At 44.7% G+C, this 576,716-nt stretch overlaps 1 protein-coding gene across 1 annotated transcript; it reads right to left on the reverse strand.

Moving 5' to 3' along the window:
- Window positions 1-43,068: 43,068 nt before the first annotated feature.
- FBXL2 (F-box and leucine rich repeat protein 2) lies at window positions 43,069-476,184 on the reverse strand. The gene is made up of 15 exons (XM_086966812.1): window positions 476,100-476,184; window positions 369,068-369,126; window positions 351,320-351,374; window positions 341,264-341,338; window positions 335,240-335,334; window positions 318,466-318,534; window positions 318,286-318,381; window positions 296,387-296,513; window positions 270,457-270,531; window positions 220,406-220,536; window positions 184,683-184,743; window positions 112,913-112,957; window positions 110,817-110,873; window positions 61,782-61,994; window positions 43,069-43,973 (listed from the first exon to the last, which is right to left on the reverse strand). Exons 1-15 carry the CDS (start codon window positions 476,100-476,102, stop codon window positions 43,866-43,868), a joined length of 1,269 nt encoding a protein of 422 aa, XP_086822938.1. The 5' UTR covers window positions 476,103-476,184; the 3' UTR covers window positions 43,069-43,865.
- Between the last annotated feature and the right edge of the window lie 100,532 nt (window positions 476,185-576,716).

Here is a 576,716-nt window from a genome sequence, read left to right on the forward strand (position 1 = left end):
GTGACCCACTTGTGGGACACCCCCGCGCCGCACGGCCACCAGCTGCTGCGTGTGCCCCTTGCCTGCCCTCTGCCTCGCTGCTGCCTCGTTTGCCGGCTGCCGCCGCTGCGAGTGTTTTTTTCCCTTGTTTTGACGGTTTTTTGTGCTTGCTTTGTTTAACTTTGTGTAACTCTCTTTTTCCCCGCTTTTTGCGTTAATTTGTGCCTGTTTTTGCATTTATTTTCCGTGTTTGCTCTCCTTCCTTGTTGTCCGCCTACCGCGCCGCCCCCCGCCCTCCCTTCCCGCCACCGCCGCTTGTCCCCGCCCCTTTTGTCTTCTGTAACCCTCCCCGCTCCCGCCTCCCAGCTGCCCCGCCCACCCGCGCACTTGGCCTTAAATGGCGACCGTGCGACGCAGGTGAGTGTGACCCACTTGTGGGACACCCCCGCGCCGCACGGCCACCAGCTGCTGCGTGTGCCCCTTGCCTGCCCTCTGCCTCGCTGCTGCCTCGTTTGCCGGCTGCCGCCGCTGCGAGTGTTTTTTTCCCTTGTTTTGACGGTTTTTTGTGCTTGCTTTGTTTAACTTTGTGTAACTCTCTTTTTCCCCATTTTTTGCGTTAATTTGTGCCTGTTTTTGCATTTATTTTCCGTGTTTGCTCTCCTTCCTTGTTGTCCGCCTACCGCGCCGCCCCCCGCCCTCCCTTCCCGCCACCGCCGCTTGTCCCCGCCCCTTTTGTCTTCTGTAACCCTCCCCGCTCCCGCCTCCCAGCTGCCCCGCCCACCCGCGCACTTCGCCTTAAATGGCGACCGTGCGAACGCGCAGCGGTCACGCGCAGCGGGCGCGCCGATTGTGCGCCGAAGGCGCGCCAAAGGTAAGCCCGTCTGCGCCCGTCCGCGACCGGATCGCGACCAGCGCAAGGACCCCTGGACCTCGAAGATCTCGACCCACCCGCCTGACGTACTCAGCCGCCACCCTCATCGCTCTCAACACCGGCCGACTCCCAGAATGCCACCAAGCCACTCCAAGACGCACCCACGGACCGTTCAGCTGCCACGCCTGCAAGTTCTCCTGCATCCGGACCAGCCCCGCACCAGCACCCGCCAAGTCGAACTCCAGCAGCACCCACCTCAAGTGCATCCTGCTCAACACCCGCTCCGTCCACAGACACGCCATCGAACTCTGGAACCTTCTAGACGCCACAGCCCCTGACGTTGCCTTCCTCACGGAGACCTGGATGAACGCCTCTTCAGCTCCCGACATCGCCATCGCTATCCCAGAGGGCTACAAGATCGTCCGGAGGGACCGAAACGCCAACCAGATGGGAGGAGGCATCGCCATCATCCACAGGAACACCATCCGTCTCACGACCAGCACCGACAACACCCTGACCAGCGCCGAACACCTGCATTTCCAGATCCACACCAACCCGAACACCACCCTCAGAGGCACCCTGATCTACCGACCCCCTGGACCACGCACGCAATTCAGCGAGGACATCGCCGACTTCATCAGCCCGCATGCCCTCCCCTCCGCTGACTACATCCTCCTGGGAGACCTCAACTTCCATCTGGAGAACAACAACGACCACAACACCAGCACCCTGCTCGACAACCTCGCCAACCTGGGACTCAAGCAACTGGTGTCCACCCCCACCCACCTCGCCGGACACACACTCGACGCCGTCTTCTCATCCAGCACAGACATCGACTTCAGCCACGCCACAGAGCTTCAATGGACGGACCACAGCTGCGTCCACTCCACCTTCAAGAGAACGACGACCCACCAACACCAGCAACACACCGCCCGCAGAAGCTGGAACAAGATCACAGCAGACCAGCTCGCCACCTCCCTGAGCCAACACCCTCCTGCCAGCTCAGCGAACCCCAGCCAGGCCGCCGATAACATCACGAAGTGGATCAGCAACTGCGCGGACGAACTCGCCCCGCTGAGGACCCCGCCTAGCAGACCCGGCAGCAAGAAGGCCCCATGGTTCACCGACGAACTCAAGAGCTCCAAGAAGAACTGCCGAGCCCTCGAGAAAGTCTGGAAAAGGGAACCGACACCGGACAACAGGACCTCCTACAAACTTGCCACCCGGAAACACCACCAGCTGATCCGCGCCGCCAAGAGAACAGCATTCAAGGACCGGTTGGACAACAACGCACACAACAGCAAGGAACTCTTCAACATCGTGAAAGAGCTTTCCAACCCCAGCGCAGGAAACAACGACATCACCCCATCGCAAGACCTCTGCAACTCCCTCGCCTCATACTTCCACAACAAGATCACGGACATACACAGCAGTTTCAACAACCAACCAACGCACACCACGACCGACCAGCCACCCCCCCCCACCACCACCCTCCACGCCTGGACCCCGATCAGCACCAAAGACACCATCCGCACGATGAACTCCATCCACTCCGGATCACCAACCGACCCCTGCCCTCACCACGTCTTCAACAAGGCCGACGCTGTCATCGCACCCCACCTGCGAGACATCATCAACACATCCTTCGACACTGCCATCTTCCCTGAAAGCTGGAAACACGCCGAACTCAGCGCTCTACTCAAGAAACCAACAGCGGACCCCACCGACCTCAAGAATTACCGCCCCATCTCGCTTCTCCCGTTTCCAGCCAAAGTCATCGAGAAGACCGTCAACAAGCAGATGGCCGCCTTCCTCGAGACGAACGGATCCCTCGACCCCTCACAGTCCGGCTTCCGAGCCAAACACAGCACCGAGACCGCCCTCATCGCCGCCACCGATAACATCCGAGCCCTGATGGACAATGGAGAAACAGCGGCCCTCATCCTCCTAGACCTCTCCGCGGCATTCGACACGGTCTGCCACCGCACCCTAATACGGCGCCTCAGCAACATCGGAATCCAGGACAAGGCGCTGGAATGGATCATCTCCTTCCTCGACGGAAGAACACAGCGAGTCCGCCTACCACCGTACAAGTCAGAGGCCTCCGAAGTCATCTGCGGCGTCCCCCAAGGATCATCCCTGAGCCCCACCCTCTTCAACGTCTACATGAGCCCCCTCGCGGCCATCGTACGCAAACACCACCTCAGCATCATCTCCTACGCCGACGACACCCAGCTGATCCTCTCCCTGACCAACGACCCCGCCGCCGCCAGAGCCAACCTGCACGAAGGGATGAAAGAGGTAGCCGAGTGGATGACGACCAGCCGCCTGAAACTGAACTCGGACAAGACGGAGGTCCTCATCCTGGGCCCCTCACCCTCCGCCTGGGACGACTCCTGGTGGCCTCCCGCCCTGGGCACCGCACCCAAACCGACAGACCATGCACGAAACCTGGGCTTCATCCTGGACTCCTCCCTCTCCATGACCAGGCAAGTCAACAGCGTCTCCTCGGCGTGCTTCAACATCCTACGCATGCTACGGAAGATCTTCTGGTGGATCCCCACAGAGACCAGGAAGACCGTCACCCAGGCCCTCGTCACCAGCCGACTGGACTACGGCAACGCCCTCTACGCCGGGACCACCGCCAAGCTCCAGAAGAGACTCCAGCGGATCCAAAACGCCTCAGCCAGACTCATCCTCGACATCCCACGATCCAGCCACATCTCCGGACATCTGAGAGACCTTCACTGGCTCCCCATCAACAAGAGAATCACCTTCCGCCTCCTCACCCACGCACACAAAGCCCTACACGACCAAGGCCCGAGCTACCTCAACAGCCGAGTCAACTTCTACGCTCCCAAACGCCACCTCCGATCAGCCAACCACGCCCTCGCCGCCGTCCCCCGCATCCGAAGAGCGACCACAGGAGGAAGGTCCTTCTCCTACCTGGCCGCCAAGACCTGGAACTCCCTCCCGTCCGACCTGCGCCTGACCCAAGACCACCTCTCCTTCAGGAAGAAGCTGAAGACCTGGCTGTTCGAGCAGTAGCGGCCCCCCCCCCCCCCCAAGCGCCTTGAGACCCTACGGGTATGTAGCGCGCTTTACAAGTGTCACTGATTGATTGATTGATTGATTGTATATGACAGGAATGTGAGGAGATTTAACATTGAGGAAGTTAAATTCCTTCTTACTGATGTAACCTTCATTGAGGCCTTCTGTGGTGATTTTGAGAATCAGTCCCTGGATTTCTTTAGTGGGGTTGGAAGCTAGTCTAAAGTAATGATCTGTGTGGGACCCGGCCCATTAGGCAGGTTCACCCCTAGACTTTTTGCTTTTTCCTAGCCTGTTTCTGGAACCTGGTGTTGGTGATTTTAGGCCTCTGCGCACTTTTTCACTGTGGTACAGTGTAAAGTGCTTGAGCTCTCTGTGATGTGTGGTGAGTGACCTGCCCTCCCATAGGAATGAATGGGGAATATGTATGCCCATGGTAGTTCCTAATGTGTGGGGAGTGCAGGGGCGAGTTTGGTATGAGCGAACTCGTGAGAATGAATGCTGCAAAATGATGTATGCGGCATGACTGTGTCTAGTCTAGAAGTACTACTTTTGGAAGTTGGCATATTTGTGTAAGTTGTTGCTGGTGTGTGATTGGCTGGTGAGCCTGGCCCATAGTGCCTGGGCCTGCTTGTGGATTGACTGTCTGGTTTGAGGATGACAGGGGCTGGAGAGCCCAGATGGTTGTCTGAGTCAGCCCGTGGATGAAAGGCAGCATCTGCTGCCAAGGAAGTGGGAGGAGATTAGCACCTGATAGTGAAGGGCTGTTCCTGTGTGACTACAAAGCTGGCTCCACCTCCCGCTGGGCGACTGTCACCTCTGTTCCTGATACTGACAGGACTTCCCTCTAAACCAGTCTAGCTGGTTCTCACACTGCCTGCTTCAAAGGACTTCAAATACTTTTCTGGGTATAAGGAGGGGCTGTGTTCCCTTCCAATTTGTTCTTGTTTCTAACTTGAATCTGCCAGGGGCATGCTGCTGCTGGGGCTCAGGGGAATCCCTGGGCCCTGCCCAGCTCCTGGACACCTGATGGACTGATGGGGGACTCTTCTTGACTGTCCCCCTGCTTACTGGACTCCTGAAGGACTTATTGCTGGGACCTGCTGTGTGCTGCCCTTGCTGGGGGCTGACTGGACTCTGCCCCCTTTGTTCCAGAGGGGACTTTATTGATGGACTTGCTGTGTCCCTGGGACCCTTCTTGATGCAGGGGTCGTTCCTGTGGGCTTGTCTTTGCCCCTAGCGCATTGAGAGCGCTCTTTGCGGTTACGGGCGTTTTTAGCGTCTCACGCCCGAAGCGTGAGACTTGGCAGGTGCCTACCCTGCGATGTTGCCCGTATTTGGATTATCTATCCTGCGAGTGCCCACCTCGCTTATTTTGGATTTATTGTCCTTTGGCAGGTGCCTACCCTACCAGGGACCTTGCCGCGATATTGTTGACTTTCCACGAGGGAGCCCACTCCTCGGGAAACTTTGCCTGCCCGCCTGCCTGCCTAAGGAGAAGGGCCGCTGCGCTGCCCGCAGCGACCCGGAAGTGCTTGGCCGGCCGGCCAATCACTGCGCGGCCGGCCGGAAGTCCCGCCCCGCAGCGGAGAGAAGGAAGTGTCGGTGGCGAGGTGCGCGGCGGCCATGGTGGACGTCCCGGTCCCGAGATGGGGGACAGGGTGAGGCATGAGGAGAGAGCGGAGGGGGCGCGGGGCACATTGTCAGTGCCCGCCCCCACCGCCAGTGAAGCTGCCCGAGAGGAGGAGTGTGGCCAGCTTCTGGGGCTCCCGTGTGCAGAGGGAGCCCCGAGGGAGGAGAGGAGCGACAGGCGGAGACTTGCGGAGGGGGCGCGAGGCACATTGTCGGTGCCTGCCCCCACCGCGAGCAAAGAAGAGCCGCTGCCCGGAGGAGCCCGCCCCTGAGTCCCGGTGAGTCTGGACTGGGGCCGGGCAGAGTGAGGCAGAGGAGAAGGGAGGGGCGCCGGGACACATTGTCGGTGTCCGCCCCTCCCCCAGTGGCGCGAGCTCGCGCCTAGTGCCAGTACGAAGCCGTGAGGGCTTCAAGGGCGGCCCCAGTTGGCAGTGGGTCGCCCCAACGTGTGTGAGCCCAGAGAGGCTCTGGGGGGCCATTTGCGATTAACGAGCCCAGCGAGGCTCGAGGGCCATTCTATTTTTGTTGAACGGCGCAGAGTCAGGGCGGCCTCGATTGGCAGAGGGTCGCCCCACCGTTGCAGAGCCTTGAGAAGGCTCTGAGGGGGCATTTCTTTGTGTAGAGCCCCGAGGCTAAAGGGGCATAGTTGTTTTTGGAGCCTCTGTGGCTCCAACGATGGGCCTGTCTTGTCCCAGAGCCTGTGTGGCTCCAATAGCGTGGCACAGTTTGCGCCTAAGGGCCAGTGAGGGCCCTGGCGCAGTTTGGTTGGTCCCCAGCTGCCCAGCACTTTGTGGGCAGCTGCCACGTTTAGGCTTTTTGTACTTTGAGACTGGCGCTGCATGGCAGCGCACCCTGACTTTGGACTCAGGGCGTCTGAGCCCCAACAAGGCCAGTTGGCCTAGGGACTGCCACAGGTGGTGGCTTATGTAAGTTATGCGCAATGTGATTCCTATGCTTTTAATAGTAATTGCCTACTGTGTGTTTTTGCGCGATTGACTTATGTTCTGGCACCTCTGAATGTGTAGGTTTATGCATCATGTGTCTTCCTTTCCATGCGCTGCACCCCTGAATGTATTTTTATTGCATCATGTGCTTTATTCTTAACACCTCTGAATGTTTTAGGCATCATGCGTTTCTCTTTATTACTCCTCTGAATGTGTTTTATGCATCATGGGTAATGTGTTCTTTCCTAGACCCCTAAATGCTGTGTGATGCTTAGGTGGTTGTTCTTTTTAGTACAGGTGGTCCTAGTGAGGTCCTGGTTCCCTGCGTGACATTCTCCTAAGGTGTTTAGGGTTGCACAGGTGGTACTTACCTGTTACCAGTGGATACTGGTTGTGATCTTTGTGATTACCATTTTATGTTTATTATTTCTAATTCTAGAAGTACTATATCTGATTCTGACAGTGGCCCATGTGGCCCTGTCTTTTAAATAATCCCATGTGAATATTGCCCGTGCCAGTTGGCACAATGTATATGTGTGATTTTATCTGATGTGTTTTTACAATACAAAAGTTATTTTTATAATAACCTTGTGTGGAGTTTCTTTTGTGGTGTGCCTAGTATGTTGTTGCTGTTGTGCGCTGGCGCAAATGCTTTACACATTGCCTCCGAGTTTAGCCTTACTGCTTGTGCCAAGCTACCAAGGGGGTGAGCAGAGGTTATCTTGGCGTGTGACTTCCTTGCCCTGACTAGAATGGTGGTTTCTGCCTGGCTTGGGCGTCAGCCTTAGCCTACCAGAAATAGCCAGTTCTAACAGTCTGTATTGTCGAGTTGTCTTTGGATTTCTGCTGTGTAGGCGTCTTTTTCTTGCAATACTATCCCTCCCCCTTTATCTGCACTTTTTATTACAAGTGAGTCATTGGTTTTCAGTAGATTGATTGCTTGTTTTTCTTTTAGGGTGATGTTGTATGGGATAAATCTTTTGCTACTTTCCAGGTTTGACAAGTCTTTGAGGACCATGTTTATTTTATGTATCTACCCTTGCTCCATTTTTTGCAATCGATTGCAACCAGGGAACAGAGGCAAGAAAAACTAGCACAACCAGGGAACAGAGGCAAGAAAAACGAGCACAACCTGGGAACAGAGGCAGGAAAAAACGAGCACAACCAGGGAACAGAGGCAAGAAAAACTAGCACAACCAGGGAACAGAGGCAAGAAAAAACTAGCACAATCAGGGAACAGAGGCAAGAAAAACGAGCACAACCAGGGAACAGAGGCAAGAAAAGAGAACACAACCAGGGAACAGAGGCAAGAAAAGCTAGCACAACTAGAGGGCAGAGGAAAGAAAAGCAAACACAACCAGGGAACAGAGGCAAGAAAAAACAAGCACAATCAGGGAACAGAGGCAAGAAAAACGATCACAATCAGGGAACAGAGGCAAGAAAAACGATCACAATCAGGGAACAGAGGCAAGAAAACGAGCACAATCAAGGAACAGAGGCAAGAAAACGAGCACAATCAGGGAACAGAGGCAAGAAAAACGATCACAATCAGGGAACAGAGGCAAGAAAAACGATCACAATCAGGGAACAGAGGCAAGAAAAACGATCACAATCAGGGAACAGAGGCAAGAAAACGAGCACAATCAAGGAACAGAGGCAAGAAAACGAGCACAATCAGGGAACAGAGGCAAGAAAAACTATCACAATCAGGGAACAGAGGCAAGAAAACGAGCACAACCAGGGAACAATCACTGAGTTTTTTTGTAATTCCGCAGAGTTCTGCTTAGCAAAACTCTGCAAACTACGCCCAGGCCTTCTCCTATCTTTGGTTCCTGAGGTCTTGATGCCACATGCTGAAATGTTTTCAATTCTGGATAAGAAAAGTTTTGTACTTGCAAGTAACTGGGACATAACCTCGTTGGTGGAGTTCCACAGGAGTCCATAATTTTCCCTATCTTATTAAACTTCTACCTAACCCCCGTGTCAAATTTAAATAAATCATACAACTTCATTGGTTACAACTATGCAGGTGAAACCCAAATATTTTTTTTTTATGGATAGCCCCTTAGACCTCTGATTCAAAACTCGTTGACTACTATTGTGCCGTAAACACATGGACGTTGAATAACCATCTAATAGCACAATACAACAAAGCGATTTTGCCTTTGTGTCTTCCGATCTTTAAACCCCCAGCACACTAAATTACAATCAGTGGTTTAGCACCAAACGTCTTCGAATCAAAAACAAACCAAGTGCACAAGAAACAGGAGGTGGTAATCCAAGAGGTGTGAGTCTAGTACCAAAAGAGGACACAATCACTCAAAGAAGCATTTACACAACATAAACTAGCGCAATCAAATATCAACACAAAAAACACACCGGGAGAGAGCACGTGGGAAACCATTCATAGTTTTTTCTGTTGTGGAGGACTTCAAAAGATAGATAAAATTGGCTGCGAGAGTCGCCGGTAATAAAGAATAACCAGAGATGAAGGAGTAAGTACAAACATGAGAGAAAGAACTGTTTCTATGAAATAATATGAGAGATTGGGGAGGGCGGGGGGAGAATGCCACCAGTGTCAAGATAAAAGACAGTGTATGTGGCGGAGGTAGAAATTGAAAGGTCGGCTAAAATGTAAACTATGCACAGTAAAAGTGCAAAAAAATGCGGTAGTGAACTATCGGTGGGCACCAGTGGAGGACTGTATACACATGAAAGAGTTGGATTGGTGGCATCCACTCCTGTGCATGGAGGGTGGAGAAGACTGTAGCAACTCAAGCTATAGCAAGTTAAAGGACATTCCCAAAAGGAGCAGACTTAATCCTAGACACTTAAAGGAGGGGGGACACCGGAGTCCCTCGAAAGACATACGTAAGGAAAAACATACAATCAAGCAAAGAGACAACCACATACACTCGGGAGACACACAGAAGTAAAGGGTGCCCAGGGAGAGGAGAGTCACTCTTTTTCGCAGTTTTGTTTATATAGCGCTTACTCGGCCGAGGGTATTGGAGTGCTTTACATGAGCACCAGTTAGTTACATTACACAATGACATTCATTTTTGGTAGGCACGGGCAGATTAAGTGATTTGACTCTGAAGGTAAAATCCTCAAATGCTAGGAATACTAGGGGACAGCACTGACGTACAATAAACTGTTTCCACAAAGAGAATCATGTAGAATGCCAGCCACGGGCACTGCCCCCTCCCACAAACACACATTCCAGGAAGTAGGAAAGCCTGTCTCAGACCCAGCCCTTTGACCCCTTGCCTACCTCTTCCTGCCAGGCCCGCCCGGTGACCTCCGCACGCAGCCAGGCAAAGTCTCTTTGTGCGTCCGCCTCACACACGGAGGGGGGGGACAGAAGTGGCCCGCGCACCCGCGGTCTCACAGGGCCACGAGCACAGATCTCACCGCCGCCGCCATCTCTCGCCGTCAGAGGTGGGGTCGGCTGCTCGTGAACACAGAGGCAAGCTGCGATCGCTGCAGTTTGTTGTTGTGGTTTGGGAGGCCTAGAGAGCCCAGCTGCTTCCAGGACCTCCGACGGCAGCAGTGTCACTCCGCCAGCCGCGCACTGTCAAGAAAGGGGAGGGATCGTGTCTCGCTCATCACATGCTCGGTCTTTAAAGCCAGCGGGTCGAAACTACGTGCATCGTGGACACTAGAATGGGAACGGCACAGTGACCTCCATTTTAAGTGTATGAAACCTCTGAAGATACTGTGAAGAGCAAGGCTTGCGTCCTTTACTGACTCCCTCCTGTACCTAGAGTCCCAACAGCATATAAAGTGGTCGGATAGAGCTCTTGAGCTTTATGAATTCTTAGGGGCGATTACTAAGTGGCAAGATTAATAAAAGTAACATCATATTGACCTCCAACCCCGATGACTATTGAAGCATAGACGATTAAAAAACGCACGTCATAGCATAACCCTGCAACAGTCAGTTTTCACATGTGAACCTCGGACCACGCCATGAACACCACCCTGTTTCGCTGAGGTCCAGCAGAAATGGATCTGAGAAACGCCCCGTCATTTTCAGACTGGGGGGCGTGTTTTTCTTTCTCTCCTCTTCCCATTGGCTGGAATGTAAACAACTGGCGTGTTTTTACTTGTAGTTGTTTACATTCCCGCCAATGGGAAGAGGAGAGAAAGAAACTAAAAAACACATCCCTCAATCCGAAAAAGATGGGGCTTACATGGAAAGACAAACCTTTGCTCCAATGGCTGGCCGCCGTTTAGAAAGCCAGTCAATGGAGAAGAGGGGAGGGTTCAAGCCTCGCTACTAGAAACATAAAATCTCGCCAGCGAGACTGCGCAAGCGCAGCTTACGCTAGCCGAGACCTAAAAACCGACAAAAAGCCATGAACTACATTTATTTTGCATTTCGGAACCGTGTGCATTGGATTACAACATACGTACCATCATCTATTTGTGGGGCTTGTAGTTGTGCTTTTAACAGTTTCAGGTTGGGATCAAAACTCCAGAATGCATAGTGCTGTTGGCTAAAATGCCAAAAATGGCCAGAGGTGTTATATGTGATGTAGGAAAGTGCCCCTCTTTTGCAATGGTCACCCTCACTTTTTACCTAGTAAATTATGTGATTTCAACTGAATGAGCACTGGGTTCCTGCTAACCTGGTCCGCAGTGGAAGGCCCCCTTTTGTGCTTCTATTGTGGTTTCCAAAGTATTCCTACAGTGTTTAGTAAGCCTTACATTAATTCCCACATGGATAGCAGTGCCTCCATCAAAACCAGCTGGGACTGCTTCCTGGCCAATGTCCGTTCGCTCCCCAAACATGCCACTAATATCTGGGATATACTAGCCACATCTCTCCCTGATATCTGATTTCTGAAAGAAACATGGTTAAAACTCACCTCCACCCCAGCCATTGCTTTGGCACTCCCTGATGGCTACCGCATCATAAAACAGGATAGACCCCACAAGCCGGGAGGCGGGACGGCTATTATATACAAGGACCCAATAAAAGCCACTACAATAGACCAATATATCTGTGATAAAATAGAAATTCTCATTCAGGCTGGACCTCCATGCACAATGGAGTTGGAAGGGCGCACTTGTTTACCGCCCTCCTGGACCTCTCTCCAACTCCATTACACTTCTTATGGACTTGATTGCTCCCCACGTAATTTCCTCCAATACATTTCTTCTCCTTGGTCACTTTAATGTCCATAGTGAGGACGCACAGGACCCAGAAGCGGCCTCCTTCCTTAAGGAAATGGCAGCCCTCTGCCTTATAAAAAAGAATGACGCCCCCTCACACATTGCTGGCCATACTCTGGACCAGGTCCTCTCCAACTCTTCCGAGACCATTTATAAATCCACCAACCCTTTGACTTGGTCTGACCACTCGATAGTCTCATTTGACTTGGTAGGCCCACACGAGCACGCACACAATAAATCCTCAGCGACCTATAGCTACAGACAATGGCACAAACTCACACCAACCCTTTTTCGAGAAACTTTTATACATCCCCACAAATCTCCTATGACCACAGTTGAGGAACGCCTGACAACTTACCAAGACTATAAGACACACCATAGACACCCTGATTCTCATGAAAAAACGGGCTGAGGCCTCAACCAGTCCCCAGATCCCCCGGTACTCGGCAGATCTTAGATCAGAGAAGAGCAAGTGCAAAAATCTTGAACGACAATGGCGCCGATCCAAAGACCTGATGGACAAAGGAAAGTTTAAATCAGCCCTTGACAAATATCACAAAAATCTAAGAAAAGCCCGGAAAAAATATATAGCCACCCAAATCGAGCAAGCAGATAACACCTCAAAAACTCTGTTTCACATTCTTAACACTCTTATCAAACCCAAAGCCTGTAATCCTGATGAAGAACCATCCCAATCATTATGCGATAACATAGCTGTCACTTTACACAAAGAATTGTGGATATCTATAATAAAATATCCACCCCTAGCCCCAACCCCAGGCAGCACCTTACGTATGAGGTTCCCCGTCCACCCAGTCTGTGCTCCTTGAAAGATCTCCCTCTACTTACCACACAAGACACAGAATTCTTATTAAAATCTGGCAAGTCAGGCTCTCCTATAGACCTTACACCTGCCAAAAGTGCAAAAAAACTCTCAACAGAATTGGCTGAGCCCCTCTGCTCCATTCTTAATTGCTCTATTATGCAAGGTAAACTCCCCAAAGAATGGAGAAGTGGAGAAATGTGGCTCAGTGGAGAAGTGTGGCACAATGGTTAGAGCGGCAGACCCTGATGCAGAGGTCTAGCCTGGGACCAGGGTTCAATTCCCCGCCTCGGCGGGTCTTGGGCTCAAAATTCCACGGACCTGATAATTCTCGCCTCATGCCTATTCTAATCATGGAGTCCCACTCTGCAACTCTGGGCAATAGCTTGCTTAATCTCCACAACGGCCCCCACAACGCTAAGGATGCCTGGCCTCCACCTTGGGGGTGCCCAGGAGTGGACGCCTCACAGGAAAAGCCAGGATGGGTTCCACAGCGGTATTCGTACAAGCGCCTTGAGACCCTTGCGGGTGAGTAGTGCGCTATACAAGTATCAATTTACATTTTACATTTACAAAGAATGGAAAGATGCACAGATAATGCCAATCAGAAAAAACTCCAAATTGCCACCAAACGTCATCTCCAACTACCGACCCATTTCACTGCTCCCCTTGCACAGTAAATTACTGGAAAACACATCAACAAACATCTATCAGCCTTTGTAGAGTCCTCAAACTGTCTTGACATATCCCAGTCAAGGTTTCGTCCTTGGCATAGCACCGAACTGGCCATGGGTAATGTAGCAGACTTCCCTATGCAGGCGGACGTGGGTCGTGCAGTAATTCTCATACTGCTTGACCTGTCCGCCGCATTCAACACTATCTCCCACCATATTCTACTAGACAGACTGCACTCAATAGGCATCCAGGACACTGCCTTAGAATGGTTGAGGGACTTCCTTAAAGATAGAACATAAACAGTGAACCTTGGACCTTTTAAGTCCAATACCACCATGGGAACTAAAGGGGCACCTCAGGGCTCTTGTCTTAGCCCCACTGTTTTCAACGTGTACGTTGCCCCCCTTGCGGCACTTCTCAGGAACATCGGGTTCACCCCGATTTCATATGCAGATGACACACAGCTTCTTCTGTCCTTTGATAAGGACACCCCCAATACTCAATATATTTTTGCGAATGGCATGAAAGCAATAACCTCCTGGATGAGCTGCAACTTCTTGCAGCTGAACACAGGTGAAACAGAAATCATGCTATTCAAAGATGCAATCACCAGCTGGGCCCCCAGCTGGTGGCCTGAAGAACTTGGCGTAGCCCCATCGCCCAAGCCTGTGGTCAAAAACCTAGGAGTTCTTCTTGATAACAACTTGAACATGGATGAACACATTGCAGCAACCAAACGAGCCTGCTTTAACGCCCTCAGCCTGCTTTGGGAAGTCTTTCACTTCCTCCCCTCTTTAACACGAAAGACTTTAATTCACACATTAGTACTCAACCGCCTAGATTTCAGCAATGCTCTGCTGATCTCCGCCAAGGACTCTGCCCTTCAAAGTCTGCAGGTGGTGTAGAATACTTATGCCTGTCTGGTAACTAGTTCTCCATACCGTGCCCCTTCCCTCCTACTCCTACGCAAACTCCACTGGCTACCCATCCGTAAAAGAATACACTTCAAAATCTGTTGTATAGTATTCAAAAGTCTAAACCATTTGGGGCCGGTCTATCTGAACAATAAACTGTCTAAAGACACGCAGTCTCGCACTCTCCGTTCAGAGGGGAAAGGCCTTCTTGTCATACCTAACAACAAACAAACCAGAATGGGAGGTATATCATTCTTCTACCTTGCTCCTAAATTATGGAACCAACTTCCCCTGGATATTTGCATCTCCACTAACAACCTGGGCTTCAGGAAAAAATTAAAAACCCTGCTCTTCTAATCACTGTCTCATTACCTCTTCTCGCCCATGGCGCGGAGATACCCCATTTGGGATGATTCAGGCACTTTACAAATGACATAAATAAAAAATAAAAATAAAAGTGCCAGAGCTCTTTCCCAAAAGTGCACATTTGTTCCCCCAATTGGTAAAACCTTTGGCACCCTCTGTAAGTCCCTGGTAAAAGGTACCCTTGTACATAGGGCCTAAGGTACTAAAGAGGGCCCCTAAGGGCTGCAGCACGAATTGTGCAACCTTACGGGACCCCTCATCAAGTACATGCAAGACTGCCATTATAGGCTGCATGTCTTAGTGCAGACAAAAATGAAAAAGTGACATGTCACATATACCTGTGTGACCCAAACACTGCATGAAATATTTATAAGTCACATTCACCCATACAGCAGGCCTGATAGCCCTAAGGCAAGTGCTGAATATTACATGACAGGGCATACCTGCATGAGAAGTTATGCCCCTGTGCTTGTCAGTCCTATTACTGCTACTACAAGTGACCAGGGGAGCCATCTAAGCAAGTGCTGGACACTGGGGAAAATGAGTTCCCTACTTACATGATTGCCTCATTGAAAATAGCGATGTTTGGTATTAAATATTTTATATTGGTAAACCCACACTGATGCCAGTGTTGGGTTTACCAATACATGCACCCAGAGGGCACCTTAGAGATGCTCACTGAAAACCTCCCAGCCTCTGGTGTACTTGCTGACTGATTTCTCCCAGCCTGCCACCCAATATGGTGTTCATTACATCCTAGGGCTAGAGCCTTTGGTTTCAGGTGACCTAGAATAAAAGCTTGTCAGGGAACAACCCCTCCCACAATATGACCTGATAATTATACTCCTTGACCTAGCAAGCGTTAAAAAAGCTGCTGCCTTTGGAATGAGACTCTGGCTCCCTGAAAGGAGAGGAACACCCCTCCCCCCCCCCCCCCCCCTCCCCCACCGGCCAGACCTCTCATGGCACTTGGAGAGGTGGTAAAGTTAACTAGCCAGATAGATGTACCACCTCCAGGCTAGTACCACCCCTAAGGAGGGCTACTGAGAAGTAGACACAGTTTTTCAGAGGTAGCCATCTTTGTGATCATATATAGGGTCGTAGTGACCCCAATGGTTGGTAGCCCATTGGCCACTACCCTACACTCCCCTAACACACCTACACTCTATATTTAGGGAAGCCCCTGGCACCAGAAAAGCAGATCCTGATGATCTAAGAAGAGAAAGGACACTGAATAGTCGCAAAAGCAGACAGGCGAGAAGAAGCAGCTGACCTGGTACCAACTCTGAAGGCCTGGCTGCATCACTCGTCAAAAACTGCACCAAACTAAACTTGTCCTGCAGCTGTGACTCCATGACCTTCTATAAAGACCAAGACCTCCCGTGAACAGCGGACCTGTTCCCCCTGTAGCCTGCATTAACTCCAAAAGAAAAGACTCTGAGGCCTCCCGAACCACCAAAGCCCTACACCTGAATCCGCCACTGCACCCGTCGCCTCTGGCCTGAGTTTAAATGGGCCACCTGTGTCAACAAGGTCTCACAGCCCTCCTTAGCTCAAGTCCATCATGGTTTCACTCCTCCTGGACTCCCAGATGTTGCCTGCAGCCTCAGCATGCTGGCCACCTCGCCTGCTCCCGGTAAAACAAAAACTGATGCCTAAAGACACCTCTGCAATTGGCACCCCAAGGCTGTGGAGAAGAGGACCCAAGGTGTCCTTACATCCCTGGGCATCACAAGCCTTGAACTCCCCTGTTGGTTCACCCAGACTGCCTTCCAGCAAGAGCTGGCAGCCTCTTTTCGCAGTGACCAATCTCCATGGAAAATCTATTGGGCTATTAATGCTGTTTTGCACCCTGCACCCATCTGCTTTTGTGCCGCTGGCGGTGTACTATCAGTGCTGAATTGGGCTTGATCCACCACTCACCTTAACTCCTGGAGATTGGTCCTGTAAGGTGCTGTACTATATCTTTTTGCAGAACTTGTTCTTCCAGAGGATAACAATTGCAGAACTTAGAAATTACACTGTGTCCACTTTTTAAAGCGCTAAGAATTTATATTTAAAAACGTACTAACCTGAACGATTTTTCTCTGATGCCTAAACATATATAAAGATATATGCTATTTATATAAATTGGTGTGGATCTCCTTCTTGAGTCATGTGTATCATTTTATCATTTACTAACCACTGTGTGCATTTGCAAACGTCTTGCACTCTTCAGTTTTAAGCCTAAGGCTGCTCAACCACACTTCCCCTTAATAGAACACTCTGGGAATGCATAGCACGCCTATGTCCACTCATAAAGGAACCCCGGGCTCTTCACATGGTATATCAGATTCTTGAAATATCACATTGTTGAAAAAGCTATGAATACCCAACTTACCACCCTTCTCCGTGTAAGGAATTTGTTAGATGCCACGCAATACAGATTCAGGTCAGAGCACCGCACAGAATCGGCTTTGATAAAATCTACAGAGGAAGTAAGGGAGGCCTTGGACCAGGCAGGCAATGCGGCGCTTATCATGCAGGATCTCTCTGTGGCCTTTGATACAGTCCTTCACGATATTCTGATGGACCGCTTATCAGACTGCGGGGTAGTAGGCAACGCCTGAACCTCCTTAAATCCTTCCTTACAGAAAGGATTCAAACCGTGGACCTTCAATGAAGCTCGCTCACTACCGTTCTCTCTACCATGTGGAGTACCACAGAGGTCCTCATTTAGTCCCATGCTTTCTAATGTCTATGTGACATCCTTGGCAGTGCTAACTAGATCCTTTGGATTCCAGTTAACGTTTTACGCAGATGACACGCAAATGGTGATGTGACTATGTCCTGGACAAGAGGTAGAGAAAGGGAAAAAGTTCCACAACTGCATAAAAGCAGTCAGGCTCTGGATGACAATGAATTGCTTGAAGTTGAACTCAAGCAAGACAGAGGTCCTCATATTTGGTAGGAATGCCAATTTTTTGACACCGGATTGGTGGCCAGAAGAACTTGGGACGCTCCTAGAGCCAACCAGGAAAGAAAAAGACTTAGGAGTCTTAATTGACAATAAACTGACCTTTGAAGACCAAGTGAATGTGGTTACCTCGACTAGCTTCCATCTTCTTAGGATGATACAGAAAATTATGTTGTTCTTGACTGCAGATAGCCACAAGGTAGTAATAACATCCCTAATATTATCACGCGTGGACTACTGTAAAAATTTGTACCTAAACATCCAAAAGAAACATCTTAACAGGCTTCAACTTGTGCACAACGCAGCAGCAAGACTCCTGACTGGAACACCTAAATTTGGCTCAATAAAAAAAGGATTAAAACAGCTGCATTGGCTCCCTGTCAAACAGCGGATTCAATTAAAATCCTTGTGCACAGTTTTCAAGGCCCTCCATGGAAGCGGCCCGGAACACCTAACACAATGCTTTAAATGGTACGCTCCTAGGAGAGCACTAAGATTGAGAGGAGCAAGACTAGTGGTAGTACCCTCCTTTAAAAAAGCAAAATGCACCGCTAGGGCCTGGAATGAGCTTCCTTTTCACCTTAGGAGCACCACAGAACTGCTAACTTGTAGGAATGGACTTAACACCTGGCGTTTTACCTCCTAGGCTATTTCACACCCTGACAACCAGGAGGCAGTACGCAGCGTCAGGACACCTTCGGGTAACCGTTGCGCATAAGAAATAGAAATAACATAACATAACAAAGAGCCAGCTTCCTACATGTGGCATTTCAGCTATCTTTTAAAATTATAAAAAGTTTCCTATACCATTCCAAAAAAGCCTGTTTCATGCATAAAACCAAAAGTAAACTGTGCTCACATATTTTGTGAGGGTTCACATTCCATTCACATCACATATTAAAACAAGCACTGTCCTTGTGGATACATGTTTTATTATGTGGAGTGGAAAGTATTATACTAAGCTTCACAAACAATAAAAATACAACATGGACAGCCACAGCGCATCCTTCTCAGACACAAATAATAAGTTATGGACAGGTAGCAACAGCAGAAGGAACACCGCACACTTCTCTCTCTCACATACAGGACAGGTATAACACAGGAAGCTAATGCACTAAAGAGTTAGAGGCATTAAAGGACGGTTGGACAATTTTCATAAACAGACATAAACATAAAGGTAGTACAAAAATCCTGCAAGAAATAGTTAAACCTGTTATAGAATTATCATTCATATGTACTCACATTGGATGATGAATGCTCACCTACCTAACATGGTATGCTTTATTAGCGGGTCCAATATTTTGCACTGGGAAGCATTCATCAATACTGCTGTGCTCTGGTTGTACAGTCTCCTAGTTATGGGGTCCCTATTTTGGGTAAAGTTATGTCACTTATGTTGTCATTTATATACTCCCTTTGTTAAACTGTCAGACATATTAACCCCTTCGATTCTCATGACTCGCTCAGCTCGTCATGCAGCACAGTGCTCGTGTGCTCATGACGAGCTCAGCTCGTCATGACCACACCCGTTTTTATTGATGTCCAGCACAGCAGAGGAATAGGTGCAGCATTTATGAGGTTGAACGTTTGTGTGGGTGAATTAAAATGTTTGTTTACAGTGGTCGGTCTGCTATATGAATAAAACAGGAGGACTGACCAACAGACTCTACTTCACTTGTCCATCAACATGTTTTGGTACTTGAATATTGTCCTTCTGGGCTCAGACTGCTTCCCCAGGAATATAGTATCTTGTATCAAATATTGTGAAACAATCCCCGCTTCATAGGGCATGTTCACAGCCTCAGAGGGGGGAGGGATGATGGGGCAGGCCTCACAACAGAATATTAGAAAGGTTGTCAGGATGCAGCATGTTTCCCTGGGTAAGTTGCTGTAATCCCAGCCTGCACTATAAAATAGACCATGCTTATGCTGCCATGCCACACTTGCAACTGACTGGGTGTGGGCAACAGGAGTGCATAAACTTTGAGACTGTGCACTATGCACCAAACACCAAAGCATCTTCTGCCTCGCTGCAAGCCCCTATAGGAAAGTGGTAATGTGACCGCAGTGTCCTATAATTCTTCACAACCCGATCTGTGTTGCATTCTTTCTAGAAAGGAAGTTCTGTGGAAGTTTAAGGGAACACCTCTCAGCTCAGCCTAGACCTCCTGTTCTTCTGCAAATGTCAGTGACTGCTACTGGAGGTGCAAACGTTTGGTTAAAAAAGTGGGTTTTGGATTGTTTCACTTTAGCAGTGTAGATTGTTTGATTGGTCTAAGCGGCCTTTATTAACCGCATGCGCGCTAGCGGTTTTCCCGCTGCGCGCTGCGATTTCAAAAATCCCGCGTTACATGACAAGGTCAGCTCGTCATGCTCGTAGCGCAGGTAACGCCCATGACGAGCTGGCCTTGTCATGAGCGCTGAAGGGGTTTTAAAATACGTGAACCACACCCTTTCAGCTATGACAATATCACTGATGACTCAAGAGGCAAGCCAGTTGCCTCGTTTCCTCCCATACAAGCCTTTTATTTTTATAGATGGAGGAACATTATAGGTTCCTAAACCATACACAAGAGTAACTTTTGTATAGTGTGCACCCCGGACTATTTCAATGCTATCTCAAATGTGATGATCATGGAAATTGAGGCACAGCAGAGAAAGGTAATAGCGTAGGCTCAGTATGTTTCATCAAGCTTGTAACGTGGGATCGAAACCAGTTTTCCAAATTAGACATTGTGCAACTCCGATCCTGGATGGATATCACATTATTTCGCCCTTGTGAACTGATGAACATTTTATTAGAGACTCAAGAACCAAGTCATTTGTCTTTTGCCTTCTATACAAGGCATCTACTGTTGTCAGAAATATAACAACATTATGGTCTAATGATCTTTATACAAGAGAGTCTTTCCTACAGTTCACATTCTGAACAACATTTGCTCAAGTTGTTCTCAAATGTAATATTTATCACTGAAAGGGAAGCAGAGAAAAGAAAACTGCCCCGGATCATGCAGTTTGGTCAAGCTGAGAAGCTGTGGTTGAAACCAAGGTCTCTAGGTCAAAGGCCCACAACTACTTTTGCACTGGGTCCAATAAATGTTTGACTGCCCTGGACGGTTAATGCAAGGGCATTCAAAATATCTATTTGTTCTAAAAGATGGGGCAGCAACAGTGGAAACATCCCTCTTCATACAACAGCTGCATCTTGGGCAAAAACAGAGCAAGCATTCCTTTTACAGGGGGCAGGTAAACCTAGGGTCACATCAGCACCGGCAGGTATCAATCAGGCAGCAGCAGTGCAAGCTTTGTTTCCTCACAGAACAGGGAGAGGCAAAGCAAGCTTCCTTCTCTCACAGAAGCCAGCAGGGGCAATGTCTCAATTCCTCAAAACAGATACAGCACGGCAGAGCAGTGCAAGCGCTCATGGCTCACAGAACTAAACGATTATGGCATGAGTAACACATAAGTCACGGAGTTACTGAGAGGAATTTATAGGTGGATAAGTGAGTAAATATGCAAGTCCTGAAGCAATAAGGTGTTATTTCAAGGCAGCACCCTGAACATCCTGCTGCTGTCAATCTGAGACCTGTTATAATTGATTATTTGCTTTTCTGCATATTCAGAAACTGCAGTAGTCTAGTAGGACATTGTTATTTGGAACAGCCTTACTATGCTCTAGACAGACAAACAGGTTTCAAACTCTTCGAAAAGGTTTTGAATGTGCATGCATCAGGCTTTGTGCAATCCCAGCCTCAGTGGTGCTTCTGTTAAAAATGTTGCGTGCCGCCAATGATCAGCGCAATCCCAGCACCAGCTAGCCTGATGGCGCTGTTGGCGCCACAAAATAGAAATACCTCCACCATCCCCCTCCTACAGAGACAGGCACAACAAGGCTTTCTTAAGCACAATTGTTGGGCGTGGCTGATATTCCCCATAGGAAGCATCCATCCAAATGTCTTCATGCAGAGCATTCAAGGTCTGGACCAGATCTAATGAGGGTCCTTTACACTCTTGTGTTTCCAAGCGAGAGACAAATTTCAGGTAGAAAAACTGCATTGGAGTACTCTAGTAGGATGACATCCCTTCTACAGCTGTGTTAATGTCTCCATCGCAGAACAGAAATATGGAGCTAGAGAAAGTGGTGGCAAAAGAGGGAGAGAAATTACATGGGGAATGTGAGAGAGCGCAATTTGAATAAAAAATATGTATGTACCATATTCACAAGCACATAACGCAAACGTAGAATCTATAACGTGAAGTTAACACTTGTAGAGTAAAATTAGCCGATGTAACCAATGTAATAGGAAATGTATCTGTATCTATTCTATAAAGTGTATTAGAATTAGGAAGGCTCGTATACATAGTGGGCTAATATAGAAATGTATAGTAATGCTTACGAACAGTAGAACGTGCAAAACTGAATACGTGTGTAATTATTAAACGGAGAGAACGGCGAAAATGTAAAGCGAAGAAATGTGCAGAGCATGTATAACACGGTGTAAGCACGAGAATATAAATGTTGTATTCTATGTAGAATGCATTCGCGTATAATCATTGCTTTGCTAAATTCAATTATATATAAATGTGTGTTAAAGGTTATACTGTGTAGAAGGGTTTGTAGGAATGTTAGAAGGGTTTGGTCATGTGTGATTTTAACCTAACTGACCAAGAGTTCGTAGGAGTGTAGTCCGCTGTATGTAATTTAGTGGGCTCACAGGAACCGTGGGTAGCCTTGATCTGAATGTGCGAGACAAGAGTCAAAGGTCTTGCTAGATTTAAGGTGACAATGTTGGACGAAGTTTATGGCCTAAGTGAGATAAGAGACGCTTGGAATTTGGGTCTTGTTTAGAAATGACCGTTCACAGGACCAAATGAGGTTAAGAATATAGTCGTAAAGAATAAAGGTCTGTTGAGGTGATAGACTTTGCTCTGAAAGTGTCAAATGAAATGTCAATGAAGTCACCAGCAAGAAGACGAAGATGGTGCCTACGAAGCAAGGTCAACTTAACGGACGACGCGAAGAGATGAAGCTATGGAAAGAGCAAGAAATGACCTCATGTGAATGTGTACGTGGTGGGCGTCAAGGGGCGTTCCACCCATACTGTGATTGTGTATTTAGGGACAGTACCCCGGGGAGAATGATGAGCAGATAGCCTGAGAGCAAGTTAGGAGCGAGCGCAGAGAAAGAGCAGAGCGCAAGAGAGCAGTAGGCCGAGGACCCTTAGAGAGCGGATGGGTAGGCAGAGAGGGTACTGCTTTTCGACATAAGTTACCATTAGAGGCTAAGAGAGTTTGAACTTCTTTGGAAGTCAAACTGCTGACACCTTTTTTAGGTAAGGAACTTGCGAAGTAGGGATGTCACCTAGTATAGAGTAGGGACAGAATTAACTTGTTTATTCTTTTTGTAGATGACGCAACGGAACCACTTTGTGTCTATGCTTTTTAATCTGCTGATATTGGAATTGACTTTAATTGTATTCTTTTGTAGACTGAGGTTCTTTAGGGAATTTATGTTCCTTTTAGTTCCTGTATACTTGTTGAATCTTATCCTGAGAGGATTGTATATGCAACTTATTCTGATTTTATATTAAACTTTTAAAACTTCATCAGTCGTAAGTGGTTCTTCGGAGTTGCGTCAGTTTATGGGGTTAATTTAACCTATGCAGGGTTTGTCTTTTACTCAATGACAGAAAATAATCGATCCAAATAGATGAATGAGATAGGTATCTAAGTAATCAGAAAAGGTATCAAAATCTCATTCCCCGCAGTTGGTAGCAGAGAAAGATGGTTTTCTTCTTGAGGAAGACAACCTAGGTCAGGTCTAGATTACCCCAAGGTCCCTAGTCATCGACAACCAGAAGAAGAATCCCTGCCGAAGACGGTGCTGACGGTGCGAGAGAAAAGCAGCAGAGTCGGTCGAGAGTGAGTATAAGGGTCATGCGTTGCCAGATTGCGGTGTTTTATGTTGTACCTGTGTTGTAATGTCAAGCAGAGTTGAATGCCTGTAGTGTGATTGAGGGAAGGTTGTGAGCGCGCGCAACCGGATAAAATCTTAAGTTCAAGGAGAGCTTAAGTGGTTCGGGTGTATCGAACACCCAGAGTAATTGTCTACCATTGAAAGGGGGTCATGAGGTACCATTGATCGCCCGAAGGACCGATGATAGGGGGAGTGACAGAGTGAGTGTATGAGTAACGGACGCTGGTCGGATGTTTACTGTGTGTAAGTAACCTATCAGTTGAGGCGAGCGTCTGACCGTGAGAGGAAAGACGTCTCGTCAGTTGAGGTGACAATTACAGTTAGACTGTGGACGTACAGTCAGAGAAAAGTGATCGCTTGGACGGAAGTAGTCATTTTTCGGCGTATGAATGAAAACGCATGCAGGACCGTGAGACGAGTTGAGAAAGGAGGGGAACTGCTGCAGAGGGGACGAGTGACGTCAGCGTAGAGCCGCGCTGAGATTGGTCGGTCGGCATAGAGTAGCGCTGGGATAGGCTGATTAGCGAGAGCCGCGTAGGGATTGGTTGGTTTGTCATCGGGACGTAAACAAGGAAGAGAAAAAGGAAAATCGTAGATTATCGAAAATGAAGTGTTTTAAACGTTTAAGGGCAATTTTTAAGAGAGATAGAGGAAACTTGTATGCAGGAGAAGAAGCTCCACCAGAGGGCACACCAGCTTACCATATGGCGGTGAATGTAGGCTTACACTCAATACTATGGATCTCTGAGTGGAACAAGCTAACAGAAGGGAATAAGGAATTGACGTTTCCGAGATACAGGACGGTCAAGCTAGAAGTATTGAACCAACTGAAAGCGGTAATGCTTGCAACGAGACCTCTACCGAGGCCAACACAATTCGAAGCCCTTAGTGCATGGTTTAGAACGGCACACGAGAAGAGCTTGAATAGACGCCAAGAAAGAGTGAGACGATCGGTAAAAGCAGTGCAAGATGCTAAATGGGATGATGAAGCTAAAAAGTGGAGGGTGCAAAAAATAGAAGCAGACAAATTGTACCCAATGCTAGAGGTTACGGGAGAAAAGAAACCTCTAGAAGAAGATGAGGATAGCGAGCCAGATGAGGATCTGATAGATAGGCTACTATTAGATAGACCACCTCCGTACAACAGAGAAGCCGAAAGTCCCGAACTACAACAAGGGGACGGAGCTAGATGGGGGGAATATAAACCGCTCCCAGTAACAGAGTGGGATCCCAAGAAAGGTGAGGAAGTACCTCAATCTAGTCCCGTACAGAGAGTAGTAGGAAGATTTGTGGTCCAGAAGGTGCCAGAAACGCAGCGTGCAAGGTCGTATCAATTGCCAGATGCTCTACAAGTACCTGTTACCATAGGTCCTATAGTGTCAATCTACAACCCAGAGGGAGTCCAGCAGGAGGAACAGGCACGATGGGACAGGGAAAGGGCAGAGATGGAGAGTAGGAATAATACGATCAATTCCCAAAGGCAGTTGCTAGGACCAAGGAGTCGGAGTACCCCATTGGATTCAGCAACGGGTCCCTGGACAGAACAGAGGGAGAGAGGACAGATGGATCTGAGGGGACCGAAACCGAAAACCTTTAAGGAATTAGGGGAGTATTTGAAAGAATGGGATGCTGCCGAAGAGACTCAGAATAAAAAGTTAGAAACAGAAGCAGAATGGAGAGATCAGGATAACAGGATCCTCTCTCACTGCGGAGCTGGCGAAAGCAGCCCAGAGTGGGAGAGAGGGAGTCAAGGAAGCAAGGGAGATACTTGCCATACCATCGGTGGCACTAGACAAAGGTGCGACGACAGGAGTGCAGGGTGTGGGGGAGTGCCTCGCCTCATTCTTAGTGAGGGAGAACGAAAGACGCAGGAGTACCGAGACAGTTTCAGGTGCACTCACCATTCCCCGGGAGAAAACGTCCGACACTGGAGTCACGAGAATATAGAGAGTCGCGAAAGGTCTCGCCATACATCCAGTGATCACGGACGGGATCGCGGGAACATGGAGGACCGTGAAGGACCTTTCCATTTATTAAGTGACACCAGACAGCAAGGAAGTTGCAGTGATGTGGAACAGAACGGAAGATCCTATCTCGCATCTAGAGAGACCGAGCCGAAAAGACAGAATATAGTAATGGGGAATAGATCAATGTTCCACCATACCCCAAGGGAGGATGGGAGAGCTTGGGATCTAGAGAGGTGGGAACAAAGAGAAACAAGAAGGACGCCTCATAACTCACCTGCACCGAGACGTAGGGCTCATAGTGGGGGTGAGAGGGATGTAAGCGAACCACCTAGGACAGAGGTACTGAAAGCTGAGATAAAGGCAAAACGGCTCGATGTAATGAGTTTAAAATCAGACTTGGATGAAATCATAGACGGCACATTGCCAATGGAAAGGATAGAGCTGTATGATCATGATGAAATACTGTTTATGTCTAAGGACGTTACTCGAAAAGCGAGGTCAGTTCATGAAAAATTATCTGAGTTGGCAGACAGGTATATGATAGACATGTCACGAACTAAAGCGTTACAGGGTAACCATAGGCTAAATTGCACGGATCAAGATCTGGATGATCGTAGGACGATTGGGCTGAAAGTACACATAAAGGAACTGATCCTGAGTATCAGAGTATGGAGGGATTTGGATAAATGGGAGGAAAGATGGTCTAAGAGGGGATCCGTCAGAAGGAGTGCACTTGCGAGGTCCCAAGATGGAGAGCTAATGCGAATGGAAGCTTTCCCTTTGCGAGAAATCGCGAACGGAAGCTACGTGCATGTACCCTGGAGTAGGGGAGATTTAGCGGCATTTACCAATTCCTTTCCAAAACTCAGAGAGAACCCCGTTGAGTGGTATAAGCAGGTAGAGAGGTTTGTGAAGATCTCTAAGGTACTGTGGATCGATTTGAACACTCTGTTTGATATCGTAGTACCCGGAGATTTGTGGACGGCATGCAAACTTAGTATTGAATGGCCCGCTTGTGAACCCCCGAGGGATGCTCAGACAAACGGTCCATCAGAGAGTGTAATGGAAAAGTACGAGAGAGTAATTGCATGGTTAAAAGAGAAAGTACCAGTGCAAGACATAGACTGGGTTAAGATAGATCGAACAACTCAGGAACCTAAAGAGACCGTTCACGAGTTCTATGAGAGATTGCTGAAAGCATTCAAACAGTACAGTGGGTTGGATGTAATGGACCCCAAAGACATAGGACAGTTTGTGTCGAAGTTTGTCCTAGGATTGAGGCCAGACATAAGCCTGATGATTCAACAGCATTTGATTTGTTGGCAGAACAAACCTTTAGATGAGATTCTGAGGTATGCAAGGTACTGTAGCGATGAAATAGACTCAAAAGCAAAGAAACTTAAGGAAAAGCTGATGTTGGTGCAGATGCAATCAGCTGGAAAGGGTGGACAGCGGCAACAGGGAACAGGAACACCAGTAAAGAAACAGAATAATCAAAGCAGAGATGAGGAAGAAAGACCGAGACCGAGGGTAGATATCGCGACACTGAAAAAGACAACGAGGTGCCATCAGTGTAACGAGGTGGGACATTGGAGACGCGAGTGTCCCTATAATGTCGAGACGGGGGAATTAGAACAGGAGGAGGATGAGGTTCAAACCAGCATGGTAAAGGGAACAGCAGTCCCGAAGGGAAAGTTTATCAAAGGGGGGACTCAGACTCCTCGAGCCCCGTTCCCTCAACCGCCTCTCATTACCAATGGAGGAAAAACCTATAGACAACTGCCACTGTTCGTAGGAGGAGAAGAATGTTACTACGTTGATCCTCTTACAGGGCAACGAGTGAATAGGGAAGAAGACTGTACTCTAGGAGCAGCCCTGGAGGTAGACCAGAGAGGACCATACGTAGAGGCTGAAGTAGCTGGATGTCCTACGACCTTTTTGGTAGATACGGGGGCAACTCGATCCACTTTGAGATCAGCGGTAGTCCCAGGTTTGCCAATGTCGGGAGAAACGATTCAGGTGGTAGGAGTCGCAAACAGGAGAATGACGAATCCTCTAACTGAACCAGTGTCAGTGAAGATAGGGAATTACAGTGATGAACATCAGTTTGTGATTTGTGATTCTAGCCCTGTGTGTCTGTTAGGAAGAGATCTGTTGTGTAAACTAAATTGCACCATACATTGCACACCTGAAGGAGTAGAAGTGCAGACGAACGATGAGGATGCCGATTTTAAGGTTGTAAACTCACAGGAATGCGTGGAACTATATCCTACCCTAACGGTGGAGGAGCTTCCACAGGACTTGAAGGAGACAGTGTCAGCTGAGGGGTGGGATTTTACTGGAATAGAAATAGGACTGATTAAAGGGGTAGAACCGGTAAAGATCATGGTAAAACCCAATGCTGAGTATCCAAGAACACCTCAATATAAGTTGACACCGGAGACAATTGCAGGAATAAAGCCTGTGATCGAATCCATGATTAAACAGGGAATACTGAAGGAGATCGTGGGAAGTCCATGTAACTCCCCCATTATGGGTTTGCAGAAGCCTAGTGGAAAATACAGAATAGTGCAGGACCTTCGAAAGATTAATAATATCGTTGTTTCATGTTGTCCAGTGGTACCGAATCCATCAGTAATATTGTTTCAGATACCGTTCCAAGCTGAATGGTTCACAGTGATAGACTTATGCCAGGCTTTCTTTTCGATTCCTTTAGATGAGGAGAGCCAGTATCTTTTCGCTTTTAAGCTGGAAAATCGCGTTTTAACATGGTGTCGTATTCCCCAGGGGTATACAGAAAGCCCATCGATTTTTAACCAGCTGCTGAAGAAAAATCTCGAAAGTCTAGTACTGCCCAAGAACTCGGTTCTGGTCCAATACATAGACGACCTCCTAGTGGCGTCAGAAACTGAGGAAGCTTGCAAGGTAGACACCATCACCTTACTAAATCACTTGGCCGAGAACGGACACAAGGTGTCTCCAAGTAAATTGCAGTATTGTCTCACCGAAGTGCAATACTTGGGCCACAGGATTGAAAAGGGAAAACGGAAGGTGTCTCCAGACAGAATAGAGGCGATCATGAAAATGAACGCGCCTAAAACACAAAGAGAAGTCAGGATGTTTCTAGGCATGGTCGGTTATTGTCGGCAGTGGATAGCCAACTTTTCACTGAAGGCAAAACCGTTACTACAACTGACGCACAAAGGAGTAAGTGATCCGGTACCATGGGACAAAGATTGTTTGATGGCATTTTTGCAGCTGAGGGAGGACTTGTGTCGTGCCCCGGCTTTGGGAATGCCTGATTACGAAAAACCATTTTTGCTTTACTGCTGCGAAAGGGAAGGTTGCGCTTTAGCAGTTTTGGCCCAGATACACGGCAATGCGCGTAGGCCAGTTGCTTACTTTTCGGCTACATTAGATCCAGTAGCCGCAGCGTTGCCCGGATGTCTCAAATCCGTAGCTGCAACGGGTGTCAGCATTGAAAGATGTGAAAATGTGGTAATGGGACATCAGTTAGTGGTGTACGTACCGCATTCTGTGGAATTGTTAATGACCAGGACTAAGACTCAGCATCTGACGAATAGTAGGCTCACACGCTACGAGCAAGTCATATTGGCTGCCGAGAATGTGACCCTAAAAAGATGCTCCGTCTTGAATCCTGCTACTTTGATGCCACTTCCAAATGAGATTGATGATGAAATTTGTACAGATCATGACTGCCTTGATGTGACTGAACTATGCACCAAACCGAGGCCAGATATCGTAGATGAGCCATTGACTGACCCCGATGAAATTTTCTTTGTTGATGGTTCATGCGTAAGAGACGATATCGGTCAGCTGAGAGCAGCTTATGCAGTTTGTACAATTACCAGAGTTGTGGAAGCCGCCTGCCTGGAAGGAGTACATTCCGCTCAGGTAGCTGAAATTATTGCTTTGACCCGTGCCTGTTTAGCAGGTAACAAAATTCGAGTCACCATATACACCGATAGCCAGTATGGTTTCGGGGTAGTTCACGATTACGGGCAGTTATGGTCTCAAAGAGGTTACATGACCTCCTCGGGTTCTCCTATTAGGAATGGAGAATTCGGGAGATTATTGTTAGAGGCATTACAAGGTCCGACAGCCATAGCGGTTGTCAAATGCGCCGCGCACACGAAGAATACCGACATTGTGTCGCAAGGCAACAGATATGCCGATGAAGTAGCACGTTATTGTGCAGAACAGGGTTATTCTCACACTAATGTAGAAGTGGGGGGAATACAGGAAAAAACTGAATTGACTATGTTGTTAGACACTGTAGATACATGGGATGAGTTGAAATGTGTTCAGGAAAATGCACCAGATGATGAGAAAAAGGGCTGGGAAACAGCTGGATGTACTAAAAGTGAAATGAATTTTTGGATTTCTGCAGATGGGAGAGCAGTTTTACCAAACGAACTTGTTAGTCCAATGGCAAGGAAACTGCATGGATCAGCACACATAGGTAGAGACGCTATGGTGAGAGTATTCAGACAAACGTGGTTTAATCCGAAGTTTAGAGTAGCGGCAGAAGCAGTATGTCAGCGTTGTGCGATCTGTCAGCAACTAAACGTAGGAAAGAGAACACCAGTAACGTTGAGTCACATTGGGAGGTCTGGGGGGCCTTTCAATAGAATGCAGCTGGATTTTATTGAAATGCCCAAGTGCAATCGACTCAGATATGTCTTAGTGATTGTCTGTATATTTTCTAGATGGGTTGAAGCTTACCCGACACGTAGGTGCGATACACTTACAGTAGCAAAATTGTTGCTTAGAGAGTTGATACCGAGGTTTGGGGTGCCATCCTCTTTGGAATCGGACAGAGGAACTCATTTCAACAGCGAAATAGTGAAGATGCTATGTTCAGCTTTGAGTATCGATCAGAAGCTCCATTGCAGTTATCGACCAGAAGCTTCAGGGATCGTAGAGCAAATTAACAGTACGATAAAATCCAGACTTGCCAAAGTTTGTTCATCGACATCCCTGAGTTGGCCTGATGCACTTCCATTGGTTCTTATGAGCATACGTAGCACACCAGATAGAAGAACAGGTCTCTCTCCACACGAGGTGCTAATGGGAAGAGCTATGAGATTGCCATCGGTTCCGACTGCAGCGTTGTTGAACATCACAGACGATTTGATCTTGGACTACTGCAAGGGACTATCTGATGCCATTCATTCTGTGTCCCTCCAGGTCCAGGCTGCAGAGGTTCCATCAGCACAAGACTTGTGCCATGACTTGTGTCCGGGGGACTGGGTCCTGGTGAAGAAGCATGTCAGGAAGAACTGTCTAGACGTGCGCTGGAGAGGACCGTTCCAAGTCATACTAGTTACGAACACTGCAGTAAAGTGTGGAGGCTTGCCCAACTGGATACACGCCTCACACACCCGAAGAGTGCCAACACCTCTGGAAGAAACAGCTCCTCTCTCGGATGAGAATCCAGCGGAAAGCGGAGAAGCCACAGAGGGGGAAAGCCAAGCTGTAGAGGTGATCAAAGAGGCTGAGCCTGTGTCGGAGCAGGCCGACGACGGTCAGGACACCAGTGAGACCGAAGTCGTCTCAGAAGAGGAGAGTACCTGGGAGTTCGAGTCAGATAACGAACAAGCTGTGAGCGATCAAGAGACAAGTCCAAGGACGAGGAGCAGGAGGACAAGGAGTGACGAAGCTAGTTGGCCGGAGAGAAGGAGAAGGCCAAGCTTAAAAGCAACTCAAGAGGGAACCCTTGTCCCGATCTCTGAAGAGTCGGATCAAGAAGAAGAAACTACGGATTCAGGCTCTGAGAGTCCGAGAAGATCAAGAAGGGTACGTGTGCCCTGCAGAAGGTACGCCACCCCAGAGTGGGCTTATCTAGCAGATGTCTTGGGGACAGAAATCTGGGAGAGTGAAAGAAGTGAAAGTGATCAATCTCGATCCGTTTGTGGCAGTGGAGATATGGATGTTGACGCCTGGACTCGAGACTGAGGGGTTATTGACTTTCACACTTCCCATACCCCCTTACCTGAGTCGGATCAAGGATCTAGTACTAAATCGATTAGAGTTTCCGACTTTTGGTCATCAAATACCAGAACAAGAAGAAAAAGTCATTCGTTTAGAATTATTGGAACATGTTATTAGAGCTGCAGGTACGAGAATAATTGTAGATGCATAAAGACTTTTGTGTTTAAGCTATAAAGAAGAAGATAACCTAGCGCCGAGTGGAAAGAAGAATAAAATTAGGGATTACATTTAGAGGACGGAGAAGGGTTAGGGTTGTCTATTGCTGAAGATAAAAAGACATTGTTATGAAAAGAGACTTTTGTTGATTAAGAGCGCTTTACAGACTGAGAAAGCAAATAAAGCAAGACAAAGACTTGGAAAGAAAAACTTTTCTTCGAAAAGGAAAGAGCTACGCTGTTTTGATAACATGGAGAATGGCAACCCAAACCGAAAAGCTAAATGCATAATAGGTACACTAATAGCGGTAGTAATTTTTCTTATTATTACAGTAGTTACCACATCATACATGGTAGGACATGCAAGTGAAAAAGAAACAACAGATGTAACGACTTTGAAACCTGCTCTTGTTGGGAAGAAGGAGGAGAGCAATGTCATCCGTGAAAAGGCGTTACTGGCAAATGAAGCTCGTAGGTTACACGTAGACGAGTCACAGGGAAATTTTAGATCAAATGCATATGCCAAGCTATTGTATGAGTATATCGATGCCATGGAGGCCAAAGAATGTTATGTATGCATGCAATTGCCGGCTTCTGTAGACGAAGGCATCAGATATCATCATCTCCCACTGACTTATGGGATAACATGTAGTTTATTGCTCAGTATATTTTATGGTAGAGAAGGGTTTGAGTACTACTTTTGAAATTATGATTCGGTACTGCCTGAAGTCCCGAATTATAAACAAATGAATAAGTGGGACTATTATAAAAAGGAAGATAGATTAGCCAAATTCTTTCTTCCTTGGGATACATTGGATACTTCATATGCACGCAGACATAATCTGACTTGCAAAGTGTCAGAGGTAGAGAAAAAGTTCATAGGACAGGTAGATGACCGATACAGAAGGCAGAAGATTCTAAAAATGTCAGGACAGTGGAAAACAGATTGGACCGAAGAAGAAAAAGCACACAAGAAGAAGGGTAGCAATGGTCCAATAGCTTTGGATAGAACGAAAAAAGGAAAGTTACGTTTCACTCGAAGCAAGACGTATTATGAGAGTGTATTTGTAGGTGAAGTAAATTGCGAACATGCTTTTAGGTTAGAATACTATACGAAAGATTTTATGAAAGGGATGCAAGCGATTCCTAATGTATATTTTGTATGTGGAAGAAATGCCTATGTAAAACTGCCTGACAACTGGTATGGTTCGTGTTACTTGGCAATTGTCTTCCCCAAAATATATCATGCAAAGGATTTAGCGATTATAGAAGGAAAGGCTTCGACAAGAACGAAAAGGGAAATAGGAGATGCTGAAGTAGTTGGCGACATATTTGGAGCGATGTTTCCTATGTTAGGTTTAATACTTAACGATGTTAAGATCAGGAGACTAGCTACAGTTGTAGATAGATTATCTGCAAGTACTGCAAGGTCATTGATGCTAGTAGAAGGAGAGATGCAGTCGATTAGAGCAATGGTTCTTCAGAACCGTCTTGCTTTAGATGTACTGCTAGCAAAAGAGGGCGGAGTCTGCAAGGCTTTGAAGGTCCAAGAATGTTGTACTTACATTCCAGATAATTCAAAACCACTTGAGAAAGTCATACAAAACATTACACAGATACATAAAGAAATCGAAGATTTAACAAAAATAAATGTTTGGGAGAAAGTAGGTCATGGAGTAGGAAAGGTTGGAAGTTGGTTTGCCAACCTTGGTAAAAGCGTTGTGTGGTATATACTAAAACCTGTATTAATAATATTGATTTGCATAATCACATTGTTAGGGTTAGTGAAACTGTACAAATGGTATAGGTCGAACCGGTTACAAAGATCCATGAGAGAGCAAGAAAGGAGATTAGCTGCTTTACAAGACCAACAGTACAAAAGTTTAAGAGCTCTCGAAACGATAAAAAGAGGGAATCTTGTAACTAGTTCTGTGTAAGGTGTTATTCAAATTGCATTTAGTGATGACTCCTAGAGGTCATCAAAGGGGGGAACTGAGAGAGCGCAATTTGAATAAAAAATATATATGTACCATATTCACAAGCACATAACGCAAACGTAGAATCTATAACGTGAAGTTAACACTTGTAGAGTAAAATTAGCCGATGTAACCAATGTAATAGGAAATGTATCTGTATCTATTCTATAAAGTGTATTAGAATTAGGAAGGCTCGTATACATAGTGGGCTAATATAGAAATGTATAGTAATGCTTACGAACAGTAGAACGTGCAAAACTGAATACGTGTGTAATTATTAAACGGAGAGAACGGCGAAAATGTAAAGCGAAGAAATGTGCAGAGCATGTATAACACGGTGTAAGCACGAGAATATAAATGTTGTATTCTATGTAGAATGCATTCGCGTATAATCATTGCTTTGCTAAATTCAATTATATATAAATGTGTGTTAAAGGTTATACTGTGTAGAAGGGTTTGTAGGAATGTTAGAAGGGTTTGGTCATGTGTGATTTTAACCTAACTGACCAAGAGTTCGTAGGAGTGTAGTCCGCTGTATGTAATTTAGTGGGCTCACAGGAACCGTGGGTAGCCTTGATCTGAATGTGCGAGACAAGAGTCAAAGGTCTTGCTAGATTTAAGGTGACAATGTTGGACGAAGTTTATGGCCTAAGTGAGATAAGAGACGCTTGGAATTTGGGTCTTGTTTAGAAATGACCGTTCACAGGACCAAATGAGGTTAAGAATATAGTCGTAAAGAATAAAGGTCTGTTGAGGTGATAGACTTTGCTCTGAAAGTGTCAAATGAAATGTCAATGAAGTCACCAGCAAGAAGACGAAGATGGTGCCTACGAAGCAAGGTCAACTTAACGGACGACGCGAAGAGATGAAGCTATGGAAAGAGCTAGAAATGACCTCATGTGAATGTGTACGTGGTGGACGTCAAGGGGCGTTCCACCCATACTGTGATTGTGTATTTAGGGACAGTACCCCGGGGAGAATGATGAGCAGATGGCCTGAGAGCAAGTTAGGAGCGAGCGCAGAGAAAGAGCAGAGCGCAAGAGAGCAGTAGGCCGAGGAGAGCGGATGGGTAGGCAGAGAGGGTACTGCTTTTCGACATAAGTTACCATTAGAGGCTAAGAGAGTTTGAACTTCTTTGGAAGTCAAACTGCTGACACCTTTTTTAGGTAAGGAACTTGCGAAGTAGGGATGTCACCTAGTATAGAGTAGGGACAGAATTAACTTGTTTATTCTTTTTGTAGATGACGCAACGGAACCACTTTGTGTCTATGCTTTTTAATCTGCTGATATTGGAATTGACTTTAATTGTATTCTTTTGTAGACTGAGGTTCTTTAGGGAATTTATGTTCCTTTTAGTTCCTGTATACTTGTTGAATCTTATCCTGAGAGGATTGTATATGCAACTTATTCTGATTTTATATTAAACTTTTAAAACTTCATCAGTCGTAAGTGGTTCTTCGGAGTTGCGTCAGTTTATGGGGTTAATTTAACCTATGCGGGGTTTGTCTTTTACTCAATGACAGAAAATAATCGATCCAAATAGATGAATGAGATAGGTATCTAAGTAATTAGAAAAGGTATCAAAATCTCATTCCCCGCAAATGCATTCCTTCCAGGTGAGTATGTACTTCATCTTCATCTTTAGATGTGTTCTCCATTCATTAGATGGTCTTGGTCATTGAAGAGCAAAAGACGGAGTCGCATACAGCAGAGGAATTCAACGGAGGTGCTTGAGATCCTTAGATAGAATCTGGGCTTCCCACATGCTGGTCCACTGACAGTCACCACAGAGAAGATGTCCCGACAATATCAGCATGAATGTATGGAAGCTCTGCTTCTTGTGATTGCAAAGGATCTTTTTACAGGAAGTGTGAGAAACTGGCTAAAACCATAATGCCTCTTTTTGTGAAAAGGATCTATGTCCTGGAGCAAGCAAAGGTGGAGCTTCCACAGCTTCCAACACATTATTTGAAAGCTCTCCAAGGGCCTCCTTACTGCTCAGATTCACATGCCCCCAAGAACTATTAACACAAGAATGAATATGGCTGTGAGGGCTGAGATATATGCAGTCGACAGGTCTCATTTGCTAGGGCTTCTGTGCTAATTTGGCATTTGCTTTGGAATGATAAAAATGTGCTGGTCTATATGCCAACAGTAACAACCAAAATGCAACATGTAATAGAAATGTGTGTAGTACTGCTGACATTAGTTTTGATATGTAATGAACAATGTAGAAGCCATGTAATTTCAAAATGCCCTAATTTTCTCTCAATAAAAAGTTATAAAAAAAAATACAAATGTGCTGGTCTCCTTCAGAGGCCACACTGTGGGATGACTTCTTCTGTGTCACTCCTACAGGCCAGCATTTCTGCAGTCACATTCCCTTGGAGAGCTTTGCTGTGGCCTGCACAAAGCATCTGCCCAGTGGGCGGCAGGCAGGGCTTGAATGCATGAAGGAGAAGGATGTCAAATAGGGAGGGAATACTTCTTTGCTTGCTTGAAAGACTCCATTCTACACAAAAAGTGGGTGTGGATAGCCTTGATTTACTCTTGTCAACCACGATTACCACCCAGTGTTTTTCCTCCCGTTTTATAAGCACAAACTCGACCCAAAGGTATCCGAGCGCTTTACAAGAGCACCAGTTGCGTTACAGACGGACACATTCATTTTAGGCAAGGGGAGATTACGTGATTTCACCACAATGACAGGATGTTTGAGCCACCCACCAGACTCGAACATGTTTCCCCAGCTTCAGAGTTGGCTGCTCCAGCCCTTATTGCTGTCTCAAGTTCCCAAACCAAAATAAAGATAGTGCTAACCTTCTTCCTATAATGTGATTTCCTGCTTTGACCATATATAAGGAGGTCTGGCCCTGAGAGGAACGGGTTTCAACTGATTCCCTATTTTTCGGAGAGGTTTTTCAACATTTATTTATGGAGGAAAGACAATATTTTTGGAGGCAACACAGCTATAAAGACAACGGCGTCTCTATATGAATGATGCATTGCCAACAAATCAACAGGTATGTCAGTGTCCATTATACAGTGGATAATCACAAAGGGTACGTACGTACGAGGACATCACAAAAAGGCCTTCAATCCTTCCACGGAGGGAAAGCAGAAGGACGACAAGTGGTGGGTGGGGGGTTACAACAGGTGAAATACTGTTTAGAATGATGGTTTGGAAGGCTATCCTGAGCAACGGCAGTGGTTAGACTTGTTGCAAGCAGCCTGCTATCACCTTTTTTGTGTTTGATAACTGCCCTAAGTGGCAATGGATATGCCCAAACATGGATCCCTTGCTCACTGTGCCACTGGATACGAGCTACACCTGACTGAAGAGTCCCAATCGGCAGAACGGGTTGCTTGTGTTCTGGTTCAGGAAGGGCATGGAACTTCAGACTGGACAGTTGCTATTGGAGCAGGGTCAAGACTGATTTGCATATGGCTTGGCCTAATCTGAGGTGGCATGGTGAGCAAAAGAACAATGGGTTAGAATGATACCATGAGAGCCTGCCAGTGGCTAGCCTTATTGCAAGCATCCTCTCGTCGCTATTTGTGTACTTGATGTTCTCTGGGAACGAAGGCTCATAAGAAAGGCCCATCAGACAGGCGTGGAAGGCAACTGCAGGCCAGGGCCCCCTCAACAACTGCAGAGAACAACTGGATGACAAGGGGGAGCCATAGCACCTTAACCCTACTAAACCAGAGGAAGGCTACCTACCTTTCTTTCAATCAATGCACATCGAGTGACTGAAGAGGGCATTCAGCCAAATTGTTAGACCGCCTGTAGCCCTAGCTTGGCTCAAATTGCCAAATAAGCCCTCATCAGGACTTCAGAGGCAGCCTAGCTATCTGCTTGTGCCATTCATTCCTAAGGCATATACAAACAGATGGCCGGACTAAGAGCGATCAGATGGCCAAGCTGGATGGATGGCCATCTGGTCGCACCAGGTCTTATGAATCCGTTTTACTCATTCTTGGAGGGGCCATGGGTTCTCCCTGGGATGAGTTCTCTCAGCTCGGGCTGGTTCACGTACATATGGCTGTGGGGAGGCTCATACCCAGGCTTGGTTAGAGTTTTGTCTCTTAGCCAAGCAGGGGAGCTGTGCGAAGGAATGTGGGACCCCATCCTAGGCACTTTGCGACAAGGCAGGTCTGGGAAGGAAGCCCAGTACTGGTATTTTCCACCCCTGAGTATACCAGAGCTCCAACCCGGGGCTCCCCAGTCAGAGCTTCTAAGCCCAGACAGGCAAGGAAGGCCTTCCTATGCCTGCAGGTCGCTGTCCCGGCACTTTGGTAAAAGGTGGGCTGGACAATGGAGCCCAAATCCAGAGTCCTCAAACCCTAGGCCTGTCAGAGCTCTGGCACTAGCTCAAGACAGAGCTTGTTACCCGGGCAGGCAGGGGATGTCTTTCCTGGCCTGCTGGCCCTGTGCCAGACTCCAAGTAAGGACTGGGGAAGTGAGTCTATGGCTGCAGTGTGACTCTCCAGGGCCAGCTGGAGCTTTGACCTAGGGCCAGGTAAGAGCTTCTAAACACAAGCAGGCAGTGGATCCCTTCCGGGGACTGTGAGACCTCAACCTGAATACTTTACGACATGGCAGCCTGGAAAATGGAGCCTAGGATGGTGGCTTCCACTCCCACGCTAGCCGGTTTCCTGACCCTGGGTGGAGTCGAAGCCTTTTCACCCAGCAAAGTAATGGGATCCTTCCCGGACATTTTGCGACATGGCGGGCAGGCGCACGGAGCCCTGGTCCTGGGGTCCTCACCCTTCGCCCACCAGAACACTATCCATTCTTGTTATCTGTGCAGACCAAGTGACAGTAGAAGACATTCAAGGGAATATGTCCAGTTTCCTGGTACCTCAAATGAATCCTCCTTGACACTTCAACAGCAGCTTCAAATTCTGAACACTGAGTTGTGTGAAGGAAATTACATGTTTTAGTAGTTATTTTGCACACAATTGCCACCCAGCTTATTATTAGGATGTAATAACATTCTCCCTCAGCTACCTAGAATTTAGGAGACCGTTTGCCAGCAATCCGTCAGGGGATAGGCTACAAACACCTAGAGTTATATGCTTGGAAATCCGAGCTACCTTTGGGATCCAATGCATCTCACTGGTACATCTTATGGCAAACTATTATGGACACCCCTTACTTGAGTGCGAGGCCTTTCCAAAAACGCATTCAAAACCATGGTAAGCGCAACTTTTTGCACCCTGTTGCTACTTGAGAAGACCCTTTCCATTAGTCCCTAGACGTAAGAAGACCCACTTCCATTAGTCGCAAAAGGTAAACACGCTTCCATAGTTGGTGCCATCGTTTTAGCAAAAATTAAATATTGCAATCATCTTTGTCTGGGGCTACCTGCATATTTCTTTGAAGTACAACACCACGCACACAACTTCAGTCAGGATGATTTTGAATCTCTGAAAGTTTGCATAAGTGTCACAGGCATGTTAAAAGTCTTTATTGTGCATGACCCCTTTTGTTTTTTTCTGTGGCCACCAAAAAAGATAGACTAAATTAATCTATTGCAAAGTGTTATTACAATCTGATCACTGCATTATAAAAAAAGATGGTGCCAACTACGCGTCCCACATATTAAAAAGGAACACTGGAGGGTGTCTCTTACATTACCTTATCTATTAAGACATATACAAATCTGCCTCTTCAGATGAGACAGAAGGAGGAAACTATAGCCTTTCACATGGTTCTGACTAAATTTCTATTCTGTTGTGATTTCCTTCTCTTTTCAGTGATTTTACTTTTTTTTGTTATCTGGCCATCAGTCATGCGCCAACTGGCCTTTTGGGCCCTTTGCAAATAAAAAATAGGAAATACATTGTATAACAATCTAATAGTAGCACCACCCATGCTGTGGGCCAGGACAACAGTTTAGTCCATGTAAGTATGCCGATTTTAGGATTTTAGTTAAATATGGCTGACAATGCACATGAAATAAGCCGCACTATAAAGTCATCACACAAAAAAGCATGTATCAACTGCACTTCCTCATTGAGGACTCAACCTATAAATTTGCTAACCTCTTCCAGCCTACCCTTCACCCCTCTCCGCGGTGAGGAGGAACATGGCCAACACGCTCACAGCTGAACACAGTAAAATAAAATAATGCCCATCACTTATAAAGGAGGTAGTGGGGAAAGGGGGCGGCAATTCATATTTCTGCTAGTGTTCAGCAATGCTGTTTTAAAAAAATATATATATTTTTAAAGTGAATTTGTCACACTGCATTTGCTTTGTGATTACAGGGAGTGCTGCTTCCTTATTCTGGGCAGCTGCACGGTGATTGGATAGATAGTCAGAGCGATTTGCAATTGAGCGTGTGCAAGACACTTTTGAGCTGATGTCATTTTAGGAGGCTGAGGCACTGAGAAAATACAGACACTGGGTTCTATCTGAGTCCGCACATGGGCGCACAAATACCTCCTAGTGTATTTTCTCGGGCTCACTGGAGGTTGTATCCTCAATTGTTCTGAGGAGCCCAACGTATGCCTTTACTACTCAAATGGTTATAGAAAGCTAGCACTTAATTCAGGTGGAGCTGGGTAAGAGGTGAATGCTTAAATATCTATACTTCAGGTAAGCCTCAGGACACACCTAGGCACAGAAGCGATGATGGCGACACTGAGAAGCTTCCGGGCAGGAGCCAGACCTAGTGGGGATGTGTGATTGCCAGCATGAAGGCTAAAGTGAATGACTCCGCGGAGTTTTATTTTAATGCACAGGCATGATACAGGCGCTAGGGCAGTTTTGCATCAAAGAGTGAGTTCCCATAATCCCATACCACTGCCGTCAGCATTCTACAGTTTAGAAATATCAACGTACACTCAGCTTTTCTGGCCACAGCAGTCAGGGTGAGAGAATGATTAAGGACTGGGGAAGGGGACAACAAATGCCCAGCACCCTTGCAGACAAATGTGGGAGACACATTATATGCTTTTATCAGTAGCAATTACAAGTTCAATTGTGAATTCGAGTAAGTACCCAACCCTCTCTGCTGAGGTCCATCACTACAAAAGCATGGATGACTCCTAAATTAGCAGGCAAATCTACTATAATCCCTCGTAAAGCATGGGTAATATTTGTGCAAATGTTTCTACCCCATATCAAGGAAAATAGCGGCCTACGTGAGCAAGGGGTGAGAGGAGTTTGAGTAGTCACGCTAAGCAAAGCTCAGCGAAATGGTAAAAAATATCCGCGAGCATGCAAAATTTCCACAAACATGCAAATTACTTGATCCGCCTGTTCGCGATGCTTTTTTTCCTGTTCGCGAATGCTGTTTGTGTGCTCGGCGAGAAATATCTTGCGAACACGCATTTTGAAAGCGCAAACAAACAAAAAACTCTGAAGTCGAGGATTGCGGAATCTTTAGCAAACCTGCGTTCTCCGCGGAATGCAAAATTACTGAAATTCCGCGAGCGGGACGGAATTTACAGCCCAGGCCTAGTGAACATACCAATTATACTTATTCTACCAATATTTGCATAATTATTTATATAATTTGTGCCTTTAAATAAAAACAAATCCGCTTGACACAGTGTGATATTCAAAGACTAGTCAGCAAATTTTACAATGTCTTTCATGACATAAATCAGGAAAGCTCTGGAAAAAATTGCCCACTGCCGAATCAGCTCCAAAAGCAGAAAAACCAACTCCCGCTTCTTCGATGATGAACTTGACCCAGCTGGCCAAACTACAATAGAAACCAACAGTTAAATACTTTTGAAAATATATAAAAAACTGAGAGACAGAAGGATGTCTGAAGACAGCAGCCTGAGCTTCACAACATGTGAGACATTTAAGAACAAAATATCTTTGAAAGGAAAATTATTATATAGTATTGTAGTAGAGAAGCAGTTTGAGTACCTTGTAACATAAATCAAAAACCCAACAGGAGTCAAAACCCTGTTATCCACAATCAAAACCTTAACACCTGATAACGTACTAAGCAAAATTCGACATTAAAGAAAGGTCATAAAGTCAACTTTACCCACAATTATTACACGAAAAACCTTCCGTTGTCTAACCACTGAGCTAGAATTTGTAATACCAATCCCACGAAACTGAATACTTGCGTCTTTGCAGAACCTCCATTGAATGGAATGGAGAAAGCTCTTGACCAAAAGCTGTTCCCCAACTAGGTACTTATTCACTAAAACATGGCTGGCCTACATAGCACACCAGGATGCAGTGCCCAGTTAACCATATGCTCAGTAAACAAAGACACCAAATACTGGAGGGCAATGTACAGGAGCAACTTGTTTTGACAGACAATAGTCCTCTAAGGACCTCTAAGGGTGGCAGAATATGTGCTGCAGCCCTTAGAGGTCTTCCCTGGTCACAGTGCTCTTGGTGCACATGGTACCTTTTATAAGGGATTTGCAGGTGGTCAGAGAGGTGCCAATTGTGGATACAAATGTACAGTTTTGGGAACCTTATCTGCAGGGACCCAGGACACATCAAGTTAAAGTGCATATGAAATCTGGCAAAAAGTGGGGGGGTTACCGCAACATGAACTCACTTTCCTACAGTGATTAAACACCATCTCTTCCAAATACCAAATCAGAATTTCATGTATTAATGTTTTGAAACCAAATTCCAGTCGCAAAACAGTAATAATTTACTGAGCACAGAAGTGTAGTGCTAATGCATTTGCAACTGGGAAGAGGTCCCCCGGAGACCCTTTCCCCTTTGTGAATGAAGAAAAAAAGTTTGTTTAAAGAGGAGGCAGTGGTCCACGGGCGCACTGTGTGTTCTTAAACAAACAACAGCCAAATAAACAGAAGACAAGATAAGAATTTTTACAGAATAAACTGTTTAGTAGTGCTTTAAAAACATAAAGTGCCAACCATGGCTATCTGGTCGCGCATGACCAAGGCAAATCCAAAGGTTCAGGTTGACAGCGATGGAGCGTGGATCAGATTCAGGGAACAGCCTTGGCCAGCTGAACAGTACCTTAGATGCAGCAATGCCAAGGAAGATGCCTGGAGAAAGGGAGGCGATACGTCACTATTTAGCTCACAGATGGGCTATGCGTCGGTTCCGAGCTGCATGAAGTCGAGTGCGCGTCTGGAGTCAAGCTGTAAAGATCATATTGCATGGTAATGTAGAAAAATACTTCTTTGCACCGAATGGCAACCATTTGCCTCTTTCTACTATTCATGTGGCCAAAGTATTATGCTCAACTGTGCATCACCTTGTAAATGAGAAACTCATTTTGATATTGGAGCATATCCTTGTGTTGAGAACACATTGTCATCACTTTCGCCCTCCACTTGGATTGCGCACAGTCTTTTGGCATTATATTCATGCAAGTATTCAGAGGACTAGACAATTTGTGATATTAAATAGTCTCTGAAGCAAGATAAAAAAATTCTAGCACACTTCCATGATTGGAGGATTTTCACACATCTTGCCAGTCACTCAAGCAAAATATATAATAAAGCCATTGTTAATCCATGACTGTTGTGCTTGGAAATATATCTAACCATGCAAAAAAAACATGTACTGAAAGTGAAATTTGGTGCACCTGTGAAAAGAAGAGATAAAACACAATGTGAAAAGACTAAAAAAATGATATATTAAATGCAAACTGAAGACAAGTATACGTTTAAATTGTTGGTGGAGACTCTTGGAAAAGAAGGCACAAAACTGTGTAGAACCTACGTGCGGGTCTGGCTTTTATGGATGCCAAAGTGGATACAGGTCCAATAAGAGCAAGCATACTTTTCTAGAAAAATATTTTCCTTTACTGCTCCAAGTAGAAGATGCAGGTAAGATTTTGCAGTCTGTGACGATGCTGATACACTATCTCAGATGAACACATTAATCATGAACATGAATGTGCTGCTCCACACCAAAACAGATTGGACGGTGGCTGACCATTTGATAGGAATCTCAAATCAAAAACAAAAATAACCAAATCTTTGCTTTTATACATAGATATATTGTAGAAACTTCAGTGCATGATGAAACAAAACTCTAGTCTGACAGGGCACATCTGTCTGATAAGCACCAACATAGATTCAAATAGGCAAGGTGCAGTGTGCTGCATTACCTCATTATTCACATTAATTTATCAGAAAGGTCCCCTGAAGGCAGATAGTGATAGTTATTTAAATGGAATAATGGTCAGGGACATGGTGCATCATTGTATGCAAGTTGCATCTGCCATCCCTATTTTAAAAATGTACATTCAAAGTACACATAATGAACAGTCCAGGTGATTAGCATATATCCAGGGCACCAAATACCCGAAGATATCATGGAAATCCTTTTTCCCTAGAACCCCTTGATGTGGCCAGTCTGCTGTCAACAAATGCAGTGCAGTGCACTTTCTCCTCTTCATGGCAGGGTCAAAGAATGATGCAGCACCTGCACAGGCGTTGTCCGCTGCCTCCGATCGAAGGAGGCGGAGTTACAGGAGCAAAGTATGCATGAACCTTTACTTCTGGGAGATGAGCCTGGTAAGAAAAGCAAAAGCTGTATTGAAATGTTCATAAAATAGGAAGATGCAAATAGGATTAATTTGACTTTTAATCAAAGTCCAAAGTAAATATATTTTACTAGCTCAGTTGATGTCTGCCCTGATAACTTTGTACAAGGCAGTACAGTGAAAAGGTTTTAGGTACATGTTCTCCAGAATTTCCCTATTAATATTGGCTAAAGATTGTTAACTACTATGTATTTAGAAAAGAGAAGAGTTTCCAGATGTCCTTTTAAGATTATGAGCTCAAGGTAATATCGTAGGAAATGTCACACCTGATTTAAATATGAAGTTCGGTTAGATTATGTGGCATATCATTAAAATAAGCAGTAGTGGCCCACATTGCTGGCAGGTGGGGGCGAGGGGGGCGCACGGATACAAAAATATGATTACCTTCAAATTAAAATAGATTATATCAATAATATCAAAACACACAGTATCAATGACAATAATATTACCAAAATACCTAAATAATCACTAGTGAGTGTAAAAAAAAAAACTTTCCATAAAACAATTAATTAAAATAAAGCAAAAAGCTTTTACACGCATACTCAAATTTAACAAAAATATAGTGACATTTACCTACTTCGGAACAAATATACAACAAACACTTATAACAATACAATCCCCCAAAAATATAAGCATTAATTAGAAACATTTACACTTCAATAAAATATTAATATATAATAACTTCCTATAAAAACTATATATCACACAACAAAAATAATACTTAAATTAGCATTTACCATAGAAGGACGAAACAAAAAAAAAATTCAAACTAAAACTAAACCAATGAAATAAAACAATAAACAACTTTAACCAATACAATCAACTAAACAATTAAATCATCAATATAAAGCGCACACTAATTTAAGCAACTGACTACTTCAAAAACGACAAACACTAAAAAGACGAGGAAAATGCCAGATTTTCTCACCAAACCCTTACAGGAAAAACAATATATATTTAAACAACTACTTAACCAAGTAAGCACAACCAATATTTACACTGAGGGAGCGTAGCCAAGCAAGATGGGTGCGTAATCGTACTACCCCTGATCGCCCGTCTGCACATGGAAAAATACAAAACATTATCCTGAATTGCCGGCATAGCGATTCACCCCAGACGGCAGGACTGATCTCCTGAACAGACCTCGGCCACAGGCAGGGGTCTGAAACTATCTGGGCCAGGGACAGAGAGAAATATGTAAAAATGTTTATTAAACTCATACATGAATGTTAAAAAATATGACGCATGTAAAACATATCAAAATATATTATGAAAAATGTTTAAAATATACAAAGTATAAATTGAATATTAGTACAAAATATATACAATTTAATATATACTTAATTTGGTTTTTAAATATTGAAACAATGTATTTTAAAAAGATAAGAAATGTTAAACTGATAAACAATGTAAAATAAAAGTTGAAAATAAACAACAGACACTATGTATATATAATTTACAATTTTTAATAAAGAAATTAAAGAAATATTTTATTTAATAAGTTGTATAGAAATGCTTGTATTTGACAAGCAATACATGAAACCAAAAATGTCGATATACAAGTAATACATTTTGAAAAAATAAATAAAAGAAAACAAATGTATGTTCTGTCTTTATTACATAAAACAATGCATTCATTATTATTTTTGTATACAAACTTACACCTAAATATTTTTTCATCATATTTCTAATGATCAACAATAGTAGTAAAATAACACAAACTATATTTACAATATACAAATTAAAGTAAAAAATGTAAAGTAAAAAATTGATAGACCCTAAAGGGGTGACAGTCACCATTCCTAGTCCAATCCGACCATACTTGGGGAAGGTGTTGGAAATTAAAGGGTTGCATTTACCATTCCCACTCCAATCTAAACAAATTTGGGGAAGGTGTTGGAAACTAAAAGGGCTTAAATGTACTATTACCACACCAAAGTACATAGAGGCAGGCCCTTAAGGCCAGGGGCTCGCTTCCAGTGCACAGTGTGTTGGACATTAAAGGGGTGACATTTACTATTCACATTCCAACCAATACCAATTTGGGGACAGTGTTGGAGAATAAAGGGTTTACATTTACTATTCCCACTCCAATGTAAACTAATTTGTGGAAGGCGTTGGACTCAAAAAGGTGACATTTAATAATCCCAGTTCAATCTAAGGGTATTTGAAAAAAGTGTACAGCATTAATGAGGTGAATTTTACAATAGACCCTTCAACATAATTGATTTTAAACAAGGTAATACATATTGAACAACTTAAACACGTAATTAATACTGCATACTCATGCATTTTTTTTACTACACAATACATTTTAAAATTATCTGAAAAAATACCATAAACTACAAACTTAAATATACAAATGTATAAATATAAAAAAAAATTATGTTTATTACTATTGGTAATTAAAATATTTTTAACTTTTTTCAACATTCCTGAACTTTAAACCATAAAATATTATACTATTATTCCAAATTTAAAAATTATAAAACATATACAAACTTTTTTAAATTTTATAAATATAACAATTTTTATTAGTAAATATAAACATTTCTACAATGTAATTTTTTTTGCAAAATTAGAAACTAATTACAAAAAGAAAATCGAAATATCTCATTTGAATAAAAATGTGGCTGTATAGGAGGAGAGCGGGCACCACTCGTAGCACCAACTTCCACCCGATAGTGAGCAAATGCCCAGGTAGCGCTTCAAATCCTGAAGCAGAAAAAAGTGATGCATGCATGAATAAAAAGACTCCCAAAAAAAGTGCTGCATGTAGTCAAAGCAAGCAATGTAGACACCAAAAGTGAACAGATTCAGTTAAAACACACATATAAAAATATTCAAATTAAATAAAAACACTGCCTTAGGTAAAACATTCCTAAAATCTTAGTAGAGCACATTTCCATCTTCAACATCAGCATCCTGGGTAGATTTCTTACTCTTTGTCACAGGTGAGCTTCTGTAGTGTTAAGATTCTAGTTTGTCAGCAGAGGAGGTGGCTGCAAACACTGTACCAAATAGAAAACTATAAAAGTCTCCTTTTGTGCACTGCCTTCATGGAAGGGCTTGAGGGAGCACTTCAAAGAATCTACCCTGAAAAGGGGGCAACTCCTTTAGAAGGTTGAATATTCTCTTTTGTCATAAGGAATAATGCCTACCTCCTTTCTCAATCCTTAAGAGTCTTAGAGGAGAAAGAATTATGATTCTTGCATTCCGCGGACTTATGCTTTGGATAAACAAAATAAATACACTGAAAATGTGGGTCATCAGAGTAACTTTTCTAGTGACGCAAGACAAACCGGTTTTAGAGATCTCTTCTCATTATCAGCCATGGTGACAGTAGCTTGTCAGACCAAAAGATCTCCCTGGCCCGCAAATTTTAACCATAAATCTTTTCTAAAACAACTCACAATACTGTAGTGCTGAAGATAGGGCTGGTTCAAATCCAGAGCAGACCAACATGGAAATAATTTCAGGTTCACTGAAAGGTTAGAGCAGAGCTTTGACAGAGTTCTTCCTCGCACATGACTTGTGGTAGAAATTTGAGCTAAGGGGCCTCTAGGGGATTAGGAGGGCTTAAGCTTCCAGCTCATTGGCTGAAGTTTAGGTTCTTTCATATTAGGTGGATGGTCACTAAACAGACTGTGTTGTTGCAGGCCTTAGGCCTTTTTGCATTTTATGCTATAGGTTGTATATTTTTTATACTGTATACTCCCATTTTAATGTACCAGTGATTCCTAGACTGACAAAGGGAAATAATTTGGCATGTAAATATAAAAGATACAATATTGGAGAATGCACCCTTCTACATTCCAACTCAAGCCAAATGATCATTCAGCATACAAGGCTTCATGTGCGAAAGAGAGCACACCCGGCCTTTTGTTCGTCTCAGCTCCGCAAGCCCCAACGTTTTGTCCAAAAGTCCTCCATCTCAATCTTGCTGTTTGGACCACCAGTAGAGCAGCTCAAGACTCCACCAATGGAGTCTCAGATCGATTGCAAGCAGCAGCTGGACTGTTTGCACCTAAGACAATGAACACCCAGCCTCTATTCTATACTGCTTCTCTTCCTGCATCATGGTTTGCTGGCCATCTTGGTAATATGGGAGCTACGACATCGATGAGAAGGGGACCAAGTGCTACCACAATCTCCGGCGCGGTTTTTCCCGCTCTGAATGATTGACTTATTTAATGCTAAAGCCAGCTAACTTTCTGGATCATATATGTGCAAGCAGATCTGAAGATGCCTCACATTACACAGCTGAGTAAAAGAGGAGGGATGGTAGCAACATAGGCAGAAATAGAAGGCATATACCTCTATTATAACTGCAATGCCACCGCATAGTCAATCATCAATATGTTTACAGGTGACTAAAAATTTCGTTTGGGACGATTGTCAACTAACTCTGCTTCTGGGGGGTTGGTACCTAATGCTTATTATATTTTTTTCCGTCATAAAAAACAATCATGGATGCTGCAAAGCGACTATAGCATCTTACTTCTGCAGATCAACCAGACAGTCATTTTGTAATGGCTGAAATTCTACAAGCTGTGACAAATGGTGATGTGGTAATGTGCAGATTACTTAACGGATACTCTTCAATAAACAGCCTCACTAATTTCTTCCTCACAACACTTATTCTTTAAATTCTCTTAGCGAAGGCTAATGTCTTAGACATATACACACAAACAGGGAGGGAAGGGAGTCGGAGGAGAATTTTAAAGACCTATGAGGGTTAACTCCCCAGTTTAATATTAATCACGAAATATATAACCCTTGGGTCTGGAAGTCTAACAAGAATAAGAGAAAGTGTCCAAGAAGGTACTTCAGCGAACCCTTGGGTGACCCTTTATTAGGACGAAATTCCTCACCCACCATAGGTGGCATAATTTATCATTGGGATTCTCTTCGTGTTGGGATACCTATTCCCAGCACGAGCTACAACCCCCTTACTGAGAGGGAGGAGCTCAGGGATGTTTTTTTTCTAATGCAGGCTGTACTAAATACCACAATTATGAGTCACAAATCAGGTGAACTGATAGATGCAGCGCAAAAAAAAGGGGGTACTGGTACTGAAAGGATAAAACTGGCTACCCGTTTCCAGTGGCACAGTGAGCCCAGGACCCACCTCTGGGCATACCTGGCGCACTTAGGGCGAGAAAGCAAAAGACACACAATTGATGGACGGAATGCAGATCAAATCAAAACATTCACCCCCAGTCAAGAGATGTGGGTTAAATCCATCATTCTCTTGCTCACCATGCCACCCCAGTTTAGACCTGTCCATATGCAAATCAGTCTTGACTCTGTGCCTCATGGGAAAAGTCAGCTCGAACTGCCAAGCCAGGTCCTGCCTGGACCGGAAACAAGCATCCAAGGAACTGGCTTGGCAGTTCGGGCTCGACTGTTCCCATGAGGCACAGGGTCAAGACTGATTTGCATTTGGCTGGGTTCAAACTTGAATGGCATGGTGAGCAAAAAAACGATGGATTTAGGCCCAGATCTCTGTACTGGGGTGAATGTATGACAATGTTCTGCATTCTGTCCATCAACTGTTGTTTTTGCATTTGTCACCCCGTGGGACGGGTATGCCCAGACGTGGATCCAGTGCTCTCCATGCCACTGGAATCAAGCTATCCTGGCTGAAAAGGGGTGAAACCCCGAAACCGATCATAGGAATCTTGTTTCCAGTCCAGGGAGGACCTGGCTTGGCAGTTTGGGCTGGGTTGTTCCCATGAGGCACAGGGTCAAGACTAATGTGCATATGGCTGGGTTCAAATTGAAATGGCATGGTGAGCAAAAAAATAATGGCTTTAGGCCCAGATCTCTGTACTGGGGTGAATGTTTGACAATGTTCTGCATTCTCTCCATCAACTGTTGTTTTTGCATTTGTCACCCTGGGTGGGACGGGTATGCCCAGACGTGAGTCCCGTGCTCTCCATGTAACTGGAATCAAGCTATCCTGGCTTAAAAGGGTGAAACCCCGAAAATGGTCCTAGGATACTTGTTTCCAGTCCAGGGAGGACCTGGCTTGGCAGTTCGGACTGGACTGTTCCCATGAGGCACAGGATGAAGACTGATTTGCATATGGCTGGGTTCAAACTGGATTAGCATGTTGAGCAAAAAAACGATGGATTTCGGCCCAGATCTTTGTACTGGGGTGAATGTTTGACAATGTCCTGCATTCTGTCCATCAACTGTTGTTTTTGCATTTGTCACTTGAGTGGTACGTTTATGCCCAGACATGGGTCCCGTGCTCTCCATTCTACTGGAATCAAGCTATCCTAGGTGAAGTGGGGTGAAACCCCAAAACCGGTCCAAGGATGCTGGTTTCCGGTCCAGGGAGGACCTGGCGCTGCAGTTATTAGGACAAACTCCTTCACCCACCGTAGGTGGCATGCTTCATCATTGGGATTCTCCTCATGTCTGGATACCTAGTCCCAGCACAGGCTTTAATACCCTCACTGAGAGGGAGGAGCTCACAGAGGTTTCATTTCTAATTCAGGGTATACTAAATACCACAATGATGAGTCACAAATTGGGCCAGGTGAGAGATACAGCGCAAGAAAAAAGGGGGTAGTGGTGTGAAAGGAAATACATGGCTACCAGGTACATAACACCTTTATTTACACGACCTGGAGCCAGGATTAAACACAGGGAACTGGCAGGAGTAACATATACCTGCAGTTAGTGACAATAATGGTCTACATGTTTCAGTCTATTGACCCCCCAGAGGTGTTGTGGCTTTTGTCAGGACCAACGTGTGGTGCTGCTTAATGAATTACGGTATCCACATTCCAGTGTAGTGTAAAGCAGGACAAACAATAACAGAAATTCAAGAAAAGTTTTTGAGAATCTCAAAACAATGAAAAAACGTTAAAGAAAGAGGCTAGAAAACGAATGATCCTTTTCGTCTCCAGCATATTTTGCAGGGGATTCACTAGTAATACTTATATAGGGGCAAAATTGAAAATAACTCATTAAAGTAACCCTTTTAAGGTCATTCAATTGTACATCATGGACATCACTTCTCTTATTTTACAAGGTTGAATAGAAAAGTAATATTAACGTTTTATTAGATGTTCCTTTTACCACAGCAAAAACAATCATTAATATATATTGGCTCAGAAAATGCATAATGACAGGAGAACATATATATTCCGTCTTCACAGAGGTGCAACGTGAGTCAAATTTTGGGGGATGGGCTACAAGAAAATTCCGGGGTGTGGGGGATAATTCTTACAGCAATAGGCAGAGTGGCGATGAAGGGGTGATAAAACAACAAAGCCTCGTTAACATATAAATGGTCTTTTAAAGACCGGTGAAGTACTCAAGTGCGGCTACAATAAGCTCAAAAACTGTCTGTGTTTGTGCTCGAGAAGCTGCCTCAGCCCGGGCTGACACACAATGGGGGGTGATGAAGCCCTTTGAGCCCTATGGACGTTGCGCTCCTGCGTCTTCATGTCTTACCTGTATATTGGGGAGAACTGATCTCACCTTAACCTGGCATGCAGCTCGGGGGGGGGGGGGGGGGGGGGGGGCACCGCTCTGTAAAAACGCAAGATGAGTTAATAATCTCAATCGCATCTTGTGTTACCAACGTTATCTGTCAGGCATTTCTGGGAAAAACTAGTGTGATGCTAAGGGATAGTTTATCCAATTCTCACAAGCTATCAGTACTAAATGCTTCCCAAATAAAGAGGTGTCCACTAAAACAGTATTATTTTAAATGAAAATGAGACATAATGGAAAGACATCTCTGTTTAAGTAAATATAGCCCAGGTTAATCCATAGTATGGGGCCCATTTGTGTCTCAGTTCAGGCAAATCCCAAACTAATCTAGGTTAACCAACAGAAGGATTCTTTTGGGGGCATTGAAAATGTTGGCGTGTCAGGAGAGATCCCGCTATATTGAAAAAGCGCCTTACCTCACAGTCGGTACCCCAGGTGCCGTAGTCAGGAGAGAGCACGCCTTCTTTTGAGCAACTGCAGGAAGCCGTGTCATGCGGTCGCAGAATGTCTGACGTCACATCGGTGTCAGGAGAGTGACAATAATGCTGGGTGTGGTAGTTTTATGGCGTGGTCATCTCGAATATAGCTAGTGTTGTTCTAGCATACATGGAGTAGATTGCCCAAGCTGTTTGAAAGGGAAGTGGTGCCAGATAGTCTCCAAAACACAACCCTTAAAACACTAGCTGAAATGCAGTAGCATATTTACAATTCCTATCTTGTAATTATGCAAACCTTCTATGTAGTTCAAATGCTCTAAATTCATGAAAATAGACATAATGGAAAATGTTTAGCAATAGATTGCTTCAGCTAATCAAACCAGATAACTGAAATATATTGTTTATACATTCTTAAAAAGGCAGATAATTCATAATCTAAGTATGAAGGTGATACAGTGTTTGTTCATACAGTGTTAGTTGTAAGGGGTAAACTGCCATAACCTTTCAGTACTTCGTTATTTCATCTTATACCTTGACATGAATTCTTTATTCAGTTAGTATCAAATTCACAAATAGTATTCATAATATATTCCCTTTTCAATAAAATGAAAGTAAAGTATTTATATCAGAATCTCAAAAAAGTGATGGTTATATACGACTCATGTCGAGGCTATTTTATGGAGATAGAGGTGCAAGGACTATCATAATTGAGTTAATTTGTGTCGCTATGTAGCCTATAGACCAGTCTTTGCTGTCTTCAAACAAAGAAACTTGTAATGTCAACAATATGTGAAGGGATGTGAGGCTGATCAAGAACTGTCCACTTGAGATCATCTGCTGCATGCCACTTTTCTAGAAAATTATTGGTTAGTTTTGTAGCCTGTTTTTTGCAGCGCATAGTACTCTTATGCTCCATAATCCTGGTCTTGATTTTACGAGTTATCATTCCTACATAACGTAGTACACATGGACATATGATAAGGTAGATCAGTTTGTCACTATTACAGTTGGTTTGCCGTTTCATTTCCCAAGGTCTTTCAGTAACAATGTCAATAGAGGTTGTGTGACATGTTTGAAAGCACACCCCACACGAGCCGAAAGGGAAATGTCCTCCCACCGCAGGTAGTCCCCAAAAGGTGTCTTGATTCAAGTTCCTCTGGTCTGGCGCCCTCATGTGAACTAATCTATCACTTAAATTGGTAATTCTTTTAAAAGTGAATAGAGGTGTTTCAATTGAAATTTTGCCTGTATTTAACATTTTCTAGTTCTTGCAGATTGATTTTTTTATCTGATTGGAGAATGTGTCGATAGTGTTTACAAAGTTACCTATAGACTTCGATTCCTTAGGTGGGGCAATTTCTAATAGCGCATCTCTATTATTATTCAACGCCCTCTTCGCTGACCTGTGTACCAAACGTATAGGGTAATCTCTCTTCCTTAATTGGGATGTCAAAATCTCAGCATGTTCTTCATATTTTTCTGTAGAAGAACAATTCCTCCTAAGGCGTAAGAACTGTCTAAAAGGGAGGTTGTCTGATAGAGACACACCAACACACAACTCATGCCCCCAAAAGAATCCTTTTGTTGGTTAACATAGAGTAGTTAGGGATCTGCCCAAACTGAGACACGAATGGACCCAAACTATAGCTTACCCTGGTTTATTTTTACCTAAGCAGAGATGTCTTTCCATCGTGTTCCATTTTTGTTTGAAATAATCCCGTTTTAGTGCACACCTCTTTAGTTGGGACGCTTTCAGTAGTGATAAATTGTGAGAATTAGACAAACTATAGCTTCACATCAGGAAAGTGAGATTATTAACTCATCTCTCATGTGTTTTACAGAGCGATGCACCCTCCCTGAGCTGCATGCCAGGTTAAGGTGAGGTCAGTTCTCCTGCAATATATGGGTAAGGCATGAAGACATAATATATATCCTCTCCTGTCATTATGCATTTTCCGAGTTTATATACATTGAATATTGCTTTTGTTGTGGTAAAAGGAACTTCTCCCACAACGTTAATATAACTTTACTATACAACCGTATAAAATAAGAGAGATGACGTCTGTGATGTACAATTGAATAACCTTATATAGATTACTTTAATGAGATATTTTCAATCATGCCCTTGTACAGGTATTACCAGTGAATCCCCTGAAAAATATGCTGGAGACAAAAAAGATCATTGGTTTTGTACCTTCTTTAACGTTTTTTCATTGTTTTGAGATACTCAAAAACCTCTCTTGGAGTGGAGGAGCAAGCTTGGGTGGACCATTGCAGCAGATATATGGTAAAGAAGTGGAGATTGTGGAGAAAGAAGCAACCCCTTGGGTGAGAGTGGGTGAGGATATTAGAGCTATGTTTGCACTAGGAAACATTAGAAATATATTTGCAAGTTATAAGTTTTACCAGAGCTGCCGGACCAGATAATATGCTCCCGATAATTATTATTTTTTAAACGCCTAGATTGGTGGGCGGAGTTACTGTACAGGTTGTTTGATAGAATTTTGGATACAGGGATCATACCTGGAAATTGGAGAGGGGCAATTATCAGACCGATACACAAAAAGGGAGATGGAAAAAGCCCCAAAAACTACTGGATGATTAATCTCCTGGATGTGGCCGAAAAGATATTAGCAAAAATAATCCTGGGAAGGCTTAATGGTATAGTACCAATGGAACAGGAAGGTTCATAGAACGACATTCGACAATTGATCAATGTTTCTCGCTCTTGTCCATTGCATGTAAGTCTGTGGAGCCGGTGGGGAGTCTTTTCTGCTGCTTTGTTGATTTCTGTGCCGCTTTTGACCTTGTACATAGAAACCGTCTATGGGAGGCACTGAGAAAATAAGATATCCCAAATGACCTCTTAAGGCTAATTCAGGAGCTGCATAGGAGGAACTGGGCTCGGGTTATTTTGGATACCACGGGGACATTAACACAAAAAATACAAGTGAACAATGGTTTGAGACAGGGTTGTGTATTAAGCCCTTCTACTCTTCTCCTTGCTTGTGGCCAATCTGCCCGCGACATTAGCTGCTGCAAAAAGCTTTAGCCCCAAAATGAATAGTAAATTTGTGGCATGCCTATTGTATGCCGATGATCTTGCGATCCTAGACCAGACCAGAATAGGAAATTAGAGAAATTCGAGAGCTATTGTAGATGGAAGAAATTAGTAGTAAACATGAAAAAGAGCAGAGTACTTTACTTTGGGAAAACTAAAAGTAAATTTAAGTGGCACCTAGCCTCGGAGAGAATTAAAGTAGTAAACTAATATAACTACCTTGGAGTTTGGTTCGAGCGGTCTCTGAAATGGAAATTTCACCTAGAGGCTTTAAGGGCCAGGGCTATTGCCTCGGTGAGTTGGCTGAAAAAATGTAATAAGCCCCTAGGAGAAATGTCATGTAGACCAGTGCTAAAAGCGTGCAAAGCAATGATCCCCCTGCAACTTTAATATGGAGCTGAATTGCTATATATTAGTGGTAAAAACAGATGGGATGCTGAGGAGGGGAAATGCCTGAAGTATTTACTGTCACTCCCCAGTTCAATCATGATTCAAGCATTAAGATTAGAAACGGCCATGACCTCATGGAACATGCTGGCCACAAAAGCCCTAATAGCATTCTGAGGAAAACTGAGTGGGGAGGATGAACGGACCATTTCTCAGTGGTGCAAGAATAAAATTGTGCAAAGCAAATTAAAAGGGCCAAAAAAGATTAGGTCTATCCTGGCCGCTGTTTGCACTGCAATGAAGGTAAAGCTGCTTCTGCAGAAACTTCAAATCAAAATCTCCAAGAGTGAGCTAGAGGAGCTATGCACAGAATTGTGTAATGAAAATGATTATCAATATTTAACTGATAATAAATCTGTACACTTTATGTTAGATGCATGGTGGAATAAAGTGAGCTATCCATATGCGAATACCCTGCCAAACCAGATGTTAAGAAATGAGGTACTGAGAGTAAGAAATGGACTAAACCCCTGTAAGATAAGCGCTAATGCAAAAGCAAAAATGATTGCAATAGGAGGGAACTGTATCCGTGGGTTGGATTGCTTAAAACTCAAACAACAGCGGAGACAATGGTTACACCCAATATTCTTGAAATATAAAATTAGGATCCGAAGCCATGCCATACAAGTTTTAGCTGAGATGTTTTTTTTAGATATATCATGTGCTATTGGAAGATTTATGAGGGCTGTTAGTGCAATGCTTATTGAGAACCAGTAGGGGTATGGATATGTTTTATAAAATTAGTAGCAGATTTTATTGGAGGACACATTTTATCTGAATAATTTATATATGGTTTTATTGCTACATAGGTATTTTATCACCTTTTTATTGCTCTATTGTTTAAAGACCACTAGTCTAAATAAACATTTTCTTGACTTGACTTACTTTAATGAGTTATTTTCAATTATGCCCCCTGTATAGGTATTACCAGTGAATCCCTTGCAAAATATGGTGGAGACGAAAAGGATCCTTGGTTTTGTAGCCTCTTTCTTTAACGTATTTCATCGTTTTGAGATACTTAGAAACTTCTCCTGAATATCTGTTATTGTTTGTACAGCTTTGCACTACACTGGAATGTGGATACACTAATCCATTAAGCAGCAGCACAAGTTGGTCCCGAAGAAAGCCACAACACCTCCACAGAGGGTTAATAGGCTGAAACATGAACATTATTGTCACTAACTGCAGGTATATGTTACTCCTGCCGGTGCCTTGTTTTTAATCCTGCAAAAACAACAGTTGATGGACAGAATGCAGAACATTGTCAAACATTCACCCCAGTACAGAGTTCTTGGTCTAAATCCATTGTTTCTTTTGCTCACTATGCCATTCCAGTTAGAACCCAGCCATAAGCAAATCAGTCTTGTCCCTTTGCCTCATGGGAACAGTCCAGCCCGAACTGCCGCGCCAGGTCCTCCCTGGACCGGAAACCAGCATCCTTGGACCGGTTCCGGGGTTTCACTCACTTCACTTAGGATAGCTTGATTACAGTAGAATGGAGAGCACGGGACCCATGTCTGGGCATAAACGTACCACTCGAGTGACAAATGCAAAAACAACAGTTGATGGACAGAATGCAGAACATTGTCAAACATTCACCCCAGTACAGAGATCTGGGCCGAAATCCATTGTTTTTTTGCTCAACATGCTAATCCAGTTTGAACCCAGCCATATGCAAATCAGTCTTCACCCTGTGCCTCATGGGAACAGTCCAGCCTGAACTGCCAAGCCAGGTCCTCCCGGGACTGGAAACAAGTATCCTAGGACCATTTTCAGGGTTTCACCCTTTTAAGCCAGGATAGCTTGATTCCAGTTACATGTAGAGCACGGGACTCACGTCTGGGCATACCAGTCCCACTCGGGGTGACAAATGCAAAAACAACAGTTGATGGACAGAATGCAGAACATTGTCATCCATTCACCCCAGTACAGAGATCTGGGCCTAAAGCCATTGTTTTTTTGCTCACCATGCCATTCCAATTTGAACCCAGCCGTATGCACATTAGTCTTGACCCTGTGCCTCATGGGAACAACCCAGCCCAAACTGCCAAGCCAGGTCCTCCCCGGACTGGAAACAAGATTCCTATGATCGGTTTCGGGGTTTCACCCCTTTTCAGCCAGGATAGCTTGATTCCAGTGGCATGGAGAGCACTGGATCCACGTCTGGGCATACCCGTCCCACGGGGTTACAAATGCAAAAACAACAGTTGATGGACAGAATGCAGAACATTGTCATACATTCACCCCAGTACAGAGATCTGGGCCTAAATCCATCGTTTTTTTGCTCACCATGCCATGCAAGTTTGAACCCAGCCAAATGCAAATCAGTCTTGACCCTGTGCCTCATGGGAACAGTCCAGCCCGAACTGCCAAGCCAGTTCCTTGGATGCTTGTTTCCGGTCCAGGGAGAACCTGGCTTGGCAGTTCGTGCTGACTTTTCCCATGTTTCACCTGTTTTGTTTGCAAATTCCGCCCTAAGTGCGCTGGGGATGCCCAGACGTGGGTCCCAGGCACTCCACACCACTGGAGTCAAGCTAGCCGGGCTGATGAGAGGTGTTACCTCGAAACCGGTCCGGTCCTCGGATGCTTGATTCCGTTCTGGGAAGGACATGGCTTTTGTAGTTCGGACTGGACTGTTCCCATGGGGCACAGGGTCAGAGCTGATTTGCATATCGCCATTGTCTAACCCAGGGTGGTGTGGAGTGCAAAAAAACGATGGATTTGGGCCCAGATCTTTGGACTGGGATGAGTGTGTGTCATTGATCCACATTCGGTCCATCACCTGTTTTGTTTGCAAATTCCGCCCTAAGTGCGCTGGGGATGCCCAGACGTGGGTCCCAGGCACTCCACACCACTGGAGTCAAGCTAGCCGGGCTGATCAGAGGTGTTACCTCGAAACCGGTCCGGTCCTCGGATGCTTGATTCCGTTCTGGGAAGGACATGGCTTTTGTAGTTCGGACTGGACTGTTCCCATGGGGCACAGGGTCAGAGCTGATTTGCATATCGCCATTGTCTAACCCAGGGTGGTGTGGAGTGCAAAAAAACGATGGATTTGGGCCCAGATCTTTGGACTGGGATGAGTGTGTGACATTGATCCACATTCGGTCCATCACCTGTTTTGTTTGCAAATTCCGCCCTAAGTGCGCTGGGGATGCCCAGACGTGGGTCCCAGGCACTCCACACCACTGGAGTCAAGCTAGCCGGGCTGATGAGAGGTGTTACCTCGAAACCGGTCCGGTCCTCGGATGCTTGATTCCGTTCTGGGAAGGACATGGCTTTTGTAGTTCGGACTGGACTGTTCCCATGAGGCACAGGGTCAGAGCTGATTTGCATATCGCCATTGTCTAACCCAGGGTGGTGTGGAGTGCAAAAAAACGATGGATTTGGGCCCAGATCTTTGGACTGGGATGAGTGTGTGACATTGATCCACATTCGGTCCATCACCTGTTTTGTTTGCAAATTCCGCCCTAAGTGCGCTGGGGATGCCCAGACGTGGGTCCCAGGCACTCCACACCACTGGAGTCAAGCTAGCCGGGCTGATGAGAGGTGTTACCTCGAAACCGGTCCGGTCCTCGGATGCTTGATTCCGTTCTGGGAAGGACATGGCTTTTGTAGTTCGGACTGGACTGTTCCCATGGGGCACAGGGTCAGAGCTGATTTGCATATCGCCATTGTCTAACCCAGGGTGGTGTGGAGTGCAAAAAAACGATGGATTTGGGCCCAGATCTTTGGACTGGGATGAGTGTGTGACATTGATCCACATTCGGTCCATCACCTGTTTTGTTTGCAAATTCCGCCCTAAGTGCGCTGGGATGCCCAGACGTGGGTCCCAGGCACTCCACACCACTGGAGTCAAGCTAGCCGGGCTGATGAGAGGTGTTACCTCGAAACCGGTCCGGTCCTCGGATGCTTGATTCCGTTCTGGGAAGGACATGGCTTTTGTAGTTCGGACTGGACTGTTCCCATGGGGCACAGGGTCAGAGCTGATTTGCATATCGCCATTGTCTAACCCAGGGTGGTGTGGAGTGCAAAAAAACGATGGATTTGGGCCCAGATCTTTGGACTGGGATGAGTGTGTGACATTGATCCACATTCGGTCCATCACCTGTTTTGTTTGCAAATTCCGCCCTAAGTGCGCTGGGGATGCCCAGACGTGGGTCCCAGGCACTCCACACCACTGGAGTCAAGCTAGCCGGGCTGATGAGAGGTGTTACCTCGAAACCGGTCCGGTCCTCGGATGCTTGATTCCGTTCTGGGAAGGACATGGCTTTTGTAGTTCGGACTGGACTGTTCCCATGAGGCACAGGGTCAGAGCTGATTTGCATATCGCCATTGTCTAACCCAGGGTGGTGTGGAGTGCAAAAAAACGATGGATTTGGGCCCAGATCTTTGGACTGGGATGAGTGTGTGACATTGATCCACATTCGGTCCATCACCTGTTTTGTTTGCAAATTCCGCCCTAAGTGCGCTGGGGATGCCCAGACGTGGGTCCCAGGCACTCCACACCACTGGAGTCAAGCTAGCCGGGCTGATGAGAGGTGTTACCTCGAAACCGGTCCGGTCCTCGGATGCTTGATTCCGTTCTGGGAAGGACATGGCTTTTGTAGTTCGGACTGGACTGTTCCCATGGGGCACAGGGTCAGAGCTGATTTGCATATCGCCATTGTCTAACCCAGGGTGGTGTGGAGTGCAAAAAAACGATGTATTTGGGCCCAGATCTTTGGACTGGGATGAGTGTGTGACATTGATCCACATTCGGTCCATCACCTGTTTTGTTTGCAAATTCCGCCCTAAGTGCGCTGGGGATGCCCAGACGTGGGTCCCAGGCACTCCACACCACTGGAGTCAAGCTAGCCGGGCTGATGAGAGGTGTTACCTCGAAACCGGTCCGGTCCTCGGATGCTTGATTCCGTTCTGGGAAGGACATGGCTTTTGTAGTTCGGACTGGACCCATGGGGCACAGGGTCAGAGCTGATTTGCATATCGCCATTGTCTAACCCAGGGTGGTGTGGAGTGCAAAAAAACGATGGATTTGGGCCCAGATCTTTGGACTGGGATGAGTGTGTGACATTGATCCACATTCGGTCCATCACCTGTTTTGTTTGCAACTTTTCCCATGAGGCACAGAGTCAAGACTGATTTGCATATGGCCAGGTCTAAACTGGGGTGGCATGGTGAGCAAGAGAACGATGGATTTAACCCAGATCTCTTGACTGGGGGTGAATGTTTTGATTTGATCTGCATTCCGTCCATCAATTGTGTGTCTTTTGCTTTCTCGCCCTAAGTGCGCCAGGTATGACCAGAGGTGGGTCCTGGGCTCACTGTGCCACTGGAAACGGGTAGCCAGTTTTATCCTTTCAGTACCAGTACCCCCTTTTTTTTGGCGCTGCATCTATCAGTTCACCTGATTTGTGACTCATAATTGTGGTATTTAGTACAGCCTGCATTAGGAAAAAAAACATCCCTGAGCTCCTCCCTCTCAGTGAGGGGTTTTTAGCCCGTTCTGGGAATAGGTATCCCAACACGAAGAGAATCCCAATGATGAAGTATGCCACCTATGGTGGGTGGGGGATTTCGTCCTAATAAAGGGTCACCCAAGGGGACGCTAAAGTACCTTCTTGGACACTTTCTCTATTTCTTGTTAGACTTCTAGACCCAAGTGTTCTATATTTTGTGATTCATTGCTTTGACGGCCATAGATTACTGCTTGGGTATTAAAAACAGGATGACCCTGGTGAGTGGTGGCTAGTTATAGAATGTCGTGGAAAGGCGAGGAGCCAAATACATTTCAGATTATTTTAAGGTACAGTGGAGGTTGCTCAGTTGCAGGACGCAGATTCACTTTCTCGGTGTAAGGACTGTGATGATAAAGAGTGGGAGTCATAGTAAGGATGTTGAATTAAATTGTTCCTTGTTAATTGCGTACTGTGAAGAGGAAGAATGCAGTATTGTGTGTTCGAATTGCACAATGGCGTGTACTATTTTAAGAAGAAACGAGCACATTGTCTGAACAGGAAAAGACATAAAAAACAATGCCTGATTGCAACTCTGCACAGGAGTTTACACAAAGGAAAACAGTGAGAGGTGAAATCCACCTCCTTGTGGAGAAACCTACACAAGCAGATAGAAAAAAGAGAACATATGTAGATAACTCAAAAATAATCTCACATAATAAATTACTTTCTGCTTTCAGGCAAAATATAACATTGCATAGGTATGTAACAATTTAGAGAATCAGTATTGTAGTACTGCATCAACAAAAGTGCATTTAATATGTAAATATTATAATTGACATTTGCATTTTGTTTTATTTTACCCTTATCCTTTTGATGCCACCCCGAGTCACTTGTTGGCAATCATATAATTCTATTCTCTCCAGGCTCTGACAGTTCTTCAAGTGCTCAAGGGTCATATCAGTAATCAGGGGACAATTGTCCAGTTCCAGCACCTGCAGTTGCTCATGACCACATGCACTGTTGCTAAGATGAAAAATACCATCATCTGTGATCAGCTCACAATGAGACAAACTCTAAAGAAGATAAAGAGCAGAAAGTCAGAACACACAAAAGTTGCATAAAACATTAAACAGGACAAGGCAAAAAGCATTCTGTACAATTAAATATTTGTGATTGCAATACATTGAAGAGCTGGAAAATCAAGGGCACTATCTGCAAAGAAGCAAACTTCACACACTATTTTAATTGAAGAAACTATAATGAATGAGTATTATCAAATGTATGAGGACATGAGGATCATATTGTGCTTGTTCTAGCATACTGCGGCCAGAAAAAGTTCAAGCAATGATTACTGATTAATAGGAGAACTAACAGGAAAAACTACAGGACCCAACAACCTCTGGTTTTAGACATGCATTCAAACAGCACAGATGGGTACATTAGTCCATGCCGCACAGTATAAATGGCCCAATCAGCAACATATTGTCCTCTTTCTTGCGGCAACTTTTAGATGCATCCATCTTAGTAATTTATAGGCTGCATACATTTAAAAAACAGGTTTACTTATTTGTTTGAATGTTTTAGTGTGAGCAATCTCTTGAGCTGTCGAAACTGCTGCACCATGCATGCTTACATTTAATCCCTTCATCATTGGGTATGTGGTTTGTAACTCACATTTTATGGCTTTCTATTTGCAGGCTTTATTTTCTTTAGGCTGTCCAGAGTGAGTTATTCCCTCTCATGGAGCTAAGCTTTTTCACACTACATCTCCCTGTAACCTTCCACAATTGCTCCTTTTTGTAAACAGGCCTGTAAATCTTGATCCTATCTTGTCACAGTTGCGATGCATACAAAGACTCTCTACTCTACATCACTCTATTCTATGCCTGTGCAACCTACATCACTGCATTCCACTCTGCATCACCTCACTCTATGCCACTCTACTCAACACTACTCTGCTGTGCGCCACTGCACTCTGCATCACCTCACTCTATGCCACTCTACACAACTGCATCTACTCTGCATCACTCCACTCTATGCCACTCCATTCTACGAACCTCTACTCTACTTTGCACGACTTAACACCACTGGACTCTATGCCACTCTACTCTGCATCAATGCCCTCAATGACACTCTACTTCACTGCACACTACTATGCAACACACTAATCTATGCCTGTTGGAAATGGCCCTTTTTGCAGGGTTAACCCCACACTTTTTGCTTCTGCCTCCTATTTCTTCCTGACCTGTTGTTGTTGGCTATAGGACTCTGGGCACCTTACCACTGCTGACCAGTGCTAAAGTGCATATGCTCTCTGTGTAAATTGGTATTGTGATTGGTTATCCATGATTGGTGTATGATTGGCATATTTGATTTACCAGTAGGTCCCTAGTAAAGTGCATTGAGTGTGCCAGGGCTGCTAAATCAAATGCTACTAGTGGGCCTGCAGCACAGATTGTGCCAACCACACGAGTAGCCCTTAAAAGATGTCTCAGGCTTGCCACCACAGTGCTTGTTCACAGTTTGTTAACTGCCATGTCGACTTGGCAAGTGCACTCATTTGCCAGGTCCTAACCTTCCCTTCTCTTACATTTAGGGCACCCCTATTGTAGGCGGAAAGGTAACCCCCTGGGCAGGGTGCAGTGTATGTGAAAGGTAGGACATGTACTGGTGTGTAACATGTCCTGATAGTGAAATACTGCCAATTTAGTTTTTCACTATTGAAAGGCTATCTTGCCTCATAGGAGAGAATGGGGAATGCTTTGTAACATTTTACAAGCATATCTTCCCATAGGGATAAGATGGATCAACATTTGCTATACAATATGTCTCACATTAGGAAAGTTTGAGCTATTGGTATTGTAAATTATTATTTTTTTTAATTTATGAGTTGGTTTTGAAAATAGCAAAATTAATATCTTTGTCATTTACAATGCCAATAGTTTTAACTTTCGCAAATGTGACACCGATAGCATTTGTAATGCAATATGTGTTGTATTTACGTGACTTAGATGTATTGATATTACAAATAACAATGGCTTTTAATTTTTTTTAATAAAATAATACTTAAATAAAACTTATTGTAATTTATAATGGCAATCGCTTAAAATTTAGTAAATAACTTTTGTGAAGATTATGTTCAGTGGATATTATTGTGACGAAAATCCAAGAACAGAAGTGAAATATTAACATCTTTTTGCGACATTTGTAATAAAGTTTGAAATATTGAGAGAACATATTTGAACCAGTTGTTGATTGGTTGCACAGATTGATGCTGTGGTGGTGCTTAGTGATGTTGTGGTGGTGCTGAGTGATGTTGTGGTGGCGACGAGTGATGCTGTGGTGTTCAGTGATGCTGTGGTAGCGCACAGTGAAGTTGTGGTGCCCCTGAGTGATGCTGTGGTGATGTGATAGAGTGAGGGCGATTAGATAGATAGATAGATAGATAGATAGATAGATAGATAGATAGATAGATAGATAGATAGATAGAGGGCAATATCTAGATAGAGGGAGGGAGGGCGATAGGTAGATAGAGGGAGGGAGGGCGATAGAGTGAGGGCGTTAGATAGATAGATAGATAGATAGATAGATAGATAGATAGATAGATAGATAGATAGATAGAGTGAGGGTGAAAGACAGAGTGAGGGCGTTAGATAGAGTGAGGAGCGATAGATAGAGTGAGGGTGATAGATAGATAGATAGATAGATAGATAGATAGATAGATAGATAGATAGATAGATAGAGTGAGGGTGAAAGACAGAGTGAGGGCGTTAGATAGAGTGAGGAGCGATAGATAGAGTGAGGGTGATAGATAGATAGATAGATAGATAGATAGATAGATAGATAGATAGATAGATAGATAGATAGATAGATAGATAGATAGATAGATAGATAGATAGATAGATAGATAGATAGGGCAATAGATAGAGTGAGGTCGATAGACAGATAGATAGAGTGAGGGCAATCAATAGACAGAGTGAGATAGATAGACAGAGGCAGTGCCCGCAGTGCCCACCGATCGCCGATGCATCAAATATTTCCACACATCGCACATGTGCGACAAGTTCTTCCAAGGCATCACCCGCGGACCAGAACCGCCATAAAGAATCGACCGTTCACTCCACATACAGTTCAGATTCGATGCAACCCTTCCTCTGCATGCAGCGGGACTGTCGCATCGCCTCCCCAAGGTCTCAGGAGTGTTGCATCTCTTTGTTTTCCGACTCTGCAGGTATTTGGCTTTTGGAACTTTGATGCATCTACAGGTATTTTGGTGAAAAGTCATGCATCAATAGTTTTCTATGGTACAAGTTCTTGAAACTTTCTGAAAGTCATATTTGTAACTGTTTTGTTGGATTTTTGTCGTTTTAGACTTGTTTCATTAAATAAAGGTATTTTATTTTTCTAAACTGGTGTGGTGTCCATTTGTGGTGTGTTCACGGTGTTACTGTGAGTGTTGGTAAAAATACTTTAAACATTGCCTTTGGGATAAGCCTGTCTGCTCGTGCCAAGCTACCAAGGGTGTGAGCAGGGGTTATCTAAAGTGTGTATCTCCTTACCCCGTCTAGAAGCAAGGTTCCCTAGTTGGATAAAGGCACCTACCTCTGCCAACTAGAGACCCTCATTTCTAACGCCACTACATTCTACGATGCTCTAATGTACGCCATTGAATTCTATGCTGTGGCACTTTACAACACTGCACTCTTAGCCACTATACTCTGCAACACTCTAAGCAATACATTCTACAGCTGTCCACCCTACTCTATGCCACTCCACTGTACACCACTTGACGTAACTCCACTCTATGACACTCCAATACATGGAACTCAATGCCACTCCACTCTACGACTCTCTACTTCACTCTTCGTCATTCTACTCTACAACACTACACACCACTTTCCTCTATCCCACTAACCTTCACGCATTCCGAACAGCAGCCACGCTGGTGTACAACACAGCTAAAACACAAATGGCAAAGCCAATAGCTCTTGCATAGATGCTTCTGTTCTGCATATTTAATTCCACTGTACCATAACTGGAACATAACAACCTGTCAAGCTTTTAAAGTACAGAAATTCATACAAAGAATAAATGATTATACAATGTGCAATTATAACACTTAAAGAGGTGTTAATTATAAATGACTACTCTAGCACTGATGAAGATGAAAATGTATTTAAACATTTACACTCATATCTTGTTAGCTCTGCAACCATCCCTGTGTAAAAAAAAAGCTATGTATATGCAGCCAATGGTTAAACGTACTGGGAAACGTGTTCAGAGGATTGTTATTCTGAAACCCTTTCTGCCCCAAAAAACAGGGCATGATGGCAAACCAAACACCAAGAACGTGTGGTCTGGATGTGTTATGGAAAAGGGTGTGTATTTTTTACGTTTATGTCGCAAGGTGTGTATTTTTCCTGCACCAGGAAACCCCCTGGAGTAGCTATGCACATTATAAATGTCTTAATAATAATAATAATAATAATAATAATAATAATAATAATAATAATAATACTAATAATAATAATAATAATTCCAGCAGCATCATCGCACACTGCCTTTTTGGGGTTCGGAAATGTCAAAGGGAAAAGGGATGTGACTGCCACGGGGGACATTCTCTGTGTTCAGGGCTATGGGGTTCTGGTTCTGTCACAACTGGTATCCAGGGACTTCATCAGGGTATAAAGAAGCTTGATGACGTGGAACAGCAAGAGGTAGGAGAGAACATAAGCATCAATCACACAGCACACAAGACGGGCATTATTAAGTCCTTGGGGACCTTATAGCTATAATCACAAACAGATGGAAAAACTACACAGACAATAACTAGTCTAGGCTGTTGGTCCTCGCAGCTAAAGGGTTTGTGGCTTTGGATATAAGACTCGAATGATCCTGATGTCACAGTATAGTTCTCAAGGTGTGTTATGAATCTGTTGAGCGACAGCAGGGTTTCTACATGACAGATTTTCAGGAGGCGAGGCAATGTTCAATAGTAATATATTGACATTAACAAGGCACTGAAAGCAGCAGTCAATGCTTGTTTTTTCACTGGATCTGTTTCTGAGCACCAGACAATTTAAATGAAATCTGTTCAGAAATGATGGGGGTGCAGTTATTGCACTCCAGGCGTGAAAATGCGTTCTTTGTCCTGCACGTACACATGCGTAGCCCATCACTAATTTTATCTTTTCATGCTAGGCAGGTCTGGAAGTGCCATCATTGAAGATACAGAAGCAGGAAACCGAGCAGCAGCAGAGACCAGCTGATTGGCCACAGAAACCAGCTGACACACCTGGGCTGAAGCAGACCTCCACACAAGATTTCTCCACTAAACCGGAAAGCCAAGCAAAGGGTGAATGTCCTGAGTATAGTATAAATGTGACCAGCCCCAGGATAGCTCTGGCACTATCTGTCTTGTGACACTTTGGATTCTTGAGATTTCGGTGGTGCACTATGTTGCCAGAAGGAAATGTAATTAGGGAGCCAGAAGTAGTAGAAGTCGCCGAGCTGTTTGAGATTTCTTAGGGGTCATAGCTGGGAGGAACACAATGAGACTGGGGACAGACAGTGAACACCATGGGGTCCCACAATCTAAATGCTGTCTTACAGGGCACAGTGTGGATGAGTTGCAAGCATGAAAAAGGTGCACTAGGTTTAGGAAGTACAAGCATCCTGCTACTTCCCATGAGCGGGCATCTAGATCCTTACCTTTCCAGTTGACGGGGTGATATAATAATCCACGTACCATTGTGGAATCAAACACAGCCTTGACTTCATAGCAAACTTATGCATTTACCATATCCGGAGGAAGTGGTGTGGAAAATCTCTTTGCCTCTCTGACACAGTTTCAGTAAGGAAATGTGAAACACTGTGTGCACATGAAGGTGTACAGATAGTCCTGTACTTAATGGATTGATCAAGCAGGTAATGGTGTATGGTCTGATGAACCGAGAATAAAACTTCTGTGGACCTTTCAGATACAGGTGCTTATTCAACTGATCTATGGTGCACATTGGCCCTTATTTAATATGGGTTTTCAGCCCCTCCTATGTGCTACTGAGCCAACTAGAGGGTTCCTCGCAAGTGTCTGTTGGTAAATGATTTACCGAAGACACCAAATTATGGATGGTGGGCATCCGTTCTTCACAAAAGTTATTAAAAGTTGCACAGCCTCACAAATCTTCCAACATATAACAGAGAATTACTTAACTGATGCCTTACAACCTTGCTTCAGGCAAGATTGTAGTGCTGAAACCACTTTGCTTTGTGGTTGATGATGCTCTATGCATCCAAAAGCGGGAAACTCTTGTCTACTTGTTATTCTTGACTTATTTGCTATCTTTAACATGGTGAACCATGCTACATTAATTTAAATTCTCAAAACGAATATGAGCATCCATGCCACAAGTCCTTCACTGTTTCATTTACAATCCAACTAAACAATCCCATCAGATCAAATGTTCAAGTTATGTACCCTTGTCACAGGTTTTTCCTCAAAGCTTTATCTTGCCTCCAACGATCTTCAAACACTATATAAAGTCTCCAACAACGTTACTAAAAACCCAGGAAACATCTATAATCAATGTGCTAACGATAAGCAGCCCTATCTGAAGAACTCTTTGCAAACCAAACTGCCAGGTCTCTTGCTCTTATATAAACAAATGACCACTAACTCATCATCTGCAACTGAGCCCATCTAAGGATGAGTTTCTCCTCAGTTTTACAACTCATACTAGATAAAGGAAACACAATGCAAAGGGTATGAGGCATTTTGGACTCCAGTTATCAATGTAGTGAGGTCATGTGCAGCTTTAACTTCTGTGGTGCAAAGGACCTGAGGCTCAATACCTTTAAGCCTCCTAGGATTAAAAAATCCCACAAATAGCACAACAACAACATGGTCCCATTACAACTTGCAAAACGTGACAAGCGCATGCTTTGCAGGTTGTAATGGGATAACACCCATTGCCTTATGCCAGACTTTGGCTAATGATTCAAAAACATACAGAAGACTGGTCACTGAAATCATAGGATTTTACCCAAGAAGAGACTCTGCCTTGAAAAGGCCTTTCTGGTATCAATTTGAGGAAAATGGATTACGTATTATAGACAGCACCCTTAATAGAAGGCCAACATACCTTTCCTTGCCCTGAAGAAGTCCGATGGGATGAAACGTGTTGGCTACGGTCGTATTTTGTTATGAAGAAGAGATTATGAATAAAGAAAAATTTTAATAACACCTGAATCAATGTTTTATAGAAATGAAATGGTGTAATCAGAGAACTTGTAATTTGGAGTGCTAGACCATATTGTCGTTCTGCTACAAATCATACTAATAAACCAACCAATCAATCAGCATTTGTAAAACACAACTCTGTCACCCATAGGAGGATCGAGGCGCTGTATGTCTATACAGAGCTGGAGGGGAGATCATTTCAGGTCTTGGCTGCAATGTAGGAAAAGGAGAAGCCACTGCTGCAGGTACAGCAGATGCAGGGGGGTGTATGAGGGTGAGTGAAGAGTAGAGGAGGTGTCTGGTGTGTTGGTGGAAGTTCAGTCAATGGTTGAGGTAGACAGGTCCTAGTCATGGAGAGCTTTGCAGGTGTGTGTGAGGATCTTGAACTGGTATGATTTCTGGAGGGGTGGGCGGTGGAGGTTTGTTTTGGGAGGTCCAGGATGAGTCTGGCCACGTTTTTCAGTATGGTCTGGAACCTTTTAAGGAGCTGGATGGACATGCTTGTGTAGAGGGTGCTACTGTAGTTTAGGCCGCTTGTGATGGGGGGCTGAGCAATGATCTTTCTGGTGCTCGTTGGGATCCATCTCAAGATTCTGCGGAGCATGCGAAGTGTGTGAAAGCAGGAGGAGGTGACTGCGTTTTGTCGTTTCATGGTCAGTTGGCTGTTGAGGATGATGCCGAGGTTGAATACGTGCTCTGCCGATACGTGGTCTGTCGATGTGGGTCCGAGTTATGCAGACCGCAAGCTGTGGTCCTATGCGGAAGTGTTTTTTCTGAAGATCAGTACTTCAGTTTTGTCGGAGTTGAGTTGGAGGCAGTTGTCTCTCATCCATTTGGCTATATTGGTCATGGCATTGCAGAAGTTGGTTTTGGTGTTGGCGGGGTCCTTGGTGAGTGAGAGGATCAGTTGAGTGTTGTCTGGATTGGAAATTATTTTGAGTCTGGGGATCCAACTAAATCTTCTAAGGTGGTCATGTAGATGTTGAACAGGGTGGGGCTGAGGGATGATCCTTGTGGTACGCAGCATATGGAGATTTCGGGTGTGGAGGTGAAGAGAGGCAGTTGGATGCTCCATGTGCATCCGGTGAGGATGGATGGGTCCACCCTGGAAAAAAAAATGTACGTGGCTATTTACAAAAAGTAAATTACTCAAATGATTGCTCAAAAGTAAAGACTTATATGTATGCACCCCTGAAAAATGGGGTGGGGCTAAATTTACAAGATTGAGTTACTACTAAAAAAAAGAAAAACTTAAAAAAAAACAACAATAGTAAGTCTAGCACCACACATTGGCAGCCACTGGCATTTAAAAATAATGGAGTTAGGGACTTAAAATAAAACAAAAACACCATAGCAAATAATGTTAATAAAATGTAAATATTTAGAATAGCTAGAAATATAAATAAACAATTTAATATTAAAAATATATACAATTATATTTTTATTTCGTTATAAAACATTTTAATATATTTTTCTATCATTTAGAAATTCATGTAACAATACTTTAGATTAGATTATTTGGAAACATCACTTCTTAAAATGATTAATGAATAATATTATTTTTTTTCTTTAGGTGGAAATTTATCTTTATTTAAACTTTAAAAAATAATTCGATTTTAATTTAATATATTTACATCAAAGATTTGTTTAGAAAATCTTTGATGTAAATATATTAAATTAAAATCGAATTATTTTTTAAAGTTTAAATAAAAATAACAAAGATTTGTTTAGAAAAGGGAAAACATGGCGGCCGGCTAGTAGCGGGTCGCGAGTGCACGGAGGTGGTGGTGCGCTGAATTTGTGAAGAAAGGTTGTTTACGGCCGGTAACATTGCGGAATCGAGTTAGGCTGATTCTGGAGAATTTCTGCTTTCTTCGGCGTCTTTTCGGCGTCTCCTTGAGCAGCGGTATCGCATGGAGACGAACGCCGTGGTGCCTGCAGGCGAGGACGGCAGCGAACCTCAGGAGGCGGGGTTAGCTGCTCATGGAAGCGCCGCGGGAGAGGCGAGCCCCGAGGCGAGTCCCGCAGCAGTAGCAGCAGTCGGCTGGAAGAGGGCCGCCCAGGAGGTAGGAAGGGGGAGAAGGGCGGCGGCAAAAATTGCATTGAGAGCCGGTGGCGGCCGTGGAAGAGGGCTGGAGCATACACATGATTTAAGAGCTAAAGCAGGGAGCAGCAAACCAGCTCCTCTAGGAGAAGATACCAGCACAAGCACGAGGATAGACTCAGGAAGAGCAGCATATACACTAAGAAGTGCAGGCTTGGCTGTAGAAAGCAAGGCAGGGGTGGGAGATTTACAAAAGCAGCCGGAGAATCTAACAGAAAGGAAGGGGCAGACTTGAGGCAGGTCATTAAAGCGGCACAACGTAGCTTTGAGTAAGAAAGTGAAGCATAAAGTAGTCCCTTCTCCTTCTCTCAATACATATTTTAAAACAATCCCAAAAACGCTAATTTTGCGACCAAACATTGAAAAGGTGGGTTTCGAGCAAGGCCAGATCCTTCCACTGAGTCCCAATAGGTATCAGGTTTTAGGGGAGGATTCGGGAAGCCTGAGTCAGGGAGAGGGAGAGGAGAATATGGCAGACAGAGGTGAGGCTGTAATAAGTATATCGGGCAGTGAAGACATGGAGCCTCCGAGGGTGGCTGTGAGCAACGTAGATGTCACAGGGGAGACACAGGAACCCCTAATACAAGAGGACACTTTGCACTCTGGGGGAAACACAGGGCTGCCTGAGCAAGATGAGGATAACCCAGATAACCCAGGTAACCCAGATATACATATAGTCACCCTTCTGAGGAAGCTAGATAGAGATATGAAGGAAGGATTTTAAGTTGTGAAGGCTAATCAGGCAAGCATTCAGGCTTCATGTAACAGTTTAGAGGCCAAGTTCAGCGAACTAAATCAGCGTACAGAGGCTCTGGAGTTAGAGGCGAAGAAACTTCGCGAAGAGGTAGTGACTAATCAAAAGGAAATTGAGGACATTAGATTCCGAGATAGAGCACAGGATGAAAGAATGGAGCGCTTAGAAAATATGCAGAGGCGCAATAATTTTAAAATTTTGAAGTTGCCCGAAAACATTGAGGGCACAGACATAAAAAGATATGTGGCGCATCTTTTGAGCACAGAGTTAGAGCTAGAGGTAGATGAGGAGACTATTTTTGCCGATATACAGAGGGTACATCGAGATCCTTTTAGGCTGAATTCTAATAGGACTAAACCGAGGAAAATTTTAATTAGTTTTTTGACATATAATCTAAAAGAGAGTATCTTGTCAGTGGCCCTGAAAAAGAAATCCTTAACAGTCGACGGAGCAAAAGTAGAGATTAGATCAGACCTGTCCCCAGTAACGGCAAACAGGCAATGGGAGATGGGAAAGCGAATGGAACCTCTAAGAAACTTGGGTGCCACAGTCCAGCTTAAATTTCCGGCATTTTTAAAAGTTATGTGGCGAAATAAGATGCACTCTTTCCGTGCTGTTGAGGATGTCGACGATTTTATTGAGAGATGTACAGAGATGTCACGCAATGCATCCACTTTAAATCAGGGATTGTTATTGTTCCCCTTTTGTAACAGGCCAAAGACAACAAATATATAAGATTACTCGGATCTAGAGAAGCACCACCACCATTGCACTCATAAGGCCTATGGGCCTGGACAGACAGGAAGGGTTTTCCAGAGGGAGGGGGAATGGGGGGGAAGGATAGGGGGTGGGAAGTGGGGGGGGGGGGGGGGAATTAAAAAAATAATCCTCAGAGGCCAAAGGGCCACCAGCGATGTAAAGATAAGTTGTTTTTTTAAAGAGAATGACGGGGGCTAATAAGAAAGAATGAAAGATTTTGTCCTGGAATGTTAATGGGCTACGGGTGAAATCCAGGAGAAGGATTATTTTCAAATACTTAGAAGACTCATTGGCTCATATAATTATTTTGCAAGAGACTCATTTAAATGAAGTAGAAAGCAAGGATATGTTTGGAACACAGAAGTGGATAGCTTATAAGTATTATACACCTCAGACTATGGTGACTAAAGGGGTTGCAATTTTAGTTAGGGGAGGAGTGCAGTTTTCTTTTGGTTGTATGGCGGCAGATCCTGGGGGGAGGTGGCTCATAGTACAGGCCATGGTGGCTGGGAAAAATCTTGTCTTGGTTGGATATTATGGGCCAAATATTGATGACTTGGCTCCTTTGGATAAATTAGCAGCCGAATTATTAAGCTTTTCTGGCGACATTGTTATGGCAGGAGACTTTAACACGGTTATGGATAAAGACCTGGATCGTTCAGGAAAGAGAGCGCAGAGAAATGTTAAGATGTCTAACAGAGTAAAAGCACTGTTAACACAGTATGGAATGTGCGATATTTGGCGTATTAAATCGGGCCAGAAGGTGGGCTATACATACTATACCCAAAAGTATAGACATAGGTCAAGGATAGATTACTTTCTGTTAGATCTAAGGATGGTGGAGTATGTTACAAGTATCAACCATGTAGGTGTACATTTATCAGATCATTCAGCTATCCAATTACACCCGACATTTGGCCAAAAAACATGCAACCCAGTTTGGAGACTAGATCGTACGATTCTATTAGACCAAGAAGCCATAGAGACTATAGAAGGTGAACTGGATGTTTTTCTGACTGCAAACATAGATTCCGCCAAGCTAGATGTGGTTTGGGATACGTGCAAGGCCTTTTTGAGGGGGAGGCTGGGAGCCTTAGGTGCAATGAAGAGAAGGCTATATTATAGTAGAATTATTGACCTGGAAGAAGAGATCAGAGAAAACGAGGCAAAGATTGTGGGAGAAAAAGAGCAGCAGCTAAGTGACCAGGCCATTTCTGACATTTTAAAACTGAAGGCTGAATTAGTTACAGTTCTTGCAGCCAGAAACAAAGAGAGATGGGATGCTAGCAGCCTGGCACATTTTAGCTATGGAGAAGGGTGTGGCAAACTTCTGGCGTGGAAAGCAAAGAAAGACCTGGTTCGAAACTTTATTAGGGAAATAAGAGTAGACGGGCCCGAAGGAGACACAGCCATCACAGATAGTGGAGAGATCGCAGAAGCTTTTTTTGAGCATTTCTCCATGGTTTACAAGGAGGAGTTAGTACCAGACCCACAAGAGATAACAGCATGGGCACAGCTAATAAGTCCACTCCCAATCCAATACAAACAGATTTTGAATTCAGAAATCTCACTGATGGAGGTGGAAAAAGCTATAAAGAAGGGTAAGAGGGGTAAGGCCCGGGGCCAGATGGTCTTCCTCTGGAGGTCTACAAGACCCTGATTGGCTCAATTGCTCCTTTTTTTACATCGAGTTTTTAATAACATCTTTAGAGGAGACATAGCGATGCCGGAGTCTTGGAATGAGGCGGTAATAGTCTTGATCCCAAAACCCGGCAAATCGCCTAAATATTTAGATGCATACAGGCCAATATCATTATTAAATAATGATTACAAATTGTTTACTAAAATTATGGCCGATAGACTGAGTCAAGTTATCTCACACTTAGTCCATGAAGACCAAAAGGGATTTATGAAGGGTAGATATTTAAAAGAACGTACCTTCTCAGTGGTTGGCGCAATAGATATGGCGACAGTTTTTAATCTCCCTCTTGCTCTCATTGCCCTCGATGCCGCAGAGGCGTTTGACCGTGTGAATTGGCTTCATCTGAAGAAACTCATTCAACATCTAGGACTAGGTCCAAGCTATACTAACACATTGCTATCACTGTATAGCTCCCCTACCTCTAAGGTGCTGGTTAACGGCATTTTGACACCCTCCTTTAGAGTAATGAGGGGTACGCGTCAGGGATGCCCGATTTCTCCTTTATTATTTAATTTATATATAGAGCCGCTTGCCAGTAGGATCAGAGCTATGGATACAATAGCCCCCTTTAGGGCAGGCGAGTGGAATAAGAAGATTGGTCTCTATGCGGATGACATTATTATTTTTACTTCAAATTTGAAAGAGTCAATGGGAAACATTTTTAAGCTCACTAAAGAATTTGGCAAAGTTTCAGGGTATGAAATTAATGAGAGTAAAACAGAGCTAATGGCATGGAACTTGGATACCAAAGACATTAAATGCAAGAAGGAGATGAGATATTTAGGAGTGAGAATAACGCAGAATATAGCAGAATTAACAAAAATTAACTTTAAGGGTGAAGAAAGAAATAGGGGCGATATTGCGAAGTTGGAGTCATCTACCTCTCACTCTGTTTGGTCGTACCAACTTGATTAAAATGGTGATTTTACCAAAACTTACTTTTCTGTTTGAAACAATTCCCTGGGGCTTTGACAAGAAGGGGCTTAAGAGATTACAAAGTGATATTTGTTCTTTTATTTGGGCCTCTAAAGGATCCCACCTATCTTGGAAGAAAATTAGAAAAAGATGGGACAAGGGCGGGCTATCAGCCCCAGATTTTTTAATATATGACTGGGCTTTTCGTTTAAAAAATTTGAGAGAGCTTATGGGAGTACCGAAGGCTACAACCATCGGGTGTATTTTCTTGGCTATGTTAAGTTTGAGTAACTATGATGAAGACGGATTCATGTATACATTTTCAGACCCAACATTTTTCAAAAAGGTGAAATTGAAAACTCTACGGGAAGCAGCAGAGCTCTGGTATAACATTAGGAAACTAGCAAAGTTAAGTTACTATGGATATAGGTCGTCTATTTGGGACACACCAGGATCACCGTCGTGGACAGAGGATGCATTGGCTGTCCCGTTGAAAACAGCAGGATTAAAAACTTGAGGAGACCTATTCTCCAGAGGGAATATTGATTGGTTGGCTACAAGGGGCACATGTGTGGGGTAAAGGGTTATCTAAATTCAAATATCTGCAGATACAAAGTTGGGCAAATAAGTCGGACACTGTTATCGGTCTCCAGAATGACTTTGAAGACAAAATATTTTCTTCACAATTATTCAAGAAGGAAGTTGCGATGTGGTACTGGGCAATGGTGGAGAAGGAAGATGGCCCATTCACATTGCCGGAACTGCTATGGGGAGATTGCTTGCCAGACATTGCTACAGAAAATCAATGGCAAGTAATGATGACTATACTTTATAAAACAGTAAAATCTGCAAATTTAAGGCGAAATGTTCTGTTTACTATCCATAGAGCCTATTGGACTCCCCGCAGATTATCGAAGTTTAAAGCTGGAGGACGGGTTGAGTACCCAAAATGCGGAAATATAAATGTGGACGACCTGCACATGTTTGTGGAATGTTTAAACATCAGGGAATTTTGGGAGGCGGTAAGCAACTGTCTATCACAATCAATCGGCTGCATGATAGAGGTAAGCCCTGAACTAATTATTACCGGGAGACACGACTTACATGATAATAGAATGAATGATAAAGCAAAGTTCGTTTTTTATGGGGTTCTGTTAGCTCGTAGGGAAATCTGTAAAGTATGGGTAGAAGCTATGATACCGACACTTATGGACTGGTTAAAAAGCATGAGTTACTTTGCGACATTAGATTCCAAAGGTCGGATGAATAAGAAACACAGATTTTGGTTACTTTTTTTGCAACATTTTGGGTAATGAGCGGGCCTCCGCCTTGGTATATTGTAAGAGATTAGGACCAATGTTCCCTCTAATTTTTTTCCTCTGTGTGCGGCACTGGAGGGTCTCTGTGCGCTGCAACCATGGCTATGTGCGCCAGGAACCAAACCGCGCGTGTCTGCGGCACCAAATGGCACTCAAAACATTTACTTTAAAAAGTGAAAAGATGATGCATTTTCACACATACAGAGCCACAATAAGGGTCTTAAGAGCAGTTTGCAAATTTATTGTATTGCCTGTATTTTCATTGTGTCTCTGACTGCTGTTGTCTGTCTTCCCCGCTGCCTGTACGTGGTCCATGCCCCGTTTTCTTCCCTCTGTTCCCCTCGCTATCCCCATGCTCTCTCTGCACGGTCTTTCCTTCTGTACTCCTCGCTGCCCAGTTTTCCCTTCTGTTTCCCTCGCTGCACCCGGGCCTCTCTGCCCGCTCTGCCTTCTGTTCTTAGCTGCCCCTATATTTCTGTGTTATGCCTCTATGCCATTAGTTTTTTGTGCCCGTCTGCCCTCTGTGCCACTCGTTTTTGTGCCCTTCTGCCCTCTGTTCCACTCGTTTTTTTGTGCCTTTCTGCCCTCTGTCTCACTCGTTTTTGTGCTTTTATGCTCTGTCCCACTCGTTTTTTGTGCCTTTCTGCCCTCTGTGCCAGTCTTTCTGCCCTCTGTCCCAATCGTTTTTTGTGCCTTTATGCTCTCTGTCCCACTCGTTTTTTGTGCCTTTCTGCCCTCTGTCCCAGTCTTTCTGCCCACTGTCCCAATCGTTTTTTGTGCATTTATGTCCTCTGTGCCACTCGTTTTTTGTGACTTTCTGCCCTCTGTCCCACTCGTTTTTTTGTGCCTTTATGTCCTCTGTCTGTGTCCCACTCGTTTTCTTGTGCCTTTCTGTCCTCTGTCTGTGACCATCAGGATTCAAGCAAGCCGGGCCGACGACGGCTGAAATGCCAGAAACCGGTCCCCGGAAGCTTGTTTCCTTCCCAGTATAAGAATTGGCTTGGTAGTTTGGTTTGCCCTGTTCCCATCATGCACTGGGACAGGAACAGACTAATTTGCATGTAGCCAGGTTCTGAGCTGGGATGGTGCAGTGAGCTAAAAAACGGTGATGGATCAAGCCCTGATCTTTGGACTGGATAAGAGTGGTCTGCTTAATTCAGACACTCTGTTCATCACCACCCCCTTTTCTGAATCGGTTTCAGGAGAGTGACAGTCGCCACAGTCACGCACCTAACCGATTTGTATTGATGTTCTTGCTTTTCTGCATTCAGCAAAATGGGCTTGGTAAGTTTTCCGTGTTTGTAACCCACCGGTGAACCCCCGCGGCGGCTGCTAGAGTGGTTCAGCAGCCCAGGGCACACCAGTCCACAATCGGATGCTAGACGGCCCGTACAAATAGCTGCTTGCCTCAAACCAATTAAGTGAGTGCTGGGGTGTACTCTCACCCTACTTGAGCTGTTTACTTTAAATTAATAGTGCTAGCAAGCGGTGACCAGTGCTACTTTCGGTGCGACCAGCAGCGTCACTTAGGCAGAGCCTGGTGTTTGTAGTAGTGCTCTATGACAGCCTGCTGGTCTGATCGCATCTAGGGCTGCAGGCTGAGGCGGTGCCCCAAACAGGGCGGACACCGCTCAGCTGCTCGGAATGTGAACGTGTGCTATGAGCCCCTTTACATTGTTTTTATATTTTATTTGTTTTTTTTCTATGCTTCCACAGTGACATACCATACCCCTAAACCCCATGATGTCGACAAGTTTGTTTCATGCTTTATTAGTTCCATTAGAAAAAACACACAATAAACAATTCACAGAATCTTTACATCAATCTTTATCGCGGATTGTTAGACTCAATATTTTTATTGACAATATGAGAACTGCTTTTTCCTCCCCTAAACTGACCCGTACCCATCCCGCAGCAAGCAACACAGAAAGAGATGCGTTGGCAGCCGGTTGCCACCATGTGGGGCCAGAAGATATTCACTGTTAGCACTGACGCACGCAGTCTTGCAAGAGGTCTCATGCGGTAAAAAAAAATATTGCTTTCCATAAATTCAAGCACGTAGTTTATTAAGTGACCGAGGTGCTCAAACACCTTCCCTCAACTGGCAACTACAACGTTCATCCGATAATATGGAACATTAGAACTCAGGTGGTTAGCCGATGCCTTAAAGGGGAATACACTACATCTCATCCCCTTTGAAGAAACCGAGAAGAATAACTAAACTGTGAACAAACACGCGAGCATCTTAACATAAACATTTCAAATAGTCGTTAATCATATTTATTAGGGTTGAGCTGTGCTAGTAGTCAAGTCTTTGAAATACAGTGTCCTGGCTGGCTATAATGTGTGCATCTCACTCTCCAGAGGCTTTCCAATGCCTATGCTATTTGCGGGTGCTCAGGAGTCAGCTGACTGCTGTCTATTTTAATGTATGATATTTAGGCACCTGAGAAGATCGTGTTGGGGGACCTCACATCCTACTACAGACTCAGGCTGAGTCCCATGTAGGACATAGAGAGCGGCGGGACTGTAGTCCAGACTGATGCTGGACAATGTATTGCCAGGGAGGAGCTAGGGGGACCAGTCGGCAAAAGGCTGGCTAAGGCAGAATCTGTTAACTGTTTTTCTGCCGGCTAACTGGTCAAATAGGTTAGCGCCCTTCCATTTCTGTTGCTTTGCAGTAGATTTAAGATCTTCTTCGAGTTTCTCATTGCTCCAATGGATGTCATTTCCGAAATGTATAGGTTTCTCTTTTCTGCATTGCTTAATTTTGCCCACGAGAAAGTGTCACTCATTGTAGTTGAAACGTCACTCATAATTACTCTGAAATTATTAAAGAGTCACACACGGGGATCTGAAACCTTGGCAGCTATGCCTCTGCCTGTGTCCCACTCGTGCCTTTATGCCCTCTTGCCTCCTGTTCCGCTCGTTCCCCAGCGCCTGTGGCCTTTTGTTTAAATATTGCTGATAATCAGAGCCCCTTCACGGGCTCCGATTAACAGCAATACTTAAACAAAATGCCACAGTCTGCCCGCACTTTACTAACAAAAGCGTAGATTCTTTCCAAACACAGCCCGAGCACACGCTGTGTTTGGAAAGTGTCTACCTTTTGTTAGTAAAGCGCGGGGCAGACTGTGGCATTTTGTTTAAGTATTGCTGTTAATCGGAGCCCGTGAAGGGGCTCCGATTAACAGTAATATTTAAACAAAAGGCCACAGTCTGCCCCGCTCCCACACAGCCGCAAGCGCTATAATCAACACCAGCCCCCCGCCTCCTTACCTGCATTCCTCACGCCCGCTCCACCGCAACCACTGAAAAAGTGCTCATGTTTGCGCCGCTCGCGTTTTAAAAGCAGCGAGCGGCGCAACCCTCTAGCGACGGCCTGTGTGCGCGCTCCACGCTAGGTGGTGCGCGCTGACTTGGGGGGAGGTGCGCGCGCGCGGCCTAGAGGGAACGGTGATTAGGACATAGATGAAATCCTATGATTAATGCCTTGGCCTATCTCGCAGGCATATGGAGTAGGTCCGTCCTTCGTGAAGGCGGAGTTGGAAACCGGGCCGCGGCCTCTAGCGTGGCTGTGCCATTGTCTTCACAAGGCGGTACAGAGGATCGTGGCCCAGTGCGGGCTGGAGAGCCGCATATACCTGAGACCATAGCCAGCATAGGAGATAAAAGCCCAGGGCGGAAACTATCGAACATGGATGGCGTAAAGGCTGATGAGGATTAAAAAAAAAAAAAAAAAGATTTGTTTAGAAAATAAATTCATCATGCTATCGCATTGTTTTGTTCAGTTGTACATTTAAAATAAATATCAAAAAATGATTTACATTCATATTTAACATGAAATATTTTTACAAACATTTCCGAATTTAATAAACTTTTAAAAATGTTCCCTATACTTACCAATGCTGGGATCTCTGCCCTAACTGTAGAGTCTCCTCATGGCACAGTACAGAAAAGATTAAAAAAATGTATTTGACAAAAAAATAAAATGGTTTAAATATTTTTATTTTCATATTGATGTAAATTACTTCTTTCACGCCTGGCCAGACTGAGACCAACGCAGGGCTGCACAACACCATTTATGGGAGCCCTGGTCTGAAAACTTCCAGATCCAGCCTGGTACGTGGGGAATATTCTAAAGGTTAAAAATATGCAGGTAAGAAGTATCCATTAGAAAGATATGAATGGGAATGGACATTTGTATCCCATCATCCCAATTCTTAGTCAACATGTTTCAGCTTTTTTAGTTTAGTTGCCAATATGGTCTGGAGGTTTTCAACAGGACTGAAATATCTCTGTATTTTCCATATTTTAATCTTCTTCGTGTATAGTCCATACATGAACCAAAATAAACAAAACCATAGCATGCAAAGATACTCACTTGGTATCTGGTATCAGGGTTTTTCAGAAGCATTGGACCTCATAATGGAGGAAAGAGAGCATCTGTCAAGGGATCAATATCTCTGTCATTTACGCCCCTCTTTCTTCTTGCTGAGAGATGCGAATGACAGGCATAAATCCCTGCAAACTGGAACAGTCATATTTGCATCCTTCAGATCCAACCATGTTATCTAGTCCTCTTTCTTCAATACATCCCATAGAAGAAGGATCCATTCAATCTTTTGAATTGTCCTTTCATTTCAATCCCTTTAATTTAAAACGATTCATCCTATTGTTTATCTTCTACAAAAAATAATTAGCCTACAAAATAACTTGGCAACCTGAGTCTGAACAAACACGTCTTTTGGACAGATCTCCTATGCATCTTGATTGAAAAAATCTGCACTGACACTGACCTCTCAAAGACTCTTCACCTCCATACATGAAAGTCCTGAAAAGTCCCTCAAGATTGAGTATCTTGAGCTATTATTCGCAACCTTCCTAAAACCAGGGCACGTCTGCAACCCGGTTATAATGTGGCACCCTAACGGTCTCAATCACCACACACTTAAAGTAGTTATTGTCCTTTGTCTCTCTCTAGTACCTCAACTGTGGCTCCTCGGATTCCTTTTTTTAAAAAAAAATTTTTTATATTTATTATCAAATCAAGGTAAAACAGAAGACCTTCACATAGAGCAAAGAAGGAGAATACATGATTGTACAGTAGCAAATGAAGTACATATATACAGAAAGAAAACGAGGATATCAGGAATTCATAAACTCACACTGAGTGAATAAGTTACAATTTGCATCAAGCTTTTATACATAGCATATATAGCTATAAATAAATACATTAGTAAGAGAGTAGGTCCAAGTTATGGTACAAGACGCTGTATTCCAAATTGATATGGGCGACCAAATCTTATTACCCCGCCTATTAGCTTGTCTTCCCCTAGTGGCATAGATAGCACTTTCTTGGTTGAAGAACCCCAGAAAGCGAGCCAGTAACATTTGGAAGCTCGGCGGGTCTGAGTCTTTCCAACAAGCTGCGAGTATTATTCTATATACAGCAGTTCCAATAAATAACAGTGCTTCTTCCTCAAAATTTAATTTGAGTGTGCTATCATACCCAAGCATGTAAAGGGTGGGGGAATCACCTACTTTATGTCCAAAAACCTCCTCCCAGAAGTCCAGCATCAATGTTTTGATTGATGTTAACTTACTACATTCACAAAACATGTGTATGAGCGTAGCTGGACCTACTGCACCTCCCGGGCATACGTCGTTTATCCTTTTTCCCCATACATGTAGTTTTGCAGGAGTAAAATATAGGTTGTAAATCGTTTTGTACATCTGGGCCTTTAAACTAGATGATATGAGTAGGCGTGATGATAAGGATAGGCTCATCTCGATATCTACATTTGGGTTGGATAGTTTGCCAGCCCAAGCTGCTTCTGTTTGCTCCATGTCATCCTGCAGCTTCTCTAAAAGAAGCCCATATATTGGGCCGATTTTAATGGCAATTTTAGTAATGGCTTCTATAATTTGACTTCTTTCTAGATTAATGTTGGGTGCTTTAAGCTTTAGAATAGTATAGACCTGAATAAACTTAAAGCAATCACAGTTAAATAGACAGAATTTCCTCTGTAGGTCTGCAAAGGTGATACATATATCCTCACCCAGGAAATCGCCAACTGTGATAATTCCTATGTTTTCCCATTTCTTGGCAATATCATCGTTGGCTAGCATGGGAAGCACTGTAGGGCGCCATAGGGGGTGTATCGGTTTATCTTCGAGATCTGCATGAATTTAGCAGTTCTTGACCAGATTTTCCAAGCATTAGAGAGGAGCTTAAATTTGTTTTTTGTTTTTTAAATAGCTCGGTTCTAGTTGCCTTAAAAACAGACCTTTAGCTTTAGTACCTATTGATAGCTCATAAATAGAGGGGGCTGCTGTATCTCCAGTATTACCAGTAGATGGGGTGGTGCTAAAGAGTGGAGCCATTTGTTGAAGAAAAGCAGCCCAGAAGTAGAATAGCATGTTGGGGATTGCTAATCCACCTCTGTGCTGTGGCAAGGAAAGGAGTTTTAGAGATCTCCTAATTTTACTGTGCAGCCACACAAACTTAGACATTAAAGATTCTAGAGACTTTAGAATGTTGTCTTCACAGATCAGCGGAATTACGCGAAATAGGTATAATGCCCTAGGGAGTATGTTCATTTTTTTAAAGTTTCCTCTGCCAATAATTGACAGGTGCAGGCTATTAACTCATTATAAGTCCTTTCTTATAGTATCAATTAATGGTTTGTAATTGAGTTTGGAGATAGATTTAACATCTGGGATTATGCGTACACCTAAATATGTAGTTTTTTCAGATTTTCTGGGATCAGTAAGTTCGATATTATCAGTACAGAATATAATTGTTTTATCCCTATTAAGGGAATATCCTGAGTAGCGCCCATAAATTCGTGTGACAGCCTCTATTTCAGATATAGCCTCAGTGGGGTTAGAAGTTAAAACAGCAAAGTCATCGCCGTAGGCCAATATTTTGGTTTCATATTGGCCCGTTACGACAGGTTTAATTGTTTGGTTTTGAAGGAGCTTTAGAATCAGGGGTTTATGTAGAGTGCGAATAATATCAGGGAGCAAGGGCAACCTTGCCTTGTGCCCCTTGAGATTTGGATTGTGCTTGATTCGGAGCCCATTATCAGCAGTTTAGCTTAAGGATCTTGATACATCACCATAATAGATTTAATAAGATTGGTGCTGAAGTTATTATACGCCAATATTGCCCAAAGGAAATCCTGCGACACGCGGTCAAAGGGCTTCTCGGCATCTAGGAGGATCATCAACATCTGGCCCCCCGTCCCGGACATGATGTCAAACAGGGAGATAGCCCTTTTAGTATGGTCGGTGGTGCCTTTTCCGGGGATGAACCCATGCTGCCACGGGGAGACCAGATGTTCGACCACCCTCCCAAGCCGATTAGCCATAATTTTGGCGTACAATTTTGAGTCAGAGTTAATTAGGGAAATTGGGCGGTAAGATGAGAGCTGGGCTGGGGCTTTTCCTTTTTTTGGAAAGATGATTATATTTGTTTCCTTCCAGGACTCCGGGGGCTTCCCACCCCATTGTATAGCGAGGAATAGATCGAGAAGAAGAGGACACTGACATTTGCTCAGAGCTTTATATAACTCAAGGGGGATTTTATCAGGGCCAGCGGCCTTCCCTGAGGCGAGAGCGGAGAGAGCTATATGCACTTCTGTGAGGGTGATTTCTTTATCAAGGTCCTCTCGGGTTGTGGCATCCAAGCTCCTGCTCATATCAGGATTGTTTAAAAAAATCGCTTAGGAACATGTCTGACTCGACCCTATTGGCTATGCTATCATTATGGTAGAGCTTCTGATAGTATTGTTGGAATGCATTGATTATGTCGGCTGTTTGTGTGTACGTATATCCTCCTGATTGTATAGCTAAGATTCATTAAAGGAAGTTTTCTGATGAGTAAGCATTGCTAGCTGCTTGCCTACTCTTTCCTCATTTTCATATACATTCCTCTGATGCGCTTTATAGGTTTCTGCGGCTTTCTGGGTCAGCCCAGAATTTAAGTCTGTTTTAATACTAACATATGATACATAGTGTGTTTCCCATCCTCCCCTCGAGCTATATGTGTAGTGTGCTCTTCCTCCGCCCTGGCTAGTTCGAATATCTTTTGGTTATACTCCCTATAACGTTGCTTTTTGGTTCTAGCTACATAGCTAACCGTTTCCCCCCCCTAAGGACTGCTTTAAAACAACCCCAGACCACACATCTTGGGGCACTAAAGTGGTTTATATCAAATAATTCTTGAGCCCAGTTGGAAATGTATTTGATGTATTCCTTATTAACCCCCAACTTCCTATCAAAGGTCCTGCTCCTAGATTGTCTACGAAAGGCAGTTAGGTTAAATGTAAGGGTTAAAGCATTATGGTCCGAAATTGTTTTGGGATATTTAATGATTGTAGCTTGACTAGAGAGATCCCTTGTTGTAAGTATGTAGTCGATTCTAACGTATTTGTTGTGAGGGCATGAGAAGAATGTGAACCCCGGGTCTGATTTGTTTTTTGCATCTCATGTATCGACCAGACCAAGACTATCTAAGAGCCGAATAATTGCATTGAATACTGGCGGTTTGCGGCCCAAATAATTTTGCTGCTTCTGATTATTAAATAAGGATTCCATCGAGATGTTCAGATCGCCACAAAAAACTAGTGGGCCTGGCCGAGAGGCAAGCTCTAGTTCGAGTTTCTCAAGGATAGAGGGATCATCTTGGTTGGAGCCATAAACAGAGCAGATAGTTATGCCCAGAGTTAACTCAACGATGGCCCATCTACCCTGAGCATATGCCATCCTACGGATAACTGGGCCTAAGAAAGTTTTAGCGAGTATTGCTACCCCCGCGTGTTGGATGTTTGGGTAGTACTAGAGAATAAACTATACCCCATAATTTTAAAAAAATCCCTTTTGTCGCACGGCAAGTGGGTCTCTTGGAGACATTCTATATCTGCGGAGTTTTGGTAGATTATTTCATTCAATCTTAGACGCTTGCCTCTATCATGAAGCCCCGCTACGTTCCAAGTACATACTGTTAGTTTCCCAATAGGGACCTATTCCTTATTTCTCTAACTATCTGTACCAATAATATTTGATTTTTTCCCTGATATGTAAAACGTTTTGTTAATGTACTTCCTAGAGTTAGTGTGGATATAGTTATACTACTGGTGACTCCTCTTTTGTGCCTGGATTTGTTTTTTTCCTCTTTTTTTGATGCTTCTCCCTCCCACCCATCCCCCGGCGTGCCCCGTCCCCCTCCCCCCTCCCAATGCGAGCCCAAAATGAGGCATACAGACTCCATAAGAGTCTGGGTTGATGAATATGCAACACAGCAACTGAGCTTTAAGCAGTAAATCTCTTGTTGATAGCTTGAAGAAGACACAGACCTATAATCATTTCTAAAAGGAAAATATTGTGCAGACCCCAGTGGTGAACCCTCCTCCAGCAAGTGAGAGACTAAGCCCAAATCGTGTCAAACTAAGCATATATGTCAAGTTTACTAAATGCAGTCAGGTATTCATCACTTTAAATACTAAGAGCAGATAGTAGTGTCTAGCTAGCTCATTTTAATTCGTCCAAGTATTCCTTAGCTTTCATCTCTGAGAGAAAAAACTTTGTTTGGCTTCCATAAATGACTTTAAGCCGTGCAGGGCTGTTTAGGTATGCTTGTGATTTTTTCTCTTGAAATGGCTTAATTAACATGTGAAGCCTCCACCTTCTTTCGACTGTGGTGTGGCAAAAGCCGGGAGGACAAAATAGGAGACCCCTTTACTAGAACGCTAAAATTCAGGTCTGGCTTTTTCGAAAATTGACTGTCGGAGCAGAAAATTGCCAAAGTACACCAAAATAGCTCTGGGATATGTCCCAGGTTTTGCGGGAGCTTGAAAGGCATATGGCGTACTCGCTGGATTTCTGCATCCCAATCCCAATTTGAAAGTTCCGGCAGAGAGTCTTTGAATATAATGTCGTCCCCTTCTGCTGCCTCGGGAACCCCCAGCACGTGAAGATTATTCCTTCGTTGGCGGTTTTCAAATTCCTCTAATTTCCACCTAACGTCCGCCAGCTCAGATTCATGGGATTCAATTCTTTCTTGGTTTGTGGCAAGTTCGATTTCATTAGAGAGCACCCTGGACTCAATCTCTGTCATTCTGTCCCCAAAAGAGCTACAAGTCTTCGTTAGCTTGCGTACAACCCATTGAACCTTGCGTAATGCTGCTTGTGCTTTGCGTCCATCTTGTGCTGTTTCTTCGCGATGGGCCACACAATAGCTTGTAGTACGGTATCTAGCGTTGCTTATGGGGGCCCCGACAGAAAGGTGAGTGAGCTGCTCAGCTGGTTTGGCACTACACAAGGGGAGCATAAGTTGGTTAGTGGGAGTGTAGTCCCAGGCTAGCTCACATCCACAATGTTGCTTCTTTTTGCGTTTCAAAGCTGGCTTAGATTTGATGGTATTGATCTCTACTTTATCCCCACTACTGCCGCTACTGCCACTGTCATCTGTCCATTCTCCTCCATTCTCTGCCTCGTCGGAGAAGAAATCACTTGGGGCTTTTTCTCCCTCCACATTGCAATCAATAATTGCCTGTGCCTGCTCATTAGCTGCACTAACCAGTCTTTGTCATTCATTCAAACCTGCAGATCCCTCTAGAGACGTATACAAGTCTGATACGATTTTCTGTATCCCCTGAGCCCCCTGTACATCCGGCCTTTGCCCCTGTACGCCACTCAAAGTTAGATTAGCAAAGTTACAGACATTAACTTCTGCTAATGAGTCAATATCTTCTGGAGCCTCAGAGGTTATGTCAGTATTAGTATTAGCGTTAGCAGCGTTCCCGTGTCCATTCATGGTTTTAGCACCCGCATTCTCCCTCAAAGCCGATCTGGCCGCTCTTGCTCGAGCCGCGGTGGACAGCGATGCTGAGGCAACTTTCGGGGGCCATTGCTGGAGATGAAATTCCTTCTGTTGATTCTACACGGTAGGTCGGGCATCAGACTCATTAGACTCGTTGTGAGAGCTGGTTGTTGAGTTTAATAGAAATTTTAGGACAGCCCAGCCGATCAAAGTGAAGAGAGAAGATAAACGCTTAGGGTCAGGATTGTGTACTCTCTGACATTCCTTCAGCATTGCATTATCTTCAGGAGTTGTTCGGGGTTGAGCCAGCGGTTCAGACGATACCTGATCAGTGTCTTCTGATCATAATCAGGAGCTCTGGTGCTGTGTGTGCACAGCGGTTACTGACAAACTGCCATCTTGCCTCCCGCAGCTCCTCTGATTCCTAGCAAAAAGAATTTCGGCAGTCTGCTGTCCCCAAAAGCATCTATAACCCCGCATGAATGATACTTGGGTATTGCTGTCTCATTGGCAGGGGGTTAGAACAAAGTGTGTTTGGCCAGCCCAGCAAATACCTTGACATTAAAACCTTTACTCATGTCACTTGGGGCTTTATAGATTGTATTAAAGTTTCCCATATTACTCATCAATTCCTTTAGAAAACTGTCATGCCTTGTGCCAATAAACATTCTTCTGTTTTAGCTTGTTCAACTACCTTATGACCAATTAACATCAACATACTTTGTGCATTTTCATACAAAATGCAGCATTTGAATTACCCATGAATATATGGCTCTTTGAACCTACTGTCTCAATTCACCTACATTCACGTGAAGTCTGAGCCACATCAGGCTGCATAAGAAGTGGACACTGTCTTTAATCACATAATTAGAAAATTCTGAAAAAAAACATTTGTCTTAAAATAACTCACTCCCTCTCTCATACAAACAAATTAGATCAAAGTAAAACATTCGGTACCAAAATCTAGAGGCTCTAAAATTCATAAGCCTGCCTTTCTTACACAGTACCAGTAAAGTATGTACCGGAGCATAAGCAGCAAAAAAAGAAGTAAGATGGATGCATTTGTATTTGATTTTTAGATGTTCAGAAAGTTTGTGAAAAAATCTAGAATATTGCATTGGATTTTTGCTGCTTCAAAGGCAAAATAAACAGAGTCCGGCATAATATTAGCCTCTATGCCTTGTCATAATAGTTTTAAAACTCTTTAGACCTACACTAGAATTTACATACTAGTATGGCCAGTTGAGGGGCTTGCTATGGACAGTTCTTTACTGGAGGCATGTGCCAATGGAACAAGCTCACAATGCACTTAAATTGTTTAGACCTGTTTGTTTTCTTTGCAATCCAATTGTTTACAAAACATTCAGCACATTGTTCGATCTTCTGAAGTTTGACAATCCAGGGGGGCGTGGCTTGGCCGAGCAGCGGAATGGCCGCATTGCATTGTAAAGCGACTCCGCTGGACGAGTCAATTAATGTGCTAAACTATCCATAAGATCACATGCAAATGAAGTCCACCAGCTGTGAACCAGCTTGGGACCTGCCCAGCAGGAAGTGGTGACCCGACTGCAGGGAGAAACAGACGAAGACGGGCTGACTCCACATCACTGTGGGGCCTGGACGCGCTGTGACTGCTTGAGGCCGGGGACTGGATTTCTACGCTGCCCGTGTGGAGAAGAGACAGCGCATATGTGAGAGGGTGCATCGGAGCACTGGCAGGTGGGAGCTGGTGCAGCTGTGGGAGAGAGGCGCCGGAGAAAAGGAGACTGCTGGCTCGGCTCCTAGTGAGACCCGCAAATTGGAGGCACATTGGAGGCAGCGCTGATTGGTGAGACCACCGCCGGAGTTGCGAGAGAGCGATTGGCGGCGCACAGGCAGTCACGGCGGAGTAGTGGTGAGCTGCCGGGATACGCGGGTGAGGGGGAAGTGCTCCGGTGGAGTTGTGCGGAGCCCCCGTGGCGCGGCAGGCTGTGTGAGAGAGCCGAGGTATTTAAGGAGCGGGGGCCGCCATTTTGAGACATTGACGGCACTGGTGGTGCGCGGCGCACTCTACCGGCAGACTGTGCACAGAACACCCCCCTGAGTGTTTGGGATGGCAGAAGGCAACCAGGGGTAGAATATTGGATGTGGTGACACCCCCTGAGTATTTGGTAAAACAGAGGGTCACCAGAGATGGAACATTGGATGTTGGAGATACCCCCATAAGTGATTGGAACAATAGAAGGCCACCGGGGGTAGAATATTGGCTATTGGTGGCAGCATCCTTGGAACAAACGAGGTGGTGGAAGGAGAGTACAGAGAGGCGCACTGGAAGGCGATCTGCAACCGGGGAGACACAGAGGTGTGCAGGCAGGACTAGGAAGCTCCCACGCAGAGAGAAGTGGGTGACTCCAGCAGAAGGTGAGAGAGTGCGTGGGCCATTCCTGAAACTCGCAGGCATTGAGAAGTGGCCAGAGAGGACAGTTACACTCTTGCCCTGCGGTTGCAACAAGGAGGCGGAGGCGTCAGCGCAAAACACCATGCAGAGAAAGCAGCTTAGTCAGAGAGAGCTGGATTGCGGGCTGCTCACCTGGAGAAGCTTTCTAGAGCGTGACAGCTGCCTAGGCAACAACACTTCACGGCGCAAGGAAGTACACAGGGAATGTATATACAGAGGCAGGGTGGCCACATTGGACTTCACAAAAGTGACAAGTGGGCAGCCTGCGGGGGCAGCGGAAACATCCAACAGCGGCATACGACAAGATACGGCCTTTGTGAGTCGTGACCTGGATGGAGCTGTGTCCTGCTGCAGATCCGGGTCAGTGCACATAGAAGAGCGCTTCAACTGGGCCATTGAGTATAAGCTAGTTTTTTGGTGACGTGGGTGTATAGCGGAGCTGAAACAGCAAGATGGGAAAGCCGGACACTAGACAACCAAATATAACTTTTGATAAAAAGAACGCTAAGGCAATGGATACGGATACTAGCCATCAAGACCAAGCGGGGGACACCGCGTCGCAACAACCACTGGCTGAAGACATCCGTGAAATGTTTTGAGATCTCAAATCCAGCCTCCAGGGCCTCGACAATAAGATGGACTCGTTGGCGGACAAATGGGCAGGATCACACAAAGGATGGACAAGCAGGAGGGCCGAGTGAGCGTATTAGAAACAAGGGTCACTGAAACGGAAGAGGCCCAAATGGAAATGGACAAGAAGATTTGCAGTACGGACGGAGTCTTGTATGTGATACAACAGAAGAACCAGGATTTGGAAGCTAGGTCTAGGCGCAACAATGTACGTATTACAGGAATAGAGGAATCCACGGACATTCAAAATATGGAGCAATATATTGAGTCGATGATGAAGGACTTGTTTGGACAAGATCTATCTACTATGTTTCTTATAGAATGTGCACATCACACGCTAGGACCAAGACCAAGACCAGGACTGCCGGCACGGCCCATCGTGGCGCGCGTGTTAATCTACAGGGATCGAGACACTATTTTGCAAAAGGCAAGGGAAAGAGGAGAAATACAATATCAAGGCAACAACATTGCGCTATACCCAGACTTCACACTGCAGGTGCAGGCGGTCGGAAGGAATTTGTACCGGCCAAGAAGATCTTCCAACAAATTGGTACTAAATACTCTTTAATTTACCCTGCAAAACAGAGTCCAGGGGCCAGGAAAACCCACCTTTTCTACAGATGCAAAAGCAGCACTACAGTATGCTAAGCAAAATGCAAAAGACCACAAGCAACAGGAAGGGACTAGCGGCCTGCAGACTGTGAACAATATGAGCGATAACGACTGAGAACGGACGTCTGGAGCAGATCACGTAGATAAGTATCGAGACCTGAACTCTGGGGCAAAGGTTAGGCAGTGGCGGGGTGTGGATAATGATGGTAGACTTGGAAGATCTGCAGAATGGCTGGGACACTATTGTACAATATAGGTTACCTGACGGACGATAATCATGGCATACAATAGTGTACGTATTAGGGCTGTGGACACATGTGCTATACTCGGCCACCCTGTCACGAGCACAGGGCAGTCTTGCTGGCACACTCATGCACCCCACTGGGATGATTCCCTCGTGTTCACTACTGTGGATCATTTGTTTACAGTTTTGGGGGAAGGCGGAGGGTAGGTCACAATCTGTTTGGGGGGTTGGTGTGGGTGGGGGGATACAGGGGTAACGTTCAATAATTTCTTCCTGCATAGTCAAATGTCACCGCTAATGGAACACAAATGTATGATGCACGCCTCCTGTCGGTTAGGTATTGATGTTAGGGGTTTTTATATGTCGGTGTTAAAATGCCTTTCCTGGAATGTGCAAGGTCTAAATGTCCGTAGAAAGATCATGCTGGTACACTCATATCTAGTGAGACACATGCCTGCTGCAAGAGACCCATCTGACGACTACAGCAGCTGCTGCGCTTAAATGCACAAGATGGGGGGAGGTGGTGGAAGCTGGGTATTCAAATTATTCAAGGGGGTGGCGATACTGATTCGCAGAGGGCTACAGTGGCGGACACATCACAAATATATTGATAGAGAAGGGAGGTATATAATATTACAAGGCACACTGTATAACACCCCAGTAGTGATTACAAATACCTATGGGCCAAACACAGACGATCCGCTTTTCTTTAACGAGTTGGGACAAAAGATTAGGATTTTAGGTGACACGGCGATCCTATGGGGAGGTGACTTTAACCTGGTACTCTCACCGGATGTGGACAGGCAGAGAGCAATGCGGGAACATCACCCGAAAGCAACTGAAGTTCTGTTGGGACTTATAGAGGAACAGTGTTTAGTGGACGTCTGGAGAAGGTCACACACGACAGATAGGGAAGGCACGTGCATGACGTATCATCGTAATGCCTGGTCCAGACTGGATTTCTGGCTTGCGTCAAGAGACATTCACGCATGGGAAAGGATGCTGAACACTGCCCCCGGACTCTCTCTGATCATACACCCACACTGATAACACTGCAAATACCAATACCATATCGCCAACCCTTTAGCTGGCGTTTCCCTTCAAGAGCGCTCCTAGATCAGGTTTTTTGCGAGGAGCTAAGAGAGAAAATACATAAATACTTTACACTGAACGAGGGAACAGTAGATTCTCCGGGCACTCTGTGGGAGGCGTTTAAGGTGGTTATCAGAGGGATCTGTATGGCACTTAAAAAAGGGGTGCTTAGGGACATATGCAACACACTGCATAGAGTAGAGCGCGACATAGGCGAAGCTGAGAGATCAATCCGACAAGCCCCAGCTCCCGGCGCCCTTGCTCACCTGAGAGCCAAACTAACTGAATACCAGACCGAGGCAGAACGAGAAACCGCGTACATGTGTAAATATATACAAGTGAGACGATATGGTGAGGGAGAAAGAGCAGGCAAAACCTTGGTTGGTCTGCTAAGAGGCCCAAGAGGAGTAAACTAGATCACTGAGCTGCTGACGGAGAGTGGTGAGGAAATAAAAACGCCAGAGACATATTGCACGTAATAACCAAATTCTATAAACAACTGTACACTTCGCAGACGAATCCCGCCCACTCCCTCATTGTAGAATACCTAGATACAGTGGCGCTAGCATGGTTTAATAGGTGAGCCCGGGAATATATGGATTTACCGTTAACGGTTGAAGATGTGAGGCAGGTGATAAGTGGCATGCCAGCAGATAAATCCCCTGGGGCAGACGGATTGACAGCGGCCTTTTATAAGGAATATGCAGAGGTACTGGCACCGCATCTATTGTGGGTATATATGGAGACAATGAAAACAGGTGTGCTGTCACCCACCCTTAGGGAAGCAACAATAATTATGATATTGAAACCTGACAAAGACCCCACTAGACCGGACTCCTACAGGCCACTGTCATCGATTAATATAGATGCCAAAATATACGCCAAATTGCTTGCAAACAGACTACAGCCGATGCTGCCACAAATAGCGTTGCCAGATCAATTCGGTTTTATCCCAGTCCAGTCAACGGCGCACAACTTACGAACTATATTTGGCTTATTGCACTACCCGGCCCCCCATGTGAAGGCAGTGGCTGCTTTATTGGACGCAACCAAAGCGTTTGACTCACTGGAGTGGATGTATCTATTCACTCTGTTGCCCCGGTTAGGGTTCAGCCCTACGTTTGTAAAGCAGATACAGGTAATCTACTGCAACCCGATGGCACACGTAAAGGTGAATGGGTGAATGTCGGACTCGTTTGATATCACGAGAGGGACACGTCAGGGGTGCCCACTCTCGCCACTATTATTTGCAATCGCCACAGAGCCGCTGGCGGCCAGACTCTGCCAACATCACACCCAATGAAGCATAGGATTTACGTCTCGGGCTTACTAATTTTTATGTATGCTGACGACACGACGATATATCTCGTGAACCCAAGTGAAAATTTTGATGTAATTATGAGAGAACTGGTACGATTTGGAGGCATAACGGCAATACGGATAAACTGGGAGAAGTCGGTAATGTTACCACTCACTGATGGTAATACTCCCTGTGAGACGGAATTTCCCATTCAGGAGATATGGTTGGTTAACTATGGGAAGGTGAAGGATTGGATCGAAAGCAGAGTCCGGTGTTGGAAGGGGCTCGCGCTGCCATTAACGGGCCGCATAGTTATAACGAAAATGAGAATACTCCCCAAACTCCTGTACCTCTTTGTAAATATACCGATGCCGCTGAATGTACAATTTTTTAAAGGCTGCGTACCAATATCATCGAGTTAATCTGGGCAGGTAGACAACCCAGGGTATCGTGGAACATTGTCATCTGCTCAGGGGGGTCTGGCGGCACCGGACTTTGAGCTTAATGCATATAGCGCACAGGCACAATACCTACATTTTCGGCAACGTCCTACCAAAACACATGTAGTGATAGAACTCGACAGAGTTGCGCCTACCCTGCTGAACACGATGGTATACCAGCCATACAAGAGGCCACATGATGAAATTAACACTGTAGAAACAACGAGATGGGCCTGAAGAAACATAGCTAAAAGGGCAGGTTATAGCGAACTTTATGGACCATCAATGCTGCTGGGAGCAACCCACTATTTTTCTTAACACCATCAGTGCTGCAGCAATTCCCCCTCTGTGCTGGCTCTCATTTATTCCCATTTTTCATGGCGAGCTCAGCTCGCCATGAGCACACGAGCAGTGTACTGCATGACGAGCTGAGCTGAGCTCGTCATGAGCATCGAAGGGGTTAAATAATTCTTTTTATTAAACAATCTCGACATCAAGGTACATTACCACAACGATGCATTATAGAATACAGCAGTTTACAGAAAAGAAGTCCAAGATCACAGTATCATAATTTCAGAGGAAGTCACGGGGAGGGGGGATCTTCGCTATTCAATTCAAGGGGAGGAGCACAAATATCACCATGATATGCATTCCAGGGGGCCCATACCTTGGACCACTTCCGAGGGCAGCCCCGGGCCACATAGACAGTCTTTTCTCATAACATACTCCAATCAAGATCTTTTTCCCAATCAGTAACTGTGGGCACGTGGGCAGCACCCCAGAGTTGTGCTATGTTCCTCTTAGCAATCATGCAGGCGAGAGTGACCCATTGTGTTGCGTGTGCGTTGAGGTCAGTTGGTTCCCAGATATTGAGAAGGCACCTGGGCGCTTCTGGCTTGATCTCAACCCCCAATGTAACGCTCATGATTGAGTGAATGACACACCAGTATTCCTGGATCAGATCACAGTGCCAGAGAACATGTATAAATGTGCCTGCCTGGGGACATCCCCGCCTACATGAGCCATCCGTCAGCCCACCCATGTGTACTAGTTTAGGGCCTGTCATATAGACCCTATGGAGGATCTTTAATTGTATGAAGCGGAGTCGTGCCGGGATAGCAAGGGATAGAGGAGGAAACTGCCGTCCTCCAAGTTTAGTCATCAAGTTCAAACCCATCCTCAGTCATCCTCTCAGGCAGTACCAGCAGGGGGTCATCCATGTTGTTGACCAGTTTACGGTAAGTGAGGGAAATGGCCCTTTCAGGTAAGTGCCTGTCTAACAGTCTATCCTCTAATGGGGAGCTTTCTGGGAGAGTAGTATTCCTGCAGTGACGTCTGTATTGCATGTCGGATTTGAAGGTAACGAAAGTGCTCCAAGTTCGCAAGGGAGTATTGATCTTGTAGCGCGGGAAATGTCTTCACGCCCTCAGAGTTCCACAAGTCTCTGATATGGGAAATGCCGATCAGGTCCCATTTATCGAAACCCTTGGATTTTCTCAAGTCCCCTAGTGTCTGCGAGTCCCACAAGGGAGTGGTGAGGGTCATTCTGTCGTTCCAACCTAGGGATCTGGTTGCAGCATGCCAGATTTTGACAGTGAGTGCGGTAGGGCCAGTGAGGTGGAACCTTCCTGGTTTAGAATACAGTGCACGGGCAAAAGTCCCATTCGGAAGGAGCCAGAGGTCCATTTGAAAGCCCGGGTTATCCGGGCGGCCGTATGTGCAATGGTTAATGGCCGTCAGATGTGCCGCCCAGTAGTACTTCTTAATGTCAGGTAGACCGATACCTCCATCATACCAACTAAGCATGAGTTTATGTAAGGCGATGGGCGGTCTACCACCCCATGACAGGTCTCGCTGAAGCCCTTCGATTTCTTTGAAATACGTGTTTGGGACAGGGTCGGCAGAGTACTGTTGAACATATAAGAAGCGGGGCAAGGACATCATTTTGAAGAGGGCCACCTTGCCAAGAAGAGAAAGCGGCAGCGCCCTCCAATGCATGATGTTGCTTTTAAGTCTCTGCAGTGGGGGAACAAGGTTACGGGTATATCTGACCGATGGGTCGAGGGAAAAAAATATGCCTAGGTATTTGAATCCTTCTGAAGCTATAGGTATGGGGCAGCCCCGGGGTAGTGGGGGAGAGCTCCCATACAAAACATAAAGGAGAGACTTCTGCCAATTCACATGGAATCCGGAGTATCTGCCAAAGGTAGCTAGTACATCAAAGACTGCGATGAGGGATCGCTTGGGGGAGGTAAGATAAATAAGGATATCATCTGTATACAAGGAAATGCTGTCTTCCCAGTCCTCCGACCACCTCATCCCTCTGATCATTACATCTTTGCGGACCCAGGCTTCAAAGGGTTCAATGGCCAGAGCAAACAGCAATGGAGAGAGTGGACACCCCTGACGGGTACCATGGCTGAGTTTGAATGGTTCGGATTTTTTAATATTGACAACTATCTGAGCCATGGGTCTGCTATATAACAGACGCACCGATTGACAGAAAACCGCCCAAAACCCATTTTTTCAAGTACTGCAAAAAGATAAGACCACTCAAGCGTGTCAAATAACATAGTGGCATCTAAGGAGGCTATGATCGCATCATCACATATGGTAGACGTTCTACCCAGAACGCCATGCAGTCTACGCAGGTTCAGAGCAGTATTCCTGCGTGACATGAAGCCTGATTGGTCAGGATGTACGAATTCCCCAATAACTTTGACTAGTCTATTGGCTAGTATTTTAGCAAGAATTTTGGGCTCTGCATTGAGAAGGGATATGGGGCGATAGGAGGCACAGTCTGTCTTTGGCTTTCCGACTGTGAATTGTGACTATTGTGCCGATTATTTGATCAAGGGGTAGCACCCCCTTGTCTAGGCTGTCTTCATACATGAGTTTAGGATATGGGGCTAATTTATCGGGGCGGAGTTTCTACAGCTCAATCAGAATTCCAATTGGGCCAAGGGTCTTGCCTGGCTGGAGTGACAGTATCGCCAGTGCGATTTCGTCAGCAGTGAGGGCACTGTTGAGGAATGTTCGGTCGGTGTCCGAGAGTGTTGGAAGTGAGATGTCCCTGATAAGGGCAGAAGAGTCTGACACCGTGTATGGCGCTACCAAGCTGTAAACTGTATGAAAGTGAGCTGCAAAGTGGTTCACTATGTCTTGGGGGTCTGTGATAGAAGATCCGTCAGTCTCTCTAAGTTCTGGGACAAGTCTACTGGCCTGGTCCCTTTTTTCAAGCCAGGCGATTAATTTCCCGGCTTTGTCTCCCCAGTCATAGATGCGGCCCATCTTGTCTTGCCCCAATAGTTGTGCACGGTCTGTAACCAGGGCCAGGTATTCATCTTGACATAGGCGTAATGAGCGGAAGGCTTCCAGGGTAACATCAGAGTGTATATTTTGTTCCATGCCCTCCATGCCCTCCGCCCCTACCGTCATGAATTGTCGGTGCATTATGACATTAAAATAACCAATTGTAGCGCGGAAGCTACTGAGATGAACAGGGGCTCAGGTCGGATTCACCTACTGATGACAATATAGACGGGGTCCAACTCTCGGAGCTGAAGGAGGAGCCCAGGACTGTCAATTACAGACTGATCAAATGAAATTTTGCACTGTCTTGACCGCTAGTGCTTCATTCCGGTGATGGTTTCAGGGTGTTTAGTCAGTCAGAAGCAACTTCTGGCAAGTCAAAAAACCTTGTTTATCCATCAATCTCCACACGCAGATGGGCAGGGAAAAGCATAGCGTATTTGAGACCTTTTTCTCACAGCCGACTTTTAACATCAAGGAAGGAGCGCCGGCGCATCTGTACCGCAAGGGTAAAGTCAGGGAAGAAGGTGATGTCTGAGTTGTCTAGCTGTATCGTCGGGGCGACCCTGGCCGTCTGACCCAAATTTGCAACAGCCCGACCCATGACAAAGGCTCTATCCTCGACCTTATCATCTCCAAAGAAGGCACTATTCAACTTGATTCTATCCAACCCTGTGACTGGTCAGATCACCATACTGTCACATTCTTCATCAATGAAAAAGTTAAACGCATCCCGGTCCAATCCTCCAAGCCCAAAGTTTGCATAAGAGACTTGAAGAAACTCAATCCAAACTCTCTACCCCCTAACAGCTGCAATCTCCTACTTCCCCCTACCGGCGTCACTGACGTTCAGTACTTAACAGACCACTATCTCAATGCTATGACCTCAATAATCAATGAGGCTGCACCGATGCAACTGAAAAGAGACTCCACCAAGATCTCCAACCCCTGGTACGACAGGAGTCTCAATGAAGACAGACGGGCCATGCGAATGGCAGAGCGCACCTGGAGATCTGTTCCCTCGGCACTGCACCTAAAAACTCTGAAGAAAAAGAGAAACGCATACTTCAGGAAAATAAAACGCTCAAAGTCAGACTTCTTCACACTCCAGCTCGACTAAGCAAAAAACCGTCCAAGGAAACTGTTCGAGCTAATTCGATCTCAATCCAAGGAACAACCCCAAGCAGTCGACACTATGGGCAATGCACCTTCCTGTGAAGATTTCTCTGCTTTCTTTAAACAAAAAACTGACAAAATAAGGAGCAATCTCCTCATTGACTCAAGCCTCTACTCCAAACATCACTGCATAACACCTAATGAACCAAAAAACAATGCGACATGGTCATCCTTTGACACGTACTCTGATGAAGAAATTGACAGTCTACTCAGCACCCTGAAACCATCCAATCACCTCAATGACCCTCTTCCTGCTAACGCTGTAAAAGACTTCACCCCTTTGCTCCTCCCACTCTGGACTAAAATTATCAATGGCTCACTTCAACATGGAACCCTCCCTGACTCCCTCAAAGTTGGACAAGTTACACCTTTACTAAAGAAACCAACAGCAGACCCCACTGATCTAAACAACTACCGTCATATTACCAACATTCCCACTCTCGCCAAACTGTTGGAAAAATGCGTTCAACTACAACTGACAAAGCACATAGAACAGTTTGATCTCCTCAACCCTCATCAATCAGGCTTCCGAGCAGGGCACAGTACCGAAACGGCTATGACTCACATAATTGACGATGCCCTCCAAATTTTAGATCACAATGATACCTGCCTCCTCATCCTTCTTGATCTCTCTTCAGCATTCGACACTGTGAAACATGAGAACTTACTCGAACTCTTAAAAACAAGAATGGGTCTTTCTGGGACTGTTCTTCAGTGGTTCACCTCCTTTCTACAAAACAGGTCTCAGAAATTCAAGAGCAACAACTTGATGTCCTCCCCAGTACCTGTATCGTTAGGTGTCCCTCAAGGATCCTGCCTATCCCCTACTTTGTTCAACCTAGTTATGGAACCTCTCACCACCTTGCTACAAGCATCCAATGTACACTTTCACATGTACGCCGATGACACTCAACTATATCTCAGACTACAATCCCCCAAAGACATCATGCGACTGAACTCAACGATCAGAAGCACCCAATCCTGGCTGGCTGATAACCACCTCAAACTCAATGCTATGAAAACTGAGTTCCTTCTGATCTCACCTCCCACGAAAATTTCTACCACTCAAACCTGGCTTAAACACCTAACTGCACTCAATGTACAACCGCGCATCGTGGACTCAGCAAAATCTTTAGGCATAACACTTGGCACCAATCTCAACATGCAGCAGCATATCAGCAAGGCAACTAAGGGAGCAAACTTCCAAATAAATACCTTGAGGAAACTTAAACCCTTCCTCCCAGCCAAAGACTTCCAAACTGCAGTACAAGCACTAATCATCCCTCGCATAGACTACGGCAGCATCGCCCTCTGCGGTCTCCCCCTAACTACAACTGCACCCCTAAGAGCTTCACTAAACGCGGCAGCGAGACTCATCACTGGATCAAAAAAACACTCACATATCTCCCCTGACTTTAAATCCCTGAACTGGTTGCCTTTTGAAGCCAGAATACATCTGAAAATTGCCTGCTTGACGCACAAGGCTATTCACCTGAACTCACCTGGCTACCTCACTCAGAAGCTGACAATTTCCGGCGGCTCCAGAACAACCAGAAGCACAAAGAATCTTCTGCTGAAGCCTCGAAGGTTCCGGAAGGAAAGAACTTACAAACGCTCCTTCTCAGGAGAGGCGCCTAGGATCTGGAACTCACTCCCTCCTGAAACCAGGCTCATCTCCTCCACTTTTCTTTTTAAGCAAGAAGTTAAAGGTATCCTCATGGCTAAATACACTTGAACTACTACTTTTGATCTTTTAAGACTCTGCGTCGATCTCTACTCTTGTTTTATCCATTTGCACATGTGTTTTTACCTGTATTATCGACCTTACCCGATTGTTCATACTCCCTCCTAATTGTATTACCTGCATTGATGACCTACCTTCCTAACTATGCTCCATCGTGTACCCACCCTACCTCTTACCCCTTGCCTATGTTAAGCGCTCTGTTATCTGCAAAGATCTTGTTCGCGCTATATAAAACTTTCAAAATAAAATAAATAAATAAATAAGGATGGTGTCTCTCTCTCTATAGTTCAATAATCTGGCCAGGATGGGACGTGGCGGGGCACCTGGTCTCGGGCAACCCCCGGGGACCCTGTACGCCCTTTCGACCACAAACAGTATGGACAGGCCTTTCGGCTGCAGCTTGGTTGTGATCAGGTCCCTCTGCATTCTCCGGCAATCCAAGGACGTGGATGTTATTGCGCCGTAGTCTCCCTTCATAGTCGTCCATCTTGTCTTTGCGATGTGTCATCCACTAGACTGGCAGTGGTGATTTCCAGCTGTTAAAACCTTTTCCCTATTCTTGGCGAGGTCCGCCCTAATCAGCGTCACTTCAGAAGATAGGGCGTCGATAGATGTGGAACCCCAGTAATCGCAGCCATTAAATATTGCATTGTGGGTTCCGATGGGTCTTGTTCTGTGCTGTTAGGCTGTTTGTTGCTTGCTCCCCTTTTGTCAAGTAAGTCAGCCTTCGGACAGGTGTAACGGTCAAGTCTACTCTGTTGAGAGGTCCTCAAGCTCTTTGTATTGGACATGGCGAGGGGTGTCGCACATGGTGTCAATGAGGCACCGCCCGGCGGGGTATTGGGCGAAAGCTGCCCGTCCGCAGCAGCCAGCAAGGCAAGTGGTTGGAGAGTCACTTCAGGGCAGGTGCTTCGTGTGCTGGATGCGGGCCGGTGGGCACAATTTGCGTGTCTTTAAGCTGCCCCTCGCTGTTGCCCACTGCCCACTGCCCGTGCACGTCGCAATGGCCCCTGAGGAGCAGGCCCAGCGCAGGTGGCTTAGAAGGCCGTAGGTCAGAGCTCAGAAGAACCAGGGCTCCCGACGCCCCTCCGGTCCGGCACCGCTATACAGGTGAAAAGCCAGAGGAGCTGAAACAAAAGGAGGGAGGCAGCGTGAGGCGCCCCCCCCGCAGCTTGGAAAAACAAAGACAATGAGGCAGGGGGGGGGGCACCCAAGTCGCTCACCTCCGTACAATCAGTCCCGGGGGGGGGCCACACCGCTCGACACAGTATTCAGAAGCTCCAGGCGGGGGAAGGGCGAAGGTCCGCAACGCCGGCAATGGTTGGGCTTCAGGGTCCATGGGGCGCCACCAGAGTGTCCTCGGATAGCATGCGGCTCCACTTAGGCAGCGCCGGTCACGAGCAGCGCCAGTTTGGGTCGCAGAAGGAGCAAGGCTGCTCACAGCACAGGCGGCTCCTCCGTCGCAGATCTCCACCGCCGACGAGCACCCTGGTGGCCAAGGCGCAGCAGTCGTTGTATGGGTCAGGCCCCCTTGGCAGGACACTCACCACCGGACGGAAAGCAAGATGCCACTCAGGTGGTAAGTAGAGCATCAGAGGTGGGGGAGGGGGCACGCCGACAACCCCGACACTCTGGGCAGCAGGATCCTCCACTCGAGGCCCTGGCTCCACTGCTTGCCAGGCCTCTTGACTGCAGAGCGGATATTTTCGGCTCACAATGTCCGTTGCGGCACAGAGTTGTGGCGTTAGGACTGCGTGATTTCCGACACGCAGATTGGCACAATTAGAACGCATATGTGTGGCGGATTTATGGGGTAGAGGTGGAGGGCTCAGGAGAGACCCTAGCAAGCGGCCATTGTGGTTTGCGGTGAAGGCACGCCCCTGGCAACCCACTATTGGAGCCGTTAATGGACAGTGCCACCACACTGAGAGCAAAGGCACATGACTTGACGAAGGGGGGGGCCTATATCCAGATGATACATTTCTTGAGCTACAACAGATGTGGAAACAACAGTCGGCATCAGACATGCTGTTATATTACCAACTAAGGGCGGCATGTAGAGCAAGGTATGATAGCTTTCCGCGGGCGCCCCTCACTCTTGGAGCACTAGAAGACGTACTATCAAATGCATCTCCTCGCAAATTGATAACCCGTATATATAGTACCACCCAGAATTCATCCCCTATCACTACGAGTACATCTAAAGTGCAGTGGGAGGCTGACACGGAGACCACTATAACCGACAAACAGTGGCAATTTTGTTGCTCGCAGCTAGAAAATCTATCACCAAATTACAGGTTGCGACTTATACACTTCAAGTTTTTAAACAGGATATACAGAACACTGATACAGCTACACTGAATGGGTTTGCAGGCTGAAAGGAGATGCTGGAGATGTGGGGTGCCGGAGGCTACGTTCCTCCATCTAGCCTGGATCTGCGTGCTGATTGCGCATTTTTGGGAGGAGGTGGGCAGGCACATTGGAGATATAACAGACACAATTACACCTCACCCCATTGATTGCATTGATGGGCTATGTAGCGAAAACACCAAAAAGCTTGCGAAAATTAACACAGATGTTGCTGGCAAAACGGCAGGTGGCTATGTACTGGAAGAAGTACCGCCCCCCCCCCCACGATAGCGAGATGGCTGCATGCAGCCACGTACTGCAGAGATCAGCTGACGAATTATTGGGAACTAATGCCAGTAAGATCTAGGCCGGTAGATATATGGGAGCAGTTTGCTAGGTGGCCGGAATCCGGGTGTGAAGACCTACAGAATGCTATTTAAAAATGCGCCAATTGGGGGGAATGGCCAGACTGATCCAGCTAACTGTGACGACAGAGGACTATACACTGACATATACAGGAAGTTTACAGCGCACGTATGGAGATTGGATGGGCGGGCAGGTAACATCAGAAACACATTTGAAATATCAGGGGGACAGGGTAAGGGGGGGTTACTATGATGTTGCTGAGGTGATAAGTTAGTTACAGTGGCAGTGACTCAGAGCAACTATTAAATTGCATGTTATGTTGATCCTCAAATGTTAGTAGGGCTGAACCGCCGCTGGGCTTCAGGGATGTCAGCAAAACGGCTGTGTTATACGAGCCTGAAGATGCTTTAAAATGCTGCCAGCCCCAATGGTTGTAGGCGCCAAGCTGTGTTCACTGTACTAATGTGACAATAAATATTTTGAACAGGGAAAAACAAAAACAAAATTTGACAATCCTACTGCAGTAGAATATATCAATCACTCAAGATAGAACAAAGTCAAATATTTTAGCAGAATTAACCAAATAAGACTGAGCTTAATGGCTTCAGCATCACATATCTAAGAAGAGAGCACATTCCTGGCCTTCACTATACTGTATGAGATTGGAGCTGCCAAACCCTGTACTCTAGTAAATCGCAAAAAAGACACATTTTTAGTTTTCAGTCAATCCAGGCACAAGGGTGTACATATGACAAATGTCAAGACCAAGTTAAGGACTGGGGCATCACAAACGATTTGTGAGTGACTATGTGTATCAAAACTTTAACAACAGCATCTCCATAGGAAAATTAAACAAGTACGGTTGATAAAACAAATGCAAGAAAGGTAAAAAGAGTGACAAATAACCTCCAGGAGGGCCCACTACATGACTTTTCTGGGTCACAAAACGAACAATACAACATCCAACAGTCAGGCTTGTAAACTATTTGTCTTGTGGACTCCACACCAGGCCACAAATTTGTCCCAGTGCCCAGTAAAAACAGACTTGGTGGAAGTGCGCCTGGCACTAAGAATGACATCCACCATTCTGAACGCACTGAACTGCTGCAACTCAATCTCCACTCATGGGGGTGGAGTTTAATCACAGTCAGTTGAAAGACTGCAGTAACAGAACATGCTCCTGATATGGTAGTCTATTCAGCAGGCAGAATTTCATATCAAGTCGTTCCGGGTACAACACACCCCTGGCACAATCTGAAGCCACTAGGATGACTTATGCACAGTTGTTTCATATCTTTTTCAGAACCTGGGGGAGGGGGAGGAGGGGCGAGAAAGAGTACAGCATTTTAGTGTTCTATTCCATCAAGAATACATCTCCTAGTGAGTATTTTCTTGGAAACTCCAACGCAAAAAAACTTATGACACTGCGCATGCTTGACGTTTGCAAAAACATCTAGCCAGGGCTTTCCCTACTTTCGGAAGATGTCCTGCGGTACCTGAAGATGTAGATGTTATTCATGATCAACCAACTGCCATCGGCTGAGCTCATCTGCCCTGGCATTCAAGGATGCCCACCAAGTGGTTCACAACCAAGAAAATATCTTGATGCTCCATCCAACTCCGGGGGTTCCAAGCCAACTGGTACACTACCCAGAAGTGCACTTTGCCATGATAATTTCCGTGCCACATGGAGGTGGTGTTCCCCATGAGATTCAGTAATAGCCTTCCTTTGATGAAAGTTTAGAAGGCCTTCAGTGGCAGACAAATAGCCTATAGCTCCAACAGATTGGTATGGTGCCGGATTTTCATATGAGATTAGAGTCCTCTGATCTCCACCTCCGCTCCTTGATGACCTCCCTTACCCAGCAGTGATGCATCAATCAACACCAGTACCTCTAGGTGGGGAAGGAAGAGGGGTATGCCCCTTTCCACCACTGCAGATTATGTGCAGTCTCCTTTAAAATTTAAACACTATCAAGTTGCTCAGGACCAGGGTATACAGGATTTGGGCCAACATGTGTATTTTGAATTTTTCCTTCTGCAGGAAGGCATTCAGAAGACGAAGATCTTTGATGGGCCATAGGCCTACATCCTTCTTTGGCACAAAGAAATAGCAACATCAGCAACCCTCCCAATATCTTAGTCCAAGACCCTCTTGCTGGGTCCTTGATATGGCACCTATTGCAACAGATTGGACAGGTGTTCCCCTGAGATTCTTACTGATTCGGACGGATTGTCACCCTGGGAGAAAATATTTACTGGATGCTGCCTCCCTGCTCATGTAGGCCTGCACGTTACCTGCCAGTGCCATGTCCCAACCTTGTAACGACAGGGGCGATTGCAGCAGTGGCTGAGAAGACTGAAGCTGCCTATTCACCAGTCCCCTGCAGTAGCCTCTGAATTTCTTAAACTTTTAAGGAAGCTGATCGATAGGTTGGACCCCAAAGTAAATTGAGCCTTAACTTATCACTGTTGTCTCAAGTTTTTCAGGACACTAGCGCCATGACGCCATCTGGCAGGAGCATACTTTACAAAGCCTTTTAACTTAACATGTGGCTATACTTTCTTTGCAATGTTCCAAGGCAGAATTAGTTTTATCACAAAACAGGAGAACATCATCGAAAGACATTTCTATGAGAGAGGCTAAATATATTTTAAGAAAATATCCCTAAAAAATACACATATGCCTGCCTTGGGTATTTATTCGAACAAGATGCATGTAGAATTGTGAAAACAGGGAAATATCTAGCACTAGGGAATAAAAGATCATTTACAGCAGGTGGGATTTCCATATACATTAAGCACTCGCTGAAAGTACACTTCACAGAAATAAAGACCTCTTCGATTATCTTTCCGGCTGGCACCCTAAAAGGCCTTAATACGGTTGATGGCCCACTATTAATACTCCTAATCAACGTCTACTACAATCCTCAAAGGCCGGGCCCCAAGGACAAACTTACTCAGCTCTGATAACTCAGATAGAAAGTTTCTTCTACAGTTTGCATCTATGGAAACCATCATTCTTGGGAACTTCAAGACGCACAAAATAGGGGACAACGCATCGCAAAACCATAACTCTGGGACTACAGGTATTTTCAACGCCCTCATGCAGGCATACAATTTGGCAACAACGCATTCTCTATCTATAAGGAACAACCTCTGGGCATCCATAGCACCTACTTACAATAATCAGACCACAATAGATTATATCTTAATAAGTGAGAGACTACAAAAACTCATGTTAAACTACACTGTGCACCCACGGAGCGAAAGTGACCATGCTGCCTTAATGGTTCAGTTAAACATCACAGCAGACATTTGCCATTTTCTACGCTGTATTGGGGCTTCCAACGGGGAAAAACAGCATAAACTCCTCAGAAGAATTAAATGGGGGCCGATGGCAATTAAGAAGTTTGACTCTTGGAACCAAATGTGGACAGGCTGGCAAACCAGTCTTAACAATAAGGGCACCGTAGACGAATGGGACAATTCCGCCTACGAACTAGCCTCGCTGCTTCGGGGGAGCACCACATACAGAACCCCCACAGACCCATCACACACCCTAGGACTTGTCTCAGTGATCAAAGAAAGCGCCAAACAATTAAACGCCAAACGCAGAGCTTATCAGAAAACTGGATCAGAGTTTGCCAAAATGCAACTCAAAGTAGCCGCAAAAAGCCATTCAAAACAGGTTTGGGTCGCAAGACGTGAATGCACAGAGGCAAAATGGCTGAAGATCTTTGAGCTGCTGGCACCCTGTAAACCCCAAGAATTCTGGAGATATCTAAACAAATTATCCCACGGGGCCACTAACAGCGAGAACCCACTTGACCTGGGCACTTGGGTAGCCCATGTGAACACTGCATAAACCACAGTTGATGGACAGAATGCAGAACAATGTCATACATTCACCCCGGTACTGAGATTTGGGCGTAAATCCATCGTTTTTTTGCACTCCATACCACCCCAGTTCAGACATGGCCATATGCAAATCAGCCTTGACTCTGTGCCTCATGGAAACAGTCCAGCCCAAACTGCCAAGCCATGTCTTTCCTGGACCGGAATCAAGGATCCTAGGACCGGTTTCTGGTTATCAGCCGTCTTCAGCCAGGATAGCTTGACTCCAGTGGTGTGGAGAGCATGGGACTCACGTCTGAGCATACCCATCCCACTCGGGGTGACAAATGCAAAAACCACAGTTGATGGACAGAATGTAGAACAATGTCATACATTCACCCCAGTACAGAGATCTGGGCCTAAATCATCGTTTTTTTGCACTCCACCATTGTTTTTGCATTTGTTACCCCGAGTGGGATGGGTATGCTCAGACCGTCCCATGCTCTCCACACCACTGGAGTCAAGCTATCCTGGCTGAAGACGGCTGATAGCCAGAAACCGGTCCTAGGATGCTTGATTCCAGTCCAGTAAACACATGACTTGGCAGTTCGGGCTGGACTGTTCCCATGAGGCACAGGGTCAAGGCTGATTTGCATATGGCCATGTCTGAACTAGGGTGGTGTGGAGTGCAAAAAAACGATGGATTTAGGCCCAGATCTCTGTACTTGGGTGAATGTATGACATTGTTCTGCATTCTGTCCATCTACTGTTGTTTTTGCATTTGTTACCCCTAGTGGGATGGGTATGCTAAGACGTGAGTCCCATGCTCTCCACACCACTGGAGTCAAGCTATCCTGGCAGAAGACGGCTGATAGCCAGAAACCGGTCCTAGGATGATTGATTCCGGTCCAGTTAAGACATGGCTTGGCAGTTCGGGCTCGACTGTTCCCATGAGGCACAGGGTCAAGGCTGATTTGCATATGGCCATGTCTGAACTGGGGTGGTGTGGAGTGCAAACAAAACGATGGATTTAGGCCCAGATCTCTGTACTGGGGGGAATGTATGACATTTTTCTTCATTCTGTCCATCTACTGTTATTTTTGCATGTGAAAACTCTGTACACGGACGACTCAAACATAACTCCTCCAAAGAGTCCCACAACACCAGGGGAGAGAACTGGCAACACCATAGCCACACCGCCCATAACGTTGGATGATACAGTTCTTCCAGGCAAAAGTCTAGTATATACAACTCTAAAAACGATTCGACACAATGGGACACCGGGCCCCAATGGCCAGCCTGGCTCACTTTTTAGGGCAGACACAGACTTTTGGATGGAAACTTGGCCCAGTTATATGCCAAATGCAGGCTCCTGGGGGATGTTCCAGATTCCTGGAGGGGGTCGCTGCTGCACCCAATATACAAGAAAGGACTTAAAACCGACCCTAAAAAGTGCCGCATGATCGCCCCGTTGGACATTGAAGGCAAGGCTTACGCAAGCACTCTTCTGGCGGAACTTGCAGACTGGGCTGGCACTGAAGTCCTTTTGCCCTTCTTTCAAACCGGGTTCAGACCTGGGGGCTCCACCAAGGACGATATAATCGCCTTGTCATATTTAGCCCAACAAGCGGTGGCCTACCAAACCCTGCCTCTTTTCGCTTGCTTTATTGATTACTCTGCAGCCTTCGTCTGGGTAGATCGCACCATCCTCTGGCAGAAGTTGGCATGCTGGAACATCAGGCCGCCTTTACTACAAGCAATCAGATTGCTGTATTCACAAACCTGGGTAAGTGTCAAACTCTCGAGCGAGTTTGCCACAGAGAAAATCGCCACGGATCGGGGGCTAAAGCAAGGCTGTCTCCTGGCCCGATGCGTTTTAATTTATACACAGCTGGCATGGCCCAAGCCGCTAAAGGAGCCACACTAGCCACCCCCAGGATTGGGCGCACCAAGATCCAACTGATCTAATACGCTGACGACCCGGTACTCTTAGATTACACCAAAATTGGCTTATAAAAAGCACTTACTTTCCTTGCGGTCTACAACGTCAAAAATAAGCTGGTCGCCAACCCAACAAAGTCCAAAATAGTGATTTTCGCCACTATCCGAAAAAAAAGTGGCTAAGTGGAGGCTGGGTCAGTTGACTTTGGACTGTATACAACATTTTAACTATCTGGGGGTTCGGCTTCTCGAAACGGGCCGACCAGGGGTCCACCACCATAAACTGCAGCAGAAAGGGGAAAATATCACCTATGCCCTCTACAAATTACACGCAACCCTAGATAGTCCAACAACAACGGCTATCCAAAGAGTACTGAGGGCAAAAATCCTACCATCTCTCAATTATGCGCAACAGGCATTTCCAGGGAAATTTGGGAAAGATCTAGAAAAAATACACTGCACAGCCTACAAAAAGCTATTTCGCCTACCGGCCTGCACCAGTACCAACCTAATTTGTCTGGAATTTGACCTTAACCAACAAAAACTGGAAGAGATGGCGACATTGAGTAAATACTTTTATCTAACAACAGCGGCACCGGAGAACTCCATGAAGGCTGCTATAAAAAGCATCTTCCAAGAACCCGAGAATCCTTGGTTTGCCGGTTTCACTTCTGCCAAAGACCTCCTGCAGCTTGCAACAGAGAACTGGGACCCCAGCATAATCAAATATGCCACTATTACAAGTACAATAAAAAAGCAAGTACGTCTACGCTCCCGCACTTTGGATATGGAATCCTTGGTAGCAAGAGGCTTCCACGAGTCTCAAAGTCTCCCCCACACACTGCACAACCTCAAACTTCACCTTACCCAGGCAGTGGGGAGACAAGCACTACATAGGATCTTAGCAGCCAGATTACATCCTCTCCCCCTTAAAGAACTATATCCAACTGGGACAGTAAGGTCAGTTATTGCGGAGTGCTGTCTCTGTAAATACAAACGTGAGTCTTTGGCCAATATTTTACTCTGTTGCCCTACTCTGCGCCTAGCCCGCAGAATATATCTCAGGCCCATTCTACTTCAACTGGGCACTCGCACTGCAAAGAAAGCAGTCCATCGACTTTATATGTTGGACACAGTGAAGCATATGGCCAAGTTTGGCAAATTATACCCGTACAAACTGATGGACACTTCCCCCAGGCCGTCAGTTAGGCACTAGCCCGGATGCGGCCCGGCCACCTTTTTATCACCGGATTGTTTTTATCCAAGACTGCAAAAGAAAAATGTTAACAATTGTCGTGCTTCTAGACTTGTTTTTTTTTCGATTGCTGGATTTTAGACTTCTAGATACTAATTCTGTCATTTTAAAATGCTGTGTTTTTTTCATATTGTAATGGTTTTAAGTAACCACACAAATAAAGAATTCATTCATTTATTCATATCATTTACAGCATGCAATTTTCATGATGTAAAAGTGAGTTTACCTTTACAATTCATTGTTTTTTCTTTCTGACCAAAATGAAAAGTATAGTCATGTTTTCATTAAAAGCTCAACTATCAGAAATTGACAAATTACACAAATACAGGGCCAAATAATGACCCACCCTTTGGGAAGAAAGTTATTTTAAACACAAATTGATATTATTTCTGCCATGCATACAATGACATCTGCAATACATACAACATAGTAGGAGGCTATAGGTAGAGAGACAGTGAACCAGTTCATGTTTATCACTCATGAGGTATAAAATAAATGGTTTTATTAGTTCACAACCCAAACGAAACATAGTCAACTTACCAAGGCCTGTAGTTTAGGACATTGTATGGAAAACTGGATCAATGTATTATCTGTTATCTATTTAGAGATGAAAAGGAAAAACAATATTAAAGGTAAGTAATTTAAAAAAAAAGACTCTTTTTTTCACATTCAAAATTATGAGGTTTGATTACTAAGTAATGCTGCATATCATTATCTGGTATTTATGGCAGTTTCGGGGACAAATGCTGCCCTGGGAGCATCAGCATATGGCATACTTACTACATAACACAAAGACAATCCATAGACAACAAAGTGGTAGCTCGTGTCAGCAGCTTTGGCCACCACATTGCAGCAGCTACCACCCATTATGGAAAGTGTTGTAGTGTTAGGCGGATACTCCCACTGTTGTTAATATTCTGCCTTCTGAAGCCCAGGCCAATCACTGTAGGCATGCAGACAAAGCCAAATTTGCATGTAGGCATTATAATGTGAACCAGACTTGCTCCTGTCACCGCAAGCTACTAATGCCGAATCTGCATTAAAGTCATCGGTGACAGACAACACACCACCCCATATTGTATCATCCCTTTTCTGGTTTAATCTACTGCAGTGTGTATGAGCAACATGACGAGTCTTCCACTTGCACTCCAGCATGTTATGCGGATGTAATGCACCCATAGAAAGGAGGACTCAGTGGATCATTCCACATGTCAAACACCACATAGACCCTTTCCACCAAGAGATATTTCTCCCCAGAAATCTGACAGACCACTTAGGTCAAAATATAGCCAGGCATGCATGGTCGACACATACCATTGTAACATCTGCCCAGGCTAAGAGACATGTCCACTTGCTGTAATTACCCTCGTGCAGGGCCAAAACAGCACCTCTTCCTCGGCAGGACGTAAATGTATGATAATGAGGGCTGAAATTATATTGTTGTATATGTAGATACTACAATGTAAGAAACTATAATTTATTTGAGATCAATTGTATGTGAATGAAAAATTATGGTTGGTTTGACAACTTTGCTGTACAATATTTCTTAATACGCAGAAACAAGGTTAAGTAAACACATACGTTATATATATTAGCTGTAAACAGGTTGATAACATTAACAAGCACTCGAACAAAGTGCAATGTTGTAAATTCATATTATTGGATTAATACCAGTTATGTTCACCTGAGACTAACATTGAAATAAAGCATTGCAATATTTACAGGGATTAATGAACCACTAAAAATATGCTGGTTACCATTGGAACTATAATCAAGATGTTTTCCGCATGGGAGCTATTTATTTTACAGCACCAAATATTTTCTGATGTGCAATACAGATTCTTTTGCTTCCAGAAAAGCGACTTGTCCAGAGTGGCACAAACTACAATAAAAGTTAATAAAGGCCCATTCAATCACTCAAATCTAACAACCAACAGGACCCACTAAAAAGTATTATTGTGATGGTGCAATAAAATTCAAATGCTTGCGACCTTTGAATACTAGACTGTAGGAAGGACTGTGGTATCATTGCGGTAAATAGTGCCCAAAGAAACCTACACATTCAAATAAGAAAAATGACAATGTGCAGTATTTTGATTGAGTTCGCATTGGAAAACATTCCACACATTACACATTTCAAAAGACATCACGTAAACAGTCATAACTCTGGTACATATAGTATGTAAAACACTATTACAAGGGTCTTAGATAATTTCTAGTGTGGGGGAAAAAACAGGAATCACACTTTCGAGAGAGTAACATTCGGAAATCGATATTTCCACAACAATTTTCACAAGTTTTAGCCCAGTTTGTTCACACAGAGATTCTGATTGATTTCAGTGTGAAAAGGAATAACTTTGAATTTTGATGGGCCTAGGAATACAATGACTCTTCCAATGGAATTTAGGGAACACAGGTAAAATGCATCCTTGTGGGAACATTCTTTGCTGAAATGGTTGCCTAAATGTAAATATACTTCACAAACTGCTTGTGTAGTCAATTTTGTAAAAGATAATCTACACTTACAAATAACCTATGCACAAATGCAGAATGCCTGAGCTAAATGTAGCTAACATAGTTTTTACTACGCATAATATTTTTTTCTGACAGCTGGTAAAGAGCATGTTAAGTCTCACCAGAATGCACTCTTCTAGATCCATCTTTTCAAGCTCATGGCAATTCTGAAAGAAGACAAAATGAGGGAAATTTTTAATAGTCCATCCGTAATCTAATTTCTAAAAGTATTAACAAATGTTAAGAAAGCAAACAAGGTCCCTTAAATGCCATATAAATATTGCACACCTAAATGCAATGAAGGCTTGAAGCACCACATAAAAGAAAACTTTAGAGCACTTACTATCCTTATACAACAGAGCACCTGCAGAATGGCATTTTGAGTCATAAAACGTAATTTAACTAATAGTTAGACTGAAGCTAGAAAAATTCCCTAACTGCGTGAGTAGAGGCTTCTATAAAACACAACTGCATGAGTAGAATAAGTAACTTGAGGTTGAATGGAGGTTATGTGATCGATCCTACATGCCCTGATGTCGGCCGACCAAACAAGAGTTGCTGCGTGTGTCACTGCACTCAACGGGAGGACCATTCTCCTGCACCAGCTGCACCTTCTACACCAGCTGTACCACCATGTACTCCATCACTCCGACGAACACCACACTGATCACCCGCCACGCCGTACCCGAACCGGACCACCAGCTCCAATGTATACTCAACACGCACTCAATGTGTAAAAACACCACCAAACTCTGGGACCTCATCGACATCCTCACACCCGACATCATCTTCCTCACCAAAACCTGGCTAAAAGCAGCATCTGTGCTGGACATTGCCACGGCAAAACCTGATGGATACAAAATCACCCAGCAGGACCGCCCCAACAAACCAGGAGGAGGAATATCCATCATTCACAAAGAGACATTTCAGTGCACCACAAACATGGAAAACAGAACCACCCACATGTAACACTTCAACTTCAAGCTCCTCACAGATGGCACATGAACAATCAGGGCATCCTCACCTATCCAAACCCCCAAAATGGCGTCGAAGCTTCTGCACTCCATTGTACATGTTGTCACATCACTCGCTCTGGACTCCGACTACATCCTACTTGATGACTTAAACTTCCAACCCGATGATCTGAACAACACCAACACCTCCAGGCCCCTTGACAGTATAAACAACCTTTGAGTATCCCAACTTGTCAGCGACCCCTCTCATTTTGCAGGACATACACTCGACCAGATCTTCACCTCCAGCAACCGTGTGAAGTACAGCCATGTAATCAAAATCACCCGGACCAAGCACTCAATCGTCCACTTCAACATCTCCAGACCCCACTGATGCCCAGCGCCCCCCACCACAGTTGGAGCAAAGTGACAGACTCAATTGATGGAAGTGCTCCACTGCTTCAACCCAGCAGCCGCCACCAACCTGGATGAGCGAATCAAGAACCTCAAAACCTGGATCACCAACAGCGCAGACCCCATCACCCCCATCAAAAACAACAGACACCAAAAACTTTTCATAGCATCCCCCAGCAGGAATCCACTTACAAGGTGATGACTCAGTGGTATTAAACTCCATCTCGACTTCAAAAGATGTTTCCCAACGCGTCTCCCCTGTGTTGTCACTGTGCACAAGCGGTTGGGGATTTTATACACATTTGGTGGTCATGCCCTCTCCTGACTACCTACTGGAAAGAAGTCCTCGGCCATATTAAATGGGTGCTAGGGTACCCACTATCTGAAAGTCCACTCACTATCATTCTGGGCCTTAGGCCAGTGACCGCGAAACAGACGATTACCCTATTTTGGAAGAAAACAGAAACACCCTTCATAAATGTATGGTTCACTCGCCTATGGCACACAGGGGCAATGGAGTTGCTCATGGCGCGCCTACAGCTTCGGGACGTCAAATTCACAAAGCTGTGGAAACCGCTGGTGGATCACCTGGGACGACTGGAAAATGCAAGACTGCAACCACCAAGACTCCGAGCCCTACAGCTTTTTGATGATGCAGTACGTCCCAGTGATCCGGAGGGCTTTTGGAATTCCACTGACTAATCACTCAGCACAGCACCCCCATGCACTCTCCAAGATGTAGACATCTCCGTTTCTGATGAGCTGATTAATGCGCACGCCCTCGACCATCCCCGCATGTCATCAGATATAATATCTGGTATGGCTAGAGTAGTGCTTACCAGCGGTGTGAAACGACTTGGAAAATATAGCAAGACACCACAAATCCCCCTCGCCACATTAACCCCTCCTTCCCCACTATCCTTTTCCCATCCTGGATCCCTGCATATGGTTGTGTCTTCGTTTTGTTTTGTTTTTTTCATTGTTCATGATTTACAGCTCATGGGTATAATAATGATATCTTAACACAGTACAGGCATGTTTTATGGAGAAAGAGTGCTAAAATGTTCGAACGTGCTAGACAATTGGTACTCTACGATGCTAGCACTAGAGACTTGTACAGCAGACGCTGTCTTTTGCCAACAATATGATAGATAGGAATATGGAAAGCGTTGTCATCGGAGTTCCTAGGCCCTCTATGCTAGCACTCCTTGGGAGGATATGTGGCCCATGGACTCTTGCTCTTATTCCTCCTGTATTGCCTTGAAATGTCTGCATATTGTTGCACTAAATATTATGCTGTGTTTCTTTTTTCCCTATAAATGCCAATAAAACGTTCTGAAACAAAAACAACAGACAGAAAATCTTCCGAACAGGCCAGCTGGTTAACCCAAGAACTCAGGACAGCAAAGTGTGGCAACAAACAATGGGAAAGGAAATGGGGCACCAGCAAAGACACCACTAACAGGGTAGCCTGCAAGAATTTTCTCAACCTCTACCACAGTCAGCTGAGGGAGAGGAAAAGAATGCTCTAGCTGCACGCATTGATCCCATCTCCAACCACAGCAAACAACTACAGCATCAAAGAGGTCTCCAATCCCTCATCCAGAGAAAACAACATCACCCTGTCACAAGAGTCCTCTTCGAATGGGGAGAAACAGCAGCACTGATCCATCTTGATCTTTCTGCAATATTCAACACAGTATGCCACTACACCATATCGCCATTCAAGAGGACACTCATGTGGATCTCCTCTTTCCTCACGGGAAGAACACAGAGAATCAACTTCCGCCCTACACCTCTGAACCCAAGAACAGCCTCTGCAGTGCTCCCCAGGGCTCATCCTTCAGCCGTACTCCTTCAACACCTACATGACCCCCCTCGCCAACATCGTCAGAGCACACAGACTCAACATCATATCCTATGCAAATGACACTCAACACATCCTCTCCCTCTCCGATGACCCAACCACCATCTGAATCAACTTCCATAGATGCATGGAAAGCATTGCCGACTGGATAAAGAACAACTGCCTGATGCTCAACACTGACAAAACTGACGTGCTGCTCTTCAGGATTTACACCGACCCCGGGAAAGACTCCTGGAAGCCATCGCACATTGAGCCCTCTTCCACCCCACCAGGCGAGAAACCTCTGCATCATCCTAAACAGCAAGCTCACCATGAAAGCACAGGTGAATGTTGTATCCTCTGCATGCTCCCACACACTGTGCATGCTACGGAAAATCTTCAAATGGCTCCCTCTGTAGACAAGGTGCACCATGACACAGGCCCTCAACATCAGCCGACTGGAATTCGGCAACTCTCTCTATGCAAGAATCGCTGTATATCTTCTACAGAGACTTCAGACCATACAAAACGCTGCAGCCAAACTCGTCCTCAACCTCCCACGACAAACCCACATCACACTGCACCTCCAATAACCCCACTGACTCCCTACACAGAAGGAATGCATATTCAAGCTGCAATGCAACACACAAAAAGCCATTCACAACCAAGGACCCACCCTCATCAACCCCCACCTCAAGTTCCACCACCCACCCAGAAGACTGTGCTCCACCTCTCTCACACATGTATATTTCCATTATTTTATATTCTGTATTTCATGAACCAAACTCAATTTAGGCCTGCCTTTTCGTTACTTTGCTGGATTCTGTTCTCATGGAAATGCTTTGTAAACTTGCAATGCGAAGAGAAACTATGTCTCATAGGGAGAGTTCCCATTCGCATACTAGGACTATTTACAACAATTTCATTACTGTGGGAACATCTCCCATGAGAAACTGCCCTCTTGAACTCACTCGTGCTTTTGCAAAAGGACTATTGTTCGAAAGCTATACACACTGGATGGTATGACAGCTTAGGTAATGATCACCAATTTTTTGCTATGTGTCTTCTTTATGCTACATACCAATCACCCTATATGAACTGACCAACGTACTTAGTGGTCTGCCCAGATGAGGTGACCCAGGAGGTGTCACCCCGGAACTTGAGAATTATATTATACGTTGATGTGACAGAGAGAAGGGGAGATATTCTTTGGACTTACTCCTCACCCTTTGGGTAGAGTTTTTTGCAACTCCCTTGCGGACTCTGTTGGCCTTCCTTTCAACTGATCATATGCTGTGTGTGCTTTTCTCAGCTTTCTTTCCCTCTCATGGGAGAGTACTTGTGAACTGTCATGGCTCATGTCCCTTCCTGAACTTTACCAAAGCTTTGGTAATTAATGGCAAACTAGCATTTTGATTTGACTAACTTCTACTCTTCGGTCCTAAATTCCTGATATTGTGTATTTACTACTCTAGTAATTATGATAGATCTAACCTTAACTAAATCCTGTTTGAGGCTCTCCCTGATTTGTTTCCTATAATAAATTGTGCATTCAAATTGAGTTATTGATGGCTTGAGGGAATTTGAATAGAGAGATCCCTGGACACCAGATACTAATGTTATTATTCTGCATAGCTCTAACTGAATTATTAATTTGTATGATCTTGGTTTGACTGAATTTCTTCAGGAGATTTGGTCTAGCAGTGATAATACTTTACTTGTATAGCTTAGTTCTGAGAGTTATGTACATGAAGCTAATTACGAGTTTTTAGGTTAGTCACCCAATTCCTGGTCCTCATTGGATAACTGGAGGCTGATCCCCTATGTCAGACTCCTCTCGGCACTAAGCAAAATCCCATCCGAGGACTTGGTGAATGAGAACTAATGCGAGTGATAAAACAAAGAAGTCTGTGATCAAAAAGCGCTCTGCTACAACAGTAATTCTGGTAGCATGTCAGATGGTTAATCTGTCCGATTAAGTTAGGATATGGGGGGCACTACTGAGATCCCTATTGAAATTCCCTATATAAATATTACTCTCTTTGAGCTCAAGCTCAAAGCTCATGTTTGGTTGAAGGAGACCAAGCGCTGCTACCGACAGAGGAGTACAATGAAGACGGTTTAAAGCAGTGGTATGAGTAGCAATAGGGTTGCACACTGTAAATGCTTAATCTAAGATTGCGGTAATGTAAAATGGCTGTATGAGGTTATGCAAAGTGATTAAATTCCACCTTTGAGTGATGCGCTTTATGCAAAAAAGTTGAAGTTGGTATCAGGCCCGCGTGACCTAAGATCCTGGGATATACACCTAGAGGTGGTCTCAGTATGGCATATGCTGAGCAAGTTGTCTGCTGTGTTTCGAATGTGCTGTTTGTGAGACGTCGTCGTCAGTACTACCAAGAGAAGGAAAACTTTCCTTGTGTGGATGAGGGATACGGTTGTTACGGTTGCTCTCAAAGCACAGGGAGATATTCACGACAACCTGAGTGAGATCGCGTTGGTCGAGGTCTCACTTGAAGTTTACGGGAAAACGAATTAGATCATTGTATTTAGTTAGACTTCTTGTGTGAAGGGATCTATCATTTCTTTAGTGGAGCAGACAGAGTTTTTTAAATTGCTTGCAGTGTAAATATTTTTGCACAGAGAAAACACACACAAAGGATTGCAATGGAGATGTAGCCACTGCGAGAAGTGATATTGATGTCACTGTGTGCCGCGCTGGTATTGGTCTGTTGGTGTGATAGGCTAACTACGTCACAGTGTGCCGCACTGGTATTGACTGTGAAGAAGCTAAATAAGGAAGTGTAGGGGAAATGGATTGAGAAGAGTTATTTATTAAGGACAACATTTGCAATTTGCAATAAAAAATGTATGTGCAAACATTTGAGGTGCTTAATGCAGGAGGATGTAACCGTTTCCACTTGAGGGGTACCAAAAGCGCCTGAAGGTACACCAGCACTGTATATGTCCCAAGGGAGAGGATATCTCAAGTGTATATGGCTTGAAAATTGGATGAAATACACTGAAAATGATGGACAATTAACTTTCCCATAACATGGAACATTTAATGTTAGAATTCTTGAAATTTTGGGGAGACAATTATATGAGAATAAACTGCCTCCTAGGTCAATGCAGTTCGAGGTGATTAGTGAATGAGAACATATTGCCCATCAAAAAAAGAAACAGAAATGTCAGAGAAGGTACAAGAATACTTTAAACAGATATGTGGAAGGTAGATGGATGCTCAACAAAAGGCTTAGAGAACAGATCTAGTAGAGGGAACCAGAATGTAGCCAAAAACACTATCCCCGGATGGAGATAGTGATCATGAATTTGATGATTAATTCTTAAATGAATTATTACATTATTACTGAACTGTCCACCACCTTATAATGAAGCCCAACCCCAAAGTTTAACAAATTCTTATTTGGGGAAAATTCCTGATGCACCTGCTTGCCTATAGATCCAGTTCCACACACCTCCTTCACACCATTTGGTGGAACCATAAGGATGCCTAATGTGAATAATCAGACTGTTTTGAATCCACCAGATGCTTCGGCTGTCCCAGTGACCATAGGTCCTGTAGTACCTTTATATCAGCCTGGGAATAGAGGAAAACATTAAAAACATTATCTGTCTCTACTGGGATAAACAGTTCAACTTCTACTCCTGCAGATTTGAGATTGAGACAGCCTACCCAAACACCTTTAATTCCAACCCCAGCTCATACGTCTAGTGAAGCTAGCACTGGTTCGAGTGAACATTCTACTCGATTAAATTCTTCCAGCAGAAGGTAAGGACAGGCCCAAACCTAGTATGCACCTAACAATGGTATGGTAACTTCACAGCGGGTAATTCAGAATAATACAGGAAACATTCTTCTGGTGAGAAAGGCAGACTCTGATGTGTCCCTTTTACAGTCTTCACCTATTGAAAGAATGGAAGGTAAGCATGAGGATTTATTAGGAAATACAACAGAAGGGCTAACTTTGATGACTGGCTTAAAGGCGTAGTCACTCGTCCGAATGATACTGGTGTTGGAATTAATGGAACAAATGCCCTGGGAAACGAAAATAGATAGGTCCCTTGATGTCGAGAGACTCAAGGTGGAATTGGAAGAAAGAATTATAGGAACCATAAGCCCTGCTAGGATAGTTGCTTATCAGGATCGTTCATCGTGCTACGCAATCAAATGATGGACGGAATGCTCAATAAATCATACATTCACGGCCAGTCAAGAGGTCTGGGTTAAATCCATTGTTCTTTTGCTCACCATGCCACCACAGTTTAAACCAAGCCATATGCAAACCAGCCTTGACCTTGTGCCTCATGGGAACAGTCCAGACCGAACTGCCAAGCCAGGTCCTCCCTGGACCGGAAACAAGCATCCTGGGACCGGATTAAGGGTATCACACTTCACCCGCCAGGCCAGCTTGAATCCAGTGGCACAGTGAGCAAGGGACCCACATCTGGGCACCCGCTGGCACTAACTTCGGGTGAAAAGTGCCACGCAAACAAATGATGGACGGAATGCTGAATAAATCAGAAATTCACCTCTAGTCAAGAGATCTGGGTTAAATCCATTGTTCTTTTGCTCACCATGCCACCCCAGTTTAGACCCAGCCATATGCAAATCAGTCATGGCATTTTGGCCCAAATCTCTGTGCTGGGTGTATGTATGACATTGTTCTGCATTCTGGCCATCTATTGTTGTTTTTTGCATTTGTCACCCGAAAGGGACGGGTATGCCCAGACGTGTGACCCGTGCTCTCCATGCCACTGGAGTCAAGCTATCCTGGCTGATGAGGGGTGAAACCTCGAAACCGGTCCTAGGATTCTGGTTTCCAGTCCAGAGAGAACCTGGCCTGGCAGTTCACGCTGGACTGTTCCCATTGGCACAGGGTCAAGACTGATTTGCATTTGGCTGGATTCAAACTGGAATGGCAAGGTGAGCACAAAAACGATGGATTTAGGCACAGATCTTCTGTACTGGGGTGAATGTAAGACATTATTCTGCATTCTCTCCATCAATTGTTGTTTTTGAATTATTGTCCATCACCATAGACATTACCAGACGCGCTCAAAATACACATGAAAAGTTATCTGAATTGGTGCAGAAATATAGAGTTGATGTACAAATGTGAAAAACATTACAAAAACGCTGCCGAATAGTTGTTAGTTACATGGATATTGAAAATATCAGACCTTCAGAAATGAGGCTACAGATTAAAGAATTACTGGCTACCCTTAAGAAATGTGGAGAGCTGGATAAATAAGAAGGCCAAGGAGAAGGAAACAAATAAAGTTACCATGCAAATGTTCCTGGTCATTGAAGATGATGGGGGTTCGGGAGTGAGGATGCTCTCTTTGGGGGAGGTACCTGGAGGAGGATATGTACACGTCCCTTGAAATAGACCAGACATATTGTCCTTCACAAATGACTTTTCAAAATTGTGAACATAATCCTGTTGAATGGTACAAACAATTTGAAAGGTTTGTGAAGGTTTTAAAGGTTTTGCTAAAAGCTTTAAATACCTTATTTGACATGGTGGTCCCAAGTGACTTGTGGGTGTGATGTAAAATTGCTGTTGATTGGCCTGAAAAGAACAGCTCGGAATGCACGCACAAGTGCACCATTTCCTGAGGTGATGAAGAAATATAACCAAGACGTTACCTATTTGAAAGGGAAACCTTCTCCTAAATTGACAAGACAATTCAAGAATTGAAGGAAACAGTTAATCTTACTATGAGAGGTTATTGCAGGCATTCAAGCAATACAGTGGAATGAAAATGTGTTTGAAAAAGATACGGGACATTGTGTGTATCAGTTTTAGTATGGACTGAGACCTGAGATTAGGAGCATGATCCAACAACATTTAATTTGTAGATGAAATACTCTGTTATACAAAATATTGTGGAGATAAACTTTACTCAAAACACTAGAAGCTCGAGGAAAAGCAATGATTGCCCAACTGAAAGCAGTCCACAAGGGTTATGGTGGAACAGGTGTTGATTCTATTTTTATTGTGCAGTGAGGATATCAGCAGACCCCAACAATGCGAAGGGTAAGTATGGGCCAACAGCAGAGTATGTAGCCCCAGGGTAGAGGTGAAGGTGTTATAATTCATGTGTGGAAGAGGACAAATCTGTGTCAAATTTGCAGCAAGTTAGGTAATTGGAAGCGTGAATGTAGATTAAATCCAATTAATTGAATAAATGGGGGACAGATTCAGAATATTGGGAATGCACAGTCACAGAGAGATGGACTGGTACAGACTCAAATGGGCCACAGATACATAAATCAAACAAATGGTTAGATTCAGAAATACAATTAAAAAATGGTTTTCATACAGATGCAGAATCTTATGCAAATCAGAATGGGTCTCAGCAATATTCTTTGATGCAAATAGATAATGCAGGCAGAGACCTACACCAATGATTGTGCGTGAGAGGGGAGGAGGAATGCATGATTGCAGCATCTTTGGAGGCAGACTAGAGTGATGCCTAAGTGGACAGCAAGGTAAATGGAACTCATATTTTATTTCTTGGCAATAATGTTGCTACCCATTGTACTGTAAGAACTGCAGAAATTCCAAACCTATTCCACCCAAGAGAAAGAATCCAAGTTGTAGGAGTGGCAAAACATATGAAAGTAGGTTCTTTTGATGATTTGCACACATTTATTGTGAGCGATTCAAGTCCAGTATACTTATTGGGACGAGACGTTTTGTGCAAACGCAATTGCTCGATTTATTGTACTCCAAAAGGAATTGAGTTTCACACAATAGATATGGACGTTGTCTTTAAATTGGCTAAACAGAATTCAGCGATCAAATTATTGTTCCCCATGTTAACCACAGATGACTTACCTCTAGAACTGAGAGACTCTGTATTTTCAGACGTTTTGGACTTTACACAAAATGATATTGGTCTGATCAAAGTTGTGACTCCAGTCAAAATTATTGTGAAGCCTAATGTTTCATTCCCACAAATCCCGCAATATGATTTGAGTCCAGAAACCATTGCATCAATTTCTTATCTGATTGATTCAATGATTGAGAAGGAATCCAAAAAGAAATAACGGGAAGTCCATGTAATTCTCCTATTATGGGTTAGCAAAAACCCAATAGTAAATTCAATTTTTCAGGATTTGTACAAAATGATTTAGATTGTATTCCCATGTTGTCATGTGTTACCGAATTAATCAGGGATTTTATTCCAGATTCCATTTATAGCCGAGTGTTTGTTTTCATTGATTTGTCTCAAGCCTTCTTTACTAACCTGTTGCACAAGGACAATTAGTATCTTTTTGCTTTCTGGTTCGGCAGTCTTTTTTTGTCAATGGTCCCGAGTTGCATAAGGGTATACGGAAAGTCCCTCAATATTTAACCAGATTTCAAAGCAACATTTGGAGTCTCTGGAGATGCCTAATCATTCTGTTCTTGTCCAGTACATTTCAACTTTGTGGTAGCATCAAGTATTCAGGAGGCGTGCACTTGTAATACCATCGCTTTACTGAATCATATCACTGTGAATGGACATGAGGTGTCACCGTCCAAATTGCAATATTGCAAGAGATGTTCTGTATCTAGGACATCACATTGAGAAAGGAGCAAGGAAAGTGTCCCAAGACGGGCTCACTGGCATTCTGAACATGAGTCCGCCAAGTACTCAAAAGGAAGTTTGCATGTTTTTATGAATTGTTGGCTACTGTCGACAATTGATTCTTAATTTTTCTCTGACAGCCAAACATTTTCAGAGGCTGACGCACAAAGACATGTCAGACCTGGCACCTTGAGATGATGATTGCATGCACACTTTTAAGGAACTGCAAGAGAGTCTTTGTCAAGCTCTAGCTTTAGGAATGCCCGATTATAAGAAGAGCTTTTGTCTGTTTTGCAGTGAGCCGGAGGGCTGCACATTATCAGTAATAGCTCTGATGCATGGTACTGCACATTACCTTTAGCATATTTTTTGGCAACTCTTGACCCTTTTGACGCCACATTGCCTGGATGTTTGATATCTGTTGTTGCAACATGTGTAAGTTTAGAGCAGAGTGAGAGTATTCTGATGGGACATCTGCTAATGGTTTATGTGCCACAATCAGTTGACGTCGTGCTTGATCATACTCCAACACCACGCATCACAAATAGCCACCTTAAAAGGTATGAGCAGATAACCTTGGGAGCCAAGAATGTGACTTTGATGCTATGCACAAGTTTGAATGCTGGAACTTTGATGCCCCTTCCTAGAAATGAGCTTGTGATTGATGAGGCTGATCATGATTCCCTGGACGGGACATGTTCACAAAGCCGAGGCCAGATATCCTGGACACCCCTTTTCCTAAATCGGATCATATGCTGTTTGTTGATGGATCTTGTTTGCGAGATGCAGAATGAAATGTAAAGGCTGCATATGCTGTATGTACAGTTGCGGGTATGACTGAAGCTTTGTGGTTGCAAAGTGCATTTTCTGCTCAAGTGGCCGAGTTGGTGGCTTTGTTGATAGCCTGTAACATCTCAGACAAATTGCGAGTTACCATCTTCACCGACAGTCAGTATGGATTTTGCGTTGAACAAGACTTGGGCAATTGTAGTCACAAAAGGTGTTAATGACCTCATCAGGGCCCCTTATCCAAAATGGAAAGAGTATGAAAAAAATCTTACTGTCACGACAATTGCCTGCTCAATTGGCCGTGGTATAGTGTGCTGATCATCGGCAGGGCAATGACTATATCACAGTGAGAAACCGCTATGCAGATGAGACTGCGAGTTATTGTGCTCTAAATTCTTACACCTTCAATGGAGATCCCCCGAGAGAGAATACTCATATCACAGATTGCACACTGTTATGTGGGAGGAAGTGAAAGCATTTCAGCATGAGGTACCAGATGCTGAGAAACAACAATGGATCAGAGCAGAATGCATTAGAAGGCAAGAAGATGAGGTGTGGGTGTACACTGAAGGAAGACCTGCATTACCAGATAGTTTGCTGACACCAATGTCCGCTACTAACATGGTCCCGTACACGTTGCGAGGGATGCTAAGATGGGTCTCTTTTGCCAGACATGGTTTAACCCACCGGTCAGATTGGTAGTAAAAGCTCTCTGTGACCGCTGCATGTTGCGTCAACAACAAAATGTGGGGAAAAGAGCACCAGTCACAATGAGTCATGTAGGGAGGTAAGGAGCTCCTTTTAACAGAAAGCAGCTTGATTTCATCACAATGTCCATGTGCAATGGCTTAAAATACCTGCTTATAATTGTTTGTATATTCTTGCGGTGGGTAGAAGGTTACTCAACAAGACAAAATACAGGTCTAACTGTAGCCAAGTTACTGTTGAGGGAGTTGATGCTGCGTTTTGGATTTTCGGCTTCTTTAGAGTCAGACCGAGGGAACCATTTTTACAATGAGGCCCTAAAGATGTTACGTGCAGCATTACAATTTGACCAAAAGCTCCATTGTACCTATCGTCCAGAAACCTCTGGAATTGTGGAGCAGATCAACAGAACACGGAAATCTAGCTTGGCAAAAAGTGTGCGCTTCTAATTTTCGAAAATGGCCTGATGTATTGCCTCTTGTGTTGATGAGTTTGAGAAGTACTCCAAACAGAAGACCAGGACTATCGTCTCACAAAGTGATTATGGGGAAGGGCTAGGAGACAGTACGCAGTTCCTTCCAATGGATTGGTGAATAATACAGATAATTTGGTGCTCAATTACTGTAAGGGACTTACTGTTGTGGTACGTTCTGTGTCTCAGTAGGTTGGGGAAGCTGCTACTTTGCCTCAACAGGAGCAGTGCCTTTGTCCTGGTGATTGAGTCCACGTGAAGAAACTAATACGCAAGTCGTGTTTGGAACCTGATTGGCGTGGGCCATTCTAGGTGATCCTGGTAACCACAACTGCTAAGTGTGGTGGTGTTCCAAATTGGTTGCCTGCCGCCCATACTCCCATATCCTCTTGAAGAAACAGCACCTATTTCAGATGTGCCAGTGGTAGCTGAGAGACAACCAACTCAGATTATCCAAGCTGTAGAGGGGGTTCCAGCTACTGGGACTCTGTTCACTGGTCCTGCAGAAGGTCCAAGAGAGTTAGCTCTCAAAGGTACCAAAGGGTCACCAGGGGAAGAGTTGAGTAGGCATGATTTTGACCTTACTGAAGGGAACAGTACACCTGAAACAGGAGTAGCACAGAGAGACCATTGACCCAGAAGACAAGATAGACAGAATAATTTTGACTGAAGGAAGAGTACCACAAACAATTGTAGAAGTCTTTAGTCAGTCTGAACAAAGCGTCAGTGATGATGAAGGACCATCGGTGAGAAGGTCCAAAAGAGCTAAGATACCAACTCAAACATAAGCTGCACCTGAATGGACTTATTTGGCACTAAATGACTAGGAAAAAACATATCACACCTTTTGCAGCAACATTCCAAGTTTTCATGAGCCACATTGAGAGAACTTTGCGTTCCAATTGAAATTCTTAAAAATACATTCCAAAATAAAAGAAATGGGTCAATCTGTGTTGAAGACATTTTACAATATACGAGAACTGTGCCTTTACTGAGAACCTGCATTTACAAGACTATAAATAATGTAGCTGAGGACTTGCCAAAAACAAGGTTCCTGAATCATACTTGTGCTGCTATTTCTAGGTTATCCATATTTATCAGTGTCGTAAGCTCTGATTCTTTGGAAAACAATGGATCAAAATGCGATATCATCAAAATGGAAATGTGTATGTGCCTGTATACTAGCTTTATTTTCTGTGGCACTTGTAGTATTTCTTATAGTTTTGAATTTGCCCATTATATATATATATATTTGACAAAACCTGAGCCCACTTCTGTGCCTATAAATAACTTAGTGAATCACAATGGACTAAGCATTTCAAATGATAATATTGCATGGAGATCAGTCTACTGATGATTATTCAATCAATTTATTTACAAAGCTTTTGTACGAGAATGTTGAAACCATGGATGCCAGAGATTGTTATGTGTGCTTGCAATTGCTAAATTAGTTTCTGAGGGAGTGAACTATTACCATTTGTCTGTAACATGGAATTTCTTGTTGCATATTAACAAGCCTATTTTATGGAAATGGACAGTTTAAGTATTACTTTTCTAACTATGATTGAATCTTTTCTGAAGTGCCGGATAGGAAAAATATAAATCCTTAGCCTGAAACTAAGACAGCTGAAATGATGGAAGAATTATTTAAGCCTACACAAAGTCTAGACACTGCTTATGCACACCAACACAACCTAACCTACCTCTTACATAATGTAGAAAGTTAATTTGTAGAATTGATAGAGGATGGACGAAGAGAGATCATGGTTAAGGCTGCAAATCATACTGGGATACCATCTTGGGCACTTAAGGATCCAGACCTCAAAATAAAATGAAACAGAGATGATATTGCTTAAGATTGGCAAGATAAAGGAAAACTGTGTATATTAAGGCGTAGAAATGTAACTGATACAAACTTTGTTGGTTCCAGCGAATGTGAACGTACATTCCAAGTTCTGGGATATCGGGGATTATTTCTGGGAGGTGTTGAGCCTTTATTCTGTGGAATTTATTACATCTGTGGGAATAATGCCTATTATATGCTGCCTAAAAACGGTATGAAACTTGTTAAATGGGAATAGTCTTTTCAAAAATGTATCATGTGGGTCAATCTAATGAAACCAACAAAGTAACACATTGAACACTTCAGAGAGGTACAAGTATTCGAGAGATAGTGGAATACATTTTTGGAGCCATAATACCATCTATTGGCGTAATACTAAATTCTCATAAGATACAAAAACTCTCTACTGTGGTAGACAAGCTGTCTACTGACACTGCTGGAGAATTATTAGCAATAGATACTGAAAGGATTGCAATGAGATCTATGGTTCTTCAAAACCATCTTGCTTTAGACATCCTTCTTACAAAAATACGCAGTCTGCCGGATGCTAAAGATGCAACATTGTTGCACTTTCATTCCAGATAAAAGTAAAGACTTGAAAAGATATATTAAGAATAACAAACATCTTGAAAGAGACTTGAATGATTTAAAAGCTGGCAGTGCTTGGAAATTAATTGGAAAAGGATTTTCTTCCATAGGTAAATGGTTTACAAACCTAGGAAATGTATTGTTAGGAAACATTTTGTAGTCCATCTTGACAATTGCTATATGTATATTGACCTTGATTATCATCTTCAAAGTTTATAGACATTTGAAAACTAAGAAGGAATCTAGAGGAATACAAAAGAAAAAGAGCTGAAATAGAATAGGAAGATAGACAATGTGGGCACTATGATGAAATGTAGGCCTTAGAAAAATCTATATTTAAAATAAGGAAGACTACACAGTTGTAACATGTGGCATGAGATAAGCTAATGTTGTGATGGTTTACTTGGCCATCAAATGGGGTATTGAGGAAGCAGATAAACTGCTGAGGCCTTTAACTTGCACATAAAACTGATTATGACACATTTGAGAGAAAAATGACAAACGTGCACCAACTGTGCTAAGTATACCTTGAAGAATCATTAAAAAAAATCATGAGAAGACTTAATTGCTGCATCGTAAAAGCATGCAGCCGAGAAAAAAAATTATGAAAATTAGTCATTTGGGTAACATAGATTGTACTCTATTTACTAGTACTGGTGTTTATTTTCAGAATGTAATAGAAGATGTTAAGTGATAATTCAGATGGTTAGAAACTACCCTTATGAAATAAAATGTGTGTGGAGAATTAATGAAAACGAAAGTAATCTAAATTAGATTATGTGTGTTATTGACGAGTCCCATTCCCAACTCCATATTTTCCCTATGTGAAATTGTGCACCAAGTACAAAAGAGAAAGGAGTGCTGCACATTAATATAAAAACCAAATTCTCTTAAACCTTTAGGGGATAAATTTCATACATGTACTAATATGAATCACCAGAAACAATATTAAAAATGTATGTTTTGGAATAATTTTACACATTTGTACTTTAAAAATACAGTAATATGTCATAGTTGCAAATGCGATTTACAACACAACTAAAATGCTTTATGAGTGCAAATAAGTTGAAAGAAATATATAAGGTCACAAAGGTTATAAATGAAATGTGTATTTCCATTATTTTAAATTCTCTATTTCATGAACCGAGTTCAATTTGGGCCTGCATTTTCCTTACTTTGCTTGATTCTGTTCTCATGGAAAGGTTTCGAAAACTTGCAATGTGAAGAGAGATTATGTCTCATAGGGAGAGTTCCCTTTCGCATACTAGGACTGCTTGCAACAATTGTTTTATATTAGGAACATCTGCCATGAGAAACTGCCCTCTTGAACTCACTCATGTGCTTTTGCAAAAGGACTATTGTTTGAAAGTCATACACACTGGATGGTTGGACAGCTTATGCGATGAACACCATATTTTTGCTATAATCTTTATGTTGCATGACAATCACTCCATAGGAACTGATCAATGGACCATATGAGGTGACCCAGGTGGTGTCACCCTGGAACTTGAGGATTAATTATTGATGTGACACACAGAAGGGGAGACATTCTTTGTACTTACTCTTTACCATTTTGTCAGAGCTTTTTGAACTTCCTTGCAGACTTTATTTGCTTTCCTTTTGGCTGATGCATACACTATGTGCGCTATTCTGGGACTTCTTTCCCTCTCATGGGCGAGTACTTGTGAGCAGTCATGGTTCATGTCCCTTCCTGAACTTACCCAGCACTTTGATAATAAATGGCAAACTCAAATTTTGTTTTGACTATCTTGTACTCTTAGGTCTTAAGCGTCTGATATTGATGTAGTTATTCCTTTAATAATTATGATGAACTAACTCTTGTTTCGGTCTTTCCATGATTTGTCTCCAATAAGGGATTGTGCATTCCAATTGAGTTATTGGTGGTTGGAGGGAATTCTAATAGCGAGATATCTGGACAGCAGATACTAATGTTAATATTTTACAGAGCTGTAACTGAATTATTAGTTTGTATGATCTTGGCCTGACTGAATTTCTTCAGGAGATTTGGTATAGCCGGGCAAATAATTTACTTGTATAGCTAAGTTCTGAGATTCATATACTTGAATGTAATTACAAGTTTACAGGTCAGCTACCCAATTCCTGGTCCTCATTGGTTAAGTTGAGTTGGATCCCTTATGCCTGAGCAATCTCCACACAAAGCAAGATCCATCGAAGCACCAAGTGAATGAGAACTAAGGCAAGTGATAAAACAAAGAGGTTTGTGATAAAAAAGGGCCCAGTGACGCTACAACACAGTCTCCAAGCATTGTGGCAACAGACACCAGTGAGACGGGCTAGCGGTGCGCCAAAGCCAGAGGTTCTGGTCTCTCTTCCAGAGCAGAAGATTATCCAATATATGTCTAACCATGAAATCGTTTTTCTGCCACTAGAAGGAAGCAGTGGTTCTGATCATGATGCACAATATAACAGCAAAAGCTTCTGTCAGCAGAAAGGGGGAACCAAGTATCTGTCGCAGGCAAGAATTGCAGATAAGCAGTTTTGTTGGTCCAAAAGCAGACTGCTCTCCATCAGCAATCCACATCCAAAGAATATTGATCACTCTGGCGGACAATCTAAGCATGGACATTATGTTTTCTGTGGACATTTGTCTCCATCAAAGGGTAACTGCAGAGTTAACTCACAGATGGGGATATCCAGTGGTAAACTATTTGCTACATCTCACAGCTCCAAAGTGAGGACATTTTGCTCAATGATCAAAGAGGAACATGCCTGTGCAGCTGACGCTGTCCATCTGATTCTCAAGCTCCTACTCAGCGTGAGAAGGCAAAGAGCTGCAACTATGATAGCTCCAGCATGGCCCACTCCTTTTGGTTTCCTCTTTTAGTAGCGATGATGGAGTAAGATTAGAGGTTACCACTGAAAGCCTCCCTGCGGCAGTTTCCAACTTTGTCACAGGCGACTTGATGCAGGCTGAAACTAGCGCTCTGGATGGGGAAAATAAGACTTACTGAACAGATGGGGGCAAGTAAATCTTACTGATACTTTTCAGGCATCCAGAAGTTCCCAAACTATCAGGTCCTATTTAAGGCACTGGTGTACTTTTTGTAAATGGTGTCAATAGAAAGACTTAGATTCTACTACCATGGATTTGTTTCAAGTTACACATTTCTTCAAGATGAAGCTTCTTTGGGCCTGCAGAGGTCTACATTGAAACTTCAGTCAGCAGCAATCAAAGTCCTCAGGAGTGCTTGCAAATTCTCTTTGACGAAGACGGCTGGATTTGAGGTCTCTTCCAGGGTTTAAGTAATATTTTCCTTCCCATAGGAAACAGTACCTTACCTGGGATCTTTCGTTGGTACTAGAAAATTTGATGAGTCCTCCATTTCACCCTCAATTACAGCCCCCCTATGGTATTAATACAGTCCTGTTGAGGATCTGTAAGCCCATCAAAACACAATACATAGCAATAGGTCACAATCTATGACTTGCATAAAAATAAGAATGCCAAGAGTCCCTCCATATGAGACATATGATACATGGCCAAAAAAGAGGCCTAATGGATGATCGGAAGTCGGGGGTACTGTGAACACTGGTCCCCTGATACATTTGACCCTGAGGAGGCCAAAGCTCCAGCACCAGGGGTATAAGAAAAAACAAGAGAACCCTACTCACAAGGAACCAGGGTAGTTACTGTATGTCAACAAAAACAGTAGCTCAATGAACCTCCCAGGCGCCTGGTAGAACGCAGGCGTAGCGGCTGCACGCGGTGGACTCTGCTCATTGTAGCAGATTTTTTATTGTGGGAAACACAGTTAAATCCATTGATATTATAGTGCCAGCTACTTGGTACTTGGGGCGAATTTACCTGGAGTAGAGCCACTGCTTCTTGCTCCCCTGTCCCGTTGCCGCACGTGTGGTCCCCTCCTGCCGCCTCCGCCCATTACACCCAGTGAGGCCGGCGAGGCACAGGGAGACCACAATCCCCAGCACTCCCTGCAGCGGAAGCGGCCAACGAGCACATCACACCTGGAGGCACATAAAAGCACAGCTGAGCCCCGGTGGAGCAGAGGCCCAGCTACTTGGTTCTTGGGGCGAATATACCTGAGTGGAGCCGCTGTTTCCTGCTCCCCTGTCCCGTTGCCGCACGTGTGGTCCCCTCCTGCCGCCTCCACCCATTACACCCAGCGAGGCCGGCGAAGCACAGGGAGACCACAATCCCCAGCACTCCCTGCGGTGGAAGCCGCCAACGAACACATCGCCCCCGGAGGGGCATAAAAGCACAGCTGAGCCCCGGTGGAGCGGGGGCCCAGCTACTTGGTTCTTGGGGTGAATTTACCTGGAGTGGAGCCGCTGCTTCTTGCTCCCCTGTCCAGTTGCCGCACGTTTGGTCCCCTCCTGCCGCCTCTGCCCATTACACCCAGCGAGGCACAGGGAGACCACAATCCCCAGCACTCCCTGCGGCAGAAGCCTCCAACGAACACATCGCGCCCGGAGGCGCATAAAAACACAGCTGAGCCCCGGTGTAGCAGGGGCCCAGCTACTTGGTTCTTGGGGCGAATTTACCTGGAGTGGAGCCGCTGCTTCATGCTCCCCTGTCCCGTTGTCGCACGTGTGGTCCCCTCCTGCCGCCTCCGCCCATTACACCCAGCGAGGCCGGCGAGGCACAGGAAGACCACAATCTCCAGGACTCCCTGCGGTGGAACCCGCCAACGAATACATCGCGCCCAGAGGCGCATAAATGCACAGCTGAGCCCCCAAGTCGCTGGATCGCGCGCGGTGAGCGCCGGAGAAGCCCGGGACAAGGGCGGGACCATCTGTGGCCATCAGGGGTCAGAGGAGGCTGGGCTGGGCCACCCCCCTAAAGCTCACTGTATGAAACATTGTGAGTAGGCATAATTGCGACTTGCTTAAGTGACATTTTACTAAGTGGGATTGTTTGATCGCCTTTCCGGTTTGTGCTAAAACCTGACTTACCTTGGCATTGAGTATTTGTACACCAGTTGGGTCCTCAAAGGCACAAAGAACTCACAGAAACAACATCATAGTACAGGGGATAACAGAAACATAAACAACCGATACTTGGGTGGTCCCAATTTTGATGGTATTAATACTACTGTGTTTCTTGCTATACTCACTATTTTCTCGTTTGGTTTAAGGTCACTTAATTGGTAAAATTACTTGTTTCATTGGTTGGGGAATCCATTATGGCACCACGCAAAGAGAAAGACACTGGTACAACCGGGATGATTGGGACCCTAGATGCCTACTTGACTAGGGTCGAGTCAACTGTTAATAAAGAAATCTACCTGACTGAACGAAGGCTCTCTATGGATCTTCTATCTGGAAGAGCAATAGCCTGCCCTATTGAGTAATGAGTCACTAACAACCCCCCCACTTGGCCAACTAACGGTGACGCAGCCAGATAGTGACAGTTCCTCAATAAATGATAGCCTAATTAATGGGATACCAGAACAGGCCCCGAGCTCGGTAAAATCTAGACTAAGGGCAAGGAGCAAATTGGTCAAGCAAGTTTTGAACTGCTCGAAAAAACCTACCTCCCTAAAAAATACCAGGGTGCCTAAACAGAGCAGATATTTATGTCACCGGGGGAAAAAATTATAGTGGTGTTACCCGAAATGTACCAAGTGACAGAACTGCTCAGATCTGTAATCTGGCTGGGAGAGAGTTCTGGGGGAAGTTAGAAGGTATCATGCAAACGCTGCTGGCCCCAATCAGGTTGAAGCTCACTGGGATAGAATCCAGGCTCTTGCTCCTGGAAACTTCCATGGGGAATAGAAAGCAAACAGCGGCTACAGCTCCCACTACTAACACTGCAAACCCTCCATCATCTACAAGTAGGAAATCCAAGACACCCAGCAGTAGTATCAATCTGACTGCCCCAGCAATTAATAACTTAAGCCCCCCAGGACCTGCTGATGTGGCCGTTTCTACTGCAAACCAGTCAACTACTAGGAGGGATATGCCCTCACCCAACCTCCAACCGAGACCGGATGAAAGAGTCAGTGCTACTCGCCGTCCCATAGTTATTGATTTACCCCCAGAGGTGACCCCATACGTGGTCATATTGGGGAATGCTCCTGCTCTCCCATACGGGGAGTCAGAGAGCTATGAGCAACTACGGAACAAAACAACCTATTGGTTTAACCAAAACACCCTAGGGAGGATGAATGTCGCAAATAATATATTGATGTTACGTAGGGTCAGTTGGATTGGTAGCACAAACAAAAACGGGAGTGGGGACTGTATTATTGTTAATTTTGATAACCCTTTTACTGATGGCCAATTACTATCTGACGGCCAATGTCATCAGTGGATGACTGGTACTGCAATTGAATTTCTCCCTCTAGGCTTTTTTTTATAGACCAGCGTATGTGAGAGGCATGACACGACCTATCCAGGGAGGTAACTGGCGCATAAGAGATAACACAAGGGCGAGACCCCTCACTAGCTATCCGGAACGGGTTCGATGCCCCAACCCAAAATAGATTTGAACTTTTATCAGGCTTAGAGGCTTGTGACTGACTTGAGGGCTCGGGAGAACAGGGAAGGAGAGTCTGGTTGACCTGCGAGTCACAGAAGCCACTTGGGGCAAGAGGAGCCCTAACAATGTAATTTCCTGGAACATTGCAGGCTTAGGTGCCAAGATGCAGGATTGTAATAGGATTATTTACATTAAACAGTATCTTATAATTTGTTTGCAGGAAACTTGGTCTATTGAATGTAATAATTTTTTAGAAGGGTATAACCCATATTATGTCCCTGCCATTGCAACCAACAGGGGAAGACCTAAGGGGGGGGATGGTTATGTATATTTCAGTTGCGCTGACCTGTAAAGTACGTAGAGTACCATCTGCTAACCCTGGAATTCTTGGTCTAATTTTAAATGGAGAAAACTGCCTAGCTGATCTGGTAAATTTTTATAATTCAGTTAACTCATGCTCAGATTTTAGTCAATTGTCTGCTTTGAATGTTTTCATTAGTATGTCAATGAAACAGAGTCTACATAATCTTATGATCATGGTTGACCTTAATGTTCACCCTTGTGGTGATTGGTGACCCCCTATTTAAATGTATTTTTGTTCTAAACTGTGTAAGATCTAATGGTTTACATTTAGAACACTCAATTGAGGGGGAGCTTTCCAATGATTAATTGAATGACCTGGATGTGACACCAACCATGGCCTTAATGGATCCCGCCAAGAGATTTGAGATACCGACTTTTAAGGGCCATGGGAGGGGAACTTTCATTGACTATGTACTAATTTCATTATCTATGCAGTCTTTTGTGGACTCTTATCATTGAAGAGAGTGAATTTAGCGTTCATAACCCGCTCACTGTACGCTTGCTGGGACCGTGGATAGCTAAAGAAGGGCCGAACCCCAGTCAGGGAAGGCTGAGCACAACTGACGAGAGACGCAGACTGAGATGGTTTAAGATCACCCCAGATCTGCTGTATAAAGACATCAAAGTCATATGTGCAGACGAAATTAACACCTGCACCCAAGAAGTCACACAGCCTAGAAAGGTGCTTGGGGCGTTCCAGACACTCTCAGATAAGGTCTCGAAGCTGCTGTCGGTACCAGCTAAAAATCTAGTCAATGTGGGCCCAAAGGGGTTTAATTATGATTGCACCAAAGCAGCAAGTAACCTCAGGCTGGCTTTAGCAGCTAAACCAAGAGAACAGGCGACAGTTCAACTTTGTCGGAAAGAATATAAATCTACTATAGCCAAACGCAAGGAATCCCTAAGGGAAGACGCCTGGAACGAGATTCTGGATCCCACAACTCTAAAGAGTAGCTCTAGATTTTGGGCCGTAATGAAAAAGCCTTTTCTTGTCCAGGAGACCGGCGACGGCCTCGAATGCCATATACCCAAGGGGGACTTGGAAGTGCACTTCAAGCAATTATACTGTAGCCCGATGGAAGAAACTTCTAGCCTAGCACCTTATACTAATGGAGAGAAGATTACCATTGACAGGGGTGATGTTTTTGAGGGTATTATGGGACTAAAAGCAGGGAAAGCACCCGGCTCAATGGGATTCCTCCGGACTTATTTAAGACTGAGCCTTCCTTTTGGGCTCCTTTTCTAGAGTCTGTATTTAATGCCGCAGTGCAAAGTGGTTGCCCACAATCCTGGGGGGTTTCTACAATTGTCCCGGTTTTCAAAAAGCCTAACAAATGTAGCCCACATTGTTATAGACCCATTTCGCTTATTGACTCTATGGTAAAAATAATAGGAAGGATACTACTGCAGAGACTTTCAGATTGAGTGATGGAAAACAACATCATGTCCATCTCTCAGTATGGATTCTGCAGTGGTCGCTCAACAATAACCCAATGCCTTAACCTATTTTTAATTTTAAGTAAGTACACAGTGGCTCATAGGGGTACCATCCACATCGCCTTCATGGACTTGTCCTCCGCTTTCGACTGTGTGAACAGGCGGAAGCTGAGGCAGTCAATGAGGGCGAAGGGGGTGGACAGTGGTATTGTTGATTTTTTTATAGATCTCCACAGCAATACCAGAGCTAATGTCAGATACTCTCAAGATCTGAGCGTAACAAACAATTTTGATATCGGAAAGGGAGTCCGCCAAGGATGTATTTTGTCTCCCTTCCTTTTTAACTTTTATATTAATGATCTGGATAGCGTTTTACAGGAGGTGTAGGCTGACTGTCCTAGAGTCGGTCAGCGGGGTATTCCAGTACTTTTATACGCAGATGATGCAGTTTTAATATCTAAGACGGAAAGGGGCCTTCAGGCTCTTTTAAATGCTTTCAGGTCCTTCATGACAGATAGAGACCTAATGATTAATAACTCTAAATCATTTGTCATGCAAGTAGGTCAACTACCCAGAAGAAATTTTCGATTTAAAATAGATGAAGCGGTAATTCCGATATCAAAAACGTTCTCCTATCTTAGGGTCCTTTTTGATACTAAATTAAACTGGGGCCCGCATCTTCTTAAAAAGAAAGGAGAACTGGTCAGGGTGAATGCTTCTATTTTTAATTTTGCCTCGAAGCTGGGGAAAAAAACCTACTGGCGCCATGTTGCAACTCTATAATGCTAAATCAATGGGAACGGCTACATATGGTAGCGAAATATGGGGGTATGTCGGTGGTGAGCAGCTGCAGATTGTTGAATTTTTTTTTATGAAGCGTCTCCTGTTCGTCCCCTCAGGCACGTCCAATCTTGCAGTTCATGAAGAATTGGGGACACAATATATATGTGATATATTTTCCCTATGCCCACTGACCTGCTGGATAAAACTGTGGTTGAATCCTGATATCCCACTGACACACCTGATTGGGAGGGACTGCTTGTCTCAGGACAAGGCACTGGCTATCCCAAGGATAAAATATCTGAAATCCAGTTTCTCTAGACTGGGGCGCCCCGAATTGTTTGAAAATCCCAGTCAGATTGTCAAGGGGGACTTGGAGGCAAATAAACGGGCCTTTCTCATGGACAGGAAGACCCAAAGGGAAGGAGTGGAGCTCCAGAAGCTGAGTGTCAGAAAAAATGTTATGTTGAAAACGTGCGTAACTATCGAGCCGTATTTATTGGGTTCCCTGACCTCTTACGAAAAGTTTTTATTAACCAGGTTCAGGTTGAATCTTTTTCATCATCTGCTTGTTAGGCCAAAAACTGCTAATTTTAATAAGACTGCAGCTCTCTGCGGCTGCGACGGAAAGTCTCCGCAGGTTATGCGGCATTTTATGTAGGTTTTACGAATACCCCCGTAAGCGCTATCTGGTGAGTCTTTTAAGAAAGCTTAATTTTACTCAGATCAGACTGGCCCTGATGTATTTACAACTTTTGCACAATGATAGTATTCTCCAAGTTACTGAATTTTTAAAATTAACTGTTAAATATAGAAAATGTATGGATTTGTAGTGGCCCTTATGTAATGAATTTTTCCAATCTCCTGGTCTTTTATAATGAAGAAATTATATCCTTGCACCTTTTGCACTTTATTAAGATATGTGTTTCAACAAAAGTATTATGAATTGTGAGTATTACTGTATATGTACTTTTATGGTTTTGAACAAAAACCGAAATAAAGTTTTATTGAATCGAATTGAATAGTGCCACCAGCACTCCAGGAGAAGCACTGAGCAACAGGCAGCGGCATCCACCGTGCCTCAGCACTGGTTCAAAGCCCTTCCTTTCCTTTCCTGTCCTGCCTCACACTGAGCACCCGGCTGGGTCCAGTGTGAGTATTCTATCTACTTTATTTTCACACTGGTGTTCTTCACTAAATGCACAAGGCTGCGCATATTGTTCCTTAATCGTTCAGATGTCCCTACATTATTAGGTCCTGAAGAGACCCCACACCCGCAGAGGGGTCGAAACGCCGTCAACTTAAAAGAGAAACAAATCACTACATCAGCACTGTTTACTGAACACAGTGTTTGGATAAATAGCTACTATTTTAAATGGTTGTTTCTCGTATGAAGGAAACCAAATTGTATATGTCACTTTTGTCACAAATTCGCTCCTTTTTGATTTTTGGTTCCAATGCACACTGGGGACACAAAGCACTATTTTGTTGTATATATGTGAAAACAATTTGAATATTCGTTATAAATTGTAAATATCCAATCAAACTGTATTTGGTCTCCTCTCTGTCTGCATCCGTATGATACATTTCGAATGCCATTGCGCAGTATGATTATCATTATTCTTTTATGATTTTTTGCCACAGGAACCACTGGTTCTTGACATCCAGCAGCAGGTGTGACATCTACCTTTTGCTACACAAGTTCATAATGGAACACTTCTCCCTGAACTACCCAAACTCCGAACCACAATCTGCAGAAAGTAAAAAGCAACTCAACTGGGTCGAAAACCTCACAGTGAAGGAGGCGATAAACAAGAGGACCTATCAGAAATTGTGTCAGCGCTGGAATCTTTTTTTTCCTAAAATTGATTTATTTGACTATTGAATAAATTTGTAGGTCTGGCTGGACTTAATTGGTTATTATAGTGCATATTGTGGCCTATAATTATTATGGTTGTTAACTTCATTGTCAAGGACATTTGTTTTCTTAGCAATTGATACCCCAGGCCCTGACTTACCTAGCGGGTTTCCTTGTCCTTTAAATAGCACTGTAATCTCAGCATACTTTCATCACAGCAAACTTAAAGGACAGTGAAAGTCGATCTAGACAAGACAATATCAAAATCTGAGGATTCAACCGGAATGTCTCCAACTTTCAACTACAGTTATATATTAAGGCACTGTTTTGCCACGTCGTCTTCAAAGACAATTATATGGAGATCATGCTGAAATGAACTCACATGGTCTTTTCTGCAGATCACATTATCAAGAAGCAGCAACTAAATATGCTTAGTAGGGTCGGCTTTTCAAAATAAAGAGAGAGTAATTACTGGAGCAAAATCAATGGACCAGATCCAATTTTGTGAGGAATTGGTAACTTTATTTCAGAACGTATCACCTATGACAGTTATTATACACAAAGGATTTAGCGATCCAAGAGCTGCCAGTCACCAAAAGTGGAATGCCTTTATGTGCAGCTATCCTCTTACAATGATGTTCACCCCACAATGGGAAAACAAAACACCAGCCGTAACCAGAAGGAAGCAAGAAATCTCCTAGGTCTCACTGACACACTGAGACCTGCCAAAGGTAGAAACAGTGATCCGGGGGATCATTTTCAATTACACAGATGGAGAAGACTTAAAAAAGCAAAGGAACGCAGAGAAAAATAGAAAGCAAAATGTAGTAAGGAGGCCCACACGATATAAGGTTCCAGATCATTTAATAAGTTCAATACAACATTGGTGCTCTCAGCTTGACAAGACCGTAACAACTGAACATTCTAATGCTGCCTCAAGTGACAGCACGGGCCATACCAAGAGGGACGGAAATAGGAGGGGGGAAAAAAAGGGGTAGGGAGATACCAAGTGCAAAGTTACAACACATCATCCTCCCTAGGGAGACAAAGGGGGGGAAAAGGCATAGGACAGCAGAGAGGGTGAGGGGGCGGAGTGGAGAGGAGAGAGAGATGGACAGTTGAGCATGGAGGGAAGGGCAGACTGCTAAAGGGCTGACAAGAAGGACTAGGGTCCAAACCAGTGGACCTAACCCCCCGGTGGGAACCAGGGACGTCAAGGGGGATGAGCCCCCGAGGCCTCTGCCAGGCTGGCAGATGACCAATTTAAACAAGCTAAATAGTTTCTGAAAGGGCGGGGTGGACAAAACCCGTAACGGAAGGGAGGGTGCCTGAAAAAGGATTTACACTTCACCACCCCCCGCTCCTACCAACCGTAAGGTGACTCAGGAACCCCTAAACCTCTCAATTAAATAAGATAGGAGAGGATGAGAGATGGGCTGGACACCCCACTTCCCGTCCACCCTGAACCCCTAAATCCTTAACAAGAGACAACGGGGCCGCAAGCTCTAAATAATACGAGCGTCTGTGCTCAAGGAAATAATGTACACACTGGTTGGAAATCACAACCCCCCTGGTCAGGGCCCTAAGGGCCAACTACTCAGACTTATAGTTATTCTCAGTCAAATGTCACATGGGGTATAACTGTAAACCAGGGTTACTAGTTCTGTGATGGCCCTGAATGTCTTGGCCTTGATCCAACGTGGAAACCCGGGCTGCCCAGGCGGAAGCTACAGGGTAAAAGTTTCTTAGGGCTCCTGTTTTACCGCTATGCCAGTCAGCCACCAGTCAATTCCAAAGTTTAGATCGAGGAGTGAGCGTTGCACCTGATAGTGTTCCTCTATACCCTGCTCCACTGTCTCCTCTAAATCTTCCCGGACACTTGGGCACTCTTTCACAATTGTGCTCCAGACTTCTCTCCCTCATATCCTCGCCTCCACCCGGTGAGTGATAATAGCTTTAAGGTCTTTCTCTTGGGTAGTTTCCTGGACCAGACCGCACTCCGTCTGTGCCTTGTAACCCCCCAGACCTCATTCACCTTTTCATCCTCGTTGTCTGGTCTATGCCATCCACCTACTTCGAATCTCCTTCCATACTCAGCACCTGAACCACTGGACATGGGTTCATTCCATGGAACGTCTCGCCATTCTCTCCTAACATTGTGGTGTATAGGACTACACAATTCCTCCTTTACTCCTTTGGTTGGAGTTGCCTTACATTTTCCTTTACTAACATATTCTTTTTCCTTTTCCCTACCTTCTTCACTTATCCCCTTCACCGATTCCTTGCTCATATTCTTCCTTCCTTCATGTCTTTTAAATGTACCGCGTTTGACTTCGAGATTGTCCATTACATCATTTTTTATCCTTTCCACTCTCCAAGCAGATCCTTTCCATGCCATCTCACCCTTATATGGTGGTTTCCTTTCTTTTAACCACTCAAACTTTGCTATTAGTGTACTGTTGATCCTCACCAGATTGCTCTTGTGTTCATTGCTTTGTAGGTACATCGTCAATCTAAATTTCCTTTGTTCCACCCCTCTAAGATCGAAGGGTTCAACTTCTGTGAGGCAAATAGTATTACTTGTACCTCTTTTCTTGTATCTCCACTCCTGCTCTTTGCTCCCTATTATGTCATTATCATAGCCAATGTTCCCTCTAATTTTTTTCCTCTGTGTGCGGAAGTTTAGGGTCTCTGTGCGCTGCAGCCATGGCTATGTGCGCCAGAAACCAGACCGCGCGTGTGTGCAGCACCAAATATCCCTCCAAACTTTTGTTTCAAAAAACTGAAAAGACAGTGCATTTCCACACACACGGCGCCACCTTAAGGGTCTTAAGGCAGATCTGCAATTTGGATACACATTAACATTGAATACTAACTCAATGGACCACTTGAGAGGTCTGAAATCACCATGCTCTTGTTGACAGATGATGGGGTGGATGAAGTGAGTGAACATCTCCCTGACATTCTGACTACCCAAGAGCATGATGGGTCAGTAGAGGGTGTAAGAATCTCCCCTACTTTGACTGCCAATTACTGGGGCAGTTCTCTTGACTGTTCTCTCTCACCCCTGGGCTTACACATTTGCATACCCTCAAAATACATAAATACAGGTGACACTAGGTCTGTTAGGAACAACATGTACACATTGTCAGACAAGGTGAAAGCTAGATAAGGTCTCCAAGATGCTGTCCTTAGTGGTCACTGTGCCCTCGAGCAGTCCCTGTTCCAGATGGGTGGGGCTGGTACAAAAAGCTGTGAGATTTTTCTTGCATTGTCTTTTCACTTTATTACTGTTTAAAGTACTGCAGAAATGCTTTCCGCGTTGCCTCTAAGTTAAACCTGATTGCTTTGTTGCAAGCTACCAGAGAGTTGAAAACAAGTTAATTTTAACTTTGCTTGTTTTTTATCCTTACAGAGATTGTGGTCGATGTTTTAGTAGGGTTACACCCCCCTCAACCAGTAACCCAAATTCCAGCAATATTCTTATTCTCAAGTAAAACCTCTAAAATAAAAGCAGATTTTTCTCCTCAAAAATCATAACCACCTGTTTACACCTCACAAAAGATCCACTTTTGTTGAGTGCCAATTGCAGGACCTGTCTGATATAATTAAATCAATGCACCTTACATATTACTATGGTGATTTTTTACCCACAAACATAATTAAAACGACCTTCTGCCGGCTAAAACCTCATGGACTGGCTGTGGGAAAGACCTCGGTGTGTCAGGAACTTTTCCCAATGGACTGAAGCTGGACCAGATCATACATATCGTGAGAAAGCCAAATGCAGACGCTGATTCTCTAGACAACTACAAACCCTTATCTAACCTACATTTGCTTGGCACAGTCATTGAAAAATGTGTTGCTCTCCAATGTAACAAATACCTTTAGGAAAATGCTGTGCTTTCTCCCTGCCAATCTGCCTTTATAGAAGGCCACAGCACCAAAACTGTGACAATAAGAGTGCTTAATGATATTCACCGTATGTTCGATGAAGGAGAGGCGTGCATACCGGTATTGACGGATTTGTCAACGACCTGCAGCACAGTGGACCATTTTAGTGGGCAGACGAGATTGGAATACAAGGATATTGTGCTAAAATGGGTCAGATGGCTCCTCTTGGATTACTCTCATTTAATCAAACTGGAATTTTCTGTCACAACGAAAATAGATTTCCTGCGGTATACCACAAGGATCTACTCCTTCACCCTGTCCTGTTCAATCTTTATGTTGAGCCTCTAAACTAGCGTCTCAAAACTATGGTATACATTTGTACAAATACATTGGCAACCCACACCCGTTTATAAAGAGGTTTTCTATCCACAATCCACACACACTCCAGGGATGTTTGAAGAAATTATATATTTGGATATCAGAAATTTGTCAATCTCTCTTATTCCCTCCCGAATTACTAATTAATCTCCCATAAATCGAAGAATAAGATAACACCTAATCTGTTCGCTGAACGTTGCAAATGTAACCTCCCCTACAGATACAGTCAAATTGCTAGGAATTTGGATGAACATGATTGCTACCACAGGTAAATAAACTTGTGCATTCTGCAAATTATAATCTTCACAAACTAAAGAGAATTACATTTCTTTTCTCAAATGACCAGCCCTAGTCAACAGCCCATGCCCTAATCATCTCAAGATTTGATGTGAAAAATGTCATCCTAGCAGGCTTTCTACATAGGTGTTCCTGTCCCCCCTCTAGGGTATCCTCCATCTTACTGCCAGCTTAATTGCAGGGAAGAATGAATCTGACCACGTTAACACAGATCTGAGTGATCGACATTGACTACCCTTAGAATCGGGGGTACATTTTGAAATCTACTGTGTCACCCCGCTGATCTTTTTGGGCAGATCGAGACAGTTCATGGGCAAAAACTCATTTATTTTGAAAACCCCAAAATTTGAAATCTCAAATACTAAAGCAATTCCTTTCCGACTCTGCTATTACCACCTTGAGCTCCATCCCTCCACATCTAAGATAAGCCCTGAACATTCTTTCTTTCTGAAAAAGTCTAGAGACTCACCTTTTCAATAATTTTATGCTCAAAATAGGCCCCAATACAAGCGATTAGCATTAAGACCTTCTCCAGTGCTCCAAGTTGTTTTTCATGACACCTAGGGGCAGAATTACAAGCCCCCAGCGCCACAAGTATGTCACTTTTTGTGACGTACTGGTGGCGCAGGGGGCCCCTCCATATTTACAAGGACAAGAAAAGCCATCCTGCGTGAGTTTTCCTCTCCTTGGAAATACGGCCCCTTCACAAGCAGCACTTTGCGTTGAAGGGGCGTTCTATGGGTGTTCCCACGCAACACCCATGTAACAAGACACATCTCCGGATCTACGAGAAATTGTGAATCTGGAGATGCGTCTGAAAGATGTGCAACCTTAGAGGTGGCGTCACGAGGCGCAACGAGGATGAATGTTTTAATTTCTCCTCGTTTTTTCCTCTCTCAATACGTGCTGCATTCTACGGCACGCATTGAAAGAAGAGAATGCCTGTAGTGATTGTTTTTGTGCAGGAAGGTGTCCCTTACTGCACAAAAACAATCTCCCCACGACACCGGCATCCTTGCACCATGGTGCAAGGGTGCCTGCACCAGCCCATGGCTGCAGTTTGTGCACCTGCGCTGAGAGATGCACAGAGGTGCAACATATTCTTGTAAATATGTTGCATCCATGTGCTTAGGAAGTGCGCAGCAGGGAGCAGCCAAACCGCTTGTGGTGCCGCGCTGCAGTACTTCCTTGTAGATCTGCCCCCTAGTTTCTTGTCTCATTTCTCTCAGATACTGGTGCACCCACAGATTCTTAGTCTATATGTTCCTTTAGTCCCTTGTACCACAACCTCAACCTTCACTTCTTTCTACTCATTTTTTCCATTGCTCCTTCTTGACCATGTCCTTGTTTCTCCCTCACTCCCCAACCCCACCCCTCCCACCCCCTCTCTCTCCGGGGCTGAAAGCAGGTCCATGCAGAGAGGGCCCCAAAAACGTCAGTGGGAGGACCCAGCTAGCCAAACCCCAATGAACATTTGTGACATATGAAAGACTAATTTAATTTAATTTGAATTTAATTTATTTGCATGAGTTAATTAAAAGTTTTACAAAAAGAATACAAACTTTAAAAGGACTACGAATCAGTTTGTACAGATGTATAAGTAAATTTAGAGCCTGCCTTGCTTTTTCCCGTGTTGAACCCTCAACAAACGATTGCTCTATTGTTTGGGGGAGGTGGGTTATATCATTGTAACTGTTACTTGGGACACATTCGAGCGGAATAAAGTGCTGGTGCTGTGTTATATTCTCTAAGATCATGAAAAGTTAAGGCGCATTGAAGTTTGCTCAAACTAGCGTTCTTAGTTCAGTGATAGTTGTGGTTCAAATAAGGTTACTCTGGGCTCCTGCAAAGAGCCTGCCTTTAGCGATGCGAGGTGAGGCAATAACAGCATGAGACAAGGATGTTACTTCAACTCTTTCGGTGTCCTTGGGAATCCAGTGCTGTGGGCGAAATTATTTGTCTCCAACTTCCTTTGTGTAGTTCGATATCAATTTCTGGACTTTGTAGGGATGTTCGAAACTGCCCAGGCGCTGGTGAGGGCCTTTTTGTTTCAGAAATAATTGCCTGAGTAGAATTATCCTTTCGTGGATCATGGCAGGACAACAGCACAAAAGGTGCAGACATGATTTATGTTTATGACTGCATAACCTGCAAGTGCGCCTCCATTGTGTTGGAAGACCAAACGCCCCCACATCACATTCTGCAGTGAAGACCCCATTATCTTTCGGTACACCAATGTTTCCCATACCCATGGTTTTACAATTTATATTCGAATTTGCTGCCTCTGTATCGATTGCGGTAGGAGCACAGTTCTCTATCACTGTTTGCTGCAGTTTTACTATACAAAAAACAGATGAATAAATTAAAGTTTGCTACGGCCTTCAAACACGGCGTGTGCTTTAGCACACGCCGTGTTTGACACTGTGCATTCCTTTCCTTACAGTGCACCGCTGCGGGGCTGATTGTGGGCCATTAAGTTAGTATTCAATGTTAATTGCAGCCCGTGTGCGCTGCAATTAACATTGAATACTAACTCAATGGCCCACAATCAGCCCCACAGCGGTGCACTGTAAGGAAAGGAATGCAGCAAGTGCAAGGCCATTTGCACACCCTCCCAAAACCCACTTATCTGCCGCTCCGTCTGTTCTTGTGTCCAGCAAACGATCGGTTTTCGCGCCGCTCGCATTTTAAAAGCGGCGGCGTGACCTGTATCAGGATGTGCGCGCTGAATAATGAGCACTGCGCGCTAGGGGTGCCTTCAATGCGCGCGCGCTCAGCCGCGCGGGTTATTGGGAACAGTGATCATAGCTTATGTACGTATTAAGAGGTATGTTGGTCTCTTTGAGTTCAAATCCAAAAGCTCCCTCAAAGTTACTTTTCCACCAGCTTGTGCTCACTGTTGAATAATGTGACCCTGCATCATTGCTTATCTCAATTTCACTACTTCCAGAGTTGCTGGTACACACCGGGTTAACTCTACTCCTGTTCGTCCCCACTTTGTCATCCCCGATAACTTCATTCTTTTTTCATCACAGGACTTAACTTGCATATAATGATCCACTGTTTCTTCCATAAGTTCTACACCTACGTTCCTTTCAACTCCCTCTTGGTCCTTCATTTTCAGTGTCAATGCAGACTTCTTCCCCCTCAAATTTGAAATTTGAGATCAGATTTCCTTTAAGGACAAAACAGGTGCATTTACTTAGCAAACCAAATAAGTGTCTTCCTGACACACGTTGGCCAAAAGACACGAATGCGTTATGACAGTTGCTTTAGGCTGAACACTGGAGATCTGAGAGGAAACTAAATTGGAACGCTTACAGTGTCACCTTCGACACGTTATTATTTGAAGCCTCAAATACTTACATTCTCATTCTAGTTTAGTTAAACTCTCAGAGGTAAAACGCCTGCTCTTACGCCTAATATGCACCGCTCTTTTGTGTAATTATTCCCTGAGCACAGCCCTCGCGCTTCGTGTTATTGTGTTGAATACTCAAAGACTCTCTTCCACCTCACGCTCTCCTACGCGCTTGGCTGCTACTTTTCTCGATTATTATTCTCAAATCAAAACTTCCTTTGTAACTTTTACGTTCTCCATAGGATGGCTTCCCCTTGCGCTCATCCTGGGCTCACCATAGTTTCAAATGCAGTTTAAGGAAGTGGATCGCTCCCTGCCCCTCTCACTTCTCCTCCTCTCAGACCCAATGACTCACCCAATTGCCATTAGAAGATACTAGTAAGCTCAGGGTCTTCTTTTTCCCTTCCGTCGACTCTCTCTGATGCTGCTTTTCTGCTCCGGTGAGGTAAATTCCTACACGTAGCACTGAGGAGAGTTACACTGCTTTCCTTCCTGCATCTTACACACCCAAGGGAAACCGCCACTGAATCGTGCTTCACTTCCTCGTAGCACCAACTGTCATGCGCTGAACTGAGACTTTCCACACTTTTTATTGCTTAAAATGTCCACACGGTGGCAGTACCTTCCCAATAATGGCTATGGTTTTGCGCGGCGAATTTGAGGAGATTGGTACCCCCTTATCATTTTTAGTACCACCACACGTCTTTTAATTGTTACAGTCCTTATCCCTTCTATTTTTCCTCCGATCCGGGATTGTAACGAGCGTGCGTTGAAAAGAATGGCCCACAGGGTGGCAGTGCAATATGGCGCCTGTTCAACTTAAGGGCTGTAGGAGACGACACAAGCGCCTGTCAAACTTCAAAATTTTACTCTGCTGGGTAGTAGAACAGTTAAACCTAAATCCACTCTCAACTTCTCCTCACGATCAATTTCTTAGGTGCGCACCTCTTGAATTCAGAGAAAAGTCACAGTACTACCGATTGGGCAATACTTTTATCCAATATTTCACACACGAGTACTCCCCCACTTTACGCAGTAAATTACTTGAATAACTATGTAATCTTCTATTTCAAGGAAGTTCGTAAATAACTCACTCAGATTTCACCTTTATAAGACCTTTCTTTTCTTATCTCATATTTTCCTCTTGTGAAAGACAAACACCTCACGATGTCGTACCTCAACTTCTTCAGGGGTGAGTTATACAGCCGACAGGTTCTCTACTTGGGACGGATTCTCAGCTCAGCCCTGGCTCCCGATCAGTAACCAGTCTAGTTGAAGCCTGCCCCACTCTTGTCACGAGGACGGCTGAAGTAGAGATGGAACTTTGGCTGCACACAGAAAGGCTGTGGAGGGTTAACTTTCAAACGTTATTATTTTTTTTCTTTTTCCGATAAACCCTTTTTCACCGCTCCTTTTCGCCCCCTGCGTCTCCTCACGGAGGCGGTGTCTGAGAATGCCTTTCGATGAAGCGCCGAACACTCCGTCTCCTCAGCGCAGCTCACGGCAGGGGCCGTGTGACAACCCCTTTTACTCTGTTAATTCCCCCGCCGTTTCCTCTCACGGAATCTTAGCTAGCCCTCCGTGCACACACGGCTGGGAACTGCCACACTTGCCTTTCGCGCCTCTCCGCATATCGCCTCTCACCTCATCTTAGTGCCTTCTCCCGCGAAGACGAACCTCCTTTGCCTAGGGTTCGGTTCACACACAGGATACCCCGCCACCTACACCAGCTTAGACTCAGCCTGCGGCACCCTCAAGGATGTTTACAGATGTCGCTTCCTCCTCATGGACTCTGTCCTGCTTCGTGCTGCATGGGGGTGACGCGATGCGCAGGGGTTTCTCTCCTCAGGTAAGGACTTTCGCGTTTTCCAGGGCTCAATATTCTTCTTTGCCACCAAGGCCCATATTATCAACTTCAAGACGCGGTGAGAACGGTTAATAAGACATTTTGTTCCCCACTCCGCTCAGCTCTCCTCAATTGTTATCACTTCATTTCTTTATTTTTTCCCAAGCTCGCGGTGAGAACGATTTTAAAGCAATTTCGTTCCCCCTCCGCTCAGCTCTGTTCATAGGCTTCAGCTGCTCAATTCACGGACTTTCGCCTCTTTCAAAACTCATCAACTCGGGTCTTATTCCTCTTTTCAATCTCAGTCTCACCAGAACTCCCGAGGTAGGTCATCTCTTCATAAGCTTCTGCTGCTCCATTCACGGACTTTCGCCTACTTCAAAACTCATCAACTCGGGTCTTATTCCTCTTTTCAATTTCAATCTCATGAGAACGCCCGAAGTAGGTCATCAATTCTTTTCATCATATCATCTTTTTTCCTTGTCCAAGCTCAAATAATTCCAGGGGAGAGCACCCCACTGACCCTGGCTCTGCTCCGTTTCCTTCGTCGCCAAAAATGTAGTAAGGAGGCCCACACGATATAAGGTTCCAGATCATTTAATAAGTTCAATACAACATTGGTGCTCTCAGCTTGACAAGACCGTAACAACTGAACATTCTAATGCTGCCTCAAGTGACAGCATGGGCCATACCAAGAGGGACGGAAATGGGAGGGGGGAAAAGAAGGGGTAGGGAGATACCAAGTGCAAAGTTACAACACAAGACAAAGTGTGAAATGGGACAAAATGGGACATACATCCAGTCACATCTGATGGCAACTAACTATTGGGCAAGGGAATCTCAGGCCATGCGTGAGACACCAGCCTTCTAGAGACACCTAGAGACACTATATTTGTAAGTGTCAATAATTAGAAAACTATGCCAGTTGGATGGCCAACCATGGGGAATAGCGCCCACTAATGCCCCAGATGTATAAGATCAATTTGACTACCCCATGGGGTCACTCTTTTTTTGTGGTGCTCAGCCTGGGCCTGATTCAATGTGTGTATTTAAAAGCTGTGCAAACACTTGTAAAGTCATGGCACACCTATAAAGAAAACATTTTGGTTTTCTGGATACCTTTTTTGTTGGTTCATACCAATTTTTGTGCAGGATATGAAATAAGGAAGGGTGGACATGAGTGGAGGGACAATCACTTTCTGATGTTTCTCACAATCCAATGGTGTACGCGTATAGGGTCGAAACCCAGGAGCAAGCTCTCTGCAGTGGAAGGTGGGATGGTTGGAGTACTGATGTGGTGATCGTAATCTTAAAAGTGGGCATCATCTCTATCCTTAATGGCAGTTAAACTTCAGATGGTCTCCCTCTACACTCAGAGTTGGAACATACCAAACGATGTGCAATCATAAAATAGCTAAATGATAAAGATTGAAGGGTTGCCTTACTGCAGGAGACACACTTACCATGGCGGGTGCTCATAGACTTAGATCCTATTGGTACCCTACATAATCCCACTCACATGCCAGTAAAAAACAAAAGAAGTGGCTACTTTGGAGCAGAATGACCTACCATTTAAGCTAGAGGCCATGAACAGAGATCAGCTGGGTGAGATGGTGGGAATTAGAGGTAAACTGAAGAATAGGGACCTCACTATCATATCGATCGATGGGGTGAAGGAGGATTGGAAAAAAAAATCTCCAAATTGTTCTCCAAAATAAAAAGCTTTGTCCTTGGCCACCCAGTAGTGGGCATAGATATGAACGTTGTGCTTGAAGGGTAGATTGATCTTTCAGCCTCCAAGTTGGGGATTTTTGGTGGGTTTGAGGAATTGACAAATGGAACTGACTCCCTAAATACTTGGAGAGTCTTGCGCACAAACAAGCAGGACTACTCACTTTATTCTAGAGTCTACAAGACATATTCCAGAATTGACATCATCCTTGTAAATAGACAACTATTTGACACTTTACTGGATTCCTCGATAGGCCTATGAGTACTATCTGGTCACAGTCCAGTCACCCTGACATTGAGACTTTCTGTCCCCTAACCCTCAAATCCTTACACCTAAAGCCTTAATGAGATGGTTTTCAAAGAAATTACAGTAAGAAATGAAATAGTTAAAGCACTGTCCCAATATTTATGATGAAAATTACAAGAGTGAGCTCACCAGGGATGTTGTCCGGCTGCCAACAAAGATGGCCACCAGAGCCCCAGGCTGCCATGATAGGATAAGATGGACTGTGCTGCTTATCTGTGTGGCTGCCAAGTCTCCTGGTGAAGGATCCCTTTCCCTACCAACCAAGGAGGGATGCTGCAGAACCAACGTCAGATGACCCTGCTGACAGGGGCTGCATGTGAGGCTGTGAAGTCCGGGGGAGAAGGTGTAGGCATCTCTATGCATATATTGCCTACTCAACAGGGTCTTCTTGGATGCGACTGAGCCCTGAGTCTGAAGCAGAGAATTGCACTGGCTGCTCATATCTTTGCCGGCCAAGCTGGAGTGGTCCTTGTGGACTTGCTTCTCTCTGCCCCTCTTAGCAGTGTCATGGGTCTCCCCACTGCCATCAGCTACCACTTTGATACTTTAGCCTGCATCAGCCATTGCAGTGTTCTGTAAAAGGGTGCAGTCCTCTCACCATAAGCTGAACCAGTTCACTTTCCGGGACAGATTGAGAAAACTTGACATACGTGAAGGAGGCCGGGGCACAGGGTCTACATTGACGGGACACTCCACTGCTCTGCTGAACACTAGCCACTGATTCCTGTGCCATATTGCAGGTCTGCAGGTTTATTGTCTCCTAAGGTGTTTCGCCCATCTCCCAGTTTCACCAGGTCCCACATTGTTCTCCTGCACCCCAGATTAAGGGTCCTTGGACTTATTGCGATTGCTCTCTTGTCCCCTTATTACGGACCTCACCACTGGGGCACTCCCCCATCGGAAACCGGAGGGCAAATCTGCCCCTTGCATCCACTGCTAAGCTGGTGCCAATGGCATCCCCCAATGTATTGAAGGAAGTGGCCCGATTCGGGTCACTCACGACTACCTCTCTGCCTTCTACGAAATGAAGAGTCAGTCGGACACTACAAAATACAAACCTGCAAGCATAACAATACATTATGTACATTTCAGAATCCATGAAAACACACCCATCATAGAATTTTCCACAGAAACGCAGCTGGACAGTAAATTACAAAGGAGTAAGTTTCAGTTCTGAAGCCGGGCACACATTATCTATCAGTCGAGGTCATTCCTCCCTGTGCCCGCCACTAGACAAGTGGGAGAGGGCTTACATCAAGAGGAAAGGTATGCGTTAATAAGAACAGTGCATTCATTAGTATGGCAGAACTCAGCTCCGAAGAAACATAACCCTGAGAAGGCCGTTTCTCGGAAATAGTGGTGAAATAGTTTCATTCAAGAAACAAAATGGTGCCGGTATACAAAATGGAGCCGCAAATGCTAACTTACGTAAAAACTGTACAAAAGAATATTTTTTATTCTAACAGTACTAACAAGTAGGTGGCTGATGACCGGTGGGTACAGTATAGGAGTCATGGTATTACCCACTGAACTCCATGGGCTACCAGGCACCACACAGTACAGCACCTACTGTGCCAATCAACCCTCCCTGCTCCTCCCACTCCTCTGACAAGCACTGAGTGATGGCCTCCGGAAAGGCCATGTCACAACTGGTCTTTATAGAAGAACATTGTCAGGAAATTATAACAATGGGAGCAACACTGAGCACCATGAATTCTAAAACGTCGGAGCCGCGTTGAGGGAAAGACAGCCCATCGAAGCTTGCTGTAACCGTAGCTAGATTGAGCCAGAAGACAACCCCCAATACCACGCAGGGCTCATGAGGCCACCCTGTCTTGAGATACAAGTCTTGTTCTAATATTGCCAACTGGGCACAACAGACTATTGGATTATAAACATAATTAGGAACATTACACCTAATTTTTTGTAGATAGTATTTTTGTAATAATCACTTTAACATCTACACTACATGTGAGTAAGGTGAGGAGGTTTGTGCACTCCCTCGTCCTGAGAAGGAGTTTTCACACTCCGAAACATGTCATGTCAACACACTTTCTGAGGTTGATGTACCTTAAAACACAGTAACAACCTCACCCTGCACCCTTTTAACGATACCAGCCGAGGGCTTAATAAAGTGTATTTTACCCTATGAGCCAGTTATCTTTTAACTATCACCTCTCACCACTTCACCACTCACACTTAAACCCCCACACACACCAACACATAGTACACTTCAAGTGCTCCTACGCAGTCGTGAGTCATAGCACGCCGCATCCCGTAGAGGGGTGCGAAGACCACAATGATGAAGCATGACACCAAGGGGCCTGTTGGTGTGTGAGGGGTATTTTACACAACACTGTGTGCTCCCCACCATTGTAGGGACCACTACCACCACTAGAGCTGACCAGTGGACACCAGTTGGGACCCGGGACCCAGATGAATATCGTGTGCACTGTGTGCATCATGAACATTTCTCTTTTTCCCAATACATGGTTACTTGGTAGCCTTTTCAAGTTCCATTACCCGACTCACCACCCCCCATATACCATGGCCATGTCCCCCCCCCACATTTCGTTTTATAACACTTTAACCATCTTAGGATAGGGAAGCCCACAAGATCCTGTTAAAAAGATACAAGTTGGAAGTGATTAGGACCAAACAAGAATACTTTACGGCCCTCACAGCTTCACTTTCATCTCCTAAAGAGCTCTTCAGGATTGTCGATTCGCTTACTTCTCTCCAGATCCCTGACCCTGTTGTTGCATCTCAGGAGCTCTGCAACAGGATAGCCTCCTTCTTTCAGTCCAAAATATCAGACATTTACATTGCCTTGGAGTCGCAAAGATCCTCTACCGCTGAGCCTCCGGTGCCCGCTGTTTCGGACTTTGCATCTGCAGAATTACTTCGGCTCGGGGGTCTGGAATCCTTTCCTCCTCTTTCTTGCCAGGACCTAGAGATCCTTCTTAACAAAACTAAATCTGGTTCTCCGCTAGATGTCTGCCCTTTAAAGATCCTCAAGCAGTGTAGAGAATCCCTCCTTCCCCCTTTGGTTGACATCATGAGTAGGGGGATGAAGGAGGGCATTTTTCCCCAGCAGTGGAAAAATGCTGTGGTAAAACCACTGCTCAAGAAACCCTCTCTTGACCCTGGGGTATTAAAAAACTTTCGCCCCATCTCACTGCTCCCGGCTCCCGCGAAGATGTTAGAAGCCCATTTAAATAAACATCTTGCTGCCTTCGTGGAGAGTTCGGGTTGTTTGGATCTATCCCAGCATGGATTCAGGAGGGAACATAGCACCGAGTCTGCCCTCAACATAGTGCTTGATAACATCAGCACACGTGTAGATGGGGAACAGACCTCCCTCCTGATCCTCTTAGACCTCACGGCTGCCTTCGATACCCTTTCTCCCTCGGTATTAACATCTCGACTGAGGGAGATTGGGTTCGGGGGCGGCCCTGGGGCTTCTTTCCTCTTTTCTTGATCATAGAGTGCAAAGGGTGATGCTGGGTCAGTTTCTAACTCCATCCCTGTCTGTGCAATGTGGGGTCCCTCAAGGGTTGGCGCTTAGTCCCACCCTTTTTAACATCTATGTGACCCCCCTTGCCAGACTTATTAGATCTTTTGGGATGGAGGTAGTCTCTTATGCGGATGACACCCAGATCCTCGTCTCTCTCTCTCCCAGTCAGTTACGTCGACTGCCGCCAACTTTAGATCTTGTATGGAGGCAGTCGGCCAATGGATGATTCACAATTCATTGAAACTGAATGGGGAGAAGACTGAGGTGATGGTGTTTGGAGGAAAGGAAGAGATCTGGTCAGCTGAGTGGTGGCTGGACTCACTGGGTGCCTGTCCTGATCCTACTTCCTCAGCCAAAAACCTTGGGGTTATGATCGATCCTATCCTTAGTATGTGCCAATAGGTCAACAGGACTGTATCGACCTGTTGGGGTATCATCCATATACTAAGGAAAATCAGGCACTATCTCTCTTTGCAGGCAAGAAAGCATCTTGCCGTTGCCCTCTTGGGCTCTCGTCTGGACTATTGCAATGCGCTGTATGCTGGACTGAATAAAAGTCAGCTACAGCGCTTGCAGGTGGTCCAGAACGCAGCAGCCAGATTCGTTTTGGATCTACCCCGACGTGCCTCTGCCACCTCTGCCCGGAAGCAGGTTCATTGGCTTCCTGTTTTGGACCGTATCCTTTTTAAGACCATGTGTATGGTCTACAAGGCTTTAGCTAAAAATAGCCCTACTGGTATTGGATCTATTTTGTCCCATTACAATCCTGGCAGGAACCTTCGCTCCTCAAACAGACTTCTTCTCTCTGTTCCGCGTATCCGGAAAACCAGATGGGGGGGTAAAGATTTTTCCAATCTCGCCCCAAAGTGGTGGAATGCTCTCCCTCTTGAACTAAGGTCTCTCCCCACTTTACAATGTTTTAGATCTGCCCTGAAAACCCATCTCTTTGTACGCGCGTACCTGTAGTGGTGCTTTGCATTTCTGATCTTTTTTGATAGGCGCCTTGACACCTTCGGGTTTAGTTTGCGCGATACAAATTGCATAATAAATAAATAAATAATCTTCAGCTTACTGGCACCAGAACTCTTAAACTCCCTGGGGATTCCCATCTTCCAGTCCTATGAAGAAACCATTGGCCTCCAGTAACCCTCAGAGGGTTCTAGTCCCTTTAGTGTCATTCCCCGCCCGTGCCCGAGTCCCCCTACTTCCTCCCCACTTCTTCAGTCCTGCCCTTCGGTGCGCACACAGTATTGTGGATGCACTGACCCCCGCCTGTCATGCTGTCACTGATACTGGCCAGAATATATATATTCTGCTTCCTTACTGGAAACCACTTACCCATCCCATTGACTCCTCTCGCTTACAGCCCAGACTTCCTATCAGCACTGAACAAACTGTTCTGTATAAACAGGGTTTATGAACAGGGTTCGTCTTCATCCTCAGAGATTTATGTTTTTAACAGACTGGAACAAAAACCTATGGTACAGTGCAAAGAACTTTAAAGTGCATGTCAGAGATGCTTATAAACTACTACAGACTTTACACTTTACCGACATCGGGCAAGCAGAAGGCGGAAGTTAACTCAAGTTGAAACCAGGTTTTTACAAGTCTCCTCCTGAAGGGGTATCAGGTCCATACAACATTAGGTCTTGTCCCACACCCGTCCACCATAATAACATTCAGCAGGGGGAGGAAGTGCTACAATGTGCTCTCTTTTACAGAAAGACCACCTGGCTGAAGGCAGAGAACATCTCAATCTGCGTGCAATACAAAGAAAAAACATCATACACAGTGGCGCAACGAACATTGAGGGGGCCCCCTGCATGGTACACAGAGGGGCCCCCTCTCTGGATTTAATCCTGAGCTCTCAGGTTTGAGTCCTGTGCTGAGGGGCCCCCTGCAGCTTGGGTCCCCCCCCTCACCGCGGGGTCTGCGGGGGCCAGTGTTACACCCCTGAACATACCTGTTATTGACAGAGACTGCCACTTACTGATTTCTGGAAGCAGGAGACCCCCTTCACTCCTTGGGGCTTTGGTGGTCAAAAATAATACATGTGCAGACACACACAAGGCACACACTGAAAAAGTTATGGAAAATATAAAAACCTTTTAAAACTTACATAATTGGCCATCTAGGGAGGTTGAGGGCAGCGCAACATTTACCCGACTTGATTAGGAAAAGGAGACTGCAAAGGATCTCGAGCTGCTCGGCGGGGAGTGGACCCTGAGGTAGACCCAGCTTAACTCGACCCGCCTACCTTGAGCCCATCAATAGACGGCCACTGGTCCGGACTGCGGTAACCCGGGTAACTGAGGAGAGACTGGTACATTATTGTATTCATTTGTAAAAGGGCACAGACTAATAGAGTACGCCTGAGGCCCTGTGCATACACCACTTGGTACAAAGGACATGATTTCTCCAATCCTCAAAGAGTTGTAAGATATATCTGATCCCCGCTTCAGGACCTTTAGCTTCAAATTGTTTGCTCACATTTTCTTCTCCCGTTCTTCTCCCAAGATGGCGGGACCAGAACAGCAATTACCACGCCGTTTCTCAGACAAACTTTCTATCAATATTGTTTAATTTATCACCTCATATCGCTTTATTATATAATCAGTATGTCGCTCCTTTCATTAGACATAATTAGTTACAGTCGAGCACGACCATGTCATAAATTACTATTTCGTAATACGAGTCACCCAAACACTCAAATAATTTGATTAAAATCAAACTAATAACTTGATTTGAATACGAAGCAATCTGCTTACTAAATAAATGTGGTGAGTTCTAATATAAGCACATACCATGATCAATAATGACACTCCAAGATGGCGCTTATTTTGGCATATAAGTCCATAACAAATGCAAACTAATTAAAAAAGCGCGCCAATTTGCGTTAATTAGTGATTGAATAATGCGGTTTAATTCTTAATTAAACACAGTATATAAGAAGCAGGGTTTGCCTCTTCAGTATCGTGGTGATTCCTGTTGGAGCAGAGACAATCGAGGACCCTCCTTACGGACCCGAACTACCATAGTTGGACTCTGAAAAAACGGCCCGACTTTTGCTAAATGCTTAAAAGGGGAAACTCTCTCGGTCCATGAACTGGTGTCTAAAGCTAAGATATTGATGCTGCTAGACTGTTAACTAATGTGATCAGAGGACCGAGTTGGGCATATTTTATGTGAATGAGGTTGTCTCGTTATTTAAACTTTGAAACTATTGTTATGCGAGTATAAACAACATTTTTCTGCACCAATACGAACGACCTAGGTTTAAACTACTGCAATTTGCCTCTTAGCTGTGCGAGTCAAGAAACAGAACTCTGCACTAAAAATATCGGCCTAAGGGTTTAGATACTTGCCATTTTTTGATCTTTAAAACTTTCTCTTTTTCTAAATAATATTATCTGCAAATACTCCCGAATACTTGCCACTCCCTACTGTTTTTTGAACATGGGCAGCATTCTTGTGTCATAATATGGCGCCTGTCTGATCATATTGACTTCTGCTAATTCGAGAGCAACCTTGCCACCTTACTCAACTTAATGCGCTCATCATAACCACATATGCATATTTTCCAAACACAGAACCAATATGGTTTAACTACTGGTATTTTGGTGTTAATTGATTGCCATTGATCCGAAATGTCTAGTTACATATATAAACTCTTTGTCATTTTGCTAAAATAGGGTTTGAGTCCATATAAATATGAACTTCCCTCCCCCTTTTTTTCAAGAATACCGAATATGATTCTTTTTTTTTTTAAATATTTTTTTATTTTATTTTCACCTGGTGTAAGAATACAAAACCTTCAACAAAGTTGTCATTCAACCAATAAATACCAAATTAAACATAAGTTGATCATTCTTCTCATTTTGTAGAAGATAACTTAACATTAAGTAGAAATTAACTTAACATAGGGTAAAAAGACATAGGTGAGCATATATTATGATTATCTAAGTAAATCAATTCATTTCTAGGCTTCCCCAAATTTTCTCAAATTTTTTTAGCGATCTAACACCCCTTAGTTCTGCTAGCGTACCTTCCATAATTTTTATTTCATTGACCAGGTACCACCATTCCAAAGCGTTGGGTGGGTTAGGATTAATCCAGGCTCGGGCTAGAGTTAGTTTGGCACAAGAAAGTAAAATTGATAGTAGTATACAATGTGGTTGATTTGTCGTGAGTGGGCCAAATATTACCATGGATGCAGATAGTGGTAAGATAAGAATGTTTTTTGTGGTTAGAATCTTTCCCACTTCTTCCCAAAATGTTACTAGTTTCGGACATGAAAACAACATATGGACAAGATCTGCCGCATACTCGTCACATTTCGGGCATTTAGTTTTTTCTCTTGTGATGATGTTCGAAGACCATTTAGAAAATCTTTCAGGGGTATAATATAACATATAAATAGTTCTATACTGTTGTAGTCGCAAACTGGATGATCTTACATAGTCATGAATGTTAGTATAAGATGTATTCATTTGTTTTCCGGTTAGATTAGTTCCGAGTTTTAAATTCCATTTTTTTGCTAATGCATCATTATCGTCGGAGCTTAGACCTATAAAGAATTTATAAGCCGTACTAATTATTGATTTCTCTTTTTTAGAGTTAAAGATGTCCCATATACCCCCATTCGACAAAGTGTTGATTCTATTTTTCCGTATTAGAAAATCATGTATTTGTATGTATTTAAATCTATGTATGTCGGATAGACCATATAGTTGCTTTAAAGTTAGAAAGTTCAGTATGCCTCGAGAATTATATAAATCGCCTAAAACCATAATTCCTTTCCGTTGCCATACACGAAACGACCCATCGCCAAATATACTCGGCAGTCCGGGATTATCCCATAAGATTAACTGTGAGTGAAATACAGTGGTTTTACAATGTTTAAGTATGTCTTTCCATATCCTTACTGTATCTCGTATGGTCTTAAACTTAACCCTTTTGTAAAAATTTGGGTCTGTAATGCGAAGAAAAAATTGTTTAGAATCTCCCTTTAATGATAAATAGTGAAAGAAAAGTAGGTCCTCTTCATTTAGTAGTGATCGAATACGTCTTATAAAAGAGGCCCAGAAGTATAATTTCAGGTCTGGAAAATTAAGACCACCAGATCCTATTTGATTTTTCAACATTTTTAGCGATCTTCTAGTCTTCTTATAGCCCCAAATAAAGTTGCAGAAGATCCTATCAAGTTGTTTAAAAAAGAGTCTGCTCTGTGCCAGAGGAATTGATCTGAATAAATATATGTATTTTGGTATTATTTTCATTTTTATCAGATTTATTCTGCCAATTAGGTTTAGTGGGAGTCGGTGCCATTTTTTTAAGTTTGAAGTAGTAGTTTTCATTAAGTTTTTATAGTTAATGTTATTAAGTTCTTTAACATTTGAGGTAATTTTAATTCCGAGATATGTCGCGGTCTTACATATTTCGGGTGTTGGTTGAGGGGGTACAAAGTTAGCTATTATTTGAGTTTTGTGAGCATTTAATTTATAACCTGAAGCATTACCAAATTTTAAAGCTTCAGATTTGATAGCTTTTAAAGTATCAGTTGTTTCGATAGAGTATATGGCAATATCGTCCGCATACGCAGTAATTTTTAAACTTTGACTGCCAGTCTTAAAAGGTATTATTCCTGCCTGAGTATCCAAAGCCTTTAAAAACGGTTCCAGTGAAAGAGCAAACAATAAAGGTGATAGGGGACATCCTTGACGTGTACCCCTCTTAATTGGAAAGCATTGTGAAGTGAGACCGCCGTAGCTAGTGTATGCTATTGGGTTGTCATAAAGTGCCCGAATCCCATTTAAGATTTTTCCACCAAACCCCATTGACTCCATTACGTGCCATAAATAATCCCACCCCACCCGATCAAACGCCTTTTCGGCATTCAACATTATCATAGCCAGGGGAGTAGCCTCTATTTCTGCTATGTCGAACGCAGTTACTGCCGTATTAACATGAGCTGATGTATCTCTCCCTGTTATAAATCCATGTTGCTGCGTATTTACAATTTTAGGCATTAGTGGTGCTAATCTTCTGGACAGACATTTGGCGAAAATCTTTGCATCAGCATTGATCAGGGAGATTGGCCTATATGAGCCCATCTCCTCACTAGGTTTACCCTTTTTATGAAAGAAGATAATTTTGGCTTTATTCCAAGAGCGGGGGGCTGATCCGGTTCTGCCAATATAAGTGATTACTTCCAGAAGAAAGGGTGTTAGCTCTTCCATACATGATTTATAAATTTCTAGAGGGATGGTGTCCTCACCAGCAGATTTGCCTGATGGGAGTGATTTTATGGCCTCCTTTAATTCTTCATTAGTTATTTCTGAAGTCAATTCCTCTGTCTCATTTCTTGATAATTTAGTTGTTACATTTTCTTTTAAATAATTTTCAATTATTTTATCATTAGACATATTCTCTGGTGTATATAAGGTTTCATAATATTTAGCAAATTGTTGAATTATATCTTCCGGTTGGTTATATCTCTTGTTGTCAGCCCCCACAATTTGGGAAATCGTAGACTGTGCTCTATCCTCTGCAACTTTAAATGCTAAGATTTTTCCTATTTTGTCGCCACCTTCATATTGTGAAAATTTGTATTTATGAACTTGTGCACTTCTTTTTTTTAAAAGAGTCTCTTTGGTTTTACATTTTAGCTGACTAAGATTTGCGCTAATGTCCAGGGTTGGGAGATTATCTCTTAAAGCTTTTACAAGTTTTATCTCCTCAGCTACAATGTCAGAGGTCAAAGTTAATTTATAATTATTTCTTTCATGATTTTGTTTCAAGACAAAGGCTTGTGTAAACCCTCGGATGCTGGCTTTACAAGTGTCCCACACTATTAAGCAAGAAGTTGTATTTCTGTTAAAAGTCAAAAATTCTGTAATGTGTTGTTTTAATCGTGAAATAAAATTCGCATCTGATACTAAATTCCTAGGGAAGGTGAAAGCTCTTGGAGCTTTATGTTTCAAAGACAGAGCAAATTCGATCATGATAGGATTGTGGTCAGATGTAATGCGTGGGTATATTACCATGTTTGTGGATCTCATTAGAGTGTTTGAGATAAAGGCCATATCTAAGCGAGAGCACAGTCTATGAGGAGCTGAATAGAATGTATAGCCTGGAGAGTTTGGGTATAGTGAGCTCCATACGTCCTTAACATTGTGTATTTTACATAGATTTAAAATGGATGCTCTATTTTTAGGCATTCGTTTGTAATTGCCCGGGCGTGTTGTGTCCGTCTGACAATTCAGAATGCAATTAAAATCTCCCATAATTATTATTTCTCCCTCCCAATCTAATAACGCTATGTTTAGTTGTTCAAATACTCTAGGGTCTTCTTTGTTTGGGCCATAAATTACACATGCCACATACTTCCACATACTTCATATTACCGAAGCAAAATTGGACTATAGCCCATCTCCCCCATTTATCGCCCTGTGTTTTAGTTATTTCTGCCTTGAACCTTTTGTCTTTTAGGATAGCTACCCCTCTAATGGAGGACGTGGTTGCTGAACTGATTATCATCTCAAAACCTAACTGATTTAGTAGCTTCTTGTCTTTGTCTATAATATGAGTTTCTGACAGAAATACTAGATGAGGATTATATAGCTTTAATTCTTCAGCCACTAACTGCCTCTTACGTTTGTTATTCAGCCCTGAAACATTCCAAGACAAGCATCTAATGTTATACATCTCTGATAAAAAAGATATTGTCGAAATTCAGCATCTTTATACGCATTTCAAAATATATAGCACAGTTTAATAAAAAAAGGCTCTCAGCAAGTTTTTCTACCAGGTTGAAAATATTTTTTTTTCTTTTCTTCCCCTTCCCCCATCTCCCGCCCCTCCACCCATCCTAACCTGCGAAGACCCGCCCACCCCACCCCCCCCCCCCTACCTAGTGCTGCCGCTGACAAGGCAGCGCCTGCGGCCAGGACCATAAAGCTCCCTCCACCTCCACCTCCACCCAGAATGCATACTTGTGTTATTATTCTGCTGCTTCAAAATTAGTGACTAAATGTGCCCAGAGAAACCCAGCCTATATTCTAGGTCTTAATATTCAGTTACTATCTATAAGAAAGTTTCTGAGTCTCTTTATATATGAATAGAGCTGAGAACAGCTGAAAATAACAGAAATGTTCCATTTTTCTTTTCAATCATTACTCCTTTGGCTCTTATTCAGACTAGCCAAATATTCCTGTGCCTCATGTATTTCACTAAAAAAATTTACGCGCCCCTTCATGATAACTTTGAGTCGAGCAGGTTCTTGTAGGTAAGCCGAGCCTCCCAATTTATTGATTGGGTCAATCAGTTTGCGCATTTCCCATCTTTTGTCCATTGTAGCTTTGCTAAGATCTGACCGAGCAAAGATAGTAAGGTTATCAATAACTATTGGGGAATTAGGCTTAGCTTTTTGCCAGACCGCTTGTCGAAGCAGGAAATTACCGAAATACATCAAGATTGGGCGTGGAAATTTATTACTCTGACGCTTTTGGACAAGTGGTAGTCTGTGTGCTCTCTGCACCTGAGAGTCCCAATCCCAGTCTGAGAGGTCCGAGAATGCTCGGGGTAGTAATTTCACTAAGAAAGCTCTCGGGTCAGATCCCTCCAGTCCTTCCGGTATTCCATAGAGTTTGAGGTTGGATCTTCTTTGACGATTCTCTAAATCCTCAACTTTCCCCTGAAGTTGAGTTAGCTCGGCATCATGACGCTCCACCGTGGAATCAAGTCGTTGGGTTCCTTCTTCTACTAAGACCGTACGTTGTTGGAGCTCTGTTATCTCCTGTGTGATACCCTTTAATATAGAGGCTATATCAGTTATGGAATTTTGCAGTCTTATATTATCATTTTTCAGCTGTTCATAGTGTAGCTCCGATTCTGCTCTTTGATTTATCAGGAGTTTCAGTATAGTATCTAATTGGGGGTGATCAGTGCCTCCTGGCTTGATGGCTTCGGTTAAATTTGCATCCATCCTTTCAGCAGATGACTTGTTTAATTCGTTACCCGTAGCCACGGGTGCCGATAAAGTAGATGTTGCTGCCCTTTCCGTTGATAGAAAGCCCTTTTCTTCTTTTTTTTTTAGACTCTTCGAAGAATTCATGGTTATGAGTTTGCGATACCTCATTATCTGTAGGGCTATCTGTAGGACTCCCCCCAGAGAGCCTTAGAGTCATAGTCTTAACTAGCCCTTTAGCCTCAATCCATTTCCTTAGCGGACTTTTTTCACTGGCCATTCTTTTTGGATTAAAAGAAGATGTGTCTGTAGCCAAGTTAGATAGGGCTTTACCTCTCTTCTTGTGGGTTGTCTTACCTTTACCTCTGCGTCTCTTCGGAGGTAATTTACTCAAAGTTTTATCCATAGGCTTGTCCATTTCCTCTTCTGTGTCGATTCACCAGGGAGGCGGAGTCCAAGATGGCGGAGTGAGGGCTCTGCTGGCGGCGGATCGAGAGCTCCCTCCCTTCACTCCGATGCCGACAGAGATCACTGGCATCTCTCAAGGACTGCAGAGCTGCAATATGCGATGATTTCACAGCACTAACCCGGTAGGCTGTGAGCCGTGAATCGAGCCGGCGTGTTGGTGAAAAAGAAAAAAAAACGGGAGCACGGTGATCCACAGTGCTAAGGCAGCAGGCTGAGCGCTGCAAATCAGCGTCCTGGCGAGGAGGAGAAAAGGACGGCAAGGCAACGATTGTGGACGACGGGACTCTGAGAACCCGAATTAATGTGGCAGGCCGAGAGCCACGAGGCTGGTGCACGGAGCCGGTGAGTCAGAGTGGTATGCGCGCTGTGCAGGCGAGGAAAGGGAAAAAAAACGGCTGAGAGCGACGGAAAAATAAACAAAGAAACAAACACACGGAGGGCAGAAGTTGCATCTGTTTCTGTCTCGCCTACCTGGTTACACTCTGCAGTGCTTTTCTTTTGCCTCACAAGCAGCAGCATCACATATACACATTTTACACTCTGCTCTTGACGGATATCTCGGCCCATGCTGTGGCTTTCTTCAGATATCTGGTGTGCAGTGCGGGGCTGGCTGGAGAAAAGACTTACTCGATCTGGCAGCAACTTGCTGGGTCTGGCCAAGGCGAGGTTTGCTCTGTTTTCAACCGAGACTATGTCACCTAAACCCCCTCCCCGTACAACGCGGAACACTAAAACAGCTGCAACTGCGGTTGCAATAACGGCTGCACTCAAAGGTAATACAGAAATAGCGTCCTTCGCTCCAGTCTCTGCCTCGGCCTCAGCCCAAACCTCCGCTCTAGCTCCTGCTATTCTCATAAAGGCTATAGCAGCCACGAAAGATACGAAGAGGGGGGAGGCTGAGAGAAAGGCAGTAAACTCTGAACCAGCAACACTGGTAGCATTGTCACCGGGGGCTACTTTAAAAGGGAGCGATAGGAAAGCGGCAGGCAAGACAATTCTGCGCCCTCCTCAATTTAACTGTGGAACTGTTCCTAAAATAGCAACACCAACAGGTGCGGACATCGATGATATCACTAATGAAAGAACTAAGGACGAGGCTATTCTGGTGGAGGATGGAACTGTAATAAGAGTTGAGAACAACACTACACTGGTTAATATAAACCACGAAGCTGACTCAGATATACACAAAGCAGTACCTCCAATTTCCAACGAGAATAATGAGATTCGGGTAGCGCTAATATGCAATGAGACAGCACCAGAGAACAGCGAGAGTAGTGAGTCAAATGAGGCAGCAGAAGGGGGATCCCAATCATTAGACTTATTCAATCCAGCTTTAGACTTGGCTATACCTTCGAGGATGGAGGACTTAGCTGATAAAGGTAAAGACAAAGAAACTCTGGAAGTAAGCAATAGTCATGAAATAAACTCAATAAATAATCATGGCTCAGAACATACTTCGGAGCTAGTCGATGAACATCTCTTATCTGAAGACTGTGAAAATGACACAGAAGAGGAAATGGATACCGAATATGATTCTTAGGAAATCACCTATGAGAATTATAAATAAACGTGACCCTGTCTTAGACTATAATTCACAATTAATATTATTTACTTTAGGTTACTATTCTGTATAATTGACCTTCCGACTATCAAATATGATGCCTTAACAAGATGAAGAAATGATAAAGGGTCACCAAATAGAATACTCCTTTTTCTGAAATACCTGTAAGTATAACAAATGATCAATACTAATGCTAGGCGCTCCTGTAGTGCAACCGTCCTGATAAACTTATCTCCTTAATATTTTCAGTATTACCATTAAGAACTCATAAGAAACTGTCAACAAAGAACTTATAAGAAATTGGCAACCAGAAATGACTATATTGACTGTTCAAGGTATGTCCTTAGACTGCTTGTACTGATGCATTTGGTCATGTAATACTAGAAAGTGGTTCCTCCCTTGTTTCTCCCATTCGTTCATCTAGTAAAAGAATGTACTGTATAAAGAATGAGATTATGTAGTGTCAGAAGACGTGTTCTATAAAATGAATAAAAGTCGATGTATGTGTTTTTATCTTGTATAATATTGTCATGTATAAAATTGTAAATAGTCCTTTTTTATATGTACTTTTGTAGCCCTGAAACGCGTTGGCGGTTCCAAAAGTGATGCTGTCAAAAGTTTTTAAAGATTGAACAATAAAGAACAATTGAAACTGAAAACATCGGCTTGTTCGTGAAACCAAACTTTCTTTGACTCATTGACTGTAATAAATTGTGCTTAAACTGTGCTGGGCTACTATGTGTTGATAAAAGGCAAAAACGTTGCCTGGCAACTTATTTTCATTTTGTAAAATTTTGATAAACTGTGAAAAGTGTCAAGCGCGCAAAGTTGAGGAAATGTTGAGAGAAAAGGGCAGAATTAGGGGAAACATGCAGTTACAGTGGATACACGAAAAACTATAAATGAGGAAAAGAGAAGATTTTCATGGGAGGTCACCTCAAATTCACCTGGGGCTCCATTACCTATACCAAAGAGGATGTCTACCAAATTAAAAAAATGTCAGAAAAAATGTACTCTTTTTATGAAAGGACTCAAACGTGAAAAGGCATAAACACACTCCATGCACATAATCAATCATTACCACACTAGATTTCCAGTAAGTTAGGTTGTTGGAAACCTGGGAATTTCCCAGCAATCATTTAAATCACATATTAAAACACACAATACTACTCCAAGATTGGCTCCTATTAAACATTGCATAATGGCGAATAAAGCTTTAACACTAAACATGGGGGCAGTCATCTTGGAATGGTAAAACCATTATACACTATCAAAGATACGAATGGAGTGTGGCACTCACTGGGGGGATGCAGAGTGCTCTAAAAAAATAACGGAAAGAGCAGGAGGACAGAAATGAAAAGTGAACAAAAATGAGGGAAAATTGAAACCTTATGGATCGGCCTACATGAAGAGCAGTAGTTTTCAGTCAGACATTCCCAATAAAACCTACAAAATGCCATCTCTTGCAGGGCAATTTGCTTCATGTTGTGTGTTGACGTGGGCAAAAGCAGAATATGAATGACACTGAAACAGACTATAGCAGGAGAGTGGTGAGTGTGTATGTAAGCACACGATACTTGCCTTTAAAAATGCTCTTTGTAGTGGATACTCTGTTTTACTGCAGATTCTTTATCTTTAGAATATCTGGAACATTTGAACAGCATTTTTCCTGCGTGCCGGTAGGTTGTGATGTGCGTTGACTTTGGTCTGACCCGGAAGTGATGATGTAGCTGCAAATAGGTGTTACCCTTGAACGTTGACATCTGTTTCTTGCTTGACTCTGTCTGTACGGTTGGACTCGGAACCCAACAATAAATAGGTCACAGATGTTAGGTCTCCCACTTAGTACCTAATCAAAGCCGGCAAATGTCCTCAAATATCATAGTGAAGGACGAATGAACTGCATTTCTAGTGTAGGCTACTATATTTCTGTTAGGCGCAGCTTTCAAAGAAAGTGAGGAATGTTCAGCTTTAAGTAACAAAACATGGAACGAGCTCCAAATAGTAATGTTTGCATTTGTAAATAAATTCATAATAACTTTTGATGCAACTTGGGCTTGTTGGATTGAAAGTTGTAAATCTTATCGCAACATTTAAATACAAAGTATTTTTCCCTAATGTTAATAAAGTATAAAACTTTGAAAATATTATGATTCTATGTATAGTTTTGTAATACTGTATTAAGGTGTTTAGTACAACGAGTTTTTGGGTAACACTATCAGATGATACGACTGATTGGGAGTCCAATACACAATCGATTTCAAACCATAAAGCAAAGTTTAATAAAATACAATGAAACACATAAATCACATTGTTTTTCAAAAAAGAATCCAAACTCAAGTATTGATACGCATAAGGCTCATATTGAAGAATTACAAAGTAGCCAACGCATGTTTGTGTTGTATGACTCACCACTTCTTCAGGGCAATTTTTCATGAGTCCTGCTTACATTAATTGTCCATATAGTACATGATAATATAGTTTAAACAATGTTACCCATCAATTCCTATCACTGCATAATAGGTCACTATCCATACAACAAAAATCATATTCGGATCATTCTTCACACCCATTTGTCAATTGTAGATCGATTGGACTGAACACTTGCAGTGCCTTCAAGTTTTTAAGCCTATAGGCTATTGCCAATATCTGTGCGGATGGGTTTTTCGGTGTGAAATTTAAGTTGAGAAATTAGAGAAAGAGTGTTTTGAGTATGATGAGAACATATGAATATGTAATGTAGCAAAATCCTTTTAGGCATTATCACCACAATGTTTTGGGATTGATGCTTCTGGGGTTTAGACACTGTGCACTGAGCCTCTGCTAACAAAATTATAATGCATGGGCCCTGACCCCTAAAACATGTTGAAATTGACTATACATGTTGAAATTGACTATACTCCTAACTGGCACATTTAACTTATCTGAACGTCCCTAGTTTATAGTACAAAATGTACCCAGGGCCTGTAAGTTAAATGTCACTGATGGACTGCAGCACATATTGCGCCACCAATAAAGTGACAATCCAAACTATGACTGAACACCTGCTACCAGTAACCTAGCTGTGCAGGTTAAAACTGCAAATTCCACCTATCAAATTTTGATAGGCCTAAACCCTACGTTTAAATATTAAGAAGTTACACCTAAGTAGACCTTAATACCCGAAAAGGCCTGATGAATGGTATTTCAAAGTAGGATATGTAAAAGGTAATTAAAAACATCCCCTTATAGCGACAAGGCCCCAAATACTATTTTCATTGTAGCAGGGTTAGCTGTTTCACAGGAAAACATTTAGAGTTCAAATGAAACCTAAATAAGGTTATCTTTTCCCTTAACAACCAGAAAAGGAGCTCACCTATAATATAATTCAATTCACTGATAAAGTTGGTATTAGAACAAACATTTTACTAAAGGTACTTTTAAAAAGTCACCTAAATCCTGCCTAAAGTCTCTATAAGTCCAATTACCTGAGCTTAGAACTGTCACCCAGGATTTCAATAGCGGCATCATGAGGTGTGAACGGACTAGTAGAGCTGAGACAAACGCCTTGGGTGTGGGAAGAGGTTGACTTTCTGCGGACAGGATAACTTGAGGTCTATGTCCAGCCTCTAGAATAACTTCAAAGGATGCCCACCCGGTCAGTGGCAGATTTACCTCGCACATGGGTCTGCCTCAACTGGTGACATCCTAGCCAGCCAGCTCCAATCTCAGAGGGATATGACCTCAAAAACAGTTCTGTAGAACTACAGATGAGGGGTAGCTCATTTTGCTAGCCAATTCTCTAGAGAGGGCACAGGAGCTCTTCACAGGGGATAAAAGGTTCTACCATCTTGGTTTTAGGTAGAAAGAGACAATGTCTTTGCAGCAGAGTACACAGAAAATACTTCAAAAGTGAGTAGGGTGGCCCCTGGAAATTACTACACATTGGTTTAGGAGGTGCCAGAAGTCATCCCATCCACAAACTAGTGACAGGCACAAATGTGGCATTGCTAGGTACCCTCTTTAGAATACTACTGAACCTGTGTAAGACAAAAGAAGTACTGCACCTTCTGTTGAGAAATGCGAGGAGACCCTTATGGGCTGGGCCTCAGCCCTCTTGCACCCAGGACAAGGAAGTGGACTCCAAGGGTCAGCTGGCTGAATTCCTGTTAAGCTACATGGGCATTAAAGCTGCAGGAAGCTACTTTGTTGGAGAAGCCCAGTTGAACAGTTTCCACTGGAACTGCTCTGGACTCTGTTCGTGCCTTCTGTGGAGTCCTAACCCCCAAGTTTGGTTCCGGAGGGCCTTAAACCATGGCTCATGTCAGACTGTACTATTCATGCCTAACCCTAAAAGCTGGCACTTGAAAATGTTTTGCTAACCTTTTGCCTGGAGAACTGCCGTGGGGCAGGGGCCAACCTGCCAGCAGATCCACCGATTGTGCATTTCTAGTGGGCATGACTTCACTGCAGGTCCCGCTACATTTTTCTCGGCAGCAGCAAATCCGATTCAGCGGCTCAACACCGACTGGCATCAGATGACATTGAACTCTCTTTGGCTATAGCCTTGTCCAACTGATTAAAGTCTAACTTCCAACCTAAGGGCCTGCTTTATATCTGAACTCACAGCCCGCCATTCTACCATGGCGATGGAGTAAAATACCCCATGGCCGGGGGGTTGCCTGCCAAATTTATAAATGACTGCTGCTAAGCAGCTGGTCATTTATAATGAATTGGATAACATATAATAATAACATATAATAACATCGTTATTTGGTACAAAGCTCCGTCAGCATAATGCACCCCTGCACCAAACCGTTTACATTTTTTATTTTCAAGAAGAAAATTCAGAAACTGAATTTTATTTTTGAAAATAAAAAATGTAATGCTCCCCTCACTGTTAGAGTCATCTCCCAATGCGGGAGGGGGCATAATTAGCAATTTCCTGTCCCTCACAGCCAGAGTTTGCCTGGTGGTGACAGACAGTAAAACAAATTGCTTTATGTCAGCCCATCCTGATTGGATGGGTGGACATACAGCTGTTTCTTCGATGGCCCTTTCTCCATCAGGTCATCAGAGAGGTTTGGCTACAGTGGTGATGAAGTCGTCACAACTGTAGCCAAACCTAAGGTATGCCTGCATAAAATTTGGCAGGAGGAGTATTGTGTTCACGGTCTACATACTTGGTCGCCATTGCAACGGAGAATACTAATCGCCAGCATATAAATCAGGCACAAAGTCTGAAGGTAGAAATTCAAACTTTTCCTGCCTTTGTTGATGGCTCCACCAAGACCTCATCCTTCATCGACCGGTCATCGACAAGCTCAACTTTGGATACAGCCTTCAGGCTTGCCCTGCTGAGAACTCTACCTACTTAATGATTTTTTAAGATCAAAGATAACTCTTTGGCAGGAGTCAGCCTGGACTTCGTATCAGACCTACGATACATCATGGTCGGTCTCCAACCTTACTTTTGGCGGAGACTAGCATGACCACTAGCCCGCGGTTGGCGCTTTGTGCTTTTCTAATGCTATTTTTATATAGTCTTTAAAAAATCTACTCTCGGATTCCCTTTCTGGAGTTTTGTTATGTTGGTGTCACTTTGTTCATTAAAATATTCTCTATTGTCATAAATTAGAATGGGATTTTTTTTGTATTTTGTTATCCACATTTTACCTGTTTGGGTACTTCTAAATCCTTTACACATTTTCTTAAGTTAAGCGAGTAGGCTCTGTTGCACAGGTACTAGGGGTTGAGCTCAGGTTTAAACTATTGAACCCTTTACTAGACCTTACAGGAACAGTTTCATTAATATTGTGGTGGACTCCCATGTCTTGGCTTCAACTTGTGCGGTACGCTGTTTTCCCAAGGGAAGAAAACTGGATTAGGCTGTCGATCTTCTGTGGCACAAATCTTTTATCACCAATGATGTATGAAAAACTGCACTATTGGAATAATTGAATTTGGAATTGTTTGATAAAAATGATGCTATTTATGTGTATATTGTTTTTTAAATGTAATTGTTGGTATACTAAAATGTGAAAATCATGTTATATTGTATAACACTTTCCTTATTTTATGTCAAGTTAATTGTGTATTAGATCTCCTAACATTCGTAATTAGAATTGTACGGTAAGACAAAAAACAATGCAGTATGCCAGTCTTTTAGGGATATCTGACCAGGTGGGCTAGAGGTCTGAGAAATCTTGGTAGCAGCATGAAGTATGGCCTTTTTGGTTGCGTAAAGCAGTCCTTTTAGGTATCACCCCAATTACTTCCAAACTTTGACAATGTACACTGCCCACCACACATACTTCAGCCACAAACTGTTCTTATCAATATGCAAACCCATCCAGAATAAATTGAGAGTTGTACTTCCTTGCATGGGACACATACTGTGGACATGTAAATGCCACAGTTCAACCAAGACCTTGCTCCCAACTGAATTGGGAAATAAGGTTTTTGTTGAGTTGCTCCCATGTTCTCTTGCAATAGACTGTACATGGTCACAGGTGCATTCTCTGGGAGAACATGAGATGAGAACACCGGTCAAGACCTCTGATGCAAGTATCACTTCAAGGCAGACCACCCTTATTGGGGAACAGCCATACAACAGCAAAAAAATGAATGCTTGCTATTACAACGCAAGTGTCATCACAACGCAAGTATCATCACAGCACATATGCCTTTGCTACACATGCCACAAATTTCGTGGTAAAGGCATATGTGTTTTACATTTAAGTATGTATGATTTAGGGTGAGTTGGGCTTTTGGGTGGGAAGGGTAATTTTAGGGTGGGTATGGGTTTTGTGTCGCAAATGTGATTTTAGGGTGGATTTGGGTTTTTGGGTGGGAAGGGTAATTTTGGGGTGGATTTGGGTTTTTGGGTGGGAAGGGTAATTTTGGAGTTTAGGGTGGGTTTGTGATTCTGGGTGGGAAGGGTTATTTTAGGTTTGGGGTGGGTATGGGTTTTTTGGTGGGTAGGGTAATTTTAGGGTTTAGGTTTTCGGGTGGGTAGGGCAGTTTAAGGGTTTAGGGTGGGTTTGGGTTTTTGGGTGGGAAGGGTCATTTTAGGGTGGGTTCGGGTTTGTGGGTAGGGACATTTTTGGGTTTTGGTTTTTGGGTGGGTAGGGAAAAGGTAGGGTTTAAAGGAGTTAAAAAAAATATATATATACACACACACACATACACAATTGAATGGAAGTGGATTTATAGAGCACGTAGCTACCTGTGGGCGTCCCAACGCTGGACTTGTCAGATTATGTCTGTGAGCGGAGTGACCTAAGGGAATAGCCAAGTCTTAGTTTGCGGAAAGTCAGTAGATTGGTCTCCCTGTGGATGTTGATGGGTAGGGCGTTCCACAGTTTAGGAGCGTTATAAGAAAAGAGACGTCCCCCTGAATGTGCTTTATACACACGTGTGTGTGTGTATAAAACATGTATACACCCTCACACACACCCAACCATATATATATGACAATACATCCAGTTACCCCCACCTTCTATTGCTTACCTAAAGTACATAAGAGGATGGACAGACCACCGGGGCGCCCTATCATTTCATCTATGGGCAGCCTCACCGAAAATCTCTCGAAGTTTTTAGACTATTTCCTATTTGAAATTGTTTTGAGATTGAAGTCATATATACGAGATACTGCCGATTTCATCCAAAAAATTGAATCTATTGACTGGAACCCAGGGTATTGCCTATTGACAGTTGACATTACTAGCCTCTACACGAACATCGAGCACACACAAGGGATGAGGGCGATTGATTACTTTTTAGGAAAGAGACCCCTAAAATACGCCCAACACAACATCATGCTCATAGAGTTAATTGCATTCTGTCTTCACAATAATATCTTTTTATTTCAGGATGCTTTATTTAGACAGCTCTCTGGTACAGCCATGGGTTCCTGCTTCGCCCCCAGCTACGCAAATTTATTCGTGGGCTGGTGGGAGGAGCAGGAGGCCTGGGCACCAGAGAAGGAGCAATGGACTAATTCTATCGTCTCATGGTCATGGTATCGTTACATAGACGACCTTTGCATAGTGTGGAATGGCTCTATCGAGACAGCTCAGCAAAATATTGCTGTACTGAATGAGAATGATTGTAATCTATTCTTTACTGGTCAGGTTAGTAAAAGTATGGCAATATACCTAGAACTGAAAGTGGATGTGATGGATAATAAGATCAAAACATCCCTATACAGAAAGCCAACGGCAGGAAACAGTACGCTACATGCGTCCAGTAATCATCCCCCTAAACTTATCAAAAGCATACCCTACGGTGAGCTATTGCGGTTGAAGAGTAACTGTTCAACCAATGAGGACTTTGAGCTTGCTGCTAAGGAGAGCAACGAAAGATTTGAAGCTAGGGGGTATAGTACTAAACTGTTACAGAATACTCTTGACAGAGTTAGGACACCACTGAGAAGCACCCTATTCATTAAAAAGAATAAACCCATGACTGAGACAGAGAAATTCAGAATGATCACTCCCTATTCACAGGATTGCCAACAACTCAGAATTATTCTGAAGAGACACTGGCATATCCTAAAGAGTGATAATATCATAGGGAATGATGTACCTGAGAATCCTTTAATCACCTTTAAAAGAGCACGATCTCTGAGAGACACTTTGGTACAGAGTCACTTGTCACCCACTCCCATGAAGACGGGGAAGCTGAAAGATGTGAAGGGCTTCTTCCCCAGTGGGCGTTGTAAGGCCTGTGCCAACAGCAAAAGGGTTTACGCATATGAGATTACAGGGTGTAGACAGAAAAAGAAAATTAATCAGTTCCTAACCTGTAGCACGCCATTTGCAGTTTACTGCCTTAAATGCCCATGCAGGCTCAAATACATAGGGAGTACCATCAACCCCGTGAAATTGCGTATCCTGGAGCACATGAGGGCCATAGTCAACAGAGACTTCACATATCCTGTCGCAACACATTTCTCCATCAAACACAACAGCGACAGAAGCCTGTTGCAATACTATTGTCTGGACGCAATTTCTGAAAACATCAGGGGAGGAGACAAGCTACAGAAACTCTGCAGATTAGAATCCCGACATATCATAGATTGTCATACCAAGGCCCCTGGGGGACTGAATTGTGGAGAAGAATTAGCGGTACACCTAGGCAGTTAAACCACACGGAAACAGTAATTGAGTGAAGTAATCAGTCTTGTTGAGATCATATATATAGATATATTGAAAATGAATTCGCTATTTGTTATTTGCTATGATTTTCCTTCGGCATTTGTCGAGACATCATCATTGGATGAACCTATGAAATGATTGTAAAGAATGCTCCATGTGAATTTTTTGAGTTTCGCAGGATTTTGCTAATTATACAGCGATTTTTAATGCAATGCAATGAACATCACAGGGTATGTAGTGGGACAGTTTTATGCATTGGGCTTTGTGTTTGAAAAAGGCAACCGGGCTGGTTGCCACAGGCCGATCCACGGCAAGATCTTATTCCATGCCCACGTGTAATAATATATGAGAGGTGAAATGCCGATCCACGGCGAAATTCAATCAAGAGCAATGTAATTATCTTTAAATGCTGGCTTTGATTTTAACGTTGTCATAGAAATAATGTGGTGACGCTACGTACTCAGTGACACGGCATTGTTTACGTGTACTAGTAATATGGCGCTCGGGTGCCTGTCCTCTATCTATGTCTCATACTATACCTTGTGTGTGCATTTTTGAAATAAAATGGCGCCTTGGCGTGCGTTGCAATGTAACAACATTGAGGAAGGAAGCGTGTCTTCCGAAACGCGTCTGTGCAAGTAAAGTTGCTGTTTGGAATTGAAGATCCCCGAGTGTGCAGTCTTTATTTCTCGCCCGGGAGGGATTGAGCTTATATATATTAGTATATATGTATATATACACATCAATTCGCTTGGAGCGACAGAGATAAGGTCCTCAAAGAAATTGAAACCATGGAGGCAGAACTAGCGACCAACGAGGATAAGGAACAACAGGACCAGCTGAGAGCCCAGATGAAGAAACGCCTGGAAAAATATGAGCATAAAATACGAACACGTAAACAAGAGAAATTTGATAGAGACGAAAGGGACTATGCTATGGGACGAGTCCTGACGTTCTCTAAAAAGTACGACCAAACACGGAAGTATCTACTAAGAAACAAAGCTGCAGGTGCGGCTGCACCGACAAATGTTGAGACATCGGAATCTGAGGTTACGGAAGGTGAACTGTCTGGAGACGACACCGGAACCCTGCCACAAACTGAGGATACCCCTTTTCAAACGGAGGTACAAGTGATGCGACTAAACTGGCTGAGGGGGGGGGGGGGAAGGACGAACCCCCAGAAAACGAAGAAGAAAAACCAGACGGGGCGGTCGGAAGTGGCAGAGGAAGAGGAAGAGCGACGGATGTGGTGCCCCGCACGCGCAAAACACGAGCCAAAAGGGGATCCAGATGGTAGGCTCTGATACCACAAATGACAATCTCACCATCATTAATCTTTCTGAAAGGGCGCTCTCACCATCAGAGGAATCAGTCCTCAAATTGGGACTAACCTTTTGCCCTGACAGTAACCTCGAGTATACCCAGACCAGGATTGATTTGTTTCAATTCATTAGAAGACTTCGCCTGCATAAATTTTTCAAAACCAAACCAACAGCGGATGAAGCTAAAATAATCCGATCCCGGTACAAAGATACTGACCTATTGAAAGTGAATGAATTGACTACTCTGGAACTATTGGAAGAATTACGACTGGAGAGCACAGCAGACACGATACCTGTGCCATCGGACAGCCTGACCCAGAGACTAAGGGCTGTGGATATCGAACAAGAGGCTCCTACGAGTGGTCTTAAATTAAAATCCAGGTTTGTTCCTCCAACACAAACCGACATGATAGACACTTTCTCAGAGTTGGTAATAAGGGATCTCAGGAGAATGCGCATACATAAAAAACCCTGTGGACGTCAGAACAACCTAACTGAAAAACAACGAATAGCTATAAAAACACTGGCCGAGGATACATCAATAATCTGTAAACCCTCAGATAAAGGAGGCAATGTTGTTATTCTTTCACGTGTAGAGTACGTCCAAGAGGCTATGCGTCAATTGCAGGATAAGTCTTGTTATGAATTGACTACCAAGCAAAGATACCAGTCCAGTATTGAAGAACTGCATGGACTACTTAAAAAGTGGCATGATAAACAGATGCTTGACACCGAAGAGTATCTCTTCTTGAAAACAACACACCCTATTACCCCCACCTTTTATTACTTGCCCAAAGTACATAAGAGGATGGACAAACCACCTGGGCGCCCTATCATTTCATCTATGGGCAGCCTAACCGAGAATCTATCTAAATTTTTGGACTATTTCCTGTTTGAAATGGTTTTGGGTCTAAAGTCCTATATCCGAGACACTGCTGACTTTATTCAGAAGATCGAATCAATTGAATGGCAACCAGGCTATTGTCTATTGACCCTTGACATCACAAGTCTCTACACGAGCATTGAACACGCACAAGGAATGAAGGCGATCCAGTACTTCCTAGGGAAGAGACCGATGAAATATGCCCAGCATAATGTTATGCTGATGGAGCTAATTGCATTCTGTCTATTTAACAACATCTTTTTATTTCAGGATGATCTGTTTAGACAGCTCTCCGGTACCGCCATGGGTTCCTGCTTCGCCCCCAGCTACGCGAATTTATTCGTGGGCTGGTGGGAGGAGCAGGAGGCCTGGGGCCCCGATAGAGAACAGTGGTCGAGCTGTATCGTTTCATGGTATCGTTATATAGACGATTTGTGCATAGTTTGGAATAGTTTGGTAGAGACTGCCTGGCAATATGTCAAAGTGTTGAATGATAACAACTGCAACCTTATTTTCACTGGTCATGCAAGTGTGAGTGAGGCGGTATACCTAGATCTAAAGATTGAAGTTATCGATAACTGCATTCAAACTTCCCTCTATAGGAAGCCCACAGCGGGAAATAGTACGCTACATGCGTCAAGTAATCATCCCCAGAAACTCATCAAGAGTATACCGTATGGTGAGCTTCTACGGTTGAAACGGAACTGTTCCACCAATGACGATTTTGAGCTGGCAGCTCAGGAAAGCATTGATAGATTTGAGGCCAGGGGGTATAACAAGCAAATGTTATGTAATACCTTAGACAGAGTAAGGACACAACCCAGACAGACTCTGTTTGTCAAGAAACAAAAACCCACTACTGACACAGAAAAATTCAGGATGATAACATCATATTCTCAAGACTGTCAACAATTGAGGAACATCCTGAAAAGACATTGGCACATATTGCAAAAAGATAATATCATTGGGAATGATATACCTGTAAATCCCTTAATAACTTTTAGAAGGGCACGTTCGTTGAGGGATACTTTGGTACATAGTCACCTGTCACCAATCCCCACACGTACAGGAAAATTAAGAGATGCAAAAGGGTTCTTCCCATGTGGACGATGTAAGGCCTGTGCCAATAGTAAAAGGGTCTACTCTTACGAACTTGTGGGTTGTAGAAAGAAAAAGAAGATTAGTCAATTCCTTACCTGTACTTCCCCATTCGCAGTCTATTGCCTCCTCTGCCCCTGCGGGCTTAGGTATATAGGCAGTACTATAAACCCGGTGAAATTGCGTATTTTAGAACATATGCGGGCCATAGTAAACAGAGACTTTACATACCCTGTCGCAAGACACTTTTCCATCAAACATAAGAGCGACAGGAATCTGTTACAGTATTTTTGCCTGGACGCAATTTCTGATAATATAAGGGGAGGGGACAAACTACAGAAACTTCGTAGGTTAGAATCCCGTTATATTATAGACTGCCAGACCAAGGCCCCCTTGGGATTGAACTGTGGGGAGGAACTGACTGTGCATTTAGGGAGTTAAATGTCAACATTGCAGTATCCCAAGTATGGACATTCTTGTTATCACAGCTTTACGATTATGGTTTCTATAATATGTGTTCTTTTGTGAATCATGGTTATGGTGCTTTAGAATGAATTGAGAGCTTTTTTCACTAACATGGCACCATGCACTTGATAATTGTTCAGTATTTTTGATAACTTCTGGATTATTGTTTAATATTTGGCAACTTTTTTAATATTTTGATATTAATCATTCAACACTGTTTGGTATAAATTTGTATACGAGGCCAATGGAAATCTAAATGGCAACCTTCGAGTTGCCACAAGCCGATCCACGGCGAGATCACAGTCCATTGCCCACCGTACCAAGGAGAGGGTTACCTGCCGATCCACGGCAATATTACGTTGTAAATTCCTCGTTGTAAATATCTGAGGTTTTTTTAAATAATGTTTTATCGACATGAGTAATCACGAAATGAATGTGTTATTTAATCTCAGTCATGCTACTGTAAGAATTACATGCACTAGCAAGATGGCGCTCACGCGTCAGTCCCCTCTCTATGCTTACCAACATGAGTTGTTTGTTACTTTGAAATAAAATGGCGCCAGATCGCGCATTGCGGTGTAACAAACATTGAGGAAGGAAGCGTGGCTTCCGAAACGCGTCTGTGCGAGTAAAGTTGCTACCTACGAGAATTCCCGTGTGTGCTGTCTTTATTTCCACCCGGGACCGGGAGGGAGAGAGCTTTCATATTCTAAGCGCGAAGCTCTGACGCGCTCAGACTAGCACCCGCTGCAAGAGTGCCCCGAAATTTGGAGCAGTGAGCCTGGATACACATATATATATATACACATATATATATATATATATATATATATACACACACACATATATATATATATATATATATATATATCCAGCTCGAGTCCCTGCAGGTTTTCAGGTAACATTGAGGAAGGCGGAGCGCCGAAACGCGTCTGTTGCAAACCAGAAAATAAACTAACTGAAAACGACCCCCGGAGTGCGTGGTTTCTTTCCTTCGTGCAAGTCTGGTGGAAACCGTGAGCTGGAGATATATATATATATATATATATATATATATATATATATATATATATATATATATATTAATACCGAGAGTGCCATTACAACACGAGTATTCCTATGCCAATGTCTTTAAAACGACCTCGCATAACAGCGCAAACTTTTACCATGGATATGCTTTACCAAGCATGCCATTGTGACGCAAATGCATGTGTGGTAAAGACATATACTTCTAAAAGTGTTGAAGGTAGGTAAATCACTATATGTGTGGGTGTGTGTGTGTCTGTATATATATATATATATATATATATATATATATATATATATATATATATATACAGACACACACACACACTATATGTGTGGGTGTGTCTGTATATCGTGATACATCAGTCAAGCCCTTTGAGAGACCCCCAGAGACCCCCAGTTGTACCATCTCACTTAAAGCCTGAACAAGCCTAAAAGCACCATGTGTGCTTTCAGAATAACTAACATGTATTAGTGATTCTAAAAGCACACCTGGTGGACTTCTATGGACATTTCTCTCCCTGCGTATCCGGGGAAACCATCTTCAGAAATGATAAATGAACTAATGATTATCAGTTCTGAAGAGTGGAGTGCCCCCCTCGTAGAGCCAGCTCTGTTCTGCAGAGAGCCTTGCCCTGCTTACCTTGAATAATTTTTAAACAGATTGTTGCAAATAGCATTTTCTTGTAATTTATTTTAAGTCTGGGTAATGTGTGAGAGTCTGTTTGTGACGAGGCGGACCTTCCCGAGGGGGTCTCAATGGCAAGGGCCTCCCATAGAGGGTTTTCATCGTGTGACCCCCCCTCCTATCTTTACAGCACTCCCCACCTCAGGTGCAGCCTGGACCGGTCGAGTGGTACAGCTGCGACGAGGAAGACAGTATGGCCTGGCCCTTTAACTGGCAGCGAACCGAGAAGGAGGAGGAGTCTCGTCAAGCTGTAAATGCGGAAGTGCCGCATAGCCAGGTGTGCTTGTTCACCGGCGTGCAGGGAGGAGAGGAGGACGCTGAGAGGAGAGGAGAGTACTGGAGAGAACAGAGAGACATCGCGGAGGAAGAACGAGAACCCGGACCAACATCAATCGGAGGGAAGGAGGAAGAAACGGACCCGTTGACGGCGCAGGAGCCAGGAGGCCACCGGCACCACGAGCCGCCCAGCCAAACGCGACTTGGAGGCATGTGGCTCTCAGAGGTACGTGACCGTATCTCTGGGTGGGTGAAAAAGAGAGAAAACCGTCCTTAGTGTAAATAACCCTTTCCCGCTTATCCCCGGGACCCCTCCCATCACTTCTTCCCTTCCCTCGGCACCGACTGCTTTAGAATCTGCACCAGGTATCCCTCACTCCTTTCCCTTCACGAGTGTATTATAGTCACCAACTTAGACCCTCTACTTGTCTTTTGCCCCGAGGCGGACCCTGGCCTAAAGACGGAGACCGATCCGGTAGAAACGCAGAGGAACCCGCTAAGAATAAAGACTGAGGCTATTCGCAGGAAACAGCGGCCAGAGAGAAGCCGATCCCCGAGGAGACCCCCCCTAAGAAAGACTTGTACGGATCACTTGTTTCAGCAAATAAAACCGGCATTGACCAAAACCCGTTTACTGCCCTTTACTGAGCCACCCGCTACACTGTTAAAGACATTTTATGACAAATACGTTTTTGTTTCATGAAACATCCATAAAAAATGTTTCTTTTATATCCAAACAGGATCTCAGATATAAGAAATGGGAGGATGTCACAGTGATTATTTGCAGTAGTATTAGGGAGCTTCTACTATATTACAGTATTGTAAAAATACATCACTATCCCTGAATATTAACTATAAACACTTTTAGAATTTGACCCTGTGTGTCTGTGCACTGTTTGTGATCTGGCCAAAGAAGACACGAGAGAGCTGAAACTAAATCATAAATTCAAAGGTGATCCGCACAGGACCCCCCCTAAATGCATTTGGCCTAGGGCCTTTAAAATACTTAAGATGTCCCTCAGCCATGCCTGTGTTTCCTAATATACATTAGTGTAACTTTGTCGTGTTTGCAGATGCTCTGCACTGCACCTGTTCATTTCCAACATGACACAGCCAGAGTATGTCAGTCACCAACATGAAGGCCTTCCCCAGGGCAGGACTGGCGGCAGCAGGCATTGTACATTTACCCAAGAGACTGGAAGGGTGGGGGCCAGTTTAGGAGCAGTGGGGGCCGGTTTTGTTACTGGGGGCAGTTTTGCAGCGATGCTCCAATATCAGTCCCAGTAACAAAAGCAGCAGTGCTGGGGACTGGTTTTGCTCAGCAGTGGTGCTTGACACTTGCCCCTCCCTCTGTAAAAATTGCCACAGCTGCTTTAGGTTCCCAGTCCAGCCCACCTGCCCCATCAAGCAGGCCTCCTGCATTCCAGTACCTAGTTAAGTTATCTGCACAATCAAGCAGGAACCCCTCTCGCTGCACCCAAACATGCGGTCAGGTTCTTGGCGCATAGAGCCTTGGCTGCAGCGAACAGAGACCTTACACTGCCGCACACAGAGAAAATAAATTAGAGGGAACATTGGTTATCAGCATAGGTTTTAGTGTTGTTGACCAGAAATATCATACAAGTGTTGATGAGGGAGGGAATTGGCGAGGATCCTTACGGGTACTCCACAGATGATTTCCTTCAGTTTGGAGGTGATGAGCCGCTCCTTGGATGCCTATGCTGTGCAGCCTTGTGACTGTATCGAAAGCTGTTGAGAGTTCCAGGAGGACCAGAGCCGCAGTCTCTCCTCGGTCGAGTAGGGCTCGGATTTCACCGGTAGCTGCAATGAGGACATCCTCGGTGATGTGGTTGAAATCTGGATTGGGAGGAGTCAACTATGAGGTTCTGTTCAAGATGTGAGGAGAGTTGTTGGTTAATGTCTTTTTCTAATATTTTAGCCAGGAACAGGTTGATCGGTCGGTAGTTGTTGAGTTCGCTGGAGGCTGCCGATGGTTTCTTTAGCAGGGCATTGACTTCTGCGTGTATGCAGTCCTCGGGAAAGGTGGCAACGGGAATTGAGGTGTTGAAAAAGGTGGTGCGATACCAAAGGGGATGATGGACGGAGCGTTGGAGCAAATCAAACACTCACCCCCAGTCATTTGATCTGGGTTTAATCCATCATCATTCTTTAGCTCACTCCACCACCCTAGTTCAGACATGGCCATATGCAAATAGGTCTGACCCTGTGCCTAATGGGAACAGTCCAGCCCGAACTGCCAAGCCAGGTCTTGCCTGGACCGGAAAAAAACATCCTGGGACCGGTTTCTATCTAATCAGCCGTCATCAGCCAGGCTAGCTTGAATCCAGTGGAAAGTGAGCAAGGGACCCACATCTGGGCATACTCTGCCAACTTAGGGCGCACAAAGCGATACCAAAGGGGATGATGGACGGAGAACAAGGTGGCGAGTACATGGCTGATGCCGGTTTTGCCTAGGATCATGATGCGGTGAGAGCATATATCGATTAGGGCAGCTGACCGGACCGAGTACATGATGGAGGTAGTGTACTGTGGCGGCGAGCTGGCTCCATTCGGTTAGTCAGTTATCTGTGGTGGTGGAGGGTTCATTGTGTTGCTTGAAGGAATCGGTGGCTTTGGGATGGGGTTTGAAGTTCTGTAGATGTTGGCGTTCTTGTTGTGAAAGAAGTTTGCAAGGTTGTCGCAGGGTTCCTGTGAGGGGGCAATGTTGTTTGTTGCTGGTGAGAGGTGGAAGAATTCTTTGACAATGTTGTAGAGTTCTTTGCGATTATTGGATCTTGATTTGATGCATGACACTAAGGCCTTTTTCTTTGATTCTCTCAACTGTCAGTGAAAGAGGTTGAGGGATGTGCTAAAGGTGGTCTTGCTGTTCGCATGCTAACTGGTGCGCCATCTCCTTTCCACTTGTACATAGTGTTGTTTAGTGTTTCTGAGGTCTTCAGGGTATCAGCTAGCCTGTTTGGTGAACCTTCTGTGGGTGTTGTTGCAGATGGGAGCGAAGTTGTCAGAAAAGTTGGTGACCCAACTATTGAAGGTTCTGATGTTTGGTCTAAGTTGTTGGATGAGATGGGGTGGGAGGTGCTGAGGGCATTGATCCATTGGTACTTTGCGACTTTACTCCAGCTATAGAGGAGGGGAAGTCCATGAGCTGGTGATGTTGAAGTGGATGATTAAGTGGCCGGTCCAGGTGAGTTCCGAGGTGTGGTTTTTACTGGATGCGGTTGATGTAGGTGAAGATGGGGTCTAGAGTGTGGCCTGTGGTGTGCGTGGGGTCATGGATGACTTTGGTGAGGCCGATGTTGTTCATGCTGTCGACGTGTTGATGCCATTGTGGTTGTCGAGATGAAAGTTGAATTAGACGAGGAAAATGTAGTTCACCTTAAACAATTTAACAGCCAAGAAACTCCCACAAAATGTCTTACAGCAGTGGTGTTTGCCTCAACTGTACATTAAGGTATTTCAAATGTAGTGCCAGATTATACTTAGATAGGTATGGCATCACAAACCTTCTCTGCTCATACATTTATTTCAGTAGCTCTCATATATCTACAACTATCTCATAAAAACGTTCATAGGCCCTTTCTGTATCATCTACAAAGGGCCAATTTGACCCTGCATTTGTGAAAGTTTTTGCCAAGCAAATATGAAACTGCAGAAGCCAGTTGTTTAGCACCTGTGAAACTGAGCACTGCAACTTCTTTAATAGCCTGTAGGTTATTTTTATACCTGCCAAATCCTACACTCATAAGCTGGTTGCAATCACATGCTGCTCAGCCCACCCTTGACCATGCTCCTGCTAAAAAACACATAAAGAGACTAAAAGATTGTTTAATATTTCATCCTTATTATTTCATAATACATTTTATCAGGATGCGTATTAATCTCATTACTCTTCTGCAATGAACAACGTTGGTAACTGCATATTTTTGTAAACACTGCATCAACTATTCAAAATCCTTTGTTAATCACATCTTTGAGAGTGTTTGCACAATATTAACATTTACAGTGCAATTAAACTAAATGGTTATCAATAAGGATTGATACACCTTTAGAGAACCAAAAAATGGGACCCAAAAACTGCTAAGGGTAGATGTCAAAGGTTTTCTCTTGTCTGCACATTCAGATTCTCTTGTTGGAGATGTTGACAAAGTACTCGGACCATGACACGCTGCCTGCTTCCCCCCACTGTGCTGGATGACCAATAGGTAATCAGACTGTTCTCAGCACAAAGCCATACACGATGGGTCGGTAGGAGTTGGGGGTCACCTGAGAGTTTCAGCAAATCAAATTATAAAAAAAATAATTAAAGGCAATGACCAGCTTAGGGCTTCCAAGTATTTGTAAACTGGAATAGTCAAATGTAATGTACCAAGCAGCCCTGAACTTCAACCTGGCCACTTTTTACCTCCATACGTACAGTCCACAGTGTGTAAAGTAAAAAAAGGTGCAGTTGAAAGTACATTGTTTGACTGATCACCCAATATTGCTCCAGCTTGGAACTTTATGTGCCTTACCCGGGCTAATAATGTGAAACCTGCATCGGTCAGTTGGGTACACCTGGCAGCTTCCAAAATCCTAGAAAATCATAAAAAACAAAATGAGTGACTATGCTTGGAAATGCGTCATTCAATCTTGAGCTGTTTAGAGTCAAACAAAACATATGATTAGTTGGGCATGCAAAAGAACAGAAGGCTCATGGAGCAACATACATTTCAAAATCAATCCAAGAACAATTTCCATAGTGCCTTGATAATTTTATAGAAAAGATAACAGCACAGGTTTTTTTATCGATAAAAGAAAAAAGGTTCGATCTACAGGAGTCCTCATCTGGTCTCTCTTGAGTGCTCGTACCACAGAAGCATAAGACTTCACTGAAAAGTATTGTACTATGAGCCGTTTTTTGGAAGTGCCCAGGCATCCATAAAGCACATCTTTGAATGTGTTTATATGTGAACCAACCCACTTAATGATGGTGGCAATGGTTGGATCCATAGAGATCATCGCTGAATGTGTTTGTAGTATGTGAACAAACTCATTCAAAGACAGTTCAAATGGATGCACACACATTCACTGTAGCAATCTTTGAATGGGTTTGTTCAAATATTATAAACCCATTTCTTGGTTCCAACGATGCATGCATGCACAGGCAGCCACTTTGAAATCAGTAAAAACCTCTTAAGATGGGCGCCTCCTGAAAATGAAGGGGGTAAAAAAAAAATAATAATAATGTTGTGGAGGGGAGATTAACCACAAGATGAAATGGGTGGGTAGCAACGAAGGGTCAACAGCTTGTGGGATACAACATGGAGACCAAGGGGGAGGGCCAAAGCAAAGAGAAGGAGAAGTAGAGCACAGGAGAGAGTGAAAGATAACACATGCTCTCCCATGCAGTGCTTAACAAGAGGAACAAAGTAGTTCCCCAATTGCAAGCAAAGTTAGTAGTGGAAGTATCCAAGTCAACCCATCAGACCACAGAGACCAAAATGCTCATGGGCAGGACAAACACAGACTAGGGAAGAACACCATCAAATCAGGAGGAAACAACTATGACAGACCACAAATTAATCTGAATATGACCAAAACCCACTCCTTGTATACTAAAATCAATATGCCGGGCCACCAGAAAGAAAAACGTGTCTTTTGCCGATATCTAAAATTATGCAATGGCATAAAGAGGTAAGAGGGAATTCTGTGTGAAAAACTATTTGTAAATAAAAAAATATATATTTGATCATTTTAGAAAAATCACAGATGTACAGAGATTATGAGTTAAGCTTCATAAGAATCTGAACTTTGATGTTGCCCCTAATCCAAATCTTGGGTGAGGTTTTCCTCAGACACAGACCAAATTTTAGTGCTCACCAACATAGTTCAGTGAGATTAGATTCTATTCAAAGGGCATAGGTGTTCCGCATAGTAATCAATACCCAAATATAAAAAAAGAGTCCAAACCAAAGGGAGCCCTAAATTGCAACTGCACTTTCGTCGCTCCACCAGGCTAGTGGGACCGCGCCACAAAGATGAGATGAAATATCAATGAATCAAACTGCAGACTATTTTGAAGCTTTACTCATAATTTCTGTTCAAATGAGAGCCCTCTACATTAATGAGATTCAGTTGATTGTATATGTAAATAGTTCTTAGCACACACCTTGAGCTCACTTATTTGCATTACTTCACTGCTGCAACTTTTTTGTATATTGCCACCACTTTTATTGAAATTTATGCCATTAAAAGGATGACTTTTCTCTTCAAAAAGGCATTTTTGTTGGATTATGTTTGTTCACATTACTATGATTTTCTATTGTTACATTTGTTCTTGAAGGAACATTATCTCTCTATGCATTGCATCTTGAATCCTTTACAGGATTACTGGGATGCCATATCTCCTTTTGACCTATCTGATGAACGCCAATCCTCTAAAACGGACCCTAAAAACCAGTATGTAAATCAGGACGGATAGGAGAGTTTTTGCTATAAAATTGCTTGTGGAGCACAGACTCATATGCTAAGACAATCAAGGGAGGCCACAACAGGGACAAACCCAGATCGCTAAACAAACAAAGGTCCTGAAAATGTGGACCTACAGAGGCCATCACCTATATGGATGTACAGAAGTCATACCTTAAGCGTACGACGTGACCAAATCTAGAGTAAGAGTCTTCAGGATGTGAACAGGTGAGGGAGAAGAAACAAAAGCAGGTCCAGCCATTTTGGAAGCACAGCTAGAAATGAATAAAATGTAAATGTTTTATCAGGTAAAAAGGGGCATGTTTTGAATGTTGAACTCAATGGATCAGAGCTTGTTGCCAGTTGACTTGACCTATGTACAAGTGAGTTGAGGCTGGGCTCTGGTGGGGTGTGGGTCTTTATGGGTATCACATATTAATGTAACCATGTTTCACTTCTGGATCCATAAGTGGAAGGTTCAAGGATGGTATCCCAAAATGCAAAATACTAAATCAATAGTTCAGCAGCAGTCACAGGGGAAACACTGAAGGCTTAGAGGAGGGAGAATAGCAACCACTGGAAGTACTACACTGAAAACCATAGAAAATATCATCTCATCATAAGACCATGTAGTGTAATGAATACCTCTTCAAGAAGACTGGAAATATATTATTCATAGGAATGTTCTTTTCAATATCCACCTAACTTGCGTTCAAAAACATTTACTTAAAATGAATCTATAATAACATTTAAAATTATAATCATTATTCACTACAACATAAAAATTACACTTTGTCTTAAAATACTGATCTAGTATTTATTTTTAAGGGCTAAAATTCATGTTTACCATAAGAACCACACAGGCCCCAAATTTGAGTCCTATGAATCTGGAGAGTCTACAAGAATCACTTATCAAAAATTACTCATCATTTAATTTCCAGAGTTGGTCTATTTGCATATTTAGATCTTACATCATATTTAGACGATCTGCTCTAAATCAAGAATAACAAAATTCTGTCAAACACATATTTTTGAACAGTTCCTTAAAAGTACAGACATTTTGGTTACATAAGCAATAACGCACCATCGTTCTCCCTTGATTCTCTTACGAAAAACGGTTCTTATCGGCTAATGTTAATTTCTGTAACCTGGCACAAAGTACAGCCAATTGGTTGCTTTGGACGAGAACCTCTGCTGAACATGGTTCCTTACAATTTGAAATTCTCATTTGAAAACATTCTACAAATTATTCTGGTTTTTCATTTTAACCTTACTCTGATGTTACTTTGAAGCAGTTTTTAAGCTGAATGGGACTTCTATAAGAAAGAGTGTTCCAATACAAAATCTATGGACCATGTATGGAGCTGGTGACTTTTAAGACTTGGGAAAATGTATCTAATCATTATCCGCACATCAAACATCTAATACAGGAGAAAAAAGTCTCATGGAATCACTACACATACCAAATATTTAGCCTGCAAGCTTGGAGGTTTTTTTGATGAACCAGGTCTCTGAAAGTAACATTTGGCATTTACAGAAATGTCAACTGGCAAGGTCCCTGGCAATTTCAAAATATCTGCAATGAAAAAGTAGTAACCCTTATGGTCAAAACATTCAAAGAGTCAAAAGATTCTTAAAAAGCAGAGGTCTATAAAGCGTTTCTCTCAATAACATCTAAAGATGGAATAGATGCTCCACAATGTGCTACCCTACGATATACTTTACTTATTAAAAACATCATAATGTTATCTAACATTCATGGGAGCAGATCACTGTTATATATTCTTAAATGATATAAATAATATAGTTACCGAAGCATGCTTTGGTCTAGACCGAAGAAGCAGTAACAATATGCACATCAATGCTTATTATATGACAGCCAAGTTTTTTTACTTGTTACCGTGAATTCCCTTGACAGGGTCAGGAACAATTGACTGATTCTACCCAGTCATCCTCTCATTAATAACATCATATGGCTACACTAAACCATATATCAAAATTAATGGAGTCATATTTTTGAGGCATTTGATTTTAGAAGGGGGCTATGTAGGGTGCTTACTACCACATTTACTATTCTTGAGCCACTTCCAATAGCAATCTGAGAAACCATCAAATAAAATAAATTCAAACATCTGTGGGGGAAGTTAAGTTCAGACTTTTGGCAGATGACGTTATGCTGATCTTGGAAGATCTCACGTATTACACGAAGAAAGTCATGAAAAAAGTATTTTCATTTTCTGACTAATAAATCAATTGCTCTGAGAGGGATGCTATGCTATAAAAAGAAATGGCAGATGAGTCTAAAGTTTATGTAGAACAAACAGAGTGGTGAACTTTCTGAAATGGTAGTAGATAATATTTATTCACTATGGAAAAAGGTGTCAAAGCACCTGAAGAAATGATTTGCCTTACATTGTTTCAATAGGATATTGTCCAAATTGTTAAAATGAAAATAATTCCAAAGTTGAATTACCTTACATGCAGGAATTGTATCCATCCTAATTGGGACAGGTTCTTTGGCTCACAGAATTGTAAAACCGCTTAGATTTATAGTGACATTGTATGAGCACATTTTGATCTATATTAGCTACTGCCACTGGTATCAGCTGACACCCTCATCTATTTTTTCCATAAGGAAAAAAGAATAGTAGATTGACTGACAATGAAAAAGTACAAAATATATTTGTTTTCTAAATAAAGAAACATTACACATACAACACATATTAAAAAGGGTAGCCCATGCATAAACAAGGTTGTATAATCTGCTCACACGTTCATTAGGCACTCATTTGGAAAAAACTGGTAACTTCAACCTGTCACCAAAATACTTCTGATACCTAAATAGAATAAAATAGCACCTCAATATAGAAGACATAATACATGATTAGAGGATGTTGCTAAGATGCTTCTTGAAGAAAAGACCATCTCCAGGTAGTCTTGGTGTGTATTTTTGAGGACACCTCAGCCCTCTGTTCGAATCTCCTCCTCCTAAACGTCCTTCTTGGAATTCTCTTCAACCGACACTCCATGATTCGAAACCAGAATGATCTTAACCGAATACATCACACACCTTCACTTTTATAACAATTTTAAAAAGATAACGTTTTTTAACTAGTATCAATTCCATAAACGGAACATACAAAGAAATTTATACTTACTTTAGCAAACACTCTCCATCAGATATTTAGGCCTGTAAATAAACCTGTAGATGGTGTTATGGATGCAATGTTGAAAATTACTTTTCTGCAGTGATGATGATCACGTTTTTTTAATTATTAATTAATTAATTTCTACCTATCACATCCTCCTCTGCAGCATCTCTTCAGACAACTACCTTCTTGAGGTTCCAAATCCTTCCATCTGATGCTTTGACGGTCTTGTGAACCAACTTTATAATTACTCATACCCACACATCATCTTCCTCTTCCTCAATAGGCTGGGTCCCATTCGAACTATCGGTAATTAATCTGGGCAAATATCTGCCACACAATTACACACACCAGGCAAATACACATCAGCAAAGGACAATTCTTGTCAACTTATAACCCACTTCCCAGTTCTTGAAGGCACACTCTTCCAGAACCCTTTGTTTTGAGGATTTCAATCAATTGGCTTATAATCTGTTTTGACTATAAAATGTGTTCCACATACCAACTGCTTAAACTCCCTTCTCAGTGATGGAGTAGGTAGTATCTGCACCTCATTTACTATCTGTGAGTAATACACATTTATCTCAAGGCACAAAGCCTTTCAAACGTGGAGCGTTGTCAAAGTCTTTTTAATCTTATTGAATTCCGAACACGTTCCTCACTTTACACAAATTCAGAATGTTTTGGCCGACAACTCTTTCACAAAATGTTAATATAGTCCAACATTCCCAGGAATGAAACAACCTCCTTTCTGTTCTGTGGCTGTTCAAGTTTCTGAATATCTTCTGATTTTCCTCGAACAAAATGCTTGTTGGGCTTCACAACTGATCTCATGACCTAAATATCATAGTTTTAATCAACCAAAACAACACTTGGGTGCTCTCAAAGTGTGACCTTGTTCTTAGAAAATTCTAAACACCAACTTGATTCTTTGGTTGTGTTCAAGCCATATACTAACAAATACTAACACATCATCCAGGTAGAATATCACTCCAGGACATTCGCCAAGGAGGGATGACATTACTCTTTGAAAAACTGAAGCCGCTATGACCAACTTAAAAAGACATGCACTTAAATTTATATGCAACCATGAGTTTAAAACTGAGTTCCTGTGATTTTTCTTGCAGTTTTTATTTGGTGATAAGCTCAGGCCTAGTCAAATGTGATGAAATACTTGGCCCCCAACCAACAATGTAGGCATCTCTAACACTAGGTAGCAGAAATGTATCAATCAACAATTCCTTGTCGAGAGCATGAAGTTCTGCACATAGACGCATGTCTTCAATGAATTTGTTGGCTACAACTACTCGTGCTAACCATTCTGCTGCCTCTATTGGTTCAATAACCTCAGATTTACTTAACTTACGTAATTCAAACTTGGCTTCTTCATTAGACTCCTCATTTTGGCACAAACAGGTTTAGCACCCTGATGTAATCTACTTTGATGTATATACCTTTTCGGACACACCGACTCTTAATAACAGAAGGAAAATGTTCATGATTTTTTCACATGCATTTTCACCCTGCTCGATTTGTATCCGAGGACTTGCATTAGAAACAAATCAAATTCTTAAGTCCTTTTCTGGTTGCCAATCCATTATCTTATCACCTTTCTTAGCTACATTTATTTTACAATGTTAATTTTCTCTCCAATCTCAATAGGAGACTCAAAGAACCAGACATCTCAAAAGAATGACCTCCATACCCTCCAGAATTCACATCCATCAGTTTTAGTTCTTCTTACTTCTCAAATAAATGTTCACACACCTTCTCTGAAAATATTGTTCATTTAGAATGAGAGTCAAAAAATCATCTTAACTCTTCTATTGTTGAGCGATACCCATTATTTTGGATTTCTGTGCCTTTCGTGGTTACCTCTCACTTGAAGAATTACCTCATCACACAACTTCTCAATCTTATGCTTTTTCTCTATAAATAAATGTCCCAGCCCAGCAGCATTTGGCGTGGGGATTCCTTCTCTGACATTTGTCACAATTGATTGTTTGGCACAACAGAGTCTACTACTTGCCATGGGAGCACATAAACCACATCTGAAGAACTTATTACCATGTTCTTTCTTTCTATCAATGTTCACAGTAAAACACACCACTATTGTTGCTATACTATTCATCCTCCCTTTCAAGCTAATTTACACACTTTACGGTGTGTTCTATTCTCTGTGCAACAAACATCACATGAGGGAGTGGTGGCTCAGCTTTGAGCCACATCTCTTCGCTCATCGTCTACCAATCCAAATTAAGTAAAAACTGGTCACAAATCCAATCAGTTTGATGATCAGGCTCATATGTTGCTGCTAGTTTTCTCAAAGTTGTCACATATTGCTCCACAAATTCATGTTCAGTTTTTTTTGCATCTTACAAAATGTGTTCTTTTTAATTAAGTTGAAACTCTTGTAAATACAGTTTTTTTAATGCAAACCGCATTCTCATTTAAACCCCCTAAAGAGTCTCTGCCCAGCTCAGTAGGCCCTTCAATACTTCTTGCCCCGTAGCACCCAAAATGTGAGGTAAAAGATCCATCTTTCTGCCCATTTCTGTGCTAGGTAACAGGCCCTCGCATAACTTTCAAATATCTTTTTCAATTTAGCCCTCACATGGGCTGGTATCCAGCGTTGCACACAATAAAAACAAAGGTAGAGTGATGTTCTGCTTGTCTAATGCCAGTAGTTTTTGTTTTTTATATACACCTCTACCCCACGCACCAGGTCAAGACAAACAGATATTTATTGTTTTTAAAGTCCCATTACTAGCAATAATGAATGAAATGAAATGAATTGAATTGAATTAAGTTCTAATATAGCGCAACTGCCACCCTACGGGTATCCTGGCGCTCAGACTTAAATAGACCAACCTAAACACAGACTGGGATAACTGCAGGGACAGGACTAAGGATCAATCCTAGGGAAGTGCCAAGCTTTCAGGCTCTTTCTGAACTTGGCCAAACAATTGGCTTGTCTGATATTGTGGGGCAGCTCGTTCCATAAGTGAGCAGCTGCAACACTGAAGGCCCTTCCCCCCATCCTGGAGGGCCTAAATCTGGTGGTTGTCAGCAGATATGCACTGGAGGAGTGGAGCTGTCTTTTGGGGTTATACCAGGTGAACTTCTCTTGCAGTGGAACAGGACCCAAGTCATGTGCTGCTCTAAGCGATGCAAAGTGATTTAAAATGAACCCTCTCCTTAATAGGCAGCCAGTGAAGGTCTCTCAGAGCCAACATTGTGGAGGACCTACGTTGCCTGTTTAGCACCATTTTTGCCGCCATAGACTGGACTCTCTGCAACCCCTGGAAGATATAATGTGGTGCTCCCAAACACAGGGAGTTGCAGTAGTCCTGCCTACTCAGCACTATGTTCCGCACTACAAGGGAGCGCAAGTCTTTAGGGAGTAGCGGGAGGATCTGTCGTAGCATGCACATTAAGGAGAGGCACACGCTAACAGTTTTGTTGGCCTGCGACTCCATTTGGAGGTTGCCATCCATCAAAACTCCCAGATTGCGTACCTTTTTAACTGGGATCAGAGGCTCCTCCTCTGGAGTGATCCTGAACTCCAGAGGTAGATGTTGGGACAGTCTGGCAGTGGGACAGTATACTAGCTCCGTTTTTCCCCTGTTAAATTGTAGAGAGTTTCTCCTAAACCATCCAGCAGTCTGATAGAAAGCTATTTGCATGCAAAGGATTACAATAAATATAATAATAAAATGCACCTCTCCTAAGTTCTTTGCTTACAACAAATCACCAACCTACATTCAATATAATTCTTGCTGATGTAGCGTAGGCATACAGCGGGTACTGTGAAGATTTTTGTATAGCAGCAAATACATTCACATTACCACTTCATAAAGACCCTGGTGCATTGTTGTTCAGAGCCTTGCTACTCTGCCTGTGTGTCACCGGTGCACGTCAAGTGACATTTCTTACTCCGAATGCATGACTTGTAAAGACATTTCGAGTGAGTCTCCATCTATTCCCACAATTCTTTAATCTTGAGGAGTTGTTGTTAAAGGCTTCTTATTCCACCAGTTGGTGACATTTACACATCACGTAACACCAATTATTCCTTGGAAGGCATCACTTGAAAATATGTTCTCACTCCCAATTCCTTGAGGTTTGTATACATCGCAATGCAACAAGTTGCACTGAATATCTGTAGGCTGTACACCAGATGCTCAAACTGGAACACAAAGAGAATCCAGCATCCATATCAATGTTTTTCCTTTGTCAGCAGGTGTTAAAGTTAACACACCAAAACTTGTAACATCTTTGGAATTATACCTAAATAGCAAGTTCCCCCCCTGGCAACAGGAAATATGCTTTTTGTTCACAACTGTAGTTAACCCTGGAATTGCATTTTCGTCTTCATGTAATATTTTCCAAGATCTCTCAATCAATTTGAATGTGTGTTCACAGCTACTAATCCCTCTATGTCTCATCCTTTCTGGCATTCTCCTTTTGTAAGCACAAATTTTCCCTTTGTGTTGGATGTCTAGTCTGAGTTTAGGGTAAACCATCTTCTTCTTAAATTAGTTTTCTTCTTTCTTCCATGAAAGACATCACCCATTTTCTCTGCACTTTTTTCATATTAATGTCCCTTTCTTCTAAAGCCATTATGTGTGCCTTTTCAACAGGTCACATTAGAGAGGTAGCATTATTTTTGTAAGTCTTTACACTATATACCGGTGTATGGGGTTAGAAATAATACCAAGCTACCTGTTTCGGCATTCTGAAAATGCTCCGCAAGTTTCTCCCTCTACTATCTGCGGAGCACAGACGGATTACGGTGCAGGCGCTCATTGGATCCAGGCTAGACTATGCCAAAGCCCTCTTTCTAGGCCTTCCAGACTACTTGGTCCAGCGTTTGCAGGTGGCACAGAACTCTGCAGCCCGCGCGATCTTTGGTTTGCATAGACGGGCACGGGCTTCTGCAGACGCTTCATTGGCTCCCGATCCGGAAGCGGATTATGTTCAAATCCCTGACGCTGGTGCACAAAGCTTTGTTTGGCTCAGGCGCAGGATATCTGCAGAAGAGATTGGCTTTCTATCGCCCTGCTCGCTCACTGCGTTAGGAATCCCTTTTCACTGCTGTGGTTCCACGCGTGAGGAAGGCTCGCATTGGGGGGTGCTCCTTCAGCCTCAAGGCCTCCCAGCTGTGGAACTCGCTCCCACTGATACTTCGCAGTACTCCCAATTTGCTTCAATTCAGGAAAAATTTGAAGACTTGGCTTTTTAATCTCTCTGTTTAGGTGGGTTTCTTTCTTTTTCTTTTGGGTTCTGTCTTTCTTCTTATGTTGTTATACACTGTAGCTGCCTGTGGAAAGCGCCGGGACACTCTTTTAGAGTAGCCGAGCGCTATATAAACGCATTTTAACATAACATAACATAACATCTCTTTTGCTTGATGTTGTAAATTCATGTTTTCTTTGAAGGGCACTATAGAAAGTACTAAATCGTGATTAGAATAGAACATGTTTAAATGTCCTCCTCTATAAACTAAAGATAGTAAAATGCTAAAGGAAAAGGCATAAGATAAAGGTATGAGATAGTACGTAACCTCTCCAGAAACACAAGTGGGTTAATGTGCACAGACATAGCAGTCCTTTGCATCCATACCATTGGTGTATTCGTTAACTAATTAAACTAGAATAAATGTTAGCAGAATATTCATCCTTTTTATAGATTACAAATGCATAACTAAATTTACTCTAAGGTCCTAATGGTACTATACTGATCATTATTACAGGTATTACAAAAAAAGATCCCATGATACACTTACACTTTTTTCTATTGCAACCAATTTCTCAAAGAGTCAAACAAAACCTAATTCAGTGGTTTTAGTGACTGGCTTTACAGATACAGTATGTGTTCTTTTTTCTTTTGCAGTTCAGTTTTCTAAATATACACTCCTTAAACCTACTCCGTGTTCTTTTAAAGTGTTATCCCTAAATCTTCTGTAGCTTTTTCTCAGGCTTAGGTTATTCATCTGTAAAACAAATAACTAAAATAATAAACGTATCAGTTTTAATTTAGAATCTTTCTCTTACTGTCTTTCCAGATTCTTTTTGTTTTAAAACGTATTTAAGTTTGTTTGCAGTGTCTTTTGGCTTTCAGGATGGCTTTAATAATTCACATTGCAGAACTCTTCCAGTGTTCAGATACATAGTAGGACCATTCGGATGCAGATATCTGCAACAAGGCACTTGTGCTCTTTTGGATCTCTGTATTACTTGTTGATTTGGATCTATACCACTTTTGCTGTCTGTTTCTTCTTCTTGAAGTTTGATCTCTAGAATTTGAGCTATTGAACTACTTCTTGGGTTCTTTGTTTTTATAACTGGTTGGCCATTCTGCTTGTTGATTTGTTCTTCTCATTCTGGTGCTTTTTTCTTCTCCTGGGTTGTTTTGTCTCCTTGAGTACCTTTAACTTGGGCTTCGATCTCTGCTTCAATTTCTTTAGAGATCTCAATACCACTTTGTGTCACTTCAGGCACTTGCCTTTTTGTTTGCAGATCTTAACCACTTTCTTCTTCTTGTGGCTGGACTGGCACTGGTGCCACTGGTCTGGGTGGCCTCTTTTGGCAGAGCAACCAACAAAGCTCTTCTTTCAGGATCAAAGACCAAAGGCACTTCTTCCAGATTGCTCACTCTTTTGGTGTGTGAGGCATGGATCCAGTTTAGAACTCTAGCAAATTTAACAGCACGCTCATAGTCAAAATCATTTGGAAGGGGCCTTTCCATCTGGGTTCAAGACAAGCATTAAGGGAGACCTTCTCGATGATGATCCAATCTCCGGGACTGAGGTCGTGGCATGCTTCTTGGTGAAGGACTGGTGTGGCCGTTGATACCCGATAAGAGAGAGAATGAACCCCGTCAGACAAATCTTTGCAGTAATCCAAGATGATGTCATCAGTAATATTCATTTGCAGGTATTGCTCGTAATTTCATGGCCCTTCTCATCAGAATCTTATGCAGCAATAGTGCTTTATTTCTGTCTGGGGTACTCAGAATACTTATTAACACCAAAGGTAAAGCATCTGGCCACTTTAAGGAAGCCAATGTACACACCTTTGCCTATTTGGACTTAATGGCACCATTCATTTGTTCCACGATTCTTGATGTTTCCGGTATGTAATTGTCATATAATCTTTGCTCAATCTGAAAGGCTATACAAATCATCTCCATCACTTAATTGTTGAAATGAGTTCCTCAATCCGATTCGAGAGAATTTGGCATGCCGTACCAAGGTATATGTACTCATTATAACAACTTGGCTACAGTCAGACTATTATTTCTTCACGTCGGGTAGGCTTCCACCCATTTCAAGAAAATACAAACACCAGGATATATTTCAACCCGTTGTCTACAGGCATCCGATGAAATCCATCTGCATCCTATTTAAAGGACCACATGATCTCCCTATATGTGTCAAGGTGACGTGTTCTTTTTTGTGCATTCTATTGCTGACTTATTACATAGCTGTGATAGATCTCTTCTGCAAATATATTGAACCTGGGTTCTAAAAACCATGTCTAATTATTCTCAAAACGGAGGCACTCCGCTAATGGGTTTACCCATTATAGTATTGGGTCATTGGAAAGAACAAGCTATCAGGCAAAACTGACCATCCGTCGACTGACATCCAAATGTCATTGGCATTTTTCTCAAATACACCTATTACCCATCCATTCTGCTCTGCCTCTGATACTCGTTTCAATTCATCCCACGTGCCAGTGACTTTCATCAACATGGCAAAAGAGTTGTCTTCTTCAAATTCACATGTTAAAGCTCGATTAAAGGTACAAGCCAACAGTGCGCAATATCTTCCTACTAAGTCAGCGTATCGGTTACCCAGGTAATGTATATGCTTCCATTTTGGAGAACTGGACACTTAGCTACTGCAATTTATTCTGGCAACTGCAATGCCTCCAACAGGTTCTTGACATGGATTCCATTCTGTATTGGGGTTCCTGAAGAAGTAAGAAAACCATGTTGTGACCATAGCTGTCCAGTCGTGAAACACATCAAACCCGTATTGACTGTCAGTAAATATCGAGACTCATTTTCGCAGTTAAACTGCAGGTTCTGTGAAGGGCAATTAATTTGTCTACATGTGCGGCAAACACTGTTTGAAGCCATGATGCTTCTATGACATCATTTATAGTGCACAGACCATATGCTGCTCTCAGTGTGCCATTGTTTCTTTTTAGACATGAACCATCCACAAACAATACATGGTTAAGATCATTTAGTGGTTCATCCTTAATATCAGGACATGGTTTGGTGCATAGTTCTGTAACATCTAGGCAGTCAAGGTCATATTCATCACATTCATCACCAATTTCATTTGCAGGCAGTATTGTAGAAGGGTTTACATTTGTACACCTTTTCAATGTAATATTTTCTGCAGGTCAATCTGTTATGAGTCATGTACTGTTTTTTGTTCAAGTCATTATTAGCTTCACAGAGTGTGAGACCATAACAGTTAAAGAGTATCCCATCACTAAGGTCTTGCTCTTTTCCACACTAATACTTACTGGGGTTACTTCTTTTTAGCATCAAGTGTAGTGGAAAAGTAAGCTATAGACTTTTAAGCTCCTCCATGCATTTGTGTCAAAACGGAGAGAGCGCACTCATCTATCTCACTGAAAAAACAAAGTGTATTCTTCAGTCTAATCAGGCATTCCTAGTGGCGGGGCATGACTTTTCTTTCAGTTGCAGGAATGCTTTCGTATATTTGTCCCATGGAATCAGATCTGACACATCTCTGTCTCAAAATCAGTAGAGGATTTGTCTTTAAGGAAAAGTTGGGTATACACTCTCTAGAGTAGCCAATAATTCCTAAGAACATTCTGACTTCCTTTTGAGTTTGATAGATGGCTACCACATTTTCTGGTGACACCTTCCTAGCTCCCTTCACACTGATGTGTCCCAGATATTGAACTTCTTTTAGACAGTACTACAGTTTACCTGATGAAACTTTGTGTCTATTCTCAGCCTGTTATGAGTCCCACTGTACTCCAATATAAGCCTAGGTAGCACAACCTTTTACCTACATTTGTAATACCTTCTTCTGCATAAAGTTTCTGGCACTGACCATTTACAGAGTTATGTGCTGAATAAATGTTGTGTGGTTTTCTTCGAAAACTAGCCTAATTTATTATGGATGAGGATTCTTAGTAGCATATCTTAATCCCCTGCCCAGGACATGCACAGCAGGATTACCATCGCCTGTATATACATTCTGTACAAACGTCACCGCTATCGTCATCCTTGAACAACTGGCCCACAGTACAATTGCACATCTAGGTAGAACTCCTGAGGTTACCTTTTGGGTATAAAAGAGCCACATCTTCACTGGTGAACTAGAGGAGAAGCTTCGATACTGACACAAGACAAAGTCCCTGCATGCAGAATCTCCATCAGGCAGTGGTCTGACATCATATTCGGGGTGTTTGACTTGAGAACATGACAGGGTACTTTGTTCTCTCCCATCAGGTTTTGGGGTTGGGTCTTTCCTAGGGGATTTTTGGCTTTACACCTACATACATGTAGGTACACTTAGGTACATTTAGATATGGATTGCATTGTAGGAGTATGCTCAATTACAGCCATGTATCGATATGCCTGCATATATTTACTGTTTTAGCACCATGGTGGAATTCTGCCTTTTATTTACTCTCCCCCCTTTTAGATCTGAGGCCATCGAAGTCATCTGCGGCGTACCACAAGGATCATCACTCAGTCCCACCCTCTTCAACGTATACATGTGTCCCCTCACATCCATCGCGCGCCAACACAACATCATCTCCTACGCAGACGACACCCAGCTGATCCTCTCCCTCACCAAAGACCCAAACACCGCCAAAACCAACTTACACGAAGGAATGAAAGAAGTAGCCGAGTGGATGAAGAACAGCCGTTTAAAACTAAACTCGGACAAAACGGAAGTCCTCATCTTAGGTTCATCCCCCTCTGCCTGGGACGACTCATGGTGGTCACCGGCCCTGGGAACCGCACCCATACCTACGGATCACGCACGTAACCTGGGCTTCATCCTGGACTCCTCTGTCTCGATGACCAGACAAGCCAACGCTGTCTCATCATCCTGCTTCAACATCCTACGCATACTTAAAAAAATCTTCAGTTGGATCCCCACCGAAACAAGAAAGACGGTCACCCATGCACTGGTCACCAGCCGACTGGATTACGGAAACACCCTTTACGCCGAAACCACAGAAAAAACTCCAACGCATCCAAAACGCCTCAGCCAGACTCATATTGGACATCCCTTGTCAAGCTCCCATTTCCGGTCACCTGAAAGACCTCCACTGGCTCACCGTCAACAAGAGAATAACGTTCCGTCTCGTCACACACGCACACAAAGCCCTCTACGACCTAGGACCCGAATGCCTCAACACACGACTGTCCTTCTACACCCCCACCCGCCAACTACGATCGTCCAATCAAGGCCTCGCCGCAATTCCGTGCATCCATAGATCCACCATGGGTGGGGGAAGATCCTTCTCCTACTTAGCGCCAAGACCTGGAATTCTCTCCCCACCCACCTCCGCCTTACACAGAACCACCTTCCTTCAGAAAGCAACTAAAAACTTGGATAGTCGATAAGTAAAAGCACCCCCTCCCTCAAGCGCCTTGAGACCCTCTGGGTGAGTAGTGCGCTATACAAATTTTGAACTTGAACTTTCTCTTTGACACTAAGTGAGCACATTTGACTGAGCAAAAAGTACTGTACTGTTTCCACGATCACTGAAGGATCAAGGGTTGTCATGTTCAATAGTTGTCAGAAACTATTCGCTCCTTGGTAAGGTTAGGGGTCATATGGTGTGTTTGAAAATGAGGCAGTATCTGTGAGGCCTGCACAAATAACATTAGTACATTTGTCCTTCACCTGGAACCAAACACCCAATTGTAGCGCCTGACTCCCAGAGGGTAGCATTGCAGAGCAGTCTGAGGCTTACTCAAGGGAGGTGGTGTGGGCTAGTAATCGCCATTACAGGTGCGTAGCAATAACACTCAATAATTGATTGTCCAGTCTGTACTTTGCTTAATAAAAGTAAGAGTACATTTATTAAACATACACACTACTCAATACTATGCAACAATATACATATATACATAAGCTGTTGGAATTACTTTGCGACATTGCATAACATCTCTACCCCTCCAACGGGGGTGGGTGGGGTCTAGTACCACCACTCCCATGTATGCACATCATCTTGCCCCCAAATGCAGTTAGTTGAGCATAACCTGGAGCGAGGGCCCTGCGCACTGGCATCATCCCAGCGGCGACCCATCCCATTACCTCAACAAACATTTAAAATAGGTACACCTGCCATGGTGACACAAAACCCTGAGTGAGCATTTCCTACTGACTATGAAGTATACACCTCTACATCTTAAGGGCTAACAGTCTGGGTTCTTCACCTATGCGCAGCAGCAAGAATACATGTTTAAGCATCACTTTAAAATGACAGTACTCAGCACATTTGTTGGACATTAGAATGCGTTGCAATTACAGCCCCTAAAGGCATCACCAATGAAATCACAGGATTACACATATACAGCCAGACACCCTAGTAGGACTGGCTGGCAACATAACCCCACTTTGCTTATGACATCACCTTACACCGGTACTTCACATTACACATGTGACTTTCAGTCCCTCTGAAAGAAATAACAGGCTGCCCTTCGCCAGACATCCCCAACTCAGCCCTTCATCCTTTGGTGCACTTCTCAATCCTCCTCTAGCTGTAGAACAAATTTCCAGGCAAAGAGGAGTTAAAATGCTGGCTGAGCCCTTGAGGGGTTATTCTTTTCAAGTCCCCATGGGACTTAGGTAGGGACTTTCCTTTGTTGTGCTGGGGGAGACTGCGTTGCTCCTGCAGCTCCCCCTGGACCCTGGCACACGTGCGGTGGTGACCCCGTCCTCCTGGGGCCACCACAAGCAGAGAAAACACAGAATGTTCCTTGTATGCCATTCCTGGCCTGCAAAGCATTATGGGGTGCTTCTCATTTTCCCTGCATATTATATTAGCAGCTTCCTCGCTGCTTCGGGGAGAAACGCGATCACCCGCTGGCGGCTTCGCCTCATCCCGCTTGTCGGTGGGGGGCCCGGTCTCACCCAGACCACCAGAGGATTCATCGCAGCTCGGGGAGCCCACCTCCAGCTGCTCCTGTGTGATGAGCGCTTCTGGCGGCTCGGGGAGCCCACCCCCGGCCGCTCTTCTTCTCGCAGGGTCCGGTCCCACCTGGGTCCCCGCATTTCCATCTCGATGGAGAGCCACCTGGGGGGCCCACCCCCGGTGGCTCATGCCGGCTCCCTGCACGGCCAGCACACTCGTGTGCTGCTGCAGGAGCCGGCACAGCATTTCTGGTCAGCCGCTCTGGCAGGCAGACGCACAGACCTTCGCCAGATCCTGCGGCTTCCAGGGGGAGTGCAATGGCATTCCTCACCCATCTTCCAGCACTCGGGGCCGGGGATAGGATTCCTTGCCCGAAAATCTTCGAGGGGGCATGGCGGTGCTCCTCCCATCCAGCATTGGCGAGGGACAGGGTGGGCTCCTCACAACCCTCTTGTGGTCATCTTCATGGGGAGTGCCACGGCGCTCCCAGACTTTGCTTCGGGGCCAGGGGTGGGGTGCACCGGGGGGGTGGGGGGCCGGGGGAGCTCCCTGACCCTTGTTTCTCTTCTTCTTCGGGCCCGGGGATGGGGTCCAGGGCCCCTTGGCCACATTTTTGAGGGGGCGCAACAGTGGTCCCCACCTCCTCTTCTCACTCGGGGCCTGGAGTTGGGATTCCGGGCCCCTCCCCCGGCACATCTTCATGGGCACACCCCGACTTTACTTCTCTTGGGGGCAGCCCCAGGGACCTGACCTACCCGGGGGCATTTTCTGGACCGGCGGCGGAGCCCCAAGCGCTTTGTCGTTGGTCATGGTAGACCTACCGTCTGGGGGGCATATCTCAGCCTCCAGAGGTCCAATTTAGGTGATCTTGGCCTCTTCTTGCTCCAGGTGGTGCTCCACAGCCACTGGGAGCACTCTCTCTCGCCCTCTGGGTCTCTGAGAGAGCGGATTCAGCAGGGAGTGGTCTTCACTGGCTCCCTGCGCCAGCATTTTGCCTAGCTCTCCTCCTGGGCCTTTCTTCTCCCTGTGCAGAGGCCCCTGTTTCTGCGCACTAGTCCTAGTCTCTTCTCCTGGCGCTGTTCAGGATCCTTGGGATAGTCAGGGGGTTCCTTCTCCCAACCGCCCATTGCGCTAGGCTCTAGCACCTTCTGCCTCCGCAGACCACACCCCAGAGAGAGCTTCTCTTCCTGTGCAAGTTCTTTTAAGAAGTTGGGGAGGGGCCTGGCAGGAAGTCTCTATTTGCCCTATCACACAGCAACACATCACTTCTCTACCCTTGCTCCCTCCTTCCTGCCCAGGCATCTGGGTTTGTTCAAAAGGGCGTCGTCCAGGGTTTCCTGCCACATGGTCTTTGAGAGCCCCTTCCCCCCAGGCTGCCTTCCCTCCAGAGGGGCCTGTAGCCTGGCACCAGGAATCAGCTACTGATTGATGAACCTTTAGCTCCACCCATCTTCTCTCCTTGTCGTGGAGGTCTTAGCTCTTGGAAGAAAGGTTATCAATCCAGCCTGCTGAGGTCAGCCCCCAGCCAGGCCCTGAATATGTCTGACTCCGAGAAATATGACATTTCTGGATGACCCAAAAGCAGTACAAATATGACTTTGGTCTCTGCAGAATACTTCTTCTCACACCAGTTACAGTGGACTTTAGTGCGTGTCTGGAATCTGTAGGCCTTAGGAAAGTAAAACTAGCCCATGTGCTTCCTATCCCCATAAGAGAATAATGGAATACACACTGTAGAGCACACTGACTTTCCCGGGCATGTTTCTTCCCACTGTATAAAGCCTATTCCATGTCACCACCCAATTCTGCATAAGTCCTGCCACACCATTCACTTTGTAGCTGCTCCTGGGCAGCGCACGCCAGGAATCTCCCCTGCACAGCCCGAACCCATGTGCAAACACATGTACACATGTGTCTAAATGTAACCATCCCGGTGTCCTTTACTCCAGCTGCTGCGCACCGCCTGGTCAAGCCAGGGGGACACAAGTAAAATGCCCATGCAGTCTCTTTCATTATGCGGTCACTGTGGATGAGTCCCCAATTATGAGGCTCCCCCTCAGTAAAAGGTCAACAATTAGGTGCTCAAAAAGCTAAACATCCAGGCGGACCATAGTGTCAGAACCACCTCCTAACATGGTAACACTGTGAGCTAGATGGTCTAAAAGGCTAACATATCCTTCGGGGGTGTCTGGAATCATATTGGGCACCAATCCCTTACTTTATGTTATTTGAATGCGAAGTTCCTAGGATCTACATGACAAGCAGGGTATTCAAGAGTGCAATGGTGTCATGTTTATGTCCATCATGCATCTCTGATGCCACAAGCAGGTCATCTGTATGTAGACTTCTAGGGCATCTGCAGGGTTTTTAGATTTCTTTTCAGGATCTGACTCTCTATATACCCTTGTGGGACAAGACACCATGTTAATATCTTCTGCTGGAACACAAAGGAAAACATTTACTGACTTTCTTCTTGCAAGGGTACTGAGAAGAGATTTGCAGTAACAGTAAACCATTCTGCTGTACATGATATTTGAAACAATATCATTGCTTGCTGGATTCGGGACAACAGGACATTACTATCTCATTTACCTTCCTCAAATCGGGCATTATCCTGCATTTTCCATTGGCCTTCTGTAAACCCATAATTGGGGAATTACATGGACACCCAATTATTTGTTTCCATGACTGGTTTTATTCCTGCAATAGTCTCTGGAGTCAAGTGATATGGTGGTGTTCTGGGATAGATAATATTTTGCTTTACATTAATACGGACCGGTTCTACACCTTTGATAAGTCTGATACTTTTTCCTATGACATCCCATACTTCTCATGAACGGTCGATCTTCACTCCTCAGGTAATGTATCAATGATCAATAAGGGAAACATCCTTACTTCGGGTTGCTATTTAAATAATTAGGAAATCAACATCTTCATTGTGTGTTTGAAACACAACACCATTCGGTGTAAAATGAATGGCACAAATTAACTTGCACAAGAGATAGCCACCTAACTAATTGACAGAACTGGTGTCGCACACAACAAATTGGTGCTTCTCCCTAAATGTCCCTATTTTTATTGGAACTTTCTCTGATATAGGATTCAGTCTAATGCCATTGGTCTCAAATAAAGGTAGTTGCAACAAGTTTTGGCTTGGATTTTGAAATGGCTGTGCAGCATTTTGAAATTGTGGCATTGCATTTTGAAAGGGGTTCGTATTAATTTTTGCCATTTGGTTTAAGTTTAACCTGGAATTTCCCATTAGTGTAGACACTGGAGTCCTCATTTGGACTGGTCCCTGTACTGGTATTTACATTTTGCTCAGGCATTTTTGGAACCTGCACTCCTCATGGTGTTAGCATAATTTCTGCAACATTTTCAGGATTAAATCGACATTTTCGTTTGCAATGTCCAGTTCTATGACAGACGTGACAAGCAACAATCTTTTTCATAGCAGCCACATCTGCTCCTGATCATGTACTCTGTAGGAACACAACTACCCTGTAGCACAATCAGTCCCTCTTGGTTTCCATGAAACCACGGTGATGATGTTCCAACAGTTTGCATGTTTCCCTGATTTCCAACAAAAAGATGATTTTGAAATCCTTTCTTAACCAGCTTAGTCTGGGCCAATGTAAACTTCTATTTAATCTTTTGCTGCCTAATGTTAATTTCATCACTACACCATTTTGCGCATTCTCCATTTCTCTGTAGGTGGTTCTTTTTTCGGCCATTGAACCGCTGTCTTACGTTCAGCCCTTAAACAAGCAGGCACCACAATGTCAAAGTATATATTTAAATCAGTCTATAATACTGTACTTTTTTACTTTTGCATACCATTGCGCCGATTTGCTTCGCATTTTCGGAATTATTTTGTAAATGCTGCCAAATCACCTCTGCTCCAAGGAACATGTACAATAGTTCCCCTTGCTATTTCTCTAAGTGGATATGCTGTCACCTCAATCTGTTGTTGCTCACCCTGTCTTTCTCCACTAGCTGCTTTCTTCTTTTTCTTTTCAAGCTTCCTTGCCCATGTAACTTCCAATTTTTCTGTATCCTTCCATCTGCGAATGCAGTTAATTAGTTCCACAATATGCAAATGCATTCCTGTAGTTCTCATGTTTTCTATAGCTAGATCATCTAGTTATACCCTGTAACTTCAGTGTAAATTTATGTTATTGGAAAGATCTACTTCATATTTTCTTGCTAATTCTGTCAATTGATCAAGGCTGCTCTTTGTGTAAACTCATTACACAGGTAAATTAATTATTTCCTCTGGAATCTATTTAAATGTTCCAATTCCAAACATATCTTTATCAATTCTTCCAGCTTTACATTTACATTTGGTATGACTAAAGGTCTCACTTTTTCTGTTGCTGGTTTCTGTGGCGATTCTACTATAGTTTCTTTAAGCCATGCTGGTATATACCCATCACTAGTAACACTTAAATCAATAGGAGGCATAGGAGTTGTAATGACCAACGTCCCCCCTCCATCTATCAAAGATTGTAGCGTTTGTGGGGGCTTCCAAAAAACTATTTGGGAATTTTGAGAAGTCAGACCAAACCCAGACTTAGCCAATGGATGTATTTCTGATCTTGCCTCTGCTGAAACAGGAGCACTCACAACTACTTGAGATGCAATTGGGGCATTAACAACAGACAATGGACCTGTTGCAGGCACAGCAGCTGTCCTAGTGGGAACCACAGCTGGTGGTTGAGTCATAACTGGTGGTACAATCTGCAAAACTTGTAAGGGCCACTCAATGGGTGCTAAAATTGGATCTATAGGGCCAGTAGCCACAGTTTGACTAGTACCGGTGCTCAGATATCCTGGCTCAGCAAGTGTAGTATGCAATGGTGGGCGGGTCTGAAATTGAACATCTGTTCTAATATCGCATTCAATCGAATCTGTATCGGACTAATTGCCTCCTTTTTTTATGAGAAGCTTATTCTTTTCCTTGTTAGCCGCGTCTGAAGGAAGTAGTGGATATAACCTAGTTCCTTCAATAATAACTTTCCTCCATCTATGCTGTTCTCCATCTCACCTAGCATTTGTATAATTCTGCAGTGCTGGTCCAGGTAACTTTCTCTCTCTTTTTCCCTTGAAACTTTCCCCAAAACATTAAATGCTTCATATTGAATAGGTCGAGGTGGTAACTTCATTTCATACAATTTTACCTTCAAATGATCATGTTTTCTGTTATTAAATGTCCCATATCTAAGAAAACTGAACGCCACCTCATGTTGGAGTCAAAGACATATTTTTAAACCATGTTCAGTAGTCATAATGTATACAGGAGTATCGTCGTGGTTCCCTCCTCTCACTTACATACTGGAATAGTAACATCTCCTCTCACCAATTTCTTGAAATCCTTAAAACCTTTCATGTTAACAATTTGGTTTGGACAATTCAATTATGTGAATGTTATGATTTTGTTATGTATATGTCAAATTTTGGCAACCCAATAAAATCCAGGCAATTATTTCTCATGAAAGCAATTGCCAATCCAAATATTGTATTCACTTTTTAAAGATCCAACCCCAGTGTGATACTATGACATTACCAACCAATCCCAGCGTGAAACCACACCAACCGACCAATCTCAGAGCAAAAGAGGATGATGTACAATCTCACTGCTCACAAAGCTCACCCTCCTTTACAATCAATTTTCCTCTGCATTCATACAGCTCTGTTAGATAGCTCCTTAAATAACTTTCCCGTTGCTCTGCTAGAAGTTTTCCAAGCACTCAAGACATTTTCCACAATCTCAAGTGAGCTCTGGACCAGTGGGAAATCACCCAAATCAGTGCCGTTTCCACCCGTTTGCGCAATTAGGTTTCACTAATACCAATCAATATTAGTAAATAACAAATAGTTTTCAAACAACTATATTACCAATGTAGGTGACAGTTCCTCACATTCTGCACTTAAATCCTGCAAACAAGTTTAAATTGTATATTATGCCACGATCTTTCAGCCATGATGAGCCTGAAATTTTCACTCTCTTCTTCTTAAATCTTTTTTCTACACTCTGACCATTCACTCACACACTTTAAAGACATCAAAATAGAACTCACAATATTTCCCCTACTGATACTCACATCTGCTAACCCATAATTGCCATTGTTTTTCTATGTTTTGTCTATGTTTTTCGTTTTCTCTTCAACAGGTACAATAAAGTTAAAAGCATTTTGTAATGTCAGGCACATTTTCTTCATTGTTAACCAAGGCAAATTTTATGAAAAATGTAGACTTTAACATGATCTAGCCAATATTAGGCTTTAGTTGAGGTCATACTTTCACAATTCGCTGCTTAATTTCACTGAGCTATTTTGCATTGCGCACGATTAGGGCACCCAGTTATAGAATATTACAAAATTAAACTGTCAGTAATTAAGCACTTGTTAAATTTACTCATACAACCTCTAAAGTTTGAAACAGTATATGTTGAAATGTTTATTTATGACTAATTACAACTAATGATTCTAATCCACATTTCATAACACACATGCATGCCATCAAACAGACCTTTGCCAGGGGAGTGTGGCGGCACAGCAATCGGATGTGAACAGAGCAATTCTATAAATATGGGCAAAAGTGTAAATTATAAAAATGCTTGTTCTTGAAGAGCATGTGTGATCTGAAGGTCATTGGGCGAGATCATAGCACAGACTGAGTTATGAAATATGGAATGAAAATTTGCCTAGCTGTAGTGCTGGTAAGTTTCAACTCTATTAAGGACAGAGAGGAGAGGATTATGCCTTCTTCCTTAACTTTATTTTTACAGCAAGCACATTTTTTTAAAACATAACCAGCTACATTTCCCATGAACAGAAGGGAAATAAAAGTCTCAAACAGGAGTCCTTCCACGCTGTCTGCACTCCAGTAACGCAGCTAGTCCTTTCACGCGGTTTCCTCTTCCTTCGCATGAACACTTTCCTGTTGGATTTCACCCCTCTTGTTTGGAACCATTGTTTCCTGAAAAACAGGCAGTGTAAGAGAACCAGAATATGGTCAAGGTCATCACATATGTAAGCAACACATTTCCAAAAGACTCATGAACGGATTACTTACACCAGAACGGGGAGGGTCCACGTCGACAGGGGTCATTGGGTAGGATAATCCTGGCCTCTTATTTATTTATTTATAAAGTTTTATATAGCGCAAACGTGACCCAAGAGGGTATCAGACCGCTTTACAATTAGGATAGTTGTGTTAAAGTTTACATTAGATACAAGCGCATAGTAAGATACAGTACACATAAACAATGTTTCAAGACTTCGTAGGGGGGAGGGGAGGAAGGAGTAATAGCGGGGAGACGAGGAGAAACTGTGTCCAAAGTCCGGCTAGGTAGGTGACAGTCAAGGGGGAAACCAAGGCCAATCTCCTCATTAGCGGTCTAGCAGCTCGACCGGTCATCAGCCATGTTGCTCAGGTCTCAGCGTTCAGAAAAAACAATTTATAGTTTATTTGATTTGCGGAGGTTATATAGCGCTGTCTAGACCCGGAGGTATCATAGCGCTTAACCAGAGGATTGTTGCATTACAGGGTACATCAAAAAGGATTATATAGTGCTGGCTAGACACGGAGGTATCATAGCGCTATAACAGCTGAACATTGTGTTACCAATTACAAGAGTTACAATAGCGTAGTAAGGTACAGAAAATAAACAACGAGGTTGAGAGAATTTGTGGGAAAGGAGGGGAAGAAGGAGCCATAACAGGGAGACGAGGAAGAACTGTGTCCAATGTCCGGCTGGGTAGGTGATGGTCGAGGAGGAAAACCAGGGCCAATCTCCTCATCAGTTCTCCAGCAACTCCACTGGGCATCAGCCATGTTGCTCAGATTTCAACGTCCGGTAAAAACGGATTTTAATAGATACATAGGCTACGAGGGCTGATGTGAACCAAGTCCCACTGGGGGTGACATGGTAGGGAGCAGCAAGGCCTCCAGTTGGAAAGGGGGAGCACAGGAGCAAGCGCAGCTGCACTCACCGGATGAGCCCTACTCGGTGCAGTCGGCGGTTCTGTTGCATTCCTAGGGGAGCCGGTGGGGCCCCGCAGGTCGTGAGGCCTCAAGGGTGGCAGACAGTCCAGAGAGGCAGGTCAGGCATAACTAGCACTGCTAGGCATCGATCTCACCACTCAGAGCTTTGGTTCGTGCCTGGTGAGCGACCAGTTGGAGGCTGAAGAGCAACCTTGAGCTGCGGCTGTCCGGCCATCTTGCCCGGCGTTGTCTTTGCATCGGGACAAAATGGCAGCCTCACCGATAGTGTTAGGAGGTCCGTTATGTAATTAGGCGAGGTGTATGGGGAAAGCGGTCCCAAGAATTATGCTACCACGTAGCGCCGGAGACCCAGGGCCCTGCAACACGCGCTCCCGGGCCCAAAGGACTGGATCCCCCGCACTGAAATCTTATCCCACACAGTATCCACATGCCCCGATCAGAGCAGCCCTGATCCGTGAATAGGGAGCGCGGGAAGTAAAAAGCAAACCGCAGTCAAAAATCAAGGCGGGCAGCACTACACAGCGCCGCCAGGACCACGCAGCCCCAGCACCACACGAAATGGCCACTGGAGGCCTCAGGCAGGGTATGCAGCAACTCGTAGTGCAGCATCCAGGGACAGCGGAGCTTCCAAACTTCCCACTTATTCTCCTTGCTGCCTCCGACGCTGATATTTCAGTTTTTTGGCAACCAGCTAACTCGAAGGTGCAGAATAATTGAGGATTGATGAGGCGACAGCCGGAGCCCAGTTAGGCAGCGGCCATCTTGGAGTCGAAGTCAGGGTACTCAGCCCTGCTCAGGACTCCATTTTCCAATTTTTGTCCGGCGGTTTGGGGCGTAAATCCAGTCTAAAAAGCAACCCTAAGAGGGAACTCTGTGTCCTTAATAGAATTGAAACTTACCAGCACTACAGCTAGGCTAATTTTCATCATATGTCAGGACCTGAGGCAAAGCTTGTTGAACACCAACTATGCCACTTCTAGCACCTGTTTGAAATAGAACCTCTTAAAGGTAGAGTATGAGGACTAGTCGGTGGCGCTTCAGATCCTCCAAAAGCGCCCCCAGAGAAAAAGCTTTAGAGACCATCGCCCCTCTCGACGAGTGGGCACCAAACTGCATCGTATCAATCCCCTCCTCCTGCATTACCCAACGCACCCATCCGGTGATGGTCGGGACGAGACCAATCTATATGATTTTCTTACACAATGAACAGCTGCTTCTCACCCGGAGGGCGAGGTTTCTCTGTCAATTCTTCGTAAGCATGGAGGCACTACACCACACACAGCTTAGGGGAGTCTTGGGATGCTGGGTATGACCCTAGTATTACACTTGGTCCTTCTACTCACCGTAATGATATCCTCTCTGGGGAAAACACTCTGGCCGAGATGTCCAAGGCCCGTACGTCAGAGACATGCCTGCATGAAACCAGGCATAAAAGGGTCTGCAACTTGGCCATCACTACCTTACGGGACAGAAACCTGTTGGGTTGCTAAGAAAGAAAAAGATTCAACACTAGGTTCACATCCCATAGGACAGAATACCGGGTTCCGTAGAGAGAGAAAGGCAAATCCCCCTGAGGAGCCGGAAAATCAACAGGTGCTCCCCCACCAGAGAACCCAGAACAGTGATATGACCGGCTGAAATAGCTAAGCGGAAGGTATTGATTGAACGGTAAGCCAAGCCATCTTCTGCTAAACCAGCCAGGAAATTAAGGATGTGGACTACATCCGTCTCCATGGGATCGACATTCTGTCACATTCACCAACACCATCTGTTCCATGCTTATCGGTATCTCTTGGTCGTGCTGTCCGCCCATGCCTTGGCAAGCAAGGTTTCAGCTTGTCCCGAAAGGCCTGGGAGCAGCTAGCGACACCAGAGATCCGCCAGGCCATCATCCTCAACGTCCCCTTTACTCCCAGCTGATGGGGTACGAGATTGGGATTGAGGAGAATGTGAGGAGAGTGGGGTGAGTCAGATAGGAGAATCCCAAGAAACTTCCAGTAGAACCGTAAACCAGACTTGAGACCTCCATGAGGGTGTGATCAGCACAATTTCCACCTGTTAGCGATGAAGTAGAGCGGACACCTGTGTGATCATAGAAAAAGGAGGAAAGGCATAGCCCTGCTCCATCTCATGCTGCCAGTCCTGAAGAAACGCATCCGTCGCATCCGCTTGAGGATTGGCTGCCAACTGAAGTACCTCGGTAACTGATGATGCAGACACGATGCAAATAGGTTGACTGAGAAGGAATCCCATCTCTCCTCCAACTGGAAGAAGACCTGTGGGTCCAACTTCCACACACTGGCATTCAGGAGGTGGCAAGAGTGCCAGTAACCCCAATTCATTCTCCCGACCCGGAAGGTTTTCCACTGTTACCGAGATCCAGTTGTCTAAGGCAGAAGTTCCAAAACTCGTTGGCCAGGTTCACTAGCGTTCTGGACCTGGTGCCACCCAGGTGGTTGATATCCCGGACCACAGAGATTTTGTCCATCTTGAGGAGGAGACATGATTGAACCCTGTCTTTTGTCCAGAATTGCACCGCAAATGACCCCGCCAGAAGCTCCAGGCAGTTGATGTGCAATGACTGTTTGTGAGTGGACCAGGCTCCACCTGGGGAGAATTCTCTGCATCTGGCCCCCCTCCGGAATGGTTGACATCGAACTGCATCACAATATTCGATACAATAGCACAGCGCCCAGCCTTAGAGAACTTCTGGGGAAATCAGGGCTAAGGAGGCCTTAGCCTCTTCGGCCATGCCCAGGATCTTGGTCAAATGACCCCTTGCACCCAACAGCTTGTTCTGTCATGAGCATCAGGACCGATCAATACCCTTCTTAGAGTCCATCACAAATGTTGCTAGGAATGTTGCCATCTTTGGACCTATCTCGGTGTAAGGGCAACCTTTTCTTCCAAAACTGGGGCAGGGGCACTCTGCCCAGAGGATACCTGTGCCAAGACAGCCTGCTTTAGGCGGGTAAATGCTTCTGCGTCCACCCCTTCGGAACACTGTTTCTTAGCAGGGGGGGGGTCCGCTGACCTGAGGTACCTGTGGAGGCTTAGGAGAGCTGGTGCTGGAGCAGCCCACTTGGCGCACTCTTTCACGATCTGCGCTGAAAGGTGCTGCTCTAAAGGCTCCATGGCTTGATTAACAGCCCTGTAGATGTAGTCATCCACCACCTGATAAAATCATCATCCCAAGGGAGGTAGGACAAGGGGTCCTCCTCCTGGAACTGATCCGGCTCCGACTGCTTGGCAGGCAAGTACTAAGACGCAGGCAATACACACTGAGGCAAACAGGCAGCACGGTGCGGGGAGCACCACTTTAAGGGCGCAGAGTGTCACAGGATAAGAAGCAGGGAGGTAGCCCAGTTTTATTTGGGTGGCCAGAGGCACACAATTGGCAGGACGGAGCCCTGGGACACCGCAGCCTCTCGAACACAGGGCAGTCACCCGGGACTGTACCCCACAAGGCACCACATGGTGCAATTATGACCCAGTAGTGTATAAAGGAAAAAATACAGACCCTCACAAGGGCGTTCACAAAAGCAGGGGAAATACAGACCCACTCGGGTGTCAAACCCGGTGACAGGAGGCAAGGCTGAGCTCTCAGAGGAGCAGCGCTCGTCAGCACTCTAATGTCAGTACTTGACTCGCCCTGCCCATAGACAGTGCACTACTGTGGCGAAAACCAAGTCGCATAAGGTACGCTAATGTGTCCTGCGATTGAAGGGGAATTTGTAAAAACAAAGCTATAACCAAGCGCAAGCAAAACACCATATATCAAAGCATTTCTTAACCCCCCCCAAACAGGAGACAGAATAAAATCGACTTATCTTGCTGCTGAGCAGCGAAGAAAGAGGAAACCGCATGAAAGGACTAGCTAGGTTACTGGAGTGCGGACAGCGTGGAAGGACTCCAGTTTGAGACTTATTTCCCTTCTGTTCATGGTAAATGTAGTTGATTATCTTTTAAAAAATGTGCTGCTGTAAAAATAAAGCAAAAGAAGAAGACATAATCTGGGCCTCCGGTCCTGACATAGAATTCAATTATTAGCTGGAATATGGGAAGAGATTACAATTTTTTTTTTAAATCATTTAAGACTCTAGCAATGCCTTTGAATACATTTTTTTTTAAGTGCAGTGTGGAACTAAGTACATTACAGACAACCTAATATTCTATGAGCTCAGTACTTACAATATAGTCACATAACCATAAGAATTTCCTTATACCAGGCTTTGGAATGCAGACACCAAAATGGAGGTAAACATTTAGAGGAGTAAAATATAAATTAAGGTAAAAAAATATATTTGTGTTTCGTCAACCTACATGTCCGAAGGTCAGGATTCAGGGAAACAAAACACATAGGGCCCAATTCACAAAGATAACCTGAGAAGAAAGTCTAACTTTACGACTTTCAGTATTCACAAAGAGCATTTATGAGTAGTAAAGTTATACTTTTGTCTCAGTTTAAATTAAGGTTTGGTCTTAAGACTCACTGAGACAAAACTTAAGTTAAACTGAGACAAAAGTCTAACTTTACTACTGGTAAATGCCCTTTATGAATACCGAAAGTCATAGAGTTAGACGTTCGTCTCAGTTTACCTTTGTTAATCGGGCCGAAAGGCTCCCTTTACAAATACCCATTGTTAGAACTGGGTGTCTCTAATTAACAGAGGTAGGTACCTTTGTCCAAGTAGGGACCCTTGTTTTTAGTCAGGATAAGGGGGATACACACTTTAGATAACTCATGCGCACCCCCTTGGTAGCTTGGCACAAGCAGACAGGCGTTTCCAAAGGGAATGTATAAAGTATTTGTACTCAAAACATACAGTAACACAGTGATAACACCACAAATGGACACAACCCTAGTTTAGAAAAAAAGAAGTCTCTTTATCAAAACTCAACAAGACCAAAATGACAAACATCCAAAATACAAGTAGTAAAATAGCACTTCAAAACAGTTATTTCAACAGTAAAGCTTGTAGAAAACAAATAGCTCCACCCGGGGCTATTATGACGTTGTTGATGCGGAGGTCGAAGCCAGCTCCTTGGCTGCTACAGGGAAGGTGAGGAGTCGTGTCCACAAGGATTTGAAGTGTCTAATCCAGGACAGGGGATGTCAGTTGCGGTGGCAATAAGGCATTGGTTCCGGTGTTTCGGTGCGAAGTCATCACGCTTGTGGAGTCACTCGTGGCGGTTATTGGTGCCACGATAACAGGATGCTGGCGGTGACGTAGTCTGGTGAATGATGGCGCCGGGAAGGCCGATAACTCCAGGCATTGAAGGACATCAAAGGATGTCGGAGCTGCGGTGCAGGCCAGGCGGTGCGTCATGCACTTCACAAGCGTGGTGCCCCTGGCCTCAGTGCAGGTCATGGCAATACAGCGGTGTCGCTTAGGGCGTTGGAGATTGTTTTTCTGGCTTCTCTTAGGTTTTATTCCATCTTCCAACAGCAGGAACACACTCTAGAGGAGTGTGCATTGTGCAAGGGAGACCGACCCTATCCAGGTGCAAGAAAAACTCCTCCCACTACTCAAAATGTCTACTCAGCTCAGCTCCAAGCCATCCAAGAAGGGCCAGGCACACCTTCAGAGGCTGTCTACAGTGAATGCACATCCCCAGCCACTGTCACTCCAAAAACCAGACAGCAATCCACAAACAGGCAGAGGCACACAGAATGGGTAAACAAGAAAATGCCTACTTTTTAAAAGTGGCATTTTCAAACACACAATTTACATACCATCTTTACTAAAAGATGTGGTATTACATTCTGAGTTCAGAGAGCCTAAACTTTATTTCTCTACCTGGTCCCAATGAGAAGTTATACTTGTTACATGTTACAAAGTATCTCCCATGCTATCCTCTGAGGCAGATAGCCGATTAATAGTGAAACACTAAATTGGCAGTATTTCACTATCAGGACATGTCACACACACCAGTACATGTACTAGCTTTCATATACACTGCACTCTGCCCATGAGGGTACCTTGGTCCTACCGGAGTGGTTTTTTATATGTAAGAAAAGGGAAGGTTAGACCCTGGCAAGTGGGTGCAATTGCCAGGTCGACATGTTAGTTTAAAACTGTGTGCAGACACAGCAGTGGCAGGTCATAGATACCTTTTCAGAACTACTCATGTGGGTGGCACAATCAGTGCTGCAGGCCCACTAGTTCAAGGAGAATAGCGTGCGCACACCTTCCCTTTCATTTTGTTCGTATTCAACTTTTTTTTAAATCAACAGTATTTGCGTGCAGAACAGAGCTGTGTTTGTCCCAACACAGTCATCTTGAAGTAATTGGAGGAGGGTTCGCGGTTTGCGTTCCTATCTGTCGCACAGCTTCAATGAGGAAACATTCCTCGCAGAAGAATCCATTAATCATATTCCATCGTGTTAATCCATTTTTTTCATTTTTTTGATAAACACTACGTCATTTTCATGCTTCATATGTTTCAAAAGTAAATCACTCCAGAGGCAGCCAGGTGAAACTTGGATGTGTTTATTTTGCATATTCAAATGTCTAATGCTGCCAAGGCTTTTCCACAGACATGTGCTTGCTACATCCTGTCGCACAACCAGTATTAAAAACCCAATGCATTTCGAACTTTTTAGTTCTTCCTCAGGGGTACTGGAAAAAATAGATAAAGGACCATTTAAACAGATATTCAAAAAATGAAAATTACATAATGATGAACATAAAAATATAGCATGCTTTGAATTGCTCAATAATCCATCGTGTCCTACTGCCCATGCAACTAAGTTTATCACAAATCCTTTGGTCACCCACTGTAGCAATTTCACCATGTGCATATAAATCACACACTTTCTATTACTTCCCCCTTTAAAAAAACCTAAACTGACCATCTTGACATCCCAACAACTCGATCCGAATGTTTTACTCTCCCCACGCCCCTAAACAAACACATCCAAGTTTCACCTGGCTGCCTCTGGAGTGATTTACTTTTGAAACATATGAAGCATGAAAATGACGTAAAGTTTATGAAAAAAATGAAAAAAATGGATTAACACGATGGAATATGATTAATGGATTCTTCTGCGAGGAATGTTTCCTCATTGAAGCTGTGCGACAGATAGGAACGCAAACCGCGAACCCTCCTCCAATTACTTCAAGCAGGCCCACTAGTAGCATTTGACTTACAGGAACAGGCACACTTGGTGCACTTTACTAGGGACTTACCAGTAATCTAAATATGCCAATCAGGGATGACTAATTGCAATAACAAATTGTACAGGGAGCACCTGCACTTCGACACTGATCAGCAGTGGTAAAGTGCCCAGAGTATCTAAGCCAGCAAAAATGAAACCCAGCACAGCATCAAATATACAGGAGGTAGGGCAAAAAGTAAGGTTAAACCATCCATTTTACTCTGTGATGAGACACTAGGAGCAGGAATAACAATTCTGACCAGCCTCTCTCTACAAGTTAACGTGGATCACAAGTTAAACTACCTGAAATGATGAATAACCTGCTTGACCCAAAATTGTGGACTCTTTTTTGCAATATTTTTGCAAACTTCCATGGAGTCGCAACTGTGTTGTTCTGGCTCCACTATACTTTCCATTGTAAAGACATTTTATTGATTTGCCTATAACTCTGGTACCCCCTGAAGGAGTTGCCCGAAATGATGTACATAACTTATGCGGCAAAGAACTGGCATGCCAATTTTTGTGCACCTCGTTTGCAGTGGAAAAAAGTTATGGATGGACGGGGTTAAAAGAAGAAGAAAAAAAAAAGATGTTTTCCAAATAAAGTTCGCAGAGTAATTGTGGTCACTGCTAAATGGAAAAATGCTGAATAGGTTTATGTCATACTAGGGATAAATGTAGAATGATAATTAGACAGTGAACTTTTCTAGGTCTGGTCCATTCATTTCGGTAGTTTGGGAGATATGACCATTTAAAAAAAGTGCTTGTGGGCTTCAATGGGTTTATATTTTGCAATCCTTCACAGATGAAAAGGCTTTTCAATGTATTGACCACGGGACCATTTGATGAATATGCATGGAATTTGGCAGACACTTAGCGGGCTTAACCCACGATTGGTATTTTCAAATGCAGATGCATCAATGGGGTAGATACTTAACTTGTGGTGGGGGGTGCTTTTGCTAATAATTTTGGCCCATGTGACATATCTGCAAAAAATATGAAAGAACTTTCTAACAATGAGTTTCATACAGGTATGCCAAATTTGTTACAAACAGTGAGGAAACAAAGTTAAGGATGAGGCAATAAAATGTTCCTTTACTAATAACTTTGGTTTTGTTTCACAAATCTGCATGAACTGTGGTAGTCAGTTTACATGTTAAACCGAGTGTAGGTATTTCAGCATTCGTTCAGATCCAATAAGGAGGCAAAACTTAAAGAGGGTGTGTGGCGGAGCTTACCTGATGATTTAACATGGGGCGTGGGTATTTGGTTTCCTTAAGATTTTATTTGCGTATTTATACACAAATGAGAAAACTTAAGCATGGAAAATTGAGCCTCTAGTAATGCTTTCCCAGTTTTTTAATTATCTTTCTGGTTAGTTCAGGGTTTTTAGAGTCTCTGGCCCAGATCCCTTAAGTCTCATAGCCAATTGCCTTGCCAGAGCATATTACACCATATCCACCAGGACTCCCATCATCAGCCCAGGATTTATAAATCACTTATTCAGGTTAAAAGGGCTGAATACCTCCTTTCCATTATTTTGCTGGAGTTTGTTATGTTTTTTTTAAACATTTTACAGAGTTTTATAGAGCGTGAACTTGACCCCAAGGTATCGAGTATCAGAGTGCTTTACACAGCACCAGTTGCGTTACATGAGGACACATTCATTTTTTTGTTAGACACAGGGAGATTAAGTGATTTGTCCAGAATCACAGGATCTTCAGCGTCATTGCCAAGACTCGAACCCAGTTCCCAAGATTCAAGGTCGACCGCCGTAGCCGTTAGGCCAACTCCTCTCCCCATGTTGGAGAGTAGCTAGCATCTCCAGGTCTGCCAATGGTTTTGCCAGGAAGGGAATGAATTTGGCATGCTGAAGGGGAAATTATTTTTCAACAGAAAACTTTATTATGGTTGTGATGTCCACAATGATCAAGGTCAATACGCCTTCATGACTGGGGCATGGCGCAGAGGAAAATGAGATTCTTCTGCTTGGAGATATTTTCAAAGCATAATCACCTCTCTCTGCTGCTTCATCAACCTCCTTTTTTTCTAGCTCTATCTTGACAAATAGTAAGGCAAGATAGGATCTAAACGCTAATGAAATTTTGTGACATATCAAGCAAACATTCAACATGACTTTTTTTTCATTTGATAACATGATGTCGAGAGCAGAAGGTTGCAACAATTGTGTGTGGCCTCAAGTGGTTCAATATTTGCCCTGGTAACATTAGCGGACACCATACTTTACAATCCGATGTTTTAGTCATCTGTCCTGCTTCTTACAAGATGCTTTTAATTCTGGTTTCATATTGTTCAAAGGAGCCCTGCTCTTTCCTTGGCAAAAAAACACAAGATCAAGGTCTCCACAACTCAACTGGTGAGATTGCAATCAAGTTTGTACAAAATGCTCAAGAAACTTAAGAAAAAACAGTAAAACCAAGATCACATCTATTGTGATTAATGCAGTAAGTGGGTAATGACAGGAATACTTTCGAATTACTGCCTGCTACGTCCTCATTACATAATTGCAATTAATAGGTGGCATTATATTTCCGATTGTTTGACTCCAGCTTTAGCGATACATTTAGATGGGTCTTTTTGGTGTGCTTTGGTTTTAAGTAGAAGTCAAGGGAAGGGCCCTACTTTGAAAAACTTGACATTGTTAACTCAGTTGCTCTGTACATTTATATTAAACTCTAAATGTTATAAGCTAGATGTGACAATACAATAACAGCACAGCTGGCCTGCGGTTACATGAAGATCACAGTTCAACACATCATAATATTTAGGAGGACTGTTAAATCAAAACAGAGAAGAACTGACAAACATAACACCTTTGTATATTTTTCCACTGTCTGACGCAATCTCACACAATTCTGAAGAAGTGTGGCTCAATGGTTAGAGCGGCAGACCCTGATGCAGAGGTCTAGCCCGGGACCAGGGTTCATTTCCCGCCTCGGCGGGTCTTGAGCTCAATTTCCTCGGACCTGATAATTCTCGCCTTGGTGCCTATTCTAATCATGGGTCCCACTCTGCAACTCTGGGCAATAGCTTGCTTAATCTCTACAACGGCCCTAACAACGCTAGGATGCCTGGCTTCACCTTGGGGGTGCCCAGGAGTGGGCAATTCACAGGGAAAAGCCAGGAAGGGTTCCACAGCGGTATGCGTACAAGTGCCGAGATACCCTCATGGGTCGATTTGTGCGCTATAAAAGTACTACTACATTTACTACATTTACATTCTATTCCATAATGTGAATGGTGCTCGGCAAACAAAAACATTGCATTGGGAAATGAAAGGGAAGACATACTTCAGCTTTGGACAGTTCACGCCGAGGGCTACGAGAGAGGCATCGGTTAGATTGTTGCACCCAGAAACACACAGCGCTTGCAGGTCGTTACATCCTCTGCAGACCTTTACAATCCCTTCATCGGAAAGAAGCTGCAAACACAAAAACAGGATTGTCTCACTTTAGAAGCGTCTATTTCAGCAGAGCATGCAATCAACAGCAGTCTTGAAATCAATTCAATGTCAGAGGGTACAGGACTGGAAGCACAACAGGTCTAATTAGTCATCAAAAAAGACTCAAAATCTACATTGACTTCATTGCTACACTATACCGTTTCGGGTGATTGCATGTGTTTTTTAAATCTAATATCGAGAAATGCACCCTCATGAAAATAGATAAGAATAAAAATATTAAGCATGGCGGAGCGTAGGAGAAGAGTAACAGAGCATCTGGGACCACGGGAACAAGTTGTGGGAAGAGAAAGGAAACACATGAAGTTTCCATTTAGTAACGGAACCGAAACAAAGCTTGGCAAAAGCAATACCATGTTTTGACATCTGTATGGTTTATGAAACATGTACAGATACACACAATATCCAGGCACCCAGTGATTCAGCAAACATTCCTGCACATATGTAGAAAGAGCATTATAGGTAGCTATGTGTGTTCAGTGGTACCCATGCAAGCAGGCACGGGCACCAATGAGCGTTAATGACACAGCCAGTAATGAGCAGAACATTCCAAGTTGGTGGTGAGCCTCAATTGCAACTGTCCTTAATGAAAATGTATGGCCCAAGGCAGGAAAAATCCTCAAAAGACAGTACATTGATGGATAACTGGCAAAACAAAACAAGAAGGGCAGATGGCTGCTTGGATCAGGTGAATAAAAAGACAAAAAAGTGGTGTATGGATCTCTATCTGCTCTAGAACGGAGTCTGCCTTGCACCACGACTCACTCATTTATCCTATATTAAAATTCAGATCTGTACAATCATTCGCCAATCTTGAGAATATTCTGATTGGCTACATAATCCAAAAATCATTAAAGTTCGTTCAAATGAGTTTTCAATCTAAGAACATGTAAACAAGTGTAATTAAGTGCAAGGACACCAAGTTGCTGTTGAACATGCCCTTTATTCCGGAGCGCCGGGAAAAGCAACCTCATTTAGCAGCGGTCGGCGCCAATATGCAAAATGGCCGCCTTCCGCTTCCGCTACTCCCTTTCCGGTTCCGTTAGGCGGAACACTAGAACGCTACCACATATCTCCCCCCTTTATGCAAACACACAATAATGCTTAGTCCTTACTTCCAGTCCATGTCAAAGTCCTTATACTTCTCTGGCACCTTCACTTCTCTCCTAGCTCTAGTCTTCACCATTACCACGCCTCCTTCCTTGTCCTGTTCTTTCTTGTCCATTTGTCTCTCTGCACTTCCTCCTTCTTTGTCCATCACTTCCTCACTCCATTCTTCCTTGCACCGGCTCCTCAACCCTTCACTCGTACCTTCTTCTCCATCGCTGTCCTCTACTTGCTGCATTCCCTCTTCTACATTATCGCTTCGCCTTCCACTACTTCCTTCTTCGCCATCTTCTACTACATTCTCTGCTCCTTCCTCTGTCTCACGTTCCCACTTTAGGATCTTGCTGCATTTGGCCATTCTGTCCTGCGACCACACCTTCCCGTCACTGAGTAGGGCTGATCGGGCATAGGGCTCTAGTACTTGTAAAGGTGGTGAGAATTTGCTTTCTCCCTTCCTCTTGAGGATGGCTAGTTTTACTCTTACCCAGTCACCCTTTTCCAGTTCAACTCCTTTAACATTGTGACTTTTGTTGAAATGTGTCGTATAGACATCTTGAGCTCTTTCCAGGTTTCTTCTGACTACCGCAGGAGACCATTTACTTTGTACCACCAATTTCCTCCATGCCATGTTATCTTTGGTGAAAGCCTCTCTTCCTCTCAACACCTTAAAGGGGCTGTACCCCGTGCTCCCTGGGGTGATCCGATAGGCCCAGACCATCCTTTCCAGTTCCTTCTCCCAGTCTAGTCCGTCGTTGATGGCTGCCTGGATGGTACCCATGATTACACGATTGAATCGCTCCACCTGACCGTTTCCAGAGGGATGATAGTGTAGTATTGTGGGATGCAGTCTAGTGGTTGCGGGGTGGAGTCAGAGGGAGGAGCAGGAACAGGAGGAGCCGGGGATAGGAACCAGGGGGACAGTTAGAGTAGGGACAGGGACGAGGATGGATGTGCAGTAATAAAACTCCAGTGATAGTGATCCATGGTGTCTGTGGTTATTGTAGCAGGATGCTACAACTGGCGACGAGGGTGGGATGAGTAAAACCCCACAAGCCACAGCACCTCGTGGAATCATCCTGTGCCTGCAGCGTCGAGAAGCGAGCTCCGCTGCTGAAGGAAGGCGGCACCAAGAAGAAGAAACCGCCGCTGCACGGAGCTGCCCCAGAGAGAGGCTGGCAGCCGGTGACCCTGTCCCTCGGAGGCCTGGAGGGAGAAGCGAGGGAGCCGCAGTGACGAGCGTCGGAGCGCTCAAGAAGTCGGAACGGTTCGCGCCAAAAGAAATTGCAAGTGCCCGAGTGAGGTGAGGGCTGAAACGGGCCAAGCGAGGGATCGGGAGCCCAACCCCGACCTTGCCGTGCTGCCCGAGTGTGTGGAGCCCTGCTGAGTAAGGCGTGGACATCGCCTGGAAACGAGCGCTGCTGAGCGCTAAACAAATGCACCTGTGAAAAGCGCGGTCGAGCGCTAGCATCGGGAGCCCCGTGTGCAGAGGTGGGAGCGTCCCGCCTAAAGTGCCCAGAAGTGCCCACCAGGAGCCCACCCCGGCGGCAGAAGTCAAGACAAGTGACCCTACCTGAAGCATTGACTCCAGCGGTGGATCCTGGCTGCAACCGGCAAGTGGTGAGTGGAAGCGCTAAGAAAATACTGTGATTCCGGTGAAAAAACGAAGAAAAACGGCCGAAATCCCGTCGAAAACGAGAGTCCCGCGCGGCCATTTTGGAGTCAGGCAGCAGTGTCCAATCCCCTGCGAGGGATCATCGGCGGCCATTTTGAGGTCAGGCAGAAGACCTGAAATTGCAAATAAACATTGGCGAGTGCCACAGGGCCCGAAAACAAGCACTGGTAAGTGCAAAACAAACATTGGTAAAGACAAAAGAAAAACAAACATTGGCAAAGGGAAGTCAACAAGCATTGGTGCATACAAAGACAAATATTGGCTAAGAATAAACAAGCATTGGTAAAGGACAAACAAACAAACATTGGCAAAGACCAAACAATCAGTTGTCAAGGGCAAGAGATGTACAAACAAGCATTGGCAATTGCATACAAACAAACATTGGCGGAAGTGAATCAACAAGCATTTGTACATGCAAATAAACAAACATACAAACAAGCATTGGCAATTGCACACAAACAAACATTGGCGGAAGTGACTCAACAAGCATTGGTACATGCAAGGACAAGTATTGGCCAAGAGTAAACAAGCACTGGTACATGCAAATAAACAAGCAGTGACACATGCAACTAGACAAACATCGATACGTGCAAATCAACAAGCACTGGTACGCGCAAAGGAACAAGCACTGATTCATGCAAAGAGACACAAGCATTGATACACGCAGATCAACAAGCATTGGACAAATCGCAGCAAAGAAAGAAAACAAGTATTGCCGAAAACCAAACAAGCACTGGCGAACATAACAGAATCAAGCATTAGCAAAGACCAAGCGAGCACTGGCGAAGGCCAAACAAGCATTGCTAACGTCCCAGCACATGACCAGACCGCAGGTTTCGACTGAATACAGATCAACTACGAAGACGAGAAGACAAAGGAACCGCCCGTGCTCTGCGAACATGATCCATCAAAATCCTCCTCTTATGGCGGGGGAAGAAATCGCACAACAGTTCAATCCCTGCTTTGAAACACCACCCTCAGGGATGCAGACGGACACCTGGAGTCTGTGTCTCAAACGGAACCAATGGCTGGCCACATTGAGTGATTTCCTGGATGCCAATGGAGAACAAAGAGAGAGAAAATGCCCAATGCTGCTACTCCATTTGGTAGGTCCAGAGGGCCGATGCCCAATCGAAAGATTTTCCGACGAAGACACAGACATCTATAAAAGACTCCAAGAGAAGCTATGTGCCCGTCTCTCCGCACAAACGGAAGTGGATCGAGAGCGCATCGCTTTCAACACAGCTCGGCAGGAACCAGGTGAGCCACTGCCAACCTTCATCACTCGGTTAAAAAACCTGGTACAAGGCTGCCACTTCAACACCTTTACGAATGAGGACGCAGTCCGACTCCGGATAATTGAAGGCTGCGCAAACCCCGACACGAAACTCAAGATCTTGCGAGGAAAGTGGTCACTGGAAGAAATCATCAGGAAGGCTGAAGTTGGATTGCACGTCAAGGCAAGAGATAAACCAAAGGCCCCGAATCTGAAAGCAAACTATCAAGACGCCCGGACAGATAACCCTCAGAAAACAAACAGAACTGAAAGGAGAGAGAGGGAAGACAGACCAGCAAAAAGACAACGGGAAAGACACAGTGACAAAGAAAATAACACGGATTACTCAGAGTCAGATTTCTCAGCATCCGACTACTCAAGATCAACCAAGGACTGCTCGGAGTCAGATGACCCAGAGTCAACCATCCAAAGGACAATTCCAAAAAGTTATTCACCCCCCAGGAGTTCCTCAAAGAGTCATTCAAAGGAGGAATCAAGAGCATCAAGTGGGACAGATCGCACTCCTGGACAAGAAGGCATCCCACACAGCAAGTGGGAGAGAAAGACTAACCAGAGAAGAAGGGGTCGCACTGGTCAACACCGAAAGTCGGAGCAGGGACATCAGTTGACAAGCAGTGAAGACGAGTCCAAGGAAACATCTGGCCGGAGAACACACAAACCCCAAGTCAGAGGTGTTGGAACATCAAGCAATTGGGAAGGAGAACCAGATCACACAAGACGGACTGGTCCATGCCATGATTCATGCCTTCATGGGCCCCAAAGCATCCATGGGCCCCGCGACAACGAAGAAACAGAGCGTAGATGGGTAACATCAGACGAGAAGGACGAAGAGGCAACAGCTTGGGATCAAGCACAAGGAACAAGCACGGAATCTTCAAACAATCTCCCAAATGAGACAGCGTTGAAGATATACCAACAAAGACACATGGAGAAGCTTTTCGAAAACAATTCCGAAGGGGAAAGCAACTCGTCACGGACTACCCGGCTCCGAAGACCACCTAGTAGGACATTCCCAAATGAACACTCACAGAGGGAACTGACGGAGCACCCCTCTGATTCAGACAACACGTCGGTCCGATCTTTTGAGTCGGCAGAGTCATGGTCCCGACAACGACCACGTGCAACATTCTTAAAGAAACATTCTCAGAGGGAAGTGAGGGAGAACTCTTCTGATTCAGACAGCATGTCGGTCCGATCCTTTGAGTCGACAGAGTCGTGGTCCCGACACCGGCCATGGCGCCAAGCACCTGAACACATCAGCGAACCAAGGGACACTCTTCACGTCGAGAACGACGTGTCTCACACCAATGTCAATGCACACTCGATCACTCCACCAGACAACCCGTCGCATCGAGCACATGTGCATCGTGACACTAATACCACACCGTCACCCCGGGTAGGGGCAGCAAGGTTGACTCGAAGGCCCTGGTCCTGGTCCTATAAAACGGAATCCGGCATCGTGGCCAAAAGCACCCAAATAAAAACGGACCGACCAGTCAATCCGCAAAGGAAGCCAGACGTGTCAGGAGAACTAAGTCATCATCGGAGGAGAACAAGACACACTAACATTCAGCCGACCCCACAGTCTGCCTGTTCCAGGCGTGAGCAGGTGTGGGAGACACAACCCGAGACAGCAAATCAATCTCCAAGTCATACCAAGCTGACCTCCACCGTTCATACCTCACCGGCCGGCACCCCAGACTCGAAACAGGAAGACAGTGTTGTTCTTGACCTGACGAAGCAAAAGGCAGTAAAGATAAAGGCGGTGAATGAATTACTGAACCAAGCCAAGACAGTCTCATCAGACAGCACCATACCGTCTGGCATACATGACCCTGAACTGGAGGACAGTGTTGCCTTCAACCGGACAAGACAAACGGAAGCAAAAGCGGATGAGGGTGCTCGGAAGAGGACCAGAACACTATCCACCCATGAAAGAGATCGAGCACCTAAACCAACAGTAGTTACACCACGGGAAAGAGACATGCTGACTGTGGAATGTGAGAGCAGACAGTTCACACGCAACGTGCTCAAGAATGCCCTGATCAAGACGACAGAAAGATCGACCAAAGTCAAGCCCACCGCGGATTCGACACTACTGAGGCTCGAAGAGCAGGCTGTCCGCCAACCTGTGTGGCGGATTGAAGAACTGCGAACACTAAGGACATTAAGTTCATTTTGTTAAGAAAGGGGGAGATGTAGTATTGTGGGATGCAGTCTAGTGGTTGCGGGGTGGAGTCAGAGGGAGGAACAGGAGGAGCCGGGGATAGGAACCAGGGGGACAGTTAGAGTAGGGACAGGGACGAGGATGGATGTGCAGTAATAAAACTCCAGTGATAGTGATCCATGGTGTCTGTGGTTATTGTAGCAGGATGCTACAGATAGATGGGCGCGTGTTTCACTTCTATACCATTCCTGTCCGTGAAGGCAATCCATTTCGCCGAGGTGAATTGCGGCCCATTGTCGCTTATGATGACCTTTGGGATTCCTTCCCGGACAAATGTGGCGCGCAAGAAATTTACCACTGCCTCTGTGTCTACGTTCTTCATCCCCTCTATTTCCGGCCACTTGGAGTATTTGTCGATGAGAGCCACCACATACTTTTGTGTCCCTGCTTTATTTAGGATGGGGCCCATTATGTCCACCGACACCATCTCCCATGGTCCGTCTGGTATCGGGAATTTTCCTAGTGGGGGTCTTAGCATGCTCTGTGATTTGTCTGCCTTGGCACACGACTCACACCTCCGTACGTGCCGCTCTACCTGCGCATCAATGGCTGGCCACCAGTATGCTTGCCTGGCGAGGGCTTTGGTCTTGGTGATGCCCTGGTGCCCTGCATGTAAAAGAGTCAGTAAATGTTCCAGTATGCCTTGAGGTGGTACTACTTTGTCTCCTCTCAACAAAAATGTGGGATTCTCAGCCAGTGACAGTTCATCCCTCACTTCCCAATATCTCCGGAGTTCTTCTTTGAGGTGCCTCTTCTCCGGCCACCCATGGATGACATATCCTTTGATGGCTTCTAGGTCGACGTCTTCTTTGTATGCCTCTTCCCACTCTTGTGCACTTATGACCTTCTCTGTGTCCGGGATGGTGGCGACCACATATCCTTCCCAACTTTGCTTCTCCTGGCTACTTGCGTCTTCCATGACCGCTGCCCTGCTAAGGAAGTCCGCCACTTTGTTCTGCGGTCCCGGAATGTGTTCCACCTCATACACAAAGTCTAACAGTCTCAGTGTCATTTTTGCAATTCTAGGTGTCGCATGAGCATGGCCACTGGAGGTTAGCACTCGGACCAAGGGTTTGTGGTCCGTTTTCACCAAGAATTTCGCCCCCCATAAGTATTGGCGGAACCTCTCCATGGCCCACACTACCGCCAACATCTCCTTCTCGATTACGCTAAACTTTTCAACGTTTGGCGCAAGGGACCTCAATGCAAAGCTGACCGTTGATGTCTCACCATTCTCTGACCGTTGCATCAGTACAGCCCCTAGACCACGGTCGCTGGGATCTGTGGTGAGAATGGCGTCTGCACTGGGGTCAAATCCTTTCAGGGGAATGGCGGCGCTCATCTCACGTTTCAGAGATTCAAATTCAGTCTGTTCCTCCTGACCCCATAGGAACTTGTTCCTTTCCTTGAGTAGCTGGCGTAGGAGATGCGTTTTCGTGGCGAAGTGTGGAATGAATTTGCTGTAATATTCGGCCATTCCCAGGAATGACCGAACATCCTCCTTCTTGCTCGGGGTGGGGGCGTCCAGAATCGCCTACATGTTGGCCCTTTTCGGCTCAATCCCTTTTTCGCTCACCTCCTGACCTAAGTACGTGACAGACTGTACTCCAAATTTACACTTCGACCACTCCGCCGTTAGGCCATTGTCCTGCAATGTTCGTAGTACCTTGTGAAGTTTCTCGTTGTGGTCATGCATGGTCCTTCCCATCACTAGGATGTCGTCTTGGAAGAACTGCACGTCTTCAACATTCTTCAGTAGCCTGTGCATCATCTTCTGGAAAACCGCGGCTGCTGAGGCTAGGCCAAACGGCATCCTCACAAATTCATAGCAGCCAAATGGCGTGATGAACGACGTGAGATGGCTGCACGATGGATGTAGTCTTACTTGGTGGTAGGCTGACGATAGGTCGACTGTGGAGAACCACTTGATGTTCTTCGTTTTCGCCAACATCTCGTTGATGCGGGGCAAGGGAAACTTATTAATGACAATGTTTTTATTTAGTTCCCTAAGGTCCACACATAGCCGGACTTTCCCATTCGGCTTCTGGGCTACCACCAGAGGAGAAAGCCACTCTGCACTCTCAATGGCTCTGATCACTCCTACCTTTTCCAGTCGGTCCAGTTCCTGTTGTACCGCCTCTCTGCTTCGGAACGGAATGTTCCTCACCTTGTGCACCACCGGAATCGCTCCTTCCTTCAACTTTATGAGGTGCTTGTATCTTGCCAATTCCCCAATTTGACCGTTGAAGACTTTGGGGTATGCCCGTCTCCACGAGTCCACATCATCCTTCTGGTCTAAGTCCATGAGTAGGATTTTCTCAATGCCTCCGGGGTTGAGTTGTATCCCTAAGGCTCCTTGATCTCTCCAACTCAATACAGAGGGGCCTTTCTCCGCAACATATAATTTGCAATTAGCCTGGCGGCCCCTGAACTCAAACAAGAGGGGGCAATACCCCAACATTGGGATCCTCTGCCCTGTATACGTGACCGGTCTTAAGTCCATTGGGTGTAGTTTCTCTGCGTGTGTTGATGTGAATTTCTCTTCCCACACTTTTCTCTGTATGATGGAGATGGGAGCACCGCTGTCTGCTATCATTTCCATGGGTATCCCTCCTATGTGCATGTCGAGTCTGGGTTTGTCAGTTCCCGACCCTTCCATTTCCAGCACTTGGACGTCAATGTATAGGATTTCTTCCAGGTCTTCTGGTTCCTCTGGGTTTACTGGTTCATCTTGCTGCTCTTGGTCCACATACCTGACCATTGTACCTTTGGGCTTCCGGCGGCATACCTTTTCGTAGTGTCCGAACACTCCACAATATGAACACTTCACCCTGAACGCCGGGCACACCTTGTCGTTCCCCAGGTGTGTCGTACTTCCACACCTGTAGCAGCTTAGTCGCCCTCCTTTATTCGCTCTCTGGTCCGTTTGATTGGCTTGGGTGGTACGTCTGTCTTCCTGATTTCTCTGTTGATCTCTTTGCTTTGGACGCTCACTCCTCCTTTGCGTCATTATCTTGCACACTGTCTGCGCTCCTCCTGCTTCCTTCTTGGCCGCTTGCGCACAGCGTTTGGACAATTCGACTTTCTTCACCATCGCCCAAATTTCTTTGAGGGGGGCGTCTCCATTCACCCATAGTTTCTCTTGGACATGGGTGTTGGATGTGTGCATGATGATCTGGTCTCTCATTAGGTCGTCGTGCAGCGCTCCAAACTTGCTTGTGAGTGCTAATTTCTGCAGGGCCACAACATACTCATCCACTGTCTCATTGCTCTTCTGTTTCCTCTGGAAGAAGTTGTATCTGTCTATCGTGACACACACGACAGGCCTGTAGTGTGCGTCTAGGTCAGAGATGGCGTGGCTGAATACGTCGGTGTCTGTGGCATCCCTCTCTGCTTTGACAATGGTGTCAAAGACCCTTATCCCTTCAGGGCCTAGGTTATGTAACAGGATTTTTTTTCTTCTCTTACTGGAGAATGGCGCACCCCCTTCTTCTTTTAGCGCGTCGAGGTAGTTGAGGAAATATCTTTTCCAGTCCTCCCACTGCATCTCTTGTTCACCAGTCTTGGTCAGGAAAGGCACCAGCTGTGTGAGGGAGGAAGACTGGACCGCCATGTTATTGGCTCTTCTACGGGCCGTCTGGATGGAGACCACTCTCCCTGGGGGGCTTCCCGGCGTGGTCTGTATGACCGTGCCCCTCTCGCTAAGGTCGCTGTCACTGTCAGGCAGTGCCAGTGGGTCCTCTTCTGCAGCAGGGATATTAGAACTCGGCCCTGCTGCGCCTGCACGCTGTTCCGCCAGCTTGTCTGGTTCCACCACCGCCCACCAGGTTTACTGCGCTCCACAGCTTGCCTTGGGCTCCCCTTGCCGTGGGTCTTCCTCTGCAACCTGTGCCACCTCCTCTCAATGTGGGGCGAGATATCTCGTCCCTGTGAGTGTGGGCCCACCCTTGCTGGGATCCTGGCTGCTGCTCTGGGCAGGGGGGACACTGCACTTCTTAATCAAGGCCACTAGGGGCACGCAGGCCTTCCTCCCGGTGTGGTGCTCCTGCACCATAAGGCAGATTGAGGTTTGCGCCTTTTCTACCCTCCAGGGGTCCTCTGCCACGCTCCAGATGCCGACTGGGAGAGCACTCCGCCGGTCGGGTACTTCCGTTTTTTTTGTTTTGCACGCGGTGTCTGGGGTTCGGGCTCTATGCCTTTTGCCTCGTCGCCATTGTAAACAAGTGTAATTAAGTGCAAGGACACCAAGTTGCTGTTGAACATGCCCTTTATTCCGGAGCGCCGGGAAAAGCAACCTCATTTAGCAGCGGTCGGCGCCAATATGCAAAATGGCCGCCTTCCGCTTCCGCTACTCCCTTTCCGGTTCCGTTAGGCGGAACACTAGAACGCTACCACAGAACATTTGCACAAAGGTACTTAGACCCATAGTTATGCTAGAAATACTGAAATACAAATCTCAGTATTTCTGTGGGATAAAAAGCCACTATTGGCTGATGGCACCATGCATGACGTAGAGGCAACGGACAGCAAGTGTTCTGGTCACTTAATACACAGCTATAATTATTAGCCACAACAGTAGTCTTTATTTTGGGAACACCAGAAGCTGAAAGGCGTAATATTTATGTTTTAGTTGTTTTGGACTCCCAATGTATTGATGGTGGGAATTAACTTCTGTGGGAGGGGCATGAGTTTGGGGATTGAGGCATTCAATTTATGGATAAAGTTTGACACATCTGGGTGAAGACCCTGAAGAGGTAGGATTCATTGTCATCAGAATTATTTTGTGGGCTGTGTTGGCTGAGCACAAAATCACATGCCGATGATGTCCCTTTTGTCTTTCTAACGGTCACCCTCTATGTGGAACAAATGGCATAATAGTTTCACAAGAGACTGTACTGTTGAAGTTATGTGGTAGTCTTTCTCTGGGCTATAGGTCTCCCTAAACTTAGCACATCAGGCGTGTGCAGGCAGAAAGGTTCCAGTGGGAGTCCTGGAGTATGGACGAATGTGAGCACACTACAGATGAATGGGGAGTCACTACACACTAGCTCAGTTCTTGTCCTCCTCAACAACAACGAGTCACACCAGAAGATCCCCAACACAGAATGAGTATGCTAGTCAAAAACAGGAGTGGACTGCCACAGATGCAGACTGTAAACGGTTTTCAACAAGGCACTGCAGTGCAAGATAACAGGGGTGCAACCACACCCTGGAAGTGTGTTCTTGAAAGCAGCATGTGGCAATCTGGGATAGGCTCCATAGGCCCATCCCACCCAAGATAGTCACCTGCCATAAGTGATAAATGATAATGAGTGGGCAAATGTAGCCCTCATGCTTCAGCTGTGTTTAAGATCTTTATCCAAAAAGACCTAGGAGTCCTACTACTTCCCTGAAGAGAAATGAGAAAGGCATACGAGCAGTTATCTATATGGAGTATTAGGAGTAGCACAGAATGTGCACAGATTGCAGAATGAGTGACAGGGAGTGCATATGACTGTTATGTGACATAACAAACGCACAGGAGAAATATCTTGCTGATGGATGAAAGGCATGGCGATGAAAACAGGACAAGCACTTCCTGTGCAAGGATGAACAGTTTGTCTTTGCCACCATACTTGTGTGGAAAAGCGCTGGTAGGCAGTCATAGGATTTTGCAGTAATAGTTCGTACTAAAAGTCAGACGTTCTTGGTATGATTTTTTCTTAATGTATACTTCTGTCTTTAGTTGACGTTTAGACGAGATTGAGGTGAATATGTCAAAAGACAGGAAAAACAACACTTAAATAGTACATTAACCTTAATTGGAACGTTGGGAGCTCCATTGAAATCAGTGGAGTGATCCGGGTTTTTAATGGCCGTTAGAAGCTCGGAGCTCCCAACATTGTGGCATCCCCAATGTTGGCATTCACAACTGTTGCTGTGAACAAAAGCCTCTCAGAGCCTGAGGGGATTTCAATCACCTCGGGCTCTGTGAGACCTTTACTTGTTAGAACATTCTGCCCTCTAGTGGCGGAATGTTCAAATAGCCGTATAGCCCTCTATAGCTGGGCTATACCGGCATTAAAGTTGTGCTCCCTTGTTAAAGGCCTTCCCCGATGCAGCAGGCCTTTAATGGTCAGTATAGACCGCTACGGCAGACTATAAGGCTCTACTAAAACCACACCATCCTGACTGAAAGGAGGCAAGCATGTAACAATAAAAGACTAGGTATCCCCTAAGTTACTAACTCGCAGGCACTACATCAAGGTGACCACTACATTAACTGCAACAGCTGCTACATGGGCAAAGGTCAGTACTACAAGAAAAACTATGTAAGTTAATTTCATATGTATTAGTTAAAACGAAAACCTAATGAATAAATATAAAAAGCAACGTATTTAAAATACACAAAAAGGCACAGTTGGAGAGGAACCCACTCCTACAAATATATTGTTAATGAATTCAAATAATATTAAAAACGCTGTTAACATTTACATTAGTGTATTAAAACAGATAAAATAAAAACGGGTTGTGCACCACTACAAAATATAATATTTGTTTTATTATTTTGTAATATTAATAAAACTATTACTACGCAAGTAACTATTTTAAATAGGTGTGATTAGTTAGGAGGAAAAGGGAGATGTTTAATTAACGAAATTAAATAATAAAACGATTGCGGTCGAAGCTGCATTATATTTAGAAAACAAATCCAGTTCAATTATGCATGTGTTAGCTTTAGGAATGGTATTAGGGTTAGGGAAAGATGCGTCTCTCTTTGGTACAGTTTTACGGCCAATAGGCCCTTTAACCATGTTAACATGTTTTGCTTTTAATGTCGTGTAGTCCTTTCTTTGCCACGGAGAAAAAGAGTGTATTTCTTTCTTCTTTATTGTTCAGTAGTGCTCACAGGTTCTTTTTCGACTGCTATAACTGAAAATGCTGTACTGAGAATGCGTCAGTGTTGTTATTTCAGCTTTTAGAGTGTTTTTCTTCTACCTTGTTTTTTTATGAACCCTTCATTATTAGCGTTCCTCCAATGCAAGCTTTTCCATCTGCCCCGGGGTTCAAAGGTTCATTAATGTCAATGAACTCTCTGAGTAACGTGCAGATTTCTTTTTTCATCCGCTATTTTAAATCTCTAAGAATGTATCCCCCACGCCATGTTTACTATTCTTTTTAGTTTGAATAGTGCACATATTTTTGCATGATCGCTCATATCATACACATACATCTATGACACAACTATTTACCTTAGGAATGATTGCTCAGTTCAATAAGAAAAAAGTTCGACCTCGACTCTGTCATGCACTGTAAAAAGGAAAATATGGTCTCAACGCGAACGGTAAAAAAGGCACCTAAGATCTATTATAGTGTGCTCTTTTAAGTCTCGCCTAGACTGCGCTTGGCTGTTGCAAGACCTATAGTAAACACAATATGGAGGGTAATTTCTCCTGTCGCTTGCCATTGGTTGATTCTGGCATTGCTCGTGTAATCTGGTTTAAGGTTGGCTTTTGTTCCGATACGTCACTTCAGTTTTCTTCTGTTTTGCAGGAAGCAGCACCGACCAACTACAGTTTACTTCCGCTGCTGGCTGTTGCTATTCATTTAGGAACTAATCGTTTTCTTTGCTGCTCCCGAAGTTTGCACACTGCCGCCGATATCAGGTATCAGAGGCTCGACCTGAGCACAAGGTTTGTTATAGATGGACACATTCATTTTTGTTAGACATGGGGAGATTACGTTATTTTTTCAGAATCACCTGCTTTCTAATTGGAGCAGCGAGCGATTCATTGATTTCCATTTCCATAATAACCACTTTTGGCTTTTTTGTTGGTGGCAACGGTAGCACATGATGCCACAGTGCTACCTTCCTCCAGAGGCACACTAGTTTGAGTTTGTGTACACACGTATGCTGTGCGAGTGTAAGCCTTCATCTGCTGTAGCAACAAGGGGGTAGGTTTCCTTATCACATAATATGGTGCGTGTCAGCACAGGAATAAAGTGCTGTCTCATTAAGTGAACCCACATGTGCTATTATTTTATTTCTTTACAAGTTTTATATAGCGCAAAACTGGACCGAAAGATATCAGGTATCTGAGGCTCAACAGGAGCACGAGTTTCGTTATAGATGGACACATTCATTTTTGTTAGGCCCGGGGAGATTATGTTATCTTTCCAGAATCACCGGATGTTAACCATCCCTGCCAAGATGAACCTGGTTCCCCACCAGTTCCCCAGCATCGAGGTCGCCCGCTGTAGCCGTAAGGCTACATCCTCTCTCCCTCTCGTCCTATAATAAGCACATATGGGCAACCAAACACAACCCATGGGCCTTTAAAAGCACACAGCCATTTTCATGCACACAGAAGTGTATAAAAGAAGGCACAGTCACAGCAACCCCCACCTGTTTTTACTGCGGGAGATAACGAGTGGGAACAACGGGTACCCTGCTTTCCAATTGGAGCAGCGAGCAATTCATTGATAACCATTTCCACAATAACCACTTTGGGCTTTTCGTTGGCAGCAATGGTAGCACATGATACCACAGTGCTGCCTTCCTCCACTGTGCTCCTGGGGGAAGTGGTGGCTGTCTCCACCACATTGTCACTGCAGCATATTAATATATTATATTATTGCATGTAATAGCTATTGGGATTGTAAGTGAAAATGCCTTTTAATTATGTTTTTGTTGTTAAAACATAAATAAAAGGCATAATCATTTACAATGCCAATTGCTTAAACTCTTGCAAACACAAGACTTATTTCATTGCAAATGCTTGTTTAAATTATTGAGGATACCTCTGTTGTTCTTTCTAACATCCAGGTGGTCATTCTTGCACTCTTATTTCGACCACTTTTCTGCTTATAGTAACTGTTAGAACACTTTACTTGTCGTCATTAGAACTATTGCAACGATTAACAGATGTCTTTTGCCAGCACTGATTATTCAAGAATTAAGGTAAATGCAGATTAATTACTCCATTCTATCATCTATTTTTGGGAGAAAAGATCTCAAGACGTCAAATCAATTGCCTCTACTGTCATTTACTTTCCATTACGTAAATATTTCCCGCCATGCAGTTTAGCGTTGGAGGAAGGACTGCTCTGACGGGTGCAATATACTCTAAATGCACACTGGGTGCTGATAATTCTAACACCGGTCGTAGAGTATTTGGCAAAAGTTATAAATTCACCAAATATTTTTAGGAAGGTTTAAAAAGTAGTTATTTTGAATGGGAAGAGGCGCTGCTCAGAGCACAAAACCTACGAATAACCTACAAATAATATGCTGAGCTGGTGCACTGAGGTGCAAATAGCAGCTTCCAAGTATTCAAATTACACTATCATAAAGCACCTCTCTCTATTCAAGAATTCTTTATTTCGATTAAAAATCACCCATAAAAGAAAAATTACAAAACATTTGATATATAAAAACAATTATTTCCTTAAAAAATAACAGTATAAAACATTTTCTTCATTATCCAGTAATCATGAGAACTAATCGCTGGACACAGGTATTTCTTCAATGACAGCCCACAGGGGAAAAGCACGTTGCTGACTAGCCTTTTCCCCGGGGTAGTCATGCGCCAAACAGGACATGGGCAGGGATAGTCGATTAGGGGGGGATCGTTTTCATGTTAGCGCAATTCTGGTTTCCTAAATTGTAGCCGAGGAGATCCCCCCCGCTTCTCCGCCCCCTGCCTCCTCCCCCCTCTTTTTTTGGCAGCACCAGGACGTCCGGTGTGGCAGCAGATCTTTATTTTTTTGGAATCTTTCAAGGTGCTGGAAGGGGGAGAAGAGATTTTTGTATTTAAGTTTAGCAGTGTTGTGAATGTTCTTTATTTTTTAATTGTTGTTGTACATATTTTAGTGTGTAAATATTTTTTTAAACTGTATTATTTTGAGAGCCGCCACCGCCGAGAGTCACTCTCACCTTGCTGGGGCATTGTTGCTGAAGGAGCCACCATCCCCGAGAGTCACAGGGGCCATTGCTGCGAGGACGGACGCAGGAGGAGAGGCGAACTACACCTCCCAGCGTCCCCTGCGGCGCGCACGCCGCTGACGCCATTAGACAGCGCCAAGAGGCACCCAAAAGGACGCTCAGGCTCCCGCGGGGCCCGTCACAGCCAGGAGGAGACTGGGCTGGGCCACGTCACTCCCATTTTTCCCTGCCCATCGAAGAGGACTCATTGGCGGACTTGGTTAGTGACTTCGGTTTGGTTGTGTACATTTATATTTTGGGTGCTGAGTATCTCACCTTATACCAAGTACGAGATCAACGGTGCGAGTAATTGGGCATCATGGCCACAAAACGAAATCAAGTGGGTCAAAGGGTGGGGGGGGGGGCACATTGGATGCCTTTCTAACCAGGGCTGAATCCGTGCTTCAGCATGAGATCCAGCTCACTGAGAAAAGATTGTCTTTGGGAACTTACGTAGAGCAGAAAAGATCATCCCTGGGGGCAAAAAGAATGGCTAAATCACAGAGGCAGTTATTCGATCTACAAATAACCCAAGTTCAGACGCTACAGAAATCCTGCGAGGTAGTATGATTGATATGACCCAGAGCTTGGACTTATAACGGAGGAATGTGTCCGATCCTTGTGTCTTGGAGGGTGTCAAGAAGGCCTGATGAATCCACAGGAGTCGACGCTTAGTCACAACGCCCCTCTGCCTCAGGAGCCACCCGACACTACAATGTCCATGTAACCACTAAAACAGAAGGGAAAGGGGAAGTGGATAAAATAACAAAAGAAAAGAGAGACTGCCCTCGAGTGATAGTGGACACTCGTCGTATTGGTCTTCTGGGTCTTCTGGTAACACCTGTAAGGAAACCCTAATTAAATTTCATGCCATTCTGTTTAACATTTGAAGTCATATTTTATACTATTATAACGCTTACCCTTGGACCATAGGCAATTGCTTCTCTCTCCCTAATTTTCAACTGAAACTCAGGTTTTCTTATGACCTACATGAAACACAGTATCATTAGCTCTCAAGAATATTTTACATGAATTGTCTAGCATGACTCTATGGTGTCTCTTATATAAAGGTATACCTGACAGAGTTGAGGTATACTCTGTAACATAAGTCCATAAAAGTAGTGGTTCGTAGTTCTTCAACATAAATTCTGCAGTTCCATGGAGATTCAAAATCCCTAACTATAAGTAAACTATAAGGAAAGAAAAACAGCTTCTGGCGAATAAGTTCAGTCACTCGTTAACGCCTTGAACTGAAGACGCCCAGATGCGTCAATAGCGATACAAATACAGTCTAGAATGGAGCTTGAAGATTCTTACTTCTTTGTCCCACGTTGGGCATGCGAATGCTGAAATACCTTCGGATGAAGAAATTGAAGACTTCTCTGAAAAACTCGGAACTCCGGAACTTCACTCTGACTTCGTGGATGATTTCAGTTGAAGTGCGCAGTTCGTTATCGGAACGCGCGCCTCACCTGCAGCATCTGTTGTGAGCGGAGAAACACTAGACCGGCAACCTTGAACTCTGCCGCGTCCCGTTCCTTCCGCCATGTGTGTGCCGCTATTTTGGAGTTCAATCAAACACCGCTTAAGAAAGATTACTGGTATCACATGACGTCTTTTCAAACGCGAGTGTCTACATCGCGTCTGACCTCCTGACATGATTTTAGGGTTTTTTCCACTACGTTGAATGGTTGCTAGACAAGTCTTGACAGTACCTCCCTCCAAAGTAGGGCCCCCAGTTTTGGCTTTGTAGGGTACATTCTGTGGAAGGTTTGAATTAATCTTGGAGCATGTACGTTTGAAGAAGGTTCCCAGGATCTCTCCTCTGGTCCATAACCTTTCCATTCAACCAAGTAATATAACTTCCCTCTGGAAATTTTAGAGTCTAGAATCCTGCTAACCTCAAACTCTTCTCCAGATTCTACATCTATGGGGGTAGGAGCCACCTTAAGCCTAACATTTTTTGGATTCTTTTTAAGTAGGGAAACATGAAAGGCTGGATGTATTTTTAATGATTTTGGAAGCTGTAATTTGACTACTACTGGGTTTATGACTTAACACCTTAAACGGTCCAATAAATCGGGGTTGAAACTTCCTGTTGCCTTTTAATCTCAAATGTTTAGTAGACAACCACACCTCATCATTCACCTCATAATTTGACCCTGATCTTTTTTTTTTATCTGCTTGTCTTTTGTACGACTCTTTAGCCTTGGTTAGGTTCTTCTGGGCCTTATCATAAGCTACTCTTAAATCGGTTATGACATCAGTAATTGCTGGCACTGTTTTATCCATTTTGCCCAAAACTAGTCTCTGGTGTCTTCCTGAATTTAGATAGAATGGGGAATACCCAGTGGAGTCATGCACAGCATTGTTATAGGCAAATTCTGCAGACCACAACAACTCGGACCAATTACCCTCCTGTTCCAACAAAAAGAGTCGAAGATACTGTTCTAGCTCCTGGTTGACTCTCTCCGTCTGACCATCTGTTTCTGGGTGGTAACTGGTCGAGTATCGTGTGTCAATTCCAAGGCTATGCATGAATTTTCTCCAAAATTTGGATATGAATTGAGTACCCCTATCTGATATAAGGATTTGTGGAATCCCATGAGCCCGCACTATATTTTGATTAAATAGTTGAACTAACTGAGGAGCAGTGGGAACAGCCTTTAGGGGAATGAAGTGTCCCATCTTAGAAAAGGAATCAACGAGCACCAAAATGACCGTATGCCCCAAACTAGGTGGAAGATCTACAATTAAATCTAATGACACAGTATGCCACGGGCCTGGAGCATTAGGCAAAGGCTGTAATAACCCCTGAGGAGCACTTCGATTAGATTTCCCTTTAATACACACTTCACAGGTTGCAACATACTGTCCCACTCGAGCCGCCATGCCAGGCCACCAAAAATGCAGTTTTATTAGTTCTAGAGTCTTTTTAACTCCCTTATGACCAGCAAGACGATCATCATGAAAACTCTTCAAGACCTTTTCCTGCATTTCTTTGGACGGTAGGTACAGCTTGCCATCATAAAAGGGGAGGCCATTAACCAAAGTTTTCTTGTCGTCGGACGTAGACCAATTGGGGAGTTCCGTGGAGTGATTCTTCAAAATTTCCTCTGTAATTTCTTCTAGCTGGATAACTCCTATTACCTTTTCCAATGGAATGATTAACTCTGGACGTGGTGGTTTAGTTTCTTCGGTAGAATTCAATCTTGACAAGGCGTCAGCCTTGCCATTTTGAGATCCCGGTTTGTAGGTGATTACGAAGTCAAACTCCGAGAAATACAGTGACCATCTCAATTGTCGTGGCGTGAGGGTTTTTGCGGACTTCAAAAACTGTAAATTGCGGTGATCTGTGAATACAGTCACACAATATTTGGCCCCCAACAGATAATGACGCCAATCTTGGAAAGCTTCTTTCACAGCTAACAACTCCTTGTCGGCTATGGAATAATGGCATTCTGGTTCAGATAATTCTCTTGATCGGTAGGCTACCGGGTGGAGTTGCCCAGTTAATTTATCTCTCTGAGATAATATGCCCCCTGTAGCGAAGTCTGACGCATCGGTTTCCACATAAAATGGTTGTTCAGAGTCGGGGTGTTTCAAAATTGGAGCGGTAACAAAAGCCTTCTTTAAGGTCTGAAACTATTTTTCTGCCTCTTCCGACCATTCAAACTTCTTCCCTTTCTTCAATAGTCGGGTGGTAGGTGAAACCTTATCTGAAAAATTGGGTATGAATCTGCGATAAAAATTAGCAAATCCAATAAAACTTTGTATTTCCTTCACACATCTTGGTGAAGACCATTCTTGTATGACCTGAACTTTAAGAATCATCCATTTCCACTCCGTCGGCTGACAACACAAAGCCCAGGAATTCCACTCGATCAGCATGAAAAGAGCATTTTTCCAGCTTAACGTAGAGATGATTCTCAAGCAACTTCTGTAACACCGCACGAACATGCTGCACATGCTCCTGGACGCTGTTTGAAAAAATCAAAATGTCGTTGATGTAGACTACTGCAACTCGATTCAAGAATTCCCGCAGGACATCGTTAACAAAGTGCTGGAACGCTGCAGGAGCGTTGCTCAATTCATAGGGCATCACTTGATACTCGAACAGACCGTATTTGGTCCGGAAGGCCGTCTTCCACTCGTCGCCCTCTGCCACTCTTACCAAATGATACGCGCCTCTAAGGTCAAGTTTGGTGTATATTTTGGCCCCCTTAACTTGATCCAACAGCTGAGTAATTAGGGGAAGGGGGTACCTGTTTTTTACGGTAACTTGATTTAGCGCTCTGTAATCAATGCAGGTTCGAAGACTGCCATCCTTTTTAGGACGAAAAAACAGAGGCGATGGCGCAGGGGACTGGGACGGCCGGATAAATCCAATCTTCAAATATTCGTCCAAGTATTCCTTCAGGTATACATTCTCGGCTTCTGTTAACGCATAAATGCGACTACACGGTAACACAGCCCCGGGTTCAAGTTCAATTTTACAATCATATTCTCTATGAGGTGGAAGTCTCTCTGCATTTTTTTTATCAAACACACTAGCAAGATCACAATATTCTTGGGGAATTTCCTGAGTTATAGTGGCACAAATTCTGTAGCCAAGTTGGGCGAGCTGAGAAGCTGGTGATTCTTCACTTTTAGGCTTAATTCTCGAAAAGCAATTCTTCAAACAATGTTCAGAATTCATTTTCACGGTTCTTCGTTCCCAATCTATAGAAGGGTTGTGTTCAGACAACCATGGTAATCCCAAAATGAGTTGGACGTGTGGGGCGTCTATTTTATTTATTTATTTATTTTTAACATTTCTAAAGCGCTGCTTATACCCGTGGGCGTCTTGGCGTCTATAAGATTGAATCTTATGAATTCACGGTGGCCCTGCAACCCAACCAATTCCAAAGTTTCTGTTTCGTTAATGATGGGACCGGAGGTAAGATTAGTACCATCTACAGCTTTTACTACTTCTGGATGCCTCTTCTTGATGGTTCTGACTCCAATTTCCTGTGCATAACGCAAATCACAAAAGTTCCCAGTGGCCCCAGAGTCGATCATGACCGAGACTCCCTGGATTTCTTGTAAACCGAATTTCACAGAGAATGAGATAGTAAGATGTGGCGCTGTCGACTGTAAGGTATTGATCAATTGTTGAGGTTCCTGAGTTGACTCATTGCAACATCCCACCAGGGCAACTCCTTCTACTGATGGGATCTGTCTTTTACCCCTTGATTTGTCTTTGGTCTTTTCGGGCATTCTTTCACAAAACTCCCCGAAGTTCCACAATACAAACACAACTGATTTGTACGCCGCTTCTCCTTCTCTTCTCTAGACAAGGGCCCCCTTATGGAACCAATTTGCATAGGTTCTTCACTCGCGTTGACTTCAGTCTTGTTGCCCTCCGACTTGACCCGGTCTAAACGAGGAACGTAGGGTTTAAAATCCTTCTTTTTCTCGGACCTTCTTTCGAATTGATGGTGGTCAAGTTGGAGGACTAAGTCAATCAATTCTGATATGTCCTGTGGCACTTCGGTATCTGAGCCAAAGCGTCTTTCAGCTCGTCCTTGAGCCCTGGATAGAAAATTGCTGAGCGCTTTTCTTCTGGACAATCCGTCTCCACAATCAATTTGTTGAACTGCGCAATATAAGCCACCAAGTCACGATTCCCTTGTTTGAGGTCTAAAAGTTCATTGTCGATAGCTTGGTTTGCAGTTCTTCTGTCAAAGATTCTCAAAAACTCTCTTTTGAAAAGATCAAAATTGTACAGGGCTGGGTCATTGCGGGAGACCAAAGGCATGGACCAGGCAGCGGCATCGCCGCTCAAATACGAAAGCATTAAAGCAACCTTAACTTGATCTTTTTTAAACACCACTGCCCGACATAGAAAATGTAATGAGCACTGGGTGAGAAAAATCTGGGCCTTGTGTGGATCCCCACTAAATCTCTCTGGGTTTGCCAATGGCACTACAGGGGCTACTGAATGAACTACTTGTGTGGCTACTTCCGAAGCTGAACCCATACTAGAAGGGATTCCTGGCAATGGGGTAGTACCTGCCAACAACTCTTCCATTTTTAATTTAATTTGGTGGGTCTCCTGTTGGGAACGCTTAACCTCCTCTCTTAAGGCTCTTTTCTCCTCAACTGAATGAGTTAACTGATTCTGCAACCCCTCCAGAATTCCTGCCAACGCTTTTAAGTCTAACCCCTCCGCCATGTCGACTCAGGTGGATGACTGGCACTTCAATCTGCCTCAGGAGCCACCCGACACTACAATGTCCAGGTAACCACTAAAACAGAAGGGAAAGGGGAAGTGGATAAAATAACAAAAGAAAAGAGAGACTGCCCTCGAGTGATAGTGGACACTCGTCGTATTGGTCTTCTGGGTCTTCTGGTAACACCTGTAAGGAAACCCTAATTAAATTTCATGCAATTCTGTTTAACATTTGAAGTCATATTTTATACTATTATAACGCTTACCCTTGGACCATAGGCAATTGCTTCTCTCTCACTAATTTTCAACTGAAACTCGGGTTTTCTTATGACCTACATGAAACACAGTATCATTAGCTCTCAAGAATATTTTACATGAATTGTCTAGCATGACTCTATGGTGTCTCTTATATAAAGGTATACCTGACAGAGTTGAGGTATACTCTGTAACATAAGTCAATAAAAGTAGTGTTTCGTAAATTCTGCAGTTCCATGGAGATTCAAAATCCCTAACTATAAGTAAACTATAAGGAAAGAAAAACAGCTTCTGGCGAATAAGTTCAGTCACTCGTTAACGCCTTGAACTGAAGACGCCCAGACGCGTCAATAGCGATACAAATACAGTCTAGAATGGAGCTTGAAGATTCTTACTTCTTTGTCCCACGTTGCGCATGCGAATGCTGAAATACCTTCGGATGAAGAAATTGAAGACTTCTCTGAAAAACTCGGAACTCCGGAACTTCACTCTGACTTCGTGGACGATTTCAGTTGAAGTGCGCAGTTCGTTATCGGAACGCGCGCCTCACCTGCAGCATCTGTTGTGAGCGGAGAAACACTAGATCGGCAACCTTGAACTCTGCCGCGTCCCGTTCCTTCCGCCATGTGTGTGCCGCTATTTTGGAGTTCAATCAAACACCGCTTAAGAAAGATTTCTGGTATCACATGACGTCTTTTCAAACGCGAGTGTCTACATCGCGTCTGACCTCCTGACATGATTTTAGGGTTTTTTCCACTACGTTGAACGGTTGCTAGACAAGTCTTGACAGAGGGCCTTAGTTCCCCAAGATTGATCACATATGGTGCTATACATGGTCCTACAGTGGCCCCTACTAATGTACAGAATCCCAATTCCCTTTTGGCTCAAGTCCCACCCCACGCTCAATCCCATCCCCCTATTAATACTGGCGCTGCTCAAGATGATCTAGTTACTACGCCCAAGAGACTTGCAAGGGACACCGTTGGAGAGGTGGTGGGTGGCCCAGGGGAACCTCTGGCGAAACATACTAGGGGTGGCCAGGCCACGAGGGATAAAATTAAAGATAAAGGGAAAAATAAGCATCAAAAAGGGACGATGTCCCCAAGATCTGAGTTTGGTGTGCCCCCATCGTTTAACCCCAATGTGACTGAGCTGGGGGACATAGGGGATAACCCGGCTTATTGGAAACGTATGAAGACATTGATTTTCACCATCCTTGCACCCTTTTGGTCCAAGTTAGGGGTAATTGAAGAAAAAGTTGCCCTCTTGGCAAAAGGTGTTGAAGCAAGGGGAAACACGGATGTATTGAATGATGCAGGGGAGGGCTGTGCACCCACAACAGGCTTGAGGAACAATGGCCCAAGCAGGATCCAAAATAAGGTTTTGACCCATGGTTTATCTGACAGGCCTAATGGAATAACGTTTATTGCAACTCCACTAGCCCAGGTTACAAGTTCAACTTCTGGGGGGCAGCCCCCACCACCTAGTATTACTCTACAGGGCACCGGTCGGCAGCCTATCTTGCCTTGTGCAGGTACTCAGAACTTGCAAGTACCAAGGGAACCGCCCGGAACACTGATCGCCGCTTTGGTGTGTCCTGTTGGTGGTCAAAGCACAACAAATAATGCATTGCTTAAACCTGCACAAGACATCATAGACCTTCCACCAGCAGCTTGTCACCTTGTTGTAGTCTTGACTGGTGTTCCCCCGCCGAGATCGGACCAATCCGAATCTTGGACCCAGCTAAGAAATCAAACTGTTGACTGGTTAACCAGACAAAGGTTTTCGGTTCTCTTTGAACAACAATATCCTGATGGTGCGCAGAGTCGCATGGGCGGGCCAATCGCAAATGAATGTAGCGGGGATTGCGTTATAGTTAATTTTAAAAGCCCTGCAGTTGCCCACATGATTCTCAAAGCTCATGACCATCATTTCCCCTCTGCTACCACTATTGTGGCACTCCCACTGGGGTATTTTTATAGGCCCTCATTGAGACCCCAAGGAGAACGTACCCCTCTCATTGCGGTCTCAAACAGATGTGAGGCCCTATCCAACTTAGACGATCAAGGTTGACTGTTAGCAAATTATGTAGACATAGAGGAGTCATCAACTAAGGAGGCAGTGGTAGATATTGAATCCCTGCTCTCTATGATTAATTCCGTATCATTGGTAGCATCCCATATTGAAGATCCAAATCATACTCCGCTGGCAGATATCGAACCAAAACACTTTGGGGCAGACTGTAACCGCTCCGGAATTAAAAATTCTCTCATGGAACATAGCTGGTTTACGGTCAAAAAGGGGACACACCAACTGAGAATCTTTCCTTGCAATTCATCACATTATTGCTCTGCAGGAAACCTGGGACCCAAATGATCCCTATTTTTTGGATGGGTATTCTTCCTTTAGTAAAAATGCCATACCTTCGACTATGGCGAGATCTAGAGGGGGGCTTTTGCTATTGATTAGCCTTAAATTATTGTATAAAGCAAAGCTAATAGATATAAGCTCACCAAATATTTTAGCAGTGAATTAATAGGTGAAAACATACCAAGCCTTTTAGTGGTTAATTTTTAGAACTCCTTTACAAGAACTGATGATTTGGAGCATTTAAGATCTCTCTCCACCTTTTTGGATGATTATGAGGCCAAGGATGATGTGCCCTACCACGTATTAATTCTTGGTGATTTTAACATTCAGGTTTGTACTACCAATTGTTTGTTAATACTGGAGGAGGAATATGGCCCACAGGGGCTAACTCATTTTGAACACACGAAGTCTGGGGCCTTTCTAGAGAGTTTTTTATCTGCGTATAACTTGTTCTGCCCTGAACAGTCAGATACTTCGTCTCCTATTCCTATATATACTGGTCAAGGCCACCAAAGTATCATTGATTTTATTTTTGTTTCAGGCCCACTGATGGGCCTATTAGGTACCCTTTGAGTAACTCATAGCTGCCTGAGTGATCATAACTCATTGACTTTGGCCATTAACATCCTGGCCAGGGAGAAAGTTAAACCCCTGGCACACATATCCAATTCCAATATTGCTCCAAAAGACCACAGAGGTTAAGATGGGAGGTAATTACTCCGGAAAGTTTTCTTGAAAACGTAAACAAAAACTGAGTAGAGGATTTTGGAATATGTTTGGATAAGGATTCGGACCCGTCAATAATTCTAGGTGCTTTTGCCCGCATTACGAGACAGGTTGCAGCCAATTTGACACTCCATTGTAAAACGAGGCCTAAGAAACACAAAAAAGGGTTCGACCAAGCGCGTGCCAGTGCGCACACGGCTCTCATGGGGGAGTTGAAGGAGACCCCAAGGGGTGTCAATAGGGTTAAACAGGCTGGGAGGACCTATAAAACTGCAGTCAAATCTAGATTATGGTGGGGAAAGGGCGGGTGGGGGAATTAGCATATAAGGGTCCGGAGAAGCGTGATCTGCCTCTCCCGACTCTGTGCATCACCAGGGAGGGTTTGTTGGTAGTGAAAAAGTTTGTCCACCCACCCTACAAGTTGAAGTGGTCAGGAAATGGGGGAGTTGTCTTTTGTTACGGCATTGTTTTGCCAAAGTTAGGACACGTTGCAGGTTTAGTAAGCAAAAGTCTTCGAGGGTGGAGAGTCACATGTGTGCTCTTCCACATCCTCGTGGGGGAAGAAAAGCGGAGCACAGGAGAAAAAGCTGTGGGCGGTACCTTGTCAGGTGACGAGTGAGTTCAGGGGAGGGTGTTTGGGAGATAAAGAAAGAGAACCAGGGGAGATGGCAGGTATGTAAGGATCGGAGCGTGGGAGGATGGAACGAGATATGACGTTTTGGGAATGTAGGTTGGTGTGAGGGTCAGTGGCCGCGTGATGTGCAGGCGATTGGATTGTGCCTTAGTTACAAAGTTGATGTTATTGTTTAATAAAAGTTAAACATATGCAACCATGTCCTAATAAAATTGGCCTTTTACGCTTAGTTCCATTATAGGCGCAGGAACCCACCCACACCACAGCAGAATAAGCATGCATGAATAAATACACAACACAACTTTTGGTTTGGAGAAAATATTGCTGCAGGTTTATTGCATACAAACGTATGCAAATACAGTGGATTATCTTACGGGTGATCCAAGGGCAGGCAGCTGTACCAACCTATGCTGCCCTGCCCGCTTGATGAGCCAAGCACTGTGGAAAACCCAATCAGCGCTACCCTTATAGGGGTGATCCCCTTACTGGATCGCATGACACATTGGTCTCTTATTACTCACGGCCTTTTCAGGGCAGAGCATAGCAAGGCAAGCCCCCGGTTGTTCAGGCCCACAGCCGGCCGAAGGACTAACGGGGCGCCAACGTCATTGTTCCAGGACCCTCCCATGAGGCTCCCAGGATTTGGCTTTGGTACCCCCATTGCGCTCTTGCAGAGGCATCCTTCTGTACACCCCAAACTACTTTCCCCTAGGGCCCTCACACCAACCGCACCATACGGCAGGAACAAAAAGATCCCCACCAAAGAGCCCCTTTATGGGTGCCCGTTGGGTATTGCACCACCGACCCGACGAGGGGCGAGCCCATATGATGAAGCATGACACCTAGCTCGCTGGGTGTGTGAGGACTCTAGTTCCGAAAAGGAGAATTCCCCTCATGTGTGCCTTCACTCACTTCTCTTTTCAACTGTCTAATTAATTTTTTGTCTAGGGGAACTGAGTACTCTTTCTTCTTGACACTCTGTTACCAGGGCACGTAAACTTGACCCCATTAACAAAGCCCTCCCTGTCCCTTTAGTTGTTTGTAGTAGTAACTATATGCCAAGACTCACATCAGGCGGCCACTTCCTTTTGCACCACACCTTGCTCCAATCTGGCTGCCATCCATAGTAACACCACAACTACTAACCCTGACACGCGTGCAAGTGTGACACTTGCGCCTATTCCAAGCCCTCAAAGCTATACGAATGGCTAGGGCAGCGGGCAATAGCGATTTAATGTCAAATGAATTAATCAATGCCTGTTGTGGTTATCTTTAAATAGACAGACAGTGCCAACTCTTGGCAGGCTGTCACAAGCGCCGGTGTGACAAATAAGTGACGTGCAGCGCACCAGAAACCACCCGGTCAATTTACACAGGTAACTTGATGCTGTAATTGTATCATTAGTGGCCCATTGCCACACCTTCTCACCTGTAACATTACCCCTAGAGCAAGCCGTAAACCAAAGCTGCCTTCAGCCGCCGGAGCTGTTTTATGGCAGCAGGCACAGTTCCTCGGGTGCTCATGCCCCCAGAGCATGCTTATGCCTTGAATACACTAAAAAGAAAGGGGGGGGGGGGGGCACATTCTACTCTCTAATAGAGACCACCTCTGGCTCGATACTGAAATCTGCCTCTTTTCCCCAACAGGAGGCATATATCCCTCAGGAGGGCATCTCTAATTCTTGAACCAGAAAGCCACTGTTCAGCAGTCCACGCCTGACCAAAAAGCTCAGCGAGGCCTGCTCAGAGTTTGACCCCTTCACACTGGCAGCTCCAATACTGACACCTCTCACCCCTGCATGTAAGCAGAATCCGACTCCATAGCAGAAGGCGTGAATTCTTAAAGACAATCAATTCCGTGTACCTGCGGGGTCTAGTGCGAGTCACCCGGTCGATCGTTGCGCAACTGTTAATTTTAAATTCAAATTATTAACCTTAAATTACCGAGGTCTGCCTAGCTGCCCAGAAAAATATACATCGGCCTGTATGGGAATCGCACCTGCGACCTAGGTGTAACTAGCACCATGCCCCAACCAACAGAGCTAGTCGGCCTCGAATGCGAACCCTCCCCCGCCTCTCCTGCGGCAGAGGTTCGAACCGTGCATCAGAATCGGAAGGACAACATCAAAACTCCTGCCCGCAGCACGGTCGCTCACAAAGGCCCCAATGTAATTCCTGGGTCATGTGTGTTTGTTGTAGAACGATTGTTGGCACGAACGTTTGCTGCAGCAATCCTTCTAGTCATCTTGCAATGAGACTGGGCAAACTCCTAAGGAATGCTGTCCCAATTTACTATAATCTTAAAATTTCACGTCGATAAAACGAGGCGCGCTACTTCTATTAGTTTGACCCCAAATCACAGCTTTGCACAATATATCATTTGGTCTTGGCAATGTGCTCGAGCGAAGCACACAGTTTCCTTTTTATAAACATTAGAGCGCAGTGTATTCATTGACTAAGCATGAAAAAAAAATGCAACTACCTACTCAACTTTAAAATATCGAGGTGTTGAAACGGGATCCCTACTGTAAATAAGTATCTACTCAAGCTGGACACTATTTGAGGCGAGGTATCTATTTTTATAACCATTTGAGTTTCAGGATGTTGCATAAAACCTAGGCGAATACATAATGGATGAAGCAATTTGATTCTAGGCTTCCGGGCAAAATAATAAAATGTGCAACGTTGTCTTTAGCATTCATATGGCACATAGCGCAAGTGCCATTAGGATTACCACTGCCATTTTTGCATTCCGAGGTGAAGGACCCAATTTCTAATATATCATATTGAAAATTTCTATGTAGTGTTTTGGCCAGCTGGGAGTGGGCAGTGTCCAAAAACATTTAAAGCACCTCTCTCAGTCCAAGATGGTGCGCACCTGTATCAGTAGCACTCTTTGGTATTTGCCACTATTTTTTCACCAGCTATGTTTGCTCTATGGTGGGTACAACTGTCTCTCCCCAGCATCTCTGTAACCTCTGTTATCATGAAGGGCACCTACAGACCTTTTTTCGAGCTAATATGGCGGCTCCCACACTGGTCTTCTATAGGATTCACAAAGAAACCAAGTCCTGGGCATACGTTGTAGGGGTAATGTGCTTGCTTAGCAAAGTATTGCAAACTGAGAGAATGACCAGTGTGGTCGACATGGGTATATATCTTAGGTTTCTGTTATTCCTTATTGAAAAAGCACACAACCAGCCAACACGTGTTTCACCACCAAGGGAACATATCCTGTGACTTCTTTAGGGCTGTAATTGAAGATGTGTATGGTCTGAAATGTAGCTCTGCCGAAGATAATTCCGACCCGGCTGGTGAGTAGTACATGCAAAGTAAAGCATGATGAAGGTAAAACTGGAGGCATAAACCCGATTGCCGGTCTTCCCCAGGAGTCCAGTGCCTTTGAGCTCGGTAGAGGAAGGTAAACCACTCTAACCAGCAACCTGCAACAAGTTCGCTGCAAGCCGTCTCGACACTGGTTCTGTCTACTCGGAACAGAGAACCCTACACAGTGACAATACATTTCTATAGGAATCACCTTAGTTCTTTTGTGCAGAAACAAGATCGCTTTAAGTTTAGGAACATTCAACTATCTAGTAGACACAGGTATTTTTTTATCCCCCTCAGCATTATTCTCTTGAACAGGATGCATGCCCCACAGAGCAGCGTGCCAGAAACCGGTCCCCGGTAGCTTGTTTCCTTCCCAGTGAAAGAATTGGCTTGGTAGTTTGGTTTGCCCTGTTCCCATGATACACTGGGCCAGGGACAGACTAATTTGCATATAGCCAGGTTCTGAGCTGGGATGGTGCAATGAGCTAAAAAACGGTGTTGGATTAAGCCCTGATCTCTTGACTGGGTGAGAGTATTCTGCTTAATTCAGAAACTCTGTCCATCACCACCCCCTGTTGTTTAATTATTAGCGTTTTTCCTGCATGGCATGACTGAACACACATTAATTTTTTTAAGCACACTACACATTGTTACGTGGGTTTGTAAGACGTAAAAGCACTAAAGGAGGGGTATCCAGGAACTCTCGGTATCTACAAAATAGCTGGACACTGGAAGGAACAGTTGTGGTGGGTGTTAGAACAGCCAGTTCTTCAATTTCTTTTTGAATAGAAGAAAACTGTTGGTAATACGGAAAGGGAGGAGGAAGTTCCAACTGTGAGCCGCCAGGTTAGAGAATTACCGTCCTCCAGTTCATTTGTGGCAGATGCATGGAACATTCACAAGAGGAAGTGTTCTGGAGCAGAGAGCTTGAGCCAGGTTCTATAGGGTGACCCTGCTACTCAGATAGTGAGAGCCAGTGTCAAAGTGCTTTGTGTGTTTGACAGAGCAACCTGAATGAATGAATGAAATGATCTTTATTCGGATTCTGAAAAATCCATAAAAGTACATACAGGATGAATCTTTTTAAAATACATAAAAACATATACAAAAGTTAAAAAATAGAAATTGTTAAAATACATCCCAAACAGACATGAGCAGCATAAATGACATAAAGTGCATATTACATGAAATGGTATCATAAACAGTTTAGAAAAACATTCGTAAATTTCTGTTTAGATAATACTGGTAACAATGTTTCCATACAGGTAATAAAATCTCTATACAATTTATATTTAGAGTTTAAAGTGCGTTATACATCCGAAGATCGTTATGCATGTTCCACACTTGCCCTCGATTTTACACAGGCTTTTATGAAGCAGCTTATGGTGAATATAACATCATCGGTTGGTAGCATTTGCAAGAATTTCAATGCCAATTTAAAGTCTCTTAGATTGTATTTTCTGAAAATTGGCAATAGGTAGTGACGGATGTACAATTTATAGTGGCCACAAAAGATAAAATAATGCAGTAAACTTTGCTTCCCACCGACAGAACACGGGCATTCAAGCTCTTCTAGATTCTTATTATAGCCGAGTGGAAAGCTCAGTAAGTTTACAATACTGCCATCACGGAACCTAAATAAGAGGCTCCGGTTCCATCTTCCTATCGGTAGAGACAGATATCTACAGGGTTTGTAAAGTTCATTTAAAACAGCATTACTAGTCACAGTTAGTGGAAGATATTTGATAATAGCTGGTTTCATTAATTCAATTCTCATGCGTTCCTCTTTGTATGACTCATACAATGCCCGTTTTACAATATTCTTATGGGCGGGCACAATGGTGTTTGGCGAGCTAAACAGGGAACCATGTCCAACACTAATTAGGCTATTCTTGACCGCATTTAGCCAAGGTATGAGGTTGGATCGTTCATGGGATAAACAATCTAAAATTATGTTACGGGTCAAGGAAGCCGCTGGATTTGCCCATGTTTTTAACCAAAAAAGCGTTGGCCTTGACCTTATAAAATCAGCTATATATGGCAACTTAAGTTCTTGGTGACAGATGAAGATGGGCGTGCAAGGAATGCCACCCAATACCTTCCTGCAAAATCTATTTTCCTCTAGCTGCAGGGGCAGACTATTACAATAACCCCACACTTCGGATCCATACGTCCCAGTTGGCAGACATTGGGTACGATAAATATTTAGCAAGGGGGTGATCACATCAGCCGTTCTCGGTTGGCGAAGAGATAAGATTGAGTTGATTGATTTGCCAATCTTATTTCTTGCGTGAGCGGTGTGATGTTGCCACGAGCCAGTATTGGAGAATAATAACCCTAAATAGGGGAAAGTGCTTGTGCATTTTAATTCATTTTCACCACTTTTAATTGAAAGAATGTTGTATCTTTTTAAACCACAATTCATGATAAATGATTTTTTAAAATTGGTATTTAAACCTAAGTCAGACATAAAAACAACAAACCCTCTCATTAATGAGCGCAACGCATTTGGGGTACGCCCCATCAATACAGCGTCATCCGCATAAAGTAAGGTAGTGATAGGGGAACCATTAATAATTGGAACATCCTTGGTGTTCTTGCTCAGGGCAGGGCTCAGTCCATTAATATATAAAATAAAAAGTAGAGGGGCGAGTACACAGCCCTGCCGAACTCCTCTTTGGATGGAAATGTCACCAGATAATTCGCCTTCATTGTTGATGCGTACTTTTGCCTTAAGATCCCTGTGTAAATATGAAAGAAAATATACTAATGAATCGTCTAAACCATATTCCAGCAATTTTGACCATAACCTAGAACGGTTAACGAAATCAAAAGCGGAACTCAGATCCATAAAGCCTAAATAAAGTGGGGACTTTTTGACAATAATATATTTGGCCATGATTAGGTTCAGGTTGAGACACTGCTCAACCGTACCCACATTACTTCTAAACCCCAGTTGGCTGCAGTGTAACACATTATTGTCCTCGGCCCAATCCCTTATTCTCTTAAATAGTACCCTACCAAGGACTTTTAATGTATTGTCGATCAGCGAGATCGGACGGTAACAGGCCGGATCGGCCCTGTCACCTTTCTTAAATATTGGTACGATAACGCTGTTCGACCAGGTTTCGGGGATGGAGCTGTCGGTCAAGTGATTAAATAAGTTACATAATAGGGGGGCCCAGAAATTAGTTTCCGATTTGATCTGGTCAATAGATAGACCATCAGGGCCAGGGGCTTTATTGCTGGCGCTGTCAGAAATTGCATCCTCCACCTCAGATATTGAGAAGTTCAATTGATCAGCATTATTTAAGGACAATATAGGATCTATGCTAGGGGCAGCTGTGTTATAAATTTTGGAGAAGTGCTCCACCCAGTCCTCTCCATTTATGTTACAGTTAATTGGTCGGATGTTAGAACCAAGGGACCTGAGTGATTTGACTTCTCTCCAGAACCCCGCGGTGTCTTTTAATGAGACAGTCCGCGTTAGTGACTCCCAATGATTAACCACTAGAGCCTCAGTTCTTGTCCGTAGGGCGCGTTTATATTTAGCTCTCAAGTCTCTCACTAGGTTGGAATCCCTAGGCTTTAGTTGTAAGGCCGCCCTCAGTTCCCTATTGGCTTTAGAACACGCGGAATCAAACCAGCGTGGGCTGTGATCTGTATTGGGCCTAGATGGTTTGGAGGATTCCCTTCTCACTGCCCCACAGAGATTGCCAAATGCCCCAATCAATACTTCATCAGTACTCTCAAGAGACAGACAGATGTCTATTAACATTGGATGCTTTCTGATTACCTTGGCTAGAATAGCTTTGTTATTCGCCCCTTTCCATATTAGTCTTAGTCTATCAGTAGACAATACCAAATTTTGTGGCCCACTCTCAGCCTTTGATGCAGCCTTTCTTGTCTGAGGATGGTCTAGATGTATTCTAAGTGGATAGTGGTCACTGTATGTACTACAAATAACCTCAGCTTTACGAATTATATTACACAGAGATGGACAGAGAAATATATAATCAATCGTGGAGGCGCAGCCTTGGCCTATATAGGTGGGAGCAAATTTAGTTTCAGCACTAGTTCCAGCGATTTCCATAGCGTTCACTAGGTTACGTGAGGCTAGTATATTCTTCAATTCCTCGCCATTTTGACATGGAGCACTGGTGCGATACATATGAGCATTAAAATCTCCCCCTATGCAGATACCATCGTAATGACCATACTTCAAACCTTCAACGATATCATCAATAAAGCTAAACAAAGACAAAAAGTTTCCGTTGGGATGGTTAACAAAATCATTATTATAAAAATTAATTATACATAAAATCATCCTATTAATGTATTTTACAGCCATAAAACATTTGCCTGGTGTAGGGATCAATTTGGTTTGTACCCCCGGTTTTATCTTGGACCAAATAGATAGCCCCCCGCTTGGCCGTCCCATGGATGAGGCTAAGGCCTTTGAGTTATAACAGCAGAAGCCCTCCATTGTGGGGTCAGTTAAACACCAAGTTTCCTGGAGCAACAATAAGTCACAATTAGTATTCACCCAGTCAAGCCATTCTTTGATTTTCAATTTGGAATTAAGACCCGCTATATTCCAACTCACAACAGAAAATACAAAATCCGAGGACTTATGATTCGTAGATTGGCCTCTTCCAGGAGTCCCTATCAGGGAATTTATATCTACCTGGTTTCCGTTGGTAACAGATGATAAGGAGACAACTGAGTTGGCTGGCTTAATTAGATGGGGTCAATCCAACATGTCCAAACCTGACAAGGGTGCAAATCTATTGAATGTATTAAAAGGGAAAGCAACTGGCTGGACATGCATAGCTGGTGGCTGAGGGTACCTAGGTGGAGGGTAGAAATGCATGAATGGCGGTTGGAATTGCATAGGTGGCTGTCTGTAAAAATAGCTTAAAGGTAGCATGGTTGCGACCGTGGGAATGGTTGAGCAGTTACCACTTATATTAAGCAAATGCCTTACAGTTCCAGGATTTTTGAAATTAAGAACTATGCAATCTCCGTCCTTGTCTTTAGGTAGTGGTCCAATCCAAGGCACCCTACGGGCTGATATTATTTCTCTTGATATGTCATATCCGACCCCTTTGTGTTTAGTTAGCCAGTCTATACATTTGTTTCGTAGTTGAACCCAGGTTTCCCCCTGATCCTCCCTCAGCACTGGTACTCCTGCCAAAATCAGAACAAACGGGCAGGCGTCCGGTGGTAAGTGTAGAGGACGCGCCGGCCCTTCATTTTTGCGGGGCTTATTTGGCCTTACTTGGGTAGAACCTATGTTATCGTTTGCAGCTGATGTTGTTGCATTAATAGGTTGGGTAGGGCGGTCGTCCTTGGTGGTTACGCTTTTATTAGTAGTGGCGGCCAAAGGAGTAGATTTCCTTGGTGCAGGGGTAGGGATGGTTTTGGCAGCTGTACTAGATTTTGCACACTTAACCCCTGAATTAACAGTTCGCGGTTGGATTAGAGGTTGTGTAATGGGCGATGATGATAACGATTCCAGATTTTTCATTCCCTTATTCAATGTAATGCAAGCAGCCTGTGTTTTAGGTGGAAGGGTGTTGCTTAAGGATTCAAGGTCCTTTAAAAGACGGTCGGCTCTAATTTGGTCCAGACTAATAGACCCCTTCCTTTTGGCTTCAACGTTTTTGACCAGGTTGTCTAATCTGTCCAATCTTTTAAAAACATTATTAAATTGATTGATCATAAGTTTCTCCACTCGGTTAAAAATAGTGTCTACTATAGTTTCGATAAGGTTTCCGTTCTGTTTGGAAAAATTATAATTGTCTCCCATTAGTGTTGTTTGGGTCCAAACAGTATTACAGTTCCCACCAGGGTGAGTTATGGGCGAAAAAGAAGTGCTATCTATATCCACTGAGTCTTTTTCCTCCATGGGTACAGTTGGACAACTTTCCAAGCCGTGAGGTGAACGGCCAGCGAGGACATTAATTACCTCAACAGCGCCAGGATCACTAGCGCTACAGCGCCTTACCAGACGACGCCGTGAGGGAAACGGCTAGCCCGGCCCGGCCAAACTACACTTCCCAGGAGCCCCGGCGGCGGAAGTGACGCCGCAGGAGCGCCAGGCGGCGCTTGAAAGAACGGAGCGCCCTGAGCTCCAGCGGGACAACTTTCCAAGCCGTGAGGTGAACGGCCAGCGAGGACATTAATTACCTCAACAGCGCCAGGATCACTAGCGCTACAGCGCCTTACCAGACGACGCCGTGAGGGAAACGGCTAGCCCGGCCCGGCCAAACTACACTTCCCAGGAGCCCCGGCGGCGGAAGTGACGCCGCAGGAGCGCCAGGCGGCGCTTGAAAGAACGGAACGCCCCTCGCACCCGCGAGTCGCGCGCGGGAGCGCCCGGGGCGAAGCCCGGGCAAAGGGCGGGCCCTCTACGGCCCTCATCGGCAGGAAGAGGCAGGGGCAGGGCCAGAAACCCTGCAAGCGTGAAGACACCGATTGTCCCTCAAGTAAGTCACGTTCACATATTACACAGCCTGAGCAATGTCCAAAAAACCTGTAGTAGTGCAACAAAATAAGATAAACAACTACATGGTCCAGACTGTTCAGAAAATAAATATGCAAAGGAGGGAGTCACTGGGGCTGAGCCTATCACCTGACTTGCTATGCCCATCACCACCTACATCTACCTCTATCCTGCTCGATGGTACAGTAACTCAGGACATTCATACTGTAGACTATACAGCTGATTTTACACCCCAAGTTATATCGGGATCATCGGAGAATGTAATTCCGGCTCTTGATGGCTTGCCTACCGATGTTATTATAGACACTGACATTGACCAAGACCCAGAGCAGGATACACAATCCCAGGTCTCCGTCCTAGACCAATCCCTTATAGGACACGCTGGCAGACCTAAACGTCAATGCACTAAGAATCCTTCCAAGCGGGGGGGTTTACGCTCAGGGACCAAGCGGAAGAGGGCTACCACTCCAAAGCACAAACAAATGACTCTTGTCGAGGAACATCCTTCTTGTTCCTCCGAGGAAGCCCTCCTTGATAAAATTGCTGATCTCATTGAGATGAAAATTAATAGCATTGTCAAACCTCTCATTTCTAAGATCGACAAACTGCAAGCAGAGGTCAAGAAGCTGGGCGCACTTCAAAATACAGTCACAAGTGGTATTGAGAAATGTACTAAGCTAATTACTAATCTGGACAATAATCCTAGAGGAGCTGAAGCTGGAAGCAACACGGATGTTGGAGATGAAAGGGAAAGGCTTGGGCCAAATCAAAATCCGACGCAACAAACACTATCAGTAGCATTTGAGGGCCCCATATCAGCATGCTCCATATCAGACCCAACTCCTTCGCTAAACATTCCTCCCACGCAAATACAAGTGCAACCTCAAACTCACCCCACGGACCCCTTGCAATTTATCGTAGAGGCCACACCCGTGGTTTTGGTCCTCGCAAACGTACCCCCATTAGAAGGGGATATAGCTGAAACTTCATCTTCACTTTGCAGCAAAGCCCTACACTGGTTAACTACCAATATCCGACTAGCACCAGGTGGGAAACATCATCTTGCAAGTGTGATTAAATCTGCAACCAGGACCCCTTGGCTGGGAAACCGGCCAAAAAAATTTAAAGGGGATTGCGTGGCAGTGACTTTTTCTAACCCAGACGTTCTTCCTAATATTCTCACAAACATCTTTCCTCCCCAACGAAGAAGAGGCACTGTGGTTCCACTTACTTTGAAATTTTTTTATGGAGAGCAGCAGAATGTCTCTTTTCCAAGGACTCCCGCCCCAGGGTGGGATACTAATTGGGAGCCTCACTTTAGATGGGGGCAAGATTTAAGGAACAACGCCTCAGTTCACCGTCACCAACCCCCAGCGTTTAATCCTGTCATTCAGCCACTTGAACTTTTTAATCGTTTTGCGCCTCTTTCATTCATGGACCAAAATGATTGACTCTCGCCAGCTGGAGAAGAAAATAACTCAGAAGGTTTGCAGCCAGCTCCTGGCCCTTTGGCTCATTCTTCATTAAGTGCTGAGGTCCGAAGAATTATGAGCTGGAACATCGCTGGGCTTAGAGCTAAATTTAAAGATAAGAATTGGCTGGACCTAATTAGAAACTATGATATCCTTGCATTCCAGGAAACTTGGGAAACATCAGTGTGTCTGCCAATAGATGGTTATTCACTTTTTTATGTACCTGCAGACCCCAGTAAAGCAGGAAGAGCAAGGGGTGGGTTGGCTTTATACATTTCACTTGATGTAAAAGGAAAAGCGAGGCATATTAAGTCTAACACTAAAAATTGTCTAATGGTGGAATTGAGCTCATCAAACTCCCATCCCATTTTACTTATCAATTTTTATAATTCCCCAGCCAGTCAATTTCCTACCGAGCATTTAGCATCCCTTGAGGACCTCCTATCAACTTATGATACAAATAGCTCTCATGGGTATGAGGTGATCCTCATGGGAGATTTCAATATTCATCCTTGTCAGGCGGGTTGCCAAAGAGAAACAGAGGAATCCCTTTTTTATTCTCCCACGCCGCATTTTGAACACACATCTAGTGGCGAGGCTCTGGAACTGCTCTTGGCTACCTTTAACCTCTATGAATTTTATTCTTGCCCAAATGACTCACGGTTACCGACCTATGAGGGCAAGGACCGAGGCACAATTATTGATTACATTTTTGTATCTTTTAGACTTTTATCTGATGTACTTGTTTGTAAAGTTTTAATTTCTGTTTTTAGCGATCACAATCCTGTGATTTTAGAGGTTTTAGCACAGGGAGCTTTGGGTAATAGAACTTCTGGAAATTCTTGTGCCACAAACCTTGCGCTGAGTGACCAAAATCGAAGGCTCAAATGGGACAAAGTTACCCCTATAACCTTCCTACAAGATACACTAGCCAAGGTAGAAGGTGAAGTCGCCATATGTTTAGATAACAAAAACTCTAGTAATACCCTGGTCGAGGCCTTTAGCACTATTTGTCAACAAGTCAAATTAGATCTGACTGTGAAGGTTAAATGCAATAAGACCATGGGCCCCAAATGGTTCGATACAAATTGTTCTAAGGCTCATTCAACTCTACTTAAAGCCTTAAAAAACAAACCTAGAAACAGAGTAATGGTAGCATCTCTAAGGAAAAAATATAATTTGGCTATCAGAAAGAGGAAATCCGAGATAAAAGATGAAGCATGGAATAACCTGTTACTGCCTGAGACACAGAAAGATAGTGCCAAATTTTGGGCAGTAATAAATCACCCATACTTTGTAGGGTTAGATCATCAAAGAGCGGATTGTATCATACCAGACGAGCAATGGGTGACACATTTTAGTAATATTTATCGTCACAATGATACGAGTATAGACCAGGAACTTCCTCTTTCCTTAGCGCCAAATCCCATCTCCCCTTTTACTCAGGATGAGGTGAAAAAAGCTATCAACGATACACTCTGTAAAAAGGCACCAGGACCAGATGGGGTTCCGGCAGACTTTTTTAAGAGTGCCCCTGATTTTAGCTCGAAAATTTTAACCAATGTTTTTAATGCAACACGGGATTTTATTTTCCCCTCTAGCTGGGCAAACTCAACTATAGTGCCAATTTTTAAGAAGGGTCAGAGGACAGACCCGGCCTGCTATAGGCCAATTTCCCTTATTGATTCTAGTGTAAAGATTATGGGCAGAGTCCTATTATCTAGACTGACCCTTATTTTAGAAAGTAGGGGTATTTTATCTAATGCACAATATGGTTTTAGATCCAAGAGAGGAACGTTAGATCAGTGCCTAAATTTAGAATTAATTCTAAATAAGTATGTAGTCGGCAGGGAGGGGTCTTTATACATGGCCTTTATGGATCTGTCATCGGCTTTTGACCTGGTCAACAGGGCAAAGCTGTGGCGGATCCTCCTGGCCATGGGTGTCGACCCCCCTTTGGTCGAATACCTGGCCGAGTTACATAAGGACCTTCTGACCTCGGTCAGAGTTACTCAGGATGGAAGATGCACGTGTCACTTTAAGTCGGAGAGGGGGGTTAGGCAAGGGTGTATACTTGCTCCCCTCCTCTTCACCTTATATATCAACGACCTAGAGGCAGTAATGATAACAGCCCACAGCGATATTCCGCGTGCGGGGGAGACAAAGATTCCTGTACTCCTGTACGCGGATGACGCTGTCCTCCTGGCACGCTCCGGAGTCGCGCTAAATAAACTTCTTGCATCCTTCGGGACTTTTATGTCATCTTTGGACATGAAAATTAACACAGACAAATCACATGTAATGATTGCTGGCCCCGCTGGAAGGAAAAAAAAGTCACTAACTTTCTCCTGTGCAGGAAAGGAGGTAAAGAGAGTTTCCTCCTTCCCATACTTAGGTGTCACTTTTGACGATAGGGGTACTTGGGGCCCTCAGCTTTTGGCCAAAAGTAGCGCTGTCGCTAGAGCGGCCGCAGGGCTGCTGGGTTTTGCCAAAAAGCTGGGTGCTCGCCCAATGGAAAGCATCATTAAAGTTTATAATTCCAAATGTTTGTCAGTTGCCCAGTATGGCTCGGTAATCTGGGGATATACCAGCCCAGCTAAAATACAGATCGTAGAGAATAAATTTTTGAGATCCTTGCTCTCTGTCCCCCAATCAACTTCGACCTTTGCAATACACACAGAGCTAGGTGTGGGCTATATTTCAGACTTACTAAAATTAGCGCCAGTGATTGGTTGGATAAAAACATGGCTCAATCAGGAGCTAACTTTAAATCATACCATCCTAAAAGATTGCTTAGCCCTGGATAGAGCCCTCCACATTCCCTGGTTGCGATACGTTAAAATGCAGCTTACCCTGGCAGGTCGTCCGGAGCTTTTTTGTTCTCCAGAAGGAATAACTTATGGCGATATAAAACTAGTTAAAAACACCCTGACAAATTTATACGCCATGGAAAGGGAAGAAGCAGAGTTAAAAAAGACTATGGTAAGGAAATATTGCACGCTCTCCTTAGCCCCAGGAATGGAACCTTATCTCCTCTTTACCACAAATTCTTATCACCGCTTTCTCTTAACGAGATTTCGCTTCGATTTAATTCATTTTGTACTGGGCAACTTCAAATCTTGGTCGCGACCCGAGGATGCCGATCCATGCGACTGTGATCACTTCTCGACACAGGATACGATGCACTTTATTATGTTCTGCGGACATTACACTGAGCTCAGGAAAAGTTATCTGCTCCCTATCTTACGCCACCAGGGCTTCATCCAGGTTAAACCAGCCCTGTTGTTCTTGCAGCTCCTCCCCAATGTAAATGTAGCTTTTTCAGTGGCTAGTTTTTTGGTTGCAGGCGCACGTAAAAATAAGCACCGCACAAGGCACAGGCACTTTATCTTTGATAAATGATTCCTCTCTTCCTCATTTCTTAAATGAATTGTGCTTAATAAACCCTTCTTTTTTTAGCTTTTTAGATATTTATGTATGTTGCATCGTGGCTTATCTGTTTTATAATATTGATTGAATGTTTCAAATTTGATAAATTGTTTCTGTGCTTCAATGAAATGTACTGTAACCAGGATATGCAAAATGCTTGCTCTTTTATGATTTTAAATAATCGAATAAAGAAAATTGACTGACTGACTGGGTACAGTTGCCACCCCCAAAGATTTTTGTTTGTTCCATAGGCTTTGGGGAGTAGGTTGACTCTTGTTTAGTGAGGGTTGTTTTCTTTTATTATCACTTTGCTTAATGATACCTCTTTTCCTTTTTCCCCTTCCTGGTTTGTTACTGCAGGGCTCCGTAACATCCAGGGTGATGACATCCCCATGGGAAACAGGTGTGCAAATGGGGATGGTTTCTTTAGACAGAGGTGCCAGTTGGCTAACAGCCGCAGTTCTTAAGAGGGCAGAATCTGTAGCTATGTATGTGACAGTGTTTTCATCTTCCGACACAGTAGGCACAGCTACAGGTGGAAGTGGTGGCTTGACCACTGTGATCTCGGGGGTAATATGGATGTTTCCAGGGGCACTCGATATGTTGTTGGTAATATAAGAGCCCATTGAGAACCTCCTCTCCGTCTCTACAATTTCATTGAAAGCAGTTTCAATTAGTGTTTCAAAAGATGTGATAAGGGAGACTGAGGCAGAGGTATCAGCATCCTGGGAGGAAATATCGATGTGGGTGTTTACAGTAATGGGATCACCCATGTTTGTGCTTGAGTATGACACTTACGGTTGAGGTGTTCTTAGGGGGGTGGCCCGCCCGACCACAGTCGTCCACGGACGGCCACAGACGGCCCGCCCTCTGCCCGGGCTCCGCCCGGCGCCGTCCGCGCGCGTCCGCGACGCGGAGGTAGCTCCTCGCTTTTGAGCACCTCCTGGTGCGCGGGACAGGAAGTGGCGGTGGTATCCGGCCGCTAGGGATGCTGGGAACCGTAGTTCCTCCCCTCGGCAGCCAAGATGGTGTGAGGCGCCGTCAACGGGGATCACAAACGGCGTCAGGAGCCCAGCACCCGGCAGCAGCAAACACAAAGAATCAGCAGTGCCCAAGGGTAGGTGTAGACACGCTTCAAGCAAAAGGTCCCCGCTCCCCCGAGGGAGCTCCTCGCTTTTGAGCACCTCCTGGTGCGCGGGACAGGAAGTGGCGGTGGTATCCGGCCGCTAGGGATGCTGGGAACCGTAGTTCCTCCCCTCGGCAGCCAAGATGGTGTGAGGCGCCGTCAACGGGGATCACAAACGGCGTCAGGAGCCCAGCACCCGGCAGCAGCAAACACAAAGAATCAGCAGTGCCCAAGGGTAGGTGTAGACACGCTTCAAGCAAAAGGTCCCCGCTCCCCCGAGGGAGCTCCTCGCTTTTGAGCACCTCCTGGTGCGCGGGACAGGAAGTGGCGGTGGTATCCGGCCGCTAGGGATGCTGGGAACCGTAGTTCCTCCCCTCGGCAGCCAAGATGGTGTGAGGCGCCGTCAACGGGGATCACAAACGGCGTCAGGAGCCCAGCACCCGGCAGCAGCAAACACAAAGAATCAGCAGTGCCCAAGGGTAGGTGTAGACACGCTTCAAGCAAAAGGTCCCCGCTCCCCCGAGAAGCTTCTCGCTTTTGAGCACCTCCTGGTGCGCGGGACAGGAAGTGGCGGTGGTATCCGGCCGCTAGGGATGCTGGGAACCGTAGTTCCTCCCCTCGGCAGCCAAGATGGTGTGAGGCGCCGTCAACGGGGATCACAAACGGCGTCAGGAGCCCAGCACCCGGCAGCAGCAAACACAAAGAATCAGCAGTGCCCAAGGGTAGGTGTAGACACGCTTCAAGCAAAAGGTCCCCGCTCCCCCGAGGGAGCTCCTCGCTTTTGAGCACCTCCTGGTGCGCGGGACAGGAAGTGGCGGTGGTATCCGGCCGCTAGGGATGCTGGGAACCGTAGTTCCTCCCCTCGGCAGCCAAGATGGTGTGAGGCGCCGTCAACGGGGATCACAAACGGCGTCAGGAGCCCAGCACCCGGCAGCAGCAAACACAAAGAATCAGCAGTGCCCAAGGGTAGGTGTAGACACGCTTCAAGCAAGCAGCAACCTAAAAGTGGCCAATTGGGGCCTTGAGGTGGGGATTCACTGAAGTGGAAACTGGGAGTATGAGAATAAGTCAGGCAGCAGCCTACTGTACAACATGCAATCTTCTAATTATACAGAGGAAGTCTGCACAGAAAGTTGCCATAATCAAGATGGCTGCTGATCAGGGCTTGGGTCCCGGTCTTGCGGGTGTTGAAGGAAAGGCACTTGATAATTATATGAAACATTCTGAGGATGCCAAAACAAGTAGAGGAGTCAGAGGTGATCTGCTCTCTCATGGATAAATTATTATCCAACATGATCCCTAGGAAGTTTACCTGATTTGATAAGCCACACTGCCTCGCAATAAACAGAGGTCAAATTGCCTTGAGAGTTTGGGATCTATTTAAGAAAAGGGATTTGATCCTACTCGGAGCACATTCCTAGAATATGTAGGCAATTGAGCATGAAAGCATGTGAAACTGTACTGAAGGTGGCTGTGAAATCTAAAAGCATCAAAAAGGCTGATATACCCATATCAAGAAGACGATGAATGTCACCTGTGGCTGCTAAAAGTGCAGTCTCAGTGCAGTGCCCTGCTATGAAACCTGCATATGAACTGTCAAGGAGAGAGTTAGCTTCAAAGTGAGCCAAGGAATGGGAACAAATCCATTCGGGCTAGGTGGCAAAATTACTGTAGATGTTATTGATTTTGCTCCGGAAAAAAGCACTTGGAATGGGATGCAGGTTGCGAGAACTCTCTAACAATAGAAAATATTTCGCTCTATGAGTTATAGTTAGAATGCATGTGGTTGAAAAGAAGGTCTGATGGATACGTCCATCTAGAACCTGGAGCAGCAATATATGGTTGTTTAATATATGCAAAGCAAACACAAGGAGATGATGGACGGAGCGCTGAAACTTTTCAGACATTCACCCCCAGTCACAGATCTGGTTTGAATCCATCATCGTTTTTTAGCTTACTTCGCCACCTCAGTTCAGACCCTGCTATATGCAAATCAGTCTTGACCCTGTGCCTCACGGGAACAGTCCAGCCCAAACTGCCAAGCCAGTTCTTCCCTGAACTGAAACAACCATCCTGGGACCGGTTTCGGGGTAACACTCCTCATCAGCCAGGCTAGCTTGAAACTGGAATGGCATGGTGAGCAGAACAACTATGGATTTAGGCCCAGATCTCTGTCCTGGGGTGAATGTATGACATTGTTCTGCGAACTGTCTATCAATTGTTCTTTTTGCATTTGTCACCCCTAGTGGGACGGGTATGCTCAGATGTGAGTCCTGTGCTCTGCGTACCACTAAAGTCAAGCTATCGTGGCTGATGAGGGCTTAAAGCCCAAAACTGGTCCTAGGATGCTTGTTTCCAATCCAGGGAGGACCTGGCCTGGCAGTTCCGGCTGGACTGTTCCCATTGGGTGCAGGGTCAAAACTGATTTGCATATGGCTGGGTCCAAACTGGAATGGCATGGTGAGCAAAAAAACGATGGATTTAGGCCCAGATCTCTGTACTGCTGTACTGGGGTGAATGTATGACATTGTTCTGCATTCTGTCCATTACTTGTTCTTTTTGCACTTGAATCCCGTGGCAAAGTGAGCAAGGGACCCACTTCTGGACAACATTTAGACAAAATGTAGCTAATGGGTTTATCAGACCATCACCTGCCTCTTCCTTTGAGCCTCAAAAGGGAGGTCTGCCAAGAACAAGCTTTGATTATAGACCAGTCAACAGAATTACAGTAAAAAAAGTCTTCCACTGCCTTTCTGATCTCAGTGGAGCTTATCGTTTAGTCAGTGTGTGAGAGGGAAACAAGTGTAAAACTGCATTTTACACCAAGTTTGAACAATTTGAATTTCAAGTTATGCCCCTTCACTTTCTGCAATGTTCCAGCTGCCTTTAAATATTTTATTGTTGATGTTTTTAGTTGGTTTCTGGTTGCGAACTGCAAAGTTTACTTAAATGATATCTTGATTTGCTGTGATTCCATGGAAAAACAGATGCAACATCTCAAAATTGTGTAGCAGTGTGAATATTATCTTTTTATTACCATACATAAGTGTATGTTTTACACCACATTTGGAGAGTTTCTGGGGTTCTAACCAACCTTCAGGGTATTCAGATGGATGAGAAGAAAGTTTCATAATTAATCCAATGGCCCTTTGCACATTTTTATAGAGGACTTATTTATCAATCTCCAAAATGTTAAGAGACATTACTAAACTTCTCTGTGCAGGCGCTATGGTTGTATGGTCCAAGGAGGCTGACAAAGCCTTTTATTTGACTAGCGCTCCTATTTTGCAGCATCCAAATGTGAAACTTCTGATTTTGGTTGAATGCATGCGTGTGTCCAGCTATGGGAGGCTTTTTGTCCCAGAAGAATCATGCAACTACATAGTTGCATGCAGTGGCCCACTTTTCATAGACGTTTTCCACATTAGTGTCAAGCTTGAGGGTAGGTTATATGGCCAGCCAACAGAGAATACCTATCTATCCTTCACAAATTACTCAGAAAATACTTTAGATATGCTCCTACTCAGCACTGAAGGGAATATGGGGCAAAGGGAAAAACAAGTGTGGTCTTAGGGGTGTCTCATTGAAGGGTATTAACATAACCTGAAGACCATTATTCAAAGCCAGCCAGCACACACATATAAACATTGCAAAGAAGTGCTAATGCAAATGAGTATATTAGCAAGACTGACTGGGATGTGAGATATACAGTTGGCCAAAGCAAATTACTATGTCAAGGACTATTATCAACCAAGATACTGATGGTGAACCCCAGGACGTCAAGGTAACATCAACGCCAGACAGGCAAGGTTTGCTGGGAGAAACACAACCTTCTTGTTCTCCATAGACTCAAGGCTCTTACCAGTTTACATAAAAATATAGGCTGGACATTATCAGATGTTTTATGTGAGTTCCTGCCCAATGAGAATGGAAGTGGATTAGCACATTTTCCCAAAAGGCTGATCTATTGTGAATACTGCCAAGAAAAACGAAATTACCCTTTCACAGACAAAGAACTTTTGGCAACAAAGCAACATTTTGAAGAAGGGAGGTATTCTTTATTAGGAGCTAGGAACACACTAGAAGTTTAACAGAGTCACACAAAATGCGATAAAAGATAAAAGATAAGCCTGTTCCAAATAATGGAGAGGAAAATGTCTTATTTCGACAGAATCAACCTAAGAATGAAAGTAAGTGAATTTTCTTTTATTTTGCAAAGTAGAACACAAAATAGTCACACTTTAGCATTACTGTTGAAAACTTTTTAAACAGATTTTCGAACAAAACTACAGTCCAGTGATAAGTAAGCTTAGTTTGGAGAACAGGAAGAGAGAACATAGAAAGATGAAATATTGTACAAAGGAAAGACTCCGATTTAACCTTCAACTCAGTTAAGACAGCTTCCTCAAATTGCTAAAACCTTAGCTACTGTTAAAAGATATTTTTGATGGCCAACACTGGTTACAGGTTTTAAACAATACGTTCACACATGTTTATTTGTGCTCAGATCTAAAGTTCAAATACTAGACCTATGGGTCTTACGAGACTATTGGTTGTTCCACCCAAGCCTTAGCATACGGTACCTATGGATTTTACTGCAGAATTACCCAAGAGGCAAACTTTTATTCTAACAGTTAATCATTTGAAAACGATGAAGCATTTAATTGTATTAATTGGGTTGCCCTTTACTTAAGCATGTAATGTCATACGTTTGCATAGAAAAACAACAGGTTTTGATAGCGGAAATGGGTTCTCATTTTACTTTGAAATTCTTATCTGTAGTGTGTATAGAAGTAAACATGGAGGTCAGTCTGTCTTCTAGTTATCATCCCCAGACAGATGGGCAGACAAAACCATTGAATTAATGTGTTAAGCAGTATTTCAGGCATTAAACATAGCTGCAAGAAGAAGACTGGAGTAAGACGTTGTGGTTAACAGAATTAACATACAACATGCAGAAGATTCTGCCACAGGGATGTCAACCTTCTTATGTATGTGTAAACACCAACCTAGAATTGTACCATTTGATTTACCCTCATCTTTATCGGTGCCGTGAGTAAAAGAACATTTAAACAAACTTCAAATAATGCAAGAGAAAGAACAAGAATCATTAGAAAAGGGCAAGGTTAGCTAAAAGGTATACTCTATTGAGAAAAAAGCCCATTGCCCAAATACACAGTGGGTGAAAATGTCGGATTACCCACTAAGAATTTACATGTGAAGAAAGTTGCAACTCAATTATATTAGTCAATTTACCAATGAACATATTGTGAATTTCCTAACTGTATGCTTATAGTTAGCGAAGACTATGAACATACATCCTGTGTTTCAGGAGTCCTTGTTAAACTGGGCTATAAACATGTTTTAAACATGCTTGCTTTAAATCGTACACCAATTCAGGTAAATACTGAAAAGGAAAATAAAGTGCATTAGATTTTAGATGCACAACTTATAAGAGGCTAATTGTGCGCATTCGAAAGAAGGGATCCCTTCTTTCTACTGTGGACTTTAGTGGATTGGAAAGGGTTCGGCCTTGAGAATCGATCATGGGAACCAGTCTCCAATCTTCATGATCCTTGTCTCCTACAAGAGTCATCTAAATAAACCAGGAGACTAGACGATGAGACATCAGTCCTTGGGGAGAAAGGGCGGTCAGGATCCAAAGGACGTGCTTACATCTTTGCACTAGTTACATGAAGAGATGCACTACTCCATATCTCCTGAATGCAGAAGAAGATGGCAGTTTGAATAAAGGTGTTGCCTGAAAAGAGGCGTTGCTTCTCAGATGGAAGTAGTATGATGAACACCTGAGTGAAGACTAAAAGGACCACCTATCGAGTGCAACCACCAGACTCTAATGCAAATGGTGAAGTATATGTTTCTCGTAGTCCTTAGCAACCTTGCTAGAAAACAGCCATGTGGAGCACTAATATCACAAATAATTTCTGTTCTATCATTTATAATATTGACGATCTCTACCCAATGCAATTTAATAAGCTAATATCTGTGTTTGAATTAGGAGACTATGGATTGCTTAATTTAGGCAATTGATCTAAGAAATATCCATCAAAGGCTAACACAAATGGATGTCCTTAGATCTAAGTGAAGATAATTTCAAGCAGAATGCCAAAGACAATAGGACCCAGAAAATTGCATATTTTAGCCGTGAAGAAGCAGTGCCAGTACTGCTAAACACCTGTTTGTCTGCATCCCCAAGGCAGTCATACCTTGGATAGATACCAACATTGAAATATGAAGTGGAAGATAGGAAAGATATTTGCTAGATTGGCAATATGATGCCAATATCAAATAACTTAAGAATGAACAAGTTGGAGAATTACAAAGTGTCATGACTGCACATATGATGATATCGTTTTTTTTTTAGATATTTCTCCATATGAAAATATTCAATGAAATGTATGAATATTATAAACTATTGAATAGAAATTATTGTGTGTGCTATTGGTGTTCCCGTGTCTATTTCTTGCATATCAATCAGTTTGTAGAGCAGGAAGCGTTACTGGCTTAGTGGGTGAGCAGCGCAGGGCCTTTTAGTTCAAAATTGAAATTCTTTCTTGGCAACCAAGATGCTTCGTTGATTGAGCTTGTGTGGCATCCTGCTCTCTTCTCGGTCTAGTCCTTTCTCTGTGTTCTGTACTCTGCTGCTCAGATAGTCTTAGTGATGTCACAGAATGTTCCCTGTTTGAATGTTTGAGTGTAATTGTCAGTTGAGGTTTGTAGGCTGAGCAGAAGTGACGCTGCTCCCGGTGGGGCTGATTTACCTTACACTTCATATGTTCCTGTCCTGACTGAACTTGGAATACATCTACTATCTGGATAAAACTACATTTCCGTCAATCTCTTTCGTGCATTTCACAGCTTTTTCAGAAATATTCTACCCCTGCCATTGTCTAAAGCACAGGAGTGTGAGTATTGTTACTACCCTTCTGACCTCTTCATGAAGGTCAGTAGAGTAGAGGCAAATTGCAGCTGCTGTGGTTAAAAACACAGAAAGAAACTAAAATAGTAAGCATTACGAATGTTGCTTTTCATATCAGCATAAAGTGAGAAAGATGGCCAGTCATTTTAAAATATTAACTGATGCAAACAGAACTGACAAACTCAATGGGTAGCTTGTTTTTTCACCAAACCAATGAAAGTAATCAAAAGGATGAAAATAGTCCATGCCTGCCAAAATGTGGTGGCCTTTCATTCAGTAGGTTCATGCCAACAATTTCCTATTGAAATTTCAAACCAATCAGGACACTCCTTATAACTTTGTCTCATCGAACACTCCAAATAAAATGTGTCAGGATGAAACATTATTTGCAACTGTGCTTCTTAACAATATGGTGCAAACTGATTTTTTAACAAAGCAAAAAAATTTTTTCCTAACGAGTGTTCTGTCAACTTTACCTATAAAGGCACAACTGCCATGTAACTCTAGTATTGTATAAAAACATTATATTTTATCATCTTTTATTAGGAAAGGACATCTCCCCATTACACGTTATGCATATTAAGATTTAAATACAGCTAGTATCACTTACTGAACATGACTGCAAGTTCAATATCACAAGCTTCTGACAATGATTCTGAATGTGCTTCAGCGCTTCATCTTCTAACTGTAAAGAAAAAGTATATATAAAAGTCACTCAATTGCTGTAGGCCAACTGTTCAGCTTCTAAAGGTGTGCTCACCTTCACAAATCACAATATTCTGTCTAGAATTACCAAAAAAGGTATGTCTGACACTTAAAATTCTGGGACTTTTAGTTTCACTATGTATACTTCACTCTTTCAGGCATTCTGGCTGTAAAACAGTTTTCACGAAGTTTGGAAAATAGTTACCTATAAATCATAGGGGTCAATAGAATGAACTTCAAAGTAAAAACAACTTCCAAATTTAAAAATGAAACTAAGGGCCTGATTTAGACTTTTGCCGACCTGGGACACCTGCAAAAAATGGCAGATGCTCTGTGTACTATATTTGGTGGGTACAAAAATCTATACTCTCCAAGGAGGAAAGATGGGCCATCTGCCACTTTTTAGCAGCTATCCTGCTTTGTCAGACATCAAGTCATTAGGGCTAAAAAGACCAGGACAGCGGAGAATCCGCAGCGAAGGTGGAGGAGTGTCGCCCCACTGCTCTCTGAGCAGTTCAAAAAGGAACAACATAATGAAAATAACGCAATGCTGTTATCATGTTATTTTTCCGTACGGTCTTCGGTGCGGGCGGGCCTGGTCAGAGCATGGGGAGGAGTGGCCGGCCAAAGTAATGCTCACTTTTCATGTTCTTGGAGAACATGCACGGACTCCCTGCCCGTATTTGAGCGCTGAATGATGGCGCTCAAACTATTTACAACGCTGCTCTCACATAGTGTCATGATTGGCTAGGGGAGTCTGGGGGTCTGTGTGCTTCCTGCTTCATGGACGGAGTATAGAGGACGAAGAAGAGACGGCGGCCCAACCACCCCTGATCGTTAGCAGCCACCACTTGGCCTGGAAAGTATGGAGGCCTGGGTAGTGGAAATTGGGCCCATGCAAACACTAACATGCACAGCACAGTTCAACTTTACGTCCCCATTTCTAGGTTAGCCTAAGCACTTGTGGGGTATGAGTGGAAGACATGGCAACTCTAATCATTATTTATTTAAGGCGCTTTCAAGATGTAGCAGACACTTGGCACTGTGTAGCTGCTGCGATTCTCTGCTGTAATGCACATCTGTTTTTCTATCCCTCCACCATTGTTATTTTTTTTCCTTCCAGTTCTGGACAGTTCAGATTTCCCTCTTAGTTTCCTTCAAGGTATTTTAGTACTTGAGTTTGCCTTCTTCTGTTTTCTGCTTACCATTCTCAACCTCAGCCTCAGAGCAGACTGTCTTTTGGTATCCAGGGATTTCTCATAGGAGCTCATTACAGCAAATTCTGCCATTACAACAGGTAAGCCTCATTCTATCCATCTATCTTGTCTAGCTCGTCTCATTGATATACCGTCTTCCATACTATAATTCCTAGCTGTTGTGCTCTACTTATCTTATAACTTTTTCATAATTTCTTTGATGTTAACTCATAGAAATCCTTAGATGGCTACACCGCAAGAGACATCCAATCTAGGTTTTCTGAAACCCATTTCCCTGTTTTCTTCCAGTTCCTCCAACATGCATATAATTTACCTGATACATCTGAGCAGGGATTTATCAGCATCAGGGATTCTCAGAGGACCTGACTACTTCTAACACAGCTTCAAACTCCAAATTGGGCCCTAACACTTTTCTGAAACATTACATGGCAACTCTAATCATTATTACACATAAGTAACTTTCTGTGGCATGTAAATGTATTAAAAAGCCAGTCATTTTTGAGATTGTGAGATAAAACTTGTGTATTAGGACGATCAAAATGTACAGAAACCATTTTAAAGCAAGATCTCACTGTATATTAGGAGAGGAGGAACTAAAGATATAACCTACTCTGGAATATATATTTTTTTAACACAATATCTCTTCTAAACAGCATCGTCTGTAATCAATGATTAAAACTGGCTGCAGTGGAAGAATCATCCTAGACCACTATCACACAAAACAACTTTATGAGCCCTAGTTTACTATGACTGCTGCCTCATTCAGTAAATCAAAGGTAAGTGCCTGTAGGCCCAAGAATGTTCATGTGATACAGTAAGAACGTATAAATGTAAATCAATTACCCTGTGTCACAAGATCAAGGTGGGGGAAGACTCATATCCTTACCTCCCTTGTGATTGTGAAGAGAGTGGCCGGAAACTCCCTGGTATGGAATTGATATTGGATATGATCAGTCGGTGGAACAGAGTTTATTATGACAATTTTGCGGCATATATCTATTGCCCAGAACAGCATATTTGCAAAATCTCAGGCATCTGCCAATGATATGGACCTGGGGTTCTGTTCCTCACATTAGATCTTTCTTAGTGCCAGATTTGTGTCAGTAGTCTGTCAGTCTCTGACCCTGAGAGAGTTCACTGTGGTCTCACTGACCTACTGATAGGCTAATACAAAGAATAAGGTCAAATTGGAGATTGCACAGATCATGCAGCGGAATCTACGAGGGCATCTTTTAGGTGAGGTGAATCAATCAGTAACTCTATCAATCAATCAGGGATTTATAAAGCACAACTACTCAACCTTGAGGGTTTCAAGATGCTGAGGGGGAACAGGGGAGGCTGCGGATCCATGCACTGGGCTTAAGTCAAAATGGCAGGTCTTGGGGGTGAGGTGGGAGAAGGATCTTTCTCCGGCTCTTTTCTTGTGGATCCACGGGACGGTGGCCAGGCCCAGTAGGACAGAGTCTAGGTGCCTGGCGGGTAAGTGGAATGAGAGGCGTGGTTCAGATTTGCTGGTCCTTCATCGTGGAAGGCTTCGTAGGCATGTGTGAGGAGCTTGAAAGTGATTCATTTACTGACTGGGAGCCAGAGGAGTTCTCAAAGGTGTTCATGATGTGGTTTTGGAGGGTGAGGTTCCGTGAATTCTGAACCCGTTTCATAAAGGTCATGGTTTAGTTACGAATTTGATAGTAGCGAACCGTAACTCGAACGGCAAGTACAAGTGTTTTCGCCATGTTAGATCGATGGATTCACTATATATTTAGGGATTCCGTTCTGAACCCTCGGGTTCCATTTTGTGCATGGCAGCCATTTTGTGGTTGCCCTCACATAGGCCGATGACTACGGCCGAGCGAGTCTTTAGTACACGTACACGTTAACTGACTTCTAGATGACCCGAGCGAACTGACCTGACCCCGTTGCCTGAAGCCAACCTTGTTAAGCCAGTTCCTTGTCCGGTAGTTGATCGAGATTAAGGATCAAAGAACAGGACATTGTTGAGTTTATTGCACACGCACACACACACGCACACACACACACACCCCTTATCCTGTTTCTCATCTGTTTCTGCTCCTTCTTTTATGGCCTATTTATGGTATGGGTTGTGGTCTTTTATTATGGGTTTGTCCGGCCTGTTCGAGAAAGAATGTTGGGCTTTCCCGTGTAATTGATGGTGGGCTGGACAACTGAAAAGTGGGTTTGTCGTCATGTGATACCTTTTGCAATGTTACCTATGATTGGACAAACTGTAACTAGTGGGTGTTTGTCCGGAATGTGATTTTTAGCATAAAAGACGATGTCTCGCAATACGAAAATTGAGCAGTCTCGGACGAACCTACCTGTGTTGTACTTCGTAGACTTCTGTTCCTGGTTGCAGCCAATAAATGTGATCTTTGACGTCACCGAGAAGTATCCCGTGTCTCTGTATTCTAAGACAGGTGAACGCGAAGAGTTTGGGCATGCCCCTGGCGCCGCTGGGTTCTAAAACCCGGTTCTTCAAGGGGGATGTTGAGATAAGTCTGGCTGTGGCTTTTTGAAAGTTCTGTAGTTTCCAGAGGTGTTTTTCGGTGATGCCAGCATAGAGTACTTTGCAATTGTTGAGTCTGTTGCTAATGAGTGCAGGTTTGACCCGTCTTTCTTGAGTCGGTGGTGATTCATCTGAATGTCTTTTGAAGCAGGCAGAGTGTGTCGAAAAATGATGCGGACCTGGAGTTGATCTGGCATTTCATTGTGAGCGAGGAGTCCAGCATAATGGCAAAGTTTTGTGAGTTGTCCGTGGGGGTGGAGGGGTTCCCTATTTGGTGGGCCACCAGGAGTTGCCCCAAGTGGAGTACTTCGGTCTTGTCCAAGTTGAGTTTGAGGCAACTGTCTTTCATCTAGGTGGCAAAGGACATCATCCCACTGTGGAAGTTGATTCTGGTGGCTGTGGGTTTGTTGGTGAGGATCAGCAGGGTGTCATTGTCATAGGAGATGATGTTGAGTCCGTGGTTCTTGCCAATGGCTGCAAGAGGGTGGGGCTCAGTGAGGGGCCCTGGTACACTCCACAGCTGAGCTCTGTGTGTTCTGAGAGAAACAAAGGTAGTCTGATTAGCTGTGTTCCTAGGAATGGATCCAGTCCAGGGCCTTGTTGCGGATATCAACGTCGTGGCGTCCAGTGATTAGGGTGCGGTGGGAGATTGTATTGAAGGCAGCTGTGAGGTCCAAATGGATGAGGGCTGCGGTTTTGCCCTGGTTGAGGAGGGAGCGGTTGCAGTCGGTGGAGGCGAGGAGTGTGGTCTCGATGCTGTGGTTGCTTTTGGAAGACTGATTGGGAGATGTCAGAACGTGGTTTGCTCCAATGAACTCGGAGAGTTGGGCGTTGATGGCCTCAATGGCCTTGGCTGGATCGGGGAGCAGGGTCTTACGTTTTTGAGGTCTGTAAGGTCATCAGATGGCTTCTTCAGCAGGGGGTCAATCTTGGCGTGTTTCCAGTCATCAGGGAAGGTGGTGGTCTTGATGGAGCAGTTTATGGTGCGTTGAAGCTCGGGGTGATGGAGGTGGCTGCTCTCTGAAAGATGTGGAGCAGGCAAGGGTCCGTAGGGGCTCCGGAGTGGATTCTCTTCATGGTCTTGAGTGTGTCATCTGTGATGAGTGGGGTCCAGTGGAGCAGGATCTGTTGAGGTTTGGTGTGGTTGGGTGCAGTGGTGTCTGCCGTGGTGGGAGGGCCTTGTGTTTCAAAACTGTCGTAGATCTGCCAGATCTTGTGGTGGAAGAAGGTGCCAAATTTGTTGCATCGGTCTTGGGAGGGTAGGACGTCTGTGGTCTCGCTGTTGGGCCTGGCAACCTTCTTGACAATGGTAAAGAGTTCTTTGCTGTTGTGTACGTTGGTGTTGATTCTGTCTAGGAGGGCCGTTTTCTATGTGGTTTTGAAGAGGAGGTGATGTGCAGTGACAGAAGTGGGGATGCAAAAATACCCACCTGATCAGTCTTGCCGCATAGTTTTGGATAATTTGTAGCCTGCACAAAAGGTATGCAGGTAGCCCAAATATAGGCTGTTTGCATAGTCCAGGTGAGAAGTGACCAGAGCATGGACCACGATCTTTTGATGTTCCTCTGGCAGGAAGCGTATGAATTACCTTATTGCCCTCATCTTCCAAAAACAAGTGGAGGAGATATGTTGTACCTGGGCAGAGAAAGAGAGCTCCTTATTCAACCAGATTCACAATTCCTGGCTGACTCCGAGGGGGTTGGGGTTAGGTTCAGTTCTGATGGCCACCAATGATTTGGGGGGGGGGGGGGGGGTGCTTGGCTAAAAAACAGGACTTCTGTTTTATCGGAGTTTAATTTCAGGCAGTTCTTATTCATCCATACTGAGATGAATTATACACACGTACCAGGCAATACTGGAAATCACAGACCTCAAATGGCCTATGAAGAGTATAGTAAATAAAACTATCATCGCATAATAAGAATATCACATCTGTCAAAAGATGGGTCTCTTGTTGGCAGAGGTTTGCACCCTGTCCACGTAGGGACCACAATCCTAGTCAGGATAAGTCAGATACATAATCGAAATTAACCTGTGCTCACCCTCTGGTAGCTTGGCACAGAGTGGACAGACTTCCCTTAAAAGGCAATGTGTAAAGTATTTGAGCACACTTTAATTACAGTAACACAGTACAAACACCACAAAAAGATACCACACCAGTTTAGAAACAGAGAATATTTTTTTGAGTAAAACAAGACCAAAATGACATAAATAGTGCTTCTAAGTCAATAGTGCTTAGGGGTTACCAGAGGTCACGCTAGACCAGGGTAAATTCAAAGTTTCGGGCTGACCGTGATAGAGGGTGGGCCGGTCACAGGACCTACCCAGAGTCCACTGAAAAAGTACCATGGATGAAGCAAGTATTGGCGCTGAAGACTTGATGTGTCAGTTCGGAGTCACGCAGTTGGGTCATTGTGTCGAAGTTGAGCCTCGCAGTCTGGCCCCGCTTCGTTGTTGAACCCCTTATGATGTAGGTACTGCATCACCACTGAGCATCGCGGTCAGGACATCGGATCGGTGCTGCGTTGCAGTCCAATCTCGTATCTTCGTTGAGTCGCACAGGGATGTCATTGGATCGGCACTGCGTTAGCGTTGAAGGGTGCTGCGTCAATCCCCATCGGTGCAGAGGCAACGATGCGTCAAATTTAGAGCAAAACAGTTGCGGAACCCACTTCTTAAGACAAGGACTGTAGTGGCACCTCAGACAAGGGAGGACTCACAAATAGCAAAGTCCTTGATGGCCCTGAGAATTCAAGAACAGGGGGCAAGCCCTTGGAGAAACTGGACTGGTGGTATTAAGCAAGGAAGATTCAAGCAATATCTTAAGGCGTTAGGGATTCAGACACCTGCATATACTGCACATCTGAATATACAAGTAAAGTTCCTCACTCGAAGAAACCGGAGACCCAGAAAGTTGATTACTTGTCCTCTTTGGACGTCCATGAGTCAAGCCTATTTCAGTGAAACCCAGTCAGCTGAGAAAAAGAAAAACTTCAAGCCATATGTTGAAATATGGTCAGATAACTTGAAGTCACACTTAAAGAAGATAAAAAAGATAGTAAGACTAGAAAAGTTAGTACATGGTGAACGCCATCCAAGAAATGGTGAGGGGATGACAGAGTGAAAGAATGCCCCCTTTTTATTTTTTTAAATATGACTATTCATTTGGGAATTGGACAAGATCATTCATATGGATTACAAATGACATCACTGTGCGGTATGAGGTAAATATGGCAAGCTTGTGACTGCATGGAATTTTGGAGCTAGAAGAACCTGTAAGGATCTTAAGAAAAACACTCCAACAGAACTCTGTTTTGTCATCATCGTTTTGTTGTTTCTTTTCTCAGGCAAAAGTAGTAATGTTCTGAAATAAGGGTTTAGGAGTATTCCCCGTTTATAATTTTTAGAACCATTCTTAAAAGTTTGGAGGGTAGATAATTTCAAAAGAGTGGGTGCCTATTTCAATGAAAAGGTCTATCAGAAGAGGAATATGTGAGGCGGACGTGATGGTAGGCAGGAAAAAGGAAAACTGAAGAGAGGAATCTAGACAAGGTGAATAGCTTCAAAGTTAAAAGTTTATTGTACATAAACATGAAGAGCCAATGAAGACCATCGCATGGATAACAAAAGTTGATCAAATAAATAAATATTAATAAAAGACAGTGCACATTTGCAACAAAACGGGTTCTGGTGATTATCTATGCCTTAAAAGTTAAAAGTGCTACGTGCTGAGATCAATTACATGTGTATGCTCAAATTTCCTGCATTTGGGCTACATTATATGAGCATAGCTTATATAAAAATGCAATTAAATCATAGGTTTAGGGAAATCAATAAAGACCATCTCATGCATATGTGTTAATAAAAGACAGTCCAAATGTGCATCAACAAAGATCCAGCGATTGCCTATGCTTAAATTAAGAGTTGAAAAGTCTATGTGTACTGAAATTAATTACATGGGCCTTTCTCAAATGTCCTTCAATAAGCCCACTTTTGTCCTGTGGATGAGCATACATTTTATATAGTCTAGTCTTATGTTTGTGGGATTTAGCACCCCCACAACAGCTTGCCTTCAAGTGTGAACTGAAAGCTGATTAAACAATGGACGAAGAATTGAGCATCATTATTTTAAAAGAGCCAGGCAAATGTATAAGATATGCAAAATACAATCAAGGGGAGTAGGCACCTAGGGGAAAAAGCCATGGCAATTCAATCATCAGAGAGGACAACCTGAGATGAGTAAACATTAGCTTTTCACACTCTGCGTCAAATCTTGTAAATGAGTGAGTAAGTAGTAGCAACCCATGTATAATTAGAATAAACTAAAATGTCTTTAACAAGACAATGTAGGATCGAATCTATAATTTAATTTCTAATACAAGACAACATTTTGGAATCGCTTCAGCAAATTATCGAGGTGTTGTAAATGAAGAAATTGACTGAAGTCATTTTTCTACTTGTTCAGGGGTAAACCAACATTTTCTCTTTTATCAAGTTCAGGGAAACAAATTGGCCGCCTACGGTGTTAGTAAGTACTAAAAGCAACATAGGGGAGATTGAAACAAATAAAGGTATCAAAGGTAAACAATGCATAAGAGGTTCAAACACCATCAACAATGACAACTCTGGCAGGCAGGCACACAACCGGAAAATCAGAAGACCTCACCGGAGACGTGAGCCAACAACCACCAAGTTTGCCCAAGCCATGAAGCCCAAGTGTACCTTGAGAAAGCTAAAATGCCACATGACAACATTCACCCATCAAGTGAGAAAAACAAATCTCTGTCACTATAAAAACAAACATTTAACAGGATGTAATTGAGTTGAAAGCAGCATTTTCATAACCAAGGGTATGCAGATGGCAGAGTAGACTGCTATTTCATTGACAAGCCGCAACAATCGCAAATAAGGGAAATGATGAGGTAGGGGCATTCCACAGAGTCTGGTTGCCATGGCCATGCTGGGGTCTCTCCAATTAAGTAATGATCTGGGACTGATACTACAGACATGCTAAGGTGACAGAGGAATTTCACATTTACACTAGGGTAATGAATTGATGCAGTAGGCGCTCTCCACACTGCCATTAAGGAGTTAACCCAGAGTTAAGCTCTGGTGAAGATCCAGTCAGAGACGCTAGCAGAACTTCATTTTGGTGTAGCAGGGGCAGCCCATGGCTCTGTGCCAGATGGAGACTTATAAGCCACAGTGATCCAGGACCACTCAGGAAGAAGGTAAAAGGATCTGCTGTGCAACAGCGCCATAGCCTCCAAGCTGGAGTGACGTAGGATGAATCAATGCCACTAGGGCACCCAGACCTGGGTGGCAGAGGTGACCCGGATTGCCAATTTCGTCACAGATTACCAGCTCCACTGATTTGTTTATTTATTTAAGAGTTTTACATAGCACTGGCAAAATAGAAGGTTATTAGAGCACTTTATAATCAGAGCAGGTAAAAGTGAAGGTGATCAAGGTGCCCTCCACAGTCATGTCTGTTCCAATTACCCCCAACGTAAGCAATCTCTGGATAAAGGTAGCAGGATTGCTCCACTCAATTATTACTTTCCATCCTCGGCTGTTTCAGGGACTTGTGTCTGAGAATGGCTTCAACTCTGGCAGGCAGGCCAATCTACGGCTACAGACAACAAATACTGGAGTTGCATGAAAATCTCTGTGGTCTCGCTGTTGGGCTTGGCAAACTCCTTGACAATGGTAAAGAGTTCTTTGCTGTTGTGTGCGTTGGTGTTGATTCTGTCTAGGAGGGCCGTTTTCTATGTGGTTTTGAGGAAGAGGCGATGTGCAGTTCCAGAAGTGAGGATGCAAAAGTACCCGCCTGATCAGTCTTGCCGCAAAGTTTTGGATGATTTGTAGCCTGCACAAAAGATATGCAGGTAGCCCCAAATATAGGCTGTTTGCATAGTCCAGGTGAGAAGTGACCAGAGCATAGACTACAATCTTTTGATGTTCCTCTGGCAGAAAGCCTATGAATTTCCTTATTACCCTCATCTTCCAAAAACAAGTGGAGGAGATATGTTGTACCTGGGCAGAGAAAGAGAGCTCTTTATTCAACCCGAATCACAATTCCTGGCTGACTCCGAGGGGGTTGGGGTTGGGTTCAGTTCTGACGGCCACCAATGATTGGGGGGGGGGGGGGGGGGGGGAGGGGGTGCTTGGCTAAAAAACAGGACTTCTATTTTATCTGAGTTTAATTTCAGGCAGTTCTTATTCATCCATACTGAGATGAATTATACACATGTACCAGGCAATACTGGAAATCACAGACCTCAAATGGCCTATGAAGAGTATATTAAATAAAACTATCTGTGCATAATAAGAATATCACATCTGTCGAAAATTGGGTCTCTAGTTCGCAGAGGTTTGCACCCTGTCCACGTAGGGACCACAATCCTAGTCATGATAAGTCAGATACACAATCTAAACTAACCTGTGCTCACCCTCTGGTAGCTTGGCACATAGTGGACAGACTTCCCTTAAAAGGCAATGTGTAAAGTATTAGAGCACACTTTAATTATAGTAACACAGTACAAACACCACAAAAAGACACCACACCAGTTTAGAAACAGATAATATTTTTTTGAGTAAAACAAGACCAAAATGACATAAATAGTGCTTATAAGTCAATAGTGCTTAGAGTATATCAGAGGTCACGCTAGATCAGGGTAAATTCAAAGTTTCGGGCTGACCGTGATGGAGGGTGGGCTGGTTACAGGACCTACCCAGAGTCCACTGAAAAAGTACCTTGGATGAAGCAAGTATTGGCGCTGAAGACTTGATGTGTCAGTTCGGAGTCATGCAGTCGGGTCATTGTGTCGAAGTTGAGCCTCGCAGTCTGGTCCCGCTTCGTTGTTGAACCCCTAATGATGTAGGTACTGCATCACCACTGGGCATCGCTGTCAGGACATCGGATCGGTACTGCGTTATAGTCGAACCACGCATCTTCGTTGAGTCGCGCAGAGATGTCATCGGATCGGCACTACGTTAGCGTTGAAGGGTCCTGCGTCAATCCCGATCGGTGCAGAGGCGACGATGCGTCAAATTTAGAGCAAAACAGCTGCTGAACCCACTTCTGAAGACAAGGATTGCAGTGGCACCTCAGACAAGGGAGGACTCACAAATAGCAGAGTCCAGCAGCTGAAGCAGAGTTGAAGGAAGTCTTTGATGGCCCTGAGAATTCAAGAACAGGGGGCAAGCCCTTGGAGAAACTTGAGTTCAATGATGCCCAGAGCAGGTCCAGTCCTTCTCACTCCCAGACAAGGAGTAGCAGTCAGCAGGCCAACACAGCAAATAAGTAGCAGAGTGGCAGCCCCTCCTAAAGCAAAGCAATCAGCAGGCGGCAGGCCAACAGATCAAAGCAAGTAGCAGAGCCGCAGTCCCTCCTACAGCACAGCAGCTCTTCTTCCTGGAAGATTGTCCTTGGTTCTGGGAAAGTTCTGATTTGGTGGTGTCAAGGGTCCAGTATCTATACCCAATGGATGTCTTTGAAGTGCGGGGGACTTCAAAGAGGCCCTTGAAGATCACAGGGTCTCTGCCTTACCTGCCCTGGCTCCAGACTCACTACAGGGGGTTATGCAGCTCTTTGTGTGGGGACAGGCACAGCCCTATTAAGGCGCAACTGTCAGCTCCTCCCTCCCAATCTGCTTCACATAGGCCCATATGCCTGGTGATGGGAAATCAGGATGCAAATGTCAAACCCCAGCTCCCTTTGTGTGACCGTCTAGAGGGAATGCACAAAGCCCAGCTGTCACCCAGCCCAGACGTGTATTGAGTAGAGGCATAGAATGGTTAAAAAATGCCACCTTTCTAATAGTGGGATTTTCAGAATTCTAATTTAAATTGTGAATCCAGAGATACCAAGCTCCAAATCTCTATCTTTTCCCAATTGGGAAAATACTTAAAAGATGTTTTAAGGCAATCCCAATGTTAACCTATAGAAGGAATAGGTTTGCAGTAGTGAAAAACGAATGGTGAAGTTTTGCACTACAAGTACATGCAAAACTCGAAAGTACATGTCCTTCCTTTTAAATGCACTGCACCCTGCCCATTGGGCTGCTTGGGGCCTACCTTAGGGGTGACTTATATGTAATAAAAGGGAAGAGTTGGGCTGGCAAGTAGGTTACCTGGCCAGGTTGAAATGGCAGTTATAACTGCACACAAGGCTCTGCACAGGCAGGGCTGAGACACATTTAAAGAGCTACTGAGATGGGTAGCACAAACAGTGCTGCGGGCCCAGTAGTAGGATTTAATTGACAGACCTTGGACACATATAGTGCACTTTACTAGGAACCTCTAAGTAAATTAAATATGCCAATTGTAGATAGGTCACTGGTACCATGTTTTGAGTACAGAGCATGTGCACTTTAGCACAGATAAGCAGTGTCAAAGTGCACAGAAACCTCAAGCCAGCAAAAATAAAGTCAGAAAACAGGAGGTCAGACGGCCAAAAGTCAGGGGAAACTATGGCAAGGATGCCAGGTCTAACAACATACCTAAAGGCTTTGTTAGCGAAACTAAATAATACATTTACCTTACCCTACCAAAGTATTTTTAGCTTACCCTATTAAATGTAAATGCCAAACGTAGTAGGTCACAAACTCAGTGTCTTAATGAAAGCCTGTAGAGGAACGAGGGGTTGGTAACAACCTGCATCTGCCAGCAGGCTCCTTTTTTACAATGAGGGTATTTCGTACACAGTAGCAGGCTATTCTGGACATTAAATGCCCACCACCTTTGGCAAGGCCTTTTAATAGTGGATGGGAGCTTTAATGGCTGGGACAACCTGCTACAGCAGGTTATAAGGCTATAGTGATAAAATCACAGAACAACAGGACAAAAGACATATAGTGGCTATTAAAAGAATATATTGCTTGTTTTCACTTAAGACAGTGTTCACCTGTCATTTATCATCTTATTCTCTAAGACTCATCAAAATAATATTAAAAGATGCAATATCACATATCAGATAAAAGGAGAAAAAATATCACATCATAGAACCCTCCTGCAGTGTTTAGGATTCCCCAATTGTTCCAAAACTCAATGGTAGTTTCCAGTTCACCACTAACGTTCGACGAGGTAACAAAATATCATAATTTGATACTCATTTGAGGTCTCTGCTGGATGAACTATTTGAAGGGCCATGGAAAGCAAACAGCCTTGGCAGATTCCCTTAACCCCTTCCATGCGGATGACGAACCCCAGCCGGCATGCACTACGGTGCTCGTGTGCTGCTGACGGCTGGGGTTCGTCACGGCCCGCCCCTGTTCGTGTTGTTTACAGCACACCAGGGGAATCGCGGCAGCATGGAAGGGGTTAACCTAAGGTCAATAAGGAGAATACAGCTTTGTTCAACACCGTCGGGCCTAGCAGCGCTTAAAAAGGGAACAGCTTTGTTTGCTCGATTTATTACGAACTGCAACAACTTTCCCCTCCTGAGGCGGAAGCCGGGAGGTCTCTCTCCTTTACTTTGCCATATTAGCATTCTATAGCATTTTTAATCGTGTATTTTAACTGCTTGAGTTTAATATGCTTATGGAGATTTCCTTAGAGCTTCCTTGTGCTCTGTGTCCCTTTCCCCCCTCCCTCTGCCCCGGGACCGCTCTCGGCCAAGTATCGACGCCGAGGGCTGGTTCCCAGTTATTTGGCGGCCATATGGGGTGAGGATCAGGCGGGTGACGCGCTCTAGCAGCCCTTAAATAAGACGGCAATGACTCCGCGCAGCGGACGCGTACAGCGGACGCGCCAGACCTGCGCCGGAGTCGTGCCAGAGTCCTGCCCGTCCGCGCTCGGTCGGGATCAGGGGCCAGGCATTTTAGTCGACGACAGGTATTTTCCTCTAAGGATTTGCGAGATATGGATACAGGCAGGCAGATTCTGGATCCTGTTATTGTGACCAGATTAAATGATTTGAATATTCTCCGACCTGATAGGGGTCTACCCGGAACAGCTCCCCTCTCCCTGAAACTAACCTGTTTAAACACTAGATCCCTTGAAAAGCACCATCTTGAGGTTTTCACCCTTCTCCAGGATGATGCCATTGATATTTTAACACTCACGGAGACATGGTTGGGTGAAAATTCCCTGCCAGACATCATAGCTGCCCTTCCCAGCAACTATGACGCGGTATGGCACAATCGCGCAGAAAATGCACGGGGCGGGGGTGTAGCATTTCTGTTTAAGAAAAACTTAAAAGCTGTTAAAATAATTGCTGAAACTATAGAATTAGCCGAGATACTTGGAGTGAAGATCATGCTGAATAATGCATGCTTCATGGTCCTCACCGTGTACCGCCCCCCCCAAACTCCACGTCAGTTTTTAACGATCTGTTTGCTCCAATTATGTCTGATCTATGTACTAGATACCAAACAATTGTGGTGACAGGAGATTTCAACATGCATTGGGATAAAGTTTATAAAGACCTGCCATCTAGACATCTAGAGAATACTATGTCCTCTTTGGGGATCAGACAGCTTGTGGATGCCCCTACTCACATCAAGGGGCACATCCTAGATCTCATCTGGACATCAGACCCAAGGGCAAACCTTGTGGACATCGTACCTTGTATTTGGTCGGACCACTACCTGGTGAATTGTGAGATCCCGATCGAAAGCTGTTTGCCCCAAAAAAAACCTAAATCGAAAAAAGTTCGGCAGTGGACAAAAGTAGATTCACAAGCTTTGACCTATAGCCTTCCTAACCGTGTCCAAACATTAGTTTTAAAAGGAGATCTGGACCAGGACTATAAAGATTTATTGCAGAATTTGAGTCAGGCAATAGACCAGATAGCCCCGGAGAAATTACAAAAAGTAAAAGGAATAGTAAAAGGCGCCCCATGGTTTACCCCACTTTTGAGGGACCACAAAAAGAAACTCCGGTGCTTAGAAAGGACCTGGAGGAGAACTAAAGACGGGACAGATAGGGAACAATACAGGACCTCACTTAAGACTTATAAGAAATTGATTATGGCAACAAAAGCAGATTTTTACGAAACCCGTATAAGTCAAGCGGAAAACATTCAGAAGGAAACATTTAAAAATGTAACTGAGCTGAGCAAAAAAACAGAAACGTCGGAAATAACAATAACGGCCGATAGTTTTCAAAGCTTCTTTTTTGAGAAGGTGGAAATTATCCTTTCTGAAATTAAGAGTAGTGCCCTCAAGGGCCCCTGCCCGTTACAGGAAACTCAGTCTTCCCCCGAAGTATATATTTCTAAGCTTCCTGAATTAGACTCTCTAAGCCCTGAGCAGATTATGAACAACATTAAGTCAGGCTTCCCAGCAGACCCGTGTCCCCCTAGGGTCTTTCGTTTAGCATGCCCTATTCTGGAAAACCACATTATCTCCATCCTCACCAGCTCAATGGAGACCGGCCAATTACCATCAAGCCTCAAGGAGGCACGGTTGAGGCCTCTCTTAAAGAAGTCTGGAGCCGACCCGGCCATTTTGAAAAACTATAGACCGATTTCCCAACTGCTCTTTCTGTCCAAGATTCTAGAGCAACATGTGCTGAAGTCCCTTTCCTCATTCCTGGAATCAAACCATCTGCTCCAGGAGCGTCAGGCGGGATTTCGTGCACATCACAGCACCGAGTTGGTGATGCTCTCGGTGCTGGATGAGCTGAGAGGTATGGCTGACAGTAAGAAACCGAGCGCCCTGATACTTTTAGACCTATCGGCGGCGTTTGATACTGTCAGCCACTCCCTGCTATTGGACAGATTGGCTGCATTTGGGATAAGGGGTCAGGTCCACCAGTGGCTCCAATCTTTTTTGACCGGTAGGACCCAGAGGATCCAACTGGGGGATGCCATCTCTAAAGTGGGTATTCTGGAGAGCGGAGTCCCTCAGGGCTCCGCACTATCCCCACTGCTTTTCAACCTGTACCTCCAGCCGTTGATTGACTCTCTAGCTAACATGGGTTGTCGTATATTTAACTACGCTGACGACACCCAGTTATTGCGGAGTATTGATAATACGTTCTTGGCACAAACTAGTGCCCAGAACATCCTCAGACATACAGTTAGCTGGATGACGGCCAATCTGTTAAAAATAAATCCGGAAAAAACGGAGGTACTGGTGGTCTCTACCCTAGCCTCTCCCTGGAGCGATCTCTACTGGCCCCAGGAATTAGGGCCCTCACTGATACAGAGTGACAATGTAAAAAGTCTCGGAATCAAGATCGACAATGAGTTATGGCCAGTCAGATCTCCTCAGTAGTAGGGATGTGTACTGGCTTGATCCGACAGCTATGAAAGCTAGCCGCTCTCCTTTCCTTTTCCGCTCTCCATATGGTAGTTTCTGCCACTATTGTTTCGAGGCTAGATTATGGGAACGCCCTCTATCTAGGCCTACCTAAAACTTTGATTAACAGACTCCAGGTGGTCCTGAATGACGCGGCGCATCTGATCTTCAAGCTACCTAGAAGATCTCATGCCTCTGCTCTACTACTCAAGTTACACTGGCTCCCCATTGAACAGAGGGTGGAGTTTAAGAGCCTGTGTACAGCCCACAAGGCCATCTATGGGCAAGCTCCTGCGTATATTAACGAGCCCTTGGGGTTATATACCCCCAAGCGAGTCCTGCGGTCTGCAGAATCCCAGCTTTTGGTCTGCCCCCGTTATAAGTTAAAAACCAAAGGCGGCAGGTCTTTCTAGGTTCTGGTCCCGCAGATCTGGAACAATCTACCAGAATCACTTCGGAAAGAAGCGAATCTCCTGCGTTTTAAGAAGCTGTTAAAAACTTTTTTATTTAGGGAGGCACTTGAGCCAGCTAAATAAATCTTACTACAGGTCCCTGACTATCTTTCTTTTTCACGTACTGTTTGTTGTTTGTTTATAAGCGCCTAGAGACCTGTTGGTGAGTTGGCGCTATAAAAGACCAAGTTAACAATAACAATAACAATATGTTCACATTGCTACTGCTCAGCAGACATAGAGCCCCTTCGCTGTTTTAGAGGTTAATGGATGTCTAAAATCATGCCTAGAATACCAGTCAACCTGAGTGACAGATGTCAGCATCCGGATTTGTCAAACTGAGTCTCCTTAATTATGAAAAGTAAAAAACACAGGATAAAAAATTAAGACATTTTCTATAGGACTCAAATATGAACATATAACCAGTCCCATGTGAAATTCAGCTCCTTAAAAAACTCCTATTAAAAAACTTAATAGAAAAGGTGAAAATCAGTTCTAGCCATGGAAAAGAGAAGGAAAAAACTGGCCATAGAAAAGCAGGGAAACCCAAAGCTGAAACATGAGTACAGAACCCGACCCTGGAAGATTTGATCCAGGCAATAGGAAGATTGCCAAATCAGAATCACAACTTTAAAGAGGACAAATCCAAAGTTTAGGATAAGGATAAACCTACAGCAGAAAAACAAGACCAATCACCATCCCCAAGAAAAGAAATGGTGTTACTGAGAGGGAGAGATTTGAAAGTGGTGGTATTAAGGAAAGAAGATTCAAGCAATATCTTAAGGCATTAGGGATTCCGAAACCTGCATATACTGCACATCTGAATATACAAGTAATGTCCCTCACTCGAAGAAACCGGAGACCCAGAAAGTTCATTACTCGTCCTCTTTGGACGTCCATGAGTCAAGCCTGTTTCAGTGAAACCCAGTCAGCTGAGAAAAGAAAAACTTCAAGCCATATGTTGAAATATGGTCAGATAACTTGAAGTCACACTTAAAGAAGATAAAAAAGATGATAAGACTAGAAAAGTTAGTACATTGTGAACGCCATCCAAGAAATGGTGAGGGGATGACAGAGTGAAAGAATACCTCCTTTTTATTTCCTTAAATATGACTATTCATTTGTGAATTGGACAAGATCATTCATATGGATTACAAATGACATCATTGGGAGGTATGAGGTAAATATGGTAAGCTTGTGACTGCATGGAATTTTGGAGCTAGGAAGAACCTGTAAGGATCTTAAGAAAAACACTCCAACAGAACTCTATTTTGTGATCATCGTTTTCTTTTCTCAGGCAAAAGTAGTAATGTTCTGAAATAAGGGTTTAGGAGTATTCTTTGTTTATAATTTTTAGAACCATTCTTAAAAGTTTGGAGGGTAGATAATTTCAAAAGAGTTGGTGCCTGTTTCAATGAAAAGGTCTGTATCAGAAGAGGAATATGTGAGGCGGACGTGATGGTAGGCAGGAAAAAGGAAAACTGAAGAGAGGAATCTAGACAAGGTGAGTAGCTTCAAAGTTAAAAGCTTAATGTACATAAACATGAAGAGCCAATAAAGACCATCACATGCCTAACAAAAGTTGATCAAATAAATAAATATTAATAAAAGACAGTGCAAATTTGCAACAAACGGGTTCTGGTGATTATCCATGCCTTAAAAGTTAAAAGTGCTACGTGCTGAGATCAATTACATGTGTATGCTCAAATTTCCTGCATTTGGGTTACATTATATGAGCATAGATTATATAAAAATGCAATTAAATCATAGGTTTAGGGAAATCAATAAAGACCATCTCATGCATAAGTGTTAATAAAAGACAGTCCAAATGTGCATCAATAAAGATCCAGTGATTTCCTATGCTTAAATTAAGAGTTGAAAAGTCTATGTGTACTGAAATTAATTACATGGGCCTACTCAAATGTCCTTCAATAAGCCCACTTTTGTCCTGTGGATGAGAATACATTTTATAAAATTGTAGTTTAGTCTTATGTTTGTGCGATTTAGCACCCCCACAACAGCTTGCCTGCAAGTGTGAACTGAAAGCTGATTAAACAATGGACGAAAAATTGAGCGTCATTCTTTTAAAAGAGCCAGGCAAATGTATAAGATATGCAAAAATACAATCAAGGGGAGTAGGCACCTAGGGGGAAAAGCCATGGCAATCCAATCATCAGAGAGGACAACCAGAGATGAGAAAACATTAGCTTTTCACACTCTGCGTCAAATCTTGTAAATGAGTGAGTAAGTAGTAGGCAACCCACGTATAATTAGAATAAACTAAAATGTCTTTAACAAGACAATGTAGGATCGAATCTATAATTTAATTTCTAATACAAGACATTTTGGAATCTCCTCAGCAAATTATTGAGGCGTTGTAAATGAAGAAAATGACTGAAGTCATTGTTCTACTTGTTCAGGGGTAAACCAACATTTTCTCTTTTATCAAGTTCAGGGAAACAAATTGGCCGTCTACGGTGTTAGTAACTACTAAAAGCAACATAGGGGAGATTGAAACAAATAAAGGCATCAAAGGTAAACAATGCATAAGAGGTTCAAACACCAACAATGACAACTCTGGCTGGCAGGTACACATCCGGAAAATCAGAAGACCTCACCAGAGACGTGAGCCAAAAACCACCAAGTTAGCCCAAGCCATGAAGCCCAAGTGTACCTTGAGAAAGCTAAAATACCACATGACAACATTCACCCATCAAGTGAGAGAAACAAATCTCTGTCACTATAAAAACAAACATTTAACAGGATGTAATTGAGTTGAAAGCAGCATTTTCATAACCAAGGGTATGCAGATGGCAGAGTAGACTGCTATTTCATTGACAAGCCGCAACAATCACAAATAAGGGAAATGATGAGGTAGGGGCATTCCACAGAGTCTGGTTGCCATGGCCATGCTGGGGTCTCTCCAATTAAGTAATGATCTGGGACTGATGCCACAGATAGGCCAAGGTGACAGAGGAATTTCACATTTACACTAGGGTAATGAATTGATGCAGTAGGCGCTCTCCACACTGCCATTAAGGAGTTAACCCAGAGTTAAGCTCTGGTGAAGATCCAGTCAGAGACGCTAGCAGAACTTCATTTTGGTGTAGCAGGGGCAGCCCATGGCTCTGTGCCAGATAGAGACTTATAAGCCACAGTGATCCAGGACCACTCAGGAAGAAGGTAAAAGGATCTGCTGTGCAACAGCGCCATAGCCTCCAAGCTGGAGTGACGTAGGATGAATCAATGCTGATAGGGCAGCCAGACCTGGGTGGCAGAGGTGACCCGGATTGCCAATTTCGTCACCGATTACCAGCTCCACTGATTTGTTTATTTATTTAAGAGTTTTACATAGCACTGGCAAAATAGAAGGTTATTAGAGCACTTTATAATCAGAGCAGGTAAAATTGAAGGTGATCAAGGTGCCCTCCACAGTCATGTCTGTTCCAATTACCCCCAACGTAAGCAAACTCTTGATAAAGGTAGCAGGATTGCTCCACTCAATTATTACTTTCCATCCTCGGCTGTTTCAGGGACTTGTGTCTGAGAATGGCTTCCAGCAGACTAGACTCCCTATCCTATGTTACACAGAAGAGAGGCTTTTACGGTATCCCCCAACAATCGGCTCATTAGCACTACACTAGTAGCTCAATCAATCTACGGCTACAGACAACAAATACTGGGGTTGCGTGAAAATCTCTGCCTCAGCTCGCTAGGGCATGCAGAGGGAGGAAAGTTGAGGCATTTCAGCAGATATGTCGAAGGTGGGCTGATGGATGGACCCAAACAGGTTAAGAATAAAGTTAACTTGAATTTCAACAGAGAGCTTCATATGGAGCAAACTGTGAATCAGCCGTCTTGGATAAGGCACATCACTTATTGTGTTATCAAACTATCAGCGTTTTTGTATGCAAAATAAGCACAAAAAGCATCACTATGATAATTTTTTTATAAATGTGTATGCAGCCATTCAGATACTTGATTACGTGCTTAGAATGTATACATTTAACCTGTGACACAGGTGACTGCTGAGTAGTAAGGAAGCATAACATTTAATCAAGTGAATAGTAACATAACAGCAACCACACAGCAACTGAGGAGTTTGCCAAGCAAGAGGTGACAATTTTGCAAGTTAGTGGCCTGCTGCAGGAGAAGAACAGGCCATATCAGCATCCAAATCTTAAAGTTACTGTAAGTGACTGAACATATGACCTAACATATGACCTAAAGGGGATAGATGTGTGACATTTGTGCATAGGGTCCAACCTTACCAACAAAAACCATACGTCGCAACAGACGTATGGTATTTTATGGCTTAAGTTGCAGAAGGTCTGTAATGACAGCCCAAATGCTAAGATGCTAAGCGATGCTACAGTTTTTTTAGATCTAGGATGAATTTGTAGTGTTGTCTGATGACCAGGAGACCTCAGTTGGTTAATTTGTCTGATTACCAGCATTCACAAGCAATGTAACTGAAGTAGAAGGTCTAGAATGTATATGCTGGAAATTGTGTGTCTGGCCAAGAGACGTAATATATTCCCTCTGTTAAAGATGTCAAAATGTCTTCTTGAGAAGTAATTTAGATAACATTGACATGGTTCATGGACATCATCTGGAGGCCCTTTCAAGTTAAATGAAGTGAGCACATCTACAGGGTTTGATTAACTCCAGAAAGGGGGGCTGCTATTAATATAATGCTCTTTAAATCTTCATGGTGTAGAGGGTGCTGCACTGCAGTCCCATCTGTTTAAAGATTTTTTCTGAATAAATGTGTGATAAACTGGGGTGGAGTAAAGTCATCGCAATTTGGAAAATAAATTCAGACCTGGCATTAAATGCCTAGTTGTGTCAGCTTCCTTGGTTGCTACCAAAAGTGATGGAAACAGCAGAAAAGCAAAGAGCCCCCCACTTTATCAGCTTCATGCAGAAACAGGATTCAAGAAAGGTAAATGCAAATGGGACAGCTTTGAGCCCTAATAATACATGAACATAAAGGTGTTGGCCTTTATTAGTGGGCCAGTTGCTTTAATTAAATTAAAGAGAAGCTTCCCTTCAAAATGGGATGTCACAGTTAAGTAATAATCGCACCCATTTCCGATATTACCTTGGATGGCTCATCACTTGTTAAATTTCTGATTTACCCAGGACGGGTATGATACAAGCCCCGAAGGTTGACCAATGGCACACCATCTTTAGCACAGATGATACTGATCCAGGTTTTTCCTAAAGGGTTTGTTGGTAGTTACATTTTTAGATGTGCAAATTGACAGCAGTTTGTCAGCATGCAGGGCTAGAATACTGCTTACTGTCATGTCGAGTCATGTACGACGAAGCAGTACTTTGGGATCATTTACGATAAGGAACTTGCAGCAAAGGAAAAGGCTTGCGTTCCGTACAGTGGGTAGGCCCTGACTGGATTCAAGCAGTGCATGTGTTGGGACCATGCTGTGCAGCTTAGCATCATCCTTGAGCTGCGTTCCCCAGTAGGACATTGACGCTTGCTCATATAGCAAGACAGCAAGCATCTCAGATCTTGAGGTGTAACTTCTCTGATATCTGATCTAGACAATCTGCGCTACAATGATGCTGCAGCTGAATCTCATTTGCATAGATGTTGGCTATCAAGCATTTGGGATCCAGGCCTCTAGTTTCCGAAGGATCGAATTAAGGACATTTTAGCTCCCAGCAACGTTTCTTAAAGTCATGTGTGATTTGAAAACAATCTTTGAATTAGTTTTGCCTATTTGTTTGAACTTGAAGGACTAGGTTTGTATGTTCTGCTAAAGGCCCTGTGACAGAACTGGACTGAATCTAAAAGGACATTTTATATGTATAAAAATGTTAATCTAGGGTTAGATAAGGTAGTGGAATTCCTGCATGCCTGTATATATTGGTAAGTATGGGAAAATCACAGGACATTAATAATGTTCTTATATTTTCAATTTAAAGCAGTCAAGTGAAATTAAATTTGTCGTCCACAAAAGAACATATAGTGACACAGCTTGAGGTAGTTATTCTATCTTAGAGAGAAAGAGGTGTGCGTGTGCTTATAGCACGATATTTACGTCTCTTTATATTTACCTTTCAGAAATGCCCAGTATCCTGTACAAGTATAGAGAGTTGGATATTCAGAGTTTCCACAGTTATTTACACTGTTTCAGTTACAAGTTACTTAAGGTGTCTCTTCGTCTTGTAGCATCCCACTACAACCTGCAGCCTTCCTTTACCCCATAGGTGACCAGGCAGAGTGTGGAGTCCTGTGCCTCAGTTTTCTCTCTTTCACATTCCCCTTTCTTCGATTCTACCTCTGGCTCACATTTTCTATTATATGTGGTCACTTGTGGAGATTGTGTGAGATGGAAAAGAAATATCTTGTCTGTTCGAACTTGCACATAAGGTTAGTGCAAAACCTGACATATGTTCCTCCACTGCTGGTTGCCTCCTGGGATGTCCCAGATCCTCTGGTATTCTACAGCTAGTATGTAACTTTACTTTTTCCCTTTCTTTTTTGACATCACTTTTGTAAAATAAGTTCTTGGCTTCCCTCTCAACAGCATATTGTGCTTTAAAGCCTTCTAAAAGATTTGTTTCCGGAGGTACTCATCTGTAATCTTAAGGCTTTTATTTTGTCAACTTGAGCACTTAAAACATCTGGTGAGGAGGTATATGTTTCTATAATAGTGGCACCAGTGCATCTTTTAGCTTGAATTCTATCTTTTTACTAACTCCTAAGATTCATTTTTAAGACTCTCTATTTTTATATCTATTATTGAGAAGTATATAGTTTAGAACTGAAAGAGATCAATTTTAAGATCAAATGTATTAGACTGAAAATTAAGAGCACCAATTGTTGGGTTGATGATTGAGACCATAAAGTATGTAACATCGTCCCACAAATAACTGGCAGGAGACTTCTTCATGTTGACCTCTACATTACTGTGCTAAATGCTCTCAAGATGCAGAGCTGCCTCCATTAACACAAGATGAAAGTTACCATTGCCAAGAGCCTTTTCTGGACTTTTGCACACAGAAAAAGAAGCATCCTAAAACAGGATCCAGCGAGTCTGCATCTATTAGTACTGAAGTAGAGACCGACTAAATGAACAGGGGTAAATGTTGAGGTAATAGCCAAATTATATTTGCTGTGTAAAACTGTCCCAGGTGGTTGGTGAGCAAATAATTGTGACAGAAAAAAAGCTCTTTAATAAATATAACCAATAGATTTTCAAGGTGTTTTTTTTTCGGTTGCAATTGTTTTATCTTTGCGCTAATACCGGTCACTTGTAAGCAATCACAAATTTTAATCCAGAGATGAAAGTAAAATATTATAAAGAAGGGAAGGTCCCACGCCAGATCTGAGGTCAGCGGGGCAACGTTTCTCGCATTTTAGTCAGGAGGCAGGATGGTGACGTGTTGTGTGTATGGAACGCATGTTGTCATTGTGCATCTCAAGTGGAAAAGTTGATCTTAATTCAACAGAGTGTCCCATCTGGGAGATGTGTTCTAGTCACAGCTCTATCGCCCGAATTTTCTGTTACTTCATGTATTATACTCTTTTGATTGTAGACATATATCCCTGATGAAGGCTCATTAGCAGCCGAAATGCATTGGAGGATGGATATGCTATAAGGATGTGATTGAATATAATTCGTTTGGATTTGAAAATGAGATACACTTAAGAGAATGAAGGAATTCTTGAAAATAAGAAAAAATAAACGAATGTGAATCAAATAACGTTGTGATTAATTGGAACTCATCAATTGGAATACCCCTTTCAGGCGATAGAGCTGTGACTAGGGAACGTCTCCCAGATGGGACACGCTGCTGAATTTTGATTTGGACGCACTCCAGCACGGAGGGTGCACCCTAGAGCACGCTGAAATTGAATATTTAGAGAAAACAGAGTGTGCAAGTGGGACAATTATTCAAAGTTGATCTTAAACCAGCATTGGACCACGACCACTGAGTATTAGTCCTGCAAGCAAGACACACCTTCAACGCATGCCTTACCACCTCCTTCTTCCCTGAATTTGAACCTCTCAGAGGGGGATTAGGTTATGCAAACAGAGCTTGGGCATTGCAGGTAAATTAGAATGCAAAGTGCTGTATGCCTGAGCCAAACCTTTTCACCCCTCTCCAGGGGGAGAGTTAACTTTATACCAAGTTTGAACCCCAAGTACTAGTCTTAAGCTCTATCACTTCACCTTAAGCTTCATTGCCCCTTGCTTCTCTGACACGGGACTTCCGAGAGGGAGATTTACTCAGCCAAAGAGGTCAAGGTAATTAGAAGATGAAGATGCTTAATGTGCGAGCCAAGCCTTTTTATGAGAATTACACACTACACATTTCTACACAGGAGACATGATTTCAGAAAAGTGAAAAACTTCTAGACAACAACATAGGAGAGTACTGCTGAACCCTACAAACATGAAAAAAACAGAAAGAGCAATCATTAATTCAAAGTCTAACCACTTCCAAACTGGAAATTTCCAAATCATAAACACTGACAGCAAACATCTATTACCATTCTCAAAGGACCCCAAAACTCCACAGACTTATTAACAGAATCCAACTACCTAACATATCACAGAAGTGAAGATAACACATATGCAAAAGAATTAACCACATGGCATTGCTTTAAAGCAATATATTTTCTTTTTTTAACATGAATCTGTTGCAGATTTGAACTATGAAGATATTGCCTTGACTTGTTTGTTGGTTTCAGAACAAAGTTAAAAACTGGCTCCACTCTCTCAGAATTCACAGTTTTTTCCACATAAGTATCCTTAGAATAAGCATGTATCCTGCCCCACCACGTTCAAATGGATCTTGAGAATTAGACCTATGGCGTTCACTGCCTAAATATAGGGCTTTCTTTTCCTTACTGTGCTCCTACTGAGTCATATAGGCACACACAAGCATCGTGTGTGCCTATATGTGTGCATAGTGACAGCCAAAAATTGAAGTTACACAGAACTGTAACAGATTAAGCAATTGCAACTAAAGAGGACTCTGTAGAGCAGATTGGAATTCTTTTTTTTAAATGGCTATAGGTGTCTATTACATTTACATAGCCTTTTAAGTCCGATAGTTTTGCTAGCCCCGCTACTTAACCCATATGGGTGTCTTTGCCGCCCTGCAGAGGTACCTCTTTTAAGTAACAGGTAGTTTGTACATTGTTTGGACCACTTTTTAATAAATAATACACATACATTTTTCACAACTATATGGCAGAGGGGTGTAGTGCTGTTGCATCTGTCACTTGCACTCAAAATCAACTAATCAGTTTTTAACATTTCTGGGCCTTTACATACATATGAAGGAGCACACAAGGCCCAATACATCCCCTCAGTAAGTTATTCAAATGTCTTATTAGTTAAGTACTTCAAATTACCTGTGTGCAGCCTCTAAAAAACAATGCTGTAAGCCCACTGCATCCTTTAACCAGTGCTTCAACGCCATCTTTTGTGATCTGATCACACCAAGAAATATTCAAATGTTCCAGATTTCTGCAACCGTCGCTGGATAATGCAAAAATAAACAGGACAGTTCACATGCCATTAAAGTAGAGTTGCATCATCATGCTAACAACACGTTTCATTACAAAATAATGGGGTGACTCATACTAGTCCAGGGACCTGGGTAATGCTCCGGATAGAAAAAAATGGTCCTAGACTAGTTGCCTTAGGAAGGTATTTGTTAAGTCAAAATCTATGAACATGATACACAGAGAACTCAAGTTACATCATAAGTCCAGTCCTGACTGGAGGAGTACAGTCCTGACTGGAGAGTACAGCGCTGATCACGGGGACTGCTCTATGGAGGCTTACTAAGATGTCTTAATCCATCAATGTTAGGATTCAATCAACACTGTTGTCCTGAAAACTACACATTTTAATTCAATACCTATTCTAAAATCACCGCTACAACTATGCGGACCGTCACCTGAGGGGCTGTAATCTGGACCTCGCCTTGATACAGGTTGTCCCTCCCCACCCCCGCCCCCCCCCTTCCTCCCCGTCCTGAGGAAGACCCGCCTACAGAGGATACAAACCACTCTCTATGCGCCAGGGAAGAAACTTCAACACTTCCCCCCTAGTGGGCCTGTACCCTACTTCAGCCCATCCCTACCTCTTTAGAGAAGATTATACTCTGTACAACATCAAGAACCAAAAAAGTACTTTTGAATCCATGAGAGGCAGGCCCCATTGTAAAATAGGTGTTATTGTAAACCACGACCAGTGTCTTAGAGGCTGCACACAGGTAATTTTGAGTACTTAACTAATCAGACATTTGAATAACTGTATATCATGTTCATAGATTTTGACTTAACAAATATCTTCCTAAGGCAATTAGTCTAGGACCATTGTTTTCTATACCTAACAACACGTTTTAGGCAAGAGAAAAACATGAAGAATAATGCTACTAAAGCACTGGACAGATACCTGCAAAAGAGGGAGTCTCTATTCTGTGCTAGTTAGCTTATGAATGAGGAGGAACAAAAAATAATAAGCAAATCTTGTTATAACTGACCCATTCTGAGATATCAACGTTCATTCGAAGTCACTGGCATATCATTCCTATTGCTTCCTATATGTATCCTTAACAAAGTCTTTGATGAAGAGAAGAAAATGTGTTAATTGTTACACAATGTTGTTATACAGTGCTTCTTAACCTTTAACTTTTGACTTCTGTGGTCCCCCACTGAATCATTATTGAAATCCAGAGACCCCAACTGAGTCAGTATTGAAATCTGGGGACCCCAACCTAAGCAATGTTGATAATGTTAACTGCTTAACAATACACAAACATACAGGAACAAGTATTCATTAAACAAATACACAAATTATAAAACATTTTATTAAATTCACAAACATAACAAACGAAATTGCAATTTGAATTGGAAGGTTATAGCTTTTCTAAATTCAATTGAGGCCACATCCGGTTCATACTATACTCTGTTAAATGGACTTGTACTGCGCTCAATAATTTGTGGATAACAAGTTAATTCTAAGCTTCCAATTTTAAATTGATTCACATTTACAGAACGTTTTACCATTTTCAATGTTCCTTCCTCATTTATATACACTTTATAAATATTATTTAATTTTGTAACCAGTCTGTTGCAGACCCCCAAGGGTCCCTGAACCACAGGTTAAGAATCACTGCTGTAATGCATCATCCTGTGCATCCATGCTAACAAATATAGAGATACCTAGCAACACATATAGCAGTGATAAATTTCCAAATTATGTATGTGGATAAACAGCTAAATGGTCATCAAGTCCTATATAATCTTGTGCCCACTCATGCAAACCATTACAAGCACCCCGAATGCAGTGTTCATGACTTCATCTGTGCTGTGTCAGACGACATCATATATGACATCGTTGGTGAGATTACATACCACTTTAATAAGGACATTATCATCAATACATTAGCTTTCTTTACATTTGTATCATTATTTAATGTGTTGATACATTCGAGTGATTTACTGTTATACATAATGTGCAGACCTGGGAATGCTTTCAGGTGGAAGTTAGTGCTTCAATGTGACGGTGTGAGATATAGTTTGCTCAGATAACCATAACTAGCCTATTTTAAGGGAATTCCGACTTTTTAAACATATGTTAATGTCTTACAAGCAGAAGAAAACATAACTTACCATTTATTTTCTAAAACGAATACATTGCATTTTTGTTTTATTCATAATATACTTAATACCGCTTTTGACATTATCAAATGAAAACCCTGTTAATGCCTTCATAGTGATTAAACTGGTCGAAGAAACCCCCTTATTAGTCTCACATTAGTGGAATGATAACATATAATAAGTAGACAGTCACTACAGGGTAAACAATAAATAAGCGCAGGCCACAGTTTCCAGTAGGACTGCCTATATGCACACTCATTACAGGCACTCTGGTAACTCTTGGAGCACGAGCACGAGCACACACACACACGCCAGGGACCCCTACTTACGTTAACTACCCATATATGCCTGACGCATGCATACTGTGTGGCAGAAGCACAAGACATGTGGAGGTTATAGAAAGTGTGCAAGCAGGTGTCAGCTCATCCTATGTCTCTTTGGGTCTGGCTAAACATGAACATATGCCTTGAATTCCACAAAGCATGAGGCTGGTGTCAATGTCTCTGGATCAATGTTCCGAGCATGTTCTACCCCTTTGGCAGTGATAGGTAAATCCCCCCAAATGTCCTAGAGTTCCCTATCTGTTTTTGGTAGCCCTACACTGGCAACCACTAACAGCCTACAAAAGAAACGTAAAGTCCAGGTTCCGGTGACTTCTTTGCATACTCTTTGCCTGACACCGGTTAATGATGGTATCGGATGTGGATGGCTCTGGGGAATGTCTGTTCCATCCGTCAGGAGGGCACCTAATGTTCCAGAGACCCACCAAAAGAGAGATCTTCTCTGTCCAAACCGACCATGCTGAGTTCAACTGTCTGAAGCCTTCATATTCTTGATAGGATCTCAACCGCCTAACTCTTCAAAAGTTCAGTCCTCATAAAATTACATGGCTGCAGATCAAACACTAATTGATGCAACACCTGTCAAAAATCTAGAAAACAACCAACACCATACCATGTACCCCATCCTTACTCGATGAGTAGAGATACACTGTAGAACATCCTCTTGGTTCGCCTAACAATGGCTTTAAAACAGAACACAGAATGAGGGGTGGGTGAAGTATTTACTATGTATCAAAACAAATGAGAAGGTCTGGAATGTTAAACATGTGAAAGCATGCAGTTTCTCAGCTAAACATGGTCTGCACATGAACAGTAAATTTGAGAAGTTCATTTTTGGTTGGCCATTTCCTGCTCGATGATCTTCCATGGGCGGGACATCCTGGCTGCCTATCTAAAGGCTGCTGCAACCTGTATTCTGGAGTATTTGCAAGCCAGGAAATGCTCGTGCAGTCCTTTCTTTCTCATTATGAGGGAAAAGTGGTGGGTGGTCAGACCCAGGACTGGCGGGAGAAGCAGGACTGTAGAATAGGCTGGCTCAAGTAGAAGGATTTTGCCCTGCGGGGAGTTGGGGCAGCAAAAGTCGATATTGGAACTGTGTGGGGCAGCAGTGGGCCATGAGAATGCTGCAAGAATATGACATAGGGAGGGGACTGCCAGTTGCAGTTTTATTGTGCTCTGCATAACCCACTTCCACAGCAGGACAGGATCCCTAAAGAGGCAACACGCAGCTGGCATTTCTTTTTAATATTATGAACTTAGTAAAGTTTCTTCACAAACGTCAGAAATTCCAGAAGGGGCAAGTTCTTAGTCTTACAGACACGGTGGGGAAAATCACAGTAGGTATCTGTAAAACTTTTACACTGTGCCTATACGGGTAGACCACCCGATAACAGCACATTAATTTATGACAACATTTTACAAGAGGTCAACTAAAACATATGGTTAGTTCCCTCTAGGTTACAGATTAAACCAAGGACATATTCCGAAATAACTGAAGCCCTCCAACCTAAAAGGCTTAATTGCAATGTAGACAGAGGCAGAACTTAAGATAAGGTTACTATAGTAAAACTGCGACTGGTATGCGGTAGTAAGATCAGATCAGAGGTAGCCAATTTTGAACATGGAAACCGCTACTTAGTTGCCATTGAAGGATTCATAGAAAATGTGATGTTGGAATTGGTGCAGCTTTGTAGCAAGGGCAATGGCAGTATCTCCAACAAACTCCTGTTGGTGATCCCGACTTCTCGTCGCTGGTAACACGTGAGGATGTCATAAGGGTGCAGGATGACAGACAGCGAGGTGGCAATAAAGAGGTGGGATGGTGAGTACTGCCTGAAGAATCAGAGTTCCCACTGCCGCTGAGATTGAAGAGGTGGAGGCCTCCCTAGAAAGCAAGATGGTGTAAGGAAAGCATGTAAAGCCCCAGGAAGGTTGGCACTGGTGGTGGTAGTAGGGTGCCACATGTCTCCCAGGAATGGATGACTTGCATTTTTATGAAGTGTTGGGGGGGCCTCTTGAAACAGTGAAAGCACTGAATGAACCAGGACTAGTGCTACCCTTCGAGCTGTTTTGGGCTTGATGTTGAAGGAATGAATGTTTTGAGGAGTTGATTCTTGAGGAGAGCTGTCCCTAAAAGAACATGTCATAGTGTGACCATTAAAGTTCTCTACTGGGTCTACAAATGGTGGGCAAAAAACAAAGGCAAAATAGTACAATAAAGAAGTGGTGGAGCAGCCTAATTTTTCCTGTCAGTATGGAAAGTTATAAAGGTTACTGTTGGTTATACTGGGAGAGTGCAGTAACAGTAATAGTTTTTCTAAGTTCAAAGCTTACTGAAGTGTCGTGTGAGTAAGCAATGACAGAACCCTTGTGCTTTTGATGGACTCCGTAGAACTGTGAAGCGTTAGAGCGTAGCAAAGTGAATGCAGGTTTAGAATGTTGAGTTTGCGGTTACACACAGAAGAATAAAGACATGTTATATTAAACTCCATGTGTGGTGTAGTCAGTCGGTACCCATCCAGGGGAGGACACTTCAACCAGCAAAGAGATAGGGGATAAGTAACACAAAGATCAACAGTGCTCTTTCATATAGTTTGTCGTGGCGCAGCAAACTGCTTGTGCATGCCATATGTGCCTCAATCGAAGAGCCGAATCAACGCCTAGAGTATGTGGAGACAAAGTGCAACTCCAGCCTGTGTAAAGTATTTGAAGAGAACGAAAGCTTCCCTGAGAAGTCTACATAATGTCCGACAAGAATCTGCTGGGAAAGCCGTAAAAAGAGGTACCATGCTACTACGCAACTTAGAGCTGTGCCTGATGTGGAATGTTAATGCTAAAGATAGATATAACCAGGTTTTGACAGAGCAGCAAACAGTGACAGCCAATTGTGTTATAACACTGCGATCAGAAGCGCTGTGAGGCAGTGAGTAACCAGGTGTCAGGCCATAAAAAGAGATACTTACAAGCAATGCAATTCTAATACAAGAAACTGTCATTTGCTTACCAGACCCCAGTAAAGAGAGTCATCAGGCCATAGAGCTGGGCAGAGCAGCCCCAGAAAAAGTGTCTGGGGTTGTGTTTACAGAGTTGTCCATACCCGAAGCTGTACACCACCAAACCTGCTGGGTGGCAGCTCAGAACACCTCCAGGAGGTCTCCAGAAAAGTGAAGGGCTCCCATGGAGACCAAGAGGGAGGTCACTGTTCCATCGACTGGCCTAGATGACCCAGAGGCAGAACAGCGCAGGGTCTTAGAAATGGTCTGAGTGAAGCAGGTCCTAGCGGACAGCATACAATATTGGTGAGACCTGCACGCTCAGTGTCAGCCAATCACATAAATGGTTATAATGCTGCCACCTTCCTAAAATCACCACCACAATTCAATACTGACAAAAAGCTGAATATTGTAGACAAATGGATTGCATGGATAGAGACAGTTGATGATTTTCATTGATGCACTAGAAGAAACAAATAACAAGAAGATTATCATATACCTCAAGAATCTAGCTGGTGAAGGTGTAAAAAAGTCATAAAGTAAATGGCACGAGTTTACAATATGACATACAGTCAAATCAAAGTCGCCTTGAATCTCAAGTTCAATCCAATGCCAAATGTAGATTAATAAAGGTATATTTTCAGTCAAAAATGACAGAAAGATGGTGAAACAATCGACGATTTTTTGAGAGACTTGATACACTCATCAAGCATTGTAAGTTCAATTAATTTAATGATGAGGAAGCTGTACGCCTGCAAGTTATTGACGGATGCCTGTCAGATTCATTCAGAGGACGAATGCTGACAGAAACCCTTAGTCTGGCGTCAGTTCTCATGGTTGCTGGAGTTGAAGAGCATGATAACTGACAAGCTGTTAACACAGAGTCCAGGGGTGCCCAGAGTGAGTCAGTCATGAACGTAAAAAGTAAGTCAAAGCACATGGCAGAGGGACACAGAGTAATGTCTCCTCAGATGAAATAGTGGTATTAAGGGTGAGGATTTTCATTTCCACATGAAGGTAAATGTCCCACCATTGGACAGGTTTGCAAAGGCTGTGGGAAGGAGAACCATTTTGTATTGGTTTGCAGGGCAAAGAAAAAAAAAAGAAGTGCATCATGGTGTGAAGACAGAATGCCCACCAAAAAGCTTCAAAAGCGACATTCGATGCACGCCCAGAAGGCCAAGTGACCGCACCAATTAAGGCAAATCGACACCAAAGTCAGTTGTCATCTAAATCATGACAAAAGTGTTCTTCAGTCAAATGCACGCACATTGGACTGGCCATTTCTGAATAAAAATACAGGTCAAAGGAAAGTCGACAGGAAAAAGCACCGAAGTACTTTAAACATTGTCCGCAGATTACACTAAAGGTAATTGGTTGCTCAATACCTTTTATTATTGACAGTGGTGCGTCGATAAACATATTGCCTGAGGAGAAATACAATGAACTATCTTCATTGCCACAACTTAGGCCATCGAAAACTAAGGTGTAAAAATGGGCTGCATCGATGCCATTAAAAAGTCAACACTCATTTAAAGCAGCAATGAAACACAAGAAAACAAAAGTAAAAGCACCCACTCAGGTACTTCAATGGACGGTGTCAAGTGCCTGTTTACTCAGTTTCAGAATATCTGCTGATATGGAACTGATATCACTGTACTACAACATGAATGTTCATCATGAAATAGTAAGTCAGTTCCCTTCATTGTTTCATGGGTTAGGAAAACTCAAGACTATGAAAGTACAATTACACAATAATGAGGACATCTGTGCTGTTGCTCATGCACACAAACAAACTGCATTTCATTTACAAGAAGAACGTGAATTATTGCTCTAGCATGATCTAATTGAACGCTCCACTGGTCCAACACCCTGGGGGTCCCCCATAGTGGTAGAGCCCAAGAAGGACAGTGAAGAATCTGTACACATCTGCGTTGACATGCGTCAAGCGAACAAGGCAATTGACCAAGAACGACATCCAGGTCTACACATCAGCAACATAATAACTCAATAAAATGGTGTGAAGGTCTTCTCTCGTCTTGATTTGAATAAAGGATAATATCAGTTGGAACTCGAGGAGAGTTGTAGCCACATTACAACCTTTTCTCCACAGATTGGTCTGTTCGCATACAAAAAGCAAATTTTCGGTATGTCATCTACTGCAGAGCAGTTCAAGACGGCATTTGACGTATCATGCAGCCTGTCATTAATGTGTTTAATCATAGTGATGACATATAGGTTTTCATACCTACACAGAAGGAGCATGATAAATCTCTCAGGCAAGTGTGTCATTTACTTGCAGATGCAGGTTTGACTTTGCATGCCGACCACTGTGAGTTCCATAAGACAAAGCTAAAAATGTTTTGTTCATACCTTTTTCGATAGGGTCATGACACCTGATCCAGCTAGAGTAAAAGCATTGTCAACTTCCAGTCCCCCACAAAATGTTTAAATGTTACACTCATTCCTTGTGCCATCTACTGCTCAAGATATATATAAGACTTTGCCACCATAAGTGCTCCACTGAGAGATGACGCAAGAAAGAAGGTTTCATTTCATTGGTCACATGAATGCGAGCAAAGCTTCACGAAAATCAAACAAGCTATTCAGAATGCTACTGAAATGGGATACTTTGATCCAAAACTTCAAAAAGAGGCTGTTGTTGACACTAGCTCAGTCATGTCAGGCGCAATCCTTGCACAGCACAGCAGACACCCAAATGCTCGAAAAAATATTTTGTGGCATATGTAAGCAGAAGTCTGTCCCAAACTGAGCTTGCTTTTTCACAAGCTGAGAAAGAAGGTTTAGCTGTGGTGTGGGATTGTGAACATTTCCACTGATACTTATATGGAAAGCTTTCCATGCTTGTGATGGATCATCAAGTGTTGTTGAACATCTTTGGCAATCCAAAGGTCAAGAAACCTCCTCACATTGGAGTTTGGGGTCTCGGATTACAAGAATTCAACTACACAATTGGAGCACCATCTAGGGAAAGATCAAACCCCTGCCGACTACTTCTCACGAGTGCTTCTACAGTGCCATGGTACCCCTTTTAAGACAAGTGAATCCTTTGTAAATTTCATTGTGAAATTCAGCACATCAGCTGCCATTTCATTGGAATAAAGTGTCATTGCCACGAGTCAAGATAGTGACATGGTAAAACTGAAAAGACATTATTGCACATTAGTCTTGGCACTAGCACACTCGACCTCTCACAAGTGACAGTGAGTAACAAAAGTTTAAAAATGTCAAAGATGAACTGTCCATTATTCAGGAAGGCCATATTCAAAGAGGTTCAATGTCGAATTGGTGCCACAAAACGAGCTCTCCGAGATGGAGTCTGGTTTCCTCACCTTCAGGGGAGAGTTGAAAGATAATTGAAGGCCTGCCATCTACGCAACTGCCTATGATTGAAAACCACTCAACACATCTTAAACAAGTCAAAGTTGCCAATGCATGCATGGGAAAGCATTGCCATTGACTTCTTTGGTCCTCTAGAAAATGGATATCACCGGATGGTGATTGCCGATGAATACTCCTGTTTTCCATTGCTAAAAGATCTCTCAGTCATCAGTCAAGAAAGAGTCATCAAGAGATTACACGGCAACTTCGCAACATATGGTTTTCCTGCATTCTTAAAATCTGACGATGGCCCACCTTTCAACAATCGAGAACTCAGAGATTTTCTCAGTCATCTTATTGTGAAGCATCAGAATTTATTAAGATTATCTTTGGTTAGACTGGGAGGGTACAGTAACTGTAATCGTTTTTCTAAGTTAAAAGCTTACTGTAGTGTCAGGTGAGTTAGCAATGACAGAACCCTTGCGGCTCCTGATGGACTCTGTAGAACTGTGACGTAAGCATTAGAGCGTAGCGAAGTGAAGTGAATGTAGGTTTAGAATGTTGAGTTTGCAGGTACATGCAGAACAATAAAGACATGGTATACTGAGCTCTGTGTGTGCTGTAGTCATTAGTGGGTACCCAGGCTGGGGAGGTTGCTACACTTACAACCCCGGGAGGAGACATAATGCATATATTGAAACAATGGAAATAAGAGGTAAGATATATAGTAATGGAAGCCACAGTGGATGTATAAAGATAAAGTAATGAGTTACTCATCAGAGTAGAACGGTTTCTTTTTTTTTCTTTTTAATTAAGGGATTTAACACATACGGCAACAATGAAAAGCTGGCCATGCACAGAATCTGTACTTGGTCGCGAAATAATAATTAACAAAAGGGCATCGTTAACCCATGTTAGGGTTTTACTAAGGGGTACAAAATGGGGGTGGTGATGGACGGAGCATCCGAATCAATCAAACACTCACACCCAGTCAAAAGATCTGGGTTTAATCCATCACCGTTCTTTAGCCCACTCTGCCACCCCAGTTCAGACATGGCTATATGCAAATCAGTCTGACCCTGTGCCTCATGGGAACAGTCCAGCCCGAACTGCCAAGCCAGGTCTTCCCTGGACCGGAAACAAGCTTCCAAGGACCGGTTTCTGGTATTCCAGCCATCTTCAGCCCGGCTTGCTTGAATCCAGTGGCAAAGTGAGCAAGGGACTCACGTCTGAGCATACCCTGCCACACTTATGGCGGCCAAAAGTGGTACAAAAGGGGGTGGTGATGGACGGAAGATCCGAATCAATCAAACACTCACACCCAGTCAAAAGATCTGGGTTTAATCCATCACCGTTCTTTAGCCCACTCTGCCACCCCAGTTCAAACATGGCTATATGCAAATCAGTCTGACCCTGTGCCTCATGGGAACAGTCCTGCCCGAACTCCCAAGCCATGTCTTCCCTGGACCGGAAACAAGCTTCCGAGGACCGGTTTCTGGCATTCCAGCCGTCTTCAGCCCGGCTTGTTTGAATCCAGTGGCAAAGTGAGCAAGGGACTCACGTCTGAGCATACCCTGCCACACTTATGGCGGCCAAAAGCGGTACAAAAGGGGGTGGTGATGGACGGAGCATCCGAATCAATCAAACACTCACTCCCAGTCAAAAGATCTGGGTTTAATCCATCACCGTTCTTTAGCCCACTCTGCCACCCAAGTTCAGACATGGCTATATGCAAATCAGTCTGACCCTGTGCCTCATGGGATCAGTCCTGCCCAAACTCCCAAGCCATGTCTTCCCTGGACCGGAAACAAGCTTTCGAGGACCGGCCCGGCTTGCTTGAATCCAGTGGCAAAGTGAGCAAGGGACTCACGTCTGAGCATACCCTGCCACACTTATGGCGGCCAAAAGCGGTACAAAAGGTGGTGGTGATGGACTAAGGGCCATTGAAAGGACCGAATTGAGAGAACATGCATTATAAGGAAAAGTGTTGGGGGGCTAATGAGATATAGCGAGATCTGCACATTTTCACATAGTACTTACTTAAAGAATACTTCTATCTCTGGGGATATATATGAATAAGTTGTCCTCACTAATATTCACACCCTGCAGAAACATAGCCTGGATATTTTCCATTTCATACAAGACTTCTTCCCTGACATATTTTCAATAGCTGAGTGATGACTCATGAAGCCTCCGCTCACGACTATGCCTGAGCCACTTTCCATGGCTACAAATCGCTCCATGTCCCCCCACTACAGAAAAATGGTTACACGCCTGGTTGTGAACCTTAAAAAGAGACCCTCAAGTTTCATGTCTTGACCTGCTTTAATCATGCTAAACTCCCCATTCTTTTAATTTCTATTTTGGGTAGGCTCTCCATTAACTCGAACTGTAACTGGCCCCACTTACTATGCTGGCCACACCCTTGACAAGGTATTCACGTCATAAGATGACGCAAAAGTCTCCACTCATATCCCACTGTTGTGGTTAGATAATTGTGCTAGTCCATTCTCATAATCTCTTTCCACCTCAGTCTGTTTCGACAAATGTCCTTCTTTTCTATCAGCTCCCAAACGATCCTGGCCCAAGATACTGTCTTCCACCCATTTGTGGATAACTTGGCAATTCTCCTTCGCCGCCTACTGTTCATACCACCATGCAACATCTAGTGTCAACTCTTGCGTTTCCTCCAACCTGGATATCATCACTCCTTTGTCAACATTCAAGTGCAACTGTTCACATTGCTCCACCCCTTTGTTTAATCAGGAGCTGAAGGCAAGAGAATTTGAATGTAAAAAAGCTGGGAAGCCGGCTTACACCTCCCCTACTATAAATCAGCTTTACGCTCCTATAAAAAAATCTATTTGTATAGTGCCTGCATCTTTCGACAAGGACCATATATTACAAACTCATGTAACCCTTTCAAAGACATTTTTAGAATCATAAATTCCATCACGAATCATAATTGCCGCAGTATCTCGGTACCACCCACCCAGCATCTCTGCGTTTTTTGGAAAACATTTTGAAAATGTGAACTTTCTTATCTGCTCCGTCTGGTTCAGGCACATCTTCCCACTGCTGCTGACATTACACCCTCTTCTACAGCAATTCTCTCCAACTACCATTGAGCAGATCATTCAAATTCTCAATACTATCAAACTTGACTTCCTCGATCCCTGACCTGCACAATTTCTTCAACTTGCTTCTCAGACATTTTTGGCCCTGTTCTGAATGCCTTCAGTCATCTCTTTTTAGCTCAAAGCTTGATTCTTAATTGTTGAAAACAGGCCTTAATAATTCTACAATTAAAACAAGCTTGTACAGATCTCGCTGGGCTTAGAAATATTCTCCCCATTTCCTTTCTTTTGCTCTCATTAATATTCTCGAGTACGAAATTAATTTGGAACTTTATTTCTCGAGTCTAAATATATTATGATCTCTGTCAATTCAGATTCCATCCTCTGCATTGTACTGAATGTGCTCTTGTATTAACTGTTGACAATCTTTACTTGATGACGGACCATGGCCACCCTGTTCTTGCTCAATCTGCCAGCAGTGTTGAAACATAATAGGGTGTTGAACCATGCCCTGTTGGCTCACCTCTATAAAGTAGGCATCAGGGGCAATGCCCAAACTGGGTTATGGATTAACTTCAAAGATCAATCACAAGCTGTTCTTCTGACTCCTTTGACTCCAGCGTTTTACAGGACAATACATCTGAAGTCTCACAAGGCTCTTCACTTAAATCTAGCCAGTTCAATATCTATGTAGTCTTCCTTATCCACTTAATTTTCTCTTTTGCCTCAACAAGATTTCTTCATCCAGTTGAACTAATTTCTGCTTTGCCTGATTGCCGCTGTTAAGTGGATGAACCAAAATTATTTGAAAATTAACGCACACAAAACTGAGATCTTTTTTGTTTTAAACATGCTGCCGAAATAGCTGTTGTAGATTGGTAGCCTTCAAAATTGGAACCCCTGAATCCCTCCAGCATGTAATGTTACGTAGATTGATTTCTGGTGCCATCAGGCCCTGGCTCCCTCCCAGATCAACAAAAAGATCAACAAAAATGTCCTCTTCCTGCTATTTTTCACGCACCCCTTATGCATAAAATCATCAATTTTCTGCCTTTTTCTTCGTGCCAGATTGTACAATATCTGGTGATACTACTGCGACTCACCTACCGCAACTCTCTTTCCCTTCGCCTTCCAGTCTACCTTTTCAACAGTCTCATTCATATTCAACATAGTACTGTACGACTTGCCTTTAATCTTTCCAAGGTAGCCCATACTGGCTGGGTGACAACCCAACCGTGAATGAACCACCACAGATCAGGCTCACGAAGGAAACACAACTTAACCTAGATAGAGCTGTAAAATATGCAACTCCTGGTGCTCCATAGTACTGAAAGTGAGAAACACCCTGCATGGGCTTCATGACCAATCCCTCAGTGAAGGCAGGGAGCGAGGCAGAGGGAAGAAGGCTACTAGAGTAGAGGTAGGAAAGTGGCTAGAGAGTCTAGGCTGTCATTGTAAGACTAATTTACATATAGGTTCAGAGTGCCTACCAACCGCATTGACAGACGTAATTCCATACAGGTTCAGAGTGTCTACCAACCGCAAAGTAGCAATCAGCTGGAAGGAGAGATTCAGTTGAGTGAAAACTCAGTATTGACAAAGTGGGAAGAAGTTCTCCATAAATAGGCACACAAGACTGAAAAACAGGATGACAGTTTCTGAATAAACTTCAGACCATGGGCACAAAATCGAATGAGGATGACACAAGGCTGATAGCTGTGGAAGCCTCATCATTTAAACAAGATAAATTAGTCTGCACAGGTGGGAGCTGAGGGTGCAATAACCGAATTAGACAATAAGGGAAAGAGGTTGGAAAATGAAAGGCAGGCAGGAAACCTGAGCACTATCCGATGGCCAGAGAATAACAATGGTGAAGACTTGAGAGAAGCTCTGGAAGGGAATGGAAACCCTACATGAGGAGCGAGGTTGTCAGGTAAAAAGCGGGACTAAAAGAGAAATACTCAGACAACTTTGCCAATGTCCAATTTTTCTAGGTCTAGAAACATACTACCTCCTTAGTTTATTAGAAAACTCCACCTTCACTGTCTTAAACATGTTACCAGCTTAAAACCAAATGATTCAGTGTACTTCCACTCTATTTCTACTTCTGTTGCCAGGTGGCCTTAGCGATAAGTCAGTACATTACAAATCAAGTAAGTGAGGTGTAGCTTTGCCTTTCAGAAGGACTAGAGCAAAACACAATAGAATGCTTTGGGAAACACAGAATTTTACATTTTAACCCGCTGCAAACTGGAAGCAAAGGAAACAATGGTATAAGTGGAGAGGAAGAATTAAATGTGCCAGTTGTACAAAGATGGCAAGCGGCAACTTCCTGAAACAGTGGACGCTGACCCAATGGAGAAGCCCAACCAAAGGATGTTTTGCTATTTAGGTGGAAACCTATGATCACTGCAACTACTGAAATTTAGACCCAGGATGAACAACAGGAATAATGCCACTCAACGCCTCAAGATAGAAGAGACAAGTGCACAGCACTACCTTTACCTGCAGTCGCAAACGGATATCAGCGTCAGTCTTAAAGCAGTTTCAGTTTCTTTACTCCTCCGATTTACATATGCTGAAAAACCCTTTCTTTGAATCTTCTCACAGTCATTACTTTTCAAGCATACTGTTTTCCAACAGGCAGACCCATGCTATGTAATACGGTCTTGTCCTTTAGGGCAGACCAATTCAATCACCTGGTATCTGACTGTATATTTCTTTAGATTCATGATGGAGCGCATTTACATTATTCATGCTGGGAACCCAAATGGTTGATCATGTTGGAGTCTAATAAATAAAACTGAATAAATAAATAAAACCAATATGTGAATACAAAATGGGGTTCATGCCCAATATAAGTTTTTGAAAAGTGTTCTCGAAAGCATCAGTAGCAAATAACTTGCATTGTTCGTATGCCTTTGAACACAATGATGGGCAGAACCTATGCAAAGCAACACATAACAAAGCCTGTGCCTATCCTTTTCACTGTACCCATTGCAGGGTATTATGTTTTTCACCACCCACCAGAAGTAATACTACGACATCACTCTCAGTCTGATAGACAGTCACCGCCTGTCCCTACAGACCTTCATTGTGAGCAACCACCGCTTCACCTACCAGGCAGCAGGAACCGACACAGCAGCATACCAGGCTCACACAGTCCACGTAACGAGAGGAGCCAGGGCATTAACAGAACTGAAATTATGAAATGTGAAAAAAAAATAATAATAATATTGCCATAACCCACGCTCGACGGGAGGAGATGGAACAGCATCCTGCTTCCGAAAAGGCTCCTGCAACAACATCTGTAATGCCAAATGGAACAGACAGTGGCGATCCGTCCATTGGGGGCGTTGGGGCGTTGCCCCACTAGCCATGGACAACCCCGCACTGTCTGCCACACATCATGGGCTTTTTTAAAAATGCATCTCAGTCTGTCACTAAAAATCATCTGAGCGCACTGCGCGCTACCTGCCGGGAAAAGCCCGTCAGAATCGGGCATTGTATAGGAAGTGGGCCGTGGGGGGCGGGGCTGCGGGAGAGAGTGACAGGCAGCGCACAGGCAGAGTCCGGAATAGATAGCGCAACAATGCGCATGTGGAATCCAGGAGTATCACAAATGTTGACGGGCCCGCGCATGCGCATACTGGGTTAGACATTCCCCCCCCCCCCCTCTATAGCACTCGAGGCACAGTCTGCCAGGCAGGGACCAGGGGGCCCCGGTCTCTTAATGGGCAGATAGTATCCTGCTCGTAGCCAATCCTGGTGCAGTGTTGCTGGTAACGCTGCGCCAGGATTGGCTGCTGCAGCAGGATGGTGGCGCGCGTGGGTGTTGGCTGATCTTCTGAGGGGCCGCACTGCATGGCCAATCACCATATGGCTATTCCAGCCATGTCGAGGTGATTGGCCATTTCTAACGCTGTCTGTCACGTCACAGTGCGTGGCACTGGCACTACTGCACAACAACAAGTAGTAAGAAAGAAAGTGAAAGTACAAACACAAAGTAGAACAACAAAGCAGCACTAGACAGAGTCTGGAGAATCACCAACGAAGACAAGACCAGTGAGTGACCAGTTCCAGTTCGTCGTCGTTGGTTGTGTGCTGCTGTGTCGTGTGCTGGTCTAGAGTCTGACTGTGTGTGCCAGACCAATGCCACAGCCTGCCTGCCTACTACTACAGACGTCGGACGGTCGGGTCCGGACCAGCTGGTGCTTAAGTTTCACGCGGTCCACCAACACCACCACATAAGTTTTTTCCTGTGCCGCCAGCACTGATATAACAAAGCCATGGGGACGACTGTCGACACGCAGTTCAATCTGTTGTGGTCCAACATAAATACATTGATTGAGATGAGACAGAGAGTAGAGACTCGTCACTCTCATGTGCCGTGATCTGCTGTCCGGGGTCTGCTCGTGCTAGTCAGGCTGGCAATGGCAACCAACCAACAGTCTCAGCCGTGAAGCGCAACACCGCCCGCAAAGTCATGTGAAAAAACGAATTATCCTCCGGCCCGGGCATATCTGTAGGAAGACGTGTTCCGAATATTATCATAATGATAATATTCATAAGAGGAACACGTATCACACTTCTGTCTTTTCACACTGTAAATACCATGTTTTACCACCCAATGTAATAGTATTCAATTCAAGGCGTCCTGTTGAAGGGCACTGACCCTCCAGCCTGACCGTGTCCATGAAGCTAAACCAGCAGTGTCAGGGGGACGGACGTATTTTTTCTAAAGAAATGCTGCAGCCGCTCAGGGAGAAATAGCATTACTGTATGTCTCTGATCACACTTCAATTATGATTGGCTTATATTTTCTATTGACCTCAAACACGTAATTTCTATAGGACTGAAAAAACTAAGTATTGCCAGTGTAAACAACATAACAAGCATTGGCATAGCCTACAGGTCGCGCTTTTGGGACCTTATAAATGTTTAGCCATGCAACACTTGTTGTTGCACCAAGAATATTGTTAATGTTTTTCCTAGAGAGAGATCAGAGTTTTGTCTAATGGAAGTTTTGACTCATGGAAAGGTAGCAGAGAAGGTTAATGTGCCTGCCGCAAAGAACATGTACCTGATGCAGATCACAAAATGCTGTAAATAGGTCAGTGAGTCACTGCATTTCTCAGATAAATCATTTTGTCACTTGCAGTTCGTAAGTAAAAATCCTAACATACAACAGTGAACTATTGAAAACTGCAAGGTTAAAATTGTACCGTTATGTCCCCCCCCCTCCCCCGTTCCCCCCAGTCTTTGTTTGATTACCCTAAAGTCTCAAAAATAATTTGGTATATTTTTATTTTCAGCGCCTGGTAAAGCCTGACAACCTGAACCTTTACCTAACTTTTTGGGCAATTTTTGGAGAAAGAACAAGAGGCCCCAACCTCCTTGCTGCTCTTTCATCCCAGCTACGACCCAGCAAACAACCGTATTCAAGGTAAGGAAACTGATGATATATTTTGTAGCTTGGAGTTAGGGCTAGGTTTGTGGTCACTCACTGCACATGGTGGTTGGGGTGGGTGCACATTCTGAACATTGTACCCTCACTGGATGGAATTTACTAATACTGAGCCTGCCCTTAGCCCTGTGCTTTGGGCAATAACGGTTGTTAAAGGCACTATCTATCCTTGCAGTGTTAAAGGCCCTCAAACAGTGTCTGTTTCAGTGCCACTATGGTACACAGAGGAAGCAGGCAGTCAGGCTGCATTTTTTACCTATCCTGTTGTCCAAAGTGAAGCGTTCTGTAGGAGAGTAGGGTCTGCTTTCCCATGGTCACCCCATTTTTTTGCTTTTTGCTTTACTGGTTTACGACTTAGAAAGGCTGTGGGCCTGCTAATCAGACCCACAGCCCAGCTGTTCTCTCTCTAAATTCACACAATGTACTTTAGGTGCATTACCAATTGGGTATTGGGTCACTCTTGTGAGTCCCTGCATAGCGTACCATAGGTACCCAGGGCATAGGTGCACCCAAGGCCTACCAGGGGCTGCAGCATGTATAATGCCACCCTTGGCTGGCCATTCAAATGAGCTGTTGGAGCTATATTGCTGTCATGCACAAGATATATGTATTTGTACTGAAATTTGATATTATTGCACCAAATCTTTTACGTTGTACTTTGACTATTGACAGGCTTCTTTCATATTGGTACGGACCGCATCGGCAAGATGAATACGGTACAACAATTAATTACACGGTCATTCCATGCACGCCCACTAGAAGATAAACTACAGATAAAGAGGTTAGGACCTGATCGGCCTGACCTTCAACTCCAACAAGTTACCATGGACAGAGGAAAATCTTACAATCGTAAAGTCTCAAACACCTGGTACACAAATGTTGATTGGCTTACAGGGTGCCCTTAAAAAAATAGACTGTTCTGCTTCCCCTGCTTGCTGTTTAATGGTGACTTTCCTTGGACAAGAGAAGGAGTGTTAGACTTGAAGCATCTGTCTGAAAAAGAAGCATGCACACACAAGAAAGCATATGGAAAACGTGACGAGACTGGGAATGTTGGGAGACTCACCGATTGAGCAGCACATCAGCGATGCATATCGCCAAACAATACAGAAACACAATGAAACAGTTGATAGGAATAGACACATACTATCAAAAATAATTGATTGCATTCGTTTCTGTGGTGCTTTCGAACTGGCATTGCGAGGCCATGATGAATCGTAAGGTTCCACAAATCCTGGAATATTCATGGGTCTTGTAGTTTAGTAGCAAGCATAAACAAGGAGATGGAAGCACATTTAGCAAGTGCTACAGTCTTTAAGGGCACCTCTAAAACGATACAAAATGAACTCCTGGAGTGTATGCTAGAAATTATGAGAAGCCATATTGTCCAAGAGTTGCAAAACACAGACTTTGTGGCTATTCAGGCTGATGACACCACTGATGTTGCCACACAAACGCAGTCCGTATTAGTCTTTCGGTACCTGGACAATGGCTATAATGTTGTGGAGAGGTTCTATGGTTTCACTCATTTAAAAAACTCCACTGCAGAAACCATTACTGCAGCTATACTGCATCAACTCAACTTCATTTTTCCAGAGGTGAATCAAAGAAACAAATGTATTGCACAAAGCTATGATGGTGCATCTGTAATGAGTGTAAACCATGGTGTCGTACAGAAAAGAATTAGAGAGGTCTACCCGTATGCTCATTATGTGCACTGTCACGCCCACCAACTTAATCTTATCATGCAACAGGCAGTATCAAAGATCTCCGAGACACGAATTTAAATTTCTTTCAGGATGTAGGAGGCATGGCAGCATTCTTCTCACGTTCCCCAAAAAGAATGGAAGCACTTCAGGAGATTGTGGACAAAAGGGTTCCGAGGGGAACCTCAACACGTTGGAACTATAACATACGTACAGTCCAACTAATATTTCAATATAGGGAGGACCTTGTGAAATGTTTTGAAGCCATAGAAGCCAATGAAACCTTTGATTTCAAAAGTCACAGTGAAGCCTGTGGCTTTGCTAGAACACAAAAAGATAGAGAGTTTCAGTTCTTTCTGTTTTTATTTGAAAAGATAATGTCAAATGTCTAGACTTTATACAATCAGTTACAAGGACGAGACATAGATACTGTCTCTGTGAAAAGATATACCACGGAGTTTGTCGCAAGCATAAACAAAGTGAGAGATGAGGTTGACAATTTAGACAGCCAACTGCCAGCGGCTTCAACTTTTTCAAACCACAGGAAAAACATCACCACTCTGGTCCGAAGTGCAAAAGAGATATGCGACATTGTAATTGTGCATGCACAAGAGCGTTTTGCTTTCACAAAACATTTGGAGAGTGCTGCATTATTGGAAAGTAAATACTTTGCAAAATATAATGAATCCTTCCCTGAGCATGCTCTGCATGAGGCTGTGGAAGCTTATGCGATGCTCAACCAAGAGGACCTGAAAAGTGAGTTGACAGTAATGTACTCAATGCCGGTGTACCAGAAGGCCAAAGATGCCAGGTCTTTGCTGTCTTTAATTCATGAACTTAATATGGAAAAGACATTTACAGAGACAGTAGCTTTACTAAAAATAGTAATTACCACTCCTATGACAACCTCAGAGGCAGAACAATCTTTTTCTGCCTTAAAGAGGATTAAGACATTCCTGAGGAACACCATGCTTCAAGAAAGACTCAATGCGTTGGCAATGCTCTCTATAGAGAGCAGGCTTGTTCAAAATATTGCTGACTAACGTTCAAGTAATTGAAAAAATTTGCTGTGCTTAGTGACAGACGTGCTGAATTTAGATACAAAAAGTAAATATGTTGAATGGTGATAGTTTGTGACCTGTTTAGTTGGTTCTTTTGTTGTTTGCCGTTTAAATCAAAACAATCTGTGAGGTTCTAAGCATTGTATCTTGAAGTTGGTTATAAAGCTCTGTGGTTATACTGAATAAGCAGCTACCTATGGTATATGACAGCTCTTTAATAATGTAATACCTGCACTTTCACAGTTGCTTTATTAACCTTCCTGCTTTCTCAAATTTGCTTGAAAATGCACCATTTTTCCACTATTTTTTTTCACAATTTTCTTGGTGGGAATTCCCACCGAACCCTCACTAGGGGGTTCGGGCTCGCTCACTACGCTCGCTCGCTATGGTGCAGTATGATTATCAGATTCCGCCTCACCACTTTCAAATGTCACCAGCCGCCACTGGGAACAAACAAGCGACCACTTCAAGAAACACCTTGTTGAGCCCCATCGACAATCACCTGTGCATGTCCACTGGCCCTGTGTCACTCCTCTCCCTTCTCTATCAATGTGAACGAGCTGTAACTGCTCCTCCGTTGAGGTTGCCCACCGCCATTTTGCCACTTGAGCTCCTAATTACTTTTTAGCTAGGTCTGCACTTTTTAAAATACCATTACATAAAGACTAACTTTGGGCTTGATTCAACAAGACATTTCTATGCAAAAGTGCTTACTTATTCCCTCAGGTACAAAATACACCTGGATGTCTATGTCGGATTAAAAAAATATTTTATAGGAGCAGTTTCCAGGGGCAATTCCGGGTTTCCCATAGGACTTGTGTTCATGTTTATCCTAAACCTGGAAATTCAAGATTGAGAAACATCTAAGTCTGGTGCAAAACAAGCCTACTCGTACATAATGGTTTGTGCTCTTTATCATTTCTCCAATCATGAACTACGCTGCCGAAAATGTTAAACGTGCATCTTAGAAGTGATGAGCAAAATTAACCATGCAGCAGGGCCGGCTTTGGCGCTGGGGGCACCCTATGCGGCAATCAAATTTGGCGCCCCCCTCCACATGGCCGCCACCCCGGATACTCTCACTACCACCGGGCAAAAGTGCCCCTCGGCTCTCCAATCATAAGCTATTGGTAAACACAGCGGCCCTCCTGAGGTTGGCGCCCCCTCCACAGGTCAGCACCCAGTGCAGTCGCACCAGTCGCACTGCCCTAAAGCCGGCCCTGCCATGCAGCAAAGTAAAAAACCTGCAATAAATGACAGGGTTGGACTGGGGATCCAACAGCAGCCCAGGCAAACCTGCTCAAACCACGTCCGCTCCCTTTGTCTTCTCCGCAAGCTCTTTCCATCCATTTCTTCCGTCTCTCAACTCTCCTTTCTCTATTCTACCTCTCTAATCGCTTTTGCTCTACATCTCCCCTCCCTTCCTCTCGCACTTCATCCACACCACGCCTCCTAAAAGGGAGCTGGGGAAAGGGAAAGAGGCACCAGGAGCCTCCATGAGCTTTCAAAGCCGGCCTTTAAGGACTCCAGCCCACCGGGGAAATGCCCAAGTGGAATAAAATGTCTGTCCGGCCAGGTCTTGATTGAAAATTAACCACAATGTGCAAAACAAATAGATCAGTATTTAATTACAGAAAGTATTAAAATCCTCACCTTAAAGCCTTTAGAGAGTAGTTAGTGATCAAAACGCATGAAGTTAAATCCAGCAGTTTCAGCTTAGAACAAAATTTGCTAAGGCTCGAACACGTGCTGCAAAATAACAAACAGATTTACAATTCTTCCAAGCACGTACAAATGCAAAACATCTTATGAAAAACTATATTTTCTACTTACCTGTCTGTGATCTTTGTGCATCCATTCAGATTTAAATATTCAATATTTTTACAGTTCTGTGAAAAAGTCCTATGGAGGTAAAGGCAACAAAATAGAAACGACATTAATGACTGCAGATGTTTGCTTCTTTCTCTAAAGCTCACCTTCCTCCCCCTTACGTCGCCCCCTCTTAGGCTTCAACCCTCTCGCTCATATCCCGTTCATCTTTATTTTTCTTTTGCATTTTTATATAGCGCGGGCTCGACCCGAAAGTATCGGAGCGCTGTACATCAGCACCGGTTACATTACTATGAACCCTAACTCTTTAAAGGTTAATGCTTCCAATGCTGGCGCCTTCTCGACAGACGCTGTTCTTTAAAAAGTATGCAATTAATCTTTCATAAAATGGAATATGTCTTACTGTGGCAATGCACTTTCGTTGCATCACTTTGTATTTTCTTTCATTATGAAACTCAATAAAAAACAATCTTTGGGAAAAAGTTTACTTTAATTTCATATATATATTTTAGCCACTAGAGGTCAGTATGGTACCATAAGTTCTATTTATGAGTAGGATAAAACAAGGTAGATCAGAATGCCAATTGTGCCTCCTTGCCAACATGATTTGTTAAATTTGTTTGCAACATTAAACAAACAGATAAAAGGGGAATGAAATATTTAGTCTATTTCAAGATATTGTTAATGAGCTACTAACCAAAGCATTGGAAAAAACATCTTTCTTATACAATTTTTCATACTACCAATACGTTTGTAGTGATACCTTGGGTGCGTGCGGAGATATATGGTAAAGGCAGCAAATAGAACTTTGAATGTAATCAAAAGGATTATTCCATTTCAATGTGATCACCAACTAGTTTATATGCTACTCTACATCACCCTATTATAGTTTTAGCCCTGCATGTCCCACCATACAAACTGTGATTGGCCAATAAAAGTCCAAGGCTAGTTAAGGATGTAACACATGACATGGGCTTCTTGGTTACACCCACTGCCAACTTTCCCTCCTCGTCCTCACATCTTACTGCCAGACGACAGTGACACCGCTCAGCTCCGACTGAACACATATCACTTGAAATTGACCCTAAAGATAAGATAAGTAGGGAACTGTTTCTCCCACCAATAAACCTAACCATAATAAGCAAAATAGCGACCATTGTTGGTGTTCGAGGATCAGGAGACCTGCCCTCCCTTTCAATTTTCATGGAAGCGCATCCGCTTCTGCATGTAAATTTGCCACATCCTATTACTTTTCAATGTACTGTTGGTTAATGTCACTTGTCTGCCATATAAGCCTGCTCCCAGGCGTGGTTGTGGGAGCAAAGGAAGTGTGATCTAAATTCCTGACTGTCTAATCATGAATTGCTTTCCAATAGCACTCGTCAATTAATTCATTTATCTCGACTCCAGGGACTCTTCCATGCAGTCACTCTTCCATTCCATACATCTGACATTCACCCTCCCAGTTGTTCTTCTGCATAGTCAATATTTCTCCTATTTAGAAACCCAATTACTCTAAATGTCATTGACCCAGTTTTCCCACTTTCACTCATTCACTCACTCATCCACCTCCCTGTTGATTCAGATGCATTCAACCAACCCCTTTCATCTTACTCCACTGCCCAGTCTTAATAGTGCCTGTTTTGCTCATACGTGTTTAATCATTCATCCATTAACCTATAATGACCACACTGTCGATCTCAAGTCCTATTCAATCCCTTTCTCTACATTTATTCTTTTTCTACATTTCCCAGTGCAGCCCTTCTGAAACACCTCTTGTAATCTGCAGGTTCACCTAGAGGTGAACCTGAGAACAGACTTGACCGCTCCTGATCAGATGTTTATCCACAGTCAATGACTACCCCAGGAAGGAGAGCTGGGGCTTTGGGGTCACAGAATTCCATAAGTGAGGACACAGGACGTTCTAGGTCAGTATCTTCTTAAAACCCTTTAGATTAAGTTGGATCGGTAGAACTGCAATATACCCGGAGCTGGAAGTAAGCACACGGTTTGTGTAGGGCATTGGTGTGGTGATTTGACTGCCTTGTCAGATGGCCCTACTGTGCTATTCCTGGATAGGCTTTAGCTCAGGTTTGAAGTACACGCACAGTTTTTGGGTAACCCCTTAAAACACACAGCCTCATATTTTTTAAAGGAATGTTTTTTATGTGTGGTTTATACATTTTTTAACAATTAATGCCACAAGAGGAGGACCACACACGCTTCACAAAGTGAAGTTTTGTGTCTTGTGTGGGCATGCATTGTATCCGCTGACTGTGGAAATGGAAATTATGCATGTACATTTAGGAGCATTTCACCCTTATGCCACAATTCTTTGCTTAATCAGAGTAAAACTGGTCTTGCATGGTGACATGGGAATATTTTGCGATAATTATTTGTGTATGTGACCACATCAATCTGTAGAAGGACCAACCTTGCAGAGGCCGCCGCACCCGCCCGCAGGGTGGGGGAGGCTCGAGGGCCGGCGCCATAACCCACGCGGTGCCAACAGGGGGATGGGAACTGGTTCTGGGCGCCCCTAAGCGGCCAGAACCAGCGGAAACGGGGTGCGCACCAGCCACCCCGACAGGAAGTGACCTCGTGACCTGGGCGCCCACGGGGGGGCGACCAATGGTCAACCTTGCTACCTTTGAACCCCCCAATCAAAGGGGGTTCCCCTGAGACCCTCTAGGGGGCTCAAGAGGATTTAAGCACCGCCGCTCCCCAGCAGAAGCACAACGTCTTCGAAGGAGCTGGGAGAGCGGCGCGACAACGACATCGTTTGAAGAGGACCGACTGCGGCAAGGGACGACGAAGGACTGCCGAGGCAGAAGGACGACTCCGCAGAGCAGCGCGCCTCACAGGTTTCCCGCCCAGCTCTCAGAGAACCCGACGCCGGTGATTTGAAGCAACTGAGAAGGAAGACGAGCTCGGCGACCCAGCCAAGCTCCAGCGCGGTAAGCGACCGTTCCGTCTGAGCGCGCATTGGGCCGCTGTATCACACGGTCGACATCCACGGGCTAGGAAGTTCGAAGGCGGGACCAGAATTCCTCTCCGACCCAGCGGCGCAGATACCAGCCCGCAGAGACCAGGCCTAGGGCCTAGCGACACGACTCAGCGGCGCAGAAGGCAGCCCGCTAAAGAAAACTCCTCGCAGCCGGAGCGAGCCACACCTTCCCGCTGATCACGTGGGCGAGCACGCCACACAGCGAGGAAGCGCCTGCTCGGCCTCACCTCCCCCTCCCCCCCGAAAACCTCACGCATCAGGCGGAGCTGACCTGAAAAAGGGCACAGCGTGCTCAGAGCCAGCCAACGGCACACGCATCACACGGTTCCCTCACGTACGACCTGACGCAGAAACAAGGGGTGGTGGGCAACATGGCTGAAGATCAGCCAGAAGAGATGGCGGAAGTGCTGAAGAGAATCCGCGAGATATCGGCAGTACACGGCGACGACTGGCTCCAACCCCACTTGGCCAAAGGAAAGGAGAATAGGCCGGACGGCCAGACGGAAGAGGAAGCGGGCCCATCGGCACCCAAAAAGCCCAAGACCACGCCAAGGAAGAAAACCTCCAAGAGAAACCCCCCAAAAAAGGTGCGCCAGAAGCTCCCGCCGCCGAGGTTGGACAACGGCAAGCAGGGCGAGACGACCAACGGATCAGTTAATGGTGAGCATATTAGTACCATTGTAAAAGAATGCTTGAAATCGCTGGCGCCGGCATTGCTGAACGGCTCAGGGCAAGGGGCTGCGGGGCCTAGGAAACAGCGCGCGGAGGAAACAGGGGGTTTAACATGGCATATGATTGATCCAGGGTGGGCCCGGCAGACAAGGGTACAAGAGCAGGTGGGCCTGTCCGCACAAGGTGATCAGGTTTCCCCGCTACTCGGGTGGGGGTACAATACCGGCTCCGGGAGCCCAGGGTCGGGGGGGCTAGGCACTGACCTGTACGCCAGGCCATCCCCCGGGCCTGCCTCCTTGACGACGAAAGCCACGGGGCTCGCGTGCCTTATTCCTCTCGCAGTAAAGGAGAGGATATGGCGCAAGGAGTTCATAGATATATTCTCGCTCCTGGAAATACAACTGGAGGGCCTCGACCTGACCACTTGTGATAGGAAAGAGGATGACAAAAGGGAAAGGCGCGGGGCCAGAAAGGAGCGGAATTTCGAGAATTGGCTAGACGCTTTCAGGATCATGGCGTGTATCATAGTAGAGAGGTTCCCCCATTGCGCAGCTGACCTATGGTTGAACGAGGCTAACATACACTTAGCGCAGAGGCAATTCCCTGGGGATGCATGGTTGGAATATGATAAGGGGTTCAGATTAAAGATGCAGAGGCACCCAGAGATGGAATGGAACGAGGAGGATGTGTCAGGTTTTATTCATAAGATGCTCGCGGCCAAAGAAGTGAGAGCCTGGACGGGCAAATTTGATCAGTCCTTTCGGAGTTCGTCCCATAAGGGGAAGAACAAAAACTACCAAAAGCATTCCTCCGGGAGATCCAACTCCCCCCCCCCGCGACCAAGGCAATATGCTGGAGATACGATGCGGGGGACTGTTCATGGGGCTCCTCGTGCAAATTCCAACACGCATGCTCAAGCTGCGGGGGGAGGCACGCTGCGGTGGCGTGCAAAGGCTCCAAGCGCGAATCAAAAAGTGAAAAGAAAGAGAAACACAAGAAGCACTAGCCCAAAGGCTGGTGGGGGCGGGGCTCTAGTGGACGTTCAACATTGCCAGCTGGCTAGGTCCCCCATTAATACGTAACAGCTGCGCAGATTAGCAAACAGGTACCCAAACAAAGCAGACGCCAGGGCACTGGTGGAGGGTTTTGAGGAAGGTTTCACTATCCCATTTCAAGGTCCGCTGCCATTGACAGGAGCGAATAACTTGCAGTCAGCGAGGCAACATCCCCGGGTGGTGAGCGCAAAGATAGAAAAGGAGAAGAGCTTGGGTAGAATCGAGGGCCCCCTTCCTGAGGAACTACATGCAGGAATAGTCGTCTCCCCACTGGGAGTGGTTCCCAAGAAGGAGAAGGGTCAATTTAGGCTGATACACCACTTGTCATACCCCGAAGGGGCGTCCGTGAACGATGGCATTGACCCGGGAGCATGCTCGGTTGGTTACGCGTCAGTAGATGACGCGATCGCACTAGTCAAAGCGTCAGGGAAGGGAGCCCTCATGGCCAAGGCAGACATTGAATCTGCCTTTCGCTTACTGCCGGTTCATCCGACCAGCTTTCATCTGCTGGGCTTCCAATGGGAAGGGGACATGTATGTCGACAAGGCCATGCCCATGGGCTGTGCCATATCTTGCGCCTATTTCGAGCAATTCGCTACCTTTTTGGAATGGGCCCTCCATGACATGCACCAAGGGGGCGGGAAGCTGCACTACCTGGACGATTTCCTGTTCACAGGCCCGGCAGGATCCACAATGTGCGCCAGTACGCTGGCAGCGTTCGAAGCCTTGACAGAAACACTCGGGGTCCCTCTAGCGAAAGATAAGACGACGGGCCCAACAACAAGACTAACGTTCTTGGGCATTGAACTGGACTCCACGGCAGGGACCGCCAGGCTCCCCCCGGATAAAGTGCAGGAATTCAGGGAAGAAATTGCCAAACTACGGGGCCGGCGCAAGGCCACCCTCAGGGATATCCAAGGGGTGATAGGCAGACTGAACTTTGCGGCTAGGGTCATCCCGCCCGCGAGGGTCTTTTCCAGGTGCCTGACCGCGCTAACAGCTGGCGTTACCCACAAACACCACCACATCCGGCTGAGCACGGGTGTGAGGCAGGATCTACAGGTATGGGATGACATCCTGCGGGAGTTCAATGGTGTTCTGATCTGGAAAAGGGGTTGGGTGACCGCTGAGCAACTATCCCTCTACACGGATGCAGCTGGGAGCCTGGGCTTTGGGGCGGTCCTGGGGAACAGATGGTGTGCCAGCCAGTGGCCAGACAGGTGGCATGCGCAAGGGCTCACAAAAAACATCACTTTCCTCGAACTGTTCCCAATAATAGTGGCTCTGACCGTCTGGAAAGAGGAGATAAGGAACTTGAAACTCACCTTATGGTCGGATAACAAGGGGGTAGTGCAGGCCATTAACAGAGGCGCAGCAAGATGCCCGGACATGTTGAGGCTAATGCGAGAGTTGGTTAAATTGCAGCTCGAGGGGAACCTGGAGCTGAAGGCTCGACACGTGCCAGGGACAGAGAACACAGTGGCAGACGCGCTATCCCGGTCCCAGATGAAGCGGTTCAGACAACTTGTACCCGGGGCGGACAAGGAGATGACCCCCTTTCCACCATACCTGTGGGACCTGGGGGGGTTGACCTGTCCAGATTAATTGGGCACTCGCTCACCTCTGAGGCGCACAGGAGATACAAGAAATACGCGGCCACAGTAATGAGAATTGGGGGCATAGAGTCACTAGAGGACAAAGCAAAGGCGCGCACAGCAGTGGAGAAATTTGTGCAATGGGCATTCGATGCCAAGAAAACAAGGTCTTGGGCCCAGGCGCACCTGGCCGCCATTGCTCACTTTGCCAGGCTCTACACAGGCGAGGACCCCATGGCATCTGTCTATCTAAAGGCAGCCTTGAAAGGATGGCGAAGAGTTGAGGGGACCAAGAAGGACGGCAGGCGCCCCATTGACTTCGACAAGCTGGGGCAGCTACTGAGTGCCCTAACCAGCATCATTCCAAACAAATATGAGCGGCTTCTCTTCGGGGCCGCGTTCACCACGGCTTTCTTTGGAGCATTTCGGGTAAGTGAGATAGTGGCTCCCAACAAATCAGGCCCGGCACAACGTTGCCTGCAAGCAAGGGACATCAAGCCGATGGTAAGAGCTGTGGAGCTCACGCTTAGGCAGTCCAAAACGGATAGGGCACGAAAGGGGACGACGATACGCCTACATTGTATTCCAGAGGCGGGGCTCTGCGCAGTGTGCTGGCTGTTTAAATACATGGCGGCCCGCCCGGCGGGCGAGGGTCCCCTCTTCATACATCAGGATGGAAGGAACTTGAGCAGGTTCCAGTTCACAGCTGTAATGCGCCGGGGCCTCAGTAAGGCTGGGTTTCAGGCAACATCATTTGCCTCGCACTCCTTCAGGATCGGGGCGGCGACCTCGGCATCGCAGCATGGCATGCCAGAGGACAGGATTCAGGCCGTGGGCAGATGGTGTTCCAGGGCCTACAAGTCGTACATACGCCCACATCTCATATAAAAAAAAAAAAAAGAGGGGTAGTGGGGGGGGGGGGGGGGGGGGGGCGGGAGCAGCCGCCTTGGGATGCCGCACGGCAGGGTTCTTGCCCTCCCTCGTCCACACCCGGTGCGCAGAAAGCCACCTAATGGAGCATTTTCTCTCGACAGGGGGACGCCCGCAGCTTGTCTGGGTGGTGGGACATTCATTCGTATCCAGAATGGAGTCCTGGTGGCGGCGAGTGGGGCACAAAGAAAGCAGACCCAAGGCGACATACATCCGCTGGATCGGACGGCCCGGCATGAGATGGGAGCAGTTACTACCGACCCTGGACGGCCTTATGGCAGACTCAGCGTGGCTGCCTGATGTGCTGATCATACATCTCGGGGGGAACGACCTAACACGGTTGGGCCGCAAGGCGGTGGGCCAAGCCATCCAGAAGGACCTAACCAAAGCGGCGGCATGGCTGGGGACCACGACCGTGGTCTGGTCAGAGATGATCAGCAGGAGGCACTGGAGGGGTGCCGACTCCAACAAAGCGGTGGATAACGCAAGGCGCAAGTTAAACATCGCCATGCACAAGTTTTGCTTGACCAATGGCCTGGAATCAATCCGGCACGGCCTCATCCACCCAGGCCGCCCAGAGCTCTACGTACAAGATGGGGTGCATCTGTCCGACAAAGGAATGGAGGTGTTCTGGAGCAACTTGTGGGGCGCAATGGCGCTCGCTGGTTGCCTTTAAAAAAAAAAAAAAAAAAAAGGAGAGGAGGTAGGTAGCCACGAACCAAGGGGCAAGGGGGGGAGCCGCAGAAAGACGTGAGCCTCCCTGCGGCGTGGCGGAAATCCTACAATCGTTGGCTAACCAAACACACCGGTGGGCGGTGTGTAGGAGGAGGGCCACTCACTTTTCAATGCCGCACGGCAGGGTGACGTGGCCGCACAAAGGAGGGGAGGAACAGATGGAGACGGCACTCGCGGCCCAGACCCGGCCGGATGGCAGGGCACAAATGGTAGCGAGCTGGGGACCTAACTCCAGGCAGAGAAGCTCCCCTCCATGACACCCAAAAGGGGTGTGGCCAACTAACTACTGGAACACCAATAAACTGACTAAGAACTGGTTGTACACAAGTGCCATTTACGAACTGATGAGTGCACTAAAGACAGACACCTGTACCAGAGGGAGGTGTCATAATCTGTAATGTAATGTGCATGATTGATGGCTAGAGTTCGCAAATGAAGATTGTACAACCAGTATGTTATTAATATTGTTATTAATAATCATTATTGATATTAATAAATCTGCGGCCAACAATGACCACCACTAAGAGCTGCGATTGTTGGCTGACATTATTTCATAGTGTGACGGAGAATGTAGGCAGAATGCCGACCGGCAAGTAAGTATGTATTGGTAACCCACGGAGTAGGCACATGCGAGGGTTATTGCAGAGGCCGCCGCACCCGCCCGCAGGGTGGGGGAGGCTCGAGGGCCGGCGCCATAACCCACGCGGTGCCAACAGGGGGATGGGAACTGGTTCTGGGCGCCCCGAAGCGGCCAGAACCAGCGGAAACGGGGTGCGCACCAGCCACCCCGACAGGAAGTGACCTCGTGACCTGGGCGCCCACGGGGAGCGCCCAATGGTCAACCTTGCTACCTTTGAACCCCCCAATCAAAGGGGGTTCACCTGAGACCCTCTAGGGGGCTCAAGAGGATTTAAGCACCGCCGCTCCCCAGCAGAAGCACAACGTCTTCGAAGGAGCTGGGAGAGCGGCGCGACAACGACATCGTTTGAAGCCCACCCACCCACACCTGAGGAACAGCAGAGTCGCAGTGCTGGACAGTGGGGAAGGCGTTTGGCAGAAATCCTACAATCGTTGGCTAACCAAACACACCGGTGGGCGGTGTGTAGGAGGAGGGCCACTCACTTTTCAATGCCGCACGGCAGGGTGACGTGGCCGCACAAAGGAGGGGAGGAACAGATGGAGACGGCACTCGCGGCCCAGACCCGGCCGGACGGCAGGGCACAAATGGTAGCGAGCTGGGGACCTAACTCCAGGCAGAGAAGCTCCCCTCCATGACACCCAAAAGGGGTGTGGCCAACTAACTACTGGAACACCAATAAACTGACTAAGAACTGGTTGTACACAAGTGCCATTTACGAACTGATGAGTGCACTAAAGACAGACACCTGTACCAGAGGGAGGTGTCATAATCTGTAATGTAATGTGCATGATTGATGGCTAGAGTTCGCAAATGAAGATTGTACAACCAGTATGTTATTAATATTGTTATTAATAATCATTATTGATATTAATAAATCTGCGGCCAACAATGACCACCACTAAGAGCTGCGATTGTTGGCTGACATTATTTCATAGTGTGACGGAGAATGTAGGCAGAATGCCGACCGGCAAGTAAGTATGTATTGGTAACCCACGGAGTAGGCACATGCGAGGGTTATTCCCACTGGCGGGAGCATAAATCCAGTGACAAAATTGTTATCACTTATTTATATCAAGTTGTGATCCAGTTAATACATTTTGATGCGAAACCATTCTCATGTTTCAAAAGGAATTTTTATTCTTGTTCATTCCTTCATTAACAGCATCATTTACTTCCACAATGATATATTCCATCAAATATTATTCTTCAATGACATACAGCGGGTTTAAATGGCCACGTCATTTCCTTCTGGCATTCCTTTTCCGCGGTTCGTGACTTTGCGGTCCGCGGTCCCTCGGTAAGCAACAGCTCTGCTATTCGTTTGTCCTCACGATGCATGGTATCAAGAGTATTTTCCAACACGCTTTGTAATGTCTGGCGCAGGGCCCTAGGCCCTCATGCATTCTAGAAGGACGTGACTCAGACACCGGTAATTACAGGGTATATCTGGCCATGGTTACGTGCACCCTGGCCCATTTATTAGCCGGGTCACGTTACTTGCGACGCCGGTGGTGGTTGGGTGTGGGGTGTATGTGTGCCCACTCCCATAGGGGGAGTGGTTACTAATCCAGTGCCTGTCGAGACACTAGAACGTGTCTGGCAGGACACAACACGCTTCGCGCACTCACAGCCACTACGGGTGTATCTTTGATTATCGCGGCTGTATTTTTGTTTTATTTAGAAGACATGCATTCGAGCACGTCACACTTACATGGAAAATACGGGACAGTGGGGTCTCGTGGAAACCTGTTTCTACATTGTATCTTACTTTTACATTTGTTTGATGCACTATTCGGTATGTTATAGCGAGCACTAAATGCACTTTTAGGTATTGTGGTTTACAGGGAAGCCGACACTTCTGATTGCTATACACGAGCATTCACGTGATAGTGTTACGGTGAAGTGTTTATGTTGATGCAGACTTGGGCATTTGTTTGATGTTAGAAGGCAATTGCTATGGACTGCTCTCTTGTTTTCTAGAACCTTGAAGGATGACCCCTGACGAAGGGTCGTGTTCTGGACCGGAAATGCATTGGGTTGTTGATTATGTCATGGAAGAATAATATTGGATGGAATATCTCATTGTGGAAATAAATTATGCCGTTAATGAAGGAATGATCAAGAATAAAAATTCCTTTCGAAACATGAGAACGGTTTTGCATCAAAATGTATTAACTGGATCACAACTTGATATAGATAAGTGATAACAATTTATTTTGTTACTGGATTTGTGCTCCCACCAGTGGGAAGATTGGTCCTCCTACAGACTTGCATACATTTACCAGTTGCCTCTGGACTAGGCATCAGGCGTGGATGTACATTGCATTACAATTATCTTGTTGAACTTTGGTTTATCACACTTCTCAAGTGAGAGTGCACATTGGCAACATTGTCTTGACCACATCAATCCGAACATGTAGCTGTGTTTGTACAACCTTAGATGCATTGTTCTTTGGTATTTAAAGTGCTGCCCTAGTTTTTAAACGTTTTATCACAATCAGTTGAAAACTCAGTGAAGGGCAGTGATGCATTACCAATGGTCATTGCACTGTTGTTGCTGAATGTTCATAGTAACATAGCTGTACGTTCAACACGCAAGACATTTTTTCCCCCATTGCCACAAGTCGGGGACACAGGCAGGTACACAGCATCCACCCACTCTTTTCACAGGGTGGACGCCGCCCCACTCCCCTCGCCAACAAGTTGGTCCCCACAGAAATATGCTTTACATGTCCTGGTGTAAATTTCAGACATCGGGACACATTCAGCAGCGATGGAGCTTTTTTGTCACCTCCAGCTGGGCTAAAGTTAACAGACCTTTAGGCCTCCTTTTGTTTGAATATCCTGACAGGAGGTGGCCTGGAACCTCACACTTTTTTTTAATTTTTTTTTTTTATTTCCAATAGTTTTATTGAGGTATTTACAAGGTACAGTATACAGGTATAACGCCATGCTCTCCCAGGGAGGGAAAAGCAGTTGTACAGACATTTATGTGCCGGTAAGGTTACATACGGCTTTTGTAGGAGCGTGCGTGTTGCATTCGTATGTGTGAATGCCACAGAGGGGAAACAAAGGCACGCAGAATGTTATCTCTTCACAGGTTCTTAAGAGAGGCGTGCTTTTGCCTTTGTTCAGTCCCTGTATATAATAAATGCATGTACTGTAAGAATATCAGGTGTGTTGGTCCGTCCCAGTATTTACACAAATAATTTCAATAGCACTATTTTATAGCGCTATATAACCCAATGCAGGGTGTCAGAACTCTTTACGTAACATACACAATATACATTGATAATAAATCATGTACATGTGTAAATCAACGTACAAGATGAGTTACACGAGACAGTGAGGATTACAAGGTGTAGGAGTCACATGCCCTTCATTCCTCACTGTGAGCTTTTAGAAGGATCACAATTTATGAACCGCAGGATCTCTGTTTTAAAAGCAGTAACCCACTTTACTACCTACATAAAATAAAAATCTGTCATCTGCGTGTTAGATGATGTGCATCGCAGGAGACACATTTACCTTCTCTACTACTTTGATTCAAATCTGGGACTTTACAAAACAGAGATCTCTCCAGCAACTGCATTAACCACCAGAGTTATCTCACTATTATTACTATTCTCTGAGATTTACTGGGCACCTTCACAGCAGATGCCTTAACGCAATCAAATATTTTAAAATGTAGACTTTGCAATCAGTTAAGCATGACAGATCTATTGCCATGCTTCTTCTTGTTGCCAATTTCTTTGTGGCATTGGTAAAAAACATAAATGTATTAGTTGAGGCCCAGATTTTGAGGTGGGAGTGTGCCAATTTTTTTGCACAACCCCAAAGCCAAATCTAATTTGTTAAATCTCATAATAGGCTTTAAAGTACTCATGCTATACCTGGTATTGAGGTCTTAATATCTGATGTTACTTCTTGTGATGTCACTTCCAGTGAGTCCACTACATGTGAAGTCACAGGCAATGCCACGCGTCGTGACATCATGCATTGTGATGGCACGCATCATGATTTCACTTGCATACTGCCTAACCTGGTTAGTTCCCCCCACTTCTTTTTAGGACTTGTGTAAACATAAACACCGATTGTATTTTGATGGTCAGGTGCTTTTAAGTGTACACAAATCATCTCATTATTTGCCTCTAACACCTTTTTCCGTGCAAATCTGCGTCCCAGTCATTTTTGTTCTGCACATGTATCTGCTGCTGCCCTATACACACAGTCATCCGCCACAGAAACAGCTAATATGGCACATTGCCTGAGAACAGCTTACCCCTGCCAATTTCAGTACACAAAGTGAGTCTGAATGAAGCACATTACAGAACCTGGCCTGCACAAAGCAGCGCTTCAAGGCCGAAAGACAACAGCATGGAGTGCAGTGCAGAAACTGACCCTTCTGCCTCTGGCCCCAGAATCACCACACATGCTACACCTTCAATAGATAAGATTCTGGTTCCTGTCACCTTTCCAAGTGACATGGTGTGTCTTCAACATCACCGCCACCTCAAACATTGGCCTCACAGACCCTCCGCGAGCATTGTGAAGCCTGTTGTGGAGCTGTGCGGCGCAAACCACCCTGACAGCATATGGGGGCGATTAGGCTAGGACTGGGGGTGAGATGAAAAAACAGGGGGTCTCTCAAAGGGGCCTGGCCAGTGTAATTAAGGGTGTGGCTTAAAACACATAAGTAAAAAACCTGTGCCTAGCATAGTGTGCCTCCCGTCTTGTATTTTGCTGTTTCTGTCATTGCATTGAGATATATGATACAACAAGTAACATCATCAGGGGCGGCTATCCGAGCGAGTGCTGTGGGGCGGTGGGGTGGGGCGGGGCGGGGGATAGGCAGGGTGGGGGTAGTAAACTCCAGCATACGACGGAATGGAGTTAAGTAATTAAATAAATAAATAAAACAATTTACATTGTGCGCTGCATCCCCGAGTTGGCGTTGCAGCACAGGCAATGTAAATTGTCTTATTTATATATTTATTTACTTAAGTCCATTGCGCTGTATGCCGGAGTTTACTACCCCTCACCCTGGCCCTCCCCCACCCCGCCCCACAGCACTTGCTCGGCGAACCGCCACTGAACATCATACCTACAACAAGCCAGGACTATTGTCTTGGTCAATGGTTGTTAGTAACATAAGATAAATAAGCTGCATCTACGGCTTGTATATAATATTGAAAAAGCTTCCACTTAAAGTCCTGGTGACACCATGACAATGTTGCTGCTCCTGAGTTTCAAAAAGAGAAGGGAATTCCCGAGAGAAAATTACCCTCTTTAAAGGATTTCCCTTCCCTTGCAACACACACCTGGCATGACGTCATGCCGTAACTTCTCCACTAGTGAAGTGAGCAGTGTGAGCAGCGCACATCGATCTGCCTGCTGTCACTGCAGCCCGGGAAAAAATGGACCACCTGTGCCAGTGCACAAAACAGAGCCTGATAGAGACCAGTTTTGACGCCCCCTTTAAAAAGCTGCCGTGCTCAGCACCAGTGAGACCCGGTTCACTTAAAGCCCTGGCTAGGACTCTTGATAGGAAATAATTTGCACCTAGTTATTCATGTTGCAGGTAACCCAACTAATTAGTAGCTTTCCTTTAGGCAGGTCCAAATGTGAATGGCATTAGCAGCCGAGGCAATGGCTGAAGGGGAACGTTTATTGCCACACATGATTCATACTAACTGTGGGCTATTTCAAAATGTGAATGACACTTCTAGCAATGACTAAAGGTGGCCTAAAAGTTCCTCATTTGCCAAGGGACAGCATACTTCAGAAGTCTACTTATCTGTATAATAATGCATTTGTCCCTTTTGCTGTCATGTAGTGAGGTAGCAAAAGACACACAATTGATGGACGGAATGCAGAACAAATCAAAACATTCACCCCCAGTCAAGACATCTGGATTAAATCCATCATTCTTTTGCTCACCATGCCACCCCAGTTTAGACCTGGCCATATGCAAATCAGTCTTGACCCTGTGCCTCATGGGAACAGTCCAGCCCGAACTGCTAAGCCAGGTCCTCCCTGGACCAGAAACAAGCAGTCTAGGACCGGTTTCGGGGTTTCACCCATCTTCAGCCAGGATAGCTTGAATCCAGTGGCACAGTGAGCCCAAGACCCACGTCTGGGCATACCCAGGGCACTTAGGGCAAGGAAGCAAAAGACACACAATTGATGGACAAAATACAGAACAAATCAAAACATTCACCCCCATTCAAGACATCTGGGTTAAATCCATAATTCTTTTAGTCACCTGCCAACCCAGTTTACACCTGGCCATAAGTAAATCAGTTTCCAATCCAGGGAGGACCTGGGCTGGCATTTCGGGCTGGACTGTTCCCATTGGGCGCAGGGTCAAGACTGATTTGCACATTGCTGGGTCCACACTGGAATGGCATGGTGAGCAAATAAACGATGGATTTAGGCCCAGATCTCTGTCCTGGGGTGAATGTATGACATTGTTCTGCATTCTGTCCATCAATTGATCTTTTTCAATGTGTCACCCCGAGTGGGACGGGTATGCTCAGACGTGAGTCCTCTGCTCTCCATGCCACTCGAGTCAAGCTATCCTGGCTGATATGGGCTGAAAGCTTGAAACCGGTCCTAGGCTGCTTGTTTCCAATCCAGGGAGGACCTGGCCTGGCAGTTCGGGCTGGACTGTTCCCATTGGGCGCAGGGTCAAGACTAATTTGCATATGGCTGGGTCCAAACTGGAATGGCATGGTGAGCAAAAAAACAATGGATTTAGGCCCAGATCTGTGTACTGGGGTGAATATATGACATTGTTCTGGATTCTGTCCATCAATTGTTCTTTTTGAGTCATGTAGCGAGGTGACAATTTAAGACAGTTTTCTCATTATATCAGAGCTCTGATGGTAGTCTCTCTGATAAATCCAGGGTTCATGTTACATCAGGATATGGGTTCTAGCTAGCCTGGAAGTAGGTGGGATGTGGCAGTATTAGGGACGGAATGCTGGAGATATTCCACACGCTCACCAACTTGAATGAGGGCGACGTTCCACACACTTAAAAACTTACACGCTTAAAGGTATTCACCAACTCCTCCCCAATGTCTCCTCACAAAGGAAAGGGTCAGAATGTACTCCTAATAAGGAGTGGGAAAATGGAGGAAGAGCAAAAGGAATTTCGCTATGGGGCATGCATATTTTGGCATGGGGAAAAAAATGAATTTTGAAGATTTTGCTAGGAGTTACAGGGTTACTTCCATAAACTCTTGTGAATTCTGGAAAGTCCGACATCTGCATCAATGAAAGGTCACAGACTGCATAAAGAATGATGTCCCCAGTTTATTTTTATGTTACCCAGAACGGTTTTACAATACTTCTCCATTATTAATCTTTTTTAAATACAGGCATTCATCAAGCACGTTTAAGTAAATGATGACTCAGAGAAATTGTATTTTAAGGTGGGCATATCCTATGTATCGGACAAGAGGAATTGCACGCCCCAACTCATACAAAACCCTTTCTCAGTATTACTGGTAATGAGTTTGGAGTAATTTGTGCATTTTCAACAACTCTAGATACACAGTTGTATACAGGTCAGTCCTAAAAAGGTGCTATGATAGTGGGACAAAGGCATGGCGACTAAGCGGACATTGATTTAATTTTTGAACACATACTTTATAAACCCCCAACAAGTGGTAAGACAGTCAAGGTACCTGCAATCACCCAAGGCATCATGGAAAGTCTTCGCCTCTAGACATTTTCATCTTAAAGAAAAACATTCCTTTCAATTCTTATTGAACCCATTGTCCTATGATGGACTGCAATATCTTTGACCTTTTTACTTGGACCCCTATAATGATATCTTCACAGTTTCTGTAAAGCAGAACAACAGTTGTTCTATTTTCCGTTCATGAACTCTTTACTTGAGCCTGAACGTTTGTTCCCCACATTCCTTAGTATTCTTACGACCTTTGCTTTCTTGGTTGGTTGAACACCATGGATTTTCATTTTACTCAAGACTTATGTGGCCTGGGTGTGCTTATTATGTTTATCGTACATAATTACAAGTTAAAGGTTTTAAAAAAGAGAAAAATCATTTATATTAGTGTTTTTGTCAAAGGTGATTACTACAGAATATTCAAATAATTTCCCTTGGCACTTACTTTAGAGCAGCATCTCCAACACCAAGACATCCTCTCAAACTGAGTTGTCTCAGGAAGCCACTGCAGCGCCTGGAAATATTTTCCACCACACGGCCCTTGCATCATACACAAAAAACAGAGTTGAAAGGTTAAAACGCTGGTCCTGTCTTGTACCAGGTTTGTAATCTAGAATATTAATAAATTATAACTTTCTGTTCCTACCCATGCAAGACACAATTTTGTATTATTTTTTAAACAATTTTTATTGCAAGACACAATTAAAAGTTGAGCATCACATCACTTCAAACATATCACCCAGATGGCACTAATGGAGTTACCTTTCACTCAACCCCCGAGAGTTTGACATCTCCATACAATGAGATAGGACTGCTGACCTTCCAATCTAACCCAAGTCCAGAATCATGGAGGTTTCCTTCCTAGGTTTATGTTATGGCCGGCATGTCTTTCTCAAGTTACCTCAGGGCAGGAGATGCCATTAGCGGAGGAACAGAGGGAGAAGCAGGTGTGAGTGAGAAAGGTCTGGTTGATGGAGGTAAGGCCATAATACAGGGTAACCAAAAAGGTACACATGGAGAGAGTACATGCAGCTCTTAATCATGCGGGGACATCCGGCTATGAAGGGCCTATTTCAATACGTCAGTCTCAGCATGCAAAATACTGATTACAACATATTCATGCTGGGGGGCTGGTCTATTAATTCACTGTGTGCCATTAAAATATAATTCTTAATATTAATGCTGAGCTTCCCTCAACCTTTCTGGCTTCCTATCACAACCTCCAGTTCTTATCTGATCAAACCTGGGAAGTAAGTTTAGGAGGATCTGAAAAGACAACCTAGAAATGTAACCTGTAATGATAGGTGTTTGCACACTATACTTTCGCCATGCAGCACACCATTGGCAAAGTATCCATCAAGATGTGTTTGGGCTGTGAGGCAGTAAGGTTTAGCAAAATGATGTGAAGAAGATCACGTGGCCGCCAAGCAGACATCCGCTTCTGGGGCGCCTCTCCTGAGAGCCCCAATTGCAGCCACAGCACTAGTGGTGTGCGGACAAATACCGTGCAGAGGGTTTCTTGGTCAACGAGTATTGGATCTGTACAAGCAAGCAGGATCACCCGATATCAAATGGCGTATTTGGTCACCACCTTGCCTTTCCTTGGCTCCTGTGAAGTTCTCAAAGACCCAGAAATCCATCGATCAAGCAGCACACTGTTGCCAAAGTATCCATCACTGCGTGATGGGACTATTAGGTAGTAACTTTTAGCAAAATTATGTAAGGATGGCCACGTGGTCTTCTGGGCAGAAGTCAGCAACTTAGATGCCTTTCATAGAAGCAGGCATGGTACTCAGCGGCTGGGGCACAAATACCTTGCAGAGGGTCTTTCTCATCAAGTCATAGTACTTTTTTATACAGAGGATAAGCCAATAGGAAATGGTGCATTTGGTTACGTCCTTGCCTTTCCCGAGAAGCCCTCAAAGAGCCAATCATCCATTCTGCCCTGCTGAGGAAGGTCAATATGATACTACAAGCCAGGGGTTCCGGGTGGAATGAGAAGGAGGGAAGAACGTTGAAAGGATAATGGACTGGCCCGTGTGAAAAGCAGCTATCACTTTTGGCGGAAAAGATGGGTAGATGAGAAGAACCATTTTATCTGGGCAGAGTACCATGAAGGGTGGTCCAAATAAAAGGGGGGTTGAAGTTCACCATCCCTGCTGGCATAGGTCATTGCCACCAAAAAGACAGCCGTCAGAGTCTGAAAATCGAATTAAAAACGACATCTGCATCAATGGGGATGCCATGAGAAAAGTGAACAGAATATTTAATCCAACTGAGAAAGAATGATAGAGGCGGACGGAACAAATGAAGTAAACCTTTCAGAAAATGGGCCATTAGTGGCAACTTAAAAAGAAAACTGGTCTAACTCCACCACCTATCATCTGGATTGTCCACTAGGGAGCAGCAAAGTGCCCAGGAACTGTGGGTGCATTGTTGGCTGGGTTGGGCAAACAAGCCTTCAAAGAACGGGCCCACATATGTTGCCCTGTCCTGTGTAGCTGCGGTTAAACCATAAGATGGTGTCATTTGTTGCGAAGAAAATTCATACGTGGTGCAGGATGAGATGGACACCTGAAACTTCTCCTTGGACTCCAGTGCCCTCTGCAAGAAGAACACGTCTCTGTTTAGAATGATACAGTGGGCCTAAAATTAATGGTCTGAAACACGCCCCAGCAGTTGCAAGTGGCTGTGATTACCTTTAGTATTCCTTCCAACAGGAAGTCACCTCAGTCCCACCAGGAAATCCCATTTGAACCATCATTATCCTGGCACCTGGCACTTCTTGGTCTGCTATCATACCCTGTTATGTTATGTTATGTTATAACGTGATTTATATAGCCCTCAGCTACTCCGAGGAGTGTCCCGGCGCTTTAACCAGAAGCGGAACAGGGCGGGCACAGTGTGACTAGCTCTATTGGACGAAAATCCAGGTCTTCAATTCCTTCCTGAAAGCCAGCAGAGTGCTCGACTTTCCCAGGGTGGCCGGCAGAGAGTTCACAAGCTGAGGAGCACGGAGTCTAAAAGACCGGCCTCCAATGCGGGCTCGCTGAATCACAGGCACAACCGCCAGTGCCTGCGACGCTGATCTAAGCGCCCGGGAAGGCTGATAGAAAGACAACTACTTCCTAATATAACCCTGTACTGCAACCCTAAATTAAGGCTATGTTGCACAGAAGGGGAGATGGCCTCTCAGTGTCTATACCCACCTACTACCAGTACATGCACATTATAAGTTTAGAAGAACTCTTAATTTCAAAATTAAGCACAATGGTAAGGGAAATCACTGAAAATGGGGTGTTAAATTGCAGAAGGTATTCTGACCAGTACCAAAAGTGAAAACCATTATTTATGCTTGCTCACCAAAACATAATAATAATAACACCTTTTATATAGCGCCTGGTTACACTAGGAACAGTGTGTCCCCACGCTTTAAACTGTTCACCAGTACTAAACCCCATAAACAGGAAGGCCGCTAAGGGAGAGGTCAAGAGAATATCAAGATTTGGGAAAGAGGTGAGTTTTCAAACTACGCCTAAAGCTTGCTTCTGATGGCTCCATCCGGAGCTCAATGGGGAGGTCATTCCATTGTTTGCTAGCCAAGTACCTGAAAGACCGACCCCCATCCGTGCCCGTTGAATCCTGGGTACCTGAAAGAGCATACGGCCCTGAGATCGTAACGGACGATTGGGGTGGTATTTGGTGAGTAGCTTTTGTAGATAGGCGGGCCCTCTCTCATAAGCAATGCGATGGGTCATACACATGCTCTTGAAGATAATACGTTCCCGTATAGGGAGCCAGTGAAGTTGAGCTAAAGCTTGTTTTCACTTGGCTCACTTACACAGGCTTGACCCCGCGAGGGGTGAGATCATGGCATCACTCAGACAACAAGATCACCCCCAGCTGCGTGTCAAGGGAGGACTTATCTGGACTCCGTTGACATCACATTCAGGGGATGATGTCGCTGCAGCCAGAGGTACTGCTGAAAAATGTTCCGGATCCAGGCGCCATCCAGGCTGGCGCCTGGGGAGGATTCTAAGTTAAGGAATCTGCAGATAGATGTCTCTATCAGATCAGACTTTGATACCATTCAAGGGCTCCATAATGTCCCATAAGAAAAACTCACTGATGATGAGGAAGACAATAACTTACCCTCTCTCACTATACTGATGCTGGCATTTACTTAGACCCTCACACTGGCAGTGGACATGACACTTCTGCTGAGACCGAGCTGAACTCCCCACTAGGGCCCCTACACTGAGAAGAGTGCCTCCTTTGCGATAATAATCCTTAGTGCAGAAGACATAAAACTCTCCACTATGAAACTAAGGCCAATCTTTCAATAGAAGATTAGTCTCTGCATGTATCCTCCAAGTCTTTGTCATCAAAATTAGGACTTGGTTGAAAAGCAGCACTAAGGTAAGCATGGGCGAATTTTGCGGATCTCGCGTTCGCGGATTTTGCGGATTTGCGAACTCGCAATCCGCAAAATCTGCGAATTCTCGCGAATTTGCGGATTTTTTTTATGTTCGCACGGGTTTCTGCAAGTTCGCGAGGGTTTTGTACAATTTCGCAAATTGCGAAATTGTACAAAACGCGTGCGAACTTGCAGCAAGCCGTGCGAACACAATAATATGAAGAGAAAGAAGCTCCTGGTCACAGGAACAGGACGGGGATTGCGCTCATGAAAGTCAAGGATGCAAAGGCCTCTACCCAGCATCACAGCTGACTTTCCACGGTAGATTTGGGAAGAGGCACACCTGTCCTGCCTCGAAGACGCTCATGATTGTTTTTGGGCTAATGAATGAGTCACTGAATTTGAGCATCAATTAGTTCGAGCGCCCATGTGTGTGTTACTATGCAATCGCCCCGAAGGGCGCAGGGGTCCCTTGAATGAGCTGTCCATCATAGTGGGTGAATGGCGGGAAGACGGTGCAAACCGCGAGTGTGTGCGCCGGGCCAAACGTGCGGGGCTTCCATGCGAGTTCACATGCCTCTTGTGTGCATAAAAGGTCAGAGAAAGATCAGTTCAGCCTGGCCTGTTGTAACTATTTTAGGATGGCGCCGGCAAGCTGCCAGTGCCATCCTAAAATAGTTACTAAGTTAGCTTCAACAGGAAGCTCTAATAGATAAAATCGAGCACCTGCTTTATTTTATCTATTAGAGCTTCCTGTTGAAGCTAACTTAGTAACTATTTTAGGATGGCACTGGCAGCTTGCCGGCGCCATCCTAAAATAGTTACAACAGGCCAGGCTGCAAGTTTTGAACTTTTGCCCCCGGAAAAATCCGCCGCTCGCGGATTTTCGGTAAATTTGCGGGAGTTCGCGGATTGCGAATTTACCCCTAATCCGCAAAATCCGTGAGCGGAACGGATTTTCCGCCCATGCTTACACTAAGGTCTAAGCCATGATCAGCCCCACCAGTAAGTTGCCCTGAAACTGGGAGTCATAGGTCCTCCCCTGTTGATCTGGCCTTTTTGACCAGGCACCCGACCCCAGAAAGATTGGGAGATCAAGCATCAACTTTTATGGTGGACACAAATGCATATTTTATTGCCCCTCTGGAAAAAGTCTATTCTTCTGGACCCTGAGTGAAATACATCTGCTGAGACGATATACACATATCCTCTCTGGGACACAGCCAGTGAGATTTTGCTGGCTATCCCTGATGAATTTCAAAACATCTTAGGTCAGATGATCCAAGACGGACAGGAAGGCAGCCAAATATGTCTAGAGTACTGGTCTAGAAACAACGGACTGAGTCGAACACAATGGACACCAGTGTGGTGATCCAGCATCATGCATGAATGAGTTCCAAAGATTCTCATGGGACGTCCAGTCATCCCTAATGGACATGCAGTTAAATGGCTTTAGACTTTTTTGGCAAAAAGACTGATTCTGTGTTGGAACTCTCCAAGAGCAGTTATGCTATGGCACACTCTTTGGAACTGACCTTTCTGACCCATCGGTTCGACCAACACTAAAGGAAGTTCAAAGTATACTCCCAGCTCAAGAGAATGTGGTGGTGGCAGAGGTGGTGCATGCCATCAGGGGCAGCAAACTGCCTCTTCCTCCACAGTGGTGGCAAATCTGCCTTGAATTCCCCTCCCACGGTCATGCTTGTCCAGTAGGGGGAAGAATCCACTTTTTCCTGCCTTGCTGGTGCCCAATTACATTGGATCAGTGGGTGATGCAGATTGTTGAGAGGGGTTATATCCAACCACTCACATATTCCCCCCTCACATCCAGACTGTCTTTGTTCAAACATCAAGATAAGAAAACAATGGGCAAACTAGTATTACTACATAAGAGCATGGATATTACAATTCAATTAGAGTTCATATTGGAAATGTTCTCTACAAATTTTAGATTTAAAACAGTGTCAACTTTGAGACAACATTGAAATTGTCATTACGTCATGACCAGAATTGTTATCTTTTAACATTCTCTATTGACGAAAGCCTACTGACCTCTACATCTGTCTGAAAATTGAAAAGGTCTATCCTTTGCCAGTTGCTTCCATCCAAAGCCAGGACATTCCATGCCTAGAGAAAAATACAAAATAAGAAATCTTTAAAGGGGCTTCCTGTTTATTACACTTTGTTTTGTCTTTATTGCATTTTCATAATTAACACACAGTATGAGAGAAGCATCTGTCCAATAGAGAGACTGAAAAAAGCATTCACACTCTCTGCAATTTCACTAAATTATTATTAACACCACTTATAAACTATATGGGCAACTTTCCTTTTATAGCTTTCAAACCAAACTTATTATTTTCCCACAAGATTTGCTTAAGAATTTGGACGCACTCAGATAAGCCTCCCAATCTCCGGGTTCTGATGACATCCATGAGATAGTAAGGCTTTTACTTAACCAGAAGGGTTACCAATATTTACTGTTTCTCTGTATGACATTTGTAGTTCATCATTTTTAGACCTCTACCCAGACACCATTTCCTATTGACCATCTCCTTGGTTGCATCAGGGATTGATCTGGGACACAGACTCATTCTCAATTTTTTTTTTAACTCAAGCGCCTTTCTTTCCATGGTTCACAAGACACCCACTATGAATATTGGGTTGGGCTTGTTAATTTTCTTTTGTTTACATATTTCACGGGGTGATTGAATGTAACATATTTGCCAATATTTAGCGGTTATTCCACCATTTAGCTTAAGAAGAAATTGTGTGAAAAAGTAAACTATTTCTTCTCTTTGTGTGTCTTAAATATTTACTTATTTCTGTTCAATATTCATAGGGATATATCATTATGGCATGCAAGTTTTTGATGGTCTCCAATTTCTTGCTCCAATATTGCCCCCTTTTAGCCTTTTCTTTGATTTGGCACACCTGAGCAGTGACAGCACTTCAATTTAACTTGAAAACAAGTGACCCTAACTTTCTCCAATGCATCAAGCGTAGGATCAGAAGTAGGTGAGGAGGGTCCGGAGATCTACTGGTCTACTGCTAGCCGTTTTGCATATACTTCCTGGGGTCTAGGAAATAATGTATTTCTTCAGCACCTTCCTAGTAAGCACAATCCTCCTCCTCTGTTCAAGGACTCCTTTCAAAAACACACCAAATTTCACTTTCAGAAAACTGGTACCCTTTGTTCATCTAACGTTAAAAGGCAGATAATATATGGAGGTTTAAAAAAGATATTTTTTCAATTGGTGTAATACATGTGCATAATTTGTATTGCACATGTACAGGACTCAGACTGTTAGATGCCCGAATCCACAACAGCCACTACACAAAACCTACCAACTCTCTTATGATGGAAAAAGCCCACTGGCAAACCCAAATATTGGATTCATGCAGCCAGAGTACTTAGTCTGTCTTCCAGGTACCTCAATGAGGTGGGTGTTACTACACAGAGGTCAAGAAGCAGTCCTGTGACAAAGTTTCCCTTCATGTATATGATATATAAGACCTCAAGGGAATAGACACCTGGGCCACTAATAGCCTTCTTTATAAAACAAATTGTACAATGTTAGACTGGTCATCCTAAGAGTGGTTTGTCTCTCAACTTTTTGCCTGCTTACCTCCACTTTTTGCTGTATCTTTTTGCTGGCCGAAGTACTCTCAGCTCTTTACCTCTGCTAACCAATGCTAAAGTGCGTGGGATTCTTCCCTAAAACATGTTGCAGGAAAGTGGGCTTCTGTTGCAGTAACCGCTCCCACACACTTTTTGCCAGCTTGCTGATGCACTTTTACTGAGTGTGCCCCAGGTTCCTGCCAAACAGGTTCACAGGGCCTGTGTTCTTTCCCTAACCTGTACCATTGTTTCCACAATTGGCACAACTGTGGCCTACCTGTAAGTCCCTTATAAGGGGTACTTATGGTACCAAGGACATGCTACCCAGGAAGATGCCTCTGAGGGCTGCAGCATGTATTATGCCACCCTCAGATCTCTCACCAAAAACATGCACCACTGCCATTGCAACCTACATGTTTTTGTTCAGCTAAAAGTGAAGAGTCAACATGGTACACATCCCTGCGTGCCATGCCTGCCCAGCACTGCATGAGACATGGGTAAGTCACTGTTAAGGCAGGGTGCACTATACCTTATGTGAGGACCTAGCTGCATGAGCAGACGGGTCCTAATAATAACTAAGGGCATTCTTAGACATTATAAGTGCCCAGTAAAGCCATCTTGAGTATACTGAATCCTGGGATTTTTCGCATCAAACATCTCAGAATAATAAACCTGCTCTGATTCCAGTGCCAGATGTATTATTCCATGTACACAAGTGTCCCTTATAGAGGGGAACCTAGAAACAAACCAACCACTGTTGGGTTCCTGACTGGTGAATACCAGCATGCCACCACGAGATAGGTTTCTGGACCACTGGGGTGGGAGCTTTTGCTCTCAGTGCACCGTCCACCACCCGTGTTCAGAGGGTCCATTGGTCCTGAAGTGGCTCCCAAACGGCCCAGAACTGCAATCCATTGAGGGAGGTCACCTCCAAGGTCCAGTTCGGGCCCATGAAGTCTCTTCACAACAACCCCCTCAACCATGACCTTCCCAATAAGAGGAACCCCGGCGTCCAAAGACACCCCTGCATCCTCTGGCCCTGTGTCCTGGAAACCAGATCCAAAGGTTCCCAAACATCTCAACTCCTTCTGCTGGCTGGTGGTTCCCTCAAAGGGACCTTATGGTCTGAGCCTGCAGCCTGAAGCCTGAACCAATGATCTCTTTTGGTAACGTTGGCAGCCCAACGCTGTGTGCGCACCCTGCACCCAGCCGCCCGTGTGCCACTGGTGGTGTGGTTTTGGTGCTGCCTTGGGCCCCCATTTGTACTTAACGTAAAGTCCTGAAGATTGTTCTCCAAGGCCACTTTTCCTTCCTGTGCACATCCTCCAACCGATGTGCCCCATGTCTCCATAAACTAGCATTGGCACCATTGCACTATGCACCCGGCCGCCCTTTTGCCGCTGGTGGTGCACCTAGAATGCTGAATTGAACCTTGGGGAACCTTAGGTCTACCCTCCAAAACCCAGTTGCCAAAAGTGTTTACTTACCTGCAAACCTAACAATTCTTTTGTCTCCGTAGGATTGTAAGGTGGGTTTTTCTCTGAAAACTGTCCTAAGTGTTGACTCTGTCTTTTAACGCCACAAAGTAACTTAGTGTCTTCAAAAGAGTTACCCTACTTACTGATGTGCTGTGATGCTTAAACTGTGTTATTATTAATTTGTTTAATTCCAAACTAGAAAAGTAACAAGTAATCTAAAATAATTACAAGCATTCTAAAGAACTTACTTCCCATCTTTTCTACGCAAAGTAACTTGTATGCTTCTACACAACCAGTAGACACTATCTTGAAAAGTCTTATTGCAGTGAAAGTATCACTTACCTGCTACTGAGTAAATCTTGGTTCAAGTATTTACCTCTTAGATAGGCATGGGAGCAAACATGAGCCCCAAGATCTCTAATTCACCTATTTGTATTAAATCACTCCAAGAAAAAGTACCTTGAAGGAAGATAACTTCTCCAAAATGGAGCCTAAAGGCTCAAAAGAAGAGGTTTGAAGGTATGTCAACACTAATGGAAGATCCCAAAGAAAAAAAGTGATTTGTGATCTTAGGACGTAACAGGTGAAAACCCTTGAAGAGTCTTCAGACTAGAGGTTCACATGTCGAGATGCCCCGCCACCACAAAAAAAAGATTATCTACAATATTGTAAGGTAGCCTATTGCAATTGAATAACCGTTATTGAAACCAACCGGCAGAAACAGCAATATATCAGTATTTGATGCTTCCATAGGAGTAGTAGATCTCGAGAAACACCAAGCACTAAAATATGATCTGTGGTGGGTATAGGTCTAATAAGTAGAACTTGGAGGCTTACAAGGACACAGCTACTTTGTGCGAGATATTCCGGTTTGAAAGACCCTCACTTTCAAAGTCCCTACCAAGAGACAAAGATGGGAGAGGGTCTCATCTTGATAACGGAGGATGAGTCCGGGGAGGGGCAGCATAGAGTACCCATTCCTGTGCTGTTGCTAACTGAAGCAGTATGGGAAACCAACGCACCTCTGTCCAGTATGGAACTACCAACACTATTTGCACCCTCTTCCTCTGAAGCCTTGCAAAGAACACTGGGAATCAGAGGGATTGAAGGGAACGCATAGAGAACGTCTGCTGGCAATGGACTCAACAGGGCAGCCACTCCTACCACCAGAGGCTACCGAAACCCTGAGAGGTATCCTAGCAGGTGAGTGTTGTTCTGGCTCACAAAGAGATCCCTCCCCAGTACCCAACACCTGCAGCAAATCTTTTGGGATAGGACAGGATTTAACACAAATTCCATGCAACATAGAAAAACCCAGCTTAGGAAATCCTGCTGTTAATTCAGAGTTCCCTTGATAGAGACAGCTCCTCAAGCTCAATAGATTGAGCTAGCCCCTGCTGCGGGTCCGTCTAGTCAGACAATTGAGAGAGGGGTAACCAGTTCCAAATTGGTGGTTTAAATTGGACAGGACTACCCTGTTATCTGTTCAAATTAGTACAGATTTGTCTAGAAATAGATGAGAGAATGTCTGAATTGCCATCTAGATCCCCACTAACTCACTCTATTTGGATGATCTTTTTTCACGAATTCCCCACATACTTTGTGTGGAAAGATGGTCTAAAATTGCCCACCACCCCATAGTCCTGGAATCAGTTATGATAACAATTGAATTGGCATAAGCAAACATAGGTCCCTGACTTAAGGACATGAGGTCCATCAAACAAGGTACCAGCTCTAAAATAGGGTCCATCACAGGAATCATGTGCAGGTAATTATCCGGCTGGGCAGCCCAATAGGTCATGGGAGAAGGTGAACAAAGACTCCCAGAGGCAGGCTTGACCAAGCAGCAATTCTCGAGTTTGCAACCTAAGGAAAGGACAAATAGAAAAGTGGATTGTAATCAAGAATACGTACGCAAACTGAAAACTCATTGGAGCAGTGTCATAGTCTCCATTGATCTGTAACCACTGGCTTGCTGGAGCCTCCACTCTGTGCAAGCATGGAGCTTCATCTTTCTGGATTCTGGTAAGGGCACACATACCATGGTGGCGTCGAAGACTGTTCCTATAAACTCCAAAATCTGACACACCATCAGATGGGACTTTTCCCAATTGATGATAAATACAAAACTCTGAAGAGTTTACACAGTTATTTGATTCTCATTCAGAGCCTGTTCCCAGGATGAGGCTTGAACCAGCAGTAAGGATGGACTATGATCTCCTGAGAATGCAGTATCCCCAGAACTAGGACCTGGAACTTCGTAAACACCCTAGGAAAGGTTTTGAGGTCGAAGTACAGGACCCAAAACTGCCAGAATTGAAGACCCACTGCAAATATGCAATACTTCAGGTGAGAGGTAACTACAGGAATATACAGATAAGCAACCAGGAATTCTGGATGGGTAGAAAATTTCCCAAGTGAGTAAATGAATCACCTGTTGTAACATATTCAGTTTGAAAAGCATTCTACGAAGAAGGGTGTCGAGGAATAGGAGGTCGATGATAATCTTGTAATCCTCTGAGGGTACCTTCACAAGATATATGTGTGAGTGGTATCCTGTCCCTCTCTGCGAAGTGGGGACCGGTACAATGGCCTTCTTCCTCAAGAAGGTGGAAATGCTACTGAACAGAGACTTCTTCTTATCTATGTCAAGGGTCATGTTGTGTCTTTAAAATGAGAATCCTGAAAGAATGGGGAAACCTCGCTGCCATCGCCCTCTAAAATCATCCTGAGGGCCCAACTGTCAAAGTTCCTCAACTTTTGCTCGAAATGGAGAAGCTGACCAACAACCAGGAAGTCTAATCCCTTGGGCTTGTCACTCTTAGCATTTACCAGCACAGTCAGTAGGCTGCAAAATAAAGTTTCAGGCCGCTGCATTTATCTTTGGGATAATTTAAGCCCTGAAGTGTAGATACCTCCGGAGGGATGCCGTCTCAGCCTGACGTTCAGCACAAATAAATACTCATTTGCTAGAGCCTTACATTTTCAGACCAAAAGCCTCCTGTCAATCGCCAACTTGCTGTGAATTGCTCTACCTTGTAGTTCTGATTGGAAATAATTTAATTTCTTGGAACAGGGAGTCCCTGTTCAGTTTTTAGTTATTTTGCCTATATCACTGAGCTTACTAGCCCGCTCATGCAAAGTTCCACAGCTGTGTATTTAACTCACTGTTGGTCTGCATGGATTGCCTGTAGCACCAGACTGGTGTGACACGTTCTTGTGTGTGCTGGGATATACATATGCCTGTGTATGGTACATAAAGTGGAAGCCTGTGTGCTCCATTTCGGAAACGCAGGTCCTGGAGAAGCTAGGAGAGGTGAGGAGCGCAAACCCCATACAAATTGATGTGTATTGCTCACTTTTCTGGGGGCTGGGGAGGGTGCAGACACTGAAGGCAGCAGAGTGGAGCATACTCTGTGCACATCAACTGCCTCTTTCTTTGCAGTAAGGGTCACTGATTAGTGGCGGCTGGGCTTACGGTCAGGGTGATGGTGGGATTGACAAAGTTGGTACTGTAGACCAGGGAATGTTGATAGCGAGGAAGTCTTAGGCCTTTAAACATTTATAAGGCATATCTCAGTGGAGGTATGATCCCAGGTTACTTCCTTGGCTCGCACTGTGAGTTACTCAGAAATGGAGACAACCCTGCTGAGGCAGATGGTCCAGTTGTAAAGGGCAGTGGAGTGGAGAGAGCAATTAAAAGGAGCGGATACCCGCAACCCAAATTTCAAAGGATCACACAATAAACCACATTATGTTTTGGGGTTGGATTTTAAAAGTGGGAGAAGGAGACCCACAAGTTGCTTAACAGTAATCGTTATCAGGAGACAGACGATGGCCAAGATTTCAAGCTGCTGGAACCAGGACTAGGGGCGAAGGCCTGCTATTCTACCTGCTGGATGAGGGGCCATGTGGGCCATCACTGAGGAAGTCAAGGACACTTGCCTTGAAGCTGAAGGACCAGCCTTCTGTCTTTTTCCCAAAACCAGTGACCCCTGTGAGGAGAAGGAGCGTCCCTGGAGGGGGAGAGGCCCTGCTTGATCCTGGTGAGTTGATCCAGATGAGTGAAGTGAGAGATGCCCAGTTCAGTCGGGATGGCCTCAATAGTGTTGGCTGCCTGCCCGATCTTGCCAAAGTTGGCATCTTCTGTGTCACCAGAAAGGGGGCCATCCTGAAGTGTAGGATGTTCCCTGTGTGTGTGTGACAAAGTCGGCAACCTCGTTGTCAGAAAAATTGCCCATTCCATGAAAGCTGAAAATTGGTTGCAATTAGCATTCCTTTGATGTGGGTAGGAAAGCTTACTGCGTTGAAATTGACCCTAAAATGTTTTTCTTTCTATGGTATGTTTGGAGATGATCTCAAGCTTAATTGACATTTGAATTATAGAATTTGAGTTTCTTTTATCCAAATGTAGACGTAGTTGAGATGTTTGGTAATATCTGATTGAAACCAGATCTTTCACCAGGTAGAAGATAATCTTGGTGTCATCCGTGTACATTTCACAAATCACCAGTTAATTTCCAACACTTGTTTTACTGTAGATGTTGAACAATGGTGGGAACAGGGAGGAACTTTGAAGTACTCCTAAATTCATACTGTGGGTCAATGAAACTAGAGATCCGTAAACGAGTACCATTGAGTTGGGTAACAATAAACATCTGCTGTTCAGCGCCAATATACCCTTCTGGGAATATGTGCCCTTTACAAATACATGTCAGGTTATGTCACACCTGATGGCTTTGATCTGTACAGAACAAGTTAATACACTTTACGGCAATTTATGTCACTTCTGACCATTCGTTTATTTTTCTTTGTGAGGATTTTCTTGTCTCAGTGTCAAATACAGTTTAAAAATGTACGAGCAGAGTGGCTTCCTTACATTTTTGTCATGGTCAACAGGAGCTCAGCTCTTAGATTGCCAGTGTGATTTCAGTACCACTCTCAAAGTGAAATAGGACTGTTGGTCATGAAGAAAAACATGTTGCTGCAATTTCATCAGATCTAAAATGGCTGGTCCTTTCTCTGGGTTGCTAGTATGCGGTCGTTTTATTAAAAGCACTGTGATGACAGTGTACATTAATGGGGTTGGTGCATCAAACTTTGCCAGGGATCCCTTTATGAGTTTGATGATGTCAGCTTCTAAAACTGGCAAGAACTGTTTCATAAACAATGCTCTACAAGCGACAATCGTTAAATGTAATGATTTGTTTTTGAGCTAGCTTCATTATGTCTTGGCAGTTCTATTATCCATAGAGAAAAAAGGGGCCGGTAGGCCTATACATCACAATGGATTCGCAGATTTCCCTTATTTTAAATGCAAAGTAATGGTAAACCACTAGGATTCATTGAAAAAGTTTAATACTTTCTATGTTTAATATGATGCCTCGCCGACACGTTTGGTGAAGAGGTTGTTTTGCTCTCCTGCTTGCATTGTGACAACTCCTTGTGTAGTTTTCATAATGTCTTTGTTCTTTCAGTTTACACGACACTTATATCAGTTCAGCCAATTGAATATTGTTCAGTTTGTTATTAGCTTTCGTAGCCCATTTAATTCATTCCAGTCTTAGAGGGGCTAATATCCAATGAGGATTCAATTTTTCGGGTTTGGCACAGGATTTCTTTACAGGTCACTGGTTCTTTATAGTTTGGGGGTTCTATTGTGATTTTAAAATAAATAGGACCTAGTTGCAAACAACATTGCAAGTTGGAAATAAGAACAGCAAATAAAGAATGATCAGAACAAGCCAGCGGCTGCAGGGAGATGTTTTAGAACTCAACTTTGTAAAAGAACACAATTGTGAGGGTGTCAGAGTGTGTGTTTGTGAGGTTGTGTTCTGTGTGTATGTGGGAGAGCGAGTTATATGTGTTGCATGTCTGTGGGAGGGTGTGCTGCATGTATGTGGAGGTGTGTTGTGTGTGTGTGAGGGTGTGGTCCACTAATCTGTCAAAGCATGCATGTTTTCAAGCAACTATGTAGATAGTTTTATATTCCACTCAGAAGGACCGTCCAACAAAGAGACCCTTCATAAGAAAAACTCATGTTTCTTATGTACATTGCTCTGACGTGTATGCGGTCTAATTTAGATCCTGGGACATTACGGTGTTAACAATATTGCTGGGCAGACCAGTCCTCTGACCGAGAACTTGGGGTCTCACTGGGACCTCGGCAGAACTGAAGCTTGGAGAATGGGCCGCTCAATGGCATGGTTCTGTGCTAAAACTATCCGCATCCAAACAGGTCTAAAAGGGATGCCAGCTGAGTACATCCTTAGCGCAGTTGAGGAATGGCTGGAGATTCAGAGTCCATAAAAGTTAACAGTGAAAGGATACCCATCCCTCTATGACCTGGAGCTCTAAGAGAGCCAATCAAAATAACACTGGAAAAATATATAACTTCATTACAGAAATCACAATTATAGACAATGTCATCATTATTATCATTATCAGGTTGCCAACACTGCACAAAGAACTTAGATAAATGGTAAAAATTAATAAGAATTTAAGTGATTAAGAAGAATTGTGGTTCATAGCTAGTTCAGCGGAATGGCATAACGATATGGGTAATAATTATGAGAATCGCTAACAGTTTGAACAGATTAAAAATCATTGTTCATTGAAATTGTACTGCTAGGTACCAAGGGAAGGGTGAATAGATAAAGTGTATGCTTTGAGCATGTAGCAGTCCTTCAAAAGCTTGGGCTGACTGCGTCTTTAGATTCTATTATAATTATTGTTCGCTCTTGTAACCGGCAAGGCATATATTTCCTTAGTGAAAACTGGAATGGAAGTAAAACATGACTTTACAGTAGCATTAGAATGGCTTGCTTTGTTAGAAAATTACAAAAGCATAGTTCACATAGCGCATGATAAAATTAGGAGTATCAATGCCCACACAATTCAGTAGCTAAGGCTAGTATAAATAATTCACTCATGGTCCGCATCTTTCAGAAGCCAAAATAAAACAGTGAAACAAGGAAGCAAACAACTAGTGGTAGTATTATACCTTACCTTGGAGACTTGTGCACATCGGCATAGCGTAATAACATCTAAAAACGAAAATATCCTAGAGAAAAATGATACATCAAATATTACAATATTAGCTTGGAATATTCCCAATAATTAATAGTACATTCAGGCAATTCTACATAGTTTAAAATGACATGAACATGAAAATGACTTTTGTTTGTAAAATGTTTTAATGCTGTTTGTATAGGGAGTGAAGATTAGTAAGTTAAAAACAGCCACAATAAACCAAATCCTTATGACTTCCACCAAAGTAAGGCTTGGACTTAAATCACCCAGATTGCAGAACCCCACCTTACTATTACTACACAAAAAATTCACACCCAGGAGTACTGTGCTTTTTCTTTAGGTCTCTGTTGGGGTGGAATAGTCCATTGAGCGGTGACAGACACACACCCCTGGCCTGACTGCCCCAGCTGAAACAATACCTGGATCCCTGCTGTTGATTTTTGTTGTCATGGGCGAACACGGTCATGACATGAGCCTGTCTCAAAGACTGCAGTCGTGTTAGACCGAGAGTTGTGCACAAAGCGCTACACTCATACTGGTGAAAGGCTACTGCCTTTGTCAAAAGTTAAGCAGGACAAGATTGGTTGGTGGCATCATACTATGTAGTGATCAGTAGAAGTGAACAGGCTTTTTTTACCTGTGTAACTGGAGGGAGGCCTACTGGCCCAATCATATAAAGTTATGTTGCTGTGTGTTTAACTCCCCCATCAAGGTAATATGTAGTGCTGTGCAGGGTGTGTGCGTTTTATGCACCCGCTGGCTGTATGTGTACCTGCGAATGGTACAGTACATGGAAGATTCTGGGTTCCATTTCCTTACTCCTGGACTAGAACCCTGAGTTCTGGAAACCAATGTGGGATCACACTGCTTCACCTTCCAGCGGCTCGCCCCTGAGCATTGTGGTCAACGCAGTTCACCAAGCGTGTGTGCTTGCAGGATTGTCTCGAGTAATTACAAAGTTGTACTGGCCATCTCTATACACGTGTTTCTGGATCATTATCCGTCGTCAGTAGAGATTAGGCATTACATTTTTGCGGTAGCTGAGCAGGCTGCCAAAGTATTCTCAGGTCACAGTACCTCAAGGCGTGCAGGTGCCTCTCCACGAGCTCGTCAGCTCAACCAACTCGAGGGAGCCTTTTAAACAGGAAACCAATGTGGGATCACACTGCTTCACCTCCCAGCGGGTCGCCCCTGAGCATTGTGGTCAATGCAGTTCACCAAGCGTGTGTGCTTGCAGAACTGTCTCGAGTAATTACAAAGCTGTACTGGTCAGCTCTATACAGGTGTTTCTGGATCATTATCCGTCGTCAGTAGAGATTAGGCATCAAATATTTGGGGTTGCTGAGCAGGCTGCAAAAGTATTCAGGTCACAGAACCTCTCAAGGCGCGCAGGTGCCTCTCCACAAGCTCGTCAGCTCAACCGATTTGTGGGAGCCTTTTAAACAGAAATCCTATGTGGGATCACACTGCTTCACCTCCCAGCGGGTCGTCCCTGAGCATTGTGGTCAATGCTGTTCACAGGGGCGAACCAGCTGGGAGGTGAAGAAGTGTGATCCCACATTTGTTTCCTAGAACCCGGAGTTCTGCTTTTTTTGTGTTGCTGGTCCAAGCACAAGCATTCACGGTTCCATAGCCTGACCTGTGATTTCAGTCCCGATGGCTCTCACGGACGCTGCCTTTAAGCTATAACTTGTACCACACAGATGAGGAGTCTATGTGTCCTTCCTATTGCAATTGCTAGAGATTTTCCCTTTGTCAGCCATGTGTTGCTTAGAACTTGTTACTTAGGACCTGTTTCAGGGAGGCCTTTCTCCGTTCACTTTACACAGTAATTTTGATTTTCTTTCTGGTATTCTAGATCCCTTTTGATTTGGTTGTCGGATTGGAGAGTGTTATATTTCTACTTTGCAACTGTCAGTCCTGATGAAGGTGTAAGAAGAATTGCTTATGGTCCACCGAAAAGTATTTCAACGTTTTTAATTTGCCTATTGATGATGGCCATTGAAAGGGGAAAGATTATGTATCGCCTCCTGAGCGCTAGGACTCTGATACACAACATGGGCCTGTTTTTAATGTATGGACTATTAGTTTCTTGATCATGTTTCTGTTGGTGGGGGGTTGTTTCCATAATGAATGGAAGAATCACTAAATATCAATTGAACCAAGTTGTTTTTGGTTACTATTTTTGGCAAATAATTATGTTGCACAGTGTATATTGTCCATTACAGCTTAGGCTGTGGGCTGCAGCACAAGTCGAAATGGAAAATGTACACTTGAAAACATCCCTGCACCGGGTGGCAGACACCATGCGGTACCTGCTACATAATGCAGGGGTGTTTAGGGGGGCACCATAGGTGTCCCCCGGCCCCACACCGGAGGATCAAGGGGCTAGGTTACCTCAAAGTCACTTTACGCCTACCTTTTCATGACAGATGAACTGCTAATGAAAGGGCAGGCGGAAAGGGACATTGTAATCCCTACAGCAGTGCCCAAGCAGGCAACGCCCCTGTTGTAGGGATTAATGACCCTTCAACGGGCTCCTTGAGCCCACATTACAGCTTGGGACGGTCCCTCCACCTAAAGGGGCGCCCTAAACAAACTCCTACAAATTTTGATTTGTAAACCCAAATTGGGATTCGGAAACAGGTTACCGAATTGTAATTTGTCTTTTGTATATATTAAAACTCTTTTCTGTGGTTGCAAACAGCCAGATTCTGCAAATCGGGCCATTTGCAACCTCAAATAAGGTTTTGTGCATATGGCCTTTAGATTCCAGATTTAGGTGGAGCCTCAGATACCATATTTATACCTCCTGCAATCTCATCCCTGATATTAGTGACTCCAGGCTCAAAGCACTAGGTGTTGATTGCAAATATCTTGAGTAGTGTTTTAGAAAATGCTGATGGCAGGAGAATGAGAAGCTCTCAATTAAGAGGAAAGGTTTAGTTTTGTTTATCCTAAGTAGGGTTCCCAGTTTTATGGTATTTATTTTTTGGCCATTTCCGTCTGTATTTATCAATTTTTATTGTTTGGCTATTATATCTGTATTTATCCGTATATATTTTGTGTATAAATTAAGTTATAAAACTGTACATTTCCATATCTATTTAACTGATAGACGCGTACCTCTTACTTTGACGTCTGTTGTGTTTTAGCTATTTAAGTTGCCAAATATTACATAACAATACATCCATCGGTAAATACTAGCATTATACCATAAATTTCTTATTTAAAGAAATTTCATCCTGTTTTTTAATTAACCATGCTGTTCATCTGCTCACCTGCTGGCCTATAATTAATGAAAGACAGCACATAGGGGCACTTAAAAGAAGCAACATTTTTTTGTATTTATAAATTTTTAAACATAAATACAGACAGAAAACAATGTGTTTTCTGTCTGTATTTATCTGTAAAAATCCGTAAAAATGGAAAACAGGGAGCCGTAATCATAAGTGAGCAGGTTATAGGAAAACTGTTTCCTATGAACTTACCTAAATACTGATGTGAAGTCCTGAGAATTACTCTGCAAATGGATCTTGCCATGATATTAAAGTATGTGCATCAGTGCTTAATTTGAGCAGGTGGTTGCCGGTGGGGCCCGAGCCCCTCATTTTTGGGGATAGGCACTTATTTTACTACATCAGGCATTTGCCGAGCGCAACAGAGGTAAAAAGACACAAAGCAGAAAGATACGGCCGAAAACCTGCAACAAGTGGAGAATGAAGGAACCTGCAAGAGTCAGATAGAGGGAGTTGCTGGTAGTGGATTAACCCCTTCCAGGCTCATGACGAGCTGGGCTCGTCATGGTGTAGCCTCCTCGCACGCTGATGACGAGCCCAGCTCAGCATGTAACATGGGTTTTTGAATATCTCAGCATAGATCTAGAATACCCCGAGTGCGCATGTGGTTAAGGAGGAATCAGGTGGTTGTAAGACTACAAAGCCTTGGTGTTGGTTGTGCCAACATTTAATTGGTCAGGCTGCGGGCTTCTGAGCAGAGCATCATGCAATTGCCCTCTCTCTTTTTTTAAATTAAGCACGGATGTACATTATTTACTTTCCAACACTTACTTGAGTTGTTTGCTCATTCAAAACACGCGAAACCCAATAATCTGGTTTTAGAACAAGAATATTTACTTTGGATTGCATAAGAGCCAGGGCAGGTTAATAGATGCGCTATGAATGAATCTTGACATCCCGGAAACGGTATCAACATTAGTATACAGTCACATTGACAATGCAAATGCTAGTCCCATTTCAACCTTTCTCAACGTTCCCTTGTAAAAGTTATGAGTGGCATTTAAAGGCTAACATATTCCCATCTAACACATCCGTTTTTGGACCTTTTTGTGACTTTTCTTAGTGAAATTTGGTTGCCACACTATTCTGATGGAGAGGTTTGGGGTCACAGAGATTGGTTAGGTACTGGAGACCTCATGCACAAAACATTTGCAAATAAAGTCCACTGCTTTAGTTTCTTATCGGACAAGAGCTGGATAAGTACAACATGCTTGCCACACTTGTCGTCTGGTATCCAGACTTTCTAAAATGCAATTAATTTGCTGTTTCAGCCTCCTTAAACTTAATCCACCCACCAATGTAACCCCCCTTTAGCATAGACCACAGTAAGATAACTCCAGGTCACTGGAGAAAGAGCTGTGTATTAGAGCATCATGGAACCACCCACAGTTCACATTCACTCAAGCGTTATGTTGTGTTTACTTATTTTCTCTCCCTTGTATCTAGTTTGTAAATGTCCCCTTTCCCTAGTCCTCATTTGGGGTCACAAAGCCTCTCAATAAGGTATGTCTCTGCCTCAGGGCTGGATGCCTTCGTCCTTCCCTGTAAACAAGTGTGACCCCAGAGATAGATACCAGGATGAACACGATCTTGGGAAAAATATGTGTGAGATCCAAAGAAAGGCATTGACTGTTATCAGCAGTCTGGCAAAAATACAGTAATTGATATTACTGGGTCCATCATTAAGATCTTGGACATGGCTTTGGGGAAAATAGGAAAAAAGTGCACTACAAAAGTGTTTTCCTGTAAAATGACATCAACAAAAGATTTGTCACCATCTTTCCTGTTTTCTGGAACATGCAGAGCTGAATTAATTAACCTAATTTTCTTTAGCACAGTTTTAATGTTTTTCATAGAGGTATCCCATTTTTCCTATTTCTGGTGCTTTCAATCTACTTCCAGTTTGTGGTGGAAACTGCTGTGATCCAGGAAAGCTAAACATTTTTGAAAAGTAGACAACATTCTGAATTTAGCAAAGGGTGATGTGTAGATCCCTCAAGGTTTTCCCAAAGTTACTAACTGTAACCTTTTGTCACGATGCCCGATTTACAAAATCAATATACCATTATGTCTGCTAGAGGCAACTGGTTACAGGTATATATAGGTTTTGTATGTTGCCCAAGTAACCAGAAACAACAACTAAGCTGCACCTAACAATAATTTTTCAGTGTGTGCCACGTATATGTGAAAGATGTAGAGTAAAAAATTAGTATCACGGAAACATATGTATTTCTAAAATTGGCACCAGATATTGAGTTTTGGAGCTGTGGTTATTTGTACATCTCTGAAATTGTGGGTACCCATATTAGCATGTGATTCAGAGGGCATTACACACTGGCTTAAATTTGGAAGGCACAAATGCAACGAACTGCAAATAATAATTACAAATATTTTAGGTTTCTAAATTTCTTCCGATAAAAATGGTACCCCACTTGTGTTAGTAGGCCTAGTGCCTGCAACAAGAAACAGTCCAAATGTCACATGAACACATCACAATCTTCCACTGAAAACTTACCCTTTTTTTTTTTTGCAATGTGGGTAGCTGTGGATTTTGGGCCCTATCTCAGCCAGCAATTAGAGACACTTCGCAAACCTGTACATTTCTGAAAATTAGACACGGAGGAGATTCTTATATGGGGTGTATTATGTGGTTTTCACCAAAAGCCTTTGCAAACCTCAAACTTTTACTAAAACACACATTTTCCTCACATGGTTATTAGGTAAACATCTGTAGAGAGTCACAACTTTCCTACAACCCAGCATTCCCTCATGGTGTCTGATAAAAATGGTACCTCACTTGTGTAAGTAGGCTTAATGCCTGTGACAGGAAAGGATCCAAGACGCAAGGTAGATACATTAACATTTACTGTTTTTGCATTGTGGGTGGCTGTGGATTTTGGGCCCCAGGTCTGCCTGAACCTAAGGAAACTTCACAAACTTGTACATTTTTAAAAACCAGACAGCCAGGGAAATCCTGGATGGGGTGACTTGTGTGGCTTCCTCAAAGTTTTCATATCCAGAAGACTTTGCAAATTTCAAATGTTGACTAACATCATAACATCATACATTTCCCTCACATTTCTGTGATGGAAACCTCAGGAATCAGGAGGAATTCCAAGACTTCCTGCCACCCAGCGTTCCCCCACTTGTCCCAATAAAAACACTGCCCCACCTGTGTGGCAGGGCCTAGTGCCCGTTGCAGGAAGGGCTCAAACCAAGATCAATGAGAGTTCCACTGTGGGACTTCAACTGACCCCGGTTTGATCCGTTCCCATCGTTGTCATTAGGCTCAGCCGCACAAGTGGGGTAGCATTATTATTGCAACTAATGGGTCAACACTGGGTGGTAGGGGTTTTGTGGATCCCAGAAATGTAAGGAAAATGTGTGATTTTAGGCAAAGTTTGAGGTTTGCAGGGCATTATGGGTATGAAAATGTCATTGGATCTGCACAAAGCAAACCATCCGGGACTCCCCGGGGTGTCTAGATAATGTGGAGGTTTGGTAGGTTTCTCTGGGTGGCGGGTGACCCTGTGGCTAGTTAATACACCTGTGCCCATTGCCAAATAGGGTTAGTTTTTGGACAGGAAATGTTGAGGTTTCCACATTACCGTTGTGATCACTAGGCCTACCCATACAAGAAGGGCAGTGTTTTTATCGGAAAAGGTCGAGGACTGCTGGGCAGTAGGAATTTTGTGGATTCCTGTATACTCCAGAAGTTTACATCACAGAACGTCACAGAAAATGTGTGATTTTAGACGGAGTTTGCAGTATGCAGAGCATTGTGGGTAAGAAAACATCATGGGATCCACACTGGCTATACCAGCTTGTTTCTCCTCGATGTCTAGTTTTCCGAAATGTCTGGGTATGGTAGCTTTCTCCAGGTGGCGGCCTACCCAAGCCCAATATGCTGCTATTCAGCACGGCAAGTGGGATGATTTTGGGATTTAGCCACCTTCACCTGGCCCATATGTATAAACAACAACCAAAATAATCAAAATTGTTCAAAAGTTAAGATATGTCCTCAGTGTTATTTTTTCACAATCAGACTCACTTAACCTTACTTCCCACCCGTGTTATTTAGTAATTAAAATGCAATATAAAATGCTTATCTCAAATTTAAATGTGTTACATTTCAACAGTTTTAAAATGTTGCTGAAGACTTTGTATTTTGAGCGTTTGAACACAGAAAGTTGTGCAAGTTAAATTTGAAATCAAAATAATGGCATATGGTATTTCTGTGCAACATGTAGTATGGTGTACATCTTGTTACATTTCTGAAGCATTATTAAAAATGAAGTATCTTTTTGTTACTGTAATATATTTGATTTTGTTTGTCTTTAAATGTATTATGATATCCTTGTGAACATCATTTAATTGATAATATGCTGCTCAATATATGAACAATATTAATTATGATAGCTTGAATTGTTCGAGAGCCACTGAAAATAAAAAAACATTAGGATGTGAACGATACATTTCTTTTATATGTTTTTTCAAATATTACTTAAAATAAGGCTTAGAGGACATGTTGCATTTTTAAAAAACATTTAATTGTTAAATATATTGTGTGTTTTGTAGAGGTTTGCATTTTCTATTTATTTTGTTTGGCTATGAAGGTATATTTTTTAGATAGTTAGCATAATGGATTTTTTGGGATAGGTATATCGGTATGTTATGTAGATTTGAAGAGCACACTATCAATCAGAAGGGTATCCTGGGGCATACTATTTGAGAGTGTTGCAAAGTCATTTTTGTGCCCTGGGCACCCCCCAACATTTTGCTGATTTGTACTATTGGTAACTGACTCTGACTGACCCAGGGCACTGCCGAACCAGGCCCAGAAACAGTGCTATGCTGAAAGAGACACTTAGAATACAGTGGAAACACCTATATACAAAAGGGTACACTATCGGTTGGGGTACCCCTGTGTTTGGCATGACCTACCCTATAAGGTCCTAGTACATAATAGGGCAGGAGAGTTGAAACTACATCTAAGTCCATCGGTCTGTAATGGGGCATGGCAGTTTAGAGACCAGCATCCCTTACTGCACTTGCATGTGTTCACTGCTGAGCCTGGGGTCAGTTTAAAAGTAGCCCTGTGTTGCAGGACTGCTTTTAAAAACTAAATTGTGCCCAAACTCAACTTTGGTGTTTGGGGCACTTAGAAATGGATAACCTACAATGTTTGGGCATATTAGGTACCCCCAGGGTCTCGCCTAGATGTGCCAGGGTTGGGGGTCAGGTATTAATAAGGTGGACCCTTATAAAATATGTTCTATATGCTTTGGGTTAAGAGAAATTGCACATTTCACTCCCCGCATTGTGTAAAGTGCTGCACAAAAAGTACTTCAGTGCTAGGAACTGTGGAGGGAGGATCTCCAATATGTTTACATATTCAGAACCCCTAGGTGATAAAGAGCCCCTGGGGTTGACCAGCTCTGCTGGGAGGGCAGTGTTCTGTTACACAGGAATGCCAGAGCAGGGGGGGGGAGGGGGGAAGTCGTAAACAATGGACTTCAAGGGAAGGGGAAGACACCAGTGTCATTTACAACTCTACTCTTTTGAACCCAGACAGATGCTAGGCTTAAGTAAGGAATGTGCAGATGCAAGGGGGGAGTCTATGGAGATTATCCTAGGGTTCTATTTAGCCAGCTCTTCCCTCCCTGCTGGAAAATCAGTCAATATGACGTTGGAAGAATAGGGGCACTTTGAGACAAAATAGTGCCACACTCTGCAGGAAGTGGTCATACCTTCGGGCGATACCCTACACCCCATTAGACAGGAGTAACATCCTGCTTCACCCAGAGAACTTGGAATAAGTATCTGAGAGAGGCAGTGCCTCTCAGATCTGCTGCTTGAAACTTAAGAAAACAAAACGGCCCATGCTGACAATTTTGATGTGCATTTTCTAAAGCCTGGCCTCCGAAGATTGCACCTTCTGCGCCATCTAGAACTACCACCGTGTGGACTACCTTACTGTAAAAGGACTAAAGAGTGGACTCCCTGCAAGCTACAGGTTAACAGAGCTCACCTGGAACATCACCTCCAAGAATCCTCAACATGGATAACTACCTGTGGATGTGTAAGGGTTTTGTCCAAGTGGATGGAGGAAATTCAAGTCCTCAACTTTCAAGGACCATCTTGGAGATTCCTGTCTCTTAGAGTTAATTTGAGACACTTTGGGACCGTTTGGGGAGCTTCAAGAAGAAGTTCCACAAGTTTGGAGAACTGTGGAGCAACTTTGGAAAAAAACATCATAGGTGGACCAACTCAACCTGGTCAGCCAAGCCGCCTGACTTCAACCGCGAGTTGGCCTGCCGTCCAGGTTTGTCCTGCTGAAAAACTCTGTAGGTCCTACTCCAGAGTTTGACCGGGAGTAGGCGAAATCAGAGGCCAGCGAACCCTAACCAAATCCGGTCTAGTGGAGAGCATCAAGGGACCCCACAAGAAAAAGCTCTGTAAAAGTTTCTAAGTCCGAACAAGGAAAATGTGACCGGAAGCAACAACGAAAGCGAAGCCTGGATCCTTGGCTCGTCCCACTGGAACGCTCCGGAGGTTGCACTTCCAGAAGTTTGACCGGGAGCTTGTCGCAAGGCAATCTGGCGAACCCTCACAGAATCTGGACTGGCTGAGAGCTTCGAGAGACCCCCGAAAGAAAAGCTGCTGAAAAGTTTCTAAGTCAGAAGGTAAAAACTTTCACTGAGGTTTACCATGAGGGGTAGCCGGCCCGGGGTTCCATCGCGGTCAGCCTGAACCGGTCTATTGCGAACGATGTCACGATAAGGCGCTATAGGTTTCTATGTGGCTGGACAACAACGCACACAACTGCAAGGAACTCTTCAACATCGTGAAAGAGCTCTCCAACCCCAACGCCGGCAACAACGACATCACCCCATCGCAAGACCTCTGCAACTCCCTCGCCTCCTACTTCCACAACAAGATCGCGGACATACACAACAGCTTCAGCACTCAACCGACGCACGCCACGACCGAACTACCGCCCCCCACCACCACCCTCCGCGCCTTGACTCCGATCAGCACCGAAGACACCGTCCGCATGATGAACTCCATCCACTCCGCATCTCCAACCGACCCCTGCCCTCACCACGTCTTCAACAAGGCCGACGCTGTCATCGCACCCCACCTGCGGGACATCATCAACACCTCCTTCAACACCGCCACCTTCCCGGAGAGCTGGAAGCATGCCGAACTCAGCGCCCTACTCAAGAAACCTACAACGGACCCCACCGAACTCAAGAATTACCGCTCCATCTCGCTCCTCCCGTTTCCAGCCAAAGTCATCGAGAAGACCGTCAACAAGCAGCTGGCCGCCTTCCTCGAGACGAACGGATCCCTCGACCCCTCACAGTCTGGCTTCCGAGCCAACCACAGCACCGAGACTGTCCTCATTGCGGCCACCGATGACATCCGAGCCCTGATGGACAACGGAGAAACAGCGGCCCTCATCCTCCTAGACCTCTCCGCGGCCTTCGACACTGTCTGCCACCGCACCCTAGTGCAGCGCCTCAGCAACGTCGGAATCCAGGAGAGGGCACTGGAGTGGATCATCTCCTTCCTCGACGGAAGAACACAGAGAGTCCGACTACCACCGTACAAGTCAGAGGCCACCGAAGTCATCTGCGACGTCCCTCAAGGATCCTCGCTGAGCCCCACCCTCTTCAACGTCTACATGAGCCCCCTCGCGGCCATCGCATGCCAGCACCACCTCAACATCATCTCCTACGCTGACGACACCCAGCTGATCCTCTCCCTGACCAACGACCCCGCCGCCGCCAGAGCCGACCTTCACGAAGGGATGAAACACGTAGCCGAGTGGATGACGACCAGCCGCCTGAAACTGAACTCAGACAAGACGGAGGTCCTCATCCTGGGCTCCTCGCCCTCCGCCTGGGACGACTCCTGGTGGCCCCCGCCCTGGGCACCGCACCCAAACCGACAGACCACGCACGGAACCTGGGCGTTATCCTGGACTCCTCCCTCTCCATGGCCAGACAAGTCAACGCCGTCTCCTCGTCGTGCTTCAACATCCTGCGCATGTTACAGAAGATCTGCCGGTGGATCCCCACCGAGACCAGGAAGACAGTCACCCAGGCCCTCGTCACCAGCCGACTGGACAACGGCAACGCCCTCTACGCTGGAACCACCGCCAAGCTCCAGAAGAGACTCCAGCGGATCCAGAACACCTCAGCCAGACTCATCCTCGACATCCCACGACACAGCCACATCTCCGGACATCTGAGAGACCTGCACTGGCTCCCCGTCAACAAAAGAATCACCTTCCGTCTCCTCACCCACGCACACAAAGCCCCACACGATCAAGGCCCGAGCTACCTCAACAACCGCATCAACTTCTACGCTCCCAAACGCCATCTCCGATCAGCCAGTCACGCCCTCGCCGCCGTCCCCCGCATCCGAAGAACGACAACAGGAGGAAGGTCCTTCTCCTACCTGGCCGCCAAGACCTGGAACTCCCTCCCGACCGACCTGCGCCTGACCCAAGACCACCTCTCCTTCAGGAAGAAGCTCAAGACCTGGCTGTTCGAGCAGTAGCAGCACCCCCTCCCCCCCCCCCCAAGCGCCTTGAGACCCTCCGGGTAAGTAGTGTCCTCTATAAATGTCTTTGATTGATTGATTTGTGCTAAATAATGCTAAATCTTTGAAAATTCATATGTCTGGTTCCCTACATTGGATGTTTTTCATTTTGGTTTTCATTTTAAAGATAAAAATATTTCCCATTTTTATAAATTGGTGTTGGAGGTATATCATGCATTGTGTCTTAATTATTTACTGAATTTGTGCATTTAAATGCTTTACATACTGGTCTTTGAAGTTAAGCCTGCCTGCTCGCAGCCAAGCTACCAAGGGTTAAGCATAGGAATAATTTTCTAAGACCTATTCTGAGCCATATACTGTGTTAGTGGCCTTATTGCCGGTGGTAGATGAACATTTGCCCCTACTAATAATTCACTTTCCAACATTTTGTGCTCAACGGTTGGGATGAGGACTAGTGTTCAAAAAGTACACCTTTCAGTAAATGAATTAGGATTATAAAAATCCTCTAAATGCCTTAGAACAAAACTTTTGAGTTTGATTTTTGGAATTTGGACTAAACAGTTTTTAATCCAGTGTTTTGATTTTTCCAAATTGTTCAAAGTCTGTTGTGCCTAGTTGTTGTGACCCAAAATTAGGGAACCATGGAGCTTGACCTTGCTAAACTGTCCCATTTTCAGGGAGGCTGATCTTAGGGTACAGTCTAGGCTTAGGGGGCTTACTGCTTCCAACAAGATTAAGAAGGCAGGGTTGCTTAAGTCCCTAAAGGCCTAGGCTGGGGTATCTGGGGAGATTCAAGGGGGGATGGAGGGTGTTCCCCCGCAATCCCACCCAAGAGGGGGGTGAGGATGATGCCTCTTGCATGTTTCTAGTGTTAGCCATATGATTCCAGATGGTGGGCTGAGGGGGGGGGGGCTCTTACTCCAGAAACTCCACTGGCATAATTAGCTTTAATAGCTTTGGAGCAGAGGAAACTGGAACTGGCTGAAAAGAAGTGGGGGAGGAAACTAGAATTGGCTAAAAAGAGGTGGGGAAGGGAGGAGGCATTCAAAAGAAATGATGGCAGTGAAAATGATGAAGATTTTGAGATGTCCAGGCGTGGTGAATTTGATCACAAACATCCCAAGGGTATAGTGCTCATGTACACAGAGGGGGATGACATTGACAAGTGGCTAGAAGCTGTTGAGAGGGCCCCTAAAATGAGTAGGGTCCACTCCAAGTATTGGGGTGCACTCCCGTGGGAGTGGATTCCAGTAGCTGGGAGGGATAGGCTCCTGACCCTGAGGGGGGAGGATGCAGAATCATACCAGCAGATGAAGGCGTGCTTAGTCAAAGATTTGGTCTGACTCCAGAGCAGTACAGGGTGAAGTTTGGAGGCACCAAGAAAGTGAGTTCAAAGTCTTGGGTAGACTTTGTGGACGTTTCAGTGAAGGCATTTGAAGGCTGGATTGTTGGTAACATGGTTGACTCATATGAGGGTTTGTATAGTTTGTTTTTGAAAGAACATATTTTGACTCATTGTGCAGAAGAAAAGTTACGCCAGTATCTAGTGAACTCTAAGCTGACGGGCCCCGGAGAGCTGGTAGAAGCAGCAGATTCGTAGGTGAGAACCTGGGTTTCCATTCCGCACCAGTAGGGTGACCAGAAGAAAGGAAGCAGGTCCCTCCCAAGGGGAAAGCCCAGGCAAAAGATCAAAACCTGAAGGAGTCCTCCAAAGACTCACAAAATCCAGCACCAGGAGGGTGGGCCCGATCCAACCCAACTTCAAAGAGAGGGGTATCAGGGAAAGAATGGTAGGTTCCCTCGAAGGTGGATATGTGCTTTGACTGTAACCAGCCAGGGCACAAAAAGGCTGATGCGGTCTGCGCATCACCTTTGTCTCTGAGGCTATCAGAGACAAAGGGGCTAGTGTAACTATGGTCCTGGATGAGCTGGTGCCTCCGGAGAGGTTGCTACCTGGGGAGTTTCACCAGGTGACCTATACATAGAGCTCTGCCAAACTCCATCCTATGGCTGTAGTAGATTTGAAATGAGGAGGTGTGACAGGCCCTATGAAGGTAGCAGTGTCTAAGGTGCTCCCAGTCCAGTGTTTACTGTGCAATACCCTTTAAGCCTCTGAGTAGTCAGAGATGGAGAGGGGACTCCATATGAACATTTTGGAGCTCCCCTAGTGGTTATGTGCTGTGACCATGACACAGACTAGCCTGAAGGGAGGGGCTGGACACTTGGACCCTGGAAAAAAGGGCCAAACAACAGCCAAGGACAAGGGTACTGGGCCTGGTGAGCCAGCCCAGTGAACTCTAGAGGTGCAGGAAGAATCTAACCCTGGTGGAGTGGATCTGGCCTCTGAGGGAGGGACTCTAACCCTACCAGAGCTGTCAGATTTGGCAGAACTAACAGGAGCAGGTGGACTCTCCAGAGACGAGTTCAGTATGGGACAATGAGACTGTCCCATCCTTGAGAGCTTGAGGCGGAAGGACTCTAAAAAAAAGAGGAGGGGGTGACGGTGGCTTTCATAGACTCTGCTGGGAAGATGGACTGCTTTATACTGAGGCCAGAAACCTCAAGGTAGGGGCGAACAGGATGTTGGCGGTGCCCCAAAAGTGCAGAGAGTTCATCCTGACTTTGAGTCCATCCCTTTGGCAGGACATTTTTGGGCAGACGTAGACATGAACCCCATTGGTGAACCATTCAGATCTATAGATCTGAAAAGGTAAAGGAGTTTTGCAGCTCCTGTGTCACCTGTCAGGCCAGTGGCAAGGCAAGGGACAAGCCAAAGGCTCCCCTAATACCACTGCCAGTGGTTGGGGTTCCTTTTGAAAGGGTGGGGAAGGACAGTGTTGGCCCCTTGGACCCACCTACTGCATCAGGGAATAGGTAAATCCTAGTGGTAAAGGACCATGCCACTAGGTACCCTGAAGCAATCCCTCTTAGAACCATTGATGCTCCTGCGGTGGCTAGAGTATTGCAACAGAGTGGGTTTTCCGAAAGAGGTGGAGTCAGATAGGGGCACAAAATTTCAGTCCAGCTATCGGACTGCTATGTGGGCTGAGTGTGGTGTCAAGTACAAGTTCACCCCTCCCTATCACCCACAAGCAAATGGTCTAGTTGAGAGATTCAACAAAACCCTGAAGGGCATGATAAATTGGTTGTGAGAGAAACTCACTCGAAAATACATTCCTGTCTCGTCGTTCAAGTAAACATCCTCCCAGCTGCAGGAGCAATGGGCCCGGCCTTTCTGTCTCCGTGCAAGTAATTCATAGGCTCCGTTGCCATGGTAGGCCCATGCCCCCTCACCTCTCATGCAGACACGTAGACACAAGACGCTTATACACGCATTCACAACCAGTATAGAATAGCCTCTGTCCGAGAGACCTTTCCCTTCCAGATACTACAGTTCCTTAAACATAAGATATCAGATACGATTTGGGATTAGGTTGGTCTGACATCCCAGACTTATGTCTGCACCTGTAGGGCTAAATGTCAAGTCCCCTTCACCCTCCAGTTACACGTCAGTCACACGTCATACTGCTGCGCGCGCATCTCTGCCATGTATTTCTGCTGACATTGCATGATTCTCTTATGGATCCACCTACTTGTGACCTCATGATAAATGACGTTTTTAGTACACGCCTTTATACACGCCTTTATGCACGCCTATTGCAACACCTTTTCAGTTACGTATGAACATTTTATCTCTCTTCTCAGCTGTTACGCCTTCTGCATATGCCTTTACTGTAATGCATTGACTATATATATGAATAACTGTCAATAAAATGTTGTCTGTCAGTCCCTTCCCGAACCTATGTGGTGACGGAATGGTATGCCACCTTGGCTCGAGCCAAATACCCAATTCCTTTTTAAGGAATAAAACCCTTTTTGAGTAAACCTCAATATCACGGATTTTGCCTCTTATTTATCTGAGTTATTCTTATTGATTTTTCCGCATAAATTAAGCATGGGTAATTAGAATTTACCACACACGCACAGTGCGCCTTGTGCGGTGCAGATTCTTCATTCGCTCTCTGCAACTGCATAATAGAAAAGAGTGTGTGGCCACACCTATCTCTATTCGATCAATGAGAAGAACACATGAGGTGTGCAGAAAGCAAAAGGTGGACTGCAGAACTGAGAATGTACTACACAGCAATAATTAACCACTTATAATTCAGTGTGTTGGCAGCTAACTAGGATTTATTGGCACATTGGTCTCTAGAGGATACACCAATGAGGCTTCATAAGACTCAGGACATGCCTCATATCCCAAGAAAGGGAACCAAAATAAAAAAACAGCAAAAGCAAAAGGCCTAAGAAATATCTACTGACCATCAAAGGAAGACATAGAAGCTGGGATCACCAATTGCATAACTAAGATGGACTTGTCATGTTTAATTTGACTAATATGGGTGGTTCGAAGAAATTGTTTAGCAACCCCGCACCCTCTCCCTCCCTTGATCAAACACACATGCACATTTTCCCAGGCACAGGACGAACCAGCAAAAACAGAGAGAAGCTACTGGAAGTTCATGCCAACAATGACTGGGGAAGAAGCTTACAAGGATATTTCTGATAAATAAGTTTTGATCGACTGTGCAGAAGTAAAGGATGATTACCCATCAAAGAGAGACGCTCAGATGGGCCCCAACATCATTGGATACAGAGTGAATAAACTCTGCAAGTATGGCAGAAAGACATAAGGCTCGATTCAGAGTACGGCGGTCCTACTCGTGGTGGTGGTTTGCCACTGCCACACTGGGTGCCAACCACAGTATTTTGAAGTGTGGCGTTTGGACCCCCACAAGACCACCGGCTATGCCGAGCATATTACAAGTTGCATGCCCACCTCCCATTTCCTGGCATAAAGCCCACCATAAAAATGGTGACGGAGAGGACACAGGGGTCCCCCTGCCGCTCCTGAGCCAGGGTGGGTTGAGAGGAGGGGGGCCCTTGTAGTGCCCCCATGGATTTGCCCTCACAGTTCCTGAACGGTGTGGCAGGTATGCCCTACCATGCAGGAAGGTGCAGTCGGCGGTTTGCATGTTAGGCTCTTCTAGGAGCCTAACATCAGCCGCCACCAGGCTGCTGCAGGACCGACCTCCCCAGACCAGGATTGAACTCATAATTTGGGGGCGGTCGTACTACAGATTTGGTGGTCCCACTGCCGACTGCTAGTTTTCAACCCCTCTGTAGGACCACCAAAGTCGTAATCAGTTCCATAGTAGGCTGAAAAATGTTCAAGTATAGATATGTATTAAGTGCTTGAATCAGAAAGTATCCAGACATTAAGCTACTTAAAGCCAAAGGAGCCTGTTGCTCTTAAACAGAAAAAGTCTTTAACAAAAACATTTTAACCTTTGCACTGTACCTGTAAAGTCCAATGCCATTTTCCCATGATTCTGCCCCAGCCAGTATGTGTCTCCCAAGCGGCATTGTATTCTAAAACTACATATGAACTGGTTCCACATGGTGACACTCCTGTAGAATACTCAACCTTTCTGGACCCGCAACCCAGTCGAACAGGACAAAATAGTATAAGGCATAATATCAGCCTGGGATTAGTTCACTATTCTTAAAAACTAGTACTAAACAATGACATAAATAAATCATACACCATGAAAAATACAAATCAAGCTATGTCACTGAAAATAAGCAAACAATTGAATATCATACAAAAAAGCACCTGTCACTATCCTGAAGTTTCCTGCTGATCCAATGTCTTATATGGTGCAAAAAATAATTTCCTGCTTGGTTATCCGGTAGTTGGGCGGATGGGCACACTTTTCCAGACAATAATAAATCTAAATTGACAAGCTACGAATAAAGTGTAAATTGGAATCAAATTTTGAGGAGGTACCTCAGAAGAAGTTCTTTTGGTAATTTTTTGTTAATAAGATCTTCATCGTTCAAAAAGACCTAAAAAAGAAAAATTGAGACATGATTAGTGAAAATAGATCAATAAATATCGATTCAATGGGAGAATTAACTACATGTAGTCTGCAGCCATAACTAGTCCACATCTCTAGCTCATTCCTATTACCATTTTCTATAGATACAAAAGCAGAACACAACAGAATACACAAAATGGGGTATTTTTAAGTATTTTCTGTGCGCACAAGGCTAAGCTTACTCAAATAACGGTTATTGCCTTCAAACGAAAATCATCATTGAATGACTGGGGTGTGGGTTTACATAACATTGCACGTGTGGCGAAACACAGTCTTAAATCAGGAACTAACTTTTAAGGACAAAATGTGCAGCTTAACACTGGGTGCATGTTTACATTTTTACGAAGAGGCCTTGGCAACATGTTAGCATATTGTAACTTAAATAAATAATGGCTTGACTACATTTTTAAAACACACTGAATACTGTTGTTCAAATACAATAAACACAAGAAAACCGCATCGACTAATCTGGAATTGTGATTTGGGTACGACGAAATCCACATTATATTCGTTATGGAGTGTAGCAGATGTAAAAGTGAAGGAGCGTTCACAGGTTTCCTTATAATGTGTCTGTGGACAATTTTAGCAAGTATTTCTGCCCATCCTGAAGTTGGTGAACAGTGATTAAATAATCGGAAATGGATAAAACTCAGCAACAGTTGGATGAATTACGTAAAGGTTTTCTCTTTTTTGCTAATACGGATTCCACACACTTGAGTACCCTGATCAGAACATATGTAACTTCGAAATCTGGATTGCACATTTGGCTATATATGAACACGTCTTGGAGAACTGGCTGCTTCACAACTAGATACAATGAAATCAGGAGAGGACAGCTTTACTTCTGATTCGTCCAATAGCTGCAATCTAACAAGCCCAAAAGTCAGGTTTCACATGCAGCATTCATCTTTCACACCTGAAAACATAAGAGCACAGCAATCTAACAGAAAATCACCTTCGGCCATCCAAGATAATGTGCAGTACAATACAACTCGAGCAAATCTGCCAGTTTAGGAGACGCCAGCAACACCTACAACCTGCTATTAAGACACGCAGAATACTTGCAGCATCGCAACAAAAAAACAAGCATTGGCATAGCCATTAGGTCTCGCCTTTGGGAAGTGTTTAGCGAGAGGTTTTAGCAATGTTTTATTGGTATGTTGTAGAGCAATGTGTTCTTATATATTTACTGCAATAACTGACACAATTTTTCTTTTGCAAATTTTATTGCAGGATGTTTGTGAGTGTAGTCTGGGCTTGAGTAGGGCCAAGCCCCAGACATGCACAGAAGCAGCCCCTGGAAAGTGCAGGGGTGGGAGATTGTAAATCGGGGTGTTTATCTGAATTTCACAAACATCAGCGAGGCAGGGCAGCCTACCCCACCTCGGATTTAATGGGGCAGAAGGGCCCACACATCCAGCGGGTATCCTTGTCTGAAAACTGCTACTAGCTTGCAAATAGCGCCTTGACGTCTGATATGAATCACCCAGCCATGGAAGCGCACGTTGGGGCCCCCGTTTACTGAAGGCGGCTCTCCTTCGTGTCTACTGTGTGCGGAGGCAGCGCTGTAAATAAGGCCGGGCAGGGGCATATTTATCGAGGCCGGTGTTATTGAGAGGACAGACGCCGACCGTCATGTTCGGAGGTGTCTGATCACCCCTGTAGACAGGCCTTGTTCTTTTTTATTTCAATGTACTATTTAATAATTTCAATAAAATAATGTAAGAATAAAGTACCCTAATAGCAGCCACAAGTATTACAAAAAATATGCTGAAGCCAATACACGACCTTCTCTGGGTCAATCGTCACAATCGAGAATTACCCCCACCCCTTATGCCTGAATACGGTAGAAAATAAAAAAAAAAAAACAACAAGAAATAGCACAGTAGGAAGGTAAAAATAAACAAAAAAACAGGGTAAAGCCCAACTTTGTGGAGTTCTCAATTGAACCTGCCTCTACAGGCCCCCTCCGCTTCCCTCCATCTGATGTGAAACCTGCTCTGGGGCCACAAGCACGCTCATCCATACTCCATTCCCCAAAATAAGGCCTAGAAGTGTTCCTGGTGTCATAGCGGCCTGCTGCTGTTGTGCTTGGCTGTGGTTCGCATTGTTTGCGGGTCAGTCGCATTGGACAGTGGCCGGTTCGAGTAGAACAGACCCGTGTATTGTTTAGTGATGGATGGTGCTGGACGGCTGAAGCGCTCTTATCAAGACACCATGTCTCAAGCCCTTAGGTTTTCCGTATTCAGTTGGCACTATGTATGACATGTGCCAGTCTGAGATTTAACCATTGGCACACCGTGCCCCCCAAGTCCTCATGTCCAAGGGCACAGTTTATAGCAGAGGGGAAACAATGCTGCGAAAAGGCCACTGTGTGACTGACATCAGTGAAAGAGCAGTTAACGTCTCATGCCACGCAGTTCACATCTGTTCACAAAAAATCGGCTGTCTCCAAAAAGACCCTGCCAACACTGTTGACGCTGGGTTCAGCCTAGCCTCACCCACCATGACCTATGTGATGGCTTTCAGCTATGAAAAGGTGCACAAGGTGATAGCAGCGGATGCTATGGCGTGCTGTGCGCATGAGGGGAAGAGTATCGTGGAGGGAGGACGCCATTTTATGAGCTCAAGGTTCACGCAGGTGACTATACGACCCCGTGATGGGCAATAAACATGATTTCAAATAGCTCTCCCCAAGGAATTCTTGTGCGATTTCCATAAGCAACGACCTCAGAAAACAGCATCTTGGGTGCTTGCAACAAAGGTGCCTGGCCAAGAAGACCCCCTCTTCTCAAGTTTACCATCTGTCGCCGCAGAGCCAAGTACTCCTTTTTGTGGAGGAGTGAAGGATGGGCTTTTTTGCTTTTTTGTAATTTATAGCTTTATGATGCTTGCCTGGGAGAGCTGCTAACGAGAATAACATTTACAGTAGTAAATAGACGGTTGCGCTCATACATTTGAATTGAAGAAAGCCTAATATCCATTACAAACCAAACAAATCATGTAACACATCAAAATACGGCAGTAAGCTTAAGGAACATAATAATGAAAGAGAAAGCACGCTTGGCGCCGCGCTAAAGTAAACAAGCCCACACAAAACAACAAGCCGGGCTGCTAAAGTTAAAAGCAACCACACTGTAGAGTTGAAGAAGGAGTTTATTAACAGATAACTTCACCCAGCATACGGAGCATCCCTTCCGTGGAAAGTACGAACGGTCACTGACAAGCATCGTTTGAACTTCTTAGCCGACGCTAGGCCGAATGGAAGACGTAAAAATGTATATGCCCAAAAAGGGGTAACGAAAGTTGTTAACTCTTGAAATTCTTTTGATAAGGAAACTTGATGATAAGCTGATCTCAAGCCGATAAGGGAGAACCATTTAGCACCCTCTAGGTTTGCTAATAACTCGTGGATCTTAGGTAGAGGATGGCAGTCTACAATAATATTTTAGTTTAATGCGCGCAAGTCCGCACATAGCCTAATTTCAGCAGACTTTTTGCGGGCGACTACGATGGGTGCAACTAATTGCGAGGAATCGGTAGGTTCTATAACACCTTGGTCACACAAATTCTTTAAAGTCTCTTTCAATTCATTCCTCAAACTTAAAGGGACAGAGCGTACTTTATGTGAAATAGGTTGAGCCCCAGGAACTAATCTAATGTGGTGCTCAAAGCCCTTGACAATACCCACTGTTTCGTTAAACACAAGTTTGAACTCTGAAATAATCTATTCTAGAACTTTAGGATGTGTATCCGACAAGCTACACTCAATGTTACACACAGGGAGTTCCCCAACCTTGATTGGGTTCTCATCACCAGGAACCAAATATAAGCCCATGCGAGCAAGATCTTTCCATCCGATGATATTTTTACCTTTCTCTGCCACATAAATTTGTGTCATAGTTTCTCTACCAAGGCATTGTACCAAACCGGAGAAGTACCCAAACATATTTATGTCTTTTTTCCCCAAATGCTTTTGGATTTACATCAGATGGAAGGAGATCAACCTTCCTGTTCCATAATTCATAAAAAGTAGTATCTCTCAGAATTGTAACAGGAGACCCTGAGTCAGTCATCACCTGTAAAGGAACATTGTCAATTATAGCAGAACATATGCCTTTTATGGAATTCTTTTCACCATCACAGTCGAACGTTACAATTACATTGTTAAGCAAATTACTACAAGCTTCAACATCTAAATCAACACAGTTCACGTTAAATTACTGTTAGAAATGGGATCCCTGGCTGGCCAGGGCTTGCGCCAAAGTCAGTCAGGGACCACCACTCCTAAGTCAGGGCAAGGGAGTTACACGCCAAGATAACCCCTGCTCACCCTCTAGGTAACGTGGCGCGAGCAGCAAGGCTAAACTTGGAGGCGATGTGAGCTAAGTATTTGCGCACGCACCCCAGCAACAACACCCAAGGCCCACCACAAAGGAAACTCCACACAAGGTTATATAAAAAATAGCCTTTGCATTATAGTAAAAACACATTAGATAACACACGAACTTTACAATGTGCCAACAGGCACGGGCAGAATTTACAAGGGATTATGTACAGGACAGGGCCACATGGACCACTGTAAGGGGTAGGCACTAGTCAGAAATAATACTTGTAGGTATAACACTTAGCACATAAACATATAATGACTGTAGCACTAAAATAGTAAATGCAGCACACAACCAGTAATTACTGGTAAAGGGTAAATAGCTCCTACGCAACCCTAAACACTGTAGGAAAATCACGCAGGGAACTATGACCTTATCATCAGGACCTATAAAAGGAAAACCATCACCTAAGCAGGTCACTTTTAGCAAAGGTAATAACACATAGACAATCCTCTAAGCAGGTCACTCTTAGCAAAGGGGATAAAACATAAAATACCTAAGCAGGTCACTTTTAGCAAAGGTACTAAACATAAACACATTGCACATGAGGCTTTAAAACATATTCAGAGGTGCAGGTTAGAACATTTGCGCAAGAATCAAATATGCAAGTAAATCACAATGCGCAGGGTGCATGTAGCACAACACTAGAACTGTCCCTCAGGCCAACTGGCCTCGCAAGGGGCTGAAATGCCCTGAGTCTCAATGTCAGGCAGGCTGCGCAGGCAGCCAAGAACACAAAGCCTAAACGTAGCAACTTGTCCACTAAGTGCAGGACAGTTGTAAATAATGCTCGGCACACGTTGGAGCCTCGTGGGCTCAAGAACGATGGTGAGGGCAACACAATGAGGGAGCCTTGCAGGCTCTACATAAACAAACATGCCCCCTGAGAGTCTCTCAGGACTCTAAATGAACAAATATGCACTTAAGAGCTCAGCGCTCTAAAATAATGAGGGGCTGTGAGCCTCGTGGGTTCTGGCAAGGAATGCCCCAGGTCGTGGGAGCCTCTCGGGCTCGTGGACAAATTTAGGCAGGAGCCTCTCGTGGCTCTAAATAAAGAAAATGCCCCCAGAGCCTCTCAGGTTCTTAAAACAACTAGGCTCTGCACGTTGAAGCCTCTCGGGGGCTCGGGCAGGAAATCAATAATGCCTCTGGAGCCCTCAGGTCGTCGGAGCGGCCCTCTGCCAACCGGGGCCACACCAGCACAAGGGAACTGCCCTTGGAGCTGAGAAGCTGGAGCAACACTCACCGGCTGTTGTGGCAGAGGCTCTCTAATGCCCCGCTGGCTCTCTGCGGCGTCTCCCGGCCTCGCGGTGCACGGACACAGCTGCGCCCAGGGCTTTCTTCACAGCTGCGGGGCTCTCCCTTCACTCGGGAAGCCTCGCAGCCGGACTTTTCAGACGTGGTGGGTCCTGCGGTGCTTCCTGCCTCTCAGGCAGGCGGCCAATCACAGCGCGAGTCGCCCGGCGAGCCTCCCGCGGCCTTAGCCAATGGCAGCGCGGCTCTCCGGGTGACGTCAGCAGCTGCTCTCTCTCGGTCCCGGTGCTGCGGCGGTGAACACACGGGGCAATGCCGGGTGGGCACCGGCTTTAAAGAACAATAAGGCGCTCTAGGCGCTGTAAGGAAATAAAGCGCTATCAAGCACCGAGGGCCCACAAAAAGCGCTCCCCAGCGCTAGCAGGGAAAGGAAAGCGCTCCCAGCGCTAAAGGGCAGGTCAAATGTCCAGCAAAGTCTTTAGGCAGGCAGGCAGGGGGGCAAGGCTGGGCCCAGAGCCAGCACACTGGGTCTCCAGGCAGGGAGACAGTCCAAGTGGCGGTCCTCCTGGCCCCAGCAGCAGCAGCAGCCCCCTCTGGCAAGGATCCTGGAAGAGAACAAATTGTATGGGGACCCAGCCTCTTCTTATATTGTAAAACCCTTTGTCTGTAGGTACAGGGTGGGGGAGAAACCAGTCGCAGCTGGTTTTGAAGTATCCTTGATAGCTCAACCACCCATTTCATTCACTGGCAGGGCTAGGGTCATCAGTCGCACTACAGGGGGTGGAGCCAGCATTGTGTGGGGAAAGTCCAGCCCCATCAGGGACCAGGTGCACTCCTACCAAGCCATCAACATGCTAATCTCACACTCACCACCGGGCAGACCCATCCAGCCTTCCTAGAGCCAGGCTCACCAGCCAGCTCCAGCCAATCATACGCCAGGCATATTTTACATTAATATGCCAAGTCCTAGAAGTGGCATTTCTACACATGACACACACATGCCACATACACCATTGCGAAGCATTCATTCTCACGAGCTCGCACATACCAAATTCGGGCTTGCACTCCCCACGCATCAGGAACTTCTAGGGACACAGACATTCCCCATGCATTCCTATGTGAGAGCAGGCCAGCCTAACTACATGCACGCACTTTACTCTGGGACACAGGGAAAAAGTGCGCACAGACCAGGAAATCATCCACACAGATCACAGATCTAAAGCAGAAAGATTAGAGGTGACCCTGCCAGAAGGGCCAAGTCCAACATTTACTTTTTAACATGTCTACATACCCCCTGAAAGTGACCTATTTTTTTTTACAAATAACAGATCGTTTGTTGATGGCGGGGTAGTTATGTGAATTATTTATGTGATTTTTGGGACCACATCTGTAGCAAAACAAAGCATGTTTCTTGTGGACAAATGTAGCATTTTTGTTTTTAACATTTACTGCACATAAGGAATTGTCTTGGTCGTTTTCTGATGATGAAATGAGATTAACTCCGCTTTTAGAGTTATCCTGCATTACTTTACTGGAAAGAGTGGAACGTTCAATGCTTAAAGTTAGGTCAATTACCTCGGATAGAGAAGGGTTTTTGCATCCTAAAATTCTCTTTAATTTTATGTGAAACGCAATTAAAAACAAACTTGTCCCTGATATAATTATCAGAAAGTTGTCCGAAATCACATGTAGTTGCCAAAACTAAGTGCAGATATATACTCTTCCACTTTTCTTCCCCTCTTTGTTTTCTGCTATAAAAATTATGTCATTCAAGCATGATGTTTGGTTCTTCTGGAAATTGTTTAAGTTGTGCAACTGCTTCTAGATAAACATTCCATTGTCCATCACCTGCATGAGATGCTGGCGGTGGAATAGGTACAATACTATGTAAAATCCTTTGTGCAGCTTGACCAAGACATCCAAATAACAATGAAAATTTAGGAGCAGGTGCATAACCAACAGCGTCAATGGCAACTAAATGGTTTACAAAAAGCCTAAACCATTCAGACCAAATGTTTTCAGGGCTACCAGGTTTGCTGAGAAATGGAGGTGGTTGGGTAATTTGTTGAATATTAGCAATATCAGTTTAAAAATGAAAACAAAACTTCAGATTTAACGAGTAAAATAAAGCCCTGGAATTATAAAAATGAGAGCTAAACAGTTCAGATGCACAGTCAAATGAAGCATATGTGTCGCTGTTGGGAATTCTGACACACGACAGTTAAAGCGTGTGTATCGCTGAAAATTCAGGTAACTCGATAGTGAAGCGTGCACGTCGCTGCTGAAGTTCTAGACGAGCTATAAGCTGTTTAAAATATAGTGAATATTAGGTAAAGCGTGCACGTCGCTGTTAAGATCATCGACGCGCTGAAAAAATAATAAAATACTTCTTTAAATAAGAGCAAGTAATTGAGCGTGCATGTCACTGAAGATAAATCCAGATGCGCTGTCAATCTCCTTTAGAAACTAGAAAAGATACAATGTATCCTGTGTGAATAAAGATCAGACAGGTGGCGCTGTTTAATGTACGATGTCAGCGCGTGCGGCGTTCCTCATAACAAAACCTGCCGTGATTAGTAGCTCAAACACTAGGAAAATGAGCACTATCCAATTACAGGCAGAAGCGCAGAGACTACGAAGAATGGCAAAGTTCATTAGCCAATTAGGAAGTGTCTCTTATGACAAGTGAAACCTGTTGATTGTTTAGGCACTCGATAAATCCAAATAGGTCAATAGAGAGCGGGCCAATGTGAGCTCCGTAATATTGAAATTTCACGTACCTTTTCCGGGTCAAACCCATGAAAGACAGCAAATCCAAAGTCCAACTGAAAAACGTCGAGGAACAGGATGTTGATAATAACTGGACTTAGAGATGTTAAGTCGGTTAGGATTGACGAAGGATGTGAAAAGTAAATCCTCTGCGTGGGTGGGGTTACTCCCCGATCGTCGCCAAATGTAGCAGAATTAAATTCAGGAAATCCAGTAGAGTTGAAGAAGGAGTTTATTAACAGATGACTCCACCCAGCAAACGGAGCATCCCTTCCGTGGAAAGTACGAACGGTCACTGACCAGCATCGTTCGAACTTCAACAAAACAGATCCACCATGCGTGAGCCACATATCCAAAACATAACAATATACAATGCAATCCAAGAGGCATCACACGAGTGAACACTTATTATACAATAAAGCATTGCGTGCTCTTCGCGTGATGCACGCTTACCACTACACCCCGGCGCCTTGGATGAAAGGAAAAGCAGCGGCTAAGAGCGGTGCACCAGCATTGGGCCTCGCCGAGTGTCATCCGGATTCTGCTCAGGGCAGGAATCAGCACCCACTGCAAAGGGAGGAAGGTGCGTGTCTCGCGGCGAAGCACCTGCCACCCGCACTTCCAGCTGAGACGCTACAATATTTGCCGCCTACCGTGCCCAAAAGTTGGTGACAGCACAGTTACAGTGTAAGCGCCCTATGGGAGTTGGAGGACAGCAGAGGACTTGGGCTCCCGCTCGGGACAAGGACCGGGGGAAGCAGCGTGGGAGCCTGTAACGGTGCAAGGCGGAGCGCTACCGAGGAATGGTGGTCTCCCATTACTGATCCTGTCACACCTCCTTCCTTACAGACTGACCCCTGGGATACAGGACTGGACGACGTGGAAGAAGAGCACGGCGCCTTTAATTGGGCGTACTCTGAGGAGGAGGTGACCCCTCCTCCTGTATTCGTTTGCGAGGCCAGATTGGATAAAAAGCAGGAAGTACGGACAGAAGGGTGTGACATCACCCCGGAGGAGGAGCAGGCGAGGAGCGGCGTCGGAGAGCGGTTGGAGAGACGCGGAGAAGTCGGTAAAGAAGGACACCGAAGGAATTCCGAAGAGCAGGCCGAAAGAGAAGACCCCCACGGAGAGCCAGGAGGCCAACGACCCTGTGAGCCGCCGTGCCACTCTCCCGGGGGAGGAGCGTGGCTATCCCAGGTACGGGACCGTATGGCGGTGTGGGTGGGAAGACGGCGTGCGTGTAAATAGTGTATAGAAAACCCCGTCTGTGTTTCCTCGTACTCCCCCTCCTCTTGTATTCATTACCCCGCGCTTATCCCTCACTGTCTGTACCCTCCTCACGTCACCGACCACATAGTAATAAGTTTATCACTGGTGACCTTCCCCACTGCACACGGCCCCCAAGGTGCAAGTCCCCAAAAGACTGTCGAACTAACGGCTCCCTCTCTGTTGGTCTTCCTTTGCATGGGCTCCGGAACAACGAGACTCCCCATTGACCAGACCTTGAGGACAAGACCGGAAGACCACAGACCCCGGAGAAGGAGAACACCACGGCTCAAAGACGGATCCCAGTCAATTTGCTAGGGAGAGACTAACGTTTAGGACCAGGAGAACTTTGCAACCAAACCCTAAGCGACCTATACCAATAAAACCCTCCTTACTCCCAAGACCTGTTGTCCATTCGGTTTCTGATTCTATACCGGGTTTGCCTGTCAGTCCTGTCCCAGAGCCTACTCTCGGTCCTACGGTTAACCCCTCACCCCTACACCCGGTCACAGTGGTGTCAGAAGTGGGATCTAATCCCTCCGAAGAGGAACCGAACATGGAACAAATTATACAGACTCTAGTCGATGGTCAGCAGAAATTGGAATGGGCGGTCAGCCAACAAATCAGCACAGCGGATGCGGACCGAGCCCTGTTCCGTAGCACTATGACACAACAGCTGGATAGTTTACAGAAAGTGGTGCAGACACCGGGAACTGCTGTCTCGGTGGATCGGAGACCGGCCGGTCCTCATCCAGCCGGAGTCTCTTTACAGAAGTATGTAGTAGGAGAAGACCCGGATGCCTTCCTGGTCAATTTCGAACGGGCTGCAAGGGCGTGCGGGTGGCCAGAGGAAAAATGGCCCTTTTTTCTGGCGCCCTTACTGACAGGTGAAGCACAGACGGCATACCAGGTCGCAAACCATGCCGGTACCTCCACATATGCGGCCATCAAGGAGGTGATACTAGACCATCTCGGGATGGACCCCGAAGCCTACAGACTCAGGTTTCGGAAGGAGAAGGGGGTCACGGGGGAAAACCCCAAGACACTGTACTTACGCCTGAAAATGGCGGCAGAAAAATGGCTGCGTCCCGAAAACAGGAGCAAAGAGGATGTGATGACGAGTATCATACTCGAACAATTCATGGAAGCTCTACCATATGGAACACAGCGGTGGTTAAGACAGCACCCAGGATTGACCGCAGCTCAGGCTATTGAAATGGCGGCGAACTATACCAGAGCGACTCCTAGATCCGCTCCATGGGAGACCGAAAAATCTGCAAAGACTCTGGTACCGCCCCCTAAAGCGGAAAAAAAGAAACCACTCTATGAGCCTTTCAAATCTAGACCATATCGTCCGGAAGTTACACCAATGAGGGGACCCCAGTGTTTTGAATGTGGGGAGTGGGGCCATATAGCAAGAATGTGCCCCAGGAAGAAACCAGCAGAGGAACCCATGGAAGTTGGGTACATACCCAAAGCTGTGATGTACTCCGCCGAAATGGGACCTTCATATTATGTAAGGGTACTAGTGAACCAAGCACCCGTAAAGGCGCTTCTCGACTCGGGGTGCAGACAATCTGTCATACGGGAGAAACTGTTGGCACCTTCCCAAATAGGGCGGGAGGGAGTAGTACACATCCGGTGTGTCCATGGGGACGTGAAGACGTATCCCCTTGCACGCATCACGATAAGCCCAATAGGAAGGGAACCATGCTCCGTGAGAGTAGGAGTGGTTGCATCACTACCCGAGGAATTGATCCTCGGGGTGGATAACCCCCAATTCCTGGCCTTATTTAAGCGGGAGTTAGCCAGTCGACCGGTGGAGGCCCTCTTGTCAGTTGAACCCTGGGTCATAGACAAAGGGTTCAAATTCGCACAAGCCAACGATCCGACCCTATTGAATGCGTGGGAAGCAGCCCACGTGGAGCAAACCACCGACTCTGGTCAGAGATACCCCAGGTTTAAGATCGTAAACGAGTTACTCTATCGAGAAGGGAAAGAGGGAGACCAAGGGCAACTAGTAGTACCAAAAGAGTTCCGTGAACAGATACTGTTCTATGCACATACGCATTTAACCGCGGGACACAGTGGGGCTGAAAAGACCACGCAAAACATACTGAGATTGTTCTTTTGGCCCGGTACCTACAAAGAAACCGAAGCCTACTGCCAACAATGCGAGGTGTGTCAGAGGAGAAACATGACTAAACCATCAGCGGTGCCTCTGCAGCCTTTACCCGTGATAGGTAATCCCTGGGAACGTGTGGGGATGGACCTCATAGGACCCCTGCCCCGCACTACTCGGGGCCACTCTTATGCCCTAGTGATAGTGGACTATGCCACCCGCTTCCCTGAGGCGTTTCCTCTACACACCCCGACCACCAAGAATGTGGCGGAGAAGCTGGTGGAATTGTTTTCAAGAGTCGGATTTCCCCGGGAAATCCTAACAGACCAGGGTACTCCTTTCGTATCGCGGATGATGAAGGAGGTTTGCAAGACTCTGGACCTCCAACATATCCGCACTTCCGCTTACCACCCCCAAACGGATGGTTTAGTGGAGCGGTACAATAGGACTCTAAAATCCACTCTTAGGAAACTCCTGAGTGCCGAACATAAAGACTGGGACAAAATGCTCCCATTGGCCTTGTATGTAGTGAGGGCCCAAGTTCAGAGCAGTCTGGGTTACTCCCCGTTTGAACTTTTGTATGGCCGGCAACCAAGGTCGCTCCTTGAAATCACTAGAGACGTCTGGGAAAGAGAGGAGGCTCAGGAACAACGATCTCTACTGGACTACACCCAGCAGTTGCGGTCCAGACTAGGCAAATTGCGAGACCTTGCTTATTCAAACCTAAAGACGGCCCAAGATCACCAAAAGCGATGTTATGATAAGGGGAAAAAGTGGAGGTCACTTAACAAAGGAGACTGGACACTGGTACTGCTCCCTTCTTCCACGCAAAAATTCAAGAGCGAATGGAAGGGACCATACCAAGTCCTAGAGAAATATGGCAATACAACGTATAAGATACAGCTGTCACCCACACGTAATCAAACGTTCCATATCAATCTCCTAAAAAAATGGCTAGGTTCTGTTCCCAAGTCATCTAACCTTGTGCTACCCGAAAACACTACTGAGACAACCTTGTGCCACTTGCCTATCAATCCAGAACTCACAGACACGGAGAAACAGGCATTGCTCGAAAGACTCCGCCCTTTTTCTCAGTTATTCTCGGACACCCCTGGGTGCACCCACTTGGCAGAGCATGAGATACATACGGCTAAAGGGTGTTTAGTAAAACAGAGGCCATACCGCATCCCTGCTGCTAAACGGGCAGACGTAAGAAAGGAGGTTGCGAGTATGTTAGAACTGGGGGTGATTCGACCGTCGAAAAGCAACTGGTCGTCGCCCATAGTCATGGTGCCCAAGCCCGATGGGTCCACACGTTTTTGCATGGACTTCAGGGCATTAAACGCAGTGTCCACCTTTGATGCATTCCCTATACCCAGGGTGGACGAACTCATTGAGCGGATAGGAGATGCCAAATTCATAACCACGCTGGATCTAACAAAAGGTTATTGGCAGGTGCCCCTAAGGGAGGAAGACCGTCACAAGACCGCCTTTTCCACCGAGGACGGTCTGTATGAATTCAACGTCCTCCCTTTCGGACTCCACGGGGCTCCTGCCACGTTCCAGCGGCTTATGAACACTGTGTTGGCTCCTCATACCGCTTATAGTTCGGTATACCTTGATGACATTGTCATCTTCAGCCAAACGTGGAAAGAACACTTGGAACACCTAGGTAACGTACTGTCCTCTCTAGGAAAGGCCCGTCTCCACGTTAATGCCAAGAAGTCCCGTGCAGCCTTCCCAAAGGTGAAATATCTCGGCTTTATGTTGGGGGATGGGGTAATCGCTCCCCAAGAAGAGAAGATCAAAGCCATAACCGAGACCCCATTTCCCTCCACGAAACGGGAATTAAGGGCATTCCTGGGCCTCATGGGCTATTATCGAAGGTTCATTCAGAACTTCGCGGACATCGCCTCACCCCTGACTAATTTGTTACAGAAAAACGTCAGAAATGCTCTGCCGCAACCCCCTCCCCTGGAGGCCAGGAACGCCTTTCATCACTTGAAAAGAGCCATTACCACCAGCCCTGTGCTTATTCCTCCCGATTTCGGGCGTCCCTTTCTCCTTGCCACTGATGCTTCAGAGACAGGAATCGGGGCTGTCCTATCACAGATTGGGGAGGACGATGTTGAACATCCAGTGCTGTATGTCAGCCGCAAGCTCCACCCTAGGGAAAGGAAGTATCCCACGGTCGAAAAGGAGTGTTTGGCTATTCGCTGGGCCGTGGACAAACTTCGTTATTATCTGGAGGGGAGGGCATTCACATTGTATTCCGACCATGCGCCACTGCAGTGGATGCAGAGGAACAGGACTCAGAATGCGCGGGTTCTTCGGTGGTTCCTCTTTCTTCAGCCCTTTGCCTTTACTGTGGTGCATCGGAAGGGGAAGGACAATGGGAACGCTGACTTTCTGTCTCGCATGCCGGTTCTCCCCGATCGGGAGAAACCAGGGGGGGAGGAATGTAACGGTGCAAGGCGGAGCGCTACCGAGGAATGGTGGTCTCCCATTACTGATCCTGTCACACCTCCTTCCTTACAGACTGACCCCTGGGATACAGGACTGGACGACGTGGAAGAAGAGCACGGCGCCTTTAATTGGGCGTACTCTGAGGAGGAGGTGACCCCTCCTCCTGTATTCGTTTGCGAGGCCAGATTGGATAAAAAGCAGGAAGTACGGACAGAAGGGTGTGACATCACCCCGGAGGAGGAGCAGGCGAGGAGCGGCGTCGGAGAGCGGTTGGAGAGACGCGGAGAAGTCGGTAAAGAAGGACACCGAAGGAATTCCGAAGAGCAGGCCGAAAGAGAAGACCCCCACGGAGAGCCAGGAGGCCAACGACCCTGTGAGCCGCCGTGCCACTCTCCCGGGGGAGGAGCGTGGCTATCCCAGGTACGGGACCGTATGGCGGTGTGGGTGGGAAGACGGCGTGCGTGTAAATAGTGTATAGAAAACCCCGTCTGTGTTTCCTCGTACTCCCCCTCCTCTTGTATTCATTACCCCGCGCTTATCCCTCACTGTCTGTACCCTCCTCACGTCACCGACCACATAGTAATAAGTTTATCACTGGTGACCTTCCCCACTGCACACGGCCCCCAAGGTGCAAGTCCCCAAAAGACTGTCGAACTAACGGCTCCCTCTCTGTTGGTCTTCCTTTGCATGGGCTCCGGAACAACGAGACTCCCCATTGACCAGACCTTGAGGACAAGACCGGAAGACCACAGACCCCGGAGAAGGAGAACACCACGGCTCAAAGACGGATCCCAGTCAATTTGCTAGGGAGAGACTAACGTTTAGGACCAGGAGAACTTTGCAACCAAACCCTAAGCGACCTATACCAATAAAACCCTCCTTACTCCCAAGACCTGTTGTCCATTCGGTTTCTGATTCTATACCGGGTTTGCCTGTCAGTCCTGTCCCAGAGCCTACTCTCGGTCCTACGGTTAACCCCTCACCCCTACACCCGGTCACAGAGCCCTGGCCCCCTGGTGGGGGGTTGACATCACCGCCTGTGCGAGTGAGCCTAGCCACGCTTTGGCAGTCCGACCAAGAGATGTACCCCCTGGGTGGAAAAAGGGAGAGTGCAAGACGGTGTAGCATAGCTGCCAAGATTTCAGATTGTTATGTGTGACATTTTCATAATTTCAGTGTAATCATGAGTGACATTTCAACTACAATGAGTGACACTTTTTCGCAAGCAAAATCAAGCAATGAAGATATGGGAAACATATAAATATCCAAATTTACATCCATTGAACAACGAGAAACTCTAAGTTAACTGCTGCAAAGTATAAGAAAAGACTTAGTATGCCGCTGGATACATGAGCAGTAAGCATGACTGCACTGGAAAGCTGACAGAGGACATACTCATTTAGGTCACAAATAGATTATGGAAACTCAAAAAGCTTAGTTTAAATATTTGTGAAGTGAATAGCTAATTTTTTTAATGAAATTGGTGTTAAGCGGTACCTATCCAACAGCCAGGAGGACACCTAAACAAAAGCATAGCTGACGGCATGAGGAATTGAGGTGGGCCCAGCTAGAACTGAATATAAAATGCTCGCTCATCCGAAACACAACAGTTCACATGAATAAGAACGAACTCCCATGGCGCCCCTCCTTCACCTAAACAACCTTCCAAATAAACACACACACGTCAGTGGCTGTGGGCCCAAGCTCACAGTCAAAAAAAATAAAAGTCCTTGGAAGTCTCTGTACTCAGTCACAGTTCCGCTTTTGGTTTGCAAACTTTCCAATGCTGACTAGAAGACTGTGTCGCACTGGTACTCAGAGACTCTCGGGGGCCTTTAGAACTACTGCAGGTGAGTGCAGTCAATGGCATCTTAGCTCACTGTAGTCCGTCGCCGCCGATAGTGCTTTTAAAGCCATCTGCATAGCACATGCCTGGAACAGACACAATTCAGTCTGTGCCCCCACCCTTGAACACAAGTGAAGGCTGGGCAGCAGGGGTTAATCCCTAATTAGCATTTAATAACATCGCTCACTGCGGCAGGGACACATGACTGATATGCGTCTTGGGGGCCCTCAAACGGAAGTCCGGTAGTGCCTCTAATAGATGGGCAATCAAGTAACACCAATGAAAAGTTAAAACGGGAAGAAACAACTTGCCGGCTTTGCTCCAATCGCAGCAGCGCGGAAGATCTTCACTGATTTTAATATTTTACCGCAGCCTCCAGAACATTATATTGAGGAACTCCAGCCTAAGCCACTCGTAGCGCTCGTGCCACTTTTAAGTCTGCCTCACGAGTGCGGACGTCGCGGTAGCCATTGGGCACTGTCTATCCTGACGTCAGACGCATGGATGGAATGGCGTGCCGTCATGTCGGAAATAGCCTATAGTTACTTTATAGCACTGCAGCTCAGTAAAGTCAAAACCCAAGCATACTGGGACCTGTGTGTCTTCCAGAGCACAGCTGGCAATCTAGCTTTTTGTTTTGATCATGCAGCATTACTATATTATTTAGCAGCGCTACGTCTTCATGACAGCCGAGGCAGGCTATGCCACATATAAGTGGCTTTGCATTTCAGTGCAGTGAAACCGATCACCACACTGAAATGAGTTAGCGTCACGCCTGATGTGTGACACTTGGCAGGGCTGGTGTAGAGCTCCACTCGGTGGAGGAACAGTGAGTGTGGGACAACAGTGCAGGCTGCAGAAGGGGAAACACACTCAAGAGGCGGCTTGGGTGGCTGCCACGCACTAAGCAAAACATGCTGGTGTTGTGAGAAAGGGATTGTGAGCAATAGAAGAGTGTCCCAAGCACAGAGTGTAGCAGATTTTGGGCCTTGGCCGCCATAGCTAACTGACTCGCCGCTCTGGCGGTGCGCGAAATTGACCTCTTCCACTGCTCCAGAGATTGTGTCCTAGGTGTAAGTATCGAGTGAGGCGCTTTTAAGACTATCTTGCCTGGTGGGTTTCGGAGAGGTTGAGAAGGTGCCCACCACAACTGGTTTCGACTCAGGGAGGTTTCCAGAAAAAATGGGGAAGCCCAGGGGAGCGGGTTCCGCCCAAACTAACAAAATTGAAAACTATACAGTGCCTTTGGGTCAGACCCCAGGGAAGAAGAACAAGATGATGTCGAACCATCACTACTGGAGATAATGGCAGTGTTTAGAGACGTCAAAGGTTCCCGCAAGCCAAAGATAGATTCCTTATCCGTTGAAGTCACCTTAAATAGAGCAGACCTTTCTAAGTTGAATGAGAAGGTTGCCACAGCAGAGACTGATATTGCAGACCACAACTAAGCGGTTGGAGGAGCAGGTCCACTCGTGGACCCAGCAAACGTCATAATGGAGGACTAAGAAGGGAGAGCGAGGCGTAATAACGTGAGAATTCTTGGGGTACCTCATTCTCAACAAGCTACAATCCTCATGTCTGTCCAAGTTCTTCATCATTGAGAAAGCGCATAGGGTTCCGGCACGTCCTCCCCGCAGGGTATTTACTTTCTGCGACAGGGATGTAATACTCCAAATGGCTAGAGTGAAAGGTGACTTCCCATAAGAAAATTCAATTATTAGGTTATTCACAGACTTTACTTTACAGGTGCAGAAACAACGAAGGAGCTTTGACCATGTAAAAAAGAACTGAGATCCAAAGACCTGAAATATATGATGCTTTTCCCGGCCCGACTCAAAGTAATAGCGGAAGGCAAATCATGGGTTTTTGCAACACCAGTCGAGGCCTGGGGCTTGAGGGGTGGCATACAGCGGGAAAGAGACTAGACCGGGCCCCCACAGAAGTCCTGAGCAGTCGAACGAGAGAAGATATCCACCAAAGGAGCAGGGGCCCGGCACGTCCTCGCAGGGACCTGCAGAACTTTGGGGGGGTGACGACACTCCGAGTGGGTGAAGTAAGTTCGGAAGATGGGAAGGGGGTGGGCCAGCATGCAGCAGGGGTCGAGACTTAGGGAAAGGAGGCATCGATGTCCAAGACGTTGTTGGAGCCGAGGACATGGAGATGTCAATAACTGTAATTCATGGTTCTTACGACAATTTTTCCATTGTGCTGCTGGGGGGAGGGGGGGTGGAACTAGTTTGTCATCCAACCATCCAACTTGCCTACGGTTCCGCTCGATTCAACACCCCCCATATCTGTAAAACTAGTATTGTAATATTTTTTTCTGGGACGAAAGGTGCTCTGCGGGTTGGATCGTTGGGGTTTCCATAACTTTTTCAGCAGGGTAGCAGGAAGAGGGGTGGGAGTTGGGGGTGTTAGACTGTTTAGATAGTTATGACATGCAATACAAACATAAAGAACAAAGGGTAGCAAGTGGAAACATTCTTGGCTGTTATAGATGGGACAAAGGTGATTCCAACAAGAATGGAGAGTCGTAGGCAGGTGCAGTCCTCCCAAAAAATTTGGTCTTGGAATGTTAACGGCCTAAATGGGAAATTGAAAAGATCAACTGTATTATTGTGTATTAAACATCACATGCCCAATGTAATCCTCCTGCAGGAAACACATTTGAGAGGCAAATACTGCAGGGCCCTAGTCCAGTTTGGCTACACCCTCAAAGCACATGCAGGGTACAACTCAGGTTCCAGGGGTTTGGTAATTTTGCTTAAGCACTCATGCACCTTTGTGCAGGGTAACCTTATGCATGAGGCCTTGGGTAGGTATGTGGTGCTGAGCGGGGTGTGGGAAGGGTTGACAGTTAACCTCTGTTCAGTATACTCAACTCCAGGGCTGCAATCCGCAATGTTAGTTTCACTGGCCACCTTGCTTCTACAATTACAGGAAGGTAGATTATGGGAGGAGACATGAACAACATAGTATTGCCTGAACTAGATGCATTGAGGTGGACCCAGGGAGGTCTAGGCACCAAGCAGCAGGGTAGCCAATTGAAGAGGCTCCTGGAAGCCCTAGGCTTAGGGGACGTATGGAGACATCAGAATCCCACAGCGAGGCAGTACACACACCTTTCGGCAGGGTCAGGCAGCCTATCCAGAATAGACTACATCCTTACACAGGCAGTGGGGATTGGGGAGTCCATGGAGGTGGACCATATAGCCACAGGAATATCGGACCACTCCTCAGTGGAAGTCAAACTAGAGGGCCCAAGGAGGGATTATACGTTGCCGCCCAGAATCGAACCCTGGCACTTTAAGGATGAGGACTTCCGCAAAGTAACTCTGGTTGCAGCGGAGCAGTACTTTGCCGAAAATCTTGGGACGGTTGATTTGGCAGTTACCCTATGGGAAGCCTTAAAAAGGTCATTAGAGACTGTGTTCCATTTCAAATAAGTGTCCTTAGGAAAGAAAAACAGGCTAAAGGTATGGAGCTAGAAACTGAAATAATCAATCTAGAGGAGCAGTTAGCGAATCAGGATCAACCAACACCTGATGAAAGACACCTCCTTCGAATCAGACAGAAGGAACTCAAGGATCTAGAGGAGGACAGTGCCAGGGTTCTGGCTGTGTCCAAGTGGTATAAGCTATATTAAGTTGGAGGCAAGGAGACTAAACTTTTAGCATGGTTAGAAAAGAAGAGAGTAGGGGGTGGGTGAGTTCCCGGGATAGCCAACAACTCAGGGAGGATGAGGATCTCAGGGACACAAATAGCCAACATTACGAGGAAGTGATGTCACTGACCATGTAATGGGTGATGTAATATGTGATGTCATCAGCAGTGCATAGCGGGGGCGCGAGTTCTAGTTAGCTCAGCCGAATTTCTCTTTTTTTGTACGAGTGAAATGTCAGCCTAACTATAACGTTCCAGAAACCTGTGGTTTTTTTCAATGAATTTTTAAGGTTTTTTAAATGCTAATCCCTAACTATAATGTCCCTGAAATCTGTGTTTTTTTCAGTGACTTTCTAAGGTTTTGTTTAAATGCTAATTTCTAACTATGCCTACAAAGGTAGAACATTTAAAGAAAGAAGAAGAAAGGCGCAGAAAGAAGCAAGGGAAGTGCAGAAAGAGGGAAGAGAAGTGCAGAAAGAGGGAAGAGAGGTGCAGAAAGAAGCAAGAGAAGCGCTGAAAGAAGCAACAAAGGTGCAGAAGGAGGCCTACTTTGACTGTACCTTTCCACAGTCTCAAACAAAGTAGCCTGATCACTAATCCTTTTCCCAAGATGTCTTAAACCTCATTTTTCTCTTCAAGGTTCACTATTCATCGACTGCTCAGAATGTTAGGCGTACCAAATGTAAAACAGCAATCCTAACCATATCACTGTTGCAAGTCTCACCAAGTCTGTGAAGGTATGAATGCATGTGTCTGTGCTTTAACCTAGTGACACGTTAAAAAAGACAACAAAAAAACATACAAATACTTTAATTCTGTACTCTGTAAATTTGTGTACAAAAATGAGTATATATTTCTTTCTGCTCATAATACAGGGAATTCAATAGTATATTTAAAGGGCTCTATAACAGCTATATACAAAAGACATGTCTTCCTGTACAACCGAATGACAGAGCAGAACTAGGAAGATTGAACCACCAATAAGAGAAGCTACCCGCTTTTTAAGCTACCATCTTCAGATGCATAAAATGCAAGAATACATGTACAAGTAGACATATACCTCAGTCAAAAGAGCATGCAGACATTTTAACTTAAGAGCTTGTACTTCCCATGGCAAGGGAAGTACAGAAAGAAACTCGAGAATTGCAGAAACAAATAAGAGAGGTGCAGAAAGAGTAAGAAATGTGCAGAAAGAGGTAAGAGAATTACAGAAAGAAGCGACAGAGGTGAAGAATGAGGCAAGAGAATTGCAGACAGGCAAAAGAGGTGCAAAAACAAGGAACAGGGGTGCTGACAGAGGCAAGAGAGGTGCAGAAAGAGGCAAGAGAACTGCAGTAAGAGGCTAGAGAGGTGCAGTAAGAGGCTAGAGAGGTCTAGTAAAAGAGAGGTACAGAAAGACGCAAGAGATGTGCAGAAAGAGGCAAGAGAACTGCAGAAAGAGGCAAGATTAGTACAGAAAGAGACAAGAGGTGAAGAACGAGACAAGAAAGGTGAAGAAAGAAGCAAGAGCAGTGCAGAAAGAATCAACATAAGTGCAGAATCAAAAGAGGTGCAGAAATGAGGCAAGAGAGGTGAAGAATGAGGCAAGAGGTGCAAAAAAGATGCAAGAGCAGTGCAGAAAGAAGCAAGAGCAGCGCAGAAAGAATCAACATAAGTGCAGAATCAAAAGAGGTGCAGGTAGAGGTAAGAGAAGTGCAGAAACAGGCAACGGAGATGCGGGAAGAGGGGTTCAGAAAGAGGGGTGCAGAAAGAAACAAGAGAAGTGCAGAAAGAAGCAACAGAGGTGCAGCAAGAGAGAAGAGGGTGCAGAAAGGTAAGATAAGTGAAGAAAGAAGCAACAGAGGTGCAGAAAGTCAAGTCAAGTCAAAGAATTTATATAGCGCACTATATACCCAGAGGGTCTCAAGGCGCTTAGGGAGGGGAGGAGGATTACTTGTCAAATATCCATGTTTTAAGTTGCTTTCTGAATGCTAGGTGGTTCTGGGTAAGGCGAAGGTAAGTGGGGAGTGAGTTCCAAGTTTTAGCTGCCAGGTATGAGAAGGATCTTCCTCCCATGGTGGTCTTGTTGATGCGGGGTACAGTGGCGAGGGCTTGGCTGGAAGAACGTAGTTGGCGGGAGGGGGTGTAGAAGGACAGTCGTGAGTTGAGGCATTCTGGTCCGATGTCGTAGAGTGATTTGTGTGCGTGGGTCAGCAGTCGGAAAGTGATCCTCTTATCGACGGGCAGCCAGTGGAGGTCTTTCAGGTGGCCAGAGATGTGTTCGTTACGCGGGATGTCTAATATGATCCTGGCTGAGGCGTTTTGGATTCGTTGGAGTTTCTTCTGGATTTTAGCGGTAGTACCTGCGTAGAGGGTGTTTCCGTAGTCCAGTCGGCTCGTGACCAGAGCATGGGTGACTGTTTTTCTGTTTTCGGTGGGGATCCAGCGAAATGTTTTTTTGAGCATGCGAAGAATGTTGAAGCAGGATGAGGATACGGCGCTGACTTGTCTGTTCATTGAAAGTGAAGAATCCAGGATAACGCCTAGGTTCCGTGCGTGGTCTGTCGGGATGGGTGCTTTTCCAAGGGCTTCTGGCCACCAAGAGTCGTCCCATGCAGAGGGGGATGTACCTAAGATGAGGACTTCTGTTTTATCTGAGTTCAGTTTCAGACGGCTGTGTTTCATCCATTCGGCAACTTCTTTCATTCCTTCGTGTAGGTTGGTTTTGGCGGTGCTGGGGTCATTGGTGAGAGAAAGGATCAGTTGAGTGTCATCCGCGTAGGAGATGATGTTGAGATTGTGTTGGCGAGCGATGGCCGCAAGGGGGCTCATGTATACGTTGAAGAGGGTGGGACTGAGTGAGGATCCTTGTGGTACGCCGCAGATGACTTCAGTGGCCTCGGACTTGAATGGTGGAAGGCGGACTCTCTGGGTTCTTCCGGTGAGGAACGAGGTGATCCATTCAAGTGCTTTTCCTTGTATTCCGATGTTTCTGAGGCGTTGTAAGAGGGTGCTGTGGCAGACTGTGTCGAAGGCTGCAGAGAGGTCGAGGAGGATGAGGGCGACTGTGTCTCCATTGTCCAGTAGAGTTCGGATGTCGTCTGTTGCTGCGATGAGGGCGGTCTCAGTGCTGTGTTTTGCTCGGAAGCCAGATTGTGAGGAGTCGAGGGATTTGTTGGCTTCGGGGAAAGCGGCGAGTTGGTTGTTGACAGCTTTCTCGATGACTTTGGCCGGGAAAGGAAGGAGCGATATGGGGCGGTAATTTTTGAGTTCGGTGGGGTCCGCTGTGGGTTTTTTCAGAAGGGCGGTGAGTTCAGCGTGTTTCCAGCTTTCCGGAAAGGTGGCGGAGTTGAAGGAGCAGTTGATGACGTCTCGGAGGTGCGGTGCTATGACGGAGTCTGCTTTGTTGAAGATGTGGTGAGGACATGGGTCTGTGGGGGATCATGAGTGGATGGAGTTCATCAGGCGGATGGTGTCCTCAGTGGAGATTGGGTTCCAGTCGTTGAGGGTGTTCGAGGGGGGAGAATGTTCAGCATATGGTTGGGTGGGTTGGTCTCCGGGTTGGTTGTCGAAGCTGTTGTGGATGTCTGCAATTTTGTTGTGGAAGAATAAAGCCAGGGAGTCGCAGAGGGCTTGAGAGGGGGTGATGTCGTTGGAGTTGGCCGAGGGGTTGGTAAATTCCTTGATGATGTTGAAAAGTTCCTTGCTGTTGTGGGCGTTGTTGTCTAGTCGATCCTTGAATGCTGTTTTCTTGGCCTTTTGGATTAGTTGGTGGTGTTTGCGGGTGGCGTTTTTGAAGGCGTCCTTGGTGCTAGTGGTTGGGTCTTTTTTCCAGGCCTTTTCAAGGGAGCGGCAGAGTTTCTTGGACTTCTTAAGATCATCGTTGAACCATGAGGCCTTCTTGCTGCCAGGTTTGCTTTGACGTTTTTTCAGTGGTGCTAGGATGTCGGCGGTGTTGGATAACCATAGGGTGAAGTTGGCGGCGGCTTGGTCTGGGTTAGAAGAGTGGGCTGGGGTGTTTAGAAGGAGCGATGAGGAGATCTGGTCGATGGTGATTTTGTTCCAGTTTCTTTGCAGAGTTGGTTGGAGGTGGTTGGTGGGTTTCGGCTTGTTGTAGGTGAAGTGAACGCAGCTGTGGTCAGTCCAAAGGAGATCCGTAGTGTGGCTGAAGGAGACATGATTGCTGGAGGTGAAGATGGGGTCGAGTGTGTGACCTGCGATGTGGGTGGGGGAGGTGACCAGTTGTTTAAGTCCGAGGTTGATACGACAAGGTTGAAAGATACAACAGAGGTGCAAAAAGAGGCAAGAGAGGTGCAAAAAGAGGCAAGAGAGGTGCAAAAAGAGGCAAGAGAGGTGCAAAAAGAGGGAAGAGGGGTGCGGAAAGATGCCAGAGGGGTACAGAAAGAAGGAAGAGATGTGCAGAAAGAAGGAAGAGAAATGCAAAAAGAAGTTACAGGAGTGAAGAAAGATGCAAGATGGGTGAATAAAGAGTCAAGAGGAGTGCAGAAAAAAGTAAAGCAGAGGTGCAGAAGGAGGCAGGAGAACTGCAGAGAAACAGGCAAAAGAGGTGCAGACCGAGGAAACAGGGATTCAGACAGAAGCAAGAGGGGTGCAGAAAGAGGCAAGAGGGGTACAGAAAGAGCTAAGAGGGGTTCAGCAACTTTCAAGAGTGGTACAGAAAGAAGCAAAAGCAGTGCAGAAAGACCCAACATAGGTGCAGAAAGAAGCAAAAGAGGTACATAAAGAAACAAAAGAGGTGCAGAAAGAGGCAAGAGAACTGCAGAAAGAGGAAAGTTGCAGAAAAAGGTAAAAGATGTGCAGAAAGAGGGAATTGGAGTGTAGACAGATGCAGGACAGGTGCAGAAGGAGGGCGAGGGGTGCAGAAAGAGGCAAGACGGGTGCAGCAAGTTGCAAGAGGTGCAGAAAGAAGCGAGAACAGTATAAAAAGAGCCAGCAGGGCTGCAGAAAGAAGCAAAAAAGGTGCAGAAAGAGGCAAGAGAACTACAGAAAGAGGCAAGAGAGGTGCTGAAAGAAGCAAGAGAGGTACAGAAAGATGCAAGAGAAGAGCAGAAGGAAGCAGCAGAGTTACAGAAAATAGCTAGAGAAGTGCAGAAAGAGGCACCAGAGGTGCAGAAACCGGCAGGAGAGGTGCAGAAAGAAGCAAGAGCAGTGCAGAAAGAACCAACAGTGGTTCAGAAAGATGCAAGAGGGGTACAGAAAGAGACAAGAGGGGTACAGAAAGAGGCAAGGGAACTGCTGAAAGATGCAAGAGGACTGCAGTAAGAGGCAAGAGGTGCAGGAAGAGGCAAGAGGTGCAGGAAGAGGCAAGAGGTGCAGGAAGAGGCAAGAGAGGTGCAGAAAGAGGCAAGAGAGGTGCAGAAAGAGGCAAGAGAGGTGCAGAAGGAGGCAAGAGAGGTGCAGAAAGAGGCAAGAGAGGTGCAGAAAGAATCAACATAAGTGCAGAATCAAAAGAGGTGCAGAAATGAGGCAAGAGAGGTGAAGAATGAGGCAAGAGGTGCAAAAAGATGCAAGTGCAGAAAGAAGCAAGAGCAGCGCAGAAAGAATCAACATAAGTGCAGAAGCAAAAGAGGTGCAGGTAGAGGTAAGAGAAGTGCAGAAACAGGCAACGGAGATGCGGGAAGAGGGGTTCAGAAAGAGGGGTGCAGAAAGAAACAAGAGAAGTGCATAAAGAAGCAACAGAGGTGCAGAAAGAGAGAAGAGGGTGCAGAAAGGTAAGATAAGTGCAGAAAGAAGCAACAGAGGTGCAGAAAGATACAACAGAGGTGCAGAAAGAGGCAAGAGAGGTGCAAAAAGAGGCAAGAGAGGTGCAAAAAGAGGCAAGAGAGGTGCAAAAAGAGGCAAGAGAGGTGCAAAAAGAGGCAAGAGAGGTGCAAAAGAGGGAAGAGGGGTGCGGAAAGATGCCAGAGGGGTACAGAAAGAAGGAAGAGATGTGCAGAAAGAAGGAAGAGAAATGCAAAAAGAAGTTACAGGAGTGAAGAAAGATGCAAGATGGGTGAATAAAGAGTCAAGAGGAGTGCAGAAAAAAGTAAAGCAGAGGTGCAGAAGGAGGCAGGAGAACTGCAGAAAAAGGCAAGAGTCGCAGAAATAGGCAAAAGAGGTGCAGACCGAGGAAACAGGGATTCAGACAGAGGCAAGAGGGGTGCAGAAAGAGGCAAGAGGGGTACAGAAAGAGCTAAGAGGGGTTCAGCAACTTTCAAGAGTGGTGCAGAAAGAAGCAAAAGCAGTGCAGAAAGACCCGGCATAGGTGCAGAAAGAAGCAAAAGAGGTACATAAAGAAAAAAAAGGGTGCAGAAAGAGGCAAGAGAACTGCAGAAAGAGGAAAGTTGCAGAAAAAGGTAAAAGATGTGCAGAAAGAGGGAATTGGAGTGTAGACAGATGCAGGACAGGTGCAGAAGGAGGGCGAGGGGTGCAGAAAGAGGCAAGACGGGTGCAGCAAGTTGCAAGAGGTGCAGAAAGAAGCGAGAACAGTATAAAAAGAGCCAGCAGGGCTGCAGAAAGAAGCAAAAAAGGTGCAGAAAGAGGCAAGAGAACTACAGAAAGAGGCAAGAGAGGTGCTGAAAGAAGCAAGAGAGGTACAGAAAGATGCAAGAGAAGAGCAGAAGGAAGCAGCAGAGTTACAGAAAATAGCTAGAGAAGTGCAGAAAGAGGCACCAGAGGTGCAGAAACCGGCAGGAGAGGTGCAGAAAGAAGCAAGAGCAGTGCAGAAAGAACCAACAGTGGTTCAGAAAGATGCAAGAGGGGTACAGAAAGAGACAAGAGGGGTACAGAAAGAGGCAAGGGAACTGCTGAAAGATGCAAGAGGACTGCAGTAAGAGGCAAGAGGTGCAGGAAGAGGCAAGAGGTGCAGGAAGAGGCAAGAGAGGTGCAGAAAGAGGCAAGAGAGGTGCAGAAAGAGGCAAGAGAGGTGCAGAAAGAATCAACATAAGTGCAGAATCAAAAGAGGTGCAGAAATGAGGCAAGAGAGGTGAAGAATGAGGCAAGAGGTGCAAAAAGATGCAAGTGCAGAAAGAAGCAAGAGCAGCGCAGAAAGAATCAACATAAGTGCAGAATCAAAAGAGGTGCAGGTAGAGGTAAGAGAAGTGCAGAAACAGGCAACGGAGATGCGGGAAGAGGGGTGCAGAAAGAAACAAGAGAAGTGCATAAAGAAGCAACAGAGGTGCAGAAAGAGAGAAGAGAGGTGCAGAAGGAGGCAAGAGAGGTGCAGAAAGAGGCAAGAGAGGTGCAGAAAGAGGCAAGAGAGGTGCAAAAAGAGGCAAGAGAGGTGCAAAAAGAGGCAAGAGAGGTGCAAAAAGAGGCAAGAGAGGTGCAAAAAGAGGCAAGAGAGGTGCAGAAAGAGGCAAGAGAGGTGCAGAAAGAGGCAAGAGGTACAGAAAGGCAAGTGAGGTTCAGAAAGAGGCAAGTGAGGTTCAGAGAGAGGCAAGTGAGGTACAGAAAGAGGCAAGTGAGGTACAGAAAGAGGCAAGTGAGGTACAGAAAGAGGCAAGTGAGGTGCAGAAAGGCAAGAGAATTGAAGAGGCAAGAGAACTGCAGAAAGAGGCAAGAGAACTGCAGAAAGAGGCAAGAGAACTGCAGAAAGAAGCAAGAGAACTGCAGAAAGAAGCAAGAGCAGTGCAGAAAGAATCAACAGAAGTGCAAAAATAGGCAAGAGGGGTGCAGAAAACGGCAAAAGAATTGCAGAAAAAATCAAAAGAGGTGTAGAAAGAGGCAAGAGAATTGCAGAAAGAGGAAAGTTGCAGAAACAGGCAAAAGATGTGCAGAAAGAGGGAATTGGAGTGTAGACAGATGCAGGACAGCTGCAGAAGGAGGGAGAGGGGTGCAGAAAGAGGCAGGAGGGGTGCAGCAAGTTGCAAGAGGTGCAGAAAGAAGTGAGAACAGTATAAAAGGAGCCAGCAGGGGTGAAGAAAGAAGCAAAAAAGGTGCAGAGAGAGGCAAGAGAACTACAGAAAGAGGCAAGAGAGGTGCTGAAAGAAGCAAGAGAGGTACAGAAAGATGCAAGAGAAGAGCAGAAGGAAGCAGCAGAGTTACAGAAAATAGCAAGAGAAGTACAGAAAGAGGCACCAGAGGTGTAGAAACCGTCTGGAGAGGTGCAGAAAGAAGCAAGAACAGTGCAGAAAGAACCAACAGTGGTGCAGAAAGTTGCAAGAGGGGTACAGAAAGAGGCAAGGGAACTGCTGAAAGAAGCAAGAGGACTGCAGTAAGAGGCGAAAGGTACAGAAAGAGGCAAGAGAGGTGCAGGAAGAGGCAAGAGAGGTGCAGGAAGAGGCAAGAGAGGTGCAGGAAGAGGCAGGTGAGGTGCAGGAAGAGGCAGGTGAGGTGCAGGAAGAGGCAGGTGAGGTGCAGGAAGAGGCAAGAGAGGTGCAGGAAGAGGCAAGAGGTACAGAAAGAGGCAAGAGGTACAGAAAGAGGCAAGAGAGGTGCAGGAAGAGGCAGGTGAGGTGCAGGAAGAGGCAAGAGAGGTGCAGGAAGAGGCAGGTGAGGTGCAGGAAGAGGCAAGAGAGGTACAGAAAGAGGCAAGTGAGGTACAGAAAGAGGCAAGTGAGGTACAGAAAGAGGCAAGTGAGGTACAGAAAGAGGCAAGTGAGGTACAGAAAGAGGCAAGTGAGGTACAGAAAGAGGCAAGTGAGGTACAGAAAGAGGCAAGTGAGGTACAAGTGAGGTACAGAAAGAGGCAAGTGAGGTACAGAAAGAGGCAAGTGAGGTGCAAAAAGAGGCAAGAGAGGTGCAAAAAGAGGCAAGAGAGGTGCAAAAAGAGGCAAGAGAGGTGCAAAAAGAGGCAAGAGAGGTGCAAAAAGAGGCAAGAGAGGTGCAAAAAGAGGCAAGAGAGGTGCAGAAATGAGGCAAGAGAGGTGAAGAATGAGGCAAGAGGTGCAAAAAGATGCAAGTGCAGAAAGAAGCAAGAGCAGCGCAGAAAGAATCAACATAAGTGCAGAATCAAAAGAGGTGCAGGTAGAGGTAAGAGAAGTGCAGAAACAGGCAACGGAGATGCGGGAAGAGGGGTTCAGAAAGAGGGGTGCAGAAAGAAACAAGAGAAGTGCATAAAGAAGCAACAGAGGTGCAGAAAGAGAGAAGAGGGTGCAGAAAGGTAAGATAAGTGCAGAAAGAAGCAACAGAGGTGCAGAAAGATACAACAGAGGTGCAAAAAGAGGCAAGAGAGGTGCAAAAAGAGGCAAGAGAGGTGCAAAAAGAGGCAAGAGAGGTGCAAAAAGAGGCAAGAGGGGTGCGGAAAGATGCCAGAGGGGTACAGAAAGAAGGAAGAGATGTGCAGAAAGAAGGAAGAGAAATGCAAAAAGAAGTTACAGGAGTGAAGAAAGATGCAAGATGGGTGAATAAAGAGTCAAGAGGAGTGCAGAAAAAAGTAAAGCAGAGGTGCAGAAGGAGGCAGGAGAACTGCAGAAAAAGGCAAGAGTCGCAGAAACAGGCAAAAGAGGTGCAGACCTAGGAAACAGGGATTCAGACAGAGGCAAGAGGGGTGCAGAAAGAGGCAAGAGGGGTGCAGAAAGAGGCAAGAGGGGTACAGAAAGAGCTAAGAGGGGTTCAGCAACTTTCAAGAGTGGTGCAGAAAGAAGCAAAAGCAGTGCAGAAAGACCCAACATAGGTGCAGAAAGAAGCAAAAGAGGTACATAAAGAAACAAAAGAGGTGCAGAAAGAGGCAAGAGAACTGCAGAAAGAGGAAAGTTGCAGAAAAAGGCAAAAGATGTGCAGAAAGAGGGAATTGGAGTGTAGACAGATGCAGGACTGGTGCAGATGGAGGGCGAGGGGTGCAGAAAGAGGCAAGAGGGGTGCAGCAAGTTGCAAGAGGTGCAGAAAGAAGCGAGAACAGTATAAAAAGAGCCAGCAGGTGTGCAGAAAGAAGCAAAAAAGGTGCAGAAAGGAGGCAAGAGAACTACAGAAAGAGGCAAGAGAGGTGCTGAAAGAAGTAAGAGAGGTACAGAAAGATGCAAGAGAAGAGCAAAAGGAAGCAGCAGAGTTACAGAAAATAGCTAGAGAAGTGCAGAAAGAGGCACCAAAGGTGCAGAAACCGGCAGGAGAGGTGCAGAAAGAAGCAAGAGCAGTGCAGAAAGAACCAACAGTGGTTCAGAAAGATGCAAGAGGGGTACAGAAAAAGACAAGAGGGGTACAGAAAGAGGCAAGGGAACTGCTGAAAGATGCAAGAGGACTGCAGTAAGAGGCAAGAGGTGCAGAAAGAGGCAAGAGAGGTGCAGAAAGAGGCAAGAGAGGTGCAGAAAGAGGCAAGAGAGGTGCAGAAAGAGGCAAGAGAGGTGCAGAAAGAGGCAAGAGAGGTGCAGAAAGAGGCAAGAGAAGTGCAGAAAGAGGCAAGAGAGGTGCAGAAAGAGGCAAGAGAGGTGCAGAAAGAGGCAGGAGAGGTTCAGAAAGAGGCAAGTGAGGTTCAGAAAGAGGCAAGTGAGGTACAGAAAGAGGCAAGTGAGGTACAGAAAGAGGTAAGTGAGGTACAGAAAGAGGTAAGTGAGGTGCAGAAAGAGGCAAGTGAGGTACAGAAAGAGGCAAGTGAGGTACAGAAAGAGGCAAGAGAATTGAAGAGGCAAGAGAACTGCAGAAAGAGGCAAGAGAACTGCAGAAAGAGGCAAGAGGTGCAGAAAGAGGCAAGAGCAGTGCAGAAAGAATCAACAGAAGTGCAGAAATAGGCAAGAGGGGTGCAGAAAACGGCAAAAGAATTGCAGAAAAAATCAAAAGAGGTGTAGACAGAGGCAAGAGAATTGCAGAAAGAGGAAAGTTGCAGAAACAGGCAAAAGATGTGCAGAAAGAGGGAATTGGAGTGTAGACAGATGCAGGACAGGTGCAGAAGGAGGGAGAGGGGTGCAGAAAGAGGCAAGAGGGGTGCAGCAAGTTGCAAGAGGTGCAGAAAGAAGCGAGAACAGTATAAAAGGAGCCAGCAGGGGTGAAGAAAGAAGCAAAAAAGGTGCAGAGAGAGGCAAGAGAACTACAGAAAGAGGCAAGAGAGGTGCTGAAAGAAGCAAGAGAGGTACAGAAAGATGCAAGAGAAGAGCAGAAGGAAGCAGCAGAGTTACAGAAAATAGCAAGAGAAGTACAGAAAGAGGCACCAGAGGTGCAGAAACAGTCAGGAGAGGTGCAGAAAGAAGCAAGAACAGTGCAGAAAGAACCAACAGTGGTGCAGGAAGAGGCAAGAGAGGTGCAGGAAGAGGCAAGAGAGGTGCAGGAAGAGGCAAGAGAGGTGCAGGAAGAGGCAAGAGAGGTGCAGGAAGAGGCAAGAGAGGTGCAGAAAGAGGCAAGAGAGGTGCAGAAAGAGGCAAGAGGTACAGAAAGAGGCAAGAGAACTGCACTAAGAGGCAAGAGAGGTACAGAAAGAGGCAAGTGAGGTACAGAAAGAGGCAAGTGAGGTACAGAAAGAGGCAAGTGAGGTACGGAAAGAGGCAAGTGAGGTACGGAAAGAGGCAAGTGAGGTGCAGAAAGAGGCAAGAGAGGTGCAGAAAGATGCAAGAGAGGTACAGAAAGAGGCAAGAGAGGTGCAGGAAGAGGCAAGAGGTACAGAAAGAGGCAAGAGAACTGCACTAAGAGGCAAGAGAGGTACAGAAAGAGGGAGGCAAGTGAGGTACAGAAAGAGGCAAGTGAGGTACAGAAAGAGGCAAGTGAGGTACAGAAAGAGGCAAGTGAGGTACAAGTGAGGTACAGAAAGAGGCAAGTGAGGTACAGAAAGAGGCAAGTGAGGTACAGAAAGAGGCAAGTGAGGTGCAGAAAGAGGCAAGTGAGGTGCAGAAAGAGGCAAGTGAGGTGCAGAAAGAGGCAAGAGAATTGAAGAAAGAGGCAAGATTAGTACAGAAAGTGGCAAGAGAGGTGCAGAAAGAAGCAAGAGCAGTGCAGAAAGAATCAACAGAAGTGCAGAAATAGGCAAGAGGGGGTGCAAAAAAAGGCAAAAGAATTGCAGAAAAAATCAAAAGAGGTGCAGAAAGAGGCAAGAGAAGTGCAGAAACCAGCAAGAGAGGGGCAGAAAACGGCAACAGATGTGCAGAAACCAGCAACAGAGGTGTGGGAAGAGGGTTGCAGAAAGAAGCAACAGAGGAGCAGAAAGAAGCAAGAGTGGTGCAGAAAAAGGTGAGAGAAGTACAGAAAGAGGCAAGTGCGGTGCAGAAAGAGGCAAGAGGTACAGAAAGAGGCAAGAGGGTGCAGAAAGGTAAGATATGGGGTAGAAAGAAGCAACAGAGGTGCAGAAAGATGCAACAGAGGTTCAGAAACATGCAATAGAGGTGCAAAAAGAGTGAAGAGGGGTGCAGAAAGAGGCTAGAGGGGTGCAGAAAGAAGCAAGAGGTACAGAAAAAAGCAAGAGAAGTGCAGAAAGAAATTACAGGAGTGAGAAAGAGGCAAGATGGGTACAGAAAGATGCAAGAGGATTGCAGAAAAAAGCAACAAAGGTGCGGAAGGAGGCAGGAGAACTGCAGAAAAAGGCAAGAGTTGCAGAAACAGGCAAAAGAAGTGCAGAAAGAGGAAACAGGGATGCAGAGAGAGGCAAGAGAGGTGCAGAAAGAGGGAGAGGGGTGCAGCAAGTTGCAAGCGAGGTGCCGAAATAAGCAAGAGCAGTGCAGAAAGACTAAACATAGGTGCAGAAAGAAGCAAAAGAGATACATAAAGAAGCAAAAGAGGTGCAGAAAGAGGCAAAAGAACTGCAGAAAGAGGCAAAAGAACTGCAGAAAGAGGAACGAGAGTTGCAGAAACAGGCAAAAGATGCACAGAAAGAGGGAACTAGGGTGTAGACAGAGGCAGGACAGGTGCAGAAAGAGGGAGAGGGGTGCAGAAAGAGGCAAGAGGGGTGCAGCAAGTTGCAGGAGGTGCAGAAAGAAGCAAGAGCAGTACAAAAAAGCCAACAGGGGTACAGAAAAAAGCGAAAGAGGTGCAGAAAGAGGCAATAAAGGTGCTAAAAGAAGCAAGAGGTACAGAAAGAGGCAAGAGAAGAGCAGAAAGAAGCAGCAGAGATGCAGAAAGTAGCAAGAGAAGTGCAGAAAGAGGCACCAGAGGTGCAGAAACTGGCAGGAGAGGTGCAGAAGGAAGCAAGAGCAGTGCAGAAAGAACCAACACAGGTGCACAAAGAGGTAAGCGAACTGCAGAAAGAGGCAAGAGAAGTGCAGAAAGAGTCAAGAGAGGTGCAGAAAGAGGGAAGAAGGGTGCAGAAAGAGGCAAGAGGTGCTGAAAGAAGCAAAAGAGGTGCAGAAATAGGCAACATAGATGCAGAAAGAAGCAACAGAGGTGCAAAAAGAGGCAAGAGAGGTACAGAAAGAGGGAAAAGGGGTGCAGAAAGAGGCAATAGGGGTGTAGAAAGAAGCGAGTGAGGTGCATAAAGAGGCAGGTGAGGTACAGAAACAGGAAAGAGGTGTGCAGAAAGAGGCAAACGAAGTACAGAAAGAAGCGACAGAGATGCAGGAGGAGGCCAGAGAACTGCAGAAAGAGGCAAAGGAGTTGCAGAAAATGGCAAGAGGTACAGAAAGAGGGAAGAGGGGTGCATAAAGAGGCAAGAAATGTGCAGAAAGAGGCAAGAGGGGAGCAGGAAGAGGCAAGAGGGGAGCAGAAAGAGGCAAGAGGGGAACAGAAAGAGGCAAGAGGGGAACAGAAAGAGGCAAGAGGGGAACAGAAGGAGGCAAGAGAAGTGGGGAAAAGCAAGAGAAGTGCAGAACGAACCAACAGAGATGCAGAAAGAGGAAAGAGTTGCAGAAACAGGCAAAAGATGTGCAGAAAGGGGGAACTGGGGTGTAGACAGAGGCAGGGCAGGGCAGGTGCAGAAAGTGGGAGGGGGGCGTAGAAAGAGGCAAGAGGGGTGCAGCAAGTTGCAAGAGGTGCTGAAAGAAGCAAGAGCAGTACAAAAAGAACAAACAGGGGTACAGAAAGAAGCAAAAGAGGTGCAGAAAGAGGCAAGAGAGGTGCAAAAAGAAGCAAGAGCAGTGCAGAAAGAACCAACAGAGGTGTATAAAGAGGCAAGCGAACTGCAAAAAGAGGCAAGAGGGTGCTGAAAGAAGCAAGAGGAGTGCAGAAAGAAGCAACAGATGCAGAAAGAAGCAACAGAGATGCAGAAAGAAGAATCAGAGGTACAGAAAGAAGAAACAGAGGTGCAGAAAGAGGCAAGAGAGGTACAGAAAGGGAAAAGGGGTGCAGAAAGAGGGAAAAGGGGTGCAGAAAGAGGGAAAAGGGGTGCAGAAAGAGGGAAAAGGGGTGCAGAAAGAAGCGAGTGAGGTGCAGAAAGAGGCAGGTGAGGTACAGAAACAGGCAAGAGGTGTGCAGAAAGAGGCAAACGAAGTACAGAAAGAAGCAACAGAGATGCAGGAGGAGGCAAGAGAACTGCAGAAAGAGGCAAGAGGGTTGCAGAAAATGACAAGAGGTACAGAAAGCAGGAAGAGGGGTGCATAAAGAGGCAAGAAGTGTGCATAAAGAGGTTAGAGGGGAGCAGAAAGATGCAAGAGGGGAGCAGAAAGAGGCAAGAGAGGTGGGAGAAAAGCAAGAGAAGTGCAGAACGAACCAACAGAGGTGCAGAAAGAGGCAAAAGATGTGCAGTAACAGGCAAGAGTGGTGCATAGTAAAGCAATAGAGATACAGAAAGAGGACTGCAGAAAGAGGGAAGTGGGGTGCAAAAAGGAGCAAGAGAGGTGCAGAAAGAGGTAAAAGGGGTACAGAAAGAAGCAAGAGAGGTGCAGAAAGAAGTAAGCAAAGAGTAGAAAGAGGCAATAGAGGTGCAGAAAGAGGCAAGAGGGGTGTAGAAAGAAGCAACAGAGGCCCCCTACCCAGGCCAATTTTGGCCCCGGGGAAACCATCCCCATGGATGTTCAGAGCCCTACAATCATATTAGCATCAGGTCTAATACACAGTCTGAATTAAAATGATTTAAAGGTAGCAGGTAAGGCTTAGTCTACCTCTTCTAGCTAAGCAGTAGGACTTGGCCCTTATTACGAGTTCGGCGGTCGCCCTGTCAGCCCGCCCACCACTGCACCGACAGAAGGAACACAAACGGCCCGTACTGCGCCCACCATTCTAATTACAGGTGTAATCCTTGGTGGGTGGGCGGTGCTGTGGCGGTATCACAGCAGTAGGCAGTTAGGCTCATAACGTGCATTTGTAAAGTGCACGTTCACCCAGAGGTGTCTTGCCACTATATAACAGATGTTTAATGTTACATAACTTAATGGTACTCATTTTATTAACCTCAGAAGGATGAAAGGCTGACTGGGCCCTATGGGATTTGAACTGGTGACCATGACGTCGAACACAGGCCCCTACAGTGGACAGATTAGTTCACTAAGCCACCAGACCCAGCTCATAGGAAAGCCTAACATACAGCCCGCCACCGTGACAGCACCTGCAGCACATTCCTACATGGTGCGGCATGCATGCCACACTATGTAGGAAGGGCGCAATTACAGGGGGCACAACATATTCTGAAATACGTGAGGCCATCCATAATTGGTGTAACCTAATGTGACTAGCCTTTGGGCTGTCCGGACTGGCCAGGAAAGAGTGTTCGGGACTAAGGAAGACATATTCATAGACAAAGAAGGAAACTCTGGTACAGATGGCGCACATCCCTCCATTAAAACATAGCAATGACCAACAATTTCTGGTGCTCCTACACTACTACCACATCTGCTGCCAAGATGTGCCTTAGCCAGATGCTGGATATCCAATCCATACCACATATTAATAGTGGAGCACTATTTATACAACGGAACAGAATAATTTGTGACACTGGCCTCCAAATTACTTTTTCTCACTCCAACTCATATACTGGGGATTTTATCCATCCTTGTACATTATTTTTGCAATTTAAAGTCCAGACTTCATGTAACGTGGTGAATAGCTTGTCTACTTCTACTTGATACAGTCACACAACCAATACAGTTCTTCCAGTACTGATGACTAATTGCAGATGATTAACCCAATACGTATTTTGTCCATCTTTGGACTTTGTGAAGGCTCACAACCTGATACATAAAAAGAAGAAAAACACAAATCAACATTCCAATAATGTTTGGTGGATTATTGTTGTGACAAAACACATTCCAACATCCACTTGTGCTCGGCCGTGATATCCAAAGCGATCATTAAGTCACAAATTGTATTTAAAAGTAAATTAAAACCATTGCCCTTCAAAAAAAACACTACCAAGATTGGTTTAAGGTTGAAATGTAAAAAACTGAGTCTTTTACATCAAGGAATCCTCAAAGAAGAAAGTCTCACCTAAAATGTAAAGGAATGCAAAAAGCTACACCAGTGAAAATTAATCAGGTGGTCAAAATAAATAGATTCTAAAGAGCAATCCATCAAGAAAGAAAGAGGCACAATAAAATACTAGGATGCAGAGTAGAGAATAATTACCTTTAAAGGGTGTTTTGGCCCAAAAGTATAATAGTAAGAACTGTAAAGAGGACAAATCCTCTAGACGGTATATCAAAGTAGAACGATTAAAGAGATATAAAACAAAAACATTTTAATGGATATCCACTGATGTGTGTAGAGCAAAGTGAAAGGCCACATAAGGCTCAAATCAGTACAAGTAATCAACCTACCTAATGACCTGGTATCGTAATTTTGAAAACTGAATACAAGTAGGAACATAAACAATCAAATTCATCATTGAATATGGTCGGAGGCAGCTGGATGTTCCATTTCAGCTACCTCACCCAGAGTCTATAGTAAACAAATGTCTAACAGCATAAAAGCAACCTTTTAGCTCCTAAATTCAGACGTTTTGTTCCAGATAGCCCATCTCCAGAAAGAGGAATTTAATACAGTAGTAAAAAGTCAACCTACCCAAATGAGTAAGACTATATTTCCACATTTGTCAGCCTCCCTTATTATTAAGAGACTTGTTTGAACTGACATCACAGAGAACTTCCCTCTCCAAATCAGATATATTTTGTGTTATGTGTAGATTTGTTTTCCTACATTTTCCCTCAAGGGGAAAAAAGACAGATATGATGAGCAATGGCTAACTTTAGGAGAATTATGAAGCTATCCTGAGACCCCCCTAAGAGGAGCTATCAGAACCACTGGCTTATGAAAGACTCCTCTTATATAAGATGCAAGGTATCATCACAAAGGGTGTAAAGACAAGGTCAGTGGCCACACCAGTGTTGAAAGACAGCCTTCAAAGCAGCCGCTACCTCTTGATGGGGCAAAAGCTGAAGAGCAAAGGCCAGAAGCTCAACCTTGAATATATCAAACTTACCCATGTGGGGCTACACTTCAGACACAGAGTTGGAAAGATATCTCCGCTCAGCATTCAGTCCCTGCTGCTTTGAGGAACATTTGAGTGCTAATTGGAAAGTATGTTCCTGAGGGTAAGAACAAGCTCTACTTGTCGAGAGATCGCTCTCTCCAAAGAAAAATGTCCATGTCCTCTGCAATATTTGAAAAATCATTGTAAGGGAGGCAACTGACATGGCAGGCAGCCGCGACATGTTCCAACAAAAGAATACCTCATGCACCTAGCCAGGGTCTACTGTCTTAATGGAGTAAAAACTGTCCAAAAGTTTCAAGATCGTGATATGCAGAGACCTCTCAATAGATGCCCACTTCCCACCAATTTACACTGGGCTACATTGAGTCCACAGCTGTTAAGCCTGCATATGTTTGTTTTAGGATAACATCTGTGAAGACCTGAATACTGTATTCTGTCCTAGGCTTGGATTCTGGAAAGCCACCTAAAAATGACATCCCTAGCATTATGGTCAAGATCTCGATTGTCAGAGTAGTAGAAGATGTGACAGAGACAGGAGTCCTTAAAGCACTGCAGAGCACAGTAATAGAATGGGCCTGAAATAAATTCCTGAATGAGAAAAATAGCAGACCCAAAATTTGCCTCAATGCCTGAAGTAAAGTGGTAGGGCTGAAAATGGAAGATAAAAGATTTTTTATATGGTAAGACGCTATTAGCAGCAGATCAAGCTGTTAAAGTATCCCAGGAAATTCAGATCCTAGGAAGGAAGTTGACCAAAAATTATTACACCTCGAGGAGAAAGGTCTTGAGGTTTGTGAGAAGGTGGGATTCGATTGCACCATAATAATGTTGTCCAGATAAACAATGATAAGCATCTCGTGGGTGAGAATCCATGCAAAGGAGCAGCTCATTAACTTGGTTAGAATAAAAGCCACCCAAAGCACCATTGCCTTCTTTCTGAAGAAACTGAATGGAGAAATGATTGTCATAATAGAAAAGAATGATAAAAGTAGGCATCTTGATTAGCCAGTCTTTCATAAGCAAAAGTTCTCAGATGTATTTATTTATTTATTTATTTATTTATTTATTTTTGACATTTGTAGAGCGCACTGTTACCGTACGGTGTCCTAGCGCGGTCTTGATAACTCCTATAGCTAATCCCCGGATTAGGTTACAAACAGCCATGTTTTTAGACCTCTGCGTGGTCTAAAATTAACAACCCATTTCTTCGAACTCTGGATCTTCCAGGACAGTCTGCTGTAAGGAGAGAGGGATGAATGAATGAGGACGCTGGGAAAGGTGTTAAATAAATCTGTACAACAACCTCAAACAGTTCACAAACTCCAGGGATTGATCATGAAAAGTGCACACAGATTCTCACCACTGGTTTCTGAAGGAGCAAAATTAAGGTCATAGGGGGAACTTATATGGAGCTGATCTGGCTTTATTAGTGGAAGAGAAAGACCTACTGGTCGAAGAAATCACATCTACTGATTGGTCCATGAAATCAGAATGGACCTTCAAAGGTGAAATGCCTGAAAACAGGCACTTTGAGCCCTGGCTCTTCCAAAAACACATTTTGGAAAAAAACATGTGCATGTAACACTGGGCATTTTATATCGAATTAAAATCACTAACATATTTTCACTGTGTCTTCAAAAAGGCATCGCCAAAGAGCAAGGGAACAGTCAGTGAGCTCAGCCAGTTGGGGATTTTTTTTTTATACAGATGGTCTTTCTGTGCTTGGCTGTAATGGATGTGTTGGCATTGCCAATAACACAGAGGAAATACTGCAGCAAGCCAAAAAGCACCTCCCAACGAAGTCAGAGTCTTACCATGAAGAGGACGCAAATAATCCAGGGCCCTTATTAAGAGGGTGCAACACATTGCAAAGCATGTCCCAGTACCCCTTAAAGCTCTTGTCTAGGACCTTTAGAGGTTGTGCATCACTAGATTTCTCCAGAAAGGAAATTATCTTGGAGTCAAGCTCTTGAAGAGCTATAATGTTAGTATCCAGTGAGGGGCAGTGACACTTGAAACACATGCCACTTTGCATATCCTAATGGAAAGCTCTTCTGATTCAATCCTCCATGTGGTCCATTCTGTTGAGGGATAGGAACACCTTCAGGATAGATGCTTCTGGATAATTAGGGTGTGAACATCGGGTTGCACAAGGGATCTTCAGCGATGGAGGTCTGGGATGGATTACCCCTTTGGAGGGCTTTCCACACTCTTAAGCGGTTTAGCCAAAGTTTGTGAAAGCTTGTGAGGAAGAAGGTTAGATAATTCCTCCTCAGAGTTGAGGTCAGAACAAAAGGAGAGCGAACGGTCATCACTTAGTAATGCAGCCCAAGTAAATAATTGCACTAACAGTAGGTACTGGGGGCCAGAAAGGTGTACCGTGACCATGGGCCTCTGTGAAGAAGGAATAGGTTCAGGGTCCAAGAGGAAGCCTTGGAAGATGTTCAGGAAACATCACATTTAAACCACCTATAATGGTGTCAGGTTAGGCAGTAGGGTCTTTGCTAGGGGGTCAAAGTCAAAAGATCCACCATCAGTTCGGGCTTACCATCCCTGGAGAGCAGAGGTGCTGGACAGGATGGTAGCATTGCACGCTACACCACAGGCAAAGAAGGGGGCCATCTAGAAAAAGGCTGCAGAGCGGGACTTGGAGACAAGTCTGGGAGCTCCCAGAAGGGAGGCTCAGTTTGTGAGGGTTCTTGGAGCAAGAGTGCACAGTCAGTATTTGTGGATCCAGGCCGAGAGCTCCGGCGCAGAGGGTTTTGGCCGGCTGGGCCCGTTCATCAAAGGCTCTCATGATTCACAGTCAGATCCATTAAGGGGGACAAAACAGGACAGCTGGGCCACTCTCTATGCTGGCCTCTGCAGTGCTAATGTCCCTCATCGGTTAGCGGCTCTGGAGTCCAGATTGGACTTTCAACAAGTTTTGATTGTTGCGAGGAGTCTGCTACCCCAGTATTGGTGGAGGGCAGCTCCTGGGGGTACTGACATCTCCAGACATAGTGAGGAGATGGATCTGATCCTCTGGAGCACGGTGGCCGCCTCCTGGGCAGCTGCTGCATCAGTGGAACCAGTGGTAAGCATAAAGGTGAACTGGATGTTGCTTTTGGTACCTGCAGGTTGCAGTGAAGTGTCTCCTCCACTTCAAGGGAGATGCTGATGGCTTGGCAAAGTGCTGGTTGCCAACCAGGGATTTTGGAGGATGCATAGCTGCAGGAAGAGTCGGCAGGCAGGATTTGGCGCCAAAGTCCACAGGTAGTCCACAGTTTTCACCTCCTTGGCTCTTCTTTGTCCTTTCTCTTTTGTCTAGTGAATCGGAGTTACAGATGTCAGGGGACCACCTAAATACTAAATGTAGGGGCATGAAGGAGAGTGAAGGGTAGTAGCCAACAGGATCACTACCCCCCTATAGGACCACTTCATGTGGTCATAACCCTGCCCGAGTTCCTAATTCCACCAAAATAAAGTTGGCGGAACACTTCTTTCGTTGAGTACATCAGGCAGCTCACCTTAGGGGTATGACCAGCCTGGCAGTGCAAAGTGCCTACTTGCATATCTAATTTGGCACCTGTCCTGGTGCCATATGAGCCTCAGGGCTGAAAATGGCATCTCCCTGGCCTTGGGGAAGTAGAGGTTCACATATAAAAGTTGGCAGAGGCTTTGAAACCTCTGGCTGTGGTATGCAGATTCACTATCCATCATGCTGGATGAGGTGTAAACACCTCCTTACAGAGCAGGCATTGTTTCTGACCTCTGGCAACGTGGCCCCTCACCTTTAGGGAGTCAGAAACTCATATGTGGTGACAAGTTGGAAGATACTAGTCAGCCAGAACCCTTAGGGCCCAATTACGATTTTTGGTAGAGAGGTGGCACAGTGGTGTAAACTGCCACGCCACTGCTCAGCAAAAGGTCTCCCCAACTGCCCCATTATGACTTTTAAGTAGACTGGCAGGGGTGTGGCGTAGCGGTGCCTTTTTCAAAAGCGGTGGTGCCTTTGAAAAAGGCACCGCAATGGGATTGCACAACAAGGTTCCTGCGCAGCATGGACTCAAAAGTCCATGCCGTGCAGGAACCTATGTGCATGCACAGAGGTGGTACATATTATGCCCCCCTATGTGCATCCAGATGCAGTGGAGGCACAGGGGACCCTGTAGGGCCCCCTTTCTTTCCTCTCCACCAGGGTTCTTGTGGAGGCAGAATCGCCATGAAAACACTGGCGGAGAGAAAGCTTGTAATATGCTTGGCAGGACCACGGCGGTCCCGCCAGTTATATTGCAACTTCAGGACTGCTGCGCCACCTCCTGGCAGTGTCGGTGGTCCCAGGGTGATCTGACTGCCCAAGTCATATTTAGGAGGTCAGACTGCCGATGCGGTGGTGACTGGATCACCGCCGCAGTACCACCATAAGTCTGGCAGTCCTCGGACCGCCAGACTTGTAATTAGGCCCATGGAGTCAGGTAGGTTTTCAGAGGATACCTCTAAGGTGCCCTCTGGGTGCATATCCTAATAAATCGACTACTGGCATCAGTATGGATTTATTAAGACAATGTGTTTGATACCAAACACCACAGGTTTAAGTGAAGCCATCCTGTAGCTGGGGAATTCAGAATTACCAGTGCCCGTACATATGCTTAAGATGGCTTCCCTGTTCACTTGTACCATCTAGTAATTGAACTAGACAGCACAGGGGCATATCTGCTCATGCAGATATGTCCTCACATGTAATATAATGCACCCTGCCCTAGGGCAGCAAGGCCTGCTTTAGGGGTGACTTACATATATTGTGCAGTGTCTTTGGGCATGGCACACAAGGTGTGTGCCATGTGATGTTTTCACAAGTTTGCATGAGTTTGGTGGGTCCCTTAGGATGAGGCAGCCCTTTACCAGGGATACCATGTACTAGGGACTTACAGAGTTGCTAAAGGTCTTGCCAACTGGGAAACAATTTACAGTTACCTTGTTTTCAGGAAAGAGCACTGGCACTGGGGACCTGGTTAGAAGTAACCAAGTGCACTACAGTCAAAATTGCATCAAATACCGGGCAAAAAGTGGGGGTCACCATGTAAAAAAGTGGCACATTCCTACAACTGGCACTTAAAAAACAGTTCACACTAAGAAACGAACAGGAGAGGAAGATATAGAATGGAAAAAACAGTTCACACTAAGAAACGAACAGGAGAGGAAGATATAGAATGGAAAAGAGGACTACAGCAGCCTCAAGGGCCCATTTGGGGAATATTAAATCCCTGACCACTCTATAGACCTAAATAGGCTAGAATGAGAAGATGGATGCACTGCCTCACTTTGTCCTTTTGTTTCTTTTTTTAAAATATTAAATGTCATCATTTTGTTCAGTTTTAAATAGGGAAACTTCCCACAGTACCGGTGGGCATCCATCCGTGATCTAGCAAGAGAAGATTCAAAATGGTAAGAACCAATAAGTTAGGTAGCACATTGCCACTGAACTAAGGTTGTCAGAATTCGAAAGCAAGATCGTGCCCAAGCCCCACCAGAGATGGCTGTGTGTCACCTTATAAAAGACGATGCAAGCATGAGCCAGTAAGAACAACATCCCACCACCTAGAAACCCAGTGCTTAGTCAGCAATGGAGAAAATACCTGTGCCCACAGCCCCCAAAAGCTGCTCCCCCAAGCCCCCAAAAGCTGCACAAGCTTAGATTATCTGCTTTTTTGGCAGAGGAAAAACTCAAGGTCTAGAAAGGAGCACTAGCTAAGTAAAACCTTCATGAAAGCCAAAGTTGGTATTGCGTTGCCCTGAAGGAATAAAGTGAGGGTATGTATGTATGGTGCTCAAAGTAGAAGGGGAAGAATTCAGGGGATGAAATTGAAGACCTGGAGCTGTAGCAGATTAGAAAATAGACAAATGTACGTCCAACATGGTTAACCTCATGCGCGCTAGCGGAATTCCGCTCCTGCGCTGAGATTTTTTAAATCGCATGTTACGTGACGAGCTGGGCTCGTCATCAGCGTGCGAGGAGGCTACGCCATGTCGAGCCCAGCTCGTCATCAGCGTGGAAGGGGTTAATAGTCACAATAAGGGAGGTGAGAAGAAAGCAGTTGGAGGGGCACCTTGGGGTATGGAAATACCAGCCAAGGGTGAAATGCATGGAAAGGAGGGACTAAACAAGCATTTATAATGCAACGGTCTCGCCTTTGCAAAATTAGAGCTATTGGCATTTTAAATGACAACATTTTTATTTATGTGTTGGTTTTAAAAAACAGATAAATAAATGGCATTGTGGGGAGGAGGAGCTTCGCGGGCTACCAAGATGGCCGCGTAAGCTCGGAGCTCCGCGGACCCTCCGACCCTCCGCAAATATCCTGTTGGAAATCCTGATCCACGTCAGTGGATTCTAGTTGGTGGGTGGTCGCAGACACGGGAGCAGCTTTCCGCTTCTAAATCGGTGGTTCCTAGACGAAACTACCTCGAGCTGAACTCCGTGCCAGGGATGCGCCATTGTCTCCTGGGTGGCTGCTGCCTTCACCGACGCTCCGCACGATTGGAATGCGAAGCGGTTGTTCGAGGTCCCTGCTGACGGAGTGCTTGTGGCTGCGGAGTTGCCTACTGCCGGCTTGGTGTGATTACGGACACTGCCTCGACGCTGTTCGAGTGTCCCTTGCTCTGGCGAAGTAGCTCTTTGTTCTTCTGGGACCCAAGATGGCTGGCTGAGGGGACCCCGACAGGTCGTCGAACAGAGGTGTTCGTAGGACGACCCACAAGCAGCTCAATAAAATCGACCGATATGCTCAGCAACGGACCCCACCCACTGTGGTGGCCTCCTCTAAAGACCTTCATCGTGCGGGCTCGCCTGAGGGCTCGGAGCCTACCCTGAGCGACGTTATGGGGGCCATTGCGGGCATTCGCTCAGAAATGCAAAAACAACATGAGGCCCTGACTCACAAGGTGGACACTCTGGCTGTGGACCTTACTCTTATCAGGGCTGACTTGGGGAAAACTAACGATCGAGTGAAGTCCCTAGATCTCAAGTCCTCCAGTCTAACCACCGACGTATCGGACCTGCAAACGGAGGTCCGGACCCTGAGACTGGCCAACGACCAATTTTCCAGAAGACTGGAGGACTTTGAAGGACGTGCCAGGCGGCAGAATGTCCGTATTATTGGTGTTCCGGAGGGAGCGGAGGAGGCGGCAGTGGACCTTTTTGTGGAAGACTTGGTGCAGGCGCATCTCGCACCTTCAGGCTTGAGCAACTTTTTCTCGGTGGAGCGTGCCCATCGGGTCCCGGGCGGCCCGCCGAAGTCGGGCGTGGCGCCCAGACCCATCATTGCCCGGCTCTTTAATTTTAGGGACCGGGATGTTATCCTTCAGGCGTCCAGACGGCATGGACCGCTCAAATACCAGAATTCTGAGGTGCACTTTTATCCGGATTTCACTAGGGCCGTGCAGAGACAGCGCCAGAGTTTCGCAGGTGTGAAGCGGCGCCTGAGAGAAATGGGCCTCAAGTACTCGATGCTGTTCCCTGCCAAACTTTGGATAGAGTATGATAGCCGTGCCCTGTTCTTTGATGTGCCGGACAATGCAAGCGACTGGCTGGACACTTTGCCACAACGCCGGGAAGAACAGGACGAGCATTCCGGAGGCGCAACTGGTGGTTCCGATATCTAGGGCTTGTTTCTACTGTGCAGAACTTTGCGGTTGGTGCCCCGGTAGTCTGTGACTGATAATACCAACGTTACTTCGATGTTGATGACTCTCCTGTCATTTACAAGGAGGGTGGCGGGAGGGGTCTGCGGAGATTCCTTACTCCTCTGGGGTCTCTCTGTAGACTAGTTCATGGGGCGACAGGCACACTGCTGGTTGGGGGGGCTCTTTAGTCTGCTGCAGGGGTGCAGGGTGGGGGGTAGTTTTGGGACAGTTTGTTTGTTTGCTTCCTTTTTTCTCTCTCTATCTCTTAGGCAATGGGTTGTGTACACTGTTCAGTTTCGATTGCTGTTGAGGTTTGCTGGGGTTGGGTGGGGCTGGCAACACGATGATGGGGGGTAGGAAACTACGTGTACTCAGTTGGAATGTTAACGGGTTGGGTGACCGCATCAAGAGGGGGGTTGTGATTCAATTGATTAAACGCCACATGCCTGATGTCGTTCTCCTTCAAGAGACGCATCTGGTTGGTAATACGTGTAAGGCGCTTAACCGTAAGGGGTACAAAATGGTTGCCCACTCGGGGTTCTCCTCGGGCTCTCGAGGGGCGGGGGTTCTTGTTCGCACGTCCCTTCCTTTTGAGATTGACGTCACTCTGATAGATGAGAGGGGGCGCTACGCCGCAGTCACGGGGCGGTGGGAGGGGCGTGCCCTGACTTTACTTTCAGTTTACGTTCCCCCGGGCCTGCAAGCTAGCACTTTCCAAGACCTTGGTGGCGCCATTTTGAATTTGCCTGTTGGTTTGCTGATATTGGGGGGTGATCTCAACTCGGTCTGCTCCGGCTCTTTGGATCGCCAACCGCCTAGAGACCTTCGGGGCTCCCAACTGTGGTTGCCCTCTTTCCTTGAGACTATGGGATTAGTGGATAGCTGGCGGCTGTTACATCCCACGCTCCGTCATTTCTCCTTCCACTCCGGCGCCCATGGCAGTCTATCCCGGATAGACTATGTCCTCACGTTGGCTGCATGTGCGCCCGCTGTCTCTGAGGCCCGGTTTTTGGCACGGGGCATCTCCGATCATTCCCCGATGTGGGTCTCCTTCGACTTTGACATTGTTTTGTCAGACCGGCCGGTGGCTGTTAATCCATGGTATTTCCGCAACCCCAAGACTCGTAGTCTACTGGCCAAGGCCATCGACCTCTACTTTTCTGAGAATGAGGGTTCGGTTTGCTCGGCTGTGACTCTATGGGAGGCGTTTAAAACTGTTTTGAGGGGTGCGGCTTTCGCTCTTATAGCGGAGGCCCGTAGAGCCAGAGATGCCGACTTGGTGCATATCGAGGAGGAACTCGCGGAGTTAGACTCCCAACTGGAGACAGACCCCGATCCCACTCTCCTGCACGACCTTTCCCTCAAGCAGTCGGAATACCGTGACCTTGCCACGAACGCTGCCCTTACTATAGCTAAGGAACAGCTGGGTCGTATATACGACGTCGGCGATAAGGCTGGGAAGCTGCTAGCCTGGTTGGATAGGAGGGAGATGGCTAGCCGTGTCGTACCCGAGATTTTGGGGGATGACGGAGTTGTTGTCTCTGATCCCGGCGCCATTGCCGAGTCCTTTGCCGACTATTTCTGAGGTGTTTACACTTCTGTTTTGGACCGGTCTGAGATCGATTGGACAGAGCTTCTTTCGACAGTCGAGCTTCCCTGTCTCTCGGACGAGGAACGCGACGACTTGGACAAAGACATCTCGGTCGACGAAATCGCCCTTGCGATTCGCTCACTTCGATCGGGCAAGGCGTCGGGCCCTAATGGCATCCCGGTTGAGCTATATAAGATCAGGCCGGATGTGATTTCCCCACACCTTCGTAACATGTTTTTGGAAGCGCGGGACACCGGCCTACTTCCCTTGGACCAGAGATTGGCCACCATTGTGGTCATCCATAAGGAAGGGAAACCGAGAGACTTGTGTCGCTCTTATCGGCCCATCTCCCTCCTCAATGCCGAGCCTAAGATCCTCGCCAAGCTACTCGCCAATCGTCTGGTTGGGCTTATTGGCGACTTAGTGCACCCGGACCAGTCGGGCTTTATTCCTCATCGCAACACTGCCCTTAACCTGCGTAGACTCCACGGCGCCATGGCCAGAGCTCACACCCTGGAGTAGCCGGCGGTCCTTGCCTCTTTAGACGCCACAATGGCTTTCGATTCTCTCGAATGAAGCTACCTCTGGGCGGTCTTGTCGAAGCTCGGTTTTGGCCCGGTGTTTATTGCCTGGGTAAAGCTCCTTTATGCTGACCCGCTGGCTAACGTTGCCGTCAATGGCCACATTTCGGCGTCTTTTGCCCTTCATAGAGGCACCAGACAGGGCTGCCCCTTGTCACCTCTCTTGTTTGCGCTCGCTCTTGAACCACTTGCGGCCATGATGCGCACTCACCCGGATCTGCATGGCATAAGCTGGGCTCCTGGCTTCGAGGACAGAATCTCGCTCTATGCTGACGACATTCTGCTCTACCTCACTTCCCCTTGCAAGTCGCTCATTGTGGCATGCGATGTACTCAGACTTTTTGGCAGGTACTCTGGCCTCATTATCAACTGGGCCACGTCCTTCCTGTACGTGCTGACGGGGGATACACCGCGCCTCCCTCGAGGCTGCAACATTCAGGTGGCCAGCCAGGGCTTTAAGCATTTGGGGATTTATATCTCCGGTAATGCGAGGGTTAGATACGACCACAACTTGCTCCCCCCTCTTCAGCGCCTTCGGATGACGTGGAGGGTTGGCGCAAGCTTCCACTCTCTTTACTTGGTCGCGCGGCATTATTCAAGATGATGTCTTTGCCCAGGTTTTTGTATGCCCTGCAGAACACTCAGGATCTGGTTCTCGCTCGCTATTTTCGAGAGATTGAGAGCCTTCAACGTGCCTTGCTCTGGGATGGCCGTCCCCGTGTTGCCACCACGAAGCTCACGCTCCCGTGGTACGACGGGGGTATTGCACTGCCGGATGTGCATAGTTACTACTGGGCCTCCCAGTTGGCGGCTATCAATCATGGTTTTTATGGCCCGGAACACAACCCCGGCTATGCCATGGACAGGTGGCTCTTAGGGGGCGGCAACTACTACAGGGCGCTGTATTCGAGGTCTCTGGATGGGCGGTTGTCGGGTCCAACGAGGACTGCGGTCCACATCTGGCGCACGATCACCAAGGCGCAGGGTTGGCAGGGCAGGCTGACTAGATTTACCCCTTTGTAGGATTCCGACATTCTGGGCAGGTTATGGCACACCAAGGGCTTTGATAAATGGGACCTCGTAGGAATTTCCAGAGTGGACGATATGATCTCTAAGGGCGAGATTAAGACCTTCTCCCAGCTACAGGCCGAGTACCAACTGGGCGGCACGGAGTTCTTCCGTTATGCCCAGCTGCGACACGCGCTGCTATCTGCTAAGCCGACAGAGGGAGCGATCCCAGAAAGCTCCCCGCTGGAGGACAGGGTGTTGGACAGTCATATGCCTGACAGTGCCATCTCACTGTCGTACAAGAAACTGATTAAAGTTCGTACTGACCTCCTCCTCGGTGTGCGGGAGCAATGGGTGCGCGATGGCCTGGAAATCGACGATGAGGATTGGCAAAGCGCTGTGTCCTCCCCTAAGGAGGTCGCCATTTCCTCTTGTCTCCGACTGGTGCAGTTCAAGATCTTGCACAGAGTGTACGTGACTGGCCCCCGGCTTGTACATATGGGCTACTCGGCCGATGGGCTCTGTCGCCGTGGCTGTGGCGCCTCTGCTACTTTTCTACACATTCTCTGGGAATGCCCCGTCATAGCTTCCTACTGGAGATGGGTGCATCGGGTTATGGAAGAGGTGACTGGGGTAGCGGCGACTGCGGAAGCTAGGAGATGTCTCCTTAACATCTGGGAGCCGTCCGATCATAATGTGGCTCAGACGCAGTGGGTGACCCTTGGCAACATGGTGGCTAAACAAGACATTGCGCAGAAATGGGGGGCTGCGACGGCCCACCTGGTGGTACAATGGAAAGCCAACATGGATTGGTGTATGTTTAGGGAAAAGACAGTCTACGTTGCCAGGGGTAAGCCCAGAAAGTGGTCGAAAGTATGGGGGGCTTGGAATGCTTACAGGGGAGATATTTGTTTGCCCCCTGAACCTGTTTCTTTGGAGGAACACTTGTCGCCGTAACCTGTGACACCAACTGTTTTAGGATACGCTGTTGAATCCGGTTTCCTCCTTTTCCCCCCTTTATCCTGCTTTATTCTTCTGTAATCGTGCTTCAGTGTACGCTGCTCCCTGCCCCGCTCCGGCACCTCGTAGGCTCTCCCTGCTCCATTGCCACTCTTCGGCGCCCTTGGCGTCTTTTCCTTTCTTTGTTCTAATGTTCCTTCTATTATATAAAATATAAAAACAACCTTCACAGTACTGTGTTTAACGCTCTTGCACTATTGCTCTTCTGATTAACGATGCTGCCTTGCCTCCGGGATGTCAGGCTGAATAGCTGTGTGCATTTTTTCAATAAAGGTTTTAAAAAATTTAAAAAATAAATAAATAAATGGCATTGTCATTAACAATGCCAATAGCTTAATCTCTCGCAAATGTCACACACATACAAAGAGCCCCACACACACACACACACAGACCCCCCAACACACAAAGCCACACACACACAGAGCCACACTCACACACACACAGAGCCACACACACACACAGAGCCCCACACACAGATAGAGCCCCCTACACACACACACACACACACACACACAGAGCCACACACACACACACACACACACAGAGCCACACACAAAGCCCCACACACAGAGCCACACGCAAAGAGCCCCACACACACACAGAGCAACACACACAGAGCCACACACACACACAGAGCCCCACATATAAACACACACAGAGTCCCCCCACACACACACAGAACCACACACACACACAGAGCCACACACACACAGAGCCACACACACACACAGAGCCACACACACACACAGAGCCACACACACACAGAGCCACACACACAGAGCCACACACACACACAGAGCCACACACAGAGCCACACACACAGAGCCACAGCCACACACACACACACACACACAGAGCCACACACACAGAGCCACAAACACACAGAGCCACACACACACACAGAGCCACACACACACAGAGCAAGAGTTGAAAGGACAAAGATTACGGAAAGAAAATACTGAAAAGGAACGGAGGACAGTAAAGACGTATCAGAATTCCTTCAAGGGAATGACTACTGGGCTTGCTCATGGCGCTCATTCACTTAATGCCATTTACGATGGTTCAATGAGGGGCCAATTTTCATTTTTTCGGACTATTCCCATGCTCTCCTGCGTGAGGAAGAGACTTGGTGCCCAACTCGCCTAATCCTCATAGGGAACAAAAAATGGGACTGGATCAGAAAAAGGAAAAAGCCAAATACTTGAGTCCATATTAGCCTATCACACACACGTGGAGGAAAAGGCCCCATTCTTCAGGTCCTGAGGGTTCTCTGAAGCTGGTTTTGTTGTTGCTTTAACAACTGATCCATAACCCGCCTTAAGTTGCCATTGGGGAGTGTCGAGTTGGAACAAGGAATTGGCTTGTTCATGAATTTCGAGGTCACTGTTTCATGCAGTATTTTCTTTCCATAATCTTTATGTCCTTTCCAACCTTCCATTCACCGTCTTTTCACCTTTCCATCCCTCTGTCTATCTGTTCATCATCCACCCATATCTGCAGCCATCTTGCCACCATCCACCTCTCAATCTATCAATTTTTCGATACGTTCATCTTTCCCTCATCCACACCCATTTCTATCATGCTTTGTTTAATTTCTTCTTCCGCCCCATAGTTCATTTATACTATCCACTTACACTGGTATTTATTTACAAGCTCCTGTTTGGAGACTAGCGCTTCTCCCTTATTGCAGGAAAGGGAGCTATAAACAATTAGTTTAATGTTTCATGTTAATCAGAACTGTCCAGTGGCACCCACCCCCACTGAAGCTGCTAAGGGGAAGAGGGTTATTGACGCCCCTGCAGGTATGTCATGCGTTCTTCTAAGGCAGTAATATCTCTGTTTTCCCAAAAATGTTATTACTTACCTCTACCGAGGGCACCCTACCTTCCATCTTTCATGCAAGTCTCCCAATCCCCATGTAAAGCGGCGACGACGGGAGGTGGTTCTTGACATAGTTGTCCTGAGACTATCCAATCAGTGATTAGAATCAAATACCTTCTGCTCCTATTCTTTTGAGGGGGATTAGAACGCAAATGTCTGCCTGCTGGGATAAGTATTAGGCTCTGTAAAGCATTCCCACAGCCTGTCAACAGTGTCGTTGAAAAGAGAAATGAGGTACACAGGAGAGGCAGCGCAGCTGCCACACCCTGGGACACAAGTGGCGCTTCCCAACACAGTGACACCGTGGGAAATGTTTTGGGGGGAACCGGCCTGGCAACTACGAGAAAAGAAAATCTGCAGAGAAAACATTACAAATTAATGAAGTCTATGTATCGACTCCACTGAGGCGAAAACTGAATTCTTGCTGTGTCTTTCATAATCTCTACAGAGAAGCCTCCTGCATTTTTCGTTCACCATCTCCTCCGTTGTCTCTCCTCAGCCATCTCTGTGACCCAAAGCCCCTGCACCCCACAGCTCTCCAAGATAACTCCCCTCCTCCTCTGCTACCTCTATAAGATAAGTTCCACGAATCCCTAACACAGCATAAGTGAAGATCCCTAAACAATGCTCTTTCTCTGCCGTATTAATGGGAAGAATCGTGCTCCTCCTCCCAGTCTCTATCAGAGAAGAGCCTTAAAAAGCTTGCATCCTGCGCTATCTTTGAGAAGCCATTGCATCTATTCGGCTCTCCAAAGTGCAGTCCTCTGAACACTTCTCTTCCTTCCCTATAACACCAGGAAAGGTCCTGTATACGTCTTCTCCTCCACTAAACTCTGAGAGAAGCATAATGCATGTCCGCTGCCCTCTGAACACGTCCCCTCCTCAAAACTAGGAGGGAAGGTCCCTGAATCTCATGCCCTTTACCTGCTGTCCATAGGTTGATACCTCTCCTCCTCGACTACGAAAGAAGCACCCTGCAACACCCAGCCCGCACCCAAGCTGCTGCACATGGATGAGGACCCCGTCTGAACACAACTGCTCCGCTACCTCAGAGCCCACCTCGAACTCTGATGCAATTGTAAGAGAAGCTCTTATGACTGCAGCCTACCCCTATCGCTGCGAGAACAGGGGGGTGGCTACCACAGGTGCAGCAGCTGCAGTGGCACCGGAGCATCAAAGCCCTAGGGGCTCGCTCAACTCCGACAAATCTGCATTTTACTACATCAACAGCAGTCAATGAGACTACCACATTCCTTGCTACGCCACAGTGTGAGAGAGGTCGCCCTGGCCCTGGCCGTTCATTTCAGTGTCTACCCGCTCCCAGGAGGCACGCGAGGCAGCTGACAGATTGTGAATAAAGTTGAAAAGCGCCAGACTCACCAGTAACATTCTTCGAAGCACAATCCCAACGGCCCCCACCGCCCTCAATCCTGTTAGGGGTGGGCCAGGTCCTGCAGGCAGTACCCGTTGCTAGACAGTCCACAGACTGCCCACGCCGTGTCCGGTGCTCCCGAGGCTCAGAAGGCATTGTCTTGCTTCTGGAGTCACTCCTTCCTCGGCGGCTGCTCAGAATCCTGGTTTTAGGTCTGCCTGTTCTTTGTCCGAGTGCTGGTCCTGTGATTTACCCCTGCTCCGTGCTTGTCCCCGACCAGAAACTACACTACTCCCGTCCACCAGCTCTCAGTGCGCTTCCTGGCCGACGGCATAGACTCCACCCCGCTGCACTTGTTCGCAGACCGAGTTTTGGCTTCCTCGCTTTCCACCCTGCACTTGTTCCCAGGATCACATTCTGCTAGTATCGTTCCGGCCCCCGGGGATCAGCTCCACTCTCATCAGAGCCCAGTTTTGTGACGTGAACATGGAGGGGGTGGGGGCCGAACAAGAGTGAAAGCTGCCGCCCCGCCCCTGGAACAGGAGAGGGGGGGAGAAGGAGAAACTATCTGAGAGGAAGGAGCAAGTCTGAGGTGAGAAAGGAGAGGCGGGCAGCAACATTGGCAAAGGGATGAAGAAAAGAGGGAGTGTTCAAAGGAAAACCAGCATTGGCAAAGCCAAATCGGCCTGACTTTAACTGACAGCCTTTTGGTTTAGTTAATGCGCGTTTCGTTTAATCATGGTGTTTGGAAAGCTTTATTGTTAGGGAAGATGCCGGGCCCGCCTCACCCTGAAAAACAAGAAACAACAAGTTTGTGGCCCTGCCCCGGTGTTCACACTAACACTGCAAGCTGCGGCGCCCAGGGAGGGGCCGTCAGATCCAGCAGCTGACTAGAAACGCCCACGAATCGAGTCGTGCACACAAGAACGATTTCTGGACGATTTCTTCCGGCGGGCGGCGTTCGGGGGAAATGAGTAAACGCCTACCTCCGAATGACGGAGAGAAAAGGGGCGGGACTTAAAAAAAGACCCAGAAAGGCCCACAAATCCCGTTGTGACTGGGGAAAGAGTGATTGACAACCATCTCTTCCAATGGCTAGCCTCCATTTATGGAGCTAGCCAAAGGAAGAGAGAGGCGGGTTAAAGCCCCGTACTGCTAAACAAAAGATTTCGCCTGCGCGACACTGCTGCGCAGTGGACGCCAGGCGAAACCTAAAAAGCCAGCAGGCAGCAGTATAAAAGACTGAATCCTAGGGAATCAAGAGTGGGAATGTTAAATTAAGTTTCCTCAAATCTGCAAATGCTTGGATATGATACTTATAGGTTAGTGGAGCTACAAGAAAGAAGAAAGAATCTTGATAAAGAAAGCCTTTTCAGGTGCAGTTTCACATTTATGATGTCAAAAGTATAACATAATTTTTGTCCATCCTAGATGCTGCCTTGGCTGTTGACCATGGACAATAAAAAAAGTAGTACATAATGGTACTTCTGTGACTTGAATAAAAATTAAGTATTGCAGGATATGTTTCAGAAACACTGCTGTAAAAATCTAAGCCTCAAGGTTGACTGGAGATTGCAAACAATATTTCTGTTCCAAAAAAATGTACCAATTCTATATTGTTTTATTCATTGACACCATTAAATTTTGTGAAGAGGCTATTTAGTTTTTAAAGTATTTGTTTTTTCTATGGACATTAGAATTCTGTCACAATGGACAGTAGAATTCTGTCAAACATCGACAGTCAGTATTGAAAAAGGAAGTTTGTATTGACACGCATTTCGTTACATGGCATTGGTGATCAATAGTCACGGTATGCAGAGCTAGCTGCTTGGGAGACCATACATTTTTAAACGGGAGCAATATTAAATTAGACATGAATAAAGGATTGAATAGAACTGACAAGTACATTAGCTTATCGAATAAAGACAGGTAATTCTATTGCGTAGATTCTTTCTGTGTGGCTCTATGGTTACGCTGCATGCAATTATGATGGTGAAGGCAAACTGCAAGTCAAGTCAAGTCAAAGAATTTATATAGCGCACTACATACCCAGAGGGTCTCAAGGCGCTTAGGGAGGGGAGGAGGATTACTTGTCAAATATCCACGTTTTAAGTTGCTTTCTGAATGCTAGGTGGTTCTGGGTAAGGCGAAGGTAGGTGGGGAGTGAGTTCCATGTTTTAGCAGCCAGGTATGAGAAGGATCTGCCTCCCATGGTGGTCTTGTTGATTCGAGGTACAGTGGCGAGGGCTTGGCTGGAAGAACGCAGTTGGCGGGAGGGGGTGTAGAAGGACAGTCGTGAGTTGAGGCATTCTGGTCCGATGTCGTAGAGTGATTTGTGTGCGTGGGTTAGTAGTCGGAAAGTGATTCTCTTATTGGCAGGTAGCCAGTGGAGGTCTTTCAGGTGACCAGAGATGTGTTCGTTGCGCGGGATGTCTAATATGATCCTGGCTGAGGCGTTTTGGATTCGTTGGAGTTTCTTCTGGAGTTTAGCGGTGGTACCTGCGTAGAGGGTGTTTCCGTAGTCCAGTCGGCTCGTGACCAGAGCATGGGTGACTGTTTTTCTGGTTTCGGTGGGGATCCAGCGAAATGGTTTTTTGAGCATGCGGAGAATGTTGAAGCAGGATGAGGATACGGCGCTGACTTGTCTGTTCATTGAGAGTGAAGAGTCCAGGATAACGCCTAGGTTTCGTGCGTGGTCTGTCGGGATGGGTGCTTTTCCAAGGGTCTCTGGCCACCAAGAGTCGTCCCAGGCAGAGGGGGATGTACCTAAGATGAGGACTTCTGTCTTGTCTGAGTTCAGTTTCAGACGGCTGTGTTTCATCCATTCGGCGACTTCTTTCATTCCTTCGTGTAGGTTAGTTTTGGCGGTGCTGGGGTCATTGGTGAGAGAAAGGATCAGTTGAGTGTCATCCGCGTAAGAGATGATGTTGAGGTTGTGTTGGCGGGCGATTGCCGCGAGGGGGCTCATATATACGTTGAAGAGGGTGGGGCTGATTGAGGATCCTTGTAGTACGCCACAGATGACTTCAGTGGCCTCGGACTTGAATGGTGGAAGGCGGACTTTCTGGGTTCTTCCGGTGAGGAACGAGGTGATCCATTCAAGTGCTTTTCCTTGTATTCCGATGTTTCTGAGGCGTTGTAAAAGAGTGCTGTGGCAGACTGTGTCGAAGGCTGCAGAGAGGTCGAGGAGGATGAGGGCGACTGTGTCTCCATTGTCCAGTAGAGTTCGAATGTCGTCTGTTGCTGCGATGAGGGCGGTCTCAGTGCTGTGTTTTGCTCGGAAGCCGGACTGTGAGGAGTCGAGGGATTTGTTGGTTTCGAGGAAGGCGGCAAGCTGGTTGTTGACCGCTTTCTCGATGACTTTGGCCGGGAAAGGAAGGAGCGAGATGGGACGGGAGTTTTTGAGTTCGGTGGGGTCCGCTGTTGGTTTTTTCAGAAGGGCGGTGAGTACAGCGTGTTTCCAGCTTTCCGGGAAGGTGGCGGAGTTGAAGGAGCAGTTGATGACGTCTCGGAGGTGCGGTGCTATGACGGAGTCTGCTTTGTTGAAGACGTGGTGAGGGCATGAGTCTGTGGGGGATCCTGAGTGGATGGAGTTCATCAGGCGGATGGTGTCCTCAGTGGAGATTGGGTTCCAGTCGTTAAGGGTGTTCAAGGGGGGAGAATGTTCAGCATATGGTTGGGTGGGTTGGACTCCGGGTTGGTTGTCGAAGCTGTTGTGGATGTCTGCAATTTTGTTGTGGCAGAATGAGGCTAGGGAGTCGCAGAGAGCTTGAGAGGGGGTGATGTCGTTGGAGTTGGCCGAGGGATTGGTAAATTCCTTGACGATGTTGAAAAGTTCCTTGCTGTTGTGGGCGTTGTTGTCAAGTCGATCCTTGAATGCTGTTTTCTTGGCCTTTCGGATTAGTTGGTGGTGTGTGCGGGTGGCGTTTTTGAAGGCGTCCTTGGTGCTCGTGGTTGGGTCTTTTTTCCAGGTCTTTTCAAGGGAGCGGCAGAGTTTCTTGGACTTCTTAAGATCATCGTTGAACCATGAGGCCTTCTTGCTGCCAGGTTTGCTTTGACGTTTTTTCAGTGGTGCTAAGGTGTCGGCGGTGTTGGATAACCATAGGGTGAAGTTGGCGGCGGCTTGGTCTGGGTTAGAAGAGTGGGCTGGGGTGTTTAGAAGGAGCGATGAGGAGATCTGGTCGATGGTGATTTTGTTCCAGTTTCTTTGCAGAGTTGGTTGGGGGTGGTTGATGGGTTTTGGCATGTTGTAGGTGAAGTGAACGCAGCTGTGGTCAGTCCAGAGGAGGTCCGTGGTGTGGCTGAAGGAGACATGATTGCTGGAGGTGAAGATAGGGTCGAGTGTGTGACCTGCGATGTGGGTGGGGGAAGTGACAAGTTGTTTAAGTCCGAGGTTGGCGAGGTTGTCCAAGAGGGTGGTGGTGTTGCGGTCGTTGTTCTTTTCAAGGTGAAAGTTGAGGTCTCCCAGAAGGATGTAGTCTTTGGAGGGGAGTGCGTGTGGAGTGATGAAGTCCGTGATGTCTTCACTGAATTTTGAGCGGGGTCCTGGTGGTCTGTAGAGGAGGGTGCCTCTGAGTGTGGTCTTGGGGTCGGTGTGGATCTGGAAGTGAAGGTGTTCGGAGTTGGCGAGATTGACGTCTGAGCTGGTTGAGATGCGGATGGATTTCTTATGGACGATAGAGATTCCTCCTCCTGTGTGGCCGGTACGGTCCTTGCGTATGATCTTATAGTCTTCAGGGATGGCAATGGTGATGTCTGGGGCGGAGGAAGCGTTCATCCATGTTTCCGTTAGGAAGGCGACGTCTGGAGAGATGGTGTCTAGTAGATTCCATAGGTCAATGGCGTGCTTGTGGACCAATCGGGTGTTGAGAAGGATGCATTGTAGGTGATTTGGGTCGGGAATCTGTGGTGTGGTCGTAGCGGAGATGTTGTCGGTGCCGATGAATTTGCAGGAGTAGCATGAGAAAGGTCCATGGGTGTATCCAGGAGCGGCTTGGACGCAGTTGGGGGCGCGACCGGGGTTAAGGGCTAGGAGGGTGGCGGCATCGTAGGTAGTGCGGGAGGGCTGGGGGTATGGCGCTGGGCGCGGTCCAGGCGCGGACGGGCGTAGACGGGCTTACCTTTGGCGCACCTTCGGCGCGAATTGGGCGCGTTCGCTGCGCGTGAACGCTGCGCGCGGGAGCGACTGTCATAAATGTATAGTGGAGGAGGAGGGGCGAGGGCGGTTCAGCTGGGAGGCGGGGCGGGCTCAGGAAGCACAACAACAACAACAGGGACAAAATGGAGGGGGGAGCAGAGCAGGGCGCCGGGGGGATATCGCGCTAAAATGCAATTACAAAGCTCAAATGGTACAGGCAGGCGAGGCAAGCACAAATTCAATAGCAGGCGAAAATAAACAATGGCAGAGTAACAATGCTAAACAGCACAGCTTCTAGGGCGCCGGGGGGGATATCGCGCTAAAATCGGATTACAAGGCTGGAATGGTACAGGCAGGCGAAGCGGGCACAAATTCAATAGCAGGCGAAAATACAATGGCACAGTGAGAATGCTAATCAGCACAGCTTCTACGATACCGTGTCTCGGCAGAGAGACAGGGGAGCGAACCACTCAGGGCAGAGGCGATGAGGGAGGATTGATTAAATTGGAAAAGTGTAAGTTTTAGCATTTTACAGAAGCAACGGAGCTGGTAAATTAAAACTGCAGCATTTCCTTGCGAAAATAAATAAATATGGCATCTTCCAAATTACAGGAAATGGTGTTTGTGGTGAAGCACTCTTCCCAGGTTTTCAAGGCTGTCGAAGTGTTGCTACATTGATGCAACCATCGCAGTAGAAAAATAGTAAAGATACCCATGCCATACCAAAATTTGTTTAGGTGTAATTCACAGCCTTGCACCTGTGTAATTTTACCCTTTTTAAACGTGGGACTAATCTGATATAAGGCTGATTAGCATTTACACCCAATATACAAGAAATTTCTCAATAAGTAAGAAAGTTCTATGTCTATACTTTTACCAATCACTTGGGACAGATGCTGCCCAACCCTTCCATCAAACAGCCATTACACATTGATCGCTAAACATTTTTGTACATATAGAACACCAGTACTTCAGAAGTACAATGAAGTTATTAATATACCTCGAAGATCAGTTTCACATACTAGGTCCAGAATTGTGGGATTAGATCCAGATTAATATTAAATAGATTTCCTAAACATTTACAGATCTGCGATCTTAATGTATCTAATGCAGGCCATGTGCTGCATAAAATTGGCATTGTGGTCAATTGACCCCTCCCCCCCTCCATTTGGAGATCTTTACAGGGGTAAAATAGAAGTCAAAGATTGTCTTGTAGTACCCCGAAGAGCATAGCACCGCACAACTTAACTCTAGAGAATCATAGAAGGTATTTTCATCTAACCCAGCTTTGCTTGCAATTTAACATTAAACTTCTCAAGATCATCTGGTGCCCATTTGTCTGGCTGGTGATATATTACACTAAAGGAAAGTCTTTCCAAGAGTGGTGTTCTCTTGAGACCAACCAGTCCCATTATTTGTTTTGGTTAAAAAGCTGCGAATTTGCAGATATTTTAAAAACTCCCTTTGATTCAAATTTAACTTGATCCTAAATTCATCAAATGAAGCAAACCTCAGGTCTTGAAAAAACCTCCCAGTCTGCATAATGCCAGATTCTCTCATCTAGCCAAACAAGCATCCTGAAACATTCCAGGGATTGAATGGTTCTTTTGTATCAGGGTATACCAGTTACATCTCCCAACACCGAACTTCTTTTTTGGTTCGGTCCAGTTTTTGTAGGCAGCTCCCAAGACCTTGAACCTAACTAGCTGGGTTCTAGATGTCTTAGCAAACATCCTTTGGCTAGCCCCATATGGACTCTGCTTTGTCCTCCCTATAACTCATGAGAGCACACATATATTGTAGAGCTGCAGCTAAGTGAAAAGTTTTGAAATTTGGGAACCCCCCCCCCGCCCCTCTTTCTCAAGATAAGGTAAAAAATGGTATTGCCTTCCTTGTTTTACCATAAGACCATATAAATCTAGACACAAGAGTAACTAATGCTTTAAACCAAACATTCTCAAACTCAAGCGGAATGGATCTAAAAAGGTATAAAATCTTTGGTAGGAGCAACATTTTTACAATGTTACAGCGGCCAACTATAGACAAATGAAGATCAACCCATCCATAAGTTCGATATTATTCTTGACCACCTGATCAACTTTTGCCCTATCTTTATCTCCAACTAAACCGCCTGCTCTACCACCCTTGGATCTTGGGTAGCTACGAGATGATTCACTACCAATTGCGTTTTTGTCAGTTAAGGGAGTAGTCTGAGATTTTCCCAAATTCCATTGCCTCCTGCTCCACTATCTGCATAGTGGACACTGGATCGACAGATGCAACTAAGATGTAGTCTGAGTAACCTAGAATTTTAGTTTCTAAAGCCTTGAAACTTAACAGGACCTAGGGCTGAGTTGGCATCTCGTTTACGAATAAAAGGGTCCAAGTAGATCGCAAATAGCAAGGGAGAGCAGAGGCACCCCTGCCTTTTAACGCTCTCAATATTTATTAATCCTAACTGGTTTCCCATCATTTGTAGCCTCCCCACTGGACATCTATATAGCGCTTGTATTGCTTTTATGAACCACATCCGAAAGCCAACCCTTCTCATAAATTCCCAAAGATTATCCCAGTTGACCCTGTGGAATGCCTTCTCAGCATCCAACAGGGCAACAGCCATTGGTTCTCCCACTCCTCCGCTGCATCAGCGTAATCACCCATAGTATGTGGTCCAAGGTGCCTCTGCCTGGAATAAATCTATGTTGATTCCCAGATACCAGCTTAGCTATAATTTGACTCATCCAGGTAGAAAGCCTTTTGGAGTATAGCTTTATGTCACTATTGATCAATGTAATGGGGTGATATGACCCTGGATCAGTCAGTGACTTACCTTTTGTTAAAAATACACCAATATTGGCCATCATCCAAGATTCCGAAGCTATACCTCTCTTCTGCACTTGAACAAAGAGTTCCAGCATATCTAGGACAAGGACTTAGAGAAAGGTTTTATAAAATTCCAATGGAATTTGATCAGTTCCACATGCTTTCCCTGAGGGTAAATCTTTAATAGAAGCTCTTAATTCCTCTATCGTGTACCTTGCCCCATACATTTCTTGTTCCTCTTCTGTTAGTCTTTCCACAGGTATTAAGGCCAGAGCCTACTCAATACAATAACCATCCTCTTGAGGTTGAGCATGATAAAGATTTGCATAATAATCACAAAACACTTCCATATATCCTCAGGATCAGAGACCATGTTATCACCCATATATTTAATTTCCTTTATATGTGCTCCTGCTACCTTCTGTTGAATGCGGATTGCTAATAGACGGCCAACCCTTTCGCTAAACTTCTAGCATTCTTGTCTTTGAGCAAGAAATTTTTCTGCAGTTTGTTTGCACGTAATTTCATTGATTTGAAATCTAGCCCTAGCGATCTGTTGTTTAATGTTGAATGATCTCAATATTAGCACCCCCTTTTCTTATTTTATAAATTAGGGAAGTTTCTGCCTTAATGAGGTTTTGATATAGTTCTCCTGTCTGTAGTTTTCAGACTAAGCCTCAGAGTTTTTCCTTTATACCTGCCTTGAAGGTATCCCATACCATTCGCAAAGTAGTGCTCCCTCTATTTAGATAAAAAAAAATGGGGATCCAAGAATTCATATGGGCTCTATAGACAGGGTCTACCAGCAGAGCTCTCTCAAAAGTCCACTGAGCAATATTCCAGGAAATACCATCCGTAGCCAATTCCATCACTACTGGGTTATGGTCGGACATTACTTTGGGGTATAATTCGATTTTAGCATCCCTTATCCGTTGTAATGGTAGCAAGAAGTAATCCAACCGAGCAAAAGTCAGGTGAGTAGCTGAATGATATGCACAGCCTGGACCAGGTACTTTTAACATCTGCCAGACAGTTTTCCCTTTTGAGATTTTTAGGAGCTTTAAACGTATGTGGCTTTCGTCCAGCATAGTTACTCGGTATTTGAGACTGCATACCCCTTGAACCATTAAAATTAAGGTCCCCACAGATAATATAAGGAGTCGGCCATACTACAGAAAGTCCAGTATACCAGGATCATGAAGAACCATTCCATAAATTGTACATGGAGTAAAAGACCCTTTTCCATAACGCCATTCCAGAATAACCCACCCCCCGAATCTATCCACTTTACCATGTACACAATTACCCATCCCTCTCCAAGCTAGGATTGCTTCCACTTTAATTTTAGTGTCTTGGGTGATATTAGCAATTAGCTTTAGATCCAGTTCCTCCAACATGCTCTGTGTGTTTCTTGCAGGCAATAAAGGTCTGCATTTAGGGCTCTTAAATCCTGTGCTACCCTACGTCTTTTCCCACTATCAATGAGGCAGCAAATATTTATGGTTCCAATACAAATCTTAGCCATTTGTTTGTTGAACTTTCAGCCAACTAGCTGACCATTACTTTATACAATCTTGTCCTTTTTTAAATAATCTGCGAAACAGCCCCATTTTCTGCAAACTATTATCGGTTCCAACATTTATCAAGCAATATATTTTACTCTCCTTCCTTAGATTCACAGTGATCTCCCATGCTTCCCTTCCTTCCCAATGAGAATTTAAACCGTGACCAACTGCTCAAACCCAATTACGCCTTTCTACCATCCTCCCCCTACATCTACCCTTCTAATGAAGGCAGGCAGGGCCCCAAAGCCCTGTTGGCTGGCTACCGCAAATGCCACCTGCCCTCCCCGGAGCCCACTAACCAAGCACAGCCCCGTAAAAATAATCAGGACATTTTATAACAGAAATCGAAAAACACATTTTTCTAAAGCCTCCCAATATGCTGGTAACTCCCCACAACCTCATTCACCATTCTCCAAATCACTAGTATACCACCCATTATGTGAAGAGAAATTGTATCAATCCATATCTTAAACTGTCATCATGCTGTTAAACTATAAAAAGGGAGCCAGCGCCGAGGACACAGATTAATTAAATATTCTTCAGCCTGTATTTCTGAGGTGAAGGTTCTGATTTGGCCCTTGACAATCGTTTTGAGTTGACCTGGCACCAACAGAAATGCTTCGCCTCCGGCCTCCTGAAATAACTTTATAAGTAGTCAGCCTCCATCTTCGCTAAACCGTGGCGCCCAAAAACAGGACAAATGAAAAATGAAAAATATTTAACATTCCGTTGGGCATCAGGTAGAGCATTCTGAAGATACTCTGTCGGAGAAGGAAGTTCCCGAATTACACCAAGACTGCCCGAGCTCTGCTATCGGTTGATCCTCCAGAAGAATTCAGATTTATGCGCATGAGAGGGTATCTATGTACCCCTATTGACTCTTTGTACTTCAGTCTCCCAGTTCCAAGTCACAAGTTCTGTGAAGGTGGTTCTTAATAGATCAAGCATGAAGGACCTCATATCATTGCCTTCAGCCCCCTCCTTTATTCCATGAAAACAAAGATTATTTTGCCTATGGCAGTTTTCAAAATCCTTGATCTTCCATAATATGTCCACCAGCTGGTCATCATGAGTCTTCGACCTGACCTTTGAGCTTCCCCAGATCAACTTCTTCCTCTTTTGTCCTTTCTTCTATAGCACTAAGCTTCTCCCCAATCTCAACACATGCCATAGCTACTTTTTTTACTGTCCTAGCATGTGTTTAGTAGCGACTCTGGCTCTACGACCTTCTGATCTTGACTCCACTTGGTGTTCTTTGATCATTTCCAAGATAGGTTTTAATGTAGGCTCATTCTATTCCTCAAAAACAAGTGTGTGGAGGGTCAAGAGGGGAAATAGTTTAACGACCTGTCAGCTCATGCCCCTTACAACAACGTGAACAACAAAGAGAGAGGACCAGGTCAAGGATGGTGTAGTGTCCTGGGTAGTGTGCGGCAATCACACGGGTACATGTGTGAAAAAATGAATAAAGAATCCTGTGACCAGTGGACACTGGGGTTCCGAGTTGTCAGGGGGAGACAATTTCTACCCGAGTATATCACATGTTATCGCTATAATTTATTTTCTCTTACATGTGTCTGCACCCCCTAAACTTTGTTGCAGTAGCTTATCATACAAATCTCTTCAAGGTCCTGATGAAAGCTGGAGTAATACTCCTGACAGCTGAAACTAGTCGACCGCTTGCACAGCGCCATGATGTAGTTTTATTTACCCACTACCAGGCGTGTTTTTAATCTTGACACCTAGACCAATTATCATTAGCCATTTCTTTAATCTAGGTAGCCAATTTTAGATAGCACCTTTTTCAATAGCACTGCATTTTTCCACAATTTTCTACATTATAATTTTTTGAGTACCACTGTGGCTATATCTATCGCTCTTCACTTATGCACCGCCATGAGATGGTTCAGGCGATGTCTGGAGCGATTACAGATCCCCATATGATGAGATACCGCCATGTGGGTGGTCTGATGGGACTTTCATAGCCCAGTAGGATTCTTTATTCATTTTTTCACACATGTACCCGTGTGATTGCCGCACACTACCCAGGACACTACACCATCCTTGACCTGGTCTTCTCTCTTTGTTGTTCTCATTCTATTCCTCTCCAATGTTCCCAGGGCCCTTCGTGCCGGGGACGTTGTAACTCCCGAGACCCTCATCCTGGCCCAGTAACTGTATGTTCGAATAGTCCCATATTAATGTTTCTTTCGGCTGAGAGGATTTTTCAGATGGAGGCAGAACTGGCTTTCCTTGAGCCCTCTGTGATTTTATGTGCTTCTTTTGTTTCACAGTACACCCCGGTGTTGTGGACAATCTACTGCTGCTTGCTCCCACAGGGAAGTCACTAGGCTGCTCATCACTTGATCCCAAGCTAAGATCAGAGAGTTCTGATTCATCCATGAGGGAATAGAATTTTTTGACCCTCTATTGAGACATATCCAGGTTAATCCCTGCCCCATATGGCTCCGTATCCCGCTTATTTTTAACGATCACCATTTCTTTAGGAGCAGATGCCAAGCTGTGCTTGGAATCTCTTGCATTTTCAGGGATTTACATTCTCTCCTGAGTGACTGGCTACAGTGGTTTCACTTTCCCTCAGTATCTTCCAGCCATCAGTCTTAGGTGAGATAGAGTCACTTTATAACTCTTTTAAACTTAAACTTAGGACAGCCTCTAGAGAGGTCTTGCCTCTAAAGCCTGGAGGGTAATCCCTCGCGTTGATATCCCATATGTTCCCACCAGGTTTGTTTAATCCAGAAGGCCCGGGGCTCTCCGTTGGAGTGCTAGAGAAGAAATCCATTATTGCAGCTTGTGGAGAAATCTGTGTTTTATCTTCACATTCTGTAGTCTGTGCATTGGTAATTGCAACCCCTCCTGCTCTGGTTGCTCCAAACTCATGGCGAATTCTGGGCCATTATCGCACACAATTTTTGCAGTTTTCAGCCCCGTTTCATGCTCTGCTCACACTCCCAGCTAGCACTCTGATGCCGTGCGTATTCTCCAAAAGCCGAAGCCTTGACAGGGAAACTCACCCGGCTGACAAAACACTGGTAGTTTTCCAATCAATGTTAGCTGCGCAGCCAGTCCACATTCTGTCAATCCAGGTCCGCAGTTCTAGAAGGACACCATTCTTCGCCGTCAGCAACAGGTGTCAGGAGGTCAGGTAGGAGCCAGGAACCATGGCTCTATGCGATTGCAATCTTGCCTCCTCTACTGCAGTTCTCAACTGTCATCGGAACCCTCAGGCATTTGGCCAATTCATACTCCTCCTCATTTGTGCCATCTTTTACTCAGAGCTCTCTATGAAGAAGTTTAAACATTTCAACATGCTCGCTCTTCTAAATGGGCTCTTTCATAACCAGCGTTAAGTGTGCGTCCAATGAATTCATAACCCCCATGTATGGGAGGTTACAAAACTTGAGTTCCTTACTCTTCTAGCCTATCATGTCAACTGCTTAACATTTGACCCAGTTTGTTCCCTTCTCCTACCTTTATGGGTGCTTCTTTGCCCTTCTTTACCTCTCCTGTCACCCCTGAAGCAGACTCCCGCTGCGTGTCAACATCTTCCTTTGCATTCTCATCCGTCCAAACTCCTATGTCTTTGACATACTCACCTTTACTCTCTCCTCCCACTCCCATTCACACCCCGCATCAACCTCTGTTGACACTGACACAGGACCCTGTGTCTCATCTATGCTCTTACCTGGCCCTAAAGGACAGTGCTCGTTCTGAAGCCTGCCGCCTTGCAAGAGGATGCGTTTGTCTCGTCTTTGAATTGTCTGTCAGGCGTCCCCGACCCCGAAGAGGCATATGAAACACACAAGAGATGGGATTAGAATAACCCCGCATCACCCGGAGAGTTAGAGCTATTGGTGTTGTAAATGACAATGTCTTTTAAGTATGTGTTTTGGTTTAGAGTGTAGTGGCCTTTGGGACCATATAAGTCTTTGGCAAATGCAGTATAATTTCCTGGGTGCTGTGCCGCCAAAGATTTGAATAGCTAGACAATTACTATACAGTGGGTCATGCGGTTTGAATGGGCAATACAAGCTTGCCCCTTGAAACATTTTTGGGAACATTGCAAGGCTTTTTAACATACACACACATGCACACACACACGCACACACACACAAACGCACACAGAGGCAATTGCCTTGATGCAAGTGAACAGCACTATAACATTTTATGTGCTACTGCATAACTAGAGTAGCGAACAGCCTGAAGAATGGGTGCGAGAGTCAAGTTATGAGATTTAAAACACCTCACAGTGCAAACTATGCACTGAATTTAGAAGCATAGTTGTTTGAGGTGTGCATGAACCTTGCTCTATTTGAGTTCAGGGACTGCCGTTCACTGTGTTTTAGTGCAGTGTTAAAATAAATCTAACTGCATTACCCTGTCTCCATTCTAAATAAGGATCTGTGATGTGTTACTCAAATGTGACTACTACGGCTCCCTCCCAAGCTGTAGAGTCTATAAAATAATGCAAGCTTTGGCATAGCCTGTAGGTCTTCCCTTAGGCGCCTTGTAAGTGTTTAGCTTTGCAGCACATTATTCCCCCATTGGTCACTTTTCTGTGATGAACTAGTGTTCATAGAAAGCGCTTTGATACCTGTATTAGCACTGTATAAAAATGCAAAAAATAAAAAGGAACGAAAGGAGAAGTGGTTGCAGATTTTTAAGGTGTGGGACCGAAAAGATGCATTCTGTAGAGTGATCAAATAAAGCATGTTTATATGTGAGGGAGAACTATCCGCTCCTGCTGATATATTTTTTGTTGGCTCTTGATTTCATAAGGTATATGCTGGAGGTCAAGCTTTCTAATTCTTATGGACCACCCCATTTATGAAAGTGTTTACAAACCCTACTATTAATCCAAATAATGTTGCTACTATATCGTGGGTGATTACGAAGCCTGTGATGAGTGTGCCCCTGAATATGGAAACCGTAGTATCTATGGGATACAATATCAAGGCCAGAATAATAAAAAATAAATATCAACAGGTAAGTGAGTCTACAGCAATAGAAATCTATGATCTGTGAGGACACAAGGTCCATTACCCTTACATAAAACACTGCAATAGCAGACTTGTAATAGGTTGAGGGCCACATGACTTGCACCATTTATAATGTGTAATGCCCCTCTGCTTACAAATATTATTTGATTGTATGTGTGCACACAATAAAGCAGCAGTCTCACATTTAATTATATAGGTTTCAAAAGCGCCACGTTTCGGCTTATGGTAACATCAGAGCACTAAGATAGAACGGTAAAACAGAAAAAAGTAACAGGAGTAAGTTAGTGTCTGGTTAGGAGTAGAGAATCAACCCAATATAGCATTCTATGCTGCCTGGCTCAGGAAGAGTTATATATCAATGGGGTAACTCGAAATACTACAGGACCCGGGTAGAACTGCAGTACAGTAAAAAAAGCGGTCACAGTAGCGATAATTTTACAAAAAGCTAATAAAGATATTCACGGCATCACCACAGATATCTACAACAAATGCAGTTTATTTTTTTAGACATCAATAAATTGTTGGAGACATCACAATTGTCTATACATTTGAAAAAACTGACCCCAGGTGGAGGAGAATAAGAGAAGTAATGTATGAAGTTACAACACATACATTTACAATGCATGACTTTACAACTCACTTTTTACTTCGCAACATCCTTTACAACGCATCATTTTATATTGCATGCCATTACAACACATTTTTTTAAACGACACTTAAAAAGCATTCCATTTCATCACATCATACCATTACAACGCATACCATTACAACACATACCATTACATTGCATTTAAGGTAAGTGTTATATAGTGTAGGGGTAAAAATTATTATTCTAACTCCAGTGGGTGCAACAGTAGGGTAAGTGTTGGATAGTGTAGGGGTAAAAAATAGTATTCTAACTCCAGTGGGTGCAACAGTAGGGTAAGTGTTAGATAGTGTAGGGGTACTACGCGTTGTAATGGTATGAGTTGTAAGTGGTATGCGCTGTAATGACATGCGATGTAACGCCTGCGTTGTAGTGACATGCATTGTAATGACATGCGTTGTAGTGACATGCGTTGTAAAGGATGTTGCGATGTAATGACTGCGCTGTAAATGTAGTACAATGTAATGACTGCGTTGTAAAGGTTATTTCCCGACGAGAAGTGCTCAAGAGGAAAGTGCTTTTGTGAGGGTTTGCAGATGAGAGATAGCGGGCTGAAGGTTCTTGGGATGGAAGAAAGCGTACATTTAAAAGTGGGTAGAAGCTTTGTTTCAAAAGACCTAGTGAATGTGGAGCACTCCTATTAATTGTTCTAAGCAGCAATCCAACTAACTATGTCACAATGACAAACCCCAAAAAGCACATTCTAGAATGCCTAACATTGGTAATAGTTGCTCGAACGGTAGTGGCTAATTGCACTCCTACGTTATATTTTCAATGACCGGCCCCTTTAAATGAACATATTTTCACAGGTTCAAGTATACTCAGTAGACTGAAACAAGTATTCGATGTAAGTGCTCAAGTATTGAAACAGACACTGGTAATTCCTTGGAAGACAGGATAATATTGGATTACTTTTAAATGTTAGGTGCTGTATACACACTGCGTAAAGCACTGGGCATTGAACATACTTGCATATATTTATACATTATGAACTGCAACATGTACATACAGATGACCCAAATGCCCTTCCCTGCGTGCCAACTCCATGTGCCAGTAAATTAAATGTATATGTTCCAAAGCAAACCTGTATTTCTAGGAGCTCCAGAGCGCTTGAAAAGGCAGTAAGCCAGGACTACAGAAGGAGCCAATGTCTGCCTCTGTGTGAGGGATTCATTGCTTGGGATTGTGTGTCCGGTTGTTCAGCTGTCCCATTGAGTGCTCCTGAATGAATCAGTTTTACTTAGTGTGCCATGGCTAACTTATTAACCAAGAGTGTGAGTGCATACACACAGCACACTGTCTAAGATAAGGTCAGGAATTTGCGGCACAATAAAAGAACGCACAATCGACAGAAAGCATCTGATTGTTATGCAAGGCACCAGGAAAGTAACTTCTACCGTCCGTCTTGGAAGTTGGATTCTGCAGTCTGTGTCGCAGGAAACAAAAGCAATTCCTAATTAAAACCGAAGTCTCAATAATACTTATGGTTTCGATATGACTGCTCGCCTACCTCAAAGTTCAAGGATTTTTGTAAAGCTCCCAAAACAAAAAACAATCACCCAGTAAAAGGGATCTAGTCCAACACCTACTACAAGGCAGAATTTGATGAAAACTAATTTCCAGCTCCTCCTCACGTCATTAATGGGGGAGGGCGTAGGAAGAAGGAGGAAGCTGCAGCCCATGAGAGCGAGTGAAGAGCAGCTGTTCAGAATACAAGCAAGCTGCGAGGGGTGGACGTGCATGTTGTTCTGGTAATAGCATGGGAGATTATGTGAACTGGGACCAGTAGCGAGGACAGAGCGAAACATGAAGTACTGCACTGAAGGAAAACATATGGCCCATAGTGAAAGGATTCATGTAGAAGGGGTAGTCTCCAGGGCGAAACAAAAGGAGGGCCTACTAAGCGTATTTGCCAATGAAAAGCCAACATTTTTAAAAGACAGTAAGAGGAACGAATGAAAAAGATGGGCTTTTTTGAAGACCAAATCCGACAGACTGCATGTTTCTTCGAGACAGGGCATGCGCTGCATAGGCGAGAACTAAAGAAAATATTTTGTGTCCATGGTACAATGCTGCCAATCTTTGGTATTTCTGGCCTTGCAAAACAGTGAATATGCTTGCTATAAAATGCTGGCTGTGGGGTAATGGTGGCCTTTTTTGCAATTCTTTTTATTATATTTTCGAAAATTATCCCTCAAAATATCAACTCAACTAAACAGATATGTAAACAAATATTTGTGGGCTGCAGTTTTGATTAAAAAATGAAGAACATTTTTTTAACCACTAAACTGCTAAGCAATACCCTGAGTCAGCAACTAAGCAGCAGCTGATAGGATAAGGACCAAATTAATATGGTTAAATCAAATGAATGAAAAATGGGAATAAAGGAAACCTATGTATTTTTGAAGTGTAGTCACAATACTGAGTTTAGAAACCGTGCTTATCGCACAACTCTAAATTCTGGGTGATGGATACTATTATGTATTCCCCACACTTCTCCTGATAAAGATGGTACTGGGCCTATCGCCTGTGACTGAAAAGGCCCCCCAGCACAATATCAAGACTTCAAGATGTCAAATTGAAAACTAACCAATTCCTGCAACCTAGGTAGCTGCAATATTTGGCCCCAGGTTCTGCCGCCACCCAGGGAAATCTACCAAACCCAGATATTTCTGAAATCTAGATATCCTTAGGGTTACAGAGTGGTATGACTTGGCTAGGCCCCACTACCTTTTCTTACCCAGAATGTCCTGCAAATGTCTAACATTGGCGGCTACGGAAAGTTCCGGAATCTGTGGGGCACCTGAGAATTCCTACCACCCAGCGTTCTCACAAATTCTCTCCAAAAAATTGTACTCCACTTGTATGGCTGGATCTAATGCCCATGACAGGAACTGATAAAAAAACAATGACCTATTTTCTCCAACACTTTCACATTTGAAGAGCATTCTGGGTAGGGTTTAGAGGTTGGGTGTAGCCCAAAGTCTGAGTGAGCCGACCTAAGCCTATTTCGTTTTAGGGGCACCCCTGCTAGTATACATCATCATTTCAGCTTCCAAACACAAATCTAGTTTTTTACATTATTAGTCGAGTAAAAAAGTTATCAAGCTGCCCCATTTTTGTGCAATATTGATTCACGCCACATCGGTTAGGAGCTTGGTATAGCGCATGATTTCACAGTCACCTCATATTCCCAGAAGAATAACCGTGGGGGAATGTTATGTTATGATCTTTGTAAAGCGCACTGTTACCCATAAAAGGGCATCCTGGAACTGAGTACCCATATTAACACAAACCATGTGGAACCAGTGCCATTAGTGCTGTTGGAAGAGCCACGACTTATGTTTTTTCTTGAGATTTCTTGCAAAATGGAAGAAAGCAGTTCATACTATTTTTTCAATGTCAGACCATATTAGCCATGATCACCCTAGCTGCAGCAGCAAATGAATAGAATGAAGATTAGCGCTTCATTTGCCATTTGTAAATGATGACTAGGAGTGTAGGGGCAGATTATCCTATCAAGATAATACAGATCAAAAAGTGTAGGGAGGAAGAAGCAGAGGTTTATTCAGCTTCCAAGATGTACTAGGTATGTCTCAGAAAAGGGGGGGAGGGGGAGAATGAACCACACAAGTCTCAGTACCAGAGTCTCAGAACATTTTGTCTCGGAGACCCTCAACCACACGTTCACAGACTGCAGCATATGTAATCTCTGCTTAATGTGGTTTGGTGGATATTGTCCTCATCGGGTCTTGTCACTTGAGTGTCCTGTTCCACAAATGACATCAAAATCTCCACCAGGAGGAAGACTGTCTGGCTGTGTACAGTGGTGAGTGGATTAAAATTATCTTCTATCCTATAGGTGATACTTTATTGGGGGAAAAGAGTACGATAGGGATAAGTCTAAAAACAAAGCAGTGTTTAGTGGATGAGTCACTGGTCCACGACATCTAGTGGTCGGGTCGACATGTTTCGGCCTGGAACACACCCTATGGGTCTTTGGCTTTCATCAGGACCAAAGGAATATATATGGAGGCTTTATACTTCATGCTTCCCGGATAGTGTGTTATAAGTAAGTGGAAGCACAAACACATCTTCGTCAGTGAGCACACTGTGCTCCAGACGGAACGTTATAGGTACAATCTTTAGGCCTATAACTTAAATATACATAATCATTTGCATCATGGTGGGGAGAAATGTAGGACAGGGGTTTAAACTTGGTTTTAAACTGTCCCGCACAGTGTTTCTGCATGCATCTCTCCAGAACCGAATGTTGAGGAGAGATGCATACAGAAGCACTGTGTAGGACACTAGGTGTTGTGCTGATGGAGGTCGGACAGCAACATTAATAATGATGGATATGAGCGCAGCTTTCAACACTGTCTCATAGCCTCCTGTTAGATTGGATTGAGGACTGCGGTATTGGGGGCTGGGGGCTGTGGTCTGAGGTGCTGGCATCCTTTCTCCAAGACCACTCTTTTCAAACTGCTCAAAAGCCTCTCTCCTCAGATGCGCTGTTTCTGCCATAGGGTGTGTCTCCGAGATCCTCGTTCAGCCCTACACTCTTCAATCTATATATGCGCCCCTTGGTAGAGAACATTGAGCGACACAATGTGACCATTGTGTCCTATATCAATGATACTCAACTGATTGTCACCTTATCCTAGGAGGTAGGCAGTGCAGCAATCCAGTTTAAGCTGTGTCTAGCAAATGAGGCTGACTGGATGACCAGCAGCTGCCTTAGACTTAATGACAACAAAATCGAGGTCCTCATTGTTGGTAAGTCTCCCTCAATCTGGACATGTGCATGGTAGCCTGATGTAGTGGGCCCAACTCCAGCTCTTAATGAAAAGGTCAAGAAATTGGGAGTTTAGTTCAATCTGAAGGTGTATTTTGAACATCAGATAGCTTGTGTTGCAGGGAAGCGTTTTAACATCCTTAAAGTGCTAAGACAAATCATGGACCTTCTCCCTTTAAGTGCTAGGAAAACCATTGTGCAGGCATATGTGATTGCGCAGTTAGATTATTGCAATGTCCTTTACCTGTGGGCAACTATAGGGAGATTACAGCAGTTACAGTCGGTACAAAATGTGGCTGCATGCCTAGTGTTGAATTTACATAGATGTGTGCCCACAGGTCCAGCCCTGCCACCTTGCATTGACGGCCACTCAGTGAGAGAATTCTGTTCAAAGCTATGGGCTTCCTTCATAGAATGGTCAATGGCAGTGGCTTGCGATATTTGCCATCACCGGTGAAAGGCCACCATTGAAGCTGCAGTCTAGAGGTCTTCAGGTACCAACATGGTGGTGGTTCTTCGGGTGGTTGCACTTTTGATTTACTGGTAGCAAAGTTTTTGTAACTCTCTGCCTTTCCCCAGCGAGGGAACACGCCTTCGAGAGTAATCATGCGCTTTATAAATTAGGTTTATTATTACCATCATCATTAAGGACCAGTCTAACTGCAGAGTTTTGATTTGACCTGTAACTAAGCCAGCAGAGAAATCTAGACACCAAAGTTTAACATGGTCCCATATTCCAATCTTGACATTATCAGGGCTTGAATAACTGGGACTGCCAACAGAGTACCAACCGGCTAATGTAAGTCCCCCAATACACCCTTCCATAATTATATCTTAAGGTATATTCATGTTGTGTGATAGAAAGTTTCTTCCTGGACACGCTTCCTCAAACAGGCTAATGTAACTGTTTAACCAAACCTCTTCAATTAAAGTTTGGAGTGACAAGCCCTATAAAGAATCTTCATATGCAGAAACCTAAAAGCTATGCTTGTTAGCAACCTCTATTTGATATGTCAGGACCTCTTGCCAATCATCGTCATCCAATTGACCAAAAGCCTTTCTTACTGGATAATAAATCTGCGTCACTGTGTTGGCCATCACAAGTTCTGTGAATAGACAATTTTCTAATGGAGTATAGTCTGTGAAATCTATTACAGATGGGAAATATTTAATCACGGCATGATGTAGTTGGGGATGTTAATGACATTCACTATTCCAAGCTCAACTGGGAAAGGAAAATAAATCACATCTTTCCTCCCCACGTCTATGAACTTAGATTTACTCACCAGGTTCCAGTCTCGAAATCAACTTGTTACACCACTTTCATGGAGTTTCCAACCCACAATGGGGTCTCTCCTGTGATGCTCCCCTCTCAACCAATACTGGTGTTAGTTACTCTCCATTCCTTTATCATTTAGGGGTAGACACCCTTCTTGGGACACTAGTAGTGAAAGAAAAGGAGTCACTAGCCTTGCCCATGACCAAACTTCAAACACACTGCAAAATGATTACCTCACAAGGCACCTCCAACATCAAAAGTCCCATTTTATCTTCCACCACTTGTTGATATTTAGCCAACAGGTATAAATAACTATACCCCAAGACTAAACACTACGTGTTCATGAATAAATTGTACATCAAAGTGACTTACACCAGATGACCCATAGGCATCTTGTCTTAGTGTGTGCCCACCAGGCTTGGACTAACACCTGTTTGCATTTCAGGGAACCCTCTGCCTCCAAACACACAAGACATCAAATGGCAGCACTTCTGCTCCAATTATAGGCGGGTTATATGTTGTCTATCAATTCAAACAACACATTTTTATCACAACTAATCTCTTTCTGACAAATCTACGATTATGGAAACAGTATATAGTGATGATGTCCTGATCGTCTGGCAGGGCAGTCATGAATCTGCAGTATTGTTCATGGATTGAATAAAGATATGCAAAACAGTCCTGAGATTTGCCCATGTTACCAGTAATAAGGAATTATCTTTTATTAACATCAAGATTTTCCCAGAGGACGGGTGACTTGGAACAGATACCTACCATAAACCAACAGACAGGTACAGCCTTTTTAGGTTTGGCAGTTTCTATCCATGTCCACTGCCTGCAAACCTAACATGTTGCAAATTCCTAAGACTACTTCGGAAGTGCAGTAACATCCCAGACTGTAACAAGCATTGGCAAAGCCAATATGTATCACCAATGGATGAGCTATTGGCTTTGCCAACATGTTTTAGCAATGCTGTACACCAAAGTGGCTGTTGTTCAGCATGGCTAAACGTTAGTAGGTTAAAAGAGAGTGGTGTGGAGTGGAGTAAATTGGAGTGCTATGGAGTGGTGTAGAGTGGCATAGATTAGAGCGGAGTTGCATGGAGAGGAGTAAAGATGAGTGTCAAGGAGTCGTGTACAGCGTCGTGGAGGGAGTAGAGTGTCAGAGTGGAAGGGCGTAGAGTTGAGTGGCGTAGAATGGAGCACTTCATCAGAGCTAAGTAGCTTGTTGTAGAGTAGAGAGGCATACAGTGTCGTGGAGTAGAGCAGAGTGGAGTGGCCTAGAGGGTGTTGTGCAGAGTGCAGTAGAGTGTAGTGGCATACAGTGGAGTAGATTGTCATAGAGTAGAGTAGCATAGAGTGGAGTAGTGTGTCAAAGAATAGAGTGGCGTAAAGTGGCATGGAGTGGCAAAGAGGGAGTAGCATAGAGCATCCTAGAGTGGAGTAGTGTTACATAATGCATAGAGTGGAGTAGATAGCTGCAGAGTGGGGTGGCACAAAGTGGAGTAGAGTGTCACTGGAGCAGGGTACAATGAAGTAGAGTATCAAAGAGTGCAGCATTGTGAAGTGTAGTGTTAAAGAGTGGAGTGTAGTAGAGTGGATCAGAGTGGCCTACAGTGAAATACTGTTAAGTACAGAGGTGCAGAGCAGATTGGGGTAGAGTGCATTGGTTTGGAGTACAGTGGTGTAGAGTACAGTGGCATAGAGTAGAGTGGTGCAGAGTAGATTGCTGTTGCTTAGAGCGCAAAGATGTAAAGTGGAGTGGTGCAGGGTAGAGTGCAGATGGGTAGATGAGAGTGGTGTAGAGTGCAGTGGTCTATAGTGTAGTGGTGTAGAGTGTAGTGGAATAGAGTGTTGTGGTGTAGAGTGCAGTGGCAGAGTGTAGTGGTGTAGAGTACCGTGGTGTATAGTGCACAAGAGAGGCATAGAGTTTAGTGGTGCAGAGGAGAGTGCAGTGGCATAGAGTGCAGAGGTAAAGAATGCAAGCATGCATAGTAGAGTGTCTGAGTGCCAGATCATAGACTGATGCGGAGTAGAGTGGTGCAAAGATCAGTGATGTAGAGTACAGTGGTGCAGAGTAGAATAGAGTGACGTAGCGTGCAGTGGCGTAAAGTGCAGTAGCATAGGGTCAAATGTTGCAGAGTATGGTGGCATAAAGTGTAGCAGTGCAAAGTAGCTGGCGTAGGTTCAGTGGCGTAGGGTCTAGCAGTTTAGAGTACAGTGGCATAGAGTAGACTACAGTGGCATAGAGTGAGTGGCGCAGAGTACAGTGGCATAGAGTGCATGGCGTAGAGTAGATTGTTTCAGAGTAGAGTGGAATGGTGCAGGGTAGAGTATTATGGTATAGGATAGAGTGCAGTGGCATAGAGGAGAGTGGTGTAGAGTACAGTGGCACATCATTGATTGCAAAGGCACAGGGTTGAGTAGAGTGGCATAGAGTGTAGTGGTATACAGTAGATTCTTTCAGAGTAGAGTGAAGTGGTGTTGAGTGGAATGGTGCAGAGTGGAGTCGTATATAGTGGCCTAGACTGGAGTGGTGTAGAGGGCAGTGTCAGAGTGCAGTGGTGCACACTAGATTAGAGTGGTGTGAAGTGCATTGGCACATAGTGGCATAGAGTGGTGCAGAGGAGAGTGCAGTGGCTTAGAGATCTGATGCAGAGAGAAGAGTAGAGTGTTGTAGCATGCAGTGGTGTAGAGTGGTGCGCAGTAACATGACAAAGTTCAATGGTGTAGAGTGGCGTAGAGTACAATGTCGTAGAGAATACTGCAGTGGTGCAGAGTAGATTGGTATAGAGTGCACTGGCATATAATGTATTGGTTTCAAGTAAAGTGGTGTGGAGAGCATTGCTGTAGATTGCAAGGGGCAAAGAGTGCAGCAGTATAAATTCGACTGGAGTAGTGTGGAGTGGCGTAAAGTGGATTTGCACAGAATGGAATAGAGTGGTGCAGACTACAGTGGCATAGAGAGGATGGTTTCAAAGTAGAGTAAAGTAGTGTAGAGTGCTGTTGTATAGAGTAGAGTCTGGGGTGCAGAGTAGTCAAGGATGGCTTAGAGTGGATTGGTACAGTGGCATAGAGTGGAGCAATGCAGAGTAGAGTGGTGGAGAGAGAAAAGTGATGCAGAGGAGAGTGACGTAGAGGGAAGTGTTATAGAGTGGAGTGGTGCAGGGTAGAGTGGTGCATGGTAGAGTGTAATGGCATAAGACCGGAATGATAGTAGAGTGGTGTAGAGTGCATTAGCAAAGTGTAGAGTGGTGCAGTTGCATAGGCTGCAGTAGTGTAGAGTGCAGCAGAGTGGTGTAGAGGGCAGTGATGCAGAGTAGAGTGGTGCAGAGAGCAGTAACAGAGTACAGTGGTGCAGAGTAGAATGGAGTGGCGTAGAGTGCAGTGACAGAGCGACATAGCGTGCAGTGGCATAGAGTGCAGTGGCATAGGGTAGAATGTTGTAGAGTATAGTGCGTAAAGGGCAGTGGTGCAAAGTAGTTTGAGTAGGTGCAGTGGTGTAGGGTGCATTGGTTTTGAGTAAATTGGTGTGCAGGACATTGGCATAGAGCACAGTGGACTAGAGTACAGTGGCATAGCATAGACCGTAGTTTCATAGAGTAGAGTGGCATAAAGTAGATTGTTTCAGAGTGTAGTGGTGTAGGGTAGAGTATAATGGTTGGTGCAGGGTAGAGCGCAGAGGCATAGTGTAGAGGGGTGTACAGTAGAGTGGCACAGCATTGATTGCAGTGGTGTAGAGTGACATAGAGAGCAGTGACATGGAGTAGATTGTTTAGAGAGAAGTAAAGTGGTGTAGAGTGGTATAGTGCATTGGCGTAGAGTACTGTGTTGTGGAGTGGTGCAGAGCACAGTGGACTAGACTGGAGTTGTGTAAAGTGCAGTGTCATAGAGTAGTGCAGTGCACAGTAGATTAGAGTGCCATAGAGTGCACTGGCGTTGAGTGACAGAGTGGTGTTGAGTGGAGTGGCGAAGATTGCATTGTTGTAGATTGCAGTGGCGTAGAGTGGTTTAGAGTAAAGTGACAGAGTGCAACGGTGTAGAATGGTGTAGAGCGCAGTGTCATAGAGTATAGTGGTGTACAGTGCAGTGGTGTAGAGTAGATTGGTATAGAGTGCAGTAGCATAGAGTTAAGTGTTGTAGAGAGCATTTCTGTAGAGTAAAGTGAAATAAAAATGAGAGGCATTGTGTAGAGGGGTGTAGAGTGGATTGTTTCAGAGTAGATTGAAGTGGCACAGAATTGAGTGGTGCAGAGTAGAGTGGAGTGGTGCAGGTTAGAGTGAGGTAGCATAATAGTGGAGTGGTGCAGTGGCTAGAGTGGAGTGGCATATAGTGCAGGGGTGTAGAGCGTAGTAGAGTGCAGTGTCGTAGACTTTAATATCATGTTGCTGAATCCCAGGAATAGACATAGAACCTTTATCAAATTTTCAGTAAAACATAGGCAGACATATTATGTCTTTTGACATAAGGAGTACATTGCAAGAGAAATTCCTCTAAATTAATTTTTATTTAGTACATACTGTCCTTTCCAGTTAGAATACAACCTTAAAAAGACGGATTATAGGAGGAGTAAGGCAAACAGCTCCTGCCAAATCACTGTTGTCACCTCAAAACAGATGTTTTATATGGTTTACGATAGATATTGTCTCTCATGATTAAGCAATGAATGTGCAATGGGGATATCATACTCGGGCTCCATCTGTAGTACAGGATTCTCCTCCACCATCCACACTATGAGGTAGATTGACCATATCTCTAGGAAATTACACTCCACAGCCAAGAGCTGTGTGAGATGCGCATGACATGATCATATGGCACGCCTCACCAATTGCGACGCACAACGTGTATGAGCCATTTGCCTGGGGACGCCTCCTCCGTGTAAGCGTGGTACCATGGTGGTCTTTAGAAACTTTACTGCAATCTTTTCTTGCCATCATGCAGTGGCAAGGAACACAACAGATTTTCCAATCAGCTACTTCCTTTAACAAAGTAAATAGATGCTTGAAATGACCTGAGAGGGAACTTCTCCTTTGTTTTCTCCACTCTTCACGTTCTACCTTGTCACTGAGTACCTTGAGCACACTAACATTGATTTTTCCCCCTTTGTTCCGTAGAGTGTAACTACAAGGATGACTATTTGCCTTCCCCTATGGAGCAATGAGAAACTCTTCAAGGGATGAGTCTGTCAAAAACCTGACTCTGGTTATATGTGGCTTTAGTTTTAGTTGGAAGGTCTTTTGTGCCATCCACTGCACATCACCAAATGTGTTTTGCTGTAACATCACCAAGATTGATTTTTCCAAACAGTTTCTCACTTGCATGCAGTGCACTGAACATGTTGAGAATATTATAAAAAGTAACCCAAATTAGACTTTACATATGCATGAGTGAGTGAGTGAGTGCATGCTTGTGTGTTTTATTCCACAATGTTAACAACAGCTGACTTGGAAACTATGAATCAGAGTTGATGAACAGCCATAACAAGTACCTTACTAAGTTGGAGTAATAATACATCAGAGCAAAAATCACCTCCTTGCACCAACTTGTACATTAGTGTATTTAAAGTTTTCACAAGGGAACAACAAATAAACATATCTTGTTGGATACCCCACCAGGTAATTTTGTGAACCCATATTAGAACCCTTAGGTAAAATCACAAGAACTCCCTCACAGATGGTTGTGTTTCCAGATGCATTGTCATTCTGGATGAAGGAATCTTTATTTTTATTTTTTTATTTTTGGAGTTTTATATAGTGCTGGCTAGACCTTGCGGTATGAGAGCGCTTTACATATGTGGAGAACGTGCAACACAGTTTACATAAAAGTAGATCCACACATCAATGTCCAACATTAGAGGGGTTAAGCGGAGCAAGGGATAAACACAGGCAAACGCCGCAAGGAGCAGAGGGGAATTGGGAACCAGAAGGCGTTGGAAATAAGTTCAAGTCCAGCAGACTTTCACAAGAAGGGCATGCCTGGGACCAGACCATCACCACTGGATCAGAAGCAAACGCAGACCAAAATAGATTAGGTGTAAAAACCCACAGGAGGGTTAGTGGAGGAGGCACACGGTTTCGCTGGCCGAGCCAAAGAACAGACAGACCACAGAGAAGCCATCAAGAAAGGTAAAGATGGCGGCCATCTTTATCGACAGGAAGCATAAAAGAGGCAGAGGGGGAGCCAGAGTAATTTTTTGTGGTCCGGTGATAGGCAAAGGCAAGGTGCCGAAAACAACATCACGAATGAGGCAGGCAGAAAGTGGTGACTCCTGTTGAAAACCTCCCACCTCCAGGAAAGAGGACCCCGTCAGAGATCGCCAGGACTCCGTCTGAGATCGACAGTCCCACAGTACCTCAGCCATTAAAAGTAAGGATGAGACCCCAAAACGACTCACCCATGGAGGAAAGTCTGTCCGACTTCTGGACCGCAAGAGAGGATTGGGAGGGCTGAAGACTGGACTCCAATGCTCTCTCCCCGCTCTGACCGGGGGAAATGATCTCGGGGAAAACATGAAGGGCCGCCGTCTGGATACAAATCCAAGTGCAAACTTGCCAGTGGGGAACAAAATGTGGCAGGATGCAGAGCAACAGTGGCTGAGACCGGAAGGTAGGTGAAAGCCAAGGGATTATAACCCAAAGGGTGAATCCTGAGCCAGACTCCTCTCAGCTGTATTGAGCAGTTCAACCGGGCAATCGGCCACTATGCTGTAATCCAATGGCAATGTTTGATTTTTGTTTGTTGTTGTCGTATTGCCTCAATTTTGGCATGGAGAGTCATAGCAAATAATAGTATTCCAATCTCTGGAGAGGAGGAGGATCAAAGGGGGGCATATTCCAGGATCATTACCCGGGAGCTCCCAGGCCGAGCTCCCATCCATCGGCCATCTTGAAGTTTATCAATTATGCAAAAATATGTTGGTAAGAGTCATTTTAACACCTTATCATGGCTGTCAGAAGGGATTCAAGGACTAGGCAAGATTCTAATCAGATCTGATTATATTGGCTTCACTACGTAGGCCTTACGTCTGTTGTTGAGAATAGATTTTCCATTCAGAAGATGATATTGTCTTCTGACTCCCCTTCCACATAAGATATAAATGAGCTATCAGAACTTCTTCACCATCAGAGCACCCAGCGACAGCCACGTATCACTCTGGGGTATCCACTCAAACCTCGCTGATCACAGAATGAATCTTTTTACCTATATCACTACTCCTCTTGACCCCAATAAGAATCCTGCAGGTGCTAACAATTTATCTTTTCTCCTACCTATCAATGCCAAATTTCCTAGCTAACGTGCAGGAAAGTTTCAATTCTATTAAGGACGCGGAGGCAAAGATTAGGCTGAATCTTTCTCCATTTATTGCCCTCCAGCAGCCTTACGAAAAAACATAACTTTTATTTAAACTACATTTCCCATGAACACAGGGAAAATGGAACCAGAAAAAGTACAAACAGTAGCAGATAATCCTGTGCCAGGACACCTCATAACCTCCGCTGCAGACACTCTATCTTCCTCTTTCTTCCTGCGACCCCATCAAGGCAGTCTTCGGATTATTCTTGCTTGCCCACATCTGATCCTAAGGTAAAAGAAAGCTAGGTAAACTCAAGGGAGTAATCCCTGTGAAACAACGTTGCACAACATAACCTGGTAACCAGCAATGAGCACAATACCGTAATCAACAATTAGTAGGAAACAACCATTTCCAAAAACATTTTACTCACCATCCATACTCCGAAATTCTGGGCAGGTTCGAATTAATACCAGGTGGGCTAGTCTTTGCCTCCGCGTCCTTAACAGAATTGAAGCTTTCCTGCACGTTAGCTAGGAAATTTTGCATTCTATGGCAGGACCGGAGTCTTCAGATTAGGCTAGTTTAAAGCTTGTCCACCACCAAAGACCCCAGTGACACCACTGGTTTAAAGTAAAATCTTTTGAAGGTGGAGTCCGAGGACCAGTCTGCGGCATTCAAAATATCCTCGAGTCATGCTCCCAGGGAAAAAGCCTTGGATGCTATTGCACCCCTTAGTGAGTGAGCGCCAAAACGGGACGTATCTATACCTGCTTCCTGCATTACCCAGCGGACCCATCTGGCAATAGTAGGGGACAAAACCGTCCTGTGTGGTTTAGTAAGAGCAATAAACAATTGGTTGAAACCCTGTGGACGTATATTTACTATCGCCACTTCATAGGCTTTGAGCGGTCTGACCACACACACCTTTGGGACGTCAGGAAATGCAGGATAGGACACAGAACGTGAATCGCACTTAGTAAGTCTACAAATGTGAAAGGTAACTCCTTCCTGAGTGAAGACCCGGCCCGTGAGATCTAAGGCCCTCACATCTGAAACCCAGCGACATGAAATCAAACATAGCAACATCCGGAGTTTAGCGGACATCTGCTTCCTCGACAAATACTTGTTGGATGGCCAGGATCGAAATAGGCTTAGAGCTTTGTTCACATCCCACAAAACAGAATAATGCGGTTCTGGAGGCCCTGACAACCCGATACCTCTCAATCATTTACAAACCAAAGGATGTTCACCAATCGGGCGATTATCCAATGGAACATGGTCCGTCGAGATCGCTGAACGAAAGGTGTTAATTGACCTATAGGCCAGTCCCTCCTTCGCCAGCGAAGCTAAGAAGTTAAGGACATGGACAATGTCCGCCCCCATCGGATCCACCTGTTGTCGCAGACACCAACTTCCCCACCTTGACCAAGCGAATTGGTATCTCTTATTGGTTCTCTCGGCCCAGGACTTAGAGAGAAACGTGGCAGCTTCTTCCGACAGGCCTGGGACTTTCCAGCATTGCATGTAACCCGCCAGGCCATCAAACGCAGGCTGCCTGTGGCCAGAAGACGGCGAGGATTCCCCTGAGGATCTTTGAGGAGATTGAGACTTGAGGGATGGAGGGATGGAAAAATCCCAGGAAAGTTCCATCAGAACCGGAAACCAGGCTTGTGACCTCCATATCGGAGTAATTACCACTAGGTCTGCCTGTTGTCTCCTCACCTGGGTTGATAACCTCATGATCATTGTCAAGGGGGAAAATGCGTAACCCTGTTCCTTGCTCCAATCCTGGAAGAAAGCATCCATTGCCAACGCCTCCGGATCCGGGAACCAACTGAAGCAATGTTCCAGTTGGGTGTCCAGACAGGAGGCAAAGAGAATGGGCCCCACTGTACTTGGATTGCCCTGAAAATACTGGGATGAAGTTGCCAAGGCTGGTGTCCTTCCAGTGACAAGAGCACCAGTCTGCCACCTGGTTGTACGAACCCGGAAGATGCTCCGCTCACAGGGATATCTGGTTGGATAGACAGGATAGACAATATTCCAAAAGATCATGGGCTAGAGATTGGATAATGCTTTGGACCGTGTCCCACCGCTGCCACATTGTTCATCTTGCAAAACATAATGGATTAAACCCAGATCTGTGACTGGGGCTGAATGTTTTGCCATTGTGCAACATTCCGTCCATCATCTTGTGTGTTTTGCTGTTCACCCTAAGTGGAAAGGGTATGCCCAGACGTGGGTCCCTTGCTCACTAAACCAATGGAGTCAAGCTATCCTGGCTGAAGACTGATGATAGCCAGAAAACGGTCCTAGGATGCTTGATTCCGGTCCAGGGAAGACATGGCTTGGCAGTTCGGGCTGGACTGTTCCCATGAGGCACAGGGTCAAGACTGATTTGCATATGGCCATGTCTGAACTGGGGTGGCTTGGTGAGCAAAATATCGATGGATTAAACCCAGATCTGTGACTGGGATGAATGTTTTGCCATTGTGCAACATTCCGTCCATCATCTTGTGGGTTTTGCTGTTCACCCTATGTGGGAAGGGTGGAGAAGTGTGGCTCACTGGTTAGAAGCGGCAGACCCTGAAGCAGAGGTCAGGCCCGGTACCAGGGTTCAATTCCCGACGCGGCTGGGTCTTGGGCTCAATGTCCGCGGACTCGATAATGCTCGCCTCGGTGCCTACTCTAATCATGGGTCCCACTCTGCAACTCTGGGCAATAGCTTGCTTAATCTCCACAAAGGCCCCAACAGCGCTGGGATGCCTGGCTTCACCTTGGGGGTGCCCAGGAGGGGACATCTCACAGGGAAAGCCAGGAAGGGTTCCACAGTGGTATAAAGAGCCAGGATGCCCAGAGATGGGGCGGCAGTGCCCTTTACAAGTATACACACAATTACTGTAGTAGGCCCAGACGTGGGTCCCTTGCTCACTAAGCCACTGGAGTCAAGCTATCCTGGCTGAAGACGGCTGATAGCCAGAAACCGGTCCTAGGATGCTTGATTCGGGTCCAGGGAAGACATGGCTTGGCAGTTCGGTCTGGACTGTTCCTATGAGGCACAGGGTCTAGACTGATTTGCATATGGCCATGTCTGAACTGGGGTGGCTTGGTGAGCAAAACAATGATGGATTAAACTCAGATCTGTGACTGGGGGTGAATGTTTTGCCATTGTGCAATATTCCGTCCATCATCTTGTGTGTTTTACATTGTTAATCTTGAGCAGAACACAACTTTGGATCCTGTCCTTTGTCCAGCACTTTACAGCGAAGGAGCCCGCCATCAACTCCAAGCTATTGATGTGAAGGGCATGCTCGTAAGAGGACCATCTTCCACCGATAGATACTTTGCCGCAACAGGCGCCCCAACCAGAACCACTGGTGCTGGACTCTATTATCAGAGCTGGTTTGGAACCGAAAATCGCTCAGCCGTTCCCGGCTTCCATATGTTTGACCCACCATTGCAATTCTGTCTTGTCCCAACGACTCCAGGAGAGACACCGCTTGTTATAACTGGGTCACCAGCCGTTGAGGACACTGACTCATGATGAGTGTGCTGTCCAGATAAATTACCAGCCAGACGCACTCTGATCGGAGACGCTCCACCACAGGCTTCATCACCTTGGTGAAACACCACAGAGTGTAGGACAGTCCGAAAGGAAGGGAAGAGAACTAAAAAATCTGCGAACCCCACTGGAACTGAAGAAAACGTCTGTGAGGGGCAGAAAAATAAATAAATAAATCGGGATCGGACCATCCAGTTCCGTTCCTGTAACAGAGCCCTCAAGAGGTGAATGCCCTCCATTTTGAAATGGCAATCAGTAAGCCACAAGTTGAACTCTGAGATTTATTATGGGGCGGTAGCCTCCATCCTGCTTCTCCACTAAGAAGATGTTACTTAGGAACCCCTGGGGGTACAGAGTGGAGAGGGTAATTGCACCCTTCCGTAATAACTCTGAGATCTCTTTGTCTATTAGATCCCTCTGTACTTGTGTGAAGGCTATAGGTGTCGGTTGAAGGAGCAGAGTAGGCAGATCTGAATACTCTATTTTAAACCCTCTGACGGTTTGCAAGCGTCAGAGGTAAGCAAAGAGCAATTTTTAAGAAAAAGCTTTAGACAGCAATTTTGAAGAAAAAGCTTTAGACCCCCCCCAAAATCTGCACTCTCACCTCTTTGGTTGTTGTATGCACCATCTCCTCGGCCTCTGCCACCCTTGCGGTGGGGTTAACTCCTTTTCGGGTAGAAATTTCCAAATTTGTCTGGGTCCTGGTACTGTCCTCCCTGGGAGTCGCCTTGCTTGTAGGAGGCTCTGTTGTAGGGGCGGCCGTCCGAGTACCCGCTACCACGACCGGCTGCGCCAAAAACACACAGGGTAAAGATGCACTTAATCGTCGTTTGGGCTCTATCCAGAGAGTTAAACATATTAACAAATGTACCCAGTTGCTCCACTGAAGGATCCCCAAAAAGATTGGCCTCTGCAATTGGTCCCGCTTCTGAGGTAGCCAGCTCCCCTAGCTTAGGATCAATTTTTATGAGTAGGGACCTGCAATGCTCAGACGATATTGCCACATTGGCATTCTCTAAGAAAATGACCGCTCTCTGCGCCCAACGAGAGAGGGTGTCCGGAGAGATCAGAGTGCCGAAGCCTTGGGTCTTCGGCCATATCTAGAATTTTTGCCAGGGGCCCGCCGTGTCCAAGAGCTTATCTTGGGACTCTCTCCATGAGCGATCAATGCCTTTTTTGGGGTCTTGTATGAATTTCGCCAAAAAGGTGGACATCTTAGGGTACACTTCAGGCGTAACTGCGACCTTACCCTCTTTGGTCGGTCGTGGGCACTCTGCGCGATGACAACTTTGTACCTCTTGGTCCATGGGGCTTGCGCAGCCTGGCCGCCCTGTAGGCTGCGACCTTGGGGGCCGAGACCCACTGCGATGAGCGAGGATGCAATAATTCATCAGGATTAAGCATGTCTGTGCCCAGGTCCGTAGACGTTGACTGGGCAGGGTTAGATGGGCGCCATGGATGCTCCGACTGGGCAGGGTTAGATGGGCGCCATGGATGCTCCGACTCCCTATCTCCATTGAAGGTCTGGGGGGAGTCGTCTGGGTCCAGTGTAGCCACGTCATTGAGAACACCAGAGGGGCCCGCCAGAACCTCCTCCAGTTTTCTGGGAGATACAGAGGTCTTGGCATCCAGGAATGCTTTTTTGCAGCGCGTAAAGGTGTCCTTGTCCACACCCGCGTCTTCTAAATGCTTACGTTTGGGTTCCACCTCGCTAATTGAGGGTTGGTGGGGTAGTTGTAGGCCCCGACAAATCTTCCCTCTGAACGAGGGGTTGGCATTGCGCTTGTAAAAGATCAATTTTCTTCTCCAACGGCGCAACCACTTGAGACACCGCCTTTAGGATAGAGGAGTCCATGACCTGACAAAAATTATGGTCCATAGTATGTACATGACCTCCTCCTCCACCTCCTCTTCATAGTAGTTCTCATACTCCATAGTGGAGCAGCACTCCAATCTCAAGGACCGACAAGGGGAATCAATAGAGGGCAAAAACCCTTGAGAATTAAAGCAAGGAACGTGCACCTTACAAATGTCACAGGCCTGGGACCCAAATCTCCCTCTTTATACAGAGGGCACTAGAAAAAGCCTGCCTGGGCTGGTCCCTTTAAATGAGTAATAGTCTTACCCGCAAAATGGGTATTCAGACTCCAGGCAGGGGTTCTCAAACTTGACAATAAGCCCAAACGAAATAAACACTGATCATAAATCTTCCCCTGCGGCCGCAGCAAGTCCGTCTAAACCGTGCTGTGACAGTTAAAGCGGAACTAGACGACTCGCGGCCGCGTGGGGGGTAAAATGCACAGATAGTGCGCAAGCGAGAAGGTACGCTGTCCCCTAGTGGCGGGAGGCCACACCACGCTGGGAGCCTGCAGTAATCGCCGCGGCCGCGAAGGAGCGGAGAAACGCTCCTCCGGCCGAACCTGTAAGCGGAATGTTGTTAATGTACAGTCCAAATACACACGAGGCAATGACCCACTAATTTTTTTATAGCGTGTAGGCAATACAGTTAAAAAAAGCCAATAATCTAACAAATATTATGATATAAAGCAAAGCCACTCATCTTAATGCTGCTGGAGCAGCGCAGTAAGAGGAAGATAGAGTGTCCACAGGGGAGGTTATGAGGCATCCTGACACAGGATTGGCTGCTGCTGTTTGGACTTTTTCTGTTTCCATTTTCCCTATGTTCATGGGAAATGTAGTTTCAGTAAAAATTATGATTTTTTGTAAGGCTGCTGGAGAGCAATAAATGGAGAAAGATTCAGCCTAATCTGAAGCCTCCGGTCCTGCCATAGAATACATAATTATTCACCACGATGGGTGACTCCTGAAATAGAAACACATTAGGTTCATGACCTTTTTAACAATACACTTCTTTTTACTTTTTTACCCAAGTGCTTGTTCATGCTTGTCATCAATTGCAATCTAGAGCTATTGAGCTTTACACAGAGAAATATCAATTTGCACCTGGAACACTAACAAAAGCAAACACGCTGATTATTTTATCGGCGGGTGCAAACAGTGAAAAGCCTCCTCCCCAAACAATGGCACTGCAGGTTCAAAACATCCCACCTCTCCAATGCACAATGGGCCTTTCGTCCCTGTAAAAAGCAAGAAAATTTCAAAGAAAATGGCCTGAGAAAGAACAATGGTATCCTAGTAAGATAAAATAACATAAAATGTAAATGTAAACGTATGTGTCTTGTAAAGCGCACTGCTGCCCTGAGGCGTCGTGGCGCTGTAGACTGCTGGGGAACCCATCCTGGCTATCCCTGTGAGATGGTCCCTACTGGGTATCTCCAAGGTGAAACCAGGCATCCCCGGCGAATGTGGAGGGCCGTTGTAGAGATGAGGTAAGCTAATGCCCAGAGCTGCCGAGTGTGATCCCTGGTTAGATTAGGCACCGAGGCGAGAATTAACCAGTCCGCTGACCCTGGTCCACGACCCTGCCGCGTCGGGAATTGAACCCTGGTCCCGGGCCGTTCTCTGCTTCTGGGTCTGCCGCCTCTAACCAGTGAGCCACACCACTCCACATAAGGCAAACAAGTAATTACATATCTCTCAAGGTTACTCAGAGTTTACCCACTATCGGCTAGATCAGTTTACCTAAGAATAGGGTTCAAATAGTGTTACCATTACTACAACCACTACTAGAACAGTTGACTCTTAAAATGATTATGTGTCTCAATTCAGGGAACACTCTTCGCAAATTTATTAAATTAAAAGTAGACAAAAGTGTACACAAAGTATGTCCAAGAAGGAATTAATTTTCACTCTGGTTTATTCATGTGTCGTGAGTGTCTTCTCAGTTGTGCTGTTACATCACAGCTTCATATTCAAAGTCTCATGGTTAATCAATCGTTTCCAGAATGCTTTATAGACAATCCCAATCAATATTCAAAAGTGTCTTCCAAGTACCCAATGCATTTCGTGCAAACTGCACTTCATAAGGGGAAATTCATTTTAATCTATGAAAAAATGAAAGTAAAACATATGTCAAAGATAGGGAAGCAGACCTGCATGGTTGTTAGTAGAGTGATAAGAAATGCTATTTAGGTTGAAGAACATAAGTGACAAGATTGTGTTGTTAAGAGATAAATGATTGAGCAAGGTATAGTCTCGTACAGACTTCACCCTGTACCACAGTTATTTCTCATGGAATGATGAACATTTTCAACAATTAGCTGGAACATCTATGGGGAATTGTGCAGCCCCCAGCTATGCGAACCTTTTCATGCACCGTCTGGAACTTGACAACATTCTCGACAATCCTAGATGGCAGAATAAGATTCATAGATACTAGCGATACATAGAAGATATTTTCCTTATATGGAAAGGACCATCCACAGAAATTGAGGACTTCATCAAATACATCAACGCAATTGATGATCACAATCAGTTTACACACACAATCAATACTGGAGCCATCCCATACCTGGACGTTCTAGTATCCATTGAGAACAATTGCTTTTTTAATGATGTATACACCAAAAGTACGGACAGGAATAACACTTTGATATTTGACAGTTGTCACCCTATGTCTCTGAAACGCCACCTACCATATTCACAATTGTTAAGATTGAAGAGAATATCATCAGATGACCAAACTTATAAATCTAATGAAACTCAGATGATTGTGAAATTCCGAGAACGCAAATATCCAGAAAACATCCTGAATGAAGCCAAACTAAGAACACAAACAATTACCAAATCAGAACTACTGAAGACACACACTAAAGACATCAACCAAAACAGACCAGTATTTATATCCAAATTCTCAACCAGGAGTGAGCAGATCAAAAAAAATATTTTCAAAAATTTGCAAATGATTGAAAATGAACCAGATTTCAAAGGAATCTTCACGAAACCTTTATTTGCCTACCAAAGATCAAGAAATATTAAAGACCTACTTGAATCTAAACCACGAGAACGAAACATCATTTACACTGGCACTATTCAATGTATGAATTGCGGTCACTGCAATAACATCATCCGAGGTAACACCATCAACAATCCTACTACCGGCAGGACAATCAAACTATCCACCAATGCCACTTGTGACACTAAAAATGTGGTATATTTGTTAAAATGCCCGTGTGGTTTTCCATACGTAGGAAAAACAGAAAGGAAAATAAAAATTTGTATGACAGAACACAAAAGCACGATAAGAAACAAGACTATGAAAGCCCCGGTAGCCGCACACTTTGTCACCAGCAGCCATAACATCAGCCAAATCAGATTTATGGTCTTGGAGATTGTTCCTGTGAACCTAGGTTTTGACAATAGAAAAAGACTACTCCAACGTGAAATGTTTTAGATTAAGAAACTGAACTCATGTAACCCGACGGGGTTAAATGAACGACTAGAATACAGTTGTTTTCTATAAATTAATTTGAATGAGCATTCAGACATTCATAGGGCATTTCCTGAGATACCTTTGATTCAATTTACCGTAATTGCATTTTCAACGTACATATTTATATCCGACTTGGTTTTTCATTAATACTTTGTCTTTTACACCATCGGATCCCCCCGCGATTACCATATTGAACCAACACACACATCACACCCCTACAATATGGCTGCCAACCGCAGATTCTATCCGTCATTACCCACATTATGAGGTTCCCACGTTTTGTTTTTAACTCCCGTTTCGGTGACTGTTATATATGCTTGATTCATATTTAATTTAACAACTTTTTAACATTCCATGACATTCTTTAAGCATTTCCACGACCCGTAATCACACTTCCGGGTCACTGCAGCGAACTCCGATAACTACGCATCAAGAGCATGCGCAGCGTTCTCTGACTGCATGCAGCCTCGTAGAGTTACAGCGCGTACGGCGATTCGACTAGTACCGGTAAGCGAAATGCAGTCACACATTATAATTTCGGATCCGTTCACTTTTCATTTCATTCTATTCCATGTTAGTTTTAAACGCTCACTCCATTATTCTCTTGATCACACCGCACTTGGAGCACCGCGTAGCAGCTATTGGTTTACCACCCCATAGTAACGCTTATAACACCTCGGCGAGTACGTTTTTATCCAGTACTTTGCTACGGCACGTCAAACAATTTTTTCGTTATGCACCCAAAGCAAAACCCCACGGATATGACATGCGAACTATCAATTCACATAGTTCCAATATACAGCGTTTACGAGACTATACCTTGCTCAATCATTTATCTCTTAACAACACAATCTTGTCACTTATGTTCTTCAACCTAAATAGCATTTCTTATCACTCTACTAACAACCATGCAGGTCCGCTTCCCTATCTTGACATATGTTTAACTTTCATTTTTTTCATAGATTAAAATGCATTTCCCCCGATGAAGTGCGGTTCGCACGAAATGCATTGGGTACTTGGAAGACACTTTTGAATATTGATTTGGATTGTCTATAAAGCATTCTGGTTACGATTGATTAACCACGAGACTTTGAATATGAAGATGTGATGTAACAGCACAACTGAGAAGACTCTCACAACACATGAATAAACCGGAGGGAAAATTCATTCCTTCTTGGACATACTTTGTGTACACTTTTGTCTACTTTAATTTAATAAATTTGCAAAGATTGTTACATCTCCTAAAGGAGTGCGGTTGGGGCTACTGTCAAGCTTGACAGCACAGAACTCAAGACATTATTCGTTAACTCCCCACAGGTCGAAGGGAGCAAACCCACCAGCACCCAAACAGTCAAATAAGGATTCACGATAATTGGATTATCTAGAATAACAGATTAACCACAGAGTGCCACATAACCCCACTTGTTTGATTCAATTCTGGGAACAGTCATAGTCTCTTTCTTCAACATACATTTTTGCTTTTGGACTGTCCCTAAATGTTAGAACCAGATTCTCTATGGATTTTCCAGATCCTGGTCTTCATCTTGAGGCATGAACCACCACCAGAAATGTAGCCCAACATGGAATCTCCTTGTGCACTTTTGCTGTCCTGTCAGTGTATCAGGTGAATACTTCTCATGTGTTCTCAAACTTTCAATGGCTCTATATTTATTGAGAGAAGGATTCTCCCAGCCCTGTGTTTACCACTCATCAATCCAGTCACATAGATTTCTGGTCTCACAAACTACCATGTCTTCCCCTTCGCAACCAACCAGAGCATGGCAAGGAAGAGCCTCATGTCTTTAGGGTTCTTGTGTCTCAAGCTTCTCTTATTACCATCAATGCACCATCTCTCGTCTGGACGGCGTATACAAAGTCTGGAAAATAGCATTCCTTTAGCCTTTTCTTAGGGAGGTACTCCTTGTCTTCAGGTCTCTTGAAGAATAATCTGTGAAGCACAATAGTTAAGGAAGTAGCAAATGATATTCCTAGGATGTGCTCCTAGTGGTGATTTTGGAACCTGCACTTTGTGTGTCATTTCACCTGAGAAGAATCTTCATAGCCCCTTGAGAACTTTTTTAATCCAATCGCAATGACCAATTCTATTTTGCTAGTATGCCTATAAATGGTATGTTATTGTAATAGGAGCACCTTTTCACATCTTCCACATTTTTTTGCAAGACCAGAGCAACCCTGAGGAATTGTTTCACACACAACTTTAAGATGTTTGACATTGATTGTTAAATCACAGAGGCATGCCTTTTTTTCTCCTACTACTGTATCATTTTTTTAAAGATCTGAGCACAGGAGATTAACTTCCATGCTGATATTATCAATTTTGTATTTTAGAACCACCCTGGACATCATCACAACTTGTAGCACTTCTTGCAAGAAGGACTCCCACATTGCTTCTCTGGTGCCGGCTCAATTGGCATCTCGTTGTTTCTACCAGTTGTGGTGTTGTGCGATTGCCTGTCGAAAAACAAATCTCTAGCTAAGTCCTTGCTTATTACTGCCCTACTGACCCATCTTCAGCCATCTTGACTCAGATACATTCTGGATTCACCACCAAGCGCTACTGCCCAGTGCCGTCTAAGAACTGAAAGTTTACTTTTGCAGCAGCTGGCCTGTAGACGATTGTGCTTGTGGAGTCTCTTAATTGAGTTTTATACTAAAACCTCTTGTCATGCAATTGTAACTTGTCCCTTCTAGTCTTGATCAGTTGAGATTTCCCAGATTAGATCCACCTCATAGAATTCATAGGCAGGCATGCTGAGATGTAGAGCCCTCATACTAGGGCTCTCCCACTCTGAGTTTATATGCATCTTATTTTCCCCAGTGATTTCAGTAATTGTGCACACTGGCAGTGTCACTCATTTATTTAAATTATATGAGTTCTGTATATATCACTTGTAATATCTCCCTTTCTTGGATGTCCTTAAACTCTTTGTCTTGCTTTCACCCCTATGCCCACAGCCTATGCTTTGCTTGAGTGCCATCTTACTCCATAATATTTCAGAACAGAAAGATGGGGTCTTTGGCGTCTAAGCAAAGTCCTGTGCCAGCTGCTACTTCCTTCACCAAGACTACTCAGAGAACCCATCTAATATGGAGGCTCACTTTTTTCCTGCCACCACAGAGTGCTGAATTGTGCCCATAACGGATCGCTCTGGTTCATGGCCTATCCTCCTTACAACTTGCATGCACTCCATTCCAGTCCTCTGCTGAACTGTTATGTTGACTCTACAAACAGTATTATGCAGATAAGCAGCAAGAGTTTATCTTCTTTTCAGACCATGGTCAGATCTTTGGATTCGGACAAATCTTGCCTGATATTGGCAGGGCCACGGAGGACCTAAAAATGCAGCAGGTTTGACTAAATTATGCAGCAAGAAAAGGCAATCCGTGTAATGAAATGCAGATACTTTTGAGAAAGTATTACTTAATATTTTGTCACCTTGACCTGCCTGTGTGAAGGTTTCTCCTTAATAGTACCAGTTTAACACCACAATACATCAATTACCAACGGAAAGGTGACCAGTCAACCTTTGAGAAGGGCCTTCCATTGCAACATGTGTCATTGTTTTTAAAGTAAAATTTTATCTATTTGCACTAAAAACCCATTTTTGGTTTTATTGTCTGCAAATTATGCAGCAGATTATGTGGCAAACAAAAAAAAATATGAAGAAAACGCTGCTGCAGCAAAATCGCATAATTCCACTGACCTGCCGTATAAGGGATAGCTTCCTGCAACCAGCTGCAGTCGCTCTTTCAGGTGGTCCCCCACTCTATTGAGCAGGATTTTCCCCAGATACAGTGGCGCGAGTTCAGATCTCACCTAGAATGCAGCCATATTGCTATATGCATAGAAAACCCAATGGTGATCATTCATAGCATACTGGGGGTACTCACTGAGGTTGCGGCAGCCAACCTTCATAAAATACTCTTCTTGGCATATTGAGATGATAGATCTAAGCAATTGCAGACATACACACAATGATGATGCCAATTGCTGGCATAATACTGACCCGCACATAATGACAATAATTGTTGGCATCTATGCCCCACCGCTGGTATTAACCCTGGTTGTAATAACTGGCACATTGTGTGCCTGTATTGCATGGTAATGTCCAACCTCGGAATACAGGTGTACTTATAAAAATTGTGCATGTTTACATACTGGGTGCATCCTTGACTATAGATAGTGAAAAGTGGACATGCAAGGGAATAGTGCATTCAGATGTGGCAAGAGAACATTTAAACAGTAGAGAACAGCCCTGGTGTCCACAGTCAGGCTTCTAGTTGCTGAAAAGCCAATCTACACCTTGGAAATAGCAAAAACGTAATACAAGGAAATCCCCAAAGACTGACACCACCCTATGCTCCTCAAAACATTTGGCACCCTAAGGCTTCCCAAAGACATTTGAGATCACATGTTGCCAAAGATCAGCAACTCCCGAGTTTCTCAAACCCAGCGAACTCCTAGCTCATCTACTATATCCTGATACACTGTACTTCCCACAGTTCAGGAACACACTTTGGTCTCCAAAAGTGGGAACACACGTTGTTTCCCAGAAGACAGCAACAACAGAAAGCCTAAACACTTCTTAACCTATTAATATGGATATCAATGAGTTTATCAATAAAAATGAATAATCATCCTAATTAATAGAACCGCCTGTTCCGTACTCCACATCTACCTCAACAAGCAAGTATCTAGTCAGGCAGGCCCTGCGATTTAGGCCTGGGATTACTGATTGATGGGTCACAAGTGGGAGGGTGTTGATGGGTGACAAGTGGGAGGGTTTATAGCTGGCAGGCAAACACTTCCACAGACAGTCACAGTAACATTGCAATGGTCAGGTGAGATTGCCCCAATAAAAATCACACATGGGCCGTACATGCGCTCCTAAAAAACACCAGATGCCACATGAGTTAGGAACACAAAGCCAATCAGGGCCTAGACAACACAGTGATCATGAGCTCCCCATGCAAACACAATGTGTCCCCCCAGGTTAAGACCCACCTGTAGTGACCATTGACCATTCATTTATAACTCTAAAGGCAGCAGCTAACATTCCTCACCATATATGGTATGCCAAAAACCTTTAATTGCTTGCTGTAACATTGTTGAAAAAGAGGGCACACACTTGGTGTAAAATTGAGACAGTCCTCAGGCCTAGTGCATCTGCAGAACTGTTTAATTAAACAAACTGTTCCTGTTTTCCAAATGACTCACGTCTTCTGTTTGCACAAGTATTGGTACTTGGTACCCGACTGCAGCCGAACGAAGGTGACCCCACACGGATGGATTTACATTTTGCAATAAGAACTGTGGGCAGACACCGCAATTGATTGGAAGTTAAGCTGAAACGGAGGTCCGTCTTGAAGCAGCAGTCACAGAGGGCAAGAGACTACATCAGAACCTTAAACATAGTCTACAGCATTTGGCAATTTGAAAACTAGAGAGAAGCGTAAAAAGATCACCTGAGTGCCCTGCCACTAAGAGGGTCTTGAATATTACCTATTTCGGAAGTCTTATCTGTATCAGTTGTAAGGCGGCCTCAGAGGCGTTCGTATGGAAGTCACTTTTGTTCATTAAGGGAGAGGTGTGTGGCGCAGAGTCCAGAGTGGCAGACTCCAGAACGTTGTGGTAAATAAAATTACCTATACTTAATTTATGCGGTAAAGTTCAATAAGAATAACTCAGTCAAAAATTAAGAGGCAGAGTCCGTGGCATCTGAGTTTATATGGGTTTTATTCCTTAAAAAGGAATTGGTTCGAACCAGGTATCATGTTCCATCACCACGAAGGTTCAGGAAGGGATAGACAATACTTTATTGACAGAATACAATTTATATAGTAAATGCATTTCAATGGTGATGGATGCAGAAGGCGTAACAGCTGAGAGAAACGAGATAAGAACACATGTACGTAATAAAAGGCGTGCACAAGGGCATACACGGAGGTGTGTACTAGAGACGTCACATAGAGGTGTCACAAGTGGGTGGATCCATAGGAGAATCCTGCAGTGTCAGCAGAAATATGTGGCATAGATGCGCGCGCAGCAGCATGACGTGTGATTGACGTGGAACTGGAGGATGAAGGGGACTTGACATTTGCGCTATACGGGGAGACAGAAGTCTGGCATGTCAGAACAACCTAATCCCAAATCATATCTGGTATCTTGTGTTTGAGGAACTGTATTATCTAGAAGGAAAGGTCTCTCGGGCAGAGGCTATTCTATACTGACTGCTAGTGTGTGCATATGCGACTACGTGTCTACATGAAATGCGAGGGGGCCATGGGCCTACCATGGTAACAGGAGCAATGAATTACTTGCATGGAGACAGTGAGGCCGGGCCCTTTGCTCTGCAGCTGGGAAGGATGTTTACCTAAACTACTAGACAGGAATGTATTTTCGAGGAGCGGAGCAGATAACTTGAAGGCAAAATACAGTCTTGGCAGGCAAGCAGGCCGAGCCAGGCACCGCTAGCCGCGCAGGGAGTAAGACAAAGGTCAGGGATACAGATGCAGGTCCAGGCTGTAGCTTCCAGAGGCAGAAGGCAGGAAAAGGCTTGATGGCAGAAATCAGGGCCTAACTCGCCAGGAAAACGTGAAAAGTGCACCATGTAAAGACGGTGGCAAGGCATACTTAGGAACTGAATATCCGACCCATTCATGGTGGATCTGAAAGAGGACATGTTAACGTTGGACGCAAATGTATTTGCGTCTTCATAGCTGGAAGTGGAGGGAACATACATGTACTTGAAGCATGTACATGGAGCCGTTGGGGTCTACGATAGGGGACACAATTGACCATAAAAATTCATATTACCTCAACGTGGGGCTCACGGTTCGATCCCCGGCACCAAAGGAAGCTCAGCTCAGCATCATGTGTCTCAGAGCAATAGCTCACTTAATCTCCCCAACAGCCCCCAACACCTGGATACCCTTAGCGATGAAAAGTCATGCTGTACAAATCTGGAATTCTATTTATAAATTATAGCTAATCGCTAGCTGAGGTGCATACAGTGTAATAATATGTGTAGCCCTGGATAACTCCAAGGACACTGATTTTTATGGCATGGCAATCCTGATTGGACGGAGTTGAAACCTCATTCTCATGATTTTTTTGTTCAATGGTTTCCCAGTGCTAAAGTGGTTTCTTAACATCCATAGTATTTGGAAGGCGGCTGGGAGGTGCATCTAGCTTGACTCTGTGCGTTACGGGGCAGAATCCATATGGGAAAAACTTGAACACAGGAAACTGGGTGTAACTCATGTGTGGCTGCAGAAGGTCCAGTGATTGCAGTGCTATTACTAAATGGTGTCTATGTTTACCACATTTGTCTAGAAGCAGATAGTGGCAGACTATCCGGCTCACTTAGGAACGTGGTCCACGCTAGTCTTCTCTTGCTAGAGGATAAAACGTGATGAATGTACTAATAACGACCATTATTGGAACGTATACTCGTATCTGATGATATAGCATTGATTGTCTTTAAAAAAATGTATTGTATGAAAATTTGAATTCAAGCAAGTTTTATTCTAACATCAAATATTCTGCCTTTTAAGAATAATACATATGCAGTGTTATTGTTTTATTTAAATGCTTGTTCTAACTGTTTGATGTAAAAGGTGCAAGCACTGAACTCATAGTACGCAAATTATAAGAGTGTACTACGTATGAATAGCCCCTACGATTCAACAAACAAAACAAAAAAAAAGTCATTTGAATTGTCTTATCCAAATTGCTAAAATTTTCATGGATTCACCACTAAAGCATATGGAGATTAGGTTCCCCAAACAGATAAAAAAACTTAATAAGTATTGCCAAGAGTGGCATTTACACATTGAGGCACACACATTCTCTGGCATAAGGAGAGAACATTTTCCACAAATATAATTGAGCACACTAAAACACATATACAGGACAGAAGAGAGACAAAAGGGAGGCAGTGTTAGGATTGTGGGCTGTTTTTGATGTGGTTCAACCTGATAGACCCATGATGCCGACAGCAAGCGAGGCATCAGCACCTTCCCACCATATGCAGGGATGGATGTACTCACACCAGTTTCCCTTACATTAAGATATTTGCACCCAATAATAGTAGAAGCCGACAAGCCCCACCATCGAAAGAAGGTCAGTCAGGTCTAAGCCCAAGAAATCTAAAAGCAAGCAAACCCAGGCACCATTAGTGCAGCCCACGTTTCTAGGGAAGGTCCCCAAAAGCTTGACTGCCCATCCATCACACTCGACATGTGACACCTCAAAGACAGGTAAAATAAACATTCCAACTGGGTCATGCGAGAGCAAATGCATGTCAAGAACAATTTGTGGCGGTTCTCCAGAGCGACTGAGCGAGCTCAGGAGATGAAGCAAGCTCTAGTCCCCGGGAACCGATGACGAGGGTGGGGCTACAGGATTTGCCCAGGTAGCTGAGGAGAGAGAGTTTGAAGGTGAGGCCAGGCTAACTGAAGCAGAGTGTAGCTCGGAGCAGAAGGGCCAGGCCAGATGGAACGTGGAAGAGAGGTATGATTAGAGGATCGAGAAAGAGACGGTGCGCAACTAGGAAGGAGTTAGAACAAGAACATAGGACAGTACACTCTCCTTATGAGGTAAGCAAAGCCTGGTAAAGGGCGCCGCCCAGGGAAGAGTCAGAGAACGATGAAAGGCTACTAACAGCCACATTGTTCGGTCAGCATAGGAGAGGGGCGGACCAAGAGATAAACGAGCTAGACAGCCTGATATTTACCCACCTGCAATGCAGGAAAAACAAATTTGTACCAGTTTGTGCACACAAGGGAAGCAGCGAAGAAGCTCCTCATGAGTGCACGACAACAACAGACCACGAGTGAGATAATAGTTAAAAGGGAAGGCAAGGTCTTTGTATACTCGTTTTGTGACCTATTAGCAGATTAGACTGAGGAGAGGGATCAACGGTCATTGTAAGAAGGATTGTTTGATGTAGAGGATATGGTAGTAGCGGAGGACTGCATCAGGCATGAAGGAGAAAACCATAAGATGGACTTTCTCTATATGCAGCGCTGCCTTGCCAGATGGGAACGCTATGTTGAGGGTAAACTTGTAGAATCACTTAGCGTGATAGTGTGCCCTTTACGACAGAAGGGCGCAGCGGGGATTATGTACATGCCATGGTCCCAGATGAATAAAGAGGGTTTGAGAACCAAGTTACTGACATTGCTGGAGGGGGCAGGGTAGTGCATTACATGCTTCGAGAAAAACACTGCAGGTATCAATCCAGTAATAGGAGACATTAAGAGTCTGCTAAGCAGTCGAATTGGGGCGCAGACAAACACAGTGTTCAATAGAGCTCACATTGCAGCAAACAGGCTAACAGATACCCAGCATGAGGGGCCACATTTTGTATGCACCGGAGCTCACATTCCAGCAATCAGGCTAACAGTTAACCAGCATGACAGAGCCCCATTTAATCTGCACCTGCACCAGATCTTGACAGCCCTGATAGAAATATTCCCCGGCCACCCAGATGTAAGAGGGCTATTGGCAGATACCATGAAGCCAATGAAGCCAGAGGAAAGCATAAGCGATTTCTCGAATAGAATGAGCGCAAGATGGGGAAATGAAACTGGACAGCAGTGGACCCATTCAGGCCCACAAGTCACATTTATTTTTACAATCTTCTAAAGAAACTAGGAAATGGTAGTGGAGGCCAGAAGGCTGATCGCAATCAGACCCTAGAGAGTGCTGTTATTGCCATTGGCGTGGTCACCTGGAAGAGAGGTGCCAGATAAAGTCATGGACGGAGCATCTGAATCAATCAAACACTCACACCCATTCAAAAGATCTGGGTTTAATCCATCACTGTTCTTTAGCCCACTCTGCCACCCCAGTTCAGACAAGGCTATATGCAAATCAGTCTGACCCTGTGCCTCATGGGAACAGTCCAGCCCGAACTGCCACGCCATGTCTTCCCTGGACCGGAAACAAGCTTCCGAGGACCGGTTTCTGGCATTCCAGCCGTCTTCAGCCCGGCTTGCTTGAATCCAGTGGCAAAGTGAGCAAGGGACTCACGTCTGAGAATTATCTGCCACACTTATAGCGGCCAAAAGCGGTACAAAAGGTGGTGGTGATGACGGAGCATGTGAATCAATCAAACACTCACACCCAGTCATAAGATCTGGGTTTAATCCATCACCGTTCTTTAGCCCACTCTGCCACCCCAGTTCAGACATGGCTATATGCAAATCAGTCTGACCCTGCGCCTCATGGGAACAGTCTAGCTTGAACTGCCAAGCCATGTCTTCCCTGGACCGGAAACAAGCTTCCGAGGACCGGTTTCTGGCATTCCAGCCATCTTCAGCCCGGCTTGCTTGAATCCAGTGGCAAAGTGAGCAAGGGACTCATGTCTGAGCATTCCCTGCCACACTTATGGCGGCCAAAAGCGGTACAAAAGGGGGTGGTGATGGACGGAGCATCTGAATCAATCAAACACTCACAGCCAGTCAAAAGATCTGGGTTTAATCCATCACCGTTCTTTAGTCCACTCTGCCACCCCAGTTCAGACATGGCTATATGCAAATCAGTCTGACCCTGTGCCTCATGGGAACAGTCTAGCCCGAACTGCCAAGCCATGTCTTCCCAGCCGTCTTCAGCCCGGCTTGCTTGAATCCAGTGGCAAAGTGAGCAAGGGACTCAGTACCAAGCACAGACGCAAGGAGGTCAGAAAGTCGCCGCACAACCGCAGAAGGGATCCAGAAATTGGCCAAGCATGTGGCAGCCACAGACATGGAACCCAGTGCAACAGGAATCAGGGTCATAGCTCCAGCAGGGAGGGTTGACAGTGTGGAAGGTAGCGCCTCCTCAAAATCACAGAGCCAAAATATACAGTAAAACAGGCCCACACAGCAAATGAAAACAGTAAATATTAATAATACTAATTACTTAACCCCCGTAGTTCATCTCCCTTTTCCAAAACAGAAGGAACTACAAGCAGCATTGGAAGTTCAAAATATTTTTACTCACTTCCAGGAATTTAGGGCTGCTGTGAACTGTGTCATCAGGCATCCACATTAGGTCCAGTATCGATGATGAGGCTATGGGAACACAGAATAATCAGGTTGCCTAAAGTGCTTACAGAAAACAGGCCACATTCTGCTGCTGGCCACCACCCAGGAGCGGGCAGTCTGATGAGGGGGCAAAGAAGAAAAAAAACTAGACCAACAGGTCACCCAAGTTTAACATTTCCTTCATGGCGTGCAGTTCAAACAGCACCCCCATATTGCCCTAAAGGCCTCTGATGCATTGGAGGCCTCCCTTTAAGTTATGAATGAAGCCATCCTTGGTGGCAGGAATCAATTTTCTTCTTATGCCTAGGATGGTAAGATCTTAAAATTCCACAGCCCCACACGCAGGAGTCAATAAGCCTAGAGGCCTTGGAGTGGGTTGACCCGATGACTCAGATGTGCACAGACAGTCCTGGTCTTTAATTTTGTGATAATCTATCCCTGAAAACTTTCCAGGGCTTTGAAAGGCCCCACAGAACTAGCCTTTTGAGCTTGTATTTAGCCTATGTGCCGTAGTGCTTAGTGGTCTCTGCTGACTCCACTGACCCCCCCTGCAACATTAAATTGCAATCCTACTCCCATTTTTGTGTAATATCCCGATTTTTCTGGATTTGGGGTATTTTGGTCACCCTAACTTAGCGTAATGATCAGTGCAAGACTCAAGCCGGGGATTCACTGAACCTTCCAAGGCAGGGTGTGGCCCAAAGGCGGTGCCAGGGACCTTGCTTCCAAGACTCTGCCCATGCTCCGGACACCGGGTGCACCCCCTTCCAGGTTCAACCCCCTTCCAGGCATAGTCCGCTCATGTTATTCCAACCTTGCAGGCACCATCCAGGAAACAGTCAACCCTAACGGCCGTCACCAAGGGGGCAGTAAAGGTGAGGGACGAAGTACCATAAAGCAACCCTGGAATCTCTCACCACAGGACAAGAGAAACAATGGATGGTGCACCCCAAAATCAGCACATAAGGAAGAATTTAGATTAAAGGCAGGGTTGAGATCAGCACAACCAGGCATCTGAGGCCACAAAAGAGGGCCACAGTGCACACCACATGCTAGGAACAGGAAGAAGCACAAGCACCAAAACATGCTCACATGGCAGACACCAGCAACAACAACATGCCCCTTCATCCTATATTTCCATGCACCTATAGCGATACTGAGCTGTAGCGCTTAAGCAAGACTAACGTCAACCACACGACTGACTAAAAGCCACAGTTCAATTCTTCCCTGTATTCATGGGACCATGTGGAGAAGTGTGGCTCACTGGTTAGAGGAGGCAGACCTGGAAGCAGAGGTCAGCCCTGGACCAGGGTTCAATTCCCGGCTTGGTGGGGTCTTGAGTCCTACAATGTCCATGGACTGACAATTCTCGCTCCGGTGCCTACTTGATTCATGGGTTCACACTCTGCGACTCTGGGCAATAGCTTGCTTAATCTCCACAACGGCCCCTCGCGGTGGGATGCCTGGCTTTCACCTTGTGGATACCCTACCGGGGTTATCTCACAGGGGAATACCAGTACGGGTTCCCTAAGCAAGTGCTTAGAAACCGCTTGGTGATTTGCGCTATATAAATTCCTTTACATTTACATATCATTAGCATATCCATCACTGATCTGATCACTCAGAATCGAAATATTGAAGGTCCGAAAAACACCCAAGTAGGATTGTGTGGGGTGGAACGGCTCAACAGCTTATAAAAATAAGATATGTCTAGAGAATAATAAGCACCCTCACACCCCCCCCCCAAATTAGTAAAAGATGTTTTTAAAAGGTGTCACCTTCCGGTGCCTCACTAGATCACATCTAGTGTAGTGTCAGGTTCACACCCTTACGGCCAAATACAGGGTCTGTGAAAACATTAATAACCGAGCATATGTAATGTTTCTAAGTTAATAATCAACCAAGTTATTTAAAAAAACAAGTAACCAAAAAGACGACAAAGTGCACCAACATTTTTGCCATTGACCCCAACGAAGAGGGGTAAAAAATAAAAAGGACATTTCTGAACTTACGCCAATGAAAGGAGAAAAAAACTCACCAGTCCTAAGAGAGTGATTTGCTCGACACCCTCATGAGTGCACCGTTCCTTCGTGTAGTCGAGCCACTCCATGTCAATGGCACCCATGAACTAAATACTGCGAACATTGTCAAATTGGTCAGAAGAAACACAGTCACCAGAGGAGAGCAGACGGCTCTGAAGGGACTTCCACCTTAAACTACAATATCACAACAAACGTAATGTATACTTGTATGATTGTATACTATCTACCTACTATGAGTAGTCCAAAACTGGAGTACCACAGTGGAACTCCCGGGTCAATAGAGATTCACTAGTGGGGAAACTACAATGCTCACGTAGCGACCTTTTGTATGTCACCTACAATTACACTAAACAGAATACCAGAATCCAACATGCATTGCACAGCCCCCTTCTACACCTGGTCACAACACATGACCTCAGTCAGCTCCAAAGCATCTGCCAGGTCATGTTATATTTGGTCATTGCGGTAGGCGCAGATAGGAAGTCCTTGTTGTGAGAAGTCGTCCCTGAAAAACCCACTAATATTCAAATTGAGCTGAACAGAATGCCTAGGAAGGGTGCCATAGGGAAGGATACCACCTGGCCCTGAGATTTCTTAAAGGAGAGGTTTTTGGAGGTAGCCAAAGCCCTAACTCCAAGCTAAAATACATATGCTCCAGTGTCCATCTGTCGACCGAGAGTGGCTCTTAGTGTTTCCAGGGCGGTCTTCTTTAACAACAAGCTGTCTCCTGACATATAATTCCTGTGTAGGGCTGTCCAGCTCGTGGATAGAAACGGGAAAGGGTTGAATGGGGGGGGGGGGGATTTAATGAAAGTACGGCAAACCCATGTCAGGAAATCTGGGATACCGAAGTAAGTGGATACACTTGGTTAGAAGGGAAGGGTCAACCCCTGACTGTAAAGAAACTTACCCTGTACTCCTTATGTTTCAGAGGAAAAGGAAAGCTTTCTTCGGGCACAAATGCTAACTGCGGAATGATTTTACATATTCTGGATATGCAATGGAGCACATACACGCTTATGGATTAATGGCATTGCAGCAAGCATACCTATAGTCAGCTGGTTCCCAGATGGAGAGATTTGTGTTCCCTGTTAACCTTGAACACTCCAACCCTGGTCTTTGCCAGAGAAGACCTAACAAAGTTGTACCAGCAACTGTTAAAGAAAAAGAACACCTTGCTGCACCAATCTTGTGAAAGAAGAGTGGCAGACTATTTTGGCTAGGCTCAGTTCAAAAACATTCCATAAAAATGTAGGTTCTTCACAAAAGCACTACGGGGGGGAAGGGTGGTCGATACCCTTCTTCACCCTGCAGACAAACGGTTACGACCCCTGGCTGTAGATCACTAGGAGGGAAATGCTCGAAATGATGAACAGTTCAGCCTCAAATCGATCAAATAAGAAATGTGAGCTATCAGACTCATGTTAATGCAGCACTGTTATGTGTTGGACTTTATGACTGCAATGGAGAGAGTTGCCTGTCCCAAGATCTGCACCGCTTGCTTTACATACATCCCAGGGAATTACATTGACAACAGAACATCGACACTTCCAATTGAAGCACTGCATAGTCTGCAGAGAAGCATGCAAGAAGAGGGAGGTGCCCCTGAGCCTGAGTGTTTTTTTATTGGTTCTTCTGGCTCCCACGATGGATAACCGGTCTATGCAAATCACTGTTGTCAGCTGTTATTAGTGTGTTTCTATTGGGTTGCAGGGTTATAACATTGAGATCATCTGCTGTAAAAATGCAGTCCTCAAACTAGGTACAATGCAAGTAATTAGGAAGGTTGTTGTAGTCAAAAGCGAGCATAGGGAGCATTAGGACCCAAATAAATTAATGTTACAATTGCATGAGTTAGATAGGGCAGATAGAGAATCAGCTAATGGTGGTATATCTATGCCTCCATTGATACAAATGAACGATCATCCTTATTACTAGAATTGCCCGGTCCAGAATCCACATCTACCTCGATACGCTAGTATGTTGTCAGGCATGCTATGTGACCTAGGCCCGTGATTACTGATTGATGGGTCACAGATGGGAGGGTGGATAGCTGACAGGTAAACAGTTGGGCAGGAAACTCTTGATCAATGCCACAGATAGAAGCAGCCAAATTACAATGTTCAGAAAGACTGCTCCAATAAAGCACACATGACCAGAGGGGGTAAGCGCGTCCTAAAAACACCATAAAGTCAGATGCCACATGAATTAGGAAAACATAGCCAATCAGGGCCTAGCACACTTAGCGATCACGTCCTCCCCACATTGGACATATTCACAACTGGCCACACTATGTCCACATAGGTCAAGACCTATCTGTAGTAACCATTGGCTGATAATTTTTGACTCTAAATTCAGCAACCAACATTCCTTACCATATATGGTACCCCGGAAACCTTTTATTGTTTGTTGTAATATTGTACATAAAGAGAGCACACACTCAATGTAAATTGAAACATCCTCAGACCTATTGCCTGAAAGTGTTCTCCTGGCCGAAACGTTTAATTAAACAAACTGTACCTGTTTTTCAAAACGCCTCTTGTATTCTGTTTTTTAAGGAAATCCGGTGCGAGCCACAAGCCTACACTGCTGTGAGCAGAAATCCTGGCTGAACATACCAAAAGATTGGGCTGAGGCTCCTAACAAACAGACCATTGTCGACAAGGCAGGGTTGCATCTGGTCTTGAAAAAATAGCAAGTGTTTGTTTACATTGTGCTATTTTGGAGCAAACAAAAGCAGGCAGGAGAAAAATAATTTGCAAACTTGCTCCAATAAGCACCCTGAAAATATTAAGGGGCCGATTAGGCCGTCCGCCATCCCGTCGTAGGAAGGGACCGTCCGCCACAGGGGCTGAGGTCCCGTGTGACGAATTAGGATGCACCCGCCACAGTGGCGGGTGCATGCCGCATTTTTAACATTGCGGCGGGCGGTGCTGAAAGCACCGTCCGTCGCAATGGTAAAAATGCATCGCGACTGGCGGAAAAGCAGCGGACGGTCTTGCCGTCCGCCACGGACTTCCCCGCCATCCTAATGTGGCGGGGGTCATTTCTGTGAGGATGGCGGACGGATTGCCCCCGCCGGGCCGGCGGTGGCTCCCGCTTGCCCAGCGGGGGCAATCCGTCCGCCATCCTAATCGGCCCTTAGATAGCTCACAAATACTGTTTAACTGCTTTCTTTATGGGTTTGCTGTTTTAGGTTTACTGCTTTCCCAATATTTTTACTGACCTGGAGTAAAAAAAATAAAAAACACAGATCCTTTCAGTTGTGCGTATTGAGAGAGATTATGATGAATGAGCGGTCTCTCAGCAGCTGTTTCGGGCGACAGAAATGCCCTGATGCACTACAAGATTTTGCAGGATATGAGGGCACTGGTAGTGGGGGTGCAGGAGGTCCTGCAGCACCCAAGAAATAACCTTGCAGTTAGTCGGGGAGAGAATGAGCATCAGAGGCCTTTAAAATGTTGTTTTTAAGATGTTGCAATTGCTGTGGATTTAAAGACAGAGGTCAAATGTCTGGCAAAGTCCACGGATAAGTTGCAGATTTTTTTTACATGGAGTTTGCAGGGGTTCAGAGAGCACAAAGAAACGGCTGCAGAATGTCAAATGTTTTCCAATACATAATAAAATTCAAATAACTGTTAATCAGTTTGATAAATATTTCAAATTACATCAGCTGTAAGAAAATTATAAATGAAGGTGTTTTTTGGCATTCTGAAGCGGAAACGAATATTCTGATACGATCAAAACAAACTGGACATGTAATTAACTGGCATCATATATGTTTGGGAGTAAAACTGCGTGTCTGATGCAAATTTAGTGGCCATTTCAAGAGGCCATTTTAATGGCGAAGGTGCTCTTTGTGCAAACGGAATTACCCCACCACAGAATTCTCCAGTAACATATTCGGGACAGTGAGCACCACTGGACACATACTGCTCCAAAACCACTCTCTTGCTAAGGTGCAAAGTACGGTGAATACACGTGTTCCTCATGTATGTTTCGCGATTCGTATGACTGATGTAACATTGAAGGCAGCAAGCACCTCCACTCTTAAAATTGTTCCATGCCCGAGTATGTACTATTCCGTGGCAAGTAATGGGCGTGTGTCCTGAAGGGGGTGAGGGGGATCCGCCCTCCCAGTGACACAGAAGGATGTTGTGTGTAGATTGCAAGAGAACCACCCGGAGAGATGGACCGCTGTGTGCCCCGGGGATGGAGTCGGATCGGAGCAGCACATGCAGCACGCGCTGTAGTGGGAGAAGGATGAACGAGGAAGCACTCACCATAGCGGAGCAGCCGCAGCCAACGCCCGGCGATGCTCATCAGCTGTGGATGGCGACTGTCACGGGCAGAGCGAGGTGGAGAATCAGGGGCGGAGCCTCGCGGCCGGGAGGGGAAGCCTATTGGTGAAGTGCGAATGGTCAAGTGACAGGAAGAGCAAGAGAAGCCAATCGAGAGACATCTGCTGCAGTCCAGGTACTGTGTGTTTGTGTTGTGCGTGTCGAGACTTCTTATTCATACACACAGCGTGCAACTTCCGATAAACACGAAGATACACAAACATATTCTGTCTAATGCGTGTTACGTATGCAGAAATATACCGCTCCAGATAAAATAGGTAATTGTCAATGTTTTTAAAACTCCGATTCTCGAGATTTAATTTAAAGTCCTTAGAAATCAATGAAATGGTGTACATGAGAAGAGAATAAACTGTAGATTTCATTGCCTTCTGTTACATGAAAGAAACCTCTTTGTGATAATAGCGAAATGATACAGCCGTGTCTTTAACAATACAGGGTAGTTAATAAAAGAGACTTTTGTTTGGAGCATCTGAGCAGCATATGACACTAATAAAACAAATTTCTGTGCTTTGACCTGTTCTGTTCAACACTTATGTGAAAAAATGTTGCCCCTTAAGTGACCTACTCGCACAGCATGCCCACCATAGCTGACAAGTTTTCAGATTACATATGTGACTTTTCCATAAAATCAATGTACCTATGAGTGACTTTCTACCTCTAAATATGTGGTATCAATGAATTCCATGTAGTGATGCATATCAAAAATTAGTTTTAGCTCAGCAATGAGAAACTGTAAAAGGCCTTGAAACCGATGCAAAACCCTGAGATGGAATGTCACTAACCTACATGGTAGTTAATAATTTTGCTGAAGCAAAGTGTGTGCCGTCTTTTCACAGATGTGACAAGTAATAAAATAGCATAGAGGGTTAAAGCACCTGCTGCAAAACACAAGGTGTGGCTCACAGGTCAGAACTTTGCATTTTATGTAGACAGTTCAGTGGGTTACTGCTTTAGCTGCAGACAGTGGCGGCTACATAAATAAAAGAGGGCGTGACGCGAAGGCTCACAACTCACCATAAATTTGGGAGCACGACAGCTGCAGCACTCTTCTTGGCTTTCCATGAGCAGGAAGGAAAAGGAAGGACTTTGTTATATTTGATCTTTGTCTCTTTTCCCTGGCTGGGGTCTTTCCTGTAGCTCACATGGTGTCACTGCTAGAATGCTTGGTGACATCGTGGAATGTTGGGGGCTTAAGGACCTAATTACAAACAACAAAAGAGTGCCCACACAGGGGTAGTAGTGTCCAGCACAGAGACAGGAAAAGTCAAATCAACCTGAATAGGAATTTCCCAGGGATTTCTTGTAAGCCCTCACTCACCACCCTGGGTGGTGACATGCTTCATCATTGGGCCCACCAGGAGAAACCGAATGCCTCCCTGGTGTGCTGCGATGCCAGGTTACTGCGGAGCGGGGTTTCAAAACCCCGCTCCGCAGTAACCTGGCGTCGCAGCACACCAGGGAGGCATTCGGTTTCTCCTGGTGGGCCCAATGATGAAGCATGTCACCACCCAGGGTGGTGAGTTAGGGCTTACAAGAAATCCCTGGGAAAACCCCGCTCCGCAGTAACCTGGCGTCGCAGCACACCAGGGAGGCATTCGGTTTCTCCTGGTGGGCCCAATGATGAAGCATGTCACCACCCAGGGTGGTGAGTGAGGGCTTACAAGAAATCCCTGGGAAATTCCTATTCAGGTTGATTTGACTTTTCCTGTCTCTGTGCTGGACACTACTACCCCTGTGTGGGCACTCTTTTGTTGTTTGTAATTACTTCCCGGGGGACCAAGAGTGCCCCTTCCCTCTCTCTCTCGTTGTTGTTATTGGCTTAAGGACCTATTCATACTCCTGGCTCAAGGATCTTCTATTTAAAACAGACTTCCTTCTGCTTGTGGAACGCATCTCCCACCAATCCTGGAGCTGCTCTCATACTCTGAAAACAGCTCTAGGATTGGGGGGGGGGGGGTGGGGGAAGACGCACCCAGCGCTCATATTTCACAGCCTTTGGATCGCTGAGTCTACAGTGAGCATGTCGGGCTGGCTGTCGCAAGACGGCCGGCCAATCCGACTTGCGCACTGTAGACCAGTGCTGCCATTTTGCATTTGAAGGATTCAGCCCACCCCCACCCTCACGCTGTACACAGGTTGAGTCGGTGCAGTGGCAAATAAATAATATGGCATTGGCATGCCATTTTGTTTATTTGTGTTTGCCTGCTGCACTCGCAAAAAGTGGTGTGACGCTCCTCTGCTCCCGAGGAGGAGCTGACCCTGGCTCTAGAGATCCTTGTGTTACCTATAGGTCACAAGGTATAATCCGAGTAATATAGCTCAGTGAGTTAAAAACCAACATCAAATAGTTATTGAAGTAATTGCTCATATAAACAGATATATCTGACCCTGAGAGTGCATGCATATCTATTACTTGCAGGATTTGGAAACTAAAAAACCTGCCTCCAAATCATGGTTTAGCCCAAACACTTGTGAAGTCACAAGCTGAATTTGTTTCCTTTATGGCATTAGCTTCTGGCTTTAAGGTGCAGCTAGCCCCATGGCAGGATAAAACTTGAACAACAGGAAAGCTGATGGCCATTTAGGTGAGGCATTTGTGCTGCACCCAAATGGAGGTAAGACTGAGACCTTCTCATTCTGGTAATTCAACCAGGGAATTTCTGTGAAATACCTACAGAAATTACATTATTAGTATGTGTCTAAGACCACAATACCTGCAGTAAACACGGTGATTGCTCTCTATCCATTAGCCAGCTCACCATGATCACCAAATGTGCCTGAGCCCAGCACCTTCAATATCCCAGCATCTGAGCCAACAACCAAGTATTCAGCCATCTGTTGCGGAATCCTTCCTGTTTCTGGTAACACCCGGCTCTCTATACATGAACAAAGCCTATCTCCACTGTGCCACCATCTGTGCTGCCAGCTGACAGTTTAGGGCTGCAGTCTAAGGATCGTGACCTCATAGACGAGCAGGATGTAGGACTCTGCCAAAGGTAATGGATCCAGCAGCCTGTCTGATGTCACACATGCATCTCAGAGAGGCAGGGGCAGAGAGAGCACCATTTGTTTACTGCATGGCACTGACGTCTGGCAGATGGAAACAAATACAATGTAGCCCAAACTGAAAATAAGACGGAGCCACCATAGCACTGAGTATCCTTGGCTGGCTGTCAAGCTATTGTAGTAGGTGTTGGCAGACAATGCCGAGTACTCAGCGGCTGTGTGTACCCCATGTACGGGTGCAGCTGTTGGAGCACCACATGATCCCCACAGTGTGTCAGGAAGCTAATATATTTTAGTGCTGTTAAGTGGACACCAAGACTAAAATTCGATATCTAACCTCTGTGTGGTACTTGATAGGGCGGGCCCACTCAAGCAGATGTATGCAAGTAGATGAATAAAAGGAGTATTGAACGCTTGCCGGGAAGATCATCTCAGGGTAGCACTAACCCACATGCCCGCAGAGGTGAGCAAACCTTTATTAATTAACTATGTACACAAACCAAGTTGTAAGCTGAGAAACATCATCAAAGGAGCTGATCCAGCTCATCCATCCTGCTCTCTGTCTTCTTTGTTGAGTGCTGTGTTGGGCCCAGTGGGCGGAGGAGCATTGCCCCACTGAGCAGGCCAAAAAAAAAAAAAAATGATAGTAACTCGTTGTTATTATCATTTTATTTTCCGTCCTTGCTCAGCTGGGTAGGGCCAAGGCGAGGCGGGGCTGCTCTGCTCACAGAGCAGGGCGGAGTAGTTTGCCCACTCCAAGTGTGCAAGACGTTTTGGTTGGCCGTCTTAGGGCGGCCAAACCAGCTGGCCATTCCCTGGCTGAGCACCGAACCACGGCGCTGAGACCAATCACAACGCAGCATTGCAGCGCTGTGATTGGTTATGGGGAGGCGGGTGCTTCCTGCCCTTGAAGCAGGTGAAAAGGAACGAGAGGTGGCGACGGCAACAGTTAATTGTTTAGATTTTTTTTCTGTCATTCCCTCCCCCTACCACATGCCTTCCCACCACTGTCGCCTCTGATTGGGCAATACATCCGACAAGCATACAGCATCATGAATTGCGTTCTGTGACAACACTACGTTACCCTCATTTAAGAAGAAACTCACAGTAATCATTCTACACGTTATGAGTTATTCTAGGCCTGTGATATGTTAACAATGGTGATGGAGTTGTGAACTTGCCCTCAGGGACAATATTTGAGCTCAGTGGTGGTGATATTGTTGGACTGTGAGGTAGACAAAATTATCCATGGACTCAAGTTCAGCTGGCAGATCCCCACAGTCTGAGTTGCCTTCATCAGATGAAACGATTCACGACCTGTGATCTAAAAGGAGGTCATTCTTATGTGACCATTTACATCAAACCTAGACTGTGTCACTTTGACAGAATAGAGATGGCCTTGGTGAGCTACTTTTGTCTACATGATCTTTAATATCCTGCATCTTTAGTGGATCTCTCTGTACTACTTTTGCATTATCTTGAGTACTTGAAGATTACTTTTGAAAATGTGTGCCCTTTGAAAAAAAAAATTGCCTGAGAATTGCAGCCCTTCTGGGAGTTTGCTAATAGCATCTCAATTTTTGGCATATAAGGCAGGATATGGGAGTTTTGGTGAGCAGGGCAGGTTGTGTGGGCCTCTGGAAAGTTGGCATCTAATGCCCACTGTGACATTTGACTGAGGACACTGCAGAGTAATTATGCAATGTTAGACGCCAATACACTGAACAAAATCATGAAACCCCTTCACCTTAAAAGGGGAATCAGTTGTCACATTTTTCAAAAGTTATAATACCCTTCTTGGAGAATATTCTGTTTACTGCATGTATCACACCATCAGCAATTATACTTGGCATTCTCACCACTTCAGTGAATTAGGTGCCCTTATTCATGGCAGCTAACAAATGTTTGCCGGTGCACAGAGGACCAAATAAATCAATGGCTACTTCCTCCAGGATTCAATTTGGCAGGCAAAATATTTGAAGCAACTCAGGAGCTTTGTGCCTGCTTACGCTCTGTCATGTATGACAGGTGGCAAGCATTTTTTGCACCATCTGTTGAAGAAGAATGAACCATGCTCTAGATGGGCACAGTGGTTCCGGACCGTTATACACAGGACCAGCGGAATGTTTTGTCGTAGATTTCGTGCTATCAGGGGAGACAAAGTTTTGCTTAAGAAAATGACCGCTCAGGTGTCCCGCGGTGCAACAAACTGCCTCAGTCATCTTCATTGCCTAGGATGTGAATGCATTGTGAGAGACTGGGGAGTGATATGAGGAGGAATGTGCGAGATGTGCTGAGCAGGAGACGTGCAAGTGGGTGAGGTATGAGTGATGCGCTATTCCAAGATAAGTCCACCACCTCATTGATAGTCCTACCTAAACCCCAGGTGCGGACTCCCATCAAACCTCCCATTGGTGTACCCCACAGGGAAAGGAGGCTAACATGTAAAAAAGGAAAAACACTGATTTATAAAAAAAACAGCAAAACTCAAAGTGACAACTGCTGATAACTGAGTCAAATGTTTGATTGAAAACACCATAATACTCTGGTCCCATTCTTCCATTGCATACACATCATCATGTAGAAGGACCAAGCATGAGGATATAGTCTGGGGATTTCTATTCCTGATAGATGTTCTGGTTTTGATTGGTAAATGTGTGGACAGACAACAGAGAAAGTCAGGTGAAGTTTAACAGATTGAGGCCATTTCACTCCAAAAAGCAGTTCAAGGAATTACAGTTCTGAAAGTTGGCATAGAAAAAACTAAAATCAGCACCAGGGAAAGAAGCAAGATATCACTTCCAAAAATCCCTAAAGCCACCAAAAGCTCAAATGAAAATTACAGCAGTTTTCTAAACAAATGCACATCAATTGAGTGATGTACCCTGCACAAAGAGTGGCATCTTAAATCCATCATTATTCTGATTTTAGTAACCTTTCAGACTTAACACAATTACTACACACATCTAGCAAATAGAAGCTAGTAAGGGGGAGAGTTGTGTTGATCAGAAGGGTATGGAAGTATTTTCCCACCCAATAATATGTTTTTTAAAATCCTAGGTATGAGTGAGTCTAGGATACTAGGGTTTTGGGAAATTCAAACTCTCTTACGTCAATACAAACCCCCTTTCTAAGATCACTTTTTAATTATCCCATTAGTACCCCCCTGGTTCCTATGTTTTTTTATTTGGGCTATAAACAGCTGGCACATAAGCTGGACTACAGGCTGCTAATGTTTTGGCATAATTTGTGGTCTGTTAAAGAGCTCGCCCCTTACCGAGCAGTGACAATTGATCTGCTGAAGCGACCTCAGGTAAATTCCATTCCATGGTTTAGCTCCCTGAAAAAGCGACTTAAGAGACTTGGGATGGAGGAGTGCTGGTCCACACCTGAAAGACTGTCCCTTATACCAAAGTGCAGGGTTAAAAGGATTTATTGGGAAACCACAATGGAGAAGGCTAAACCGGTGGGTACACAGACAGAGGATTTTATGAGTTTTAAAATGGTCCCACTTTATGAGGAAAATCAATAAAATCGTTCCACTCATGGCACGTCAATTATTTTATACAATTTTGATACAAGAGTCTCCCCACTAATCTGTTTAGTAAAAAGTGGTGTAGCGAGGCTCCCTCTAAAGATCAGTGTCCAGCGTGTCAGGCTAGCCCTGAATCCATAGTTTACTTGTTATTCTTTTGCCCCGATCACAGAAGCTTGAGGGTCAAGTGGATTGTTCCGCTGTGTTAACTAATCGGACCTGGCCATTACCTTGAGGTTTTGAGAATTTTAGCCACTGATATTCACAGGGTGATAGTCTTTGGTTTGGTTAAATTTTGGTATGCATTATGGATCAAATGTTTTAAATATATTATATTAAGTGTCTTTTGCACCTTTCTTTAACTATATGAAAGTCTTTTGTCTACGCTCGAACCATTAGTTTTATTCCTAAATTGTTTCAATTAGTGATATGCAATCTATCTGTTAATTGATTTTTATGTTTATGTTGTTTTAGTCTGCACTTTACCATGCACTTTGTAAGATCTATGTGTTTGAAAAAAAAGTTATTTGATGATGATGATGAGTCTAGGATCCAAAGTTTGATGGATATGGGTAGGCAAGAGATCCTAGGCAGCATCGTCTCCAGGATAGGGGATCCAGCAGATGGCTCCAACTGAAGCAACAATTGCAAATCCCAAAGCAATGGAAAAATAGGATATCCCTACCGAAGTCCTGTGGGTGAAGTTTAGAGAAAAGATGCTATGAGGAAGATGGAAATTCAGGCTATGCAGTCAAAGATTAAAACTCAAACTCAGTAGCCTCAGAAAACCTAATTATTCAAGGTTGCTCATTAATCTCAATCCAGCCTCAAGTTTCCTTGTTGTGGGGAAATTATGAGTGTAATATAACAGAAAATGTGTCTGCTTAAAAATTACGAAAGCCAGAATGTTTTGAGATATCAAGTGCCAAGGAGAGTTATTGACCATAATTGAATACCAGAATAAAGAAACTTTGGAGTAGAAAAGAAGCTCAAAAGGCTCTCAATACTCACTGCCACTGATTCCCCTGACAAACTACTGAACATACAGCACCTGAGACTTTACTGACTCAGTCAGAAGAAAAGAAAGAGTAAATTACAGCAAGTTGACATTGCCAGCTCAAACAGGAAGAAATCCCTGGAAGCATTTTCCCAATCACACCAGGAAACCTTTGAACAAAATATTCACTATTGAAAGCCAAAATGCCGTAAATAAAAAATCCAGAGCTTTAATATGTTTAGGCTGTCCGGTTTTAGGTTTAAACCTATAATAACGGATAAAACCCCACCAGAAGGGAAATAACCCTCACCAGTATAAACATATTAACACCGAAAAAAAACCTACACAACCACAAACTAAATGCCATTCAAAGAAAGGAAAAGGAGAGAGAAAGAGTCTTTTTTTTTCTTCCTGAAGGGGCCAATACAATGTAACTTTGTTATATAAGGTAGCAGTAAGAAAGACTGGGCTAACATTATTCTGCTTGGGGTTTGTTGCTTAGGGATGTCATTAAAATATTGTCTTCCTTTTTTCAGTTTTTTGGTCTTTGGTCTACAGATACAGGGGTTAGAAGCATATTTTAGGTGTTGTTTGCTTATTTTATAAACTGTAGAAAATCAGGAAACAACATAATCATATTTGGTTTTTTGGCTACATTTGAGTCTTTCACTGATAAGAAAAATGTAGGTTTCATAAGAATTAAGCATGGGTGAATTTTGCGAATCTGGCGTTCGCGAATTTGCGTATTTGCGAACTCGCAATCTGCAAAATCCGCGAATTCTCGCGAATTTGTGGATTTTTTTGTTTTTATAGTGTTCGCAAGGGTTTCTGCCAGTTCGCGAGCATTTTGTACCAGTTCGCGATTGCAAACTTACTTGTCGGCACGCAACGGTTGCGACTATGTTGTTTCTACGTCTGGTTCATCATCACAGGTTCACAGCACCCTCTGTTTCAACACTGCCACCCTCTGTTTCACCCATGCCACCCTAAGGTACATCAATGCCACCCTCTGGTTCATCATCATCACTGTAGATTATGGGGGGAAAAAGCAAGCACAACTGCCCTGCTTCAACTGACATGAATTAATTTGGGGTTGATTTATTAATGTGTCACTGTTTTAAAATTCCAGTCTGGCACCTGCTTCCTTATCTGTAATTTGCTTTCTGTTGCAGTGCAATTTTTTTTTCCAGGACCTTTGTGGCCGACTTGTAGCTATTCTATGATCCGGCTGTGAGGGTCAGAGCAGGGTCATACAGTTGTTGCAACTAGCAACTGAACTCTGGAGGGGCCCCAGTCAGGAAGCACTACAGGGAATGGTTACTAATGATGAATTTGAACTTTTGCACCTGCTGCTGAGTGCTTTCAGTTTAGCAAAACTCGTTTTTCTGCAGAACAGCAAATGTAATGCCCCAAATAAACTTACTTGTGAAAGTTTATTTCTAATCCAAAAGTGATCCAAAGAAAGTCAAAAGGCCTCAAATCCAAAAAAGGGCAGGCAAATGTCAACCTGAGGAGTTATTCTGATAAAAATCATCATTTTCAGAAGGTCTATGCTGCTTGCTAATGGATTTCTTGTGCAGAATTGCAAATTTTGTAATTTCGCAAGTGCGAGATTGTTGCTGCCCGCCACACCTACATATTCGCAATTGCGAACTTACACCGCACGCCGCAAAATTGTATCACCAAGAAAAAAAAATCCGCTGCGTGCGAATTTGCGGATTTTCGGTAAATCCGCGAGCGTTCGCGGATCGCGAATTTACCGAAAATCCGCAAAATCCGCGAGCGTAAAGGATTTTCCGCCCATGCCTAATAAGAATCTTTCCAAGTATGTAACATCACATTTACCCACAGAGAATGGGTAAAACCCTTGATACATCAGCCCTTTTTTCTAGTGAGTCAGTATTGAAAATAGGTGAATTGCCAAACACCTCAGGCTTTAAACATTCAAAGCAAGGTATAGTGACATGTATTAATGAAATGAGTGCAGTCACAAAGCATCTGGGTTACTGGTGAAAATATGACACCAGACTTTTGGAAAACATGGAATGCAGTGTCACTTGGAAGGCTGCTGGAAACAGTTCTTACCAAGTTCAATAAAGATTGGAGTCATTTTGTTTGTGTTTGCAGTGATTTAGCTACGTATATGAAAAAGTTGTGGGATGACTTGTCAAAATCGATACCTGAGCTGAAGTTCTTCCCTGTAAGAGATCCTTGCCACTTGTTTGATGGTATGCTGAAAGCATCATTACAATCTTCAGAGTTAATGAAGAATGCGATTGACTTTTTAGTCTCTAGTGCACTGTTTGGTTATGCATGGAAACTAAAACGCTAATATTTCTCATCCACGTCCTCCCGAGCCTGACTGGGGAGCAAGACGGCCGGAAGCTAACGGCCATGACAGAGCTCCTCCCTCACCCGTGTATGGCGCCGAGTATGGAACACAGAATGCCGAGCTGAGCTGATAGAGGTGTGCCGCTGCAGTATTTACTGCTCCGTTTCCTCCCGTTTTCTCTCGTCTGGCTGCCCTTCTAACACTTGTGGCTCTTGTGACTCCAGCCATTTCGGAACAGGAAAATCGAGATAAGCAGCTTTTTTCTCTCACAGAAGGTATTTAAAGGTACTCGGTTCAGCTGTGGAACGCTTAGCGCTCAGGCTGCGGTAAAAAAGCGGCCCGCTTTTCAGGTTGGTGGGTTTCATCTTGATACCTTCTGGTTTCCAGCACAACTTATTAGTGGCTTTTAGGGGGTCCAATTAGCTCAATCAGCTCTGTCACATGTTTTGTTTTGTCCCAGTTTAGTACCCTCTGAAATCAGGACTCGTAGCTGGGAGCTGGGAGCAGGGAAGCAGGTTCTTGACAGGCAAAACCCCGGATGGTTGGTGAAGCTCCCAGACCGGCGTGGTTCCGGGGGGCCGGAGCTGCTAGACAGTGGCGGCGAGACCCTAGGTGAGTGTCTCTGGGTTTTACCTGTGGGGCAGCATTAATATCAGCCAGGTGCTCGTGGAGGTCATTGCCGGTTGCACAGAGAGTTACCACGACGCCTAGAAAAGTTTGTGCTACAGTAAACAGCAGAGGCAGCAGGTGTTGGGCGGGCCTTGGAGGGCTCGCTTAATACGGCAGTGAGCTCATACCAGTTCTACTGTCTACTACAAAGGATCTTTACGGCAGCAAGCAGGAGGGGGTCTGGGAGCCTTGCATGGAGGAGAGAGACACTAACACTAACGCTGGCAGCCAGCAAGTAGGAAACCCCGGCTCCCCTTTGAAAGTATCTGTTGGTAAAATACCATGCGTAATCGAGCTGGGGGTGTATTGTCTGCACTTCAAAAGTTGCAGAAGACTCCGCCTGTGATTCAAATTCAGGCTACGTCCCGGACAGGGCGGGGGAATCATACTAGTCGTCACACTCCCACGGGGGGGAAGGCAAAAAGAAGACAAAGGGTACAGCATCGATAGCCTCTAAGGTCACCCCCTCCTTAAAATCATTCCATAAGGTCCTGTCTACAATGGACAGAGCAGATAAAATGGCATCTAGTAGTACCCCAACTACAATAGGAGGACCAGGAGAAGAGGCAGTAACAGTAGACACAGCAACAAATACACCTATAGCTGAGTCCACACAGAAGGTCCAACTAATCCAATTACCTCCATCTCCGTCTTCATCTCAACCTTCATGGTCCACCCCTTAGTTGAGCTGTCAAATAGTTTTTCAGCATTGGAGATACAGGATTATGTACAGGAGGAGGCGAATGATGCAGGGGGCAAAGCAATGGTCGAGGGTTCATATACGGCTCCTATTCCATTAATAGTGTTCCCCCCCGTGAATACCCTTGCCACACCTACACTTACAGAGATCCTGCTGGGATTAAAGGAGGAAATGGGAAAGAGATTTGGGGAGATGGGGGAAAGGTTTACAATTTCAGAGACCAACCAGGTCGCGATTCAAGCATCCTGTGCTGTGCTAGCCAAAAAAGTGGAGGAGGTCTCACAACGGACAGAGGCCCTAGAAGCAGAGTTACCCAGGATCAAAGAAGCATTATGTACTACTTCTGCCACTATGGAAAAACTAGAGCAGCAAAATAGGGAAATGAAGGATGATATCGAGAGACTCGAAAACCACGCCAGAAAGAACAACCTAAAATTTCTGAATGTCCCAGAAGATATGGAAGGCGGGGACATTAAGGAATTTGTGGTGGCACTACTCAAAACTACAATTTTGAAGGATTCCACAGATGGCGATGCAGAATTATTGGCGGATATTTAGAGGGTTCACCGGGATCCATATAGGCGAAATTCAGGGAGGGAGCGCCCCAGGAAGATCCTGGGGAATTTCCTGACATATGCAATTAAAGAAAGGATTCTGTTCATGGCACTAAAAGCAGGGGCTATAAAATCAACTTCCTTCTCCACTCCTTTCTCCTTCACAATTCGTTCGGACATTTCACATGCAACGTCACCAAGCAATGGGAGATGGGCAAGAGACTTCCTATACTTAATGCATTAGGTGCCCGTGCTCAGTTGAAATTTCCTGCTACACTCCGCATAATGTGGAGTAACCACATGTATAATATGCGGCAGATAGAAGAAGTGGATACTCTCATTGAAAAGATAAGGGCAGGTAGTAATGGGTTGGAGGAGAGCAGAGTAGCGTAGCAGCCCGTAAGTAAACAGGATGTAGTTTATAGGCAATAGGGCCTGCTTTTATATTATTTTCTGAATTACGCAAAGTCATGTATTTAAATTAAATCTAAGACACACACGGGAAGGAGTATAGAGATCACTGCCATTCGGCAAATGTAGAATTTAAGTAAGAAGGCAACACATCTAACATACACGGGGGGAGAGGACACGTCTAAGGGCTTATGCTCGAGAAGACAGGGAGGGTTCCCCAAGGGGGGTGGGAGAAGGGGGGTTTGGGGGAGGGGTGGAGGGGGGGAGAAGCACGGGTGGGGGAGTAAGGGGAAAAAAAAGAGAACATTTGATCCTCATTTTCATCATAAGTTTCAGGAATTCCCAGAGCACATGCCTGTGGGTGATTGGTCGGTCTAAAGAGGGGAGGACGGATAATATGAATGTCCCATAATAGAGTATCTTATATCTCATGGAACATGAACAGTCTTAGGTGCCCAAGGAGAAGGAGGTTTATTATGAGTTTCTTGGAACAATCCCCGGCTAATGTTATCCTGCTTCAGGAAACTCATCTAAGCTCTACAGAAAGTAAAGAGATCTTTGGGAAAATGAGAAAGTAATGGTGTTGCAATTTTGATTAAGGCTGGGATTAGGGGGTCCATAAAATCAACCTCTACAGACCAGTCTGGTAGATAGGTTCTGGCACAGGTCGATTTTAGTGGCAGTGAATGGACCATAGTTTCTTACTATGGCCCTAACATAGATAATCCGACCTGGCTACTTAGAGTTCAGTCCATTGTAACGGGGACTACCTCCCCTGTGATTATAGGGGGGACTTTAATGTACTTTTAGATCCTCGACAAGACCGATCTAATTATTTTCATCATGTTACCACCCGCACTCTAGACGAGCCTTGATTAATATGATGCACGAGGTGGGGCTTAGCGATCTCTGGAAGATTAAGGGAGAGGCCGCACCGGGTTTTACGTATTTTAGTAAAAAAGCATGGGCATGTCTCAAGATTAGACTATGTCTTGGTAGACAGGCTAAGTCTGGAGTCTATACATGAAATTAAAATACTTCCGAAGATCCTCTCAGACCATGCCCCCATTATATTTACATCTAGGATGGGCAGCATCAGGCGATCTTCCATCAGATGGACTCTAAAGAGGTCTGTACTTTGCAATCAGGACATAGTCACCACCATTATTAAAGCAACAAATAACTATTTCTCAGATAATGTCGGCTCCGCCCCAATAGAGTTCGTCTGGGACGCATATAAGGCCTATGTTAGAGGTCAAATTCATAGCCTTACTACTGCTAGTAATAGGGAGGAGGCTCTTAAACTCAAAAATCTGGAAAATAAAATCACATTGTTAGAAACTAAAAGCCACGGTGTCCACCCAGATAATTTGTCACAGGTTATAGCCGACCTAGAACATCACCGGCTGGAATATCGTGGGCTGTTGGACTTAAAAGTCAAAGCACAATGGACAACCCATGCCATGGGGAACTATGAATACGGAGAGAAGGCGGGGGCTATTCTGGCTAGTAAAATAAGAGCAGAAAGGGTCAGAAATAACATAAATAGCCTAATTATTGACAACCAGGGAACCATATCATCTCAGCAAGCGGATATGGAAGAACATTTACTCTCCATGTTCTCTAAATTATATGAAGAGGATGAAATGGCACCGTATTAAGACAGCACCCTACAGTGGCTGAAGAGTAAGATACTGCCAACATTAACGAACCAAGGTCGAGAACTTCTTAATAGTCCCTTTACGCTGGAGGAAATTGGAGTATATATCAAGAAAATAAAAAACAATAAAGTGGCTGGCCCGGATGCCCTTCCCGGTGAGTTGTATTATGTGCTACAGGACATCTTAACGTCACAGCTGTGTGATTTATTTAACTACGTTTATAGCCCGGAGGGAAGGGCACCCCCCTCATGGAAGGAGTCTACAATCGTGTTAATATTAAAACCTGGGAAGGATCCCTCAGGGCTGACTCTTATAGACCTATCTCCCTGCTAAACGCGGACTATAAGATCTTTACTAGTGTTTTGGCAGGGAGATTGGCAAAGTTAATTCCACAATTTATAAATCCCGACCAAAAGGGATTTGTTCCTGGGAGATATATACACGATTTAACCCCCAGCTGATCAGAAGTATAGACTTAGCAGAGGCACGGTCGGAACCTTTGGCAATTGCGGCCTATGACACGGCCAAGGCTTTCGACCGAGTCAACTGGGGATTTTTGTGGGATGTATTAACTTCAAAGGGTTTTGGGGCAACCTTTATTAAGACACTGAGGGACTGCTATGAGGGTGCATCTGCGGTAATTCTATTAAATGGTATATTAACTTCACGTTTCAGTGTAAGGAGAGGAACGAGGCGGGGTGCCCTATCTCGCCCCTCCTATTCGATCTTTACATCGAGCCATTGGCGCAAGCACTTCGATTGGAAGACCGGGTCACACCCTTTAGGGCAGGAAATTTTAGCTGTAAGTTGGCATTATATGCTGATGACCTGTTAATTTATACTGGTAACCCGTTGGAGGGACTCCCCAGAGTGGAAGAGACAATGAAGGACTTTGGCCAATACTCAGGGTGTATGATTAATAACTCAAAAACAGAAATAATGTGCTGGGGGCGGACAAGGGGGGGGGGAGCTCAAATCAAGCAGTTTAGATACCTGGGAATAATAATAATACCGGATCTAATTACTATACCACAGATTAACATCAAGAAGGTGACGAAGGATATTGATCATCTTTTGCTGAGATGGCAGAACCTTCAACCCGCAATATATGGCCGGGTTAATCTGGTTAAAATGGTAATAATGCCAACGCTGACCTACTTATTTAATATGATTCCATTGACCTTCCCGCACAAATTGTTGGCTAAAATCCAGGGGAAAATAGGCAGTTTTATAAGGGCCAATAAGAATTCTAGGGTCTCCTGAAAAAAGATTAAAAGAAGATTGAGGAAGGGAGGGCTTGCGCTTCCGGATATCCTTTCGTACTCTTTTGCCTTTCAACTGAAAAACATTCGATGCCTTTTGTCTAGCCCCGATGACTCCAACTGGGGGCAGGTATTGAACACTATGGGGTTCCTCTATAAGTTTGGTGCACCAAAATATTACAAAAAGGTTCGCTTAAAGGTATTGAAACATGCACTTTTGGTATGGCTTAGAGTTAAGGAAAATTGGGGCATAAAATATTATTCAGATCTTGCCCCAATCTGGGACTCTCCGGGGCTGCCGCCCTGTTTTGATGATAGTCTCTCTCTTCCTATTAGGAGAGCCGGGATAATAATATGGTCAGATATGGTATCTTCAGAGGGGGTGTTACCATGGGAGGTCTTGAGATCAAAGATTTGGGACTCCTTTTCGAGATTTAAGTACATTCAGATCTGTTCCTAGTTTGCCGCTGAAAGGGATATTATAGGTGGAAACTGGGATGTTGAGTCTTCACTTCAATCCCGAGTCCGATGAAGAAGGAAGTAGGACTATGGTACAGGAAAATGCTGGAGGAGGAGGAAGCCGAGGCCCCCCCCACTATGTACCATATATGGAATACCTCTAGGTTGGAAGATTCAGCGGCTGCTCTCTACGACACATCTCTCCATTTCCTATATAAATATGTTAGATCGGCTTCCCTGAAGAAAAATCACTATTTCACCATCAATAGGCTATATTACACACCAAAAAAATAGCTAAATTTGGGAATCCCCCCACCATCATGTTCCAGGTGAGGGTTAGTGGAAGCTGACGATTTGCATGTTTTTTATGACTGCCCTATCTTGGGACCCTTCTAGTCCATGGTAGAGAAGGCCCTGGAGGTAATCTTTAAGGTACAATTAAGCCTGAATTTAGCTAGAGTTTTTTTGGGCTGGATATTGATCTAATTAGTTTATTAAGGGGAGCACAGGTAGCGCTATTTCTAAGTCTAGTTTTAATTGCGCGCAGAGAGATATGTAAATTATGGAAGGACTCTAGTCCACCCCTTTATGGAAGTTGGTTACGGGCGGCACTAAGCATTGCTCGCTTAGAATCTGGACTAGGGCAAAACTTAAATAGTATGGTGTGGGATCCGTTGGTGGAATGGAGAAAGGAAAGGAGGCTGGTCTAAGGCCTCCTGTCCAATGATTACACCATGCCTCGGAATAAAGAGGCAGGGCAGGGTGGCCCAGGCTTTTGCAAGATCATCAGCCCCAGGGCGCCCACGACGGAATGGGTTGAGGAAGCTTATTTGCACAGCCTTTGGTGGAATGAGGACAAAACAAAAAAATATATCTCATTTTGTGCTTTATGTGGCATCAAAGAAAGAGTCATCCCAATTGTGCCACTTAGATGGTGGTTCTCAGTCCTACAGGCCATGAATGCTATATTATCCATGTGGCAACCCTTTACAGAACTTTTGCTGAGTGATGATGCCAAAGGCAAGAAATGTGAGGATCTTTTGTCACATATTGACAGTGATTTGAAAAAAGTACACTCTACTGCATTCTTACATTTTTACAGGACAGCATGACTGATGTAATAGACATGATAAAAAAAACTGGAGTCTGAAAACACCCTTGTCTACCAAGTGTTCAGCATAATTGGGTTAGATATGAAACATCTCCTTAAGAGTAGGCTGGGCGACACATTTAGTGACTTTGGCACTGCCACATATTCCATTTTAGAGTGTTTGCCACTTGCTAAGCAAAGAAATGTTGAGGAGCAATTCAGGAACTTTTATTTTTCAATGTATAAGAAATAGCCCTTCACAAACCATGGCATTTGAAGTAATTGGAGCCTCACTGTGGTACTCTGCATAAGTTATAAATCTCTTTAGTAAAGGGAAATTTTCTCCAGAGTTTCAAAAGGGCTGCCTCATTTTTGACCGCTTCAATAACTCTGACGGCATATGTGCCCAGTTCAATGCATATGTTGCAGAACCCGTTGCAGAGAATCGCAATCTTCAGGTGCACCAGTATTGCCATGGATAGCTGTGTCAGTGGAGAGAGTTAGCAAATTGTATACTGGCTATTTTGGCGTTGCCTGTCTCAAGTGCCAATGTCGAGAGAGCATTTTCACACATAAAAGTTTACAGGGGAAGGAAAGAGCGAGCGTGCATGACCAAAGACTCACTGAAGATGTATTGTATGGTGTACTACGATAAGTTTGATTTGTAAAAATGTATTTGGAACTCATTTACATTGTACTAACACTGTCTATATACCATGCACTATCAGTGCAGAAAGCAAGCAATAATAAAAGCAAAAAGTTCCATAAACACAGGAAAAACACTGTTTCTGTTGTTTTTAACCCTTTCGATGCTAGTGACGGAACGGTTCCGTCACGAGCGCCGGTTGTGCTGTGCCTATGACGGAACCGTTCCGTCACGACCATGCCCGTTATTTAGAACCTTCAGCACAGCGCGAAAATTTGCGCCGCACTGAAGGTGTTAATGGCGCGAAAATGTGTAACCACTGATAACCACTGTTTTTTTAAGGCATTGAAATCACTTTAAAACACTGAAAAAACTCCACCAGAATTTAACAAAAATAGAAACTGAAAACAGGAAAGTTGAAAATATGTGATTATTGACAGGAGTAACTTCTTCATTGCAAATCTGTGCAGAAAGGATATGGATCCTTAAAGAACACATCTTTATCCTGGCTTAAGCACAAAGCCAGTGTTACATTTTTACAAATAAATATGTAAATACAACACAGTAGAGCCCTTGTGGCTCTTAGACAAGCACAGGTATGGACCAACTTATCAATTGTGGGCTCTGGAAACAGGTGAGTTATGACCTACACATCTTCATCAACTTAACTGGAGATAATGCACATTGGGCATATAATGATGTAAGCAATCAGGCATTTTTATTTATTATTGTGAATTCTGCTATCATTTTTACCCAAGTTCACACACACGAAACACACACTGTTATTTTTAAATACTTTATTTTAAGCCAGTTGCAGTGCAGAATGAATAATTCAAAATATTCACAGAAATTAATTGAAACAATAACAGTGTAAGCATTACATTTACATTTTATTAAAATCAATAGCTGAAGTAAATAATAACCAAAAGAATTCACGAAGTTCAAACGTAGGTTTATTTTGTACAGCATAGATTCTCAACAGCCATCTCCAACTTCCCTCAGCCAACATTCTAAGGCATACTTCCTGGGGTTCTAAAGAAGAAGCAATGTCCCAAAAACACAGGGAGGCCGGAATATACCATTGTATAGACATAGAAGAGCTCAATTAGATGAAATACAACTAAGGTAGGATATTATAACACATCTACCTTATCAAACAAATTGAGCGGAAAAAAATTAAAATATATAAAAATAATTGGAGAACAAAAACAGAAAAGGAATGATAGAGTTTACCAAATTCCTTGTTTCAGCTGTGAACAATAAGAACATAGGGGAAGCACAGAGGACATGAAAAGAAGGCTTAATTCATTACAAAGTCTTTGTGCCACTTAGGAGAACATATTTTCCTCTACTGTGTCTGACATCACCAGTGGTGGGCTGAACATTAACATTGCGGCCACTCTAGAAGTGATTGTCTTGTCCAAAATGAGGAACCCATCTATCCATGCCCCACATGCGTCCATCTGCCATTATAACTATGTTTTTCCCCACTCCGTTATTCTCTCAGGAACATAGTATTTAATGTACTTGTTCTGGTTTGTGTTAGATTTCTTTATTAAGACCCATTACCCCAACCTCCATTGACGTTGTTTGACACCCCATCTGTCATCATAGTCTTGCTTGTATTTCTTTTAATGCGCCCACATTTCCTCTCTGACCTCTTGCCTTTTCCACTTCAATAAGTTATTTTCAAACAGCCAATTCGGAGATAATTTGGAACCTGGCTTGCCACCTCTTAATAAACACAGTGGTGAATCACCTGTCACACTGTTAGGTGTGATGTGATAAGACCATAGCATATCTTTAATCAACTGAATTATTGGCTTAGAAGAGACCATGGCCAATTGCAAAGCGTCATGATCATTCTGTTACAACACTCCACTAAACCATTTGCACGGTGCCAATATAGAGGAGTAGAAATATACTTGATGGCCAGACTGACTAGAAAGTCCTTCATTTCTTTTGGCACTAGTTGGACTCCATTGTTTGTAATAAGAGTGCTGGAAATTCCTTCATTGGTGAACACTTCGGAAAGAAAACATATGATTTTTTTTGTGTCCACCTTATTAACAAAATTTAACAGTAGTCCATTTAGAAAAGTAATCAACCAAAACTAAAATAAATCTCTCATGCAAACCAGATATTTGTAAAGACCCAATTATATCAAAACCTAGCTTATGCCAGGCTTTGATGGGAATTTCCACAGGTTCCAATGGTGTTTTCCTCATGCTTTTAGACTTGTCCCTGGGACCACAAGCATGACAGTCTTTCACTAACTATTCTACCATAGTATCCATGTATGGGAACCAATATTCAGAACAAAGTTTGCTTTTAGTAAGGTTCCTACCTAAATTTCCCTCATGAGCTATCTCACAAATGTGTCTTCTCAGTTTTTCTAGGGGAATAACTTTGTCTGATTTAAAAATATTATTACCTTCTATGGACAGCTCTTCTCTCACATTCCAGTATGATTGTATCTCCACAGGGAGGTCTCCACATCCCTTGGGCCACCCCTTATAAAACCTTTCTCTGACCAACTTTAATGATACATCATCTGACATGTGGCTTTCCCAATTTCCTTTCAAAATGGCAACTTGCAAAACAGCATATTGTTCTATGTCTTCCTTCTGTTTATCAATGAGAAGATTGGATAGAAAATCAAGCACATGATTTTTGATGCCTGGTACATACTCAACCTTGAAATTAAAACTTTGCAAAGATATTAGTCTTTGACTTATTCTGGGTGTAGTTTTCTCAATATCTTTTGTAGAAAATAGTGCTAGAAGGGGTTCATGATATGTCCTTTGCACAAAAGGTACACCCCACAAAAAATATTTAAAGTGATTAGTGGCCCAAAAACATAAAGGGCCTCCTTTTCGATGGTGGAATAGTTAAATTCTGCTCCCTTCAATGTCCTGGAGGAGAAAGGTATAATCCTTCCTTTACCTCCTTCCACTTGGTACAAAGTGGCTCCTAGGCTATTGTTACTTGCATCTGTAGTAAGGAATGTATCTCTAGCACTATCAAAATTGCCAATACAGCTGCTGCTGCAATGACTTTCTTAATTTCATTAAATGTAAGAGTATTGGCATGTAACCATTCAAACTGTGTGTTTTTCTTCCCATAGATACCTAATAGGTTGTACTAATGCAGAATCGTTCCTGATACATTTTTGGCATGTATTCGCCTAAGCCCAAAAATGATTTGATCTCCTCTTTATTTTGGGAATAGGGGCTTTAATAACCAATTCTATCAAATCTATTTTTGGTTTTATCCCTTCACTGAAAAGTGTGTGTCCTAGAAAATCTACAGTTGCTAAACCTATTTTACATTTCATTCTTTTGATGGTAAGATCCGCCTCCTTGAGTTTTTCACACACTCTCCTCAAGTTGCTATTGTGTTCCTCCTCATTGGACCCATAAATAAGAATATCATCTTGGAAACATATGGTCTTATCCACTCCCTTCAAGACATGTTGCATAATTCTCTGGAATGATGCCACATTAGAAGCAAGACCAAACGGCATCCTTAAGCACTTGTATGTGCAAAATGGAGTGGTAAAAGCTGTGAGTACCTGTGAGTCTGGATATAGAGCAACCTGATGATATGCGGAAGAAAGGTCCAATGCCGAAAAGTATTTAGCACCATGTATAATAGTCAGCATTGTGATCATTCTACAGCTTTAATTATACCTTGACCCTCCAATTTCTCAAGCTCATTTTTCAATGGTTCCTGCAAAAGTGAAGTTATGGATCTTGTTTTATGTACTACCGAAACCGCATCAGTTTTAAGTTCAATCTTATTTACATAGTTTTTTAAAATTCCTATCCTGTCAGTGAACACTTCAGGAAATTATTCACACACATCCACCCCCACTAAGATCCTGTCTATAAGCAAACCTTGTTCCTCATTATTGGGGCCTAAAGTAATACCTAAACCTCTCAGGTGTTTTCATCCTAGTAAATTACTCCTCTTCTTTGTAATATAAATCTTACTTGTGGTATGTCTGTCTTTGAATGTGATACAGATCCTGGCCATACCACTCTAAGGAATAGGAGCCTTGTTATATCCCCCTGGATGTATGTCTGGCTCCTCCAAAGTACACTTATTCTCACTGATCATTTCACAAATTGTTTCCTTGTCAATTAGAGTGTATGGAGAACATGAAGCTGCAAAAGCACTTACATTTATTTCATCCAGTTGAATTTCACAAACAGGATACCTGATCCCTTCTTCCTCCTCTTGACTGTGTACTTGAAAAATGAATTTGTTTCTTTAGAAACTAAATCAGATTCTGCCTGAACAACTTTTTTTTTTTAAATTCAATTTTTATTGCAGCATCAAAGTTATATAGCATACACATATCTCTGCCCGTCTCCGCACATCGCCCACCCCCTATAAGTACTCCAGCATCACACAGCCATTCAGCCCACATCCCGGAGGCAGGGCGGCGAAAGTCAATGATCTGGGAGGGCGTCAGGCGATAAATTAACAATGTGAACAATAATTCGGCATTAGTCAATGTAGGCCTGTCGAATGTCGCTGCTTTTTTTAAAACCTACCCCCCCCCCGACCCCAAACCAACAACTCACCCCTACCAGTTAGCATCGAGGAATAATGACTCAGGTCAGCGCCTTCCTTCCACGCAAGGAAACTGGACCGAATAGGCCCACCTACCTGCCGCAACCTGTTTCCCACGCACACATTAAACGTCCTCCAGCCTCCCTCGGGCCCCCCCCAAACCTCCCATCCCCCACCCATTTCCTGAAGTATCGCTGGTGTGTGCCGACTGCCGGAATGTAATCTGTTATGCAGGAGCTAAGGGAACAACACTCATGCAACCGTGCGCCATCCAGGAAGGCCCTATCTGCCTCATTCTGCCTCGTCCTCCTCCTGCGACATGTATTCCACCAACGCTTGCACCAGACACTCCCACGCTCGTGCCACCTCCAAGCCCCTCTCATCCGCGGCGCGCGTTGCTTGCCTAGGCCGGATCATACTTTCACTCTTGGCCCATTTACTCAATTCCATCGCCCATCGCCTACTGAATGGGCCCTCCGTCGACTTCCAGCGCCACGTGAGCTCTCTCTGAGCCAGAATTAACCCCAGATCGATAAACTTGCTGGTAACCTTCGTCTTCTTTGTATGAGGAAACCATAGCAGCAGGCAGGTTGCCTTGTCAAAGGTCACCTGCCTCTCTGTCACTTCGTTCAGGAGCTCACCCACCTCTTTCCAGTAGGATCCCAGTCTTGGGCAGTCCCAAAACATATGGTCCAATTCTGCCCCCGGAAGGAAACATCTGGGGCAAGCCGCCCCCGTGACTGGGAAATGCCTCTGTATCCTACCCGGGGTTAGATAGGCCCTGTGGACCTCAAAGAAGTGCACTTGCTGGAAGCGTGCATTCCTGCAACCCTTCCCCGCCCTTCTCAAGGCTGACCCCATGTTTCATCCGGAATGGGTTTTCCTACACTCTCCTCCCATTTCAGCTTCAAACCCAGTAAGGGGCGTCAGTCCCTCGCGGAGCATTCTCGACTGGAGACACGTAATCGCCTTAATCATCCCCGCGGCCATCACGACATATTGACACGCCAACGTGGTCACTGGTTCTTTCTGCCCTTCGCCCCAGTGCCTCCTAATCGCCGCCGTAATAGCCATGTACAAGAGGAAGTTCCCCGCCGGGATTCCAAATTGGTCCTGCACCGCTTGGAAGGGCAGCAGTTCTCCCTCAGCGTACAAATCGCCCACCACTTGGAGCCCCATCTCTTCCCACTCCTGAAGGGGGGTCCAATCTCCTCCGTGCGGCAGCGCCGTCAACATGCCCAGAGGTATCTCCGGGGCATATGGGTGTTCCACTCCTGCTCGTTTCCGGCTTCTATTCCAACACAGTTGCAACGTTTTTTCCTCAAGTGTCAGGCCCCGCACATCAAGCTGTTGGTTCATAACAATGTAAGATAGGACGTGTCTCGGGACCCCCCTCCCTCTGTGCGGGTCAGGTCCCCGAAATTCCCTCGCTACGTGTTGCGTGAGGATCTGCAGCTGCGCCGCTAAATAATATAGTTCAAAATCTGGGACCGCCATCCCTCCCTCGAGTTTCGGCCTACGCAACGTGTCCAATGCCACCCGCCTCCTCCCGGTCCCCCATAGGAACCCAGTAGTGAGGGTCCGCAGGTCCCTAAAGAACCTAGGTGGGACCCATATAGGCAAGGTCCTAAAATAATACAGGAGGCGCAGCAAGGCCACCATTTTGAGCAGCGCCACTCTCCCCACCACCGATAGCGGGAGCGTGGCCCAGAACGCCGTCGAGCCCTGCAGGGCTCTCATACACCGACCTATGTTCCCTTCCAGCAACCCTTCAGAACTATGGTAGATCCTTACTCCCAGATAAGTGAAACAGGAGTCCTCACAAATCACATCTGTCGGTAACGACGGCTGCGGCGTCCCCGCTCTCAACGGGAAAAGGCAAGTCTTACGCCAATTCACTCTGAGACCCGACAGGGCTCCAAACACGGTAAGCGCATTCACTGCCTCCCTCAACGCCCCAGCCGTGTCCTCCAAGAACAGCAGTAGATCATCCGCATAAAGCTATATATGATGTCGCTCACCTCGGCAGACGATCCCCCCGTGTACCAACCCCGACCTAGCTCGCATTGCCAGTGGTTCTATTGCTAAAGCGAACAGTAGAGGCGACAATGAGCACCCCTGTCGTGTGCCTCTTTGGACCGGGTATGCGGAGGAGATCACCGATCCCAGTCTCACCCTGACAGTAGCCGTGGAAGACAATACTCTCGTCCAGCGCCTGAACCCAGACCCGAGGCCAAACCTCCTCAACACCTCATCCAAATAGCCCCACTCTAAGCTATCAAACACTTTTTCTATGTCGACGGATAGTACTGCAGGCCAGTTGCCCGAGTCCAGCTCACTACCCAAGACTCGTACTAGGCGGCGTACGTTAGCGGAGGTATTCCGAGTGGGAATAAAGCCGGCCTGATCTTCGTGTATTAGCGACGTCATGTGCGGCAGCAATCTGGTGGCCAGGATGCGACTCAAGATTTTATAATCTACCGTCAACATAGACAGTGGCCTATAAGAGGTCACATCCGTACTATCTTTCCCCGGTTTCAGCAGGGGCACAACCAGAGCTTCCCTCATCGAGCCGGGTAGCCGGCCCTGTTTCAACGCTTCATTATAGACTTCTAACAACTGGGGCGCCAATATGTCTACGAATTTAGCATAAAATTCGACTGGAAGGCCATCCACCCCAGGCGTCTTCCTCTGTGCCATGTGTTTGATTGCCCCCCTAACCTCCGCCAGTGTGATCACAGCGCCCAGGGTCCTAGCCTCCTCTTCCTCTAGCTGCGGGAAAGTGACCTCCGCTAGGTAATCGGATAGGACGCCACCCTCCGTCTCTAAGCGGCTCTGGTATAGGGTCTCATAATACCCAGTAAAACATGAGAGGATCGCACCCTGGGAATAAACGATATCCCCTGACTCCAACTTAAAACTCATTATCGCACACCCCGTGGCTCCGGATTCGCCAGTCGCGCCAACAGCGTGCCAACTTTGTCGCCCTCTGCATGGACCCTCGCTATGTATTGTCTGTAATCATAGCATCTCAACCTCTCGGTCACCAATGCCACTAATTCCTTAGCCTCCAAGAGCTGTATCTGCAGCGCCCCTGCTCTGGCCTCCGCTTCTCTACCTCCCTTAACGCCTCCTCCGCCTTCCTGACCTCTTCCAATACCACCTTCCTTTCCCCAGTGTGTTTCCCAATACATAGGCCTCTCATAACCACTTTGAATGCGTCCCATTCCAGCCCCCTAGTGGAGGCCGTTCCCTTATTATTCGCAAAGAATGACTCCGCTCCCTCGCGGATCTCGGTCTGGAAGTCCTGATCCTCTAAGGAGTCCGGATTCAGTCGCCAATTAGGAATCGCTGTCCTCACTCACTGCCACTGGAGGGAAAGCAACTGGGGATTGTGGTCAGAGATGGTCCTAGCCAGGTACTCAGTGTGTCTTGCCAAAGAAGCAGTGGTGGGGTCGCAGAGGATCGTATCGATCCTGACATGCAGCTCATGGAGTGCAGAAAGAAGGAGTAGTCCCTGTCCCCAGGATGCTGCCCTCGCCACACATCAATCAGCCCCCACTCAGCCTGCCAGTCTCTCCTCTGTTTCGCCACTCTGCGCACCGGGGATGCAATCAGTGGAGCATGGGATCTGTCCAAGGTGACATCAGTAATGGAATTAAAATCGCCTCCTAGTATTACCTGCCCCGCCAGATACTGTGCCAAGAGGCCCGAGATGGAGTCAAAGAAGCGGGGCTGGTCGGTGTTCGGGGCGTACATACAGCAGAGCGCCACCTCCCGACCATATAACCTCCCCGCCACCCCCACATATCTACCTTCCGGATCAATCGTCTGGCTCGTCACCTGAAAGGGAATCCCTGCCCGCACCCAAATCAATACCCCCCTCGCAAACGCAGAATATGCTGTACCAAACACTTGCCCTCTCCACCGCTTCTGAAGCGCCGCACACTCCAGCTTAGTAAGATGGGTCTCTTGGAGCATCGCTATCTGAACTCCTCGGCGCACCAAATATGCATGCACTTTGTGATGTCGGGACATGGTGTGAAGTCCCCGCACATTCCAAGTGACGCACTTCAGCTCAGGCATCGTCCCCATTTCTACCCTTCAGTCGCAGCAGCCCTACCGCAATTGCCAGCCCACACCAGCATCAGATGTGCCCTCCCCCCAAACAACCCCCAGAGCCCCCAACGCCCACTCCCCCAGAACAGGAACCAGCAACTGCGCATCAGCCCCCATCCAAACCTCACGCACCAAACAAACTAATCTACCCTTTAGTAGCCACTGCAGGCTGCCTTAAGGGCAGTAGGAGCGCGGTTGTGCCCCGACAAGCAGCAGCTCTCGCCCCAGCCCCCCGCCCCATGATCCCCCCCATGTGGCCTGGTACAGCTACCGTACTCCAAAAGGATACCATGGAGTCCATCCTCTACCACAGTTGTCCGCGTTCCGCACTTCGCCCAGGAGGTCGTGCGAGTCACAAATCGTCTGCCGAGCGGGGAGTCACCTCCGGCCCAACATTACTATCCATATCTGAAATCTCAGTCCCAGAATGTCTCTTGTCGTCCTCAGACGCCGAACCTCCTACCAACTCCTCTCTCTGCGATCCAGTGATGGCCGCCATCACCGCCAGGGCCCCCTGTTTCTCAGCCACCAGTTGAGCGAGCAGCAGGGCCTGTTGAGTCTTGTGTCGTTTACGGAGACTTTGCGATTGGCGTACCCTCGCCGGCTTAGGGCGGTCACTCTCAGCCTTATGTCTGCGATCAGTACCCGCTCTGTAGGTCTCTAACCAAGTCCAGGCCTCATCAGGCATCATAAAAAACTGTGTCGTGCCATCCAGGATGATCCATAGTTTAGCCGGAAACAGTAATGAATATTGAATCCCCTCAGTTCTGAGCTCCTTTTTGACTGCAAGGAAAGATGCCCTAGTTCTTTGGAATTCCTGGTTATAATCCGGGAAGATGGTCACCGAACTGTTCTCCACTTTGAAGGGTCCCAGTGACCGCGCATTTTGAATCAATAGATCCCTATCCTTGTAGTGGAGGAGACGTGCCACCACAGGCCTGGGAGGGCATCTCAGTGATGGTGGTCTGGCCGGGACTCTATGCGCCCTTTCCAGCGTGAAGAAGGGGGATAACCCTTCCGGGGCCACTTGCGTCCTAAACCAGTTCTCCAGGTAGGCAATCATATCCGCCCCCTCAATTTTCTCCGGCAGGCCGACCACTCGCACATTATTGCGCCTATTCCTACTTTCTACATCTTCCGCCCTTTTTTTTCCAGCGCCGTCAGCCGTTGCAGTGCACCCTCCAACTTCCGTTCAACAGTCACCACCGCCGGTTTCAGGTCTTGCACCGTCAATTCAGTGTCCTTCACCCGGTCCACCAGCTTTGAATGATCAGCCTTTAGGAGGCCCAGTCCCGTAGCAACCTGCGCGATGTCATTATGTAGGGATTCTTTGGTCGCAGTGATGGCCTCCAGGATCTGATCCAGACGTTTGCTCAACCTCATGTCCCTCTCTGAGCCCCCCATCGCTTCTTCACCCGCTGGGGCGGTAGTCTGCGTTACCTCGCCTCCTCCAGCTGCTCCCGGCTTCATCGTGCAGGCCGCACCACACATTGTTCCGCGCAACAATGCCTTCCGGCGTGACCCTCCGTGTCCAAGCTGCAGGGAGAGTCTCCGCACCCGGTGCCTGCAGGGCGACACCGATCCCCGGCTGTTCGTCGTATCAGCGGAATAGCAGTCCCTCTGCAGCAACCTCCTCTCCACTCAGCGCACTCCAATCAGTCTCTGCGGCACCACTACAGCAGTAGGTCCCCTGAGAGTCAGGCGGACGCGGGAACCCCTAGGCCGTTCACAGGCGTCCCGCACGTACCTGGCTCCCAGTCTGTTTTAGCCGTCTCTCCCAGGTGGGCCCGAAGTCCGCCCAACAGGCCGCCTCAGGCCCCCAAGCACAGGCAGTATCCGGCCTCCAGGCCAACCTCCCACCGCCTTGGTGGTCGACCACAGCGCCAGAGAAAGGGCCCCCCTACTCCAGCCAATCCGGGACCCCCGCCTCGGGCCCCCAGCAAGCCTCCTCCGGAGCCAGCCGGCGGCGCTCCGCTCGAAGTCCCCCCCGGAGTGCGCCGGGGCCGAACACCCCACCGGCGCTACCTCACACTTCTGGGCATCCGCTTGTGTCCTGGACCGGGGGGGCCGACACCCCCGTGGCCTCGTGATTCTCCTCCGCGGTCGGTTCTAGGGGCGCACCAGGCTCTCCGGGTAGAGGTCCGCCCACGTCAGGCCCCAGCTCAGTGCGCCGCCCCGCACTCCGGTAACCCTGAGAACTGCTTCGATGAGGGCTTCTCAGCACAAGTCTGCTCCCGATCAGGCCCTGCCCCGCACCTCTCCGGGACCCCGATCTCCAACCAGGGGTCACCACAGCTCCTCGTTGGTCGTCCTGGCAGCCGCCATCTTGAGGCTCACAGCCGGTCTCGCTGGCCGCCGGCCACCAGTGGTCACCTCCGCCTCCACCTCAGCCTCGCCTCAGCTGATCGTCCCGCCGGCACCTGGGATGAGTCAGCTCCTCACAGGGCTATCGGGCAGGCATCGCTGCCATCTTGGGAGCTCCGCTGTGGGTCGCTCGGCCCCGGCACCAACAAAGAAAACTCCGTCACCGAGGCCCCGCCAGCCGGAACGCTGGGCCCAAACTGTGCCGCAGGTATTCCGACGCAGGCTCCACGTCCCCAGGCCACTGTAGACCCCGATTCTCAGGATAAGTTGGGGGATCGAGCGCGGAGCTATCAGGTCACGCCGCCTGCTCCATCGGCGCCCAAGCCACGCCCCTTCTGCCTGAACAACATGTACTTCTTTTCCAAAATCTTTTGACTTATACATTTTAGCAACATGTCCTGTTCTGTTGCACTTTCTACAATTACCCCCTCTAGAAGGGAACTTAGGGTAAATTAGCCAGATGATTAATATTCCTGCATCTATAACATTTAACATTCTCCTTCCCTGACTTGGATTTAACCCATAGCTGAGTATTTGGCACTCTAAGAACTTTGTTATCATCATTTAAAACACCTTCATCCTACTCTTCACTATTGCCCTCCTTATTTACTTTTATTTCTTTTACACAAAAAGCTGTATGCTCAATACTTGTTGCTATCATTACTGCTTACTGTTGATCAGGATTTTGAGTTAATGATCTTTCTTGTACCTTGTGGTCATTGGTACAACAAACTAATTAATCCCTAATCAAAAAATCCGTTAGGACTCCAAACTCACATGTTGCTGATAACCCTCTCAAATCAGCTACATATGAGGTAACTTGTTCATTCTTTCCTTGCATCCTTTAAAAAGAATTGTGCCTTTCTAGTACCCCGTTTAACCTATCCTTAAAATGGGCACCACATTTTTTTTCTTCAGTAGTAGTAAATACACCCTCATCCCCTTCTCCTTCCCCCAACTAATTGTCAGATAGGTCTTCATAAACTTTCCTTCCTTGGATCCCCAAATTATGTAACAAAATGTGTTGGTTTCTTACAGAGGGAAATCTTTCACCCGCAATAGCAATTAAATAAGAATAGAATATTTTACCCCATCTATCCAAAGGAATGTCAGGTTCACCTTCTTCATTCAAGAATGGTGAAGTTTGGTTCATATTTGCTACAGACACCTCTGTCTTCAGCCGCTCTGGAGAAGTGCAGCCACATCTCGCCTTAGCCGATTTAGACGACACTGGAACCAAGGAAAAACCTGCAGCCACCTCTCTCCTCAGCCACTCTCGTCAAGCAGAACTGCATTTCACATCAGCTGACGAAGACAACACTGGAACAGAAAGAGAAACCACAGCTGCTCGAAGAGACTCCCGAAGCAGGTAGCAGTGATGAGAGAAATAAGACTGAAGAAAAGCACAGGAATCTCTCTAAACGCTCTTGAAGGTAAGATACCAGGAGCATGTCATGTCGAAGTTCTCTGGATAGCAGTTCCAGTACACCAGAGGGTAGGTGATAATGGACAGGCAGAAATTAACTGGGGTGGGATTCCTGGCTGCCCCCTGCAATGCAGTCCTCAATCGTCGCCAATTGAAGTAAACAGTAACCAAAAGAATTCACGAAGTTCAAACGTGGGTTTATTTTGTACAGCATAGATTCCCAACAGCCATGTCCAACTTCCCTCAGCCACACTGTTCAACATTCTAAGGAGCACTCCCTGGGGTTCTAAAGAAGAACCAATGTCCCAAAAACACAGGGAGGACAGAATATACCATTGGACGTGACTTAGAAGAACTCACCGAGATGAAATACAACTAAGGTGGGAGATTATAACAGTAACATATTACATATGGTGCAATTTTAGAATCCCTATCCCTGACCTTATAGCATCAGATGAATGCCATAACGAGGGTCATTATTTCAATTGAGTTGATATCCATTCATGCTTGTTCCTCATCTATGTTTGTTCACTTTGTAGAGTTGTTTGTAAATAAATGCTACATTATTTCAAACAAGGGAACCCAAACAGTTAGATGCGGACCGTGGGAAAGTATGCTATAAGGGACAAGGGTCCTTGGCTTATCAGAATTAATATTAACAATGAAATATAGGCCATAATAGGAGACTATATTTATTTCTCTGTCCAGCCGGACAGGGCATTTATTTTGAGGGAATCAAAGAATGAGTAATTATTAGACACAGTCCTGTACCTTACTCAAGAAGGACAAACAACAATTAAGGACACATTTTTACAGGCAAATAGAGGAGCAGAACTGGCCACTTGTAACTCAGTGTTTGAATGGAAGAAATGCCAGAGGAGTGCTAGACATAACAAAATAAGACACAATGATACAATCATGAAAGCACTATTTGGAGTCGACGTTTCGATCCCTTTTGCTCAATGTTATGGGACCATCATCAGGACTTAAGTTTAGACAACATTTGCCTGCCTGTAATATTACACAAGCCTGTTAAGGAGGAAAATAGGGGAAAAAAGGAGAAAGAAAAGCAGTAGCTAAGTTACTGACTGGTCCTTCAACAGAACTTTGCAAAGGCAATCTTAACACATTTCCATTTGGAATAGGCTTAGCGTGCTCTAAATGGTGTTTACAAATTGTGCCTTAACAGGGCATACAGTAACTTGTGCAGGGTGACAAGTGTGTATCACATTGTTCCTAGCTGGATTTCTTCACTGGTAACCTTGCGGTTTCCATGTGTGTGATTGCGTCGCACGTCCTAGTTTTTAAGGGGTGCATCTCTGACATCGTGTCATCAGTTTGCCTTCAGAGTGGAAGATAGTGAGGTCAAGAAATGGTATCGAGGATCTGTCGTGGCTAAGAGTAAATGTCAGACCACAGCAGTTGTTGTTCAACCAATGTAAAAAATTGAACAGTGTTTCGGAGGGTTGGTTCCAAATTAAAAAAATGTCATCTATATATCGTCGCCACATTTTAATGCTGGCAAAGAAGGGATTAGATGATAGCAAGATGGAATCGGTTTCTAATTGGTCCATGAAAAGTATGGCCAAGTTGGGGGCAAAAATCGCCCCCATGGAAGTCCCTTTGATCTGATGACCAGTAATGCCACAAACGGCGGCATTACTGGTCATCCAAAAAATCTTAGATACTTGTCCCCGACCACATAGGGTACCCACCTTGTTCATTCTCCAGCTACTGGAGCTGTGTTTAACCAGAAACTTTTTTCTTTTTGAGAAAACATACTTTCAACGGATCAAAGGGACTTCCATGGGGGCGATTTTTGCACCCAACTTGGCCATACTTTTCTTGGACCAATTAGAAACCGATTCCATCTAATCCCTTCTTCGCCGGCATTAAAATATGGCGACGATATATAGATTAATTTTTTTTAATTTGGAGCCAACCCTCCGAAACACTGTTCAATTTTTTACGTTGGTTGAACAACAACTGCTGTGGTCTGACATTTACTCTTAGCCACGACAGATCCTCGATACCATTTCTTGACCTCACTATCTTCCACTCTGAAGGCAAACTCATGACCCGTTTATACAGAAAACCCACAGAGCGGAATACGCTCCTTTACTATAGGAGTAACCATCCAAGAGCCTTGAGAAACTCTTTACCATTCTCACAATTCCTCAGGATCAGACGAAATTGTTTGTACAAAACTGACTACCTCAGAGAGGCAAATATATTCTCTACCAAATTAAAAGACCGTGGATACCCTAAAAGAATAATTAGGCAATCCCTGAAACGAGCATGGTATTGTCCACGAGAGGCTCTACTTTCCCCCAGAAATAAAGAACAAAATGAAAAAATTGCTTGTGTTACGACTTTCTCCCCAGTGTCCAACAAAAGCAAGAAATCAATTCAAAAACATTGGCCGACAGTTAACACTGGCTCGCTAAAAATTGAGAGACCACTTTTTGCGTTTCGCAAAAGTAAAAATCTAAAAGATCACCTAGTCCGGGCAGCTTTACCAGAGACACCACAAGGAGCGACACTAGACGCTGCTCGGGGCCTCCCACCCCTCATAGGCCATGTAAAATGTGTATGTTGTAATGTCTGTGAATACACGGTGGAGGGTAAAAAATTCACCCACAACAACACCACGATTGAAAGACGTCCGTTTTCCAATTGTAATTTGTCAAATGTAATTTATGCCATACAGCGTTGTTGCCAAAAATTATATATTGGTCAGACCACACAAAAAGTGAAGACGCGCATTGGCCAGCACAGGAGTCGAATAAGGTGTAAAACAGCCAACACCCCCCTGGTGGAACATTTTACTGAAGCGTGGCACAATGAGAACGACTTGAAATGGACAATTCTGAAAGTCATAAAACTACCACCTCGAGGTGGAGACATTTCTCAGTTATTGAACAGAGAGGAACTAAAAACTATGATACAATTCAACACAATAAGGAATGGCCTCAACAGAGCCAAAGATTGGACAACTCTACTTTAACTCTGACAGCCAGATGTATGGTCGAATCAAAACATTGTCCGTTGTATATACACCTGCATAAGACCTAAATGGCAAAGAACTATAATTTCTGTGGTTTTAACTAATTGTTCTTTTTATATCGATTTCTCTGTACAGTTATTAAGTAACAGCACTTCTTTTGTCACCTGAGGACGAATCACAATATCACTTAAGCACCTAAGGCCCGCTGCACCCTGAACATGTTCTAAGATGGTGCGCATAATCTCGATTTCCATTGCCCGTTCCAAGATGGCCAAAGGAATAACTAATCCGTCCTCTATTTCCATATGCCGTCTTAAGCCCAATGAATCCACACCTAGTTACACTGCAATCTAAGCAGCAGCAGACGGACCGGACACTGTTCCCGCCCGATGGATATTTTCCCACAGAGGCATAGTACTTCATAGGTAAGCCCCCTCGCTCGCCCAAAAGCTGCAATATCTATGTTGCCCACGTTTTTAAGCAGCCCGGAAATTGATCCCATACCGCATGTAATCTTCCACAGAGACACCCGCGAAGGTTTACGAAGCCTCCTGAGACCAACCTAATTGGAACAAACCAGGTATGTCCTTGGTTATTTAAGTCGGCTCTAAACCGACCCATCTCTATTAAATCCCCGACTTAATAAGGTTCGACTTTCTCCTTCCAGAAAAGTCGAGGTGTCACAGCTAGGATACTTACCAGGACGCCTAGCCACCGGCCGCCCAGGTAAATTCCTTAAATCCTAGCACGCCCAATAAAGAATTCCTTGTGGTTATATATTAATACCCCACTCTTACTCAGCCCACAGGTATCACCAAACCGCGGCCCCCACCCTCTTTCCTAACCAATCGCTGAGTAATCCAAAACAACCTTGATCACGGAAAACCCTAGAGTAGGGTAAGCAAGCCACCCACTCTCACTTAAAAACACTGTATGTAGGCACACGTATGAATGAACACAGAATGGGTCTCCAGTGGAATTTTATTAATTTCATCCAACGATGTCAGAGATGCACCCCTTAAAATCTAGAACCTGCGACGCAATCACACACATGGAAACCGCAATGTTACCAGTGAAGAATTCCAGCTAGGAACAATGTGATACACACTTGTCACCCTGCACAAGTTACTGTATGCCCGGTTTAGGCACAATTAGTAAACACCATTTAGAGCACGCCAAGCCTATTCCCAATGGAAATGTGTTAGGATTGCCTTTGCAAAGTTCTGTTGAAGGACCAGTCAGTAACTTAGCTACTGCTTTTCTTTCTCCTTTTTTCCCCCATTTTCCTCCTTAACAGGCTTGTGTAATATTAAAGGCAGGCAAATGTTAACTAAACTTAAGACCTGATGATGGTCCCATAACATTGAGCAAAAGGGACCGAAACGTTGACTCCAAATAGTGCTTTCATGACTGTACCATTGTGTCTTATTTTGTTATGTCTAGCACTCCTCTGGCATTTCTTCCATTCAAACACTGAGTTACAAGTAGCCAGTTCTGCTCTTCTATTTGCCTGTAAAATTGTGTCCTTAATTGTTGTTTGTCCTTCCTGAGTAAGGTACAGGACTGTGCCTAATAATTACTCATTCTTTGATTCCCTCAAAATAAATGCCCTGTCCGGCTGGACAGAGAACTAAATATAGTCTCCTATTATGGCCTATATTTCATTGTTAATATTAATTCTGATAAGCTAAGGACCCTTGTCCCTTATAGGGAAATAATGTTATGACACAAGCAACCTTAGATTTTCTTGTATGGCTCACCTCGGAACCATGCTGATCTGCTAGATTGAATGTTATCAAAGTCCTGATGTCTCTCACTGAGAGGGCTGTGACAGTAAAGATATCATTCTGGGTGCTTAATTTGAGAAAAATAAATTGCATTATTGTTATGTAAGATGAGAGAAATAATAGGAGTATTCCCTTGCACACTTGTGAATATCTAAAGCTGTACTGCTTCCTCCCAAGTATCTTCTGTTCAGATGAATGGATGAATATATGAACTAGAACCGTTTAATTAAAATGGGTATTAAATGTATTGCTTGTTAAGTACATTGTTTCTCAATAATGACAAAAAATGAATCAGCTATTACAAATAAATAATGACGTGGCCTTCGCAAACAGTTAAAACCATGATATAGGTGGCCCTAAAAAGCAATCTAAGGCTAAATATATGATCGTAGACATGGTGTAGACATAGAATATTAAATTTCCATGAACAATGTTTATTACAAAATAAAATGTTCATAATGACTGTAAAGTGATAGTATGCAGCAATGGCATTTTAAAACATTTTTTAAACTGCTCCATGGACATAAGGATGAGATGAAGTTTAAATGATCCTGGACCCTACACATGCGTACAGGTGACAGCGACCATGAGAAAAATAAACAAAAGAAGAACAATTCCCACAGACCGGCACACTCCTCAAAGCCCATTCTGTTGTTACTTAATTTTTCCATTTTGTCATGTACTTATTTCCCATGGTATTAAAAGACTTTAGGCCTGATTTACATCTTGGCGGACGGGTTGCGACTCGTCCGCCAAAATATAAATGCCATTATATCCTATGGAATTTATATTATGGCAGATGGGATATCTGTCACTATTGTGATGGAGTAACCTGTCCGCCAAGATCTAAATCAGGCCCTATGTTTTTGTGGAAAGATCATCGTCATACCAAAATCTTGTTTGAGCTGTGTGTGGTCTCACATTATGTGAAGAGTGTCACTCTGCCAATGTATAAGTCATTGAACTCTATTCCCCTGAGATAATGACTCAGATAAGGGAAACAATTTGTACTGATGTTTTTTCCTAAAATGTTCTATGTTATTGTGTGGTCATCCCTTTTATGTACAAAATTTAGTCCTTTTATTTTCCCTTTCTTTACAAAGAACAGTAGGATGAATGCATAATAAGCCATGCTAATGACTGCTTTCTCAACATTTCTCCATTCACCAAGCTCTCCAGCGCTTGGAAGAAAAGAGTTCAGCTGTTATGATTATCATGTTTTTTCCTTTTACGTGTTACCAGTTTTTTAAATAGATTTTCTGGTTATGAGATACAAATGTGGAAACAAAAAATGCACATTTATTCATTCTACTATTCATTGCCGTGTGATAATTAACTCAGTTTGGATATATTCATGTTTTTTTCATATGAACCAAATCTCTTGTTCTAGTGATTGTTTTGAATGGTACAAAAGTCCAGTTTCATAAAATATAAGTAAGTGAAATGATGTCAAACCCTTCTTCTGCTATTTGTTTATTCTGAAGCATTCAACAATAAATAGACAATTTATATAAAATAAGAACAGGGTATGGAAAGAGAGCGGTGACTTCGTGCCAGTGACACTGGACAGTGGCCATACATAATTTGATCATCTTCCTTTGCTGAAGGGTACTGGGAGGTACACATAACCTTCACTCTGTGGGCTTTTCGGTCTTCCTTTCAACACAGACAAAAATAGCAGCCATTGCTATTTCACTGAACATTGGCTTAATTTTTCAGAGGAGGTATGCTGGTATGAACCATCTTTGAAACTCAGAATTAGGCTTTTCACTTTGGTGCTATAGAGAGTTTAGTTAGCCAAAGGGATGAGGATGGGCCTAGCACTTTCAATGGACCAGATTCTTACTGTTTTACCAATATGTTTTACTAGAATTTAGTGTTATTTCTATCAGTTAATTTGTCCGTCACTATATTTTACATTTTTGTAATACTATTCATATTGTGTGCGCGGGGACAGAGTTTTGATTTTAAAATACATCTTTAAAATATGTCCCTGGTTTCCTAGCGGTCTTCAGTGTGCCTTTTCATTTTGAAAAATAGTTTGGAATCCACAAACTGTTCTTGTGATATCTCATGGAATGATTGTTACCAGAAGCACATACCATGTGCATAGTACTGATTGTTGTTTGGTTGCTTTCCAATTGGCTTACTGTCTCTGTTTGGTACATTGACAAAGCCCTTATTGCCAGGGGGTCTATAAAGCCTATTCCCGGGCCATGTTCTGGAAGAATTATCCAGAAAATGGATCCCTGCTACATCTATGACTGTTGAATCAGCACAGATGGCCAAATGAGGACATTCTTATCTTATAGTCCCTGTCTGGATGACTTCGAAGAGTAGAGGGGTAGTGAAAAATGTGAGAGAATCCTGCCAGGTTGTGTTCCTGCTTTTGCTTATACCCACTCAGAGTCAATATTTCTGGAGGCAAAAATGTCTATCATGGGCATCATTTTGCCTCCATGGTCTTCACAGCTTCATGATCACTAAGCACAGTTTGCCATACAGGTGGAAGCGGAAATGCACTCAGCCTGTAATCTATGGCAGGTACTTTATACCAAGGTGAGGCAATTGGTGAGCCATCTTAAAGATTCATGGGTAGCTGAGCCTCAACATATTTGGGTTCCTTTGTCCAAAATGTTTAGACTTAGAAGGAAGGGTTCACGAAGCTATGTGCAAATGTAAATTAAATTAAAATAGGATCGGAGGCTTCGATGATGATGCTTTTTCTTTATTGTAAAATTCACAGCAGCCAATCAAACAGTAAAACACAAAAACTACATTTCCCATGACACGTTTGTATGAGTCACTGTCCATTGCACCAATCACCATATCACTTCCCCATAAACAGACTTTAAAACAATCTTGGTGCCTCTTTTTAGGAAAGTGGGGTATTATGTGGTATGGGGAGTAGTCCTCACCATATAATACTATAACGATACCCCAAAGATGGTCCTTGAATTCACACTGATAAATCCTTTTCAGTCCTGGTAGAGCAGTCAGACTTTACTAGAGGGACATGTGTAAAGCTTTTCAGAATAAAAACATGAACAATAAGTAAGTGACCTGACTCGACAGAAATCCAACACCAATTTATAAAAATAAAGTGTATTTTTATCTTAATTTAGACTCCAAATTGAATGGAATGGAAAATCAACGCAAACTAATACAGCGAAAATGTAACATTGCAGACAATGGGAAAAAAACTGTTGTGACAATCAGTCACTTGCAGGTTGAGTTGTGTTGTATTCTTGCAGCGTAAAGGTGATGCGGATCCCAGAACCAAGCCACAACAGCCCTTTGAGTTTTACCTGGCATGTAGAGCCCAGGTGCAGTGTTCTCCTGGCTGTCCCTGATGCTAAACGGGAGCTGCTTTTCCCACTGTAACGGTGCTGCAGGGATAAAGGTATAAAAACACAATGGTGTGGTAGCTGAAGCCGGTGGAAGGTCAGATGGAATTCCCTCTTAATGCAGAGTCAAGTAAAGGGGTCATTAGCAGACTGGTGACCAGCAAGCCTTGGCAGTGGTTAATGGAGCAGAAAGTAACTTTGGCATCTGGTGATCCAGGGGAATACAGTAGCTTCCTGTAACTTTGTGGAACACTGGACTACAGTTCCTAGAATTCACTAGATCATATGGATTTTGGCGATCCCTCAGAGAGGCCGACGGCCAGAGCATCTTAGGATCCAGAGTGTTGTTTTACCTGCAGTTTGCAGAGGAAAAGGGGAGTCTGAGGTGCTTTATGCTTCCACAGGGGTCCCTCTGTCAGGGAATGGCACGTTTTAGCTAAGGACGAGGCTAGATCACGCAGGTCTATGTCTGTTGCCACAGATACAAAGTATCGCTCTTTTGCTTTGGCGCTGTGGGCAAAGTCCTGTTGTCGCTGTGACAGATCTCTTGTTGGTCCTTCCTTGTTGCAAGTTGTTTAGATCTGATGTTCAGGTGTCCGAGTGGTCCCTTAAATCCTAGATTTGGCATAGTTAGGGCTGTGGGAGCTAGTAGCCAATGGGTAGCTTGTCCCTACAGCTAGTTCGCCCTCTAAGGTGGCCACATCTGGGGAGTGTAGGTCACCTTTTCTACCCAGAGCCATCTATTCTGCCACTTTTAAATATGGTAGAAATCTACATTTAGTGTACAAACCAGGCTGCTTACCCTGGGGGTGTGCTAGCCATCAGGGGGTAAACACTTCCTTGACTAACTAATTTACCACCTGCCTGGGTGCATATGTGCCAGGTGCAAATGTTTCCTCCTCTGGGAGTCAGTCCTGATGCATATTAGGAGCTGTGTTGCCTTTGAAGCTCACTGCCTTGATGTGCCACTTTACCAGCCTGCTTGGGAGGAGGAAGGTGTGACTTCCTTCCTGCCGACGTCTTTGTTCCTGGTTCCTGAGAGTTGTTCACACTGCCTGGCAGGAGGTCAGAATCTTGTCTTGGTGGCAGCAGGCGCTGGAAATGCGGGCTTACCAGCCAGAGCATTGAGAAGTTGGAGCAACCATGTGGGCAACCTTTAAGGTAGGCACCTGGGTGCATGTCACATTACCCAGGGCACAAGATTTATGTCAGGGGTGAGGAGGCACACTGCTTTTTTACCAAACATGACATATTTCAGCAGTACCAAAATGGAGCTGCAATATCGAGAATGCCGGGTGGCAGCCCATGCTATACTATGGACGGCTGACACGTATAGTGCTTTCCAATAGGTGAACGCCACTATAGGGACATATAGGCTTTATTATACTGCATATATTAGAGATAGTGTAGTTGACTGTGCCACACATGGTGAAGGCACAGTCGAGTACAATCAGTTTGCACTGCTCCTGAAGTCTGCAATGGTAGGCCTGCTGCCACTAGTTTACTTGGGTCACTCATGGTGGCATAAAACCATGCTTCAGCCCTGGGGACCCCTTTACCACCTATGCCTTGGGTACCCCTGGTGCCATAAGCTAAGGACATGTGAGGGGGTAAAGCTAAATTTGGGATTACCAAGTTGGACATAACTTTAGGAGAGGGCGGTGGGGCTTGGGAAGCTAACTCCAGTGCACTACTAGAGTCATAGCCATCAGCATGTGGAGCAAAAAGTGGGACGGGGTGATCATACCAAAAGGGCACTTTCCTACACTCTTTCTTTGCTGTTGAAAGCCAAAGATAAGTTATGTCACTCTCCCTTCTTCCTATGTATGTTATATGTGGTGTTAAGCGATTGTGACAGTTTATAGAAAATTTGGAAGGGTGAATAACGTATTTTGCATGCTTGTATTGCAGGTAAACACAGGTCAGACCTGCATACTTATTCCTATGTTTGCACGCTGAATCGCACAATTCTGTCTATGGCCAGATCCCAAATCACGCTGCTCACATGCAACCAAAGCAATCCAAGCAGTCTTGCCCTGTGGTGTTAATTACACAAGCCCATGGGATTAAATATTCCGTATGCTGTAGTAGGACTCCTGAGGCTGTATAATGAAAGATTACAGATTTGACCTGAGGATCAAGCATATAACTGAACTCCTGTAACATCATTAGTTGATTTCTGATTTATTGCCTAGAGCAGCTCCACCTATTGAGTACTTCAGTACTACCCATTATTGAATTACCCAATGGACCAACGGGGTGTGATTCCTTTCATTTATTTGAATTTATATTGGCATCTCAATTTGAATAATGGCAGAGTCCAGTCCTTTTTGGGGCAGATACCTATGAGGAATTCGGTGAAAATTATTACTACATGGAGACAAGCCTGGTTAGTCACAAGACAATTCGAAGCTCCAGACTGTAAATAAGGCCTTGGAGGATGCATTCTAAACCTTTACCAGGCTGTTGAGAAGGTATGTGCAGAACATTCCCTTGAATGACGTTTCCGCGATTCCCGAAGCTCAACCCACTAGGATAGAACCTAAAAAATGTAAAGGCAAAACAAAATCAAATATATGACTGAGTTCGACTGCACTGGAAAAACTTCTAAAACTCTACAGTGTGGGCCATGAATTCTCTTCCCTGGAACCATCAACTAATGGGCCAACTTCGTACCACACCAGGATGACAATGATTCAGACAATTTGTTGAATCATTCCTCCCACTCGAAGGATTCCCAAGCGTACTCCACAACTAATCCCAAAAGATGGGAAATGGGTCTGTCCTGTCCGAAAGTGGCTATGTCTAAGGCGGCATATCCAGATTATTTGAACTTTCTGTCATTTAGCCCAAACAACATCTATCCATGCTCATCTGATTGCGATCCCTTATATGTTCACTCGGAATTGCGTAAAGGTTATGACATGCAAGTACGCAGCACTCTTAGGGCCGAATACTGTTGGCCTGATCTACTCAACAAAGTGTCAGTAATGCAAAAACTGGGTCCTAATATGGCAACATTCTTTAAAAATATCTCTAGGGATACTAAAAAAGAAATCAACAGATTCTGGAGGGCGTCAAGATTAGGTCTAAGACCTTCGTGGCCCACTGTCCAAAAGTTTACTCCAAAGATTTTGGTGCACCAATAGATGCATCTTGTAAATACCATCTGTGAGTTTTCTATAGAGCGCTGAAGATTAATTCTTATGCAGATAGATCTGAAAGCTGACCAAGCTTACCGCTGTAGAGGCCGGACTGGTGGCTAATGGGCTCCCATTCTGCAAATTATATGTAAAGGACTAGTAGAAATGTGTGAATACACTTATGGTCCTAGATAAAACCCAGGCCTCCTTGAAGAAAGTTTTTGGAAGGGGCAGACGATCTAGAAGATGATCTTCAGGACATTCCTTTTACCAAGGTCCTCCGAGAGGGTCCACATACCGCAGATGAGGCAGTTGGTTTGACTCTATCAGAGAAGCATTCTTCCCCCTTCGGTCCTGTGATAGCCAAGACAGATATGGCCAAGGGGGATACTGCAGGGCCAGACAGTTCAAAGCAGGACCCAATAATGAAGGGTAATGTTATTCAAGCAGCGCAGGTGGCCTTGATGGGCAGTATGCGACTGTTCTTTCACAGCTAGAATCTTTTGACAACAATGCATGGGTGTTAGGAACTATACAGGGTTTCAAGTCAACATATGTCATCATGTGATCCCCCTTCAGCTCACTTTTTCCCATCAACAACAGAATTTTATAAAGGTAGAGATTAAACAATTGCTACAGACATAATCTATGTGTCTAACTCTGCCTTATAAAACAAGTTTTTGAAGCAATATTTTTCTTTGGAGAAAGAAGGGTGGAGGTGCCAGTTAGTGCTGAATCTGAAAGAGTTCAATGGTTGGGTTCTCAACCTACATTTCAAGATGAATGGCATCCATTTGCTCAAATACCTATTTCAAAACAACGATTAGGTGGCCCTTCTTGTTCTCAGATGCGTACCTTGCAATACCATTTTCCTGCCACACAGGAAGTTTTAATGGTTAAGATGGAACGATCAGTGGTATGAAATCACAAACCTCCCTTTTAGACTGGTGTCCGCCCCTTTATGTTTCACCAAGATCATGAAGCCGATAATAGGTTACCTTCACATGAGAGGAATACGTTTGATTGTTTGTCTAGACAGTATTCTTCTAATGGCACACGACAAGACACACTTTATGAGCCATTTGTCTTGAATAATACATATTCTACAAGAATTGTGTTTCATGGTGATTGAGAAGTCCATATTGATTCCAGCCCAAAGCAAAGCGTTCTTAGAAGTCCAGATAAACTTGATGACCTTGCAATTATTACCACTCCTGAAGATGAAAACTGTGAAAAAAGAGTTGAGAACAGTCATGAGAAAGTAGGTTATTTCACTATGAGTGCTAGGCAAGATTGTGGGGCTCTTAGCCGCTTTCCTCCAAGCAATATTCATAGGTCCCCTCTATCACAGAGCATTGCAGAGGCTAAGGATTCAGCATCTGCGCAAGGGGCGGAACAGGTACGATTATTCCTAGGAAGTTAAAGTTGAGCTGTGATGGTGGTTGGAGCACATAACAGCATGTAACAGCTTAGCCATATTTGACTCCCGACCGGAGGTGGTCATAGAGTCAGACGCCAGCCATTGGGGTTGGGGAGCCAGATGCAGTTCTGTTTTTACTGGGGGCTGGTGGTGTGAGTTCAAGTTATGTCTCCACATAATGTTTCTGGAACTTGTGGTGGCCTTCACCGTAAAGATTTTATCCCCTTGGAAGAAAAATTGTTGAATCCTCCTTCTCAGTGGTTCGTTATATAAACTAGAAAGAGCAAAATCCAGAATGTTAGCAGCAATAGCGAAAGACTTTTGGCACTTTTGCCTGCATAACAGGCTTTCAGTGGTTGCAGAATATCTGCTGTGTCAGAGCAATGTGGTGGCGGATGAAAACTCCAGATATCTCTGGGATGCCACTGATTGGAGATTCAGCCCATGGATAGTTTAGAGACTTCAGGTCAGGTAGGGTCTTTGCGACATGGACCTTTTGACTCCTGTTTGAATAAGCAAGTGGACAAATTCTTCAGTTGGAGACCTGAACCGATGGCAATAGCCACGGATGTGTTCCTTCAGGATTGGAACGAATATCTCCATTACACATTTGCCCCATTTGTGATTCCTCGAGTAGCAGCTCAAGCAAGGAACCAAGATGTGGATGTGATTTCTGGTGACTCCTATATGGTTCCTGGCTATTCTAGAGATATCATGCTATTCTCCTGGGGAGCTGCTGTGTTTTCCAGGGATGTGGGTAAACCTGGAGGAACTTGAGCATCCTGTGGTCCCACAGGAAAATCTCCACCTAATGGCCTGGATGGCGTCAGGTGTCATTTCTCCTGCCAGGCTTATCACAACAGTCTGAATCATTTATCAGACAATCTTGGTCAAGCACCATCTACAAATCATATTTTTCTTCCTGGAAGAGATTGGCTTGATAGTGCTACGAACCAGAATCTGGTTGGGCCATTACAATATGTGATTAACTGTCTACCTGAACAGGCTTCTAACCGAATAGAATACAGGTCAGTAAATAATTTTCAGTTTGCGATTTCTACAGGACATTCACGAATAGACCGTGTACCAATTGGCAAGCATCCTTTGGTAACTAAAGTGATGCAAGGAATAAGACTTGACAATCCACCATTACCTTGTTGTTCAAAGTTGTGAAATCTGAATATTATTCTTAAATTTCTGCAAGGTGCAGGTTGATATGGATCTTTCTAGGGAAAAAAAGAACAAAGCTGACAAATTGACCATGTACTCGTGTCAGGTGTTATGCCAAAGAGTGTTGGGTGTGCGAGTTCTGGATCTAGCAGGTAGGACCTATTCTTCTGAGTGAGTATCTCTTACTATTTCCAGATGTACTAAAACGTTTTTTCTATGTGTGTCTTATCTCACTTTTCTGGATAAGTTGTGTATTTTCAATGCTTAGAAGCCTATGAAGAAAGTACTAGAGCAGTGGCTTTTAACTTGTGGTCGGGTAATCCCTAGGGGTTCATGACACCTACTCAGCTGGTCGGCGACTCCTTGGAAAATGAAATATTATTAGCACATTAATAAACATTAAAAGTTTTAAAGTGCTCTGTAAAAGAATTTGAAACTAGAACCTATAAATTAAATTAGTATCTTCAGCTTCCGTCATAGGAGCAGCGCAAGTACAGCCAACAGAATTTAGGGCTTGATTTGGATCGCGGTTTTCCCGCATCCTCCGGGCCGGCGGAAGCCACCGCCGGCCCGGAGGATGCGGGAAAACCGCTGCGGAGGCACAGAAGACCAACCGCAAAATTAGGATGGCGGTGGGTCTCAAAATCCATCCGCTGCTTTTCCGCCGCGGTCGCCTTTCGACCACGGCGGAAAAGCTCTAACATGGCTGGCGGTGTCTGTCAGACACCGCCAGCCATATTAGGATAGCGGAAAACATGCTTTTCCACGGCGGCTTTTCCACCGTGGAAAAACATGCAGAGATTGCCTTCGGGGGCCCGTTGCGGGCCCCATTGGTGACGGGGGATGCACATGGGGGGTACCTATGGTACCCCCCTGCATTTGCGTGGACAAAGCGGCGGGCACCTCGCGGTGCCTGCTGCTTTGTGAACGCAAATGCCGTGCATGCTTTTTTAACATTGCGGCGGGTGCAGCTTGAAGCTGCACCCGCCGCAATGTTAAAGATTGAGGATGTGACCGCCACCCTGGCGGTCACATCCTAATCTGCACGGAGCGACCTCCGCAGCCCCTGCGGATGGTCCCTCCACTCTATGGTGGCGGACGGACTCAGGTCCGTCCGCCATCATAATCGGCCCCTTAGTATGTGCAGACAAAAATTGAGTATGCATTAGGAGCAAAAAAGATAAATCGATATTCTAGAATCTAGAGCATTGCTTTCTCTTTTAGAAATAGAACTATATTCTGAAAAGGGTCAACCATCCCACTCAATTTCATGGAACTATTTTGTTTGGGATGTTTGCGAATTAGGTAAAATATTTCATAATTTGTCTGTTTTTTTATGCAGGCTTGTTTTTGTATTTCTGTGTATTGTTTTGTGGTTCAAATCATAACAATTGCGTAGGTAGGGGTCACAGGGACCCAGTAGTGATCCAGTAAGGGGCCTCAGAAGTGAAAAGGTTAAGAACCGCTGTACTAAAGAATTAAGGCAAGATAATAGAGGACAATTGTTATTTATTTATTTATTTAATTTCTTTTATAGCGCTGGAATCAATCCCGTAAGGGTATCTCCGCGCTGAGCCAGCTATAGAGTTCTCAGTCAGTGCATCTAGGGGAATTAAGTGGACAGGAATGCTTCTTGATAAAGAAGGGTTTTCAGTGTTTTCCTGAAAGATAAGTAGTTAGTAATTGATCTAACATCAGGTGGCAAATTGTTCCATAAGGCAGGTCCAACCGATGAAAAGGCACGGTCTCCTTGTCTGGATTTCTTTGTGACCGGAGGTTTTAAGAGCGTTTGGTTGCTTGAGCGAAGAGACCTGCTCGGCTGATATAACACCAGAGATTGAGACAGGTATTTAGGACCTACACCATAAATGCACCTATGGACCGTGCAGCAGATCTTAAAATCAATGCGCTGACGTATGGGAAGCCAATGTAATTCCTTCAGCAGGGGTTTGGAGGGGGTTCTAGCTGGTGCGCCCATGACCAGTCTTGCTGCCGTGTTCTGGACCACCTGCAAGCGACCTATTGCATCAGCATTTGCTAGTGTCAGCAGGCCGTTGCAGTAGTCCAGACGACTGGTCACTAAAGCCTGCACAAGTGTCTTTCTGTAGGTGGCAGGGAGATACGGGAAGACACGTCTAAGTAGACCAATAGTATAAAAGCACAATCCTGCAATGTAGTTGGTGTGCTCCTTCAGGGTTAACTTTTGATCCAACTTCACCCCGAGATTCTTTACATGATGTTTAGATGTGGGTGCAGGGCCAAGATCTACCGGCCACCAGTCAGGGGACCAGAGAATGCTTGCTTTACCAAAGAGCATGACCTCAGTTTTTGTGACATTGCATTGGAGGCAGTTCGTCGCCATCCAATGTGACACCGCCCTCATGCCCTCAGCAAAATTCTCTTTGACTCTAGAGTCAAGGGAATTAAAAGGGTAGAGGAGCTGGGTGTCGTCAGCGTAGGAGATCGGTGTGAACCCATACTTCCGCACAATCTCAGCTAGGGGGGCCACGTATACATTAAACAATGTTGGGCTAAGACACGAGCCCTGTGGCACCCCCTTTGTGAGCCCCCTAGAGGTGGAGCGGAAGGGGCCCAGGCTGACAGATTGTGACCTCCCGGAAAGGAAACTCTCCAACCAAGATAGTGCAGGGCCTCCGATTCCTACTCCTTGCAAACGGCTGAGAAGGATGTTATGATCCACAGTATCGAAGGCTGCTGACAGGTCCAACAGCACTAGAATCATAGAGCCACCTCTATCCTGTGACATTTTGATCTGATCAGTCACGGAAAGAAGGGCTGATTCAGTGCTGTGGTTGGGCCTGAACCCAGATTGTGATTGGTCCAGGCCCCCTGTCGCTTCGATAAAACTGGAAAGAATGGTATTTACATGCTTCTCTGCCAGTTTGCTGATGTAAGGAAGGAGAGAAATCGGACGAAGGTTGGAGAGTTCAGACCAGGGCAAGATGGAATTTTTGCGTATGGGGTTCACCACCGCTTCCTTCCAGGCTGATGGAAGCAAGCCCTCAGTGTAAGAGAGATTAAGTAATTTCTGGATGGAAGGTCCTACTATGTCAATAAGAGGGGAAATGAGTTTGGCAGGTAGCAAATCAGTGGGGGAGCCAGTCTTTACTTGATGAATGAGTATGGTCAGGTCCTCAAAAGTTATTGCTGGGATTACCCGAAGGGTCATTACAGGGGTCAGTATAGGGGACATTACAGGGACCTCGTTGGCCAAAGGATCTGAGACTGCAGTGATTTTTTTGTATATCCCTTCTATTTTGTCCTCAAAGAACTGAGATATATCATCACACAAGGCCTGGGTGAAAGTGTCTGGGCTCTCACACACCTCAGGATTAGTGAAAGTCTGGATGATTTTAAAAAGCTCTCTTGTGGAGTTACCTGCCTCTTCAATTTGGGCTGTAAGGCCTACTTTCCTGGCCTTTTTGATATTTTTATAGTAGGAGGTCATTGCTTCCAGATAACGGTTTTTATCTTCCTCCTTGCCTGTTCGTCTCCAAATTTTCTCTAGTTTTCTGCATCCCTGCTTTTCAGTTTTTAGGGCCTCGGTGTACCAAGCTTCCCTTTTGGCCATGGTAGGTTTCTTTACGTTTTTCTGAGGGGCAAGAGTGTCAATAGCCATCGTCAGGGTGGAATTAAACTTACAGAGAGCAGTATTGATGTTGTCAGAGTTGGAGAATGTTGGCTGTTCCCATGTTTGCATGAGTTTAGCAGAAGTTATTTTATGCCAGGGTCTGCGCTTAATATGCTGGGAATGCGAGCGAATCATAGGATTAGTAAGGTGGGTGAAGGAGAAATTAATCAGTTTGTGGTCAGACCAAAAAATGTATTTAGGGGAAGAACAGTGAACATTCGGATGCGAAGTGAAAATCAGGTCCAAAATATGGCCACCTGAGTGAGTGGGTTCACTGTTTCTAGGATGGAGACCTAAAAGAGCTAGGTCCGCGAGAAAAACTTTAGTGTCCGGGTGATCCTTAATATCAACATGAAAGTTAAAATCTCCTAAGAGAATAAAATCTCCGTTAGCTTTCAAATGAGGAGCTAACAGTTCAGTGAGGGCAAGAGAGAACCCCGCATTAGGCCCAGGCGGACGGTAAACTAATGCTCCTCGCCAGTATACCTTGGGGCTGAATGCCAGGTGGAAAATTAACACTTCCATGGTGGGTAGCATGACTTGGTCTAAGACTCTGATATTCAGAGTGTCCTTATATATGATGGCGATTCCACCTCCTATTTTCACAGGTCGATCAAGCCGGAGGATTCTGTATCCTATGGGTATCCCCAGAGTGATAGTAGGGGTAGTGTGGGGTTTCAACCAGGTTTCCGTTAGGAAGCAAATCTCTGGTTGAATACTATGAATGGTATCCCATAATTGTGTATGATGTTTCGGATGATTTGCATTGCAGAAAGCTTTCAATCCAGTGTTGCTGCCACTTTGGCCCAATGGTTACGGTGGTTCATGGCTGAAGTGGGAATTGATGTAAGTGTGCTTGGTGCACATTCTGTCAACAGTGTTATGGCCTTTAAAATATTTCATCTGGGCTCAAGGTTGGAGGATATTATGAGGGCCACTTACTGGCTTTGGTTTTCAACATGTAAAAGATTTTATTGTAAACAAATAACTGACATTGGTCATATTGTGCTGGAAAAGCTATGAACAGGCATAATCAGAGCCTCCAGTCCTGAAATGGAATAATAAAGAACTTTAAATTGTATTAAGGGCACAGAGATGGGTATTATCCCACCTAAGGATGAATACATTGATGCATGTTATTTTTGTCTTTTCATTTCTAATAACCCACCCTATAATTGATTGTTATAAATTATGCAGTGTAAGTAATTTTTTTATTGTTTTAGGTTAATTAAAACCATTACAAGAATACATTGATAGCTCATACCTTCGGATAAAAGATTGTAAGAAAAATATATTATTTTTAAAGCAAGAGAACTTTGATAAAAACAGTTTGGTGCAGGTGTGAGGTCCAAGTGTGGTGTCTTGGCCAATATTCTACTAATCCAGTCTGGTGCCATCTTCCAGATTTTTTAGTTTCAGTTCCAGACATTTCAGGAATTTGACCAACTTCCCATTTAATGGGGGAAGGCCTGGGTCGAAACAAGCAAGAACCGCTTGTCTGCATGTGCGAATTTTTAGTTCATTGAAGGCAGTTTTTAACAGGGCTACTCTTTCCTCTTTCAGCCTTGGGCAGGTGCATAGTAGATGTTCAAAGTCTTCACACTCTGCCCCGCACAGCCTGCATTTTGTCCCCCTTCCCTTCTCAGCCATGGTTGCAGATGCGGAATACAGGGTAGAATTCCTAGCCTATGTTTTAAGAAGGCTTCTTTTGATTTCCTGCCGTACCCCAGTCCAAAGTATGCTTGTAACCCAGGCGATTTGTATGTGGACAAAGTCATCCATGCGTGTCGCCTTTGTGAAAAGATTGCTTTATCTTCCAAGTGCGATTGACTTTTTATGCTCTTGTTTACGACACGCTTGAATTGCACATGCGGTAGCGGCGTTTCCCAAATTATGCAGTGGGTATTATGGTGCATTTCTGTTTTCAGGTTCATAGCAGAAACAACTAGAGACTCAAGGATGATGAGGGACATTGGAAACTACTGCGTCAGTGTAGCTGGTTCAAATACTTGCAGTAATCTTAAGGGAAGTTCTATAGGAAAGATGTGGTGCTGGATCCTACAAGTGCAGTTTGATGTGCGGACTGTGGGTGATAACTTCAAATTGAGTTCTTCACAATGATTTGATACTGTTTGCAATTGAGTTGATGAACAGTTACAGTTGGACTCAACTAATTAAGCATTTTAGCCCCAGAAAAAGAGTCACTAAGATGATGTCCAAGGCCAATTCAAGGGCAAGTGACATAGGGCCATATGTATCATTCCAAATTGCGATAGCAAACAAATTTCGGCGTTTGCGATCGAAATTTGGCTCAGTAGTATGTATGAAAGAAAAACTGCCTCGCAAAATAAGGAATCGCAAAATTTGCGATTCCTTATTTTGTGATTGCATTTTAAGGAATCACAAATTGCGATTCCTTAAATGCACAATGTAAGAAGCACCAATAGGACTGAATGAGAAGGTATTCTTTAATTGCAAATTGCAATTTGTGATTTGCAATTAAGGAATATGTAGGATTCGCAAAATTATTAGCAAATCCTACATTCATAGCGTTTGGCGATTCTCAAATAGCGAATCGCAAAACCAAAGTTTCATACATATGGCCCCTAGTGCTTAGTGCAATGGACAGTGACTCGTAGAAAGGTGTCATGGGAAATGTTTTTTTTATGTTTTACTGTTTGATTTCCAGCTCTGAATTTTTCAGTAAAGAAAGAGGAGCATAATCCTACGCCTCTGTGTCCTTAATTTAATTTAAATTCTTGATGTGATGGCTAGAAATGTCTTTATTCTTCTATCTCAGGATTCTGACAACATTGCTGTCTCTCATTTTACACTGATCTTACCCACCCAAGCCTATGACAATAGAGCTATCCTACAATTTATTTGTGAAAAGACCTGGGCTCATGGGATATAAATGTTCAGACTCAAGACTACATTTAGGAACAGCATTCTTAGAAGAAAGGTTTTAAAAGCAAACAAATGTGACACCGCAATGCCATACTTCCAAAATAGCCCAATAAGTACATGTAAATGAAAAACAAATGGCATCCAAACATTTTATGTAGCATTTGTATGGGGTGCAAATATTTAGTATGGAGACTTTTTATCATTAGGAGCACGTTGAACGCACCATTTAAAAAAACATAAGACAATCACATTCTTGCCGATCCTAGAAAAATGTCTGTAGTTTCTCCTAAGGTATCACCTGTTTTGGGTAAAATTAAAAGTTTCATGGAATTCTTAGTACATTTTAGGAGTTTTTTGGGAAAGCTTCAAAATTTGTAGATTCCATTATTATTATTGGAGAAGTGTAATCTTGATCCCATCTGAGATACTGTTGGAGTGCATCATAATCATAAGTAGTCAGCACTCGAATATATGCTGTGTGATTATTGTTACTAAGGAGAATGGAGTATTGCATATTTAAAGTACTCCACCTGAAGAATTTGTGTATAGAACATGATTAATAAAGGATCTGTCAAATACCCAGGAATCAAGTTCGGGAGTAACTTAAGACCCACTCTCGAACTAAACGAGAAGAACACCCTAGACAAGATCAAAGGGCTGCTGGGGAACTGGTCGCCCAAGTTTATTACCTGTTGGGGAAGAATAGAAACAGTTAAAATGATGATCACCCCAATAGTTAACTACATAGTCATGCTCCCCCTAGCACTAACTGAGGACTTCCACAAGAAAATAGACCAAATACTCAACAAATTTATCTGGAGAGACAAAAAGCAGAGAATAGGCCTCCCGAAACTAGGATTGAGGAAAGAACAAGGAGGCCTCAACCTAGCGGACATGAGAACCTTTCAAACCGCTTTTGTGGCCAGGCAGGGGATGCAATGGGTTCTCCAAAATCAGCAATACACTCCCACATGGCTACTACTAGAGAGAGCCATCCTTAACAACACAAACCTACTAACCCTCCTCACCACCAACAAACAGGCACTAAAAGGGAACCCGATCTTCAATATAACGAAACAGGCCCTTCTTAAAGTAGACCAAAAACTAGGGATAAGCATCAAAAACTCACAGTGGGTAGCACTCTGGAACAACCCAAAAATCAAATACAGGGGAAAACCCCTAGACACAACAACATGGAAACAATTAGGCCTCTCACACCCAGCTCAGCTGGAGGAAGGAGGCACGCCACTCACGTTCACCAACTTGAGGGATAGGTACGCCCTTCCTGACATAGAGCTTTACAACTTCCTGGCTATCAAATCAGCCGTTACAAAAGCGACCCTAAACAGGCTCACTCCCACAATATTCCAATACATGGAAAACATAAACAAAGCCGGCCACCAAGTCTCTCACCTGTACAAACTCCTCCGCCCAGCACACTCAAAAATCAACGCCAAAAGTACAAGCTACTGGGAAACACCGATAGGTTCAAAACTGACAGAACAAGAACTACAAACTATGTCGAAGTCCCCAACACATAACATGATATCACCAGTGCTGGCCCAGGCTAAATTTTGGCTACTGCACCAGGTATACTGGACACCAGCACGATTAGAGAAACTGGGTCTAAGAGAGAACAACAGCTGCTGGAACTGCGAGAAAGAAAAAGGGGACCTAGCCCACCTCATCTTCTACTGCAGCAAGGTCAGCAGATTCTGAGGGAAGGTTTTTGACCTCACTAACAAGGTCCTAGGCTGCACACTGAAACAAGAATTCAGCACCATAGCCACAGCACACTTCCAAACCGACGTCACCTCAAAACACGACAGAAACCTCCTCCCCCTCCCTCCTAACTAGTGCGGCAAAAACAGTGCTGACAAAGTGGAAAAACACCACCAAGGCCACTTTCAAAGGGTGGCTGAACTGGGTGACATTCCTAAGAGCAGCCGACACCACTGCACTAAAATACACAACTTGGAGAAAACCCCACAGGGGGATGTGGTCATCTCTAGACAGCTTCCTAGATCCGTACAAACCACCCTAGACGACTTCGAGTAAAGCAACACAGCTGAACTCAACCACAGTGGTTGGCGGTCATTCCACAACCAGCTGCCAGACGCGTGTAGGTTATATGTTATATGTTTTATGTTATAACTAGGCAAAGAACCTAGGACAACAGGCCCTCCGCATTTTAACCATAAAGGTCGCCAGCCCATAAGGCCTCCGAACAGCCATTCAATAACGATCTACCTAATGCTGCAAAAAGTATGTATGCTGAACGTTACAACGAAGTGTTATAATTGTTTTATGTGTCCTGTGTCTAAGAAAAACAATAAAAATATGTTAGACGGACCGGGAGGGTCGGCCGAGGTTACGGGGAGAGGTCTCCAGGGAGAGCCGTCTCCAACGACTGTACAGATAAGTAACTTCCCCCCCACAGACAGACACCACACAAGGTTGAAGGTTAACAAGACTTTATATGCAATTCTTAGGTTACGATGATGGATACAAGGAGGTCTGGACTCAGGGGTCCCCTCGGTTCTAGTCTCTGGTTTAGGAAAGGGGTAGCGGGACAGTCTTAGTTACCAATGAGTACAAAATAGCTCTCAATCCTCGAGCTCGGCGTTCTAGATGATCGGGCCGTGGAGGAGCCAAGCAGGTCCCGAGATGGATGAAGGAAGGACGACGGTCCGCGGCGGAGCCTGCAGGTCCCGGTGGAAGATGACGGTTACAACGGTCCGCGGCCACGCCAGCAGATCCCGACGACGATGAAGGATGAAGGTTACGACGACTGTGGCAGCGCCAACAGGCAGGACGATGGTGCACAGGACAGAGCTATGGCAGCGCCAGTAGTCCGTCCAGGATGAGTTCCTCTTTACGTCTCTCGACTCCAAGATACAACTGCCTTCCTGCTCTGGAGCTGCCCCAGTTATAGGGCTGGTGTGCTTTGATGTCCGGACCCTCGCACTTGGAGGTCGGGAGGTCCGGGATGGGGGAGTCCAGACACCCAGCAGGGGGGTGGAGCCAGCGCCCGGGGAGGCGATGGGCGAGCGGCACTTGGTGGGGGAGAGCCATCGGCACCTCTTTCTCCCATTGACTTGCCAAGTAGTCCGCTCACCTCCTGGGTGGATGATGGTGCCGGGATGTCTGAGGCCGGGCCAGGCCCAGGGTTGAGGTCGATCGGGGGCCAGGCGGCCTCGTGGTGGAGTGTCCAAGATGGCGCCCCAGGATGGGCGCGTGGGCCGGCAGTGGATCGGACCCACGAGGTCGACATACTCGAGGGCAGGGGTCCCTGAGGGGACGGAGGACGTGCAATGGTGGTGTGTGGTACTTGCGTGACCGGGCTCGGGCCTGGTTGGGCCGGGGGAGAGCGGCCCTTCATGTGGCCTGTCCAACATGCGTCCCCCCCAGCTGAAGGCGGGGAGAGTTACCCATCCTCTTGGGGACTCTCCTCGTCGAGGCGGAAGAACCGGGACAGGCCATCCGCGTTGGCGTGATCTGGCCCAGGCCGGTGTTCAACTGTGAAGTCCATACCTTGTAGGGAGATGGACCAGCGTAGTAACTTTGGGTTTTCCCCCCGCATCTGCATCAGCCACTGCAGGGGTCGGTGGTCGGTCTGCACCCGAAAGTGGGTGCCGAAAAGGTAGGGCCGGAGTTTCTTGAGGGCCCATACCACAGCGAAGGCCTCCCTCTCTATGGTGCTCCAGCGTTGCTCCCGTGGTAGGAGTCTCCGGCTGATGAAGGCCACCGGTTGATCAAGGCCTTCGGTGTTCACTTGAGACAGGACTGCCCCAATGCCCTGGTCGGAGGCGTCCGTCTGGACGACGAACTCCCGGCTGTAGTCTGGGGCCTGGAGCACAGGGGCGGAACACATGGCGGCCTTTAATTGTTCAAATGCAGTTTGACACTCTGGGGTCCAGGTGACTTTCTTGGGTTGGTTCTTTGACGTGAGTTCTGTGAGGGGCCCCACTATGGTACCATAGTCTTTTACGAACCTTCGGTAGTAGCCCGTGAGGCCCAGGAAGGCTCGTACCTCGGTTTGGGTGATGGGGGGCTGCCAGGCCTGGATGGCGGCAATTTTCAGCTGTAGCGGGGCCACTAGGCCGCTTCCCACCTGGTGTCCGAGGTAGGTTACAGACCCTTGCCCAATTTGACACTTGCTGGCCTTGATCGTGAGGCCAGCTCGCTGAAGGGCTTGCAGCACTGCTCGGAGGTGGTGGAGGTGCTCGGTCCAATGGTGGCTGTATACAGCGATGTCGTCTAGGTAGGCGGCGCTGAATCCTTCGAGCCCCGCTAGGACCTGATTGACGAGCCGTTGGAATGTTGCGGGGGCATTCTTCATGCCGAAGGGCATGACCGTGAAATGGTAATGGCCATCGGGGGTGGAGAAGGCAGAACGTTCTTGCGCCCGGGGTGTGAGGCCGATCTGCCAATAGCCTGCTGTCAGGTCGAAGATGCTGAGGTAGCGGGCAGCTCCCATTCGGTCGACTAGTTCATCTGCCCGGGGGATGGGGTGCGCGTCTGTTCTGGTGACCGCATTCAAGCCCCGGTAGTCGACGCAGAACCGGAGTTCTGGTGTGGTGCCGGGGGCAGCTGCTTTGGGGACCAGTACGACAGGGCTGGCCCAAGGACTGTCTGAGGGCTCGATGACCCCGATCGTGAGCATCTTGGCTATTTCTTCCTGGATGCAGGCCCGTACCCGGTCTGGCACGCGGTAGGCTCGGTGGCGGATAGGGGGGCTGTCCCCGGTATCCACATCGTGCACACACCAGGAAGTGACACCCGGGGTGAGGGAGAACAGGCTGGCGAACTGTGATAGGAGGGCTTGACACTCCTGGCGTTGTTCTCCGGTGAGGGCCTCCGAGAGCCGGACCCCATCCACGGAGCCGTCTTGTTCTTGAGTCCGTAGGAGGTCAGGGAGAGGCTCGGAGTCTTCTTCAACCCCAGTGTCTGTGGCCATCAGGAGGCTGAGCTCTGTTCGCACAAAGTGGGGCTTTAGTCTGTTAGCGTGGAGGACCCGGAGAGGGTTCCGGGAGGATTCCATGTCGATGAGATAAGTGGCAGGACCCTTGCGCTCTATTACTTTGAAGGGCCCCGTCCATTTGTCTTGCAGGGCGCATGGCTCAGTGGGGGACATCACCCATACCTGTTGGCCAGGTTCGAATTCAATGGATGAGGCGTTCTGGTCATACCATTTTTTCATGTCCTCTTGACTGGCCTCTAGGTTGGCCTTCGCTAGTTCTCTGAACCGCCGGGTCTGGTTGCGGAGGGTGAGGAGGTACCGGAAGACATCTGGAGGGTTCTTTAGCGGAGGCATCTCCCAGCCTTCTTTGACGAGACTGAGCGGCCCTCGCACTGGGTGTCCATATAGCAGTTCAAATGGGCTGAAGCCCAGGGATTTCTGGGGGACTTCTCGATACGCGAAGAGGAGGCACGGCAGCAGCACATCCCACTGGCGACGGAGGGGCTCTTCCAACCCCCCGATCATTCCCTTTAGCGTGCGGTTGAACCGCTCAACGAGTCCGTTCCCTTGAGGGTGATAGGGGGTTGTGAATCTGTAGGTGACCCCGCACTGTTGCCAGAGGGACTTCATGTATTTGGAAATAAAGTTCGTGCCTCTGTCGCTGACGACTTCTCGGGGGAAGCCCACACGGGAGAAAATCCCCATCAGGGCCCGGCCGACCACCGGGGCTGTCACAGTTCGCAGAGGAACAGCCTCAGGGTAGCGGGTGGCGTGGTCCACTAGCACCAGGATGAATCGATGGCCTTGTTTTGTGCGTGGGTCCAAGGGCCCCACAATGTCTATTCCGACTCTCTCAAACGGGGTAGTGACCACGGGAAAAGGTTGCAGGGGAGCCTTTAGTTTGCGGCCGCTCTTCCCACTGGCTTGGCACGTGGGGCAAGATCGGCAATGCTGGTGCACATCGTTTCTCATTTTGGGCCAGAAGAAGTGGGTCACTAGGCGACTGTAGGTTTTATCTTGTCCCAGATGTCCTGCCAGGGGGACATCGTGGGCCAGGTTTAACAGGAAGTCTCTGAAACGGAGGGGTACCACTAGTACTCGGTTGCTCCCCAGCTCGGCGATTCTTTGCTCGCTGTACAGCAGATCATTGTCCCAGTAGACCCAATGAGTTCCGGGGGTATCCCCTGCGCTCTGGGCGAGCGCTTGCTGGCGGAGTCCCTCGAGGGAGGGACAGGTCTTCTGCTCTTTGCGAAATTGTTCTTGCGTGGGCCCCCCTTCTTGAGGCCACTGGTCGAGGTTAGCGAGGTCGGTAGACTGAGCTGGTTCGGCGGGAATGTCACGGTCGGTGTTTTCGGCCGGGGCGACCGGAGGCGGTGGCGCCGGCCATTCGGGTTCTTCTGGCTGGTGGTTGGCACGGGCGGCCATGGAACGGGTGGTGACGCACGCCCAGTCTGGGACGCCCAACATCCCCAGGTGTTCCTTTCGCTCCACGGCGGCCCACGGAGAGCTTTCCAGGTCATTGCCCAGGAGGCAGTCTACGGGGGCATCGTCTCGGACCGTCACTTTCAACATGCCGGAGACCCCCCCCCATTCGAAGGGGACGCAGGCCATCCGACACAGGCTCTCCGAGTTATCGGCTGATCGTACAGGGCAGAGAATGTTCGGTAGATACTGTTCTGGGGCCACCAGGTGACAGCGGACGGCTGTTACACTGGCCCCGGTGTCACGAAGGGCTTCGGCCTGGTGTCCATTGATGCTCACCCATTGGCTGTACTTCTGGGTGTTAGCGGGTAGGGGGACCCGCGGGACCATGTCTTTCCCCCCTAAGCAGGCTAGAGTCATGGCGGCTGGCTCCCACTCTTGATGCTCTTGTTCGTACTCTTCCTGTTCCTCGGAGATCTGTTCTTCCCCTAGGGCTGCAGCGGCCACTTGGCGGGGTCTTGGGCTCTGGTACTGCGGGCAGTTTGGGTCGTTTGCATAGTGGCCGACTCGTTGACATCGGTGACACGTGACATTGGCTCTGTACCCCGGTCGCGCTGGGGTGCTGCCCCGGTTGGCCGGGGGGGTGGTGTTGGTAGCGGGGGCGACCGGGGCGTTGTCTCTTCCTCGCCCTTGGCCCCCTCCTCCTCCTCTGGGTCGGTGCTGACCATTATTGTTCCGGTTCTGTTCGTAGGACCCATTCCGGCCCACTCTGGTGATCTCCCACCGGTCAGCTTCGGCTGCGAGCTGCCGGGGATCCGTTAACTTGCTGTCGAGGAGGTGTTGGCGGAGTTCAATGAAGCAATTGTTCGACAGATGCTCCCATACCATCAGGTTAAATAGTTGCTCGTAGGTCGTGACGTTGCTTCCTCGGATCCAGCCCTCGAAGGCTCGGCTAAAGTATGTTACATAGTCCACCCAAGTTGTACCCGGGATGCGGGTGCAGTCTCGGAACCTCTGACGGTACATCTCGGGTGTGAGACCATAGCGGGTGAGGAGGGCCGCTTTCATATGGTCGTAGGAGGTCATCTGGTGGTCCGGGAGCTGTAGTAGGGTGTCGCGGCCCTCATTGAGGAATCTTCCCCAGAGACCGGCTCCCCAGTCGCTTCTATCGATCCGGTGTGCAGTCATAGCGATTTCATAGGCTTTAAACCATTGCTGGATGTCGTCCTCTCTGAAGTATTCTCGGACAACATCCTTGGGGATGTGTACCTTTTTGTCTGTGGCCCCTGGGGTGGGGGGTCGCTCGGGCACCCCTGCTTCTTTATTCTGCTTGCGTAGGTTGATCTCGGCTAGGTTTCGTTCGTGTTCGTACGCTAGTTTTTTTTCCTCGAGCTCCCTTTGTCTCTGTTTCTCCTCTCTTTCTTCTCGGAGACGCAGGTGCTCTAAGTTGATTTTTTGTTCGGCCAACTTAAGTTCAACGTCCATTTTAAGTCGGGCCATTTCTAGTTCGTGTAGTCGGGTCCTTTCTCTTTCCTGGATCTCGTCTTGCGAGAGACCCGTTCTTTGCTCTTCCGGGGCCGTGGTCGTTTTTTCTACGGTGCTTTGATCAGGGGTTCCGGCAGCCCCGGTTTCTGCCCAAGATTCTAGGGCATGCTTAAAATCGTCCTTGGTACTCAGTCCGGTGGTAGCGATACCCAGTTCGATGCAGAATTGTTTAAGTTCACGATGGTTGTACTCCCCCAATTTCTCCATTTGGAATTTCTCGGTTGATCCGCTCTCTTTCGTGGTCATTGTGACTCTGTCGTGGGGTGAGCTACTCTCTGTACGTTTATGCGGTGATTCGGATCGCGCCGCTGGCCACCAATGTTAGACGGACCGGGAGGGTCGGCCGAGGTTACGGGGAGAGGTCTCCAGGGAGAGCCGTCTCCAACGACTGTACAGATAAGTAACTTCCCCCCCACAGACAGACACCACACAAGGTTGAAGGTTAACGAGACTTTATATGCAATTCTTAGGTTACGATGATGGATACAAGGAGGTCTGGACTCAGGGGTCCCCTCGGTTCTAGTCTCTGGTTTAGGAAAGGGGTAGCGGGACAGTCTTAGTTACCAATGAGTACAAAATAGCTCTCAATCCTCGAGCTCGGCGTTCTAGATGATCGGGCCGTGGAGGAGCCAAGCAGGTCCCGAGATGGATGAAGGAAGGACGACGGTCCGCGGCGGAGCCTGCAGGTCCCGGTGGAAGATGACGGTTACAACGGTCCGCGGCCACGCCAGCAGATCCCGACGACGATGAAGGATGAAGGTTACGACGACTGTGGCAGCGCCAACAGGCAGGACGATGGTGCACAGGACAGAGCTATGGCAGCGCCAGTAGTCCGTCCAGGATGAGTTCCTCTTTACGTCTCTCGACTCCAAGATACAACTGCCTTCCTGCTCTGGAGCTGCCCCAGTTATAGGGCTGGTGTGCTTTGATGTCCGGACCCTCGCACTTGGAGGTCGGGAGGTCCGGGATGGGGGAGTCCAGACACCCAGCAGGGGGGTGGAGCCAGCGCCCGGGGAGGCGATGGGCGAGCGGCACTTGGTGGGGGAGAGCCATCGGCACCTCTTTCTCCCATTGACTTGCCAAGTAGTCCGCTCACCTCCTGGGTGGATGATGGTGCCGGGATGTCTGAGGCCGGGCCAGGCCCAGGGTTGAGGTCGATCGGGGGCCAGGCGGCCTCGTGGTGGAGTGTCCAAGATGGCGCCCCAGGATGGGCGCGTGGGCCGGCAGTGGATCGGACCCACGAGGTCGACATACTCGAGGGCAGGGGTCCCTGAGGGGACGGAGGACGTGCAATGGTGGTGTGTGGTACTTGCGTGACCGGGCTCGGGCCTGGTTGGGCCGGGGGAGAGCGGCCCTTCATGTGGCCTGTCCAACAAAATATATTTCAGATGTGACAAGGGAAGTTAACAAAATGTGTCCCATTGTGAGGTTAATAGATTAGAATGTGTAGGTGTGAACAAACATTTAAACAACTATACTTGTGACAGGACCTATAGTCCCTGTGTACGCTCCTGGTCCTGTTGTGAATGAAAGTCAGAGAGTGCCTACTTCTAGAGAAGCGAGGGTACCAGAAAGAGGAGCAGATAAGCAGAGGATGCAATATGTCCCATTGGTCCCAATGAATGCAAGCTCACTGTGTGCAGCGAGTGCAGACCCTTCTGTAGTACAGAATGGATTTAGACCTATAGGGTCTTTTCCTGGACTGGCAGGTATGGATTCATCGGCATGGCAAACTCTCCAGAATGTATGAAATAGTATGTCCCAAGAAAGCAATACACTAACAAGCTTTGGTAAATGCATTAAGTTTCACCTATGTGCTTAATAATAAACTGTTTTTGTTGTTGTAAGATGTAGCTTGCTGAGTAGTTGTTCAATATAAGTTACAGAACATTTGTTAAAGTGTTATGACTTGTTTACGTACAAAAAGGTGAGATATTGTGCTGTTACTAGTGGTATAGTGTGGGTAAGTTATAGCAAAATTTAGAAAAATGAAAGAGATAAATAGAGAAATTAATTGATGTTATAGCAATATAATGTGTTTAGAGGAGTTATGACAACTTTTGGCCCCAGTGCCACTTCACCTGCGGAATTTTTGGTCCTGGTGCCACTGCATCAGCTCTACCATTCAAATCAAGACCCTTTTAGCAAGAAGGTATCTGCAATTGTGACTGCCTGTTTAGTAGTCAATTTTAGCAATATTATCTGTTTAGAGGAGTTCTGACATCTTTTGGGCGCAGTGCTACTGCACCTGCTGCACCATTAACATCATGACCCTGTTGTCTGTAAGGTAACTGCACTTGTGGTTGCCTGTTTAGGAATAAAATATAGCATTATTAGGTGTTTAATGGGGTGCCTGGAGCTTTTGGTCCCAGTGCCACTGTGCTTGCTGCACTATTGAAGTCATGACCCTAGTGCTGCTAGATGACTGCACTTATGACTGCCTGATTAGTTGTATAATATAGCAATATGAGGTGTTTAGAGGAGTTCTGACAACTTTTGGTCCCGGTGCCATTGGACCTACTGCACCATTCAAATAATGACCCTAATGCCTGAAAGATAACTGCACTATTGACTACCTATTTAGTTGTAAAATATAGCAAAAATCGGTCTTTAGTGGAGTGCCTGAAGCTTTTGGTCACAGTGCCACTTCACCTGCTGCACTATTGAAATCAAGACCCTCAGAGCTTGCTAGATAACTGCACTTGTGACTGCCTGTTTAGTTTTCAAAATATAGCAATAATTGGTGTTTGGTGGCGTTATGACAACTTATGGCCCGATGCGACTGCACCTGCTGCACCATTTAAATCAAGCTCCTTTTCACTGCAGGTAATTGTAATTGTGACTGCCTGTATTGTAGCAAAATGTAGCAATATTAGGTTTTAGAGGAGTTTTGACAACTTTGGAGCTTGGTGCCACTGCACCTGCTGCGCCACTCAAATCATGACCCTGTTGTCTGCAAGGTAAGTGCACTTGTGGCTGTCTGTTTAGTAGTAAAATATAGCCATATTAGGTGTTTAGTAGGGTACCTAGAGCTTTTCGTCCTGGTGTCACTGCACCTGCTGCACCATTGAAATCATGACTGCCTGTTTAGTTTAACATTTTAGCAATAATCTGGCTTTAGTGGGGTCCCTAGAACTTTTCGCCCCAATGCCACTGCACCTGCTGCACCATTCAAATCTGACCCTAGTGCCTAGAAGATAACTGCACTTGTAACTGCCTGTTTAGTTCTAAAATATAGCAATATTTGGTATTTAGTGGAGTTATGACAACTTTTGGCCCTGATGCTATTGCACCTGCTGCACCATTTAAATCAAGCTCCTTTTAACTGCAGATAACTGTAATTGTGACTGCCTGTATAGTAGTAAAATGTAGCAATATTAGGTGTTTAGAGGAGTTTTGACAACTTTTGGGCTTGGTGCCACTGCACCTGCTGCACCACTCAAATCATGACCTTGTTGTTTGCAAGGTAAGTGCACTTGTGGCAGCCTGTTTAGTAGTAAAATATAGCATAGCTCTTGTATATTAACTTTATTTTTAACGTGCAATGTTTATTACAACATGTAGGATTTGATCATAATGACCAAACAGATTAAGTTGAAAAAATCTATCCGATAATGCCTATAAAGTGCCAAAAAACGTACTGAGGAATGAATAGGAAATGAGACAAATGTTCCCTGGGCTTAAGCATCTGCTTTACACAACTAAGTCATAAAAAGCAAGCATTCCAGAATACTGTTAGAAGCTGTCTGCTATTTTCATGGGAAGAGATCTTACTATTACAGTGAGTGCAGCTTAAACAGTGTGAACAGCTTTAGTAGAAGTATCGTAAATGCGCGCAGCCAGGGGAAGTAAACAAAAAAAAGTTCCACACAAAAGTGAATCTATACCGTAATTCGGTAGCAGAAACTTGTAAGAACTTCCTTTCAAGATATATTAAATACAGGAGATTTCACTAGCACAGCACAAGCGCTGGGCAGGTGAAACCTAAAAAGAACTTGTGAGAATCAGCATCTATTTGATTTCCGGGATTTAGAGCAATGGTTGCAGGAGCATAATAATAATGATTCAAATGAAAATCGGAGTGCAGAGGTGAACCGTGGAACTATAAAATCATTTGTAAAGGTAGCGTTGATGTGGTTAAATTGAAAACTGAATTGGATGAAATGTGGTTAAATTGAAAACTGAATTGGATCAAATGATAAGTAGGAGTTGTAGCTTAATCAAACAGATATCTACCAATAGAATGAACTGTTATTCATGAGTAGAGTTGTCACTAGGAGAGCGAGACAGGCTCATGAGAAATTATCTTATTTGGCTCAGAGATATGATGTTAATATAGAATGAACAAAGGTTTAACAGAATAATCATAGACAAGCATTTAACGACAGTCTACAAGCAGTAATATAGAAAATGACACCTTATATTGTTAGCACACATATGTGAGTGACGCCATATGAAAGAATCATACAGACGCAAACTGAGCAAGTGTGAAGGTAAGGCTTGGGTGTAAGGGACAAAATATAGATAAGTAAAAGTAAATAAATAACAGATGCTAATCAAGACTGTGTGAAGATAATATCCAAAGGCAGGGATACAATTGTTTTGCCTTCGAAACGCAGAGTTTGATATGCAAAATAAATACATTACTGTTTTATAAGTCATCTAAATGCTACAATTCCTTTACCACTGCTCAGAATGCTTTTAAACAACCACAGCCCTAAATTGTACTCCTGGTACATGGAACAATTATAAGGATTCCCATGGCCGTGTAATCTTTCCAGTACAATATCAATCTAATTGGAGATTACGTTCACAAAACGTTAATTACACATTGACGAATTAGAACCAGACAAACAGAAGTAAGCAAAACCCCTCCAGTGTGAAACGCCACGGAAAGGTATGCAGATTCCTCAGTTGGGGGCCCGTTGCAGGCCCCCAGGATGTTGGGGGGCACATGGGGTGTACCTATGGTACCCTCCTGCATTTTAATGGGTGACTTGGCAGACACTGCGCGGTGCCTGCCACGTTGTGCATGCAAATGCATAGATGCCTTTTTTGCATTGCGGCAGGTGCTGTTGACAGCACAGCCCGCCGCAATGCAAAAAATGCAGAATGTGCCTGCCAATGTGGTGGGCGCATCCTAATTGTACATGTGGACAGCCTCACACATAGCTGATGGTCCCATTTCTCGGGGCGATGGCTGGCGGACAAAGTCTGCCCGCCATCGTAATAGACCCCTTACTGTGGCATAGGTGGACGGTGTGGCCCCATCTTAATGTTGCCCTGAAAAGTTCAGATAGTCATGAGTGTTACAGCCTTAAAGGTGAGATTCAGTTTTGTTTGGGGGCTTATATTTGGCGTTTTTTGTTAAGGTTGGTGCTGTGGAAGTTACTGGACATGTTCTGGACTGGTGTTGCTGAGTCATGCTTTCAGACTTGCAGTTTCCGGCGGTAGAACAGAGCATAAGCCTTGGCCTGTTTGCCTGGGTGCGATTGCGTGCGGTTGGCACACGTGTGCTCGTTGGCATTTACACAGACATGTACAAATGTGGGCGGTATCAGTGTTTCCAGGATATTCTTTATTCTCTGGTGTCTGAATGAGGTGTGAATGAACAATTCGTAGATTCAGTTGGTGACACGGAGATATGTGTTCCAGAACTTGGTTGTATGTGGTGTTGTGCCTTACACCTTGCTTTCATCGTAGCTATACATAGGGTGTGAAATCCAATGACAAGAAAAAATGTTTGCTAAGTTGCGCAACATTTTTCTATGAAGAGCGCAGTGCACTTTGACGAGATCAGTGGTGAGGCGTATGTTTTGCACACTGTTTTAGGCAACCAGTAGTTATGATACTGAGATGTGTTGACCACCAAGGTGGAGCTCAATTTCCATACATTGCATTTGTTTCACTGTTCATGTAGTCAATCTGTGTTTCCACTTTGTGGCAGAAGACTGCTGAGTACTGCGTTTTTGCATAGCAACGAAAAAGAGCAGAGAAACAGGATCTGGTGTTAGCCTAAGGGCAATCAGTCAGCTATTTGTGGTTATTGGCTAAGTTCACTGTGAGTGATGGCTGTCTGTTTTCTTACAAGGAGCAGATACAAAAACAAAGTAGCTCCCCTTAGTGCCACAGTTTACTATGGCGATGGATGCATTTTTGCCCTTAACCAATTTTCTTTTTAGATTGGCGAGAGCCCAGCAGCTTCCCAACGGTAAAGTTTTGCAAAAAACACTCCAGAACAAAACAAGAATTGCTAAAATACTGGTAGCCAACACCATACCTATTGGCTTTGCCAATGCTTGCTTTTTTGGCATTGGTAGATCATGTTATTTATGGGCCACCATTACTCCTCTGCTCCTGGTAGCAGTTGAAGGCAGAGTCAGATGATTTTAAGGACAATACATTTAATAAAATTATAGATGGTGAAAAAGTGAATAATGAGAATGTTTTTCTCTCTCGTTGTTAATTTGATATCACTTAGAACCCCTCAGTGAAAAACATCCTCGTTTTTCAATTTTAACCATTAATAATTGTATGTGTTACATATGGCTCTCATAGAGAGCCATTATCATGAATAACTGGATTCTAAATCCAATAATTACCTACTATGATGCAGCAACATTGGGTAACAAATGTTCATACCCACTGTAGCTATGTTTTTAAGCAATTCCAGGCTGCTCTGGCTGGGCTCTGTGAGAACCTAGGACAGGGAATGTGAGGCACAGTATGGAGTGGGTGGCAGGAGGCCAGCTATTTCTTTTATATTTGAGAATGAGAGGAGGCTCAGGGACAGATTTACTATGATTTACTATGTTCTCACTCAGCAAAGTGCAGCAACCATAAATGTTGAGCTGCATGAGGAGAGAGCAGGAGAGTGCCACATTTACTGAAATATGGCACTCTCCTCCCCTCTCCCTAGTGCCGGTGCTGAAATGAGCTGCCCTACACCATGGAAAAACTATTGCGCCACGGTGCAAGGGTGTCTCTGTGAGTCCAGCATAGGTTTTGTACTCGAAGGGCATCCTTCCAGTACAAAATACCATGCATAGACTAACTTCAACTCTTTTCTGACGAGTGTTCTGTAAAGTGCAGCACATGTGCAAAGTCGGAAAAGGAACTAGAAATTAAAACATTTCTCCTTCCTTGTGCCTACTTTAAAAGGGCACAGTTTTCGAATGCTAAACTCTATCTATGTTGTTTAGCAAATTGAGTTTAGCGTCAGAAACCATGGGTGGTTGCATGAGGATGCCCATGCTCTGCTCATGGTATGCCTCTTTGGCGCTAAGTAATGCAAAGCAGCACTATGCACCGCTTTGCGTTACTTTCACGATATTTTCAGCACTTTTAGCACTGGGAAGTAAATCCCCCCCAAAAAAAGATTTTGCGCTGATTTGCGTCACTTATGTGATGCAAACACGGCATAAAATCTTGGTAAATATCCCCCTCAATGTTATCTATAGCTCCACTGTTATTCCTCTGCCTTTATATAGCAGTTGAAGCCGGGGCGGATGATTTTTGGGTCCATATATGATGTAAAATTATAGAAGATTAAAAAGAGAATTACAAGTATTTTTTTTCCTTCCAGGTTCTGAGTGACATGGATAACGTGAGCCTAACAATCTTTGTCTATTCAATGAAAAATTCTCCTCATCATTCACTGTTACCCACCTGTAATCCTTTATGTTATGTATAGCTTCTGGCATGAAGTCCAGATTCTAAATCGGGTAATTCACTACAATGATGTAGTAACGGTGGAAAACTATTGCTTTGTCATGAAGGAATTCCAGGTTGCTCTGACAAGGCATTTAGGACAGGGAGGAAAAGTCATCTTATGTATGGCTTTTCCATTACTCCTCTGCCTCAAAAAGCAGGGGCAGATGCGTGTGGTGGGCCTCGGGGTTCTGAGTAACATCTTAGACCATGTGAGGTTTACGCCCATTGGCTTTTAGATGTCACTAGATGTCACTACAAATCCCTGGGTGAAAAACACCCATGTTATTCACTATTACTTCTCGATAATTCTGTATATTAAAATAACTGCTTGGTCTTACAACTTAGGGGTCTATTACAACCGCCAGTGCATCATGAAATGGGACCGTCCGCTATGTGTGCGGCGGTCCTGCATACACAATTAGGACGCGCCTTTCACACTGGCAGGCACATCCCGCATTTTTTACATTGCGGCGGGCGGTGCTGTCTGCAGCACTAGCCACAATGCCAAAAAGGCATGTGCATTTGCATGCGTAACGTGGCAGGCCTTGCGCGGTGCCTGCCATGTTGTGCATGTAAATCCCCCATGTGCCCCCACCACCCCCCAACATCCTGGGGACCCACAACGGCCCCCTCCAACTGCAAAAAACGCATGCCTTTTGCTGCCACGGAAAGGCTGCTTACCCCATGCATTGTAATATGGACGGCAATGTATAGCAGACACCACCACCATATTCAACTCTCCCCGCCATCCTATTAAGATGACGGGGGAAATTGGAGGTGGGCGGGAGATAATGTCGGGCGGATCGTCGCAGCCATGCGGGAGGTGGCGATCTGCCTGACATTGTAAAAGACCCCTTAGTTTCTAACCAAGCTAAATACACAACAATGAATATAAGATCTTAACCAATTATTTAGATTACCATACATATTTGTTATTTTTCAAATCATGTGCACAAGTCTACTCCTGAGAGAACAATGCTAACAACTGTACCTCTCAGCCATAGAGGTGATGTTTTATTGCCTTGTGGAATTTGCATAACCTTAACACATGGTATTTTTTTGTATGGGCTAACCAAATGATTTTTTATATTAGGACCACACCCAAACAGTGAAATTCATACACCTCTTTAATTTTCTACTACTAACGTAACAGTTGTGTGTAGCAGATTTTTCCAAAGCTCATTGTTGCAGTTTTTTTAGATCTCGCCTAGGCAGCGCTCATTCACTGCTCTAGGAGATGACCTTTTGGAATTGGTCAGCTCTTTTCAAGGACTCGTGCTTGTGGTGGCATCCACCTTGCGGGAGCGAGCAGCGGCGCGCAGGGGCCATCTGTGTCCAATTAGCGTGCCCACGCGCGCATCTGCTCGCTTCCGCAAGGTGGATGCCGCCACAAGCACAAGCGCTTGGAAAGAGCTGACCGGGCCATCTGTTTATTCAGGTTCTTGTACTTTGGCGGAAGGTGCAGAGGAAAACGAAGATTTCAGTTACAGAGAAGGAATGCTCCAAAGCGAAAGCTGGAGGCTGCATCGGAAGCTTTACGCTGCTAGCATCGCGTTCCCTGCGCTGTCCCCGGCGTGTCCCTCTACTGGTGCAGCCCGGATGCCAATCCCCTGGCACAGCCAGCCTGTAATGCCCACTTTAAATACTTGGCAATAAGATGGAAAAAATATCAACACATCTTCCCCTTCATTTATCGCAGCCTACTGTCTTTCTTCCTCACAAGCTCTCATTCTCTCTTCCTCCCACACTCCCATTATCTCTTTCTTACGGACACTCAGTCTCTCTTCTTTGCAGACTCTCATTCTCGCTTCATCATGGGCACTCAGGCAATGCCTTCCTTGCAGACTGCTCTCATTCTCTCCTCGCAGACTCTCATTCCCTCCTCGCAGACTCTCATTCCCCCTTCCCCAAGGGCTCTCAGTCCCTCTTCATTACATACTCCCACACTAGTTACCTCTTTATTCTTCCCTCGCTCTTTCCTTCCTCTCATTCTCATCCTTTCTCCTCCTTTCGCGGAAACAACCCAACTTTCTTCTCGTCACTGCGTCTCCACGTTTACCATCTACTACTCTTTTCCCTGTCTCTTCCTGTCTCTTCCTGATCCAAAGACCCTCTTACTCACACCGTCTCCTCACTCACCACATACTGTCCTCTCCTCATCCTCTAGCCTCCAGCCCTTGGGTGCTTACCCTCTCCGACCACATGTCACTCAATCGCTGGGCTCAGATCGTCACAGACTCCTCTCCCTGCACTCATGATTCCATCCCCTCACTCTGCCCTTCACTCTCGACAGCGCCTCTCTCTGTTACAGGGGCCACACTTCATCCCAGGGGCCCTATTACTTGCTCTCACATAACCACAGACCATCGAATCCTCATATAAGCTCTGGTTCGCATCTCTTTTCGTTACTTCTCTCCAACCATCACAGGTGATTCCCGCTCTCCCTCCTGCTACAACAAAAGCAAAAGTCTTATTGTTAGCAATACTACCGGGATCCTCACTTAAATTGTGGCTTCTTCTACACTTAAACAAGTTATGTAATCCTGGACAAAGCATCATATGTACATTACCACCCCCCTTCTTCTTTTACTAACTGGGAACACTTAGAAACTGTTAGTAGTAAGGAATATTTAATAAGACTATTGCCAGAATTTATTGAAAAAGATACAATTAAAAGTACAAAAACAGTTATTATAGCCATATATTTCCTTACTCATCTTGCTTTCACTTGTCTAAATAGAAACAAAAATATCTAAATGTATCAATAAATTCTGATTTAACAGTTAGGGTGAAATATATAAAAAAATAGCAAGCATTCCCAAAGACAATAGGCTCTGGTTGGAAAGCACCAAGATACTGTATTTCATTGTCTATTGGCTGCTGCACATCCTCATTTTTTGCTTGTGAAAATTTTGTTTTACCTAAAACGAGCATGATATTCATTTAGCTCTTAAATTAACAATTAATGTAATTTATGTTTACTCTGATGAGTGATTGGTTTGAGGACCACCTTTTCTATACCGAACTGTACCCAGGTCCACAAACTTGCATTGGGTTTACCCCTTACCTGTAGTGGCATGATTGGACTATCAACCCAATGCTAAAGAACTGTTTGTCTTTATAATACATATAATAACACACTGGGGGGGGAGGGTAGCCTTTAATTGATAGAATGCCGTCCCTTCTAATTGAGACAAATCCCTCTTTTTCCCTCCAGTTTAATTTAATTGTTCCACTGTAACATGTGTAGATCTTAATTGATTTCTGATGTATTAAATTCAGCATTTGATTGTAATATTCAAATGAGTTCAGTTTCTATCTTCATCAATACTCAAATCTGGCTTAGCTGAAACAACTTGTCAGAATTTCAGCAAATTATTTTTATAAAAAGCCTATAGATATCCTTCCAGTAAGATTGTAGGTATGATGGCTTCTTTTCTCCTAATCATTATATATCCTTTTTACATTCTTCTTAATTTTATGGGAAAATATGCTCTAAAATAGTTTTAGTTACCTTCCATGAAATATGTTTATGCCATCACTTTTATATTTGCTAGGGGTATGTCTTTTTTTCCAGACATATTTATATATATATTCACAGAAAAAACCATAGGTTATAGTGGATATATAGTTAGGAATTTGCATTTACAAAACCTTGAAAATTCAATGAAAAAACCATAGGTTATAGGCCATATATAGTTAGGAATTAGCATTTACAAAACCTTATTTTACTCGCATAAAACCATTGAAATTCCATATATAGTTAGAAGCGCTAACTATATATCGCGCACCCGCAATCCACTGCTGATGATGTCACATATTACATCATTCATGACATGGTCAGTGACATAACTGATGACATCACTGATGACATCTCAAATGACATCACTGATGACATCACTGATCACAACATCCAGTGATTGTATGTGTCAGTAAAGTTTAAATATGTTTCACATATTGAAGAATGAGTGGATGTATAAGTGTCTGGATGAAGAATTTAGTAGGTGCATGACTGACTGTATGAGTGAGTGATTAAATGTGTCTCACTGAGTACATGGGTTAGTGACTAAACTGTCTTAATTCGTGCATCAGTATGTTTGTTGTTGTGTAAGCTGCTGCATGTGTTGATCAGTAGCTATAAGAGTGGCCATATGGGTTATTGATTGGTTGCCCAAGTATTTGAATGGGAGGCTGAGTGTGTGTGTGGGTGGCTGGGAGGTGCGTGACTCTGTGCATAGATGTGTAAGCAGTTGATTCACTAGGAGTATGAGTTCAAGAGTGCATGTGGAAACAGCTATATGGGCGGTTGACTGTGCATGGGTGTGTTGGTGAGTGAATGGATTTCTCATTGCTACATGTGCAAGTAAGTACGTATGTAAAACACAATACATGTGAGAGTTGAGATATATAAATAACTGAACATAAGAGCCAGTGAATGTGTGAGTGGCTGTATCGATCACTGTGAGCTTGTATCAGGGATTATATAAGAGAGTAAATATGTGTTATTATATGTTTGAATAAGTAAGATGTGTATAACTGTATAGTTGAGGAAATGGAGGTGTGATTGATTCTTTGCATGACTGACTAGGTGTGTGAGTAACTCCATGGATGAGTGACAGTCTGTGAGTGTCTGTTTATACTGAGTGTATGTAAGGTTATATTAGAGTCTGAAGAGGTTCATTGTATTATCACATGAGTGATGTGATCAGTGATGACAAATGAGATGTCATCAGTGATGTCATTTGAGTTGTCATCAGTGATGTCATCAGTGATGTCATTTGAGATGTCATCATTGATATCATTTGAGTTGTCATCAGTGATGTCATTTGAGATGTCATCAGTGATGTCATCAGTGATGTCACTGACCATGTCATGAATGATGTAATATGTGACATCATCAGCAGTGGATTGCGGGTGCGCGATATATAGTTAGCGCTTCTAACTATATATGGAATTTCAATGGTTTTATGCGAGTAAAATAAGGTTTTGTAAATGCTAATTCCTAACTATATATGGCCTATAACCTATGGTTTTTTCATTGAATTTTCAAGGTTTTGTAAATGCAAATTCCTAACTATATATCCACTATAACCTATGGTTTTTTCTGTGAATTTCATTCGTTTTTTAATAGCAAATATGAAAAGCTTTAAAATGTCAAGTACGTGATAGATAAAAACATTTTCGTATTTATGCACGCTGATGTGCTTTGAACGCTGCACCCCCCCCCTCCCCTCTTTTGCCTTAGTAGTACTCTCTCTTTGCAGATACTGAAGGGTAGTTAACGCAGGCCTTTACCCCCGTTGTAATCCGTCGTGCCTCCTTGTCTCTCCATTTGATTGATTGTTGTCCAAGCATTTACTGTTTTAGAATTGGTTCTCTTTGGATCATTCTCTATTTACAAACAAGCACAAAGTCGCAATACTCTGTTTAGTCTTTGCAGATAGTGAAAAATCGTGTAAAAAAATAAAAGTAATCGAGCAAAATCAGTAGGCCACTAATTGGATCTCTTTTTGACCTCGCTAAAATAGAAATATTAGGAACAACCCTTCTTGAGAAATACGAAAATAGTGAGATGAACTGAGCTCCACACCATGAGGGCTGCAAGACAGCTCGGCTCCATCACCCATCCCGCACAAAATAACGACAAACCCTATGCAAATATTAAAAATATAGACAACACACCAGCAAAGAAACAGGGTAAAACATTTTATTAAAAAACTATTTACATAACGTTGGTTTATAAGATGATGTCAGTAGTGGACCGATGTGTGAATAGATCGAAAACAGCACAAGGCTCCAAGATCCGGATAGCAAGCTCCTGGATGTTGGGTGCCATAGTTTAGAGTTCTGAATTTCAGCCTTTTTCAATGCCTGTGCTTTGTTGAATCAAAATGGCGGCTTGACACAAAGCTGACTCAAGCGTTGTTACTGATGCTATGCAGACCAAAACTGGTTTTCAGTTTGTACATTTTTCTAGATTTTTCAATCCAAGTTTGGTTGACTTTGTAGAACGATGGCTTCAGATTTTCAACATACGGTGTGGTGGCGCTGACTGGGAGGGGGCGCTTCGCTCCTGCCCCCTCCCCAAGTAAGATTTTCATACGTGGAAGTACGTTAATGGTTTTGGTCCCTGAGATGCTTCGATGTCACTACCATTCTCAAATAGCATAAGTTCTGGATGTTGGGTGCCATAGTTAAGAGTTCTGAGCAGTGCTTGTAACACTGTCTGAAGCTTATTTCCACCTACTGCAGCTTCACTATTCTCAAAGTAAGTGAGTGTCGTTTGTGGACCTGACTGCATTAGAAAACAATGTGATATGTTACCTTCCTAAACAGCTTGACGGAGGCCCCTGAGGGGCGGTGTGATGGCCATGGACTCGGAGAAGACGCTTGGCTCCGACACCCTCCCCAAGTCTTATAGCACTGGTGTAGCCTGAGATCGCCCCCGACATAGGCGGCCGGCTCCCGGGGTCCGGCGGAACTTTTTGCCTTTTGATGACTCTTCAATTCTGGACCTTGTCCCACAATCCGTTTGACCTGAAGACAAGCTGTAGTGGGGCGCCCCTTTATCGTTTTAGTTGCCATTCCGCCCGCTTTTGCTACACTGTGCCTCTTCCGCCATTCAGCTGTTTACCGCCCGCTCTTGCGACTACAGCGTCTCGCTCACCATGTAGTTGAGATGCGCCCGCTCTTGCGGTGCAGCGATAGGCGGCTGCCACAGGAATCTCAAAATGGCGGCCGGCTCTTCGGTTTTGGGCCTGGTCCACTAAAATGGCCCTGGGACACCTTGGAACTCGGACGCTTGTCTGCTAGGGCTTGGGTCCCATTCTCTAAAAGCGTCCCCTCAGCCGTGAAGATTCTACAAAAGTCTTGGGGGCCTCCGACTCCCGCAGGCTTCTGGTGGGGAGCGGCTGCCATGATTGCTCGTGGAATGGCCACGACGGAGCTACGAGATGGTAGTGGTCTCATGCTGACGCCAGCTTTAGTCTGAAACATCCAGAAACACTGTAGACTACCAATTCGATCAGTTCCGGTAGCGCCCCAACATGACCCGGAAGAGAAGAACTTGCCCTCCCCTCTTTGACTGATGGTTCTTGTTGCCTGTCCCCTCTGTTGTCATTTAACAGAACTTTTTGGACTGCTGAAAGGGGTTGTGTTCTGAACGCTGGTTGGTGGAGACATTTAGACTATATTCTTGACCTACGTTGTCGCGTAATGCGTTTTATGACACGCCGCGTTAGCGCACCCGGAAGTGATCCGAGGCGCGGCGCGCAGCGCGTAACGTAAGCATAACAGGTCATGTGACTTGTTAATAAAACTTTTCATTGGTTCATTTTACTTTTGTTAATTTAATGATGAAAAGCTTGGTCATATGACCTAAAAATTACGCTTTTTATTATTTTCGAACAATATTTTTTTTTCAAACATATGTTATAATATTCCAGGCTAATGTACTTTCCCGGAAAATTTACAACTGTCTTGCAAGTAAAATATATTCCTTTTTCGAGAAAAAGGGCGTTTCTTCCTTCCATGACGGAGCCCTTGAGTAAAAGAGATTCGGCCTGCTGTCTTAGTCGCCGATACGCCTGATTATCAGATTCTTATCGATCACTTTATGTTGCAGACATGAAAAACACAACTGCCCTTGACCATTTATCTTTACTGCGTTCCTACATATTATACCTTTTATCCGTCATGTAATTGGACTGCTTTATTTCACTTGCCTTTTACTGATTCGAAAACAGTCACTAAAAGTAAAAACTTTACAAATGAAAATACTACTACCGTGTTTTGTTTTAAAAACCTTTATTGTGAAAATGTCAGTATACAAATACGGGCCTATAACCACGTGGGCCGGCCACGGAGCAAACTGAAATCGTATATGATGAGGAGACATTTACACTGTAGAAGAACGTAACGAGCGGGCCATTAGGTGACAAGAACAAAGGTGTCTAACAGTTGCGGAATCGGTGGACGTACATTTTGTAATTAAAATACGACAGGGCCACTTACAATAACATTTTCTAGATATACATTTGCGGGCAAAGAGTTACGAGTCCCATTTATACCGGCGCCATTTTGGGCGAGGCCGGGCAGGTCCAAGATATAGTCAAAATGTCTCCACCAACCATCGGCCAGACCAGAACCCCTTTCGGCCCTTTATGCTACAAGATGGTGTCTTCCATTCAGAAAATATTGGTGGCAGCATTTTGAAAGGAAACAGAAACAGCCGTTCTCCTAGTGAGTTTCACATTGTTACATTTAGGAAGAATGTTGAAGAGTAGTATGTGGAAAATCTGAAGCCATTTTTCTACAAACTCTCAATCAGACTTGGATGGAAAAAAAAACCTGAAGAATGTACAAACTGAAAACCAATTTTTGTCTGTATAGCACCAACAGTAACGCTTGAGTCAGCTTTGTGTCAAGCCGCCATTTTCATTCAATCAATAGCGTCCCCCTGCACACATTCAGGGACCTGGTCGTGTCTTCAGATGAAACGCATTGTAGGAAAAGAAGCAGAAAGGAAAAGGAAAAAAGTTCCGCCGGACCTAGTGAAGCTGCAGCAGGTGCAAATAAGCTTCAGACAGTCTTACAAGCACTGCTCAGAACTCTCAACTGAGGCACTCAACATCCAGGACTTGCCATTCGGATCTTGGCGCCTTGTATTTTTGTTTTGTTTTTGATGGAGGGGAAACAACAAAAAACAGGCATTCAAAAAGGCTCAACAGTGCAGGGCGCCTTGTGCTGGTTCCGACCTATTCACACATCGGTCCACTACTGACATCACCTCATAAACCAACGGGGCACCCCACGCCGACTTTCGGCGCAGCATTGTAGGATGGCCACACCAGTGCGGCAATTTGCTGGACACCACCTCGGTGCCATCCAGATCTCGGCGCGTTCATTCAATCAATAGCGTCCCCCTGCACACATTCAGGGACCTGGTCGTGTCTTCAGATGAAACGCATTGTAGGAAAAGAAGCAGAAAGGAAAAGGCAAAAAGTTCCGCCGGACCTAGTGAAGCTGCAGCAGGTGCAAATAAGCTTCAGACAGTCTTACAAGCACTGCTCAGAAATCTCAACTGAGGCACTCAACATCCAGGACTTGCCATTCGGATCTTGGTGCCTTGTGCTGGTTCCGACCTATTCACACATCGGTCCACTACTGACATCACCTCATAAGCCAACGGGGCACCCCACGCCGACTTTCGGCGCAGCATTGTAGGATGGCCACACCAGTGCGGCAACTTGCTGGACACAACATCGGGGCCATCCAGATCTCGGCGCGTTCGACTCACTGTACCGCAACAGTGACCGCAACTCAGCTGGACACGCCGTCTTTCGGCGCAGCATTGTAGGATGCCACACCAGTGCGGCAATTTGCTGGACACCACCTCGGTGCCATCCGGATCTCGGCGCGTTCGAGTCACTGTACCGCAACAGTGACCGCAATTCAGCTGGACACGCCGTCTTTCGGCGCAGCATTGTAGGATGGCCACACCAGTGCGGCAATTTGCTGGACACCACCTCGGTGCCATCCGGATCTCGGCGCGTTCGAGTCACTGTACCGCAACAGTGACCGCAATTCAGCTGGACACCCCGTCTTTCGGCGCAGCATTGTAGGATGGCCACACCAGTGCGGCAATTAGCTGGACACCACCTCGGTACCATCCGGATCTCGGCCCGTTGTGCTGCCTTCGGCCTATTCGCACATCGGTCCGCTACTGACGCCGCCTCACGTGCCAACGGATTTTCTACGCTTTTTGTAGCCCTATGCCGCATAACAGGTCATGTGACTTGTTTATAAAACTTTTCATTGGTTCATTTTACTTTTGGTTTCCTAAAGATGGAAGGCTTGGTCATATGACCTAAAAATAACACTTTTCATTGGTTTAGAACATTTTTTTTCCCCAAACGATGAAAGCCCCACCTTGTTTCTGGATCATTCAGACTGAAGCTGGCGTCAGCATGAGAGCACCACCATCTCGTGGCTCCGTCGTGGTCATTCCGCGAGCAATCATGGCAGCCGCTCCCCACCGGAAGCCTGCGGGAGTCGGGGGCCCCCAAGACTATTATACAATCTTCACGGCTGAGGGGACGCTTTTCGAGAATGGAACCCAAGCCCTAGCAGGCAAGCGTCCGAGTTCCAAAGTGTCCCAGGACCATTTCAGTGGACCAGGCCTAAAACCGAGGAGCTGTCCGCCATTTTAAGAGCCATGTGGCAGCCGCCTATCGCTGCACTGCAAGAGTGGGAGCAACTCAACAACATGGTGAGCGAGACGCTGTGGCCGCAAGAGCGAGCGCAACTCAGCTAGATGGCCGCCACCTGGGGAGGCCCGTTCACGCCGGCTCCCCCACGCCCCCCCCCCCGGGCCGCCGCACGCCAATTTTCGGAGCAGCATTGTAGGATACCAAAACCAGTGCGGCAGTTTACTGGACATCACCTGGGTGCCTGTCGTACATGTTGTGTCAGCCATGTGACACTGGACACAGACCGCTACTGACGAGGCCTCCCCCCGCACCACCCGGGACGCCCCACGCTGTTTTTCTGTGCTGCATTGTAGGATCCCTAAACCAGTGCGGCACCCAGGCGACATCACCTGGGTGCCGTCCAGAACTCTGCACGTTGTGCTGCCTTGGGACTATTCGCACAACAGACCGCTACTGACGAGGCCTCCCCCCGCCCCACCCGGGACGCCCCACGCCAATTTTCGGAGCAGCATTGTAGGATCCCTAAACCAGTGCGGCACCCAGGCGACATCACCTGGGTGCCGTCCAGAACTCTGCACGTTGTGCTGCCTTGGGACTATTCGCACAAAAGACAGCTTCTAACCATTGTTGCTTTTTGTATTGAGAAATGTTTAAATGTTTTTAGTTTTTGTTCCGTTCGTTAAAGTTAGTAGTTAATAAAGTTTTATAACCTTATTTTGTTGGAGTGTTATCTATTTTTTTAAAAACGGGTGAATGGGGCCTTGAATCGGGTTATTGTCATGTGTGGGCTTTGGAAGTGTGCTGCTGCAGGATCGGACATTTCAAACTCAAATGCACGTTCTTTTTCTTACCTGTCCGAAGCATGGAGCGCAATAGCAGGCAGAGAAAGGGTGATGCACGTGTTGAACACTACCTGACCTGGCAAGTTGCTGGCAGTGCCCCCCCGCCCGCTCCTGAAAGAGGGCACACACACACCGCCGCCCCGAGTACTTCACAAATCTTTAAAAGACCATGCGCTTGTTCATGAGGCTTAAATGGTTTATCACCTCTTCTAGAACCCCTGCATCGACCCTCTGACGTTTCATGGAAAAATTACCATGTAACACAATACCAAGCCCTGTCAGCTGAAACCCCCAAGGAATCGTGGGGCATATTATCAAGGGGGTTTATCTCCGCTTTTTTGGCTTTAAAAACCATGAAAGCGGAGATAAAATTATTTCCCTATTATCAAGCTGTCGCTAACACCAGTTAGTGACAGCTAAAAGGAGATAGCGACCATCTTGGGCCCCGCTTTGCATGTCAGTGATACTTATCACTAATGACATGCAAAGTGGCGTGCCAAGATGTTAGCGACTGGAAACAGTCCCTAACATCGCTACCTTCTATTACCAACTTTTGGAGATATTCGCGCTAAGCGCAAATATCTCCAAAATCTAACACCTGCCCTGAGCAGTTCTTAGCCATGTTATCCAATGGGAGGTGGATAACATGGCTAAGAGCATTAGGTCGATAATACATGAATATCGCTGACTTTTCTGCGATAATAGCAAGGTTTATCTGCGATAAAAATCGCCGATGTGCGGCGATAATTTTTGTCTCTAAACAAGTTAGAGACAAAAATTATCGCTAGTTGTTCGTAATATGCCCCCGGGTTTTTGCTTGCAGAAATCGGGAGGCGGGAGACTAGCACTGAAATCAGTACTCACACGCCTGAATCAGGAGGATTGGCATGTCTGAATTCTCTACAGCTGGGGCCATAAACTACATCCGCAGGGTTAGGTGATAGCCTGGGACCAGCCTGGCATCTAAAATGGCTGCCGTGCACGACAAAATTGTGGCATTCGAAAAAAGGCAAGATGGCGCAGCCGCTGGAAGAGATGTATCAACATATATCAGCCTCCTCAGCCACCCTCAGGAAACATAGGGGATTAGGATACGTCTCCCGCACCCCCTTATACCTAGTACTTTAATTAACGAAGCACAAAATGGCGAATTCCCGTTTCGCTACCAGTTTGCGGCCCAGTTCGCGGCCCGTGAAGCGCTTCTACCGTGAAAAATCATTTTTTTTTTATTTTCCCCACGGGACCCTTTAATAACCCCAACAACATTCCTAGGGGGTCAAGAGGGGGATACCTTGCCCCCTTTCATTAAATTCCCCCTTAGTTTTTTACCTTTTCTTCTCTCTCGATCCTACCGAGAGACAAGATGGCGGCCGCTCCGGACTGTCACGCAGCAAAAAAAAAAAAAAAGCTCACGCACAGCCGCTGGAAGAGATGTATCAACATATATCAGCCTCCTCACCCACCCTCAGGAAACATAGGGGATTAGGATACGTCTCCCGCACCCACTTATAACTAGTAATTTAATTTACGAAGCACAAAATGGCGAATTCCCGTTTCGCTACCAGTTCGCGGCCGCGCTTCTACCGTGAAAAATCATTTTTTTTTTATTTTCCCCACGGGACCCTTTAATAACCCCAACAACATTCCTAGGGGGTCAAGAGGGGTCTACCTTGCCCCCTTTCATTAAATTCCCCCTTCGTTTTCCACCTCTTCTTCTCTCTCGATCCTACCGAGAGACAAGATGGCGTCCGCTCCGGACTGTTTAGAATGTTGACAGACACCGGAGAGCCAATCAGCTTTCTGCGCGCAAAGTTCCGATAAGCGAAAAGTAAGCGGACCGGATCGCTGCCCAGAGCGCTGTTACAGATATATATCTTGGTTTGAACGTTAATTTCTCAAAAACTACTGGAGCACATATATTGAGACCTAGCAAAGGCACATCGGGCTAACAGTCCCTACAATTTTGCCAAGTTTCGTGCAAATCCATTCAGCCGTTCGAGCTAAAAGTGAGTCCAACCGCCCTATGGAAAACTCAATGCAAAAAACGTGTTTTGGGACCCCCCTTTTTTCTCAGCCCCCCCTTGACGAAACCCCACCAAATTTTCAGGGGCTGCTCAGAAACAAAATGTGCCATTTTCCTGAAAATTTCAGCCGATTCCGTCCACAAACGCCAAAGTTATTAGACATAGAATTTTCAAAAGTTCCATAGAGAAAAAATCCTAACTATATATACCTACTGGCGATAGCCAGTAGGTTATATATATATATATATATATATATATATATATATATATATATATATATATATATATATATATATATATATATATATATATATATATATATATATATATATATATACATATATATATATATATATATATATATATATATTCAATGAAAAAACCATTGGTTTTAGGCCATATATAGTTAGGGATTTGCATTTAGAAAACCTTATTTTACTCGCATAAAACCATTGAAATTCCATATATAGTTATAAGCGCTAACTATATATCGCGCACCCGCAATCCACTGCTGATGATGTCACATATTACATCATTCATGACATGGTTAGTGACATCACTGATGACATCACTGATGACATCTCAAATGACATCACTGATGACATCACTGAAAACATCTCATTTGACATGACTGATAACATCACTGATGATATCATTCATGTGATAATACCATGAACCTCTTCAGACTCTAATATAACCTTAGATACAATCAGTGTAAACAGACAGTCACAGACTGTCACTCATCCATGGAGTTACTCACACACCTAGTCAGTTATGCCAAAAATCAATCACACTTCCATTTTCTCAACTATACAGTTATACACACCTTACTTATTCAAACATATACTAACACATATTTACTTTACTCTCTTATACAATCTCTGATACATGTTCACAATGATCCATACAGCCACTCACACATTCACTGGCTCTTATGCACAGTTATTTATAGATGTCAACTCTCACATGTACTGTGTTTTACATATGTACTTAATTTGACATGTAGCACTGAGATATCCATTCACTCACTAATACACTCATGCACAGTCAACCGCCCATACAGCTGTTTGCACATGCACTTTTGAATCTATACATATAGTGAATCAACTACTCACACATCTATGTACAGAGTCACACACCTTCCAGCCACCCATACACACACACTCAGTTTCCCATACAAATACTTGGACAACCAATCAATAACCCATACAGTTACTCATATAGCTACTGATCAACATATGCAGCACTTTGTAGAACAACAGATATAATGATGCACAAATTAAAACAGTTTAGTCACTAACCCATGCACTCAGTGAGACACATTTAATCACTCACTCAATCAGTCAGTCAGTCATGCACCTAGTAAATCCTTCATCCAGACACTTATATATCCACTCATTCTTCAATATGTAAAACATATTTTAACTTTACAGAAACATACAGTCACTGGATGTTGTAATCAGTGATGTCATCAGTGATGTCATTTGAGATGTCATCAGTGATGTCATCAGTGATGTCACTAACCATGTCATGAATGATGTAATATGTGACATCATCAGCAGTGGATTGCGGGTGCGCGATATATAGTTAGCGCTTATAACTATATATGGAATTTCAATGGTTTTATGCGAGTAAAATAAGGTTTTCTAAATGCAAATCCCTAACTATATATGGCCTAAAACCAATGGTTTTTTCATTGAATTTTCAAGGTTTTGTAAATGCAAATTCCTAACTATATATGGAGTATAACCTATGGTTTTTTCTGTGAATTTCAATGTTTTTTTAATAGCAAACATCAAAAGCTGTCAAATGTCAAGTACGTGATAGGTAAAAACGTTTTCGTGTTTATGCACGCTGATGTGCTTTGAACGCTGCCCCCCCCCCCACTCCCCTCTTTTCTTTTAGTAGTACTCTCTCTTTGCAGATAGTGAACGGTAGTTAACGCAGACCTTTACCCCTGTTGTAATCCGTCGTACCTGCTTGTCTCTCCATTTGATTGATTATTATCCAAGCATTTACTGTTTTACAATTGGTTCTCTTTGGATCATTCTCTATTTACAAACAAGCACAGTCGCAATACTCTGTTTAGTCTTTGCAAATAGTGAAAAATCGTGTAAAAAAATAAAAGTAATCGAGCAAAATCAGTAGACCACTAATTCGATCTCTTTTTAACCTCGGTAAAATACAAACATTAGGAATAACCCTTCATGAGAAATACGAAAATAGTGAAATGAATTGAGCTCCACACCATGAGGGCTGCAAAACAGCTCGACTCCGCCACCCACACCGCCCAAAATAACGGCAAACCCTATGGTTGGTGGAGACATTTTGACTATATTCTGCACCTGCATTGTCGCGTAATGCGTCATATGACGCGACGCGTTAGCGCACCCGGATGTGCTCCGGTGCGCAAGGCGCAGCTTCCCGGAAACGATCCAGAGCGCGCCGCGCAGCGCGTAACGTAAGCATAACAGGTCATGTGACTTGTTAATAAAACTTTTCATTGGTTCATTTTACTTTTCTTTTCCTAATTATGTAAGACTAGGTCATGTGACCTAAAATTAACACTTTTCATTGGATTAAAACATTTTTTTTCCCCAAACGATGAAAGCCCCACCTTGTTTCTGGATGTTTCAGACTGAAGCTGGCGTCACCATGAGAGCACCACCATCTCGTAGCTCCGTCGTGGCCATTCCGCAAGCAATCATGGCAGCCGCTCCCCACCGGAAGCCTGCGGGAGTCGGAGGCCCCCAAGACTTTTGTACAATCTTCAAGGCTGAGGGGACGCTTTCGAGAATGGAACCCAAGCCCTGGCAGACAAGCGTCCGAGTTCCAAGGTGTCCCAGGGCCATTTTACTGGACCAGGCCCAAATCCGAAGAGCCGGCCGCCATTTTAAGAGTCCTGTGGAAGCCGCCTACCGCTGCACCGCAAGAGTGGGAGCAACTCAACTACATGGTGAGCGAGACGCTGTAGCCGTAAGAGCGGGCGGTAAACAGCTGAATGGCGGATGAGGCACAGTGTAGCAAAAGCGGGCGGAATGGCGACTGAAACGATAAAGGGGCGCCCCACTACAGCAGACAAGCCTCCGCCATGTGCTTCAAAACTGCATATGTATCTCGTGATATCAAGGTTGGGCAACCAGTACAGAACAAGCAGTTACGAGTCCCATTTACACCGGCGCCATTTTGGGCGCGGCCGGGCAGGTCCAGGATCTACTGAAGCATAACAAATGAGGATGACGTCTCTGAAGCAGTTCACGAACAGCAGGACATAGCAAATAAACATGAACTCTCTAAAGCTGTTAACTCACTGCAGAACAAAACAAGTGAACCTGAAACCTCTGGAATAATTGTCGCTCAAAAGAACAACACACAAAACTCTGTAGAGCCTGAAGAAAAAAAAACAGAAGGGCACTGTAGTTTCAGACACACTTAACACTAATGACGAAACAAAGATATCGTCTGTTTATAAAGCAGTTATCATCTTGACAGAATTGACAAAGAAGTGTACAGACACCAATGCATCAGCATTCTCGGAGATAACATCTTAAGGAACAAAGAAAGACCTGTTCACTCTTGACACCCCAGGTGCTGTGTATATTGCACTATACTGCTGCATCGACAAAACGGGCAACCCTATTGATGTGGATTTTTCATTATTGATTATTGTAAAGAAATGGCGACTCCCCCCTTTAGCAGATTAGCTAAATGTTTCCGTAATTTAGGCATAAAAGTTATATTATTGTTGTTGTTGTTGTTATCGTTATAGTTCTGGTTAATTTCAAAAAATGGTTAAATATATTTACAGTTTTTGTTGCGTTCGTTATATTTAAATATTAATAAAGTTTTAAAATGTAACTGTCTTGGAGTACTATATTTTTTTTAAAAATCGGGTGAATGGGGCCTTGAATCGGGTTATTGTCATGTGTGGGCTTTGCAAGTGTACTGCTACAAGATCGGACATTTCAAACTCAAATGCACGTTCTTTTTCTTACCTTTCCGAAGCATGGAGCGCAATAGCAGGCAGAGAAAGGGTGATGCACGAGTTGAACACTGCCTGGCCTGCAAATTGCTGCCAGTGCCCCCCCCCCCGCCCCGAGTACTTCACAAATCTTTAAAAGACCATGCGCTTGTTCAATGGGAAGTGGATAACATGGCTAAGAGCATTTGCTGACTAATGCATGAATATCGCTGACTTTTCAGCGATATTCATGCATTGCGGCCATTTTTTATCGTATTTGCGATAAACCTTGCTAATAGCAAGGTTTATGTGCGATAAAATTTGCCGAAGTGCGGCGATAATTATTGTCTCTAAACAAGTTAGAGACAAAAATTACCGCTACTTGTTGGAAATATGCCCCCGGGTTTTTCCTTGCAGGAATCGGGAAACGAAAGACTAGCACTGAAATCAGTAGTCTCACACCTGAATCGGGAGGGTTGGCATGTCTGGATACTCTACAGCTGGAGCCATACACTACATCCGCAGGGCTAGGTGATAGCCTAGGTCCGGCCTGGACAATCGGACACAGAGGAAGAGGAGTGTCAGATGGTGCGGTAGTGAATAGGGTGAAAGGGAGGTGTCGGGCGGGCACAGGGTGTGATTCTCAGAGAAGAGCAGCGCAGATGGGGGAAGTATATGGCCCATGCATGAGAGAGAGAGCGGGGGTGACCATTGCGTGGGGGAGATGCGTGCGAGGGTGGGGAGCCATGCTGAGAATCAACGGCGTGCAGAGAGTGGCCCTGGTCAAGGCATCTAAAATGGCTGCCGTGCACGACAAAATTGTGGCATTGGACAAAAACGCAAGATGGCGCAGACAATGTTTATCAATAAGGATTCATTTATAACAAAATATTTACTCGCAGTGACAAAATGGTGTTCAACACTTCCTGATTTCCATCGAATCGAACGTTAACAAACGTCACGCAGCAAAAAAAAAAAAAAAAAAAAAAACCTCACGCACAGAGCGGTTTTTAGCCATGTTATCCAATGGAAGGTGGATAACATGGCTAAGAGCATTTGCTGGATAATGCATGAATATCGCTGACTTTTCAGCGATATTCATGCATTGTGGCCGATGTGCGACGATAATTTTTGTCTCTAAACAATTAAAACGAAGCACAAAATGGCGAATTCCCGTTTCGCTACCAGTTTGCGGCCCAGTTCGCGGCCCGTGAAGCGCTTCTACCGTGAAAAATATTTTTTTTTTTATTTTCCCCACGGGACCCTTTAATAACCCCAACAACATTCCTAGGGGGTCAAGAGGGGTATACCTTGCCCCCTTTCAATAAATTCCCCCTTCGTTTTTCACCTCTTCTTCTCTCTCGATCCTACCGAGAGACAAGATGGCGGCCGCTCCGGACTGTCACGCAGCAAAAAAAAAAAAAGCTCACGCACAGCCGCTGGAAGAGATGTATCAACATATATCAGCCTCCTCAGCCACCCTCAGGAAACATAGGGGATTAGGATACGTCTCCCGCACCCACTTATAACTAGTAATTTAATTAACGAAGCACAAAATGGCGAATTCCCGTTTCGCTACCAGTTCGCGGCCGCGCTTCTACCGTGAAAAATCATTTTTTTTTTATTTTCCCCACGGGACCCTTTAATAACCCCAACAACATTCCTAGGGGGTCAAGAGGGGGATACCTTGCCCCCTTTCATTAAATTCCCCTTTCGTTTTCCACCTCTTCTTCTCTCTCGATCCTACCGAGAGACAAGATGGCGTCCGCTCCGGACTGTTTGGAATGTTGACAGACACCGGAGAGCCAATCAGCTTTCTGCGCGCAAAGTTCCGATAAGCGAAAAGTAAGCGGACCGGATCGCTGCCCAGAGCGCTGCTACAGATATATATCTTGGTTTGAACGTTAATTTCTCAAAAACTACTGGAGCACATATATTGAGACCTAGCAAAGGCACATCGGGCTAACAGTCCCTACAATTTTGCCAAGTTTCGTGCAAATCCATTCAGCCGTTCGAGATAAAAGTGAGTCCAACCGCCCTATGGAAATTAACATGGGAAAAACGCGTTTTGGGACCCCCCTTTTTTCTCAGCCCCCCCTTGACGAAACCCCACCAAATTTGCAGGGGCTGCTCAGAAACAAAATGTGCCATTTTCCTGAAAATTTCAGCCGATTCCGTCCACAAACGCAAAAGTTATTAGACATAGAATTTTCAGAAATCCCATAGGGAATTAATCCTAACTATATATACCTACTGGCTATTGCCAGTAGGTAATATATATATATATATATATATATATATATATATATATATATATATATTCACAGAAAAAACCATAGGTTATAGACCATATATAGTTAGGAATTTGCATTTACAAAACCTTGAAAATTCACTGAAAAAACCATAGGTTATAGACCATATATAGTTAGGGATTAGCATTTACAAAACCTTATTTTACTCGCATAAAACCATTGAAATTTCATATATAGTTAGTTGCGCTAACTATATATCGCGCACCCGCAATCCACTGCTGATGATGTCACATATTACATCATTCATGACATGGTCAGTGACATCACTGATGACATCATAAGAATTTTTTAAGGTCAAACAGCAATTTTTTTTTGAACGGAATCATTGCAGAATGACCAGCCGTTTCGAGACTGTCCTGAGAACTGTCTCTGGCAATCTCGGCTGCAATCGTTGCTTCCTGCTCAATTTCCAAAGTTAGCATTTCTTCATATTTGGGAAAAGCAGGACATTCTATGGTCTCCTTAGCAGCAGTGAAAGAGTCTTCGTAACAGAGGAAATCTCCAAGCAGTTCCTCTTCTGCACGCCAAGGCTTGAAAAGTTGCAAAAGTGCTAAATAGAAAAACTCCTTTTTTTCTGGAGATTCGCCACTCAATTTTCGATGGTTTACTAATTGGCATTTTCTTTGCTTGACCAGGCATCCCTCACTTCCAATTACAGCATACACTCCTTTCTCAATATCTTCTTTGATGTTCCTCTTGAATATATAATTTTGTAGAACCTCATATAGACAAACATTCTCAAAGTGACTGCTTCGATTTGGATAATATGTATCCAACATGTTGGTCTTCAAAATGTCGGTACTGTTTGGTTCCTTTTCTGCCAAATACTCAATTTCCCGGACAGGTTTTAGAACTCGATTTCGCGTTGCAGCAAGACCAAGACTCGCCCAAACGATACTCCTGGATTTGGCTTAGAGACTTGCTGAAGACAATCGATCGGAACATTCGTAAGCTCCGATTTCTCGATGCGACAACATCTTCAGACTGAAACTGCACAACTTCTTGCTGAGGCTCTTTTCATGGGAAATGTCCTCCCACATATCCTTCAGTTCTGTCTTTTCTTTTTTGGTGATGTAAGATGTCACATACCGAGCCACAGCCATACAGTTGTCAGCCACAAACTGTATATCCATGTTAGCATTCCACATGGACAAAATCACTGGGTTGTAGTCGTTGATGTACTTGGACTCTTCGTTCCTTTTCAAATTGTATGTATTTTTGGGTGATTTCCTCGTCACATTATGTCGCAGTGAAGACATCAAACTGTTCACTCTTCCTTTAGAAATCACCGGTCGTGGAAAGTTGAAACGACATTTGGTGTAGAACTTGTCCTTGTTTCTGAATTTACGACAACAGTATTTTCCACAACGATGGCTTTGGAAACGTAGAACTTGTACTCTTAGGCTTTTCTTCTCCGTTGCGTTTGGAACAGCACACATAGAATACTGTTCTATGAAATTCATCACTAAGTCATCCGGATCTGTTCCAAATTTAGGTGCATCCTTGATCCACAACAACATATGTATATGAGGAGCACCTCTTGCTTGGTACTCCTTTCTCCAGAAGAAATCCAACACCTCTCCAAGAGGTGGATTCTTCTTATTTATGATGAAAGACATCATAGCTTCAAATCTATGATTGAAGTACCTGCATACATTCACTGGATCCAAAGAACACAGTTCTCCAGGTGTCTTGAATTCAATGTTTTCAATATTTCCATTTGCCTCTCGTAGAAATTCAAGTAAGTCTTCCCAGCCATACTCGGCACAGCTCAGAGTGAGGAACCATGTCGGAGTTCCTAAGTTCCTCAGCATACATTTTAAATCACCATGACGACGGTACCAGTACTCATTAGTACCACGCTGACACACCATGAGATTAATTAAGTGAGAATCCAAAATACTGTCTTGGACATTGACTTTATGCATAAAATCACTTGCCGAGATGTTTCGCATCTGTATACCACTTTTTAAGATGTGGTTCACTGCATATGACAGTCCAGACAGATCGCTTTCAAACAGGAGATGAAACAATTAGGGAATGCATTGACGAAACCTAGGATCTTCTGCATACAATCGTAAAGTCCGGTATTCAGACGCAGGAATTTGATGAGGTCGCTCATCATATCTTCCTCCTCGACCTGTGGGAAATAGCTGTGGGAAACACCGAGCTTCCAAACTTTCCTCCCAAACACTAATGGGACTCCCTTTGGCTTGTTTCATTTGAAACAACTCAATAGCATTCCCCATGACTTCCTTGGAATGCAAAGGATGAACACTATAATGTTCATATATTTCTTCACTTTTAGAGGCCTCTACTTTCTCAATTTGGCCAGCACACAAATCGCTATCCTCTTCATCACTTACTTCCTCTTCTGCAACATATACATTCTTATAGTACTTATTATGTTTCTTCAAATACAATGTTGCCTTTTTGACTTTCCTAACATCCACTAAATCTTGCCATATTTTCTTATTCTTTGTCGGAACCCCATTAACCAAGATAACCAGAGGTTCCTCTTCCACTTTTTCTACTCCAATTGTGTTAATGTTTTTGTTCAAATCTAGAGGCAAATAAACAACTCTTCCCTTTAATCCTCTCTGTAAATCTGCTGGAGGCAACTTCCCTGTCTTTGGCTCCATTCTTACAATAGCCTGAAAGGGATGGATACTTTGAATCAAAATAGATTCATAAGTATTTAAATCCTTCAATTCAGAAGGAATCTCAACCAATTCCAGATTATTATGAACTGCCCTAGCAGGCATCTGGTTTTGGTTTAATTTATTACAACAATAAGTACACACACGTTGATCCGATCCCAAATCAAAATAATTTTCTACCATCAAGTATGTGGCAAAATCCTTCTATTCACTATTATTTTCCCTTTCACTTTTTGCATATAAATCCACTAACTTAGTCTGATTCTTATAATAAGAGCGTCGACAACATACACAAGTGAAATTAGGCCTCTCACTTGATTTCATCTGAAACGTGGCAATTTCCTTCTGAAAATTATCTGTACTGGAAACCTGTACATTATCTTCAACATTACCCTCTACTTCTGGGTCAATTTGAACATTCTCATCTTTACTACCAAAGTAACAAAACTCAATTTCTTCACAAATATTCTTCACATCTATTTCAGAACCATGCAAAAGAGCAGCACATAATTGTTTAAGCATAATTGCTGGACTCTTAGCATAATACAACATTCTCACTAATTTTCTCACTTTATTATGATGCACTGCTAGCATCCTGAAATGATGAAAAACACTCTGGCATACTCTCCTGGAAAGACAAGCCAGTGAATGACCACGCAAACCTGTCATTTGTCTCACTCTGCAAGGATCTAAATCTTGCAACAACTTCATTTTCTGCTTCAAACTTTTCTTATTAAATGTCCGTATAAAATCACAAAGCAAATTGATGGAAACCTGTCGCACACTGCAAATAGAACTACACTTCCAAATGTACACAGGACCCTTAGGACGTCTTCCTAAAACCTCATCACTTAGCGCCTCTTCTGTCTCTGTTGTCACAAGTTTTTCTTTTTCAACTGGACAACCATCCTTCACTTCATAAGCTCGACCACTGGTGTCAACTGCAAACACCAAATCATTATCCTGAAAATAACTCTCCTCATTAAAAAATGCCTCACAACTTGAACTATGCATCCATTCTCACAAAAGTTACTACGATTTACTACTCTCTTCCATCTACTTTTTGTTTTGAAATCAGAAATTACCTTGCTTAGTTTCCTAATTCTATTGATTACCAAAATAAACAACTTTCGCTTAATTTCAAAAGCATGATCAATAATTTTCTCTACATTTTTCTTCTTCTTATAAAATGCCACTTTCTGTTGGCCTTTCTTAATATTTTTTTATAAATTAACTATTATCCTGTTATGGAACATTCGTTTTCGAATGTCCCTAAACTGTTGTTTCCTTCTACTATCATGCACAGAGTTATCTCTTCCTCCACCAGTAACATTTTTGATGGGTCTTTCCTTTCCATTTAAATTGCTTTTCTTTTTCTGAACTGAAACATTTTTTGGATAAATACTTTTTTTACTAAAAATATTTCTTAAGAATGATTTTGTGCTCTTACCCGGAGCTTTCTTGGTGTTTTGAAAAGTATTTGGGGAAGAGGACTGCTGCAATAAAAGATCATCCTGCTGTCTTTGACGTTTTCTAGCCTTTCTAATTCGATTTTTCGTTGGCATTTTTCAAATTAAGAAAAGATTTGCAGTTGAATCTGTGGAAAAATATAATAAAAAATGTTATTAACCACTATTACCAAACAGTAAATGAATAACAGTCATCAAAAACTTAATGCCCTACTTATTATTTAACATAGCAAATCTTTTGCACCAGCACTGCATCACAAAAATGACACACAGTGGTACAAAACAGGCATACAACAATCATAAATCTCTCCCTAATATTTTAAATGATTAATTCAGGATGACGATAAGGTGTGCCTATCTAAAGGTTTGTTTAGGCCCAGATCTCTGGACTGGGGTGAATGTGTGTCATTGATCCACATTCGGTTCATCACCTGTTTTGTTTGTTTGAGGTGAGGCCAACACATGGTTGCAGATAAGATTTTCACTGAAGAAAACAAAGGAGATAATACATGTGAAGGCCTACCAATGAAGTAAGTCATTATTTGAAATCAATTACATTTCTGGATATGTACTGCTAGAGCTTCATAGGTTGTTTTGGGTCATATTTATAAGGCATATGAGTGTCTATGATGTTATTTTTCCTTTTTAAATGGAAAGCGTTCTTCATGGTGCAAGTTTCTTGTAAATACGCTCCCACTTGCGCTTGGCAAATTTAGATTTTGATTATGGGAGTTACATAGCCATGTTAATAATGTCCAAACAATGGTGCTAGGGCATTCCAGAAAACGCTTTCATGTGTCTCAAGGACATTTTCAGTCATTTCCTCTTGAATGCAGGTATACAATTGATTTATATGCTGTGTTTAAAAACGATTGTAATTGATTTCAAAAATCGTTTTTAAAAACAACATATCTGTTTCAGCTTACATAAGAGACCATGGAATGGGCTCCATGTACAACAATAACTTGTGTTACTGCATGCCAGAATGCTACACCGAATATGCAATTACAATTTCTCAAAGAAACAAAATCTATTTGTATATCACTAGAGACAAAGCCACATTTTAAAAACACAGCTTTCTTCATCATTTTCTCCTTAAATCATACTATTCTCTATCTAAATTAAATAAATCTTTTCTCACCTTAGCAAATACTTTTTGAGTTTTGAAAACAGTCTCAGAAATACACCAAATTGTCTTCAGCAGAAGAAAAAGGATGCACTCCAGAGGCTGCAGCTATTGAAAGCACAGAAATACAGATATTCATTTCACATATCTCCCATATTAGCCAATCATAACTCTTCCCTCACTTTTTTCAAATCAAAACCCTTCCCCCCTCTGCCCTCTCTGCCTTTTTTCCATAGCAACCACCTCCTGGAAGACCTCTCATGTTTGCAAATTCACACAACAATGTTTCAATTGAACTCTGAACTCTCAGTGCACCTGCGTATCCAGTGCAATCTTTCATTAAATGTTTCTTCCTTGACCATTCAAATTACATCTTTCAAAGAACACATCCATGCACCCTAACTTTCTGTTTTCAGAAATGGAAATGCACCAATCACTGCTAATGAATCAATAGCATTGGAAATCCACAGTTTCACAAACTCCTACTGTTTCAACTGCCCTTTCATTACCACACTTCATCTGACTGCAGCACAACCTTCTCCCACCATGTTTAATGTCTGGATTGTTGGACATAGTTACATCCACTGGGCTCAAAGGTATGCTGAGAACAGAAATTTACCTAACCTCAATTTACAAGATGTGGAAATTAAGTGGTTGGGCCAAAGAGGATTAAAATGTCACCAATTGATACCATTGGTGAAAACCTTTATGCATTTGCCAAAACCTGACCTGTTAATTGTGCACTGTGGAGGTAATGATTTGGGCACTTTGACTGGGGTAGGTCTGGAAATGCTTTTAAAGGACACCTTTGAGCAATTAATGGCACTTTTCCCTCAAACTGCCTTGGTATATTCCAATATATGCCAAAGACAGAAATGGAGGTGGTCCAACCAATTTTGTCCACAAATTGAGAAAGCGAGGAAGCATGTAAACAAATCTGTTTCAGCTTTCATGAGATACCATGGAATGGGCTCCTTGTACAACAATAACTTGCGTTACTACATGCAAGATATCTACAGAGGAGATGGAGTTCACTTCTCAGATGAGGGCAACAGAATTTTCATTCTGAATTTAAGACTGTGCATTGGTACCTACTTATAAGTACCTAAATGTACCATAAACCCAAAAGCTCTTCTCAGAGCTACCCTTCATCTGATCACTCACAATTATTATTTTTTTCTAACTTTTTTCACTAATTTTCCACAAAATACGCTCCCCGGGGCGCTACCCGGTTCGCTAACCGAAAGCTAACCTCGCGGAATTTTTTTTTTAAATGTTTTTTTTCCGCACATATAAGCCTCCTCAGCCACCCTCAGAAAACCTAGGGGGTCAAGATAAGTCTACCATGACCCCTTCTACCCATTCTAAACATTATTTGCCCTCCATCTTGTATCTTAATGCGACCGACACACAAAATGGTGGACTCCCGTGACGCTTAAGGTTCGCTAACCGAGCCGCTTTCCGGGAAGCGGTCCTAAAAAAAGGTGGGAAAGTAATTTACAGAAAAACGACTAGAGACACTCTCACCAAATATAGATTAGCTCATACTACATAACAATCCCTTTCATTTTCACAAATTTGATTGAAATTTCATTTAGCCATTTAGCCTGTAGACCTCTCTAAGTACCGTGAGGTAAATTACTTCACAAAACACATCTGAAGTGTTGGAATTGACAACCAATGAAAATGTTACTTTAATTTTCTACTTTTATTGCCTGACATTTGATTGGTTATATACCTGAATATATATAAAGGAAGAGAAGGAAACACAGCCATTTTGACTGCTACTTCGTGAAGTGCACAACAAAAAATCAACTGATAACTTCAACTTATATTTAAAAGGTAAGATATTATTTATAAAACTTAAGTATGTTCTGTACTGAAACCTAATTAGAAAAACATTTTCTGAGAATTATATTCTATCACTCTGTAATACTTATAGAAAAAAATAGACTACTCTGTTTTAGTTATGGCAGAGCCATTCCAAGAATTTGCAAGACCATAGGCTAAAAAGGAACATGCGCGAAGCCCCCTCCAATTTACATAAGTGGCCCCTTGCAAGGAGACCATTCACAAGCACTGAGGGGGCCCCATTGTCCAGCATTTTGACGCCCCCACAGTTTTAACTTTAAATCCACACGCATATCTCACACCTTCATAGGTGTGAGAATTGATTGTGGTCTAAAAGTTAAAACTGTGGGGGCGCAAAAATGCTGGACAATGGGCCCCCTCAGTGCCTGTGAATGGTCTCCTTGCAATTGAGGGAGCGTCTCCTTCTCCCTCCCCTATACCTCCTGACACCATCCATGGGAGGCCCAAGGAGGGGGCCCCCTGCAATAGACCTTAATTGCAGGCGACACCTTTCTTTGTGAAAAAAACACTATATAAATAACCAAACTGCCAATCTGTACTGAAACCCAACAATGCCCTTTCTGTACTGATATATTTTTTAAAAATTCATTTTTCAGAATTGAAAATGGAAGAACAACAAAACAACATGAAAACTGAAACAGAAGAAAAAATTGAGACACAAGATGACATGGATTTCTACGACGACACAATAAATAATGAACTTGTGCAATGCGTAGATGCAGTAGATTTTCTACTAAAAAATGAAGAAAAAAATGATCACGATTTTTTAGATTTTCTTTTAAATTTTGAAAAACAAAATGAAAAATACATTTTAATTTCTTAATTCAAAAATTGTTTGACACATTATTTATTTTTATATGTTTATTGAATGTTAAAAGTTTAATGAATTATGACACACAATCAAAATAAAAAAAAAATTTAAAATAAAGAAAACAAAAAAAAACAGAAAAAACAAATAATTAACATACAGTATTAGAAAAGTCTATCATTATTTTATCCTTATAGTACGCTGCCCAGAACGCTTTCCGGTTCACGAACTTGGCGCTTACCACGCAAAAAAAAAAAAACCTCCACATAAAACCTAGGGGGTCAACGAGGATCTACTATGCCCCCTTATGGTAATTTCCCCCTTTGTTTTGGCCTCCTCTTGTCTCTCGATCCTACCGAGAGACAAGATGGCGGCCGCTCCGGACTGTTTAGAATGTTGACAGACACCGGAGAGCCAATCAGCTTCGCTTCGCAAAGTTCGATACGCGAAAAGTTCGCAAACCGGAGCGCAGCCCGGAGCGCTGTTACAGATATATATCTTGTTTTAAACGTTAATTTCTCAAAATCCACTGAAGCACATATATTGAGACCTAGCAAAGGCACATCAGGCTAACAGTCCCTATAATTTTGCCAAGTTTGGTGGAAATCCATTCAGCTGTTCGGGCTAAAAGTGAGGCCAACCGCCCTATGGAAATTAACATGGGAAAAACGCGTTTTGGGACCCCCCTTTTATCTCAGCCCCCCCTTGCCGAACACCCCCCAAATTTCCAGGAGCTGCTCAGAAACAAAATGTGCCATTTTCCAGAAAATTTCAGCCAATTCCATCCACAAACGCCAAAGTTATTAGACATAGAATTTTCAGAAATCCCATAGGGAAAAAATCCTAACTATATATACCTACTGGCGACCGCCAGTAGGTAATATATATCTATATATCTATCTATCTATCTATCTATATATATATATATATATATATATATATATATATATATATATATATATATATATATATTACCTACTGGCGGTCGCCAGTAGGTAGTTATAGTTAGGATTTTTTTCAATGTTAAATCTCAAAATTCTATTTGGAATAACTTTGACGCCGGTTGACGAATCTAACTGAAAATTTCCTCAAAATGGCCTCGCAGCGTTCCGGTCCTTCCCTGAAAGTTTTGGGGGGATTCGTCAAGCGGGGGCCGAGATAAAAGGGGGTCCCAAAACGCGTTTTCCCCATGTTAATTTCCATAGGGCGGTCGATTTCACTTTTAGCCCAAACGGCTGAATGGATTTCCACCAAATTTGGCAAAATTGTAGGGACTGGTAGCCCGATGTGCCTTTGCTATGTCTCAAGATATGTGCTCCAGTGGATTTTGAGTAATTTAGGTTCAAAAAAATATATATATCATGGCGGTGTGTATCACTTACAACGCAACTTTTACGTCGTAATGCTGTTACAACGCAGCTATTACAACGCAGGATCCATTACATCGGATGCCATTGCAACGCATGGCATTACATAGCAGATGGTATTACAACGCATACCATTACATCGTAAGTATTGGTAAGTATATAATTTTTTTTTATTTTATTTAATATTATATAATTGATTTAATTATTATTAATTATAAATAAAAATAAATAAAAATATTTATTTATGTTTTTAAATATTATAAATTAAATTTATTAATTTAAGTAATTTTTTAAATAAGTATGAGTATAGGAGTATATGTTTTGGGGTACTGAGGTATATGTTTTGGGGTGTTTGGGTATTTTTAGGTTTTAGGGCAGGGTTTGGGTTTTGGGGTACAGGGGTGTTTTAAGGTTTTAGAGCAGGGTTTGGGTTTTGGGGTACAGGGGTGTTTTTAGGTTTTAGGGCAGGGTTTGGGTTTTGGGGTACAGGGGTGTTTTTAGGTTTTAGGGCAGGGTTTGGGTTTTGGGGTACAGGGGTGTTTTTAGGTTTTAGGGCAGGGTTTGGGTTTTGGGGTACAGGGGTGTTTTTAGGTTTTAGGGCAGGGTTTGGGTTTTGGGGTACAGAGGTGTTTTTAGGTTTTAGGGCAGGGTTTGGGTTTTGGGGTACAAGGGTATATTTAGGTTTTAGGGCAGGGTTTGGGTTTGGGGGTACAGGGGTGTTTTAGGTTTTAGGGCAGGGTCTGGGTTTTGGGGTACAGGGGTGTTTTTAGGTTTTAGGGCAGGGTTTGGGTTTTGGGGTACAGGGGTGTTTTTAGGTTTTAGGGCAGGGTTTGGGTTTTGGGGTACAGGGGTGTTTTTAGGTTTTAGGGCAGGGTTTGGGTTTTGGGGTACAGGGGTTTGTGTTTTGGGTTAATTACATTATATTTACTATTTTGAAATTAATTAAAATATATTTAATAAATTAAATTAATTTTATTTCATTAATTACATTTTTAAATTAAATTAATTAAATTAAATACATTATTTCAATTAATTTAATTTAATATCAATTATAAAAATATGTACATTAAGTTAATTTTATTATTTTAATTAAATTAAATTATTCCCATTTTTTATTAAAATTACGTTTATTAAATAGATATTATTTTATTACATTAAATTAATGGCTATTTTAAAATGTATTTTATTTAAATTAATTAAATTAAATTAATTAAATTAACTTAATAACATTTTTAAAAAAAGGTATACTTACCTATACTTACGATGTAATGCCATGCGTTGTAATACCATCTGCTATGTAATGCCATGCGTTGTAATGGCATCCGATGTAATGGATCCTGCGTTGTAAAAATTCCGTTGTAACGGAATGCGATGTAAAAATCCGCGTTGTACTGACACCAATCCATCTATGGCAGCGCCCAGGTACGCGCCCCGGGGAGCGCTCCAGGCGCGCCACGCGAGGTGCGCACGGAAAGCTGATTGGCTCTCAGGTGTCTGTAAACATTCGAAACAGTCCGGAGCGGCCGCCATCTTGTGTCTCGGTAAAATCGAGACACAAGAGGTGGCTAAAACAAAGGGGGAAATGACCATAAGGCGTCAGGGATAGACCCCCTCTCACCCCCTAGGTTTGATGTGAGGGCTATAAAAAGGCCCCGCAGGGCATTTAAAATATATATATTTTTTTTCATTTTGCGCGGGGTTGCGCCCGGTACGCGCACCGGGGAGCGGACAAGGGAGCGTACTATGAGGAAAAAAGAATGACAGAGTTTTTAAAAAATGAAGCCTTTTTTTTAGAAATTGGAGGTAGTTCTAAAAAGAACTTTTTTTTCTTCTTTTTGTTGTTTTATTTTTTTTGTGTTTTTTGAACATTTTGTACTTTTTTTGGCTTTTCAAAACAGTTTTATATTTTTTTGTATTTTTTTTAGGGGGAGAAACAAAAAAAAGGGACTTGAAACAGGCTCAACTGGAGCAAAAAAACAAAAAACCCCAAAAATGACTTCTTTTTGGGGCACTTGTGATTGTCACCTGCAAGGACGAGGAGCTTTACGCTCTTTCACCATAGGCGATAAGCTTGCCACATGCAGTACAAGTGATTTTAAAATCAGCAAATCGTGGCTGAATACAAGGCATCATCTCTGATGTTTCTGGTCCTGATGAAGTGGGTTCGTTTCTTTGGGAGGTGGTCCTTGAAGACTGGGGGAGGTTACTGGCCAGTTCCCTGAGCTGTGCACGAGAATAGTTGTTAGGGTGCTTACGGGTCATATGTCGAATCATGGTATTGTTACCAAAGGAATATTTTTTGTTTGGGTTGCCCCTTGAGAGATCTTCCTTACAGATTAGGCAAGTTAGCTTTGCCGCATTCACTTTTTTCTTGCCCTCTGGGAGTTAAAAAAACTCCCATACAATGTGTGACTTGGGCTTGTATGGGGTATTTTGTTCAGGCAGCCATCTTCCACCATCCTCCTCTTCCTCTTCCTCCTCCTCCTCTTGTTGACCACCAATGTAATCTTGAGCTGGTCCTTTTGGTTGTTGTGGTGGTGGTGGTGGTGGGGCAGATGCACCAGCTGCTGCTGCTACTGAAGCCATTATAAAGATCAAAAAGGTACAGAGAGGTACAAACAGGTCTTCCTAAGGTAAAGGACAAAGTCAGAATAAAGAAAAAAGGTGGGGTCTTTCATCATTTGGAAAAAAAACTGTCCTGAACCAATGAGAAGTGTTATTTTCAGGTCACAAGACCAGGGGCTTCATCATTATGAAACCAAAACTGTTATGAACCAATGAAAAGTGTTATTTTCAGGTCACATGACCCGACGCGCTTACGCTACGCGCCCCGGGCGCGCCCAGGGGCGCGCCCCAGTTCACGTCGTGTAAGCGGTCAGATGTTATGTTATGTTATGTTATGTTATTTTGTGTCTTTTATAGCGCTCGGCTACTCAAAAGAGTGTCCCGGCGCTTTATTGACAAGCTGAAAAAGCTAAACACAACAAACAGCTAAAAACAGGTCAGTAGGGCAGAAATCTAAGCAGCAAAGAGTCAGGTTTTCAGGCCCTTCCTAAAAGCCAGCAGATTAGTAGTGCTACGAAGAGTCAGGGGCAAAGAGTTCCAGAGTTGAGGGGCCCGGAGCTTAAAGGAGTGACCTCCCATGCGTGTCTTCCTCACACGAGGAACAGTGGCCAAGAACAAAGACTCAGACCTCAACGATAGGAGAGGGCGATAGGCAAAGAACCTCTTCTGCAGGTATTTACCCCCTGTTGCATAAAAGGCCTTATGAGCGAGCGTTAAGGCTTTAAAAGCTATCCTCTGGCGAGTAGGCAGCCAGTAAAGCGATTTAAATAAGCCAGAGACTCTGGTTCGCCTATGCCGCGTTCTGGACCACCTGCATACGTTGTAGGAGGTATTCTGGCAGGCCAAGATATAAGACGCTTGAATAATCCAAACGTGAACCAATCAAGGCCTGTACCGTAACCCTCCTGTGGTCCACGGAGAGCAGAGGGAAGAACTTCCAAAGCATACGGAGCAGGCCTAAGCAGGTGCCAGTAAGGGCCAGGACCTGTGATCTTAGAGTCAGACAGTTGTCTATCTTGATCCCCACGTTCTTAGCGAGCTGAGACGATCGCCCAGGAGGAGACAAGACATATCAGCCGGCCACCATACCTGCCAGTCTGGATCGGATTGACAGCCCAAGAAAAGCACCTCTGATTTGTCAGAGTTGCACTTGATGCTGTTCAGTTGAAGCCACTTAAAAACAGCACTCAGGCACTCACGGATGCTCTCTCCGTCAAAATCCTCTCCTTTCCGGCAGGTAAAAAGCAGCTGGGTGTCATCTGCGTAGGATACGATCTGGGCCCCGAAAGACTCGGCCAGAGCCGCCAGAGGGGTCATAAAGATGTTAAAAAGAGTCGGGCTCAATACCGAGCCCTGCGGGACTCCGACTCCCAATGGCGGCATCTCCGCAGAGCTAGAGGAGGCCCAGACCGTTTGTCGACGGTCAGCCAAGAAGAAAGTAAACCAGCTGAGCACGTCCCCCTCAGACCGATCTCATAGAGTCTGACCAGCAGATCTTCATGGGGGACAGTGTCGTAGGCCGCCGACAAGTCCAGCATAATAAGCATGGCTCTGCCACCCACGTCCAATGTCTCCTTGATAGCCTCGGAGACCTCCAGAAGCGCCGTCTCCGTGCTAAGATTAGGGCGAAAGCCCGATTGGGTGGAATGTAACAGGTCGTGTGATTCCAAAAAATTGGAGAGGACGTTATGAACGTGCTTCTCCAGGGTAGTGTGTGTATAGCTGTATATGCAAATAAATGGATGTTCAATAGTTTATTTGCATGTGTGAGTATGTGTGTGAGTAACTTTTGGATGACTGTCGGTGTATAACAGGATGTATAGGTGTATCACTACATATGATGAGTGTATATATGTATGAGTGACTAAATAGAACTGTTGGTGAATGAGTGAATGTGTATATAGATGGTGGAATTATTGAATTGGTTGTTGTAACTGGTATGGGTATCTCCATTTTTAAAAAAAATTTAATTTATATTTTTCAATATGTGTTTCATGGGTTACATTACAGTGAAAGGAGGTCTGTCACTCTGTCACAAGGATGATATCATGAGTGATGTCATGAGTGATGTCACTGACCATGTCATGAGTGATGTAATATGTGACGTCATCAGCAGTGCATTACACGTGCAAGTTATAGTGAGTCCAACTAACTATAACGTGGAATTTCAATGGTTTTATGTCAGTAAAATTTCCAGCTAACTATAACTGAAAATATGACCACCTGTTTGATAAAAATCAAGGAGGGGGCAAAAAAATATCAGTAGTCCCCGTACCTACAGTGGAAGTTAGTGAAAGTGATGTCTCTGATGACAACCTCTCTGACATCTTACTGACCTTGGCCAATCAAGAAACAACACCTGATTCACAAAAAATTACTAAGAATTTTTTGTTACAATTCCAAATGATAAATCAAACTCGGACAGAGGGGCAAGAGCAGGGGGCTCAAAGGGGCAGAGGACAAGGAGGCAGAGGAAGAATGAGAGGAACAGGAAGGCCAAGACAAGGAGAAAGAAACGTAACAACGGTACCTATGGGAGTGGAAACACGGGGCAAAAAACATCTCCAAAAAACAACATCACTGTAGTCAACCTCTCTAAACGGACTCTGACACCTGATAAAATTGATGTGCTCTCCCTGGGCCTCTCCTTTTGCCCCACAAGTAACATGAATTTTGCACGCACCCGAGTGGATTTGTTTTTCTTCTCAAGAAAACTTAAATTGAAGAAATGGTTTAATACTAAACCCAGAGGAGATCCAATTGACGATGGACGGAATACTGTGAGTAACCTTAACACTGATGTTTTAAATGTTTGTGATCTAATGATAAGTGACACACAGCAACCAGTGACTGAACTTGATATGAACAGCTGGAGATTTGAGACTGATTTGAACCCTGGGAGTAAATTCAAACCAAAATCTGTCTTTCTCCTGAATGTTCAGTGTGAAGCAATAGACATATTTAAAAAAGGTGTTCTTTCTGACCTGCACAAACTAAGAACTACCAAAACTTCTGTGCAACATAGGAACCTTACTACCCCCCAGATCATTGCTATTGAGAATTTGAAAGCTGATAATGATATAGTCATACGACAATCAGATAAAGGGGGGAATGTTGTTGTATTAAGTAAAGAAATGTATTTGAGAGAAGGGATGCGACAACTACAGGACATTGCATGCTACCAAAAATATGAAAGGGCAGATATACTAAGATCTAATATCATGTACCGAGAAATGTTAGTCGAGTGGCGTGAGAAAGGATTGCTTGAGTGGGAGGAATTTTATTATCTTTATTGTCCACATCCCCGCATTCCAGTCCTTTATTTACTGCCCAAGCTGCATAAAAACCACTCAAACCCACCAGGGAGACCGATTGTCTCCTCTATGGGCTCTCTTCTCGAAAATACATCAAGATTAATTGATTACTTTATAAGA

This window comes from Lissotriton vulgaris, chromosome 4_1 (genome assembly GCF_964263255.1).
Source record: "Lissotriton vulgaris chromosome 4_1, aLisVul1.2, whole genome shotgun sequence".
NCBI lineage: Eukaryota > Metazoa > Chordata > Amphibia > Caudata > Salamandridae > Lissotriton > Lissotriton vulgaris.

What these genes read in the sequence shown, in the direction of transcription:
- FBXL2 (XM_086966812.1), bottom strand. An exon ending in GTGAACTGTCCAAAGCTGAA is followed by an intron (nt 184,744 to 220,405) that starts GTATGTCTTCCC and finishes ATGATTTTCTAG; the next exon opens with GATTTTGGAAGCTGCCAGGT. An exon ending in GTTTCACATTATTAGCCCGG is followed by an intron (nt 112,958 to 184,682) that starts GTAAGGCACATA and finishes GTCTTCTTTCAG; the next exon opens with AATTGCCATGAGCTTGAAAA.